Source organism: Schistocerca americana, chromosome 9 (genome assembly GCF_021461395.2).
Source record: "Schistocerca americana isolate TAMUIC-IGC-003095 chromosome 9, iqSchAmer2.1, whole genome shotgun sequence".
NCBI classification, from domain to species: Eukaryota; Metazoa; Arthropoda; class Insecta; order Orthoptera; family Acrididae; genus Schistocerca; species Schistocerca americana.
The window spans coordinates 33,930,398-34,507,113 of NC_060127.1; the positions used below are offsets into that span (position 1 = coordinate 33,930,398).

Consider the following 576,716-nt stretch of genomic DNA (forward strand, 5'->3'; position numbering starts at 1 on the left):
AAGCCTTTGACTCTGTCAGCCACACTGCAGTCATACAAGCACTGACCGAGCAAGGAGTGGAAACAAAATATATAAACATATTGTGCAACATCTACGACAAAAATGTTCAACGCCTCAGACCACTCGACTAATCCCGCGCTGCCATCTATGACACATCTGAAGCATCTATCAAAATAAGAAAAAAAACAAGTGCGAATTTCCCAATGGAAAAGGAGTAAAGCAGGGCGATCCTATATCTCCGAAGTTATTTATAGCAGCCGGCCGGAGTGGCCGAGCGGTTCTAGGCGCTACAGTCTGGAACCGCACGACCACTACGGTCGCAGGTTCGAATCCTGCCTTGGGCATGGTTGTGTGTGATGTCCTTAGGTTAGTTAGGTTTAAGTAGTTCTAAGTTCTAGAGGACTGATGACCTCAGAAGTTAAGTCCCTTAGTGCTCAGAGCCATTTTGCTCAGAGCCATTTTTTTATTTATAGCAGTTATCGAGATGGCTATGTCCAAAATTACTTGGAACAACAGAGGAATAAGGATAAATGGTAAAAGGCTCACCAACTTGAGATTTGCTGACGATATAGTGGTCCTAGCTAACAGTAAGATGGAAATGCAGTCCTCTATAATAGACTTAACAGATGTTTGTCAGGAAGTTGGACTTAAAATAAATCACTCTAAAACCAAGGTTTTGCATAATAGGCGGGTAGCTGCAGGACAAGTAACACTGAATGGCAACACCCTAAACAATGTTACAGAATACGTTTATCTGTGGTAATTAATTGACACAAAAGGGGATTTGAAAGCTGGAATTTTTCGTCGAATTAAACTGGGTTGGAGCGCTTACAGAAGGAATGCAACAGTTTTCAAATCTAACATGCCAGTCTACTTACGGGTGTGAAACTTCGACCTAAAATGAATTTTTCAAAAGGGAACTTAGAACTGCTCAGAGGGCTATAGAAAAATGTTAGGTCTCACTAAGAAAGATAGACAGAAAAGTGAAGACACACGAGCAATAACAGGAGTAAAAGATCTTATAGAACGGGTTAAGACTCTATAATGGCAGTGGGCAGGACATATTGGACGAACGAAGGATGGAAGATGGACAAAATCAGTTTTCCAGTGGAGTCCCAGAGGAAAACGTAGACCACCAGGGACACCACCTGATCAGTGGGATAAGAGGAAAGTTGTGGGCTTCAACTGGCAGAAGACAGCAGTGGACAGATATGCATGGAAACACCTCTTAAAAATGTATTTAATTACTTAAAGAGGCTACATCTTGTATAGATTGAATTAGCTGATTGGAATCCTGAATAAATCTAACCAGCTTTCAGAGAAAAAAAATATGTTGCCTTACTTATTGAACGGCCTCGTGAAAGTCCACTGTGCACGGGATCTTCTGGACTGGGCGCTGGATCGACGGAAACATGTCGCCCAGTCACATGACAGAAACGTTTGTTGTACGTCCCACACTGATTTCTTCTGTCACTTCGCACAATGTTGCTTGCCTGTTAGCACTGTCAACTCTAGGCAAACGCCGCTGCTTTAGGTCGTTAAGTGAAGGCCTTCTGCCTATGCGTTGTCCGTGGTGAGAAGTGATGCCTCAAATTTGGTAGACTCGGCACCCTCTTGACAATGTGGATCTCAGAATATTCAATTCCCTAACGATTTCCGAAATAGAATGTCCCACGTATCTATCTCCAACTACCACTCCGCATTCAGTCTGTTAATTCCCATTGGGGGGGGGGGGGGGGGGCATGATAAGGTAGGATACCTTTCGGCAAGCATCATCTTGGTACAAAAGACAGCTCGGCCGATGCACTGCCCTTTACTACCTCCGTCCGTACATGCGCGCTTCACTGTCACGTGACTTTTGTCATCTCAGTGAAAGTAGCTGGTCATAATGTTTTGGCTCATGAGCGTACATTTAGTGTTCGCCGCTGCTACACTATGTGATCAAAAGTATCCGGACACCTGGCTGAAAATGACTTACAAGTTCGTGGCGCCCTCCATCGGTAAAGCTGGAATTCAATATGGTGTTGGCTCACCCCAAGCCTTGATGACAGCTTCCACTCTCGCAGGCATACGTTCAATCAGGTGCTGGAATGTTTCTTGGGGAATGGCAGCCCATTCTTCACGGAGTGCTGCACTGAGAAGAGGTATCCATGTCGGTCGGTGAGGCCTGGCACGAAGTTGGCATTCCAAAACATCCCAAAAGTGTTCTGTAGGATTCAAGTCAGGACTCTGTGCAGGCCAGTCCATTACAGGGATGTTATTGTCGTGTAACCACTCCGCCACAGGCCATGCATTATCAACAGGTGCTCGATCGTGTTGAAAGATGCAATCAGCCATCCCCGAATTGCTCTTCAACATTGGAAAGAAAGAAAGTGCTTTAAACATCAATGTAGGCCTGTGCTGTGATAGTGCCAAGCAAAAAAATAAAAGGTGCAAGCCCCCTCCATGAAAAACACGACCACACCATAATACCACCGCCTCCGAATTTTACTGTTGGCACTACACACGCTGGCAGATGACGTTCACCGGGCATTCACCATACCCACACCCCACCATCGGATCGCCACATTCGGTACCGTGATCCGTCACTCCACATAACGTTTTTACACTGTTCAGTCGTTCGATGTTTCGTCGTTTGGTGTCGTTTGGCATTTACCGGCGTGATGTGTGGCTTATGAGCACCCACTCGACCATAAAATTCAAGTTTTCTCACCTCCCGCCTGTCATATTTCTTGCAGTGGATCCTGATGCAGTTTGGAATTCCTGTGTGATGGTCTGGATAGATTTCTGCCTATTACACATTACGACCCTCTTCAACTGTCGGCGGTCTCTGTCGGTCAACAAATGAGGTAGGTATGTACGCTTTCGTGCCTGTACATTTTTAAGAGGTGTTTCCATGCATCCCTTCACGTTTCCACCTCACTATCACACCGGCAACAGTGGACCTAGGGATGTTTAGGAGTGCGGAAATCTCACGTACAGACGTATGACACAAGTAACACTCAATCACCTGCCAACGTTCGAAGTCCATGAGTTCCACGGAGCACCCCATTCTGCTCTCTCACGATGTCTAATGAATACTGAGATCGCTGATGTGGAGTATCTGTCAGTAGGTGGCAGCACAATGCATCTAATATGAAAAACGTACGGTTTTGGGGGTGTCCGGATAATTTTGATCACACAGTGTACAGATGTCCACACCGATACAATCCGCGCACAATCAATGACCTGGCAGGGTCGCCAGTGACGGAGTCTAGAGCTCACCTGGGCTTGGCGTGTTCAGATCCACTTGCGCGTCCGCAGTGCATTCCGTTCTGTGCCGTTCGTATGTCGTGCCGTCCTGTGCTGTGCTGAGCCTGCCGCTTCAATTACGCAGCCGGAGTCGGCTATCGCGATGGCTCATCCGGCCCACTAATCCAGATGCAGCCGGCTCAATAACACAACACGGCCCCCCGCAGATCTAATTAGCGATAAACTGGCGCCCCACGCCGCGGACGAGGCGAGCCCACCGCTATCTGACGCGCCCATCAAGATGTGCGCGTAAACAACAGCTTTTTAATTCGCTGTCCCGTCCCTTATTTATAACGCCGGAAATGTTTACTGAAAAATGGCCAGCACTGCTGTGATAGTATCTCAGAACATCAAAATGTAGGTTTTTTTCCCCTCATAGGTTTTCTAATAGTTTACTGTCCATCCTGATCGCTTCCAATATCTAGATCAGTGGTCAATTTGGACTTTTCCTGGCCACCAGTAGGGATTATCGTTTCTAATGACCCATTAATTTCGAAGCAGTGACACACAAATTTTCTTTCTCTTCTTTTTCATTTCATTATACACTGAAGCGCCAAAGAAACTGGTATAGGCATACGTATTCAAATACAGAAATGTGCAAACAGGCAGAATACGGCGCTGCCGTAGGTAACGCCTATATAAGACAACAAGTGTCTAGCGTAGTTGTTAGATCGGTTCCTGCTGCTACAATCTCAGGTTATCAAGATTTAAGTGAGTTTGAAAATATCGCAGCCGATGAAGTGGGGATTTACCCGTACGACCGTTTCACGAATGTACCGTGAGTATCAGGAATCCGGTAAAACATCAAATCTTCGACATCACTGCAGCCGGAAAAAGACACTGAAAGAACGGGACCAACGACGACTGAAGAGAAGCGTTCAACGTGACAGAAGTGCAATCCTTCCACAAATTGCTGTAAATTTCAATGATGTGACATCAACAAGTGTCAGCGTGCGTACCATACACCGAAACATCATCGATATGGGCTTTCGGATCCGAAGGCCCACTCCTGTATCCTTGATGACTGCAAGACACAAAGCTTTATGACTCTTCTGCACCCGTCAACACCGACGTTCGACTGTTGATGACTGGAAACACGTTGTCTGGTGGGACGAAGCCCGTTTCAAATTGTATCGAGCGGATGGACGTGTACGGGTACGGAGACAACCTCATGAATCCATGGACTCTGCATGTCAACAGCGGACTGTTCAAGCTGGTGGAGGCTCTGCAATGGTGTGGGGCGTGCGCAGTTGGGGTGATATGGGACCCCTGATACGTCTAGATACGTCTCTTTACAGGTGACACGTACGTAAATATCCTGTCTGATGACCTGCATCCATTCATGTCCATTGTGCATCCCGTCGGACTTGGGCAATTCCAGCAGAAAAATTGAACACCCAAAACGTCCATAATTCCTACAGAGTGGCTCCAGCAGCACTCTTCTGGTTCTAAACAATTCAGCTGGCCACCACAGACATGAACATTATTGAGCATATCTTGGATGTCTTGCAAAATTCTGTTCAGAAGAGATCTCCACCGCCTCGTACTCTTACGGATTTATGGGGAGCCCTGCAGGATTCAAGGTGTCAGTTCCCTCCAGCACTACTTCAGACATATGTCGAGTCCATGCCACGTCGTCCTGCGGCACTTCTGCGTGCTGGCGGAGGCGTTGGACGATATTAGGCTGGTGTACCAATTTCTCTGGATCTTCAGTGCATGAATTACCCTGAAACATCTCAGTATATGCGCTAATCTGTTATAAAAAGCCACCTGTCAATGGCGTGTGCAAATATTTCAATTTTTGTTTTATCTGTGCAGAATTGTTCTTTTATTTTTTATTTTGAAATGGTAGTTTTTTAATTCTTTTATTAAAAGCAGTGGAATGTGTACTAATAAAAAATATTCATTTGTAAACGTTTTGTCAGACTTTAGGAGAGAGCTGCACTACATACATAACACACATTATTTGTTGTCGAGCAAGTCATTGTGTGTAATGAAGAGTGTTAGTGCTGGCGGCACGGTTCGACTTTATTAAAACTGGCAGTATGTCGAGAGGACATACTGAGTGGAGATGATGATCATATTCTTGATGTTGGACACTAGCATTCGCCTCATCACTGAGGAAAATCCTCCTTGTAGCAAAAGCCTCGTATTCCATTATTTGCTTCATGTTGTGGTATTTTGAATCTTGTTATTTCTGTAGTATTGAAAATGTTTACTGTCATGTGGTCGAGGGTGTGGAGATCTCTTCTGAACAGCACGCTGCAAGGCATCCCAGATGTTCATGTCTGGGAAGTTTGGTGGCATGCGGAAGTGTTTAAATTCAGAAGAGTGTTCCTGGAGCCACACTATGGCAATTCTGGACGTGTGGCGTGTCGCATTGTCCTGCTCTATTTTCCGAAGTCCCATCGGAATGCACAATGGACAAGAATGGATGCAGATAATCAGACAGGATGCTTACGTAGCTGACACCTGTCACATCGTATCTAAACGTTGTAAGAGGTATGCGATGTATGCGCTGCCTGCAACTGGCAAGACTTAGGAGAGTCTCTGACCAGAGAGCAGTATGTAGTTAGTTGTTGCCTGTCGCTAGTCGACACTAGTCTGTAGTAGTCTGCGTGAGTCGGCAGCAGTCGGCGCGTGTCTGCGCTTGTCGGCAGTCTGCTCTGGTCGGGACTCTGGAAGATGAGTATTATTGTAGAAGGTAAAGAAGCAGCCTTGCGCATATTTAGTAATGTATGTTAACCGTCATTCAATTTCTTTTAAAAATGCCCCAATAATAATTTTTATAATATAAAGTACCTTTTTTTTAAAAAAAAAAAAAAAAAAAAAGAAGCATTCATTTCAATTTAAAGATTTTTTTTTTCAATGCATGATAATTCCTTTCACGAGTCACAAAACATAGGCCAGCGCTGCACGGAGCTGTGCCGAAAATTTTTTAGGTAAGAGCAGATATATTCGCAGTTTTTATTGAGGTAAGAATTTTTGCTTTTTTATTCAGAAATACAGGGCCGAGGACGCAGCGCTGCTGTCGTCATAAAATTTACCAGGTTACTGAATTTTTTTATTATTTTGGGTTTAGGAATTTTTCTGTTTCGAACTTAACATTAAATGAGAAAAGAATTTTGTGGGTACATTAAATGTGAATGCATTTCTGCACACAGATTATGAATGGGAACCAATTTTGTTCAGAGGTTACATTAAATTAGAATCACAATCAAAATTCATTTAATTATTATTTTTGCGGGGAGGTTACAACGTATTAGAGGTCCTATATTACTCCAACTGCACACGCCCCACACCGTTACAGAGCCTCCATCAGCTTGAACACTCCCCTGCTGACATGCAGAGTCCATTAATTCATCAGGTTGTCTCCATAACCTTACCCGTCCATCCTCTCGATGTAATTTGAAACGAGAATCTTCCGACCTGGCAACATTTTTCAACAGTTGGTGTTGATGGGCCCAGGCGAAACGTAAAGCTTCGTGTCATGCAGTCATCAAGGGTACACGAGTGGGCCTTCGGCTCCGAAAGCCCATATCGTTGATGTCTGGTGGGATGGTTCGGACGCTGACACTTGTTGGTGGTCCAACATTGAAATCTCAGCAATTTGCGGAAGGGTTGGACTTCGGTCACGTTGAACGATACTCTCTACTCGTCGTTGGTCCCGTTCTTGCAGGATCTTTTTCCGGCCGCAGCTATGTCGGAGATTTGATGTTTTACCGGATTCCTGATATTCACGGTACCTCGTGCAATGGTCGTACGGGAAAATCTCCACTTCATCGCTACCGCGGAGCTACTGTGTCCCATTGCTATCTCGGAGATACTGTGTCCCATCGCTTGTGCGCCAACTACAACACCACGTTCAAACTCACTTAAATCGTGATAACCTACCAATGTAGCAGCAGTAACAGATCTAACAACTGTGCCAGACACTTGTTTTGTATAGGCCCTGCGACCACAACGCCGTATTCTTCCTGTTTGCATATTTCTGTATTTGAATACGCGTGCCTGTACCAGGTTCTATGGCGCTTCAGTGTATTTTGTACGTGTTTGTACACGTATCTCACTACGCGAATTTCGCCCTGAAGCGTCATATTCACGCAACTCAATGTTTATGACGTTGTAACTTTTCAATTACGTGTCGTGCAATGACATAATTTTGCAGGTACAGCCAGTGCTATTTGCGGTTTATGCATATGAAATGTCTTATCACAACAGTTAGCAGTAAAAGAGTAATAAATTAAAACGTCGTGCATGATGCAGCAGTTTCTCGCGCATTTCAGAATTTGTCTTGATATTCCTGAACTATGTGTCTTAGAATGACACGTTTTTCTAGGGACTTTCAACGTCATGTGTGGACACTATCTGCTAAATGTGTTGCGAATACAGGTAATGGTAAAAAGCATATAAATTAAAATGTTATGCATCGTGCGAGGGTTTCACTGCATGAACAGCGAGAGTGTAATAAGCGATAAAGTTATTCCTTTTCATCATTTTGTGAGGGCTGTCAGCGAGAAAAAGTTTCGTAAAAGTCTGAAATTAATAGCTTTGATAGGTAGGTGGTTCTTACTCTTACAGCGATTCTTTCCACACAGTGGTATATGCACCAAGTTTCGTTGGAATTGATCCAGTGATTTCGGATTTTACAGACATCTACCTCTACGTGATTACTCTGCTATTCACAATAAAGTGCCTGGCAGAGGGAAAAAGGAGCACTTAAATATTTCTGTGCGAGCCCTGATTTGTTTTATCGTGATGATCATTTCTCCCTGTGTAGGTGGGCGGCAACAGAATGTTATCGCAATTGGAGTAGAAAACTGGCGATTGAAAATTCATGAGAAGTTCCCATCGCAACGAGAAACGCCTTTGTTTTAATGATTCAATTCACGCATCATGTCTGTGACGCTATCTCCCCTATTTCGCGATAATACAAACCGAGCTGCCCTTTTTGTACTTTCTCGATGTCATCCGTCAGTCCCACCTGATGCGGATCCCACACCTCACACCAGTACTCCAGAATAGGGCGGACAAGCGTGGTGTAAACAGCATCTTTAGTAGACCTGTTGCACCTTCTAAGTGTTCCGCCAATGAATCACAGTCTTTAGTCTGGTCTACTCACAACATTATCTATGTGATATTTAGTTGAATTTACAGCCATCAGATTAGTGTGACTTATCACGTAATAGAAATTTAGCCGATTTATTTTAGTACTCATGTGAGTAACTTTACACTTTTCTTTATTCGGGGTCAATTCCCACTTTTCGCACTATACAGATATCTAAATCAGTTTGCAATTCGTTTTGGTCATCTGATGACTTCACAAGACGGTAAACGGCACCGTCATCTCCAAACAATCTGAGACGGCTATTGAGATTGTCTCCTATGTCGTTAATATAGATCAGGAACAATGGAGGGCCTACACACTTCCCTGGGGAACGCCGGATATTACTTCTGTTTTACTCGATGACCTTCCGTCTATTACTACGAGCTGTGACCCTTCTGGCAAGAAATCACGAATCCAGTCGCACAACTGAGGCGATACGCCATAGGCACGCAGTTTGGTTAGAAGACGCTTGTGAGGAACGGTCTCGAAAGCCTTCTGGAAATCTAAAAATGTCGAATCAATTTGACATCCTCTGTCGATAGCACTAATTACTTCATGAGTATAAAGAGCTACCTGTGTTTCGCAAGAACGATATTTTCTGAATCCGTGCTGACTGTGTGTCAATAAATCATTTTCTTCGAGGTACTTCATAATGTTCGAATACAGTATACATTCCAAAACCCTACTGCAAATCGACGTTAGTGATATAGGCCTGTAATTCAGCGGGTTGCTCCTACTTCCCTTTTTGGGTATTGGTGTGACTTGAGAAATTTTCCAGTCTTTAGGTACGGATCTTTCTGCGAGCGAACGGCTGTATATAATTGCTAAATATGGAGATATTGTATCAACATACTCTGAGAGGAAACTGACTGGTATACAAGCAAGGCCGGAGGCCTTGCCTTTATTAAGTGATTTAAGCTGCTTTGCTACACCGAGGATACCTACTTCTCCGTTTCTCATCTTGGCAGTTTCGGATAACCGTGTTTAATAACTCTGCTTTAGTGCCACTATCGACAGTGACTTCTTGTTATCACGCAGTGAAGATATTGACCGCGTCTTGTCGCTGGTGTGCTTTTGTATGACAAGAATCTCTTTGTGTTTTCTGCCAGCTTTCGAGACAGAGTTTCGTTGTGGAAATTATTAAAAGTATCTCGCATTCAATTACACGCTATATTTCGAACTTCTGCAATATACTCTACGGTATTGGCCCCTTCTCTAGCTTGCATTTGTCGTGAATCTCTCTCCCAGCTCTTAAGTCCCAAACGACTGGGAAAAAAGCGCAGGCGACTCCAGTATATAAGAAAGGTAAACGAATTGATCCCCAAAATTTCAGACCAATGTCCCTAAGTTCTGTTTTTGCTGCAGAATCCTTGAACATATTCTCAATTCGAATATAATAAACATTCTTGAGGCTAAGAAGCTTATGTCCAAGAATCTTTAAGAAAGCATGCTCGTGCGAAACTCAGCTTGCCCTTTTCTCAATGATACGCTGAGAACTATGGATGAAGAGCAACAAGCAAATTCCATATTTCTAGATTTCCGGAAAGCATTTGACACTGTGGCGCATTACAGGCTGTTAACGAAGGTACGAGCATATGGAATAAGTTCAAAGATATGAGAGTGGCTGGAAGACTTCTTAGGCCTAAATAATAGAACCCAGTATGTTGTCCTCGACGGCGAGTGTTCATCAGAGACAAGGGGATTGTCAGGAGCGCCCCAGGGAAGTGTGATAAGGCCTCTGTTGTTCTCTATATACACAAATGGTTTTGCGGACAGGGTGGGCAGCAATCTGCGGTTGTTTGCTGATGACGCCGTAGTGCACGGTAAGATGTCGAAAATGAGTGACTGTAGGAAGATACAAGATGTCTTCTATAAAATTTCCAGTTGGTGTGATGGATAGCGGTGTGATGGATAGCAGCTAGCCCCAAACGTGGAAAAATGTAAGTTAATGCGGATGAGTAGGAAGAACAAACCTGTAATGTTCGGATACAGAATTATTAGCGTCCCGCTTGACAAAGTCAAGTCGTTTAAATATCTGTGCGTAATGTTGCAAAGCGATATGAGGTGGAACGAGCATGTAAAAAATACACACAAATGGTCGACTTCGGTTTATTGGGAGAATTTTAGAAAATAGTGGTTCACCTGTTATGAAGACCACAATTATGCTGGTGCGACATATTCTTGAGTACTGCTCGAATGTTTGGGATCCGTACCAGGTCGGATTGAAGGAAGACATCGAAGCAACTCAGAGGCGGGCTGCTAGATTTGTTACCGCTAGGTTCAAACAATATGTAAGTATTACGGAGATGCTTCGGGAACTCAAACGGGAATCCCTCGAGGAAAGCCGATGCTCTTTTGTAGGAATAACAATGAGAAAATTTAGAGAACCGACGTTTGAAGCTGACTGCAGAACGATTCTACTGCCGCCAACGTACATTGCGCGTGAGGACCAAGAAGATAAGATACGAGAAATTACGGCTCATACGAAGGCGTACAGACAGCCGTTTTTCCCTAGCTGTGTTTGAGAGTGGAGCAGGAGGGGAAGTGACAAGTAGTGGTACAGGGTACCCTCCGCCACGCACCTACGGTGGCTTGCGGAGTAGATGTCGATCTAGATGTAGGAGGAGATGTGGAACACACACACATATATATATTTTTTGGTATGAATGGATATTTACATATTCGGCGGAATTTTTTTTTTCCTTATGCTAGATCATCCCATATCCTGGTAGGTGTAACTGATCTAAGGATTCCATTAACTTCATCATTGCTCAAGAGGGACTGATGTGGCTTCTAGAATGCCATGAGCTGGGTTTATGTACTTGAAGCGTGAACGGCTAAAGGTCACAGCTAAATGCTAAAGGACAGATGTGCTTTGATCTGCTGAGCCCGAATCTAGTGCATTGTCCCTTGAGTCAATTCTAATTTTCTTTGCACTGAGCGCAGCATGACTGCATGTAGTGAGTCGAATGCTAAGTCTCCAGCTGTTCATATAACATCCTCCTGTCCGTAGACATAATCTTCTTGGTCTGACAAGATAACATTGTTCATGCTTGCATTCCAAGTCCGGGTTTAGGATGGTCGAAAATTTTGTATCTGAACAGCCACGTGTTCTATATTTCATGAGTCGCACTGGGTTTAGTCTGTTTTCAGCTTTCCCTGTTAGTAAGTGTAAGGTCTTATGGGACCAAACTGCTGAGGTCATCGGTCCCTAAGTTGACGCACTACAAACTAATTCACGCTAAGGACAACATACACACACCCATGCCGGAGGGAGGACTCGAACCTCCGACGGGGGCAGCCGAGCCGGCCGAACAAGACGCCCTAGACCATGGGCTCCCTTTAGTAGCTTAGCGATGTGTCACTGTCGGAATAGTATGAAATGGCTTTTTGTCGGGTTAGGTTGCATCCTCCAGTTGCTTAACCAGTTGTGTCACGCAAATCTGAAGGTTCTAAATTCAACTAAATACTTAGGGATTACAGTTACAAATAACCTAAATCGGAAACAGTTGTGATTGATCAAATGTAAAAGATGCAGGACTGTACGGTTAAACTCTCATATCGAACTGGCTATGATGTTATCAGCCAATCAGAGGACAGTACATTCACGTGTATTTTGTGGGCTAAAAAACTGCTTTGTGAAATCTTAAGTGGAGTCGGATCTCAGCCGTGGTCATGTTCGAACGTGTATACAATCAACTCCGAATATATATGAACATTTTACAGAATAATGGTGAAAACTTGACCTTGAAGTGCAGCAAAGTGGCCGCAAATGTGTGAAAAAGACGATCACGTGAAATTCGGATTTTAATATTAAACTGTGACTTTTGAATAAAGAAAATCCGCGTGGCTTGTTATACAAGGCAGACCGGAAACTGAATATTCGTAGTGGCCGAATTGTGTCGTATCTGAGCGAGCACACTATCACAGATTATCTTTTCTCGTATTAGATTTTTCAGTTAATCGTTCAGCTAACCTGAAAATGAAAAACATTTCGATGTGACCTATAGAGATGAGTAGTGTGGCTAGTTTCCGCTATTTCTTTTTCTAGGCGACGAAAATTACACATTTTTCTAACAGGAAAGGCGTGTGGATATGACTGAGAAAGAAGAAATCACCAAAAGGTGAGTGAAACTGTTTTCTGTTGGACGAATACAAATAACCGTGTCGTTGTAATTGGCCTGTTCCTTAATTCAGTTGAAGTATGGCACCAATATGTGTTATCATGTGCGTATAAGGCTATACCAGATGAAGCCGTTTAATGCCATGAAGATTTAGCCATCTAATTTCACTGAAAGCACTATGAGAGAGAGACAGATGCCAGTCCGACTCTACCACATCTACTTCGACAATATGCACGTTCAGCTATAGAGATAAGTAGTACAAACTTTGTAACTGATGACTATTTTTCTCATCATGATAAATTTATATCGGTGGTGAAATGAAAGAACGGATTGTTGCACTGATAAGAAATAATTTCAATTAGATTCACTTAACTTCATTAATGCCAAATAGCACTGAAATCCATTATTAAAAGAACCACATTTTCGCTATATAAAATGCTTCGGTAACGTTATGTATTTAAAAGTCACAGTCATAACATCTATTGTAACAGCTGACTAGTAATTTCGATAGTTACACTATTTTCAGTGCTTAAAACAACACAGGGTGTACATAAAGTCCGGGAACACATTCAATTATTTATTGCAAAAGTACCAAACATTGTACAGACATCATACATATGTCATTTTGAAGAGAAACCCCAAAGTCTTTTTCTTTTTTTTTTTTCATGTATACCGCCACAGGGTAGTTTCGTAATTTGCCGATAGTCAGCGTTAGTCGCAAACTCGCAAACATGGCGAGTTCAGCTCAGAGCGAGCTGTTTCATGAAATGGCCTCCGCGATCACCAGATCTCATTCCGTTTGACTTTTTTCTGTGAGGACACATGAAAGATCTGGTGTATGTACCGCCTCTACCACGTGATGTAGCAGAGCTCCGGGAGAGAATACCGGAAGTGACTGCCACAGTCGACGATGCCATGCTGGGGCGGGTATGGCAAGCGATTAACGTCATGAAAGTCTCTTCGGATTTGCTGCCGGATCCTAAAATCAACTTGACTCGATATTTCGGTGATCCAGCTGGTCGCCATCTTCAGGAGAATGCTGCGTCTGCTGATGAGTCCCGCTGAGAATCATCCTCATCCAGCAGAATTTGCAAATAAGCATCGCGTAAGTCAATTCCTAAGGGTGAGGCAATGGACAAGTATCAATTATTGTTTGTGGATTGACAGTAGATTTAAAGTCAACACAAAGACAAAGTCTTCCAGAAGGCTTTGGTAAGATTTCTAAGGGTGAAGCCCATTGACTAGCCTGGATAGGAACAATATCATTGTCTTGCCACTCTTTAAGTTCACTTGCAACATTGTCTCTAAGTGCATGAGAGATGGGACATGCCCAAAAAAACTGAGGTTGTGCGTTGTTCTTCATTGTAATGTGCACGACAAAATCATTTGTGCTGCCAAGTCCCTCAGAAAATAAATCAGGGTGCTCCTCAATCAACTGAGTAACACTGTCTCTTTTATGAAACCAGAAACAGAAAGGGCATTGTCCTGAATACAAAGACCAAATCAAATGAATCTAACCCCAAAATATTTTCACAGTCTCTGTTCTTGTATGAAACTGGAATGTGGCAGATAAACTACATGTACCAGGTACTGGAATGTCCTTACCATTATAGATAGTAAGTTGCGCGCAAGATTTTGTCAGCTGTGGTGAGCCCAACTGTTCATAAGTGGCACAATTAAGCAATGTAATGGAGACAACAGTGTCTAACTGAAGTCACGAACAGTGTCCAGCAATGGCTAAGTTCACAAATGGTTTGTCTGACTGTCATTGTGCAGCATGGGGTGAAGGCACATTCTGAATTTGGTCATTACTAGTACCAGTACTGGCTTATAAAAAATTACATTCACTGAGTGAGAAGCTGCTCCACATTTATGAGAGCAAATGTGGGTAGAGTTTTTTTTCTGCTGTACACGACCTGGATTTCCACACGCACAGCAAGTTGAGTTCCACGAAGGGCAGTTTTGAATTATATGTGCGGAAAAGCAGTGGGGAATGATTTCACAGCAGACACGTGCACTGACACTTGTTTGCTCTAACCACAGCACAGTGGCCTATTTCCATGTGATTGTCAGTCACAAGGCTATATCTGTTTGTCACTTTGTGATAAACTGCAGACAGGAGCTACCACAAAGTCTTCCAGGGTGCTATCGCATGAGTCCTAATGTTCAATAATTTCTGGCACTTGTTTCGAAGTAGGATCAGGATGCATGAGAAATTGTTCATGAATCCTACTGTCTGGCACATTGTATATAATAGCATCAGTAATCATTGTGTCACTATAGTTCTGTCCACAGCAACATTGAAAATGACTCTGTCATGTCAAACTCTGAAGTTTAGTGACCCACCGATGGTATGTCTGTTCTCGCTTTTTCTGCAATCAAAAGAACTTGTAATAATCCGCAGCAACCTGTACCTGATCCTCATGATTCTGAGTGAGGGTGAAAGCTAATCTTCAAAAATTAGCAATTCTGGCCTTCTAGTTGGGAATAACGTCTGAGTGAGGTGGTAAGCTCTTCAGCTGGCTATTGACAAGAAATAAGAAAGTTTCACAGTATCATGCACTTGATGAGTATTATATTGAGCATCAAACTGAGTGTAGCACTCGCTCCATTCCTCTTGTTGTTCACTGAAAACCTAGAATGGTGGAATGCATGGAGGTGGTTCTGTGGATGTGGCTGGCTTTTGTGGCAGAGTTGATGCAACAGCTGCTTGGGCATTAATAAGTTGCTGGTTTGCCATCATTGTGAACTACTGGACTACCATCATCAGCTGTGACATTTCATGCTTCTGAAATTGAATAAAAGGCATTAGAGAAAAGCCAGCAGCTACTGGAGGCATAGGCACAGGTGGTGTAGGTACTGGGTTACAGGCCATTTTAATGAGAGGAGCACCTCAACAAACTATAATTAATTTAAATACACAAATAGCTGAAGCACTGCGGCTAGTCTGCGAGAAATAACACTATTAGTAGCAATGCTCCTCTGAAAGAAAAGAGAGAAATATTAGTGATGCAGTGTGACAGGTCAGAGTATAACAGAGTCAATGTTGGTTATGGAATCCTCATTGCCAGTCTGCTGTTGGCTACTGTGGGAGTCAACACTGACACAAGCAAGCAAGGAAGGAGACAAGTTGCAATGGCTACTGGCAGGAATCCAAAATGATCTGTACAAAGCACTTTCGAATTAATGGGACACTTTATTTCTAAAAAGAAAAGAAACATAATGTAACTTCCCATTATGAGGTGGCTTCCTGCGCCAACTACATGCAAGTACTACTCACAGAACACGGGCTATTACTCATAACTGATGCTCTCGAAGTCTGTGATCCAACTGATCCAGCCAGTGATGGGCAGCTTATTAAATCAGCATTGACAGGATGTACTGAACTCTGTCTTCCTGGAGGTGTGGCACTGCCTGCTCTTTCCATTAGCATGTGGGTTAGCTATGTGCCGCTTTGCTGGTTGGCATGCAGTTGAGGCTTTAGGACTATACTATGAAACTTTGATTAATGTAGAAGCTGCTTTTGAAAATATAATCTCAGCGATGGTATCTGTCACAAAGTACAATTTTTTCCTAATTTTTGAATAGAAAACCTGTTTGTTGGTCATTTCAGTTCATGAATTTGGTAACATGATAGTGGACAGTGAATAATACCGTTGTTAGAGTGAAACAAAAGATGCAAAAATCAAAAATACTGAGTGTTCAGATAATGGACAAAGGGTTACAAAGATTGAAAACAGCTATTATTTATATTAGGTTGTCTCATAAGTTCATTCACTTTTTGTTGCAATAGAACCACAAAGAATGCCAGGGAACATACCTCCCTAAAGCACAGTTTCCACGGAGTGGTTGCCAGCCTGGTTGTGCACAATATAACTAAATAAGGCAGCTCAGATTTGAAAACAAACTATTTATTTCCTGCAGTACACACCATTATTGTCAACACTATAATGCCACTTCTCTGGAAGTTTATAAATGCCATTCTTCGAAAATGTGGGGATTTTCAGGTTGATGAACTCTTCAAGGATCAGTCTGCAATCCTCCAAGCAGGTGGGGCATTTGCGATTCATGAAGTTCTGCAAGTAACAGAATATATGAAAGTCAGAAGGAGCACTGTCTGGCCAATATGGTGGGGTAACACATCCCACTCAAATGAACACAGCTCTTGGCGGGTCACGATAGAGGTTTGTGGTCTGTCGCTATGGTGAAAGATAACATCATACCCCAAATCTGGTCATTTCTCATCACTGACTGCCTTGGAATGATCCAACTGTGAACAGTATTTCTTATAAGTGAGAGTCTCATTCAGGAGTTCATAATACAGGACCCCCTTTGCAATCCCACCAGATACATAGAAGAACCATTCTTGGATGCAGCCCTGGTTTAGGAACTGATAGTGGTGGCTTCCCCATCTTGCACCACAATTTACTTGTCCAGAAATTGTTGTACACATCTCATATCCAGTTACCAGCCATTCCAGGAAAGGGGCAATCTGGTTGCACCTCAATAAAGCATCTCAGATGAACATGTGCTGAATCAAATTTACTTCACTAAGTTCACAAGGAACCCATATATCATTAATATTTGCATAAGCCAGCTTCTTAAAGTTCCTGGCTAAACTAGCACAAATGACATTAAGCTCCAGTGCCAATACCTGCACTGTTCCATTACTAAGCTGTTCCGTGTCCGTAGCCATTGACCATCCAGATCAAGGCTTGTCTGTTATGGCAAAATTCACAGCTCAAAATCGACTAAACCATATTTGATATGCTTGAGTCATTACTGCATTATCGATGTATACAGCACAAATCTTTTGCCAGCATTGTGAAGCAGTTTTCCCCTTCCAATAGTAAAACAGCATATGATTTCAGAAACATTCCTTCTTGTTTTCCATAGTCTGTAAACATACATTCATGCTGTTCCATCCCCACCAGACATAGATACTCCCTGGCACATCCAGTGGCGTGTCAGGTTGTTGACCCATACATAGGGGTGGTTAGGCAACTGTGTCACTGTGGGGGTTGCGATGGGTGTAGGGTTTTGCAGGCACCAGAGATGGAATGCATGAGCAAAATGAACAAAATTATGAGACAACCCATATTTTCCTTGTTTTTGGTGTCACTCTGGAAATACCAGTCACAGATAGGGAAAGGCCTTTGACATTTTATGTATATAAGACAATTTCTCAACTTTAATGCAAAACATGATAAGTTTCAGATAAACAACTGAATGTGCCTAGAAAGGGGAAACCCTAAAATACACACAGACAGATGTATCAAGATATTCGATACCACTTTTACTTTTGAAGCTTTTGAGACTGTTTTAGTTTCAAAATACTTGCTACCTGCTTTCTAATATGATGTCTTTGATGCTCTGTGACAGTAACATCTTTCCTACCAGTCAACAGTATTATGAAAAGGATCAATTGCTATTCACTGTAAAGATGACATGCTGAGTTGCACACAGACACAATGAAATGACAGTTAAACACTGAGCTTTTAGCCAAACCCTTTTTAAAAGAGAAGGGAAAACATGCACATATTCACACAAGGAGGTACACGTTACACACACATGGCCACTATCTCAGGTGGATCTGACCACACTGCTGTGTCTCAGGTGCCTGCTTGTGTCAATGTGTGTATGATTTTCTTTCTGTCTGGAAAATTCTTTGGCCAAAAGCTACATATGTAGCACACTTTTTGTTGCACCTGTCTGGAGCTCAGTGTGTTATCTTTACAGTGAGTAGCAGTCTATCTTTTTCATAATATTATTGATATCCTAACCTGAACATTCTTATGTGTCTATAATGGTGATAATCACTTTTACCAGTCACAACACATTACTGTAATATTCATAAAAGCTTTTCATCCTATTCCTTTACTGGAGTGTTCTTAATAATCAAAATTTTATTTAGAAAATTACCAATCATAGTTAATTACTTTGTGTTTGCTTTGCTTATAAAAATAACATTAGCAAATTTACAGAGAGCTATTCATTTAAAAAAATATTCTTGAAGATTGTCATAATAACAAAATACTAAAGTCTTGAAAATTATATTATACATTACAATTTTATTTAAGTAACAGAATCTGTATTGGTATTTGAATCTTTTCTATAAATTTATTGTGTTTAGAAGGATCTTCCGTATTTTGACAAGCTTTCTGGAAATTCCTGCTCCAGAACATACACATGCCAAAAGTGTGGCTAATCAAGACTGAGTGAATCTCTATCGGGATGTTGTTTCACTATCGACAATCAGCTGTTCAGTTTCTTAGCAGATATCAGACAAAATGTGCAACATATATGCTACTTGGCAGTTTGATATCTCTTTGTCAATTGTTTCTTACATTTTGATTTCTTTTATCAAGTTCATTGTATACAATGTTCTGGTGAAGCAAGATATTTGTAGACAGTTATGATAAATGAAATCATCATACTAAAGTTTAATGAAGGAGAATCATTTGGGTATTCAGTCTGTCTACACACATGAAAAAAAAATTTGCATCACCTCAGTTCTGCCTTTTTATTGCTCATGAAAACCACACATTGCATGTTGTAACTCCATACAATGAGACCTTCAGAGGTGGTGGTCCAGATTGCTGTACACACTGGTACTCCTAATACACAGTAACAAGTCCTCTTGTATTGATGCATGCCTATATTCATTGTGGCATACTATCCACAAATTCATCAAGGCAGTGTTGGTTCAGATTGTCCCCCTCCTCAACAGTGATCTGGTGTAGATGCCTCAGAGTGGTTGGTGGGTCACGTCATCCATAAACAGCCCGTTTCAATTTATCCCAGGCATGTTTGATAGGGTTCATGTCTGGAGAACATACTGGCCACTCTAGTTGAGCGATGCCGTTATCCTGAAGGAAGTCATTCACAAGATGTGTATGATGGGGGTGTGAGTTGTCGACTATGAAGATGAATGCCTCGCCAATATGCTGCTGATATCATTGTGCTATCATTTGGAGGATGTCATTCACGTATCGTACAGCCATTACGGTGCCTTCTGTGACCACCAGTGATGTACATCGACCCCACATAATGTCACCCTAAAACAGCAGAGAACCTCCACCTTGCTGCACTTGCTGGACAGTGTGTCTAAGGCGTTCAGTCTGACCAAGTTGCCTCCAAACACATCTTCAACGATTATCTGGTTGAAGGCATATGCGATGCTTATCAGTGAAGAGAATGTGATGCCAATCCTGAGCAGTCTATTCGGCATGTTGTTGGGCCCATCTTTACCGTGCTGCACGGTGCCATGGTTGCAAAGACTGACCTCACCATGGATGTCGCGAGTGAAGCTGCACATCATGCAGCCTATTGCGCACAGTTTGAGTCATAACAAAACGTCCTGTGGCTGCATGAAAAGCATTATTCAACATGGTAGCATCGCTGTCAGGGTTCCTTTGAGCCATAATCTGTAGGTAGTGGTCATCCACTGCAGCAGTAGCCCTTAGGTGCCTGAGCAAGGCATGTCATCGACGGCTCCTGTCTCTCTGTATCTCCTCCATGTCTGAACAACATCACTTTGGTTCACTCTGAGACACGTGGACACTTACCTTGGTGAGAGCCCTTCCTGGCACAATGCGGATGCGATCAAACCGCAGTATTGATCGTCTAGGCATGGTTGAACTATAGGAGCCATTTACCTCTGTCCTTGTGGAATGACTGGAACTGATCAGCTGTCAGACCCCCTCAGTCTAATAGGTGCTGCTCATGCATGGTTGTTTACATCTTTGGACGGGTTTAGTGGCATCTCTGAACAGTCAAAGGGACTGTGTCTGTGATACAATATCCACAGTCAATGTCTATCTTCAGGAGTTCTAGGAACCGGGATGATGCAAAACATTTTTGATGTATGTATAAATAGGACCCAGATGTTAAAAGCTGTTAATCAAGATGTTGAATGAAAGTATTTCTTAGATGCCTGAAATCTGAGCATAAAATAAGTACTCTTTCCATTAAAACTTATAGCGCTGCTTCAGAGAAAATTACCTTTTACATGTAAAAATAGTATTCATCACTAAAATAAAACAGTGTTATACAGTCTTGCGTTTTTAGAGCAGAACAGTAACTTCATGTACATTAGCAATTAACCAGTCACAATACCAACATTACAAGGAGAAGTCTACAGTACATGGTCATCCATGGGCATCTTTACTGTTTTCTGATAAATCTGTTATGAATTGTAAACACCCTGCTTAAATTACATGGTTTTGCATTTCCCATCTTTTATTCATTTTTACTTCCAGGTGTTCTACATTCATTTTCAGGAGGATGACAATTTCTGGGAATCATGACTTTATGATGAAAGGGCAGCCCAAGTACTAAGTTGCCCTCTCTGAAAACCATATCTGAAGTCAGATACAGTGTTATTGTTATTCCCAGGGTGTCCTTCCTACCTTTGAAAGGAAGAAAGCAGACATGAAGAGGCAGAGGGAAAAAAATGCTGAAGCTAGAAGATGAACAGCTAGCAGCAGTATCGTGGTAGAGTTTAACTACTCATAAAAAATGGTTCAAATGGCCCTGAGCACTATGGGACTTAACATCTGAGGTCATCAGTCCCCTAGAACTTAGAACTACTTAAACCTAACTAACCTAAATACATCACACGCATCCATGCCCGAGGCAGGATTCGAACCTGCGACCGTAGTGGTCGCGCGGTTCCAGACTGAAGCGCCTAGAACCGCTCGGCCACGATGGCCAGCTAACTACTCATAAAGATTATGATAAAGCTTTCAGTTTCACTTCTTTAAAAGATTTACTGTCACATACCAAGGAAATATAATTGTGTGTTGAGTGGAGTGTAACTGAAAGGAAGAGTGAGTTTGTGTATTTTCTGAAGAAGTTTACTAGAAACTCAGCACCACTGATTACAGACTCTGTTGTTACCTACACGAATTTCAATATCTCATTGTTTAAGAAAAAATTGCAAACTGAGTTTAGTATCTGCACAGACATTACATCACTAAACAACACTGTTGGCATGAGGTACAGTACGGGCTGATGGTGGCTTGACAACAAGTTGGGAAACAGAGCCCCCACAAGATGAAATTGAAACTCGCCATATGATTCAATCTACTGGGGAAGCAGAAAGTCTAAAACTGTGTAGAAACATGCAAAGGAAACAAGTGGTATCCCAAAAAAAAGTGGAATAACTTTGCCATGAGTGGAGCTCGATGAATACGCATTTCTGCCACTAGGTGTGTATAGCAAAACTCATTGCCAGTTCAGTGCTGCCAGTGTTGTCAACCTGGCTTGTTCTTGTTGTATTTTTTGTGATGGTAAGTTTAAGTGAACGATGTTCAGCTGTGAAATTTCGTTTTCTACTTGGTAAATATGCTTCTGAAAGTGTTTTAATGTTGAAAACAGCTTACCAAGATGACTCTATGTGAAAAACGCAAGTGTATGAGTGGCTTGCTCAATTTAAAAATGGTGTCATGTCAACTGACAGCAAACCTCATTCTGGCTGTCCATCAACTGCCTGAATTGACAAAATATCAAAAAAATTCGAGAGCTTGTGTTCACAGACCATCGACAGGCAATTTGGAAGTTTTAAAAAGATTGCAGAACAGTGCAAGACCCAACTTGTGGCAGACAGAAGACTGGCTCTTCCATCATAACAACGCACCTGCACACACAGCCATCTCTGTTAATGGTTTTTGGCTAAAAATGGTATGGTTCCTCTGCCCCACGCAACTTACTGGTCTGACCTGGCTCTGTGCGACTTTCCCTTATTCCACACATGAATTTTTTTTTTTATTTTTTTTTTTTATTTTTTTTTTTTTGAGCCTCATAAACACAACATGACAAGTGCAGGAGCTAATGACAGAGCACACAGAAATAGCAAAGGATGCAAGGTGAGGTCCATGGTGGCTGAACTGAGCATTAGAATTACTCCCTTCAGCCACCGGCCACAAGCAGGTAAACACTTCTGTCAGCAGGTCTGCCCATACTACACATCATGTATGTCCAATGGGAGTTGTAGGCCCAAAAATGGCCAAGCTTGCTCTTCAACCTCCAATGCAGAACTGGAGATGGCAATGGACTCACCACCCAAGAGGACAATGCCAGCACCATTGTCTCCAATGGAGAGGCAGGTGGCTGCGTAGGAAGAGGCGGCAGCAGTTGATCCACCTGCAGTAGCAGAGACAAAGCCATATCCACTGGCAAGGGCTGGGGAGATGGGGGGTTGGAGGGGGTAAGCAGAGGAGGAAAAGAGCAAGTGAAAGTCCACGGGCTTCACATCAACAGGCCTGGAAGTGAGTGTCGCTGGGGTCCAAGGCCACAAGTGAAGGGGTAACAGCAGAGTGTGTGAAGGGGATGGCAATGGAGAAGCGCATCACTGCACGTGGGAGCCGGCGCCAGAACAACATCACAAACAACCCTCCATCTCGGTTGACTGGAAGATCACAGTGGGGGTAACTCAACAGAGTGTAGGCACAACTGGTTTTCATGACCAGTCAGCTGCTCCTGACACATCCACCGCAAACAACTGCCAGCCTATTTGACTCACCACAATACTCAGCAGCCACCCCTGCTGCCAGCTTGAAACTTGGGCCCAAACAGCAGTCATGATGGGCCACAGTGGTCTGACATGTGCCAGCCAGAGTGCAATAAATCCAGGAGACCCTGTGGTTGGTGCCCATGCAACCATTCCAGCGGAATGACCCGTTGACTGGTGTCAACTGGAACACAGCCATAAAACTCACAACACATCATTACAGGAAGAGGCAGACATAGACTTTTGCATTTGTACTTTGAATGTACATACAAAGGGCTTCCCATCTGAGTTCAACACTGGAATGGTAGTCAGATTCTGAATACCATTGGAAATAAAAGTCTTCAGATTCCCCTGACACAAACTGCTGTCCATTATTAGACATTAGGGTCTTGGGTAACCCTCAATGGCGAAAATAATTGACAATGTGAGAACAACAGCAATCAACAATGTGGAAAGCAGGTTGGATACATACAGTAAATATGACAATGCATCAAAATGCACCAAGAAATATGTGCTGCCCAAAAATGAATCCTCAAAATTGCATACACCCTCTCCTAAGTGTCCTTTGGCACCGACCAAGGGGAAAACTGGTGTGGTGGTGCAGCTGGGTTCTGCGCAGGTCCCACAGCCCCACACCAGAAATTCAGTTTTACAATCAGCCACCAGCCAGTAGATATGAGGTTGCACAACCACCTTCATACATGTTGTATCCCAGTGCAACACATGCAGCAGCTGGAGTGTGTGAGGACACAACACCTGGGGGGCCAACCACTCAACAGCATAGCTCCTCTGTGGAAAGCCTGAGGACCACATGCATAATGTTGGTTGATCATGTAGGAGAAAAAAAGGCAAATGTCACCCTTCATCCATACCCACACTGTGCCCAACCCCCTGACAGTCGAAATCATTTTCCAGAAAAGCAGGTTGGCAGCAATGGTGATCAAGACTTCTCATACTGCTAATGGTAAATCTGCCAAGATTTGTTGCAAGGTATCATCCAATGGGAGCACAAAATTCTCCTGTGGATTGAACCCCAGATCTGATCCCACTGGCAGTCATGATAGGCATCAGCATTTGCACAATGGACAGTGGAGCAGTAACAGATGTCATAGCAATAATTACTGAGAAAGAGAGCTCCAGTGGGTAAATACTGGTGGCAAAACATCTCCACCAGCAACTCCTCTGGCCATGGAACTGGATACAAATCTGAGACACAATGTATGTTGACCATCTGTTTAAGATCACCACAGAGTCACACAGTGCTGCAGGGCTTCCAGTTCACCATCAAAGGAGTTCCTTACTGACTTGACAAAATAAGAGAAATAATGCCCTGATCCTGCCAATGCTGCAAGTCAGCCTTTACCTTGTCATACAAGAAGAAGCAAATGGGTCAGGTGTGACAAAGTTCAGGTACTGCCAACTGCTTAAGAGAAATGTGTGCTTTGAACTTTCCTGTCTAGCCCAAGGTATTTTCAAACAGGTGGATGTATGTAATAAGAGGAAAAAAATCTTGAAAAGAGACTGACTGGGACAGTAAATGGACTTGGTCAACTTTCTGTAAGCAAAAAAACACAAAAAGTATCTAACACAAAAATATTTTGTACCGATGGGGAATTGACTATTAATGACATAAATTTCTATTCAACATTCTTGGAAGATGTGGAGATGGAGAACTACCACACAAAGGAATGTACATTGCTTACAAGTTGATGTTGTGGCCATTGCAACATCAGGCAGCCCAAGAGCCTGTATGTCACTAGTTTAATGAGACTGACTATCACTGGTATGCCTACTTGTAATTCAACTGGTCACCTATCCGCTACCACCATCAGGAAAATATGCTGCAACAACAATGTGGGGCATTACAGTCAGCCTCAGGGTACAGTGAAAACACAGGGGCTTTCAATAACCAATCAATGGCTCACCAACTATTACAAGTAGTTGCTAAATGGCTTACCCAATGATGCAGCCTCCTGCTGCCCCCTCCCCCTCTGATGTGGTGTTTACATGCAGGCAGTCTCATCAAATATGCACCAAAAGACAATTCGGGCAAGACCACTGGCTCACCCAATGAGCAGAATGGAAATGATGCTGAGGACCCACAGAATGCCACTGGTCTTGACTTTTGTGAAGATGGGCAGTGCTGTGATTGCCACTGTGCCAGAACTGTAAATGGTGTCAATGATGGGCAACTCAGTGGGAGGGAAGGTCTCCTAAGAAAGCCTGTGGGGCACAGGGTGCAATTTCTGTGCACACCTAACTGTGCTGCTGCCTGCCAGTTGTCTGTAAAGACAACCTTCACTGGCACCATAGTCTCATGCAATTCAGCAATCTGAGTAACATTGGCTAAAGAAGGATTGTACCATGTCCACACCCTAGTTTGGATCTCTGGATTAGGTGCTAATGAGACAACTACATCCCAGATCAGTGAGTCTGAACATGAGGTAGCTCATTTGAGACACTCCTGTGAGACCCTGAAAATTGATGATCCAGGCAACCCACAACTGCCTGGGGCACTTCTCATGCTGGTTAAACTGCCAGCACACTGCCACCTCATGGGTTTGATGTCCGAAATATTGTATGAGAAACAGAGTTTGTCAAAGGGGAGTCTCTTGGGCACAGTGGAGGACTCCAAATTTGCACAACTTCATTCAACCCCACAATGCTGGAGAATGACAAAGTGGGTTTATACACTGGATTGTTGATATGTGCTACCTGGTGGTGCAACAAGAACCAGCACAGGTAATTTTCATATCGTTCTGTAGACTCATCAAACTGGCAAATTATGTGGTGGTGGAGGGAGGGGGGAATGGTGGAAGTGAGAAAGAAAAGAGAAATTTGACACAAGGCTTACCATCTGTGTGGCATGGAATGAAGCAGTTCCACATTCTGGTTCAGCAGCTCCTGTATCTGCACATGCTACTGCTGTTGCTGTTACTGTTGCTGCTGCAGCCACTGCTTCACTTGCTTAGTGCCACTGGCTGGTAAACACTTCTGCCAGCATGTCTGCCCATACCACATGTCATGTTCACCCCCAATAGCTGCTGCCTGCACTATTCTTCTGCTGCAACAACAACAACAACAGTTCATCTCCCTCCATTGCAATGTCTAATGGCAAGCATACTAAATTAAGATGTAAGGAAAAAGGTCTTTTCCTCAAGAGATAAATAATTTCTATCAAATTGTGAGCATATTGCAAGACTTTTCGGATGTAGATTTTGGGTGCTCAGAAAGTTGTATACTGAACGTAGCAGAGACAGTGACTGAGGGTTTTAAGAGTGTTGAAAGATAAAGTAGAGGAGTGTGTAAAGGAGATATCAGAAATTATATTTGAACAAATTAGGCATCTAGGAGTCAAAAAATTTAAATACAAGTTTAGTTCCACGTTCATGATATTTTGTTGTTTATTGTTTTCTGTTTCTTCTCATGGTTCAGTTCATTAAGGAAAATATTGCACACAAGTACTCTACTTAGAATCTGCTGTAGATTTAATGTAAATCCATCACATGAAAAAATTGGGGTAAGTAATTTCCTATCTTATGTGGAACAGAAATGTCAGTATTTGAGTATCAATGATGTTAACATTGTTTTAAATGCATGAGGGCATGCTCAGAATTCGTTACATGAAAACAGCTGAACCTTTTAAATAAAAGAAAGATTATTAACATTTTATGTCTTTATTCCTCATGTCTACATATTTGTTTCTCAACATAGTCACCCAGGATATGAACATAGTTCTCCCAATGAGAGACCAGTTTATTGATACTGTCACTGTACAATGTTTGCCCTTCTTGATGAAGCCATAACATCACCTCTACTTGCACCACTTCATCACTGTCAAAGTGAAGCCTTTGAAGGTGTTCTTTAAATTTTGGAAACATGAAAATCAGATGGGGCCAAGTTGGGACTGTATGGAGGATGATCGATGGCAGTGAACCCAAAGCATCACTTTACTGCAGATGTTGCAGTGCTCGTTTGTGGTCTAGCATTGTCATACTGAAGGAGAGGATGCTCCATGTGTGCATGAACCCTTCTAATTCAAAATTCGATTACAACATGCTTTTTCTCACACACTGACATAGCTACGTTACACAACACCATGTTACACACAACAATTCAGACCCCTCTAGTGGCAGAGGGCTGCAAATAATGTAGACATGGAGAATAAAAATGTAGAATATTAATAATATATGGTTTATTTGAAAAACTTCAAGAATTTTCACATTAAAAGAATTTGGAACCATTATTTTTCAACTTGTCCCCATAGATAAAATTGATCTAAATTTTTATCAGGAATGCAAAATAGGTAATGTTTTGTGAATGTTATGTATTTCAAAATATGCTGGAAACTGAGCATTTGTTTGTGCTGTAGAGTGTAAGGTCTGATTACAGAGGTCTTGTTTACATCTTACCAGTAAAAACCATTTCTGGCCACTTGTTCCAAGATGTCTTATTAGCCATAATAAATGTCGTTGAACTTATTGGTGATAGGGATTTTTGTGTTGCAACTGACAACAAGAAAATTAATAGCAAAACAATGTTAATGTTTCTTCTGAAGGAGGATATTAATATTCTTTTTAAAGATCCATTTGACCCTGATCATCTACTTTTTCTTTTTTTTTTTTTTTTTATTTGATTGAGTCCCCTTTGTGAAATGTATAAGAAATGTGTTACTGAAACAGAAAAATGTAGATAGAGATATGTTGTATCCTCAGTTTCCAGTCAGAGAGATATCGGGAAAAAAAAGTTTTTGTAGCTTCTTCTAAAATATTCAAAAATCTTTATGACATAGACCCAGATATATTGTGAAATATGAGGAAACACTTTGCCCTACATCATTGGATAAACCGTGCATGAAACTCATGTTGCAAATAATTAATTCTCCAGAGGGCCATGAGGTAATTAGCAGAGCATCAACAGCTGAGTACATTATGATAATAACAAAATGGTTTGAGGTAACCAATGTCAAATCAGTGATTAAAGTGAAACACAATCAGAATCCATGTATGGATCCTTTGAGAGTTGATAGTGTTTCTATGCAATTTTTGCCAGATTTTATAGACTGGCTTGATGTGCCAAAAGCTAAAGGGCTGTCCTGTGGATTTCTTACAAGAGACTCATTTTTTGCCATTCGGTACACAATACATGCAGTTATAGAAATTCTTTGTTATTACACTGAAGAGGTTATAGCTATCTACTGAAAGGCAAGCTTCAAACATATGTGCTCAGTCTGTGTTTTATAAAATGTCAACAACTGTTGGAGGTCATAAAATTCAGTGGCACAGGTCAGTGAAGAATCCAAAATGCAATGACTTTCATTTCAATTTCTCTATTTTTTGGCAGTATCACAGTAAGGGCTATAAAAAATTTCATGTTTTCATTGGATGCTATTGCACTTTCCTTAACTTGTATTGCAGGCCGTTACAGTGATGCAGTAATTAAGATGATAAGACATGAGACTTGCGTACATGAAATTGTGATTGATAAAGAGTTGCTAATAAATGAACATTTCATCTTAATAAGATGACTTGACCATGGGGGATTAAAATATCTCTCAGATATTGTTTCGAACATTCCTGCCCACACTTACATTGTCATAAGCAAACTACTTACAGATCATGATCTAGATATATTCTTTTCTGCAGCAATCAATGTGCTACTACATATGTAGTATCACTTGCTACTTACTCTCAAAGAAACTGGCTTTATACTGTTTGATGGGCTTTGCTGCAAGGGCTGTTCCTCTCAGACAATAATGAAGGGTATTGTTTGGGTTGGTGTCTACATATTTTTGAATAACTACTATAAAATTTTTAATAGAAGGAAAATTCCAAGGAACAGTCAGTGAAAACAATACTCTCTTTCTAGTTAATTTTGCTATTTAATTACAGTTAAATAAATAGAACTTTTGAAAACTCAGGGTTTCATTATGCATTGGTTTATAAGCTGAAGTGCCAAAGAAACTGATGTAGGCATGCTTATTCAAATACAGAGATATGTAAACAGGCAGAATATGGAACTGCAGTCAGCAACATCTATATAAGACAACAAGTGTCTGGAATAGTTGTTAGATTGGTTACTGCTGCTACCATGACAGGTTATCAAGATTTAAGTGAGTTTGAACATGGTGTCATAGTCAGCACATGAGCACTGGGACACAGCATCTCAGAGGTAGCAATGAAGTAGAGATTTTCCCTTACAAACATTTCACAATTGTACAATGAACATCAGGAATCCAGTAAAATGTCAAATCTCCAACATCAGTGCAACTGGAAAAAGATCCTGCAAGAATGAGACCAATAACAACTGAAGAGAACAGTTCAACATGACAAAAGTGCAAACCTCCTGCAAATTACTGCAGGTTTCAATGCTGGGCCATCAACAAGTGTCAGTGTGTGAACCATTCAAAGAAACATCATCGATATTGGCTTTCAGAGCCGAAGACCCACTCATGTACGCTAGATGATTGCATGACACAAAGCTTTACATCTCACCCGGGCCCATCAGCACCATCACTGGACAGTTGATGACTCAAAACATGATGCCTGGTCAGACAAATCTCATTTCAAATTGCATTGAGCGGATGGATGTGTACAGGTATGGAGACAATGTCATGAAACCATGAACCCTGCTTGTCAGCAGGGGACTGTTCAAGCTCATGGAGGCTCTGTAATCAATTGGGATGTGTGTAATTGGAGTGATATGGAATCACAGATATGTCTAGATATGACTCTGACAGGTGACATGTACATAAGCATCCCTTCTGGTCATCTGTATCAGTTCACATCCATTGTGCATGCCAATGGACTTGGGCAATTGTGGCAGCACAATGTGACACCCCACATGTCCAGAATTGTTACAGAGTGGCTCCAGGACCACTCTTCCGAGTTTAAGCACGTCCGTTGGCCACCAAACTCCCCAGACATGAACATTATTGAGTATACCTGGGATGCCTTGCAATGTGCTGTTCAGAAGACATCTCCACCCCTTTGTATTTTTGTAGATTTAAGGACAGCTCTGCAGGATTCATGGTGCCAGTTCCCTCCAGCACTACTTCAGACATCAGTCAAGTCCATGCCAAGTCACGTTGCGGTACTTGTGCAAGCTTGCAGGGGCCCTACACAATATTAGGCAGGTGTACCAGTTTCTTTGGCTCTTCAGTGTATAAGATAAAGAGTCCCAACTTTGGAAAACATGTTGAGATGATAAGGAGTTCCAAAAAAGGGAAACATTTCCGGCATAATGACAAGCAACGGCACGAAAATGAAGCATGCAAGACATGGAATGCTGTGAGACAATGTCAGCCAATAGTTCACCGACTAGGACTGCACCATGACAGGAGTGGTCCCTAGCTGAAGAGAATATAAGATATTCTCCAGACAATCTTGGACAGACAGTGTAAGATGCACGCTATTAGACTGCACCCTAGAAGAGAGCACTAGAAGAGCCATCATCCTAACTGTTATACTGAGACGAGTGCCTTATATTAATTGCTTGTATGGACTTTGTCTATAGAAAAGGACATTGATTATTTGCATGTCACCCATCACTTATGACAACTCATTGTAAAGTATTGTCAATATACTTTACTGTAATAAAAACCATTAATGTGATTTGCTTGAATTGTTGTATAGCTATCCGAGAAAGCAGCATCCTTTGGGTACCCAATAAGAGATGAGTGGGCAGGGCCCCACAAAAGTTAATTTTATTGCCTTACTCTGAAGGTACAATATTGTGCACTTTATGGGCAGATGTTCAGCTCTAGTAAACATCTTGTAGCATGAGTTCTTCACCCACACTGAAGACACCAGGGCATCTCACCTGACACTGCTGCTTGTTGGTGGAATGTCGAGAGTCCAGATGTCACACGCTGTTGGTTGCTTCTGTCACTAATGTCAGATGTTCCCTTAGTAGTACATTGCACCCACCATCAATTTTTCAGTCAGTTTTGTTGGGGGCACGCATGCAAAGTGCATATTTGTACAGGTAAAGGGTAGGCTCCGGCATCAATACATTTCTCGTTACATCAGGTTGATGGTCATGTCTGAATATGCCATCACTCAGGGGAGCCACAATGCAGGCTGGTGGGAACAGCATTATGTTATGCATGTAAGTTCAGCTGGGCTTCCATGGAACATGTAGTAGTAATAAACAGCACCCTCACAGTGTGTACCATGTGAACGTTACTGCAGACAACTCTTCAGCCTTCACCCTTGATGTCTTCCCTGGTGGCAGTGGCATCTTTGAGGAGGGTAACTGCCCATGTCACAAGGCTGGACTTTATGCTACAGTGGTTTGAAAAGCATAATAGTGAACTCTTGTTGGTATCTCAGCCACCAAATTCACGCGACCTGAATCTGCTTCAGGATGTCTTTGACACGGTCAGGTATCAGCTCTGCGCCACAAACCTCAACATGCTTGTGAACAGGTGGTTACAATGTTTTGACTCATCTATGTATGTGTTTTCTACTAACTCTGAAGAAGTATTGATTCAAAATCAATGTTTTTGTGTTATGTTTGTGACTACCGACCAGTTGATCCTACGACTGTACAACTTACTTACATCTACAAGAGGCGGACAAAAATATGGAAACGTCATACGCACAACACTTTATCATGCTTAATGCAGCTCAGGGAACCTGTTGGCAATCAAAATAGCTTCCAATCATCTTGGAATGGATAGAGGTGGGTCCTATATGGTTTTCAAGAGGAATTCTGTTTCTTTCTTCCTGCAAAATAATGGGAAGTTGAGGTAACAATAATGGATGTGAATAGTAAACACGGACCCTTCTCTCCAAAGGAGGTCACAATGGCACAATAATATTGAAATGTGGTGAATGAGACAGCCAGAGGAGCTGCAATAATTCATCTTCACACCCCAAGTGCTGCTCCTGGATGATGCAAACTGTGTGAACAAGGACCGTGCCATCTTGGAATGCAGTGTCACCATTGGGGAACAAGCATTGTACAAGTGTGGCATGGGTGTGATCAGCCAAAATTTTCATATAATTATTGGCAATAAAGTGATGCAGAGTAACCATGGTGTCCATGGACTGTCACAATATGGCTGCCCAAACCATCATCAATGCCCCAACTTGTTTCTCTTGGAATATAAATTCAGACAGAGGTTGGAAATAGTATGAAACAAGACCATGTTTTGTGGCTTCAACACCACATTTTCCCATTACAGCTATTTGCAGTACTGACAAGTAGTTTTGGAACTTCAGCTCACCCTCCAGTTCCATGCTTATGGAACTCCCTTCATGTTGCTTTGGTGCTGACAGGGATAATGAGTGCAATATTCAGTACTGCAGTGACTTTTGCGCCTGTCACTCTATTATTATTTTGTCACAAACCACTTCAATGGCTGTCCATCGCGATCACACAACACACAATTTCATCTGTGTTGTGACTTAGCAGATGCTGTTTTTCTGCTTTCATTGTATGCAATATAAATCTTCAATACATTGCCTCTTGAAACATCAAACACTTCTGCTAACTTGGTCATGGAAGCACCCACTGCATGAGCATCAATAATTTTCCCACACTCAAATTCAGTTAGCTTCAACATACTGCATTCACAAATACACAGGACACTGTTCTGAACTCAACTGGCACTTGTAACACATTGAGGACACTGTGCATGTGCTTTTCATAGTCAAATACAACAGTGCAACCTGCAGGATTTGATAGCATCTGGATTTACGTTCAAGCATGCATTTCTTGTGGTGTTTTCATCTTCCTGCCCAAATGCTATACATCTGTGTCTATACTCTGCTAACAACTGCAAAGTGTCCCCCCCGCCCCCCATTGTACCAGTTATTAGGATTGTTTCCTGTTACAATCACATACAGAGCAAAAGAAAATAGATTGCTTAAATGCCTCTGTGTGTGCTGTACTTAGTCTAAGCTTATCTTCACAAATGCTGAGGGAGTGATTTGTAGGAGGTTGTAATCATCACTTAGGTTGGTTCTGGAAAATTCCTAATTAGGCTTTCATGGGATAGTTTGAATATATATTCAAATGTCTGCCAGTTCAGTTTTTTCAGCATCTCCAGGAGACTGTCCCATGGGTCAGACAAAGCTGTGACCACCCGTACTGCCTTCCTCCGTTTACTTTCAACACCTTATGTTAGTCCTATTTGCCACACTTAAGCAGTATTCCAGGATGGGTCACACAAGTGCTTTGTATTCAATCTCCTTTGTAGGCTCAGTGCACTTCTGTAGTTAGTTAGTTAATTAGTTTCATGTTCCATAGATCATTTGCATGATAAATTGTAACCATGTTGTAATGTGACATCATCCTCTAGCATTACTTTTCCTCAACGGTTGTTGTTGATACCAGTATTATTTTTCGAATTGTGGAGAGGCCAGTATTATCTCAGTTCCTTTTCTGAAAACTTTCATATAATTTCGTACACAGTATGTTACAGTTCAAGCTAAAATTTATGAAAATGAATTACTTTATAAAATGTTTTAGTCTTGATGTTATAATCAATAAGTACTAGTTCTGAATGTACAGTAAAATTATTTTTTAGAAGTATTTGAAATTACTAACTATTGGCACACTTAAAATTTATATTATTAATTATGCAATACTGTACTGGTTACTATGTTTATTCCTGGATTCATTTATGAAGTAATAATTGAAAGTAATAATATAACAGAAACTAGTAGAAATTCATTGGTTAAGAAAAATTGTAAACCTTTTGGAATATGGTTTTTCCCACAGAGTGTAAGAGTTGTGAGCATGCCTCTGATGTGATCAGATGTATTTTTGTATTTTGTGCAAACAACGTAATTTTGGCTATGTTAATGTGAAAAATCAAAAGACTGTATGATATACTAAAATGTGAGAAAATATAATTATGTAAAAGCAAAAATTCTGCAACAACAGCAATCTTCAGATTTATTTAGATCAATCCAACTGTGAGGACCTAAAATGTTACATTTCCAACTTTAATAATCAGACCCCTTCACAAGAGGAACTGGAGCCAATGTGGAAAAAGTCATTTTTCATTCACATTGCAAATTGTTACATGCTGAACATTGATAAGTTCTTTTTCCTACCTTCTACCAATGAACTGCAACCTGCCACCTGCATTATCTATGACTGAGTCTATGTGATCATATCCCTGCAAATTGTTACACCCAAGTATTTTTATTAATTGACCGATTGCAACTGTGACTCATTTATACTATAGTCACAGGATACTATGTATTTTTAAGTTTGTGAAGTGCAAAGTTTTATAATTTTGAACCTTTAAAGTAAGTTGTTAGTCTTTGCACTGCTTTTAAATATTTTCAAGAGCTTTTTTCAGACTGTGCTTCAATACTGCTAACAGCATCATCTGCAAAAAGTCTCAGCCAATTAATATTGTCTGCATTAATATTCAACACAAACAGCAATGAAGCTGTAACTGATACTAAAAGCACACTTTTCTGGAGCACAACCAAAGTTACTTCTACATCTGTCAATGACTCTCCATCTGAGATAAGATATCGTATCCTCCCCATCAACAAATCCTCAATCCAGTCACAAATCTTGCTTGGTATTCCATATGAACATGTTATTGATTACAAGCACATGCGTGGTACTGACATCACCATCTTGACCTCACATTTTAAAGAGAAACAAGCCCACTTGTAAGATATCATATTCAGCAGTCAATTCCATGCACAAGATTTGGGCTCTGAAAGTACAACTTTTAAACTTTCACTTGTACCAGTTGTTTGTCACTCACTCTGGCCCACCACGGTCACCTAATACCCAACTGCAAAGTACTGTACAGCAGAGTGACAACGAGTGCCCTCCTATTCACAGGATGTTGAAGGGAAGAGGAGGGGGCAGGTGGACACATCTGCCCAATGTGTTTTGTCTGAACCAGTCATGTTATTCTGACCGAAAAATAGTAAGTAATATGACAATGAAATATACCAGCATAATGCACATACACTTCTACTCTGTCCAACATTAAAGTCTGAGGTTCGTTCCACCAGAGTTTACTGCCTGTCCTGTTTAACCAGTGTGCCCAGCCTATGACATCTGACATCTGTAATTAGGGGTGGCCCTCCAACATCATGACATCTGGACCATGTGTTGCAGACACTCCTCGAACACCCAGCAAGTTTTGTGGTTTCTGAAATGCTCACACTGAGCCTCTGGGCCATCACAATCTGGTCTCAGTCAAACAGAGACAGACTGTGTACAATCTCTCTTCTACATACAGACAGCATGCTCACTGCTACAGTAAGCACTGTGTATGTGTCTTGACTGGTAGTCATTCCTCACCAGATGACACTGTCTGTCAACTGGACGGGCTTATATTGATAGTGAGTCAGAGCTCATAATGTTCTGGCTGATTAGTGTATTCATTCAATATTATTTTAACAATATTCTCATAGCCCCCATTCCTCAAAATTAAAATTAATAAGCCTAAGAAAGTGAAAAATTATGAAATGAAATTAATAATTTTCGGTTCACAATTGAATAATGTCAATCATCTGGAAGAGGAGCTCATTTGCCTCAAATTTACTTCAATTTAACAGTACCAGCTTTAAAATCAAATGAAAATAATTCACAAGAGTGATGTTAATAACTAAGTAGTGTTGTGCTACTCCTTTAATGAAACACTTCATTAATTTACAATGCATTTGTGAACCACAATATAAAAATGTTAGGAGTGAAGAGGTCTCTGTAGACAGCTACAGGTTAGAAACCTTACCTGTTAACACAATGAACAAAGCATGTTACTAATGTTAAAATAGAATCTCACAAACCACTTACCCATTCTGCAGTACTGCACTTCATGGTCAGGCATTAGGCAGCTGCAGAGGGATGGGGCAAGTGAGAAACAAATGGTGTGTGTGATAGCTTGAAAGCTGTGCTTTCAGAACATCATAATTATGTACTGTCAAAATTATGGACCAAATTCTCACACAGTATTGGTTGCTAGGACCAATATCTTGCAAGTGTGATTTTTTCTGCTTGAAATATGAGGTCATATTGGTAACGTTTCTTTAAAAATCAAAGCAGTTTGGAAGTCAAGTAACACTGCACCAACCTGACTGCCCTGATTCGCCACTTTCAGGATGTCTTGTGAGGATAGTGTAAGTTGAGGTTCACATGTACTGTGTTCTTGGATTTCATGCAGGCTGGTGTGAAGGTCATTCCATTTGAAATATCTCATTATGTTTGAGATCAGAATATGTCCTAAGGTTTTTATTCATGAGATCTTCATATATTGTGATTAAAAGAGGGCTAGCAGAAGTGCAAATTTAGTGTATAATCATAGGTATCCCATCAGGCCCTATAGCTTTGTTCAGTTTTAACAATTTCAGCTGTTTCTCAGCACCACTGACAGTAGTATCTGTTTCACTCATCTTCATAGTGGTACAAGAATTAAATAGGGACAATAAGCCTGGGTTGCCCATTGTGAAGAAACATTTGAAAACAGAGTTAAGCAGTCCTGCTTTTGCTTTGTTATGCTCCATTTGAGATCCTGTCTCATCCTTGAGTGGCTGGATACTAACCTTGGTGTCATTGTCAGCTTGTACATACAACCAGAATTTGTTTGTTTTTGAGATAGATCTTTTCATAATATTCTCCTACAGTAGTTATTAAAGACTTCATGCAGTGCCATCTTGACAGCCAAATGTAGTTCTTTGAGCATCTCTTTGTCTAAGTGATAAATATAATCTTACACACTGGCTGTTAAAATACTTTTATTAAAAGCTGCTAAAATACTTTTATTAAAAAGACACAAGCAGTTTTGTGTCAGTCAAGCTGCATCTTCAGGTGACAAGTTTCTTTATTTTTTAAGCATTCATGGCATGGCAAAGTAAATGCTACAAGCCAATTCCCACCAATCTTCTTGAAAATTGAACTGATAGCAACTTTGGCTGCTGTTGCCCAATCTCTAAAATAATATCTTTATCTATATCCCTAAACTTTGTTTTACACTTATTATACAGTTGCCTCTCTGTCTATTTAGAAGTTTCTTTGCAGTGGCAGTATACTGTGGAGGGTCCATTCCATCATGAACTGTTGTACTAGGTGCATATCTATACAGTGCATGGTCAGCTAGTCTTTTAAGGGTAATCTCCCTGAATGGGCTGCGTTTTTGGCGTTCTCTTCACCATCACAGTATTACTGATCTATAAACAAGAGATAGCTCAAAATATTTACAAACAATTATGGTATTAGTCAAAGCATTTCAGAGAAAATTGATTAGATATTAATTATAATTTTATGATGACAACAATATTTATAAAAAGCTAAAAAACAGAACACTGTTAACTGAGGTATCATTTTCTTTTGTAACACTAATTGCACACCTTAGAAAAACAGTCAGGCTACAGGCAACATTCAGGGAAGTATGATGCCTCTAATTTCCCCTTCTGATGCTGATCTGTGAAAAATATAGAAAATGTATTTTACTGTCAAAAAATTTATTTAAAAATTTAAATCAATAATCACACATACTTCACCACCACCAACACCACCACCACCACCATCATCATCATCATATTTTACAATGTTCTGAAAATAATACACAGGGCACACAGAAAAGTCACTCTAATTATACGTGCAATTTTGGTGAATTTAACTTCAGTCATTTAGGAGAAAAGTGTACCTGAATGGCAAAAATTCAGGTCTCCAGTAGATCAAAAAAGGAGATTTATGAACTTATTAGCTTACTGCTCCATAGTTTTAGAAGATTCGAGATGTGTATTACTGTTGGTCATCTGTTTCCTTATCCTCCATCCTCTTTCTCCACATTCTCTTATTATGCTAGCTTGCTTGGTAGCAACTTCTGCAGCTCTTTCTGCTTTGGTTTCTCATGGCCAACCAATAACAGTTAGAGCTGAAAATATATTCTTCCCAGTCTGTGTATCTATTTTTTTATAACACAAATCCTAGAAATTGCACCATTGATAATTTCAAGAAATGGTTCAGCCTCACTGTGTGCATAATGAAATTGTGACCACACTGTAAGTGACATAAATTGATTGCTCAACTCTTCAGATGTCGACAAAAGAAATGAGAAAACGTGAACATACTGAAAACCAAAAGTCATTAAAAAAGGGAGAGTAACAGCACTTTTTTTTGCTCATGGTAATTTATTAAGGAAATGAACAATATCACTTACATTACTCATCCAGTAGAGTATCATCAAGCACAATACTGTGTGTGGTGTAGGCAACACAACCCATTCCTTTTTTACTGCACACAGGATACACTTTTGACATATCTTTAAGGAAAAAATAAGAGTCTCACAGGACAGAGATTTTCCAGATAGTCCTAAGTTGAGAAAAAATAAAAATTGAAAAAAGTAAAAAATATCTCAGTCCCTGGGTCTCCCGTCTTTCTTAATGAGTTATTGAATTAACATCCAGAGACACTCAGTGTTTTGTATGTGCATGGGTGGATTGTTGAATGATACAAATTCCATTGAATGATTCATGAATGCATGATCATTCCCTTTTTTGTATTTTTTTTATGAGAGGTATTAAATTTTCTTTCCCCTGTAATACTCACCTAAAATGAAGCATCTCTTGACTGCTGCTCATTTCTGGTAAAAACATAGATGTGTTCTATTGCACTCTAAAGTAATTGTTCTCTTCCACACTTGGTGGTGGCAATGTGAGATCCATCTACTTCTACAAATGGTAATTTCTAAGAAAGCTTACAAGTGATGTATATCAAATGCACAATTGTTGCAGAGTAAGATACCAATTTTGTTTACAGCAATTGGAACTACTATGAAAAAGATTAATGATGTGTATTACAGTTATAACACTGGCAACAACAAAAACAATACATGAAAATCTATTGTTACATTAAATGTTATTTCAGTTACCTTACTTATCTTCAATATCTTCATCCTGGACAATTCTGAGTGATGTGTATGCTGCCAGAAGGTCCTTTTTTTTCCATAACTGGCGTACACTCTAGCTATATCTCTTAAGAAAATTGGAAAAGTCTCACAGGGAAGTTTTATACCAGGTAAGCACAAATTGTGGAAGTAGATGTATTGAAAAATATACAGTTTGTCTCGGTGATTTCCATAATCACTTGATGTTCTGTGTGTGCACAGATTGATCATCAGAAACAAGTTTGACAGAATGATTTACAAACTATTCCTTCAAAGTACTGTGTGATTCCCACCCACCTGTAATGACTTTGGTGCCAGGCAAGATGAAGCTCTTAACAAGAAGCATTAAAGATTGTTTAGTCCTTGAATACACTTTCCCAATGAAACATTTTCTTGAGTCTCTTTTTATGTCTCTGAATACCCAAATCTGTCCAGTTTCATTCTTGAGAAATCATCCTTTCCCATGTTTTCAAGCTGTTATTTGCAACTCATCTATTTCTGCAATCTTGATGATTCTATGTATTGGACCACTGTCATTAGTCACAATTACTTAAGACACTTCTTGACTGAAACCATAATAGTCACAAATAGTATTAATTGAGAGCCCTGTTTCTGATGCTGTGTTTTCCAGTAAGTAATGTTTAATCCAGTAGGAAACCAAGATGATGCTCTGCTGCAGTGTCAGTTTCAAACTGTCAAACCATGCAGTTTCCCTTGTACTTGTTCTTTTCAAACATTTGCTACAATGCAACTTTAATGGGAACTGACAACCACTACTTTTTAAACCAAGTTTGATGCAGTTCTCCCCATAAAAATCCACAAAAATTTTAGTATTAGGATTCGGCAGCAGATGGTGCTCCCAACAGAAGTCTCAACAATTTTCAGCACTTCTCAGCCTAGGAATCAAATCACGCTACGTAAGTCTAACACTACTAGAAACTATAGCTGCTTCTGTCACCTCTACAACACTACTGAAAATAAATATTCTTTGCTACTTATTATGTGTCAACACTGTTGCTATAAGTGACATTCTTTGCTGCAGATTATGTGGCATCGCAGTAAACAAAATTGATATCTTGCTCCACAACACTCATGCATTTGGTAAATATTCCTTGCAAGCATTCTTGGAAATTACCCTACAATTTTGTTTTGACCACCAATGGGGACACTGTCATTAGTAACAATAACGAAACAAATATCCCTACAAGAACCATAATAGTCAGAAATTGTATTCACTGAAAGTTCACATTCATGCACAGTCTCTTCCATTGTAAAATGACATATCCAGTACACAGCAAGTATGATGCTCTCTTATCAATACTTAATTTTGTACTGTCATACCACATGTTCTTTGTTACACTACTTTTCTTCATACATTTCTTATACATGAGCTGGGAAGGAAAATTAAGTTTCAATGTCCTCTTTGAGAGCGTCACAGAATTTTTGGAGCCACAGGGAAAGCAATTTCTCATGCTGTGATTTGGAGCAATTCCATGTAAGAGAATTCAACATGGACATTGCACTAGATTCACTCTATGTTTCTCACTCTGAGAGTTGAGCATTAATGTATATCACTCACAGTGAGGTTGCAACTTCGATGTACACCATTTCTTGAAAATTACCACCAGATCCCTTTATTTAAGCTTCAGTGCCTCCATAACAGCAAGGATGGTTTGTGAGTGTATTGTATGCTTGTACATCCAATTTTTGTAGGTGACTGTTGAACCAAATGATCTGTATCATTCAATGTTGCTTTGAACTGGTTGCCTCAAAACCTCCATTTGGTGTAAAAATTTCTTTATTTTTAGCACTTATAACACAGAAAACACATACATTGAAACATAACAACACCACAGTAATAATGAAGCACATGCATTTCAAATTCTGAAAGCACGAAATAAACAAATATATCACAAGATCTTCGGTGCAGGTAATTCACAGTGTTTTAGGTGCACCTGTACTTAAGGCACAGCTGTCTCAGCTTTTAAGAATACACCTGTGTTTACAGTCCATACTAATTGCTGAAAAAAGTTAAGGAAAGATGAATACAAATGGCTCTGAGCACTATGGGACTCAACTGCTGAGGTCATTAGTCCCCTAGAACTTAGAACTAGTTAAACCTAACTAACCTAAGGACATCACACACATCCATGCCCGAGGCAGGATTCGAACCTGCGACCGTAGCGGTCTCGCGGTTCCAGACGGCAGCGCCAGAACCGCGCGGCCACTTCGGCCGGCAAAGATGAATACACAATGTACTCTGATGCACTTTAAAATGACAGTGGAGGATGGCACTTGTGCAACATTTTGTTCAAACCAAATTTGCATACAAATTGAAAATGAAAATTTCCATAAACTATGCATTTTTGTAACTGGCATGAAATGTTCATTTGTATAGAACATTTTTGGTCATATTTCTCAAGCAGGTCCCCTTAAACTGGTGTTGATGTTCATCCTAGCTGTATCCTCCCAGATGGTATCTTGCTACCTAATTCAGGGTATTTCTCTTTCTCTCATTCTATCTACTGCTCTGCAGTATGCTTTTCTAGTTTTTCTGTCCTCCACTGTTCTTGCTATATGGTATGGTCAGTTCAGCTTTTTCTTCTTTAGAACTTTGGCAGTGTTATGGTATTTGTACATTTTTTCTTATCGTCTATTCCATATTATTTTCATCATATACAGTTTGTGTGTACATTTTTTTCTTATCATCTGTTCCATATTATTTTCATCATATACAGGCCCAAGAATTTTCCTTGGTTATTTTCATTGAATATTTGCAGTTTTTCTTCAACTTTCTTCCTAAGTATTAATGCTTTACATCCATACAGTGTTACTAGCGTAATAGACAATTGATACAGACAGATTTTGAAGTCAATACTATGTGATCTTTTGTCTACAATGTTGTTGAAACTAAAAAAATGTCTGGTCTGTTGTTGTTAAAGGGGCATTTATTTCTATGTCCATTCTACTGTTGTTACAAAAAAAGTTTGCTTAAGACTTGAAGTAGTTGACAGTTTTAAGAATGAATCTGCCTACAGCCAAAGGTGCATCACTTCTGATCGTCTTATTTATGACCAGATATTCTGTCTTTCCTTCTCTTAGCTTGTAGTCCTGTTTTATCAGTGATTTTGAAATAACATTGCATCATTATATCTAATTATATTTTGGAATTACTTATTAATACAACATCATCTGTGTAGGCAAGTCCAGTAATTTTTCACCTCCTGCAGTTGTAAGCCCTCTGAATAAGTTTTAGTTAATTCTCTATTGATTTTATCTAAGATAATGTTAAAAGAAGTAGGTGAAATGGCATCCCCTTGTCTCAGTCATGTGCACTTTGAATATTGGCATATAGGTGGGTGGGAAAATAATGGAAACTGATTAATGATTGTAGCTTGAATAACTAAAAAACTTGGTTGGAAAGAATAATAGAAAAAAATTGGAAGGTAATTTATAAATCTGTACACATATCCTGGGTGAACTTTAAATGCAATTAATATCAACAGACCTTTGATGTCAATACATATAAAATCAATATTTAGATTTTGAGTTATGTACTGCTTCACATTAGTTCAATTGTGCATAGTGCTGTGTGTGACGATGATGATACAGGCTCGCCCCTTCGTTGCTCGCACAAATTCCTCTAGTCTGCTTCGAACCTCCTAATGCAGGATTCTCGGCACGGGTGAAATGATGAACACATGGGTGTGATTGATGTAAATACATGAATAAACTTGGCCTTCCTAATAACTTTTATAATACTCCTTAATGTATGGTTGGAATACACATTTTTAAACAATACTGGAATGACAGAGCTAGTCGTATGTCCGCCCCCTACCACTTACAGAAACAAACAGGTGAAGATAATTTACAAGTGTAAAAAGTAAGGAATGAAGAAAGAAAAAAAAATAATAATATGATTCATCATAACCTTAAAATTTTCAGTTTCTCCTACAAGTGTCTTTTCATGACATAAACTTTCATCTATACATATTTTAATTAATGTGATTAACTTTTAGTATAATGGAAGGAAACATTCCACGTGGGAAAAATTATATATAAAAACAAAGATGAGGTGACTTACTGAACAAAAGCGCTGGCAGGTCGATAGACACACAAACAAACACAAACATACACACAAAATTCAAGCTTTCGCAACAAGCTGTTGCCTCATCAGGAAAGAGGGAAGGAGAGGGGAAGACGAAAGGAAGTGGGTTTTAAGGGAGAGGGTAAGGAGTCATTCCAATCCCGGGAGCGGAAAGACTTACCTTAGGGGGAAAATAGGACAGGTATACACTCGCACACACGCACATATTGGCCTCGACTGACATCTCTGCCCAAACTCTTTGTCTTTAAATATGTCTGTTTGTGTCTGTATGTGTGGTTGGATATGTGCGTGTGTGCGAGTATACCTGTCCTATTTTCCCCCTAAGGTAAGTCTTTCCGCTCCCGGGATTGGAATGACTCCTTACCCTCTCCCTTAAAACCCACTTCCTTTCGTCTTCCCCTCTCCTTCCCTCTTTCCTGATGAGGCAACAGTTTGTTGCGAAAGCTTGAATTTTGTGTGTATGTTTGTGTGTCTATCGACCTGCCAGCGCTTTTGTTCGGTAAGTCACCTCATCTTTGTTTTTATATATGATTAACTTTTAGGGTATTTCAAATTAACCTCATTATATTTAGAAGTATCTGTCAGTGTATGCTAACATAGGCCTTTTGAAATCTAGAAATAATTTAATATGTGGACATCTACATTGAATTCTCATGTCTTATCGGTTATTTGTTTTAAGTGAATAAAGGCTCAAATATGGATCTAGTACCGTGGATCATGTAGGTTGTCTCCAATTAGTTAATCAGTTATTGGGATCAGCCTGTTTAATAGGCAAATTAGTAGGGCTTTATAGGTGAAACCCAGCAAAGCATTTCCTCTGTACTTACCACACACAAGTGGGTAATCCTTCTTAAATATGGGACATATACTTGCAGTTTCCCAGCCTATATGCATGGTTTCTGTCTTCCTAAGTCATTCTGTTAAAGACTACAGTTCTAGTTTTAGGTGTGATTCTCCTTTTTTCTAATAAATTATAACATGATCTTCATCATAATCTTTGTTATTCTTTATTACTTGCTGTATTGTATTTGATGACGGGGTGGTGGTTTGTACAGCAACTATATTAATTTCTTCAAATTTAAAGTGAGTCAGTGGATCATTGCAGATGAATAATTGCAAAAATATTTTTTCTATCTTTTTTTGTATGTCACTCATTTTTGTCAGTGTTTTCCCATGCTGATCCTTTATAAGCTGTTCCCCTTTAGTTAATTTGTTTAGTTTACTGAACATACCAATCATTCTGCTTGTTTTTGTTGCCCTATGAGCTGTTTTAATCGTCGTTGCTACAGCTGTTGCATGTTCTCGATACCAGTTTCAATGGGGACAGCCTCAAAGAGGTCAAGTCTGTTTGTTGCCATTACATTGTCTTTGATTTGTATTCCACCAAAGACTTTTCACTACCATCACTGTTTTCTTGTCTCTTAGCAAATCCCAACAACCACCCCTCTATTACTTACAGAGAAATCCTCAGTTTTCAAATGATTTTTGCACTGTAATTCCATGTTCCACTGCCATTAATCAGAACCAGTAATGTATGAAAACTTATTAGCTGGTTCTATGACTTCATCATCAATTTAATTGATTTTTTTTGTGTTTAACGTACATTGCCTTATGTGCATTATAACTTATTTGTCTAGCACACTGGACTCGCATTCGGGAGGACGACGGTTCAATCCCGTCTCCAGCCATCCTGATTTAGGTTTTCCGTGATTTCCCTAAATCGTGTCAGGCAAATGCCGGGATGGTTCCTTTGAAAGAGCACAGTCGATTTCCTTCCCAATCCTTCCCTAACCCGAGCTTGCACTCCGTCTCTAATGACCTCGTTGTTGACGGGACATTAAACACTAACCACCACCACCACCACTTATTTGTCAGGCCTACTTTTAAATTTGTACTATTAGGTTCTTCCATTTGTTATCAAAGTTTTTCTGCACAAGAGGCAGGTAGTACGACGTTATTGATAAGCAAAATGAAGGTTCTGTCAATGTGTTCCAATAACATATTCCTCATTTTTATTTTTCCACTGCAGGGATCTGCAACCTTCCCCCAGGACTTCTGGCAAGAGTTATGCTGAAAGGGAATAACTTTACTTCACACCTGATTTAATTCCAAATGTCTCACTGTTCTGATGAGGTTTTATGGAAGCAGTCGCATTGACATGCGTATTTTTTGTTACACTACTGGAAATTCTTTGATAGATCAATATGTATGATGGTTGCCCAGAAAGTAATGTACCACATTTTTCTCTTCATCATTTCTTTAGTGAATGTAATGAGAATTACACACACAAAAGAATGGTATTTTATCAAGACGTCCTATTTTTCCATGTAATCTTCATCACCTTCTATGGCCTTCCTCCAGAAAGAAATGAGGGCGTGCATGCAAAATCATGGAGCTCCTCCAAACCATTTTCTGATGACCTCACCCTTCGTGTCCAGCAACTGATTGTAATTCTGTTGACAGAAGATGCTCCATAGAATTTGCACAAGCATTTGAGATTATTTCCCACAGATTCTTTCTCTGCAGTGAGAAATTCAATGACAGCACATTGCTAGTAATGGACATCACCTTCAGATGCCATTTTGAAGCTGTCCTGCAGCTGCGCTATCTGTCAAAAGTGGTAGAACCTTGGCGCACTCCCTCAGTCGACTTCAAATAATACATAAGTAACATATTGCATTTGTGGCATTGTTTATGGCTGAAAAAAAATGTGTGTTATTTCTGAGCAACCTTCATATAATAAGAGAAAGGCAACCACTCACTTACAACAGATTGGTCCATAGAGCACAGAAAAACATAATAGAAAACAGCATTCACACTAGCTTTCAGGCACTAGCACACTTTCTAGCAATAGCGCATGCACTCCCCTCCTCCCCCCCCCCCCCCCCCCCCCGCCCACCTGACTTACACACACACTTAAGCGCACACTCCCATGGCCACAGCACTAAGTGGGACATTTGGATACTTATTTCCAGTGCAAGTTTTTCTGAACTACGTAGGTGGGAATTGTCTCTAGAACATCCTGCATCCTCGCAATCCCCATGGTCTAAACTGATAACTTGTCTCCAACTGCTTCAACTTGTCTTTTCCCTCGTCTCTTCTGTCCATTCCACTTCTTTTCCACCTAGATCATGCACCACCATCTCCCACCACTCTTCCTCCCGCCATCCTCCCACGTAGGAAGTGTAAGCCCCCCGCCCCATCACCGTCCTCTCTCTCTTTTCATCAACTCTCTCTTTCTTCCTCTTCATCATCAACTTTCTCTCCTTTCCCCTACCTTTTTCCCCCTTTAATTTACCCCCGCCTCTTCCTCTTCTTACATCTCTGTTTGCTGTACTCTTTTTGTCTTGTTGTGCAGCTGCAGAGTCATCTGCCCAAAGACCTGCTTTCTTCCCACTACCTCCTACTTGTGTCTTTTCCTATCCCCTCCCCATCTCCTTCAGCTCAGGCAACTACTTTCAACAACTGAGCACCATTAGTCAGTCTTGCTGTGGCCATGTGAGTGTACATTTAGGTGGCTGTGTGGTCGTGTGTGTGTTATTGCTAGAAAAAGAGCTAGTGCTTGAAAGCTAGTGTGGATGCTGTTTTCTGTCCATTGTTTCTGTACTCCACACATCAATACACAATAGATGAGTAGTTGCTTTCCCTTTTTTACATTTTTCAATGTACTAACATATACTGAATCATTGCAACGTTATTCAATGTTGCTGAGTACAGATTTCCTGGAAACTGGGTCAGAAGCAAAGTGGTCAGCTATTCTCAGTGCTCCATATTAAAATTTGTTTTATCACTTTGATTAGATTAGATTAGATTAGATTTACTTTCATTCCAATTGATCCGTAGTGAGGAGGTCCTCCAGGATGTGGAACATGTCAGAAAAACAACAATACATGACAAATATTTAAACTAAAACAAATAAGCTAATGTACCATTCCACAGGTCCCAAGTGGAATGATCGTCATTTTTTAATGAACACTAAGAGTCATTTTACAAATACTATTGCACTGAATTTAAAATAAAAAAGTTTTTTATTTATTTATAAGGTAAGAAACATGTAATACAACTACTGTAATACTTATTTACAATGAACACATTACTGCACTGAAATGGTGCAGAAGTTAGATTATACTTACACACACACACACACACACACACACACACACACACACACACACACACACACACACACACACACAAATTTTCAGTGAACACATTACTGCACTGAAATTGTGCAGAAGATATGTTGTACTTATATACAAATCAGTTGGTTTTCCTCAGAAATTCATCAATGGAGTAGAAGGAGTTGGCCACCAATAAATCCTTTAGGCTTCTCTTAAACTGAATTTCATTGGTTGTTAAGCTTTTTATGGCTGCTGGCAAGTTATTGAAAATGTGTGTTCCTGAATAATGCACACCTTTTTGTACAAGACTAAGTGACTTTAAATCCTTGTGAAGATTATTCTTATTTCTAGTATTGATTCCATGAATTGAGCTATTGGTTTGAAAAAGTGATATATTTTTAATGACAAATTTCATTAAGGAATAAATATATTGGGAAGCTGTAGTTAATATCCCTAGTTCCCTAAACAGGCTTCTGCAGGATGTTCTTGAGTTCACACCACATATAATTCTTACTGCACGTTTTTGTGCCCGGAAAACTTTAGCTTGGCTTGATGAATTACCCCAGAAAATAATCCCATATGACATTATGGAATGAAAGTAAGCATAGTATGCCAGCTTTTTCATTTTTATATCCCCTATGTCTGACAAAATTCGCATTGCAAACAGAGATTTGTTAAGACGCTTCAGCAGTTCTGTGGTGTGCTCCTCCCAGTTGAATTTATTATCAAGCTGTAATCCCAAGAATTTAACACCGTCCACTTCTTCTATCTTCTTGTCATCATATGTTAGACATATACTCTTGGGACACCCCTTACAAGTTCTGAACTGCATGTAGTGTGTTTTTTCAAAGTTTAGTGACAAAGAATTGGCTAGGAACCAGTGATTAATGTCTACAAATATTTTATTGGCTGATCTTTCTAAGACTACACTTGATTTGCTATTTATTGCAATGTTTGTATCATCAGCAAACAAAACAAACTTGGCATCTGGTAATGTTACTGATGAAAGGTCATTGATATACACAAGAAAAAGTAAGGGCCCCAAAATGGAACCTTGTGGGACCCCACATGTAATTAGTTCCCAGTTGGATGATGCCTGATAGCTTGATACATGTCTCTTTCCTAATAACACCCTTTGTTTCCTGCCAGAGTTTGACAGTGGAACATCAAACTACATCCACATCTAAAGCCAGTTTGCTCCCTTGCCTGATTAAAATACTGTTTTTTTTTTCTATGTATTTGTCATTAACATTAGGGTATGTCTGGTACATTTTCACCATTAACAATAATGAAATCATCCATTTTAGAGCTCTTTCCTCATCCCTTCATTAATCCATCAGACTCCAAAAGGAGACCCTTCAAGAATGCGAAACAAGTTGAAGTACAAGACAATCAAATTACAGACACTTAAAATGTATACTGTATCCAGTCATATTATAGAAGTGGATCCATGTACGTATGTACGTCTATACCGGGTGATCAAAAAGTCAGTATAAATTTGAAAACTGAATAAACCACGGAATAATGTAGATAGAGAGGTACAAATTGACACACATGCTTGGAATGACATGGGGTTTTATTAGAACCAAAAAAATACAAAAGTTCAAAAAATGTCCGACAGATGGCACTTCATCTGATGAGAATAGCAATAATTAGCACAACAAAGTAAGACAAAGCAAAGATGATGTTCTTTACAGGAAATACTCAATACGTCCACCATCATTTCTCAACAATAGCTGTAGTCGAGGAATAATGTTGTGAACAGCACTGTAAAGCATTTCCGGAGTTATGGTGAGGCATTGGCGTCGGATGTCATCTTTCAGCTCCCCTAGAGATGTCAGTCAATCATGATACACTTGCAACTTCAGGCAACCCCAAAGCAAATAATCGCACGGACTGAGGTCTGGGAACCTGGGAGGCCAAGCATGATGAAAGTGGTGGCTGAGCACACGATCATCACCAAACGACGCGCACAAGAGATCTTTCACGCATCTAACAATATGGGGTGGAGCGCCATCCTGCATAAACATCGTACGTTCCAGCAGGTGTTTATCAGCTGGGCTGGGGATGATGCGATTCTGTAACACATCGGCGTACCTCTCACCCATCACGGTAGCAGCTACAAAACCAGAATCATGCATTTACTCGAAGAAAAAAGGCCTGATAATGGTAGATGTGGTAAATCCAACCCATACTGTGACTTTCTCGTCATGCAATGGAGTTTCCATGACAGTTCTAGAATTTTTGGTAGCCCAAATTCTGCAGTTGTGGGTGTTGACAGACCCTCGGAGCATGAAATGAGCTTCGTCAGTCCACAACATGTTACTCAACCAATCGTCATCTTCCGCCATCTTTCGAAACGCCCACAGCACAAATGCCCTTTGCTTCACTAAATCGCCAGGTAACAGTTCATGATGCCGATGGCTTTTGTACGGATAGCATCAGAGGGTACGCCTCAGTGCCAACCAAACAGTAGCATATGGAATGCCGGTGTGACATGCGACTGCATGAGCGCTGACTTCCCCGTGCATAGATGAACGCGCTACAGTCTCCATTTCTTCCTGAACTCTCTCAGCAGCATTACGCCTTGTGCTTGGTTGGCCACTACAGGGTCTATCGTCTAAACAACCCGTGGCTTTGAACTTTGAAATCATTCTCACCACAGATGCATTTGTCAATGGACCTTTACCCATTCAAATCCCCTTCCTATGGCGATAGGATCATAACGCTGAACTAGCACATTCCCCATTCTGATAATACAGCTTCACTAAAAGCGCCTTTTGAGGTAACATCAACATGCTGCGACTGCTGGCACATCTCATTCTCTCTCTCATTACAGCTTCTTTTATACATGATTGTGATGTGCAGTCACTGACGTTTTGCTGTCCAGAGCCATCTGTCAGGCATTTTGTGAACTTTGTTTTTTGTTTTTGGTTCTAATACAACCCTACATCATTCCAAGCATGTGTGTCAATTTTTTCCTCTCTATCTACATTATTCGGTGGTTTATTAAGTTTTCAAATTTATACTGACTTTTTGATCAACTGGTACATTCCACATCTCCTACTAAACCACTGCATCAATCTGAACCAAACTTTGTACACACATCACATAGTGTCTAGAAATAACCACTGTGGGGGATAGCCACACTGCATTCATCTTGTATTTGAGAATGAGAGCAATCAGTGACTTGCAACAAACTTTAACAGACGCAAAATTTAACCGACAGGAAGAAGATGCTGTGATATGCAAATGATTAGCTTTTCACAGCTTTCACACAAGGTTGGTGCAGGTGGCGACACCTACAACGTGCTGACATGAGGAAAGTTTCCAATCGATTTCTCATACACAAACATCAGTTGACCGGCATTGCCTGGTGAAATGTTGTTGTGATGCCTCGGGTAAGGAGGAGAACTGCATACCATCAAATTTCCAACTTTGATAAAGGTCGGACTGCAGCCTATCACGATTGTGGTTTATTGTATCGCGACATTGCTGCTTGTGTTGGTCGAGATCCAATGACTGTTAGGAGAATATGGAATCAGTGAGTTGAGGAGGGTAATACGGAATGCCGTGCTGGATCCCAACAGCCTCGTATCACTAGCAGTCGTGATGACAGGCATCTTATCCGCATGGCTGTAACACATCGTGCAGCCATGTCTCGATCCCTGAGTCAACAGATGGGGACGTTCACAAGACAACAACGATCTGCACGAACAGTTTTTCTTTTGTTTCCTTCACTGCTTGCTCAATATACAGAATGAATAACATCAGGGAGAGGCCACAAACCTGTCCCACTCCCTTCCCAACCGCTGTGTCCCTTTCATGTCCCTCGACTCTTATAACTGCCATCTGGTTTCTGTACAAATTGTAGATAGCCTTTCGCTCCCTGTATTTTACCCCTGACACATTCAGAATTTGGAATAGAGTATTCCAGTCAACATTGTCAAAAGCTTTCTCCAAGTCTACAAATGCTAGAAACATAGGTTTGCCTTTCCTTAATCTAGCTTCTAAGATAAGTCGTAGGGTCAGTACTGCCTCACGTGTTCCAATATTTCTACAGAATCCAAACTGATCTTCCCCGAGGTCGGCTTCTATCAGTTTTTTCATTCATCTGTAAAGAATTGGCGTTAGTATTTTGCATCCATGACTTATTAAACTGATTGTTCGGTAATTTTCACATCTGTCAGCACCTGCTTTCTTTGGGATTGGAATTATTACATTCTTCTTGAAGTCTGAGGGGATTTTGCCTGTCTCATACATCTTGCTCACCAGATGGTAGAGTTTTGTCAGGACTGGCTCTCTCAAGGCCGTCAGTAGTTCTAATGGAATGTTGTCTACTCCACGGCCTTGTTTTGACTCAGGTCTTTCAGTGCTCTGTCAAACTCTTCACACAGTATCATATCATCCATTTCATCTTCATTTACATCCTCTTCCATTTCCATAATATTGTCCTCAAGTACGTCGCCCTTGTATAGACCCTCTATATACTCCTTCCACCTTTCTGCTTTCCCTTCTTTGCTTAGAACTGGGTTTCCATCTGAGCTCTTGATATTCATACAAGTGGTTTTCTTTTCTCCAAAGGTCTCTTTAATTTTCCTGTAGGCAGTATCTATCTTACCCCTGGTGAGATAAGCCTCTACATCTTTATATTTGTCCTCTAGCCATCCCTGCTTAGCCATTTTGCACTTCCTGTCGATCTCATTTCTGAGACGTTTGTGCTCCTTTTTGCCTGCTTCACTTACTGCATTTTTATATTTTCTCCTTTCATCAATTGAATTCAATATTTCTTCTGTTACCCAAGGATTTCTACTAGCCCTCGTCTGTTTACCTACTTTATCCTCCGCTGCCTTCACTACTTCATCTCTCAAAGCTACCCATTCTTCTTCTACTGTATTTCTTTCTCCCATTCCTGTCAATTGTTCCCTTATGCTCTCCCTGAAACTCTGTACAACCTCTGGTTCAGTCAGTTTATCCAGGTCCCATCTCCTTAAATTCCCACCTTTTTGCAGTTTCTTCAGTTTTAATCTACAGTTCATAACCAATAGATTGTGGTCAGAGTCCACATCTGCCCCTGGAAATGTCTTACAATTTAAAACCTGGTTCCTAAATCTCTGTTTTACCATTATATAATCTATCTGAAACCTGTCAGTATCTCCAGGCTTCTTCCATGTATACAACCTTCTTTTATGATTCTTGAACCAAGTGTTAGCTATGATTAAGTTATGCTCTGTGCAAAATTCTACCAGGCGGCTTCCTCTTTCATTTCTTAGCCCCAATCCATATTCACCAACTATGTTTCCTTCTCTCCCTTTTCCTACTACCGAATTCCAGTCACCCATGACTATTAAATTTTCGTCTCCCTTCACTATCTGAATAATTTCTTTTATTTCATCATACATTTCTTCAATTTCTTCATCATCTGCAGAGCTAGTTGGCATATAAACTTGTACTACTGTAGTAGGCGTGGACTTTGTGTCTATCTTGGCCACAATAATGCATTCACTATGCTGTTTGTAGTATCTTACCCGCACTCCTATTTTGTTGGTTGGTTTGTGGGATTAAAGGGACCAGACTGCTATGGTCATTGGTCCCCTACTTTGTTATTCATTATTAAACCGACTCCTGCATTACCCCTATTTGATTTTGTATTTATAACCCTGTATTTGCCTGACCAAAAGTCTTGTTCCTCCTGCCAGTGAACTTCACTAATTCCTACTATATCTAACTTTAACCTATCCATTTCACTTTTTAAATTTTCTAACCTACCTGCTCGATTAAGGGATCTGACGTTCCACGCTCCGATCCATAGAACGCCAGTTTTCTTTCTCCTGGTAACGATGTCCTCCTGAGTAGTCCCCACCCGGAGATCCAAATGGGGGACTATTTTACCTCCGGAATATTTTACCCAAGAGGATGCCATCATCATTTAACCATACAGTAAAGCTGCATGCCCTCGGGAAAAATTACGGCTGTAGTTTCCCCTTGCTTTCAGCCGTTCACAGTACCAGCACAGCAAGGCCATTTTGGTTTGTGTTACAAGGCCAGATCAGTCAATCATGCAACTGTTGTCCCTGCAGCTACTGAAAAGGCTGCTACCCCTCTTCAGGAACCACACGTTCGTCTGGCCTCTCAACAGATACCCCTCTGTTGTGGTTGCACCTACGGTATGGCTATCTGTATAGCTGAGGCACACAAAGCCTCCCCACCAACAGCAAGGTCCATGGTTCAGGGGGGGGGGGGGGGGGGGGAGGGGGCTGCAAAAGTTATAAACATATAATGAGCAGCATGTAGAAAAAAGGCCTCACAGAAAATGGCTGATAGAAGTATGTGACACAAACATGATTTTTGAATTTTTGCTGTAAACAATAAAAGCTCACTAAACTGTAAAAAAGTACTGTATGTATATGAAGCAAAACTATGTCAACTCCTGGAGTTAGTTTTTTGGTAGAAGTTCTCCTTTTCCTTTAAAAAATTAAATACTACTTGTTTCACATATGCGTGTTTTCTTCACTACTATGTATAACAGCTCTCATTCGATTCTCAGAAAAATAATTTGCATATAAAATTGATTTCTTTCATATCTTATAGCTTCATACCACAGCTTGATAATGAAGTGCCTATTTTTTCGATATGGGTCATAGTTACTGTGATACTTATTTTCCAAGTACTTTGTAGCATGAAATTTGAAGAGTTTCTTTCGGTTCATATTAGGTGATATGTTGGTGTGTACTAAATATAGCTAACATATCTTAAGTGTTTTTAAAGCTTGGACAAAAGCTACATCTCACTGCAATTTGGAGAAGATGGAAATTAAGGTATTTTAATTGTGTGTGCTGTCTAAGTACGTCATGCACAAGTAGCCTACAGCTCACAATGGGATCACACTTACATGCCATTGCTGGTTTCGTCCAAATTTACAGTATTTCCAGGGCTTGGTCAGAAATGAAAGTGCCAGATGTGAGAGCTCCAGATGATCGAGCATTAAAAAAACATTGGTGTAGCTCAGACATGGTATGAGCCATTTTACAGAACAACAGTTAGCATGCAGGAGTGGCACAGTGTAAAAAGTATGGAACTGTAAACCAAGGGCTGAGGGTCATCAGTTGGGGTCCATCTGGGAAAACTATTTTACATCTTGTATTTTCAATTTTTGTTAGTCACACTACAAACTAAACATAAATAATGTTTAATATATTTTTTGTAAACCCTTGTTGCCAGTTTTGTAAAGGCCTCATCGCTACTACTGTGTAGGCTGAGTTGCCACAGTTGTTACGGCAGGCCGAGTTTGTGAGTTCGTGAAATGGCTTCTGGTACAGTATGCCACAAAGACAATTTCTTCCTGACACTATGATACAGCTATGCCCCAGGGTTAGGTAACAGGATAGGAGAACAAAGGTTCTACAATACTCCAACAAATTAGTAACAGAGTCACACAGATGAGTTAAATGGTTTGCTTATCTTTGTGACTAGTTGCATAATGAAGTCTGCTACACTGCCTGTATTATAACACAGAAAGGGCCCTCATTGGTTGAGTGCAAATGATCATAGGTAAACTTCACAGTACATAGACTAGATTAGATTAATACTTGTTCCATAGATCATGAATATGACACTTCTAATGACGTGGAACGTGTCAGGTTAATAAAAGATGTCTGTACAAGATATTACAGTACACAAAATATTGCATGACACTAATGTTTAAGTTTTTTTTTTTTTTTTTTTTTTTTTTTTTTTTTTTTTTTTTTTTTTATATCTAAAAATTCAGCCAATGAGTAAAAGGAGTTGTCATCTAGAAATTCTTTTAATTTATTTCTAAATGTTAGTTGGCTATCTGTCAGGCTTTTGATGCTGTTTGGTAGGTGACCAAAGACTTTTCTGTGCCAAAATCAGATTTAACCCTGCATAGTGAAGATCATCCTTCCTCCTGGTGTTATAGCTATGCACACTGCAATTACTTTTGAACTGGGTTGATATATATATATATATATATATATATATATATATATATATATATATATATATATATATATATATATATATATATATACTGTGAGGTTACTGTGAGGATCCCTAGATCCTTAAATAGATGTCTGCAGGATGACCGTGGGTGGGCTCCAACAATTATTCTGATTACACGTTTTTGAGCAATGAATACTTTTCTACTCAACGATGAATTACCCCAGAATATGATGCCATACGAAAGCAGTGAATGAAAGTAGGCATAGTAAGCTAATTTACTGAGATTCTTATCACCAAAATTTGCAATAACCCTAATAGCATATGTAGCTGAACTCAGATGTTTCAGCAGACCATCAATGTGTTGCTTCCAGTGTAACCTCTCATCAATGGACACACCTAAAAATTTTGAAAATTCTACCTTAGCTACAGACTTCTGTTCAAAGTCTATATTTATTACTGGAGTTGTGCCATTTACTGTACAGAACTGTATATACTGCGTTTTATCAAAACTTAAAGAGAGTCCGTTTGCTGGGAACCACTTAATGATTTTGTGAAAAACATCATTTACAATTACATCACTTAGTTCTTGGTTTTTGGATGTTATTACTATACTTGTATCATCAGCAAAGAGAACTAACTTTGCATCTTCATCATTGTGGAATGGTAAGTCATTAATGTATATCAAGAACAGTAAAGGACCTAAGACCGAACCCTGTGGGACCCCGTACTTGATAGCCCCCCCCAGCTTGACGAATCAGCTGTTGTTTTAACATTACATGAACCACTTATTTCAACTTTCTGCATTCTTCCAGTTAAGTATGAATTAAACCATTTGAGCACTGCCCCCCTCAAACCATAATGATTTAGCTTATCTAAAAGAATTCCATGATTTACACAAATACTACTAATTATAGCAAATACAACTTACAATAACTGTCTGTTCACTCCTTAAGAGTTCAATAAATGACATTCCGTGTCTAAGTCAGCCCTGAATGATGATCTGTAACAATGTGGACGATAGATGCTCTTCTATCTTTTGAGTAGCTTCTGTCTGTTGTTATCCGGTCGTTGGTGGATTGTCCTTGGCTACCAATTGGCCAGGGTGAAGTCAAAATCTTCATCCTCAGCGCCATCTGTGGTGCTGGTGGAACTCACACGAGTGGTGAGTTTCTATGGCATTGACCCCAGCTCACATCTTTGCACCTGTGGTGCTTTTACCCTGGCTGTCTCTTGTTTGAATGACACAGCAATATTTCACCTATTTAGGACAAAGATTGACAAAAGTTTCCTTACAACACTTATTATTTATCAAACAAACATCATTCATATTAGAAATGTACGTTAAAATGAACTTATAGGTCTGGATCTAAATCAAAACAAATGTGTAAATTAACTTTTAATCGGACAACTGACTTCATTTAAAGTAATACCTATGTGTTACTTTCAGATTGAAGACATGACTTCAAATTCCAGCAGTGATACATTGAAATGCCTGCAGAGTGTTCATTAACAGCTGTTTCTGTTGGAAGTGAAGTTGATTTATCAACTCACATTCACAGAAAAGAAAAATTAAAGAGTAAAATAAAATCTCTGCAAGGAGAAAACTGATATTTGTAAAATGATGTAGCTTCACTGCTTGCACATGTAAACCATAACTAATTTAAAAGTTCACGTGATAAGTTTTTAATTAAAGGTTTATCTCACCTTCTTTCATTAGTGTTTCCTTTCATAAAAGTTTTCATTCAGTCAGTCAGATTAATTCTGATTTGTTACAATGTATATTTTGAACCACAGTAGTAAATAGCAGTCATTTCACATTTACTCAGTTTCAATATGGTGTCGGGTGCAAAGCTAGACTTCAGCAGCTGCAGTCTGTTTTCCTCTCCATACACTTCCTATTCTGTGTCCTGGAGAAATAAATTCCTTATGCATCATGCCCCTACAGTTAAAAAAGCAAATCAGCATTGTTTTGATCTTTGTTTTGCTTGTTTTAGCTTTTTCCAGTCGATGATATGTGTCAGTGTGCCACTCCTCACTTTGCCACTTTTTCTCAAAATCGTACTCAAGAACCCAAGGGGCATCATGTGAAACATACGTGGTCATTGGCAGTCCTCTTAGAAGAACAACACACACATTTCTTTGATTGTCCTTCTGTTCAGTTGTGAGGTTTTTTGCCACCACTATCACACAAACCTTTCACATGTGCAAAACACCAATCAAAATCTGATGTATGGTGGAAGTGTTTAACACGTCACCAATTGTGCAACATGTACATGTTTGACATCTTTGTCACTTTTTCAAGTTGAAGGTCTCCCTGAGCAAGGTTCATTCTCAACATTTTCTCGGCCTTCTAAAAATGATTTGTACCCAGCTAAAAATTTTGTACTGTTGATAATGAATGTTCCCCATAGGCCTGTTTCAACTTTTCATAGTTCACACTCATAGATTCCCAACATTTAACACAAAAGTTGATGACATAACATTGTCCTAAATTCCACTGTTCCATTTTCAAAACACACAACAAAAACACAACTTTGCTGATGGTGCTCTCCAAAAACAAGTGATGGCTGTACAGAGTTGAAATTTGGACTGAGCGTCTGGAAGGGATGAACACACCAGTCTACACAAGCAGATTCACACAGTATTGCCAGATAACTCAGAGTGTTGTCAGTCTCATTACTATTCTTACACACCTCATAGCTGACAGAACTTCTCAGTTCCTAAATCTAGTTATTCACATAATTTGTATAACGATTGGATCATATGGTATGTCTTTAATTTTCTTTTGAATTGGTTGGGACTCCTCATTTCCTGCTTTATGACAGATGGGTAGCTAATGGATATCCTTGGTACTGGAGTACATAACTGCACTCTAAACCCCACACAAGAAGGTGAAGTCTACTTACAAATTATTTTGGTATCCTGTATGGCAATTTTGTAGATCACTTTTCATCATAACTCATTTTCACCATCAGCAGCAAAAACCATTAAGAAGTAGGTCTGAACATTTCAAAAAGTGGGTATGAGAATTTTAAAACCCTTAAAAAACCTTTTGGTGCAATACATGGTTATCTATTTTACACAATGTTCTCATTTTGTTTACATCTACATTCTTACTCTGCAAGCCACCATAGAGTGTGTGGCGGACAGTACCCGGTACCACTGTTCTACTTCCACTTGCAAATAGAGTAAGAGAAAACTGACTGTCTATGAGACTCCATATGAGTCCTAATTTCTCATATCTTATTATCTTATCTTCATGGTCCCTACATGAAATATATGTTGGCGGCAATAGGATCATTCTGCAGTCAGCTTCAAATGCTGGTTCTTTAAACTTTCTCAGAAGTGTTCTTCAAAATTAATGTCTTCTTCCCTCCAGGGATTCCCACTTGCACTCCTGGAGCATATCCGTAACACTTGCATGCTGATCAAACCTACCGGTAATAAATCTAGCAGCTCACCTCTGCATCACTTTGATGTCCTCTTTCAATCTGACATGGTGTGAATCCCCAGCACTTGAGCAGTACTCAAGAATAGGTTGTAAGGCTCTGAGCACTATGGGACTTAACTGTTGCGGTCATCAGTCCCCTAGAACTTAGAACTACTTAAACCTAACTAACCTAAGGACATCACATACATCCATACCCGAGGCAGGATTTGAACCTGGGACCGTAGCGGTCGCGCGGTTCCAGACTGTAGCGCCTAGAACCGCACGGCCACTCAGGCCGGCGAATAGGTTGTACTAGCATCCTATGTGTGGTCTCCTTTACAGATGAACTACTAAAATTCTCCCAGTAAACCAAAGTTGACCATTTGCCTTCCCTACCACAATCCTCACATGCTCATCACATTCCATATTGCTTCACATTATTATTTCCAGATATTTAAAGGACATGACTGTGTCAAGCAGTACACTACTAATTCTGCATCTGAGCATTGTGTGTTTGTTTTCCCTACCCATCCACATTGATTTACATTTTTCTACATTAAGAACCAGGTGCCATTCATCACACCAACCAGAAATTTTGTCTAGATTGTCTTGTATGAAACTAAAATCTCTTATCTTCAACACCTGCCTCTACATCACAGCATCATCAATGAAGAACCACAAATTGCTGTCCACCCTGTCTGCCAGATCAGGTATGGATATAGAAAACAGCAATGGTCCTGTACACTTCCCTGAGGCACTCCTGATGTTACCCCTGTCTCCAATGAACACTCACTGTCAAGGACAATATACTGGGTTCTACTATTTAAGAAGTCTTTGAGCCAGTCACACAACTGAAAGCCTATTTCATATGCACACTTTTTCATTAACAGTCTACAGTGGGGTGCCATATCAAATGCCTTTCAGAAGTCTAGAAATATGGAATCAGACTGTAGCCCTTCATCCATAGTTTGAGGTATATCACATCAAAAAAAAAAAAATAATAATAATAATAATAAAAAAAACTGGGTTTTGCACAAGTGATGCTTTCCAAAGCTGCATTGATTCATGGAGATGAGGTTTTTGGTTTCTAGAAAATTTATTATATTCAGGCTCAGAATACGCTTTAGAATTCTGCAGCAAACTTACGTTAAGGATCTTGGTGTGTAATTTTGTGGGTCCATTGTTTTACCTTCTTTATACAGGAGTCACCTGCACTTTGCACCAGTGGATAGATTCATGACAAATGCAAACTTAGTAAGGGGCCAATGACAGAGAGTATTCATTATAAAACCAAACTGGGATTCCATCCAGACCCGGCAACTTAATTATTTTCAACTCTTTCAGTTGTTCCTCTAGCCAGGGATGCTTATTACTGTCACCCATATGCCATTCCATGCAACACTTAAATGACAGTACATTTGTATGATTCTTCTGCATGAATGATTTCTTAAATGTGGAATTTAAAACTTTGGGCTCCCTTTTGCTGTCTTCTACTGCCAAACTAGACTGGTCATGTGACTGAATAGAAGCCTTAGACCTGCTCAGCGGTTTTACACAGAACCAGATTTTTTCCAAGTTGTCCGACAGATCTTCAACGAAGGTATGGCAGTGGTAACTGTTATATGCTTCAAGCACAGATTTTTTCACAGACACACAAATTTCTTCTAATCTTTGAATGCTATCCTTCATCTGTCCTCTTTTGAATTGGCAGCCTTTGCTTCCTTGACATTTTCCAAATTTCATTATTAAACTGCAGTGGGTCTTTTCCATCCTTAATCCATTTGCTAGGCACATACTTGTCCAGAGCATGATTTACAATCTCTTTAAATTTTGCTCAAAATTCCTCTGCATCCATCATTCTGTAACTAAATGATTGCAGTTTAATGGCTAAGTGAGATGCTATGAGCTGCTCATCTGCTCTTTCTAGTAGACACACTCTCCTTGCTCTCTTGACTGATTTGTCATATTTATGCGAATCTAATGCAACATCAAATGTAATGCACACTGCAATTTTAAAAATAAAATTAAAAAAAAGGAATTTTGGCACATCGTTGACAGGGTATTTTGGTATTGTTGAAATTTATTTTACAACGCTAACTTTATTTCAAACTATAGTGAATGTATATATGGACTATAAAAAGCAACAACGATTTATTTTTAAGTTACTCATTACAGTAATAAGTGAGATTTTCATTATTAAAAAAAGTCTAACTTGATTACCTACAAGACATACAAAAAAAACATACTTTAAATTACTGGTGTTACTCATCATTATTCAGTAATGTCATCATTACTGGAATTCACAGAAAAGTCTACATCAAAAATAGATTCCTTTCCTCCTTCACCACCACCCTTGGTGTCGTTGCAGAGCACATCATCTTCACTGCCCTCCAGAGTATTTGAAATATAGCATTTCTTCAGTGATTTTACCATCATTGGTGCTTCGATGCTTCTTCAGGCAGCTGAAACCCATTGTATAATAATGTACAGTGCAGCACATTTAATTTTTTCTGTTGGAATCAGTTCATGATTTGGTTCATAAAACCATTTTTCGTACTGTTCCTGAACGTAACCTATCAAAGATTTATTTTTGCTAATGTCCAGGGTAATACAGAAGTCATTCCTCCAGGAATAATAACGAGGTCACTGGGCAGGCTGTGGATCTTCTTTTTTTCATTGTCAGTGGGATAACCACAAAATGCAAGTCAAATCATTGATGGTTGCTTGGAAAGCCCGCCAGGACAGAGTGCGCACGTGCGTTGAAGCCTGTTAAACATCAAAGTTTCAGTCATCCATCCCTTCTCTTGATTCCGAACAATGACATCATCAGTGAATAGTTTTTAATTTTTTGAAGTCTTGGGCCTTGTTATTTGCTTGAAGATTAAAAAAGGGGGAAGTTTGTTCCCATCTGCTGTGATTGCCAGCATTACTGTTTCGCGCTGTTTTTCACACCCAGATGTTTTGATGGAAAATTCTTTTGTACCCTTCTCATCAATCGTGTAATTGTGTGGCATATTAAACCAAACTGGAATATCATCAGCATTGCCTGTTTGGCCCATCAAAAAATTCTTATCTTTCCAAAGTGTGATAACATGCCACTGAAATTCTTGAAGTTTCTTCTCAAAGTTCTGTGGAAGCTTGTGCCATATTGTTGTACAGTGTTGCAGAGATAAGCCTGCTCATTTCATAAAGTAATCAACTCATCCCCAAATAGCCTTAAACTCTTGCTTATTAAAAGCTGAAGCCACCTCTTTTGCTTTTTTAAATTATGGTGTCACTGGTCACAGGTTGTCCATTCTTCCTCATTTCTCAGACGAACTCCAAAACATTTGCTTCAACATAAGGATGTCTTCCTTTGAGAGGTCCAGCGAATCTCTTTCTAATAGCAGTAGCTGCAAATAATCCCAATTTATGATTCTTCCATAAGCGAACGTTACTCTCAGCAACATTGAACTCTCCTCCTGCCCTTCTGTTACGATATTTTTTAGCATAAAGAATTATTTTACGCTTGAAAGTAGCTTCATATGATATTCTTCTCTACTTGCCTTCCATTTCATGACACAATGCGAAGTATTGTTGTAGACCAACAATAATGAAACAAAATTTATGAGTACAACAATGCATTGTAATATATGGGACACTACCTAAATTTCAATGAACAAAAAAAAAAGACACATTCTATTTCAACCAATGACTAAGGAAAATTTCCTCTCGTGGCAGTAATGGATTTTGTTCTGATGCCTGTGAACAGGATTCAGAACTGGAAATATATACCAGCTTTTTTAACTTGATAACATCTTACCCAGTTTACGTGTTCTGTTCTTTAATTCACACATACCATACTTATATTTTCTTGCTAGAGTTTAATAAATGTTTTGCTGCTTCAGATCACATAGAATAAGAAATACCACTGAATGATTCAAGTTTTTACGTGAATCTAATGCACTATTGAATCTTATGTGCATGCCAATTTTGAGTAATTTGTATAGTAAAAAAAAGTGCACATTAGATTCACACAAATATGGTATTAACTTTCGTAACCATAGTCACAGTGATGACATCACAATCACTAATCCCTGTCTCTCTACTGAGGCCATTGATAAGGTCCAGCCTGTTTGTAGCTACAAGATACTTCCATTGCGTGTTGACAACTGAACTAGCCGCTTATGACAGTTTTAGAAAATATGTTCACAAGTACTTCACAAGACTCACTCTCCCAGACTATACTCGATATGTTAAAGCCATCTCAACTAGTATAGCTTCACCTCAGTATTTACGCACAACTGACCATAGACTTTCTTTGAATGGCTCTAGAACTATCACAGCAGAATCAGGTGGTTGGTAAAAACATCCAACAATTAACTTCGTTTCACCTAGACCTCTTATACACAACCAGGTAACTTCACTATTGCACTTTATTTCACCCTCAGTAGAGAGAATATTTTTGTTAACTGCAGCCAGGTGCTGACTGTTGACCAACACAGTTTTCCTTAGATCAATACAGTGCAAGATGCTTCTGAGGGCAAAACTTGCTTCAACTGTGCTTCTTGATTATTTATTGTGCTCCATTTCAGCTTGTTATCCAACTGGTCCCCAAGTTATATTACAGCCTTTAACAGTGCTCAAAGCAACTGTGAGGAAAGAAAAGGGAATGGTTGCTATTATTTGTTGTGCTTGGTTGTAAAAATTTTTTAAAAAGAAATATGCACAATAACACAGTGTGTCCCAAAAAGAATGACCCAATTTTAACTTGTAATAATATTGAGACAAATGTCACTAGGTAACTGAAACAGTGCTAGATGTAATCAGCATAGTCTAGAGACTCAGAAAAAATCCGCTAGATGTTGTTACGACTGCTGACCTGGAGCAATATGGTCTTGTGCAATATGGTGGCCATGCAACAGAAGACATATTGTGTTATTGAATTTAGTCATACTTAATCAGTGATCGCAGTTCAGTGGGTGTTTCATATTCGATTTCGCGCTAAACCACCATCACCAAAGAACATTCGATGGTGGTATAAACAGTTTGATGAAACAGGGTGCCTCTGTAAAGGCAAAAATCCTGGCCGGCCACATGTCCTGAACAAACAGTGGAACAAATCTGACGAGCACTCGAACGGAGCCCCCGCAAGTCTATGCGTCGTGCTAGCCGAGAACTTGCATTACTGCACATGACAGTATGGCGTTTGTTACGGCATTGTTTAGCCCTCAAACCATACCGATTATAAACAGTACAAGCTCTTCGAGATACTGACAAAGTGAAGCAAGTGGACTTTAGCAAAGGTATTCTAGAGGACATGGAAGATGACACTTTTGTGTCACGGTTGATATTCAGTGATGAGGCAACTTTCCATATTAGCGGTAAGGTTCACCATCATAATGCGCGTATATGGGGGCTTGAAAACACTCATGAAACAATTGAACATGAACGTGATTCACCAAAAGTGAATGTTTTTTGTGCTGTTTGGCAAAGCAAGGTTTATGGACCCTACTTTTTTGAGGAAGAAAACGCCACAGGACAATCATATCTTGCAATGCTATGGAACTGGTTATTCCCACAACTTGACTCTGACAATTTCATCTATCAGCAAGATGGAGCACCACCACACTGGCACAACAACGAGCGCAGTTCCCTCAATGCCAATGTGCCTCAAGGTTGGATAGGGCTTACAGGACTGCGAGGCCAGGCTTTACATTCTTGGCCTCCTAGGTCCCCTGACTTAACACAATGTGATTTCTTCCTGTGGGGATATGTTAAACAATGTGTTTACATTCCTCCCTTACCTCATGACTTTGATGAACTGAAAACCATAATATCAACTCCTGTAGCTTCAGTGACAGAAGAGACCTTAAGCTCAGTTTGGGATGAATTCAGCTATCGGCTAGATGTCGTCCGTGCAGCCAATAGAGGACATACTGAACATTTATGATGGATTTTTATAAACTTCTGTCTTTCCTGCATAATTTAGTATGCAATTTGTTGGTGTTAAGCCCTTCTTCCTAGTAAATAATTCTATTTAAAATTGGGTCATTCTTTTTGGGACACCCTGTATTTTCAGGAATTGCATAGAGGCAGTTGGATATATGAAACTGTGAAATGACAGAAATGAAACTTTAACTGTAATATATGTATGGAATTGTGTAACCATTCAGTTGGAAAATTAGTTGCTTACAGGTACTTATTCATGTAAACAGGAAATTAATTTTCACAGCTAAGCTTGCAAATCTGTAACTTCTAAAGAGATAATCTGTTTTTTGAGTTTGTGTATAGCCTGTAATGTGACTAAGTTATTATCAAGTGTTACACAGACTCATACTATATGTTACTGTTAATGATAATATATGCATTTAAAAACTGTTAGATGTATAATACTGCTTTATTCAATTTTATACATTGATCTGTTAGAAAAGGTACAAGGACTGAAACCAAAAATACATAGTTATAGTTATTGCACCATAAAATAGGAAAATAAAATCTGTAATGTTTGCACATCTTCAGACTGATATTAAAAAGCATTCTGGAGCTTATTTTCTACAGCTAGACAGAGTCACAAGGGAATAATTTGTAACATGAGGAATTACATCCAGTTGTCTTTAATTTCTCCTGACTACAATTGAAACAAAAACTAAGATATAGCCAAAGGCTTTAGAACTAAAGCAAAATAAGTGATAAGATTACTGCATTGCCACACTGTTTCAAAGTTCATAAATATTTCACATTAAAACACCTGTAATACAGATTAAGTTGCATCATCGCTAGTTTTGGGAAATTTATGAATTATGTTCTTGTAGTTGTCTTGACTTTTGCAGCAGCAGCTAGTGATGTTATGATAGGCCAGACAACACATCAACATCAGTTGTAAGCAGTTAAGAATTTTGCTTTGTTTCCATTATGTAAATTACACAAAAGAGTACACTGACTTTACAACACAGTATAGAAGAATGGATGTAAGTTAAACAGCTATACATACAACCTGTCTTCATGTTTAGCACAGTTTTAAATTACTAGCAGCACGTCTAAAATTCAACAGTTTTTATACCAGTAAGGACACACTACACATTTATGTTGAAAAATAAACCATGTGCACTGTAACTCACTGAAGCCACCGTCCATTTCCTCATTTTTGTATTTGCCATAAATTTATTTGTATGGTTAGCTACTGGCTAATGTTTCAGGTTTCTGAAGCATTCGTCATTTGTGAAGGCTCCATAGCCCAAAATATCTTACAAACATGTACAGGTGAATATGGAAAAAACTTTTATCTACATACAAGTACTGAGGTATTTAATATTATGTACATATCTTCTTTTCTAGTGTATGACTTGCTTTTTGCAATGGCTGAAGAGCACTGCTTTCCTAAAAAAAAAATGGGGGGGGGGTTACACATTTTTGATTACATGTGACATTTAAATGTTGAATTATTATGTAAATGATAGTATGCTCTTTTCCAAGCCTGTAGAATGAGCCACACAAAAAAGAGCTAATATTTTGGAATGTGCATGTAAATGCAAGTATACCAAATCTTTGACCCATCTTTTACAATGGCAAAAAGTGACTCATGCCATTAGTTTTGTTATCTATATTCATGTATAATGGAGTTTACCCTTTTGTAACCACTCTCCTTTCTTAATGTAACACATAGTGAGTTGTAAGTTATCAAATACAAATACATGGAAAAATTGTGTCACAATGTAACTTCATTTTTTTAATTATTTTACTTTACTTGTAATTGCACTCTCACTGTAAATTCCCATTATTTCAGGAAAATATATGTCTAGTATTTTGAACAGATGTTTTTAACTGTATGCATAAAATCCAGTGTTAGTTTTCAAACATTCTATCTAGCCAATTTCGCATCAGATGTGAACACTTGTAATAAGAAATAATTTGATCACAGACTTCCTTTGTTTACCATTTTCATTTGTCCCTTCAATAAACAGCTAACAAAAAGAATTAAGTGAAGTAGATACAATCCAACATTAATGCCATCCAGAAATGTGAATTGTCTCCTGCAATTTGTTGTAATTTTTTGAAGCAACCAGCATAATTTTAGTCTGGTGTAGTATATTGACATACTAATGCTAAAGTTCATTGTAACTGTGCTCTTCAAGAGTATTTGATGTATTCTGAGCGCACAGAAGAAGCCACTATAGCATACTTTCAGTAAAGTATATCTTGTCCTTGGAGACTAGTACATGTTTGATGGGTGCTGTACAACCTGACTGACATAACTATGGAATGTTTTATGTACATATTATTATAAGAAGATTCATAATCAATGTCTTTATATTTGTACAAGCCACAGCATTAACTACAGCTGGGTTACATAGAGCATTATGACTGAATAATCACAGATGATGCTGTTAATGTATATACTGCATAAAATGTTTTAACATTTTACATACATACACTAAAAGGAAACTATTTTAATCAGCTGACTAGTATTCCAATTTCAGTTCAACAGTATTATACTGAGAACATAGCTTAAATCTTAATGTTACATACAACGTCGTTAGAAAAAACAGTTGGACTAAGAGATAAATACTTTTAGACACCAGACAAGAAAATAAGAGTACAACCACAACATGCTAAAGATATTCAGATTCTCTTTCATACATGAGTCACCAGAATATTTAATGCTGAAACAACTTCATATTCTATTTATTTATGTTATATTAAGCCTGGCCAGCTAGCCGCACGGTCTAACATGCTGTTTCCCGAGGAGGAAGGTATGCCAGTCCCCGGCATGAATCCGCTCTGCGGATTAGTGTCAAGGTCCAATGTGCCGGCCAGCCAGTATTTGGTTTTTAAGACGGTTTTCATCTACCTTGGCAAATGTGGGCTGGTTCCCCTTATTCAGTCTCAGTTACACTGTGTCGGCCATTGCTGCACAAACACTGTTTCCACGTATGCGTACACCATATATATTCTACCAGGGTTACACTCATCTGGTATGAGACGTTCCTGGTGGGGGGGGGGGGGGGATCCACTGGGGCCCGAACCACACAATAACCCTGGGTTTGGGGTGGGCCGGCAGGGGGGTGGGTGGAGTGCTATGGTCTAAGTGGGGTTGTGAACCTCTGAGGGCTACGGGGGGACGAAGCTTCTCAGTTGTTTCTAGGTCCCCAGTTTAATACATACATAAATACAAATGTACGTATGTACATACTTACATACATACACACACACACAACATGATGTATTATCAAATCCTGAAAACAGATGAGGATGACCTGCGAAGCAAGAACCAGACAGTCACTTGTAATACACTACACTTATTTACCCAGTTACATTAACTTAAAACAATGAGCAGCTGATGGATATTTCATAAAATATGGACTTTTCTGCATAAAAAATCACTTTTAAGATTAATTTGTTAATTCAGTCCCACCCACATTTAATAGGTACTGTCATTATTTTTCTCTTTTTTGTTTATTGTTTAAATGAAATTGTTGACCAGTAACAATTCTCCTCAAACATTCTGTTGTAAATTGGACATAAATGTTCATAAAGAAGGTTGTTTTTGTGAACACAGCAGCTGGCTCAGAATTACTTTCTACTGTATGGGAAATAAACATCAATTCCATTATTTTGAATGGTGGTTTTCCTGTTTTCTTGATAGTTACTCATTGCAAGTTTGCTACCATGTGACAGAATTTGTAACTTTATGGACAACTATTCCAACATTGGTGAAGAGAGTCTATCACTTCTATGGGAGCCAGTATGCCATGTACTGAAAGCCATATACACACTAGAAAATTATGCTGCTAATATAAAGGAAGAGATAATTCATTTAATGGTGGTCATCATATGTTACTGTCAGATTAACATTAACCTATAGATTAGTTTTTCAGATAAAGAGCATTAGTATGCTGAGGCCATCAAGTGAGGAGACTTCATATGGACCCAGTGCTTTGTGTATAAATGTCAAATAGATGAACGTCATCCGTTATAACTGATGAAAGTAAATGAAATGATTTTCAATTTTGTAATCCTGCATCTTTTCACATGTTGTGGTCCTGAAACTTTGCTAATACTACAAAACAACATAGTCTAATTGAGCATGCAAATCCACACACTATCATGCTTAGTCATGTATAATACAGTGAGATCAGGTAGCTGATATTAACTTCTGTTAATATGTAAACAACATTATCAAACAATAAAATTTGTACTATGTAAGACTAGAACAAGACATTGCTTACATTTTCTCTCTCTCTCTCTCTCTCTCTCTCTCTCTCTCTCTCTCTCTCTCTCTCTCTCTCTCTCTCCTAGATAACTATGTATTAAGATACAGTCATGCAGGTACAGGACTGTCACTCAAAGTTACAACTCTAAAGCAAGGACTAGGATCCCACATATGTAATCTGTACCACGTATTTGTTACATACACCATTTACAAATCCTTGGTCTGTTAGACTGAAGTTTGAAAAAAAAGAAAAAAAAAAAGTGAGTGTCCTTGGAAAACACCATACTAGCCACCAGTGATGCAGTTACAGTTCCTGTAAATGTATTCCTCAATCTTTTCAAGTATCCCTCCCAAGAGTCAAACTGTACCCTCAGAATAGTCAGTTGAGGCTGCAAAATATTTGTGAATGTTATACACCACGTATTTTGGGTTCTGGAAAATACAGATAATTAACGGATTATTCCTACCTGGTAATTTATGTTTGAATGTGTAGTAAATAAGATGAAGTTTCAAAATTCTGTGTTTGAGTTAATCTGTGAGTGGCTTACAATTCAGTCTTTGTTGTCTGTAGTTCTTACAGAGAACATACATGTGGCAGTGATCGAGGTACATCAGTCTCTTCTGTTCCACAGTTCCCTAAGTATTGGATAAGATGATTTCTTTCTCTAGACTGTTGACTAAAGTGGAGGTACTTCAAAAAGAATATGTACATTTGATCACAAAGCACTAATATGAGGCTGACTGGGTGCTGTGTGCTTAAGTGGACATGAGTGGTGTATGTCTCTGTAAAGGGGGCAGGAACAAGTGGAAATGTGAAAAATTAATCTTGCACCTATACAACGTGTCTGTGGTCAGACACATGTGTTTTTGCTGAAAGCATTTCTTAAAATGAATGCCTGTGCTGCAATTTTCAGCAGGCATGTATGATGAAAACTTCATTGTCTCTGAGTAAAAGTATTAGTTCATCCACAAAGAACTGAAAAATTGCACAACATAGTTTTGAAAACTGAGATGTAATTACAATTTATTGTGCTGCAGCATGTCAAAAAGCAAAAAAACTACAGAATGAATATGGAAATATGCCCCATCTTTGTTTCTGCATTACAGTGTTGTTTCTCTCTTGTCTGTAACAATTATACATTATTTGATATGAATTAACATTTTGTCAATAATGTGAATGTAATGTTAATATTGATGAGTGGTGGAAATAAAACTTAGTTTAATACATAGCCCATTTCATTTGTCATGAGAGTTCAATAAAATAAAGAAAAAATTTGGCCAGTAGTAATATGCAAAATGGTACACATTTTGATATATCTTCATTCTCCTAACTTCTTTATCTACTATGATGTTGAAGCAGCTATGATTTCTTTAAATGGGCCAATGAAGTGCTTCTCTAAAAAGAATATTTTTACACTTTTCTTGTTTCTTTTCTGCAATAGGTTTCACCAAAAATTTCAACAAGATTACCACTGCACTACTATCTTAAGATGTATTCAATGCTGTTTAATAAGATGGCAGATTTCTTTAAAAAAAAAAAAAAAAAAAAAAAAAAAAAAAAAAAAAAAAAAAAAAAAAAAAAACACCAGTTATGTTCACATTTCAACAGAGTATGGAGTTATGAGTATGAGATGTATTGCAAAATACTTGCCCTTTTGCATATGGCCATTAACATCAAACCATGTTTCAGTATTTTGAATTATTTATGAAACAATGAGTGTGTTGATACATACAGAAAGAATGTATAGTTTTGAGGTACAATAGAGAGCAGTGTGTAGACTCCACAGTATTTTATTGTGATAGCTTTGCAACATTTAGAGATATCATCTAACTGCCCTAATGAAGTACTGTGGAATTTAGATAATGTGATAGCTATACTCAAGGGATAGATCTACTGGGAAAACTGAAGAGATGAAACACAGCTCTGCTGAAACTTGACTGAAATGAGCGATTGTATTGCAGAGATGAAAATGGGCATCCTTTTAAGGCAATGCCTGCCTTATAGTATATGACCAAAGGTAATAACTGAAGAGGAAGTTTGCACACAACCACCAGGCTGCTTCACATGGCCAAGAACTATGCATTTTAGCAGAGCTCTCAGCCAGTACTGCATAAGTGCAACAAGGAAGCACAGAAATAAAAAGAAAAGCACAATTTTGAACTGAAATGGTACTACACTTTTCTTATATCATTTTTACTGTTTCTTATTCCCACTGAAGATTATGAAAGATTCTGAGGTGCGTAGAATATGCTATTAACAAGTGCTGTGAAATGAAACTCAACTTGCAAAACTTATAAGAGAGCGTCAATAAGGAACTGATCAAAGTAGTGGTATTCTATGATAAATGAGGAGAGCTCTTTAAATATCTTTATGAATTAGCAGTGTCCAAAGAAATAATCATATCTTAACTTTAGTTTTCAAAAATTACTTTAAAAAAATATTGATTCTTGAACTTTTATGTACTTTTTGACAAAAATATCACAATTGCAGAGAAAAATTGAAATGTTGTTATACTGTACAGTTGTCTATATGAGAGTAATTTTTATGTTTAATTTTTTCTTGTTGGTGGTGAATATGAGCATCTTCCAGTGTCAGGGTCATATACCACCACCAACAACCTGGATCATTACTTGTAACAGTTTAATGTTAGTAATTTTTGTTATAATGCAAAAAGTTACAATTTCATAGGGGGTTCCTTATGTCATATATACAGGAAGGTAGCTTCTACAACAGTTCCTGAAAGTGTTAACTTGTTTATATTTATTCAGTTTGTGCAGTGTTAATGACTACTATGGGAACTGCTGTAGTCGCGTCATCATCTGTAACAGTACTGATTCAGATATGTAATAAATACATTCGGATTAAAATCCTAAATTTTATATACTTTACACCTCGCTTGAAAGCATGTGTCATAATTCTTTCAAAAATATTAATTCAGTTCAGTTCAGAGCTACGTTTTTACTTGCTTTTGTAATTTTCTCCATATCTAAGGTTAACTTCATGTGTCAGCCTTTACAGAATTACTCCTAAAAACGCTGAAAGACTGAAAATGTTCTCCAACATCTGACTTTATGTAATACACACTTACTACTGCCATGCAAAGTGAAATGTGATTAATAAAAAAATTGGTTTTAGTATTATTAATTAACCTATTTGTAAAATGGTAAAGAGCAAAAATTTCATAACAGACCAAAGATCTCTCTGTTGTACACTAATTCAAGATGTAAACAAGTATCCAGCCTATCATACAATTTTGGGAGCAGCTTCTCTTGGATATCCTGTACCTCAGCATGATGTACTTTGTTTCTCATCAACTTTTGTTTTCACAATAACAAATGACTACACTGCACAGCCGCTGTAGTACATGATTAATGCATTTCAAAATTACAGTTAGCATCCATTATACTTATAAACTATAATTTAATTTAGCAGTATTTTTCAGAAGATGAATGATATTGCTTTGTTTGGCATAATACACATGCTGAATTGTTTGTAAATTCTATTACTGCATTGCAGGGAGCAAAAATTAACTATATTTTGTACCTAGATTAGTACAAAATGTCTCAGTAGTACACTGTCATCTTCGGGTACAACAAAAAGTTGCCTGAAGAGGTGAGCATCCTTCTAAATAAATTACATTCATAAACAGCAACTGAAATGTTAACCTGTTCATTGATGCCTCACAACAGTAACAGCATCTGATTATTTATTTTAACAATACATTAAATTATATGTGAAAGCTTTCATGAGATAGAAATGAAGTATACGACTACCAGTTGTCTGAAATGGAGCAACTGGGCCATTGATGGAATAAAAGATGACGAATCTTGAGAGAGTGGAGGTGGCAGCTACTTTAGCAATCTCCAGAAAAGTAGGAAGCAAAAATATTTTGTTAAATATTGCAGGTTTGTGGATGAACAATGTGCCACAGTAGACTCCCATTATGTACTTTCCACATGTCTCCCTCTTGACCTTTGCTTTCAAATGATTAGTTTCCTGAGAAGAATCTGCTGGTTCTGTGTACTTTACCTATGGCACCTTTGTCACAGTCATTCTAGTTAGGCAGTTAATAATGCGAAACTTTCTTCTAATTAAAGGTAACTTCTAAGTTATGTTCAAAATTATGTTTTCTGTCACTGCTTGGCAGTATACCTTTATATTTATCAACAAAAACAACTACAGTATTTAGTTTTATTGTTAAGCAGTTTTTGATTTAGAGGACCACCTTTTGATTTAGAGGGACATCATCAAGGGATAAGTAAACATTTTCCTCAAAGACAACATCTTGCTACACTCCTAAAGCTGATCATCAGCATTGTCTTCAGTGAAAGTGATCGATTATTGCCTAATGATTACTTTGTAAAACAGAGACAAAATAACAAAATAAATAAATGCTGTTGAAGCATCTTAAGTTTGGTTTTTACATTGACAAAAATTTAAACGATCAAATAATTCATCATATTATATTGGGATAGTTGGTAAAATATGTTCCAGTACTTTGATACAAAAAAATCATCCATCCTCTGAAAAACTGCACATTGCTCCACAATATTAGCAGCACAGTTACACTGAGACTAGAATGACTCATCTTATGTACATTATATGACTAGATGCACTCAGATCTCCACATTTCAAACTGGAAATGGGATTCATGTAATATGAAAAATATATAAAAAAGTAAATATAAATTAAATGTAAGTATATATACAGGCAGTATGATAAATACATTTTACTATTTTATATAAATATATCTTACAAAGTGTGAAATACATTATTTCTCAGTTATCACCTATGACGCAATGCAGCATCATGCAAGCATTCTATATATAAAAACAATGAGGTGTTACTGCCAGAATTATTACTTGGGGAGACATAAATAACAAAATTTTAACAGGAAGGTTGTAACTAGGCGTAGAGAGTATATGCTCATGTGAGGTGACTAGCGGAAAACCACCATTAAAACAACATTTTTTTCTGTGAACAATGACTAAAATAAAATTTAGCACCAACTTAAATATTCCCATATGATAATGTCTGGAACAAGTCATTACAGACTGAGAAACAGTGCTACTATATGCATTTGCATGCTAATTTACTGGAAACAGCAGGGGGGAGGGGGGGGGGGGGGGGGGAAGCAGCATATGAATAAAATGTTAGTATGATTTTAGAATGAAGAGCTAAGTATACCTTCAAACAAGCATAAATGTATGAACTATTGTTGCACAGTCTTGTTGTTATAGATACTACATGCTGGAAGTTTGTTACATACATAAATTTATAAAAAACAAATAATTTATATTGAGATAGTAACTGGTGTCCTTTCTTATACCTTTATTTGTGAGATTTAAACTGAGGATGGCTCTGACATGAGGATGAAACATCTTTGGTTAACATAACACAGTAATTATAAATACAATACTGTATTATTTATTTCCTGTAGAATTTCATATATGAATGCGATCACAACGAACCTTTCAGTTCTTCTTAATCAATCGGTACGAAAATGACTACTTGTGAAAAATCTAACTGTTATGTTGCAATGACTAATGTATAAAATGAAAACCTGCCAAAAGAATTCAAGACATGCTGTTACAAAAAAGTGTACTTACTGCAAAGAAAATCCTACAATCAGTTATTTTTTGCCAACCAAAATGAGAGTTGCATATTGCTGCATTACTGTCAACTATACATACATTTATGTACAATAACATTTGTAGTCATTAAACTACTCTAAATAGTACAACAAATGGTAAAAGGTAATTGAGAAGCTTGCTGTTACACAAAATTCAGTTTCCCTATGACTACTTTATAACACAGTTTGCCTTTCCATAGGACACTTTGGCTAAATGATAGCTTATGAAACCCATATGAGTAACACATTTACAGTTACACATGTAACATGCAAGATTTTACACTAACAGATTATATTAATTATAGACTGACTCTGAATAATGCAGCAGAGTACCATTATGAACAATACACTTACACATTCGATCTATGCATAACAGTTCTCATGTTACAATCAAAAACACAAAATTAGGAACAACATTGTAAAAGTAAATGCGTATCAGTCAGCTTATTCTCTTAGTGTTATTGGGCTCATACAGTGCTCCGCATACAATTTTTGATACTAATTTGAAAGTCAAATAAAGTTTTTTCCTACTTTTCTCTGTATACAAGAAAACTGATAGTAGTGTGTGGGATTATTTGCCGACTCAAGAATGACACCATATTTTGATAAAAAAAATTAATTAGATGTAAATGTCCTGATTATGAAGGAAGAGATGTGTAAGAAATAGGCTAGTGGCTTGAGGAGGTGGTGGTGTTTATTTTTGTGTTCTTGGAAACCTAATTTTTGAAAGATTTAGTCTCTTGTGATGTACTGTATTATATCTGTTTATCACCCCTTTAAACTGTTGAAGTTAAGTCCATGCATATATTGCATAGATCCTGGACCCAACAGGGAATCTTCAGGAATGGGAAAAGTGTTTTAATAGACAGCCATTTTGAGACTACTATATTACTTTGTTGTGTGTATTTTTCTCAAGTCTAGCTCGACTTGTAAAAGGGCTGACAGATTGCAGAAAATCATCAGTAATTTTGTTAGTTAAGTACCATCAGATACTAGAACTACTGAAATGTTACATTTTGTAACATCACATCTCTCAGACATTCATCAGTCAGTAGTAGTTATGGTCCATTTGTTCCAAATGTTTACTGGCACTTGAAAACGCCGTTACTATGATTAGTAACATGTGTTGATGCAAAAATATGTGCCACACCAACAAAATATTGTTCTGTCAACTGCTGTTTCTCTCTCTCTCTCTCTCACTCTCTCACTCTCTCACTCTCTCACTCTCTCACTCTCTCACTCTCTCACTCTCTCACTCTCTCACTCTCTCACTCTCTCACTCTCTCACTCTCTCACTCTCTCACTCTCTCACTCTCTCACTCTCTCACTCTCTCACTCTCTCACTCTCTCACTCTCTCACTCTCTCACTCTCTCACTCTCTCACTCACACGCACGCGCACACACACACACACACACACACACACACACACACACACGCGCACACTCTGCTAGTATGTTTGATCCCTGATTCAACAATATGAGCCCATAACAAAAATAGTACAAATTATTGAAACACTGTTACACAACAGAATAATACTTTTTGATGCACCAATACATGTAACTACTTTAAAGAAAAGAAGCTCAAACTATAACAGGTAAACAGATACAAGCAAAGTGGCTGTGTTAACTAATCTTGAGGCAATGAAGTGATCCAGTGTAATTGTGGTGATGAGAAGTATTACGTGAAGAAACGTTAGAGGCTGTGGAAGACAAGCCTAAGGATAAAAGACTATGGAACACAGTACAACATGTTACTAATATTGCCTGAAGAGTTCCAGAAGTACAGAAAACTGTTAAAAGGACTCTAGAGAGGGAGAGCACATTAGAAGATAAAGCAATGCAACAAGACAAGCCAGTCATTCCAAGTATTTTTATCACAGTTTAAACCTTCAGTTTTACTATTATTTCAGTATTTTGGAATTGGACATAACATAGTATGTTCTGCCTAACACTTGGGCTTCTCACACCAGATAATGATTATATTGTAGTTAACTACATGACACAACCTAATTGCATAAATATATTGACCTACACATTTAGCCAATAATTTAATGGATCTTTATATCAACAACACTGACAACAACAACAACAGTGGCAACAATGACAACAACATCAACAACAACAGTAACAATAACAACAGAGATATTACTGATGGCTGCACAAAGCAAATCAGGAGATGGAAAGTGGTTCAGGAAGGCACAGTCAGTATTACTGTAGGAAGCCTGTACAGCTGTGGGAAACCCACACAATTATATACACACACAATGAAGAGTGGGAGGTCCAGGAGCCATGTATTAGTCTTCATCTTTTTTTGCTTCAGTCATCTTTGGTATCCTGCTGCCATCGGAGCCCATGTTGGGGCAAGCCGGAGAACACGCGGAGGCTACCTATGGGCAGCTTCCAGGAAAATTAAAAAAAAAGTCACTTAAAAAGAGAGGGAGCCCTGAACATGGTCTTCAGCTGACACAAACACTGCTACTGCTGCTGCCGCCGCTTGTTCCGATGTGTTGCTTTTGCATTCACAGTAAAGGTTACATAGTAATACGATTTCCAGTATTGCAATATGTGAATTAGATGAGGGTGACACACTCTTAAAAAGTTATTTGATAATGACAATACTGAAGCTTCATCATAGTTCACATTTACATTCATAAATATGGTAAGGAAAGTTCTGGCACAATGTAAATAACTTAGAAGTAGAGGAGACAACTCACTGAAATGTAAACATGTCGACTCCTTTACTCCTAAATTATTTACATTTACATCTGTACTTGTTTCAAACACTGCTCTGTGTTGCCTTAAACTGAATATTTTCATCATTATTATTCTGTTTGTGAATCTTTCCAGGAATGAGTGCAGTGGCAGACACATTGTGGGTGTATGTGAAGTAACTTTACTACAAAAATGTGTGCTCAGCCTGAGATGTAGGTTGGCCTAATCAAAAAATGTAGAATACATAAAAAGGAAATAAGCTACAAGTTTGTAAAGAGAGAAAATCAATGTGACCTGAACAGTCTGTGTGAAATGAAAAGGATTCTGTACAGTATTCAAGATTTTGTTAAAGTAAAAGAAAGGCATAATAAAGTATTCAGAAATTGTTTATTGCCCCAATAATTTTGTTTGAGAGAGGACTAGTTTGAGGTTGCAGTCAAAAACATGCTGGAAGAATTTGCTTAAAAAGGAGGTAAGGCACCAGCTTCACCCATTAGAATTGTCACATAGAAACAAAGTAGGATTTTTAAAATCATAGAATAAAATAATTAAAATTTGAACAGCAAAGCTACAGCTTCCATACTGAGACAGAATCATTAACATATAATTATATTATATGTTGAAACTGAAATTCTTGTTTTTTTAAAACGTTACATACATAGTATTTTTAGAATAGCTCCCTTACAGGATATGTACTGATCCATTCCTTAGAAAACAATATGACTAATGACATGAACACTGAAATTTGAAATGGTTCCAAGGAATCATATCTTGTCACCTAGAATGCTTAAAATACAGTATTTTGAAATGCTGTGTTGTAGTTGCAGCTCTTTAAGCTTAGTTACTCATAAAACATCTGTTTCAATTCAAAAACCATTGTTACAATACGTTAAAAAGCTTTGTTGTTGTAACTGAACACCATAGCATCTTATAACTGAAGATAGAAAATTTCCAGCTGTCTCCATTCTCCACATGAAGTTTAAGTACTTCCAGTGACTGAGGCAATGGTCAAGCTTGTAACTTTAATTTGATAATCAAAGTCTCTCACTTATCATGTTGGATACTAGTGTGAAATTACATGTGAGTATTTTTCCGTTCATAATTTTTTTTTATTTATCTCTTGCAGTTATTGATATTTTAGATAGGGTGTCCATGAGAAGTCTGCATGCAGTTTGTTGATTAATGTAATGTCTATGCTATTTTGTTTCCCAGTGTATTTTAAATGAATCTGTATTTATGTATGTTAAAGAAAATCCCTATGAAAACACTAGGCTTGTGTTTATGCATTACTGCAATGATCTCATTAGTATAATATTGGAGCAGTTATGTACAGTGACCCAAATCCATAAACCAAATTGAAACGGTCCTTTTATGTACTCTGTTTGCAGAATGGAAAGTCCTCCCTACTCCCTACTTGCTGATACAGTGCTAACAAGAGGTGTTTCTACAAATGTACAATACATATATCTGAACTTGCATTTATTTACTTAGCAGTAATTCATTAGATATATAATATTTCAAAAATGTAAGATGATTTAATAAACAGAATATGTAAGTCCAATCTCTATGGATGGTTTTTAAATTTTGTAATTCTCACTTCATTCACAGTATGTTTTATGATATTCATAATGGTTTTTATTCCCATCTCTGACAATGGTAGGATGAAATGTTAACTAGCAAGCACTGCCACCCATCTGAAAAATTGCATTTTTATTTTTATGTAGGTGTAAAATATGCATTTCACAGTACAACTTTTCCCTAGGATTTGGACTTTGTACTGAGGAAACTGCCAGATGTAAGGATGAAAAACTGTATATGGGAAGTTAAATTTAAATGGAAAAATCCATGAAAGTGATGTTAAATCATTCTGAAATCTGTCAACTTGTTATTGCATCATGGCATATGGTATCCCACAAAAGTTCACTCCACAGGAAACTGAAATCCTGTTGAGGCATTGCTTCAAAATACACCTTGATTACTATTAAAAAGTTCTTTTAGACTATTAAAGTAGATTATCATTTTACATTTAATTTTTTTGTATATGCTTGTTTCAGTAATATCTGCCTTACCTACAAACGTGTATTTTAGTGTCCCAGTAGAAATAATTATTTTATGAAAGTAGTTCAAGAATGTTCTCCAAGCAGTAACTGGGATTTATGGCAGGCCATAAAAGCTGTTAGTATTACTTCAGTATTCAGATGATTTTGCATGAGAAAACTAGGTAAGATTCCTACAATTTCCTGAAAGTATAACTTCTGGGAAAGCTGATAAAAGAAGATGATAAGATATGGTATGTCCATGGCATTTTCTGAATTACGTTGCACATACGAATCTGTTGGTGGTGTTATTTGGTCACGTTTGTTTGGAGACAGGTTCAATATCTACTTTTTGTAGTTCACATCATTACCATTCAATAAAGAGATTGGTGTGGGTGTGGGGAAAGGGGGTGAAATAGGGATACAAGAATGCCAAACAACCATTCTATAATAAAACTACAGATGTCTTGTGGCAAAGCTGAATAACACTGACTCACAGTAGAATGCTGTTGGGGGTTGAAATTAAATACTTTAAAATTTTATTATTCATCAATAACTTGCAACTTACCAATGAATAATAAATGAGGATTTGAAAAATATTATCATTATAGAAGCAGCAAAGAATATCTTTAAGCTTACTTATTCACAGTTTCTGCAGATAATTTTGCATGCCTTATGGTATCTTTTTAAAAAAAAAATCAAATTTCTTAACATTGAGGAATGACAGCCACAATTCACAATTACATCATCTTATGAAACAAGGGGGTAATTAACAGGTGGTGGTGTCTGCACATAGAGATTTGACTTAATAGTAAACAAAACATATGAAAAACATATTGGAAAGGAAAGCATGAATGTATCAAAACAGAAACAAATTTGTATTAACATTCTTGAAATGCTAGTTCCAGATGTTCGAAACACCTAAATGTACTAAATGTGGTTGATCACCAATTTTGTTCCCAGAACTATTTCAAAGAATCTTCTGCGTTTTTATTCACATAACTTAGTTATTTTATCTGTCATTTTACTGGCCAAATTATATTCTAAGAATTACTGGTATGTCTCAACTGTAATGCAGATTGTTCTGGCGCATTGAATATCTTTTATGAAAAATTCTTCCCCTGATATTGTTTATTGTTTTTATTGGGCTACACATTCACAGGATAAAACATTTCAAAACATGAAATTAATGCTAACAATTCCCATATTCACTCTCAGAAAATTTAATAGCAAGTAATTAAACAGTATTGTAAGTGGTTGGGTGAAGAGGACTGTGTGCAGATTGAAGAAATACCAGTAAAATGAGAAATCAATTGAATAAACCAAGGTGTAGGTCTAAACATTTTTAAGTTGGGAATGTCATATTTCATGTCACAGGTGTGATTTATTTTTGCAGGCATTTGCTAAACAATCTGAGTTAAAAGTTTCTTTTGCACAAGAAACATTCATGATTAAACATGCGAGTAGTTAGCAGATTGGTCTCAAATGAAGAGCAGATGCTTAACTTTTGAGTGTTTGTGCAATGATAGTTTTAAAGATAAATGATACAGAACTATTGTTAATGGTGTCTGCTGTATTCTGTGTTAAATTTTATACTTGTTTCCTAATATACATAAGAAGTTGTACAGTTCTAATGTCGGTATTAAAATTACCATCTTGTTTAATTCAAATTGACATGTTAGTGTTAAAACTGCAGTTGTATAGTTTTGCTGTGATAATTTTTACTCCTGACTGAAATATTTCATTAGATTGAAGGCAATTTGGAAATGTGAGGAGTTTATTTTGAAGTAAAACATTGAAACAGAATTGATGTGCATAACCATTGTAAGAACTGTTTTTCTTCAGTGGGGGTTAACTATTGTACAAAATGTGTCAATGATTGTGATAAATTTTATCAGCTGCCTAAAATATCACAGTATAGTTTCAGAGTTCCCTGACTTTCAAACTAACACACACACACACACACACACACACACACACACACACACACACACACACACACACACACACACACACACACACACACACAGTATCCCTGGTTCTCAAGTTGAGGTAAGAAATGAATGAAATGCTATTTATGTGAAAATATTATGAGCATACATTGTATTTCTCCCGAAAATGACAGCAGACAAGCAATCATTTACTGCTTCATACAAGTGGAGTGTGTGACTGGCTTTCTTTCATTTAAATTATAGTTACAGGGAAAATTTAATGTTGCTCAAATCTTATGTGACTGTGCTATGTGGGGTCACTTAAAGTTTGCTGTCGCTTCCTTTTGGCATGTTTTTCATCACAAAACAACTCTTATTGTAAACAATCTTTCTTGATATCAAAGAAACAATGCTGTGGAATGATTATAAGTACAACACATTTCTTTGAATATTTGTATGAGGGTCATACAGAATGAAAATGACCATTTAGTTATACAAAACAGATTATTTATTGGAAAAAAAGTACTGTTACATATAAGAAGCAACCTTCATTTTTCTACACAATCTCCTTCTAAATTTGTTGTATCTGGTCACGAACTTCAACATTACCATATTATACTCCACTGCCACCAGTTCATTAAGCCAGGTGGTCAACACAAATCGTTAATGTGACGCTAAGAAAACTATGGTGAGCCATTCTACATAGGAGGTGAGAAATGTCTTCTGGAGGAATTTTGCTTCTTCATGACAATGCTTGCCACCACACTGTTGCTGCACCTAAGAAAATGCTGGGTCAAATGAGATGGGAAATTTTTGATTATCCACCCTATAGTATGATTCCTACACCCTACAGTATGGCTCTTAGTATTTTCCATTTATCCCTAAGCTGAAAGATTTGTGGGCAGTAAATATTTTGTAAGTGGTGAAGAGTTGGAGAATGCAGTTACTGACTAGTTTAATGAACTGGCAACTGTAGAGTATATAACATGGGAATTCTGAAGCTCATAACCAGATACAACAAATGTTTAAAGGCAGGAAGGTATGTTGAGTGGTTGGTTGGTTGGTTTTGGGGAAGGAGACCAGACAGCAAGGTCATCGGTCTCATCGGATCAGGGAAGGACGGGGAAGGAAGTCGGCTGTGCCCTTTGAAAGGAACCATCCCGGCATTTGCCTGGAGCGATTTTAGGGAAATCACGGAAAACCTAAATCAGGATGGCCGGACACAGGACTGAACCGCCGTCCTCCCAAATGTGAGTCCAGTGTCTAACCACTGCGCCACCTCGCTCTGTTGAGTGGTGAAGGAAGCTTTATGTATGTTACAAAACTGTTTTTTCTTATCAATAAATATTGTATTTTTAATTTTGTAGAACTAAATAGTCTTTATTTTCTAGCTGACCTTCATATTTTTAACTCCTTGACATTACTGGTTTGACCCATAATCAAATCTCAAAAATGTGATCCTGTATCTGAGTAATATTTTTTTTTAATATTGCATGGTCAGTGATCTACAAGGGCACCGATTCTCCTGCATTGCACATTGGATGCATAACAAACATGAAAAATACTTTAGTGCAGCTACAGCTTTTTCACAGTTTCCTTCTGAGGTATGTGTATGTAATCATTATTATTGTGGTACATGATCCATCAATTGTGTACACATTATTTCAGCGAAGTATAACAACACTGTATGATTTGGTGCCTACACTACCTAACTCCGTTGCTATAGGATGTTATGGGTGTGTTCAGTGAAATACTTGTATTAGTGGTAATGCAGTTATGACCCACTTCAACAAGAAAAATAGATTAAAAATTAGTTAGGATTTGTGTGTCCATGTGTGGGATAATCTCCACTGCAAAATATTGATTCACAAGCAGTGACTATTTCGTTTTTCCAATGTCAGTTGCGGATAGTGGATATACATTTCACAGAAATATCATGAACAGTTACACTAACAGTCATCTGTGAAACATTTTGAACAGGGAATACGTTCGAAAAACTGAGTTCATTTGCACTTACAGACTTGTGAAACAGAGTGCAAAGCTTGAAATCAGGAACAAATACTACTACTACTACTACTACCACTAATAATAATAATAATAATAATAATAGCTTTAAAAAACATGTTGCCCACCACTGGATTAACCACATAAATTATGAAAATGAGGCTGAAAAATCAATGGTTACCTCCAGTTTCTAAGATGTATGGAAATTTATTAGACTTATGTTAGTATTATAATTCCTATTACTTTGAATGTCACGATGTTACTAAACTGTAGCGTATAAACCTGACACATAAGTTACATCATTTTTTGAGATGTGATATATACTTTAATTATTGTACCTTACCATGTTTATGTGTTACTGTTTTCTATTTCTATGTACATGACTTTTCCCATGTCTTTGTTACACCATTCAACATAATATTCTTTGGACCAAACTACATAAATAAATCAAACATACAGCAAACTGTAATGTCCACTCCAGGAAACACATTAAGTATTGTGACTAAGTTTGCCTCATGAATTGAATATTCCATCAGTTTTTGGAGTGCAGCTGGGATATTATTAATTCTTGTACCTATATTGTGGCTTCCACCCTCTCAACCATTTTAGGTTCATCACTTGCAGGACTTTTAAGTACTTTACATTACGGAGTAAATGTGTATTGGTTGAGCAAGAAGAAAGAAATGTTAAGTCTACAGCCTTTTTACTGTACATAGGAAATTTTTCATCAAAAATTGGAAGAATAATGAAGAAGCATGAAGTAGATGTGATCGTTCCATCCATCTACGAAGACAGCAGTTTTTCTAGGGTCTGTGAAGGATGATCTGATGTTATGAAGGATGACTATACACAAAATTCCTTGTGAGTGGCATAAAAAGTATATAGGACAAATGACAAGCTCTGTAAAAGAATGTTGCATTGAACAGCAGTGAAACACTCACTCTGCAGTGGTTTAGCATCATATTTCCACTGTCCAGAAAAATTAGGATACTGGTCACAACTTCATCCTACTTTGTTTCAGTGGTCAAGAAAGCTGTAGAAATACAATTAGCAGACAACTTGCTCAACTGAGACTAGGGTTTCCTGTCTGAAAAATTATGGAAAAATCTTTATTTTGCATATGTGATCTCAAAGGCAATCTTGTTTTATATCTACACAGCATGGCATTCCAACATATGCCATTTTAATCAACAACCAAATACTTTGTCATCACTGTGGATTCATTGATTCTTCAATTGCTTTGTTAGGTTGACAGCCAAAATATCAGTATAAGATTTAATAATAGCCTGCAAGCTCTCCCAACAGATGATGAACTATGTGAAGTATCATTGGTTGGAACCAAAGTAACCACTAACTACCAGGGAAGGAAGAGGAATTAAAACACAGTCTACATCTGGTGGTGCTCTGAAGCACAGTTTGAGTCTGCTTATGAGAAAATTACTCCAAAAAGGAATATGAATTTTTTGTGATCCTTTAGGACTTGTGTGGGTGATATAGGCAAGGTTTTTGTGTTACTCTATAAAACTGCAAACTGTTTTAGAATAAAGAAATCAGTACTATTCTCATGGGTTATTAGGAGATAGAATGGAGTTCTTTTGTTTAAATGTCCAGTCTCCTTGAACGTACAAAATATGTGGGTGCCATTTTACTTGAGGTTGTTTCATTGTACCTTGACACGATATAAACTGTCACCTACAGGCTGTTGTGTAAACTGAGGCAAGAATTCATACTTAGTATCAAGTTGCACATACCACGCTGACACAGATTAGCAACACAGGTGACTTTGCTTAATGTCTCAAAAATATTAAAACCATTCACACCACTCAGTTTTTATCACAGCCAATGTGTAAACATTCAACTGGATGTAGGACTGTAATTTCCATCCTTGAACATTGAAGAACTGTTAAGGTACCAGTACATATGATATACTGCAGTATGTTCTATGAATTGCTAATTCTGAAGCCTCCAAAATGGAAATTTTGAAACTAGTCATAGCTTAATGAATGTTATATGAATTACATAGGCAATTAACTTTGTTTTAGAAATACTCTGCTTACAGAGAGAATCTGAAATGTAAATGTCACCACAAATACTCTCCTTATTAGCCACTATGAAAAACAGAATTACGTTCCTGTAGTACTCTGCCAAAACAGCCACGCAATCATTGTTATAAAACTGTTTGAGCGAAGAAAGAAAACTAATTTTGTGTCATATCCAGACCAAAATTCTTCTCTGAGGGGCAGAAATTATTAAATAATATAAAGAAGCCATAGATACTCCAGAAAAAAGAAAAAATAGGAAAACAAGGCTTTTTTAACTTGCAAACCTCATGCAATTGTTACTATGACAAAACTGCCCTGAGAACTTAAAAATGATTTTTTCCTTCATGGAGGTGCACTATCATCTTGAACTTATTGAAAGGAATTGTTGCCACTTGATTGCAGATTGTTATTAATTTATTTCACAAAATCATGATTTGAGTTCTATAGTCATTGTCAATTGGAATTTGAAATATCAAAAAATGTCTAACTTGCCTAAAATGACATGTCATTCTTGAAATACATTTATCTATTAATAATGTTCAGGACAGTTCATGAGGCACATCTTTTTCATAGAAGGGAGTCAGAAGCAAAGAGGTATTGGTACACTTCTTGTACTTTTGAGAAAAACAGTGTGTAGCATTTTCTGTTTGCTTCTTGGAACAAAAGAAAATTATGAATTAAGAAGAATGTGATTCATGCTTTCCCTGTAATGTTTTGTTATTGGTTGTTATCAATTCAGTTATCAAAAACTGCTATTTTTAGCTATAACAAAGCATTTATGTAATGCTACATGAACACCATTCCTTTTGTGGCTTACAATAAGAAAGAATAAGAAATAATAAGAATGGTCACTATTGAATGTGGTTTTCACCATCTGCTTTACTTCCCTCTATTCATAAACCACAAAAGGGTCAATTAGATAACATACTACACAAAAAATCAGTAACCCTTTATGAACGTAACTGTTTCATGACATACTGTAATTATTTTGGTTTTCATTTACCATAGAGCACAGACTGGTTTTTCACTTTAATTTGTTTGCCACAATTCTACATGCCATACTATGCTTTACACAAACTTATTTTCTGCGAAATTTCACTTCTACCCCCTTGCTTCTGACCCTCTCATACGTAATGTAAACTATTTTCTTATAACATATATAGGAAATATTGAGTGCAATTTCGTGTAAATAAGGAATGAGACAGTTTTTGACTACATATTGTGTAATGATTAAAACTGATTCAGCAGATGTGCACTACACGATTTAACTGTTCAGTCCCTAGTGCTAAGTCATCTTCTCTGGAAAGGAAGACAAAGACAGACAGAGACAGACAGACAGACAGACACAGAGAGAGAGAGAGAGAGAGAGAGAGAGAGAGAGAGAGAGAGAGAGAGAGAGAGAGAGAGAGAGAGAGAGAGAGATATGGCAGTGCAGAATAGTGAAGGATAATGTACTAACAATTCTTTGGTGAGAGATACACAAGGCACAATGTGGAACTGAATGAATATATTCTTACGATGTTTGCAATAGCTAAAATCTTAAATGTGAATGAATGCTTTCCCAGGGTATACAGCTGGTGAAGAGTTCTTGGGCTTCCAGCCAGGTGGTGGTGGTGTCTTCAAACTGCACCTCACCACAAGATGTCACTTGTCGAAACGTCGCAGTTTGAAGACGCCACCACCTGGCTGGAAACCCGAGAACTCTTCACCAACTAAAATCTCTTATTCATTAATGCCACATAACTAAAGAGGTGAAAAACTTGTCAAAGAAGGTTACATTGCCATAACATATACAGTATTTGAAAACTGAAACTTAAGTCTTTAGGAAGATTGTTCATGTTACCGTACTCCCCCAGTAACTCAGATAGCACTGTGAATGTGTTTGACTGCTGAGCAAACATATTTTGAAAAATGGACACAGGAATATGTATAACGAACTAATTATGTAAAAATGATCTAAATTATTAAGAATTTTCATGAATCTGTGAGAACAGCTTTATATGGATTTGTGAATTTTGATCTCATTTGTATTAAGTATTTTAGCTTTTCTTTTACTTGAGGAAAGAAATATTTTGGAGTTACTCTGGCAGACCCACATTTAACAACTAGGAAAGTAATGTTTGTGTGACATTTAACTCATATTTATCTCTGTCAGCAGAGCTTGAGACCCACAACCCACCCATCTGGTTGTACTCGTGGTTCTGAACTGTTATCAAACCACTGAATACAAGCAGAGAACCAAACTGGAAATATTTCTTATGACAACTGATAGTCATCTACTCAGCATACAGTAAACCAAGAATATAGTGTGAATCTAATCCTGGGCATAGCATCTGCACTGAGACACGTAAGTTTGTAAGGTCTTTAACAAACTATCTTAAAGTGACAGAGATTTCAGTTGCTATTTTGCTTTGGCTATACTATGGATTTCAGAAATACTACTTAAATTTGAAATGTCTTTTGTTTCTGCATGTGTATTTTATATGAGAGACAGATATGATTATAATATAGATGTACAGCTAAGATGAATTAAATTTGAAGGATGAAATGGTGAGATCTTTTATCTTGTTACTAAAAAAAATTGTTAGCAGAATGTCGGATAAGCAATTTAGACGGAATTAGACTAACTTCTCATTCAGAACTAAACCAAACTTAGATGTGCTAATTACAAGAATGATTTAATAACTTGTTAAATTTTCAACATAAGTAATTATATTAGCTGTAATATACCCATCCACTCTGCTTTTAAAGTCTATTTCAACATATATCGAATGTTAACTCAATCTTATCTAGAATACCAAACAATGAAAGTAGACTGTTACTCCTGTGTGCCATGCACACTCGCTCTTCCTTTTCAAAATTTGCAAGTCACAGAATTTAATATTTGAAATATCTGTATTTGAAGAGTAGAGTTGTTCAATGGTATTAACAGGTTAAACATTATCAAAGAATGAGTGTTGTGGACTAGTAAAAAGTGTGGAATCTGCATATAAATGTTTCCTTTATTGTTTCTCCCCTTCTCTAATACCTTTTGTGGAATCAAACTGTGTACACCTGGACTTTAAAACATGTCAAGTTTTAACCATGAATAATGGTTGACATTCTTTACCTTTCAGTGTCATGGAAATTTTGGAAGAAGCATGTACAGAGAAAAAAGTCAGCAGTAGCAGCAGCAGCAACAGTAGCAGAGTATGTATTAAATTTCTTAACTCACTCTTAAGTAAATGTACAGCTAAAAGGCATGCAAGGCTGAAAAATCTTTTGACCTTTTCATTTCACATTTAACGTCCTTCTGCATAAGCTTTCATTTGTGCTTTTAGAACATTTCACTACTCAACAGGAACTCTAATAGCATTTAGAAAGTGTATACACTGTATACAGAAAAATCTTTTCTTTAAACTAATTGAAGTTGTCCTAAAAATTAAGTTATTTTAAAACCATGCATTAAATTGCAACAAATATCTTTTTTAATGTTACAGCATTATTATTTCATGACATTGTCAGAAATCAGATGCTTCCAGGGATAGTTGCGGTGGAGATGAATCTTTTTATACACATCCTTGAAATATGATCTTAAAGAACTGACCTTAAAGTAAATTTTTAAAATAATAAACTGCTGTGAAATGATCCAATGTTTAAATTAGCCATCAGAAACCACACATTTATAGTTAATGCAATTAATGAACACATTACAGGTTTAGATTGAATTTTACGGCATAAGTTGCACTTATTACCACATTTCTTTTTAATTTACTTTTGTTGATAGTTGCCTTAACCTTGTAAAATATTCTGAAGTGTTGCAGCTTGATTTGAGACCTGTAATGGTGAAGAAAAAAATTTACCCTGAGTTGAATCAACATAACCGTTATGAGATAGACACGTGTAATTTCCTTGTTTTGTATTTTGTATGTTTTAGAGGAGAGAGCTGTGCCTTCTACTATACATTTAGTAAAGCGTGTGTTAGAAAAGGATAGGCTAACATTAAACTTTGAAATCTGGTAACCATTCAATATTTAGTAACAAGTAATTTCAACTTTTCCACATTAAACAACTCTCATACACACAAACTGAAAGGGAATATTGTACATTGTTATATCTCACATTGAGATCAGATTATTTGAGCACTTAGTCATGGTAAAGCATAGAAAGAAAAGACATCAATAACAATCAATACATGTACATTCATAATTACATGATTATGTATAAGTATTACTACATACACTGGCACGAGATTTCTCTTCTGTGCCCCTTTGCAACTCTAAGAAATAAACTTCAACTTATCTTAAAGTATTCTATTAATGTTTGCAGTCACGTGAGAACAGTGTATCCTAGGATGTCTGGTTCATGTGACTGTACATTGCTACTAATATATTTGCCTCTTGCATTGTTGTGCCTCAGGTAAATGATGGGAACCATCATTCAGAAATAAATCACAAGTTCATTACATATGTTACAGTCTGAAGGACTTTAAAATTTAAATATGTTCAATACATTACATGCATGTACCATTTAACATCAAAAACATACAGCTATTTATATTGTCCTGTACAAATTATGCATTGAGTAATTGTTAAACATCAGATTAACAAGTGACGCAGCTCTTGTATGTGGAAACACTTATTATCAGCTGAGTCTAAAGTTATGCAAACATCTCCCCCACTCTGGCTCTTGAGGCAATATAGTCAGTGGCTTCAGTGAGGTGCTGTTGAATAACTGAATAAATATCATGAAATAAAAATAATCCTCTGACAAAGTCAACAAAAATAAACATCTAATCCATATAAACACGACATTAATTTACGTCATTAATGATACTGTTTTCTATCTCTACGTTATTAAATACAACAATGTTTTCCTCTCATCAGCAACACATAAACTTACATGTATATAACTGTTTGTATTGTCCGTATAGTGAGTGGTGTGACTCAAAGCACCAACCAGTCCGGTATAATCCACAGGTGAACTGTGAGCACTTACCTTACTGCATCATTTGATCACCTGCAATAATAAAGTGAACTTCTCAGAAGCTTAAAGACTATGACATGATAACACATTAACTGTTGAGAGCAGTATTTGTATCAAAAGTAGAAAAAGAAGAGTTCAATGGAACAGCAGTCAGGAAAAATACAAACAGTTGATTATCTTGGCTCATTATTCAATTGTTGAATGAATCTTCTATTATCCAGATTTGAGAATTACAAGTAAGTCCAGAATGAGATTTTTCACTCTGCAGCGGAGTGTGCGCTGATATGAAACTTCCTGGCAGATTAAAACTGTGTGCCCGACCGAGACTCGAACTCGGGACCTTTGCCTCTCGCAGGCAAGTGCTCTACCAACTGAGCTACCAAAGCACGACTCACGCCCGGTACTCCCAGCTTTACTTCTGCCAGTACCTTGTCTCCTACCTTCCAAACTTTACAGAAGCTCTCCTGCGAACCTTGCAGAACTAGCACTCCTGAAAGAAAGGATATTGCGGAGACATGGCTTAGCCACAGCCTGGGGGATGTTTCCAGAATGAGATTTTCACTCTGCAGCGGAGTGTGCGCTGATATGAAACTTCCTGGCAGATTAAAACTGTGTGCCCGACCGAGACTCAAACTCGGGACCTTTGCCTTTCGCGGGCAAGTGCTCTACCAACTGAGCTACCGAAGCACGACTCACGCCCAGTACTCACAGCATTACTTCTGCCAGTACCTCGTCTCCTACCTTCCAAACTTTACAGAAGCTCTCCTGCAAACCTTGCAGGTTTGCAGGAGAGCTCCTGCAAGGTTTGCAGGAGAGCTCCTGTAAAGTTTGGAAGGTAGGAGACGAGGTACTGGCAGAAGTAATGTGGTGACCCACACACAGAAAGAGCCTCTGCTGGTTTCCTCAAGCTTACAAAACCCTACCTCGGCCAGCAAAGTTGCTGGATCTCTTCGTCTTCTGAGAAATTTTGGAGCATTATGGGCTGGGTCCTCCAACCAGCTTAGGATTTTGATGATCTAAGGTGCCAATAGGACAGAATTAGGCACAAGATCCATCAGTAGGACATTCAATGCGAGGCTGAATAACCGCTTGCATGAGAGCCGGGGGTTGATTAACACATTACTGACACAGGTGCAGCAATACTATCAGTCTGCTATGTAAGGCAGAGCAGAGAACATCTTCATCAGTCTTTGATGTCTCACATGAAGACGACTGGCAGGTGTCCAGTTGAAATATCGTGGAATGAAGTTTACGATGACCAGCTTGTGATTCTAAAATCTCCTTGAACATTTAATTTGCTGGGAAGTTTTTTAATTTCACAACACCTTATGTATCAACTACATTTACATCTAATTGCTGATATATCCCTTTGTATTGCATTTGGGGTTTCTTCTGATTCCATTCACATACGTAGTGTGGGAAGACTTACTGCTTAAATGCCTCTTGTGTATGCTGTAATTAGTCCAGTCTTGTCCTGACAGTCACTGAGGGAGTGATAACAGAACTGAAAATGGGCTTTTGAAGTAAGGTTGGTATTTGTTTGAGTTTTTCAGCACTTTTATGAAGTCAAACAAGAGACTACACAAACTGCCATTCAAACACACAATCAATATTTTACAATGTGTTGCACGAGTGTTTTGTAAGTAATCTCTCTTGTGGACTGGGAGCATGTTCCCAATCTCCTACCAATTAACTGAAGTCTGCTGCCTGTTTTTATGAACTACTGAGCCTATTTAATCATTAAAATTTTATATCCCCCAAACTGTTACATCCAGGCTGAGTTGATTGATTCTGTTTGTGACTCATTGATATTGAAGTTATAGGCCACTATCGTCTGCGTTTTTAGATATTTAAAGCAACCTCACAATTTTTGAGATTACTGCTAATATTATCTGCCAGGATATTAATGTACAACATTCTGGTATCTGACAGTGGTTCAGATTCCCTGCCAATGGAGTCTTTGACACTGCACATACAGTGCAAGCAGATGGAACAGCGGGTGCATTCTCTGGGAAAGTTCTGCACTTAAATACATGCATTGTGTCACATATGGCTCTTACCTTGAAAGCACCGGATCAAGCTGTTTGATATGGTGTCTGACTATTGCTTGTTGCACTGTTTCTCCTTTTGGTATTCACTCTGGAACTAATCTTGTCTGCTTACAACCACTTTGCTGTGTTTCAGACACTGGTTTTAGCCATTCATTCACTATGTGAATCAAGTCATTACCAACCACTTGAAACTGCCATTTGTTCTATCACTCACCCCATCACTACATTCTAAGTGATTTTGACCTTTTGATTCTTATGCCAAGTAGGATAGTCAAGTGGCAATGAAGCTGTAACTGATACTAAACACATGAATGTTGAAGATCATAGCACACTTCCCTGGGACACACCTGAAGTTACTTCTACACCTGTAGCAATAACTATTTCCAATACACTGTCATTAAACTGTTGTATTCTATTTGTTTGGATAGGCTAGAAGTAGACATAATACTGTTAAAAGAGAAGCTGCTACTGTGGAAAACATGAATATTTTTGCTTTCCTAATTAAAATAACCAGATGCTGTTGCTCTGATATTTGCTTAATGTTTACCTGTTGTTGCTAATGATAGACAACAATGGAAAAAATAGTTGCTGTTTACATTGAATGTTACAAAAACGCGTAAATGGAAAAAAATGTGTCCTAATAAGACTTCAAAAACAAAAAGAAAGAATATTGTGGAAATATTCCCTGGGTCTACATGTGTTGCCAGAGTCACAAGTGAAACAGAGGCTTTATGAACAATACTTAGTCTGGAAATGATTGATGTAATTGTAAAATACAGAAACACATACATTCAATCTAAGAAAGAAGTGCACAATATTCCAGAGAAAGGTACACTGAGGAAACTACAAAGTGTGAAATAATGGTATTTTTGAGATTACTGTATCTCATCGGGACTGATAAAGCAAACCACACATATGTCATTGAACTGTGGACAGCAGATGGTATTGGTATGGAGATTACAAGAGCTGTGATGAGCTAGAGGAGATTTCTGTTCCTTTTACGATGTATCAGTTTCGACAACAAGAGTACAAGGCAAGAAAGAAGAGTAAGTTGCTGCAATAAGATAAATATTGGATGCCTTTGTGGCGAACTGCTAGAACGCTTACAGTGTAGGGCAGTGTAGATGAAAAGTTGCGAGCTTTTCGGTGTCACTGTGTTTTTGTTCAGTATATCTCAAACCAACCAGCTAAGTACAGGATAAATAATTTTGTTGAACCAGATGCTAAAACATTCTTCACTAGTAATATTGAAGTATATTGTGGAAAACAACTTAAAGGACAATACAATGTTTCTAATTCTCCCTGTGATACTATAGGAAGGCTAGTTACTCACACTGAAGGCTCAGGAATAAATGTTACAATGAATAATTGGTACACTAGCTATTCCTTAGCCAACTCCCTTTTGAAAAAAGTGACTAACACGCATTGGTATGCCAAAAGAAAAAACAAACGCGAGATCCCACAAGAATTTTTACATGGGAAAAGTAGGGCCACCAGCTCCTCTTCATTTGGTTTTCAGAATGATATACCACTAGTTTCCTATGTGCCAAAACAAAGCAAGGCAATTATAGTATTTTCAGCTATGCACAATATTGGAACCAGTGATGAAGTTACAGGTACACCAGAGATAGTTTTGGATTAAAATATAACAAAGGGAGGAGCCAACACATTCGATCAAGTTGGAGGTGCGTATTCCATCGCATGGGTGACAATAAGATGGCCATCGGTTGTATTCTTTGGTCTAATTGATATAGCAGGGATCAATATTCAAATAATTGTTCATGAAAATGTGGCAAATTCAAAAAAAGAAAAGAAGAATTTTCTTTAATGATTTAGCCTGATGATGAAGCCTGGACTAGTGGAAAGAGCTAATATTCATTCATTTCCCGCCGACATTGCAACTTTGCTCGTGAAATAAAAAAAATCAACATGTTGTAAGAACTGAGGAGCCTACCACCAAGAAAAGGTGTCAGTGTGTCATGTGGATGAGCTAGAAACACATCTACTGCCATAAGGTGTAACTCATGCCATAGCTTTGTTTGCAAAGGACATGTAAAAACAGTGCATACATGTGAGAAGTGTACAGCATTTTCCAAAAATGCAGAAGACAACTAACTGTGTAGAGGGAAGGAACTTGGTGATAACTTCTTCTATAGATACATATAAAGCCTTTGTCCTTTTACACTACAATGAAAGAATGTTTGTGTTCAGTCTGTGCGTAAAAAGTGTTGGAATAGATTGATAATTAGCTGCAGCAATAGAATGAAGTTTCTTATTTGTTTAATCAAATAGTAAATTATCATTATATTATAAGTTTCTTGTATTGTTGTTTAAATAAACTAAAATTAAACTGTGATTTAGCTCATACATGTTTCCCTTGGTAGCATAATGACAGCTTTTGACTACATGTGTACAAATTGCATCGCACACTCGCTTGTGTTATGAAAATCGGCGCACCTGCTCGAGGGTTAATAAACTTTTGGAAACGTTCGCTTGCTGTGTTTTTTTAGTTTCCTGTGCGTTGAAGTCGTTTAGTAATTTTTGTGCTTTAGTTTTCAGCTGATGTTTCTCATTGTTTCTAGTGAAATATTTCAGTAAATTTTTCATTCAGTGTTTTAACTTCATTCAGTGTTCCAGTGGCTGCTTGAATTTTTGGTTTTAGCTAATAATTTTGTGAAGTTTTGTAGGTATTGGTATTAGTTGTGGTTTAGTAATATTAATACAAGTAGTTGCTTCCTTAGTAGACAGAGAAGTTTGAGACTACTATTGTTAGTTTTGTAAATAGTTCTACTGGTGTAATTGAACTTAGCTAATGTAAACACACAGTTCTTTTCAGTAACTATAAAATTTTAGCATGAGAGAGAAGTGTGGGCTCTGTCATAGGTTTGTGAGTAGTGGGTTACGTTGTGGGATTTGTTCAAAGTATTTTCATTGGGGGCAATGCAGTGGGGAAGTCAGTGGGCATTCTAGTGAGATCCTCTCCTGGGAATACAGAATATGTAGTAGAAATAAGCTGATAGAGGAGCCGGAGCATAAGATCTGTGCCCTTCTGGTGTAGTCACAACATGCAAAGGAGGAACTAGATAGGTTGAGGAGGGTGAAGGGTACTGGGGAATGGGGACTGGCGGTTGGCAAGAAGGTAGCTAGGAGGAGGAGATATTCAAACAGCTCTATGTTGCGTATATGCAACAGATTTGATCAACTGCCATAGTGGAGTGGAGAGGAGCCTCTTGTAGCAGTAGGTATAGGGAACATGCAGCAGTCCTCAGCAGTTAGGATACCTAGGTCAGTTGCACAGTCTAACAGAAAGGAGGAGGTTCTGCTGCTAGGTAGTTCGCACGGAAGAGGTGTGGGCCAGCAGCTGCAGGAAGTGTTGGGGAGTGAGCACCAGGTCACCAGCATTGTGAAGCCTAGTGCAGGGTTGGCTCAGGTGACTGACAGCATAGGGATGTTGTGTAGGAATTTTACAAAGGAGGGTCAGGTAGTGATTGTGGGTGGAGCAGGGAACAGTGTTGATAGGGATGGGGAATGTGATGTAGGTGGTGACCTGGTAAAGACAGCTACTCAAACTCGTGACACTAATGTGCATTTCGTGCACCCGTTTCAGTGTAATGATCAGCCTCATCTTAATGCGGCTGTTAGTCACATTAACAAGGGGCCGGAGAAGGCACTTCTAGCAGATGGCATGGGTCACATTTCAGTGGTGCCAGTTGGGTCTATCAGTAGATCCGGTTTCACTAGGCTTGGCCAGCACCTCTATAGGTATGGGGAGGGGAGGCTGGCAAAGCTTATAGGTGACAGTGTAGTGGGTGGTGGTCGGAACACTCATGTTAAAATTCCTGTAGTAGTTGGTGTTAGAGCTGCACCTTTTTTTAGATTGAAATCAGCTGATATGTATACCTACTTAAAGGAAGTCCCTCTAACTAAGGGCTCACCTTCAGAGGACGTCATGTTTGTGAGTAGAGAAGAAATTAGTGCATCTCATCAAAATATAAGAGGTGTTGGAGATAAAGCTAGTGAATTGCTTATAGATGTTGACTCTGAAATTATTGGTATATCGGAGCACCACTTAAATAATTTGACACTTTAGAGGCTTCCTTTACCAAAGTACACTTTAGCTAGCTGTTTTTCAAGACGTTCCTTATGGGGTTGGGGAGTGGCCATGTATGGAGAAAAAAAAAAAAAAAAAAAAAAAAAAAAAAAAAAATATTCCATTTGAGTCCATAGACATATTCCAGGGGCAGATGTGGATTCTGACCACAATCTATTGGTTGTGAACTGCAGATTGAAACTGAAGAAACTGCAAAAAGGTGGGAATCTAAGGAGATGGGACCTGGATAAACTGAAAGAACCAGAGGTTGTAGAGAGTTTCAGGGAGAGCATAAGGGAACAATTGACAGGAATGGGGGAAAGAAATACAGTAGAAGAAGAATGGGTAGCTTTGAGGGATGAAGTAGTGAAGGCAGCAGAGGATCAAGTAGGTAAGAAGACGAGGGCTAGTAGAAATCCTTGGGTAACAGAAGAAATATTGAATTTAATTGATGAAAGGAGAAAATATAAAAATGCAGTAAATGAAGCAGGCAAAAAGGAATACAAACGTCTCAAAAATGAGATCAACAGGAAGTGCAAAATGGCTAAGCAGGGATGGCTGGAGGACAAATGTAAGGATGTAGAGGCTTGTCTCACTAGGGGTAAGATAGATACTGCCTACAGGAAAATTAAAGATACCTTTGGAGAGAAGAGAACCACTTGTATGAATATCAAGAGCTCAGATGGCAACACAGTTCTAAGCAAAGAAGGGAAGACAGAGAGGTGGAAGGAGTATATAGAAGGTTTATACAAGGGCGATGTACTTGAGGACAATATTATGGAAATGGAAGAGGATGTAGATGAAGACGAAATGGGAGATAAGATACTGCGTGAAGAGTTTGACAGAGCACTGAAAGACCTGAGTCGAAACGAGGCCCCGGGAGTAGACAACATTCCATTAGAACTACTGATGGCCTTGGGAGAGCCAGTCCTGCCAAAACTCTGCCATCTGGTGAGCAAGATGTATGAGACAGGCGAAATACCCTCAGACTTCAAGAAGAATATAATAATTCCAATCCCAAAGAAAGCAGGTGTTGACAGATGTGAAAATTACCAAACTATCAGTTTAATAAATCACAGCTGCAAAATACTAACGCCAATTCTTTACAGACGAATCGAAAAACTGGTAGAAGCGGACCTCAGGGAAGATCAGTTTGGATTCCGTAGAAATGTTGGAACATGTGAGGCAATACTAAGCGTACGACTTATCTTAGAAGAAAGATTAAGAAAAGGCAAACCTACGTTTCTAGCATTTGTAGACTTAGAGAAAGCTTTTGACAATGTTGACTGGAATACTCTCTTTCAAATTCTGAAGGTGGCAGGGGTAAAATACAGGGAGCGAAAGGCTATTTACAATTTGTACAGAAATCAGATGGCAGTTATAAGAGTCGAGGGGCATGAAAGGGAAGCAGTGGTTGGGAAAGGAGTGAGACAGGGTTGTAGCCTCTCCCCAATGTTATTCAATCTGTATATTGAGCAAGCAGTAAAGGAAACAAAAGAAAAATTCGGAGTAGGTATTAAAATTCATGGAGAAGAAGTAAAAACTTTGAGGTTCGCCGATGACATTGTAATTCTGTCAGAGACAGCAAAGGACTTGGAAGAGCAGTTGAACGGAATGGACAGTGTCTTGAAAGGAGGATATAAGATGAACATCAACAAAAGCAAAACGAGGATAATGGAATGTAGTCAAATTAAATCGGGTGATGCTGAGGGAATTAGATTAGGAAATGAGACACTTAAAGTAGTAAAGGAGTTTTGCTATTTAGGGAGTAAAATAACTGATGATGGTTGAAGTAGAGAGGATATAAAATGTAGACTGGCAATGGCAAGGAAATAGTTTCTGAAGAAGAGAAATTTGTTAACATCGAGTATAGATTTAAGTGTCAGGAAGTCGTTTCTGAAAGTATTTGTATGAAGTGTAGCCATGTACGGAAGCGAAACTTGGACGATAACTAGTTTAGACAAGAAGAGAATAGAAGCTTTCGAAATGTGGTGCTACAGAAGAATGCTGAAGATAAGGTGGGTAGATCATGTAACTAATGAGGAGGTATTGAATAGGATTGGGGAGGAGAGAAGTTTGTGGCACAACTTGACTAGAACAAGGGATCGGTTGGTAGGGCATGTTTTGAGGCATCAAGGGATCACAAATTTAGCATTGCAGGGCAGCATGGAGGGTAAAAATCGTAAAGGGAGACCAAGAGATGAATACACTAAGCAGATTCAGAAGGATGTAGGTTGCAGTAGGTACTGGGAGATGAAAAAGCTTGCACAGGATAGAGTAGCATGGAGAGCTGCATCAAACCAGTCTCAGGACTGAAGACCACAACAACAGACGTATCACAGCACTGCACTGAACAGATGTTTGAATTTTGTGCCGTTGCAGTTAAATTTAGTGAAACTGAACTTCTAATTGTTGTTGTTTATAGGTCCCCTAACTTACTTTAGAGCATTCCTGCTCAAGCTAGAGAGGTTTCTTGATTCACTTTATAGGAAGTACCAGAACTTAGTCATATGTGGTGATTTTAGTATTAGTTTTGTACATGACAGTGCAAGAGAAAGGATGTTGGTAGATCTCCTAAATTCAAATTATCTGATGCAGAAGATGTTTTTTCCAACTATAGTGCAGGGGAACAGTAGTACAGCCATAGACAATACTTTTATTCATTCTTCATTACTAGATGGGCATTCTGGTACTACAAGGGTGAATGGCCTTTCAGACCATGATACACAAATATTAACATTAAAAGGCTTTTGTGCTCAAACAAATGTCACTTATAATTACAAACTATGTAGGAAAGTTAATACAACAGCAATAGAGAGATTTTAAAACCTCGTCAAGGAACAAGAGTGGCAGGATGTTTATAGTCCTGATAACACAGATGACAAATATAATGTTTTCCTTAAATCATTTCTTATGTTCTGGGAGAGTTGCTTTCATTACAATGTTCTAAATGGGGTACTAGCAGTAAAATGCAGCCTGGCTGGCTGACTAGTGGGATATGAATATCATGTAGAACAAAGTAGGAATTATATCAAAATTTTAGAATAGTTACAATCAAGCCACAGTAGCCCATTACAAACAGTACTATAAGGCATTTAAAAATGTTATTAGGAAGGCAAAGAGTATGTGGTATGCAAATAGAATAGCTAATTCACAGGATAAAATTAAAACCATATGGTGAGTTGTGAAGGAAGTGTCTGGTCAGCAGCACAAGTTCAATGATATAAAGTCAGTTCATAGTAAAATTTTTCTGTTACTGATAAATGAGATATATTTACAGTATTTAACAATCATTTTCTGAGCATTGCTGGTGAATTAAATAAAAATTTAGTTTCTACAGGGAATCCTATAACCCTCTTGGCAAATGTCTTTTTGAGATCAATGTCTGAAATACTCCTCTGTGATACAGACAACAGGGAGATTGAGTCAATAATTAGATCACTGAAGACTAAGGACTCTCATGGACATGATAGAGTGCATAGCAGAATATTAAAGTACTGTGCTGCCCATGTTAGCCCTGTATTTAGCCATATTTGTAATTTTTCCTTCAGGAGTGGTCAGTTTCCTGAACAATTAAAGTAATCAGTAGTAAAGTCACTTTTTAAAATGAGAGAAAGGGATAATGTAGACAATTTTAGACCTATTTCTGTGCCATCAGTGTTTGCTAAAGTTATTGAGAAGACTGTGTATGTACGAATAATTGATCATTTAATATCACACGATTTGCTATCAGATGTACAGTTCAGCTTTGGAAGTCATTTAACAACTGAAAATGCTATGGCCTTGTGAAGGGCCTGACGGGCCTGAAGGGAATCACATAAATGGGATCTTGATGGCAGACGCTGTATGTAGAGGTGTCAGACAACTGGCGTAGACCTTCACTAACATATTCCTTTTGGTCAAGTACTACAATGGTAGATCCTTTGTCTGCTGGGAGAATAATGATGGATTCATCAGCTTTTAGGGAATGTAGAGCCTGGAGTTCTGCAGAGGACAGGTTAGGGTCATGATGTAGGGACCTGAGGAAGGGTTGTGAGGCAATGCTGGATGTGACGAATTCTTGGAAGGCTTGTAAGGGATGATTTTGAGATAGTGGTGGTAGATCAAGTTGGGATCATGGTCTGAACTGTTCAAAGCAGGGTTCAATGTGAGGTTTTCAGTTGGAAAGGTTTTGGGTTAGGGTTGCAAAGTGATATTTCCTGGATATTACTTGTGAAGGCAAGGAGGTCCTCCACCAATGCAGCAGGATCAGATGCATGTTTAGGGCTAGAAGTGAGGCCCTTAGATAATACAGATAATTCAGGAGGGGAGATAGCTTTAGATGAGAAATTAAGGACACAGTACTATTGTGACTGGTCCTTGAGATTATGGGCTATTCTTGGTCTGGGAGGCTGTGGGATGTTAAGGAGTTTGGCCAAGCTTGGTTTGTAGGAGGGGAGTGGTGGTTGAGGGTGTGGCTGTTTAGGGAACTGTAGGAGGACAGGAAGGCAAATACCACTGTTCAGGTACTTCAGGAGAAGGTGTGATAGCTTTTTGAGGTGAAGTCTGGCATCGGAGACTTTGCTTTCTGTTCGTCTGTTTTAACGACTTTCCCAATTGATTGTTTCCTTTTAGTTTTCTTTCATCATTTTCTGTATCAATATAGATTGCATAGATTGCCCACTCATTACCTCTTATTAACTATTTCCATGTGAATCTTTCTAATTTTTCTATTTAAGTTGCTTTTCTTATATTTTTCTATCCTTCACACCCTCTGCTTATTTATTTATTTATTTATTTATTTATTTTGCCTCTCTCATGATTTTTAACTCTCCAAACAGTCCTCTCTTGCCATGTTGAATCCCACCTCATATTGCATCCATTCCTTTTGAAAATGTGCTTGTGCACTATCAAAACTAAGGTCCCGCATTCTGTTTCTTGAAATCTGCTTGTTCCTTGGAGTTACTCCAAAAGGCCTAACATTGAAAGTTCCCATGTTGGGATGCAATCCTACCATAGCTCAGGCTCTTTTACAGTTTCAACTACAGCAATCTCTTGCTCTTACCTGGCTAATCTGTGACTATATGCCTCATCAACAAGTTTCCACTCTACTGGACTTCTCTCCTCCTACAAAATCTTGCAGTTTGCCCCTCACATATCCTCGAATGGTCTCATCTACCAAGCCAGCTTCAAGCTGCAACAACATGTCAGAATTCACCTAAAAAATCTGTCACACCTTCTCCTAAATTACCTGAACAGTGGTATTTCCCTTCCTGTCCTCCTACAGTTCCCTAAACAGCCACACCCTCAACCACCACTCCCCTCCTACAAACCAAGCTTGGCCAAACTCCTTAACATCCCACAGCCTCCCAGACCAAGAATAGCCCATAATCTCAAGGACCAGCCACAATAGTACAGTGTCCTTAATTTCTCATCTAAAGCTATTTCCCCTCCTGAATTATCTGCATTATCTAAGGGCCTCACTTTCAGCCCTAAACGTGCGTCTGATCCTGCTGCATTGGTGGAGGACCTCCTTGCCTTCACAAGTAATATCCATTGGAAATATCACTTTGCAACCCTAACCCAAAACCTTTCCAACTGAAAACCTCACATTGAACCCTGCTTTGAACAGTTCAGACCATGATCCCAACTTGATCTACCACCACTATCTCAAAATCATCCCTTACAAGCCTTCCAAGAATTCGTCACATCCAGCACTGCCTCACAACCCTTCCTCAGCTCCCTACATGATGACCCTAACCTGTCCTCTGCAGAACTCCAGGCTCTACATTCCCTAAAAGCTGATGAATCCATCATTATTCTCCCAGCAGACAAAGGATCTACCATTGTAGTACTTGACCAAAAGGAATATGTTAGTGAAGGTCTACGCCAGTTGTCTGACACCTCTACATACAGCGTCTGCCATCAAGATCCCATCCCTGTGATTCAAACTGACCTGCAGTCCATCTTTAAAACCTCAGGCCCCTCACAAAGACTAATACCTCAATCCATAGAACTTCTCACCCCACCCAAACTACGCACCCCCAACTTTTACCTTCTTCCTAAAATCCACAAACCCAATCATCCAGACGATCCTAAAGCTGCGGCTTCATAGCACCCACCAAATGTATATTGCCTTATTTGATCAACACCTGCAACCTGCATAGCACAAAAACTACCCTCCAGACATGGTCTGTCTGCTGCTGAACATTTCCTCAGACAGCTGCCCCTGATTCCAAACCTATGACATCCATCCTACTCACCTTAATCAACTTTATACTTACCAACAACTACTTCATCTTTGAGGTTCAGACATGCAGAGAGATCAAAGGTATGGCCATGGGAACTATGATGGCTCCTTCCTATGACGACCTTGGGTCACTTGGAAGGGACTTTCCTTGGATCCATAAGTTTTCAGCCCCTGGTTTGGTTTAGATACACTGATGAAATCTTTACCATATGGACTCATGGTGAGGCAGATGTGCTAAAATTCCTGGAATTTCTGAATACCTACTCCCAATTAAATTTCACATGGTCCTATTCCAAATACCATGCCACTTTTGATGTTGATCTCATCCTCACTGAAGGCTAGCTACACATTTCCATTTACATTAAACTTAACAACAAACAGTACTTATGTCTTGACAGTTGCCATCTTTTCCATGTCAAACATTTCCTCCCATAAGGCCTTGGCATCCAAGCCAAACATATTTGTTTGGATGCACACTCTTTATCACAATACAACATCTCAGCCTTCACTGCATGTAATTACCCCACCAGCCTAGTTAAAAAGTGTATTTCCAGGTACATCACATCTAATCCCTATACTGCTGATCCCTCCACAAAACAGCTTTGGAGCATACCTTTGGTGACTCAGTATTCTGCTGGTCTGGAATGTGTTAATCAGCTACTTTGAACGTGTTAATCATCTACATGCCCTGAAATGAGATCCATTCTGTCTGAAATTTTGCCCAACACACCTAGAATAGCTTCCCATTGCCCTCCCAATCTCTGCAATATTCTTGTTAGACCCTATGCTGCTCCTGCACCCATCTCTGTACCCTACGGCTCCTACCCCTGTGACCATCCTCGCTGCAAGACTTGCCCCCACACACCCTCCTACCACCATGTATAATAGCCCTTAACTGGCAAAACATACACTTCAAAGGGAGAGCCACTTGTGAAACGACACATCATAACCAGCTATTGTGTAAACACTGTTCAGCCTTCTACATTGGCACACCCACCATCAAATTATTCATTAGGGTGAATGGGCATAGGCAGAGGGTATATACTGGCAACATGCAATATCCAGTTGCAGGGCATGCTCTGCAACATGGCATTTGCAACCCCGGCACCTGTTTCACCACACACGCCATATGGAATCTTCCCCCCGACACCAGTTTCTCAGAACTCCACAAGTAAGAACTGGCACTACAACATGTCCTTGGTTCTCAGCACCCACCTGGCCTTAATTTAAACTAATTTCTTCCATCTCAGCTTTTCTTCACTGCAACTACTCTTTGCTTCACTCCGTTTTAATTTCCTACAGCTTCCATTGTCTTTCCCATCTATTTTTCACTGCCTGCTCCCACCTGCATTTCGTACAATGCACTTAGCTTCTCACTCTTATTAACTCATCTCTGTCTTGCATATTACCCTGTCTTCCACTGTTAAGCTCTCAGGTTTTCAAATCTCAACAGATGTAGTCCTCAACAATCAGTCTTCCCTTCTCATCCCATATGGTAAGTTTCCCCTGCCCCACAGTTATGGTGACTTTTCCCTTTTCATAGACTTTTCCAGTCCTCCTCCTTCACCCTTCTTCCTTACCCTTTAACCCTTCTGCCTGAAGAAGGAGCCACTGGCTCCGAACGCTTGCTAATCATGTCAGTCTTATGTGTGTGTACAGCTGCTGCTTGGCGAGAAGTTCTTTTATCTATTTGATTAAAGAATTTTATCAATAATTCATTGTTTTCATTGTGATGTGATGATTTGTGTGTTGAGACTCTCACTTTTTAAAACTGTAATTTATGTCCTTTTTCAGGCAATATTCAATCATGGCCAACTTCACAACTTCCCTTTGTTTAATACGCTGTAAGTGCTTAGTGCAACGGTCAGCAATAGTTGGTCCTGTTTATTGCTACTGCAAATGCATGGGGCTGCATGCATGCCAGGAACTCTGACATGTATGTTGTCTTTAATGTGGTGTAAGATAAATCATGTCCTGGAGGAAGGCTGGAACACTAGTCTCAGTCCATGTGTCTGCAGCATACATCCCATCTTGCTAGTGGTTGCCACAGAGTGTGGAATGAATGCAGTCAGCTTGGCCTCTTCCATTGATTCAAGAGGCATCTGTCATCGGTGGCACCTGAAAGCTTTTGCAGTCTCTCCCATGCTGTAACCATATTCCCTGAACACACATCCTAACTGCTGATATTCTGACTGTAGATGGTTGTCATCGGAAATAGTCTTTGTCAAGTGTACTAAGGGGGTCAGGTACATTTTTTTGTGTACAGGGTGGAAGAAACTATTGGTGTTGGAGTACTGGTCAATGTGCACAGATTTCCTGTACACTGAATGAGCAAGCTGGCCTTCTGTCTGACTCAACTAAAACATGGATGGTGTCCATCCCACAATTAAATTTACTGTTGAGATTAAAAGTGATAGTTTTCCATTCTCAGAAGTTCTTGGATTAAAGACAATGTAGATCTTATGAGTTCCTGGCACGTATGGCATACCCTGAAAATGCAGTAGCATTTACGTTGGGCAAATTATTCAAAATTTTGTTGAATGCTGCACTGAGCACTTGTGACACACAAAACAGGGACCTTGAAAAGTTGGCCATGGCTCAACATTGCCTAGAAAACAGATGTAGAACACTCTGAAAAGATGAGAGTCTTTGCTCTTGCAACATCATATTCAGGTTCTGTTATAAAGGAAGCAGCCAAAATTAGAACAAACAGTAACAATTTTAACAAAATCAGGGGCACACACTCAGTGATGTGTGGGTATGGGCTTTGGATATCAAGTGAAAGCAAAGGTGGACATGTGATGCTTGTAGGGAGGTGGGAGTGACAGTTTCAAACATGGAGCCAACCCCTTTTGCTACCTGATCTCACTTGGCCCTGCAGTGAACTGGAGCTGCCATGAGCAGTCCAACCCACCTTCCATGCATGCATCACTTCTGCCCTCTCAGGAATGTTCCCAATGCTGCAATGACACCTATATAAGCATGTGACCTGCTTTGTATGCATTCCTGTTTCATGTGTTAAGGTCTATACAAAATTTTTGCTAATTTTCTTTTCAAAATTCTACTTTAAGAACATATCATGCACATTATCCAAATGGTAGAAACAAATTCCATCCAAAAACCTTCATTATGCAGATCATTCAGTTTGTTGCCTGGTTGCAATGAGTTAATTAGTTCCATCAGAAATAATGGTTATCACAAGTTATTGCCATTATCAAGTTTCCTACATCCAGCCATAGGGAAAATCTTATGAGCTAATAGGCAAATTCAGGAGAAAAGACCACTTCCAAATTAAACAGTTAATTTTCGTATTTTTGGTGAAGTTTTTATAATAACCCAAATATAATTAGTTTAAAAGATTTTGTTAATTATAGATTTCACCTGGTCCAAACTTTCAGTGTCAGTTATACGTAAAGTACTATAAATTCCTGTGATTTATTGATATACCTTTGATTGCATGATTTTTCTGAATCTATTGACACCTATACTAATTAGAAAGGGTACTTAATTTTAAAAAATCACTAAATTTTCAATAAATAAACTTTAACATATGAGATGGCTCCCATAGTCATAAATCCTGGATTCCCAGTGTGAAAGCATAAATTAGTACTGCTTACTTTAATAAATGCTGCTGATAATAAATAATATACAAACAAAATATGATGACAAAATTAACAGCCAACAGAATATTAACTTTCTGACCTATAGAATTTGTGAACTATTATAAATGAACAAATTTCAGTAATATTATGGAGCAAGACTTTATAAGGACAAAGTTCATGCCATTTCAGTCAGTCTCACTCTTGTCTTACTTTACTTTTTGTTTAGATTTGTAACAGTCTACATACAGGGCTAATCTTTCATCTGTTTGTTCATTAGCCCAACCTCAGGAACCTTTCAAGTTGCATCTCCATTCATGTTATCGGAGTTAAGAAAACACGTTTTACAGTAATGAATAACAGACAATCAAACTGTATGTTTTGGTTCAGTGGAATAATAGTTGTGAATATCATATCTATTGTGTGACTTTTCTATGTAACTGTGTGTGTAGCAAACTATGTCACTTTATCTGTGCTGTGTGAAATTTTACTTCTATATTCTGCAAACCACTGTGAAGTGCATGGCAGAGGGTGCATCCCATTGTACCAGTTATTTTTCCTGTTCCATTCACACATAGTGTGTGGGGAAAGTGATTGATTGAATGCGTCTTGCTTGCTGTAGTTATTCTAATCTTATTGTCATGATCCCTATGTTAGTAATACGTAAGGCATTTTAGCATGTCCCCAAAGTCATCACTTAAAGACGTTCTTGAAACTTTCTTAGTAGACTTTCACGGGGTAGTTTGCACCTGTCTTCAAGAGTCTGCCAGTTCAGTTCCTTCAGCATCTCTGAGACACTCTCCCAAGAGAGAAACAAACCTGTGACTATTCATCCTGCCCTTCTCCATATATATTCAGTATCCCCTGCAAGTCCTATTTGGCATGGGTCCCACACACTTAAGCAATACTTTATAGCTGATCACAAGAGTGATTTGTAAGCAATCTCCTTTGTAGCCTGATTGCACTTCCTCAGTACACTACCAATAAACCTAAGTCCACCACATTCTTCATCCACAACTTAGCCTATGTGATGATTCCATTTCATATCCCTACAAAGTGTTACACCTAAGTATTTGTGTTATTTGGCTGATTCCAACAGTGACTCACTGATATTGTAGTCACAGGATACTCTATTTTCTTCACTTTTTTGAAATGAAAAATTCTACATTTCTGAACATTTAGAGCAAGTTGCCAAACTCTCACCATTTTGAAATCTTATCAAGGTCTGATTGAATACTTATGCAGCTACACTCAGATAGTACTTCATTATAGACAACTGTATCATATACAAAAAGCCTGATTTTACTATTAATACTGTCTGCAAGATCATTAATATACAACATGAACAGCAAGGGTCCGAAAATACTTCCCTGGGGCACACCCAAAGTTATGTCTACATCTGACGAAGACTTCCTGTGAAAGTTAACAAGCTGTGTCCTCTCCTCCAAAAAGTCCTCAATCCAGTCACAAAACTCACTTGATAACCCATATAATCATACTTTTGACAATAAGTGTAGATGAGGTACTCAATCAAATGCTTTTCATAAATCAGGAAGTGCTCCATCTACCTGAATGTCTTATCCCAGTGCTTTCAGTATGTCACGTGCGAGAAGCACGAGTTGGGTTTCACGTGAGTGTTTTCAGAATTCATGTTTGTTGGCAGGGAAGAGGTCATTCTGTTCAAGATGCCTCAGTAAGTCTGAACTCAGAATATTTTCTAAGATTCTACAACAAATTGATGTCAAGAATATTGGATAGTGGTTTTGTAGGTCACTTCTATTACCCTTCTTGTTGATGGGTGTGACCTGTGCTTTTTCCCAAGAACTGGGCACAGTTTCTTGTTGGAGGGATATATGATAGACTGTAGGTAGAAGAGAGGCTAACCCAGCCACAGGTTCAGTATAGAATCTGAAAGAGATTCCGTATGGTCCTGGAACTTTGTTCACTTTTAACAACTGCAGCTGTTTCACGCCACTGACACTAATACTGTGAGGGTCAAATTGGGGAAATTCTCCTGGGTTTTCCTTTATGAAGGAATTTTTGAAAACAGAGTTAAACATTTCAGTTTTTGCATTGCTACCCTCAATTTCAGTTCCTGTCTCACTAGCGACTGCACACTAACTTTAGTGCAAACAGACTTCACACTTTGAAATTACAATGAAATCCAGACAATTAGCTGCTTACAGGCATTGATAAATATCAACGGGGATAGATGAATGTGTGTGCCCTGACTGGGACTCGACTCCTGCTTACGACCGTCACCATTGATATTTATCAATGCCTGTAAGCAGCTAATTGTCTGGATTTCATTGTAATTTCATTCTTCGAGAACTGCAAGATCACCAACGATATCTGTTCTTTTGGACATGGCCGAAATATCATTTTTTAAGAAGTAAGAACTATTATGCTCCACATATGTCTGAGCTAACTACCTGTTCATAAACATTAGAAACTGTAAGAGACCTGGTCATCACTGCTAGAATCTTCCAATTCTGAACTATAGGACTAGGACAGATAGGACAGATAGGACTAGTTTACGTGACAGGCAAAATACCTGGCCAACCCCAGCAGTTAGTGATTTTAACTCCTGACGACAATGGCACAGCCAGCTATTGAAAGCTCCAATGTTTTATTTGAAGTGACATGGCTTGTAAATTGAGAAGATTTTACCACCATAGTGTTTGTTGACTGGATCACCAGGTCATTGACAAATGTGAGTCAGTTGATTCAAGCACCATTCTTTGAGCCTCCAATGTAAGCTTCATTCAGTAACACTTTATTGCCCAATTCATTTTCCAGCTCTCCAATACACTCATCTAACACGCAGTTGAAGAGAACTGCAGATGAGAGTATGTTATGTGACTAATAAATCAAATTTTACGTTAAAATTATGATATAAATAATATATGACTTACGAGGTTAACTAGATGAGTCTGAATCCGAGTCGGCAGCTGGTGCAGCTTCCTTTTCTTCGAGTGTCTCCAACTCTGCTGGTGGAGGCTTGGTAGTCGTGATTGTGGCTGCCACATATGCCCCTGGGCCTTCACCCTGTGTATGCTCGATACCCACCCTGTGAACACAAGATGATTCTTACAGTATTTCTCCTTGTATTAATGAACGTGGTGTCCCTTGCCTGTGACAAGTCGAAAGGAAGACAAAATCACAGCAAACTTTTCAGATCAGTGAAATTAATTTGCACAGACTTATATCAATGTGCTAGCTCTTATTTGTCAACCGTCAAGGCAGCACCAAATGCATCACAGCCAACAAAAACACACTGCAATTAAAGATGGCTAATTTTGAGGTTTTTGTATTAAGACAAGACAAAAAATTAGGAACGTTACCAGGGAGAGAATATAACAAGGTACAGAAAAGGAAATGAATGCAATTTCTTCCTTTTTCAGTTTTGGCTGGTGTTCTGCTCTTTGTGTTGCCTTTCATTTTTCCCCCTTTCTTGTAAGCACACACGACAAAAAGTTAAGTCACCTGCAGGAGATGACATACAAATAGTATTGCTCTAGCCACAATTTGATGGGGAAGAGAGTCCAAAAGTTTCTTCACATGTCACATCTCATTAATGATCATACCTTGTACAGGTACCAAATTACATCAATACTGAATGCCATTTTCCACTCACTGTTTGTCATAGTCATAAATCATTTTCTATGATATTAAGGGTGAGTGATTTAGCAGGTTAATCGAGATGAGATTGAATATATGCATGCAGCCTGTGAACATGATTGATAGAACTAGCAACATATTGTTACAGAGGATATTTAAATGAACAACCTGGTTCATGTTCATGGTAACTTAAATGAGAGTCCAAGTATTGGCATGAAAAATTCCCCCAAAACATAAACCACCCAGACCTTGTGTGTTACACACAGCATTTGGCCACTAGTGCATTTTACACCGTGCATCACTTGAAAACAGAGAAAACTGTGATTTGTTGGAACTGATCAACATTTCTCCAGTTTTTGTATTTTTGGGTCCACTGAAGACACACTGTGAGCAATGGCCTTTTGTGAGGTACTTGACTCACAATGTCCATTTCATCCAATTGCATCTGGAATGTTTGTTCAGAAAATTGAGGAGACAGAGCTGCATTAACCGAAAATAGCAATTCCAGTCAGGTTTTACATCAGCTGTCATTGCCAAGTGCATCATTTTTGCCTGCCTATTGGATACTACAATGCTAAATCAGGTCATTTATCAGATAATACTGAACTATTTGCCATGTATCAGATTTTTCACTAGAAGTTTGCACACTCAATTGTTGGTATATAATATACTTAAGCCCAGTCCACATGCAACAATCTGTCTGCGCAGACATCGCCGCAGATGTCTGTACATGCAATAGATTGCTGCAAATGTGGTGTGTTCACATTACACAAACCCCAATCTACTACTCGCCCGCCATCTGTCGGTGTAGAAAAGAAATATCAGTGGCAAGCGACTACGCTCCCCGTAAATGTCAAAAATTTAATTCAGTTATTTTGAAATATAGAAATGGAGGAAGTTCTATTGTGGTCTGTGTTCGCAACTTGTGTTGCAAAAAACATTCAGACCAGCTGCAGGAAACAGAGAAAGCAGTCAAAATGGTGTAGACAGTGGCTGCTAAAGCGAAAGCAGTTTTCTCACCTAAATTTACTGAGAGATTTGCAGGGCAAACCTTAAGAAAGCCAAGCAGATCAAAAAACCATAACGTTGGCTGGTATACTTGATCTACTCCTACACCAGATCATCTAGATTTCTGAACTTTGGATAACTCTTTTCGCTAAACAGTTCGCAAGGAAATTATTTTTTTGTTACTATTTCACTGTTTGCCGAGTCATCAACTGCCCGCAATTTTTCAACTAGAGCATTGTATAGTGCTGTCTTTTTGTCTCGGTCACTATATTCTTTACTTTTAATCTTCCACAAACATGGGTGTTTTCTATATATTTCAGTGAATTCACTAACAAACCTTCGAGAACACTGACGAGTATCAGCCTTTTTAATGTCCTGTACGCACAAATACAAACACTAGACTGAGCAAACAGCTGTTCCGCACCAGATTTGCGGCGATCTCCTGTCCACACGCTCCAACTTGTTTGCGCAAATGTGGTTTGAACCCACAGATTTGAGAGGTTTCGCTCAAACCTCCAACTCCAACTTCCAGGTTTGCACACACCTCAGGTTGGTGCAAATCTTCTGTCCACACGCAACGGTGCTCTGACGAGCACTAATTACAACCACAGCCTTGGTTGTGACACATATATATCAGAAAATAACAACTTGAGAACGAATTTTACTGTGGATAATACTTGACTGACTTCGACTATGACCACACCTAGTGTAAAAAGACGGAAAACCAATCAAACTGTTATGGACTATAAATTAATATATAATCTGAAATGACATATAACTTCAAAATTCACACAAAAGTTACTACCTTTCATTAATTTACAGCTCATTCCACAGATTAGGAGATGGTGTAAACACAGTGTACTTTAGATTATTTCAAAATAGTTGTATAGGTATTAAATGCAGAAATTAAAAAGTTAAATTGCTTCTTAATCAGAAATTTTAGAACACCCTTGATTCTCACAATGATCAGTACTAACATCTTACATAGATTTTTATAACACTGAAACAATATATAAAACATTGAACATATTTTTTTGACAAAATGAAACATCGAATAGCAATTTGTTATTAAGATTATCAGACAACTGCTAAGTTCCTTGCACTGTTAAAAATAGAATGCTAAATTATATTTTTATAGTTAATGATCATTTCAAAGAAGTAGAAATATATAATTATCAACATCTATTTTACATTTAACAGAAATGTAAATGATTATTACTGATATGCATAAAGAGGTTAAAATGTATGCGCTGTATTGCCTTTGGATGACGTAGGCCATGTTTGCCACTGAAATCCAGATGACAGACAGAAGCTTGGTCGATATTTTAGGCAACCAAAGTTCTGTGTAAATGCTCCTTATGTAAGGTATTCCACAACATCAATGCTTACATTATGTGTTCGTGATATTGAGCTGTTTGTGGATGCTTCAATAAACTATAAACATCACTGGAATTGGTGACTGCATTTTTATTTCTGACAATTCATTCCACTATATAAGGTATTGCAAAGATGAGACTGTGAGCCCACAGCTACTAACTACAGAGTTGTAACTTTGTCGAGAGCATTGACACTTAAGGTAAGCATCCTGTACCTGCTAGTTGTCTCCGATAACAATAGAATTGTTAATCCTTTCATTGCTACAGATACACACACTGCATTCTGTGCTGCATGTGGCTTTGTTGTGGCTGTACTGCTCGCCAAATGCCACATCCGATGCTGACAAATTATGCTGTAGCCACTACAAAATACTTTCCAATTCTAAGAAAACTATTAGGTGAAAAAAAAATTATTTGTGGCCATCTAATAGTCTGAATTTCTTTTCATTATTCATCATAGTTACTGTGCTGCATCAAATTAAGTGACACAATGCACAAAATTTTAATGAGTTTGCAGAGGTAAAAAACAAATTGCTTTAACTTTGTGTATGGCTGATTTTAGCTCACACATTGCAGTGTATGAAATCTTGGTATACCTAATTTTCACTTAAAACTGAGAGCATGATGTTATCTCATTTTGTCCTAGAGTTATTGATTTTTATACCTGATGGACAGTCACATGCGTTGCACCCATTTCCATTACTGCACAACATGAATCTTGTGGTCACAAAAATTGTAGTATTTCATAAATGATTTAAGGTATTGAAATGAGGTTTTTTGCAAATGGTAGCATACAAAGTGGCATGTATGTTGTACAATAAAAATCGGAAACATTTTTATTCATCAAAACACACAAGTAAGTCATCTGCAGCAGTTAGAGGTTGGCAGAATGAGAGATGCTTAAACCTGTCACTAGCACTTCGAGAAAATCCAGATGATGCACCCCAATTCATAGTCATGACTTATCAGCAGTGACGGTACCAGTTCTGCAGAGATATATATATATATATATATATATATATATATATATATATATATGAGTTTTTTATCTATAGGAATCTACATCACATCATGTGATTCACCTTCCTCAGTCATGTGTTCCACTCTAGATGTAGATGTAGATGTACCTACTTTCTGTACTTTTCATCTCATCCCTCCTCTCTCCCTAGTTCTCATTTGACTTACATTTTCATGGTTTAGAACAATACTATTGTAGCCACTGCTTCAGTACAGAAAATAATTACAGTGTCTACCTATCAGGCAATCATCTGGATATCATAATTTTATGGTACTCTAACATTGGTACTGCTTGGGGCTTGTGTGACCTAACACCATAAGTGCTTTCATCATTCTGTTTCACTGAACTTTCAATCTAATAGTTACAAATCAGAGTTATGTTGGTAACTCTGTTTCATTATTTCAGTGAATGTGCTGACTGATGGAGTTCGTATTGCATGACATTTTTACTGTCTTTCCAATGTACTGATAAAGAATGAGCGATTGCAGTGAACTACAAGGGTTGGAACTTTAGCAGTGGCAACTATTTATTTACAGCTCGTACACAATAGATACGCGTTTCAAAGTTTTACTGACCTTCAAAGTAGTCACCAGCATTGTGGATAACCTTTTGCCAGCGATGTGGAAGCCATAGGATACTCTTAGCAGTGCCAGGTGTGTCGACAGTTCGAGCGGCGTGGTTTATTGCCCGACAAATTTGTAGTAGTTCTGAAGCAAATGCCATGAAGTGTTTCCATCAGTTTAGAAATTGAGGGAGTGCAGGGGAGTGCAGTAGGTGATATAGCACTTAGCAGTCCCATCAGTCAAACAAATCAGTAACGGATTGCACTGTACATGCTTGAGTATTGTCCTGCAAAATGATGATTGGATCCTGCAGAAAGTGTCATCACTTTTGTGTCTAAGCTGGTCATAGGTTGTGTTCCAAAAATCACCAAAGTAGTCCACATTTTCATGTGAAGGTCTTGTTGTTGCAAATGTGCATATCATTTCTAGTCACCTTTCCCTAAACATGAAACATGGCTTCATCACTGAAAACCAACAAATGAAAAACTGTGTCGCCCTGGTAACTGCTGCAAACCATTACCAAAGTCAGAATGAAACTCACTGTCTGAATGTGCAATGATGCAATGTAGGAGACTGTCAAAGGGACTTGATAAGATGATGACAGTTAGTATGAGTTCTGTAGATCATATTCACAATAAATATTATGATGCAGAACATGTCAACTGAATACACAAAGAAGGGTGAAAAAAATGATATTGCTACATGCTGGCCATTTACAGATTATTTCCTGTGTAAATCATTAATTATTTGTACTAAAAAATTCACCTTTAGTACAGGAGGAGTTGTTAAGGAGGAACACCTTCAATCTGTTATGTTGGTGCACAAGTTTTTAGCATTTTTGTTCTGCATGATGTTACTCCAGTTGCTATGGATTTATTTATCAATTGTCATTTTTTGTTTGTAGATCACTGTTGTCATTTGAGCTTGCATATTGTCACTTTGTCATTTGGAGACAATGAGTGGACCTGTGGATGCTAGAAAATGGAGTGCTAAGTGAAGAAATCTAAACACTTTTGACAAGGTCTTCTGCTTGAATACAATAGGGGTGTGACAGCAGTGGGGACAGTCAGATATATTTGTGCCATGTGTAGAGAGAATGCCATTGGACAAAGCATGGCAAGAAAATGGTTTTCTCATTATAAGGAGGATCATTTTGACATCAATGACTCTCCACATTCAGGAAGACCTTTGGGGTTTGAAGAAGATAGTATAAACACATTAATCCACAGCTATCCACATAAGCGTACTCAAGAACTGAAAAATGGGATGATCTGTGATCATTCCTGAGTCATGTGAAATTTGCATGCAGTTCAAGAATCACTTGTATGGGTGCTGCATGCTCTAAATCAAAATCACAAAAATCAGTGGGTGGCCATATATGCATCTCTTGCTCATCATCAATTGGCTTGTGAACAACACCGACCATTCATATTCTGTATTGTCACTGGTGTCTTTATGCTAATGTTAGGGAAATAAAGGAATGGCTGACCACAAACAATAACAGTTCCCTATACAAAGACCTGCACATTTCCACCAAGGATAATGTTATGCACCTGGCGGAACAGTGACAGTGCGATGTACTAAAAATTGCTTCCCCAAGGGCTGACCATAACTGCTGACATTTACTGTCAACAACTGAGATGTCTTGCAGATGCAATCTAGGGATGATGACCAGGAAGGCTGCATAAAGTAATGCTACTTCATGATAATGTCTGCCCTTATTCTGTTAGACTGACAAGGAACAGTGCACAGGATTCAGACTGGGAAGTCATTCCACACTCAGCATATTCGCCCAATCTTGAACCACAGATTTTCAAGTTTTCTACTGAACAACCTTCAAGGAGCTTCCTTTCTGGATGAAAATCCACTCAGAATGTGGATTGATGAGACGTTCATCTCAAAATCACATGATTTATACAGTCACAGAAATGAAAAGATACCCTGGTATTGGCTGGCTGTCGTAAATAGGGAAGGATAATATATCAAACAGCGTAAAATCCTTTCCTTTCCTAATATTCAAAGAGAATATATTATTGATGACTAAAATCTCAGTTATATGTATCTCTAGGGTTTATTAAATGTATGGAAAAATGCTATGAACATTTCCACTAACACAATATATTTGAAAACAATATTTCCAGGGGTATATTGTTAAGGAGTTTTGTAGCTGTATATTTTGCCCTTTTTTGCACCAAAGTTAGATTCATTAAAGAGTAATGAAGATACTTTTCCTTGTAGTGTTGTTGTTGTGAATCAGTATGTTATTCTCATACTCAGATTGTTGACAACAAATTTCAATAGTGAATAGATGTACTGTGTGCCTGTGGTTAATGTTCCCAACCACTTAAAGAGATGCCTGTAAGACATATGTGGAATAACACCACACCTACTTCTAATTACTTTCTTTCATGCGATGAATATTTTCTACAAGTGTGGAGTTGATGACACTGTATGTACATATATGTAGGTTGGAACTTAAATAGGGGCAACACTGCTGTGGAGACACTATGCAATGGAATCTACTATTGTCACTGATTGCACACATTGTTGACAAAACTACCGTACTCCTGAGCAAATGGACTCGCCCATCCCATGTCACCGGCATGTGCACAATCGAGCGAAACACAGTCACTTGTGAGGGAGTAGTCAAATGTAACGGTGTCACTATGTTTTCGAAACAGGAACAACGGAGCTGGATCAAGACTGAACATGCCAGAGTTTGTACAGCATGACATTGTCATAAAGGTCTTCAAGAGGTGTGCGGGGAATCGACATTGCCGTACAGAACAGTGGCACATTAAGTAAAAGCCTCCAACAAAGGTCAGCAAACTGTGGCAGACACACATCGGGCAGGTCATCCTAGCATCTCTGAAGAACAAGTGCATCTATGCCATATGATTTGTGAGCTTGCCCACAAAACCAGTTTAGCACATATGACTGTGCTTCACGTCCTGAAGGAATGCCTTGGCATGCAAAAAATTGCAGCATGTTGGGTTCTGCATGACTTGATGGAAATGCAGAAATGGATGCGTTACAACGCTGCTCAGATGGACTTGGAGCACTATGAGCACAAAGGAGAGGCCTTCTTACGCCATATCATAAGATTGGATGAGACATGGGCCATATTGTAAGAGCCAAAACGGAAGTGCCAATCCAACAAATGGTGTCATTATGGGTCGTCGTGAAAGTCTAAAGTGCATCAGAGCCCCAATATGGTGGAAGTTATGGTGATTCTCATGTATGACTGTGGTGGTGGTATCCTAATGCCTTACATTTCTCCACTGCAGACAGTCGATGCACAGTATTGCTGTGTTTTTGGAGCATCACCTGTAACCAGCTTTGCAAAAGAAGTGGCGAAACTTTCTGTGCAACCCACCCATCATTTTGCACAACAATGCGTGGGTGCATGCAGCGCAAGCTATGACTGCTCTGTTCAGTCGATGGAACTGGGAAGTACTGTACCACCCACCATACTCCCCAGACTTAAGTCCTTGTGACTTTGATTTGATTCTGAAGATGAAGGAACCACTTTGTGGCATTCGCTTCAGAACTGTTTCAGGGATTCGGCAAGCAGTAGACCGCTCCGTTCACACCATCAACAGAACAGGCTCAGCTAACAGTATACTACACCTTCCACATCACTGGCAATGGGCTCTACACAATGCTGGTGACTACTTTGAAGGACAGTAACAGGTGCAAACATGTAACTTTTGTATCGGTTGTGAATAAATAGTTCCCACTATTTAAGTTTCAACCCTTGTATGTTCAAATTTTTTCAGAACACTGAGGGAGGGATGATTTCCCATATGACTCACTTTGCAAAAAGACATTAGGTGAAGCTCTTCAATGTCTGCTGAGAAGTGACTAAGACTGGTCATGTACACAAGTGATGACCATCAATTACTCGTTGCCAGTAGCCACCACCGTGATCAATATTTGGGAATTTTGCACATATGCATGAAGTGTTATGAGTGTTGTAACATCAACTTACCACCACACATCATATATTAAGTAACACACATTACAGCATTCCGATAAAAATCCATCAGCTACAGTTCCATTTGTCTCAACATAATAACTATCAGCCATGAAACACAAACCTGAGGATAATAATTAACAAAATGAGAATTTATTTCTTTTTTGTGTGTGCAACAGAATATATTTTGCCAAGGACAGGCGTAATAAATCTATTTACAGTCTGAAACAGTTATTTTGTGGAAATAAAATGATTTTAATGTTCTCTATTTAGGTTCCTGCAACTGGCACAAATAGTCCTCTATTGTTATTAATTTCAGATGCTGGACTCTAAATTTTTTCATAGTTCACTACTGTGGTTAATGTAAATTAGCTATGTAGCATGGGATTTAGTAAAACCATTAGCACAGAAATGGTGTTGCATATAGGGCCAATAAATTGATCACAGCAAACTCCTGTGAACTCTATAAAGAAATGCCCTAACTCATTGATGCTACTGCCTTGCCTCACTATATTTCTTCATCCACTCATTCTGATATGAAACAATGAGTTTGTTCATGAAACATCAGTAAATCCTCAGACACTTGCTTCAACATATCAGAGAGTACTGACATACCCACCAACAGGTGCCATCGAAGGTAATAGAAACAGATGTAGAAATGTTTTTGCAAGAGCAAGAGCACAAGCAAGAGAGAAGAAGGCATAGGTATCAGACTGACCTGTATTCGTGTCGGGCGAGGTAGCGCACGTACTTCTCTGGGGGATCATCCTTGGCACCGTTGCAGAGAGATACGGACCGCACCGTCGTGTGGGACACCTGCGTGGCAGGCATGGTGAACTCCACATAGCAGTACTCTGCCAGCTGCTCTGGGATCTGGTCATACGATGTCAGCCCCAAACGGCACACGAACGAGTGTGTCGTGTATGCACCTACATGTGAAAAAGAGGAGTTGCGTAATGTAATTCACAGCACCTAAACTTCAATTTTCTTAGCACAATACACCAGCATTTGCAACTACTAGTCACAGTAGAAACTAAACTAGCAAATGTTTGAAGTATGTTACCGTGAATATGATGTTAAACCTCATAATACATCCTAGTAAATGAAAAATACAAAAATGTAAGTCTGACATTTTCAAGTCACGTTGAATAATTTCTGCATGATACATTTCATTCATTAAAATTTTAAATTTTGGATATGCTAACACTTTATTCCATCCTCTTCATGAGTAAATACTTTCCCAAAACAAGATATCTGCAGTTTAACGACTTTTTGACAGTTTAGACTGTGTACCGGGCTAGACTAAGTGCCATCTCTTCTTTTCATTGACAAAACTTTGATCAAATGGTCAGTTAATACACTCACACGTTACTTCAATCTGCATTTGAAAGACAAGGACTTTAATACAGATTCTGATGAAACTCATGACAAGCAATTATGTCTTCATTATTCTGAATACCTTGTTCCAACAATATGTTTACCAAATTTTTAGTAGCAAATTGTAAACTACCTCCATGATGCTGCAGTAAGTTTTGTCATTGTCTGCTGATGCAGAGGGGCTATGCTTGTTTTCAGATTCTTGTATAATACCTGTCTGCTGTTGTGTGGAACACAACAGGGTCTGGTCAGTTGTATTAAGTCATAGGCCTACAAGAACAGGAAGCAGCAATATACAATAGGCTATTTTCTTCTGTTAAAAATATGGTTCAGCTGTTGTTACTCTGATTGAATATATCATTCAAATAGGATTCACAGTCAATATTCTCACAAAATATATGTTAATTTTATGTAATTAAAGTTTAAAAGTCATTAAATATAAAGATTTTGTCACATGATCGACAACACACTTTTACTGGCTGATGCTCTGTTGATATCACAGACTAGCAATCAGACAAAAGCTGTACTTGTGTTATATGAGTGTTATCAGAGGTTACAAGGTTTCTACATGCTTTGTCTGCAAACAGTTTAGATATTTAGTGATGGAAAGTGCAATTAATGCTTTTAAATAACAATAGAAAGGAATTTTGTGAACACATAGTGGAAGCCTTGCGAAAGTTGATGCATTTACGGTCCATCCATTTAGAGCAGCGGTGGACATTCTTTTCCCTGTGCTCCATGCAGTATCATTCAACTCACTCACAACTAAGGACTTGAACTTCTGTAAATGGGTCAATATATTATAACCAAATTGTAGACTATCAATCGTGAGTTACGACCCAAAGCATCATAAAGTTATTCTTAGCAAATCTTAGTGCCGATTCCCTGTATAGAAGACGCTCAGCACAGACAGTGCTCTGACAAAGCACTCAGTGGTGCAACGGATATTGCAGATGACTGGATAATGTCATCACATATTCAAGTCCTGGAAAGATCATATATTTTTAAAAGTTTTACACAAAATAGGAAAATAGCATTAGCAAGAACAGAGTGTAGCAGTTTATTTGATGTTGGGATGTATTACATGTAGCTTTACATTAATCATAGTCTGGGAAACAGACAATAGAGGAAAAATACATTTACTTTGCAAATTCACTTTTTTGGAGATCATGGCTAGTAGTGAAGGTATCACCACATGCCCACACAAGCTGTAAGATGAGGTTTTCTATATGGAGATATATAAATCATGTGCAACATGTGCGTAACACAAACGTAAGGTCTGCGATGTTTGTAAGTGTAAACTATCGCCAATGTCTGAACCAGACTGTAAGATGATGAAATTTCCTAGCTGGACAGTACAAAGGTAAAAAAACATTGTTTCTAATAAAGTCAAAAGTGTGTAGTCACGTTAACAAGAGAACATCTTTTTGAATGTGATGTATGTGAACAGCTATTGCAAATGCAAGCATATGTAAACAGCAAGGAAAACACAATAATACTCCATTTATGAAGGTTCATAATTTTGATTTGATTTGTGGAGTCATTTTACAACATTCATTCAGGCTGGATTCAAACCAGGATCTATGGACATTGTGTTACAAAATTCAATGGTCTACCACTCTAATACCTGGGTCAAATGACAATTTTCACTAAGAGTTTAATGTCACTGAATGACGCTATCCTTCCTTGTAACAGTGGGAAGCATATCTCAGAGGTAAATTAATGTCAAACACATGGCTTGAATGGAGCATTTTAGTGGGCTTTGAAACTATTTGAATTTCATTTCTATTTTTATAGCAGAGTACTGAAATTAAAAAGAGCTTGTAAGGAGCATAAAGTGACACTACAATCATTTAAGATGATTTCAAGAAGCAGTCAACTACCCAATATCAATAGAAGTGAAGAGGTCAGTAGAAAGGGGGAAACGAAATTAAACTCCATGGACAGAGGGGGTATGTGATGTTATTTCGTATTAAAAAATCGAGTCAAATTTACAAAGAATTTGGCAGCGTGAGTCCACCTACCAGCATGTCATTGCACACTCCCATTTTTGAATGCACAAACTGACTCAGGAGGGAAGGATGTCACAAAGCCACTGATTCCTCTCCCGAGACAAGCTGGTGCACAACTCTCGCAACTGGTCCTCGATACCATGAATACTATCTCTGACAGGGAGCTGACATCCAAGCTGGACCCACACAGGTTGCATCAGGGATAGATCTAAGAATTTTGCTGGCTACAGGAGTACCTCTGCCTCACGCAGATCATTCAGACACACGTGCCATGTGCGGACGAGCACTGTCCTGTTGAAAAATACTGTCGTGTGACAGGTAACACATTAGGACGTTGGATGCCAGTGATGGGATCATCCTTGACCTAGTCATCTCACTGCTTCCCCACACCACAACACTGGGAGTAACACTGCTGTAGCTCACCAAAATATTGGAAAAATGGGACCTTTCCCTAGATCACTGCCATAATCACCAGAAACGGTCACCTAGGGTAGTGAAGAACTGTGGTTAATTGCTAAAGATGATGCAATGTCATTCCTCAGTAGTAGGTGCCTCTACAACAAAAGCAACAATTTGTGTTATGGTGTTCATGGCAGCTTGCACATGGGACAGAAATTCCCTATTCAGTGTGCTGCTAGTCACTGACCTATAGTGCAGGACAACACAGAATGCCACAGGAAGTCCTTTACTTGTTCTCAGATCGTGTAAGAGTTATAATGTGCTCGTTACACAATACAGCGATCCCCCTTTGTGGTGGTCACATGTAGTTGACCAGAATAAAAGTATGATGTGATCAGCTGTCCAAAGGGAGACCCATAATGAGGCCACTTTCAAACTCTTTCAGGTGCCGATAATGATGTTTCACACAAGTACACAGCACCTTTGTGTGCACTTTACAGCAATCACTCAACATCTTCAGCTGTTCACACCTCTTACATTCCCTACGAGGTCTGGCAACAAGATTAAAAATTACCACCACTTAATGCACTCTGCAGGGCATTCTGCCTGATACAAATAACTGCAACTCTAATTACCTACATAACCACCAATGTACATGTACAAAGCTACACTGACATCAGACCATATGCTCTGGGTGCTTCACTTTTTTTGGTCAGGCACTGTACATACAAGCAGCCCAAGTGATGGCAAGTAAAAAAGACTGCCATTTAATATCCTTTTCTCCACCACACTAAAATGGCTTAAAATGTTTTGATTTCGATAACACAGCCTGACATTATGAGGAATCAAAAACAGGGAATTAGAGGCTGTCCACAGCTTGAACAGGACCTAGTTACTGTTCTAAAATGTTAAAGTCATACAAATGAGGCAATAATTTGGAAGCAAATGAGAAAGGGTTGCTGCATATTTCACATTTTATTCAGTCTGTATAATGATAGAGAGAGAAACAGAGGGGGTATTTGGAATGGGAATTAAATTCATGGAGAGGCAAAAAAAAAAAATCAGAAACTTTAAGCTTCACCAATTATAGTGTTCTGTCAGGTGGCAAAAGATTTGGAAAACCCGTCGAAGAGAATGGGTAGTGCCTTGAAAAAAGTTATGAGATGAAGATTAATAGAAGTAAAACACAAGTTATTGAGTGTAGTACAATTAAATCAAGTACTGCTTGACACCAGTATGACATTAGGTGATGTTCATATTAGGAAATTAGATTCTGACAGAGGTAGATGTGTTTTGGAATTTGGCTAACAAATTAACTATTGATGATAGAAGTAAAGATGGTATAGCACATGGACTAGCAATAGCAAAAAAATTTTCCTGAAAAGATAGATGTTGACACCAAATATAAACTTAAGTGTTGGAAAAACTGTTCTGAAATTATTTATTTAGGGCAAAGCCTTGTATGTGAGATACACATGGACAACAAACGATACAGGCAAGATGAGAACAGAAGACGCTTAAAATACTGTGCTATAGAAGAATGTTGAAGATAGATGGACAGATTCACTAACTAATGAAGAGTTACTGAATTAAATTTGGGGGGGGTGGGGGATTTATGGCATCATTTGGCTAAAAGAAGGGATAGATTGATGAAACACATTTGGAGACATAAAAAAGTGTAAAAATTATAGAGTAAGATGAAGCAGGTTGACTGAATGTCAGTTGCAGGAGTTATGCAGAGATGAAGAAACTTGTGGAGGATAGAATAGCTGAGAGTGTTTCCATCCCGTCAGTCTTAAGGAAGGAAAATTAGGGTTTAATGTCTTATTGATCATGCTTTCACTGGACAATACACACAAGCTTGAACTGGGAAAGGAAACTGGCCACACTCTCTCAAAGTAACCATCCAATAATTTAGATTATGCAATTTATGGGCATCACAGGTAACTTGAATCTGGATTGCCAGACAGGAGTTTCAATTGCCATCCTATGCTAGTCCAGTTTCTTACTCCACACCATGTTGCATGGTAATTGAGTCTTAAGATTTATGATGATAATGGCACTACATTCAAGCTGAGAGCCTCTGTGAGAGATGGACTCTGAGACACACTCACCCTGACCCTCCTTGGGCAGGCGCGCCATCCTCCACACGATGGAGCGGTGCTGGTGCTCATATTTGGCTTGTCCCGACGTCACCTCTATCAGTGATGGTTCCAGCGTCTCCATGGCTCCCAAGATTCGCTCGATGCCTTTCACCTTGCCCGTCCTGCAACACACACATTGCAAAGTATCAGGGAATAGCCTGGATTTCTAATATGAAGAGACTTATACCAAATATAAATTGTACCACAAGATACAGTTTTGTATTAGTAGTTGGCAATACATGTTTACAGCCAAACTGCATGACATTTCAGTTATTAGAGAAGTAGCTCTGTGTGAACTTGTCATCAATGTGGTAGTGTGAGTAACCCTTTCAATTATGACCTGGCGTAATGCGTAATATAGCATTTTTCTAGCAAAGTTCATCATCTTATAATATCATTTGGAACAAACAGCTACAATAAGAACAAAATAACTAATTTACATGGAGTTAGTAATGGTTTTCTGAGAATATGTTATTAAATAAAAACAGGACTATTTTTAAAAAAGGAACACAGCTTTCAAACATTTATTGCTTCCAAACTACAGAAGATGGAAACAATTCCAACATTCCTGGAAAGAGGAAAGTTCAAATGTTTATGCTTTCAATGTGAGAACCATGTGCTGCATGACAAATATCAAAATGGTGGCTAATTTCTTTCCACACAAGAAGTAGCTGATCTCTCGTTATCAAATTCACAGCTTCAACAATCCAATGTTGCAGACTTTCAAGAGCGTCAGGCATAGGGGGGGGGGGGGGGGGATAAAAATGCGGACTTTTTTGTAACCCCACAGACGAAAGTCACAAGGTGTGGGGTGTGGGTGTTAGATTGGAAGAGGAGGAGCAGAAAATGAACTTCATCACCAGTGGCCTCCCAGGTCTCCAGACCACACACCTTGTGACTTTATTTGTGGGATTATGTTAAAGAGCACATTTTTATCCCCCAAGTGCCTGACACTCTTGAAAGTCTGAGACATTGCATTGTTGAAGCTGTGAATTTGGTAACAAGAGACCAGTTGCTTCATGTGTGGTAGGAAATGAGCCACCATTTTGATATTTGTCATGTAACACATAGTGCTAACATTGAATGCATAAACATTTGAACTTTTCTCTGTCCAAGAATGTTGGGACACTGTTTCCACCTTTTGTACTTTGGAAGCAATAAATGTTTGAAATCTATTCCTTCTTTTTGATAGCCCTTTATTTCCAATGCGCTAAACTACTAATTTGTAAAAATTAAATTTAAACATGTTTATATAGAAATTTATTACTCAAGTCACTTCACTTTGGTGTATACAACACTACAATTTATATGATCCAGAACACTTAGTTTAAGAAAAAGTAAGTAAACACTGTTATGCAAACACACTGGAATTTCATAAACTTTCTGTGTTAAAGGGAAAGTTAATTTAGAAAACAAAAACTGTACTTTTGTTACATTTAAATTATAAATTCAATTTATACCAACACTCACTGAAGTTCAATTTTCAAAGTAAAAGTGTCAATAATTTGAGAAGTTTGTCCTCAAAATTTCGCTTATAGCAACAGTCTGTATAAAGAATTAAGGCACGACAGCTGGAGGTAATTTGTTACGTAACTGCCAGGTACCTGAACTATGTCATTTGTCTCTTATTACACAGATGCAAGAAGAGTAATTTGTATGACTTTTTCATAGCTTTTCAGATGAAAAAACTAGGTGTCATTTTGTTTGTGATGAATTCTTGTAATATTTTCTGTGGATTGTTTTTTAGAAAACACGTTGAGAATAATTACAAGGAATGAATTTATTGGAAATTATTGTTTTAATAGGTATGTACTCCAAATCAGGACTACTGGACAACGAAATTTCAGTAGCACCTACAAATGGCATTAGACTCACCAGTACAGAAGTTCTAAGTACCAGTACTAAAATTAAATATTGTAACTAACTTTCAGTTGCCACAAAGGCATAGCACACTCAGACAGTTGCAACTGAGCCTCAAACAACACTAAAAAGTGATCATGCATTGTTAAGCTGTATGAAATCGTATGTAGGTTATCCAAAAGTAAACATTACAGTATATATAATGCAAGAGGTTATGTGGAAATAACAAATATTCCAGATCAGCAAACCAGCTGTTTTGCAGTTACACAAGATTTACAGAATACAAACCAAGTTAAAACACTATTTTGCCACTACCAAAATATATATAAGTGTCATCAAGTATGAGCATACAGAATGGCTACAGGTGGAATTCTGAAACTGCTGACAGGCATATTTAAAGGCACAAAAAGTAATACCTAACTTTCAAAACTGTCAGTTCTTTCCCCAGACATGAAAAATAAAGTCTGAAGGAAGATCAGTAAAGAAGGGAAGGTAACACACACCCCAGGCAGATAGGGTCTCAGGGTTATTATTATTATTATTATTATTATTATTATTATTATTATTATTATTTCTATTTTTCTCAGACCTTAGGTCTGGTTAAAAATGGAAAGTGACGCGGACCTTCATCAAGCGTGACTTCCTTTTAACTGTACGGTATATGTTACATTGTATTTAGGAACTTTCGGGTTATTGAACACGTATCAATAATTACGGATTTCTGTAGTTGTATATATACGTTTGGATGTAGCTGTATTGCATTGATGTACTGGTGGATATTGTGTGGTATGACTCCTGTAGTTGATAGTATAATTGGTATAACGTCAACTTTATCCTGATACCACATGTCCTTGACTTCCTCAGCCAGTTGGATGTATTTTTCAATTTTTTCTCCTGTTTTCCTCTGTATATTTGTTGTATTGGGTATGGATATTTCGATTAGTTGTGTTAATTTCTTCTTTTTATTGGTGAGTATGATGTCAGGTTTGTTATGTGGTGTTGTTTTATCTGTTATAATGGTTCTGTTCCAGTATAATTTGTTATTATTTGTTATTATTATTATAATTGTTATTATTTCCTTCACTTTCTCAGACGTTAAGTGCGGTTAAAAATGGAGTGACGCGGACCTTCATCAAGCGTGACTTCCTTTTAACTGTACGGTATGTGTTATATTGCATTTAGGAACTTTCGGGTAATAGAACATGTATCAATAATTACGGATTTCTGTAGTTGTATATATATATGTTTGGATGTAGCTGTATTGCATTGATGTACTGGTGGATATTGTGTGGTATGACTCCTGTAGTTGATAGTATAATTGGTATGATGTCAACTTTATCCTGATGCCCCATGTCTGACTTCCTCAGCCAGTTGGATGTATTTTTCAATTTTTTCTCCTGTTTTCTTTTGTATATTTGATGTATTGGGTATGGATATTTCGATTAGTTGTGTTAATTTCTTCTTTTTATTGGTGAGTATGATGTCAGGTTTGTTATGTGGCGTTGTTTTATCTGTTATAATGGTTCTGTTCCAGTATAATTTGTATTCATCATTCTCCAGTACATTTTGTGGTGTATACTTGTATGTAGGAACGTGTTGTTTTAAAAGTTTATGTTGTAAGACAAGTTGTTGATGTATTATTTTTGCGACATTGTCATGTCTTCTGGGGTATTCTGTATTTGCTAGTATTGTACATCCACTTGTGATGTGATCTACTGTTTCTATTTGTTGTTTGCAAAGTCTGCTTTTATCTGTTGTGGTATTGGGATCTTTAATAATATGCTTGCTGTAATATCTGGTGTTAATTGTTTGATCCTGTATTGCAATCATGAATCCTTCCGTCTCACTGTATATATTGCCTTTTCTTAGCCATGTGTTGGATGCATCTTGATCGATGTGTGGCTGTGTTAGATGATATGGGTGCTTCCCATGTAGTGTTTTCTTTTTCCAATTTACTTTCTTCATATCTGTTGATGTTATGTGATCTAAAGGGTTGTAGAAGTGGTTATGAAATTGCAGTGGTGTAGCCGATGTATTTATATGAGTGATTTCTTTGTGTATTTTGCTAGTTTCTGCTCGTTCTAGAAAGAATTTTCTTAAATTGTCTACCTGTCCATAATGTAGGTTTTTTATATTGATAAATCCCCATCCTCCTTCCTTTCTGCTTAATGTGAATCTTTCTGTTGCTGAATGTATGTGATGTATTCTATATTTGTGGCATTGTGATCGTGTAAGTGTATTGAGTGCTTCTAGGTCTGTGTTACTCCATTTCACTACTCCAAATGAGTAGGTCAGTATTGGTATAGCATAAGTATTTATAGCTTTTGTCTTGTTTCTTGCTGTCAATTCTGTTTTCAGTATTTTTGTTAGTCTTTGTCTATATTTTTCTTTTAGTTCTTCTTTAATATTTGTATTATCTATTCCTATTTTTTGTCTGTATCCTAGATATTTATAGGCATCTGTTTTTTCCATTGCTTCTATGGAGTCATTGTGGTTATTCAATATGTAATCTTCTTGTTTAGTGTGTTTTCACTTGACTATGCTATTTTTCTTACATTTGTCTGTTCCAAAAGCCATATTTACATCATTGCTGAATCCTTCTGTTATCTTTAGTAATTGGTTGAGTTGTTGATTGGTTGCCGCCAGTAGTTTTAGATCATCCATGTATAGCAAATGTGTTATTTTGTGTGGATATGTTCCAGTAATATTATATCCATAATTTGTATTATTTAGCATGTTGGATAGTGGGTTCAGAGCAAGACAGAACCAGAAAGGACTTAATGAGTCTCCTTGGTATATTCCACGCTTAATCTGTATTGGCTGTGATGTGATATTATCTGAATTTGTTTGGATATTAAGTGTGGTTTTCCAGTTTTTCATTACTATGTTTAGGAACTGTATCAATTTAGGATCTACTTTGTATATGTCCAACATTTGTAGTAACCATGAGTGGGGTACAGTATCAAAAGCTTTTTGGTAATCAATGTATGCGTAGTGTAGCGACCTTTGTTTAGTTTTAGCTTGATATGTCACCTCTGCATCCATTATCAGTTGCTCTTTACATCCTCGTGCTCCTTTGCAGCAGCCTTTTTGTTCTTCATTTATAATTTTGTTCCCTGTTGTATGTGTCATTAATTTCTGTGTAATGACTGAAGTTAATATTTTGTAGATTGTTGGTAGGCATGTTATGAGGCAATATTTAGCTGGGTTTGCTGTGTCTGCTTGATCTTTAGGTTTCAGATAAGTTATTCCATGTGTAAGTGTATCAGGGAATGTGTATGGGTCTGCAATGTAACTGTTAAATAATTTAGTTAGATGTGAATGTGTTTAGGTGAACTTCTTTAGCCAGAAATTTGCTATTTTATCTTTTCCAGGGGCTTTCCAATTGTGCGTAGAATTAATTGCTTGGGTGACTTCATGTTGCAAAATTATCACTTCAGGCATTTGTGGTATCATCTTATGTGTCTGTTTCTGCTTGTATCCACTGTGCATGCCTGTTATGTTGTACCGGGTTTGACCATATGTTGCTCCAGAAGTGTTCCATGTCTGTTATGTTTGGTGGATCGTCTATTTTAATGTGTGTGTTATCTATTGTTTGGTAAAATCTCTTTTGGTTTGTGTTGAATGTTTGGTTTTGTTTCCTTCTATTTTCACTTTTTTTGTACCTTCTAAGTCGTTTGGCCAATGCTTGTAATTTCTGCTTCTTTTCATCTAATTGCTCTATTGCTTCTTGTTGTGAGATTTTACCTAACCTTTTTCGTTTTTTTTCTGACATTTCATTTCTTATAAATTGTGTTAGCTGTCCGATGTCTTTTCTCAGTTTTTCTATTCTGATCTGTAGCCTGTGTTGCCATGCTGGTTTTGTGGGTTTCTTCTGTGTGTTGGTTGGTTCTGATCTCTGCCTAGTGTGTATATTTAGTGTAGTGAGTGCTCCTACATACTACATAAACCATTAGTTTTAACTCTTCCATAGTTGTGTATTCATTTATTTTGTTGTGTATGATTGTGTTGATAGTTTTTATTGTTGTTTCGACTTGTGGGTTATTTGGTGGTCTATGCAAGAATGGTCTAATGTCTGTATTTGTGTCTTTGTATTCTATATATGTCAGCTGAAATTTCTCTTCTATATCTAACATGTGTGTCACTTCGTGTTCTATTTGTGCTTGTTCTGGTGGCTGTCTTAAGATTTCGTTTTCCTCTGATTGTTTAATTGACGCGTTTTGTTCTTTGTTTGTTTTCTCTGGGATGTTTGAGTCCATTACTGTATTTTCTTCTTCTAATTGCACATAATTTTGTTCCAGTATTTGTTGTACTTGTTGTTTGATGTTTTCTAATTCTGACTGGGGTATCCTGTTATTTTTTATTATTACACGGATCTGATCAGCTAGTCGGTGTTCTGTTAAAAATTTTAATTCCGGGTATCTGGTAATAAATGTTGTGTATACTTGTGATCTGTATCCAGTTGTGTTGGTTCCTAGGTTTGTTGCTTGGTAATAACAGAACATGAGGTGTCGATTAACTTCATCTGACCATCTCATCCTCTGTCTTTGTTTTCCTTCTAGGGTGGTTGCAGGAAGCATATCCTGCAAAACACCTCTATTTGGATTTAAATCATTTTCCAGTTGGCTAGCAGTGTCGTTACCATTGTGGGCGCGCATAGGGTTCAAGCGTCGCCCCCGACCATGACGGCGCTTGTCCGAGGCTTCTTTAGTTCTGTCCTGAACCAAGTTTATTATTATTATTATTATCTCCCTCCCTTCTCCTTACCCTGTCCCTCCTCTGAGGAAAGAACTATCAGTTCCAAGACGTAGGAGTTGGTCCTTTTATTTGAAATGGAACAAGGGGGAGTTACTTGTTTTGGTACCATTCTACTAATTAGATTTTTTCCCCTTTTTATCGTAAAATGTACTGGCAGTACATTCCATTTCTATATAAAATATTGAAATAATTATTTAGCCCATATTTCACTCAGTCTTATTATTCAAGGACTCGTGTAAGCTATGCTGAGTCAAATGATTCATTTGAATGAGGATTTCGTTATTGAACACATTATCATGGCAGCTCATCATAAAAATTTTGCAATCTAATAGTGGTTTATTTGTTAAAAGATGCAGCTCACTGGATAGCCCTAAGTAAGAATTTATTTGTAACTTAAGTTCTGACTCACCTGAAAATACTTCTATTATTTGAGTCTTCTTCAAGCATTTAATTCTCAGAACTGACAAACTTTTGTTGCCGTAATCATTCTGACTCGGGTAGTATGTTTTATTATCCAAATCATTCAATATTTAAGGAATTGAACTGACATGGTACTAACAGTCCACTAAATGTTACTACTTTTATAGTTGTTTTTTAGGCAGCTAAACAAAATTACTGTTGAGTTTAGTAGAACGAGACCACTACCAAATATGACTCTCATATTATTATAAAGTAGGATGTAATAACTGATTTTTTAAAATTAACAATAGTCTGTCTTGGCTAAACAATTCATTTCTGGAAACTGCCTGGTTACCATCTCAATATAAGGGTCTGTCACTAGCTATTGTCTGTTTCAAATCTCAATATAAAAGTTCAGCTACGTGAAAGTCCATGTATAGCTACCATGTCCTTCAGGACCTGCTCAGCTATTCAGATGGTTCAAATGGCTCTGAGCACTATGGGACTTAACATCTGAGGTCATCAGTCCCCTAGACTTAGAACTACTTAAACCTAACTAACTTAAGGACATCACACACAGATGCCCGAGGCAGGATTCAAACACGCGACCGTAGCAGTTGCGCGGTTCCGGACTGAAGCGCCAAGAACTGCTCGGCCACTGCAGCTGGCGAGAACTCAGCTATTCCATTTTCACTGTAAGGTTATCAAAATATTTGTGACTCACCTCCTGTGGGCCGACTTGACAGAACCATACCGGAAGTGCTTCTCAACACGGAACAGGTAGATCCAGCACTCTGGGATGGGGAAGCGCACCATAATGTCTTCACATGGAATCTGGCCCAATTTACGGCTCGAGAAGCCAGGAACCAGAATCTCTGACTTTATCTCAACCTATAGATTGGCACAGAAAAGTGCAGACATCAATAATTTATGATCTGCACAGCATTGCATCTTGGACTGTGTACTCTGAGGAATCAAGAAAAAGAAAAGAATGTAAGCATTTGAAATGTGGTGTTACAGAAGGATGCTAAACGCAAGTAGACTGACAAAACAAGAAATGAGATGTTCTGAGAAGAATCAACTGAGGAAGGAGTATGTGAGAAATACTGACTGGAAGAACAGGCAGGATGTCAGGACATATGTTAAGCCATCATGGAATAACATTCATAGTGCAGCACAGAGCCTTAAAAAGCAAAACATTGTAGGAGGAGATAGACTGCAATCTTTTGACCACCCAAAACAACTTTCTGTCCAGAGACAAAATAAAATGCATTCAACAATTACATTATCAGTGCCCATATAAAAATTAGTAGAAACAAATGTTGTTAGAACATAGAAAATGTGATGAGTGAAATAAGAAGCATTATGAAATAAAGTTGCGTTCACTCTCTCCCAGTCTCTCTCACCCATGCAACCACACTACCCTACATCCTGTTAGATAGTTTTAAAATAGTTATTCATTCTAAAACTGTCAGTTAAGACACAAGTGAGACAAAAGAAAAGTAAAATATAGTCACAGAAGAAGTACAAATAAAATAACGTTTAGCTACCAGTAGGACACAGCCAGCCCAGTTGCTTTTCTTTAAACTTTTTTTGTTACGAGCATATGAGCACAACCCAATATTTTTTTTTTATTTGATAGTGAACTTGCTCTTCTCAAAACACGTGGAGAAATATATCAATGTACCATTCACACAAACAAGGTGACGTTAAAAATGTAACACAAAACTGACTGACTGTTCTACACTATAAAGCTCAGGTACTGTGAGAAATGTAACTCATACAGTTACCAGAGCTGACAGTAAATAGATGGAAACACACGGAAAATGCGTACTGATCATTCAGTCAACTGTCTCCTATTGAAGGCTGGTTGAGTACAATGTACACCAATAAAGAGAGAGTAGTAATGCTCCTTGTCTGGGGTAGTCAAGATAAACTGAATTGAAGACCTGCTGCGTTTCATATCTGCAAGCTACAATAACACAAAATACACAATATCAGTAAAGCAGACCCACTACTGTAATTCTACACAAGAATGCAGAGATGAATTAAAATAACTGAAATGTTATTACTTCTTTATTTTCCATCTCAGTGCACTGACAATTTGTGTTATCGGTGACTAGTTTCAGATGTGTTTGTTCATTACTAAACCATTAGCGTGGCAGTTACAAAATGTTTAATAAAATAAAATTTTTACATTTTGGAATACTCACAACAACTCAACTCTGAACGTCCTGTGTCCTAAATGACAGTTCTATAAACTGAGTCACCCATCGTCAGTCCACTAACAGATGACTGTGTTGTGGATACTTTTGCCAATGCAAATGATTGAAATGGCTTGGTACACAGAGTAAAAGGTAGTCATGGAGGAACTCACCTTGTTTCCAGTGACACATATGACGGCCTTGACTTGTAGAGGCAGTTCCCTGTTTCGTGGAGGTCGCACCCGGAACCTCATCAGCTCGATGTAGCATGCGTCAGGAGGTTTAAACCTGTGGGGGTTGGTTAGTGTGTTATATAGCATGCGTTAGTGAGCACAAGCACTATTAAGTAACAAAATGGTGCCTTCCTGTGAATGAATCTAAAAGATAGCAATCAATATTTAGAAATGAAGGAATTTTGAAGCGTAAGCAATTTGTGTTCTATGATTGTCTGAGGGAACTGTTGTTCCTGTTGTGCATGTAATGAATGAAAAAATTGTACTGTTCATTGTCAAAGTACAGTCTGCCCATTACATATATTGCTCTGTTAGAAATGAAAGCTGAGTTGAGTAAAAATCTTATTGTCTAGGTCACTAAAACTGAACAGTTAATCCTTTACAGAAAGACAAGCAAAGAAAGTATCCTGACAAACTTCTGAAGGCATTTAAGGAAACCACAGAAAATGTCAATCATTATGAAGATCTGAACCCTCTATCTCCCTAACCACTGCACAGCCTTCCTTGACTCGACTGCCTAGGAAATGCTGCACATAAACTTGACTGTACATGTGAACATTGACTTCTTGTGCCTTAGTAATCATTCTTGCTGTTGCCTTCCTTACAGTATTCCACACAATTTTCAAAAGTCTGCTTGAAATATGATTAGGGGTGAAAGTCCCATTGATGAAAAGATGATTACAGACAGTCTCATAAGAGATTAGGGCGTACTTTTGCATTTACTGGCTTGGAAAAACCATAAGAAACTTAAATAAGAATGGTGACACAGGGATTTGAAACTTGGTTCTCCTGGGCGTGACTCCAGTACCTTAACAACTAAGCCACCATAGTCACACATCATTTCAGTGGTGCAAAAGAAGGTATGACAAGAGATGAAGATGGTGGTGTAGTGATCATAATGCAAGTAGAGTGATTATGATGATGATTTGGTGATCACTACAAAGATTTGGTGTTAGTATAATGATCGTATGACAAGCAAGAGAAGTTACAGAAACTGCCATCAAATATTGAAGAAAAATTTATTGCAATGAGACTTGTAATGTGCTTGAATGTGTTAGTCCCATAACTATGTGGTTTGTTGAATCTTTTAATTCTGAACAGAATAGTGTACCTCCATAAACAACCATTATTGCTGCCTGCTTGGGCCATATCTTTTGCATCTCACCAGATGGTTTACAGCTACCAGTTCCTAGCATGCACATCTTTCACTGTGAAACTCTGATCAGCCTCACATCCTCTGGCTCGATGCATTTCATACAAGGGCCTGTTCCACACCTGATTTTCTTGCCTAACATCAGGGTATGTCCAAGCCCACTGACACCTATGCTGCCCTGTGTGCTCTGACTGGCAGTCATCTCAAAGCTTTATATTAGCTCTACTGTTTGCTCCTCATATGCTCCCCAGAACCTATATGTTGGCCATTCTTTGTTATTTTTCCCCAATTCACACCCATAGAGGAAAACTGTTTAGAGATTTCTGTTAATATCTGGAATCTGACACTGCAATGACATGTATGAGGCTTTTAGACATGTCTTAGTTGTCTGAAGTTGTCTTTTAACTTTCAGATATGTCACTAAACATCTACTATGGTTCTATTTTCTATGACATCTGTTGAGGTAACAGTACCCTTTCTCTAGTCTTCTTCTCCAGCTTAAGTTTCTTAGGTTATGCAGTATTGCTTAGGATTTCTACTGATGTTAATTTGTTCTGCACAACTAGTTTCCCATTTTGTGCACTCCAACATACCTGATATCTCTCTCGAGCTGTGGATGAGCAGTTGCAGATCATATTCAAGATGACAAGTGAAGCCCTTGTGCATCTTCACAGTAATGTCAAGCACCATCAGGAATAATATAAGTGATAGTAAATACCTTCAATTTACTGCCAGTTCCACACTGGTGATGTACAAGTGGTTCTTCAGTGTAATAATATTTTCCAGTATCCCAAAAGTGTTCATAAAACAAAGCCATATGTTGAAGACTATGAAGTCTAAAGCTTTCTCAAAATCCACAGACACCAAGTATGGAAATGTTTGAAATTCTAAACTGTCTGATGGTATTTCAGAGAGTAGTGATGTGGCCTACACAAGATATTACTTTTCTCAATCCATCTGATACGGCTGAATTTACAAATTATGAGTATTTTTGAACTGCAGAAAATTTTCTGTTTTATCACAAGAAGTAACACTGTTGCCATCAATATGCTGTGATAAAGCCATTTAAGGAAAAATGTATCCAGATTAAATTGAGCAGTCAGATATTGGGCACTCGTAATCTAAGAAAGTAGTTTACTGGTCAAATATTTTTTGTCATAATGCTAGGTAAAAGTGCAGTTAATAATAAAACTGTGAAATAAAGAAAATAGCTGGAATGGCTACTAAAACAAGCATGCTCCATGCTCACCAAATTATTTAGTGCTTATTCACATGACATAGCCATTAAAAATGTTATGTCTGATTAATGCATGCTGTTAGTTGTTAGTCCATAATCATGGAAAGTTTGATGGATTATCTATAATGAAACCAAAGAAAATAAAGTAATATAATACCTCGTTCATTAACATAAATATTTTTTACTGAAGGTACATTCTGTCTCCACAAAGAGAGTTACAAATGTGAGATTACAGCAGTCTTTCTTTTAAAAAGGAGAAGTATGCCTGGCACTGCACATTTAAAAATACTTTACCCACCTGTAAATCAGTGACTACCAACACATACCTTCTGTAAGAGCTACTTTCAGATACTAATTTATTCCCTGTTAAAATTTACTCAAATGTATGCTTATCTAACATTATGTCACTCTATGAACTACATTCTCACGCAACACGAAGAAATATACAAGTCATTATAGACATTAAGGAGGTCTTCCAAGTCTTGAATGATATTAGTTGAACATTTTTGCAACTAGCTGAAATGTAAACTGCCTGTAAGAAGGATATTTTCACTCTTCTTGTGAATGTGCTTCTCTATGTCTGAAGGTAACATCTACACTCACAACAATTTTTTTTTGTTGTCATTTGTATCTTTTCTGTTATCCTCATTATCAGGACAAACATATTTGCAAATCAGTACAAGCATATTTCCACAATGAAATTTTTGTGCAACAGTTGTCTGTTTCCTTCATGCAAAGAGATTTGCTTATACTATTTAAGTCTCATTGATACACAGTCTTTCATGTAATGTCTATACCTTTAATTGAAACACTTAAAGAGTTCTGAAAATAAATTATGTAACTTCTATGTAAAGAACAAATATGAGCCAAAAATAAAGCCTTATAGGATACTGTCTATTCCTCTGTAATCTGAGAATCACTAACAGCTTCTGTCCAGAGTAGCTTTGTACTGAAACTGTGCTCCTACAAACTACTTTTTCTTCAGATTACACTAATATCACTTCTTAAAATTAATGGGAAAAACTGTGACATATCTGAAAGTGGTGTTTACTTCTGTAAGTCTGTCACCCTATGCCAGAATAGTATATAACAGATATGTGGATTGCATTATTGGAATTTTGCATTTGTAGCACAATACGATCGGTTTCAAAAGTCCATGCATCTAGTGCAACAACAGTGCTTAGGCAATGCCAAAAGTGCCAAATCAAACCATACTCCCAATAAAATATATCCCTCCATTTGTAACATCAAATTTGATGGCACTCTAGAGCTGCTTCGAAATGAACTGTTCCCCTCAGCCAAGCAGCTTATCCCATACAGTATTTATTGTATTTTAAGCTACAATTATCATTATGTACTCACTCTCTACATTCAATTCTTGTTTCTGACACCTCATTCTACTTCAGGATGGAGACAAGGGCCTCACTGGTCTTTGTTACACACAATACTGCAGCAAATAAATAGGACTTCATTTGATAACATCTTCAACAGTTGGGTTCACACCTGATAAATATGATGGATGATATACTCAAAATGTTGAGATGTTGCTATGAACTGCTGCAGCTAGATTACTGAACATCTTTTATCTGTGTTATATACAGAATATCCAATGAAGGAATCCCTGATTTCAAAATTAAATATCTTGTAAACTAATAATGATAGAGGAGTGCAACATATGGTATATTTATTGTAAAAGCTGTAAGAATTTTATACAGAAGTTACAAAAGAAGTTTCGAAAAGCCGCTAACAGATGACACTATAGTCACAGCTCAGAGTGATCAGTTCCACTATTGAAACATGTAAGGAGTTAGTGTACTGAAAGAAGAGGTTGAACACATGCATTCCATTGAACAACGTATTTTTTCAGGTATGGGAAAACTGCAGGTTAGACCACTGCCCCACACAAAAAGGCACAGTTTTCAAACACAATTTAGAGTCCTGATAGGACTCAAAAAGAAGAACAATCATAAGCTCTTTGCCAAATTCCAACAGACAGCATGCTGATTATCAAGTGGGGAATGTTGACCCCAGGAAAACTGTAGTTACTCCTGAAAAAGTCGCCATGTTTTCTGAAATTATTCAGAAAAATCCAAGGAACCCAATCCAAGGAACCCAATCCAAGGAACCCAATCCAAGGAACCCAATCCAAGGAACCCAATCCAAGGAACCCAATCCAAGGAACCCAATCCAAGGAACCCAATCCAAGGAACCCAATCCAAGGAACCCAATCCAAGGAACCCAATCCAAGGAACCCAATCCAAGGAACCCAATCCAAGGAACCCAATCCAAGGAACCCAATCCAAGGAACCCAATCCAAGGAACCCAATCCAAGGAACCCAATCCAAGGAACTCCATTCAAAGAATAGCAGTGGAGGCTGGCTTGCAGCATTCAAGCATGCAGAAAATACTCAGACAGAGTCTACACGTTTCCATTCAAAATCCAAGGCCACCAAGCCCTATCTATGAGCCCTGTGACAGAAGGGCTCATTTTCCAAACCAGATTCTCATAATGATTGATAATAAATGGCTGTGTTGGTTGCTTTGTATCACAGATGAAGCACATTTTCCCCTGATTAGAGTTGTAAGTGGAACTGATGATTCTGGGATTCTGAAAAACCTCCATTCATTTGAGGTGAAACCAGAATTACTGTTTGGGCATTATTTGCCCTTTTTTCATGTGAGAAATGATCACTAATGATGGTTACACTGCAATTTTGGGAAAAAGTTTTTGCCACACTGCTAGCCAAACCACATCACACCAAACAGGTGTGTCACTTTATTGGCAATAGAATCATTGCAATGGTTTATTTCAAATTTTGTAGTGCAGAGATGGACTGACCGCCATATCTGCCTGACCTGACCCCTTGTAACTACATTTTTTTAGGGCACACTGAAATTCACTGTGTACTGGAATCATCCCTTCATGCTGGATAAACTTAAATTGGTGACCTGTGTGGCATCTGAATCCACTTTGTAGACACACAACAGGGTGTGATGGCAAATTTCAAATTTCATTGTTCATTGCACTACCTCCATAATGAGAGTGGTGGACATTTCAAAATGAGTGTGATGTGATTGTGAATATTCCCTTGAGAGGATGAGTTAAATTATGCCCACTCATACTGTCTGAGATGCAAAACATATAGTGCCATGTGTTAGCAGCTTTTCAACCTACTTCAAAAATTCTGTACTGTATAAATTCTTACAGCTTTCACAAGAAACATGCCTTTTGTTGCATTTGTCTGTAAGTTTTTGACATAGTTAATTTTTAAATCAGGGACTCTTTTGCTATACACCCTGTAGATTATGCAAGAGCAGATTATTAAGCCCAAAATAGAAGCAGCTAGAAATTTTGTCCTGCAATATGACTCTTGGTAAGTTTGTTTACTGTGATGGTGAATGCAATTCTGCTTATGAGAGAGTGCATTATGTGTGCCACCCAAAAGTGAATATTTGTCAGTACGACTTGGGTGCACTGGATGAAGAAGATTAAAAGTAGTAGTGATCATCCTTCATTTTATTCAGCTATTATCATCACAGATAATTATTTTAGGAACGGTGATGAGCTCTTTCTATTCATTGTTGTTAGCCTGTCTGCATAAACAAATTAAAAAGAAGCAACAAAGATTAACCTGAAAACAACTGCTCTTGCACTTTATCAACATTCCTGATTGCACATAAGCAAACCATGAATGCTATGCCATCCTGAGAAAGGAGTATTTCAAGAGAAATTATCTTTCTACCGCTGAATAATTTATACACAGCAGACATTTGATCACCTGACAGCTGGAGAGAGGGTCTAGCACCCTACGCTGTTCGTAAACTGTATAGGTGAAACTCTTCATTGGAAGCCTGTCTAACTGCGAAAACAGAAAGGTACATAAGAAAACTCTAATTTTGGCTGAGTAAATCTAATAGCAAACCAGATACACAAAAGAGACAGTTCATATTATTTGAGCACTGACATAGGAGATCAAAAGCATCACCAACAGACTTAGAAGAAACGGGACCACGCTGGGAAAAATGGCTCAGTTCCTAGTACTGTTAACTGAAATTTCTCTTGGTGTCAGCTTATGAAAATTATGTGTTGGAGCATGCAACAGGTTTAACCTTATAGAACTAAGAAGTGGCAGAAATAATAGAGCCAAAACCAGAACACTCAAATAATTTTGTAGTGGTCAGCACCAGCATGGGTACAATATCATACACTCATTAACAAAACAGCAGTAACCAGAACAAGAATCCAAGGAATGTGCTCTCAAACACCACTCAACAAAAAAATTGGAATTAATCCACAGGAAATTAGGAAAAAGGCAGTCTGACACTTCTAATATGGCATGTAGCAAAATTTGGCAAATACACATCAAATTATACATCTTCAACAGGAAGCGTACTAAGAGAGACCATAGCAACTTATAACTTAACCAGATTTAAATACCTGTATACACACAATAATTATACAGTGCATCAACCATCTTGACCATGACAGAGGAGCAAGTTCAGCAGCAAACTGATCAAAATTTGATTGAGGACCTAACAAATCTGGAACCAAACCTGAGAGAAAAAGGATCTACCTAGGAGTATGGACACCTCTCAGCATTCAGGCATAAGACACTTCCATGAGAACCTCCTCCCATCCTGTTCAAGAGTATGTATGTAGCTGTAGATCTTTTATGAAGAAATGCAGCAACAGGGATCTAGATGGAGCACACGCTTAGAGGGCATTGATCATACCTTGAGAAAAGATAATACATTTTTGTAAAATGTTAATGAAGTTTACCAAACTCATCAGTTCACCATCAGAATGGTACATTTTCCAACTTTAACATTTCCATTATATGAATACTGTCCCACATTTTTTCTGGCCCAGACTCACTTGATGATGCGCGACTTCTCGTACTCGTCCTGTTGGACGCAGCTGTGGAACTCGACACTCTCCAGGCGGATCCACTCCTCTGTGATGACGGGGATGATGTCGTGCCGACCCACCACCTCCTTTCCCTGCCGCCAGAGGTCATTCACTCCCAGCTCCACATCTGGCATGCCTGTCACCGACACAACCACCAAACGATTTTCTCTCTATCTGTCATAGAATTTCACTACACAAATGAGCTTGTTAGCAAGCATATACCATGTGCTGTTGAGCAGAGTAATTTTTGAATTAAATGCCTACGATGCAATATTCGAGGATAATTTCTTAATTGTCTAAGATTTTACTGTACAGTTGTATGATTTAACCAACTGATGAAAAAACAAGGACAAATGATATTATTAAGGTGTTCTATAAGTTTTATTAATTTTGTTATTAATGACTACGCATTTTAAAAAGAAGACAAAGTTGAGATTCATGTTCATACAAAAATCATTATTTCAATTTAAAAAAAGGGCACGTAGTAACTATAACTAATTGTTAGGGGAAGGTGGTGTAAAGTGGCCACTCTACAGGAGACTGAGTTTTCACCTAATATTATTTTATAACTATTATATTATTACTATAAGCTTGCCACTTATACATTTTGAATCTATATAGAATAACGTAACATGCTAAATTTTTAAGTGAAAAAGGAAGTATATGTAGAATTATATGCATTTTAATGAAGGCTTTTACAGAGAGATCAACGGTGGTGTGTATTAGAACTAGTATGACCACTTCTCAGTGGGCAGGCAGCCGCAGTGTTCTGGATAAAAAACATGTGATAGCCACTTTTCCTGTCCTGGTAACTTTACCCCACCATCTGCTAGAGCATACTTTTTACAACAAGAAAGTATTTTTATAAATTGATGATCTTTAGCAAAGAACCGCTTTTATTTTACTTTTGAATTTCCTGTCCCCTAGCAGATTCTATTCGAAACTGTGTAAAAGACTTGCACATGGCACATTCTCCTTTTTGACTTCTTCTCGCAATGCACAACAGACATCTGACACCTACAAGGTGTGGACAAAGTCACAGCAGATTCCCTTTCACAGATAAATGCTCTCTCAACAGATACTGATTTTGACGAACTTGTGACAGTGCAGCTAAAGGATGTCCTGTTATGTAAACTTATACATGGCAACACAATGGGATTGCACATTCAACCCAGCAACATGCCTAGCTCTTCTAAATGAGTATTATGCAATGTCTCTGAAAACTGCCTTCATCCACTGGTACCACTCACCATGATATGAGCCATTTTCAATAAACTAAACCGGCTTTCACACCCCAGGATTCGTCCAACTGCAAATCTATGATGCAAGCACGCACTGCCGCCAGTGGTCCATAACAGGACTGCACGCACAGCCATGATTCAGGCATTATTCCATTCCTAAGGGCCATTTTCAGAACGTCCACTTAGTGCTGGGCCCTTCCCTGATTCAAATGGTCTATTGTTATATTTCTTCAACAATTGACAGAATACTGTGCAGGGTCTGGATTACATGAATTTTGTACATTGTTGCCAAATCATTTGTCAACCTATACATTTCCCATTTTGGTTGTCCTGCCACTACAACAACAGCCCAAGGCAGACAATTTGAGTAAGTACTTACTGAACACTGTCACTTATGCGGTGCCCTGCACTTCTGAACAGCAGCTCACCAAGCACAAAATAATGGTATTTTAGAACACTGGCACCAAATCCTACAGACTGCTCTCACATGTCGTGGAGGGCTATGGACAGATTCCCTGCTATGGGCTCTTCTACGTATACCATGACTTACAAAAATCCCTGTGTCTCTCTCAAGGAACTCCTTTATGGGAATACCCTCACTCTTCTGGCAGGTGCCATAAAAAATGCCCACAGACAAATAATTACTAAAGTGATTACATAGGCTTTCCCGGCGTAATAAGTCATGAAAGTGTCTTCGGGTTTGCTGCCGGATTCTAAAATCAACTTGACTCAATATTTCGGCGATCCAACTGATCGCCATCTTGAGGAAAATGCTGCTTCTGCTGATGAGTCCCGCTGAGAACACGCCAGGTTGCAAATCGACGTCCTATATAGGCCAGCGTTCTCCGGCGGTGTACGAAGAGGAACATAGATCTGTGGCCTTTGTTCCTTATGCTGGAGGCTTATCGTTTAAGATTGGACGAATTTTAAGGAATTCGAACATTAAGAGTGTGTTCCGTCCACCTTCTAAGATTAGGGCTCTGCTCGGCTCTGTGAAGGATGATTTGGGGCTTACGAAACCCGGGGTGTATAAAATTCCGTGTCAATGTGGGAAAACTTACGTTGGCCGTTCTATTTGCACAGTGCGTGACAGGTGTGTGGAACATCGCCGTCATACGAGGCTACAACAGCCGGAAAAATCGGCGGTAGCAGAACACTGGCTAAATGAGGGACACAAAATGAAATTTGAAGAAACTGTTGTGGTTGCCAACATTTCCGGTTTTTGGAACAGTGTCTATAAAGAGGCGATTGAAATTAGGTTGGCTGATAATTTAATCAACAGAGACAATGGGTTTCCTCTTAGCAAAACGTGGAATCCTGTATTATCTCGCATCAAAACTGAACGTTCTTCGGTGCGGCCTTGATTGCGATATATCGTTGCTAGCAGTGTTTCACTAAGGGCGGCGCCACCTCCCTGTTTTGGAAGGCAGAAACCGTGATGGGCGGCACATGCGCCGTGTACTGAACGGTGGCCTAGATAGGACGTCAATCTGGAACCTGGCGTCAGTTCTCAGTAGAGATGGGCAAAACTGTTCTTTTCAGAGATCGTATCAGAACTGTTCACTCCCTGAAATAAACTAGCTCTTTTTCACGACTCACCACTCATTCACAACAGAAAATAAGTGGAAGGCACATTGCCATTTAAACTTGGTTTATTCCAGTACTATACCTGTATTTTGATCTTATTTGATCCTATTTTGAAGTAACACAGATAATGAGTAAGAATTTTGTATTGTTTATTGAAATTCCCACGATATGACAAGTTTTTGATTATTGATTTATTTTGCACTATCGTGGTTTTTTGGGTGATCGGAAAATGTTGTGGTGGTGGTTAGTGTTTAACGTCCCGTCGACAACGAGGTCATTAGAGACGGAGCTCATGCTCGGGTTAGGGAAGGATTGGGAAGGAAATCGGCCGTGCCCTTTCAAAGGAACCATCCCGGCATTTGCCTGAAGCGATTTAGGGAAATCATGGAAAACCTAAATCAGGATGGCTGGAGACGGAATTGAACCGTCGTCCTCCCGAAAATGTTGTAACTTGAGATTTACATTAACAATATATTTGGCTATAATGTATTAAAATTTCATTAACCTCGTACAAATACATCGCAAGCCATATATTTTTAAAGTGAACATTTCCATCCGAAGACGCCTAAAATCGCAAAATCCGTACTAAAATAAGAAAAAAAATATATAAATTTGACTGTAAGACCAAAGTGCTGCATATAGCCTTCCGCAGAATAAAACAAGGAAAATATTGGTGTATCACTTTTGCTATACGTTTATCGGTTCGCTCGTAATTATAGTGTAAATTCGAGTGACCATAACAAAAAATCCTATAGTAAGAGGAGCCGTCAGGAACCTAATCTGATCAGTTTAAACAAATAAAAATAAAATAAAAACAAATGATGTATACATAACATAATTATGTAATATACATAACGGTATTACTACGAAGAAAAATATCCAGTAGAGACGAACTCCGATGCAGAGGCGCTGAGTCAAGCAGGTCGAGACGCGAGCTGTATTACTGCGTGAGCTAAGACCGCAGAGACCAGAGTGACACCTGAGTTGCTTTGCTCAATGCTCTGGCTAGAGTCGAGAACGGTGGGGTGAGCGTTGAGCTGGGGAATTCCGTGGGTGGGGGGAGCGGTGAACTGCCACCACTCACCCGCTCGGAGACAAATCGTCCGTTCTCTTGCGAGCAGGTTGTTGCAAGTAGTAGTTCTTATGTTCTCCGCTAGGAGGCTCTCTGTCCTGTTGCTCGCATCAACTGCCCAGAGGGTAGGACGTGCGACTGAAACGACCGCCGACGGAGTGCTATGCTAAGGTGCGCCAGACACTGCACGCGGCAGAGGAAGCACAGAGAGGGCACGGCATATGTGAAACGCAAAGTCCAATGGGGCACTGCACAATGCAGGCAGCCAAGGCAGAAGCAGGGTAGGGGCCGGCGCTGGCTGTGTTGTGTGGCGTGCAGTGTGCTCTGACCAGCAGAGGCCCCACTGGTCTGCTCCGACTCTCTCTCTCTCTCTCTCTCTCTCTCTCTCTCTCTCTCTCTCTCTCCCTCTCTCTCTCTGCTGTGGGAAACATTTGGAGCTACCGTTCTTTTTTTCTGAATCACTGATTGTTCACTCCTTTGAAAGATTCAACTCTATGAATTAGTTCAGGAGCGGATCCCCCATCTCTAGTTCTCAGCGGGACTCATCAGCAGAAGCAGCATTTTCCTGAAGATGGCGACCACTTGGACCGCCGAAATATCGAGTCAAGTTGATTTTAGCATCCGGCAGCAAACCCCAAGAGACTTTCATGACAATAATTACTGAAGCTTGTCTGCAAAGTTAAGGACATGTTGCACACGCATAGATCTCTACAAAGCGTCCAGAATTAATGCCACTGCTGTGAGTGAGTTACCGGCGAGGAAGCCGAGGAAGAAGAGTCGCACGCGCGCTATCTGCTTGTCTATGTGCCCGTGTGCGTCCTGCTCGACGTACAGCTCGTCGACGGCGGTGATCTGCACCTCCTCCGTCTTGTAGTTGAGCGCGCGGTCGCGGTGCGCCGACAGCCGGAACAGCGCCTCCTCCACGCACACGCCGAACTGCTTGATGTCCTCGTAGTTCTGGCAGCCGATCTTGAACAGCTGCGATATCTGCCGGCAGGCGAGGGAGCACGGTGTAGCTACACTTTCCTGCTCAGAGGTTTTCATTACGAGGGCAACACTGAAAATTTTTAGGGAGTCATACAACGATTACTTTAAAATAGCTGTTGTTGTGGTCTTCAGTTCTGAGACTGGTTTCATCTACATCTACATCTACATTTATACTCCGCAAGCCACCCAACGGTGTGTGGCGGAGGGCACTTTACGTGCCACTGTCATTACCTCCCTTTCCTGTTCCAGTCGCGTATGGTTCGCGGGAAGAACGACTGTCTGAAAGCCTCCGTGCGCGCTCTAATCTCTCTAATTTTACATTCGTGATCTCCTCGGGAGGTATAAGTAGGGGGAAGCAATATATTCGATACCTCATCCAGAAACGCACCCTCTCGAAACCTGGCGAGCAAGCTACACCGCGATGCAGAGCGCCTCTCTTGCAGAGTCTGCCACTTGAGTTTATTAAACATCTCCGTAACGCTATCACGGTTACCAAATAACCCTGTGACGAAACGCGCCGCTCTTCTTTGGATCTTCTCTATCTCCTCCGTCAGACCGATCTGGTACGGATCCCACACTGATGAGCAATACTCAAGTATAGCAATACTCAAGTATAGGTCGAACGAGTGTTTTGTAAGCCACCTCCTTTGTTGATGGGCTACATTTTCTAAGCACTCTCCCAATGAATCTCAACCTGGTACCCGCCTTACCAACAATTAATTTTATATGATCATTCCACTTCAAATCGTTCCACACGCATACTCCCAGATATTTTACAGAAGTAACTGCTACCAGTGTTTGTTCCGCTATCATATAGTCATACAATAAAGGATCCTTCTTTCTATGTATTCGCAATACATTACATTTGTCTATGTTAAGGGTCAGTTGCCACTCCCTGCACCAAGTTTGATGCAGCTCTCCATGCTACTCTATCCTGTGCAGGCTCCTTCATCTCCCGGTACCTACCGCAGCCTACATCCTTCTGAATCTGCTTAGTGTATTCATCTCTTGGTCACCCTCTACGATTTTTACCCTCCACGCTGCCCTCCAATGCTAAATTGGTGATCCCTTGATGCCTCAGAACATGTCCTACCAACCGGTCCCTTCTTCTTGTCAAGTTGTGCCACAAACTTCTCTTCTCCACAATCCTATTCAGTACTGCCTCATTAGTTATGTGATCTACCCATCTAATCTTCTGCATTCTTCTGTAGCACCACATTTCGAAAGCTTCTATTCTCTTCTTGTCCAAACTATTTATCGTCCATGTTTGACTTCCATACATGGCTACACTCCATACAAATACTTTCAGAAACGACTTCCTGACACTTAAATCTATACTCGATGTTAACAAATTTCTCTTCTTCAGAAACGCTTTCCTTGCCATTGCCAATCTACATTTTATATCCTCTCTACTTCGACCATCATCAGTTACTTTGCTCCCCAAATAGCCAAACTCCTTTACTACTTTAAGCGTCTCATTTCCTAATCTAATACCCTCAACATCACCCGACTTAATTCGACTACATTCCATTATCCTCGTTTTGCTTTTGTTGATGTTCATCTTATACCCTCCTTTCAAGACACTGTCCATTCCATTCAACTGCTCTTCCAAGCCCTTTGCTGTCTCTGACAGAATTACAATGTCATCGGCGAACCTCAAAGTTTTTATCTCTTCTCCAAGGATTTTAATACCTACTCTGAATTTTTCTTTTGTTTCCTTTACTGCTTGCTCAATATACAGATTGAATAACATCGGGGAGAGGCTACAACCCTGTCTCACTCCTTTCCCAACCACTGCTTCCATTTCATGCCCCTCGACTCTTATAACTGCCATCTGGTTTCTGTACAAATTGTAAATAGCCTTTCGCTGCCTGTATTTGACCCCTGCCACCTTTAGAATTTGAAAGAGAGTATTCCAGTCAACATTGCCAAAAGCTTTCTCTAAGTCTACAAATGCTAGAAACGTAGGTTTGCCTTTCCTTAACCTTTCTTCTAAGATAAGTCTTAGGGTCAGTTTAAAATAGCTGGAAATGTTTTATTGTTTCTCAAAATATTCCACTTTACAATCAATACATTTTTTGAATTCAATGAAAACAGTCAGTAAACCAATGATGCACTGTTCCCGAGGCAGTTCAAAAACCAGTGCACTGGCTGCTCTGGGAAGAACAATACTTATTCATACGGAATAAGGAACAGTGTAACTAATTGAGACGTTGAATATTTCGCACGCTGACACTTGTTGATGGCCCAGCAATGAAATCTGCAGCAATTTGCGGAACGGTTACACTTCTGTAACGTTGAACGATTCTCTTCGGTCGGCGTTGGTCACATTGTTGCAGGATCATTTCCCAGCCGCAGCGTACGTGAAATGTTCAGAAAAAAAGTTTATCATTCAACGTAACTGTGTTTAAAAACAATATCGGGTTTCATCAGGTTACCTTCCATTCGGAAAGTGGGTGCGCTCAGCGACTATTATGCGATTTATAAATTGTAGAGCGCAGCAATCAGTTGTCCTTTTTTGCAGCTTTTGTTACGCAAATCTAGATTTCGGCTAGTGCCTAGCCATTATCAACGCGCTATTTGGTAATATCGATGCATGTTAGTAGCCTGTTGTTCGGGTGTCACTCACAGTTCTTTTAATGCATCGAGATTAGAAAATAGTGCATTGATAATGGCTAGGCACTAGCCGAAATCTAGATTTGCGTAAGAAAACCTGCAAAAAAATGACAACTGATTGCTGCGCTCTATAATTTATAAAACAATATCGGTTTATTATGTATACCAGCATTTGTTCTACGTTAAAAATATTATCAGCTGTGCAACAGTGGAATGATTTTATATAGGCCTGATTAATTTGGTCTTGGATGAGGAAAGACGTACTTACACTGCATTTTGGTTGAATGTGTGTGTTTACTTGGTCTTAAAATTTGTACGTGTCCCTACATTGCAGAAAAGTAATGACTTTTTTTCAGAATAACAGAAACTGCAATACAGTGCAAGCCTACAGCGATTGTTGTCGGCCATTTGCACGGCCGCAACGTCTTACTTGAATATTGCCAATATTAAACATCACAGAGCCGCGGCAATAACTAACGAAGTTTGCATTTTGATTATATGAATTAACTTTAGTCTCATTTTAATTTATTTGCAAAGATTAATTACATTATTTAATTATTTAACTTAAGTCTCAATTTATTGCAAAGATTAATAGCAGTTTTCATTAAATTCTTGCGGCTGCCGCATAACAACTATCTAATCTCAGATACGTACATTCACATAAATTATCTTACTCCGCAATGATAAATGCGTCACATAATAGTATTTCTCTACGAGAACCCATAACATTAACGTAATATTAATTTCAATAAAATTGCAATGCAAAAAGAACCTGGGACGGTACCGCTCCTTACGTGTTTCATATTGCGGGCATTAAACCTTCAAATAATATTTCCATAAAAAGACTGTGTAACTTGCCCGTGATAAACTGTGTTGTCACTTTAGTGCGTGTTGCGTCATTTGATGTGTAACTATGTGTATGTGCCTACAAATCCTACAGTTTAATGAACTGCACATGTACACACAATTAAAGCACACTAATTGCCGTACAGAATGCAACTCTACATACATATTAAAAAACAACACCAGGCTTATGTAATGTCCCATGATTCATCTAATATAGAAAAATCAGTAACTGCAATCGGTACTAAAAATCGTTAAAAGTAACAATATTAACATGCTGAGTGAATCTTCCGTTGGTTAAAGAACGACATTATAATAAGTGAAAAGCACTAGCTTGCTTTCGTTCTACAGGTACAACCAAAGCAAACTAGCGCTTTTCATTTATTATTATTATTATTATTATTATTATTATTATTATTAATTTGACATTGTGTTGTAATTAATGTCGTTATCATTACTATGTTGTAGTTTACGATCATCCGGTACTGTGTCGCATCACGCCTTAATATTAAGCAGGGTGTAGACGGGCACGTATCGCTGGCACAAGTTGACCTACGCACGTACAGATGCGCGTGCAAACACACGAAGTCGCACCTCATCCCAATTGGCGTCCGCCTCCGTATCGTAGCTGTAGCGTTATCGCCTACCACGCAGGGGGCCCGGGTTCGATTCCCGGCAGGGGACTGAGTGTTGTGTGTGTCCATCATCATTGACTCACAAGTCCCCGATGTGACGTCACCTAAAAAGTACTTGCAATACGGCGGCCGAACTCTACCGAATGGGGCCTCCCGACCAAAAATGCCATACGATGATTCCATTTCCATCGCAACTGGCGCACATAGAAATGTAAGTTGTAGCTGGGGCTATTATTTACTTCCGTAAGTTGGCTACCCCCTACCGCGTCTTTGGAAGACGGCTCTTCTTGCCGAATGGTATACAGTCTGATTTTGTCCGTTCGATAGTTGACATCATATATTGATAAATGTGGAGTAAATGCCAAAATCCGAAATTGACGAAATGCATACATGATAGACAACGAACTTAAGAATTCAGTGAGGAGCGGATCTTCAGTTAGCGCAATTTATAAGCCAACATTGCCGTCATTTTCTTCTGCTGGTCGCTATGAAGAACACTGTAGCAGCAAGAGAAGCCAAGAACCGTTTGGTAAGCATCCCGCATCAGGGGGGATCTCTGAATATAAGTGCCTACGATTTTCGGTAAATATTCAAAACTCCATCTGTTCATTCAAAAAATGGCTCTGAGCACCATGGGACTTAACATCTGAAGTCATCAGTCCCCTAGAACTTAGAACTACTTAAACCTAACAAACCTAAGGACATCACACACATCAATGCCCGAGGCAGGATTCTAACCTGCGACCGTAGCGTCTGTTCATTCAAAAATGGCTTTCAATTGAAGCTTCGTCCTCACTTTCCCTAATTAGCATTCCAGACGCTCCTAAAATATTTCCGCTCGCAGCCCACTTTAGAACCCAATATCTACGTCTTCTTTTTTGCCAATTCAAGCGTTCTGTGACTTTTTGTATTGCAATTAACGATACGAATCGAATGGACGCGCGTATTAATTCAGTTAGCGCCATATTGAAAAACTGAACTGCACTTGCTTGGACTGAAAATTTTCACGCTCTCTGAACGGTCATTAGCGCACGTCATATTTTGTCAATTGGCGCACGTAAACATGCCCGTGTAAACCCCGCCTTACACTGAACAATGCCTTATACCGTCTATGAAAGAGCAAGCCCAACCTCGTCAAGGTCAGGCCTACTGAGCCATACCGAATACTTGAAAAATACTTGTTATTTTATCTGCATGATCAAGATGATATTAAAAGTTCCGGTGCACACAGTTTTATTTATATTTGAGGTCAATTTTGTGATCCTTCTGATCGAAAACTTCGACCACAGAGTCGCAGAATGACGTTGTTTCTGGACTTGAACAATCGTTTTTGAAGTGCCAACAAACCGACTGTGTATTTAGAAGATACTACTTCTGAACATTTGATATGAAGACATTGCTGAAACAAAAATGTATCCTCCTAATGCCAAATTTAACGAGTGTTCATACAGATGTAATATGATCCAATGAAATTTTGTGCACATGTTATTTACGCCATTCTTTGTCCACATAGCAAGAAAACAAAACACGTGAACAACTACAATCTTTTTGTCTCTTTACAGCCATATAGCCGTCTGTAAGAGAAGCACCAAGATTCTTGAAAAAGTCTGACAATTTTTAGTTGCTATATTTAATATTTGGTGTAGGTAGACCCTGTTTGACCAGTTGCTTTTCCCTCAAAACAAATTTCCCGAAACGGATTTTCCAGAGACTTTCCTGCCCACATTTACAATCTTCTACGTTTGTATCTCTCGAGGAGCCCGCTACTTCGTACACATTGGTTCAGCAACCCAACTTCACACTTACACAGAAAAAATATGAAATCACTAAAACTATAATGAATAAATAATAACATGCCCGAATACACTATGAAACACTAAAATATTTACCCTCGTTTACATCTAAAGTACTTTCAGCACTGTAGCGCGCTAAAGAATAGAAAAACACTCGTGTCTTTAAAAGAACTAGGGAATCGTAGGAACTGCATGATTCCCAACTGCCTGCAACAGCTGCACTGCCCCCCTAATTTCTCTGTGGCGGAAGCGAGAGAAGGGAAAGAACCTTGCAATGGGATGCGCGCGCACGGTTAATCGCTGTGGGCTGGGAAGTTACATGAATGTCGCGTGTAGCTGATCAGCGCCTGTGGCCTTGCCAACTGCCGCCTATCGCACTGACAGCCATTAATGTCTTTAATTACCTCCGGTTAACTGTGCGTTTTACGATTATAAAGTATGCCGGCAATTGATATTGTAGAAAAAAGTTTATACCAAGAATGCAAAAAAAAAGCATCTGTAACCCTAATCGGCGATTACAGCCTGCCGGACGTGGTAACCGTGCGGTTCTAGGCGCTTCAGTCCGGAACCGCGCGAATGCTACGGTCGCAGGTTCGAATCCTGCCTCGAGCATGGATGTGTGTGATGTCCTTAGGTTAGTTAGGTTTAAGTAGTTCTAAGCCTAGGGGACTGATGACCTCAGATGTTAAGTCCCATAGTGCTTAGAGCCTTTTTTTTATATTATTACAGCAGTTAATAGCACGCCTTGCCCCTGCGAGATAGGGATTCCACACCTTTTATCTTTAATTTTTCGTAACAAAAAGAAATCACAAGGTGCTAGATGAGGGTTACCTATTTGAGGTCCATGGTACTGTGCTTTAGGGTATCCAGATAATCAGTTGTTAGTTTTTCTGCCTACAACAGTGTATTATCGTGATGTGAAACAATTTTTCTTCTCGGGCGACTTTCACGAGCTTTTTCAAAAATTTACGACATTTTTGGACCAATCAGCAGTAACGGTATGGCTGTCTTCAATTGCCATAGTAGCAATATGTCTAGGAATGCCGTATCTAGCTGGGACCTCGTCGTGACGCTAAGATGGGGGTGTAGAAACTAAGTAGAAATTGATGCAATATAATTACTTTTTATTCAGAACGCTATTGCGTTGAACTCGTTCCGAAGGAGTAATTGGTACACAGTATTTTTCGGAAGATTTCACATTTTTCAGCAAGTCATTTTTCCCTTTTACGTATTTATAAAACGCCATGCAACTCAGCTTGTAGCTGAACTGGCACTGTAAGATTGATTCCACAGTCTATGGCAGCATTTCATTTCCATCACCAGTCCACTGGGCCAACATCAGAGAAAATATCTTTCTACAGTGGCGCAGTGTGCGGGAACAGAAAATAAATATTCGCATAATTTTAGCAGTTGGCATTTGCGTTCAAGATTTTCGGTTTCCTTAAGAAAGTGAATCTACCTTTCTTCCACGGAGTGTTTAGACTTCCTGTTGTGTACATAGTTCCGCGTAGTCAACGCGTACACAACTTTCCCACTAGAGTGCACCCCGCTAAGCACAACAGTGCAGGCACAGCGCTCGTCCATCTCCGTACTACAAGATGGCGCTGCCTTAGAGACGGACCAAATTTTGCTTCCGCCAATCCGTGTATTAATATGTAATGCAGCCAATGAGATTGCTGCTAACGTAGAACCTTTTCTCCTCGCGGATCACACTCACACAGTGATACCTGAATGCGCGAGGTACTATAACAAGTGTACAGACCTCCGAGTAGTCAGTCTGCATTTGTCTGCAACAGTCTGTACAAGTTCTACATTTGTCTGTACCAGTCTATAGTCAAGTTTCAGTCTGCACCCAATAAGATTACCATATTCCTGTACATAGCCATGATGATAAATGTATAGACACTTTTGTCAAGTATCAGAGATATATGTGAGAATAAGATTAACGTACCAATACCAAAGGAACTTCAGATTGTCAATTGTAAACAGCATCCAGAACCAAGTTAAGTAATTTTTATGCTTGTTATTATTTTAATAAATGTGTGTGAAAATTAATCAAGTTCTGTTTAGAGTTGGTCACCATCAATCTGCTACTCTAAGCGTGCAAGTGGCATTTCTATCGTCTGACCTAATGGCAGAAGATAAACATGCCACGATAAGACCACGAGACATGTTGCTGACACTCGCCTACTTCGTTAGAGCGACAAGTCAAATAATCTGATGGTGTGTGTACCAAAGGTCTTACAGTACGCACACCACATTGCCATTCTTCCCCGAGTCGTGCTTCATTTCTAAAAAGCTCATCAGATACATATATTCCTGAAAACAGCTGTCGCCTGAAATTTTCACTCTACTTTTGTCAGGTATGTAATAGCGTTTTCAATCATCACCCAATCTGGAGTTTCAGATAGCGTCATCCAATCAAATACAGGATATCTATTAAAAGAAAGCACATTTCTCTAAGTAATCAAATGCTGTGATATAGAAAGCCATTGTCTCTTCCTCAAATTTCGAAATCAAATTAATTATTTCTTGATTAGGATTCCGAGTCTTTAATTTATTCAGATTCATCTTGGTTTGCACGCCGATAAAATTGGCAGTCTTCCCTTCATTCAGACATCTATCAGTGTCGATTAATATATCTCATATTTCAATTACCAAGACTTTCTTGTCCATGCTTTTTGTATTTTTTCAAACAAAGCCAAGTTTGACCGCAGAAGCATGAAGTATATTTCACTGATAGAACTACTGAAAAAATAAAATTGCTTTAAAGGAATATGAAGCTTAAGAATTCTCTCAACTGTGGGCATTACCGACAGCAATCTCGTTTTGAGTTAGGTAGAAGAGTCTGATGATTGACTTCAGCATATAAACAGAAGTGGACGAAGTAGTAGTTGATGTTGATGACGAAGCAATAATGCCCATTAATTTTCTGTCACACTTCCTACCTTTTCAGTCTTGGATCTCCAGAGGAAAGGAGTGCTCGGCACAAAGACGAAGTGCATGGCGAAAGAATTTTTCCATGGTTTGGCACCTGGATCAAGTCAAGGGACGTGTAACAGACTACTGAGAACACATTAACACTGGGAACGTGTTTTGTGAACCTAAATAGCTCTCCGGCCATTTGATCATCATCTGTGCGAATGCACACACATTGCCCGAACTCTTACGAGAATCGGTAAAGCCGCGAGTAATGAGTGTAATGGGCGGGGCACTACGAATATAGCTAGTCTGTCTCTCGTCCGCATTTGTTAGGCAGTTAGTGTGTCTGTCGTTCAGAGTGCTAGTATGTCTGTCATTCGGATCAACCTTTAAAGCCGACAAAATGAGAGTCTTTCCACTCCACCAGTAAGAGAACTCAGCGAGTAGTCGCCCGGATTGGATTGGATTGTTTGGGGGAGGAGACCAGACAGTGAGGTCATCAGTCTCATCAGATTAGGGAAGGATGGGGAAGGAAGCCAGCCATGCCCTTTCAAAGGAACCATCCCGGCATTTGCCTGGAGCAATTTAGGGAAATCACGGAAAACCGAAATCAGGATGGCCGGACACGGGATTGAACCGTCGTCCTCCCGAATGCGAGTCCAGTGTGCTAGCCACTGTGCCACCTCGCTCGGTGTGGTCGCCCGGTCAGGGCTTAGTTCCTGCATCTGAGTCTGTGTGTTAGGCCGCCAGTCTGCTCCAGTTGCTCAGGCAATGGCCATTGGCGGTTGGATCGATCGGTTGGTCGGTCGCACACTGAGACACAAGATGAGGTCGCCACGAGAGTCCAGTGGGCCACGGCGTATAGCGAGGGGAAGTGACTTCGCGGTCAACATGAGAGCAACAGGAGTCAACCCACGACATCAGTCTAGCCGGGAGATGGGAGACTGGCATGATCAACCTGAACGGATGTCTTGTGACGTCCGCCCAGACCAAACACAACGAACAATATCGAACAAAATGAATTTAAAAAAGATGGATAGAGCGTCTGCCACGTAAGCAGGAGATCCTGAGTTCAAATCCCGGTCGGAGCACACATTTTCAACTCTTCCCGTTGATGTATAACAACACCTGTTTGCAGCTAAGGGTATTCGTTTCATAGTACTGCTTTAATTGTAAGCCCTTAGAATGTTTTGTATTTCCGTTTAACCTTTACTTTTGATAGCCAGTGTGAACAGTGTTCGCGAATGGTCCGCATTGAAGCTCTGTATAGGGAAAGTACGGCCAACTAGCCAGTGGCCGCCATTTTGGGCCCACTGCGCCGCTGGTGATACGTGATGTGTCACCAGCGGCGAGTGGGCCCAAAATGGCGGCCACTGGCAAGGTGGCTGTACTTCCCCTATACAGAGCTTTAGTCCGCAGTGGAGCTATTGGACTCTGGGTTGACAGCCTGTCAGCCTCGGCTCACCTGCGGCGCATGCTCGACGGGGAGTCCCAGCTTGCGCAGGTCGCTGCCGAACTCCTTGCAGCCCTGGTAGTCGCCCTGGATGGCGTGGTGCGCGAACTGGCTGATGCGCGTGGTCAGCCGCTCCGCCTTGGTCACCTGGCCCGGCCGAACGCCCGGCCGCTCCTTGTAGAAGACATACTGCAGCTTCACCGTGAAGATCTTGCCGTACTGGTCGAACTGCTGCGCCCCTGCACAGTGCACGCAGCATCCACTGCACAACACTGCTAAAATCCGTACACATTGTAAGACGTCTATATTTATATTGGTTATTGTCAAACCACAATTTATGAAAGATGTTTATATTTTATTAATAGGATTAAGTAGGAATTCGCAAACTAGCGGGAACACAGTGCGGATTACATCCACAAAGTATTTTCTACTGCTGAATATGCTTCTCCAGTCTGGTAAAGGTCATCTCATGCCAGACAACGAAACCTGCAGGTTGATCACCTACCCCAACCGATAAGCTCTACTGCCTGGCTGGAATAGCGCCACCATGGATACGCAGAACAGTGGCTGCCAACAAGGAGAGACTGGAAGTGGAACAGGTCAGTGCCCATCCACCGCACAGACATAATCCACTACAGCAACGGCTGTGATCGCGAAAGAGCTTCCTGAGAACATCCGAGAAGCTCGCCATTTCACCAGAGAAGGCACGGCTGGAGTTACGGAAGAAGTCGACGCCTCATCTGCAGACGCTAGAAGCTGAAGAACTACCACGTGGACACACGAGAGCTGGCTGGTGTGGAAATCTTTAAACAGATTACGATCAGGAGTTGGACGATCCAGAGACAACCTGAAGAGATGGGGCTTCATAACAGAAGATACGTCCAGTGATTGTGGACAAGAACAAACCGCAAGCCACATGCTCCAGCACCTTTTGTGCCCTACATCCTGCACGAAGATTGATCTCCTGCAAGCCACTCCAAGCGCCTTGGAGGTTGCAAAGTACTGGGCACATGTAATATAAATACAATTTGTATATATATATATATATATATATATATATATATATATATATATATATATATATATATATATATATATATATATATATATATATTGATGCGTATGGTTACTGTAAATTTGTATGTTTCTGATTCGAGAATAAGTGGGAATAATTAAATAATTAATATTTGTCATTTTGGAAATAATTGTGGCAGCAGGGAATGTCTGCACCAAAGTATTGTTCGCGGGAGAGACTGCACATTGATATAATTTTAAAAAGGGCAGGAGAGACCGCGTATGGATACATTTTAAGAAAAGAGCGGGAAAGACCGCGCATTGATACATTTTGTAATGGTAGCAGGGATTGTCTGCACCAGAAAGCATTGTTGGCGGGAGAGACCGCACTTTCGAAGGAAGTCAGTAGTAAGCGAGATGTGAAGCGAGTCGGTAGCAGGTCTGAAGCGAGAGGTTGAGAGGATCGGTGTGCCTGCCAGCCACCAGCTATGATTTACAAGAGATTATAAACGGATGTGCAGAGACATCAGCTAATTATTATCATAAGAGGAACTAATACTATTGATTTTTTAGAAACTCAAGACTGTTGAAGGTATGTTTGCGCAATGCTAGTTGTAAGATTATTGTAAAAAGTCCCATTTGAACGTTTGCAAAATCATTTCATTACCAGCCGTAAATATCTGAAGAAACGTTTTCAGAATATAGTTAATTTTTGCCAGCAATGTTGCATTACTGATTAGCCACTTATTATGACAGCCCACCAGCAGCTAATAGAGTATAGTAAACCAGAGTAAGTATATTCATGTCGCAGTTCGATGTAGCAGTCAGATGGCGATTCAGTAACAGTAAAAAAAGGTAAGGAAAAGTTCTGGGTTATTGCAGGTAACGACTGCGGGCCATGACGACGACACACACTATGTTTCGACAAAATAATCAGCAAATCACTTTTAATAATCAGCATTTAAATTTGTATGCGTAAATTGCACTTACTATTATTGAGAAAGAGAATTAATTTCAATGGGAAGATTTCATTTGTTGTTATTAAGCAAGAGATAGAAATCCTAAGGGAAGGTTTCATAGGTTATTGTAGAAGGGAAGGTTGCGTAACAAAAGAGAGGAGACGGGAAGGTTTCAACATTATAAAAATGTGTGTCACGAGTTCTTTATAGAAGAATTGAAAAACTGGTGAAGCCGACTATGGAGAAGATCAGTTTGGATTCTGGAGAAATGTAGGGACACAGGATGAAGTACTGACGCTACAACTTCTCTTAGAAGATAGGATTAAGGAAAGGCAAACCTACAGGGAATAGGCAAAACAATGTGAACACCAGTACTTACTTGGGAATGGTTTATTAATAAGGGGTCGGACCCACATTTGACCATAATACAGCTGCGATTTTTCTTGCAATACTGGCATATAATGATTGTGTAGTCTCCAGTGGAATGTTATGCCACTTTTCGATCAGAGCCCCCTCTAAATCCTGTAGTGACGAGGGAGGCGGAAATCTGCTCTGGAGTCTGCGCTCCAGTACCATCCACAAGGGTTCGACATTGTTCAAGTCAGGGAACTGTGCTAGCCAGGAAAGACTCTGCAGTTGCATGCTTCTCATACCACGATTGCACTGTCCTGGCTGTGTGAATAGGTACAGTATCGTCCAGAAATACGGCATCATTGTTGGGGAACAACATTTGAAACATGGTATGCACCTGATCACCTAAAATGTTCACATAATCGTTGGCATAACTTGGCCTTTGAGAGTAATGATGCGACCAGCAGAATACCATAATATGGCTGCCCACGTCATCATCACACTTCCTCCTCCATGTTAACCATTGGAATCAATCAGGACTGTAGGCTTCTTTTCGCATTCTCCATACGCAAACCCGGCCCGATGTTTGAAATAACAAAGAAAGCTGATTTGTCGAACCATTTGACGTGTTTACACTGATCAGCCTGTAACACCATAGCTCTAATGCTGTACTGATTTATTTTGCTTTTGTTTCATTTAATGTTACATTGCTGTGCTTCTGTAACTGTGTTTGAATAGATAACACAAAACTATATACTCATTTCTTTGTAAAAACTTTGAGTCATGGTCTGATTCTATGCGATGTAGTGTATCTGTCGTTTAAATGCTTTGTCCCATTTGGAGGGAACAAAACTTACTGTATATGATTGTAATTTTGTGTGAATAATTTTTGGTAGAAATGTCAGTATGTGCAAATGTTCTGTTTTATTTAATGTGTTTGGTTGCTGTTATGTAAACTGCTGATCCTCACTTAGGGTTCTTAGTTTGTATGTAAAAGGTAGTGTGGTTCCCCTCGGGAACGGAACTGTGTAGCGCGCGCAAATTGTGGTTGGCCTAGGTAGGAAAGGTGGAACTGATAGTCGGGGACGAGCTACGAGTCGGGAACAAGCTACTAAACTGTGCACTGCCATGTAAAAGATGCATATTGTGCTGGTTCCGAGAGAGGCTTTTCTGCTACTTTCCAATGCCTCGGATGGATGGATAAATAGCTGGAACTATTCTGGAATTTGTATCAATCATCGCCACCAAGAAATGACAGAGTCCAGCATTTCTACCTGCAATTCCACCTAACAACATACAGTTGCCACCACATTGCGCAATCATTACATCGGAATACTACAATGATGTACAGTGAAGGATCAGCTTAATGGATGTGTTAGTGTGCTCAAATATAAGGTAAATTTTATCTGAATTTATGTACCTACCTTGATTTTTCTCATCATAACACCTCTCAGGTTCCTCTCCGTTTGAACTAAAGTGATTACCGAGTGTCCCTACTGAAATAACAATAAAGCCCAATATTTTGCTCATTAATGCCTCTTCAACATAGTAAAAAGAAAGTTAAAATTAAGGTGGCAAGAGAGAGTTGAAGTAAATGTTGCTTGCTGAAAATATTCCTATTAAAACTGCTTATTAAAGTGCTGTTGTTAACTTCAAAATTAAAAGTTCTTAAGACTGAGGCTTATAAAGCAAATGATCACATTGTTGTCTGTAGTAAATTCTAAAAGGTGAGTCAGTTTCTTACAATTTTGTCAACATTGTGTTTCGCTGTAGTAAAAGTGAGAAAGCTGCAGTTGTGAAACGTTATATACTCATGTTTGCTAAGTGTTTGTCTCTCTTGTGTATTAGAAGTGCATATTAATAGTAATGTTATAAAGACCATTCACTTTGTGTAAGCCCTGAAAGTAATAGTGTGTTTCGGTATCTGTTATAATTTTGCAAATAGTTTGTGCTGCTCCAGTTGTTAGCTTCAATCTTAACGTAAACATATGTATGTGTCAGAGTTCATTGCACTCGCGTGTGGCCAAGTATAGGTTACACGGTCAACATAACAAAATTCCTCTCAGAGGGTAACACTGCTCTTTGCTTTATACCATTATTACTCTAACAAAATAATTCTGTTTTGCAAATTGCCTCTAGTTTCGAGGTTATGGTATAGCAGTAGCAGACACGAGTGTTATAAGCTGTCCAGAATTTATTCTCCTGACACCATGTTTTACACTTCTTTGCGTTGGTTGTCGTCACTTATGGTTTCGGTATAGCAGCTCGTCCATGAATATTTGCATTATGGAGTTCTCGGCGGACAGTGTCGATAGATACGGGGTCTCAAAAATGGCTATTGAGCTCAGTAGTCACTTTAGCCGACGTAGTTTTGTGGTGTTGTGACGCAATTCGCGTGAGCGTACCATGATCTCTGTCATTTAGTTTTGATCTGCGACCACTATTACGTTTACACGATGATGTCTTTCTATGTTTTGTGTAGGCTGTCACGACTGTTGAAACAGTTGATCTTGAAACATTCAATAAGTTGGATGTTTTGGTACTGATGCTGCAAGTAATTGGGCCTCCACAATCTGCCCTCTTTGGAATTCTGTTTGGTCTTTCATTCAGAGGCTGATGTCGCCGTCAAACACAACCATCCCAATACTGCCACTGTTCACATTATTTTACCCACCCCTGTACGTTTATAGCATTTGTAGACTCAGAGGAAGCTTTTGAAAATGTTGACTGGAATACTCTGACATTTTGCAGGCTGCAGGGGTAGAATACAAGGAGCCAAAGGCCATTTACAGCTTGTACAGAAACCAGAGGGCAGTTGTAAGAGTCCAGGGTCCATGAAGAGGAAGCACTGGTTGAGGAGGGAGTGAGACTTGGTTGTAGCCTATCGCCGATACTATCCAGTCTACACTGAGCAGGCAGTGAAAGAAACAGAAGAAAAATTTGGTTTGGCGAAGTAATTAAATCAGGGAGAAGTAACGAAAACTTTTGGGTTTGATGATGACATTGTAATTCTGTCAGAGACAGTAAAAGACTTGGAACAGCAGTTGAACGGAATGGACAGTGTCTCGAAAGGAGGATGTAAGATGAACATCAAGAAAACCGAAACAATGATAATGGAATGTAGTCTAACTAAAACAGGTGATTATGAATCAGATCAAGTAAGGCAATTAAAGAGATAGAAAGTTTTTGCTATTCGGGCAGCAAAATAATTGGTAATGGCTGAACTAGATACTATATGAAATGTAGATTTCCAATGGCAAGAAAAGCGATTCAGAAGAAAAGAAATTTTATTAACATCGAATATACACTAATGTGCCAAAACATTATGACCACTCGCTTAATAGCTTGATCGTCCGTCTTTGGAACGAAATACACCACTGATTCTGCGTATCAGAGTCCAGACAGTTTGTTGGCAGGTTTGTGGATATAGAAAGCTTTAGATGTCTGCGCACAGGTCATTTAATTCGCATAAGAAGCGCGCCGCTGATTTACGTATGAGGCGATAGTGCCCGACAGCGACCCAAATGGGTTCCACAGGATTTACATCAGGAGAATTTGGTCGCCGAAACAACTTGAATTCATTACAGGGCTATTAAAAATGATTGAAGCGATTTCATAAATTCACTGTAGCTCCATTCATTTACATATGGTCACGACACACTACAGATACGTAGAGAAACTCATAAAGTTTTGTTCGGCTGAAGCCGCACTTCAGGTTTCTGCCGCCAGAGCGCTCGAGAGCGCAGTGAGACAAAATGGCGACAAGAGCCGAGAAAGCCTATGTCGTGCTTGAGATGCACTCACATCAGTCAGTCATAACAGTGCAACGACACTTCAGGACGAAGTTCAACAAAGATCCACCAACTGCTAACTCCATTCGACGATGGTACGCGCAGTTTAAAGCTTCTGGATGCCTCTGTAAGGGGAAATCAACGGGTCGGCCTGCAGTGAGCGAAGAAACGGTTGAACGCGTGCGGGCAAGTTTCACGCGTAGGCCGCGGAAGTCGACGAATAAAGCAAGCAGGGAGCTAAACGTACCACAGCCGGCGGTTTGGAAAATCTTACGGAAAAGGCTAAAGCAGAAGCCTTACCGTTTACAATTGCTACAAGCCCTGACACCCGATGACAAAGTTAAACGCTTTGAATTTTCGGCGCGGTTGCAACAGCTCATGGAAGAGGATGCGTTCAGTGCGAAACTTGTTTCAGTGATGAAGCAACGTTTTTTCTTAATGGTGAAGTGAAGAGACACAATGTGCGAATCTGGACGGTAGAGAATCCTCACGGATTCGTACAGCAAATTCGCAATTCACCGAAAGTTAACGTGTTTTGTGCAATCTCACGGTTTAAAGTTTACGGCCCCTTTTCTTCTGCGAAAAAAAGGTTACAGGACACGTGTATCTCGACATGCTGGAAAATTGGCTCGTGCCCCAACTGGAGACCGACAGCGCCGACTTCATCTTTCAACAGGATGGTGCTCCACCGCACTTCCATCATGATGTTCGGCATTTCTTAAACAGGAGATTGGAAAACCGATGGATCGGTCGTGGTGGAGATCATGATCAGCAATTCGTGTCATGGCCTCCACGCTCTCCCGACTTAGCCCCATGCGATTTCTTTCTGTGGGGTTATGTGAAAGATTCAGTGTTTAAACCTCCTCTACCAAGAAACGTGCCAGAATTGCGAGCTCGCATCAACGATGCTTTCGAACTCATTGATGGGGACATGCTGCGCCGAGTGTGGGAGGAACTTGATTATCGGCTTGATGTCTGCCGAATCACTAAAGGGGCACATATCGAACATTTGTGAATGCCTAAAAAAAATTTTGAGTTTTTGTATGTGTGTGCAAAGAATTGTAAAAATATCTCAAATAATAAAGCTATTGTAGAGCTGTGAAATCGCTTCAATCATTTGTAATAACCCTGTATAATCCTCCGCTCAAACCACAGCCGTACGGTACTGTCTCCGAGACACGGACAATTATACTCCAGGAAGATGACAGCGCCAGCGGGGAAGACATCAAACATGAAGGGATGCACGTGGTTCGCAGCTGTCAGCACGTCTTCGATTACTACTATAGGTCCCATGCACGCGCATGAGAATGTCTCCCATAACATAATACAGCTGCCACCAGCCTGCGTCTGTGGCGTGCTGCACGTTTCGATCAGCCGTTCACCTCGGTGGGGTTTGCGGAGACAGTCATCGACCTTGTGTAGTAAAAATGTGATTCACCTGAGAAGCCGACACTTTTCCACAGATCGACGGACGAATCCCGATGGTCCGCGCCGACTGCAATCGTAATTGATGGTGTCGTGCGGTCAACATAGGAACACGTTCTGCTGCGGAGTTTCATGTTCAAAAATGTACGATAGACGGTGTGCTCCGAAACATTTGTGCACGCGCCAGCACTGTGCTCTTTCGGCAGAGATTCCACAGATGACCATCCATCCTGGCGAGCAGACAAGCCTCCGAACCCCCATGTTCTGTGAGGTGTGATGCACGTCCAACCATTTAGCGCCTCGTGTTAGTACCACTGTCGTACCTCTTTCCGTAGATGCTCATGGCAGTAGCTACGTGTTCGACCATCTTCGCCGTTTCCGGGATACTCGTTCACAGGTTCTAAGCAATAATAATCTGTCCTTTGTCAAAGCCGTTCACCTCAATGGATTTCCCGATCTGTAACCCATACTTTCGCTAGAGTAGTCCCTCGTCCGTGTCTGCTCCCCTTACATACTTTTGTTACTCTGTCACGTGCCCGCAGCGCCGCCACGTGGCATCCAACGTCGCTGTCAGCAGTGGTGGTAATATTTTGGCTTTTCAGTGTATATTTAAGTCTTAGGAAGTCATTTCTGAAAGCATTTGTATGGAGTTTAGCTATGTATGGAAGTGAAACATAAGTGATGAACAGTTTATACAAGAAGAGAGTAGAAGCTTTTGAAATGTGGTACTAGAGAAGAATGCTGAAGATTAGATGGGTAGATCACGTAACTAAGAAGGAGGTACTGAACAGAATTGGGGAGAAAAGAAATTTGTGGCACAACCTGACTAGAAGAATGATCGGTTGATAGGACACATTGTGAGACACAAATGCATCACCAATTTAGTATTCGAATGACGTGTCGAGGGTTAAAATCGTAGGAGGAGACCACGAGATGAATATGGTTAGCAGATTCAGAAGGATGTAAGTTACAGTAGCTGTTCACAGACGGAAAGGCTAGAGTACCAAGGAAAGCTTCATCAAATCAGTTTTCGTACCACATCATGTATGTACCACGTGTGGTTATAAAATGACGAGACTGACGTCACAGAGTAAGTACGCAGGCGCCAAAGATGGACGATCAATAGCTGCGAAGCGTGAAGCCTTATATCTGGTGTGTGTAGATGAATCAGTGTGGCTGTGGCCTTCGCTTATGCAAGAGTTGTTATTTTGTTTTGCTGGAAAAATAGTAAGCGTAATAATAAAAATGGTTCAAATGGCTCTAAGGACTAGGGGACTTAACATCTTAGATCATCAGTCCCCTACACTTAGAACTACTTAAATCTAACTAACCTAAGGACATCACACACATCCATGCCCGATGCAGGATTCGAGCCTGCGACCGTAGGAGCAGTGCGGTTTCGGAATGAAGTCTCTAGAACCGCTCGGCTACAGCGGGCGGCAAAATGTTTTACAACAACAGTCCCGTAACTTTATAATCGCACCTCATATTGTTCCACATTCCCTCCTCCAACCTCTCGCCCGTTTTTAATTGAACTTTGTACACATATTACTTACTGTCTGAAAGAATTAATTGGGAGATGAGAGCCGCCTATATACCAAAGAGGTGAGGATGGGGTGAATACGAAGTATAGCACAAGATATACGAATACCCAGACTTTATTAATCCGTCATTTGAGAATGAAAGTAATTAGTGACTTGGAACAAATTTTACACACAATTTCAAACCATTACGGAACGTTTTCTCACTAACAATCCACACAAAACGATGAACGGAAAAGAGTTATCTAGTACGCCATTTTCGTTGTTCGTTCACTAAAACTGTCGCATCGGGCATCATCACGTTTTAATTTATTAATACCTTGCTGCTAACTAATTCGTGACGCATTGTACAGATAGTATTCACATATACCACTGAATGTACCTGCAAAATTATATCACTGTATGGCAAGTAACTCAGAAGATACGGCGTCAAACACTGAGATGAGTGAAAACTGCCACAATATGCATGACGTTTAAATTTATTATTTCTTTATCCCTAACGCTATTCCCGAAACATTTCGCAGACATTATCCAGATATGCCACCGAATGGTCATACAAAATCATATCGCTGTATGAGACAATTCAGGAAATGTGACGTCACAAACATTGAGATGTGTGAAAACGAAATTGCATAGCGAAATTCGCTAGAGATACAGGTGAACTATGTGTAAAAAATAAGCGTAAAATACTCTGTGAAATAAATGTGACCTGTGCGTACGCGGGCAAAGCTGAGGGAAAGAAAGCTCTTCCTAAAACACTAGATCGATTTCAACCAAACTTATTACCTGGAAACAAATACTGTGGCCATAAGAACAAGCAACCTCATGCTGGGGTAGGGCTAGTAACATAGAAAGAGACTGGGATAGGAGCAGATGCACAGGCTGAGACGGGCAAGGAGGAGACTGATACAGAGGGGGCGGGGGTGGGGGTGGGGAGGAGGAAGTGAATGATTGATTGGTTGAGGGGGGTTATGGGACTAATGGGACTAAACAGTGAGGTCACCAGTCTCGCAATTCGAAAGTTACGTGAGTAAAATAGAGGCGTCCGCGAAAAGTGGGTGGATCCAGTCAGAGGGGTCAAACCAGAAAGCGAGGAAGTTAAAAACACACAGCAGAAGGCATAAAAGGGTAGGTCAAATCTAAAAACTGGAAAAACACAGGGATGAAAGAGCGGTCTTTGCACGGGGGAGCAGTCATGGTTCCCAGACCCATAAAACACGAAGAGAGGCCGCAACCGTAACCACCTTGCCCCTGCTCCAGGAGGAAAGCAATACCTTAACACTGGAAAATAAAAACCACTTTTACGAAGGAAACTGGGGACCAGTTCAGCCATCCGTGACTCGTCTGCGAATATTAAAGACAAGGAATTTGGAAGGCTATACTTAGTACGAAGGGCCAAAAGAAGTGGACATTCCACCAATATATGAGATACTGTCAGTCCGGCTCCGCAAAGCCATTCTGTGCGCGGTTTGTCACGCAACAGAAGAACAATGGGTGAGCGTAGGCGGCATAAGATAGTGGACTCCTTTCAAAAGGAGCGGAAGGAAGAGCGCCAAACTGCAGTAGTCTCCTTGATTGTGCGGAGTTTATTACCGACGAGGGAAAATCCCCATTGCCCATCCGTCAGATATTCTGGTAAGATGACCCAGATTAAACATGAAAACAGGAAGATGTACTGAACTGTGAAAAAAGAAACAAAATAGAAACAAAATGGTTCAAATGGCTCTGAGCACTATGCGACTTAACTTCTGAGGTCATCAGTCGCCTAGAACTGAGAACTAATTAAACCTAACTAACCTAAGGACATCACACACATCCATGCCCGAGGCAGGATTCGAACCTGCGACCGTAGCGGTCACGCGGTTCCAGACTGAAGAGCCTTTGACCGCACGGCCACACCGGCCGGCAAAATAGAAACAGTAAATGGTCCAAGCATAAGATGTGCAACATCGAGCTAACTTCACGAATCCGTTGTTGTTGTTGTTGTTGTTGTTGTTGTTGTTGTTGTGTGGCCACGACGATGGACTGCAAAGCGGGAGACTTATGATCTGTGTTCATATCTCACTCGTGTCTTATCTTTTTTTTCCACAAAATTATGAACTTTCCATCTGGTCACTGTCGTGCCTGTTCTCTTTCTGTAGTCTTGGCAATTGTCATACTATACAATAATTATAGAATGAAGGAGCCTCCCCGAAGATTGCGAACAGCAAGATACAAACGAGAACCGCAATCGGGCGCACCCCAGGCTAATCCTTCAACAACCGGAACGGACTTCTGAGAAAATGAAGACCAATAGACCCTATCCAAACGGTCTTTTCTAAGGCCACTTGTGACGATGTCGATAAACATTGAAGCAATATCGAGAGACAAAGAAGTTTTATTATCTGACTTGTGTAAAGAATATCAATGTGATTTCCTCCTGATTCAAGAAACTCGTCGGGGCAGTACAAGACCCTCACCCAAAATAGATGGAATGAAGTTGACCTTGGAGAGACCACATGAACGGTACGAATTAGAGTCACCTCTGCATCACTGACTGACAGGCAAGACATTGAGATATTAACCGTTCGAACTCCGCAGTATAGCGTTACCTCTGTGTACAAACCCCCAGAATCAGATATCGTCTTCACTGAGCCTGGAAATTTCAGTTACCAAGACTTTAATTTTGTGTTGGGCGATGTCAAGTGTCAGAGCACTACATGAGGCTATAAAGAAACTAACAGCACCGGAGTGGAACTAGAGACCTAGGCTGAGGTACACGATCTACTGCTCATACATGAAACGAAACTGCCAAGCTCCTTTAATGGTGGCAGATGGAAGAAAGGGTACAATCCCGATAATATCTTTGTTAGCAAGAAACTCGCTGGCCAATGTGGAAAACTGATTGGGGAGCCAATTCCCCATACGCAACATCGGCCTATAATTTGCACGGTCAATGCAGTTGTTAAGCCTGAACAAGTTCCTTTCAAAAGAAAGTTCAATTTTAAAAAGGCCAATTGGAAGAAATTTAGAGAACTCATTGATGTAGAAATAACAAAAATCCTCCACAACCTGAGAAGTACGACTCTTGTCAAACTCGTCCAGAAGGTGTCCAGGAAAACAATACCGCGAGGATGCAGAACACAGTACATTACGGGACTGTCTGAGGACGCAAAGCCACTACTGGAAAGGTACCAGAAGCTCTTCGATAACGACCCATTTGATGATGAGACGCTACTAGCAGGCGATGAACTCATGTCAGTCATAGCTGAGAACCGCAAAGCCAAATGGTGTGACCTCGTGGAGAACCTGGACATGAAAGTGAACAGTGGGCTGGCTTGGAAACTGTTAAAGAACCTTAATGGTGAGGCCACAAAGTCAAATGATAAATTTACTAACGTCACGACAGATAAAGTCGCCACTGCACTCCTTATGAATGGCAAAACCCACGGCAGAAAGTACAGGGAACCATTAGCACGTGATCCGGCAGAGGAAAATCACCACCTCAAGACACCATTTACAATGTCAGAACTTACTGCAGCCATTTCCAGCTTGAAGATTAACAGAGCTCCTGGTATCGATGAACTTAGAGACAAGCAAATTAAAAACTTTGGCAGTAATAACCTACAGTGGCTGCTAGATTTGATAAACGCATGTGTAGAAAGGCTCCATATCCCAAAGATGTGGAGGAAAGCCCGAGTGGTTGCACTTCTGAAACCAGGAAGGGACTCTGATGATCCAAAAAACTTCCGACCTGTGTCTCTTTTATGTCACTGTTTTAAGATCTTGGAACGCCTGACGTCGCATAGAAAGCGTCTTGGAACAACAGATCATCCCACAGCAGGCAGGTTTCCGACCAGGCAAACCGTGCTGCAGTCAAGTCCTGAACCCGACCCAACATATCGAGGATGGGTTTGAGAGGAAAGAGATCACGGGAGTGGCATTCATAGACCTTTCAGCTGCATATGATACTGTAAACCATCGGAGGCTCCTTAGAAAAGTATATAATGTGAGAAGAGATTACCATTTAACATCACTGATGGGTACTTTCCTGCATAATAGGAGATTTTACGTTTGTCTCCAGGGCAAGAAGAGCAGGTGGAGAAATCAGAGGAATGGCCTACCTCAGGGAAGCGTCCTCGCCCCAGGTCTGTATAATATATATACAAATGACCAGCCAGTGCCAAACATCACGCGCCAATTTATATATGCCGCTGACACTGCAGTTGCAGCCCAAGCTAACAATTTTATGGATGTAAACGAGAAATTAACCAGTACCTTGGAAGCTCTCTCCCAGTGTTATGAGGCAAACCACCTAAGGCCGAACCCTTCCAAGACGCAGGTCTGTGCATTCCATCTAAAGAACAGGGAAGCAAATCGCGAATGAAACGTAATATGGAGAGGTGAACGTCTCGAGCATTGTAAAACGCCCAAATATCTTGGTGTCACGTTGGATCGCACACTGACCTATAAACATCATTGTAATGCCACAAGGGAAAAATTCAACTAGGAACAACATCATCAGGAAACCAGCGGATCCTGGGGTGCAAATCCAAAAGTCCTGACAACTTCAGCCCTTGCGCTCAGTGTGTCAGTAGCGGAATACGCCGCTCCAGTATGGTCTGCATCAACACACGCGAGAAAAGTTGATGTCGCGGTGAATGAAATGGCACAGATTGTTACCGGATGATGCTTGAGGCCAACCCCAATACACAAGATGTACTTAATCATGGGGATCGCACCGCCCAACATACGACGTGACATCGCTGCCGAAGCCGAAAAAACCAAGCAAGAAAAGGACATGCGTCACCCTTTATATGGACACCAGCCTGCTGACCGACGGGTTTGTTCGAGGAAGAGTATCCTGTCACGTATCCAAGCCCTGGAAGGGTCGGCTGCAGAGAATCGTTTGAAAAGGTGGGAAATCGACCTGAGAAACCCCCATAAAGATGTAAAAGAAGAACTGGCGCCTGGTGGAGACCTACGATACACAGTCTGGAGAACCCTAAACCGTATGAGGGTAGAAGTACCAAAGTGCAAGACAAACCTGCAGCAATGGGGTTTCCTAAAAGAGACTGAGAACACTCTCTGTCTGTGTGGCTCTGTCCAGGATCCTCAACACCTGCTTATCTGTCCATATTTAGACCAACCCTGCACAATGAATGACTTATGGGAGGCAAATGACAAGGCCATATTGGCTGCTGATTTTTGGAAGTTTGAAGTCTAGTTCCGGACACGAAAAATAAGTAACAGTTATAGAATATGAGTCACGTGGTAAGAATATATTACCGTCGCAATGAAATGTTATGAACAGCGAGAACAGGCGAGATGCTTCATAGACCTCTCACAGAAATGAAAACAACAATCGAACGGTTGTGAACTACGTTACAATAAAGGAATTCAAGGGTCAAAACTTCCAAAACGGAACCCAAGACTCATAACATGTGATACTTAAGTAGAACAAATAGGGGGTACCTATCTTCTGGATATCCCTTCCAGGCACCTCGCTGTTGTAAACAGACGTTCAAACACGACACTGACACAAATTTGAATTCAGCCAACAGGCATAAATGACTAGACAGACAGTTCAAAATTTTGAGAAAAAACTGCAGTGGGCACGAGAGAGATTTGAACACGTATCTCCCCCGTTGCAGTCCAACACCATGACCACATAAACACGACATCACGCAATTTTACGTTCGCTCGACGTTGCACTTCTTGAGTTTGGACCATTCACTTTTTAGATTTTGCTTCTTTTTTCACAGTTCAGTGCAATTTCTTCCTGCTTTCATCCTTTATCAGTGTTCAGTTTTTGACAGCTATCTGCTGGGCTATCTTACCTCTAAATCTGAGGGAGGTGTGATGGGAATTTTCCCCTGTGGAAACAGTGGCGCACCAGATGTCATTTCATTTTTTGGAAAAAAAAGAGATTTGATGTGAATCCGCATATCTGCACCTGGAATCATGAAATGGGATTGGGGGGGGGGAGGGGGGAGGGGTTGTATCTGCCCCTCTATCCAGTCAGCCGTTTCATTCTCTGGGATACCCACCAGACTTGGGACCCAGAGAAAGACAACTGAACAGGTGGCACGACCAAGGGCAGAGAGGAGGTCATGGATGGCACAGTCCAAAGAATGACGAGAGTAGCCTGTAGGCTACTCATTGAGTCAGTACATATTAAAACATTGAGGGGAGTGGCTTGGGTAACAAAATGGGGGCCATGTTAAAGGCTAGCAGCTCTGCTGTGTACACACTACATGATACCAGCAGTATATTGTGTTCCATGCCAGTGGGAGACATGAAAATATAACCCATTTTATCTATTTTTTAGAACCATCAGTGTAGAAGAAAACCATAGAGGTGACAGAGAATTTAGGACCCTGGAAGAAGCCAGTCCCAATCTGGTCAAGGCACCACCCAGGATGTGGGAAGAAATACATCGTGCACTTCCCAGGGAGTGGAGACGGAGACCCCCCCCCCCTCCAGAGAGAAGTGACACACAATCCAACCAGCAATCCCACACAAGGAGGGAGATCTCCCTCGTTTGCAGAGAGGACAGGATACATGGGATGGTCAGAGAATCGTCGAATGGCGATTGCATTAAAAACTAAGAGTTGGCTCCATCGTATTTGTAAAGGGACAATACCCATTTCTGTGAGGAGGCTGCCTACGATACTCGTGCAAAAGGCACCAATAGCCAAGTGCACCCCATAATGATGAACAGGGTCAAGTGGTTTCAGAGTGGAAGAAGCCGCTGAGTCATAAACCTGAAAATCATAATTTAGTCTGGACAAATACGTAAAGATGGAGAAGAGTAGCATGGTCTCCACCCCAAAATGTGTGGGCCAGGAGGTGGAGAGCATTAAGCTTCTGCATGCATGTAGTCTTCAGATGGCAAATATATGGCAGCCACGTCAGCTTTTTATCAAAAAGAAGGCCCAAGAAACAGGACTGCGCTATAATTCCTAGGCTGGTTGCCTAAATAAAGTTCTGGATAGGGGTGCACAGTAGGTCTACAGCAAAAATGCATAACCCGCGTTTTGGAGGGAGAAAACTGGATGTCACATAGAACCCCATTGTATGGCGCCTTGGAGCTGGCATTCAGCAGATGCTACCGAGGGGGAGCTGCACCAGATGCAACAACCGTCGACATACAACGCTGGGGTAACCACAGGCCCAACAGAAAGTACATGCCCGCTGATGGCGATGGGGAAGATTATGACAACACAGTACCCTGGGGAATATCATTCTCCTGGGTCCGAGAGGTTCTGAGTGAGGTGCCAAGTCTAACTCAGAACAGCCGGTGGGATAAAAACTCGCGAATAAACGTCGGAAGGGGACAGTTAAAGACCCACACATAGAGTCAAGGCCATGTCATATAACCTTATGTAGGTCAAAGACCAGAACAAGGTTTCAGCAATTAGTAAAGGCCTGTCAGATTGCTGTTTCCAGTCCGAGTAAACGGTCAGTTACAGATTATCCTTCCCAGAAGCCACACTGATACAAGGACAAAAGATCCTGAGATTCGAGTACCCAACATAATCTAAAGTTAACCATCTTTTTGAGCAGTTTACAAAGTACATTGGTCAGGCTAATCGGTCAGTAACTTTTGAGAGACAATAGGTTCTTCCTGGGCTTAAGGATGGGGATAACTATGCTGTCTTGCCATTGCAAGGGGAAGGTACCCATAAGCGAAGTGCAGATGAAGACCCTGAGTAGATGTTGCCTCTGGGTAACGTCTAGTGTTGGATCATATTATGTGGATTGAATGTGAAGAGGTAAAAGCCTGCACGAATTCCCATTCAGTGAAGAGTTCATTATAGGCTTCAGTTTGGTGGGGGTTGAAACAGAAGGGGTTTCTTCAACTTGTCATTTTTGCTAGAGAAAGGTAGCAGGGTAAGAAGAAGACGCCGATGCTTTAACAAAGTTTGTTGCGGCTTTTCTGCAAGGAGCAACGGATCAGTACACAGAATACCCTGTAGAATAAGACTCTGGACAGCTGATTGTCGCTGGCGACCCAGAAGTCTACAGAACTCGGACGGAACCTGCGCTGAAGAGGTACACTTCCTCAGGGACGAAACATAGCGCTCCCAACGTTTCTTTTTACTCTGCTTAATAAGGTAGCGAGCCTTAGCACAGACACTTCAAAGCGATAAGGCTGGTTTGCGAAGGGTGGTGTTTAAATCATTGGAGTACTCGTCGTCGGCCCTGGATAGCAACTGGTACGTCCTCAGTCCACCACAGTACTGGTGGGTGACGAGGGGGATCTGTGGATAGGGGGGATAGCAATTCCAGCGTCATGAAGGTTAGTGTCAGAGACGTCTTGCACGAACACATCAATACAATCAGAGAGCGAGAGAGGGGGGGGGGGTGAAGTGCACAGCAGACATATATAAAGGGGAACTGGTTCTGCAGAATGCCCAACACGGGGGCCTATCTGCCTGGTAGTGGCAGGGGAATGATAGAATCACAGGCAAGTGATCAGTGTCACAAAGATCATCATCGGGTGACCAGTGTAAGGAAGCCACAAGAGCAGGGAAGAGGTTCGTGAGATCAACAGCAGAAAAGGTGTCATGAGAGGCACTGAAAGTGGGTAGAGGAACCGTCGTTGAGGAGACAGGAATCGAAGTCTGTAATAAATTCATCAGTTACAAAACCTCTACCCATCGAAGTGGCACTCTCTCGCAGGGGGTGGTGTGCACTGAAGTCCCCGAGGAGGAGATACAGGGATGGGAGTCGCTGTACTAAGGCAGGCAGTTCGACATAAGTAGCCTAACTGGAGGTAGGTAGACATTCCAAATGGTGATTGCTGGGGTCGTACACACTCGTGCCGCTATTGCTTCCAGGTTGATATTAAGGGGATTCAGTTACTAATGGCCACAGTGTGAACCAAAGTGCAGACCCCTCCACGTGCTATCCTGGGGCCAGCGTGGTTCCAACAGAAAGTCTGATAACTATGAAACAGTGTAGAGCGGTCATCACAGACGTGCGTTTCTTGAAGAACAAGACAGAATACAGAATAAGAGGAAATGAGGTGGTGTATTCCCAGTTGGTTACGGTAATATCCCTTGCAATCCCACTGGATTAGCGAGTAAAGAAGTCGAGGAGAGCATCATCTTTGCTTTCTGTGGATCGGTATCTCCCTTAAAAGCCAGAATAAAGACGCTGGTGTTGGTGTGGTTGTCTTTATGACCCTTCTGCATACATCAAAGTGCACACCGTATCGCTGCAGATTAGCCCGGAGTTCATCTGTTTGCAGGTTGAGATCCCAATGCAAAATCACTCTCTGGACCTTATTCAGTGACTGGTGAGAGGTAATAGACACCAGGACGGCGCCAAGACGATCACAAGCACGAAGTGTTGGAGACTGGGCAGCAGATGATGCTTTGATCAACAGGAAGCCCGACTACATCTTACTGAGAAACTCCATAAAATTTGTCCTCGATATTCTCCGCAAAAGACAATGGCTTTCTGGTGGTGTATGTGTCCCCTTCTGTCCTACTACAGATAAGGTAGCGGGGCAAGTGTTTCATACAAAGACAACGAGACTGTCCCTCCTCCCAGGGTGCAGCCAAGAAAGGGAAGGCTGCAAGGTCATATGAAGCAGCATTCATTAACCATTTACCGATTGGAGATGCGACCATTTGAGAATGGCCAGAATTTTGCAGCTTAATACGCTTCATGCACCAAGCATCTACCCTGATACCACCCACTTCCATCAGGGGCTCTGCCCATGTGCGTCACCCAGCCACATCGAGCGCTACCTGGCACACTGGTCATTGCCAGGAGTTCTAATGCTCCAGGACGACAAGCAACCACTCTTTGGCAGACATGGGGAGGCGACAGCTCAGGTGTCAGTAGCAATCCCTGTGTTGTCAGGGGGCTCATCCAGTTGGGTACATAACAGCCTTACCACACCGACTGGCTACACTTGCTGGTGGGCTAGCGGGGTGGAGGGAGGAGGGGGATGAAGAGAGAAAGGAACGCCATAGACGTTAGGAAGGAAGTTCTTCCACAAATGATTCAGACTAAAGACAGAAAATTTAGAAGTAGAGGTCAAACCAAAAGGGGGGACCAAAATGGCAAGAAAGATGAAAGAGAGCAGGAAAGAGGAACAAAACTGCAAGTAATACAGGGAACCATAAGGATAGCCATGTCGATATAAATCTTAACACCGAGAGAGGGGAAGGAGGGAGTAGCGGGAAACGAGTGAAGACGTGGAAGGGTGGGGGGGCACAGAGAACGAAATGCAGCCAGGGAAGAAAGAATTGGCCGCAATAACTCGGGGTCCTGTGTGCGCCAGGTAAGTGAGGTACAGAAGAGGGGGTGAGACAAAGAGGAGTAGATGGACACAAAGGAAAAAGGAGGGGAGAGAGGGGGGGTGAGAGTGCGAGTGTGTGAGAGAGAGAGAGAGAGAGAGAGAGAGAGAGAGAGAGAGAGAGAGAGAGAGAGAAGAGGGGGGGGGATGAACGGAGGGAGGGAGGGAAGCTGAAGGAAGAGATGAAATAATAGAAGACTGGAATAAAAACAAACCATGCAACGCTGAGTACTTAGCTGATATGAAAAATACAAGAAACAGAAATACTTATGAAGGTGTGTGAAATTAGGTTACGGCCACACATGTTCTTTTTCCAGCAGGTTGTTTTGAGCTGGAAAAAATGCGACAGGAATCTTAGAAAATGTGTCGGCCACGCGGAGCAGGAAAAACGGCTGAGGGGTGGCAATCTGGCAGCTAGGTCAAAAACTATAGAGGAAAAGGTGAATCCACCGTATACTAACAAGCGAAAAGTCAAGAAACGGAACGTTCATTCTCTTACATTAGGAAGTAAAGCAATATCGAAACATACATTTTATTATTATTATTATTATTATTATTATTATTGTCGACTGTCAATTGATTCATTCGAAGAAACTTACGTACAGCAAAAACTGACGTTTCTAAGACATATACAGTGATCGTTCTGGCAGCTGAGATAGCCACTATTTTTCAGTTACTTTGATGCTAGAGGCTTTTGAAGACACTTATCTTCCTCCACTACATAGCGATTACCTGTGGTTAAAATGTGTATTGAGAAAGTTTCCTATAAACTCAGTAGGGTCGATCAGCAATTTTCTTTAAGCAGTTTGCTCATTTACGGGTACCCCACGACTGTCGCCACTGCCTGATACTCGGTACAAATGTTTCTCGCGGTCAGCACTCACCCACGTCGGACACGGAGTAGCAGGGCTGCAGCGGCAGCTCCTGGAATGGATCCTTGTCGTCCTTTGTGTTGAACAGCTGCAGCACCGGGCTGTCGCCCTGGTACACCAGCCGCACGAACACTTTCTTCCAGAACCTGCGCACACGAGCGAGGCGACATCAGTTATGAACGTAATACGCACAGGACTTCAGTAGCTACAGAAGTTGGACGAAAATATGGAAACATGACGAGAAATACATGCTTTAACACAAATGGAGATGCTGGACAAACTTTCAAGTTATGCTGGTGCATCTGACAATGAACGGCATTTGTACAGTGCCCTCAGTACGTTGAAAGTATCGGTCGTGGTTAGAACAGTGTTCTGTGTAATTGTTAGTGCTTTATGTTGGAGCTGAGTGACTTCAAACGAGAGCAAATTATTGATGCTTGTACGGTGTGTGTTTCTGTAAGCAAGGCAGCCATAATATTTGGTGTTTAGAGACACATCGTATCGAAGATTTATACGGCATACAGGGAAAGCGGTAAAAGAACATCTGCTACGTCACAACAGACGGATGTGTGCATTGAGTCGCCATGACGAAATACACTGAAGAGGACTGTGATGAAAAATGAGACGAAAGCTGCGTAAGTCACAACGCATGCACGTTTACATGCTGGAACTCAACATTCTGAACAGTTACACTGGTTATTAATGTGCCACCATTTCACATTTGCAATGGTTTATCTCACGCTTACATTAACGTGTGAACTTGCGATGTTAATTACTTTAATATGTTACCTAGACAAATCTATTCCCGAAGTTTCATTGCTCTACATTTTGTGTTACGATTTTTTTTTCGTCAGTGTATAAGGAACACGATGGACCTAAAACTGAACCGTGTGGGTCTCCTTTTGTGTGTTTTCCCCCATAACTTAAATTTTCCACCTTTCTGCATTCTCCTTGTTAAGTATTACACTGAAGCGCCAAAGAAACTTCTATAGATAAGCGTATTGAAATACAGAGATACGTAAACAGGCAACGCCTATGTAAGACAACAAGTATCTCGCACAGTTGTTAGACCGGTTACTGCTGCTACAATGGCAGGTTATCAACATTTATCTGAGTCTGAACGTAGTGTTATAGTTGGCGCACGAGCGATGGGACACACCGTTTCCGAAGTAGCGATGAAGTGGGGATTTTCCCGTACGACGATTTCACGAGTGTACGTGAATATTACGGATCTGGTAAAACATCGAAACTCTGACATAAATGTGGCTGGCAAAAGATCCTGCAAAAACAGATTTCAATGCTGGGCCATCAACAATTGTTAGCGTGCGAACAATTCAACGAAACAACATCGATATGGGCTTTCGGAGCCGAAGGTCCACTCGTGTACCCTTGATGACTGGACAACACAAAGCTTTACTCCTCGCCTGGGTCAGTCAACATTGATATTGGACTGTTGATGTCTGGAAACATGTTGCCTGGGCGCACGAATCTGATTTCAAATTGTATCAAGCGGAAAGACGTGTATGGGTGTGGAGGCAACCTCATGAATCCATGGATCCTGCATGTCAACAGGAGATTGTCGAAGCTGGTGGAGACTAGTGTGGGGCGTGTGGGGACCCTGATACGTCTAGATACGACTCTGACAGGTGACACGTACATAAACATCCTGTCTCATCACCTGCATTCATTCATGTCCATTGTGAAATTCCAGCAGGACAATGCGACATCCCAGACATCCAGAATTGCTGCAGAGTGGCTTGGCTCCATGAACACTTTTCTGAGTTTAAACACTTCCACTGACCACCAAAATGTCTGACATGAACATTGAGTATATGTGAGACGTCTCTGAACGTGCTGTTTGTAGGAGATCTCCACCCTCTCGTACTCTTACGGATTTATGAACAGCCCTGCATGATTCATGGTTTCAGCTCTCTCCAGGACTACTTCAGCCACTAGTCGAGGCCATGCCACGTCATGTTGCAGTACTTCTGTGCGCTCGCGAGGACCCTACACGATATTACGCCCATGTACTAGTTTCTTTGGCTCTTCAGTGTATTACCTAGACAAATGTATTCTCGAAGTTTTATTACTCTACATTATATGCTACGATTTTTTTTGTCAGTGTATATGGAACACAATGGACCCAAAATTGAACCGTGTTGGACTCCTTTTGTGAATTTTCCCCCCATCACTAAAATGTTCTACCTTTCTGCATTCCATCTGTTAAGTATTATACACTACTGGCCACTAAAAATTGCTACACCAAGAAAAAATGCAGATGATAAACGGGTATTCATTGGACAAATGTATTACACTAGAACTGACATGTGATTACATTTTCACGCTATTTGGGTGCATATATCCTGAGAAATCAGTACCCAGAACAACAACCTCTGGCCGTAATAACGGCCTTGATACTCCTCGGCACAGAGTCAAACAGAGCTTGGATGGCGTGTACAGGTACAGCTGCCCATGCAGCTTCAACACGATACCACAGTTCATCAAGAGTAGTGGCTGGCGTATTGTGACGAGCCAGTTGCTCGGCCACCATTCACCAGACGTTTACAATTGGTGAGAGATCTGGAGAATGTGCTGGCCAGGGCAGCAGTCGAACATTTTCTGTATCCAGAAAGGCCCGTACAGGACCTGCAACATGCGGTCGTGCATTATCCTGCTGAAATGTAGGGTTTCGCAGGGATCGAATGAAGGGTACAGCCACGGGTCGTAACATCTAAAATGTAACGTTCACTGTTCGAAGTGCCGTCAATGCGAACAAGAGGTGACCGAGACGTGTAACCAATGGCCCCCCATACCATCACGCCGGGTGATACGCCAGTATGGAGATGACGAATACACGCTTCCAATGTGCGTTCGCCGCGATGTCGCCAAACACGGATGCGACCATCATGATGCTGTAAACAGAACCTGGATTAATCCGAAAAAATGACGTTTTGCCATTCGTGCACCCAGGTTCGTCGTCGAGTACACCACCGCAGGCGCTCCAGTCTGTGATGCAGCGTCAAGGGTAACCGCAGCCACGGTCTCCGAGCGGATAGTCCATGCTGCTGCAAACGTCGTCGAACTGTTCGTGCAGATGATTGTTGTCTTGCAAACGTTCCTATCTGCTGAGTCAGGGATCGAGATGTGGCTGCACGATCCGTTACAGCCATGCGGATAAGATGCCTGTCATCTCGACTGCAAGCGATACGAGGCCGTTGGGACCCAGCACGGCGTTCCGTATTACCTTCCTGAACCCACCGATTCCATATTCTGCTAACAGTCATTGGATCTCGACCAACGCGAGTAGCAATGTCGCGATACGATAAACTGCAATCGCGACAGGCTACAATCCGACCTTTGTCAAAGTCGGAAACGTGATGGTACGTATTTCTCCTCCTTACACGCGGCATCACAACAACGTTTCACCAGACAACGCCGGTCAACTGCTGTTTGTGTATGAGAAATCGGTTGGAAACTTTCCTCATGTCAGCACGTTGTAGGTGTCGTCAGCGGCGCCAGCCTTGTGAGAATGCTCTGAAAAGCTAATCATTTGCATATCACAGCATCTTCTTCCTGTCTGTTAAATTTCGCATCTGTAGCACGTCATATTCGTGGTGTAGCATTTTTAATGGCCAGTAGTGTAGAAACCTGGTTAGCATAAAGCTATCAGTTCCATAGAGCTTACGTGTTTCTAAGAGAATAACACGATTTATGGAATCGAACGCCTTGTAAACATCACAAAGTAATTACCAATTGGTGGAAGGAGTGACTGACCTCTGGCCGGTGATCTTCTTCTTGTTGGGCTGACGGAGGTGCATCTCCCAGCCGTCGCCCTGGTAGGTGGTCCTGGGGAAGGGCTCCAGCGGCTGCGACACGTCCTCGTCGAACAGTGGCGTCGGCGGCGTCTCTTGGGAGTCCGTGCGCTGCAGCATCCCGTCCGGCACCTCTGCCCCTGTTTGTGGAATGCGATACGATCACCACGCAGCGCAGAAAATCCCGAGTCTGGCGGTGAAACTGCTTCAGACCTACTGGGGACTGTGGAATACGAGGGCTATCCACAAAGTACATTACGTTTTGGAATTAAAAATAAATAAAGTATTGGAAATTTTTTTTATTATATACAGATGAAATCCACTCTTAAATACTACTATTCTACATAGTTGCCACTTAAATTAAGGCACTTATCGTAGCGATGGACGAGCCTGGAAATTCCTTCGTCGTAAAATTCGGCCGCCTGCGCCTTCAACCACGTGGTTACCTCTTCTTTTGGGACAGAAAAGGTGTGATTTTTGTGGATTTCCTGGAAAGAGGCACTACAATAAACTCTCAAAGGTATTGCTAAACTCTGCACAACCTCAGAAGAGCAGTACAAAACAAGCGCCGTGGAAAGTTGGGCTCAAAGATCTTGCTGATTCACGACAACGCCCGGGCCCACACGGCAAATGCCACTCGTGAAGTTCTCGAATCTCTTAAGTGGGAGTTGTTTCCTCATCCGCCGTACAGTCCCGACCTGGCACCGAGCGACTTCCACTTATTCCCAGCAATGAAGAAGTGGTTGGCTATGCAGCGTTTTGATGACGACGCACAACTTTAAGAAGAGGTAACCACGTGGTTGAAGGCACAGGCGGCCGAATTTTACGACGAAGGAATTTCCAAGCTCGTCCATCGCTACTATAAGTGCCTTAATTTAAATGGCAACTATGTAGAAAAGTAGTATTTAAGAGTGGATTTCATCTGTATATAATAAAAAAAATTCCAATACTTTATTTATTTTTAATTCCAAAACGTAATGTACTTTGTGGATAGCCCTCGTACTGAGGGTAGTCCCAAAAGTAAAGTTTATTTTTTTATAAGTACATAGACTTGTTTATTTTTACAATGGTTTACATCAGTTTACAGCTTTAAAACTGAGCTATTTTTCGACATAATCACCATTTCTGTCGCTGCATTTCTGTAGACGCTGTGGCATTTTTTGTATGTCCATTTCATACCAGCTCGCCGTCGTGCTGTTCAGAAAGTTATGAACCTTTTCTTTCATCCTGTCGTCAGAGCTGAATCTCTATCCGGCCAAATGTTCTTTATAATATAATAAAATAGTGGATTAAGTGATAATAAAATGTTGAATTGCGTGGCTTTTTAAAATGTACTGAATTCATGAGATTAATTTTTCGGCATGAATGACAAGCACAATAAGCTGAGCTATGCCTGGAAATAAGTTCGTATTAGTTCATATTATTTTGTAGGGCGAAGTAGTTTCTTTCTCCGCTGTAGATTTGTGCTTACCATTCTGTATAATGCTACGTTTGGTCGCCGTGTTCACTTTCGAAGTCTTGACCGTGTTCCCGTTGAGCTTATCGGATCTTCGTAATTTTCCAAAGCACACTTCAGTTCTTGTAATTATCGTACTATTTTAAATAACAACTCACACGACCTTTCTGTTAAAAACAATACTGTTTTTTTCTAAACGGTGCACATATGAAATACATACTCCTCACTTATTCATAGCGACCCCAAAATGGCGGTCTACAATTACTCGCTAAAATGGCCTGCTTCTCCCTCGTTCACTAGCTGAGCGCGAATCCTTCCTTCCTCCTCCTGGTACAAGAAAACCACCTCTGTTTTTTAACAACTGAAAGTCAAAAATATATGACGGTAGGCATAGGCTCCATGATGGGCTACCGCTTCATCTTCTCTCTTTGCCTTCAAAGAAGACGAAAACATAAAGGAAATGCAATAGGTTTATCACACCTTTTAACTTAGGGAACAGGTTATAGTCACTGGGTGTCGAGTCAGGACTATAGGGTGGGTGATTATGTTCCACTGAAACTGTTGCAGGAGAGCAACGGTTTGCCGAGCGATGTGTGGGCGAGCGTTGTCACGGAGATTGTGTACGCCCTAGCTCAACATTCCTCTTCTCCGGTTCTGAATTGCCTGTTTGAGTTTTTTCAGAGTCTCACAGTACCTGTCAGCGTTAATTGTGGTCCCAGTGGGCATAAAGTCGATTAACAATACCCCTTTCCGATCACAAAAAGCTGTTATGACTTTACCGGGAGACTGCGTTTGTTTGAATTTCCGCGGCTTTGGCGAAGAAGGATGCCGCCACTGGCGTGATTGTTGCTTGGTCTCAGGTGTAAAGTGGTATGGCCAGATTTCGTCACCCGTGACAATTGAGTCCAGAAAGTTGTCCTGTTCGGCTGCAAGGTGGTGAACAAATACGCGCGAAGCATCAAGTCATTGCTGCATGTGGTCCTCAGTCAGCATGCGTGGCACCCATCTTGCGCACACCTTCCGGTAGTTCAATGTTTCCGTTAAAATTCCGTGAGCGGTGCTTCGGGAAACCTCAGGAACCAACGTGCAGAGATCATCCAGGGTGATCCGCCGATCTTCACGCGTGCTTTGCTCAACCTTCAACACTGTCTCCTCAGAAATTGACGGTCTCCCGCTCCTTAGTTCGTCGTGAATTTCGATCCGACCAGCTGCAAACTCTCTACTACACCACTTACGAACATGTTTGACATCCATGTTCGACTCACCATACACTTCCGTCAACTGGGGATGGATTTCAATCGACGCAGTGCCCTTTGCGTTCAAAAACCGAATAACTGCGCGCAATTCGCACTTGGCGGTAACATCCAACGGGAGCTCCATTCTCAACGGCTGCCAAGCCAAGACTGAGCGCCTCAGCGCGGAGTGCGCATGTTTACACACAGCGCGTGAAGCACTCTTCATGACAGTGTGACCAACTGCCACACAAACAGAGTTCTGTACTTATAAAAAAAAAATAGGAGACCTTACTTTTGAGATTATCCTCGTACTTTAGTGCACGGCTATCAGTGAGTATTTATTTGGATTCCGTACCACAATCGGTAAGGGCGAAACCCTTTAGCATCACTTTGTTGTCCGTCTGTCTATCCAACTGTTAATAACCCATTTTCCCAGGAACGGGTAGATTTATCAAGTTGAAATTTGAATCTCACACTAATGTGTATATTCGCTTGGCGATGTAAAAAACTGAAGCTCCTACGTCAATGCAATCAAAAGATACGGCCAATTATGTCAGGCATTGTGACTCTCGCAAACTCACTCAGAAATACCTATAGATTACTTACTGTTGGCTTAGATACTGAAATTTGGCAAGAAGCACTGATTCATAGTACAAGTTAAGGGAGGAAGTCAGAAAATTTTTAATTTGTAATTACACGACACGAAAAAATATTTGTCATTTTTTATCCGACCTAACAATTGAAGTTAAAACAATCAGTTATAAAACCTGCTACAGTTGTAAGGGTAAATTGTTCCTGAAAAGCAAAACGCAGCGCATGTTCAGGACTACTTTTTATTTCACGAACATTGCAGTGTCATGAGTTTAGAAGCGACAAAGAATTTGTTACGTATATAGATTATGCTGTGCTATTTGTAATGCTTTATTCGTTGAGAGAAATTCCAATTTGGTTGCTGATCATGACAATTAGATGACTACTCTGGCATGTTTATTACTCAGTAGCCTTATGTGCCATGGTTAGAGTTCACTTATGTCCTCAACATTTTGTAGCCCTTTGCGAAGGAAAGTTTCAGCTACTATCTTCGTAAAACACATCCTGATAAAAATACAAACACTTGTTAACTTCTGTCGCTATATGCATCTTTCGCATAGATGTGCGTTTCTAGGAACAAATGTTACACCTCGTCCTCCTCATGATATCCTCGTATAGAGCAAATTCGTATGACAGGCTTTAGATTATGACACATTCGATATGCCTGTGATCATTGGCGATGATATGGCGCAGACGAATAGCAAAATTCTGCATGACCCGCTGAAGTGTTGAAACATCGATGATGCCGATGACATTCTAAATTGCTGTTTTAGCAAAGCAATGGTTTTGGGGTTATTGCTGTACACCTTGTCTTTAATATAGCCCCACAAAAAGAAGTCGTATGTTTTCAGATCCGGCGGCCAATCGAGGCCCATGCCAGTGGCCTCTGGGTGCCCTAGAGCCAGAATGCGGTCCCCAAAGTGCTCCCCCCCCCCTTCCCCCCGGGACATCAAACACACTACTGTTTCGATGGGGTAAAACTCCGTCTTGCATGAACCTCACCTTTTCGAAATCAGGGTCACTTTGCATATTGGGGATGAAATAATCTTCCAAAATCTTCATGTACCGTTCGGTGGTCACCGTGCCATCAAGGAACATCACTCCGATTATCCCACAGCTGGACACTGCACACCCGTTGAGGGGGAAAAGACTTCTTGATCGCGAAATGCGGATTCTTAGTCTCTTCCTCCCCCCCCCTCCCCCCCACCCCACCCAAGTGCGCCAATTTTGGTTATTAACGAAACCATCCAAATGAAAGTGGGCTTCGTCGCTAAACCAAATCATACACGCACGTACTAATTCTCATCATGCCCCGTGGCCAACAGTGCAGTTTGAACGTCCTAATGCAAACCGTTCGTGTGTGTGGTTCTTAGCCTAAGTTAGTTTAATTAGTGTGTAATCCCAGGGACCGATGACCTCAGCAGTTTGGTCCCTTAGGAATTCACACACATCTGAACATTTTTTTATTTCATATAGTGCAATAACTGTCACCCTGTATATGCATAGGTTTCGATATTCACACCTGTGTACACTCGATGATATGGATAGCACTTGAAAACTTACATTTTTCTAGTCACCCGTTTTTTGGGACAACTACATCATGTGTTGACGACAGAAGTTTGATCCACAAGTGAGCTTTTTCCATTATCTTTTCAGAAACACTACTCATTGTTTTACTTAGTATAGTTGGATGAATCCGCATTTCTTCTGCTATGCTGGTCTGGAAACCTTGACCAGCTACATACCCAAAGAAAATCTTCCCCCTCCGCTCCGATGATAGTAGTTCACCTCCTATTTCCCTGTGCCTGTGAGAAAATGATTCATAATCCATTGAACACTTTCTTTGTTGAAACGATACCGAGTTTTACAATGCTCTCCAGTTGGACATCGACGCAATCTGCTGCAGTTTTCGCGGCGTGCACGAGCTGCTAGTTGAGCCATATCTGCGCTCCCCAAATGGGAGTCTACTGCTGACCAGCCTCCACAGTGCAGAAGCTATTGCATCCCGAATGAACACAGAGCTTCTCTTTATTCATAGAGTTTATCTAATGACGAAGCCAGAGCCTAAGGCGTAGGAAAAGCTTCTTTCTCCTTTTCGTCTCCACAAGCTGGAGCATCCCTCCATATTTTATTCATAAATTTCAAAGCCTGAACTTCAAAATTCGAAGTAAAAGCATTTGCTTTGCTTTATTCACATCACCGAATAGGTCCCTGGGCACAGAGGGTGAGGCCATCAGAAGGTGGTTGGGTGAATGTCCACGATTTGTTGGGAGCAGGGAAATCATCCACAGCTGTCAAACCTGACATGTGGCACCGTGCTGATGTTCTCATTCGCGAAGATCGACACATTGCGAATCAGTAACGACCCAGTTGATTCAACAAGATAATACTCGGCCTCACGCAAGTTTGAGAGTTTCTGAACACATCATGGAACATAGTTGGACAGTGTCTGAAGTACCTCCCTCGGACTTGCACGTATTTGGACTATTAAAGAATAGCATTCATGGAAGGTATTTTGAGGACAACGAGGGTGCGATCCGCCCAGTGAAGACATGGCTTAGTGACGAAAAGGAGGACTGGTGCTAACACAGTATATCCATCCCTGCTTGTCACTGGAGCGAGGCTATAGCAATGGAAGGATATTACTAGGAAAATTAGGGTGTGCAGATAAAGCGTAATTCCTTCATGTGCGTAATTTTCATCATGTGGAATAGACGAGTGTCTAAGAAAACAATGTGGTAAATTACTTTCTGGGTGGCCCTCGAATGAATTTTATGGGTTTAGATTAGAGCAGGGTTGCAGCGTAATTAACTTGTGGCACTGAAGGATACACACTGTTAGTTAACTGTACTGTGTCCTTAAGTTTATACACTGTACACAGTAGTGACACAATACTTACCTAGCAGTAGCGAAGGACTGATACCACACTGAATTGTATTGCATCTTTCAGCTAATACTCTGAAGATGAGCAGAGAATTTGTGTGGAGAAATTTCTCTACAGAAGTGAAGGATTCACTCTGTGCTACACTATTGAATCCTTTAATTGGCGAAATGGATCACAGCAGAGCAGAGGTGTAGAATGATTGCCTTGCAGCGGTGAAAGATCGATACCAATCTGAGTAGCATCGGAATCTTTAGCTGAGTAGTGTCGTAGATTAGTTACCCTGAAGTGTTATATGAAGTATGAGGTGAGACAATAAAGTAATGAGACTTATTTTCTTTGCAATATGTGGCAACGCTGCAGGCTTGCGGAGGCACAATATCTTTGACCTTGGTCTTCAAGCTGCTTCTAGTCCAAGCAGCACATCGATGCGACTGCTCAGTCGTGAGTTGTGCTGTAATAAGTTAACACGTGTTTGTGTCTCTCGTCACGGAAATGGAACCGCATGATATTGCGCAGCGGTATGCCATTTCTTTTTGCGTTAAATTGGGTGAAAACATGTCAACTTACGGTAAGCTTCAGAAGGCTTTTGGAGAGGTGGTTATGTCAAGAGCTCAAGTTTTTCGTTGGCATAAAATTTTTAGCGAAGGCAGAACGAATGTTGAAGATTGAGACCGCAGTGGACGACCATCAACCTCACGGACGGATTTCAACTTGGCCAAGGTGCGTGAACTCGTGCGATCTGATTGAAGATTATTCGTGAAAATGATTGCAGAAGAAATGAACATCAATCGAGAAATGGTTCGTCTAATAACTGAAGATCTTGGTATTAGGAAGATTTGTGCAAAAATGGTATCCAAAAACCTCACACCACAACAGCGAGAAACACGGGAAAACGTGGCAGCCGATCTGTTAGAACAAACAGAAATCAATCCAGAATTGTTGAGCCATGTTATCACTGGTGATGAAGTTGGTTTTTCCAGTAAGATCCAGAGACAAAACGGCAAAGTTCGCAATGGTGCTCAGAGGTATCACCCAGACCAAAACAAAGTTCGCATGTCAAAGTCAAAAGTGAAATGCATACTTGTGTGCGTATTTGATTTCAAGGGATTTGTTCATAAGGGGTGGGTGCCTCCTGGACAAACAGTTAACCAATATTACTAAAAAGAAATTTTGGAAAGACTTCATAAAAAGAGTTCTTCGTGTCCGTGCCAACATTGCTGATAATTGGATTCTGCATCACAATAATGCGCCATCCCATACTGCTCTGTCAGTACAGCAATTTTTAACCTCAAAACAAAGTTCACTACTACCACAGCCACCTTATTCACCAGATATCGCTCTGTGCGACTTTTTTTCTATTCCCAAGAGTCAAAACGGCGGTCAAGGGACACCATTTTCAAATAACACAAGACGTCCAAAAAGCTGAGACAAGGGTCTTTGAGATATTACAGAAGATGAGTTCCAGAAATGTTACCATCAATGGCAGAAGCGCTGGAAAAAGTGTGTGCAATCAGAAGGGAACTAATTTGAAGGCTACAACGCTAAACTTGACTAAAACGGTGAGCAACTTTTTTTTTTCCTTCAAATCAGTCTCATTACTTGAAAGTCTCTTCGGGTTTGCTGCCGGATCCTAAAATCAACTTGACTCGATATTTCGGCGATCCAGCTGGTCGCCATCTTCAGGAGACTGCTGCTTCTGCTGATGAGTCCCGCTGAGAAATGACGCCAGGCTGCAGATCGACGTCCTATATAGGCCACCCTTCAGTACACGGCGCATGCGCCGCCCATCACGGTTGCTGCCCTCCAAGACGGAGGTGGCGCCGCTCTTAGTGGAGCAATGCTGGCAACGATATATCGCAATCAAGGCCGCACCGAAGAACGTTCAGTTTTGATGCGAGACAATACAGGAAACTCATTGACTCTGTTGATTAAATTATCCGCCAACCTAATTTCAATCGCCTCTTTATAGACACTTCCAAAAACCGGAAATGTTGGCAACTACCACAGTTTCATCAACTTTCGTACTGTGTCCCTCATTTAAGCAGTGTTCTGCTACTGCCGATTTTTCTGACTGTTGTAGCCTCGTATAACGGCGATGTTCCACACACCTGTCATGCACTATGCGAATCGAACGGCTAACGTAAGCTTTCCCACACTGACACGGAATTTTGTACACCCCGGGTTTCCTAAGCCCCAAATCATCTTTCAAAGAGCCGAGTAGTGCCCTTATCTTAGAAGGTGGACGGATACACTCAATGTTAAAATTCCTTAAAATCTCAGCGGGACTCATTAGCAGAAGCAGCATTTTCCTGAAGATGGCGACCAGCTGGATCGCCGAAATATCGAGTCAAGTTGATCTTAGGATCCGCCAGCAAACCCGAAGAGACTTTCAAGACTTATTACGCCGAGAAAGCCTACGTAATCACAGTCTCATTGCTTTATTGCCGCACCTTGTATATTAGTTGGCTGAGTAGAGTTGTAGAGAGCAGTTACCTTGCGGCAGGGCAGGCTCCCCACCAGGTGCGGCGACGGCGGTGGCGGCGACGGCGACGCCAGCGTCCTCGCTGCTCTTGTCGAACGGGTTGAAGCGCGACGGTTCTGCCGCCGAAGGGGCGGGCAGCGGGCTCTTGGGGGGCGGGGCCAGCTGCGGAGCCACCTCGTTTGACTCTGCACCCTTAGGCCTGGGAACAGACAGAACAGATCGCGTCACACCTAACAACCACTCCGCAACAAACTTACAACTACTAAAATAATATCCTTAGCACAACTTGAGATATTTTGTCCTATACTGCCGAGCTTCACCTTGCATGCCCCAGAAGATCCATTATATTTGTCAATCCCATTCCTAACCATCCAGCCTTCTCTCACCCAACTACTCACTCATCCATCCCCTCCCCCCCTCTCTCTCAGCCACCTGTAACCTGTACTCCACATCCTTCCCTCACCCAAATGTTCCCACGTCCTTTCTTCCCTCACCAAAATGCTCGCGCTTCTATCCTTCCTTCGCCAAATTCCTCCCTCTTGCTACCTTCCCCCGCTCACACACTCGCTCTTCCAACCTTCTCTCACCAAACTGCTCACTTTTCTAAACTTCCAACCTTTCCTCACCCCTTCGTGCACCCTTCCAATCTTTCCTCACCCATACTCTCAATCCTTGATCCTTCTCTCATCCAACTAATCACTCGTCCATTCTTTACATGTAGCATTTGAGAAATCTTTCACGCAGGAGGATCGTACAAACATACCGCCGTGTGAGTATCGTACAGTTTCCCGTATGGAGGACATACTGATAAACATCCCTGGGGTTGTGAAGCAGCTGAATGGGTTGAAAATAAGTAAATCGCCAGGTCCTGATGGGATTCCAATTCGGTTTTACATATAGTACTCTACTGCATTGGCTCCTTAGCTTGCATTTATCTCGAATCTATTGCCCAACGTAAAGTCCCGAGCGATTTGAAAAAAGCGCAGGTGACGCCTATATATAAGAAGGGTAGAAGGACGGATCCTCAAAATTACAGACCAATATCCTTAACATCGGTTTCTTGCAGGATTCTCGAACATATTCTCAGTTCGATTATAATGAAGTTCCTTGAGACAGAGAAGTTGCCGTCCATGCATCAGCACGGCTTTAGAAAGCATCGCTCCTGCGAAACGTAACTCGCCCTTTTTCACATATCTTGCGAACCATGGATCAAGGGTATCAGACGGAAGCCATATTCCTTGACTTCCGGACAGCGTTTGACTCGGTACCCCACTGCAGACTCCAAACTAAGGTACGAGCATATGGGATTGGTACCCAAATATGTGAGTGGCTCGAAGACTTCTTAAGTAATAGAACCCAGTACGTTGTCCTCGATGGTGAGTGTTCATCGGAGGTGAGGGTATCATCTGGATTGCCCCAGGGAAGTGCGGTAGGTCCGCTGTTGTTTTCTATCTACATAAATGGTCTTTTGGATAGGGTGGATAAGCAATGTGCGACTGTTTGCTGATGATGCTGTGGTGTACGAGAAGGTGTAGCCGTTGAGTGACTGTAGGGGGATACAAGATGACTTGGACAGGATTTGTGATTGGTGTACAGAATGGCAGCTAACTAAATATAGATAAATGCAAATTAATGCAGATGAATAGGAAAAAGAATCCCGTAACGTTTGAATACTCCATTAGTAGTGTAGCGCTTGACACAGTCTCGTCCATTAAATATTGGGGCCTGACACTGCAGAGCGATATGAAGTGAGAGAAGCAAGTAATGGCAGTTGTGGGGAAGGCGGATAGTCGTCTTCGGTTCATTGGTAGAATTTTGGAAAGATGTTGTTCATCTGTAAAGGAGACCGCTTATAAAACACTAACACGACCTATTCTTGAGTACTGCTCGAGCGTTTGGGATCCCCATCAGGTCGGATTGAGGGAGGACATAGAAGCAATTCAGAGGCGGGCTGCTAGATTTGTTACTGGTAGGTTTTATCATCACGCGAGTGTTACGAAAATGCTTCAGGAACTCGGGTGGGAGTCTCTAAAGGAAAAGAGGCGTTCTTTTCGTGAATCGCTACTGAGGAAATTTAGAGCATTTGAGACTGACTGCAGTACAATTTTACTGCCGCCAACTTACAATTCGCGGAAATACCACAAAGATAAGAGAGATTAGGGCTCGTAAAGAGGCATATGGGCAGTCATTTTTCCCTCGTCCTGTTTGGGAGTGGAACAGGGAGAGAAGATGCTAGTTGTGGTACGAGGTACCCTCCGTCACGCACCGTATGGTGGATTGCGGAGTATGTATGTAGATGTAATCGCTCACTAATCAGCCTTCCCTTAACACATTAACTCCTTAGATGAGGTAATCCCCCCCCCCCCCCCCCCCCCGATACGAAAAATAACCTACTTGTTTTAGTGCTGTGCCTGGACCATAGATGTTGCAGACTGGGAGCATTGTGCCTTACTCTCTCTTGTAACTGTTCATCGACTGTTGTATACACATCACTTGTCCCCTCATGTCACCCCATCTCTCACTACTACTTTCCTTCCTTTATGGATTCGTCATTTACTAGTAATGTTCCCGGTGTGGTATCGATAGTTCCGAGGCACCAGCGTAGGTGCAGGCTCGTAGGTAGGCGCTACGAGAGCGGACGAACTACGCCGACCACAGCGCCCTCTAAACGACGCTGTGGAGCTCAGAGAGCGCCACTCTGCTTTCTGCCCATTTTCATCAAGAGCAGACGGCCTGGACACATCGCTTCAACTTCCGTGCGTTCACTTGCTACTGAGACTTTGTACTACTTACTATGGGAATACGGCTTCGCACCTACGTGCTCATCATCGCGAAGTTATGTAACCATTTATTAATTTGGTTTTGCCTATAGTAAATGTGCTTCTACTTTACACGAAGTACGGAAGTGCTTTACCTTACCTGCTCATACTCGCTTCCATCATTCGGCCTATTTTGCAGATCACAGGAGCAGACCCACGCGCCGCCTTCCAGGCGGGATTCAGAACCCTGGATAAAACGTTAGTCATCAAAATAAAAGAGCGCCCTGGTCGCTTTGGAGCACTGTAGGTGGTGTACAAAGGAGTTAGCATGTTTGGATGTGGCGTTGAAACCACGGATGAGACTGCCAAATTTCTTGTTGTATCGACCTGGGCAGTCCAACGCGTCTACAACCAACGTTATATGACTCGCAACCACGTAACGTGGGATAAGAACAGCGATCAGAAAATGACGCTAGCTGACAGGGACTGGACACAAGTGCAACACCTAGTGAATGCCGATTGGCTTCAAACCCAACAGGAATTGACACTGTCTGTGAATGTGGCTCCATTTCAATCAGCTTCACAGCGGACACTGCGAAGGGAATTGTGTACACTGGACACTTGGACTCAGGTGCCCCACAAAAAGCAATTGCTCACAGTGGCATATACGAGGGTTGAACTTTAATAGTGTGAACTGTTTATTTACAGCTCGTGCAAAATAGATACGTGTTTCGAAGTTTTATTGACCTTCAAAGTTGTCACCAGCAATGTTGCCAGCGATGTGGAATTCGTAGGATACTCTTAGCGGTGCCAGTTGTGTTGACAGCTCGAACAGCGTGGTCTATTGTCCGACGAATTTGTAGCAGTTCTGAAGCGAATGCCGTGAAGTGTTTCCTTCAGTTTAGAAATCGAGGGCTTAAGTCAGGGGAGTGCAGTAGGTGGTATAGGACTTAGCAGCCCCATCAGTCAAACAAATCAGTAACAGCTTGCACTGTACAAGCTTGAGCATTGTCCTGCAAAATGATGGTCAGGTCCTGCAGAAAGTGTCACCACTTCTGTGTCTGAGTTGGTCGTAGGTTGTGTTCCAAAAATGAATAGCAGAGAGACAGAAGTGATGACGTTTTCTGCAGGACCTTATCATCATTTTGCAGGACAATGCTCAAGCACGTACAGTGCAAGCTGTTACTGATTAGTTTGACTGATGGGGCTGCTAACTGCTATACCACCTACTGCACTCCCCTGACTTACGCCCTCGTGAGTGCAACTCGATTCCTAAACTGAAGGAAACCATTCGCTTCAGAACTGCTATAAATTCGTCCGGCAATTGGCCGCGTCGCTCGAACTGTCAACACAACTGGCACTGCTAAGAGTATCCTACAACTCCCACATCACTGGCAACGGGTTATGCACAATGCTGGTGACTGCTCTGAAGGTCAGTAAAACTTTGAAACACCTATCTATTTTGTACTAGTTGTAAATAAATAATTGCCACTATTAAAGTTTCAACGCTCGTAGAATATCTCCAATGGCCACAAGACGCAAGCTGGACAGTAGTTGAATGGAGGCGTGTATTTTGGTCCGATGAGTTGCGATTTTCTGCTGTTCAAATCTTGAAAGGCGACATATGCACAGTCAGTCCATGAAGCGTTTAGCCTGCAGTGCGAGGAGGGTGTATCTCGGGCCAGAGGTTGCTCTGTAACGCTTTGGGGTGTTTCTCACGTCGTGATATAGGTCTGTCACGAACATGAACCAGGACGTGTATTCCAACGTTCTCAGTGAGCAGGTGTTGAATTTTCTACTACACCTTTGTGATGAGTATGCTGTGGACACTCCTGTCTTCTAAGATGACAACAGCAGTGTCTGCAGGGCTGCACACTTACACTCTTAGTTTGATGCACACTTGAGCACACTATTTGACTTCGTCTGGGCCGCTAAATAGTTCTATCTTAATCTCATAGAAAATATCTGGGACTACTAGGAACAGCGAATGAAAGATTTGGTAAACTTCCCCACAATTTAATAGGTCAATCTCTAATCGTCAATTACTGACTTCAGCTTGATATGGCACACATGAAAAAATTGTGGGATCTCTTCTTCACCGATTTGAAGTTATTCTCAAACGACTCCTAGTCATGATTTTTGTCTGATGTGCTTACCGCACCTTCGCACCTTACCTCCCGCCCCCTCCCCCAATTACATCCTCACATCCCTCCTGTGTCCCTTCCACTCAGACGCATTCCCCTGGAGCTCACGTACCTGATGAAGATGGAGAAGTCTGGAGCGTCGTCGCTGTCAGCCGAGCCGGTCCTGTTGAAGCGCGCGGGCGTGCCCTGAGGCGGTGGCGGCGGCTCACTGAGCGAGAGGAACGCGTCGAAGCTGTCCTCCGCGCCGAATCCCGCCCCCGAGGCGTCGCCGCCGGCACTGGCGCCACCTCCGCCGGCCCCGCTGTCGCCCCACACTGCCAGCACACCAGACACACTCGTCGTAACAGTGCACCGTTTTTGCTGCAGCATCCTTGAATAAAATCATCTTGCTGTTCACATCGAGTCAGATTGGTGTTACAACTCGAGCTTTCGAAGGTTAACACAGTCTTCTTCATCAGGAGATTACTGCCTGGCAGGAGCGAAGCCTGATTCCTGTATAGTGGCGTTAAGGCTTGTGATGGCTGTGGGAGTGCCTTCAAAGGATTTCTACCAAAAATCGTAGCTTCGCAGAGAAGAGGGGGTGGTCTACAGTCCCCTTCCGCGCCTCAACGGAAGTCCAGGTGAGGAGAATGGGAGGGGGGGGGGCATACCGACGCATTACCAATTTTCTGCATGTGTGCATGCGAATCCCGCCCTCCACATGTCATACCCAACAGAACTTAGAACTCCATGTGATGTCACCTGGCCAATCACAAGCCTAAACGCCACTATAAAGGAACCAGACTTTTCTCCCTGTAGACAGTCGTCTCCTGACGAGGAAGATGGTGTTCGTCTCCTGACGAGGAAGATGGTGTTCGTCTTCGAAAGTTCGAGTTTGAACTCCATTATGACGCAGTCTGAACACTGAGAATTTTTTTTTAAATTTGTCGTAGTTCACCAGCTGATTCGCTAAGTCGTTTTCGAGCCTTTACAAGAGGTGTTAGTTGAGAGCAAGCAGCCGGAGTTCCACTATGAAGCCCCTTTGCAGCTGTCAGGTAATGATAACGCTGCCTCTTACGAGTGCGGGCCATCTCCGTGTCCTTCAGAGTGATCACTCAACATCTGACACGGCTCAGGCCTCATATACCCAACCAGGTCCGGCAATAACACTATACACGAACAGTACGAATGCAGTCTGGTGGTCATTCTACCTCTCTCAAGGAATCATGTATTTGGTGGCCGATGATGTGTACACCGTAACACTTATATCGATTAGAGGTAGGTTTATATCATGTAACTTTCTATCTGTAATTATGAAGTGTTTATTCTTTGTAAAGGTCATTGATTTGTGACAGGAAATTTAAAGTTTGTAATACACAGCGTGTTACAAAAAGGTACGGCTAAACTTTTAGGAAACATTCCTCACACACAAATACAGAAAAGATGTTATGTGGACATGTGTCCGGAAACGCTTAATTTCCATGTTAGAGCTCATTTCAGTTTCGTCAGTATGTACTGTACTTCCTCGATTCACCGCCATGATTTCATACGGGATACTCTACCTGTGCTGCTAGAACATGTGCCTTTACAAGAACGACACAACATGTGGTTCATGCACGATGGAGCTCCTGCACATTTCAGTCGAAGTGTTCGTACGCTTCTCAACAACAGATTCGGTGACCGATGGATTGGTAGAGGCGGACCAATTCCATGGCCTCCACGCTCTCCTGACCTCAACCCTCTTGACTTTCATTTATGGGGGCATTTGAAAGCTCTTGTCTACGCAACCCCGGTACCAAATGTAGAGACTCTTCGTGCTCGTATTGTGCACGGCTGTGATACAATACGCCATTCTCCAGGGCTGCATCAGCGCGTCAGGGATTCAATGCGACGGAGGGTGGATGCATGTATCCTCGCTAACGGAGGACTTTTTGAACATTTCCTGTAACAAAGTGTTTGAAGTCACGCTGGTACGTTCGGTTGCTGTGTGTTTCCATTCCATGATTAATGTGATTTGAAGAGAATTAAGAAAATGAGGTCTAACATGGAAAGTAAGCGTTTCCGGACACATGTCCACATAACATATTTTCTTTCTTTGTGTGTGAGGAATGTTTCCTGAAAGTTTGGCCGTACCTTTTTGTAACAACCTGTATGTACGGAAAAAGATAAATGGTTGTTTAAAATAATGAAATTGTATCGTATGTGTAAGTTTATAAGATGAACAATGTCTATTGGAAGCTGGTTCATGCTTAGGGTGCTTGTATTGTAAAATGCAAAAGATTTAGTGATGTCCTTCATCAACGGAAGTGGCATGGCGCGATGTAAAAGGTGGTTTTGGTGGTCTAACTTGACGGCTCCTTGGTGTGAACGATACGAAGTCAGTGCCTAGAAGTTGCACGGTACACCTCGACGGTGCCATGAGAGGCAATTGGAGGCAGCTTTGTATGGAATTTTGTCTCGGATGTGGATTTGGCTGTTGCTTGGTACTCTCAGCAATACGGAATGGCTCTAGAAAGTTGGATAACTGTCACCAAGAAGAAATTTTATAGAGCATTCATTCAAACATCAAGAGCCGTGAGTACATTTAGCCGCCACGTCGCTTGTCACCACAATTTCGCCACTGCTCCACTAACTTCATGCACACAGAAATGTATCAGAGCACGGACCAGTTGATTTGTGAGAGTGATTTTAATAATAATCCAAATGCTATAAATCTGTGTTTGGGACCGTATCGTCTATCCTGATCATGAACCTATGGAGGGTCCTCTCCTAAGTGTTTAAAAAACCGAGTGTCCTGTTTCAAATGAAGTAGTGATTTATTTATGTTTGTCATGTTCAAGGATCAATCAAAGTGAAGCTAGTTAGTATTTTGCTAAAGTACTCCCAGCGTATTGCTAGATTGTGTACATGTTACTGTCTAAAATACCTGCTTCACAGGTGATGAAAAAGACAAATGGGTTAACCTCGTTTCAAACATAATTTAGCCCTGAATACTATTATGAATGATTTTTTAAAGTTAATTTAGCTCAGTGTTGAATACTTTGCCTTGAAAAGTAATATATAAACTATCCCAAATGAAGTTAAGAAGTGACTTTGTTTAAAGTAAACTGTGCTACTGTAATAATCAGAGTTTGGCGAGTGATGCTATACCAGTTTATGGGTCCCCACAATATTCTTCTCGTTTTAGAAAGATAACTGGAACATTATTGCTGCTAAGGAAAACAAGTATAAGCACAAGGATATGAAGAGTGTAATTGTGGTATCATTTATCTTTATTTGTGGTGTTTACATGCCAGTTAAGACAGAGGCTCCTCAGGTCCATCTTTAGTCCTACACATCTTACATTAACATTTCAGTACTGGTTCAAGTAATGATGTTGAGTGTAACTTATACTAATAAGTTTGGTGCAATTTTTTCTTTCTATGATTACTAGTTATTGGTAACTGCTGCCACCCACAGCTCAGAGTGCCCTGTTTTCCCTTATATCCTGTGTGCTATGCAAAGGGAAATATTAATGAAATTAACTTCAATAACTAACATTCAGTTTTCTTAAACATATATTTCTAAATTCATCTGCCTAATTGGGCTGGCGACCGTTTACTGTTTCGTCCGTATATGAATTTTTCTACTTTCATTAGCCCCAAAATTTAAACAGCCTTCTATTAATTGCAATATTTTCAATATTACAGTCCAATACCTTCATCCATTAGATACACACGCGGTCAAAATTTCCATATCCTCTCAGTGTGTTTCATAGCAGGTTAGTGTTATACGTGGCTTTTCCCGTGACAGGACTTGAGGTTAGCTTGTTAGGGAAGAGTGACATAACGAAGCTATATTCATGTACGACCATGTCATCTGGGTGCTTCACTTTTTTCTCAGGCAGTGTATAGTCTTTGCAGTTTGGAATCACTGTAACAAATATGTATGAAATCGAGGTTTAAAATGTTTCATTTAGCGCGTACCAGCGACCATTGTATAGCAATTCATACACGTGTCCTACTGTAGCCATATTACAGTACATTAAGCAAGGTTGAACACTGAACGATAGCTGGCATCCAGGTAAGTTGTGCGAATCGATTAATTCATTCTGTAGAATCAGTCTGATCGGTTTGAAATTAATGCTCAGCTAATGGCACCATTTGTATCTGCATCGTTTGGATTTCATGTGCAAAAACTAGCAAAAACACGTGCTCGAGAGGTTTTTGAAGCGTGTCACTTCTGTACTTTAAAACAGTACGAATAAGTTCAAACTTTGCACGAAGATAAATGAACGGAAAAAGTAAAAAACAAAATTTTTTATTCAATAACCTTCTTCCGTTGTCGAGATACAATGGTTTAAAGTCCAGCTACATGTAGCATGTAGAATTCGTTCTTACGTTATCGAATGCGCGGATGCGGTTTAAAGTGGATCGAATAAATTAAAAAGCTCATTCTTACGATAAAACTGACAACTCGCATTAAAAATCTATCTTCATTCGCATTTTATGTCGTAAAAGCATGTTTTCTGAGCATTTTTTACGCGCACCGCTTCTGTGTTTCAAACTTGTGAGAGTCGGTTGAAATTTTGTAAGAAGGTAGACAAATACATGAAATTAATGGTCGCCCTGTTTTGTGAAAGCTTTATCCGTTGCCACGATATGTGCAATATGGTTCGAAGAAGAATTTAAAAAACTATATTGATCAATCGACACCCGTGTCAACAAAAATGTACATCGGTTGTCAGGCTATGGCGGTCTAGTGTCAAAGATATGGTAGAGTAAACGTTGGGAGCCAGAAGGAAAAATACTTCTATCATAACGCGAATATGTCCTCGGCAGAGTTATGGATGTGAATGAAGGTAAATAGATTTTAAACTTATCTGGAAGCTTCAAAGACATTTAAATCAGAACGTCACGAAATATTCGCGCTGTTTTACGAGTTAACCGTACTTGCACTGAACAATTTATAGCAAGATGCCCCTGTGCCCAAAACCCTGAAGGTAACGCCATCCATAGCAAATAATATTTAATATCATAGGCCTGAAGACCATTCATATAATAACGAAAAACGTTTTTCTGGGGTATAAAATTTCTGCCGGACCATTTGTTCCTGAAACAACTGTTTTGATTTCTGGCTGGGTGGGGGGAGGGAGGGGGTGCTGACTTTTTCCACGAGGGGACAATTTCTCTCCCAAACCTAACCCATGTTATACGTGTGGTGAGGAGTGTAAGAGCAAACAGACACACATTTATGTGCTTGCAGAGAGTGTAAAATGTTTCCTCTTTTGGCTACGATCAAATACTTAACTTGAGTTATCTGCTTCGTACAGTTTATTGCTGTTGCTGTAGAAAAGAAATGAGTTGAAGTACTGGTATAGCGAACTAAGAATGACCAAGCGGGTAGTAATACCCACATTAATCTGCGACAGTGGTTTTTGAGTTTCATCGTCGTTTATTTTTGTGTTTAAGTCATTCCAGCAATAAGACAACGCATGGTACGACTGTACAATGTTGGCAAAGTGCGTGTTTTTAAAAAATCGATTACGTAATTACAAATCAGATCGGCACAGAGGCCGAAACTCTGAGAAAACCTGGGGACACAGCAAAGGTTCTGCTTTGCTTTGCTACAATGATGGGATTGCTGAAAACAATACAATGAATTGTGACAGACATCAAAACAGTAAATGGCTTTGTACGAACCGTAAAATAAAATGTCGTTATGTATTATATGAATTTCGTTACAGATCAGTCTCATTCAGAATAAAAATTGGGAAATATGTAGACGTAATAGTACACGTTACACTTAAATGGATTATTCGTAAAATATCGAATATAGATTCTTCCTAGCATGTTTCCTGGCTTTAGTAAGAATGTACTTCATTTCAGTAATAACAGTTTTTCGAAAATGAGGCTGGTAAACACGATAATGCTTTGAAGTCAAACAGTAAGACTAATTTTAATTTTATTCTGTTCCTTATTTTCAAATAACATTTGATTTAAAGTGTGTGTCGTACACAATGATCGTAACTGTATTTCAATGGTTTTAAGAAAATGGTATGGTTTCAAATATTACTACGAATTAGTGTGCCTACAGGAGGCTGAGAAATACATTGTACAGATTTATTTCATCATATCAATTCACAGAGTACAGTATTATGTATACTGCCCATATTTGGCTATGCTTAGGATTTCTGTTGACGTTTTATTAGCTTTTCCATTAATTAATGTAAGAGAGAATCTGTTGGTAACAAACGATAAGAAGCGGAAAGATCCTAGCTGTTACGTTTCATTGTGATGCATCTACGATAGGAAGTACCCGAGAGTGGGGGTCCATATACAATAGGAAGTATCCCAGGCAGGTGCATCCTAAACTTTAATGGCACGTTGCGTCATACTGCACGAGATGACAAAAGCCATATTTCATGATACGATGGCATGTGTCGTGCTGAATGTCACGATACCACATCAGTTCACAACATGCATTATACCACATGACATCGGTACTAAACAAAGCACGAATGCACCAAGATGTTTTGATTTCAATGTCTTAAGTTGCAGGGTAAGTCAAAGAGCTAGTTCCCTTCTTTGGCATCCCTAACTCTCCTCTACAAAGGAGATTGGTTACAAATCACTCGTGTGACCCATCCTAAAATATCACTCAAGATTAAGGGACCTATACCAAATAGGACTAACAAGGGATATTGACGGATACAGCCAAGGACAGCACAAATGGTCACAAATTTGTTTCATCCGTGGGACAGTGTCGCAGAGATGCTGAAGAAATGGCTGTCAGACGGTTAAATATAGACGTAAAATGTTGTCTCACCGCCAGACACCACACTTGCTAGGTGGTAGCCTTTAAATCGGCCGCGGTCCGTTAGTATACGTCGGACCCGCGTGTCGCCACTATCAGTGATTGCAGACCGAGCGCCGCCACACGGCAGGTCTAGTCTAGAGAGACTCCCTAGCACTCGCCCCGTTGTACAGCCGACTTTGCTAGCGATGGTTCACTGTCTACATACGCTCTCATTTGCAGAGACGACAGTTTAGCATAGCCTTCAGCTACGTCATTTGCTACGACCTAGCAAGACGCCATATTCAGTTACTATAATTACTATCTTCAAGAATGTATTCTGAACAGATAATATTGTGAATCATGTACCGTCAAGAGCGACGTTCATCATTAATGGTTGGTTGGTTGGTTGTTTGGGGAAGGAGACCAGACAGCCTGGTCATCGGTCTCATCGGATTAGGGAAGGATGGGGAAGTCGGCCGTGCCCTTTCAGAGGAACCATCCCGGCATTTGCCTGGAGTGATTTAGGGAAACCACGGAAAACCTAAATCAGGACGGCCGGACGCGGGATTGAACCGTCGTCCTGCCGAATGCGAGTCCAGTGTCTAACCATCATCATTAATGGATTAAAGTTAAGTATCTAATTACGTATGCTTTCTGAATTCTAATTCCTTGTCATGTTCCAGACCTCACGTCAGTATAGTTATTCCCTCCTCACGCTAGCCTGCGTCAGCTGAAACGCGTGCATTTCGGCCTCCACTCGCAACACGGTGTTGGCTCTTCTGCTAACACAAAATTTTGTGCTGTGATAGGAGCATATTTGATTCTGGTTACCGTATGTAGCAATATAATGGGAGAATATGGAATGTGATAGGAATAAGACGAGGAGGAGAGGCTATGGAAGACTGGCACCCTGCCGACATAGTGTCATTAAGGGTGACGCCCCCGACAAAGTCAGTCCGGCACTTACCGTCATCAGCACTGGTGTCCATTGCAGTGACCCCCATCCCGCCGCCGCCGCCGCCGCCACTTCCGAAGGGGTCGAAGGGGTCCTCGGCGGCACCGCCGCCCCCGCCGCCCCCGCCGCCCACCTGCACCAGCACGGTGTCCGGCTGCTGGGCGGCGCCGGCGCTCTCGAACTTGGCTGTGAAGGCGTCGAAGTCGTCCGCCGCTGCTGCTGCCGCCGCCGCCGTGTCTGCGGCGAAGGGCGAGCCCGGGTTGTAGGCCTGCGGCTGCTGCGGCGCTGACGGCTGCCGGTCCGCCACCGCACCCCCCAGCATGTCGTCTCCGCCCCCACCCCACTGGTCGCCGCCCCCACCAGCAGCAGCAGCCGGCGCCGGCGCCGCCGCCGGGGGCTCGGGGGACAGCTTCCCTGGAGCCGGTCCTACCGGATACAAATCCGTAGTGAGGGCAGCCACAGCCTGGATACATCATTATGAAGATGGCCTCAATGGTCAAGTTGAGCTTAGACACCGTGGTTTTTTAGCCCCGTCCACTGCATCAGTGTCTAAGGATTGCTTAACAATGATTAGTTATCTTCTGTTATCTTTCTTATTATCTTTAATCATCCTGGTCTGGCAGTTCGGTACCTCAGGAAAAAGAATTTATTTCTACGGTATATTGATAATTTTCACTTATGGACCGTCTGACAGCAACTGAATAAAACACAATTTTAGTGCCATACGCGTTTCGCCTTTATTTTCCGCAAGCCATCATCAGTGGCAGGTTGCGTGGACAATTTCCTACATATTACGCTCCCGTTGCATTTTTGGTGTTGTTGTTCTTCCTATGAGCGCCAATTTGCGGTTTTTTTTCCACATTCCACAGCACTATGAACTGAACGCTTGTTTCATTGAAACCTGCCACTGATGATGCCTTGCAGAAAATAAAGGCGAAACGCGTATGGCACTAAAATTGTGTTTTATTCAGTTGCTGTCAGACGGTCCATAAGTGAAAATTATCAATATACCGTAGTATTACGCGCAACTGAGGAGGACAGGACCACAAAAGTTGAAGAATTTATTTACTTCAGGTTGCCCTCCATGGGGTGGGTGCACGCAACGACTGTGGTTATATTGGGTTAGAGAGAGCAGCAATCAGTCGTAGAATTAAGTTGCTTTAATATGACATTTATAGTCAAAACGCAGATCAGATTTCGACCTGCGTTACGTCATTATCAATGCTAAAACTAATACAAGAGTATATATCACAATGTAATTTACAAAAGTTATAAGTCCATCACATCGTTGTCTTTTAATGTTAACATTACATACCAGTGCAGAATTGTAGCAGTTGTTCGAGCTCAAGTGAATGCTTACACAGTTCAACCATTACTGTCGTAAAATTATATGTTGGTTTCACAGTACACATCGGATTTGCGTATGGCGCCCTCTATGAGCTGCGCCTGAAGTTTACAGTTTTGACGACATTTTTTGTAATATTTATGTTGTATGGTAACTAAGTAGTAACATGAAATTATTATGAGCAAAACTATGTAAAATTACAATTCTTACTTTTTCTCATGTCTGTAATGTGCTAGATGTTCAAAATTACTATAGCACGTAACAATGACAGTTTACGCCTCATGGGCTAAAATTAATTGTAAAGCTGATATGGCTACGTAAAGTACGTTATAGAAAGTACTGCATATTTTGTCGTGTTGGGACCTGTCTTAACTTAGTTAGTTGTTACTTTCATCCAACAGCAGCTTTCGAAATGTGGTGGTACAGAAGAATGTTGAAGATTTGATCGACAGATCGCGCCACTATTATTATTTATCGTATGGAAATACCCATGCAATTTACAGCTATATTTACACAATACAAAAGAAATATTTGTACATAACAAAAGGAGTGTACATGAGTTATTGTCCCTAATTATATCACAAACTGATATCCAGAGAGAGTATCCGATCGAGTGCTGTTGGCGAGGCGTTGGTTATGTCGTTCCAGCCTCCACTAAAACATCTATTGGAACATTCCTCTACAACGTGTTTAACAGACTGTTCTGCTGCTCCACAGTCGCACATCGGGGAGTCTTAGAGTACCAAAGGCCTTAGTTCTTCCATGCCCACATCGCCTTCTGTTGAGTACGCACCAGGTTCTTCTAGATAGTTGGAAGCCTGATGTGCATGTAGGCTCTTCGAGGCCACGGTGGAGTATGCTAGTGTCGTTTTTCCATTTCTCCATCCACACATCTTCATCTTCAGTCTTGAATGGCTCGGGTACTCGAGCTGTCCGGAATGGTTTTCTTGATTTGTGACGCGTGCAGGGTGGAGCAGTATTTCCTGGGCGGGGAGCCTTTGGGGGAGCTTTTCGTTATTGACCTTTTCCCGTTCGCGGGCCGCTGCTTCTTGTCTCAAATGAGGTGGGGCGATGCTGCTGAGAGCAGACAGCCAAGGTAGTGAGGAAGTACTGAACAGACTTGGATGGACAAGAAATTTCTGGCACAACTTGACCAGAAGAAGGGATCGGTTGATACGAGACATCAAGAGATCATCAATTTAGTATTGGAGGGAAGTGTTAGGGGGTAAAAATCGTAGAGGGACACCAAGAGATGAATACAATAAGCAGACTCAGAAGGATGTAGGTTGCAGTAGTTAATCGGAGATGAAGAGGATAGAGTAGCATGGAGAGCAGCATCTAACCAGTCTTCGGACTGGAGACCACAACAAAACAACAACATCCAATCTCTGATTTTTCAGAGGAAAGAAATTATCCGATTCCATGCAACCCCCTCTATGGCCTTGTGTATAGTACCGGTTTGTCACTGTTTCTATTTGCGTGCTTTTTTTAAGTTTTACAATATTCTTTTCTTGCGAATTTTTCATCCATTTTCCGAATTTTAAATCAAGGACGATTCCTATAAAGCGCATCGCGCTAGTCTAGAACCTGGCCTTTACTGAACATAAATTATCGTTGTACGTCATAGTTTAGAAGTTTTAATATGTAGTCTCTTGAAGTACAGAACTACTGATAGCCTTTGGAGAGCTAGCCATGACAAAACACATCCATCTGGTGTCCAAGACGTATGAGACAGGCAAAATACCATCATATTTGAAAAATAATGTAATATTTACAATTCCAAAGAAATCAGGTGAATTTCACCGAATTATGGAATGTAGTCCAATGAAATCAGGTGTTGCCGAGAGAAATAGATTAGGAAATCAGACACTTTAAGTAGTAAATGAAATGTCGTGTGGCTAGGGCCTCCCGTCGGGTAGACCGTTCGCCTGGTGCAGATCTTTCGAGTTCACGCCACTTCGGCGACCTGCGCGTCGATGAGGATGAAATGATGATGATTAGGACAACACAACACCCAGTCCCTGAGCGGAGAAAATCTCCGACCCAGCCGGGAATCGAACCCGGGACCTTAGGATTGACATTCTGTCACGCTGACCACTCAGCTACCGGGGCCGGACACTAAGTAGTAGATGGGTTTTGCTATGTGGGCAGCAAAATAAATTGTGGTCCAAGTAGAGATGATATAAAATGGAGACTGACAATACGCCAGAACAGTGCTGACAGCGTCGCAGAAAAAGATAAGTTCGTTAGCACAGAATATAGATTTACGTGTCAGGAAGTATTTTCTGAAAGTACTTGTATTGACTGTAGTCACGTATGGAAGTGAAAGATCAACGACAGACAGTTTACACAAGAAGAGAATAGAAACTTTGGAAATGTGGTGTTACAGAAGAATGTTGAATATTAGATACCTTGATCACGTAACTAATTAGGAGGTACTGAATAGAATTGGGGAGACAAGACGTTTGTGGCACAACTTGACTAAAAGAAGGGATCAGTTGATAACACATACATCAAGGAATCATCAATTCAACATTGGAGGGAAGAGTGTGTGTGTGGCGGGGGGTGGGGGGGGGGGGGGGTAAAGGTCGTAGAGGGCGATCAAGAAGTCAATGTGAATACAGTAAGCAGATTCAGAAGGATTTAGATTGCAGTAGCTGTTCGGAGCTGAAGACGCTAGCACAGGATAGAGTAGCATAGACAGCTGCATCAAAGCGGTTTTCGGACTGAAGTCGACAACAGCAATAATATCAACACGAACGTCCAGTCCTCTCTATGGCCTTAATTCTGTCAGTTCATATATATAACCAGTTTGTCTCGTTTTCGATTTCGGTTTTATTAAAAAAATTAAATTATTTTACCTTTTGAGTTTTCCGTCCTTTCACTAAATTGTAAATTAAGGATGACCCCTGTGAAGTGCAACACGCTACTCTGGATCCTGACTTCATAAATTTTCGTTGTATGTTATAGTTTAGAACTTTTCATATCTTTAACCATTTTACATCCATTAACGTGCTGGTTTTCGTGGGCAACATTGACACTAATAATAATTTTCATGAATTTATATCGGTTTTAACACATTGGAAGGTATCATACAGCTTGCCCATCAGCCCAACCATCGTGCTGCATGTCTGTCTATCCGTGGATGCGCATGCGTGCTCCACACGAACTTTTTCTACACGTCGCTGTCTGGCGCTTCCGCAGTTCCGTCTTGACACGCAACCTGTGAGTACACATCCATTGCGCGCTTGTGTTGGTTAAGTGCGACGTCCTGATTTTTGCCGAATGTTCAAGGCCCTTCCTTGCTAACTCTTAAAATAGTTTTATACTGGATCATTTTGGGGTATGAACTACAATTTAAGAATGAATAACTGGGTCTTTACCATTACGTTTTTCAGTCCTTCTTAGGTAAAGAAGGAAACGTGAGCCGCTTAAATTTACATAACCTCATAGGTGAGCATAAATGGTCGGTTTCTGATTATTTATTCGGTATATGGGGACTCTTCAGCTCACCAGACAGTGTGGCTAAAGGTGAGTGGAATTTATTACTACTTTACGTACCCGATATTTTTATTAGTATTTTTTCTATTTAGTTTTCGTCCTTTCTATACTTCATCATGCGATTATGTTATTTTATGCTTGACATCCGCTACTTAGCGAAAAATTTTTGACTGTACGTTGGGTCATCCCATTCTCTTTCCTCCATCGGAAAGTGGTTTGCTTTGCGTTTTCATCCCGTATGTGTCTTCGTCTTAGCTACTTTTCTTGCATTACACGAGTTTTTGTCAATTTGTATAGATTACACCTGATGATGCAGCTAAAATGCTCTGAAACCGGTCTTGTCTATAAATTAAGGTCTTACAACCGAAGCGGTATTCTCAGAAGGGGACAAACGAGAACAATCCTTGAAAATTACCGTAGCAGAGTATTATCGAAAGATTTATCACAAAACCCCGAAGACATTCTGGTCATACACAGTGTGGTCCACGAGAAAAAATACATCAACACTGCATACTGTAATGCAATCAAGCCAATGATATAGCAAGAATCCTGTGATTCCAGAGGGGACTGATATCTTCGGTTATAACTTCATATATGCCAATTTTCATAAAAACTAGTTATTTCGTACTTAACCTAGATTACTAAATCCCCACAAAATTTACAACTGCAGTTGGTATCGCTTCGTGGCTCTCACCATCTGGGGACATTAGCGACACGTGCTCTTCAGTACCTTCAAGGCGAACACTGTCGTTAACAATTGCCGAATTATTTGTTGCCCGAATCCAGCGGTTTGCTGGCACTGATGACCTTTTCGTAAATATTACGAATTTTTAGTAATTGTGTGACTGATTTTCTAACAGGCGACATGTTTGTTTTATCGCTTGCAATTTATCCCAGTGTAGCATCGGACGTGAAACATCAATCACAGAAGAGTGTTAACCTTATTATATTGGCCCTCTTCGGTACCAATTTCGTCTTTTGCCACTAAAATTAGCACAATGCAGACGGCGCTGAGTTTGACACTAAGATGCAGGATGATTTGCTTCAAGAAACTGATATAAAGCCAGACAATGGAGAATTTAGTGAAGGGGAAGATGTTCAAGAAGATAATACCGTGTGTACAGATGAAAGTGATGTAGCCTCAGAAGCTGAAAGAGGGAACTATAGCATAGCCTCCGGAAAAAAAGTGATGTAAATTAACTTATCGATATTCATCAATAATGGAAGCGCTCTCTGCGCCCTTAGATGTGCAGTAATTACTATGTCTGTATCGTAGTATATAAGAAAGGACATTTTGTTTCTTTGTCTTCTTCTTTGTCTTCCTGGTCTTGTTGCTTCTGATGTCCTATCTGACAGTCGTATAGATTTTTTGTTTGTTTGTCTGGTTTTAGGGCGCAAAACTTCTATGGTCATTAGCGCCCGGTCCGTGACTTAGGAAACAGTAAAAAGCCGATATTGAAAACCAGCAGCAATGGGAACGAAAGTCATAAAATTGGAGAAACTAAAAGCAGAAGGAAGGCTTAAAAATCCACTACAGAAAGGGGTTGGTTGTCCCCAAAAAAAGCTTCAAATGACTGACGTCATTTCACTGGCACTAATAAACTTGAGAACGCGGTCGGATGAGCGCGTGTCATCTGCTAAAATCGACGATATATCAGGCGATAGCTGTAGACGGGAGCGTAACGGATTAAAATAGGGGCACTCAATTAAAAGGTGTCTTACCGTCCACAGTTGAAAGCAGTGGGGACAGAACCATCGACATCTTTTAAGCGGCGATCCTCCCCCAAAGACAGTGCCCTATCCGGAGTCTAGTTAAAATTACCTCCTCCCGACGACGGGTTCGGAAGGAAGAGGTCCAAGCACAAGGAAGAGCTTTCATGTCCCGCAATTTATTATGGGTAAGTGTCGACCAACGCGTGTGCCATAAATGAACAACACGTCGACATAGAACGCTCCGTAGATCGGCGAAGGGAATCGATTGAATAGCTGGTCGAGGAAGAGAGACTGCAGCCTTGGCTGCAATATCGGCCGCCTCATTTCCACAGATACCAACGTGTCCCGGGAGCCAGAGGAACGCCACCGAGACGCCCCCCAGGTGGAGCAAGCGCAGACAGTCCTGAATCCGGTGGACCAGAGGGTGCACAGGATAAAGAGCTTGGAGACTGAGGAGAGAGCTGAGAGAATCTGAGCAGATAACGTACTGCATCCGCTGGTGGCGGCGGATGTAGTGGACAGCCTGGAGAACAGCGTAAAGCTCCGCAGTATAAACCGAACACTGGTCGGGAAGCCGAAAGTGATTTGGGGTGTCGCCAACAATATAGGCACTCCCTACACCTAACGATGTTTTCGAGCCGTCGGTGTAAATAAATGTGGCGTCCGTCATTTGTGCACATAGAGCAGCAAATGCCCGACGATAAACAAGTGAAGGGGTACCATCCTTGGGAAATCGACAAAGGTCACGGAGCAGGCAGATCCGGGGACGGAGCCAAGGCGGTGCTGTACCCCAAGTTGTCAAGAAGGTTTTAGGAAAGCGGAAGGAAAGAGAATGGAGCAGTTGACGGAAGTGGACTCCCGGTGGTAGTAGGGAGGAGGGGCGGCCTGCATACCCTACATCAAAGGAGGCGTCGAAAAAAATGTCATGGGCTGGATTTGCAGGCATGGAAGACAGATGGCTAGCATAACGACTCAGAAGGACTGCTCGCCGATTGGACAGCGGAGGTTCAGCAGTCTCAGCATAAAGGCTTTCCACAGGGCTGGTGTAAAAAGCTCCAGACACTAAACGTAATCCACGGTGGTGGATAGAGTCAAGACGCCGAAGAATAGACGGCCGAGCAGAGGAGTAGACTATGCTTCCATAGTCCAATTTCGAGCGCACTAAGGCGCGATAGATGCGGAGAAGGACCACTCGGTCCGCTCCCCAGGAGGTACCATTCAGGACATGGAGGGTGTTGAGGGATCGCAGACAGCGAGCCGAAAGATAGGAAACGTGGGACGACCAGCACAGTTTTCTGTCAAACATAAGACCCAAGAATTTAGCGACGTCTGAAAACGGAAGGTTGACAGGACCTAGATGTAAGGAGGGCGGAAGAAACTCCTTACGTCGCCAAAAATTAACACAAACGGTCTTACTGGGAGAAAAACGGAAGCCGGTTTCGATGCTCCAAGAGTGGAGGCGATCGAGACATCCTTGAAGACGTCGTTCAAGAAGGCTGGTCCGTTGAGAGCTGTAGTAGATCGCAAAAACGTCCACAAAGAGGGAACCAGAGACATCAGGAAGGAGACAATCCATAATTGGATTTATGGCAATGGCAAACAGTACAACACTCAGCACTGAGCCCTGGGGTACCCCGTTTTCTTGGGAGAAAGTACGGGAGAGAGTAGTGTTCACCCGCACTCTAAATGTGCGCTCTGCCATAAATTCGCGAAGAAAAAGGGCCAGCCGACCTCGAAAGCCCCAAGAGAACAGTGTGCGGAGGATGCCTGTCCTCCAACAGGTATCGTATGCTCTCTCCAGATCAGAAAATATTGCTACTGTTTGCCGTTTCCGGAGAAAATTGTTCATGATATAAGTGGAGAGAGATACAAGATGGTCAAATGCAGAACGATGCTTTCGGAATCCGCATTGGGCAGGTGTTAAAAGACTGCAGGATTCCAGCCACCATGCTAAACGGTAATTCACCATACGCTCCAAAACCTTACAGACATTACTCGTGAAAGAAATGGACGATAGCTAGAGGGGAGATGTTTGTCCTTTCCAGGTTTCGGAACAGGAACGACGATAGCTTCCCGCCATCGTCTGGGAAAAGTACTGTCGGTCCAAATTCGATTATAAAGGCGAAGGAGGTAACGCAGACTATGGGTTGATAAATGCAGCAACATTTGGACGTGAATACCATCCGGTCCTGGGGCGGAGGAGCGAGAAGAAGAGAGTGCATGTTGGAGTTCCCGCAAGGAGAAAACAGTATTGTAGCTTTCGCGATTTTGAGAGGAGAAAGCAAGAAGTCGCACCTCCGCTGCACGTTTCTTCGGGAGAAACGCTGGCGGGTAATTTGAAGAGCTCGAAATCTCAGCAAAGTGCTGACCCAACGAGTTAGAAATTGCGACGGGGTCCACTAATGTGTCATGCGCGACAGTGAGCCCAGAGACCGGGGAGAAACTAGGCGCGCCTGAGAACCGTCGAAGCCGATTCCGAACTTCCGAGGAGGGAGTGAAGGTGTTAAATGAGCTAATAAAGAATTTCCAGCTTGCCTTCTTGCTATCGCGGATGACACGACGGCATCGCGCTCGGAACTGCTTATAGCGGATACAGTTGGCCAAAGTAGGATGGTGGCGGAAAACGCGGAGAGCACGTCGCCGCTCACGTATTGCATCACGGCATGCCTCGTTCCACCAAGGAACTGGGGGCGCCGGGGCAATTCGGAGGTGCGTGGTATTGAATGTTCCGCAGCTGTAAGAATAACGTCGGTAATATGTGTGACCTCATCGTCGACGCTGGGAAAGTGACGGTCATCGAAAGTCGCTAGAGACGAAAAAAGTGTCCAATCGGCTTGGGCAAACTTCCAGCGTCGCGGGCGCATGTAGGGCAGTTGAGACTGCAGTCTAAGGACACATGGAAAGTGGTCATTGGAGTGCGTATCATCAAGGGCGAACCATTCGAAGCGCCGAGCTAGCGGAACAGTACCGACCGCAAGGTCCAAATGAGATAAATTTGTCGTGGAGGCAGACAAAAATGTAGGGACCCCAGTGTTGAGGCAAACTAGATCTGCTTGGTGGAAGACGTCTAGCAATAGTGAGCCATGTGGACAAGGATGTGGAGATCCCCAAAGCGGGTGGTGGGCATTGAAGTCCCCAACCAGCAAATATGGGGGTGGAAGCTGACCAAGAAGATGAAGGAGATCAGCTCGTGCCATTGGTGTGGACGATGGAATTTATACAGTACATAGAGAGAACGTGTATCCGGAAAGGGAAAGACGGACGGTGACAGCTGGGAAGGAAGTGTTTAAATGGATTGGGTGATAATGGAGAGTTTCATGGAGAAGAACCATGAGTCCTCCATGTGCTGGAGTGCCTTCAACAGAGGGGAGATCATATCGGATGGACTGAAAATGAGGGAGAACAAAGCGGTCATGGGGACGCAGCTTTGTTTCCTGAAGACAGAAGATGAACGGCGAGGAGGATCGTATGAGGGCCGACAATTCATCCCGATTGGCTCGAATACTGCGGATATTCCAGTGGATAATGGACATAGAGTGAACAGAAAATGGAGGAATGTGACCAAGGTCGCTGTGAACTCAACGACTGCTCAGAGCTTGCGACCGACAGCATGGAATGGCATTCAGCCGAAGGCAGAAGATCCTGATCCATAGGTTGGAGCAGCTCCTGCCACCAGCGATCGACCGGTTGAGCGGCCGCCAGCAGTGCGCCTCGGCGACACAGAGGACGGCCGAGGGCGATTTCCGCCAGGTGGTGCTGTAGATGGGACACGCCTTGGCGGAGAAGGAGAGGAACTGGGTTTCTTTGTAGCCTTCTTGGAAGTATGATGTTTAGAGGAAGGAGGAACCGATGGTTGTGAAGTTGGGGTACGTAAAAAGTCTTCACGAGTATGCTCTTTTTTCGAAGTCTTGGTGTCTGACTTTTGGGCTAGAGATTTAGCAGAACTCGACGAAGGGTGAGCCAGAGAGTGGGCAGGCGAAAGTGGTGAGGTTGAACGGGCGATCTTTGCGCTGGCCGATCTGACGACCGTGGCACTAAAGGTGAGGTCGCAAGTCTGCGTGGCCACATCCTTTGTTGGCCGCGGAGAAGCAAGGACAGTGCTGTATTTCCCTTTCTGAGGCACGGTGGGCTGTCGACTGGCGAATAATTTTCGAGCAGCAAAGGTCGACACCTTTTCCTTTACTCTAATTTCCTGGATGAGCTTTTCGTCCTTAAAAACGGGACAATCTCGAGAGGAAGCAGCGTGGTCACCCATACAGTTGATGCAGCGAGGGGATGGAGGTGGACAAGCACCCTCATGGGCATCCTTGCCACATGTAACACATTTGGCCGGATTGGAACAGGACTGGCTGGTGTGATTGAACCGCTGACACCGATAGCAACGAGTAGGGTTTGGGACGTAAGGGCGAACGGAAATTATCTCATAGCCTGCTTTGATTGTCGATGGGAGTTGAACTTTGTCAGATGTCAAGAATACAGTGCGGGTTGGAATGATGTTCGTGTCAACCCTTTTCATAACTCTATGAACAGCCGTTACGCCCTGGTCAGACAGGTAGTGCTGAATTTCTTCGTCAGACAATCCATCGAGGGAGCGTGTATAAACGACTCCGCGCGAGGAATTTAAAGTATGGTGCGGGTCCACCCGGACAGGGAAGGTGTGTAGTAGTGAGGTACGCAGCAATTTTTGTGCCTGGAGGGCACTGACTGTTTCTAACAACAGGGTGCCATTCCGTAATCTGGAAGAAGACTTTACAGGACCTGCAATTGCGTCGACACCTTTCTGAATAATGAAAGGGTTGACCGTGGAGAAGTCGTGACCTTCGTCAGACCGAGAAACAACAAGGAACTGTGGCAACGATGGAAGAACTGACTGTGACAGAGACTCAGTGAACTTACGTTTGTGAGCAGACATAGTGGAAGGTGAGGTGCGGAAGAATCCCCCATGATTACCGGCGTCTCCGATGGCGCGCTCCTCCCTTGTGGGGGCCCTCTCTGAAGGCACTCCCGCCTTAGGTGATTGTTCACACCACAGGTCACACCTCCCGACAAACGGACGGAGGGACCAATCGGCACTTTCGGAAGGTATCAGCTCGGGTAATCACCCCTCCCTGGGCCTGGCCGTTACCAGGGGGTACGTACGTGTCCTACCTGTCTACCTGGGGCGGGGAATTACGCGTTACCTCGTCACCGGCTACGCATGGAAGTGCGTGGGTCGGCCTTCAGACACGCACAGGGAGGAAGGAAGAGAAAGGGAAAGGAAAGAAGAGAGAAAAGGGTAAAGAGAAGAGGTAAGGAAAAGAGAAGGACAAAGGAAGGATGAAGACATACAAGCAAGGAAGGCGAAGAATGCGGTACATTTACAAGCGTCCGTCTCCAGACGTAGGCAGAAACCATACTCCCAGAGGGGGAGAAAGGGAAGGGAAGAACCAGAGGTGAGGGGGGGATGAAGATGGGGGATGGGGAAGGATGCGGAAAGGGAAGGTATGCAGCCCGGAAAGGAAGGAAGGCCACATTAGCTCGGGGTCCCGTGCTCGCTACGCACGTATCCACAAAAGAGTTGTGGATCCCCTGGGGGGCAGTCGTATAGAGATCACGGTCTGTAAATAATTAATATAATTATCTGTAGCGTTATCATCAATTATGTCAAATATATATGCAATTATTTATGGTAGAATGTGTTTTTGTTGGTAGCAAAGAGTGTCTTCTCTGATCCATGATTCATTTACGTAATAATTAAATGTTGCCCTGGCCATTTTGTGTAAGTTAATCGTTGTAGCGACGCTTTTAATAGTCATTCTTCCAAGAAGTATTAAAGGTAATAATCGTAATAAATACAGAACGGCGTCCTGTAATATTTTCCACTTCATTTTTTAGACCAAAGGTACAGTTTTATGAATAGTAATTTTTATTAATGTATACGCTGCCATTGCGCAGAGGCAGCTATCTGGAGCATCAAGCCTCACAGAGAAATAAATAATTAAGCAGTTTATTTAACTGGTTTATCGCGTAACATAAATGAAAGATTCTTTTTTAAACCCATCGTAAGACGGATGTCTTCACGTTGGGATACGTATGGTATTTCTGGCGATAGCGCCCTGAGAAAGAATTAGCCGTTGCTTTTAACCAACATTAAAGAGAATTTTTAATAAAACATTTTCATACCCAATCATCAGAATAATTTTTTTCATTCTCTTTTAAAAAGAGGTTACGCGATAAAACGAGGAACCCGATGAAGAATCTTTGGATGACTGCCGAAGAAAGCGAAAGGCACTCGTTTTGTGTGTAATGTTCTCCGAGTCATAGTATTTATAACAATGTGGAATTAGCGCATACCTTAAATTATGACTTCTTTTTCCCGTAACATTTTGAGCAGAAAAATTGTCAATGTGGGTACAAAACAGGATAGTTTGTACTTATTTTGTATGTGTAACAAACAATACACTGACGTGATGGGATAGTGATATGCACATATACAGATGACAGTAGTATCCCGCACACAAGGTATAAAAGTGCAGCGTTCTGGCGGAGCTGTCATTTGTACTCAGCTGATCTGTGTGAAGAGACTTCCGATGTTATTATGGCCGCACGAAGGGAACTAACTCTGAGAATCTCGAGATGGAGCTACACGCACTGGACATTCCATTTCGGAAATCGGTAGGGAAATCTTGACTTCATAATTATTAGAATTTTTATACTAATTTGAATGGTTATTGGGTGTTGTTATTCAAACTATCCTTGTCCTTGAAGGCGTAGATTTTTTTTCCCAGCACTGTAGCACGGAGGGCTTGTTAGTTACCGGCGACATAGCCAAAACTCTATTGTGCCGACACTGTTGAGGTAATATTACTTTTACTTCTTTGATTTCAAATCTATCTGCTGATTGTAATGATAATGTGTTACACTAATAAAATTCGATTTTTCATAAAAAATTGGCAATTTTTTAGAAACGAGAAGCTGAATTTGGCATTGTTGTTGTTGTTGTTGTGGTCTTCAGTCCTGAGACTGGTTTGATGCAGCTCTCCAAGCTACTCTATCCTGTGCAAGCTTCTTCATCTCCCAGTACCTACTGCAATCTACATCCTTCTGAATCTGCTTAGTGTATTCATCTCTTGGTCTCCCTCTACGATTTTTACCCTCCACGCTGCCCTCCAATACTAAATTGGTGATCCCTTGATGCCTCAGAACATGTCCTACCAACCGATCCCCTCTTCTGGTCAAGTTGTGCCACAAACTTCTCTTCTCCCCAATCCTGTTCAGTACTTCCTCATTAGTTATGTGATCTACCCATCTAATCTTCAGCATTCTTCTGTAGCACCACATTTCGAAAGCTTCTATTCTCTTCTTGTCCAAACTATTTATCGTCCATGTTTCACTTCCATACATGGCTACACTCCATACGAATACTTTCAGAAATGACTTCCTGACACTTAAATCTATACTCGATGTTAACAAATTTTTCTTCTTCAGAAACGCTTTCCTTGCCATTGCCAATCTACATTTTATATCCTCTCTACTTCGGCCATCATCAGTTATTTTACTCCCCAAATAGCAAAACTCCTTTACTACTTTAAGTGTCTCATTTCCTAATCTAATTACCTCAGCATCACCCGACTTGATTCGACTACATTCCATTATCCTCGTTTTGCTTTTGTTGATGTTCATCTTATATCCTCCTTTCAAGACACTGTCCATTCCATTCAACCGCTCTTCCAAGTCCTTTGCTGTCTCTGACAGAATTACAATGTCATCGGCGAACCTCAACATTTTTATTTCTTCTCCATGGATTTTAATACCTACTGCAAATTTTTCTTTTGTTTCCTTTACTGCTTGCTCAATATTCAAATTGAACAACATCGGGGAGAGGCTACAACCCTGTCTTACTCCCTTCCCAACCACTGCTTCCCTTTCATGTCCCTCGACTCTTATAACTGCCATCTGGTTTCTGTACAAATTGTAAATAGCCTTTCGCTCCCTGTATTTTACCCCTGCCACCTTCAGAATTTGAAAGAGTATTCCAGTCAACATTGTCAAAAGCTTTCTCTAAGTCTACAAATGCTAGAAACGTAGGTTTGTCTTTCCTTAATCTTTCTTCTAAGATAAGTCGTATGGTCAGTATTGCCTCACGTATTCCAGTGTTTCTACGGAATCCAAACTGATCTTCCCCGAGGTTGGCTTCTACTAGTTTTTCCATTCGTCTGTAAAGAATTCGTGTTAGTATTTTGCAGCTGTGACTTATTAAACCGATAGTTCGGTAATTTTCACATCTGTCAACACCTGCTTTCTTTGAGATTGGAATTATTATATTCTTCTTGAAGTCTGAGGGTATTTCGCCTGTCTCATACATCTTGCTCATCAGATGGTAGAGTTTTGTCAGGACTGGCCCTCCCAAGGCCGTCAGTAGTTCCAATGGAATATTGTCTACTCCGGGGGCCTTGTTTCGACTCAGGTCTTTCAGTGCTCTGTCAAACTCTTCACGCAGTATCGTATCTCCCATTTCATCTTCATCTACATCCTCTTCCATTTCCATAATATTGTCCTCAAGCACATCGCCCTTGTATAGACCCTCTATATACTCCTTCCACCTTTCTGCTTTCCCTTCTTTGCTTAGAACTGGGTTTCCATTTGAGCTCTTGATATTCATAAAAGTCGTTCTCTTATCTCAAGAAGAATTTGGCAAGAAGTAAATAAAATACGAGGTTACATCTTAATAAGCAATGTTTCGACTCTTGAAGAGGTAGTTGTAGCATAATGGAGGTCATCACTTTTGTTCACATTTGTACGTTCTCGAATCACATGTATGTGATCACCGCATATGTTCAACGTCCATGTGCAATCATCATTCACACATGGTAGATGGCAACACTAACAGCGGAGGATATATACGAGGATTGGAACTCAAATAACTCGATATTGGCTTTCGGACCAGTACGGGTATGCAGAGAACCTCGTGAATCCGTGGACACTGCTTGCCAGCAGAACGGGACTTTTCAAACTTGTGGAGGCTCTATAACGGTGGGAGGGGGGGGGGGGGAGGCGGAGGTGCGCGCTTGGTTTGATATGGGACCCCAGATATGTCTAGATACGACTCTGACAGGTGACACGTACGTAAGCATCCTGTCTGATCAGCTGCATCCATTCATGTACATTGTGCATTCGGACGCACTTTGCCAATTCCTGCAGGACAATGCGACACCCGACTCGTCCAGAATTGCTACAGAGTGGCTCTAGGGACACTCTTCTGAGTTTGAACACTTCTGTTGACTACCAAAGTACCCAAGAATGAACATTATTGAGCGTATCTGGGATCCATTGCAACGTGCTGTTCAGAAGAGACCTCCACCCCCTCGTACCCTTACGGAGTTCTGGACAGCCCTGCAGGATTCGTGGCGTCATTTCCCTTCAGCCCTACGTCAGTCTTTAATCGAGTCCATGCCACCTCGTGTCCCGCCAATTGTGCGTCCTCGTGGGGGCTTTACACGATATTAGGCAGGTATACCAGTTGGGTCTTCAGTGTATAATTGAACACATGACTAGTTCTCTTATTTTTACGTACTTAGTTGGCATTTGTGCCTATCTTTAGGCGAGTCTTCTGAAGACTTGTTCATGTTTAACACCTGGGCTTGTATTCGTGACTCAGATTCTGCTGGAAAAACTAAAGGTTGCTGTTCTTTCCTTATTCTGGTCTACATATTCTGTGAACAATCATTTTCAACCATGAACCTTATCAGGACCAAATTGAGAAATGTTCTTATTGATTATATTACCTAAAATTAAAAACAACATTCAAAACTCATTTACCCAAATATTTCAAGGAATGCGAGGTCACTGTCATGATTTAGTTTTATGGATACCCTACAGTCTAATATTGTCCAAAAATAATACGGCTATTAAGTGAAATTTGTTACTCGATTTTACGGAGCATAGTGGAGTGTAAAACAATGTACGTTGAAGTTCTGAGAAAGGCATTCTGAGATTGTGGGACATACCGCTTGGATGAACCTAAGGAAGCAGGCGAACCAAGTAAACAAGTAAGAGTTCATTGTTATTACTCTCTTCACGGAGGCTATTTATAAATGGTAGCGGAGAAGACACGATCCTGGCCTACCTTAGAATTCATATCTCCTATCACCATTTTTATCATTTTTTGGACACTGTCCAGAAGCTTGCCCCAGTTCCTCATAGAAGATCTCCTTTTCTTCTGCGGTCTTCTCCTCAATAGCGGCATGTGCATTTAGGAGACTGTAGCTAAAGAATTTCCCCTTTATTCGCATGTAACATATCCCTGGACTTACTGCTTTAAATCCAGGAAAACATGGGGAGGGGTCGACCTCGGCGAATTTGTTTCGATTAGATTGAGGAGGTTCTTGAAAAAGCTAACTTATAAATATCCTAATTAAAGTAAGGCGAGTGCACCTACCTACATACACTACTGGCAATTAAAATTGCTACACCACGAAGATGACATGCTACAGACGAGAAATTTAACCGACAGGAGGAAGATGCTGAGATATGAAAATGATTAGCTTTTCAGAGCATTCACACAAGGTTGGCGCCGGTGGCGACACCTACAACGTGCTGACACGAGGAAAGTTTCCAACCGCTTTCTCATACACAAACAGCAGTTGACCGGCGTTGCCTGGTGAAACGTTGTTGTGATGCCTCGTGTGAGGAGGAGAAATGCGTACCATCACGTTTCCGACTTTGATAAAGATCGGATTGTAGCCTATCGCGATTGCGGTTTATCGTATTGCGACATTGCTGCTCGCGTTGGTCGAGATGCAATGACTGTTAGCAGAATATGGAATCGGTGGGTTCGGAAGGTTAATACGAAAAGCCGTGCTGGATCGCAACGGCCTCGTATCACTAGCAGTCGAGATGACAGGCGTCTTATCCGCACGGCTGTAACGGATCGTGCAGCCACGTCTCGATCCCTGAGTCAAGAGATGGGGACGTTTGCAAGACAACAACCATCTGCACCAACAGTTCGACGACGTTAACAGCAGCATGGACTATCAGCTCGGACACCATGGCTGCGGTTACCCTTGACGCTGCATCACAGAAAGGAGCGCCTGCAATGGTGTACTCAACGACGAACCTGGGTGCACGAATGGCAAAACGTCATTTTTTCGGATTAATCCAGGTTTTGTTTACAGCATCATGATGATCGCATCCGTGTTTGGCGACATCGCGGTGAACGCACATTGGAAGCGTGTATTCGTCATCGCCATACTGGCGTATCACCCGGCGTGATGGTATGGGGTGCCATTGGTTACACGTCTCGGTCACCTCTTGTTCGCATTGACGGCACTTTGGACAGTGGACGTTACATTTCAGATGGGCTACCACCCGTGGCTCTACCCTTCATTCGATCCCTGCGAAACCCTACATTTCAGCAGGATAATGCACGACCGCATGTTGCAATTCCTGTACGGGCCTTTCTGGATACAGAAAATGTTCGACTGCTGCCCTGGCCAGCACAGCCTCCAGATCTCTCACCAATAGAAAACGACTGGTCAATTGTGGCCGAGCAACTGGCGCGTCACAATACGCCAGTCACTACTCATGATGCACTGTGGTATCGTGTTGAAGCTGCATGGGCAGATGTACCTGTACACGCCATCCAAGCTCTGTTTGACTCAATGCCCAGGTGTATCAAGGCCCAGGTGTATCAAGGCCGTTATTACGGCCAGAGTTGTTGTTCTGGGTACTGATTTCTCAGGATCTATGCACCCAAATTGCGTGAAAATGTAATCACATGTGAGTTGTAGTTCAATATATTTGTCCAATGAATACCAGTTTATCATCTGCATTTCGTCGTGGTGTAGCAATTTTAATGGCCAGTAGCGTAGTTATGATTTAAAAATCGGTATCTCAAAAGAGCTTTCAATCGTTGTGCCGTTGGTATATGGCACTTTTGATTAACGAGTTTGCCGACCACAGGGTTATCCCACCACTTGCCCCAACACACGTCGAATTTTTGACATTATCGATTCTTTTCCTCTCTGAAAACAGGTTACGAGTAGAGGATGGTCTACTCACCTCCAAGGAAGTCGAAATCCGCCACTGGGTGGTCGCTCTCTGCAGCCGCGGGCCCCGTGTGGACGCCCGTGAAGTCCATCACGGCAGACGTGTCCTGCTGCTGCTGCTGAAGTTCTTGGGCCGACGTCATCGGCTCCCCAAAGGCATCGCCCAGCAGCAGGTCTGCTGCTACGGGCGATGCGCCCCCGGAAGGCTGCCTGGGTGGCTGCTGCTGCTGCTGCTGCTGCTGCATCATCACGTCGACGTTGGCGGCAGTGGTGGCTGGGGCGGCGTCGAACAGACCCAGGATGTCCGAAGTGCTGGGCCGCGCTGGCGCCTGGTTCGTCTGCAGGCAAGAGTCTCTGCTGTGGCCACAGAGTCGATGGTTGGTAGGTTAAGGGAACTAACAGCGGGGTGATCATTCTGTCGTTACAGTGCTAGTCCATCTGAAGTTAGTGACGTCAGCTAGAAATTTGATCAAAGTGACAAGGTGAGACCACGACGGCTGGATCAAGGATTTATATCAAACTTTGTACGCTTTCGGTAGTCTAAGTTGTAAGGCATTCTACTTAACAGATTTCGAAAAAAATCGTGGAAGACATTTTAAGTGTGTGATGTACCGGTGCGTTGCGACCCTGAACACAAGCTGGCGACGGTCATGTTATGGCGTTGATGTTCCGTAATCGGTGGATCGCTGGATCGAGTCCTGTACAGCTTTTTCTTATTTATATTTATTCAACACTAGTAATTTACACTCAAGCGCCAAAGAATCTGGTATAGGCATGCGTATTCAAATACGGAGATATGTAAACAGGCAGAATACTGCGATGCGGTCGGCAACGCCTACAAAGACAAGTGTCTGGCGCAGTTGTCAGATCGGTTACTGCTTCTAGAATGACAGCTTGTCAAGCTTTGTGATTTTGAACGTGGTGTTACAGTCAACGCACGAGCGATACAGCATCTCCGAAGTAGCGATGAATCGGGGATTTTCCCGTACGAGTGTACCGTGAATATCAGGAACCCGGTAACACATCAAATGCCTCACATCGCTGCGACCGGGAAAAGGTCCTCCAAGAACGAGACCAATGACAAGTGAACAGAATCGTTCAACGTGACGGAAGTGTAACCCTACCTCAAATTGCTGCAGATTTCAATACTGGGCAATCAGCAAGTGTCAGAGGGCGAACCATTCAACGAAACATCATCGATTTGGGTTTTCGCAGCCGTAGGCCCACTCGTGTGCCCTTCATGATTGCGCGACACAAAGCTTTTCGGTCTCGCCTGGGCAAGTCGACACCGACACTGGACCGTTGATGACTGAAAACATTTCAAATTGTATCGGACGTACGGGTATGGAGACAATCTCAAGAATCCATGGACCCTGCATGTTAAGCAGGGGACAGTTCAAGCTTGTGGAGGTTCTGTAATGTTGTGGGGCGTGTGCAGTTGCAGTGGTACGATTCTTACAGGTGACCGGTACGTAAGCATCCTGTAATCACCTGCATCCATTGATGTCCAATGTTCATTGCGACGGACTTTAGCAATTCCAGCAGGACAATGCGACACTCCACATATCCAGAATCGCTCGAGGAACACTTTACTGAGTTGAAACACTTCCGCTGGCCACCAAATTCCCCAGATATCAACATTATTGAGCATATCTAGGATGTATTGCGACGTGCTGTTCAGAAGAGATCTCTTACCCCCTCGTACTCTTACGGATTTATGGACCGCCCTGCGGGATCCATGGTGTCTGTTCCCTCCAGCACTAATTGAGACATTATTCGAGTCCATGCCACGTCTTGTTGCGGCACTTCCGCGTGCTCGCAGTAGCCCTACACGATATTAGACACGTGTACCAGTTCCTTTGGCTCTTCAGTGTTCCGAGTTGGCGCAGTGGCTAGCACAATGGACTCGCTTTCGGGGGACGACGGTTCAAATCCGCGTTAGGCCACCCTGATTTAGGTTTTCCGTGATATCCCTAAACCACTTCAGGCGAATACCTGGATGGTTCCTTTGAAAGGGCACGACCGACTTCCTTCCCCATCTTTCTCTAACCCGATGGGACCAATCACCTTGCTGTTGGGTCAAAAAAAAAAAAAAAAAAAAATGGTTCAAATGGCTCTGAGCACTATGGGACTCAACTGCTGTGGTCATCAGTCCCCTAGAACTTAGAACTACTTAAACCTAACTAACCTAAGGACATCACACACATCCATGACCGAGGCAGGATTCGAACTTGCAACCGTAGCAGTCGCACGGTTCCGGACTGCGCTGTTGGGTCAACTCGGCGAAATCAACCAATCCTTCAGTGTACGATGAAAATATATATGTATTTACATGAACTTTTGTTGTTTCCAATGTTATTTCGTTGTTTACTAATTTTAATTATTACAACAAATATTATGCTACTTTTGTTTGTATGGGTAAGTTAGAAACTTTATCCAGCGCCTTCAGACTTGCTCATATTTTGTTGACAATAAACGAGAAACCGACTCTCGTGAGGATGCTATTAAAATACTTTGAATCGAACATCGTCAATCTGTGTATCGATTTTTACGAAAATCTTGCGGTAAGCACGGTTTGCATCCAAAGTGTGGGGAAAAAAGAGAAATTTTTCAAAATGTCAACGAGCTTTGTTTTTCCTTGGAATCACTGAAGATTCCTTGTGTATGCGCGAAAACTGTATTCATTCGATGTAATACATAACGCTTTATTTTGAACCATATCTGTGAGAAAAATGTCATACTGCAACTTGATATATCGAAACCACACCCGACGATTAGTAGTATGTTACCCTCATATTCTGGCATATTATAATTCGTTGTATTATTCAATGAAGTTATTTACACCTTTATTTATCGATATTTGACTTGGACTTTCCAGGACATTCCCTAGTCCTTGAAACCCTTGTGTGCGTATCGAAGCGTCCAGGTGCAAAGCAGTTCTCGGAACCTTACCCGAATGGATGTACAATGCATTTTGGAAATCACATCAGGTATACATTAACAGGTAAATTTTACTCGTTTGGTCGTTTACTTGTTCATAAATATTTGTTGTCATAATAAAAATTATGCAAACGACCGGATAACATTGGGATTTCTGTAAAAGTTCATGCAAATTCACTTGCCCTTTCAACGTATTAGCTTTCCAATGTAACGCATGAAATAAAATGACTGGTGCAAAATTATAATGTTTTTCGTGGTCACTTGTTGACAAACTGCCTGTTGGCCCCAGTCTCGGGTTCTTCGGCTGATGTTCGTCTGAAGATTGTTCTGACGTTGCGCCAGCACTAGTGGCTGGCATTGTCAAAGTTTCACCCTCCATTGCTGTTTGTCAAAATGAATGGTGTTGAAAACAAATTAAATAAAAGAAATCGATTTGGCGGTCCACCGACTACGGAGCTTGAACGCCAACCACATGACCGCCGCCATGTCGCGTTCTGGATCGCATGCACTGGTACATCACTGAAGCGCACAACATCTGCTGCGATTTTCTCGAAATCTGAAAGTGCACAGCAATTGAAGTAAACCCGTTATCTGAACGTCGTGGACTCCACTTGTGAAATGATATGTAGGACTGGTAAAATTACCGGAATGCGTGTCAGAGAGCAGACGACAGTCCCCCAGGTCTCACCTGTGGTGAAGGAAATCCAGTATTCATTGAAAACTAAAATTCTTAACTAGCGATTTTGTTTATAGCCCTTTGTTGATAAAGACTTAGGAATTAAAAAGTATAACGATTTTTTCCTTCCTTACGCATTTTACACTTCACGGAAATGCTCATGGAACATGCACCTTTGTTGCAAAATACCAGGGCTGGGAATCGAACGCGTACTGCCCACTTGACAGACAAGCTTTCTTCCACAGAACCACGAATCCAAGCGAGAGATACCACCGCTTCAGTGCATTAAAGATGCCTGGTAAACTTTAAAGTCTTTTTGTCCAGAATTTTCAAGTTCACTGCGTTCAAAGTTATGATCATAGGAAGTGACGATACGACAGCAGACGTGCACACAACCAAACAACGTGCACAGAAAACTAGGAACACAAACGATAGCATTACCATTTGCAACAGACTTCAATGAACCCGTGAATAAACTATTTGATACAGTGAATGTTAGCATTCTTTAAACTTGACAGTGTATAATAATTGTGCTATTTATGGGCGTGTATAATTATGTGTTGTTTATGGTTGTGTATAATAGTTATGTCCGCAGCTCGTGTACTCGCGGTAGATTTTCTCGCTTCCCGAGCACGGGTCCCCGGTTCGATTCCCAGTGGGGTGAGGGATTTTCACCTGCCCCGAGATGATGGGGTGGTGGTGTGCCATCCATCCATCCATCCATCCATCCATCCATCCATCCATCCATCCATCCATCCATCCATCCATCCATCCATCCATCCATCCCCATTACGGTCGGAAGGAGGCAACGGCAAACCACCTGCATTAGGACCTTGCCTAGTACGGCGGTGCAGGACTCCCGCATCGTTCCCCTACGCTCTGTCAAGAAGCATGGGACTTCATTTCCATTTTCTATAATAATTATGTGTTATTTATGGTTGTTCAAAGCAGAGACCAGGCGGAAAAATAAGTGACACTTTAGACATTTTGACATGTTTAGCCACCATATTCGGTAGCGGCAGTAGACGAACTAGGAGTTCGATGACAAGTGGGGTTGGCGCAGCAGCAGACAGCACTTCGACGGCTCAACGAGCGAGCAATGCTTCCAAGAAGAACAACGACCAGCGCAGTTCGCATATCAGCGGTCAATGCTCCACGAGCTGTCAGTATACTAAACTCTCATGCGTGATGTATCTGGCGATGCGGAGGAGGACAGGGAAATGCCCTACCGCGCCAGCATAGAGTTAAAACAAGGAAAGCCGACATGTGTGTCGACATTGGTCACATTTCTGCCCAACGTGAGAAGCATAGATCGATGACCAAAGAGTCAGTCACCGCCATTAAAACTTCGCAACATTGGCAAAAACACCAAATAAATACCTCTGACAAACGGGCATGAGGGGGTCCTCTGAGGGGAAAAGAACAGACAAAGAAATAGATACTTATATGGATATGGTGTCTGTTCTTTCGGACATGTCCGGAAGAACAGACACCACTGATGACCTGCAGCCGTCTAGGGCGACATTAGAATTATATATTAATACCTTCAGCTGCTGACGGGTGTTGATGTATATCAACGGGGACAGTTGAAAGTGTGTGCCCCGACTGGGACTCGAACCTGGGATCTCCTGCTTACATGGCAGAAGCTCTATCCAGCTGAGCCACCGAGGGCACAGAAGATAGTGCGACTGCAGGGTCTATATCTCGCACACGCCTCCCGCGAAACCCACATTCTGACCTTGTATGTCCACACACTACATTCGTTCAAAATGGTTCAAATGGCTCGAAGCACTATGGGACTTAACATCTGAGGTCATCAGTGCCCTAGACTTAGAACTACTTAAACCTAACTAACCTAAGGACATCACACACAACCATGCCCAGGGCAGGCCTCGAAGCTGCGGACCGTAGCAGCAGCGCGGTTCCGGACTGAAGCGCCTGGAACTGCTCTGCCACAGCGGCCGGCCTACATTCGTAGTGTCCCTACACAACACACTCATTACTCGTGGAAGACATTTTTACCAAGTCCCGCAAGAATTCGGGTAAATGTGTGTCCATGTGCACACCTGCAGCCGTCTAGAACTAAATTAGAATTATATATTAATACCTTCAGCTGCTGACGGGCGTTGATATATATATCAACGGGAACAGGTGAAAATATCCATATAAGCATATACAGGGTTATTACAAATGATTGAAGCCATTTCACAGCTCTACAATAACTTTAGTATTTGAGATATTTTCACAATGCTTTGCACACACATACAAAAACTCAAAAAGTTTTTTTAGGCATTCACAAATGCTCGATATGTGCCCCTTTAGTGATTCGGCAGACATCAAGCCGATAATCAAGTTCCTCCCACACTCGGCGCAGCATGTCCCCATCAATGAGTTCGAAAGCATCGTTGATGCGAGCTCGCAGTTCTGGCACGTTTCTTGGTAGAGGAGGTTTAAACACTGAATCTTTCACATAACCCCACAGAAAGAAATCACATGGGGTGAAGTCGGGAGAGCGTGGAGGCCATGACATGAATTGCTGATCATGATCTCCACCACGACCGATCCATCGGTTTCCCAATTTCCTGTTTAAGAAATGCCGAACATCATGATGGAAGTGCGGTGGAGCACCATCCTGTTGAAAGATGAAGTCGGCGCTGTCGGTCTCCAGTTGTGGCATGAGCCAATTTTCCAGCATGTCCAGATACACGTGTCCTGTAACGTTTTTTTCGCAGAAGAAAAAGGGGTCGTAAACTTTAAACCGTGAGATTGCACAAAACACGTTAACTTTTGGTTAATTGCGAATTTGCTGTACGAATGCGTGAGGATTCTCTACCGCCCAGATTCGCACATTGTGTCTGTTCACTTCACCATTATGAAAAAATGTTGCTTCATCACTGAAAACAAGTTGCGCACTGAACGTATCCTCTTCCATGAGCTGTTGCAACCGCGCCGAAAATTCAAAGCGTTTGACTTTGTCATCGGGTGTCAGGGCTTGTAGCAATTGTAAACGGTAAGGCTTCTGCTTTAGCCTTTTCCGTAAGATTTTCCAAACCGTCGGCTGTGCTACGTTTAGCTCCCTGCTTGCTATATTCGTCGACTTCCGCGGGCTACGCGTGAAACTTGCCCGCACGCGTTCAACCGTTTCTTCGCTCACTGCAGGCCGACCCGTTGATTTCCCCTTACAGAGGCATCCAGAAGTTTTAAACTGCGCATATCATCGCCGAATGGAGTTAGCAGTTGGTGGATCTTTGTTGAACTTCGTCCTGAAGTGTCGTTGCACTGTTATGACTGACCGATGTGAGCGCATTTCAAGCACGACATACGCTTTCTCGGCTCCTGTCGCCATTTTGTCTCACTGCGCTCTCGAGCGCTCTGGCGGCAGAAACCTGAAGTGCGGCTTCAGCCGAACTGAACTTTATGAGTTTTTCTACGTATATGTAGTGTGTCGTGACCATATGTCAATGAATGGAGCTACAGTGAATTTATGAAATCGCTTCAATCATTTGTAATAGCCCTGTAGTTCTGGCAATACCGGCCATGACCTCCTCCTCCTGTGCGGATGCACACATATTACCCGAACTCGTACGGGACTTGGTAAGAATGTCTTCCACGAGTAATGAGTATGTTGTGTAGGGACACTACGACTGTAGTGTGTAGACATATAAGGTGAGAATGTGGGTCTGGCGGGAGGCGTGCGCGAGATAGTCCTTGCAGTCTCACTATCCTCTGTGCCCTCGGTGGATCAAATGGGTTGAGCGTCTGTCATGCAAGCAGGACATCCCCGGTTCTAGTCCCGGTCGGGGCACACATTTTCACCTGTCGCCGTTGATATATATCAACGCCCGTCAGCAGCTGAAGGTATTGATATACAATTCTATGATAAAGAAATGTCGCCTGGACGGACGAACTGATGGTTAGTCAGCTTACGTCTTACTTCATTGTAATTTTTTTTTTTTTTTTTTTTTTTTTAGCCTTTTAGCCGCTATGCTGCTCGACAGAAGATGTCGGCATCACGCCAATAGGTCAACGCGGAAGATACCATCCCAGATGTTACCAGAAAGGAGTTCGCGTGGCACTTACCCAGCTGGCTGGTGAGGACGAAGGGACTGCGGTCTCAACAAATGGGTCACCTGTGAACTTATAGTTTGATGAAATCCGCCAGAAGACGCCGAACCTGAGTGTCACTGATTCGCTTCCGGGGCGGAGCACTCTGCGCCATACCGTAGTCACTTGTTAATAACGCTACAAGGAGAAAACCGCGCCGCGCCGAAGAGGATCACGGGCGCGGTACTGAAAGAACAACACGTCGCGTGGCCCTCCGCTGCAACTCGAGCTGTCGCCATGTCGGCAGTCACTGGAATCTGAAGCTGCGACTCGGCGCCGCACCACTGCCATTGGGAACTGAGTGTGTTCAGAGGGTCTTGTGTGTCAATAGATGACTGACAGTGGAACCACCAATGTGTTTCACTCACACCTCACCCACTGATCCAAGTAAAGAACCCATTCCACCGCCCACAAAGTGTCGCTTTCCCTCCCACCGTTCCTGAAAACTAATGACATTTTCTCCCCTCTATCACTGACGCTCAGTATCTAGTGTCATAAAGCTGTGACCCGCTACCAACTGGTCCATTTCAATTACGCGAACTAAGGCCGTAGTGATAGCAATAATGACCACAAGTTGATCTACCCTATGTCAGCGTAAGCACAGACTCAGTCGACAGTATTTCCAGAAACACTACCAACTGCTAACAGTCCCAAGTAGATTTGATAATCTGAAGAAAAGAGTTAGTACAAGATTCCCACTGACTTCATGATAATGACCACAGTGTTAGTTCGCGGCTTACCCAAGACCTACGGCCTCTATCCAAAACCTCACATTGCTGTTGTGGTCTTCAGTCCAGAGCCTGGTCTGATGCAGCTCTCCATGCTACTCTATCCTGTCCAAGCTTCTTCATCTCCCAGTACCTACTGCAACCTACATCCTTCTGAACCTGTTTAGTGTATTCATCTCTTCATCTACGATTTTTACCCTCCACGCTGCCCTCCAATACTAAACTGGTGATCCCTTGATGCCTCAGAACATGTCCTACCAACCGATCCCTTCTTCTAGTCAAGTTGTGCCACAAACTCCTCTCTCCCCAATTCTATTCAATACCTCCACATTACTCATGTGATCTAACCATCTAATTTTCAGCAATCTTCTGTAGCACCACATTTCGAAAGCTTCTATTCTCTTCTTGTCCAAAATATTTATGGTCCACGTTTCAATTCTACAAATACTTTCAGAAATGACTTCCTGACACTTAAATCTATACTCAATGTTAACAAATTTCTGTTCTTCAGAAACGCTTTCCTTGCCATTGCCAGTCTACATTTTATATCCTCTCTACTTCGACCATCATCAGTTATTTTGCTCCCCGAATAACAAAACTCGTTTACTACTTTAAGTGTCTCATTTCCTAATCTAATTCCCTCAGCATCACCCTACTTAATTCGACTACATTCCATCATCCTTGTTTTGCTTTTGTTGATGTTCATCTTATTTCCTCCTTTCAAGACACTATCCATTTCATTTAACTGCTCTTCCAAGTCCTTTGCTGTCTCTGATAGAATTACAATGTCATCGGCGAACCTCAAAGTTTTTCCTTCTCCATGGATTTTAATACCTACTCCGAACTTTTCTTTTGTTTCCTTTATTGCTTGCTCGATATACAGATTGAATAACATCGGGGATAGGCTACAACCCTGTCTCACTCCCTTCCCAACCACTGCTTCCCTTTCATGCCCCTCGACTCTTATAACAGCAATCTGGTTTCTGTACGAATTGTAAATAGCCTTTCGCTCCCTATATTTTACCCCTTCCACCTTCAGAATTTGAGAGAGATTATTCCAGTCAACGTTGCAAAAAGATTTCTCTACGTCTACGAAGAACCCCACATGAAATGATTAAATTACAACAGCGATAGTGTACCACCCACTAAGCCTGGTGGCGCTGATATCAGGTTTGAACATGAGCTAACTGATTAATTTCAAGCCCAATTAACACTTAGATCCACGTTCTAACAGAAGCTTGCTTACTCATCGAAGCCTGGAATAAGAGTGTCGTTCCCCAACAGCTTAACAGCCGTCCGGCTGGTGGGCGTGGTCTCGGCCAATCCCCAACATCCACTACAAAAGGAGACACGCTAAGCGAATCACATGCCTGGAAAAAGTGCACGACGCTTACGGCTTCTGTGGCTTGAGAACAGGGGAAGTTGTAGTAAATCTTGGCCGCTTCCTCACGTGATCTCCCTTCTACCAATCAAAAGACTGGTTATGAAAACGGTGGGAAGTATGTTGTCGCCTTTGTGACCTCGCTCCCACCGGTCGAGTTTGAAGAAGGTGAACTAATCTCCCTTGTCCCAGGTGAGGGGGATGCCGAAGATGCCATGTTACTGTTCTCATGCAAGTGGCTGCATAAGGAGCCGGCATGTGGTAGAGAATGAGGCGACAGACCTCAGTAGTTACACGAGCAAGTTAAATGCAATAAAATTGCTGATTAGAAATCCTTCCCCAGATGTCAGCACATGCCAAGACAATCTGTGTTACATAAATATTAATTATAAACCCGCAACAGCTAAAAAGTTAAAGTATAAAAGATACGTGCCAGTAACATCGACTTTTCACTGATACCTTGTCTCTAATATTAGCGGCGCGTACGGACAGATGATTAGGTTGGTTGTTTCCTCTGAGACAGTGGTTTTTATTCCCACACTTGACGTTGAGACTCTCAGCAGGCCAGTCCATTTGAGCTATACTATTGACCACAAACCGTTAACTTGCACACGTTGCTTTATGACTGGCTGCATTGCCACAGTGATGCAAACAGTTATCTCCAGACTGTTTATGAATTCTACGTAACACCTATTGCTGTAAAATGTGCCCATATGTTTCGGCATTTCTGTTTTTCAAGCACAAAACGGGATCATACGCTAACCACGAAAAACTCCCTCATACCACAGCTCTCTGTACTTCACTGTTGGCAATATACACGTTGGCAGGTAACGTCGTTAAGGAATTCGCCACATGCAAACTGTTCCATCAGATTGTGACAGAATGTAGCATCATTTATCGCTGCAAATCACTCTTTTCCATTCATCCGCTCTTTAAACACCACATCAAGCATCGCTTACCATTGACTACAGAAATTTGTGGCTTATTAGGAACTGCCATATTGTATCTGATGCTTTGTATCTCCATGCACACAGTGTTCTACCAGATGGACTGCTGGTAGCGTTTCCGGACTCACTTTGGGACCCTCAAGCGTTTCCTTTCGTTGTCTTCATGTGATGTTTTACACCCCCCTGCTTTCCACAGTACTCAACTCAGTAAATAAGGTCTTGGTGTAGCCTTTGACGCTCCTCCGCTTTTCCACTTCACAATCACATCAACAGTCGACGTAAGCAGCTTTAGAGCTTTAGAAGAGTTGAAATGTCCCTGATGGTACCCTTACTGAGGAGATATGACTAGTCCATATTAGAAGTCATTGATTTGTTCTGTCTGATCCATTCTGTCTTATTGCGTCTCCACTGACAAAACAACACTACCTGTCTCCTCCTGTATTGGCGGATCGGCTCTCGTGGCATCTAATGATCAGTTCCGCAATACATATTCGTGACCTGATACTTTTGATCAGTTTTGCTCAGTAACTGCGCAGTCAGCGCGGCGGATCGCTAACCGAAGGCGCCCGGGTTGGATTCGCGGCTGGGTCTGGAATTTTCTCCTCATGGGAACTGGGTATGGTGGTGTTCGCACATTCGTATCGTCATAATTGCATTCCACTATTGTGATGGCTGTATTGGCGTGTTCTGAAAACCAACAGATTTAAAAATGCTTTTGATTAGATATTGAAGACTTCAAGGTTGTCTGTCTCCACCAAACAAGACCGTGCCAGAATGAAATTTTCACTCTACAGCGGAGTGTGTGCTGATATGAAACTTCCTGGCAGATTAAAACTGTGTGCCGAACCGAGACTAGAACTCGGGAGCTTTGCCTTTCGCGGGCAAGTTCTCTACCAACTGAGCTACCCAAGAACGACTCACGCCCCGTTCTCACAGCTTTAATTCCGCCAGTACCTCGTCTCCTACCTTCCAAACTTCGCAGAAGCTCGCCTGCGAACCTTGCAGAACTAGCACTCCTGCAAGTTTGGAAGGTAGGAGACGAGGTACTGGCAGAATTAAAGATGTGAGGACGGGGCGTGAATCGTGCTTCGGTAGCTCAGTTGGTAGAGCACTTGCCAGCGAAAGGCAAAGGTCCCGAGTTCGAGTCTCGGTCTCGGCCCAGCACACAGTTTTAATCTGCCAGAAAGTTTAAAGACTGTGCCAAGTGGAGATAGAGAACCAGAAGAGCGGACCCCACTTCATTGCGAGACAAACGCTGGGAAAGAAGCCTGTACGTCTAGTAATTGCAAGCTGCGATCTTACCTGCGCCAGGGACACACTTGTTGGAGGCTGCTCGTCAGCAGTGCCGAAGATGTCCATGAAGTCTTGCTGTTGCTGCTGCTGCGCCACGGCCGGGGGCGGCGGTTTCTCGGGTCGCGGAGGCCTCTGCGGCGGGCCGGCGGCCGCTTGCGTTGGGGGCGGAGCCGGCTGCGGCGTAGGCGGCGGCGCGGGGGCGGGTCCCGAAAGGTCGAGGTCGTCGTCGTCGACGCCGAGCAGCAGGTCCCCCGCGTGCTGCGACTGAGGCTGGAGGGTCTGGGGCTGTGGCTGCAGCTGGTGCTGCGGCAGCATCATGTCGGGCGTGGGGCTGGGAGAGTGCAGGTCGCGCATCGGCGTCGGGCTGGGCGTGCGCGTCGCCTTCAGCCTGCCAACAGGGGCCACCGGCGATGGTTCAGGCGGTTGCCGCTAGGCGACGCTAGGAAGCGGCGCAGCGTGGCAAGCAGTGCCCCTCCCTCGCCCCTCCCTCCCCTCCCCCCCCCCCCCCCCCCGACGGTACACGTACAGACAGTGGCGCAAAATCTTTAACCGTTAAAGAAAAAGGAACAAATGAGCCGCTTCGTGACGAAATACATCCTAAGAAAAAACAAAAAAATTAAAGAAAGGCCCTCCATGAAGGAACTATCCAAATGGAACGGAAATCAGTAGGTGTGATGTACAGACTACAAATGCTTACGATTTCAGAAAAATTTGATGATTTATTCAAAAGAAAAAGTTTCCCAAATGAGTCACAAAGTCAATAACGCATTGGTCCACCTTTGGTTGGTTGATTTTGGGGTTTGATGGGGGCTAAACATCGAGGTCATCAGTCCCCTGTTCCAAACAGACATACTTGCAAAAGACCTATACAGTAAAAGCGTAACCTCTGCACCCAGAGGGAGGGAACACCAAGGGGTACAGAGCTAAAATGAACATCGCAATAACACAAAATAGAGGACACTTAAAAGGAGCAGAGCAAATAGTTGATTACAGTAAAACAACTACGCCGGCCGGTGTGACCGAGCGGTTCTAGGCGCTTCAGTCTGGAACCGCGCGACCGCTACGGTCGCAGGTTCGAATCCTGCCTCGGGCATGGATGTGAGTGATGTCCTTAGGTTGGTTAGGTTTAAGAAGTTCTAAGTCTAGGGGACTGATGACCGCAGATGTGAAGTCCCTTAGTGCTCAGAGCCATTTGAACCATTTAGAAAACAACTACAGTGGTTGATGGATAGGGTAAAAGGTCAACCACTCAACTACAAACGAAGAACCTCCAGCTGGAAAGCGTTGATAGAGGTACCAACACAACTTGTTACTATAAAAGACACTATTTTGGTATCCATGTCACAATTAAAAGTCACTGCAGTGGGTGTAGCCTGAGAAATCATGCGAGAGCGCCCACACTAGAGAGTGATAAAACCCAGCTGCACGGATAAAACGTAAAACTGAGTGAACTATAGAGGTATCGTCACCTAGAATTAAACGAAGTGCAGCTGGTAAATTGAAGGACTGTCGCAAGGGGGCTAAAAGGGGCGGTGCATCAGAATATGGACCACTGTCAGCCCTGCATTACAGCGTCACTTGGGCGGGTTCTCACGGCGAAGGAGATAGCTGTGGGTCAACCGCGTATGTCCAATTCGGAGATGGCAGAGAACAACTGAGTCCCTACGCGTGCTCCTCAAGGATGAGTTCCATACGGTCGCGGACGACTTCACCAAGCAGAGCTTATTTGTCGTGTTCAGGTCCACCTTTGCCCCTTATGCAAGCAGTTATTCGGCTTGGCACTAGTTGATAGAGTTCTTTGATGTCCTCCTGTGGGATATAGTGCTAAATCCCTAGATGGTTGAAGGGCCTGCCAAAGATCTTGGCGCAGTGGTGACACCGGTCCCCGTCAGATCACCGAAGCTAAGCGCTGTCGGGCTGGGCTAGCATTTGGATGGGTGACCATCGGGTTTGCCGGGCGCTGTTGGCAAGCGGGGTGCACTCAGCCCTTGTGAGGCAAACTGAGGAGCTGCTTGACTGAGACGTAGCGGCTCCGCTCTCGGATACTGACATACGGCCGGGAGAGCGGTGTGCTGACCACAAGCCCCTCCGTATCCGCATCCACTGACGCCTGTGGACTGACGATGACACAGCGGCCAGTCGGTACTTTGGGCCTTCATGTCCTGTTCCAGAGGAGTTTTTGAAGGGACTGCTCATTATGCTCCAAACGTTCTCAATTTCAGAGAAAGTGGTAGAGTTTGCATAGCACGAAGACAAGCAGTGGTAAAAATCTTGCCGTGTATGAGGGGATATTATCTTGCTGATATGTAACCTAAGGTTGGCTTGCATGACGGGCAACAAAACGAGGTGTAGAATATCTTAGACGTACTGCTGTGCTTTAAGGGCGCCACTCATGACAACCAGTGGAGTTCCGGCACCCCAGTCGTCACTCCTGGTTGTCTGGCCGTATGGTAGGTGACAGTCTGGGATCCCACTGCCATCCTGGGCGTCTCCAGACACATCTAGGTCTCGAAGTGGGACTCATCACTTAAAAAATTAAGCTGATTCCTGTGTTATATTGTTGATAGCGTTTACATACGCTCATGGCTTGTCTTTATTTTATATGTTATTACTTATATGTTGTACTTTTATGTAATGACACGTTCCATCAACTTTGAGATTTGCTCCTCAATTTGGTCCTACGGAACCAGACGTGTAAACAAGAAATGAAAACTGAACTCGGCGGCCTACGGAAGGAGGTCTTCCCGCGCACCGCGCACCACGAACGTAACAGAATAAGGCAAAAATCTTTGTGGGTCACAAAATACCTTCCGAAGCACACAGAGTAACAGGCTTCCCGGAGAAGAGTGTAGTAACTCTATTGCAGTCTATGAGATTCCAGGCCGAAAACGTGTGTGCAGAGGCCCCAGATAGTCGGGTTGGTAGCCCAACGCTATCTTCCGCCATACGGCTTGACAAGATCTGGGGTGCCATTTCATTTCATAGCAGGACCACTGTGGCTGTCAGCCGTGATACTCTTGCGAAACAGCAGTGCATCGACGATATTCGACATTCACACTCAGTTTTGATGCCTTTCATGACAATCCGTCCTGGATTTACATTTCAGCAAGATAATGCGCGCCCCCACATGGCGAGAGTTTCTACTGCTTGTCTTGATGCTTGCCAAACCCTACGATGGCCACCCTGAAAGGTCGACGGATCTCTCCCAACTGAGGGTCCGCCCTGACAGCTGGGTGGTCGGCGTGACGGCTTGCCGTCCTACGGGCCCGGGTTTGACTCCCAGCTGGATCGGAGATTTTCTCCGCTTAGGGACTGGGTGTTGTGTTGTCTCCATCATCATTTCATCCCCATCCGGCGCGCAGGTCGCCCAATGTGGTGACGAATGTAATAAGACCTGCACCAATGCGGCCGGACCTGCCCCGCAAGGGGCCTGCCGGCCAAAGACGCCGAACGCTCATTTCCATTTCCCAATTGAGGACGATTGGAGCGTTATGGGCAGTGCCCTCCAACCACCACGGGATTTTGACGATATAAGGTGCCAATTGGGTAGAATTTGTGTGATACCTCACAGGACATCGAACAATTCTATCAATTCCAGGACGAAAAATTGCTTGCACAAGGACCAGGAGTAGACCAAGACATTGACTTGCTCAATTTATGAAGCTCTTCCTCTTTGAACAAATCACCCAATTTTTCTGCAATTGTGATCATTTGTTCGTCTGTACACTAAACGACTTCTACCGATTTCCGACCCATTGCGGTATTTTCTTCGTGGTGCTTCGCTTTTTCTTAGAGTGTAAATAATATTTTGCAGGACATCAGGAAAGCGTTTCCTATTCAATACTGATTTTTGTGCATGTCTTCTGCATGGCCTCAAGGAAAAAAATTACAACTGTAATTCCCACTAGTTTAAAGCCGTTCCCAGTACCAGCACAGCAAGGCCATGTGGGCTGATGTTACGATGCCAAATCAGGCAGTCATCTGGGCTGTTGCCTCTGCAACTAATGAAAGCGCTTTTGCCGCATATTGGTCTCACGTCTCCATAGCTGTCCATCCAGTGCGATTGCATCTATGTTAAAGCTATGTGCAGCGTCAAGCAACGCAAGCCACCACACTTCGGCAAGACCTATGTATGCTTCATAACATTTGTCCTGCAGATATCAATGCATTTTTTGAAAAAATTAAAAATAAAGCTTTGTACGGGTCTCGTTAGATTCAGTGTTACACTGCATGACAAGATACGTGAAGTACCAAGTAGAAATGGTTAGATATCAACGTAATTTAGTACATGTACACACCATTGATGGTTATGTTAATAATTACAGTTGCAATTATCTGTTACAGGTTGAACTGTCACCAAGATGCAGTAGTGTTTTTTCCAGGCCTGGTAAGACATAGAAGGATAACAAACAGCATCAGAGATTGAGGGTGGAGCACACATTGGTACCATACAATCATGTGAGACAGCCTCATCAGCACTTGTCAGTTTGAAAGGGGCCTCATTGTATGTCTCCATTTGGCAGCCGAGAACAGCTGGAGGTGCCGTGCATCGCAGAGCGACCAAGGAGGTCATTTTCCTCCCCACAAGTTACTGGTTTGTTCCCAGCTCATAGCCAAAGAAGTCTACATCTACATAAACTGGATGATTCAAGAGCAACAGTAAACATTTCAAGAGATGCTAGCGTGGAGTAATGAGAATAAAACATTCAGTGTAAGATGTGTCCAACTTTTATCGGTTACGGTCTTACAGTGGTTACAATGTAACCCAAACGGGAACCTTTACTACCAAGAAATGTGACCATTTATGCCAATACATATTCCGGGGAATGTTACGTTTACACTATGTCACCGACGACTTGAACGTGCAAGAGCACCGACATGGCAGAACAATATACCCATCCTCGTAGGCAAACGACCCTCTTCTAGTAATGCTGAATATCGTTTCAAGGAAGTGTAAGCGAATAATCCCCTTAAGACAGGGGGCCACTTTGTGGAAGCAGAGGCTACCAGAGGGCTGCACCTTTTCAAATGATTGCATACATCAGTTAACTTTGCAGTTCATAAAAGGTATACATTTTTAAATAAAAATTCTGATTTTCTTAGAGGACCGCACAAAAACCATTATCGAGCCGCTAGCAGCCTGCGGGCCGCTATTTGCTCAGACTCGCCTTAAGATGACGCAATAACACAACAGGACCAATCAACTTATTTTGTATCATACAGTAAAACACATTTACAGAGAAGAGTTCTTTAAAATGTGCCTCAACGAAAGGATGTGGATTTTATTCCTACCATCGATGTGAGTTAGGAGTGTTAGTGATACCATCACGAATGAAAGGGTCTTTGTCAGTAGAAAGTATTGATGAGAATACGTGGATATTTGTAATCAGTCAGCGATAAAATTCCAGTCGCCTTCATTTCCTTCTCGAATGTGTTGAATCGTCAGCCAATGATAAGGGGAGGTGCCGCCCATATGTAATATCCACCATACTCTCGTATGTGGAACATACACTACTGGCCATTAAAATTGCTACACCACGAAGATGACGTGCTACAGACGCGAAATTTAACCGAATGGAGGAAGATGCTGTGATGTGCAAATGATTAGCTTTTCAGAGCATTCACACAGGGTTGGCGCCGGTGGCGACACCTACAACGTGCTGACATGAGGAAAGTTTCCAACCGATTTCTCATATACAAACAGCAGTTGACCGGTGTTGCCTGGTGAAACGTTGTTGTGATGCCTCGTGTAAGGAGGCTTCGATAAAGGTCGGATTGTAGCCTGTCGCGATTTCGGTTTATCGTATCGCCACATTGCTGCTCGCGTTGGTCGAGATCCAATGACTGTTAGCAGAATATGGAATCGGTGGGTTCAGGAGGGTAACACGGAACGCCGTGCTGGATCCCAACGGCCTCGTATCACTAGCAGTCGAGATGACAGGCATCCTATCCGCATGGCTGTATGGCTGTAACAGATCGTCCATCCACGTCTCGATACCTGAGTAAACAGATGGGGACGTTTCCAAGACAACAACCATCTGCACGAACAGTTCGACGGCGTTTGCAGCAGCATGGACTATCAGCTCGGAGACCATGGCTGCGGTTACCCTTGGCGCTGCATCACAGACAGGAGAGCCTGCAATGGTGTACTCAACGACGAACCTGGGTGCACGAATAGCAAAACGTCATTTTTTCGGATGAATCCAGGTTCTGTTTACAGCAACATGATGGTCGCATCCGTGGTTGGCGACATCGCGGTGAACGCACATTGGAAGCGTGTATTCGTCATCGCCCGCCGTGATGGTATGGGGTGCCACTGGTTACACGCCTTAGTCACCTCTTGTTCGCATTGACGGCACTTTCAACAGTGGACGTTACATTTCAGATGTGTTACGACCCGTGGCTCTACCCTTCATTCGATCCCCGCGAAATTCTACGTTTCAGCAGGATAATGCACGACCACATGTTGCAGGTCCTGTTCGGGCCTTTCTGGATACAGAAAATGTTCGACTGCTGCCCTGGCCAGCACATTCTCCAGATCTCTCACCAATTGAAAACGTCTGGTCAATGGTGGCCGAGCAACTGGCTCGTCACAATACGCCAGCCACTACTCATGATGCACTGTGGTATCGTGTTGAAGCTGCATGGGCATCCAAGCTCTGTTTGACTCAATGCCCAGGCGTATCAAGGCCGTTATTACGGCCAGAGGTGGTTGTTCTGGGTACTGATTTCCCAGGATCTATGCACCCAAATTGCGTGAAAATGTAATCAGATGTCAGTTCTAGTATAATACATTTGTCCAATGAATACCCGTTTATCATCTGCATTTCTTCTTGGTGTAGCAATTTTAATGGCAAGTAGTGTAGATACGTATAGAAATGTTGTGTCTGCTACTTGAAGGCATACATTTTGTCAATGGATGTCTTCTCCCTCGACATTCTGTTCATTTGCACTTTATGATTATGTATGGCTGCTATGGGCTGAAACATTCTCTCACAGTTTAGTGTAAACGCGAGTATACATTGTTCAGTCTGGTGCCTGGGAAATCGTGTGCTATTTCTCTAGAAGCAGCAACAAAGTTTCAGTTACAAAATCTGTACACAAATACCACATCATTATGCTCAGCATTTGTGAATATGTGTGGTATGCTTGATGGTGCAGTAGAATTGGCCAACACATCAAAATCACAGTTGAAAAACTCAAGGATGCAAACGCAAGCATAAGTTCACAACCCTAATTTTATAAAAGTGACAATCGACGAATAAACCCATAACAACTGGGGTACGAAGACACGAAATCAAAACTTATCACTGTAACCAGCTGCATCTGTGTAACCAACAGAAGCTGGACGTGTGTTACAGGGAATTTTTTAAATTCAGGTTACGCCCCCCCCCCCCCCCCACCCACCGTAATCTCGTTACTTTTCCTCATGAAGCAACCAGCATACGAGCCACTTGGTACAATGCATGGTGGTATGGTTGTGAGTATTTCGTACCAACACGTGTTTATCGATTGTCTTCCGTATTTTATTCACGACTGAGGGGAGGAAGAAAGACTGTCTATGCGCCTCAGTACGCCTTCTACTCCCACATATCCTGTTCTAACGATCCCTACACGAGACATTACTCTAAATATTGCAATAATTAGAATTGCTTCCACTAGAGTATTGTATGCAATTTCCTTTACTGATGCAATACCTCATCCAAAAAATCAAAGTCTTCTCTTCACTTTCCCTAATACTGATGTTAAGTAAGCATCCCACTTGATACTACTTAGTTTTACTTCTTACTTGTACTACGCCTAATACTGAGGACCACTAGTCTTGTAATCTCATATTTTCAGGTTATCTTTCTCTGTTGTAGCAATTTTATTGCTTTTATCCACACTTACAGAGCGCTGCCAATTTTTACTCCAAGTGGGAATTTTGTTCAAGTATTTCTGCAATTCGTTACGCTCGTCCAACGATGGTACTTGCATATGGACAATACAATCGTTTTGTATTGCTACTGATACCATGTGATAAATCTCTTTTATATATAAAGCAGTGTTATTTTTTTACGTCTATGCTCTCCTCCGAAACCCCTGCATCAATTTCACCCAAATGTGCTGCAGAAACAGCAGGCCTCACGAGAACCCGCACTGTGGTGTTTGTAACCTCCTACCTATTACAGGGGCGGAGACACAGGCAGCCACTGGGCCGATAACAGTGGCGAAAGTGCATGAATGGGCTTTGAATTGGTTCCTCATCCACTCTGTCCGCCAGACTTCATCCCAAACGACATCTTCCTGTTTCCTTACTTGAAACTTTGGTTTGATGGGAAGAAATTTTCATCAAATTAGTAAATGATACTTGCAGTCAACGAGTCTTTTGCAGGGTTTGACAGAACCTATTTTTTCCATGGGATGATAAAGCTGGAGGAAATATTCCTCAAAGAAGACTGTCGAGAAATAAAGTGAGTTATTTATGAAACAAAATTTTTTTCTTTTTTTTTACCGACCTTACCATGCCACCCTTGTTCAAGGGCCGGCCGGTGTGGCCGAGCGGTTCTAGGCGCTACAGTCTGGAACCGCGCACCGCAACGGTCGCAGGTTCGAATCCTGCCTCGGGCATGGGTGTGTGTGATGTCCTTAGCTTAGTTAGGTTTAAGTAGTTCTAGGGGACTGATGACCTCAGAAGTTAAGTCCCATAGTGCTCAGAGCCATTTGAACCAACCTTGTTCAAGGGGGGACGTACACGAAAATGACCAAAATTTTGAAATTTGGATCTTCATTTACTACACAGTATTGAAACTCAATTACCAACTATTACGTTCCAGTTTCGCTTCTAAATGCGAAAAAAATAATAATTTGTAATAGCTTGCAGAGGACCACGCCATCATCATCTTCTTCTTCTTCTTCTTCTTCTTCTTCTTCTTCTTCTTCATTCTCTCGTATTATCTATTTACGCTGTTTTTTTTTTTTCATTTTTGTGCAGTTACAATGCAGGTAGCGTTTGTATACTACATCAAGAAGGCTGTGGAATAACGTCTCTGCCGCCGATGTTATGTTCTTTGGTTTATAGCGTTTTTTTTACGAGTGTTGTTTCGTATAAACTTTTACGAAAGTGGTGAATAGACCTGTTGTATTTTGCAGCATGCCTCGTTCTAGTAAGGTGTTTAGAGAAAGGTTGGTTAATGTCGTGCTTCTCGATGTAAGGATAAAACCAGCCCGATACTAACAAATGAATACTTGGCTTTCAGCCGAAAAAGCGAGTGCTTCGGAAAGGAAAATTGACAGCGGTCTGCGGTCTGTCACGTGATGAGTGTGGCTCAGACACTCAAGCTACTAGTTGTTTTAGGCTTATTGATTTGAAAATTCTGTCTGATATCACATCATCTGCTTGTGTATGTGCTAACGTTGGTGCAAAAAGTTTGAGATTATATGACGAAGAAAACAGAATTGGAATAGTGTGTAGCTTGCATCTCACTTGTAAAAGCTGCCATTCAGACATTGCTTTCAGAACTTCAGCATCAAGTAACCGCATATATGAAGCAAATATGCGTTTAATATATGGCACGAGATGTTTGGGCATAGGCAGAGAAGGTACCAGACTTTTGTGGGATCATGAACATGCCACAACCAAGTGCTAGGTGCACCACTGGAAATAAAGCACTTCTGAGTGCTTTTGAAGAAGTGGAAGAAAACTTGAAATCCTCTGCAAAGGAAGCTGTGAAGATGAAAAATGAACTAAAAACAGAAGCAGATAAAACGCCAGACACAGATTTGTGTCATGTGATGGAACATGGATGAAGTGTGGACATACATCACTGTATGGAGTATCTTCTGTAATTAGTGTTGATACTGGAAACATTCTAGATATTCAGGTAATGAGCAAATATAGTTATAGCTGTGGACTCAAAGATAGATGGTGAAGTGGAAGAAACTAAGTGGCAGGCTGAACACAAGAAAGTGTGCTGTACAAATTATTCTGGTTCTAGTGGTGGACTGGAACCTGCAGCTAAGAAACTTACGTTCCATCGAAGTGTGGAAAAGTATGATGTTAGATACACAAAATACCTTGGTGATGGTTATTCTAGCGCCTTCAAAACTGTTTTGGAAAGTAAACCTTATGGTCCTAGTTGTGCTATAGAGAAGTTCGAAGGTGTTGGCCATGTGCAAAAACGAATGAGAGGCAGACTTTTAAAATTTACCACCTTTAGGTGGTCCTAACAGACTCACAGACAAAGAAATTCATTCTTTACAAGTGTACTATGGCAAGGCTATAAGGGACAACAGTGAAAATTATGAAGAACATGCAGAAGGCTGTGTGGTCTATTTACTTTCATAAACTATCTACAGCTGACAGACCCGTACATAATTTGTGTGACATATCATTGTGCAAATTCAAGCAGGCTGAGCGTGATGGCATCAAATATTCACACAAGCACAGTTTACCTGTGGCTGTGTTAAATGCTATAAAACCAACATGTAGGTGTTTAGCAGAGCCAGACCTCCTACGAAAGTGTGTGCATGGAAAAACTCAAAATCCTAATGAAAGTTACAACTCACTGATTTGGAAACGTTGCCCTAAAATAACATTTGTTTCCATAACTGTTGTTAAAATTGCAGCGTATGATGCTTGTTTAGTTTTTAACAGTGGTAATCTTTGAAGAATAACAACTCTACAGAGGCTAGGATTTCAACCAGGAGCTTTCACATATTCAGTATTGAAGGATATCGATGATAAAAGAGTTGCTGCGGCTGAAATTAATGCCAACAAAATTGAACAACAGATTAACCAAAGAAGACAAGCAAAGAAGAGAGTGCTTGCAGATGAAGAGTAGTATGCATATGGCTTGCACTAGTCCACACAGAGAAGGTAAGACCTAATACAAACACTGTCGAATCTTTGATTCAGTTTTCCTGTAACTTACATTTTTGTAACTTCGTGTACCTTATTCTCACAAACCACAAAGGGTAGAGAAATTAAATTTGGTATATGACTAGTCAGTATTATAGTGAAAAATTCTGTGGAAGGAATTTTCATTTAGTGAAATAGTAAGGCATTTTTGGTAGAATATATTCCTTAAATTTGAAATTTTATTTTTCAGGGAAATTTAGAGACCCGTAAAATTTTAACAAAAGAAGATATCAAAATTCGGTTCCACAGATATCTGTAATAGTTCTCTATGAAAGAGTGTACAAAAATTCATCAATTTTCCTTTTATAGTTTTTCTCATAACATTTCTTAATAACTGTACCACATTTGGATTGATTATCTCAAAAAATTATGTTTTTAGAAAATGCTTTTCAAGGTACTGTAGTTTCGTATACATCCCCCCCCCCTCAAGCTATAGCTGTGCTTGAAATTTGACAGTTTCGTGGAACACAGGTGTATATGATAATAAATCCTACCACTATACAAACTCTTGTTGTATTTGGACTTATTTCTGTAAGAGTTCTCAGACGCAGTTCTCATGGACATCGTACATAGGTATTTACGGTAATTTTGTAAAGTGAAGCTAACAGACAAAGACGACTGTACTGTCCTTCAAAAATATTACTCGAGTTTGCATCCAATACAGTGTTTCAGTCATTTATCTATTAGAGACTATAATAATTTACCAACTTAATTGAAAATGAGCATTTCGATCCATGTACATACATTAGAATAACTTGTATAAAAGTTACCAGTTCTTAACCATGTTTACAATCAAACTGTATTACTCAGATGAAACAAGAATCAAAATTAATTGGGAACTGAATGCCTAATCAACAAATCAAATAGTGTTAAACTGACTTCAAATGTAGACGCAAGAATGAGTATCAGTTGCAAGACTCATTGTAGAGATACTACCAACAGGTATCATTAGTTTGCAGGACGAGCTACAGCTCAAGAATTTATTTATTGATTGATTTATTTGTTAGCGTCACTGTATACACATGACCTGCACTCTATTGATGAATAATGGTGTGTGTGTGTGTGTGTGTGTGTGTGTGTGTGTGTGTGTGTGTGTGTGTGTGTGTGGGCGCGCGCGCGCGCGTGCGTGTGTGCGCACACTTTTACATATCTCCTCCTTTACCAGTGTATCGATTTGAAACGAATTTGGTACACATTTTACTTATCGTATGGAAAGAAGTACTGTGTGGAAAGAAGTACTGTGTAGATACTACCATCAAGCCCCCATGCTGGTGGTGGGGGTGAAAAAGGGTTGGTAGCACCTGGGCTTCTAGGCTGTTCTGCATGACAGGCATGTTGTACAGGTAGTATTGGAATGCATTACAGGGGATATACGTGTGCACAGGCAGAGCAGAGAAGAGCAGAGAGGGAGGGACGGGGGGGGGGGGGGGGCAGAGGAGGAGGAGGAGGAGAAGGAATGTGCCATATGCATACACTTGCGAAACTGTGTGTAAAACACTAGTATATTACTAACACATCATGAAGATTGTATCAACAGAAGTCGTCAGATTGTGCTGCAGTCGAAAGCCTGAGTAAAGTTCGAGAGTTCTCGAACTTGGTCAACTGCTGGAAGAGATAGAGTCGAGCTCAAGCAGAACACTGTTTAAAATACCATATAATCGTCACGAGGGCAGCACTACAAGAAGTTCTACGAGTCATTTGGGGGCGTCAAAACAGGTTGGTGAAGTTTCAGGTTGTCAGGACACTGGTCAAGCTGGAGCAGGGAGCAGCTGGGCCTCACCTGTCTAGCAGGTGCGAGGACGTGGCCTCCATGGCGCCGGTCACGCTGAGGATGAGGTCCTTGGTCTCCTTGGGCGGCTGTGGACGCGGGGGCGGGGGCCGCCTGGGAGCCCTGCCGCCGCCGGGCGTGCTCGTCCGCGAGGAGGGCGCGGGCGGGCAGCTGGCGCCGTCCACGTCTGCGTTCGCGAAGATGTCGGACGTCTCCTGCCGAAACAACACGCGCGGGGCGGAGTTAGCCGAGCTGCCGGCTGCCGGCCTACAGAGTACGCATCCATCATCTCCCAGGTCCCAGGTCAAGCTCACAGTAGGGGCATTCTTCACTTCAGTCGACATTAATTTGCTGACAAACTTGTAGTCTGGTTTTTTACTAATGGTTTATCATCTGAAAACGCTACATTCTCTTTTCTCTGTGAGTCACTGGGCAGATTAAACACAAAGCTGCGAATACTAGGCCTCATCTTTGATTTAACTCAGGCGTTTGATTGCGTTACTCACAAAACGTTACTGCGAAAGTTGGACCATTATGGAATCGGCGGAGTAACTCATAACCGCTTTCTCTCATACTTTAAGAACAGACAGTTGAAGTTCATTTTTCCACATCAATGGGAACGGCGTCTGATTGGACCGTGGTTAAATAGAAGGGCGCCTTAGGGATCAGTGCTGGGACCATTATTATATGGTGTCCCTCCTAAGAGTCGTCTCCAGTGTTTCAGCAGGTACTTGCGATTTCGTTTTTCCATTGCACAGTTGGAGTCCGCCAAACACACAGTCCTCGTCACATCTTTCATGCGACGATTTTTAAAGTTCAATTGTACGTGCCCACTCGATAGAGCAGTTCCAGATTACACTAGTGCGGTATCTGATTTAGTGGTATGTATTAACAGGAACAGTAATAGGCGAATAAGACCCAGTACTTCAGCAACGACAGCACTGTCCTGGGCCGTGCCGACTGCTCCTGCCAAACACACAGCACTGCTGAGTAGCTGGATTTCTATTTATGCTTCGTCTTATTGTGCCCATTCATACATATCGGTAAAACGAATATCGGTCTACACTAATGCTGGGAACGAAAACTTACGACTTAAATTCATTTTGTTTGTAGTGGGAAACGAATCTACTCTTTCTGTTGACAATGAGAGTCGTATGAAAGAAGTGACGAGTAGAAACTGTTTGGGCGGACTAGAATTATACAATGCAAAAAACGAAATAGCAAATATCTGCCTAAACATTACAGAAAATCCGCCTGATGACGGTTAGGAGGCACATCGAAACAGTCTGAAAAGCTCGTGATAGTGCTGATAAATAACTTAAGAAATAATTCGACATGTCTTGCCGTTCCCAAGTCAATAAGTATTGAAGTTAGCTGACCAGGCTGTTATGCCTGAAAATTCAGGCGACCCGCCACACAACAGTGTCAGTGTTCTCATAGCGTAAATAATAGCGCAAGAGACTACTCAGCCTTTGGTTCGATATTTACTGCAGTCCGCAGCTCGTGGTCTGGCGGTAGCTTTCTCACTTCCCTCGCACGGGGTCCCGGGTTCGATTCCCGGCGGGTCAGGGATTTTCTCTGCCTCGAGATGACAGTGTTGTGTGTCCACCATTTCATTATCACCGAAGCGGCGTCAACCAAAAAGGACTTTCAATACGGCGACCGAATCCCTCAGCATGGGGCCTCCCGGCCAACAATGCCATACGATCATTTCGATACTTACTACAGTCCAATATGCATTTTTGTCTCGCTCTCTTCTTCAGTTTTAGGAAACCAAACGAAGAGCACGTCTGGCGACACCGTCTCTAGAGGGCCGTTTAAAACTGGGTGTGCAATGGGCTGATTCGCTAACTCCAATGCTAATTAACTCGAAAGCGCCGCAACTTATTGATTTTTTTTTTCAACAATTATTCCTCAAGCACAACGTTTCCTGCAGCACCCTTATAGAGGGTATGAGGGAAGAAGGGACGACTATTAAACTGCACATACGAAATTTAGTTGAAACGTATTCTTTTTATTACAGAGACATTACGTAGCTTCTCCCATTTATGTACGAGTAATTATATCCTCCGTATCACCACCCAAGACCGCGCGGCAACGGATAATGCGTTCAGTGAAGTCCTGGATAACGCAATCACAAGCATGTAGTGGGATGCCGTTACTAACACTTTTAATTACACCCTTCAGTTGGGGTACTGTTTGTGGTTTGTTCACGTACACTTTTGATTTCACAAATCCCCACAGAAGGTCAGAAGGAGTAAGATCGCATGATCTGCCAGGCCACTCCTGGTTGCCACGCAAAGAGATGTTTTTTGAGGAAACTTTCCATTGAGCAGACCAATCGTCTCACAAGATACGTGATGTGTCGCACCATCTTGTTGAAACCACAAATCGTCACTTATCAATAAGATGGAAAAACCAATCAGAAAGCATGTTTCGGTAACGGTCGCCGTTCACAGTGATGGCCGCCTCGTTTTCAAAGAAGTACGGGTAGATCACTCCTCCTGCCCAGAATCCACAGCAAACCGTCATGCGTTGTGGATGCGTCTCATCTTCCACAGTTACTCGCGGATTTTCGTTGCCCCAAATTCTGCAGTTCTGCTTATTGACGCACCCACTGAAGTGGAAGTGTACCTCACCTGAGAAAATTATTATTTTTGTAAATCTTGTTCTACGCTTGTCGAGCCAAGACCCGTTGAGCAAATGGATGTCTCTTTCCATGATCTGACAGGCTTCAACTCTAGTGCGCATGCATTTTCAGATCGTTTGGAAGGATTTCATGCAATGAGCTTCGTGATAAATTCAGTTGGCGAGTTCGTCGGCGAACTATTTTCTGGGGCTTGCGGGTACACTGTCACGCACGACAACAACGTTTTCCTACGTTCGAACAGAAAGCGGTCGTCCTGTTTTCTTAAAGTTTGAAACACAACCCGTTTTTTCAAACTTCCGACCAGCTTCAGAAATGATGATTCGATTGGAGCAGCATTATGTCAGAGAGTCACACACCATTCACGGTCGGTTGCCGTCGGACTTTCACTGTTTTTGTAATAACTTCTTATCACTTGGATCCGTTGCTCAGTTTTAATCTGCTCCGTGACGGAAATAAGCCTCAAACAACAATGCTCACCAAGCAAAAGCTGTCAGGCTACTGATGGGCAGGATCACGGGTAACAAGCATGAAAAAAAAAACCAAGGCTGCTAACCGTCGTATGGCAAAACGGTGCAAAATTCAAATTCGTCCTTATTTTCCGGACACCAGTTACAAGCTTTTCAGTCTTTTTCTGGCCATTTCTTTATACAGGGTAGAGCAGAGGAAATGCATGTTTTTTGAACCACTAGTACGCGGCGACGAGCGGGGGCATTGACCTTGAATGAATGTTGGCAGACTGCCCATGCAATGCAGTTTCAGTTGCTATGAGCGTTGGAGCGTAGAGCATCGTGTGTTCGTTGTCGAGCAGTACTTTAGATTCCGTAGCCACAGTGCAACGACTTTTCCGTCAACATTTTAAGAGCTGGTCGTCGAGGTGCAGTGTCGGATCGAAATACTGTACTCCGATGGGTTGCAGCGTTTAGAAGTACTGGATCTGTGATGAAAAAGAAACCACCTGGCCTTCCCCGTTCAGTTCGTACTCCGGAAAATGGAGACCGAGTGAGAACGGCAGTTCTTGCTAGTCTGAAGCTATCGGCTAGACGACAGGCTGTAGCGCTGGGTATGTCACGTCGTTCGCTTCACCGCATCTTACGTCATGGTCTTAAGTTTCACCCGTACAGGGTAACGCTCGTCCAGCAGCTTAGTGAAGGGCAGTTTGTGCAGTGCAGAGAGTTTTCTACATCTACATGGATACTCCGCAAGCCACCCAATGGTGTGTGGCGGAGGGCACTTTACGTGCCACTGTCATTACCTCCCTTTCCTGTTCCAGTCGCGTATGGTTCGCGGGAAGAACGACTGTCTGAAAGCCTCCGTGCGCGCTCGAATCTCTCTAATTTTACATTCGTGATCTCCTCGGGAGGTATAAGTAGGGGGAAGCAATATATTCGATACCTCATCCAGAAACGCACCCTCTCGAAACCTGGCGAGCAAGCTACACCGCGATGCAGAGCGCCTCTCTTGCAGAGTCTGCCACTTGAGTTTGCTAAACATCTCCGTAACGCTATCACGCTTACCAAATAACCCTGTGACGAAACGCGCCGCTCTTCTTTGGATCTTCTCTATCTCCTCCGTCAGACCGATCTGGTACGGATCCCACACTGGTGAGCAATACTCAAGTATAGGTCGAACGAGTGTTTTGTAAGCCACCTCCTTTGTTGATGGACTACATTTTCTAAGGACTCTCCCAATGAATCTCAACCTGGTACCCGCCTTACCAACAATTAATTTTATATGATCATTGCTCTTCAAATCGTTCCGCACGCATACTCCCAGATATTTTCAGAAATAACTGCTACCAGTGTTTGTTCCGCTATCATATAATCATACAATAAAGGATCCTTCTTTCTATGTATTCGCAATACATTACATTTGTCTATGTTAAAGGTCAGTTGCCACTCCCTGCACCAAGTGCCTATCCGCTGCAGATCTTCCTGCATTTCGCTACAATTTTCTAATGCTGCAACTTCTCTGTATACTACAGCATCATCCGCGAAAAGCCGCATGGAACTTCCGACACTATCTACTAGGTCATTTACATATATTGTGAAAAACAATGGTCCTATAACACTCCCCTGTGGCACGCCAGAGGTTACTTTAACGTCTGTAGACGTCTCTCCATTGATAACAACATCCTGTGTTCTGTTTGCTAAAAACTCTTCAATCCAGCCACACAGCTGGTCTGATATTCCGTAGGCTCTTACTTTGTTTATCATGCGACAGTGCGGAACTGTATCGAACGCCTTCCGGAAGTCAAGAAAAATAGCATCTACCTGGGAGCCTGTATCTAATATTTTCTGGGTCTCATGAACAAATAAAGCGAGTTGGGTCTCACACGATCGCTGTTTCCGGAATCCATGTTGATTCCTACATAGTAGATTCTGGGTTTCCAGAAATGACATGATACGCGAGCAAAAAACATGTTCTAAAATTCTACAAGAGATCGACGTAAGAGATATAGGTCTATAGTTTTGCGCATCTGCTCGACGACCCTTCTTGAAGACTGGGACTATCTGTGCTCTTTTCCAATCATTTGGAACCCTCCGTTCCTCTAGAGACTTGCGGTACACGGCTGTTAGAAGGGGGGCAAGTTCTTTCGCGTACTCTGTGTAGAATCGAATTGGTATCCCGTCAGGTCGAGTGGACTTTCCTCTATTGAGTGATTCCAGTTGCTTTTCTATTCCTTGGACACTTATTTCGATGTCAGCCATTTTTTCGTTTGTGCGAGGATTTGTCGCGAAATGGGCGATATTTTTACGGAAGATGCAGATGCTACAGTCTTCATGAGTGGTGAAGCACATTTTCATGTAAACGGTTACGTCGATGTTCAAAATTGTCGGTATTGGGCACCAGAGAACCCACATGAATTACACCAAAGACCTCTCCATGGTTTGAAAGTAACAGTGTGGTGCTGCATTTCAAAGATGGGGATTGTTGGACACTATTTTTTTTGAAGAGGGAGGAACTGCAGTTTCTGTGACATCAACGAACTACGTTAAAATGTTAAACATCGTTCTTCGTCCAGAACTTGAAAGGCGTCAAGTGAACATGGGAGAAATGTGGTTTCAGCAGGGCGGTGCCACAGCTCACACAGCGAGAGCTACCATGGAAGTGATTCGACAAATGTTCACAGGACATGTTATTTCGAGATATGGTGAGATGTTTACTGGCCCCCTCGCTCATACGATTTGTCGATATGAGACTTCCTATTTGTTGGGATATTTAAAATCAAAAGTCTATATGAACAAGCCTCGCACAGTCGATGACCTGAAGAATTCTATTCGTCAGGAAATTGAAGCTGTGCCAAATGAAATGTTGACGAGAGCCATGTGTAACTTTCGGGAGAGGATCCAAATTTGTACCCAGCAAGGAGGACGTCATCTCCAAGACATTTTTCGAACCTAATTAAACAATGTATATTTCAAAACTGCATTAAAAATATATTACTTACTGCTTGTTTTTCTTATTTTTATCAAACCGAGTCCCAGTCATTCAATAGTGCAAAACATGCGTTTCCTCTGCTCTCCGGTTCTTGGCGCGCAGTCCGGAACCGTGCGACTGCTACGGTCGCAGGTTCGAATCCTGCCTCGGGCATGGATGTGTGTGATGTCCTTAGGTTAGTTAGGTTTAAGTAGTTCTAACAAGGGGAGGCCGCCAATTGTGAAATTCAGATTCGATTCATACTGCGCATAATAAAAGCTCATGGCCAGAGGTGTAATGTGGCAAAGCACCAAGATGCACTTCTCAGCCGTTGTCGAGAAAATCGACAGTTAAAAGAAACCGATGCGGTGAAATACTCTCTACGATTAATAGTTTTCTACAGCGTCGTGGCGCAGCGGTAAGCGCTCGGGTTCGTTATCCGAAGGTCGCCGGATCGAATCTCGCACAATGTAATTTTTTTTATTATTAGTTTTTTAAATTTATATGCATTGCTTACGCATGTTGGTGAAGGCGGATCATCTCCAATTGTACCGCCTCCATTTTTCCGTTCTTTTAACAGGGTGTACCAAAGCTCTCCCGTCCGCACTGATTTTCGACAATGTTATAAGTTGCGCTAGGCACCCCATCTACCTTCTTTCGAAGTTAGCAGGCAACTACGCTGTTATGCGGCGGCTCGTTTCGGCCCATTCAACATCTGTCCTTCAAGTGTAACGAGCGAGTAACGGAGTTTATATTTCATACATGCCGCAGCAAATTTGTGTTCGTGGGGTCTCTATTCTAATTCGAGCGTTTGACTTACGCTACACGTATTCGTTTCGGAATACCGTTTCTACGTCTTCCGTTAACTATACGTGGTTAACATTATGAAGACAATTAATAACATTTGTGAAATAGAACTTTGTTTGCGGAAAACATAATGATGTTCGAAGTCGCCAGTTTTTGCACGACAAACGACTTTCAACAACTTGTTATATGCATAATTGTTGCAGCTGATTGCCGGGAATTATATATATTTGAATTACAAAAAACAAAAACAAAAAAAGGGTTGCATGGCGCGAGATTCGATCCGGCGACTTTCGGATTACGAACCCGAGCGCTTACCGCTGCGCCACGACGCTGTAGAAAAGCATTAATCGTAGAGAGTATTTCACGGCAACGGTTTCTTTTAACTGTCGATTTTCTCGACAACGGCTGAGAAGTGCATCTTGGTGCTTTGCCACATTACACCTCTGGCCACGAGCTTTTATTATGCGCAGTATGAATCGAATCTGAATTTCACAATTGACGGCCTCCCCTTGTAAGTTCTAGGGGACTGACGACCACAGCAGTTGAGTCCCATAGTGCTCAGAGCCATTTTAACCTCTGCTCCCCATCTTGTATATAGCCAGTGATGAAGCCCGTAATATGCAATCAGAAACCATACAATACAAAACGAAACGAAGAGTAATGAGCAATGTTAGAGAGCTTTTGCGAGTGATACGTTTCGTGTAAACCGCCGAGAGTCAGTTCGCCGGCAATGTCTGAAGGTGGAGCGAGGTCTCTGCGTTGTTCTGCGAGTTTAGGTCTCTGGTGTAGCCGGCAGCCTCTATCTAGAGAGCCGCTCGTTGTAGCTCTGATGACCGGTCATATTGCATACCAGATTTGTGCGCATTTCACAGTTTGTACGCTATCGTATCTTCGTAATATACTGGGTGTATCCGATTTTATAAACGGGAAACTCAAAAAGCTTTTTTCCATACTTGTTCAAAACGCCCCCCTTGAGATGCACGGCGTATGTCAACGCGGTAAAATTGTTCTCTCACTGCAGCGAGCGCGTCTTGAGTTACAGCCTCCACAACTGCTGTAACGCGATGTCTCAGTTCATTCATTGTTGTTGGTAACACATGCAGATAAAAAGTCTTATGAAACCCCCACAAGAAATAATCACGTACAGTCAGGTCCGGTGACCTCGGAGGCCAGTAATGTAAGGCTCTATTATTTGGCCCAGTGAGACCGATCCATTGTTCAGTAGTCCTTTGATTTAAAAATTCCCGGACTTCCAGATGCCACTGTGGCGATGCCCCATCCTGTTGGTAATTGAAGTCGTTCGAATCAGTCTCCAACTGTGGGAAATGGAAGTTCTCAAGCATATCGAGCCATGTGCTTCCTGTAACAGTGTTGTCCGCAAAGAAAAATGGACCATACACCTTTTCCCGTCAACTACACAAAATACATTAAATTTTGGAGAGTCGCTCTGTTGTTGTACGACTTCATATCATTGTTCTGTACCCTATATTCTCACACTATGGTGGTTCACCTTTCAATTTAAATGAAATGTTGCCTCGTTAATCACACTAAGCGCGGAAGAAAACTGTCATCCTACATCTAACCAAGAACGAAGTTACAGAATTCCGCACGTTATTGTTTGTCACGTTCACGAAGAGCTTGCAGAAGCTGAATTTTGTATGGTTTCATGTAAAAACGTCGGCGCAAGACACGCCAGACGGACATCGGGGGCATGTTAAGCTGTCGAGCTGCAAGGCGAACGGATTTCTGCGGACTCCTTGTGAAACTATTGCGGGTACCGTTCGACGTGTGTGTCAGACACTAGGGGGACGGCCCGGCAACTTGCCTTGACATAGACAACCTCTTTCTCGGAATTGTTCATACCATCGTCTAACGTTCTGCGCTGTAGGTGGATCCACACCATACCTAGTACGAAAGTCAGTTATTACTGATCCGCACTGCGCAAAAAGTAGAACACACAAGGCTTTCTGTTGTCCTGACACCATTTTTACTAGAATGGAAGTGGGTGCACACTACTGCTACCCAGCGGGAACCATGTAAAATCCCAGAGTTTGCTCTTTCCAACAGTACGCTGTTCACGCATATCTCAAATAACATAATATTTTTTTTTTTTTTAGATCGGATAATTCTCTTTGATACAACCTGTATTTTGCCGCAGTCATGCAAACGTCAAATAAAATTACCCACGAAACTGCGTGTTTTTTTTTCATAATATGTGGTCGTCCCAGGTTTCTCAGCGAAGAAATTGCCTGTTTTACCTCCTAAAGGAACAGCACTAACAGCACATTTAGGAATTCTAGACTTAACCAATGCAACCCAGCAAGGAACATAAAGCGACACTCAAAAGATAACGGGCTAATGACAATGCGTCTACAGTGTGGAAACAAGAAATAGCCCTTTATCATTGTAGACGCCCCCTCGAATGGGGGCAACATGAAAGACCCCAAATAAAAAGAAAAATTCTAGAAAACAAAGACTGATGACCAAGACCCCCAAAGACGACGTAAAACCTCTGATAGGTGATTTCAGTTCACAAATCGACAGAAAAAAAAAAATGCCACCAGAGAACTGTGGGAAAGTTTCCCGCGGACAAATGTACAAACAAAAATGGCATGAGACTCATAGAACAACAGCAGAACAACCTCAAGATTCTGTCAACCCCGCGAAACCAGATAACAGAGGCAACCTATACAACTGACGGGAGAATTCCAAATAGACCATGTAGCAATTTCCTACCTAGTCCAGAAAGACGTTCAAGTTCGCAGAGGCGCGAATGTTGATTCAAACCACTACCTAAATCCAATGAAAAATCACCGCAAAAAAAAAAAAAATTTTTAAAAAAATCAGAAAAGTAATTTGAGACGATGGTGGTGGTGAGGTCCCATACGGGAGACCCGCACCGTGGACTAGGCAAGGTCCTAGCGGAGGTGGTTTGCCTCTGCCTTCCTCCGAGCGTAATGGGGATGAATGATGACAACAACAACACCCGGTCATCTCGAGGCAGGAAAAATCCCTGACCCCGCCGGGAATCGAACCCGGGACCCCGCGGGGGAAGAGAGAATGCTACCGCAAGACCACGATAAAGATCATAAAATCCAACAAACCAGAAATGTGGATGACAAAAAGAAAATACATGGGAAGAATTCCACAGAAATATCACAGAAAAAAGAAAAGAACCGATACCACGGGAAAAACACTCGCCAGCTACAGTGGGACTCAGAATGTGAATATGCACTAAGACGACGCAAACTAGTCTTCCAGGAATACAACAGTACAAGATCCCTGGAAAGCCTATATCGTTTTAACGAGTCCAGAAAACTCATTACGCAAACCAAGAGCAAGTACATGAAGGAGCAACTGGATGCTACAGAGGAAAACTGCTGCAACTATCACGTGAGAGATTTCTTCAGGACTTCCGCAAGGAAACATCCGCGGTAACACATCTCAAAACTTATGATTCAGGAAACAAGATGTTACTCTCGCATTAACTAATCAAGAAAATTGATAAGAACTGGCTCGTTGTATCTGATTCCCTTAACTGTCCTGAAACCTGAAACAAGATTCTCAACGCAGGACTGCAACTCCACACACCTAGAATCACTTTCACTATGTCTAGAGATCCACGAATATGTACTTCAATAATAATAATAAAAAAAAAAACAGGACATCCGATGAAGACGCCATCATAGCAGAACTACTACGAAACGGAGGACCAAAGTCCTTACAGGAACTTATGCAAATAATCACAACCATCTGGCAAACAGAAAAATGTACTGACGAATGCAAATATGCACTTATCCACATGCTTCAGAGGAAAGAAGGTAGGGTGAACGTGAACAAGTACAGAGGAATCTTCCCGCTGCAAGTAACCTACAAAATTTTCTCAGCTTGCTTACTGCAGAGAACGCAAGAACAGTTAAAACACAAAACTGAAGAATAACAGGCTGTCTTCCTCCCCGGACGTTCGTGCAATCATTTGTACTCTCATAGATTTCGAGCTGGTCTACGATTCTGTTCACCGATAATCCTTATTCAACATGTTAGAAATGGAGTAGGCCAAAGCGACGGATTATCCCAGTATTCAACTAGTCCTGGGCAAAGTAATGAAGGAATGGCAATGAGAACTGAAAATCCAAGGACACTGGAAACCATCACGACTAGGATGATCCCTGGACAGGACAGAAATATCAGACTTAGCTTTCACAGACGACCCGATCATACCTTCGGGCAACTAAGCAACAGCAACCAAAGAAACGGAAATACTACAAGAATGTGCAGAAAAAATTGGCCTTCAAAGCTTTTTCCTGAAGGCTGCATTCTTCTGCTCAAACTGAGGCACACAAAAATTAGACACAAAATGTGACAAAATAAACAGAGTTACTCATTTCAAATATCTAGGTAAAATCCTCGAACCAAGAGAATGATAAAAAAAACTCGCACAGAATACTCGACTATTAGAAATGGAGAGAGCTTCGGCAAAACAAGACACATCTATAGGAAATGCAAGTTTACTCAAACAAAGGTCAGACACTCCAACAAAGTAATCAAGCCTGAAATACTGCATGTAAATGAGACACTAACACTCCACGAAAAGCGACACAGGAACCATACTGAATGAAGAACGGAAAATCACGAGGAAAATTGTCATACTAAAGCTCACAAAAGAGGGTTACAGATCACGTTCTACGAGATCCACAGAGACGATGTCAAACATAGCACCTGCTGCCAGAAAAATAAGGTTACAGTTCTACGGGTTCATCAGCCATCTAACACCAGCAAGATTCACCATCAAAATTCTGATAATCATACAAGGGTTCAAGTGAACAGTACCATGGAGAAGACAAGTCACACTTGACCTAGAAAAAGCACAAATGAAACAGATATTCAAAACAGAAACGTGCACAGAGACAAGAAACACAAGTGTAATGTTATGGCAGAGAATGAAGTTCCAAAGCAACCAGGGACAAAGTGGACTGGAGATAGAGACTTCGTGATGAAAAATTGACAGAATCGTGGAATGAATGTTAGAGAAATTTTACACACACACACACACACACACACACACACACAGAATCCTCTTAGCCGTGTCTATACATCCTCTCCACCCCCACACACTGTCCATCTCCCACCCCCTCCCCGTCTGCCCATCTCTTTCTTCTCCCATGTCTGTCCATCTCTCTCTCTCTCTCTCTCTCTCTCTCTCTCTCTCTCTCTCTCTCTCTCTCTCTCTCTCCCCCCCCCCCCCCCCCCCACGTGTTCACCCTTCCTCAATAGAAGGCTGGAGGCTCTTACCCGCACACTATTTCTTTCCAGATGTAACTAATATGTCCACCAAATTTGGTTGAAATCGCTCCAAGGATTTAGCATGCGTTCTTTACCATTCTTTGTCTTCGTACACGTCACAAATGTATCAAATATATTTGAAATTTTAATCATACTATTGTACAGGTAGTTCACTTGTACCTCTAGAGAATTTAGCCGTGCAATTTTACTTTCACGAAGCTCAACGTTTAAGACGTCGTGTCTCCTAAAGGGGTGTGTCGTACAATGATAAAATTTTGCTGGTCCATCCTATGTGGCTACGGTCTGCGAAATGTGTTGTGAAAAGACTTTGTAGTGAAGAGGTAATGAAATAATCATGCATAATGCTACACTTTTTTCAGGCATCTCAGTGTTTACGATGTCATATCCCCTGAACTGTGTGTCCTACAACGATATATTTTTGTAGATACATTCAGCGTAATACGTGGGTACACTCTGCGAAATGTGTCGCGAATAGAGTTAGTCGTAAACACACTATCTGACCAAAAGTATCCGCACACCCCAAAAAACATACGTGTTTCATATTAGGTGCATTGTGTTGCCACCTACTGCCAGGTACCGCATATCAGCGACCTCAGTAGTCAGACATCGAGAGAGGGCAGCATGGGGCGCTCCGCGAAACTCACGGACTCCGAACTTGGTCAGGTGATTGGGTGTCACTTGTGTCATACGTCTGTACGCGAGATTTCCACACTCCTAAACATCCCTTGGTCCACTGTTTGCGAGGTGACAGTGAAGTGGAAACGTCAAGGGACAGGTACAGCACAAAAGCGTACAGGCCGACCTCGTCTGTTGACTGACACAGACCGCCGACAGTTGAAAAGGGTCATAATGTGTAATAGGTAGACATCTATCCAGACCATGGCACAGGAATTCCAAACTGCATCAGGACCCACTGCAAGTACTATGACAGATAGGCGGGAGGTGAGAAAACTTTGATTTCATTTTCGAGCAGCTGTTCACAAGCCACACATCACGCCGGTAAATGCCAAACAACGCCTCGCTTGGTGTAAGGAGAGTAAACATTGGACAATTGAGCAGTGGAAAAACGTTGTTTGGAGTGAAGAATCACGGTACAGAATGTGGCGATCCGATGGCATTGTGTGGGTATGGCGAATACACGGTGAACGTCATCTGCCAGCTCGTGTGATGCCAACAGTAAAATTCGGAGGCGGTGGTGTTATGGTGTGGTCGTATTTTTCATGGAGGGGACTTGCACCCCTTGTTGTTTTGTTTGGCGCTATCCCAGCACAGGCCTACACTGATATTTTAAGCACCTTCTTGCTTCCCACTGTTGAACAATTCGGGGATGGCGACTGCAATTTTCAACACGATCGAACACCTGTTCATAATGCGCGGTCTGTGGCGGTTACTCGAGACTAACATCCCTATAATGGACTGGCCTACATACTGTCGTGACCTGAATCCTATGGAACACCTTTTGGGGGTTTTGGACCGCCGACATCGTGCTAGGCCTCACCGAACGACATTGATATCTCTCCTCAGTGCAGCACTCCATGAAGACTGGGCTGCCATTCCCCAAGAAACATTCCAGCACCTGATTGAACGTATGCCTGCGAGAGTGGAAGCTGTCATCAAGGTTAAGGGTAGACCAATACCATATTGAATTCCAGCATTACCGATGGAGGGCGCCACGAACTTTTAAGTCAATTTCAGCCAGGTGTCGGGATACGTTTGATCACATAGTGTAAGTAATACATAAAAGCGCCGTAGTTCATGCAGCAGTTTTTCTGCGTCAACAGCGAAAATGTAATAAGCGAGAAACTGTTTTTCTTTCATCATTTTGCTGTAGTTATCAGCGAGAAAAATTTCTTAAAGGTTTGAAATACTGGATAAGCAAAGTGTGCCTATTCATGCATCGTGGGCTACACACTCTTTTTCACACTCACCCATAAACCCTCCTCCCCCACCTTGAGAGGCTTCTTATCCGCACATCGATTCTTTCCAGACAGTAGTTGATAAGTGCACTAAGTTTGGTTGAAATCTGCCAAGTGTGTGTGTGTGTGTGTGTGTGTGTGTGTGTGTGTGTGTAGAGAGAGAGAGAGAGAGAGAGAGAGAGAGAGAGAGAGAGAGAGAGAGAGGCAGGGGGGGGGGGGGGGTAGGGGAGGATTAGTGCGTGAACAGAATGCCAATTTCATCCATGTTTTAAAATTTTGTTTTAACGAAGGCGTGCAGGAAAGTGAAAGTAATGCCTCTGATTTTTTCACGTGAGAGCATTGTAAATGAAACACTTTATTAACATTCTACATCCTAGTTATTAGTCCCTACATTTTTATTTTTCAACACGGTCTCCCTGACGACAACCATATTCTCCCAACAAGAGACCAGTATGTCGATAGCGTCACTGTAGAATGTCTGAGTTTTGCTGACGGAGCGACAACCTCAGCTCTGCTTGCACCGCTTCATCACTATCAAAGGGAAGTCCCCAGAGGCGTTCTTTAACGTACGGAAAAAGATGGAAATCGGATGGGGCCAAGTCGGGACTGTATGGAGGATGATCGATGACAGTGAACCCTAGGCCTCGGATTGTTGCTCATCAGCATTCGTGTGTGGTCTGACATTGTCATGCTGAAAATGAGCGTGTTCCATATGTGGACGAACTCTTCGCATTCGTGCTTTGGGTTTGCTGAGGGCCTCGCAGTGCACAGGCACAGTTACACACCGCCATGCCCTTTAGCGGCACAGGGTTAAAACGTGCGTCAGAAAGGTGGGGAAGTCGGCCGAGTAATATCCATGACATGTAACATCTTAATCGATCTTGAGAGTAGAAAATTCTTAAGCATTAGTTTTCAGGACATCATCGTATATGCTGACATTTTGGCAGAGGGGGAGAATGACATGCAAAGACGAATTTACATTCCAAGACAAGACAAAGATATGATTGTATCCACAAAGAACACTAAAAAGCAATGGCTTTTATAGAATTATACCTTGTAAAGAAAAAAAAAGGGTATGGCTAACAATACAGCAGCAGTGCAGGTCAGTCATTTTAACTATCAGGGATGTGAAAGACATATGACAACGATATACGCAGAGGAGCAGTAAAATTTGGAAACATGTATGGCACTTGAGAAACAAGACGCAGAAAACAAGGCCAACGAATTTTTATAAAGAAATGGACGTCGCCACATTATTCTACGGAAGTGTCGTTTTGCTAACGACAAGGAAGTGAGATTTAGGAAGCTGTAATGAGTTGTTGAGAAAGGCTGTACCACAGCAGACAGATCAAGAAACAGCGAGCATTAAGAAAGAAACGTATTTATTGTAGAAAACAAAACTGAACACAGAGGAAATGTAGTGAACATCTCGACAGAACGAATAGTTGCAGACATCCTCACAAGGTCGAAGTTCGTAATCCAGTAGGCCGAAAAACCCTGGGAATGCGGAGGAAGACATGGACACTGTTAACAATGGAAAGCCTGATTCAGTGTTTCCGATAACTGAGATTCATAAATTGAACACGGTACTCATATCAACATGGAACAAATCGGCCTGGAAATGCGACAATTCGTAAAACAATGTTAAGTTTCACCCTCATTAATTTCTGGTTGTGATGTACATCGATTAGGGAAATGTGAACTAGGTATTCTTCTCTGAAAATCCAGTGAACAAGAACTCGTTATTGTAGACCCACCAAATAACGAGCTTATGTCAATTGCTCTTAACGAATGCACCCTGTACTGTTTGGTAGGGTAAAATGCATTTATGAAGCGACAAGCAGAAGTTCAACACCGACCAAAAACTTATACTGAACACAAACTTTAAATAATAATGACTACCAGAGGATTCGTCTTCTAGCAAGAACAAAGATTTTCTGTTGATTGATCCCCAATTGTGGTTCATCCTAACTGCGGCATCTTCAATGCTTTTTTTCGTTTAATTGTGTTGAAATACTCTGTTTACATACGAATTTAATGTAGATTATGAATATGTTGATATTTGATTTTGTTGCAAGTAAGTAAACACTGTCAAAAGTAGCCAACACAGTTTTCAAAGGGAAAGCTTAACGAAATTTTACAGACATCCAAAAGTCACTTGCAATGTAAAAACAACAACGGAAACACTTTTAGTAGCCAAATTGAAACCAAATAGGCTACAGATCAGGACAAGTTGAAGACAGAAATCCTAAGAGCAAAAAGGACGCATATGACTATTTTACGTGAATATGTAGTTCAAAGGTTATATTCTAAACAAAAATGCAATTCAGACGTTGCCCTAAAATCCCTGTGTTGCAGATGACATGCTGAATTGATTGATACCTGTGGCCGATTTTCGATGGCAGCTGTAGGGCACACACAATTTAAAAAAGGCAAAGCTCGAGTAGGAATCGCGCAACGCGGGTTTCGAACAAAATTATGTGTATAGACAATTCATCCATTGTGGGAATGTAGAATCTCTACGATTTTTCACTAATCAACATTGATACTGGCAAGGATTCTGGGACTTTACAACGTTTTAGTTTCAAGTTCGATGTCGCATAACAAATGACAACAGAAATGTGTTTTTAGTATGATACAATTACAAATTAATAATTGTCTGATTTCCTTTGTGTGTACTGTGAAACCTTTCTTCTTGGAAAATGTCATTCTATGTCGAGGGTAAGTACCCCACGCATTTCTTCTTCTTCTTCATCATCCTCTTCTTCTCAGCGATCACAGGCCCTGTAGACTACGCGCTGCATCAACTATCTGCTTCCACCGTATTCTATCTCTCGCAGCCTCTCTCCACCCTGCGAAAATTGCTAATACTGCGATGTCATTTTTCCACCTAGTACGAGGAGGGCCCAATGGTCCTGTTGCCTGGAGAGTTCCTTCAAATGCTTTCTTGGTGACTGTGTTTTCCATTCTAGCCATATGTGCAGCCCATTGCAGTCTCCTACCTTTTAATTTCTGGATGATAGTGGGTTGCTTCATTAGCTGATAAATTTCACTGTTCTTTCGAATTCTCCATACGCCATTCTCCAACACAGGTCCCAAGATTTTTCTCATTACTTTCCTTTCGAAATCATTCAGTTTTTCTCTTTCATTCTTTGTAAGCGTCCAGCTTTCTGAACCGTACAGTACTATGGGGCACATGATAGTGTTGTGTATCTTCATCTTTGTGGTGACTGACAAAGTTTTACTTTTGAGTGGGTTGCTTAGTGAGCACAGATATCTTGATCCTGAGGCTATTCTTTCGTTTATATCCATTGTTATGATATTTTTACTGTTGAAACATGATACAAGGTATTTAAACTGAAGAACTTTTCTGAATTTAGACTGTTGGTCAATTACAAAGTAAGGATTTGGGTTTATAACGCGACCTATTTCCATATACTGTTTTCTCTTGGTTGCTCAAAAGCCCCATTTTGCAGGCACTGTGCCTGAAAGATCAGTACATGTCTTTCAGTTCTTCTTCAGTTTCACTCAGCAATACTATGTCTTTTTAGGCCAGGAGTTTTACTTCACTCTGTTTGAATCGGAGACCACTATATAGACGCACATTACTCTCCCGACCACTTTCTATAATGGAATGTTGAAGAGGGCACATGAAAGGGCGTCTCCTTGTCGCAAAACTGTTCTAATTGGAAAGGTGGGGGATACGGATCCTCTGAACTTCACTGCTGCCCGGGAGCCATCCATGCACAGTTGTATCATCCTATTGATTTTACTGTGTATACTAAATTCCCGTAATGTGTCGTAGAGGCTACTTCGTGGATGCTGTCACAGGCTCGCTGAAAGTCAATGAAGAGACAGTGGATGTTTTTGTTGAATTCCCAGTATGTCTCAAAGATCTTTCGTATAGTAAACAAATTATCAGTTGTGGAACGGTTTGTTCGAAATCCAGCCTGGTAATCTTGAATAATGTTTTCTGCATAAGATTTAAGTTTTTCCAGAATGATCATTGACCAGATTTAGTATGTTATGCTCAGCAAACTGATTCTTCTGTAATTTCCACATTCCATTGTATTCTTTCTTGTATGTGGGACAAATTATTGTCGTTTTCCAATTTACAGACAGTGTGAGTTTTCCATATAATTGTGATAAGGTTATATATTTCTTTGTGTAGTTTGCTTCCGCCTTCTTTTAACATCTCTGCTGATATCTGGTCCTCGCCTGCTCCTTGTTGTTTTTCAGCTTTTGAATGGTGTGGATCACTTCCTGTTCTGTGATTCTACATTCGTCATTATTAATGCTGTCACTTTCAGACATTGCGTAATCGAAGGGTATGTGCGGGTCAGTGTAATTTAACATTTCTGAGAAATACTCTTTCAATCTTTCGAGGATATCTTCCAGCTGCGTTAGCATATTTTGTTTTTTATCTTTTGTGAATAGGTTTCCACTTTGATAACCTCTCTTACTTTTCTTTGTATACTGACAACCTGTGAGTTTCCATCTCTGCTTTCCACTTTTATAGATTCTAGGACTACAGTTAGATACTTCCTTTTCTCTTTTTGTAGACCTCTTGCTGTTTCTCTTCTAACTGCCTTGAAGGTCTCTCTCCTGTCCTCACTCTTCTTATCATTGTGCCATAGAATTTTCAGTTTCAAAATGTGACATAAATGGCCATATCTTTTGATTTCATTGATTTAGAAGTTTAACGTTTTTACACCACCAAACGGCTGCTGACCTCAGTATGTAACAAATTTTAACTTGATACGCCTAAGCCTTCCTCAGGTAAAGGGTTTTGAACAGTTAGACGGACGGATGGACAAAGTGATCCTATCAGACATCCGTTTCTATCGAATGAGGTACCGATCATAAAAAAGGTATAGGTACATATGTAATCTGATGTCAACTAGTTTAATCTACATATAATTTATATGTATATATTTCGGATTTCAGTAAGCAAGGAAAGGTATAACCCACAGGAGATACAACCACTGTGGTGTACATATTGGGAGTATTAGAAAGAAAAAAGAAAAATCATGTTCTTGTAACTAAATTTGTTATTAATTATTACAAATTTTAAATGTGAGATCATATGATGCTGTGTGGCAGAAAATCGAAGTGCGCTTGCTCGCACCTCTTCTACTTTTTCTACCATGTGACAAAGTGTTGTGGGGCGATTTTTAGTCGCGGGGTGTATTCCCCCTGAATCCCCAATCCCCGTCATTAGTTGTTTTCTGCAGCTGGGTGTGTAGGTGGCGCCAGCACGGCAGACACTCACCTTGCAGAAGTCGCCCGCATCGTCCGCCAGGAGGTCCGCCGCCGGAGGCTGGTGGAGGGCGGCGACCGGGGGCGGCGCCGGCCTGGGAGGCGGCTGGTACTGCTGCGGCTGCGCGACAGGCGCCGGCTCCGCGCTGCCCCCGAAGAAGTCGAGGGCGCTGGCGGCGGACGTGGTGACTGCGGAGGCGGGCTCTGCAGCCGCGAACAGGCGGCTGTAGTCGCTGCCGGCGCCAGAGCCGAACGAGTCGGCCCCCGCCGACGCGGAGGACGGCGCCGTCGTCACAGCCACCGACGAGAAGAAGTCCAGGTGGTTGATGTCACCTCCTGCTGAAACACGGGCTCCACGTCACCTCCGGTAGCTGAACCGAACAGTCTTCTGACTAGCAACAAATCTGCACTGGCCTTCCAGGAGGCCTGATGTTGGACCGAAACGATCAGTGCATATCCGTCTGTGCCAGGCAGGGACTCTGATTTTGATTTACATTTCACGGGCAGTCTTAAATTTCAGGATATGAGAGTACGCCTCCAGGCTTTTATTGTCACTACGTTTTCCTCCTACTGCTCTCTGACATGCATAGGTGGTCCTCCACTCAATTATACATCCACCAGCAGAATGGATATGATGGTGCCCCGCCCGCTTACCACCCTGGCACAAAGAACACTCGTCAACTGAACTGATTTCACTGACATGAAGTAAATGGAGATAATGGGCATGAAATCACTGTAGATGCAAAACACCCCATTCCCAAACCCACACCACCATCATGTCGGACACCTCATATGGACATTCAAATAATTTGAAAATATGGCTGTAGTATTCTATTTGCATTACTTATATTGTTAGCAGCACTCCACGTCCACATGAAGGTCTGGCTTTCACAAGTTTTCAGTAGTGTCACCAATCAATGACCCCAAAAGCCTTTGGCTATGAAACTAGTATCAGCCATTTTACATACTCAAGGCACCATCATCCTATTCTAAAACATTGTTGAGCGTGCCATGTGCCCTGTTTTTCCTCAGATACTAAGTAATGTGTGTACCGCGTTTGGCTGAAGTTGCTCCACACATCCCTGATTTATGCTCTTTATGTCAGCAAGGTATAGAATATAGGCGTTAACTTGAGGAAGAAATTTCTCAGAATGTAAGTTTGGAACACATCATTGTACGGTAGTGAAACAAGGACGGTGGGAAAACTGGAACAGAGGAGAACAGAAGAATTTGAGATGCGGTTGCAACAGAAGAACGTTGAAAATTAGATGGACATGTACGGTAAGGAATGAGGAGGTCCTTGGCAAATCGTCAAGGAAAATCTCTTCCCACCTCAGGATCCATCAAACACCAAGGGGGTAGGTTAGATGTCTTTAGAACAGTCGAAGACTATGGATCTGACGCTAATATCGTTCGGTTTACACGCCTATGCCCACCCCAAGGGCTGTAGTGAGTGTGTGTTCATACCAGTATTAGTGGTATTCTCCTTAATTGGCCACTGGTTCCATCACCCCTTGCCCTCACCTCCAACAGTCACCTATCGGCTCACTTCTTACTTTCTTCACGGATTCCCCCATTGACTATGCAACCCCACTGGACAAAACCAACTCTCTAAAATCCCACACTGTTCATTTTGGAGCGCTGTAGATGCTGCAGAAATGACACCAGGGGACTATGTGATTCTCCACCGCTGATGTGTCGTGATAGTGAACTGTACTGTATGTGTATGTGTATGTGTATGTGTATTCGTCAGTCGTCTACGTGGTATCGATACACAGAGTGGAAACTTTAAGTTGACAAACCAGAGTAACTCGAAAAATAAGCTTCACACGAAAAAATATGAAGAATCCGAAGTTGATTATTTTCGAGGGGGATATCTGCTGGTGCTAAAATTAGCCCGCCATCCCAACCCCCTGGGGAAGAGGGGGGGGGGGGGGAGCGGGAGGCAACTTCAAAATTTCAAATGGAAACTCCCATTTCTTATTGCAGAATCATATTCTACATAAAAAAACTACGTTCATTTTGTCTTAAACATTTGTTTTGATTCTTGGTCGGTGGCGCTGTAATTCAAGAAAATCCATGTTCTCATTTTTGGGTGGAAAATGGTTACGGATAAATAAATACTTATTTACTTCGTAAATTTTGATTCGCTAAAACTAAAACTCTCCCTCTCTCCCTATAGGGGAGAGAGAGGAATTACAGTTTTAGAAATCTTGACCCAAATATTAATTTTTTCAGCAGATTCGGATAAGTTTTGTTTGTTTCGTTGTCTCTTAAACCCCACCGTATGGGGAGAGAGGGAGAGTTTTAGTTGTAGCGAATCAAAATTTACGAAGTAAATAACTATTTTTTATTTATCTATAACCTTTTCTACGCAAAAATGAGAACATGGATTTTCTTGAATTAAAACGCCAACTACCAAGAACCAAAACAAGTGTTTAAGACAAAATGTACGTAGTTTTATATGTAGAATCTGATTCTGCAATAAAAATGGGGGCTCCCATTAGAAATTTTAAAATTGCCTTCCGGGGGCTGGGGTGGCGGGATAAATTTGGCACCAGCAGTTGTCCCCTTCGAAAATAATCAACTTTGGATTCTACACTTCTTTTCGTGTGTAGCTTATTTATCGAGTTATTCTGGTTTGTCAACTTAAAATTTTCACCCTGTACATTTATGTCTGTCGAAGTGCAGACGTGACAATGATAGAACGGTTCGTATTTGAATGTACCCTTGACTATATTTTCAATGACGTGCTCAATTCGCTGTCATATCAACACAGGCTGTCCAGCGCATCTACAAAGAATGGTTGACCACTGGCAACAATGTAACACTGACGACAACTGGATTCGTAAAGAAGTTGTTAACGGACAGAGACCGGACACGAAGTTCACGCCTTATCAATGACAATTGGGTTGAAACTAGACGTATATTGCTGCTGACAGTAAATGTAAGTCTCTCTCAAGCAGCTTCCGATAAAACACTGCAATGGGATTTCGAATCGGATACCTTGCAAACGGCTGTTGCACGCAGTCCTACAAAAGGAGGCGTGTACGAGGTGTGGCTAGAAAAAACCGGACTAGTACTGGTGAAACAATAAAACGAATGCAATAAGGCTGAAAGTCGCGTGGCCTGTCACGTGACTCTCGCTCCGCCTACCGCTCGAGTTTCATCTGCCTCCTGCACTCAGTCTGCCCGTGGCGTCTGTTTTAAGTAGTTGACGTTTTGTCTGTGCGTCGGAAAATGTTGAGTGTACAGAAAGAACAGCGTGTTAACATCAAATTTTGTTTCAAACTAGGAAAATCTGCAAGTGAAACGTTTGTAATGTTACAACAAGTGTACGGCGATGATTGTTTATCGGGAACACAAGTGTTTGAGTGGTTTAAACGATTTAAAGATGGCCGCGAAGACACCAGTGATGACACTCGCACTGGCAGACCATTGTCAGCAAAAACTGATGCAAACATTGAAAAAATCTGTGAACTTGTTCGACAAGATCGCCGTTTAACAATCAGAGCAGTGTCTGAGTTAACAGGAGTTGACAAGGAAAGTGTTAGGCAGATTCTTCATGAAAGTTTCAACATGAACAAAGTGTGTTCAAAAATGGTTCCAAAGTGCCTCACAATTGAACAGAAGGAACGCCGAAGAATGATTTGTTCTGACATCCTGGAAAACATTGAAAGTGATCCCACCTTCTTACAAAATGTTATTACTTGCGATGAATCGTGGTTTTTTACTTACGATCCCGAAACTAAACGCCAATCGATGCATTGGAAAACTCCTGGTTCTCCACGACAAAAAAAAGCACGAATGTCAAAATCGAAATTCAAGGCAATGATGATTGTTTTTTTTGACATCAAAGGGATTGTGCACATTGATTGGGTACCGGAGGGACAAACAGTGAATCAGCATTACTACATTAGCGTCCTGGCTACCCTACGTGAGCGAGTACGGAGAAAACGGAACGATTTGTGGAGAAAAAAGTCATGGATCCTTCACCAAGACAATGCCCCAGCTCACAGTGCGTTGTCAGTGAAGACGTTTTTGGCAAAACACAACATTCCCATCTTAGATCATCCAACCTACTCACCTGATTTGGCCCCCTGTGACTTTTTTCTTTTCCCTAAAGTCAAGTCAGCTTTGAAAGGAACTAGATTTGAGACTGTTGAAGCAGTAAAAGAAAAAGCGACGGAAGTAATGTATGGACTTACCGAAAACGATCTGCAGCATTGCTATGAACAGTGGAAAATTCGTATGGAGCGGTGTAGAGACCGAGGAGAAGAGTACATTGAAGGAGATAACATGAAATTGTAAGTAATTGTAAATAAATGTTTTTTCCAGCATCAGTCCGATTTATTTCTAGCCGCACCTCGTAGAGTGGTATGGCGCCTCTTCTCAAATCATGCGAGACCTCGAGATGTCAGAAACTCAGATCGGTACCAAACGTTGTGTTGATAGTGTGTCAACGAACAGGCCGATTTAGTTTGTGCTGTGTGCTGTCGTCCAGTAGAAGAGTATAGGGAAATCATATCTGTGAGCTCTGAATGTGAAAATCTCTAGTAGGTGACCGTCAGACAGTCGTACTAAAAATCCCAAGATCGAAACCCATTGATAGCGATTTACTTTAACCGATTACGCGTGAAATTCTTATATAGAATATTTTTCTGACATGTAAAAGGATGGTTGGTTGGTTTAAAAGAGTGGAGAAGGGACCAAACTACGAGGTCATCGGTCCCTTGTTCCTATTGAAACAATGCCACAAGTGTGAGAATAAATCAGATGAGACATATAACGCAAAACTGAAAGGAAAAACCACAAGAATGAAGGAAAGATAACTAACAATAAATTAACAAAATAGGACAAGAAAACAACAGGGAGACGCATGAAACAGAAGACAGCAAAACAAGAAAGCAGATTACAGTCGCTACCCGACTACGATAGTAAAAAGGAAAAGCCAGCCACTCTGCAACACATTAAAACCTCCACCCTAGAAGCACTAGGGTGGAGGACACAGAGGAACAAAAACATGTCCTAAAACTTAGATCAAATGATAAAACCCACTCTCACGAAAAAAACGTAAAACTAAAACAGCCAATGAGGTGGTGTCCGATAAAATGAGCAGCAACGAGTCCGGTAACACAAGATTTCGTCAATGGGCTGTTAAAGAGGGACAGTTCACTAGAATATGGGCTACTGTCAATCGGGTGCCGCATAGAAACTGAAGCGGACCTTCACGGCGCAAGAGGAGACCGTGTGTTGCCCAAGCGTGGCCAATGCGGAGCTGGCAGAGGACAACTGAGTCCATGCGAGAGGCCACCATGGAAGACTTCCATACATTCGTAGTCTCCTTAATGACACGCAGTTTGTTGTGCATACTGTTACGCCGTTCCGTCTCCCAAAGCCGAAAAACCCTGTGGCGTAAGTCAGAACGCAGGTCAGGTTCAGAGATGCCCATCTCCAGAAGCGGTTTCCGTAGTTTGGCCAGCCTATCAACAGGTTCGTTGCCTGGGGTCCACACAAAGACCACTGAACGACGTGACCGTTTCAAGGCATAAGTGGACTTCTGAATGGACGCTACCAAAGAATGGCGAGGGTAGCAATGGTCGATAGCTTGTAGGCCACTCAAGGAGTCAGTAGAAAGAAGAAACGATTCCTCGGAGCATGAACAGATATACTGAAGTGCGCGAGATATGGCCACCAGCTCTGCAGTGAATACACTGCAGCCATCAGGCAAGGAATGCTGTTCAGTATGTCCTCCATGGACATATGCAAAGCCGATGTGACCATCACCCATCGAGCCGTCGGTGTAAATCAATTCATGGCCTCGGCACATGTCAACACTCGAGATGAAGTGACAGTGGACAGCCGCGGGGTGAACCGAGTCCTTTTGGCCATGCGAAAGGTCCAGGCAAAGTCGCGGTCTAGATGTATACCATGGAGGTGTACACAATCGGACCTCGAGTACAGGTGGTAAAGGCAAGGACTCAAGTTCAGATAGAAGGGATCGGACGTCAGCTGCAATTGGAAGCCCAACTTGGGCCACCGATGCGGGAGATGAACCACTGTGGGTGGGAAAAGAAGGTGGTAATTCGGATGCACAGGACAACTACGAACATGTGCACCCTAAGTGGCGAGCAGTTGTAGACGCCTGACCTGCAATGCAGGAACTCCAGCATCCGCACGGACACTGGCCACCGGACTCGTCCTAAAAGCACCTATCACTAGTCCAACGCCACAGTTGTGCACTGGGTCGAGTAAACGCAACGCTGAGGGCGCCACCGAACCATACACCAGACTCCCATAGTCAGAGCGGGATTGAACAAGGGCTCTGTATAGCTGCAGCAGGGTAGAGCGATCTGCACCCCAGTTGGTGTTGCTCAGGCAGCGGAGGGCGTTGAGATGCTGCCAGCACTTTCGCTTAAGCTTATGAAGGTGAGGAAATCAAGTAAATCTGGCGTCGAAAACCAGTCCTAAAAATCCATATGTCTCCACTACAGTGAGGGGATCGTCCGTAAGATAATGTTCTGGTTCCAGATGAACGGTACAACGCCGACACAAGTGCATAACACAAGACTTTGTGGCTGAAAACTGAAAGCCATGGGCTAGATCCCATGACTGTTCCTTGTGGATGGTTCCCTGTAGGCGCCGCTCAGCAACACCAGTACTGGTGGAGCAGTACGAAATGCAGAAGTCGTCGGCATACAGAGAGGGTGTGACGGACGATCCTACAGCTGCTGCTAGCCCATTAATGCCTACTAAAAATAGATATAAACTCAATACAGGACCCCGTTCTCGTGGATTTGTAGACGGGGGGGGGGGGGGGGGGGCGGGGCGAGGAGTATGGGAGGCAAATTGGACACGGAAAGTACGAAGCGACAGGAAATTCTGGATAAAAATCGGGAGCGGGCCTCAGATACCCCACTTGTATAATGTGCCATGGATATGATTTTGCCAGGTGGTGTCACACGCTTTTCGTAAATCAAAAAAGACGGAAACCACGTGTTGGCGTCTGGAAAAGGCTGTTCAGATGGCAGACTCAAGGGACACAAGATTATCAGTGGTAGAGCGACCCTGGTGGAAGGGGCCCTGGCACAGAGCCAGTAGGCGGTGTGACTCCGGGACCCAGCTTAACCGCCGACACACCATACGTTCCAGCAGTTTACAAAGAAAGTTGGTGAGGCTGATGGGCCAACAGCTATCAAGCGTGTTTTTGGCATGTTTGAGCACTCGTATGATGGTGCTCTCCCATCAGTGCAATGGAAAAACGCCATCGCACCAGATCCGATTGAAGATCACGAGGAGATGTTGCTTGTAGTCAGACGAGAGTAGTTTAATCATCAGACTGGATCCGATCCGGCCCAGGAACTGTGTCGGGACAATGTGCAAGAGCACTGAGGAGCTCCCACTCTGTAAATAGGGCGTTGTAGGGTGAGTACCCGTGGTCTAGGGGTAGCGTCTTTGATTCATAATCAAAACGTCTTCGGTCCCGGGTTCGATCCCCGCCACTGCCTAAATTTTGATAAATAATCAGCATTGGCGGCCGAAGACTTCCGGCATAAGAAGTCAGCCTCATTCTGCCAACGGCCTTGTCAAAGAGGGCGGAGGAGCGGATAGAGGTTCAGGGCACTCTCTTGTCCTAGGGGTGGGAAGTTGCCCCTAAAGGCGGAAGAATCAGCAGTGATCAACGACATGAGGATGCAGAAGGCAATGGAAACCACTGAATTAAAGACACGTAACGTGTATCCACAGGACATGTGGCCTGTAATTGAAGAAGTGTCATGATGATCTCTCCATTGGCAAAAGATTCCGGAATAGTCCCCAATTCGGATCTCCGGGAGGGGACTGCCAAGGGGGAGGTTACCATGAGAAAAAGATTGAATAATCAACGAAAGGATAACGTTCTACGAGTCGGGGCGTGGAATGTCAGAAGCTTGAACGTGGTAGGGAAACTAGAAAATTTGAAAAGGGAAATGCAAAGGCTCAATCTAGATATAGTTGGGGTCAGTGAAGTGAAGTGGAAGGAAGAAAAGGATTTCTGGTCAGATGAGTATCGGGTAATATCAACAGCAGCAGAAAATGGTATAACAGGTGTAGGATTCGTTATGAATAGGAAGGTAGGGCAGAGGGTGTGTTACTGTGAACAGTTCAGTGACCGGGTTGTTCTAATCAGAATCGACAGCAGACCAACACCGACAACGATATTTCAGGTATACAAGCCGATGTCGCAAGCTGAAGATGAACAGATAGAGAAAGAGCACGAGGATATTGAAAGGGTAATGCAGTATGTAAAGGGGGACGAAAATCTAATAGTCATGGGCGACTGGAATGCAGTTGTAGGGGAAGGAGTAGAAGAAAAGGTTACAGGAGAATATGGGCTTGGGACGAGGAATGAAAGAGGAGAAAGACTAATTGAGTTCTGTAACAAGTTTCAGCTAGTAATAGCGAATATCCTGTTCAAGAATCACAAGAGGAGGAGGTATACTTGGAAAAGGCCGGGAGATACGGGGAGATTTCAATTAGATTACATCATGGTCAGACAGAGATTCCGAAATCAGATACTGGATTGTAAGGCGTACCCAGGAGCAGATATAGACTCAGATCACTATATAGTAGTGATAAAGAGTAGGCTGAAGTTCAAGATATTAGTCAGGAAGATTCAATACGCAAAGAAGTTGGATACGGAAGTACTAAGGAATGACGAGATACGTTTGAAGTTCTCTAACGCTATAGATACAGCAACAAGGAATAACGCAGTAGGCAGTACAGTTGAAGAGGAATGGACATCTCTAAAAAGGGCCATCACAGAAGTTGGGAAGGAAAACATAGGTACAAAGAAGGTAGCTGCGAAGAAACCATGGGTGACAGAAGAAATACCTCAGTTGATTGATGAAAGGAGGAAGTACAAACATGTTCCGGGAAAGTCAGGAATACAGAAATACAAGTTGCTTAGGAATGAAATAAATAGGAAGTGCAGGGAAGCTAAGACGAAATGGCTGCAGGAAAAATGTGAAGACATCGAAAAAGATATGATTGTCGGAAGGACAGACTCAGCATACAGGAAAGTCAAAACAACCTTTGGTGACATTAAAAGCAACTGTGGTAACATTAAGAGTGCAACGGGAATTCCACTGTTAAATGCAGAGGAGAGAGCAGATAGGTGGAAAGAATACATTGAAAGCCTCTATGAGGGTGAAGATTTGTCTAATTTGATAGAAGAAGCAGGAGTCGATTTAGAAGATATAGGGGATCCAGTATTAGAATCGGAATTTAAAAGAGCTTTGGAGGACTTACGGTCAAATAAGTCAGAAGGGATAGATAACATTCCATCAGAATTTATAAAATCATTGGGGGAAGTGGCAACAAAACGACTATTCACGTTGGTGTGTAGAATATATGAGACTGGCGATATACCATATGACTTTCGGAAAAGCATCATCCACACAATTCCGAAGACGGCAAGAGCTGACAAGTGCGAGAATTATCGCACAATCAGCTTAGCAGCTCATGCATCGAAGCTGCTTACAAGAATAATATACAGAAGAATGGAAAAGAAAATTGAGAATGCGCCAGGTGACGATCAGTTTGGCTTTAGAAAAAGTAAAGGGACGAGAGAGGCAATTCTTACGTTACGGCTAATTATGGAAGCAAGGCTAAAGAAAAATCAAGACACTTTCATAGGATTTGTCGACCTGGAAAAACCGTTCGACAATATAAAATGGTGCAAGCTGTTCGAGATTCTGAAAAAAGTAGGGGCAAGCTATAGAGAGAGACGGGTCATATACAATATGTACAACAACCAAGAGGGAATAATAAGAGAGGACGATCAAGAACGAAGTGCTCGTACTAAGATGGGTGTAAGACAAGGCTGTAGCCTTTCGCCCCTACTCTTCAATCTGTACATCGAGGGAGCAATGATGGAAATGAAAGAAAGGTTCAGGAGTGGAATTAAAATACAAAGTGAAAGGATATCAATGATACGATTCGCTGATGACATTGCTATCCTGAGTGACAGTGAAGAAGAATTAAATGATCTGCTGAACGGAATGAACAGTCTAATGAGTACACAGTATGGTTTGAGAGTAAATCGGAGAAAGACGAAGGTAATGAGAAGTAGTAGAAATGAGAACAGCGAGAAACTTAACATCAGGATTGATGGTCACGAAGTCAATGAAGTTAAGGAATTCTGCTACCTAGGCAGTAAAATAACCAATGACGGACGGAGCAAGGACGACATCAAAAGAAGACTCGCTATGGCAAAAAAGGCATTTCTGGCCAAGAGAAGTCTACTAATATCAAATACCGGCCTTAATTTGAGGAAGAAATTTCTGAGGATGTACGTCTGGAGTACAGCATTGTATGGTAGTGAAACATGGACTGTGGGAAAACCGGAACAGAAGAGAATCGAAGCATTTGAGATGTGGTGCTATAGACGAATGTTGAGAATTAGGTGGACTGATAAGATAAGGAATGAGGAGGTTCTACGCAGAATCGGAGAGGAATGGAATACGTGAAAAACACTGATAAGGAGAAGGGACAGGATGATAGGACATCTGCTAAGACATGAGGGAATGACTTCCATGGTACTAGAGGGAGCTGTAGAGGGCAAAAACTGTAGAGGAAGACAGAGATTGGAATACGTCAGGCAAATAATTGAGGACGTAGGTTGCAAGTGCTACTCTGAGATGAAGAGGTTAGCACAGGAAAGGAATTCGTGGCGGGGCGCATCAAACTAGTCAGTAGACTGATGACAAAAAGGTTCACTGTGGCGTGTAGTGGACTAGAGTACTTTCTCTTCAATCCACCATTTGTGATTGCGAAAGGCGGGGGGCGGGGGGGGGGGGGTAATTCTCCGACACAGAGGCTCGAGCATAGTGGTCAGCAAAGTGCTCGGCAATAGCGTTTGCGTCGGAAGATAACATGCCAATTATGTTAACAACAGGAACACGTGTTGGGGTCTGGTAAAGTAAAACTTGTTTGATCTTTGCCCAGACTTGGGGAAGGTGATGTATGGCATCCAATGGTCGACTCGTACCTCTCCCAACACTCCTGTTTCCGCCTTCTGATTATCTGGCGATCGTGGGCATGGAACCGCTTAAAGGCTACGAGGTGCTCCAGGGAAGGGCGCGCGAACCCTCCTTCATTGCCTCAGTGACTTCTGGCGACCACAAAGGGTCTGTCTTTCGCCAGGGGCACCCTAAAGAACAAGGGATCGCGTTTTCCGCCGCAGAATCGATCGTCGTAGTTACCTGCTCAACTACCACGTCGATGTTACTGTGTGGAGGAGATTCAAAGGTGACAGCAGAGGTGAAGGTTTCTCAGACCCCCTTGTTTAAAGCCCATCTGGGCAGGCATCTGTGGGTACGACACAGGTCGTCATGTGCTCTCCAGCAAAAAGATTGGAGAAGTCCTGGGCTGCAAATGGATAAATCAATGGCCGAGTAGCTACCAGGAGCCACACTGAAATGTGTGGCAGCCCCAGTGTTTAAGAGGCAGAGGTCGAACTGAGACAGTACATTTTCGACATCTCTGCCTCGGCAAGTAAGAACTGTGCCACCCACAAGGGGTTATGAGCGCTAAAATCTCCCCTAAGTAGGAAAGGCTTAGGGAGTTGATCAGTGCAGCCAATGCATTCAGGGGTACTGCACCATCTGGAGGAAGATATACATTGCAGACAAATTTCCTGCGTCATCCTTATTCTGACAGCCACAACTTGAAGAGCGGTTTGAAGGGGCACAGGTTCACCTAACACACTATTATAGTTGCTATAGTTCCTGTAATATCCCTTATAGCCGCGGGGGGCAAGGGCCCGCATTGCTGGGAACCAGGTTTCCTGGAGGGCAATGCAGAAAGCAGGTGGAGGAAAAGCAGCCGCAATTCCATTGGAGGATGACGTTATCGTGAGGCTGGGAAGGCATGAAGCGCGCAAGGTTATGCCTCAGGGTCACTTGCTGCCTCCGACTGAGTATTTGTAGCCATTTCTATGCTGGATGAGGCATCTGTGAGATCCAGGTCTACAGGTGACGCTAACATCTCTACTGCATCCACAGACGCAGAATTGATAGGGAGTGGTGTTGTTGGGGCCACCAGAGGGTCCCGTTTTTTAGCGGACACTTCTTTCTTTGTTTGCTCTCTCACTTCTCTTTATGGGCTTGCTGGGAGGATTTCTCCAAAGCAGCTTCAGGCACTAATGACTGAAGCTCTTCATCCAGCAGCTTTTGGCTCCTTGAGCCACTGGCGAGTGTCCGCCTTGACATTAGCGGAGACCTTAGAGCCTCAAGGGACCCCTTCCGCACTAGAGGAGCCAGAGGAGGCTGTTGCTTCTCCGGCAGGGAGGCGGTGACCTATGTCCCCAGTGTTTAGGACTTTGGGAGCAAAAGAGGAAGATTTGCCCCATACCCCCAAGGGGGCGGACGTATTCTGGTAGCCCAGAGGGCCCACTGTTCGTGGTGCAGAGTGACGAACCACTAGCACTTGGGACAGCATATGTCGACGTCAACTGAATGTGGTGTAATCTGCCAGCCGGTGTGGCAAGCTCTTCTAGGCGCTACAGTCTGGAACCGCGCGACCGCTACGGTCGCAGGTTCGAATCCTCCCTTGGGCATGGATGTGTGTGATGTCCTTAGGTTAGTTAGGTTTAAGTAGTTCTAAGTTCTAGGGGACTGATGACCTCAGAAGTTAAGTCCCCAATGCTCAGAGCCATTTGAACCATTTTTTGGTGTAATCTTTCGAATTTACATTTAGTCTCTGTGTAAGTCAACCGGTCCAGGGTATTGTACTCCATAATTTTCCGCTCCTTTTGGAGTACTGGGCAGTCTGGCGGCAAGGGGGAGTGGTGCTCTCCACAGCTGATGCAAGTGGGAGATGGCGCACATTGAGTATCTGGGTGCAGAGGGCGTCCACAGTGTCGACATGTGGCGCTGAAAGTGCAGCGGGAAGACATGTGCCCGAACTTCTAGCACTTAAAGCACCGCATAGGGGGACGGACGAATGGTTTAACGTCACTGAGGTAAACCATCACCATGACCTTTTCAGGCAATGAATCACCCTCAAAGGCCAAGATGAGGGCACCGGTAGCAACCCAGTAAACACGCCGAATGAAATGAACACCCCGCCATTCGAAATTGACGTGGAACTCGTTGTCAGACTGCGAGAGGAGGTCACGATGGAAAATAATCCCCTGGACAATGGTGAGGAAACAGGAATATCACCCACCTTGTCACAGGCGGGTAACGCTCGGGACTGGGCTGGGCTGGGGATGCTGTCTGAATCAAGACTGTGCCATTTCGCATCTTGGACAGTGCTGTCACTCCTCCAAACCTATCCTCATGGTGTTCAACGAAAAATTGAGGTTCAGTCGCTAGAGAGTCACCATCGGTTCGGCTACAGACTAAGAACCAAGATGAATATGGCTCTCTGTTCTGTAGCTCTACATTCCTCCCATGGTGTAGCAAGGAAGGGAAACAATTTAGGGTCGTACCTGTCGGCATTGTATTGAATCTTGCTCTTCTTAGAGACTGCTGGTGCTGTACAGTCACCATCAAGAGATGACCTAGTCCACTTCATTGCAGGTCATCTGCCCTGAAGCCACCCACTCTGATCAGGGGGTCTCCCCATGCAGCCACAGCAAAGGCCAACTGGCATGATGACCATTGCCAGGAGTCCGGATGCCCCAGGAAGACAGGCATCTACTCCTTGGCACACGTGGGGAGTTTACAGCTCAGGCATCAGCAGTGCGATCACTGGATCGTCAGGGGACTAACACCAAATGGATACATGATGGACTCACCACAATGGACTGGCTACCGTGCTGGATATTGGGTGCAGAGAAATCCAATATTGTCATGGGGGCGAAAGATGAGACAATTGAAGAAGATGACATACCCCATAAGTGTCCTCGCCCAAATAATTGAATCGCAGGAGGAGATGCAAAGCCATGACAAGAGATTCAGGAGATCAAATCTAAGGGCACTCGTACACCACGTAAGGCGTTCTTCCCCATGTGGCCCGCACTTTTGTAGAATTTTGAAACTGGCAGGTCAAACCATAGAACTCAAAGGGCCAAAAAATGTGAGACTCTTAGTCGCCTGTTACGACAGGCAGGAATACCTTGGGCCTATTCTAACCCCCGGACCTGCAGGGGCTGGGAGGGGCGGCTGTTAGTACTGTGTTGCCAGTAGGGAAGAAGTAACAGCAGACTGCATTGATCAGGAGATATCAGAGACGTGGGCTAGTTACTGTATGTCTGCTAGCACAATGACTGCGGTTAGGACGTTAAAGAATGTGGTACAAAGATCAAGCAGCTCCTCATAAGCCACACATTTTTTCTCAGTGCTAGGTGAAGCTTAAGGTAATGAAAAGACCACACACCACTGAACAATGGATGACTAAATGTAAGTGATTTGGTGTGACGAAACACTCTACCCTGTGCCAGTCTGATGGAAGGATTTGGGTTCAGTGAATGCTTGTAGAACATTACCTGCCGTTATGTGTAGTGCGAACAGTGCAGCACAGAGGAGATGATTTTACTATACAGGGGCTGATTTCTGAGGTTAAGTTGCAGTCCCCTTTATTGCACTTCAGAAAACGCTAGATGTGGCAAGATATGAACAAATTTTACCATATTGTGTACAGCGTACAGCAGATGAACAGTTAAGAGACGATGACTGATTGTATTAGCAATGAAAATTGCATCTTCTTATAGTGCCACATCTGTTTGGCAATGGTTTGTAGAGAGTAACATTCCTGAAATGGACTGGTCTGATCAGAGTTCCTACCTGAACCCAGTGGAACACCTTTGGGATGAATTATAATGTCGACTTCACTCCAGACCCGAGCGTCCGTCTTGACTACCTCCTCTCTTTTCGGTTGATGAGGAGGAATGGGTTGCCATTCCCCCACAGGCGTTCAGCCACCTGATTGAAAGTGCCCCCAGTACAGTTGAAGACGTCGTAAAGGCGGAAGGTGGACTCATGCCTTATTAATGTCCACTAATACACTGATGAGTCAAAACATTATGACCAACTGCTTAATAGCTTGTTTATCCGTATTTGGAACAAAATACTCGTACATAGCTGATTCTGCGTATCAGAGCTCTGGCAGTTTGTTGATAGGTTTGTGGACGTTGGTTGGTTGGTTGGTTGGTTGGTTGGTTGGTTGGTTGGTTGATTTGGGGGAGGGGATCGAACACCAAGATCATTGGTCCCATCGCATTAGGAAAGGATGGGAAAGTAAGTCAGCTGTGCCCTTTCAAAGGAACGATCCCGTTATTTGCCTGGAGCGATTTAGGGAAATCATGGAAATCCTAAATCAGAATGGCTGGACACGGGTTTGAACTGCCGTCCTCCCCAATGCGAGGCCAGTGTGCTAATCACTGCGCCACCTCGCTCGATTTTGTGCAGGTATGTGGCTTTAGATGTCCATGCACGATTCGCGTATATAACGGGCCGCTGATTTGCGTACACGGGGATGGTGCCCGATAGCGACCCAGATGCATTCCATACGATTTACATTACGCGAGTTTGGTCGCCGAGACATCAACGTGAGTTCGCTATAATGCTCTGTAGGAAGTTTCTGGCTCCGACACACAGACCGCTGAAGGATGATAACGTCGTCGATGACAAAGCATGAAAGGATGCATGTGGTTTGCAGAATGTCTTCAATTACTGCCACAGGCCCCATGCAACAGCAGGAGAATGTCTCCCATAGCGTAATACTGCTCCTACCAGCCTCCCTCTGTGGTGCGCTACACGTTTCGAGTCGCCATTCACCTGGATGATGGCGTTTGTGGAGACGACCATCGACCTAGTGAAGAAAAAATGCAATTCGCCTGAAGAACCGACAGATTTCCACTGATCGACGGTCGAATCCCGATGGTCCTGTGCCCACTACAGTCATAATTGACGATGTCGTTGGGTCAAAAAGTGAAAATGTCGGGTAGTCTGCTCTGGAGTCCAATGTCAACAATGTACCATGAACGGAGCGCTCTGAAGGACTTTTTCGTGAAACAGCATTGTGCTCTTTCGGCGGAGATGCCACAGATCACAATCTATGCTACTTTACGTTGTAGACAAGCCTTCGAACCCCCACGTTCTATGGAGAGTCGTGACCCTCCAACCCTTTAGTGCCTTGTGGTTGTTTCACTGTCCTATCTCTTTCCATAAATGCTCATGACAGTAGCTCACTACTATTCGAGTAGCTTTGCCATTTTCGAGACACCTGTTCACAGGATCTGCCTAATAATAATCTGCTCTTTGTCAAAGTAATCTCAATGGATTTCCCCATTTGCAGCCAGTATCTTCGCTTGGGTGATGTCCCTCCCCCCCCCCCCCCCTCCCCCCACCATCCCATCCGTGTCTGCTCAAACTACACTACTGGCTATTAAAATTGCTACACCACGAAGATGACGTGCTACAGACGCGAAATTTAACCGACAGGAAGAAGATGCTGTGATATGCAAATGATTAGCTTTTCAGAGCATTCACACAAGGTTGGCGCCGCTGACGACACCTACAACGTGCTGACATGAGGAAAGTTTCCAACCGATTTCTCATACACAAGCAGCAGTTGACCGGCGTTGCCTGGTGAAACGTCGTTGTGATGCCTCGTGTAATGAGGAGAAATGCATACCATCACGTTTCCGACTTTCATAAAGGTCGGATTGTAGCCTACCGCGCGACTGCGGTTTATCGTATCGCGACATTGCTGCTCGCGTCGGTCGAGATCCAATGACTGTTAGCAGAATATGGAATCGGTGGGTTCAGGAGGGTTATACGGAACGCCGTGCTGGATCTCAACGGCCTAGTATCACTAGCAGTCGAGATGACAGGCATCTTATCCGCATGGCTGTAACGGATCGTGCAGCCACGTCTCGATCCCTGAGTCAACAGATGGGGACGTTTGCAAGACATCATCCATCTGCACGAACAGTTCGACGACGTTTGCAGCAACACGGACCATCAGCTCGGCGACCGTGGCTGCGGTTACCCTTGACGCTGCATCACAGCCAGGAGCGCCTGCGATGGTGTACTCGACGACGAACCTGGGTGCACGAATTGCAAAGTGTCATTTTTCTGATGAGTTCAAGTTCTGTTTACAGCATCATGATTGTCGCAACCGTGTTTGGCGACATCGCGGTGAACGCACATTGGAAGCGTGTATTCATCATCGCCATACTGGCGTATCACCCGGCGTGATTGTATACGGTACCATTGGTTACACGTCTCGGTCACCTCTTGTTCGCATTGACGGCACTTCCAACAGTCGACGTTACATTTCAGATGTGTTACGACCCGTGGCTCTACCCTTCATTCGATCCCTGCGAAACCCTACATTTCAGCAGGATAATGCGCGACCAGATGTTGCAGGTCCTGTACGGGCCTTTCTGGATACAGAAAATGTTCGACGGCTGCCCTGGCCAGCACGTCCTCCAGATCTCTCACCAATTGAAAACGTCTGGTCAATGGTGGCCGAGCAACTGGCTCGTCACAATACGCTACTCTTGATGAACTGTGGTATCGTGTTGAAGCTGCATGGGCAGCTGTACCTGTACACGCCATCCAAGCTCTGTTTTACTCAATGCGTAGGCGCATCAAGGCAGTTATTACGGCCAGAGGTGGTTGATCTGGCTACTGATTTCTCAGGATCTATGCTCCCAAGTTGTGTGAAAATGTAATTACATGTCAGTTCTAGTATAATATATTTATCCAATGAATACCCGTTTATCATCTGCATTTCTTCCTGGTGTAGCAGTTTTAGTGGCCAGTATGCCCACAACGCCACAAGGAGGCGTCCAACGTCGGGGTGGTCAGTGGTCATAATGATTTGGCTTGTCAGTGTAAGTGGCTGGGTAATTTTGATCGTGTTGACATACATTGATAAACATATTTATATAAACTCATGCTTTGTTCCAAGGTTGTAATGTGACACTCGACCCTACCTCCAGTGGCAGCAGAGCTGAACTGTGCGAAGGGGTTGGTGGAGGATATGGCGCCACTGCCCCCGCTGGGCGCGTCGTCCAGCAGGAAGGGCGACGAGACGGCGGTGTCGCCGCTGAGGAACGGGTTGTCCCCCGCGGGGCCGGCGGCAGCCGTGGTCGGCGGCGCCTGCTCCGACCCCGCTGCCGAGAAGTCGAAGTCGCTGAGGAATGGGTTGGACGACGTGCTGGTGGGCGCGGTCGTGGTCGTGCCGAAGATGCCGCCGCTGCCCAGTGGGTCGCTCGCGGATGACGCCGTCGGGAAGTCGTCCATCAGGAACGGGTTGCCACCCTTGCTGGCCGTCTCGAAATCCATGGCTGGCGACTCTTGTGCAATTGGGTCCAATATATCTTACTATAGTCTCACTCGAGAGCGTTCAGGAGAGGTATCCGCTTCTGGACAAACGTCTGCCTTCCTGTAGGTCTGTATTCTGTCAGCAACTTACAGTTGTGGTATTACTAGGAGGAACTGGTGAGTCTGCTAGACCAAGATGAGCCCTGATGATATTACATTTGACGAGATAGGCATGTGCTTTGATTACCAGTTGTATTAGAAAACGTTGTCGTACACTGCTAGTAGCAATCACACAGAGCCTATTGTTTAGTAACAAAATTTGGGACCAAAGTTTTGATTTTACACCATTCTACTGTTTCCTATGTTTAATTTTCTTACTCTGCTACTTGTCCTGTTGCGTAGGTATAGCACCGTAACCTATGGGAGGTGAATTTTGACAATGACTGTTCAACTAGGTAAAACGGAGATGAATGGTCGAGTGCAGAGAGATTTGGAAATACTGGGAGGGTTGGGTGCTTCAGACGGACCACTTGTCACTACCCGATGAGTTCAGATTCCAGCGCTCTGAGCTCGGCGCGGCCCGGGGCCACCAGACCGTCGACAATTGAGGTGTCGAAGGGGTCGTCAACGTCGCAGCCGTCGATGGGTGGCGCGGCGGATTCTGGGAGGGAGTCTGTCGGCGTGAGCGGCTTGTGGGCGAGCTGGGACTCGGCAGGTGGCAGGTTCAGCAGGTCGGGCCTGTCGGGTGTGCCGGGTCGCTGGTCTGGGTGAGCCTCCTGGGGTTGCTCGGGCCGGTCCGCGTCCTCCTTTGGATCACTGGCCCTGGGGTCGAAGTCGGGGTCGGTGTAGCTGCGCTTCAGAGGTCCGCCGATGAGCTCGCTCTCGAGCACCTTGAGCTCGGCCTTCCCAGGCAGCAAGTTGCCAGCGACTGCTGAAGTGTCGAACGGGTCGTCTGACACCGGGAGTGCTGGTTGACCTCCTCTGGATATTGGCGTCAGTGGCTTGGCTGTTGCTGCTGCGTCCTCTTCCTCGACGAGCAAGAGGTCTGGCCGCGATCCCTGGTTTGGTACAAACACAAATAATAATAATAATAATAATGTACAAAAATATCGAAAGTGTTCCAAATATTTTGTTCCTAACTATATAATTACGAGAGTAATCAGACTGAAAATATCGACTCCAGTTGTGACTTTTTAATGATAAACACCGCCAGTTTCGGAAAAATTATAATACCATCTTCAAGCGTACATATTTACTGAAACAAGGGAGGAAATAAAATGTAAGTCAGTGTAGTAAACATGGAATTGTAAAAAAGTAACTAGCGATGGTAATTCACTTTCAAACATAATTAGGAATGTACGAGCTGGTCAGTCGGTTTGGAAAAGAGTGAATACAGTTTTCAGTTTTAGTTTTAACTGCTTGTGAGCATTCGGACTAGTCTGCTGTCATAGTTCTTCATTTCCCTCTCCTGCGACACTCTGGCTCTTTTTCATAACCACTCACACCGGTTGCTTTACCTTTCCCGGCACGCTAGCCGCTGACAACTCTGCACCACACTTCACATCAGCTTGTTCCACAGTACATTCCAGAGTCTAGGCATGCAACCACCTCGCAGCTGACTACGTGGGCTCCTCTTTCTACTGGACGGTTGTAAGTCTTTCAACTTTTGTTCGGGTTTTCACTCACATAGTACGTGGCCACGTACAAATGAGTTTCCTTTCTATTTACTATCAAAAACAGTCTTGATCACAATTTATTTATTACGGTCACCGGTTTCGACCACTACTGTGGTCACCTTCAGACCTACAAGTCGTATGCAAAGCTTTAGAGGGCTACACACATTAAAGAAAATACACAAAGTTAAAAAGCTATAAAACGATGAATTACCAATGAGTAAGAACCTCCTCCTGCTGGAGAATCACTACTGGGGTAAACCAGTGCACGTCTTACTATATATAATGAGTCTCCACCCACTTCTGACGGAATGAGATCATTACTAACCAATGGGTTATAGGTCGAACAACAATGTAAAATTTCTTAGTTAAAACAACGTTGTCAAGAAAGAAAAATAAACACACACTAAGCTTATTTAACAACTATTGTCAATTAAGAAGCGTTAAAAATATTTAAACATGTAGGATAAAGAAACTTCATTTTGCCAGTACATGGGTTGCCCTCTGAAGGCCTGTTAGTGAACCATTTTGAACCACTGGTTGCCATGGTGAAGCTGGACGCCGTTCCAAAGATGAGGCACCAGGCTTCTTTCCACTGAAGTTGGTGTAAAGTCGATAGGCAAAGTAGTGGTTGCCATGGTGAGGATAAACGCCAGTGCAAAATACTATGTAATGACTGTGAGAAACAGTATATTGGCTAACCTGTCCGTAACTTTCTAACACGTTTTAAGGAACATACTACTGATACTGCTCTTACCAAATCAATATTTGTTCAACATCTTAATGGTTCAAATGTCTCTGAGCACTTTGGGACTTAACATCTGTGGTTATCAGTCCCCTAGAACTTAGAACTACTTAAACCTAACTAACCAATGACATCACACACATCCATGCCGGAGGCAGGATTCGAACCTGCGACCGTAGCGGTCACGCGGCTCCAGACTGAAGCGCCTAGAAGCGCACGGCCACACCGGCCGGCCAACATCTTAATCGATACAATCATTCTGAGGGTTGCATTTCTAACAATTTGAAAATATTACATACTGTTCCAAAAGGACTACTGCTAAATACTTGAGAAGAAATTGAAATCTATTCACTTCACAAAAGTAATCCGTTATCTGTTTTAAACGAACAACTTCAATTCAAAGACAAACATTTCTTTGAGCTTTTCGATGATCTGCTTTAGAATGTTCACTCTTCTGTCCGTCGTTTTTAAAATTATTAAGACCTTTAGGAAATATTTCATCTTTTACTTTGTAATTTTATGTCACCAAACATTATTTTATGCCAGACTGTGTGTTTTTAGAATGTTTCCTTATATGCTTTTAGACTGCATATTGCTAATTTACACTACAGCTCATAATATTACAATTCTAAATTCCTTTCATTTTCATTATTTTTATTTGTTTATAAGACTGGCATGCAACATAAGAAATAGCAATGCCTTTTTAAAAATTGTCACATAAAAAGAATGGAATCGACATACGAACTTCATTGACAATATTCCATAAATATGCACAAATACTGTGCCCTCCTGATTTTTTTTTTCCTCTTAGTATTGATCTGTAAGAATTATTATGTAATCTATGTAAATGAAAGTCTCTTATTACACCAGTAAATAGTATCTGTGCAGCATGTACCATGCATGTCAGCTAGAGATTATTGCAGCCTACTCATTGAAAACCGTTTCAATAAAGACATGTTGCTGCTCAATAGTACATCGTCTGACGTGACAGTCTTTGCCATTCCACTTTCGCAACACCTTCGTTAGAAAGAAGGCTGCTGCCACATCTTTGCACTGGCGTTTATCCTCACCATTGCAACCACTAGTCTGGGTATCGGCCTTACAACAACTTCAGTGGAAAGAAGCCTGCTGCCACATCTTTGAAACGGCGTCCAACTTCACCATGGCAACCAGTGGTTCCAAATGGTTCACTAACAGGCTTTGAGAGGGCAACCCATGTACTGGCAAAATGAAGCTCATTTGTCTTACATGTTTAAATATTTTAAATGCTACTTCATTGAAAATAGTTGTTAAATAAACTAAGTTTAGTGTGTGTTTATTTTTCTTTCTTGACAATGTTCTTTTAACTAAGAAATTTTACATTGTTGTTCGACTTATAATCCATTGGTTACTAATGATATCATTCCGTCAGAAGTTGGCGTGCACTGGTTTACTCCAGTAGTGATTCTCCAGCAGGAGGTGGTTCATTGGTAATTCATCGTTTTATAGCTCTATAACTTTATGCACATTCTTTAATGTATGTGACCCTCTAATTAAAGCTTTGTATAAGACTTTTAGGTCTAAAGATGACCACAGTAGTGGTCGAAACCGGTGACCGTAATAAATAAATTGTGATCAAGACTGTTTTTGATAGTAAACAGAAAGGAAACTCATTTGTACGTGGCCACAGATTACGTGAGTGAAAACCCGAACAAAAGTTGAAAGCATTACAAACGAGTAGTAGAAAGAGGAGCCCACGAAGTCAGCTGCGAGGTGGTTGCATGCCATAGGCTCTGGAATGTACTGTGGAACAAGCTGACGTGAAGTGTGGTGCAGAGTTGTGTCAGCGGCTAGCGTGCCGGGAAAGGTAAACCAACCGGTGTGAGTGGTTATGAAGAAGAGCCAGAATGTCGCAGGAGAGGGAAATGAAGAACTATGACAGCAGACTAGTCCGAATGCTCACAAGTAGTTAGAACTAAAACTGAAAAGAAGGTGAAAACAAAAAAGATAGTAAATCTATAGTGCCATAATGAAGTATTAAAAATGCTACATTTGCAGTAAACTACTAGTACTAATGTCATATGAGTACAAATATAATAGTTTGGTGAAAATATATGCATAACAAAGCGATTAGAAAAGATACATATGGTGATTCGTAGTGGATAAAACAATATTCGTAAAAGACTGTTATAAACGACATTACTGTCATTGGCTAGAAATGATAAGCAGTGAAGAGAATAAAGATAGAAAAAAAGAGGGAGGGGAAAGATTACTATTATTACCAGTTTGCTTTCAATAACAATATTCAGTACAATTCTAATCTAAAAGAATGAACAACAATAAGGAAACCGAAAATACTTTTCTTCCAGTTCCATGTATACCACACGGACTTATACTGTATTTCCTCTCTTGTTTCAGTAAATTTGTAAACCTCAAGTTGAGAATGTAATTTTTCCGAAACCGGTCGTGTTTACAACAAATGAAGTCACAACTGATGCGGATATTTTCAGTCTCAGCATGCAGCTTAGTTGTGGATTTTCTGCTAACAAAACGCTATGCGATTAGGAGAACAACCCAGCTGTGCTCACTGTTTGGTTTTAAGACGTGTGTACCCAGTTCTTGAAATTTTAACTTTGCGTGGAAAAGTTCAAGAATACACTGAAATACCTCTACGTACTGGCAACTAGCTGTGACCTGCCTGCTTTATATTGTTGTTGACGAGCTAATTCCCGATTCTTTAAACTGTCCGTCTCCGTTTTGTGTACAGCACATTCAAACTTGTGAGTACTTTACAAATGAGATAATGTTTTAAATATTTGATGTTGAGCACATAAGCGAGAATACTTTAGAAAAGCTTTGAATTACGTTTAAAGTTGGCTGGAAGACGTTACATACTCCATTCGTGAGTCTCTGAAACTAGTCGCTTCAGTCTGACGACGGCTACAAGTGGACTACACGAGTGTAGAAAGGAGAGGGAGACACGTGTTTTACAAGTGAATAGTAGAGACAGTGCCGATACGTACGCAAAAGCTGGACATGACGATAATTATATCTGCAATTCACAATAAATTAAATGTCTGGCGGAAGATTCATCGAACCACCTTCAAACTGTTTGAAATGCAAGGGATAAGTCCCTGCAGTCGCACTATCCTCTGTGCCCTCGGTGGTTCCGATGAATAGAACGTCTGCCATGTAAGCAGGAGATCCCGGGTTCGAGCACTTATTTTCAACTGTACCCGTTGCTATATATCAAAGCCCGTCGACAGCGCAGAGTCTTTAATTATCATTTCACTCTAGAGCGTTGTATGGTCACCGATGGTATCTGTTCTTTCGGGCATGTCCGAATTGCGGTGATCATTTATACCTATGTAGAGGGGCGCTAACAAAATATTTTCGCATTCGGGGGAGCAAGTTGGTGATCGGAATTCTGTGAGACGATCTTGCCTCAATTAAAGACGCTTTTGTTTTGGTGTTGCCATCCCGGTCCGCGTATCATATTTGTAACACACTGTCCCCTACCTCGCGATAATACGAGAGGAGCTGTCCTTCATTGAGCATTTTAGTCAGCTCTATCTGACGCAGATCCCACATCGCGCAGCAACAATCCACATGAGGGCAGACAAGCGTCGTGTAGGCCGTCTCTTCAGTACCCCTGTTGCATTTTCTAAGTATTCTGCTGCTAAATCTCAGTCTCTGGATCTCCTTTTTCACACATTATTTATATTATCGTTGCAATTTAAGTTATTCGCAAATGTAATCCCCCAGGTATTTAGTTCAATTCAGAACCTTTGTGTGATTCATCCTGTAACCGATATTTAGCAAATTTCTTTTAGTGCTCTTGTGGATGACTTCACACTTTTCATTATTCAGAATCAGTCATCAGATGTATGTACGTATGTATATATATGCATGTATAAAAAATTCCGAAGACTGTCGTAAATTTGTTAGACAAGAATACGATCATTTAGTTTGCGCTGGCTGGAAGTTAGTTTTCAAGCCAGAATGTAGACTATAGCACAGAACGTTTTCCAAGCTTCACTCTTCCTCTTATGGAACAAATTTGCAATTGTATACAATGTATCAATTCATTTTCGTCTTACAGCCTCCACAGTCTTACAAAGTGTGGTGTCACCGCCAGACACCACACTTGCTAGGTGGTAGCCTTTAAATTGGCCGCGGTTCGTTAGTATACGTCGGACCCGCGTGTCGCCACTGTCAGTGGTTGCAGACCGAGCGCTACCACACGGCGGGTCTAGAGAGACGTCCTAGCACTCGCCCCAGTTGTACAGACGACTTTGCTAGCGACGCTACACTGAAATATACGCTCTCATTTGCCGAGACGATAGTTAGCATAGCCCTCAGCTACGTCATTTGCTACGACCTAGCAAGGCGCCATTACCAGTTTATATTGAGATTGTTATTAATGTATCAACAAGAGCGATGTTCTCCAATTATGGATTAAAGTATTCAAAGAGCTTCATACTTTATTTATTACACTCAATTTCTTTAATTGTTCCAGACCTCACGGCAGTCTGCGTGAGCTTAAACGCGTGCATTTCGGCCTCCTTTAGCAACACGGTGTTGGCTCTTCAGCCAACACTACACAAAGCATAGCTGTGTTATACGTCTCCTGATTGCTAGAGATGGTCATTTTCGCTTTATCAGGTCTAAATTGAAACCGCATGACGGACAGTTAACTTCCACGCTATGTCATAGGTTCACGCTCCTGCACACTTTGGAAACGAGTCGAGGACTAGGAAGCAACTGCAGTCACCATTCTCACTCATGTCGTATTCGCAAAACTACACCAGAGAGGCAGGAAGTCAGTATGGCTATCAAGTAACTGTGGAGCCTTGATTTTTAATGCAAGCAACCCTCAACACTCCACTCGTACTCGCTCTGTTTCTCATCTGTACTTCACACTCTGGCTCGCCTGTCCCGTGCCCCCTCTGGGCGGCGATTACAGTAGAACTATGAGGCCGGAACACTGACCTGTATGGGAGAGAGAGCCAAGGGGAGGCTGTCGGGTGGCTGGAGAGCCCTGGCCCTGGGGCCGCGGTCTCCTGTGACGTCAGAGAAGCGTCTGCGGAGGGCAGAGTCCGCTGGAGGTGGTGCTGGAGTTACCAGCTCAGAGCGGCGCCTTCCAGCTGCTCCTGCCGCGGCGGTCACCGGCTCTGGACTGCTCTGCTCTCCTCCTACGGGAAACACGTTTCCATTGTAGCCCATCCCACTCACTGTGCACAAATGATGGCAAAACTTAAAGCCCAGAGCTGTTGGTAAAAACAACACAGGGTGTCATTAGAAAATCAGACATGCAAGAGCCAATCATATACATATACTCAAAGATAAAAAGGCAAGACGCGCCACGGACGAATTATCCAAAAGCGTTGCAAATCGGTAGGTTTGATGTTCATGTTGAAACTGACAACCGATTAGTTTCAGAAAAATTGGTTGATTTATCAAGAGAACATGGTTCACCAATTGAGCAAATCAGTAATGTATTGGTTCACTTCTGGGAGTTACGCAAGCTGTTATTCGGCTTGGCGTTGATTGAAAAGAGTTGCTGGGTGTCCTCCTGAGGATATAGTGCCAAATTCTGACCAACGGGCTCCTTATATCCTCAAAATCCCGAGCTGGTTGGAGGACTCTCCCCATAATGTGTCGGAAGTTGCAGCATTAGAAAACTGCAGCGAAATGCAGGAAGATCTGCAGCGGATAGGCACTTGGTGCAGGGAGTGGCAACTGACCCTTAACATAGACAAATGTAATGTATTGCGAATACACAGAAAGAAGGATCCTTTATTGTATGATTATATGATAGCGGAACAAACACTGGTAGCAGTTATTTCTGTAAAATATCTGGGAGTATGCGTGAGAACAATTTGAAGTGGAATGATCATATAAAATTAATTGTTGGTAAGGCGGGTGCCAGGTTGAGATTAGTTGGGAGAGTCCTTAGAAAATGTAGTCCATCAACAAAGGAGGTGGGTTACAAAACACTTGTTCGACCTATACTTGAGTATTGCTCATCAGTGTGGGATCCGTACCAGGTCATGTTGACGGAGGAGATAGAGAGGATCCAAAGAAGAGCGGCGCGTTTCGTCACGGGGTTATTTGGTAAGCGTGATAGCGTTACGGAGATGTTTAGCAAACTCAAGTGGCAGACTCTGCAAGAAAGGCGCTCTGCGTAGCGGTGTAGCTTGCTGTCCAGGTTTCGTGAGGCTGCGTTTCTAGATGAGGTATCGAATATATTGCTTCCCCCTACTTATACTTCCCGAGGAGATCACGAATGTAAAATTAGAGAGATTCGAGCGCAGACGGAGGCTTTCCGGCAGTCGTTCTTCCCGCGAACCATACGCGACTGGAATAGGAAAGGGAGGTAATGACAGTGGCACGTAAAGTGCCCTCCGCTACACACCGTTTGGTGGCTTGCGGAGTATAAGTGTAGATGCAGAATTCTCCAAAATATCTTAATTGGATAGAGATCCAGCAACCTTCCTGGCCAAACTACGGTTTATTAAGCACAAATACAAGCAGTAGAAACTCGCACAGAATGAGGGTAACAGGCAAAGAGACAGCTGTCACAGCATTCCTGTCAGTAACTTGAGGGAGCGAGTTGACGTGACAAAAATCTCCACCTCGGCGAGAAAGCAAGCTTGGCTGCCACACGTCTATCCTCTCTACTTGCTGCCGAGGCTGCAAAACAGTCGATGCAGCACAGCCCAAAGGCCAAATGGTTCAAATGGCTCTGAGCGCTATGGGACTTAACATCTACGGTCATCAGTCCCCTAGAACTTAGAACTACTTAAACCTACCTAACCTAAGGACAGCACAAAACACCCAGTCATCACGAGGCCCAAAGGCCAGAACGATACAATTGTGACCTGGATTATACCATACGTAGTCTACTGCTGCGCCGCTTCCATGTTCTATGCGATCAAAAATGATGTACTGCCACAACAGGGCTGGGTTATGAGGCCATAAATACTGCCTGCTCTGCCTACGAAGAATCTGTCAATTTACGCAGCCAGCACTGACAAGGGAACATCCCCATCGCACCCCCCTCAGATTTAGTTATAAGTTGGCACAGTGGATAGGCCTTGAAAAACTGAACACAGATCGATCGAGAAAACAGGAAGAAGTTGTGTGGAACTATGAAAAAATAAGCAAAATATACAAACTGGGTCGTCCATGCGGAAGATAGGCAATATTAAGGGCAATGTGAGGCGAGGAGCGCCGTGGTCCCGTGGTTAGCGTGAACAGCTGCGGAACGAGAGGTCCTTGGTTCAAATCTTCCCTCGCCCGAAAATTTTAACTTCTTATTTTCAGTTTATGTGAAAAACTCTTATGTTTTCATCACTTTTTTTGGAGTGATTATTACATCCACAAGAAAACCTAAATCGGGCAAGCTAGAAGAATCGTATCACCCATTCGCCAAGTGTATTAGTTAGGTGGGTCGACAACATATTCCTGTCATGTGACGCACATGCTGTCACCAGTGTCGTATACAACATATCAGACGTGTTTTCCTGTGTAGGAATCGGTTGACCTGTGACCTTGCGATCAAATGTTTTCGGTTCCCATTGGAGAGGCACGTCCTTTCGTCAACTAATCACAGGGTTTTGCGGTGCTGTCGCAAAACACAGACACTAAACTTATTACAGTGAACAGAGACGTCAATGAACGAACGGACAGATCATAACTCTGCGAAAATAAAGCAAGCAAAATTTTCAGTGGAGGGCAGATTTGAACCAAGGACCTCTCTTTCCGCAGCTGTTCACGCTAACCACGAGACCACGGCGCTCCTCGCTTCACACTCCTTAATATTGCCTATCTTACGCATGGATGACCCAGTTTGTATATTTTGCTTATTTTTTCATAGTTCCACACAACTACTTCCTGTTTTCTCGATTGATCTGTGTTCAGTTTTTCAAGGCCTATCCACTGTGCCAACTTATAACTAAATCTGAGGGGGGTGCGATGGGGATGTTCCCTTCTGAGGAGTGTGCCAGAAGCCGATATCGAAAGACACGGATGACAATGACGGAGGTACAAATGGTTCAAATGGCTCTCAGCACTATGGGACTTAACTACTGTGGTCATCAGTCCCCTAGAACTTAGAACTACTTAAACCTAACTAACCTAAGGACATCACACACATTCATGCCCGAGGCAGGATTCGAACCTGCGACCGTAGCGGTCGCGCGGTTCCGGACTGCGCGCCTAGAACCGCTAGACCACCGCGGCCGGCACGGAGGTACACCCGACCCCACAGTCTGTAGGAGAGCCATCAGTGTATACAAATGTACTATCGCGAAGTTCCATGCGAAGGTCGTGAAACTGAAAGCGATAGATAGAGGCTGGAGTAGGGGTCTTAGGAAGAGAATAAAGTTCAAGATTAGCACGGGCCGCTTCACGAAGCCAAGGTGGTGAAGGGTTTGCACCCACCAGGAAACCTGCACTCAACTTTCATGTCCCGGGTCAGCTGGAGCGGATCAGCAAGCAAGTCTCCGTGCGGCGCAGTCGACCAGGCCTGCTGGCGGTCTCTATGCAGTGTAAGAGCGTGTGGGGTCTGTTCCGAGTGCCACGAAGTTCGTGGCTCATCTACCCAGGACATGAAAGTTGAGTGGTGATTTAATTGCCGAAGCCAAGCCTGTTCAAGTTGTACCCTTGGTTGGTGGTTCGCTGTTGGCGGTATTCCTGCGAGCAACAGCGAGTGTTCGAGTTGGTGAAGATTTAGCTGCCATGTGATGGAATTAACGATATTTGTAGGTTTGAAATTCAAGTGTACCAGCGGAAGTTTCTGCCTTGTGGCTGTTAGTGTTCTGGTTACCTGCCCTCGTAGATGACGTAAATTCAGGCAGTGTCCTTTCCTCACCTGTTCTCGCTGTCCAACATGGTGTGTAGTTTTGACAGCTTACTGTATTTTTGGTTGTGGGTGGCTATGTCTGTAACGTTTTGGCTTTGGAATCTCGTTTACTGGTCGGTGGTTAGCAAGTCGTCTTGTTGGTGGGTCCCTGACTGTCTTATTTGTGTTGCCGGCGGATCGAGTATAGTTGGGCCGACTTCTTGTCTCACCTAAGTGAACGTTAAGATTACAAGGGCAGACCGAGTCCCCTGGAAACGTCTGAGTATTTTGAATGGCTCATAGTCGATGATTGGAATTTGTATGCTTGTAATTGTGTTTTTAAAACCAAAGGCCTTCAGCCGTTTTAAGTTTTAAGGATCTTATTTATCAAGTATTACCTTTAGGAACATAAAGTTGTGGGCTTTCTGCCTGTTGAAAATTTATTGTAGTTGTATTGTTTTTTTAAAAGCATGGGCCCTCAGCCGCTTTAAGTTTTAAGGTTCTTATTTATCAAGTATTACATTCTTTCAAGATAAAGCTGTGGGCCTTCTGCCTGTTGAAAATTTATCATAGTTGTATTGTTCTTGAAATGATGGGCCTTCAGCCGCTTTAAAATTTTGGGTTCTTACTTATCAAGTCTTACATCACTTAGGTTTAAATACTATTTATTCTACTTAAGGTTACGAGGTTTGGGCCTTCTGCCTTGGGAAACTGGTTAGAGTTTTTTGTTTTTTTTTTTGTTTTTTGAAACGAAGGCCTTCAACCGTTTTGGAGTAAGGTTTCTTATTGGTCATAAAGCTTGGGCCTTCTGCGTATTGAAAGGTTATTGTAGTTATGTTTTAAATTGATCGGCCTTCAGTCGTTTTTAAAAAAACTTTATCTGACTAGTCAAGTCTTACATCGCTAGGCCTTAAATACTATTTAAGGCTAAAGCCTAGAGCCTTCTGTCTCAAGAAAAAAAATTATAGCCGTTGTATTTAATTCATGGGTCTTCAGTCGTTTTAGAATTAGAGATGTTTTCTGTCGATATTCAAGCTTAGAAGTTGCGCTGTAACGTTTGGACAACTGAATAAAGTGTTATGTCTTGAGTATAACTGACAGCCGCTCATTTTGGCCCCCTTCCACAATTCCTACTACTTGTCCTGTTCTGCCGGTTTAGAAGGGCGTATTGGTAAGCCGGCGCAGCAAGTGCCGAAAGCGGACTCCAGGAGATGACAGAAGAGGGACGCGCCCCTTACTGGCGATCAAAGGAAGAATCGAAGAAGGAGGCATAGGATGGCATTGCAGACAAACGTCATGCATACCTGCTGAGGAGAAAGTCACGGCGGTAGGACAGTGGTAGTTCAGCAGCTTCAGCATACCGACTAACTCCGTTTGTGATTTCTCCCCAGTCACTAGAATTGTTTACCTTTCCAACATTGTCAAGGAATGCAGCTGACATAGGCCTTTACGATTTTCTGAATTCTGAATTAACACTTGTGCTGCTAACTGCTGCGCTGTAACAGAGGCAGCACACGTTACCTGGCTGCTGCTGGCCCGCCTCTGCCTTCTCCTCCCCCCTGGGGTCGAAGTCCGGGTCTGAGAGGCTGTGCCGCAGCGTCGGCTGCTGTGGTGCTTGTTGTCCCTCTTCCAGTAACTCGTTCTCCAGCAGGCGCAGCTCCGCACGGCCGGGCGCGATGTTTTCTGCGAACGATGTGTCGAACGGGTCTGCGATTCTCGCGATGTCCTGAGAAACAGCGCGAGGCAACCACATAAGCATCCCGCACACGCTCTACACACTATTGCACTAAATACCGTGGACACAACCTTGTAAACACCTCACGTAAACACCTTTCTTTCTGCCCTATCATACTGACATAGCATTTCCTTGCGGTTGTGGTCTTCAGTCCAAACTCTGGTCTGACGCAGCTCTACACCATAGCCTACCCTGTGTAAGACTCTTTATGACTATTTTATTTCATATAGTACAACAATTGTCACCTTTAAGAACACAGTAAGCTGGCTCATGTGAATGAAGATTGCAGTAGTTAAACGGAGCCTGGGTTAGTCTCATGTGAATTCTGCGATGGTGTAGAGCTTTTATTATTTTTGCAGTACTCTAGAAATAAGTAGCATCCGTAAACTCTGCCATAAACAATAATAGATGGTTTCCGGAATATTTTCCTTTATTTTTGGTTCTATTAATAGAACACAAAATCTAGTGGCGTCCTAGTATTTCGTAATTTCATTTTTAATAGCACTGAATTTTTTTCCCAGTTGCCACTTTCTTAAGCACTATTCACTGGAATCACGTGGGAGCCTGCGATCAGCGGAGAACAAGATCTATCAGGACAACGGTTACGAGACATCGTTACAAGACAAGAGGTGTAGGTCGCGAAGGATACGGCGGCGGATGCGAAATTACCAGTTTCAGTCCAAAATGCTGGGTGAGTCCATTCGTTTGTTCACAAGGGGAGGCCGACAAGGATTGTCACCTTTCGGCCAGTCGGCGATGACAGAATCAACGCGCTCGCCCGGCATTCTTTCTCAAACGATTTTACAGGGACTATTCGGTAAAAAGTTTCATGTTTGCTTTACTTGTAACTTTATATGTCATGTTCATTATGATGTGCTCTTCATTTCGCTGATGTTAATAGTTTCAGTGATATTTATATGGAAGTAAGACACTGCGCTAAATTCGGAAAAGTTTGCAATGAAAAACAGGGGTCGCTATGATTTTGCGTCTGCTGCATATTACACAATATGTTGCTGCGTATGAAATTTAGCTGACATATTGATTTTTTCTTTAGAATTATTTGTAAGTCTGTCACCAGTTTCGAGAAAGGGCATTTGCAATCGCACCCAGACAGCGATAAAGCCAGAGTGAAATATTCACAACGTTTCTCATACTTCATAAAAACTTTGAGATATCGAAATGAGATTTTGGAAAATGCTAGGCCACAAAGAGGAGAGTATTTTGCCTCATGGTTATTATGCATAACTTCATTATCTACTGTGTTATTCCACTAACAACAGACTTTTCCGGTGAAAGAATATAATTATTAAGGGCCATCGATAGCTGGTACAATGAGAATGCTATGGGTTTTGGAACGACATAATTGAAGTCATTACACGTTTATTTCGTACTTTTCGTCAGTTTCTCACTTAATAAACTTAATAAATCACTGTTTGAGAATTATCTCACATTTTCATCTGCACAGCATGTTAGTGAAGTGAGACTGTGTGAACTCCGCTGAGTTTTGGCAAAAGAAGCAAATTTTATCATGGCAACTAGAGGAATGTGTAGATTTTACTCAAAATTTCACACTCTTAATGCTCCTCTTAAATTTACAAATGGTCGCAATGCAAGTGTGGTCGTAGAGGGGTCCCTCTTAATATTTACAAAAAATGTGAGTGGGCTTCAGTTTAGAACGTCCTTTACCCTCCAGCGCTCGGAATTTCCCCTACAGCGGTCTGAGCGACCCCCCACCACTGCCGCTCTCCCCATGCTTCACCAGCAGACTGCGCGTCTAGCAGCCATGGAATTTTACGTGCACTATAGGCAAGTTGCCACCGGTTGCGCTGGGGAAAAGAGAGAGCAGACATTATTTACTGAAATCCACCGTGTTTGTTGATCCTGGTACATCCTTTTGGTGCAAAGGAACCCACCATGTAGCTTATCAGGGTTAAAACTTTATTTTGTTCTGAGAGTACTAATAGCATAAATATTGAAGGGACGGCCGAGGTGGCCGAGCGGTTCTAGGCGCTCAGTCCGGAACCGCTCGACTGCTATGGTCGCAGGTTCGAATCCTCCCTCGGGTATGGATGTGTGTGATGTCCGTAGGTTAGTTAGGCTTACGTAGTCCTAAGTTCTATGGGACTGATGACCACAGCTGTTAAGTCCCATAGTGCTCAGAGCCATTTGAACCAATATTGAAGGCATTAATTATTTTTCTCACATTACCCTCATAAATGCTGTAACTGGATGTATGTCTTCCCGTTTTTCCTGCAACGTTTTCAGTACTCTTTCCGAAGTGCTCATGTTTGGTATCATCAAACTTGACCGTAGCAAGCATTCCGTAGCCTGATGGTATATGAGTCTGGACCGCATAGTTTTGAACACACTGATCGCTTTCTTTGTACAGGTCACCTTCCCTCTTTTTAATGATAATTGTTCCACTGTGAGATGTGGTCCGGTGATTTTTATGCTTTGCGTTGGTACTGGGGAGAGACTGGCTCTGAAAAAAGCTATTGCTATACAAAGTGATTCAAAATAAATTGTACACACTTCGTGGGCGTAATGTATGCATCAAAATAAGAGTGAAACAAAGTTTTGTCTGAAACTGCCTTATTTCCGAGTTATGATGCACAATATCATTTGTGGCAGACATTATGCAATGAACCAATACAGGATTTTGTCGTGTTGCACTAGCCCGCCTGCTGACTAACGTTGCTTTGTCGATGGTCCCCTCGCACGTTTACGAGTATCCCTGAGTTGCTTATCCCGGCAATTGGGCAGATCGTACAGGACGAATCGCCTTGCTCCCCACATTTCCGGATCTTAATCCCTGGACTTCTGCCTTTGGGGTCGTCTCAGAGAGCTTGTGTATGCTGTTGCAACAGAGATTGTTGCCAAACCGCAGCGGTGAACTTAAAAACAGCTGTGCAACTGTGCAGGTGGAGGAGGTGAACAACGGAACCTGCAACATCCTGACAGCGGAAAAGAATCGGGCACGTCACTACCTTCGCCTTTATGGACATCATTTTGAAAAATTTTGGTAATTTATGGTAAGGTCTCAAGGGACCAAATTGCTAAGGTCATCGCTCCCTAAGCTTACGCACTACTTAATCTAACTTAAACTAACTTATACTAAGGACAACAGACACACACACTCATGACCGAGGCTGGACTCGAACCCCCGACGCGGATGGCCACGCGGGCCGTGACAGGACGCCATGGACCGTGCGGCTCATCATTCTGTACTTGTACTGGAGTACACGAGCAGTATGTGGGTGTGTGGAATTTCGGGTGCCTTTGTGTCATTGCTTTCTGAGAAGAATTAATCTTCTGTTGTACTTGGGTTCCTACTTCATTGCGTAACTCTGAAATAAAGCCGTTTCAGGAAAAAAAAAACAATATTTAACATTTTACTCTTACTTCGATGCATACGTTACACCGATGAAATGTGTACAGTTATTTTTGAATCACCCTGTACACAGAGTTATTCTTGTTAACGTTTAAAAGTCATCGAAGTGATGTAGATGACATTGAGACACGTGATATTAGACACACGAGATAGTAAATGTAGGAAAATACGCCGAAAGTAGATGACAAATGTTGAACATGTGACGTCGCCAGATGACGTACCTAGCCGCACGTACAACGGTTGATATTATCGGTCTGTCGCACCTGATTATCCCAATCCCGCCCAAGTATTCACATCAGTGTGGCTCTGGGTCCTAGTGCGCGACTTTAGTGCCTGGAGTTCAGGGTTCGACTCTTGCATCTGGCAGGCAGGTGGTTACGTGTTTACATAGAGGTAAGATTTATTATTTACAGTTTTGAACGTAGCTGTTACTCACCAGCCGTATACTAGCTTCAACATAGGATTAAGCAGCCAAGCGATTGAACATAAACGGTAGGTACACTCACCTAGGTTTCGACACGTACTACGGGTGTTATCAGAATGAAATGTTGCTAAATCGTAAAATTACATTGCTTAAAAGCAGTAGTCAAAATCTGGAGCAGCTATGCCCAAATCGATAGTAAAATAAAACGTTTTATCGTTTGCTAAAACGTTTTATTTTACTTTTGACTTGAGCATAGCTGCTCCAAATTCCGACTATTGCTTTTAAGCAATGTAGTTTAATGATTTAGCAACATTTCATTCTGATGATAACAGCCGTTGTAGGTTTAGAAACCTAGGTCAGTGTACCTACCGTTTATGTTCAACCGGTTGGCTATTTAATCCAACGTTGAAAACAGATTTATCATTTAATTTCCCGGTCTCGTGAAATCGCTGGTTCATTGCAAAGTACGCTACAAAAAAAAAAAAAAAAAAAAAAAAAACCCTACCGTGTTGCCAACCAAGTAAATGAGTATAAGCTTCCGAATTGCGTCGTTACTAGTAAATGAGCTAAGTTTTATTTACTAAATGATGTCTTTAAAAAAAAGGTACAAAAGGAAAGAAACACAAAACAAGAACACCTTTTACTTGAGTGCAGCGATGACGATAATTTTGTAGGTTCTACATTTCCACTTTTATCAAAAGGTGTTCGAAATTTGCACCGTTTGCTCGAATCCAAGTATTGCATCGCTAAATCATCCTTTCACGCCCAAGCCCAACCGCTGCACGTGCGACGAGGTATGTAATTTGGTGCCGTCACATGTTCAACACTTCTCATTCATTTTTCGGGGTACTTCCCGACATTTGCCACCCGATGTATCTTAAATTACTTGTATCAGCGTCATCTACAGCGCTTCGGAGTTTCTTTAATCGTTATTATGAATCACCTTGTATCCATTACAACATGAAGAATAGCCTACTAACTTGTCTGACAGCTAGTACTATTACTACGCTTTCATGTCAATCGACTCTTCGAACTGTGCAAGTCATAGATAGCCTTTCACTTCCCTTTATTTAACGGCACGAGTAAAATGTTGGTTAGTTAGAACGTCGACTTCGCTACAGACTCCGATCACTCAACATCAGTACCATGCCTAGTTTCGGCTCTTGAGCAAGAACGGGCTGCCGCTCCTCCACTGACATTTAGCACCTCACTGAAGATACCTAACTGAAAGTGTCTCCAGCGAAGTTCAAGCCATCATGAACGGCAAGGATGGACATAAGTGTGATCCGATAGTGTGCGGTCTGAGAGCATATGATGGAAATTAACGACGTCAGAATGCGTCAAGACGTAGTGTAAGATCTGAAGATTATGACAGTTGTAGCGAGGGTTTGCTCACGAGCGTCCAGTAAGATCCTCGTGCCAGCCAAAGGAGAGTACTCACGTCTAGGATGGTCTTGGGCTCCGGGTAGTAGGGGGTAAGTGGTTTGGCGATGGGCGCCTTGTCTTCCTCGACGGCCAGGAGGTCCGGCCGCTCAGAGGGCGTGGGCAGGTCGAACGAGACGACCTTGGTGGCCGCTCCCAGCAGGTCAGGCCGCTTCTGGACTGCGGCCTCCGCTTCTACCACCACCTGCAACAAGCGCACCATCCGTCCAACAGCGGCGAGAGAAGGCGGGGTGTTGGCAGGAGCTCAGCTCGCTAAACGAAATCTGTGTCACTGTACACAGCTGTGGCCTATATTGGCTCCAGAAGTCACCGTCTAAAAAAAAATAATTAAAAAAATAAAAATAATCCGAAGAATTAAACAATTGACAAATTGTGTCAGTTATCGTTTTATCCATTTCGTTACTAAGAAGGGCAGTGAGACAGGACAATTAGCCTCATTTCACACGCAGCACGCATTCCCAAACATAGCTGTGTGGGAATGAATGAATGACTGAATGTGAGAGTAGCACTAAGAGAGAGAAGAGCTAGACAGAGAGAGAGAGAGAGAGAGAGAGAGAGAGAGAGAGATGAGATGATAGTGATAGTAGTAGTAGTAGTAGGAGGAGGAGGAGGACAGAAAGAAGGGGATTGTGGCTGAGACAGGAGGCAGTGACATAGACACACTCAGAGATAATGACAGTGAGTTGGGCTGCATGAGTAAGAATGGGCTAATGGGAGAGGATGGGTATGAACGACTTACAGCGACGGACTAGTGGGTGTTAGCGATTTACAGTTAGGTTAGCCTGTGGGAGTTTGAGGTGAGTTGAACGTTAAAAATAGCACGATTATATTTGTATGCCAAAATTTTAGGAAAAAAATTTAGAGGTACATAGGAAGGGAGAATGAGGCGGCTTGTACCCCACTTTTCAGTCAGAGTCAAACAGCAGTCGATTCGACTTTTGTGCTGCACTGGGAGTATTTTTCCGTTGCTAATTCTATGTCCGGAAACCAATATCCGTCGGTGTATGGGCCAATCTGTCTCCTCAGTCCCTTCTGTCTGTTACGCAAAAGTAAACATTATAGGCAGTGCTACATGCGGTTAGCACGCATCCTGACATCTCTGACAGTCTTCGCAGTGACTCTCGCACTGCTTGTGATACACCTAGCTCCATTTGGATTGCGTCGCATTCGTTCTTCACACGCTCATGCAACGTCTCCACATTGTCAATGGGTTGTGCACGAACCAATGTCTCTAAATGTAGGCATAGCTGGAAGTCCAACGAACTGAGGTCCGGTGAATGGGGTGGCCACGCTACCTACTGACCAATTCATCACCCATGAAACGTTGCAGTACGGTTCTGTAGCTCCATCCGTCGAAAATGGGATATAGCCTCGTCGTGTGTAAACCACAGTCTTACTCCTGCAACGTTAATTACCTCTGGTGATTCATTGTGCAGAAATCTGTGATACGCGGCACCCGTTGAGCTCTTTCGCCCTATGAGTGTCACCGACAATTCCGTGAGTACATTGATACTGTTGCGATTCCCATGCCTCAATTAGATGATTTTGCGAGGATTTTCGTCTGTCCACTTGTGGGTATTGCGGTAATTTACCATGCCGTTTCTTGTCAATCATGCCTCATTCGTACAGGAAGTGGAGGCTTTGCACTGCGAATCTTCACCCGTCCATACCCCGACAGATATTGGTTTCCAAACACATCGTAATAGGAAAAGGTCTAATTTTCAACAATATTACCACATGTGAAAATATGTGACACCTTTTGTTAGACAACCCGTATGCTGTAGTGAAAATCAGTACAAATGCCGGGTTCCGACACAAGTAGTATAATGTCTGAAGCAAACATGTATCGAATTCATTATGAAAGTAATAAACACACATAACACATAATCAGTCATGACGGAATTACATATTTTCTCTCATGGTACAAGTAACAAAATAAGGCGTTTGCATTTCCTGGATGGAAATTAGTATAAAAGCATTCTCTGTCCTGTTGTGTTACTGCATTGTTAGCACTTCCTCCTGTCTCCGTTCTTCCTAATTGCCTCAAAATCCCCTTCGGCGTTTATATTGTTAGGGTTTGTGGGTCTTACATTGAAAACGTCGCCCAGTCTTCTCTGTCGCTCTTTTAAGCTCACTTACAGACTCAAATTGCCTTCCATTCTGATAAACACGTCTTACAAATATTCCCAAAAGGTTTTCCACGGGGTTCAAATCCGGGCTACATGTATGCCATGGTAAGATATCGATATCTTTATCTTCATACCACGGTCTGTAGCAGAAACAATCACAAACGCATTATCTTGTTGAAAAATTAGACTTTCGACCGCTAGGTCGTCCTAAATTTTAATCAGTTCTGTCTAGCATCTTCGCGCACGTGTTAGCATTCTAGTGTTCAGCCAGACAATGCGTGATTTACCTTCAATGCAGAGGTCTGCTAAAACCGTAACACTTCCACTACTGAAATTTCTGTTCATTCTTACCTGGTGCTCTGTTTTCAGATCATGCCAATAATACTAGATCTATCCAGACGATCTAAATTAAACGCCTTCTCATCAATGAACATCACTTTTCTGAAGCTAATGGCATATGTTTTTCAGCAAACTCGTATCTAGCCCATTTATATCTGGATGTTGGAGCAGGTTCCTTGCAGTCGCTTCTTGGCTCGAAGATGTTTGTAATCTGACGAATTATGTCAATTACCGGCAACTCTAAATCAGCAACAAGTTGACGCGAATAACCGTTTGTGGTCCTTGATTTGCGCGAAATTAACAGTTTCGATGCCTGAAATATTCTACTTTGCCCATATTTTGCGTTCTGTCCATATCGTGCACCCAGTATAACGAACTTATCAATCACTGTATTTGAACAGTTCAACTTCATGGGAATTTGACAATTGGAGTGACCCATTTTCATGTAAGGACTGATTTTTGCTTTCTCTTCACATGGTAACTGTTTTCCGCATGACACTGTAACAATCGTGGTTTATGTACAAAACACGCAGTATCACTAATCATATCTGCTTCCTATATGCAGTAAACATACATAAGCACACACTGGCACCAGAACCGACTGCCTTGACATCGAGTTCCACCCACTACCACCTGAATCGTTTATGTCTTGTTACATTCTATACTACTGACATCAAATGCCATTCTATTCGACTGCATTTGTCCGTATACTGGATATCATACTACTGCAGATACACTGTGGACAACTATTCAAAATGACAACATTAATTTTCCCTCAAATATACATGCCTTTATATTGATTACCACTACAGCATATAGCTGGCGCGATGAAGATTTGACTAATATAGCCCAGTATGTTACATTGGATGGCGAGTACTCAACGTATTAGGGGGAGTGGGGGCGACCACAAAGTTTCTGTTCCAAAGCTGTATTGTTCGAAAGCAGAGGAAGTTCTTGTCTTCCACTGTCTGCAGCTCGATATTACGCGACCATCCCCTACTTTCAGATGACAAAAACATGTACACTATTTAAAGTTCTTATTTTTTATTCTCTATTATTTAATGAGCTTTTTATTAATGTGACTGCGTATTATTATTGATTTTTATCTATGGTTTGGTTTAGCGATCCTTTTTACTGTTTGCTCCTCTTATTTTTAAATTGAGTCCTATCAATTATGTTTGCGGTGGTTATGAACTCTATATTGGTTACTGTTCTCCGTAAATTAAAGAAAACGGTAATACTATATGCGTTTCGCAGCAGCGGATCTCCTTGAGTCTCCTTGCTGGAACTTATCCACCTGAAATCGCTAAAGATAATTTATAGCTCGAACGGTACAGCCAAGTGCTATGCTGTGTCATGTGTATGGAGCAGGTGGACTTGTACGGGCATGGAGGCAACCCCATGAATCCATGGACCCTGCATGTCAGCAGGGGACTGTTCAAGCCGGTGGATGCTCTGTAAAGGTGTGGGGCGCGTGCAGTTGGAGTGATATGGGACCCCTGATACGTCTAGATGCGACTCTCACACATGACAAGTAAGCACCCTTTCTTATCAACTGGATCCATTCATGTCCATTGTTCATTCCGACGGACTTGGGCAATTCTAACAGGACAATACGACACCTCACACGTCCAAAATTGCGACAGAGGGCTCCAGGAACATACTTCTCAGTTTCAACACTTCCAACGGCCCCCTAACTCCCCAGGCACAAACATTATTGAGCACACCTGGGATGCCCTGCAACGTGCCGTTTAGAAGAGATCTCCAACCCCTCGTACTCTTACGGATATATGGACAGTTCCGTAGGATTCATAGTGTCAGTTCCTTCCAGCACTACTTCAGACATTAGTCGAGTCCATGCGCGCGGGAACCCTAAACGATTTAAGGTAGGTGTACCAGTTTCTTTCGCTCCCCAGTGCAGTATGGCCGTGAAACGTGGTAGATGTGTAAATGAAATTTTCAGTTCGCAGTGACATTGATACGAGGGCAGTTCAATAAGTAATGCAACACATTTTTTTCTCGGCCAATTTTGGTTGAAAAAACCGGAAATTTCATGTGGAATATTTTCAAACATTCCCGCTTCGTCTCGTATAGTTTCATTGACTTCCGACAGGTGGCAGCGCTGTACAGAGCTGTTAAAATGGCGTCTGTAACGGATGTGCGTTGCAAACAACGGGCAGTGATCGAGTTTCTTTTGGCGGAAAACCAGGGCATCTCAGATATTCATAGGCGCTTGCAGAATGTCTACGGTCATCTGGCAGTGGACAAAAGCACGGTGAGTCGTTGGGCAAAGCGTGTGTCATCATCGCCGCAAGGTCAAGCAAGACTGTCTGATCTCCCGCGTGCGGGCCGGCCGTGCACAGCTGTGACTCCTGCAATGGCGGAGCGTGCGAACACACTCGTTCGAGATGATCGACGGATCACCATCAAACAACTCAGTGCTCAACTTGACATCTCTGTTGGTAGTGCTGTCACAATTGTTCACCAGTTGGGATATTCAAAGGTTTGTTCCCGCTGGGTCCCTCCTTGTCTAACCGAACACCATAAAGAGCAAAGGAGAACCATCTGTGCGGAATTGCTTGCTCGTCATGTGGCTGAGGGTGACAATTTCTTGTCAAAGATTGTTACAGGCGATGAAACATGGGTTCATCACTTCGAACCTGAAACAAAACGGCAATCAATGGAGTGGCGCCACACCCACTCCCCTACCAAGAAAAAGTTTAAAGCCATACCCTCAGCCGGTAAAGTCATGGTTACAGTCTTCTGGGACGCTGAAGGGGCTATTCTGTTCGATGTCCTTCCCCATGGTCAAACGATCAACTCTGAAGTGTATTGTGCTACTCTTCAGAAATTGAAGAAACGACTTCAGCGTGTTTGTAGGCACAAAAATCTGAACGAACTTCTCCTTCTTCATGACAACGCAAGACCTCACACAAGTCTTCGCACCCGAGAGGAGCTCACAAAACTTCAGTGGACTGTTCTTCCGCATGCACCCTACAGCCCCGATCTCGCACCGTCGGATATCCATATGTTTGGCCCAATGAAGGACGCAATCCGTGGGAGGCACTACGCGGATGATGAAGTTATTGATGCAGTACGACGTTGGCTCCGACATCGACCAGTGGAATGGTACCGTGCAGGCATACAGGCCCTCATTTCAAGGTGGCGTAAGGCCGTAGCATTGAATGGAGATTACGTTGAAAAATAGTGTTGTGTAGCTAAAAGATTGGGAATAACCTGGTGTATTTCAATGCTGAATAAAACAACCCCTGTTTCAGAAAAAAAATGTGTTGCATTACTTATTGAACTGCCCTCGTATTAAACTTTCTGGCGGTTTAAAACTGTGTATTGGATGAAGACTCGAACTCGGGATCTTTTCCTTTCGAGGGCAAGCGCTCTACTGAGTGACTGAGCTAGCCAAACACAACTCACGACCTGTCCTCACGGCTTTACTTCCGGCAGCACCTCATATCCTACCTTTCGAACTTCACAGAAACACACCTTCGAAAGAGTAGCACGCCTGAAAGAGGGCTCGCCCCGACTTCGAGTCCCGGTGCTGTTTGGCAAGAAGTTCCGTAGCAGCACATTACTGCAGAGTGAAAATGTTATCCTACTAACATCCCCCAGGCCGTGTTTAAGCCGCATTTCCACATTATCGTTTCATACAGGAGGGCTTGTCTTGCAAGTTTCACAGCCAAGCTTCTGTTATGTCTTGAAGGTAGGAGATGAGGTACTGATGGAAGTAAAGCTGTGAGGACGGGTTGTCACTCATGCTTGGTTAAGTTGGTAGATTACTTGCTCACGAAAGGCGAAGGTCCCGAGTAGGAGTCTCGGTCTGGCACACAGTTTTAATATTACATACATGGGAATGTGTTAATGTGGAACCGATTTAAGCTGGTAAAAAAATGAGTTCCAAGTTTGGCCTCCAGGCGCAAATCTAGCACTGTAAAGCACCTCGTGAATGTCTGCGGTGCCGATATTCAACAAATTGAGTAAGCGGCAGTCTGTAACAAGATCAACATTATACCTTTCTCACTCTTTTGACCTCTTCTTTCCATGGCCCATTCCTATCCAAGACATGTGGAATCATTTATATATGGTTCTCTTGCACACAATGCCACACTTGGCCAAAATTGTAACTAACTTTTTCCGACTGTTCTGTATCAAGACATTACAACACATCTAGCATGTATCGCTGCATATGAGAACACACTGGGCCTTTATGAGTAGCTGCACTTGAACCACCCAGCCAGCACCTGGGGTAGAAGGCTGGGCCTTGCTTACCTCTTTGACTACGGCGGTGGCTTGCTGCTGCGCTTCGTCCTCGGCCGCCCTGGGGTCGAAGTCGGGGTCGCTGAGGCGGCGCTCGGGGGCGGCGGTGACGCCTCCCAGCAGCTCCTCCTCCAGGTAGCGCAGCTCCGCCTTGCCCGGTGCTGCGACACGCTCTACCACGGAGGTGTCGAACGGGTCCTCCGCGAAGCGGCTGACTTCCTCCGCCTCGTCTGCGGCGCCGGCCGCCGGCTCGATCGGGTCGTGGCCGAGCTTGGAGAGGTCTGTGGTGCTGCCACCCAGCAGGTCCCGGTGACCGGGCGTCAGGGAGTTCAGTTCCTCCTCGCTGCAACAGTTTGCTCATTGTAAAAGTATCTCTGTATGTGTGCGTGGGAGGGGAGGGGGGAGCGGGGTGCATGCATGTTGTCTTCTGTGTTGCCATGTTCGAATGTGAGTCGCCATGTTCAGCAGCAGCTCTTTGGGTTGGGTTGTTTCGGGGAGGAGACCAGACAGCGAGGTCATCGGTCTCATAGGATTAGGGAAGGACAGGGAAGGAAGTGGGCCGTGCCTTTTCAATGGAACAATCCCGGCATTTTCCTGGAGCGATCTAGGGAAATCACGGAAAACCTAAATCAGGATGGCCGGGCGCGAGATTGAATCGTCGTCCTCGCGAACCGTGTTCACATTTGTGTCGCCGGCTTTTTTATTTGTGCCTGTGTTTTTCTGAGTGATTGTGTGTGTGTGTGTGTGTGTGTGTGTGTGTGTGTGTGTGTGTGTGTGTAGTGAGGGATGTGCTGAACGGCGAATTATCAGTGTCTTCACAGAAATTAGTAGAAATGTACGTAGGCAAAGCGTATAAACTGTTGTAAAACAATTAAGACTAATTTTAATATTTAAAAATAAATGTTGGTTTGTTCCTCTTCTAACATTTCTATACTGCTCACCCAATTACGATGAAACTTCGGTGAATTATTGTGTGTATGGCTGCAGACATTCCTGTGGGGGCTAAGAACCACCCACCACCCACACAGGTGACGGTGAAGAGATGTTGACATAGAATCTTAACCCAATAATGTCTGAAGCTAGTTCAATGAAATCTTGTACACACATTTCCCGTTATTTGCATTAAAAACTTTGACGTAATTTACCCAACCACTCCTAGCGGGTGGGGTGAGATGTCATATGTACAACGATTCGATAGTGACCCTCTCTACAATCAAATCCATAGTTTTCATGGTTACTAGACTTTTTGGTAACAGTCACAATAACGCGCAAGGGTTGAGGGCAGGGCGGGGGTAGAGGGCATCCAAGGACAGGGACATACTAGCATTTCTCTATAAAGCCTGAAAGAATTTCTGTCAAACGTAGTACATGTATCACTTGCTATCTAGAAAAAGACAGTAATATGCCCCAAGCATCCCTGTGTTTTGGTGTGAAAGGGTTTACAGAAAAACACTCAAGAAAGTTTGGAGGAATTTTAACCAAATTTATTATATAACTGAATCATTAGGTCTACAAAAATACTGTGGGAGTAATCTATATGCCCACAACCCTAAGGGGGGACGGTGAAGATGAGAAGGTGTGTAGAACCATCAGAAAGCAACCTGTGTTTGTTTCCTGCAAATCGTTGACTTTTACTTCTTTAAAAGCATGAAGCGCAATCTGTCTTCTTCTTTGCATCACGGTTGGGACAGCCGAAAAATGTTTGTTTTTGCGGAAGACTGAAAGACCAAAAATAAAGACCAAAAATACTGCGAAGCCTCAGTTTCTCTTGGTGCAGATACTGTTTAACTAACTTACCAGATTGCAGCTGTATGAGGACATAAAAGGTTAACGCAACCCACGAAGTGCAGTAGCTAAACAAAATTGTCATTTTGTACAGGGCAGCTGCAGCATCCAAACTGCACACACTGTTTTCAACGATGAACTGACTGATGATTTAAATCTGCATTCCGCCAATTGAAGATGGGTGAAAGCCCAAATCGCGTATTGATATACATAAAAATACACGAAAAAGTGGCAGTTGCTATATTTCTTTAATTAACATTAAAAACTTCTCGCTGAAATTTTAGGACGACGTCAGACATGTCACAAAACTTTAAAAGTAGTACCACATTCGTGTCATTGTTAAAATAGTGGGTAAAACTGTCCTTGTAGAATACTTGTCCGCAAAGGCCCCGAGTATGACACCCGGTCCGGCAGACAGTTTTAATCTGCCAGGAAATTTCGTATCAGCGCACACTCCACTGCAGAGCGAAAATTTCACTCTGAAAACTGACCGTATATTAGCTTTTGGCTTCTTGTCTAACATAAAACAGTCAACTAAAATGTGATCCACTGTAATTTGTCCGTCATAATCACCACACACTGGATGGTCCTCTCCCTGGAGCAAGAAGCCACGTAGTAGCCTCCTTGGCTACTACATCCCCTTATACACATGTGGCCCAGTACCCAGCACAAAGAGACCTCCTTCACCAACTTTCATAGGCGTAGTAGGGCGTCTTGGGTGTTCTGGACTAATAAAGGGCACTAAGGGAGTCTAAACAGAACAGGAATGTGGGAGTCACTATACCTCTCAACGGTTCCGGGGCCCTTTATGAAGACGAGTGATAGGAACCTCGTCCCGCTTGTGTGGGTGGGACTTCACTGAGCGCACTTCACTGTTTATCGCTTCCAGCCGACTCCCTTTCCCTCTACGCATGACACTGTACCTCAACAGTGAGGTAAATACTGAAGTGATCGTATACCATTTAATGGCAGGGATATCCCATGTGGGCTTTGGCCGCCGTATTGCAAGTCTTATTAGTTGATGCCACTTCGGCGACTTGCGTGTCAATGATGATGATAATGAAGGGCACACAACACCCAGTCCCTTGCCGGGAATCGAACCCGGGCCCCCTTGCTTGGTAGGCTGTAACGCTGCGCTACGGAGGCGGACCACAGTGAGGTATGGGATGGCACACTGAAGTATCTTATTATAGTACAAAGCCTCCTTGGCTACTACATCCCCTTATACACATGTGCCCCAGTGCCCAGCACAAAGAGACCTCCTTCACCAACTTTAATAGGTATTGTAGGGCGTCTTGGGTGTTCTGGACTAAGTTATAAAGGGCACTAAGGGAGTCTAAACAGAACAAGTGTGTAGGACTCGCTACACCTCTCAACGGTTCCGGGACCCTCACGATCGCGCATAATTTGGCTTAGAATTCTTGAGGTAACCAGATCTTGTGGATACAAGCAGGGAAGCATCCAACTGAGACCCCCTATTTAGACTCAACTGTAAAGACAGTTATATAGTCGTGAGGCAGGAGTGCAGCCCCTCCCATATCGCACTAAATTTAAAATTGATCTCGTCTTAATGCCGGTATTACTCTCGTACAAACATGAACGCCGCTAGCAGAACTAGAGGAATACATAATTTAAAGTGCAACAGTTGTCCTGCATTCTGTGTAGCCTTACAAAAAGAACTTTCCACACACACTACAGAGAACACATTGACGCTTTCAGGCTCAACCACTTTACCAAATCCACAGTACCTTATCATATGTAGCTGCCGGTACATGTGACGAGAACAATATGAAATAGTAAATTCAGTCTATTACTGTCATATAGATATTTCTTTGAAAGATTCTATATTCATGCCACAGTATAAGAATGTGAAAGTAATATTATGACCAGTTTTTAGCATCTTTGCAAATGAAAAACCTCATTAATTACTGAATCGTACTGTTTTAACTATAATTTAAAAAATTAATCAAGTTACGAAAAATTGATATTTAAATGTACAGGCGCAGAAAACTGAACCAAGTTAATGAAAATTGGAGAATACCTACAGAGGAATAATTTGTTTCCTGTGAGTTTGCACGAAATTACTTTTAATATTTTCGACCGATGCCACAGTGTCTCATACCTCACTTCTCACAGCAAACAATACAGTATTAGCACTGCCTTTTTGTAAAAACCAATATTTTTAACTTTCATAGCGTCTGCAAAGTTACTTCCAGGCAGATTAAAACTGTGTGTCGGACTGAGACTCGAACTCTGGACCTTTGCATTTCGCGGGAAAGTGCTCTAGCATCAGCTACCCAAGCACGACTCACGCTCCGCCCTCACAGGTTTACTTCTGCCAGTATCTCGTCTCCTGCCTTTCAAATATCACAGAAGCTCTCCTGCGAAGTTTGGAAAGTAGGAGACGAGATACTGGCAGAAATAAACCTGTGAGGGCGGAGCGTGAGTCGTGCTTGGGTAGCTCAGATGGTAGAGCACTTGCCCGCGAAAGGCAAAGGTCCAGAGTTCGAGTCTCGGTCCGACACACAGTTTTAATCTGCCAGGAAATTTCATATCAGCGCACACTCCTCTGTAGAGTGAAAATCTCATTCTGGTCTTCAAAGTTGCTTCAACATGGAATCTGACAGTTTACCTAAAGTCTTATTCAAAGAAACCTGTTAAATATCCCAGAGTGACTGTGATATCGAGTGTCGGTCCGGCACACAGTCTGTCTGCCAGGAAGCTTCAGAGCGACTGTTGATAGCAGCTTTAAGTGGAATAGTTCTATTTTTATTCTCTGGCGTAGGCAGCATTACTGTGAAAGAAGTGTTATTGGACGAATTTTCCTGCGCTTCTGGTGTATCCTAATCATCAGACTAACCTGGCAAATTAAAAATTTCGGAGCTCTCTGTACCACAGTTGTAACCACATTAACAACATAGTTTACTTACGTTTTGAAAATAAAGCAATTGCTTAAATTAACTTAAAAATTACAGTTGTTTCTCAAGTAGATAAGAAAAATGTGCCTTCTAAAATTGAACGTTTTCTTGTTCTATGGAGTTGGATGTGGATCATCTTGTATTTGTTGTAGGTCTTCGATGGAAATGGTTGACAAGCACTGACGACAAAACATTATTTGAAGCGATACTTACTCAGTTGCTACTTCACTTATTAAACTATATGAAAAAAAAATTCAAACTAGTTACCAACTACGGCGTGCACATACTTTATTCAAAATGTAAAAGTCACTACAGATATTCGGATTTCGGTTATGACATAATTCTATATGCCTGCCATCACTGAAGATGACGTGGCGTAGATGAACAGCGAAACTCTGCATGACCCGCTGAAGCGTCAGGACGTCGATGCTGTCAATGACCTCCTGAATGGCTGTTTTTAGCTCAGCAATGGTTTTGGAGTTATTGTTGTACATTTTGTCTTTAATATAGCTCCACAAAAAAGGAGTTTTCAGATGCAGACAATGTGGCGGCCAATCGAGGCCCATGCCAGTCGCCTTTCGGTACCCCTGAGCCAGAATGTGGTCCCCAAAGTGCTCCTCCAGGACATCAAACACTCTCCTGCTTCGATGGGGTCGAGCTCCGTCTGCATGAACCACATCTTATCGAAATCAGGGTCACTTTGAATAATGGGGATGAAATCATCTTCCGAAACCTCCACGTACCGTTCGGTAATCTCCGTGCCATCAAGGAATATCGCACCGATTATTCCGTGACTGGATATTGCTCTCCATACAGTCACCCATTGAGGGTGAAGAGACTTCTCGATCTCGAAGTTCTGATTCTCAGTCCCCCTAAAGCGCAAATTTTACTCATTGACGAACCCATCCAAATTAAAGTGAGCTTCGTCGCTAAACCAAACCTTGCATGCCCATACTAATTCACATCATGCCCCGTTGCCAGTAGTGCAGTTCGGTGTAACGCAAACTGTTCACAAGTTATGACGATTTTATTTAATATAGTTAAATAACTGTCACCGTGTATGTTTATCATAGGGATAAGAATAATTCCGTATTGTACGATTGAAACATTGACTTGCAAAAGAGGGAATTAACAATATTGAAACATCACAATTATGTTCTGTGTGGAGTACAATGTTGCGGTGTGCGCGCGTGTGTGCGCCGCGTAGCTACATATGATAAGGTACGTGGGTGGTAAAGTGATTGAGCTTGCAAGCATCAATGTGTTCTTTGAAGAGAGAGAGAGAGAGAGAGAGAGAGAGAGAGAGAGAGAGTGTGTGTGTGTGTGTGTGTGTGTGTGTGTGGAAAGTTCGTCCTGTAAGGCTATACAGAATGCAGGGTAACTGCTGCACTTTAAATTATGTATTCCTCTAACTTTGCTAGGGGGCGTTCATGTTCGTACTAGAGTAATACTGGCATCATGATGATGATTACGACGAGAACAATGGATCAGACTGCACCCTTGTAGCTCCATAGACCCTGATTAATTTTGCATGGGAGGGGCTGCACTCCTGCAGCACGACAATATAACTGTCTTTATACCTGGGTTGCATGCTTATTTGTCTTCCCTGCTTGTATCTACAAGAATTCACTGTGTCCGAAGCCAAATTATACGCGATCGTGAGGTCTCTGAGCCGATTGGAAGTGTAGTGTCTGCTACATTCCTGTTCTGTTTAAACTCCCTTAGCGCCCTTAATTCTCTGCAACGCTTTTACCCAGCAGATAAGTTAGTCAAGAACATTTAGGACGTTCTACTACGCCTATGAAAGTTGGTGAAGGAGGTCTCTTTGTGCTGGGTACTGGGGCACATGTGTATAAGGGGATGTAGTAGCCAAGGAGGCTACTAAATGGCTTCTTGCTCCAGGGAGAGGACCATCCAGTGTGTGGTGATTATGACGGACAAATTACAGTGGATCACATTTTAGTTGACTGTTTTATGTTAGACAAGAAGCCAAAAGCTAATATACGGTCAGTTTTCAGAGTGAAATTTTCGCTCTGCAGTGGAGTGTGCGCTGATACGAAATTTCCTGGCAGATTAAAACTGTCTGCCGGACCGGGTCTCACACTCGGGGCCTTTGCGGACAAGTATTCTACAAGGACAGTTTTACCCATTATTTTAACAATGACACGAATGTGGTACTACTTTTAAAGTTTTGTGACATGTCTGACGTCGTCCTAAAATTTCAGCCAGAAGTTATTAATGTTAATCTTTTTTAAGTAAACTTTATTAAGTAAAATCGTCTTAACTTCTGAACGGTTTGCTTTACAACTTTCGAACTGCACTACTGGCCGCGGGGCACGATGTGAATTAGTATAAGCATGCAAGGTTTGGTTTAGCGACGAAGCCCACTTTCATTTGAATGGGTTCATCAATGAGTAAAACTGGCGTATTTGGGGGACTGAGAATCAGAACTTCGAGATCGAGAAGTCTCTTCACCCTGAATGAGTGACTGCATGGAGAGCAATATCCAGTCACGGAATAATCGGTGCGATATTCCTTGATGGCACGGAGGTTTTGGAAGATGATTTTATCCCCATTATTCAAAGTTACCCATGATTTCGACAAGATGTGGTTCAAGCAAGATGAAGCTCGACCCCATCTAAGCAGGAGAGTGTTTGATGTCCTGGAGGAGCACTTTGGGGACCGCATTCTGGCTCAGGGGTACCCAGAGGCCACTGGAATGGGCCTCGATTGGCCGCCACATTGTCTGCATCTGAAAACTCCTTTTTTGTGGAGCTATATTAAAGACAAAATGTACAACAATAACTCCAAAACCATTGCTGAGCTGAAAACAGCCATTCAGGAGGTCATTGACAGCATCGACGTCCTGACGCTTCAGCGGGTCATGCAGAGTTTCGCTGTTCATCTACGCCACGTCATCTTCAGTGATGGCAGGCATATCGAATTATGTCATAACCGAAATCCGAATATCTGTAGTGACGTTTACATTTTGAATAAAGTATGTACACGCCGTAGTTGGAAACAGTTTTTTTTCATATAGTTTAATAAGTGAAGCAGCAACCGAGTAACAATCGCTTCAAATAATATTTTGCCGTCACTGCTTGTCAATCATTTCCATCGAAGACCTACAACAAATACAAGACGATTTTCATCCAACTCCATGGAACAAGAAAACTTTCAATTTTAAAAGGCAGATTTTTCTTATCTACCTGAAAACACAATTGTAATGTTGAACTTAATTCAAGCAGTGCTTTTATTTTCAAAACGTAAGTAAACTATGTTGTTAATGTGGTTACAACTGTGGTACAGAGAGCTCTGAAATTTAGAATTTACCGGATTAGTCTGATGATTTGGATACACCAGAAGAACACGAAAATTCACCCAATAACACTTGTTCCACACGAATGCTGCTTATGCCAGGGAATAAAAATAGAACTACTCCAGTTAGGAAACCTGCTGTCAACAGTCGCTCTGAAACTTCCTGGCAGATTGGAACTATGTGCCAGACCGAGACTCGGTATCACTGATTTCTTTGATAAAGACTTTACCTAAACTGTCAGATTCCATATTGAAACAACTTTGAAGACGCTATGAAAGTTAAAAATGTTGGTTTTTCCAATAAGGAAGTGCTAATGCTGTATTGTTTGCTGTGAGAAGTGAGATACATGAGAGACTGTGACATCGGTCGAAAACGAAGTAATTTCATGCAAACTCACAGGAAAGAAATTATTCCTCTGTAGGTATTTTCCAATTTTCATTAATTTGATTCAGTTTCCTGCGCCTGTACACTTAAATAATAATTTTTCGTAACTTGGTTAATTAAACAGTACAGTTCAGTAGTTACATAATGAGGTTTTTCATTTGCAAAGATGCTAAAAACGGGTCGTAATATTGCTTTCATATTCTTATAATGTGGCATGAATATAGAATCTTTCCAAGAAATGTTTATATGACAGTAATGGACTGAATTTACTATTTCATATTGTTCTCGTCACACATGTACTGACACCTACTTTCCCATCATAGTATAGTTTTCCTATTATAGATTATAGTAGCAGTTGCAATTATAGTATATATGGTATAGTATTATGGTAAGTTTTGTAGTTAAAATACGTGTTACAGTAGCTTATGACGTTCTAGTCGCAATACTGCTAGTGATGGAACTAGTCACTCTGCGTTCACTTTTTTTTGTGTAGGTAACAAAAGAAGGGAGAGAGAGAGCTACATATTTCCCCTGTGCGATGATTCAAAGCAGAGTAGGCGGAGCCTGTCAGCATCTTAAATAACCCAAAATATTAGCAGACTGCCGTCTACGATTGCTTCTTGCTCGTATTTTTGTTGTGTGCACTCAATAACTGTTTTAAATACTAAAAATTTCACTGCTTACATGAATAACGTAGTGTCAGGAAGGTATCTGCAAACGTTTCTCTGTTCTTTAATGTGTATTTGCTCTAGTAATGGGACGCATTTGGTTTCGTTAATGTAGCTTGCTTTGGTCTCGCGGTTAAGGCGCTCAGTCCGGAACCGCGCGACTGCTACGGTCGCAGGTTCGAATCCTGCCTCGGGCATGGATGTGTGTGATGTCCTTAGGTTAGTTAGGTTAAAGTAGTTCTAAGTTCTAGGGGACTGATGACCACAGAAGTTAGGTCCCATAGCGCTCAGAGCCATTTGAACCATTTTTCTGTAGCTTGCTTTTGTTGATGTTTCCCATAAGCAAGAAGAAAAGGGTGATGTGAAAAGGATGCTTTCGTAATCCATTTAATTCCACTTTTACTGTATTGACATCGATAGCAAACGAAACAAACTTCGAAACCAATGCTTGTTTTCTTCCTTGTACTGTTTCTTGTTAGTTAGATTTTCAGTTTTCAACTCGTTTGCACGGCGTTTTTAATGTTCACGGCTATAGAAAAATTATGAGGAAAGAAGCAAGGCATGCTATCGTATCTTGTGCGTGTCAAAACGTGATTCCTTTATACTCTGGATTAGATCGGATCGACGAGCGCACCCATACAGGACGCAAGCTGGCATTTTTGATGAAACACTCGCGTCTTCACACAACCAAAGCACCAGATGCTATTTGCGATATAAACACGAAAGTCAAGATATCCCCTATAGTGAAAATTGGGTACGGCCACGTCAAAGAGTGCCACCACATGGAACCACGGTGAACCGTGGAGGTATGAATGAGGTGAATCTTATGTTGTGAGCTATGTATGAAGACGGACGTCAGCTTCAAGTCTAACGCTGTCAACACTTTTTTACCTTCATGGTTTTTTAAGTCGAATGAAACAACTTAATAGAACTAGTCTCTGCGACCAAGTCAGCTGTATGATTTTTTTTTTCACTCGTTCTCCGTGTTCGCGTGGTTCCACTTTACATGAAACAAGCCATTAAAAAGTCTCTGACACGCAAGTTACGAAGTGTTTTCACTCAGTCTCCGCGTTTGAGTGGTTTCATTTACATACAATTTCAGCCTTTTCGGTGATACCATGACTAGGGCTGTCAACTTTTTTATTTCAAGGAGAGGTGGATAAAATGTATATTTGTAAAAATGAAGTATTTTCCAAATGTATGTATTTCTTTACTTAGGTACGAATTTTTCGAACTATTGGCATCAAGTATGGATTTTTGGTTGGTTCTAGAAGGTTAATAACTGGTGCTACATAATATTTTTTAAAAAAATAAATGGCTTGGTGCTTTTTAATTAAATTTTTTGTAGCTCCCATTGGTGTGCATACATCATTGCAAATCCTATTTCGGTAAATGCCGAAGTGACGTGAACGGAAAGGATATAACTTGTTTTGTAACTTAATCACTTGCCTTTTAAGCATGTCACCTGTCGAAAGTTGTTGGGTTTTTCTTTTTTTTTTAGGGAAATACTTATCCACTTTCTTCGAATTTCTTTTAAGTAATGGAGTTCCCTAATATGAATCTCTCTTGCAGATACTGTATATCGTACTGGATTTATCTTTAAATCCAGTAACATGTCTTCCATTTCCACGCCACAGAGCGGCTCGGTATTCCGATCCGAGCACAATGTTCACTGTTAAGAGAAGGTCTATTCATAAACAGGGACGAAAAACGGAACTAATAGCTACTTATTGGCAGTCGATGAAAAGTAAATACGTGAACGGCAGTAACAGTGACAAGCGAAAACAGAGTGCAGTTACAACAATGATTTAACATTGCCTAAACGATCGAATGATTCTGCTCAAAACTGTAAGCGCCCGACTGCGTCGATTGTTTTCATCCGGTTTCTTCCCCAGACTGATTTCGCTCGAAACAATACATGAATAATTCAACCCATAATTAAAACTACAACCGGATAAGCGACTTGTTAGTGGGTTCTCCCCATCAATAGGTCTACATACGGCTAACGCCACTGGTCAAATATGGCGGGTCATATCTTAGTTTTCACAAATTCCCATCAAGAGTGCGATACTACTTATATCTACGTCGCTCTCATTAACTACTTTCTCAATATGTTTCCTCTCAAATGCCCAGTGTGCAACCACAGAGAAAATACTGGTCTGCAAGAAAAATGACAATAAAATGGTTGAATACTTTCACTCACTTGCGAAAATACACAACTACCAGCGTGCGCAAATACCTTGACTGCGAATACATGACTTTTCATTCGGAGTGTTAGAGATGATTCCTTATTCTCTTCTGAAACATGCAGTCTATCTCTGCGATGTCCTCAAGAGAAAAAAAAATTAATGAAATAATCGTAAACGCCTGCAGCTTGGCATGCGCTCTTGCTCCAAATACCTGGCATGTTGTCTACCAGATATCTCTCCTAAGGGGCATGAGTCGATTTCTCTCCTGTTTTCTGACAGGTATTTGAAATTTCGTACTTGCAGGGTGCAGCTGAGTCAGCCCAAACAAGTACTGCTCATGACGTGTTTCATGGGACTCAATGTCACCAGTAAACATCGGTTTGTTTCTCGTTTGAAACAGAATGGTTTCTGAAGTGGAATTTTATGTGCTCATACGCTAAAACGAAATGCCATGCTGTGCCGACAGGCCAATGACGTCATTTACATGGTGGCGAGAAGGGGCTTAAAGGTATGACCTACGACAGAAAATATTAGCAAAGTATAAAGCAACATTCAGAGAACTAATGGGATCTGCACGGGAGTGTAAGGTTTTGGGAAGGGAATGTACTTGTTTTTAATGGCTTCAAATACATTAAAGACTCGCAAATACCAAGTCATAGTAGGGCTATATATATTCTCTCACTTCGGTTTACGCTACTGACCCATCTGTCATCACAACCTCGTTATAAAAAACATTAGTTTACTGTAGAACTATTCAAAACATCGTTCCTCTCAAAGTATTGACATCGGCATGAGATCTACATAGGTTCCGCAAACAGCACGATATAAGCTACCAACAGTCAAGAAATAAACGACACATTATAAAGGCGTGCGTCCTACAATCTGGAATGTACAAATAAAAACATCCCATACGTCACACTCCAAAGAGTTTACCGATGGTTCGCGTTATTCATAGACTCAAAATTGTCCCTTATTTTCCCACTGTAGCCTAGTACTTTCTAGTTCTTAATACGTATAAAGGCGTTAGTAACAAAACGTCCCCACCAACAACCGGGCCGGGAGGAATGTTCGTTGCGAGTCATCGGCTTTGGTCAGCGACGGAATGCTAGTGGCTGCTGTCACTTCACCTTTTGGTGGATATATTCACAATCTTTTTGTTAGTTGACGAAGCCAACAAATGAGGAAAAAAAATTTAGTTGCGGTGACAATGATCTGTAGCTTAGCCCGTTTGAAGGAAAAAAAAAAAAAAAATCACTAACATCACGCAATAGCGCCGTATTGTTTACAGCCTTTGTTGGACGTTTACTACTAAAGTGGTAAAATTCTACGACTACTATCGAATATTCCATTATATCATACTGCCATACCGTATTCGCGTGTATAACCTACTATGGTTGATGTGGGGCCGCTCTATCGCATTAGCAGATAAACTTCCACTATCCATATCAGAGCACACTGCGCTGCAGAGTGAAAATCCCTTTCTTCCACTTTAAAATGTTTTTAAAGACAAAACAGTTTTCCGTAGACACTGTGGTCCACTGAAACACCACATGAGTAAGCTTTTTTTTTTTAACTGACTGCTACCACACATTGCAAAACCTTAACTGCAAATATCTGCCTAAAGCCTAGACAAGACAAGACTCAGGTGAGACAGCCAGAATATACAGGGTCCTATAACAAGTATTCCATACTTTGAGACGTGGTAAACATGGATTGTAAAACGTATAACTGAAATGCTACGGGCACTTGTTCATCTTCGCTATTGTGAAACATCTCTTCTACGCCAAACTCGTGCTCTTGTTTCGAACCGCCTGCATGTGAAAGTTAACTGCTGGCTACGTTACAGATCACTTTGGTACCATAGAGTGTATTTCGAATTCACACGGATGACTGTTTATTCGCAATAACAGGGGACTTAGTCATTTGTCTGCTCCATTATGTAGATCGTAAGCACTTTAAAGCCCATGTTTACCAGACATTTTCGCCTAGTTTTGGTGCATACTACCACCTCTCAAACTATGGGATCTTTTTAACATCCTGTGCAACTATCAGCTTCTGTGACTACCAATATTTATAATTCACGTTCCTGACAGTCTATAATTTTTGACCAAAAACTGTTCGGAGCGAATAGATTGCTTCTGCTAAAATACTTACTTTTGTCTTTATGCTGTTTCCTTCCGTTCTGCCGAGCTGAAGCAAACATTGCTAACAAACACAAAATTATAATCACGTTCAGTGGCAGTTGTTGCTTATGGACTCCTGTTTTTCCTTAGCCGAAACAATCACTTCCACTATCACGCGACTGAGACGTCGTAACTTAGCACCACCTACACAACGTGGGCCTTGAACCCTGGCTGTTTCCCGTAATTTCTACGCAAACACCGAGGGTAGCCGAGAGAGGGCAGTGTAGTCCCAAGATACTCTGGTGTGAAAGTTGACAGCTGGCGCGACACTAGAGCTCCAAGCGGCGAGAAAGCAGTCACAGCGTCATAAGCATAATTATTTTCCGTTTAATTAACGGAATAGTCGCTACATTCTTGGGTTCCGAGCGTTTGTAAGTTTCCAAGAGACATGCATTACCGTGGAATACATGTAAAAACAGCTAGTCACAGTGATTCAATGACATAAGCTACAACTTACTTATGAATATATGTATAATTGCATCTTTCCCCGTTGAAAGCAAGGGAATATAAACCATGTTTCATGGATGTGAAGCACATATTTCTGATGCTGTCTGCTGTTGTTATCACAGAAATTTTTTTTTTATGGAATCTAATGATTTGCGTATTTTTACACATAATTCGAATTTCTAATACACGAATATTTTTATAAACGTGTATTTTTGCTTCAAGAGTGAATGTGTTAAAGATTCTGGCCATTTGTGGGTCAGGTTTAGGTATAATTGTTGAACTGGTTTCTTCTGTGCTGGAAAACAGCTCTATTGCCTTTGACTATTTATTTTCACGTCTGTATGGTTTTTCCTAAGTTACAGGTGTGGTGGCATATATGGTACGTTACATAATATACGTATTAAATTCCATACACCGTTTCCTACGTTCCACAAACACTGATTTGGCTGAAAGTGTAGCGAACAAAATTGCGCTTTGTTGGGTTGGTGTTCGTCGTCTTTCTCCGAAATAACAGATCTTTTCGTGTTTACTAGAAATTTTGGATATTAAAGGAAAACGACATTATGCACAAAATATCTGAACGCTACATGAAAAAAATAAATAAACTGTCTTGTAATATGCCGTTTCGTACCTCCGACGGTTCTTACAAGGGAACCTCCCCATCGCACCCCCCTCAGATTTAGTTATAAGTTGGCACAGTGGATAGGCCTTGAAAAACTGAACACACATCAATCGAGAAAACAGGAAGAAGTAGTGTGTAACTATGAAAAAATAAACAAAATATACAAACTTAGTAGTCCATGTCCAAGATAGGCAACACCAAGGGAGTGGAGGGGTCAGGAGCGCCGTGATCCGGTGGTTAGCGTGAGCAACTACGGAATGAGAGGTCCTTGGTTCGAGACTTGTGAAAACTGTGATTTTTTATTTTCAGTCTGTGACAAACTCTTACGTTTTCATCGCTTTTTGGGAGTGATTACCACATCCGCAAGAAAACCTAAATCGGGCAAGGTAGAAGAATCTTTTTACCCATTGGCTAAGTGTACAAGTTAGGTAGGTCGACAACATATTCCTGTCATGTGACGCACATGTCGTATAGAATATATCAGACGTGTTTTCCTGTGGAGTAATCGGTTGACTTATGACCTAGCGATCAAATGTTTCCGGTTCCCATTGGAGAGGCACGTCCTTTCGTCTACTAATCGCACGGTTTTGCGGTGCGGTCGCAAAACACAGACACTAACCTTATTGCAATGAACAGAGACGTCAATCAAAGAACGGACAGATCATAACTTTGCGAAAACAAAGAAATTAAAATTTTCATACCAGGAAGGACTTGAACCAAGGACCTCTTGTTTCACAGCTGCTCACGCTAACAACGGGACCACCGCGCATCCGAGCTCACGCTATCCTTGATGTTAAATATGTTCCACATGGACTACTCAGTGTGTATATTTTGCTTATTTTTTCATACTTCCATACAACTTCTTCCCGTTTTCTCGACTGATTTCTGTTTAGCTTTTCAAGGCCTATCCACTGTGGCAACTTATAACTAAATCTGAGGGGGGTGTGATGGGGAGGTTCCCTTGTTAGTAAACTAAAGAATGAAAATGGGGGTGTCGTTTTTAGTTACTGTCGATCTTGATGGCGCTACATGCACTCGCTATTGTAAGAACTACGTTACAAATCAGTATAGGCACTAGTATTCGCACTCATCCGACATCGTACTCAGAAGTGTTGCTTGCTGGCCGCTTGGGGCGCTGCTATCGCTATGGGGTAAAACAAAAAGGAGAGAGAGAGAGAGATAGCGCCTCGAGACTTAGTGTCCCGGCTCTGTTACGTAACCAACGAGTTAAAAGCAACATTCTGGACAATTATTGACGCTATCGTTGCCGTCGAAGCAATTTTTATTCATAATTTTTTTTTTTTTCATTTCTTCAGGAGACGACTGTTCTCAAAATTTTCTGTTTCGCTACACAGCAGAATTTTTTCTGTTAAAGGCTGCTTCACCTATCGTTAGTACAGTTACCTGGGATTAGAATTAGCTTAGAGTAAAAGGAATTTCATCAAAGATTCCCAGAATCGTGTCCTAGCCAATAAAACTAAACCGCTTGTTATGGATGCAATCATCGTCATCATACTTAAATAATAGAGGAGAGAGAGAGAGGGAAGATTTATGTGAGTCAACGGTGACGCCAAGAAAGAAATAAAGACACAGTTGGTAATCTGACGAAGACATCCGTTCAGAGTGAAATACTAGATTTACATCTACATGAATAGTCTACAATTCACATGAGTGTGCCTGGCCGCGGGTTTCATGTGTATGTTAATCGCGTTCTGTTCAATTTCTGTTGTAGTTCGAGAGATTTTAGTTTTTGTATGCTTTTCGCCGTTCTAGCCCCACGTCACACAGATTGAAACAGTACATCAGAAACATGACAGCACGTGAACGGAATAGTCTGTGACAGTACGTGAATTCTATTTCGATTCACTGAACCTTGCTTGAAATCGCCTTTCAGTATCATTGGAAATTGTATAAATAATAATTTGATTCAAAAGATCATTTGCAATTCTGATGTGTGGACTGAGTGACGCCGTAGGGATGACGTCACAAAACACCACAATAAAAGAAGATGGCTCAGGTGAACGTAGTCAGTTTTCAGTGAGGTTCGGCAATTGCTGGCAGAGTGGAGGGAGAAGCAGGTGAAGCTTTGGTTTGACAGCTCCAGGTGACATTGTTTATAACGTTCTTCTCCGAGCACGGGTGTGGTGGCAGCACTGGTGCTGGCCATATTCACGTGGAGCAAATGCGTGTTTTATTTGTGCTGGAAATTAATAACAGTAAACAAACGTTATACACAGTATCTGTTTATTATTTGTAAGTATAAGGTCACCTCAAGTTTTTGACAATGTTGACTGGAATACTCTCTTTCAAATTCTAAAGGTGGCAAGGGTAAAATACAGGGAGCGAAAGGCTATTTTCAATCTGCACAGAAACCAGATGGCAGTTATAAGAGTTGAGGGGCATGAAAGGGAAGCAGTGGTTGGGAAGGGAGTGAGAAAGGGTTGTAGCCTATCCCCAATGTTATTCAATCTGTATATTGAGCAAGCAGTAAAGGAAACAAAAGAAAAATTCGGTGTGGGTATTAAAATCCATGTAGAAGAAATACAAACTTTGAGGTTCGCCGATGACATTGTAATTCTGTCAGAGACAGCAAAGGACTTGGAAGAGCAGTTGAATGGAATGGACAGTGTCTTGAAAGGAGGATATAAGATGAACATCAACAAAAGAAAAACGAGGATAATGGAATGTAGTCGAATTAAATCGGGTGATGCTGAGGGTATTAGATCAGGAAATGAGACACTTAAAGTAGTAAAGGAGTTTTGCTATTTGGGGAGCAAAATAACTGATGATGGTCGAAGTAGAGAGGATATGAAATGTAGGCTGGCAATGGCAAGAAAAGCGTTTCTGAAGAAGAGAAATTTGTTAACATCGAGTATAGATTTAAGTGTCAGGAAGTCGTTTCTGAAAGTATCTGTATGGAGTGTAGCCATGTATGGAAGTGAAACATGGACTATAACTAGTTTGGACAAGAAGAGAATAGAAGCTTTCGAAATGTGGTGCTACAGAAGAATGGTGAAGATTATATGGGTATATCACATAACTAATGAGGAGGTATTGAATAGAATTGGGGAGAAGAGGAGTTTGTGGCACAACTTGACAAGAAGAAGGGACCGGTTGGTAGGACATGTTCTGAGGCATCAAGGGATCACAAATTTAGCATTGGAGGGCAGCGTGGAGGGTAAAAATCGTAGAGGGAGACCAAGAGATGAATACACTAAGAAGATTCAGAAGGACGTAGGTTGCAGTAAATATTGGGAGATGAAGAAGCTTGCACAGGATAGGGTAGCATGGGGAGCTGCATCAAACCAGTCTCAGGACTGAAGACCACAACAACAACGAGGTCACCTCTGACGTAACATCAAGATGGGTACACAAAAACCCGCTCAAAACAGCTACAAAAAGGATTTGAGTTACTACTGAAGGCGGATGTACCAAAAATCAAACATACGTAGTTCTGAAATACCTGTTAAAAGGCTACTTACTGTCGCATGAATGAACGGAACAAACCGGGTTTCACACGATCGATAGTGGCGGACACCGTGTTGACTGCTGAAAATTAATCATATGCAAGCGGAACAGAAAAAAATGCGGAAGGGGACCGTTCATAATGGTTGGGGATAGTGTGATCAATTAGTAACGGCCTAAAGCAGCTCGGCTCGGAAGGCGTGACGTAATAGTGGCGAGCCTCGTCGACAATGTCGACGGCGACACTCCGACAGTCTGTGGAATCGGGACGTAGAACTGTTTACGACATGAATGAATGAAATATCTGACATTCATTGGAAACAATGACTCGTTACCAGACTTGGTCACGTGCTAAGAGAAGTGATCCACGATATGCAAACACATATCTATCCTGGAATAGGACGTGACGGCTCTGATAGATGCCCTGCCGGCACTCTGTACAGTCCATTCCACTACTTAATCAGCGTAGGGCAGTTTAGCCATAGTTTTAACTTTCATATTTTGTGTACATCATTCCTTTTGAGAGACATCAGTAAGTATTTTGTATTTATTAAGACTATGTGTAATGACGCTAAAGCGTTTTTCTTCCAGGCAGAGCATATACAGGTGGTCGGAAATTCCCGTTAGAGACTTCTAGGACTTGTAGAGGGGAGTGAGAACATCGTATTTTGAAGAGGAACCCAGGTCCGATAACGTCATCCAACGAGACTACAGAGCATCAAAGTTATAGGTGTGGGCTTCTGTAAATGTACGTATACACAGGGTGATTCCGTGATGATGTTACAGACTTTCTAGGTTGATGGAGAACGATAAATGTATTAATTTGAAGTAAGGACCCCTGCACCGGAAACGAACGAGTCGAAAGTTATAAACGAAAACCGTTCTGATACTTCTGACAGTTGAATACATGTACCGGTTCTTGTGTTGCGAAGAGTGTAGGGTTGGTAACTTTCAGTGGTGGTAGTGTGGACAAGAACGAGAAAAAAATGTCCGATAAATGTGGGCTCTAAAGTGCGTACCTTAACAGCTGTGAACACTTGCTCAGTAGAGATGGGTTTCACATTAGTGAAGGTGAACGAATGGCCATAGCTCCTCAGGTATTCCCCAAGGTCAAATCTACATTAAAAGGAACAAGATGTCAGTCCGTCGTCGAAACAGTGAAAGAAAAAGGGGCACACGCTATCAAGGAGCTCACAGAGGAAGAAGTCTAGCACTATTAAAAGAAAGTGTAAAGTTGACAGCCGTCCTTACGATCTTATTTATTGTGTAGCTGCCAGGTTTGGCGCTTCAGTGCGCCATTTCAGGCTGTAGTTGATGCTGAAGGGGTTGACATGATCCATATGCATATACCGCATCAGTGGCCAACATAACTGGTTACGCAGCTATCTGTGCACTTTGGTATCAGCACTCCAACCATCAACTGTCAACCAAGGTTGCAAAGTTGTTTACAGATAGTCTGCGTAACCAGTTATGTTGCCCACTGATGCGATATATACATAGGGATCGTGTCAACCCCTTCAGCATCAACTACAGTCTGAAGGTGGCACACTAAAGTGCTGAAATTGGTAGATACAAGTAAATAAGATCATAAGGATGGCTGTAGGCGTTTCATTTTTTTACAATAGTGAACAGCCGCTGTCCCCAAAACCTCCAGTCAAAAGGACAGACACACAAAAAGTCTAGAACTGTTTCCACCAAGGGAAAATTCTCATGGAGCGTTGTACGGGTAGAGGAGGGGAGAGTGTCGAGGGTGTCAGTAACGAAATATGTGTGTTTCTGAAATAAAATGCCTTACAACAATAGTCCCGTTATTTTATAACAATACCTTGAACATCCTACCCCCATGAACCATGGACCTTGCCGTGCCTCAGCGATACAGATGGCCGTACCGTAGGTGCAACCTCAAATGGCTCTGAGCACTATGGGACTCAACTGCTGTGGTCATAAGTCCCCTAGAACTTAGAACTACTTAAACCTAACTAACCTAATGACATGACACACATCCATGACCGAGGCAGGATTCGAACCTGCGACCGTAGCGGTCGTGCGGTTCCAGACTGTAGCCCCTTTAACCGCTCGGCCATTTCGGCCGGCCGTGCAACCTCATTTGAGGGGTATCTGTTGAGAGGCCAGACAAACGTGTGGTTCCTGAAGGGGGGCAGCAGCCTTTTCAGTAGTTGCAGGGGCAACAGTCTGGATGATTGACTGATCTGGCCTTGTAACACTAACCAAAACGGCCTTGCTGTGCTGGTACTGTGAACGGCTGAAAGCAAGGGGAAACTACAGCCGTAATTTTTCGCGAGGGCATGCAGCTTTACTGTATGGTTAAGTGACGATGGCGTCCTCTTGGGTAAAATATTCCGGAGGTGCAATGGCAAGGAAAACGTTTCTGAAAAAGAGAAATTTGTTAACATCGAGTATAGATTTAAGTGTCAGGAAATCGTTTCTGAAAGTATTTGTATGGAGTGTAGCCATGTATGGAAGTGAAACATGGACGATAAATAGTTTGGACAAGAAGGGAATAGAAGCTTTCGAAATGTGGTGCTACAGAAGAATGCTGAAGATTCGATGGGTAGATCACATAACTAATGAGGAGGTATTGATTAGAATTGGGGAGAAGAGGAGTTTGTGGCACAACTTGACAAGAAGAAGGGACCGGTTGGTAGGACATGCACTGAGGCATCAAGGGATCACAAATTTAGCATTGGAGGGCAGCGTGGAGGGTAAAAATCGTAGAGGGAGACCAAGAGATGAATACACTATGCAGATTCAGAAAGATGTAGGTTGCAGTAAGTACTGGGAGATGAAGAAGCTTGCACAGGATAGAGTAGCATGGAGAGCTGCATCAAACCAGTCTCAGGACTGAAGACAACAACAACAACAACAACAACCTCGAACATCCTCCAGAGCACTCCCGGATCATTTGTCGTTTTATTTTTTCAGTTCTTTGCAGGAGTTCGTTTGAAGCAAACTGAAACTTGTCGTTCTCGGCAGGAACTGCTGTTTATTTCGCTCAATGCTACCTTTACACGATATAAATTACTGTGCAATGTATTGAGCAAGCGTCAACATTTTTAATTCTTTGCGGTACCCTCTAATATGCTGCGTGAAACGTCAGTACCGCCCTAGAAAGGTCAATATTTCATTGCACACTTGCCGCAGTGGTAACACCGGGTTCCGTCAGATCATCAAAGTTAAGCGCTGTCGAGCTTGGCTAGCACTTGGATGGGTGATCGGATGGTTGAAAAACTGTGTGAGCACTGTTGGCATGCGGGGTCCGCTCAGCCCTTGTGAGGCATACTGCAGAGCTACTAGATTGAGAAGTACCGGCTCTGGTCTCGTAAACTCGGGAGAGCGGTGTGGTGACAACATGCCCCTCCACATCCGCATTTAGTGATGCCTTCAGGCTGAGGACGACACGGTGGCCGGTCGGTACCGTTGGGCCTTAATAGCCTGTTGGGGTGGAGTTTAGTTTAGTGCTCGGTATTGCTGGATAAATGTTGAGCGCTTGGGAGCTCCCCCTGAAAACTGGCGACCCCGACTGTGACACTTACCCCGGTGAGTGGTCGAGCTTCTCGCCCGCCGGGTCTGTGACGTGTATGCTGACGCTGGAGAGCACCAAGGTGTCCTGGTTGCCCTGCAGCAGCTGCTCCTCGAGCACGCGGAGGTCTGAGCTGCCGGGAAGGATTCCCTCAGCGAACGAGGTGTCGAACGGGTCGGGCGCCACCAAGTCCTCGGCGAGTGCTCGGAGCTCACTCTCGTGGAACGTCTCCTGCTGGCCGCGTGCGGGGGCGGCGGATGGGGGCGGCGGTCTGGCCGGCTTGCTCTCTGCGAACAAAGCACACACATACTCCTCAATGACCAACTTCCTTTCTTTGTCTTTCTTTCTAAATTGTCCCTTTATTTTTAGCCAATATACACTGTGCGATCAGAAGCATCCAGACACCCATTGGTGCACATTAATATGGGATGTGTCCTATGATGGCTTGAACTCTGGTGTGGACTTTTAAAATGAGGTATCTGAATGTCTGCGGAGGAATGGTAACCTATATTCCTAAACAGCAGATAACAGAGACGGTACTGATGCAGGAGGCTACGATCTCAAGTTGACGTTCTCACTCATCACTAAGGTGTTCCATTGGGTTAAGGTTGGAAATCTGCGCGGATCATTCCATATCAGCAATGTTCTCCTCCTCAACACGTTGTCACACAGATGCTGCCTTCTTACGGGGTGCACTATCATACTCAATCAGTTACTGTCTCCAAAAAGTTCCCCTGCCATTCACAGTACCCAACTCACTTCCTCGTGTATCGTTTTGTTAAGTACAATAAGTGGACAACCTCGTAACCACGAAAACGATCTCATACTACATTGAGGAGCCAAACAAACTGGTACACTGCCTAATATCAAGTAGGGTCTCCGCGAGCGTGCAGAAGTGCCGCAACACAACGTGGCATGGACTCGACTAATGTCTGAAGTAGTGCTGGAGGGAATTGATACCATGAATACTGCAGGGCTTTGTATAAATCCTTAAGAGTACGAGTGGTGGAGGTCCCTTCTCGACAGCACGTTACAAGGCATCCCAGATATGCTCAATAATGTTCATGCCTGGGGAGTTTGGTGGCCAGCGGAAGTGTTCAAACGCAGAAGAGTGTTCCTGGAGCCACCCTGTAGCAATTCTGGGCGTGTGGGGTGTTGTATTTTCTGCTGGAATTGCCCAAGTCCGTCGGAATGCACAATGCACATGAATGGACGCAGGTGATCAGACAGGATGCTTACGTACGTTTCACTTGTCAGAGTCATATCTAGGCGTATTAGGGATCCAATATCACTAACTGCGACCCACACTGCAAGCTTCTACCACCTTGAACAGTCCTCTGTTGACATATAGAGTCCATGAATTCATGAGGTTGTCTCCATACCTGTATACGTCCACCCGCTCTATACAATTTGAAACGAAACTCGTCCGACCAGGAAACATGTTTCCGGTCACCAACAGTCTAATGTCGGTGTTGACGGGCCCAGGCGAGGCGTAAAGCTTTGTGTCGTGTTGTCATCAACGATACAAAAGTAAGCTTTCGGCCCAGAAAGCCCTCATCGATGATGTTTCGTTGAATTCGCACGCTGATGCTTGTTGATGCCCCAGCACTGAAATCCGCAGCAATGCGCTAAAGGGTTGCACTTCTGTCACGTTGAACGATTCTCTTCAGTCGTCATTGGTCCCATTCTTGTTTCTGGCCGCATCGATGTCGGAGGTTTGATCTTTTACCGGATTCCTTATATTCGCGGCACACTCGTGAAATGGCCGTAAAGGAAAATCCCCACTTCATCGCTACCTCGTAGATGCTGTGTCCCGTCGCTCGTGCGCCAACTATAACACTACGTTCAGACACACGCAAATCTTGATAACCTGCTATTGCAGCAGCAGTAACCTATCTGACAGTGCGCCAGACACTTGTCTTACAAAGACGTTGCCGACCGAAGCGCTGTATTTTGCCCGTTTACGTTTTTCCGTACTTGAATACGTATGCCTATAGCAGTTTCTTTGGCACTTAATTGTATAACACCACTTCTCCATACTTCACTGTTGGCAGCACACACTATGGCAGGTAACGTTCTCCAGGTATTCTCCAAACACAAACTCTACCATTGGCCTGCCACAGAGTATAGGGTGATTCATCACTCCAAATCACTCCAGTAATCTACTCTCCAGTGCCATCGCTGTTACACCACATCAAGCGTCATTTAGCATTGACTACAGAAAAATGTTGCTTATGGGGATCTGCTCGACCATTGTACACAATACTTCTCAACTTATGCGCAGCCATTGCGCAGCCTCGATCGCTGGTAGCAGTTTGAAAGTCACGAGGGATTCCTTCATGCAACTTGTCCCAGTCACCAATACTCGACAGTTCCTGACTGTCGGTATACAAGGTCTGTCTGGTCTTGCTTAGCTAGGGTTATTATTTTAGCCTTGGGCAGAGTTGAAATGTCTCTCATGAACTTGTCCCTCAGGTGATACCCAATGACTGGGCCACGTTCGAAGTCATTGAGCTCTCGTGACCGACCCATTTTGCTGTTACTGCTTCTCTACTGGCAACACAATACTCGCAGCCTACTTTTATGTCGGCGTGTCTGTCTCTCGTAACAAATACACTGAACAACTAAAGGAACTGGTACAGCTGTCTAATATCGTGTAGAGCCCTCCGCGAGCATTCAGAATTGCCGCAACATGATGTGGCATGGACTCGACTGATGTATGAAGTAGTGCTAGAGGGAATTGACACTATGAATCCTGGAAGGTTGTCCGTAAATCCGGAAGGGTACGAGGGGATGGAGATCTCTTCTCAACAGCACGTTGCAAGGCATTCCAGATATTCTCAATAATGTTCATGCCTGGTGAGTTTGGTAGCCAGCGGAAATGTTTAAACTCAGAAGAGTGTTCCAGGAGCTACCCTGGAGCAATTCTCGGCGTGAGGTGTGCCGCATTCTCCTGCTGGAATTGCCCAAGTCCGTCGGAATGCACAATGAACATGAATGGATGCAGGTGATTAGACAGGATGCTTACGTACGTTTCACCTGTCAGAGTCGTATCTAGACGTTTCAGGAATCCAGTATCACTAACTGCGACCCACACTGCAAGCCTCTACCATCTTGTACAGTCCCCTGTTGACATGCAGGGTCCATGGATTCATGAGGTTGTTCCATTACTGTATACGTCCACTCGCACTATAAAATTTGAAACGACACTCGTCCGACCAGACAACATGTTTCCGGTCACCAACAGTCGCCCAGGTGAGGCGTAAAGCTTTGTGTCGTGCAGTCATCAAGGATACAACAGTGGGCTTTCGGCTCCGAAAGCCTTTATCGCTAATGTTTCGTTGAGTGGTTCGCACGCTGACGCTTCTTGATGGCTCCGCATTGAAATCTGCAGCAATTTGCGGAAGAGTTGCGCTTCTGTCACGTTGAACGATTCTCTTTAGTCGTCGTTGGTCCCATTCTTGCAGGATCTTTTTCCGGCCGCACCGATGTTGCAGATTTGATGTTTTACCGAATTCCAGATGTTCAGAGAACACTCGTGAAATGATTGTACGGAAAAATCCCCACTTCATCGCTACCTCGGTGATGCTGCATCCCATCGCTCGTACGCCGACTATAACAACACGTTCAAACTCACTTAAATGTTTATACCTGCCATTGTAGCAGGTGTAACGAATCTAACAACTGCGCCAGACACTTGTTGTCTTATATAGGCGTTGCAGACCGCAGCACCGCATTCTGCCTGTTTACGTATCTCTGTATTTGTATAGGCATGCCTACACCAGTTTCTTTGGCGGTTCAGTGTAGTATTCAACTCATAGTATACGACTGGATTTTTTTGATCTGGTGGTGTACACATATTTTTGTCAACTGACATTAGGGGATGGTCGCGTAATATCGGGCAGCAGACTGCAGAAGACGAGAGATCCCTCTAAACCCTGGCGCTAGTTGCAGCACCTGCCACACCAGTGCAGTGTGTACTGTAGAGCAGTGTTCCGCAACCTTTTATTACTCCCGGTACATCCACATGGCCCTAGAGTCAACGTGGCATACAAAAATGTCTGTACCCTGAAAACCGTGTGGATCTTAATATAATTACGAAAGTAATCAGTTGTTATTATTATTGTTATTAATATAAAAGAGGAATATACCTTTCTCATCAACTTTCTCATTAAGAAAATAGACATTTGTAAAACGAATTTTAAAGTAAATAACTCTACCTTCAATGTGATACTTTACCTTGCTTAACTGCACACGGACTGCTGATTTGTCGCGGAATCATTGACAAAGAGACCGTAATTTGAAAAAATGTTCGAATGTGTGTGAAATCTTATGGGACTGCCAAGGTCATCAGTCCCTAAGCTTACAATACTTAACACACACTCCCATGCCCGAGGGAGGACTCGAACCTCTGCCGGGACCAGCCGCACAGTCCATAACCGCAGCGCCTTAGCCGGCCGTAGTGGCCGAGCGGCTCTAGGCGCTACTGTCTGGAGCCGCGCGATGGCTACGGTCGCAGGTTCGAATCCTGCCTCGGGCATGGATGTGTATGATGCCCTTAGGTTAGTTAGGTTTAAGTAGTTCTGTTCTAGGGGGCTGATGACCTCAGCAGTTAAGTCCCATAGTGCTCAGAGCCATTTTCTTTTTGCAGCGCCTTAGACCGCTCGGCTAAGCGACCTTAATTGGTCAGCGATTGATTTGAATTTCTCTCTCTCTCTCTCTTTGATGGTTTAATTTGTCAACGTTGAGAAGCCCAGTTCAGACATATATGGAGTTGAAAATTGTAACAATGCGTTAACTGCCTTCTCATAGATAGCCGGGTTTTCACTGCTTATTGATAATCAAAATACGAGACAAGAAAAAGATTGAAACCACGAACGAATTATTCGAATGGAACGGAAATCGGTAGACGTGTTGTACATCTACAGACAAACAAATGATTACAATTTCAGAAAAATTGGATGACTGATTGAAGGGAAAGAGCTTGACAAATTGAGCAAGTCATTAACACGTCTCCAGACACTTATCCGATCTGATACCTCATTTACTGTGTCTTCAGCGGTGAGTCCTGCTTTGAACTGAGCTTTGATGATCACCGAAAACGTATCTGGAGGGGCTCCGGACGGTGGTGGGATATGAACTTGATTGTCACCCAAAATACAGCCTGACAAGCAGGAGTGATGGGGCCATTTCTTTTGATACCAAGGCCCTTTTGGTTGTCATCTGCGGCTCTCTTAACAGTGCAGTGGTACGTCGATGATACTCTACTCCCCTTTTTGTTGCCTTCACAGCAAGCCACGTTGGACTTATATTCCAGCAAGATAATGTTTGCCGTGCTTTCCAAACCCTACGTTGGCCGGCAAGGTCACCAGATCTCTCCACAAATAAGAACGTTTGGTACATTATGGGGAGGGCCATCGAACCAGCTTTGGATTTTAACGTTCTAACGCACCAATTTGACAGAATTTTGCACAATATCCTTCAACAGGACATCTAACAACTTTGTCAATGAATTCCTAACCAAATAAATGCTTGCACAAGGACCAGAGGTGGACTAACTTATAACTAACTTACTCAATTTGTGACAGTCTTCCTCTTAAATAAATAGTCAAATTGTTCTGAAACCGTAAACATGTGTTTCTCTGCAGATGTATGTCACATCTACCAATTTCCTTCCCATTCGAATAATTTCTTCGCGGTAAGTCGTTTTCTGTCTTACAGTATATTTCTGAATGTGCTTTCTTTGTGAATACATATATGCCGTGTACAACTATGTGTTGCTGTAAAGGCTGGCTATTCACACAAGCAAATAAATAAATTACGAAAGACATAAAGCCCACAAAGCACCAGATCTTGTTGTACAGCTGACGCTAATGGTATCATGTAAGATGTACCCAACTGCTATTTAAGACTATATACTAACATACGAATAGCAGCAGAATATGAAACGCAACTATTGAGTGTCGGCAGGCTACAGAAGAGTTTTGGACAACACCCTCCCCAAAAAGCAGCTGCCGATACATGTTGCTGGACTCAGGACCTCGTGAACTGGACAGTCTGAAATCTGCCTCCGAGACGTGCCACCGACTGACCTTTGGTGGTAGGTTCTTCGGCGTCGTCGTCGAAGGCGGCCCAGGAGCTGGGGCTGTCGCTGGCGAGGACGATGTCGACGTCTGGCGAGATGGGGAAGGCGCGCGGCTTGCGGCCCTGAGTTTGCGACTGGGGGAGCGCGGGCGGCTGGTCTGTGAGCCCGGCGACCTCGCTGTCGAACGAGTCGTGCGCGGTCTGCTCGCCGAGCACCGCCGCAGCGACGCTGGTGTCGAACGGGTCGCGCTCGAGGCCGAGGCCGAGGTCGAGGTCTAGCTGCTGGTCCTGGTCGGCGCCGTCCGCCGGCGGCTGGTAGGACGCCTTCCGCGAGACCGACTCTTTGGCGAGGGCCGCGAACTCGTCGTCGAGGTCCTCCTCCTCCTCGTCCTGGCCGTCGGGGAAATCTACAACCTGCCAAACGACAGCATAACTTACCCAGGTATCAGCTACAAACACACTAGACATACAAGTGAATCGTCAACTGTTGAAAGTAAATAAGTCAAAACTTTCAACTTACGTTTTTTTCTGAATATTATATTTAATTATAGGCCTTTAGGCAATCTACACTTATATCTACAACAACGAACCTACTCCGCGAGGCACCGCACGGTGTGTGGCGGAGGGTACCCTGTACCACTAGTATTTATTTCATTTCCTTTTCCATCCAGAAAGAGAGCGAGTAACAAACGACAGTCTACATCTGTATACGGTATATACTCACTAGCCACCAAGCGGTGTGTGGCGGAGCGCACAATTCGCGCCAAAGTCATACCCCCCCCCCCCCCCCCCCCCCCCACCTCTGTTCCACTCACGGATCGCGCTAGAGAAAAAGACTGTTTGAACGCGTCAGTACGAGCTCTAGTTTCCCTTATCTTTGAATGGTGGTCATTGCGCGACTTGAGAGTTGGTGGTAATAATACACTCCTGGAAATGGAAAAAAGAACACATTGACACCGGTGTGTCAGACCCACCATACTTGCTCCGGACACTGCGAGAGGGCTGTACAAGCAATGATCACACGCAAGGCACAGCGGACACACCAGGAACCGCGGTGTTGGCCGTCGAATGGCGCTAGCTGCGCAGCATTTGTGCACCGCCGCCGTCAGTGTCAGCCAGTTTGCCGTGGCATACGGAGCTCCATCGCAGTCTTTAACACTGGTAGCATGCCGCGACAGCGTGGACGTGAACCGTATGTGCAGTTGACGGACTTAGAGCGAGGGCGTATAGTGGGCATGCGGGAGGCCGGGTGGACGTACCGCCGAATTGCTCAACACGTGGGGCGTGAGGTCTCCACAGTACATCGATGTTGTCGCCAGTGGTCGGCGGAAGGTGCACGTGCCCGTCGACCTGGGACCGGACCGCAGCGACGTACGGATGCACGCCAAGACCGTAGGATCCTACGCAGTGCCGTAGGGGACCGCACCGCCACTTCCCAGCAAATTAGGGACACTGTTGCTCCTGGGGTATCGGCGAGGACCATTCGCAACCGTCTCCATGAAGCTGGGCTACGGTCCCGCACACCGTTAGGCCGTCTTCCGCTCACGCCCCAACATCGTGCAGCCCGCCTCCAGTGGTGTCGCGACAGGCGTGAATGGAGGGACGAATGGAGACGTGTCGTCTTCAGCGATGATAGTCGCTTCTGCCTTGGTGCCAATGATGGTCGTATGCATGTTTGGCGCCGTGCAGGTGAGCGCCACAATCAGGACTGCATACGACCGAGGCACACAGGGCCAACACCCGGCATCATGGTGTGGGGAGCGATCTCCTACACTGGCCGTACACCACTGGTGATCGTCGAGGGGACACTGAATAGTGCACGGTACATCCAAACCGTCATCGAACCCATCGTTCTACCATTCCTAGACCGGCAAGGGAACTTGCTGTTCCAACAGAACAATGCACGTCCGCACGTATCCCGTGCCACCCAACGTGCTCTAGAAGGTGTAAGTCAACTACCCTGGCCAGCAAGATCTCCGGATCTGTCTCCCATTGAGCATGTTTGGGACTGGATGAAGCGTCGTCTCACGCGGTCTGCACGTCCAGCACGAACGCTGGTCCAACTGAGGCGCCAGGTGGAAATGGCATGGCAAGCCGTTCCACAGGACTACATCCAGCATCTCTACGATCGTCTCCATGGGAGAATAGCAGCCTGCATTGCTGCGAAAGGTGGATATACACTGTACTAGTGCCGACATTGTGCATGCTCTGTTGCCTGTGTCTATGTGCCTGTGGTTCTGTCAGTGTGATCATGTGATGTATCTGACCCCAGGAATGTGTCAATAAAGTTTCCCCTTCCTGGGACAATGAATTCACGGTGTTCTTATTTCAATTTCCAGGAGTGTATATGCTCTACATCCTCGGTGAAGATCGGATTTCGGAATTTAGTGACCACCCCCTTCTGTTTAGCGCGCCGTCTACCTGCAAGAGTGTCCCACTTCAAACTTTCTATGAGATTTGTACCGTTCCCGCGATGGCTATTTGTACGTCACGAATCTCCCCGCTCTTCTTTGGACTTTCTCAATCTCCTGAATCAGACCCTTCTGGTAAGGGTCCCACACAGACGAACAATACTCCGAGACTGACGAACTAACGTATTGTAAGCTATTTCCTTAGTTGAAGGACTGCATCGCTTCACCATTCTACCAATAAACCGTTACTTGTGTAATCTGATCATTCCATTTGAGATAATTTCGAATAATCACTCCCAGATACTTGACGGACGTCAGCGCTTTCAAAGACTGGGCATTTATTTTGTACTCGTACATTAAAGGGGATTTTCGCCTTTACGCAGTAGGTTACGCTTACTAATATTGAATTGTTCACAACTTTCGTGTGATACTACTTTCCTGTAGACTACAGCATCATCCGCAAACAGCTTAAGGCCGCTGTCAATACCATCAACCAGATCGTTTATGTAAATCGTAAAAAGCAGAGGACCTATTACGCTGCCCTGGGGCACACCTGAAGTTACACGTGTTTCTGCTGAAGTCACCCCGTTCGGGACGACATACTGCTTCCTGTCTGTCTTCATGCCTTCATATCAGCCCTGATTTCTTGTGCCTTATCTTCGTGGTCTTCACGCGAAATGTATGTTGGCGGCAGTGGAACCGTTCTGCAGTCAGCTTCAAATGCCGGTTCTCTAAAGTTTCCAAATAGTATTCCTCGCAAAGAGTGGTACATTCCCTCGCGGGATTTCCCTTTGATTTCCCGAAGCGTCTCCGTAATACTTGAGTATTGCTCGAACCTACCGGTAGCATGTCTAGCATCCCTCTTCCGAATTGCTTCAATGTCTTCCCTTAATCCGACCTGGTGTGGGTCACAACACTCGAGCAGTGCTCAAGGATAGGTCACCCTAGCGTGCTATATGAAGTCTTCTTTAAAGATGAACTACACTTTCCCAAAATTTTTCCAATAAACTGAAGTCGACCATTCACCTTCCATACTAGGACCTGTACCTGGTCGTTCCGTTTCATTCCGCTTTGCAACGCTACGCCCATATACGGGGCGATCAAAAAGTCTCTCCGCAGTGCCGTATGGTTGTTAGCCGCGCGTGCCGTACGATTGTTCGCCTACCTGGGTTACTACCCGTCAAGTGGACTCTCCCAACATTCCACTGTTTCGTTTATCTTAGCCAGCGTCAGTAGTATCGCTGGTTTGTGTCGTTACGTGTTGACGTGGACGTTTAAGTTTAGTTATTTTGTTCGTTTGTTTCGTTTTTGTCACTGTTACAATGCTGACCATTGAAGAACGTGTGTTTTAGTCGAACAAGTGTCCAGAGCTGGTGGTAAATACACAGTTTCAGTTCGTCAAACATTTAATTCAGTTTTTCCGGAGTCAACACTGCCACATCGCGATACTGTGCGAGATTTGATTAACAAATTTCGAAGTACGGGTGCAGTGACAGATGCACCGAGAAGTGATCGTCCTAGCGTTTTGTCTGACGATAAACTAGTCGATATTTCCGATAAAATGTCCATGAGTCCGAATAAGTCAGTAAGAGTACTCGCCCAGTAAATCTATGTTGGTGTCGGAACGGCCCACACAGCTGTAAGGAAAAAATTGGAGCTTTTCCCATATAAAGTGACAGTCGTGCAAGAACTGAAAAACACTGATCATGGCAAGAGACTGCATTATTGTCAATGATTCAAAAATTTCGTTCAACAAAATGGCAGGGATATTCTTAATGAAACGTTTCTCACTGATGAGGCGTGGCTTCATTTATCCGGCTACATGAACTCGCAAAATTCTCATATGTGGAGTACTGCAAATCCATTGTGTATTCATGAGGAACCACTTCATTCTCTGAAAATAGGAGTTTGGATTGCAATTTCTAGACGTCGGATTGTGGGTCCCATATTTTTCAACGAAACTATAAACGCACAACGATACTGTAGTGATATTCTGTACACATACATGGAGAACTTGTGTTAAGTGAAATACTGAACGGTTATTTTCAACAAGATGGTGCAACCGCGCATACAGCTCGCGTTTCAGTGTCACTGCTTGCTAATGTTTTTGGTGATCGCATAATTTCAGAGGGACTTTGGCCTCCACGATCGCCTGACCTAACACCACCTGACTTTTTCTTCTGGGGTGCAGTGAAAGCAACTGTCTATAAAAACCGTCCAAAACCCATCGATGAATTGAAAACTGGAATATCCACTTTTCCTGCTTCTGTTACAGAAGAAATGTTACAGCTTGTGTTTGGAAACATGATTAGACGAATTGAATTGTGTATTCAACAACAGGGGGGACCTTCCAACATTTAATTCAAATGGCTCCAAGCGCTATGGTACTTAAAATCTGAGGTCATCAGTCCCCTAGACTTAGAACTACTTAAACCCAACTAACCTAAGGACATCATACACATCCATGCCCGAGGCAGGCTTCGAACCTGCGACCGTAGCAGCAGCGCGATCCCGGACTGAAGCGCCTAGATCCGCTCGGCCACAGCGGCCAGCCTGACATTTAATGTGAAATTTTTAAGTAAAAATTAATATTCAATAAATTAATAACTTGTATTTCACTGAGTTTCATTTCGGTATATTCACTGCGGCATACGGCACGCGCGGCTAACAATCACACGGCACTGCGGAGAGACATTTTGAACACCCCGTATTTAAAAGACGTGACTGTGTCAAGTAGGACACTACCACTACTAGATCTACATCTACGTGATTACTCTGCTATTCACAATAAAGTGCCTGGCAGCGGGTTCAATGAACCACCTTCAAGCTGTCTCTCTACCGTTCCTCTCTCGAACGGCGCGCGGGAGAAACGAGCACTTAATTTTTTTTTTTTCTTGCGAGCCTTGATTTCTCTTATTTCATCGTGATGATCATTTCTCCTTATGTAGGTGGGTCAATAGAATGTTTTCGCAACCGGAGGAGAAAACTGGTGATTGAAATTTCATGAGAAGATTCTGTCGCAACGAAAAACGCCTTTGTTTTAATGATTACCGCTCCAATTCGCATATCATGTCTGTGGCATTATCTCCCCTATTTCGCAATAATTCAGAACGAGCAGTCCTTCTTTGAACTTTACTAATGCTGCCTCCGAACATTACGGGTTTGCTTTTCCTATTCATCCGCATTAATGTTTTGTACTTTTAGAGCTAGCCGCTATTCATCATACCAACTAGCAATCCTCCCACAGCCACTCGACTTCAACACTTTCCCGTGCACCACAGCGTCATCAACAAACACCTGCAGATTACTTCCCATCCTATCTGCCAAATCTTTTTTGTGTATAGAGAACAACGGCGGCCCTATCACACTTCTCTGTGGCTCTCCTGACTACACCCTTGTCTCTGATGAGGACTACATACTGGTTTCTGTTACTTAAAAAGTCTTCGAGGCATCCACATATTTGGGAACCTATTCTATATGCTTGTACTTTCGTGTCAAATGCTTTTCGGAAATCTACCGGAGTAAAAAGTATGTTGTTCGTGGAAATAAGTTGTGTGGTCTTGAGGATATTTATTATATTCGAACTGAGAATGTGTTTAAGAATTCTGCAGCAAACCGATGTTAAGGATATTGGTCATTTATTTTGTGGTTCCATTGTTTTATCCTTCTTATAAACAGGAAATAGAAATCGTTTGGTGTTGAAATGAAACATGTCATGGCCCTACAAATGATAGAAACGAAGATGGGGTTTACGCTTTTCGTAGTTGAAACCAAATACGTTACTGACTTATTACGCGTGATGAAACTGTTTGACTGCAATATGAGTATATCGTTGATAAACTTGCTCTTTTCCTTTCTTGTGGCGCTGACAATCACTGTCAGTGTTCATTGTCTTTCATGTGAGCAACAGTTGAAATATTACTGTAGAAGAATAATAGTACTGACTATAGCAGAAATAAAGTAAAGAATGCTGGTACAAGAGGACTGTCCATTACAATTATCCGGGCTGTTATGCCGTGGTCGGTTGATGAATTCTGAGGTGATTCCCAACGTTTCGTCTCCGACTGCGGGAGACATCTTCAAGGGGGTCCGTAGCTTGATGGAAGGTCCAACACACACACTGGCTCGCTACTGACTGCCGCTAAATTCCGTGTCCGCGCGCCCCCGCGCCGCGGCGTGACGTCACGTGTTTTGAAAACGTCAGTCCAATTGGCCGCTGTCCGTCGCCGTCGATCGCCGTTGCCATCACCCAGTAGTGGACGAGTGGTACATATCTTCTTTAACACCGGCATGCATATACCGTTTAATTTGACGCCCTCCTCCTTTCGGTTGAAATTATTTGGGAGTTTAGCGATTTCGATTGCCTCCCTGTAGAGCCTTTCGTAGTATCCGCTCGTGGCCGCTAGTACTTGCGTCTCCTCGAAACGAATATTGTGGTTCCCTGGCTGGAAAGCATGCAGTAGCCTGTACGTCAGTATGATTTCTGCGTGGCTGCCTCAACGCACGTTTTATTTCGGCGGACGAATATCCGTTCTTCGTTAGTGCATTGTGGAGATGTTCCATCTCAGCGTCGAGCAACTCAGGTTCACAAATATTTCTAGCTCTGTCCGCTAACGTCTTGATAACACCCCGCTTCTGTTGTGGGTGGTGGTGCGAATCCCGGTGCAAAATCTAAGGTTTTCCTGCCGTTTGTTAAAAATGTAACGGAAAGAATGGGGAGGATCTTGACGAAGCGGAATATTACCGTAATTTACAAGCCCACCAGGAAGATACAGGAATACCTTAGGCCTGCCAAGGACGCTCGCAAACCATTGGAAAAATCTGGAGTGTATAGGATCCCATGCAGCTGTGGTGATGTTTATGTGGGTACCACCAAAAGAACTGTTTCTAAACGTTTGGAAGAGCACAAGGGAAATTGTAGAAGAGGAGAAACGGAACGATCAGCTGTTGCGGAGCATGCTTTCCAGCCAGGGAACCACAATATTCGTTTCGAGGAGACGCAAGTACTAGCGGCCACGAGCGGATACTACGAAAGGCTCTACAGGGAGGCAATCGAAATCGCTAAACACCCAAATAATTTCAACCGAAAGGAGGAGGGCGTCAAATTAAACGGTATATGGATGCCGGTGTTAAAGAAGATGTGTACCACCCGTCCACTACTGGGTGATGGCAACGGCGATCGACGGCGACGGACAGCGGCCAATTGCACTGACGTTTTCAAAACACGTGACGTCACGCCGCGGCGCGGGGGAGCACGGACACGGAATTTACCGGCAGTCAGTAGCGAGCCAGTGTGTGTGTTGGACCTTCCATCAAGCTACGGACCCCCTTGAAGATGTCTCCCGCAGTCGGAGACGAAACGTTGGGAATCACCTCAGAATTCATCAACCGACCACGGCATAACAGCCCGGATAATTATAATGGACATGATATTTCCGGCCGTGAAAGTTTACATTTTAGTACAAGAGGACTGCCTGATCGAAATTGCAAAGATAATTATGTTCCAGGGAAAGCAGTTGGAGAATCATGCAAGTAAATATTAATCTTACGTGAAACAACAGTATGAAAATGCCAGAGATGTAAATAGGAGTAATATTTATTTTTATCTGCAACGCCATTCTTTTATTATTATTTTCCTTTCATATGGAGATTGACAAGTAATGCTTCTGTTGAGGTAAATCGATGTAATGATGTTTTGGAAAAATCAGGACTTAACATCTGCAGCACCTTCTTGCAGCAGAGGAAGTAAAGCAGAGGCGATCTCTGGGAAATCCGATCCAGAATTTTGTGAAACGTGTATCATTGTGTTGCAACGTTTCCTTGTCATGTAACACGTGGAAGTTAATGCAAAGAGGTTTGCCAGAAAGCTTTCTTGGATGTACGTGCAGTGACGAACTCGTGTCAGTAAATTACTATTGAAGGAACGTCACCTGTTGATAAACTAGGGAAAAAGCGTAACACCAAAAAGATACCATAACAGAGCTTTGCACTGATTCATACCTTTCCTCACAAGAACCTCATGTTATTCACAAAAGGAAGTAATCAAACAGAGTGTAGTGAAATTGCGTGCTTATCGAATACAGTCTCAGTTATGTGACTTGATTCGTGATTTCCTGTCAGAGAGGTCACAGTTCGTAGTAATAGATAGAAAGTATCGAGTGAAACAGAAGTGATTTCTGGCGTTCCCCAAGGTAATGTTATAGGCTCTCTGCTGTTTCTTGTCTATATAAACGATTTAGGAGACAATCTGAGTAGCCGTCTCAGGTTGTTCGCAGATGATGGTGTCGTTTATCGCACAGTAAACTCACCAGAAGATCAAAACAGATTGCAAAACGATTTAGAAAATATATCTGCATGGTGAAAAAATTGACAATTGACTATAAATAATGAAAAATGTGACGCCATTCACATGAGTGCTAAAAGAAATCCGTTAAACTTCGGTTACACGATAAATCAGTCTAATCAAAAGACCGTAAATTCATCTAAGTACCTAGGAATTACAATCCTGACAAAATATAATTGAAAGAAGATATAGAAAATACTGTGGGGAAGGCTAACCAAAGGCTGCGTTTTATTGGCAGAACACTTAGAAAATATAACAGATCTACCAAAGAGACTGGCTGCGTTACACTTGTCTGTCCTATTTTGGAGTACTTCTGCGCGGCATGGGATCTTTACCAGATAGGATTAACAGAGTACATTTAGAAAGTCCAAAGAAGAGCAGTACGTTTTGTACTATTGCGAAATGGGCGAGAGAGTGTCACGGACATTATATAGGATTTGGGACGGACACCATTAAAACAAAGGCTTTTCTACTTGCAGCGGAACCTTCTTACCAAATATCAATCACCAACTTTCTCCTCCAAATACGAAACTCTTTTGTTGACGCCGACCTACATAGGGAAAAATGAACATCGTAATAAAATAAAGGAAACCAGAGCTCTCACAGAAAGATTTAGGTGTTTGTTTTTTTCCGTGCGTTGTTCGAGAGTGGAATAAGCACTCCGTCTTGAGGCCACAAGTGGCCCATCGGGACCATCCGACCACCGTGTCATCCTCAGTTGAGGATGCTGATAGGAGGGGCGTGTGGTCAGCACACCGCTCTCCCGGTCGTTATGATGGTTTTCTTTGACCGGAGCCGCTACTATTCGGTCGAGTAGCTCCTCAATTGGCATCACGAGGCTGAGTGCATCCCGAAAAAAGGCAACAGCACATGGCGGCTGGATGGTCACCCATCCAAGTGCCAGCCACGCCCGACAGCGCTTAACTTCGGTGATCTCACGCGAACCGGTGTATCCACTGCGGCAAGGCCGTTGCCACCGAGAGTGGAATAATAGAGAATTATTGTGAAGGTGGTTCGTTGAACCCTCTGCCACGCACTTAAGTGTGATTTTCAGAGTATCCATGTAGCTTTAGATGTAGATAACATTCCCATAATAGGCTGGCGTGACCACAGTGCCGGTCTGAACCCAATGTAACACCTCTGCAATGAGTCAGAACATGACACCACTCTAGTCCAACATCACTACCTTCTTGGGATTCGGCTCTTGAGGAAGAATGGGTTGCTGCTCCTCTTCAGGAATTCAGACACTTCATTGAAAGTGTTCCGAGCAGAGTCCAGGCCATCGTAAAGTTTGGATGCACTCAATATTTAATGTCCAGTAACAGATGATATGGTGTGTAACTACAAGGGACCCAAGAGCTAGAGAGCACTGTGTGGTGGTATGGCGATTTGAGCTCAAGTAGGTGGGTAGTAATGTAAGACTTACCTGTACTTTGACGCTGGGCTCAGAAAGAGCGGCTGGTGTGGTAAGGACCCCAGTGGAGTCGGGCGCTGAGATGAGGTCAAACTCGGCGACCAGGTCGCGCAGGTCACTTCCGGGTTGGTGGTCGTCTGCTGCTGCCTTGTCGTGGTCGTGGTCTGGCGCGGTGGTCGGTAGGGGACTGGGGGAAGCGGACGCCCCGAGGGCGTCGATCAGCAGGGGATGTGGCGACGGTGACGGCTGCGTCTGTGGCGCGGGGGCTGTGTGGGGCGCGGGGACGTCGTCGAGGTCGTCGAGCAGCGACTTGGGGGCGGGCTAGAGGGCAGAAAACAAGGGCCACTTGCAGGGGCCAGAGTTGCCAAATCGAACTGGCAGAAAACTGGGAGGTGACGCACTTAAAAGTTAGGATATAAAAACAAGACATAACATTCCAATCATTTCCTTATAAATTTACTACCTGACAAAAAAGTGGAGCCCCTAGCAGACATGATCAGACTTCAGTGTAACTTCGTACATGGACACACCATTGGTGGGTGTGTAAATGTTTGGAGTTGCAATTCTCTGTGACAGGCAGGACAGCCACCAGGGTGCATTATAGCTGTTCACGTTCAGTGTTGTTACCAGTACTGGTACAGGGTCGGTGTCAGATGTTGAGTGATCACTGTGAAGGACATGGAGGAGCTGTGTACTTGTGTGAGACCGCATTATCAGCACCTGAGAGAGTTTGGAAGGGGCCTCAGTGTGCGATCACACCTGGCCCGCTAGACGAATCGTGCAATAGATTTGTGGGGCATTTGGATGTGGCAGTGGCCCAGAGTTGGATTGTGTGGGAATGTGGTGGCAGGCATACTTCCCATCGACCACCTCTGATCAATGCAAGGGACGAACACCATATTGTGCACCAAGGATATTGTAACTCCTTCACACATGTGCCTGGTATCTGAGAACCAGTAATGGATTCCCTGCCACATTTCGTGTCATTCCGCACTACTGCTCGGAGATTAGCAGCATCTGGTCTAGGAAACTACCGTCCCATTTGTAGGCTGCCATTAACACCGCTACATAAATAGCTACGTTTGGAGTGGTGCTCTGACAAGGAACCATTGACTGGTGACGAATGGCGTCGTATTGTATTCATCGAAGATCGGTGCTTCTTCACTGCCTCAGATGACTACCATGGTCGAGTATGGCAGCAATCTGGGAAGAGTTCCCATTCTTTCAGTGTATTGGAGCCACAACCAAGTTACTCGTGGCGTCATGCTGGGAGGGTTGGGGGTTGTTTGGGGGAGGAGACCAGACAGCGAAGTCATGGGTCTCATCGAATTAGAGAAGGATGGGGAAGGAAGTCGGCTGTGCCCTTTCAAAGGAACCATCCTGGCATTTGCCTGGAGTGATTTAGGGAAATCGCGGAAAACCTAAATCAGAATGGCAGGACGCGGGATTGAACCGTCGTCCTTCATGTTGGGAGGATCAATTGCGTATGGCTTCAGGTCTTGACTGGTAGTGATTGACGGTGTTCTGACGGCACAACGACGCATCTCGGATATTCTGCGTCCTCAAATTTTATGTGCCATGGGACCATATTGAGGAGTCAGTTTTCAGCAGTAACATGCTCCACAACATATGGCATGTGTCTCTATGAACTTTGTGCATGTGTTGAGGTACTATTGTGGTCAGCAAGATCTCCAGATCTGTCCCAACAGCACATGTTTGGGACCAGCTCGGATATCAATTACATCCCAGTGTCAGTATTCAGGATAACAAGCTCTGGTTACATCAATTGTGGACCAACATGACCCAGGAGAGGCTATAACGTCTTTATGACACGTTACCCAATCGAATGAGTGCTTGCATCTAGGCCAGAGTGTGTGCAGTACCTGTTTCAAAAGCTTTTATTGTCTTGTCGTCTGTACTGTTGAATACCTGAGTTTCACTTTCAAATGTTCAAATGTGTATGAAATCTTATGGGACTTTACTGCTAAGATCATCAGTCCCTAAGCTTACACACTACTTAACCTAAATTATCCTAAGGACAAACACACACACCCACGCCCGAGGGAGGACTCGAACCTCCGCCGGGACCAGCCGCACAGTCCATGACTGCAGTGCTTTAAACGGCTCGGCTAAGTTTCACTTTCATACAAGACTACACTCCAGGCGAACATTTTCAGAAAAAAACTTCCCTACACACAAAGGTATAGTCGATGTTAACGTACATCTTTTTTTCAGAAAACAATTTTTTAATATTGCCAGTGTACATTTTGTATGTTGTTCACTTCTGCTCACAGCAGTTATTTTGTTCCCGAAATTTCTAAAATCTTCTTTTATCTCTAGCACCTCATTTCCTAATCTAATTTCTTCAGAATGATCCTATTTAATTCGACCTCAGTCGATTACAGGTTACATTGTGGTCGTCACACCTTAAAATCTTTATACATGTGTGATGTCTTCTTTCGAACATGTCCGTAAGAACAGACAAATGTATATCTTTGAGTGGTGATGACGCGACTGATGCATAAATTTATATGAAATAGGGAATGGGAACAGAAAGGGCAGCAATGGGTAGGAATTCGTGACTTCCAGTTGCACAAGGGATGGTGGTAATGAAGACTTCCAGGTAAAATCTAAAACAGTCATTACTGTTGTCAACGTGAAGTACTGCGTGTTAATGGAACACGTTTGTTTCCAAACGAAACATGTCGCATAAGAAGTCTGTTCAAAAAATTCCGGAATTTTGTCCACTAAATTTCTCTACGCTTACCCATTACTTATTGTGCGTGGTCTCCTTCGAAATACTCTCCTCCACGAATGATAAACCGCTCGCATTGCCATTCCAACTTCCGGGAGCAGTCTTGGTACGCCTCTTACTGCATCGCGCGAAGCGCCGTCTGCGAAATTTCTTTTATCTCGTCTGTCGTTGCAAATCTTCGTCCTTTGAATGGGGTTTTCAACTAGGGAAATAAAAAAAAAAATCCGCAGAGGCCAGGTCTGAGGAGTATGGAGGATGATGCAGTACAGTGATTTCGTTTTTTGTGCAATAGTCACGTAACCACAGGGATGAAAGTGCGATTGAGTTATCGTGATGCAAGAGCCATGAATTGCCTCGCCACGTTTCGGGCCATTTCCTTCTCACATTTTCTCGCAGGCGTCGCAACACTTCCCGATAGCACCATCGAGTAACAGTTTGTCCCTGTGGCACGAATACATTATCAACTAATCCTGCAAAGTCAAAGAAAACTATCAGCATAGTTTTGACATTTGACTTGACCTGATGAGCTTTTCTCGGTTTTGGAGAACCTTTCCCGATCCATTGTGAAGATTGAACCTTGGTCTCAACATCATAACCGTTGATCCACGTCTCATCACGAGCTATGATGCTCCTAAGGAAGATTTCGTTCTCATTTGCGCGACCCAAAAGCTCTTCACAGACTGCGGGGCGAAGGTCTCTCTGTTATTGACTCATGAGCCGTGAGACGAACTTGGTGGCTACACGATGCATTCAAAGTTGCTGTGTCACGATTTCATTACATGATCTAACTGGTATGTTGCATTCTTCTACAGTCTCTCGGACAGTCAGTATTCGATTGGTACGCACAGTTTCGTTGACGTTCCTGACCTGAGGGTGGTCGGTAGACGTCGAAGGGCGTCCTGAACGAAGGCCATCTTTAACATCCGTCTGGTCATTTTTGAACCGTGTGAACCATTCGTAACACCGAGTGCGGGTTAAGCAGTCATCACCGTAGGCTTCTTGCACCATTTGATGCGTTTCCGTAAAGATTTTCTTGAGTTTCACGGAAAATATAATGCAGACGCGTTGCCCCTCTAACTCTGCCATCTCGAAATTCGCAAACTGTGCTATTCAGCGTTCTACCCAATACAGCACTGAACAATGCCTAACAGAAATACAACAATTAAACTTCCGGCAGTTACCGATTAAACACAGGCGTGGGCAGGGATGCCAACCGTATTTCGCTCCAGCACACCACTGGCACGAAATTACGAATGTTCCAGAATTTTTTGAACGGACGTCGTACACAGTCGACATTTTCACTGTTGTTGTTGTTGTTGTTGTTGTGGTCTTCAGTCCTGAGACTGGTTTGATGCAGCTCTCCATGCTACTCTGTCCTGTGCAAGGTTCTTCATCTCCCAGTACCTACTGCAACCTACATCCTTCTGAATCTGCTTAGTGTATTCATCTCTTCGTCTCCCTCTACGATTTTTACCCCCCACGCTGCCCTCCAATGCTAAATTTGTGATCCCTTGATGCCTCAAAACATGTCCTACCAACCGATCCCTTCTTCTTGTCAAGTTGTGCCACAAACTTCTCTTCTCCCCAATCCTATTCAATACCTCCTCATTAGTTACGTGATCTACCCACCTTATCTTCAGTATTCTTCTGTAGCACCACATTTCGAAAGCATCTATTCTCTTCTTGTCCAAACTGGTTATCGTCCATGTTTCACTTCCATACATGGCTACAGTCCATACAAATACTTTCAGAAACGACTTCCTGATACTTAAATCTATACTCGATGTTAACAAATTTCTCTTCTTCAGAAATGCTTTCCTTGCCATTGCCAGTCTACATTTTATATCCCCTCTACTTCGACCATCATCAGTTATTTTACTCCCTAAATAGCAAAACTCCTTTACTACTTTAAGTGTCTCATTTCCTAATCTAATCCCCTCAGCATCACCCGATTTAATTTGACTACATTCCATTATCCTCGTTTTACTTTTGTTGATGTTCATCTTATATCCTCTTTTCAAGACACTGTCCATTCCGTTCAACTGCTCTTCCAAGTCCTTTGCTGTCTCTGACAGAATTACAATGTCATCGGCGAACCTCAAAGTTTTTACTTCTTCTCCATGAATTTTAATACCTACTCCGAATTTTTCTTTTGTTTCCTTTACTGCTTGCTCAATATACAGATTGAATAACATCGGGGAGAGGCTACAACCCTGTCTCACTCCTTTCGCAATCACTGCTTCCCTTTCATGCCTGCTTCCCTTTCATGCCCCTCGACTCTTATAACTGCCATCTGGTTTCTGTACAAATTGTAAATAGCCTTTCGCTCCCTGTATTTTACCCCTGCCACCTTCAGAATTTGAAAGAGAGTATTCCAGTTAACGTTGTCAAAAGCTTTCTCTAAGTCTACAAATGCCAGAAACGTAGGTTTGCCTTTTCTTAATCTTTCTTCTAAGACAAGTCGTAAGGTTAGTATTGCCTCACGTGTTCCAACACTTCTACGGAATCAAAACTGATCTTCCCCGAGGTCCGCTTCTACCAGTTTTTCCATTCGTCTGTAAAGAATTGGCGTTAGTATTTTGCAGCTGTGACTTATTAAACTGATAGTTCGGTAATTTTCACATCTGTCAACACCTGCTTTCTTTGGGATTGGAATTATTATATTCTTCTTGAAGTCTGTGGGTATTTCGCCTGTCTCATACATCTTGCTCACCAGATGGTAGAGTTTTGTCAGGACTGGCTCTCCCAAGGCCATCAGTAGTTCTAATGGAATGTTGTCTACTCCCGGGGCCCTGTTTCGACTCAGACATTTTCACTGTTGTGTAGATATTTCTTCAGTGCAGTACATATGCAGAGATAAATGGGGGTTAGAAATCAAAGTGTAATTACTCTGAGGCGTTGGCGTACACACACACACACACACACACACACACACATACACACACACACAGAAATGAGTTACCTCGACTGGGGCGCCCTCTGAGGCGGCGGCGGGGGCGTTTCCGTTCTCGTCGAAGCTGGCGAGCAGGAGGTCGACGTCTGCGGCGCGCGGCTGGCGCTTGGGGGAGGGCGAGGGCCGCTTTAGGGCGCTGCTGGCTGGCGGCGCTCTGCCCGCGAGGACCTTCACCACCGCCGAGTCGAGCACGACCGCCGGCCTCCTGACAACACCGCACCCAGCGTCGCTAAGCTGCTACACGGCTGTCCAGAGCACGGCGAACAAAACTACTCCTGAATGAGATTTTCACTCTGCAGCGGAGTGTGCGCTGATATCAAACTTCCTGGCGAATTAAAACTGTGTATCGGACCGAGACTCGAACTCGGGAACTTTGCCTTTCGCGGGCAAGTGCTCTATCATATCAGCGCACACGCCGCTGCAGAGTGAAAATGTCATTCTGGAATCATCCCCTAGGCTGTGGCTAAGCCATGTCTCCGCAATATACTTCCTTTCAGGAGTGCTAGTTCTGCAAGGTTCGCAGGAGAGCTTCTGTAAAGTTTGGAAGGTGGGAGACGAGGTACTGGCAGAAGTAAAGCTGTGAGGACGGGGCGTGAGTCGTGCTTGGGTAATTGAGCACTTGCTCGCGAAAGGCAAAGGCCAGGAAGTTTCAAAACTCCTCCTGTCTGCGTAACCCGTTTATTCTTACGTATGACGAGTAGGAACCAGCATGTAGCAATAAAACACCAAATCGGAACTTCCTACTCTGATTATGGAGATGTAGCATAAGGCGTTCCCCAAAGTTCAGTACCTGGACTAATCGCGTTCGTTCTATACATAAACGACTAATCGTAGTAAAGAGGGTCCCACGAAGAACGTCGATTATTAAGGGGACCACACCGTAGTTCAGGTCGAAAGAAATCGATTTTCGGCCTTCATCATATTTCGATACACTAAGTACTCTGAAAAGTGTTTTGCTCAAAAAAAATTTTTTCGAGCATTTGAAGAGCATTTTCCTACCACGTGTGTTTATGTGCCACGCTCACTTTTCTGTCACCCACTTTTCTGCATATATTTTAGATCTTTTTATCCCCTACATTGCACGTTAAGGACATTTTTTTACTCCCGAATGTGTTGGCTATCCTTGGAATGCAACGGTCGGTATTCTTTTGTTTCTGCTGTTTGTAAACAACACGTTTTCAAACACGCGGTTAGTTTTGCTCAACTGTGATTGCGAGAAGTTGTTATTCTTACGTTTGCAGTGCTTGTTTACGTGTGTCTTGTTGTGTTTATTGAAGATGACGAAACGTAAAGGCATTTTCAAGAAACGACAATTTAGAGGAAACAAATTTAGAAAGCTTTCTGCACAAGAGGTTATGTCGCCTGGCAACAGTGTTTCTAATTTTAATTATTCAACAAGTGCATCATCAAAGAAGCTCTCACCATTTCCAGAGAGTTACAACGAATTTACTGTAAGTGACAAGGGGTGCAGTAGCATTATTATAAATCTGGGAACATTATCAGATATAATTTCTAAATTTGTACACTGTAGACAATGTGGTGAGTCACAGAGTGTGAAAATTTGCGAGAGTGCCAGTGGGGGGAAAAGGCCTAGAAATTACTTTGGATTTAATTTGCACTAAATGCTCAGCTGTGATTTCATTTATGAGTTCTTCAAAACCAGATGCTAGTAGCCCTTTTCAAATCAATACTAGATTAGTTTATGCCTTACGATCCATTGGCAAGAGCATGGCTGCAGGGAGAACATTTTGTTCAGTGATGAACTTACATCAACCACAAAATAAATTTGAAAAACTGACTGCAGTATTAGAGAAAGCTGTATGTGAGGTCAGTGAGGAAAGCATGAAACTGGCTGCTAGGGAAGCAGAGGAAGAAAATGATGGATGTCGGGATATTGCAGTTGCGCTTGATGGAAGCTGGCAGAAAAGAGGACATACTTCTCTGAATGGAGTAGTGACTGCCGCGAGTGTAGACACCGGTAAAGTGTTAGATGTGGAGACAATGTTTAAATATTGCAAATGTTGTAAAGTCAGTGAACATAAATAACACAACTGTGTGGCTAATTTAAAAGAAACAAGTGGTGGTATGAAAGTTCATGGAGTACAACAAATATTTCATCGTTCCATAGAAACAAGAGGCGTACGGTACACCAGATATTTGGGCGATGGTGACAGTAAGGCATACAAAAATGTGGTGAAATCTAAGCCATATGGAGATGCCATTATTAGCAAAATAGAATGTGTAGGTCATGTTCAAAAACGTTTGGGAACAAGGCTGAGAAAACTAACTGTTGATATGAGAGGAAAAAAATTAGAAGATGGAAAATTGTTGACCAGACAAGGTCGGTTAACTAAAACTGAAATAGAAAACTTGCGGGTATACTATGGGCAGGCAATTAGGAGAAATAAAGAAAATCTGGAGTCAATTCTGTCATAAGCCCTCTACTGATGATAAGTCATGTCATGGATTCTATCCATCCGGTGAAACTGCGTGGTGCAAATACAATAGGGCTCAGGCAATTGGAGAATCTTATTCTCGCCAGCATTTTCTTCCTGCTGCTGTTATTAGAGCAATTAAACCTATTTTCAGAGACTTGGCTGATCCTGACCTTCTAAGGAAATGTCTGCATGGACAGACACAGAACCCAAATGAATATTTCGACAGCATAATTTGGAACCGCCTTCCTAAAACTGTATTTGTAGGCATGCATAGAATGAAACTAGGAGTTCATGATGCCGTTATTACATTCAATTGTGGTAATATTGGACAGTGTTGGGTACTGAAAAAGCTGGGAATTAATCCTGGTGAAAATATGATCACTGGGCTGCAACATTGCGATAAAATGAGGATAGCCGATGCAGACAGGTTTGCGTCTAATACGGCCAAGAAAGCAAGACAAACATCCAGGAAGGTGAAAAAGAAACTGGAAGACCTGCTAGTGGCCAAACAGTGGCCATCATATCCAGCAGGACAGTTTTAATTAACTGTAAGTAACAAATTTCAAAAGTTTTTTCTTTAAAGTCAATTTCCTGCAAACTAAAATTTTCAGTATATATGCCCCATTATATCAGAAACTATCATAGATATATTAATGAAATTTTCAGAGACTCTGTATAACATAAAAAGCCACCTCTGATACTATATTCATTAATATTCTCCCATTAGAAGCCACAAAAAAATATTTTCTGCAGAAAAAACTTAATATTTTTTGTTAATAAATTTAAAAAAGCATTTCTGAAAAACTATACAATGTATAACGTAGATTTTAGTACAGTTGAATCTATTAGCATCATGTCACATACAGTAAAATATTAAGGTCGTGCATCAAATAGTTTTTTTCAGAAATGGGTCAAATACTTGCCTAAATTAACATGAGTTAGATAGGCAGGGTGTGGTCCCCTTATGCCTGCTACTTCTCTTGTACTACATTGGCAGCACTGAATGTTGCACGATTTTCATCTGTTTCCATTGTGCTTAGGAGACCACGACGTTGGAATCACGGATTTATTTCAAACTTTGTACACCTTTAATAGGCCATTAAAATAAGATAATGTGCAAGTAGTAACGTGCATTAATCTGGCTATACCCAGAAGACCCAAGAGAAGTCTTACGCGTGTACTATGTAGCTGATGTACCTGCATGTAAGTGCCGGATGTTAGAGTTCAAGGTGGTCAAGTCCTCTGCCGCGCAATCTGCATGGTACGTAACTGTTAATGGGAAGCAGTTGTGCCAGTCCCGCCTACATCACGTCCACCTCGCCGATTCACCCTTGTGCGCCACATGCCAAGTGATTGACACGGATGAACATCGTTTCGAATGCGTGTCGGCAAAGGAAGCTTGGTATTTGGTGCGTCAGATATTGGCTTTTCTCACACGCAATACTCCCGACAGGATAACTACCCGATTACCTCTTTTCCCCGATGAGATGTATTTCCCAAGAGCAAAAACGAACTCTGTGACGTGGATTAGCGGCGACGCTGTTCACTACCTATTCGGTAATGGCGAAATACAGTACCCGATTTTTGGTATTACCTCAACGAACGACATTGTGCGATCGTCAAGAACCCTAAATATAGGCAATATTTTTCTAAATTTCTTTGGAGCGCATTCCATTATCCGGCCCGCAGCTGGATTATCGATGACATGAGAAGATAACCATAGCACCTCTTGCCGGTTCCTTTTTTATGAGAAGGAACAAACAACGGAAACAACACAGCAACGAGAAGACAGTCATCGAAAAATTCGCAGCGGGTTGTAGTATGGAGCATCCTTTGTCGTAACGGGACGACTTCCTATTATTCTGTTTATGTAGCCGAAGAGGAACGGCTTTCCATTTATCCATTTGTATAAAATTAAAATTAAAAAAAATTAAAAAATCAGAAAAACAAACCTTCCAAAATCCTTTTTCCTTAAAAAAAAGTGGTTAGCGTTTGGACTTGGTAAGACGAAGGTGTATGAGGCGGTGGTTCGACTCCCGCTCAAACCTTTCATTTTGTAGTATAAGTGTAAATTCTGTGATGTTCGAAAAATATGCACCTACACTATTCGTTCTACCTACATTAGCAACGTCTCACCGCTACGCATGTTAAGTGCTAAATGGGGCATGCCTCTGTGTCTGTAGGTCGAAGGATCGAGGTGCGAAGTAGTTCCGGGTCTCCTACCATATTGCATGTATAAGGCATACATTTAAGGAAAACTCTGTGCGTGTCTTCGTTTACTTGTCGATAGTTATAAATATGTTTGTTCTGATAAATTAATTTAATTAGTAAGTAGTGAAACATCATGAAATTCACTAAAACTTCATACAAATACTTGTCGTTTTTTACTTATATTACCTCTCAAATGACATATAGATTAAATAATATGACCAGTGATGAAAAAAAAAATAGATTAAAAATTAAGTTTGAGTGGGAGTTGAACCGTCGGCTCATACACGTTCGTCTACGAAGCTCTAATGCTAATCATCTAGGTAACATACATAAGCCTACTATTGCAACGTATGGTAGCTGCAATTACGTATGAAATACGATGTTCCTCAAAAGTTCTCCGCGACTTTGCAGGCAGACTCTCGTTCTCTCGAGGCAATTTTACTTTCCGGCATATTTGCACCTCTAGTTTGAAAATAGACTCTGAATATCAGCGTTTAGTTCTGGAACTGATCGAGGGTTGCTGACGCACACTCGAGATTTCGAATACACAGGAAGAACTGTAATGTCATAAAACTCGTGATGTGGGTGGTCAATTCACGTTACCATTCTGAAAAACCACACGACCAGCGAATTTCTCTCATAACGAGTCCAGTGTTACAATTGATGTGTAACAAATAACACAATCTTGTTGAAACCAAACCTCTTCAGAATTCACACGATCCAGTTCAGACCACATAAAGTCCCTTAACACACTGCGGCAGTGTTTCCCGTCCACCGTTAATGCGTTTCCAGCGCCATCTACGAAGAAGTACGGCCCAGTTACGCATCAGACCAAATACCACAACACACAGGCATCCTGGGTATTAAAGTGCGCGTCATTTACGACGGCGGCCGAGTTTAGGTTCGTTCTGCGCATCTGACGTCACAAAACACAGTCAGCCAATGAACAGAGAACGACGTTGCCAGAGCTCGACTGCAGTGCAGAGCACGGACGAGTGTCTTCAGTTTTAGAAACTTTCAGTCATAAATAAAGTAATTGAACAAAAGCAATGTCTTGACAGCAGACTTTCTATAAATGAAAGTTTGGAAAAAGCATTCTTTATACCAACTGCTTCATATTCTATTAATTAATTAAACCAAACAAGCAACAAGCCTCCTAATTCAGGCGACAGCAAGGAAATTCATTCTCACTAACTGCTTTTTCGCAATAAAGAACAGCGAAACGTGAGCAATTCATAGCCATACCAACCGTGTTTGTAGGTATTTTGCATAACTCTTTAAAGCACTCCAGGAATTCAGTTGACCGACGAGTTGCGTTAGCGTCATGGTCATGGTGTTTGGTTGCTACGCAAAAGGTTCTGAGTTCAAATCTTGTTCGGTATTTAATATTTTCTTTATTTAGAAACAATATTGTAGTGTCTTATTTCATGGATTTTATTCGTTTGAATGTAATTTTTTGAAATTTCTAGTGGCAACTAAAATCGACCATACAGAAAGTATACTCTGTGGACTTTTACCTCTGCAAACTCTTCAAAATTTCGTGCAATGGTATACTACATTTAATGCAGCTCAATAACTGCGTTGAACATCGAAACAAAATTAAGTCATTTATGCAGGGAAAGTATCAGTCCAGAAGATGTGTAAAAATCAAATTTTGGGCCTAATAGTTTTTGTGAAATCTAAAGACAAAATGTGTCAAAGCAGTCGAAACACCATGTGTCTGCACAGGCGAGCAGTGCAGTGATGACAAAATGGCGCACAGCGCGGAATGCGGGGAGCACGTCTCTGAAACAGCGAAAGGGTTAATGCAGCCGTGGTGGCTTTACTTCATAAACTGCGAGCTCTCCCCTAACGTAAGTTTGCGAACTATACTATACTATGGCGCTGCTTCTATTGGCGCGTGTGTCGTGTGCAACTGGCAATGCAGCAATCTCCCGCGTCTGGGCGGGCATGCGCGAGCCGCGAAGATGAAAGAATTGAACTGTGAGCCGCTTCAGATGCATTAGTCCTCTGTTATTGGATCACTACCGTTTTCTTGGTACTAAAAGCCACGTCTTCAGGTGAACGTCTGTATAACAATAAATCCAGATGGAATAACAACCCTAAAAGCTATTAAAATTTTTTGCATGAGAATATTAAAATGTGTATTCACATAACTAAAACATTAGAGCTGAAAAACTAGGAACTTTGTACCCAACATTGTACCGAACATTCTTTGTCCGTCAGAACAAAACATCACCAAAAGGCAGTTTGTCATAGAGTAAAATCCTTATGTTACTATGCACTCAAGACTTGCGTTCTTTATCGTACACAGTTTACATTGATAACATCAAGGTGGACTGTCTCACCAATTGGTTACATTTTTTTAGGAACTAAATTTGGAAACTTTCCTGGCAGATTAAAACTGTGTGCCGGACCGAGACTCGAACTCGGGACCTTTGCCTTTCGTGGGCAACTGCTCTACCATCTGAGCTACCCAGCGCGACTCACGCCCCAAAATCTCGAAATTCCAGTTGTCACACATTTTTCATAGCTCTTCATGAACTGAAGATGAACAAGTAGATGTGTAGGAGAGGTTGCTTACTTTTTGAGATCCTCCTCGGCCTGCTTGGCGATGCTCTCCACGTAGGAAGTGTCAAACGGGTCGTCGGCGCCTCCGGATACCTCTAGCTCCGGGCTGTCTGGGATGTAGGCGAGCTTCACCTCTCCGCTGGTGACAGCGTCCACGTAGGACGTGTCGAACAGCCCATCGTCGTCCTCTTCCTCCTCCTCTTCTTCAGAAGATTCCTCGGCGGCCGACTCCTCGAGAAGGTCCCCTGTTTCGGGCGCGGTTAGGAGGTCCTTGGGGGCAGCGGAAGCTGCACCTGAGGCTTCACCAGTGGCAGCGGGGGCTGCTGTGGGCTCAGCACTGGCTTCTTCTGGGTCGGGGCCACCTGCTCCTGTGGACAGGGCAGCTGTCAGCGATTCTACATCTACAATCTGCAATCTACATCTACAGTCTAAATCTACAGTCTACATCTATCTACTATCTACATCTACAGTCTACATCTATAAATCTACAGTCTACATCTATCTACAATCTACATCTACAGTCTACATCTACAGTCTAAATCTACAGTCTACATCTAGAGCATGCATTTACAGTCTACATCTACAGTGTGTGAGGTAACGAGCGAGTTGTGGCCGTCTGGAAGTATTATATGTTCGGAGTAGGGGAGGTCGCACAGGACGCTCGTCAAAGCTGCGACCTGGCAGCGACCACGTGGTGCTGGACGCTAGCTTAGCTACCGCGTGACGCCGCACAACCGCCCGTCCAGCCGCGTGGCTGGGAATTCCATTGTGACGCTGTATCGATGAAGGAGGCACGCTGACAGCGCCAAAGATGGCGGACTTTGTGAGACCTTAATGGCGGACATTTCACAGTTCGTATAGAAATTAATAGTAGCCAGATGAATCATGATACCTCAAAAAGAAAGATGTACATTATTTGCATGACGATCCTGATGGTGTACTCAGATTTTCAATATCTTTATTAGTTTAAAGTTTAGTATCTGACGGTAAATTATACAAGTAACACCCAGCAACGAATTTCCAAAATACAAACGCTTCATCCGATTTTGTGGATCGCAGTGTCTTTAGAAAGCTATCAGTGTAAACGTAAATTGGTATGAATTACAGGCATGTAACTTAGGGTCCCGGCGGAGGTTCGAGTCCTCCCTCAGGCATGGGTGTGTGTGTTTGTCCTTCGGATAATTTAGGTTAAGTAGTGTGTAAGCTTAGGGACTGATGACCTTAGCAGTTAAGTCCTATAAGATTTCACACACTTTTTTTTTTTTTTTAACTTACGTAGTACATGTGTTATTGGACGTCAAAGTGGCCGATTACTGTCAATCGCGTCAGGCCATAGGTACTCCACAGCGGTAGCAGCATCCTTATACATATATATATTCATCTATGTCTTTGTTTATATCAGATATATACTATTCATGAAGAAATTGGTTAAACATTTACTGTGTTTTAGAAAGCACAATTAGGAGCAGGCCGGTGTGGCCGTGTGGTTCGAGGCGCTACTCTCTGGAACCGAGCGACCGCTCCGGTCGCAGGTTCGAATCCTGCCTCGGGCATGGATGTGTGTGATGTCTTTAGGTTAGTTAGGTTTATGTAGTTCTAAGTTCTAGGCGACTGATAACCTCAGAAGTTAAGCCGCATAGTGCTCAGATCCATAGACATTAGGCTACTGTCCTACCTTTTGTTGCTATTCCTTTGATCTATGTTTATTTAATTTGTTTAGGTATTTAATAATCAGTGTTACAGTCTCTTTATTGTCCAGCCGTAGGAATTTTTATTTAATTTCAAGTATTTAAATGTAAATCCAGTATTTCGTATGTACTTAAATATGTTTGTGAGTGTACGTTGGCTTGGAGACATGGAGGGAGCGCTCTAGCCAATCACAGCGCTCGTTAATGGTGAGACTGTATGGAAGTGGGGTAGGGGGGTCGTTTCGAGAGACGACACGAGGTGAGTTCTGAACAGAGCGCTGAGAGGGACAGTACGGGACAGGAGGTGGAAGTGAGTGCTGGACGCAGACTGTAGAGCGCGACAGACGCACAGTCGGCGGAAAGACTTGGACAGTACAGCAGTTTGCGCGTAGTCGCGGAGGATAGAAATATTTCGGAGTGCCGACCTGTGCTCTTGTGTGATTTCCATGGCTTCTACAGTGAAGACGTAGTGTGCGTTTAGAAGTGAATATCTCGCAAGCTATATTGTTGTTCGTCACTAATTACGTGAAGTAGGAATCTATTGTTCCCCGATATTCAACGTATATTTTATTTACTCACTGGACCATCGACACTAATAAGTGTTTTGCAGAAATGTAACGCATTCTCAAAAGTACTTATACTATCGTACTCATCATTTAAAGACGTTAAGATAGTACCTGCACTTTTATTTAATTGCAATCTTTCATTTAAAAATTTATATGTTACATCCATAATTCGAAATTGTCGAGTGACAGAAACCTTAGACCATTCGATTCATGTGTGTATTCTTATCGTATACTGTAGACTCAGCAGTATTTGGCCTGTAATGCGGCAACTACGTATCCCAACTCCTAGACAACGAAACCAGCCAAAACTTTTAATATTCCAACTCTGAGGGTGCATGCTTAAAGGCCACAACATTACACCACATCATTTCATCATATATACGTGAAAGCTCGCAAGTGGTAGAAAAAAATGTGGAAACACCGCAAGAAAGGGATGCCTCAACACAAATGCAGATGCTAGCTTAGCCTGTAGGTTGCGCTGTTGTATTTAACCATGAACAGCAGCTATGCAATGTCCTCAATACGTTGCAAGTGTCAGTCAGGCTCAGAACAGCGTTCTGTGTAATTTCGAGTGCACTGTGCTGGAACTGAGTTCGAACGTGGGTAAATTGTTGGTGGTGGTATGGCAGGTGCTTCCGAAATCAAGGCAGCCGAAGTGTTTGGTCTTTCAAGAGACACTCTGCCGAAGATTTACACCGCATACAGGGAAACCGACAAAACGACGTCCGCTGAATCACAATGCGGGTGAAGGTGTGTGTTGAGTGATCGTGAGAGATGGTCATTAACTCTCTCAGCGCCAAGCCCGTAGATTGTGCGGGCCACACTCCCTTCCAAAGGTGCCAAACCCGTAGATTCCACGGGCCAGCGTATTTTGTTGATTAAAAAGCGATTCGCTTTGCCTTCATATCTCTGGCTGTCGATGCACGATATTTATACTGTTATTAAAGCGATTCGCTTTGCCTTCATATCTCTGGCTGTCGATACACGATATTTATACTTTTATTAGTTGCAAGAATAGATGGCGTGAATGTGCGTCTTGTTTCCACGATATTTCGTTCGTTTTGCGTCATTGTTTTCATCTGCGAATAGAAATCATTATTGGTATTCTGTGTAACAGAAATGGCCCGCCGTGGTTTATCTGATGAAGAAATTGCCGGCTTCTGAATTTTGTTGACAGATAGATAGTGAAGATAATTCGGGCGACACAGGCGTCTTTGAAAGGGACGCTTATACCATGTGTTCAGGCACAGAACTGTAAAATAATGAAACTTCCTGGAAGATCAGCGCACACTCCGCTGCAGATTGAAAATCTCATTCTGGAAACATTCCCCAGGCTGTGGCTAAGCCATGTCTCCGCAGTATCCTTTCTTTCAGGAGTGCTAGTTGTGCAAGGTTCGCAAGAGATCTTCTGTAAAGTTTGGAAGGTAGGAGGCGAGGTACTGGCAGAAGTACAGCAGTGAGGACGGGGCGCGAGTCGTGCTTGGGTAGCTCAGATGGTAGATCACTTGCCCGCGAAAGGCAAAGATACCGAGTTAGAGTCTCGGTCCGGCACACTGTTTTAATCTGCCAGGAAGTTTCGTATCAACGCACACTTCGGTACAGAGTGAAAATCTCATTCTGTAAAATAATGGCGGAAACGGTATTTTCATTCGCTCTTAATAAGAGTAGTGAATGCATTTAGTTACAATGTTCCTTTCAGACCAAGAAAATGATAATATTTGACTTCATTACAAATTTTCCCAACACCTCAAAATAACGAAAATGGACCTGTGGGCTGAGTTACACAGAGACATTTCCTGTAACATTTACCACCCACAAGCAAAAAACATGTCTCCCGTGTATGTTATGTTTGTTCTTCAAACTCAAAGAAAGAAAGTGGGAAGCAAACAGACAAGTTATTGGTGAGAACAGTGCTGTCTGACGTTATGTATGCAACCCTGTTTTAAAATAGTTTATACGAAAATGGGGCATCAATACAAGTAGAAAGTGCTATTGTATTTAAATACAATATTCATCACTGATCATTATGTATTCTTGAACTCATTTACTCCAGAAATGTACGACTTTTTTTAATTTTACGAAAACAGTGTCATGTATAATAACACAATTTGTCAATGTTATAACAGACATGGTTTTGTTCATAATTGCATATTAAAGAAGACAAAATGGGCTTAAAATGGTGTTAATGTTGTATTTATATGTTCGATATTTTCCAAGACATAAATTTTTGAACAGAGCTGAAATTACCTTGATTCTGCGGACATTGACAAATATTGTGCGGCTATTGAGAGCCTTAAAGAGGATTCTGACGAAAAATAAGAGGACGACAGCCGCGAAAGTCACCCCAAAATTGAATATCGCAATAGCGATATCCTTTCAGTGCCGAAATAACACGAAAAGAGCTCCAAAAGCAGGAAATTGAAGAAGAAGTTGGAATTCCATAACCACACATTAGCGATGGGAAAGCCCGTAATAGGAAAACATGGTGCCGAAGCCATAAAAAACTGGACCATGAAGCAGTGGAAGATTGTTATTTGGTCGGATGAGTCTTCTCTCTCTCCATCTTCTGGCTGAGTTAACATCTCAAGAGTCAAACATGGCGGGCGTTCGGTGACGACTTGGGCAGCTATTTCTTGGTATTCTACGAGATGGTTACTTTGCAAGCTAACTTTACCGCCAAGGATTCTGGCCATTCAAGTCCACCCCACAGTACAACATTTGCTCCCAAATGGTGATGTTGTGTTCCGAAACGATAGTGCTCACACAGTTCCCACCGTCCAAGGATGATTTTGACAACACGAGGATGAATTTTCGCATCTCCCCTGGCCATCACAGCCAGCAGATCTCAGTAGTATTGAGCCTTTGTGGTTTACTTTGCAAAGAAGCGAGCTTCATCATCATTTCCTGCACTTGACACTATTGTTTACGAAGACTGATAATACGATTCCATTAAAGATCCTACAGGCCCTGAATCTATTCATTCCGTGACGATTGGAAGCAGTTTTCAGTGCTTATGTTTGTCTTACCATATCAGACGTTAATATGATGAGGTTTTGGTGTTTCCAAATTTTGTCTACCACCTTTACAGTCTACATCTACACTCTGAATCTGCACTCTGCATCCATCTACAGTCTAAATTTACATCTACACTTTGAGAGCCACCTTATGGTGTGTGTCAGTCTGCATGTTCCACTTTCACTTTGCCACTACAGCTGAAAATGTTGCGCATGAGAACAACTGTAGGCAAGCCTCTTTGTGAGTGTGTATCTCCCTAATCTCACTTTACATTCGACTGAACGGAGGTATACATTATTGCAGTATCTATAGTGTCAGAGGACTTCAAGGGTACCTCTTCATTCCTTAGTAATTTGGACTTTGGTATCCTACTTAATTGCGCATTGATTCTTCCTGATTTGTTTCTAAAGCTTCAGCCTACTCTTTATCGTTTCGAAATTGTGATCTGAGTCTGCTGCTGGATACGCCTTACAATCCACTATATGATTTTGGAATCTCTGCCTGAGATTGATGTAATCTAACTGAAATCTTCCCATATCTCCTAGCCTTTTCCAAGTATACCTCTTCCTCTTGTGATTCTTGAACAGAATATTCGCTATTACTAATTGAAATTTATTGCAGAACTCAATTAGTCCGTCTCCTCTCTTATTCTCAGTACCAAGCTCATATTCTCCCTCCACCCTTTCTTCCACTCCCTCTCCTCAACTGCATTCCAGTCCCCTATGGCCATTAGATTTTTATCTCCCTTTACGTACTGAACTACCCTTTCAATATCCTCTTATACTTTCTCTCTTAATCTGCTTGCAACGACATGAATACCTGAACTATCGTTGTCGGTGTTGGTTTTGCTGTCGATTCTGATGAGAACAACCCTATCACTGAACTGTTCACAGTAACACATTCTGTGCCCTACCTTCCTATTTATGAATCTTGCTATTCCAAGCCCCAACTCGTAGAAGGTTACTCTTTCTGTTGGTTATTCAATCTTTTTCTCACAATATGTGTCTTTAATGCAGTGGTTTCCATTGCGTTCTGTATCCTCATGCCGTCGATCAATACTGATTCTTCCCACCTGAAGGGCAAGGGAGTGCCCTGAACCTCTTTCCTTTCCTCCGTCCTCTTTGACAAGGCCTTTGGCGGAACGAGGGTGACTTCTTATGTCAGAAGTCTTCGGCCGCCATTCTTGATGATTTTTGCATAGAATTTTAACAGTAAACCACACTATGATGCACAGTGCCTCTCTGGAGTTGCATTTCTGTGTCCCTTTCACACTTACTAAACTAACGTGTCATGAAATGTGCTGCTCTTCTTCGGATCCTCTATCTACCATTCTCGTCAGAAATTCCAGACTTTCAGCAATACTCAAGCCTTGTAAGTTACTTCCTTTGTGGGATACCTCCAGTGAATCTAACTTCCCATCTACCTTGCAGACGATTAGTTTTATGTTACTTCTCCAATTTAAATCGCTCCATACATACACTCCCAGGTGTTTATGTACGTGACTGTTGCGAATGATTGTGCAGCGAGGGTGCACTCAAACAACAATAGAAATTTCCGCCTGTTTATGGACAATCTCTTGCATTTCTTTATGTTGAGCGCCAATAGTCAATCCCAGCACTTCTCTACAAACTTCTTCTCTTCCTACTATTGTAAGTACAACAGCATAATGTATGACCAGCATCTTGGAGCTTCCGACGTTGTCTACTAGGTCTTTTATATATATTAAGAGCAGTCGTATTCCTTAGAGAATGGTGGAAGTGATGCGCAAACCATGAAGTAAATTCTTTATAATCTGAAACGTAGAAACCTAATTTACAGTAAACGTCCTGTAAATGTTGAAGATCTTCTTACTTGCGTGCTTCCTAAGAAAAATTGAGGAGGAATTTGGCATAACGCAAGAAACTTTTTTGTAGCTTTGCTTTCATCTAGACAAGCTTCAGCACTTTTTGTGCTATCTCCAACGGGTTTATTTGCTTATTTTCTTTGGGCAAAATTGTTATTACATGTTAACTTCTGAGGAAACTTTTGGTTCAAAATACTTACATTTGTAAAATGAGCGATTATTGTCAAATATTTTACATTAGCTTGCATACAGTACAGAATTGAGAATGTATCATTCAATTGAGGCATTCTGTGTTGTTCATTTACGACACGTCTGAAATTATAGTTTTATAGTATATTTCGAAGTAAAATAGATATATGAGTTTTTTCCATACCTCACGTGAAGTTACTGGTTGATTGTGCTGGTAGCTTTAAGTTGATTGAGATTGGAAATAAAAATTAAAAAAAAAAAAACAGTTTGAAGTTTGCAAAGGACAAGCTGTAACCTGTGTGGAATATCTAAAACTACCAGCGTAAACAGCCAATAGCTTCATTTGCGGTAAGTAAACAAATGTATACATCCACTTTACTTCGAAATTTGCAATGAAAGTGGAACCTTAGACATATCGTAAATGAACAACATAGACTGCCTCCACTCATTAACACATGTCTCAACTGTGTATTGTATGTAAACTAATGTGATATATTTGACAATAATCGCTCACTTTACAAATTTAAGTAATTTGTACAAAAAGTATCGTTAGAGGTCAACATGTAACAACGATTTTTCAGAAAGAGAATGAACAAATAAATCCACTGAAGGTAACACAAAAAGAGCTAAAACGTGTCCCTGTGGCCGGCCGGAGTGGCCGAGCGGTTTCTAGGCACTACAGTCTGGAACTGCGCGACCGCTATGGTCGCAGGTTCGAATCCTGCCTTGGGCATGGATGTGTGTGATGTCCTTAGGTTAGTTAGGTTTAAGTAGTTCTAAGTTCTAGGGGACTGATGACCACAGAAATTCAGTGCTCAGAGCCATTTGAACCATGTCCTTTTGAAAACAAAACTACAAAGCGGTATCCTGCATAAGGCGGAGTTCCTCTCCAGTTTTTTCTGATGTGCACTATTTGTGGTGTAAGAGGTAAGAGATTCGCCTGAGTGTTAGTCATCACCAAGCTCAGTAGCGGTGCCCTGCCTTGAGATCCAAAGCATTATGCTGACACCTCTTGTCCTGCCCACCTTGAGCACGACCGCCATTCAGGCGGCCAGATGGGGTATGGTCACACATGGGTCGCGACCAACTGAGAGCAGACACGAGATGCGGTGATCAGGGGCCCTCAGTCTTCCAGCATTACGCAGATGCGACCCATGCCAGCAGACCCGTTACCAGACGAGACAGCATCACACCGGTCACATAGCCTGCCCCAAGTTTGGTTCAGACACGTGTTAGTGCAGAGCGGTTATCGACCATCTCATAACTGACTAAGTAACGTGAAATCCATGTTGTTGTAGTTGTTGTGGTCCTCACACAGGAGACTGCTCTGATGCAGCTCCCCAAGCTACTCAGTCCTGTGCAAGCCTCTTCATCTCTGCATAATTACTCCAACCCGTATCCATCAGAACCTGCTTACCATTTCCGAAAGTTAGTTTTCCTATACAATTTTTACCCTCCACATTTCCTTCAATTACCAACCTAATGATTCCTTGCCGCCTCAGAATGCGTCCTATTAAACAGTGTAAGTAGGCTGCTTAGGTTTTTATATTGGTAACGCCACGTAGAGTTCTGTATGAAAATCACTGGCTGTGCTGTGTGCAGCCTGTGGCTGGTTTGCATTGTTGTTGGCTATTGTAGTGTTGGGCAGCTGGATGTTAACAGCGCGTATCGTTGCGCAGTTGGAGGTGAGCCGCCAGCAGTGGTGGATGTGGGGAGAGAGATGGCGGAATTTTGAGAGCGGACGATCTGGACGTGTGTCCATCAGAAAGAGTAAATTTGTAATATTGGATATCATGGACTGGTATATATATTATGACTTTTGAACACTATTAAGGTAAATACATTGTTTGTTCTCTATCAAAATCTTTCATTTGCTAACTATGCCTATCAGTAGTTAGTGCCTTCAGTAGTTTGAATCTTTTATTTAGCTGGCAGTAGTGGCGCTCGCTGTATTGCAGTAGTTCGAGTAACGAACATTTTTGTGAGGTAAGTAATTTGTGAACGGTATAGGTTAATATTAGTCAGGGCTATTCTTTTGTAGGGATTATTGAGAGTCAGATTGCGTTGCGCTAAAAAATGTTGTGTGTCAGTTTAGTGTTGATCAGAATATGTAAAGAGCGAAATGTCTGAGTACGTTCAGTTTTGCTCAGCTATTTGAAAATCAAATAATGTAAGAAATTTATCAGCACAGTAATTCAATAATTTTTCTAAGGGGACGTTTCTACAGATCTTTCTATCAGTGAAGTTGTGAGGCAAATTTCTGTCTTCCTCACTTCAGTCCAGTGACTGCTCATTAATTATTCGCTCCACGCACATAATTTTCAACATTCTTGCTTACTACCACATTTGCAAAGCTTCTATTCTCTTCTTGCCTGATGTGCTTCTCATAGTGTTACACTTCCTTATAAAAATACACTCCCACACAAATGCCTTTAGAAAACGCTTCCTAAAACTTAAGTTCATATTCTGAGCATGTAACTGAAATGTGCAGGAAGGCATCAACGTCCTTACAAAAATTTAAAAACCTTCTTCCCTCTTGACGAGAAAAACACATGAACTTCCAATTATTTATTACGGAGAAGTTATCTGACAAGCTCTTTCTCAGGAAAGCTCACGAAACCTGGAATGGGTTATCAATGCCAGTGTTTGTTTTATCTGTGATGTTCGATTCTTTGATCATGTTTCATCATTATACACACGGCTGTCCTGGCTGCGTGCGGACAGGTGCAGAGATTTCCGTACCCTCTGATGTCTGGCCCACATATGTCTCCTCAACCTTAACGCTCTTGTCTGAACAACATGGCAGGAAACACCCGTTCCCAGCAGAGAAAAATCCTTTCTGTCACACTCCATCGTTCAGAAACTTTCTTGAAGTCCTCAGTAGGAGGAACCCGGATCTGCCATAACCTCGCACATTATATTAGAGAAGTGAACAACATCTCCAGCTTCAGGAGACAGTTAATAACATATCTAGTACAGCAACAATAATGATTACCATTGTTTCCGTATGCACCTATTACCCTTGTACATCCTTCTTCCCAACCAGGTTTTCTTCATTTCCCAGCACTCTTTGCTGGAGCAGTCTCTTTAAATCTCCTTTCCCCATGACTGACTATATCGGAAAACATCCGTATATTGTATACCTATAAATTCTCTTTGAAAAGCTACCATCATTATTGTTATTATTGTCATTATTATTATTACTATTAGTATTATCATTATCAGTGGTAGCAGCAGCAGTAGTTGAATTACTGCCAGTATTAACTTGATTAGTATATTGTTAGTACTATTTACGCACACTGTCATAATAGACACTTAAATCATTTTAATACTTCTTGTCATACTAAAATCGTTATTTCTTAGATATCTATGAACTAAAAAAGGAACTCTACGTATCAAACCATGGCCGAAATAGGAAAGGGCCAAGTGCCCATAATCACATCAGGTTAAATAAATAAATACATATATAAAAATAAATGTATTCGATGGTAACATATTCTTTCTGCAGGAACCCTATTCTTGCCATGCTCTCTCCTTCATCGTCAGTTATTTTGCTGCCCAAGTTATCAGAAACCATTGACTAGTTGTAATGTCTGATATTCCAATGTAATTCTATGAACATCATCTGATTCAATTAAACTACATCCCGTTTCCCTAGTTTTACGTTTCTTGATATTCACCTTCTACTCTTTTCCCAAGACACCATTATTGTGATCAGCTGCTCTGCCAAGTTATTTCCTGTCTCTGAGAGAATTTCAGTGCCATTAACGAACCCCAAAGTTTTTATTTCTGCTCCTTAAATTTGAATTTCCTTTTCAAATTTCTCCTTGATTTCCTTTACTGTATGCTAACTGTACAAACAGAATGATACCAGGGTTAGGCCCTTATCACTTCCTTCTCAATTATGGATTCGCTTTCATGTCCTTCGGCTCTTGTAACTGCGCTATAGTTTCTGAAAAAATCGTAGATAACCCTTCACTTCCTATATTTTAACGATGCTATCTTCTGAATTTCAAAAACTGTATTCCAGGATCATTGCCGAACGTTTTCTCCAAATCTGTTAATACTGTAGATGTAGGTTACCCCTTTTAAAAAATCCATCTTCGAAGATTGGTTGATGAGTCAATACTGTCTCACGTGTACCTGAATTGCTCCAGAATTCAGACTGATCTTCCACATGGCAGGCTTCTACAATTATTTCCATTCTTACGTAAATAGTTCGTGTCAGTATTTTGTAGCCACGAGTTTTCAAACAAATAATTTGGTCATATTCACAGGTGCTGACCTGCCTTCTTTTTAATACAAATTATTACATTGTTATAGCAGTCTGAATTTATTTCGCTGGTGTCATATATCATGCATACAAGTTAGAATAGTTTTGCTGTGGCTAGTTCTACGTGGTCTACTGCAGCGAATTTGTTTCGACTTAGTTCTTTCATAACTCTGCCAAATTTTTCTGGCAGTGTCATACGTCCCATCTCATCTCTATTTCCCTTCTTTTCTTTTTCTGTAATATTCTCTTTGAGTTTGTTCCCTTTATAAAGACCTTCTATTTATTCATTTATACAGACCCTCCATTTATTCCTTTCACTTTCCATCCTTCCCTCCTTTGCCTGGTACTGGCTTTCCATCTAAGCTCTTAATATTCATATAGTCGCTACACTTCTACAAAGGTCCCTTTAATTTTCCTATATGTTGCATCTACCATTCACTTAGTCATGCGGTTTCTACAGTCTTCCATTTATCGTCTAGCCATTCCTGTTTTACCATTTTACAGTTCCTGTCAATGTCATCTTTTAGTCGTCTGTATTCCCTTTTGCCTACTTCATTTGCTGCATTTTTACATTTTGTACTTTCGTCAGTCAATTTCAATATCTTGTGTGTTATCCCAAAATTTATTTTTGCCCGTCTGTTGCAGGGCAGTAAAATCCAGTGGAATGCAGTACTTCTGTATCCGCAGGACCACCTAATTCACACGTACCATTTGCTAAAGTCTTTTATAATGGTCTTGGGCTAATAATGTTTGGCCGTACCTCAGGTGAGCTGCAGAGAGTAAGCGATTTGCTCAACTGATGCACTGTCCACCTGCTCACTACATAGGACAGTGCTAGTTAGCCATCCATCACATGTCCCCATCCACGCTACCTCATTTCAGTCACTTTCATGATGAACGCACTTTAGATTCAAGTGAAACAATATGTTTCCAGAGACCTTTTAAAGTCTCAGACATCTATGATGTATGTATGCAGACTGAAGTGACGAATGAAAATTTGTATCAAGGTCCATATTTGAACCCGAAGTTACTACTCTGTAGACAGATACGCTAATCACTACGCCACCCTGGCACAGAGGCTTTGCACAGCTGCATGGACTACCCTAGCACGGTTCCACACCTCAGCTCACTGCTATGCTGTTCATTGCAGTCAGGAATCAGTCCCTGTAGTTTTTCGGTTTTATTAATGTTTGTATACATTAGAGATATTTGAGACTTGAAAAGGTCTCTGGAAACATGTAGTTTCATTTGGTTAAAAATACTTATGCCTGGTTTTCTGGCAGCATCCTCCGGTTTGTTTGATTCTGAGGTGCTATTACAAAACAGTTGGAGAGCCTTTGCAATGCTGTTTGTGTTTAGGTGAAATACCTCTGGACTGAGGTGTGAATGGGAATTTGGATTGAGTAGGGAGGAGTGCTAGGGTAGGCCATGCAATTGGGCAAAGCCACTGTGCGAGGATGGCGTAGTGGTTAGCGCATCTATCTACTGAGCAGGAGGCCCTTGTTTGAGTCCCGGCGTTGGTACAAATTTTCATTTATCGTTTCGGTCTGCATATGTACATCACACTTTAGATTATGACTTACGTGTACTCACTGCAGCCACCCTCTTCAAATAGTTGCACAGATGAGTGAATTCAGAGAAACTGGGGGTAGACTTTCGGTTATTTCATGATCCAACTTGAAATGATATGGCTGTGGTATCAGTTTTAAGATTCCGCTAAATGTATTAGTAAAACGCTGAGCATCAACTTTTAACTTACACTTCTCCTGTGAGCAACCAGGGAGCAACCATTAAGCAACTGATGTTTAGTCTCTGAGGTGCTATTTCAGCATTGTACAAGTACTTCAGCCCTGAATTCCAATAGTTGGAAGGAAAGAGAAGAAAAGTAATGCTATCATTATATAGAATTCAGATTCTTTTAACCACAATAGTCTCCAAATACTTCCTTGAAGGACGTGATAGGCTCCGTGCTGTTGCCTTACTAAGATTTAACTGTCATCGTTTATCGCCTTCAGAATATTTCTGACCATTATTGTTATCATTATTACTACTTCTTTGTAGTCTCATCACCATCATCATCATCATCATCACCATACACCCAGCGCCACCTTCATTACATAGTAACACTCAAAGCATCATAATCATAAGATTTCCTGTAAAAGTCCATGAGAGCAAATCAGCCTTCCAAACGTTTTTATAATTTCCAGAGTCTTTTATCAGAACTAATCTATGGCTGAGAAGTTCAAATCAGAGAACGGCACACTCTAGGCACGCACTCGTTATCTTTACATGTTTATTATTAAAAATCATCAGAATGATCATTAGTATCGCCAAAAGAGAATTACATGTAGTCAATCACAGTCACATACACGAAATATTTGTGTTAATGACATCGCATTTTTGCAGTGTGAATATAGGGTTACGATTTATCTCACAGTCATGTGGCGAAACTTATGTTATTTCATAAATACACTGTGTCTGTGATGTCAGTCAGAAAGTGAAAAAAGTTGTCAGTTAACACCTCTCATCCAAGCTGGCCAAGCTGTACCAACTAGAAAGACTTACATGAAGCTTCACAAGGAAACGAACTCAAGATCATTATCGTCTGACCAACATTGTCTGACAATTATCATCACCCACCATCAATATCATTCTCTGACAGTTATCATCATCCACCATCAGTATAATCCTGTCACTAGAATCGTCCTGTTATCAGCATCATTATCAGCATCATGCTATCATCAGCATTATCCTGGATTCAGGATAATCCTTTCATCAGAAGCATCCTGTCATCACTATTATCCTGTCATCGGCATCATCCTGTCATCATCATCAGCCTGTCATCACCATCATCATGTCATCAGCATCATTCTATCACAGCATTATCCCGCTGTCAGCTTCATCTTGTTGTCAGCTTCATCACGTCATACGCGAACAATAGACATAGACTACACTTAGATTACACAGACACAAACATAGATATATACACAGCAATAAGAGACGAAGAATAATGGCCACAATTAAACGCACTGACAAACAGTATTTCAAAAACACATGAAGAGTATATGCGGAAACGGCATTACAGACATGCCTATGTGCAGCGTAACAACAATATCCAGAGGATGGACAGCGATACCCACAGTGACAACGAACATAGTGACAATGAGGAGAAACAGGAGGAGGAAGCTGAGATGTGACAGTAAATAAGCAAAAGTGCTGGCAATCTAGCCAAGAAAACACCACATGCTGTAGATGGATGGGCACCTAAAGCAGTTAATACAGAGGATTAGTAATAAATAGGATAAGCAACATTATTTCTCTACTAATAACCATTTGTGTGTGTGTGTGTGTGTGTGTGTGTGTGTGTGTGTGTGGGTGTGTGTGACTGGCGGTCAACGGCTCGAAGAAACCACTCCGAGGTATTCACCGTCAGTCACGTTCGGTGATGGCACTAACAAGTCTCTCATCTATCCTATTCTTCTTAAAAAAAAAACAAAATTTTATTTATATTTCAGCCTTAAATTATTGTTATTTTGAAAAGTATCATTCTTTGTAAATGTTGTAGATAAAACAAAAGGAAAGAAAATTGTAAAAAGATAAAAAACGAAAATTGTAATATGTACGTCCTGTTTTAAATATCAGGTAACAGATTTATAATTTGGCAATAAATAAATAAATAAAACGTCCTGTGACCTTCTCAGCTCTATGATCTTCTATGCTTCATAACATTCTCACAGTCATCACATTGTCAGTTTCATGACACAGTCATCTTCAGCACACTCTGAGTTTAATTACAGCTTGATCACACTGTAAATTTCGTCGCTTTGTCAGCTTTCTGCATCATCTGATTCATCACATTGCCAGATTCATTGCATTGCAAGCTTCGTCACATTTTCAGCTTCATCATATTCTCCATCATATTGTCAGTTCCATCACATCATCAGCTTTATCACATCGTCAGCTTCATCCCATTGTGAGCATCATCACATTGTCAGCTTCATCACATTTTCAGATTCATCACAACATCAGATTCATCATGCCGTCAGATTCATCACATTGTTAGATTCATTACATTTTCAGTTTCATCAAACTATCAGCTTCATCACAACTGTCAGATTTGTCTCATTGTCACCTTCATCCCATTGGCAGCCTGATCACATCGTCAGCAACTTGTCAGTATCATCCCATAGTCGAGGTTATTGCATTACTCAAATATATCACTATGGGATTTCGTTATTAGCAGTTCTGATCCTTAACAACATCCAGTCATCATTAATTGTCATGATGATGAGTACAATGAGAGTATGATGAGAGTCCCTGTCTCTGTTTGGAGGTGACACCCAAGTGATCAAATTAGTGCCACAAGAGGAGGACGTCCCAACAGTGCTGAGAGCGGAACAGACTAAGAGGTGAATGCCCAAAGTGAACTTGGGACGAGAGCAGGAGGTCTGAGGCAGCAGCCCTACCATCGAGCAGTCCCAGTTTTTAGAGGAATCCGTGTTATTGGCGAGTCGTAGAGGCAGATAACAAAGACGCTCCTGGCAAGAGAGCCGTCCTTACCTTCCTCAAAGCCGACCCACTTCTTGGCGCCGCCCTCAGGCTTCTTGGACGGCTGTTCGTCCTCGCCCTTGTCCTTCTGCTTGGCCTCGGACTCGGGCTTCTTGCGCTGGAAGTAACTGGTAGAGCGGATGCGGTCGAGATCGTCCTGGGTCTTGCGGAGGACGGTGTCGACGCCGGCGGTCAGCGCCTTGAACTGCCGCCACTCGTCCGCTTCGGCGCCCTGTGCACACCACCACCACAGCTGCCGTCACCAGCACCAGTACGCGGTAGGCAGGCCCACTCCCCCCTCTCCCCTCCCCCGACCCACCCTCACGCTTACTTCCTGGTCGTCACGTGGTCTGCCGTTACACATATTTACCCTCCCAACTACTGTGGCTAGCCATGACTATCAGACTGAATGCATCACCACTGCCAACTATGACCACCCGACATTGGCCACCCGACATTGCCCAAGTGAGATCTTTCAAGAGTGAGACCAGCCTGAAGACCACCACTTTGTACCCTTCCCCAACGAAACTTCACTCTCTTTCAGACTACGAAACTCAATCTGATATTGATCTGTTCTATGAGTAGGGTATAAACTACATGTTAGGGAAAGAGAGTATAATCTTGTTGCATCAAAAAATAAAACTACAATCATGGTTCATCATGAGAATATATCCCACTTGTTCAAAAGTAATAACAAATAATACCCAACTTAAGCAGTTTTCCAGCTATGATATGAACAGTGATTAGAACATTAGATATACAGATGTCAGTCAATATGCTGAATGATAAAAGAACATTTCAAAACGAAATTAAGCTTTCATAAAACTATGTGACTCGTGACGTGCCATGGAGGGGAACTAAGACACAAGCAAGTACGAAAGCAGAAAAAATGCAGAAAAAATGTAGGTAATACCCGAGAGTAATGGACTTCAGGCACCATTACTGCATTCCGCTTCCAGTAACCGTAAGGGTTACACAGGGGCATTGTACCAGCGCTCGGTAAGTGTTGGCCCCGAACGTAGGAGTTTTCGCATAGTTCGCCATATCGGGTTGAAAGCTGATTTGCTTGATTGGCGACTCCATAGAGTGCTGTGTGCACAACGACCATATATGTGAAATTAGAAGGTCAGCGTTGGCCGTAATTTTTATGGTTTATTGACAGCAAAATCGATTTTCAATCACATAATGATCATCTGTCGAGGGAAGCAGTGGTTGGGAAGGGAGTGAGACAGGGTTGTAGCCTCTCCCCGATGTTATTCAATCTGTATATTGAGCAAGCAGTGAACGAAACAAAAGAAAAATTCGGAGTAGGTATTAAAATCCATCCAGAAGAAATAAAAACTTTGAGGTTCGCTGATGACATTGTAATTCTGTCAGAGACAGCAAAGGACTTGGAAGAGCAGTTGAATGGAATGGATAGTGTCTTGAAAGGAGGATATAAGATGAACATCAACAAAAGCAAAACGAGGATAATGGAATGTAGTCGCATTAAGTCGGGTGATGCTGAGGGAATTAGATTAGGAAATGAGACACTTAAAGTAGTAAAGGAGTTTTGCTATTTGGAGAGCAAAATAACTGATGGTGGTCGAAGTAGAGAGGATATAAAATCTAGACTGGCAATGGCAAGAAAGCATTTCTGAAGAAGATAAATTTGTTAACACCGAGTATAGATTTAAGTGTCAGGAAGTCATTTCTGAAAGTATTTGTATGGAGTGCAGCCATGTATGGAAGTGAAACATGGACGATAAATAGATTAGACAAGAAGAGAATAAAAGCTTTCGAAATGTGGTGCTACAGAAGAATGCTGAAGATTAGATGGGTAGATCACATAACTAATGAGGAGGTACTTAATAGAATTGGGGAGAAGAAAACTTTGTGGCACAACTGGACTAGAAGAAGGGATCGGTTGATAGGACACGTTCTGAGGCATCAAGGGATCACCAATTTAGTATTGGAGGGCAGTGTGGAGGGTAAAAATCGTAGAGGGAGACCAAGAGATGAATACACCAAGCAGATTCAGAAGGATGTAGGTTGCAGTAGGTACTGGGAGATGAAGAAGCTTGCACAGGACAGAATAGCATGGAGAGCTGCATCAAACCAGTCTCAGGACTGAAGACCACAACAACAACAACAACAATGATCATCTTCAGTGCTGTAGTGTACAAATTAAAACTCATAGGCACTGATATCAACTCACTGAGTTATTGAGATCGTTTCAAAGCTTTAGGTACTGATAATAACTTGACACCAGTGCCTATGAGTTTTAATTTGTACACTACAGCACTGAAGATGATCATTATGGGATTGAAAATCGATTTTGCTGTCAATAAACCATCAAAATTGCAGCCAACGCCGACCTTCATTTTAAAGCTGATTTTGCTTTCTGCTGTGCAGGGTCGTTATTTGGTTTAACTTTGGTGTAGCGCGTGACTTTCACCTAACGTCCTGTAGCGGCTTTATTTTTATACACTGGATGAATTCCCGGTGGCAGTTTTCTGACAAGACGCACGGTATGGAATGTCATTTGACAACTCCTACTGTAGACGTTTGGCAACTACTTGTTTGGATATGGACATGGAAATGATATTTATTAATCATTTTTATTGATTTTTCAGTTTCTAAATAGTAATCTCAGATTTTTTAAAATTTCTTAACTGTTTAATGGAGTAGGTTACAACTGTTTTTTTTTCAGGTTTCAGATACAGTAGTCATGGGGATAAGCCCCCAAAACCACAGTAGTGTATAGTGATTGCTGTCATACAAAACTTAGGCTGATAACAGTATTTTACAACTGTGCCGCATTTGTTTATTATGAACATGTACATTCTATCTCACCTTGTCATCGTCTCATTTTTTCTATTTCTTTTATAATTCCTAAATAATAAAGTCAGTGGTTATATTTTTAACAGCATAATTTAAAATAATCTTTTTAACGTTCTAAAAATACATGTAACTGTTTCTGTGCTGGCATAAGCTGTCGCCAGCACACTGGTCGGCATAGATGTAGCAAGAAGATCGATAGTAGGCGCTGGATGAAGCGCTCCTGTCAGGAGAGAGGCCAAAGGCAGACACGCAAGCAACACGCCGCCAACGCCCTCTCGACCGCAAGTATGTAGATCGCCGCTGCTGACCAGAGGGCTCAGTCTCACTCACTGACGCGTCAACTCGCAATTAAAGTCGGCGTCTGTCATACATCGCATAGTGAGACTTGTTCTTCTCCAGCAGCGAGGGTAACGTGGACTAGTATTGAAGAGCTTTTACCACAACACATGGACGGTGCTAAAGTTAAGTAGCAGCTATCTGTTTAAGTAAATAAAGTAAGTAAATTAATACATGTGTGCAGTTGTGTTGTAGAAAGAGGATGCTGGCCAGCAAACAACATCCTCTCCTATGATTCCTATGGTACAGGACTCTACAGTGTCAATGAGGACACAAGAGTTTCACTTTAGTAATTATACAGGGCGTCCCAGCAGGTATGGTCAACACTCAGGGATATTCAGAAACGCTCATTTGAAGCGAAAAGCTTCATATAGACTTACGGTCCGTTCAGAATTGTTTCCTACATAGAAAACATTCAATGTATATTTGCGTCTGTACTAGTGGTGTGCACGAATGTGCATCCAACGTCTTTGACGTTTTATTCTAGTCCAACCTACCTCGTTGGTTTCCTCTTCTTTGCTCAAGTTATCTTTCTGCAATAGGAATAGTAGTGGAAGCAAAATAGCACACTTTGGGCTTCACTTTGCGATACCTCCTCAGTAAGTAAAATTTTCTATCTTTACAACATTTTCACATTATTCAGTACTTCTTTCTACACGCTGTTTGATAGGTACAATTCAAACCAGTTGTGTCTAAAGCCATCTGTTCTATAAATAACAACATACGTTAAATCTGTTCTCGGAAACCGTACTGATGCACCAAAATATTGTGACCAACTGTTTAATAGCTTGTTTATCCATCTTTGGAACGAAACACATCACTGATTCTGCGTGTCAGGGATCCGACAGTTTGTTGGTTGGTTTGGAAGGTACGTGGCGTCAAACGTCCACCCACAGGTCGCGTAATTCGCGTTCATAACGAGTCGCTGATTTGCGTAAGCGGTCATGGCGTCCGATAGCGACCCAGATGGGTTCCATAGAGTTTACATCAGGCGAATTTCGTCGCCGAGACTTCAACGTGAGTTCACTATAATGCTCCTCAAATCACTGTAGCCCGGTTCTGGCTCCGAAATACGGACAATTTTACTGCTGAAAGCTGACAGTTCCGTCGAGGAAGACATCAAACATGAAGGGACGCAGGTGGTTCGCAGCTCTCAGCATGTCTTCGATTACAACCGCAGGTCCCATGCAATATCAGGAGCTTGTCACCCATCGGATAATACCGCTCCCGCCAATCCACGTCCGTGGCGCTCTATACTTTTTGAGTCGCCGTTCACATGGATGACGGCGTTTGTGGAGACGTCTATCGATCTAGTGTAGCAAAAAATGTGATTCACCCCAAAAGTCGACACGTTTCTATTGGTCGACGGCCGAATCTCGACCGCCGCATACCCACTGCAACCGTAATTGACAATGTCGTTGGGTCAACATGTGAACACGTAGGTGTAGTCTACTGCAAAGCTCCATGTTCAACGAAGTACGATGAACGGTGTTCTCCGAAAACTTTTGCGTGTACCATCATTGTGCTCTTTCGGCAGAGATGTCACAGATCACCATGTATCCCACTTTACAGGCCAGAGAAGCCTCCAAACGCCACGTTCTGTGAAGAGTCGTGGACGTCCAACCATTCAGCGGCTAGTGGTAGTTTCACTGTCCTTCCACCTCTTTCTGTAGATGCTCATGACAATAGGACGTGAATATTCGACCAGCGTCGCCGTTTTCGAGACACTGGTTCACAGACACCGCATAATAATAATCTGCCCTTTGTCAAAATCGTTTATGTCAAAGTGTTTCCCCTTTTAAAGCCCACACCTTTCCTATGGTGGTCCCCGTCCATGTCTGCTCTGCTGGCCCACAACACTACCAGGCAGCAGTCAGTGTCGCGATGGGCAATGGTCATAATATTATATTTTGCCTTATCAGTGTATGTCGACAGAAGTCTTTTGCTTCAACTGAGCGGTCCTGTCATATCTCTGAATATTACCATTCCTGCTGGGACAGCCTGCATTGTATCAGTTTTATGTATTTTTAAGACCTATAGATGAAGAGTCCGATGTTGTTCTATACAGCTAGCTACCACCTGCCCTCCTCGGCTGTACGGTACGCAATAATTATGAAGAAAGATCGTTAACACAGTGCGAGGGCAGTATTGGTCTCATTATTGAACCCTGTGGAACACCGACTGTGTTTTCTCTCTGCTATGATGATGCGCTATGCCTTTACGTATTCCTGAAACGCTGTAGAACCACTCCCTACACCCTGACCACGACACTGCCCCGCAGTACGGGCCTGTGAACCACGAAATGCTGCAGACGGCCACACGGACGCACCTGGTCCTCCTGATCCGGAGCGCCGTCCTCCTGCTGCTGCTGCTGCTGGTGGGTGCGGCGGTACTCCTCGAGCTCGGCGGCGTCGAAGAGTTCCTCCTCGCGGCCCTTCTTCTTGCCCTTCTTCTTCTTCTTGGTCTTCTTGAGGCCCTTAGTTAGCTTGTGCATATTCCGCCGCCGTCGCCGTCGCCACTGCCGCCGCTCGCCCCTCTGCTGCTACCCACAAGGCCCTTCTGCAACATAAAACGCCCGGCACGGCGCACTCATTACCCGTCTCCATCTCCGGGGACGCTCACAAACATTTCTCCATGCACCAGACAGCGTCTATAACAGAGCGGAATTGAGCTCCGTATACTAGCTTTAAACTCGCCAGGGCGTCCTACGGCGTCGTCTCTGAACTAATCGCCACCCCTCTGTACGCTCGGAGACTCGACTCGTCAGCCTCTGGCACACTGGGTCTCGTCTCTTGGGTCTGTTTACGGTGCAAGATGACTATACCAGCATAGAAAGGAGAACGGATACAAGAGGTTGAATGTATAACCGAGGATCCGCAGCATTCCCTGCTACACACACAACCGTTGGGCATGACGACGTGCAAACCATGCATGGAAGACAGCAGGTTGATTCCATATTACTAGATTGGTTGAAATGGCTCTGAGCACTATGGGACTTAACTTCTGAGGTCATCAGTCCCCTAGAACTTAGAACTACTTAAACCTAACTAACCTAAGGACATCATACACATCCATACCCGAGGTAGGATTCGAACCTGCGACCGTAGCACCTAGAACCGCTCGGCCACCCCGGCCGGCTATTATTAGATTCCCAAAAATCAAAAACAAAAGAAGAGCAGCACGTTTTGCGTTATCGCGAAATAGGGGACAGAGTGTGACGGACATGATACAGGATTCAGGGGGGACACAACTGAAACAAAGGCGTTCTCCGTTGCGGCAGTATCTTCTCACTAAGTTTCTATCGCCAACTTTCTCCTCCGACGGCGAAAATATTTTGTTGACGCTGACCTACGTGGGGTGAGCGCTCTTCATAGTAAAATAATGGAAATCAGTGCTCGCACGGACAGGTATAGGTGTTCGTTTCTTCCGCGCACTGTTCGACAGTAGAATAATAGAGTATAATTGTGAAGGTGGTTCGATGAACCCTCAGCCAGGCACGTAACTGTGATTTGGAGAGTATCCATGTAAAACTTTCTGGCAGATTAAAACTGTGTGCCAGACCGAGACTCGAACTCGGGACCTTTCCCTTTCGCGGTCAAGTGTTCGCAGAAGAGCTTCTCTGAAGTTTGGAAGGTAAGAGACGAGGTACTGGCGAAATTGAAGATGTGAGGACGGGTCGTGAGTCGTGCTTGGATAGCTCAGATGGTAGAGCACTTGAGCACGAAAGGCAAAGTCCTGAGTTCAAATCTCGGGCCGGCACACGGTTGTAATCTGCCAGAAAGTTTCGTATCAGCGCACACTCCGCTGCAGAGTGAGAATCTCATTCCAGTGTCCATGTAGATGAAATACTTGATACGGTGCCTCACCGTAGACTGTTAATGGAGTTCCGGACATGTGAGTAGCTCGGCGACTTCTTAATGGAGTCGTAAAACTACCGTAGGCTACCGTAGCCTATCGTAAGTAAGCGTAGACTACAGTGGTTCTCCTAGTGGCTTTGGTCAGGTAATGTCATACCCACATTACTTTTAAGTTAAGTGTGTTGCACACCTATCGAACTTTCTTACCTATGCGATCAGCGTCTCACTAGATTGCTCTAAAAACCGAAAGCGGAGATGGCTCTCGAAACTGAGTGAGGATATGTAAAGAGCCAGGTACCTTAAGAACATTTTTGTTCTACATAATTATGCTCCTGCCTCTTACTTGAAAATAAACAGTATTCATAGCAAAATTGAAATTGTCGATGTTTAATTCAGGTTTTCTTCGGAAACTTGATTTGTAACACGAAACACAGAAATGTTGTAGTAAAAATTAAAAAAAAAATTATATAGCATTATCACATAGCGCTAGGAAACGCAGTTTCCTCAACAAAAAGGCGAAATTAAAAAAAGAAGCTAAACAGAATATATCAAACGCCGCTTCAGTATTTCGTCATGCTTGTGTGAAACATATTTCTCTTATCGATAAACGACGTTCTCTTTTATCAATAATAACAGGAAACGTCTGCCTTTGATCATTACGAAAAAAGTTCTGTTGAGTACAAAATAACAACATATTTATATGTATGTTTCTGCATGTAAACTGTACTTGCATCAAAAGTAATTGCTTTGGTTAAATAAAAACGCAGAAGTTACGAACTAATTTTTATTAGTTATAAAATGGAACTTATATCCTCTAAGGATATAAAATTAAAATACACAATGATGTACACTTCTAATTATGTGCAAAACGCCGCGCGCGGTAGCCCTGAGTGCTGGAGGGCTTTGCCACAGTTCGCGCGGCTTCCCCCGTCGGAAGTTCGAGTCCTCCCTCGGGCATGAGTGTGTGTGTGTGTGTGTGTGTGTGTGTGTGTGTGTGTGTGAGTGTGTGTGTGTGTGGCGTCCTTAGCGTAAGTTAGTTTAAGTTAGATTAAGTAGGGTGTAAGCCTAGTTTGGTCCCATAGGAACTTACCCCAAAATATGTGCAAAACAAACCAAAAAAGTACAACTAAAGAGAAGTCGCCGGTTCCCAGTTTCTCTCTCACACATTCATTTATATTTCTTTCCCCACCAATGGTACCAGTACTACCGGTAACCCTATCATTTTCTACGCCACATGCGTAGTGCACAAAAATTATCCAACTGTAGTTTTGGTAGATCACTGCTCTACTTCTTAAGTAACAGAATGTTGTATTGGACATGGAGTGTTCATCAGAGACAAGCTTATCGACAGGACTGCCTCAGACAGATGTGATGGCACTGTTGCTGTGGTTTCACCGCCAGACACCACACTTGCTAGGTGGTAGCTTTAAATCGGCCGCGGTCCATTAGTACATGTCGGACCCGCGTGTCGCCACTGTCAGTGATCGCAGACCGAGCGCCACCACACGGCAGGTCTCGAGAGACTTACTAGCACTCGCCCCAGTTGTACGGACGACTTAGCTAGCGATGCAACACTGACGAAGCCTCGCTTATTTGCAGAGAAGATAGTTGGAATAGCCTTCAGCTAAGTCAATGGCTACGACCTAGCAAGGCGCCATAGCAATTGATAGTTATCGTATGAAGCATGTCTCATCAAGAACGATGTATACAAATGATGGATTAAAGTTAAGTATTCCAGCAGCTACGTACTTTTCTTTATAGCATTCATTACGTATCCTGTTTCAGACCTCACGCCATCCTGCGTGAGCTTATAACGTGCATTTCGGCCTTCCCTAGCTATATAACAGTTGCTGTTTTTTGTATGTGCAAATAATCTAGCGAATAGGTTGAGTAGCAGTCTCCAGCTGTGTACTGTCGAAGCTGCGGTGCGTGTGAAGGTGTCTTCCCTTCACTGACTGTAGAATGATACCAAAATCATTAGTTGGTGCGATGAATGGCAGCTAATTGTAAATGTAGAAACATATAAGTTGAGGCAAACGATTAGGAAAAACAAGTCGTAATGTTGGAATACAGCATTAGTAGTGTGTTTGACATGGTCACAGAGATTAAATATCTGGGTGTAACGTTGTAAAGCATATACAGGGTGGTCCATTGTCTAGCTTGCAGGGGGAAACCAGATGGCGCTATGGTTGGCCCGCTAGATGGCGCTGCAATAGGTCAAACGGACAGCGAGTAGTTTGCCTTCTGTAATGTTCGCACATGCACTGACAGTGCGCTGAAGCATGTTGTCACGCGTTGTCGGTGAATCACGATAGCAAATATTCTTCAACTTTCCCCACACATAGAAAACCGGGGACGTCAGATCCGGTGAACGTGCGGGCCATGGTACACGGTATGGTGCTTCGACGACCAATCCACCTGTCATGAAATATGCTATTCAATACCGCTTCAACCGCACGCGAGCTATGTGCCGGACATCGCCATTCTGTCATGCAGTGAAACATCTTGTAGTAATATCGGTAGATCATTACGTAGGAAATCAGCATACGTCGCACAATTTAGATTGCCATCGCTAAAATGGGGGCCAATTATCCTTCCTCCCATAATGCCGCACCATATATTTACCCGCCAAGGTCGCCGATGTTCCACTTGCCGCAGCCTTCGTGGATTTTCCGTTGTCCAATGTGCATATTATGCCGGTTTACGTTACCGCTGTTGGTAAATGACGCCTCGTCGCTAAATGGAACGCGTACAAAAAATCTGTCATCGTCCCGTAATTTCTCTTGTGCCCAGTGGCAGGACTGTACACGACGTTCAAAGTCGTCGCCATGCAATTCCTGGTGCATAGAAATATGGTACGGTTGCAATCGATATTGATGTAGCATTCTCAAGACCGTTTTTGAGATTCCCGATTCTCGCGCAATTTGTCTGCTAGTGATGTGAGGATTAGCCGCGACAGCAGCTAAAACACCTACTTGGGCATCATCATTTGTTGCAGGTCGTGGTTGTCATTTCACATGTGGCTGAACACTTCCTGTTTCCTTAAATAACGTAACTATCCGGCGAACGATCTGGACACTTGGATGATGTCGTCTAGGATACCGAGCAGCATACATAGCACACGCTCGTTGGACATTTTGATCACAATAGCCATACATCAACTTGATACTGACTTTTTCTGCAATTGGTAAACGGTCCATTTTAACACGGGTAATGTATCACGAAGCAAATACCGTCCGCACTGGCGGAATGCTACGTGATAACACGTACTTGTACGTTTGTGACTGTTACAGCGCCATCTGTCACAAAGCGAAAAAAGTGGTCCAACTAAAACATTCATATTTCTTTACGTACTACACGAATATGTAATAAAAATGGGGGTTCCTACTTAAAAAAAACGTAGTTGATATCCGTTGGACCTATGGCAGCGCCATCTAGCGGGCCAACCATAGCGCCATCTGGTTTCCCCTTCAAGCTAGACAAGTTTCGTTCTTTGTAGTTTTTTCGTTGGACGGTTATTTCGTGAGATATTTGACCCGGTCACTATCAATGGACTACCCTGTTTAAGGTGACTCAGATTCTCCTACCGAAGGCGTTTTACGCAACCAGCACCACGTCTGCATCAGGAACGGTATAGAGCGACAGCCATGTAATCGACATATGTTCACTCACAGAGCTTTGGGCGACTGTTATCAAAGGAAATCAGACTGCAAAAAATACGAGTGAGGACTGACGAAGAGATGCACAGTTATTTTGGACAAATATATACATTACTTCTGACATATTTATCTAAGTGTCCAATCGGTGCAGTCATACAGGTTTTGGATGTCTCTGTAAGTTTAGAATATTTAATCTTCCCCTTTTTTTTTGTCATCACTATACTGACTGGTTTAATGCGGCCCGCCACGAATTCCTTTCCTGTGCTAACATCTTCATCTCAGAGTAGCACTTGCAACCTACGTCCTCAATTATTTGCTTGGCGTATTCCAATCTCTGTCTTCCTCTACAGTTTTTGCCCTCTACAGCTCCCTCTAGTACCATGGAAGTCAATCCCTCATGTCTTAGCAGATGTCCTATCATCCTGTCCCTTCTCCTTATCAGTGTTTTCCACATATTCCTTTCCTCTCCGATTCTGCGTAGAACCTCCTCATTCCTTACCTTATCAGTCCACGTAAATTTCAACATTCGTCTTTAGCACCACATCTCAAATGCTTCGATTCTCTTCTGTTCCGGTTTTCCCCTCAGTCCATGTTTCACTACCATACAATGCTGTACTCCAGACGTACATCCTCAGAAATTTCTTCCTCAAATTAAGGCCGGTATTTGATATTAGTAGACTTCTCTTGGCCAGAAATGCCTTTTTTGCCATAGCGAGTCTGCTTTTGATGTCCTCCTTGCTACGTCCGTCATTGGTTATTTTACTGCCTAGGTAGCAGAATTCCTTAACTTCATTGACTTCGTGACCATCAATCCTGATAAGTTTCTCACTGTTCTCATTTCTACTACTTCTCATTACCTTCGTCTTCCTCCGATTTACTCTCAAACCATACTATGTACTCATTAGACTGTTCATTCCGTTCAGCAGATCATTTAATTCCTCTTCACTTTCACTCAGGATAGCAATGTCATCAGCGAATCTTATCATTGATATCGTTTCACCTTGTATTTTTATTCCACTCCTGAACCTTTCTTTTATATCCATCATTGCTTCCTCGATGTACAGATTGAAGAGTAGGGGCGAAAGGCTACAGCCTTGTCTTACACCCTTCTTAATACGAGCACTTCGTTCTTGATCGTCCACTCTTATTATTCCCTCTTGGTTGTTGTACATATTGTATATGACCCGTCTCGCCCTATAGCTTACCCCTACTTTTTTCAGAATCTCGAACAGCTTGCACCATTTTATATCGTCGAACGCTTTTTCCAGGTCGACAAATCCTATGAAAGTGTCGATTTTTCTTTAGCCTTGCTTCCATTATTAGCCGTAACGTCAGAATTGCCTCTCTCGTCCCTTTACTTTTTCTAAAGCCAAACTGATCGTCACCTAGCGCATTCTCAATTTTCTTTTCCATTCTTCTGTATATTATTCTTGTAAGCAGCTTCGATGCATGAGCTGTTAAGCTGATTGTGCGATAATTTTCGCACTTGTCAGCTCTTGCCGTCTTCGGAATTGTGTGGATGATGCTTTTCCGAAAGTCAGATGGTATATCGCCAGACTCATATATTCTACACACCAACGTGAATAGTCGTTTTGTTGCCACTTCCCCCAATGATTTTAGAAATTATGATGGAATGTTATCTATCCCTTCTGCCTTATTTGACCGTAAGTCCTCCAAAGCTCTTTTAAATTCCGATTCTAATACTGGATCCCCTATCTCTTCTAAATCGACTCCTGTTTCTTCTTCTATCACATCAGACAAATCTTCACCCTCATAGAGGCTTTCAATGTATTCTTTCCACCTATCTGCTCTCTCCTCTGCATTTAACAGTGGAATTCCCGTTGCACTCTTAATGTTACCGCCGTTGCTTTGACTTTCCTGTATGCTGAGTCTGTCCTTCCAACAATCATATCTTTTGCGATGTCTTCACATTTTTCCTGCAGCCATTTCGTCTTAGCTTCCCTGCACTTCCTATTTATTTCATTCCTCAGCGACTTGTATTTCTGTATTCCTGACTTTCCCGGAACATGTTTGTACTTCCTCCTTCCCTCAATCAACTGAAGTATTTCTTCTGTTACCCATGGTTTCTTCGCAGCTACTTTCTTTGTACCTATGTTTTCCTTCCCAACTTCTGTGATGGCCCTTTTTAGAGATGTCCATTCCTCTTCAACTGTACTGCCTACTGCGCTATTCCTTATTGCTGTATCTATAGCGTTAGAGAACTTCAAACGTATCTCGTCATTCCTTAGTACTTCCGTATCCCACTTCTTTGCGTATTGATTCTTCCTGACTAATGTCTTGAACTTCAGCTACTCTTCATCACTACTATATTGTGATCTGAGTCTATATCTGCTCCTGGGTACGCCTTACAATCCAGTATCTGATTTCGGAATCTCTGTCTGACCATGATGTAATCTAATTGAAATCTTCCCGTATCTCCCGGCCTTTTCCAAGTATACCTCCTCCTCTTGTGATTCTTGATCAGGGTATTCGCTATTACTAGCTGAAACTTGTTACAGAACTCAATTAGTCTTTCTCCTCTTTCATTCCTTGTCCCAAGCCCATATTCTCCTGTAACCTATTCTTCGACTCCTTCCCCTACAACTGCATTCCAGTCGCCCATGACTATTAGATTTTCGTCCCCCTTTACATACTGCATTACCCTTTCAATAATCTCACAGACTTTCTCTATCTGTTCATCTTCAGCTTGCGACGTCGGCATGTATACCTGAACTATCGTTGTCGGTGTTGGTCTGCTGTCGATTCTGATTAGAACAACCCGGTCACTGAACTGTTCACAGTAACACACCCTCTGCCCTACCTTCCTATTCATAACGAATCCTACACCTGTTATACCATTTTCTGCCATAGTTATCCAAGTGTCTCCAGTGTTTCTTTGTGTAATAAGCAGTGTAGTCATACGGGTTTTAGATGTGTCTTGTAAGTTTATTCTGATACAGTACTTCAGTAAAAGGTTCCGAAACGTTGCTGTGTGCAGTGTATTTCACCTTTGGAAAGAACAAAATTAACAGGAGATATTAAAATGAGAATGTGGTAGTAACAACATAAATCCATGAAAAGATTAAAATATGACTCGCCACATTAAAGTAGTTTCATTAATAAAATTTTACAACAGGTCTATAATGTGTTCGTATACTTTGCCAGTTATTCTGCGACATTTTGACAATGTGCTTTACATCTGCAGAGCGAACTGGACAATAACATAGTTCCGTCAAGTGTCATGTGCGGTTGCATAAAACGAATCGGTAGGGGCAGCTAAACTGTGTATACTTGTATGACAGGCTGAATACACATGGCGTCCCAGGAGGAGTGGTCGGTATTCAAGAATATGACAAGAAACATCATTCAAAGCAAAAAAACTGCAGTAAACATGGACTGCAAAATGCGTGCCTGAGGAGCTTCAATAGCGTTAACCACATATGCTCTATTGAACAAGTGCTCATAGCTGTTAAGATTTTAGAATCCATGTTTGCTGAACTGCATTGCTTCGAATGAACGTACCCGTCGTATCCTCGAATATTGATCATTCCTCTTGGAGTAGCCTGTATTACTGAACCGCTATCCTAGTATTTGGTTCGCTTTCGTAGTTCGCAGTCCCATTTGCAGGTATCCCACATAACGGTTTCCATGGGCAACAAAACTATGATTTTTTCACTATTTCAGTTCTAGCAGCACAGATAGAGTATCCCGTATGAAATCATGATAACGTGCTCCATTGAGCGTAGGTGGAAGAACATGGGGCCCAATCAAGACATCACCAACAATGCCTGCCCAAACGTTCACAGAAAATCTGTGTTGATGACGTGATTGCACAACTGCGTGCGGATTCTCGTCAGCCCACACATGTTGATTGTGAAAATTTACAATTTGATCACGTTGGAATGAAGCCTCATCCGTAAAGAGAACATTTGCACTGAAATGAGGATTGACACATTGTTGGATGAACCATTCGCAGAAGTGTACCCGTGGAGGCCAATCAGCTGCTGATAGTGCCTGCACACGCTGTACATGGTACGGAAACAACTGGTTCTCCCGTAGCACTCTCCATACAGTGACGTGGTCAACGTTACCTTGTACAGCAGCAACGTCTCTGACGCTGACATTAGGGTTATCGTCAACTGCACGAAGAATTCGTTCTGGAAATCTGTCTCGATACAAACGTACCGCGCCAAGGCTATTGCCCCGTGCTAATCCATACATCAAATGGCCATCTGCCAACTCCGCACTTGTAAACATTGACTGCAAAACCACGTTCTTGATGAACACTAACCTGTTGATGCTACGTACTGATGTGCTTGATGCTAGTACTGTAGAGCAATGAGTCGCATGTCAACACAAGCACCGAAGTCAACATTACCTTCCTTCAATTGGGCCAACTGGCGGTGAATCGAGGAAGTACAGTACATACTGACGAAACTAAAATGAGATCTAACATGGAAATTAAGCGTTTCCGGACACATGACCACATAACAAATTTATTTGTTTGTGAGGAATGTTTCCTGAACGTTTGGCCGTACCTTTTTGTAACACCCTGTATAGGCGCATCTGAAACTTCCTGGCAGATTAAAACCGTGTGCTGAACAGAGACTCGAACGCGGGACCTTTGCCTTTCGCGGGCAAGTTTCATATCAGCGCACACTCCGCTGCGGAGTGAAAATTTCGTTCTAGGTGCATCTTTCTAAACTGTGAGGCTCGGCAATATCTTGCTGTATCCAAACACCATAGCGCCGGGTCACAGCGCATTATTTACCTTCGGATGACTCTTCTCGTTCCTCTCAGATACACTTGTGGCCACCGCCCTCCACTCTTGCGTTACAGGGCCAAGCGGTGGTAGAGCTGTCGCGCTTCGTTCTTCCACCCTAGGGTCGTCCACATGCCTTACTCTCAGTGCTGTTGCGTCTTGTCTGTCGGCTATGCATTTCCTCGTAAGTAGAAGTAAGTCTTTGCGGGGAAAGAGACGAATACGGACTGGCGGCTGTGGAGAGAGACAGTAAAAGTTTCCGTGTGGGCGAAGCCAAGCTCATCTCGCTGACTGACGCGTGCCCAGGAGTTACGCCACAGATGCCGCTGCGCGCTATTTCTGCCTCGACTCGCGCTGTTCGCCGCGCATTAAGAGCTCTCTCCGAATTGCTCCCACCGTAGGCTTGTTGACTTTTACAACACCCCAATAACAGACAACGATGGTAGCTGCATATGTTTACGCCGAAAAACTCGTACTTTATTAAGAAGGGCATGCACGTGCGCTAAACAGAAGACTTGTGTTCATCAGTTCGGTAGCTGGTCGTTGTGGCCGAGCGGTTCTAGGCGCTTCAGTCCGGAACGGCGCTGCTGCTACGGTCGCAGGTTCGAATCCTGCCTCGGGAATGGATGTGTGTGATGTTCTTATGTTAGTTTAAGTAGTTCTAAGTCTAGGGGACAGATGACCTCAGATGTTAAGTCCCATAGTGCGTAGAGCCATTTGAACCATTTTTGAATAAGTTTGGTGCAAAATATTACACTCCCTGACAGAAAAGGTAAAGCGGCCAGAAAGCGGGATCGGATGTCAATGTAATTTTGTACACGGACATATACAGATACACACACACACGCACAGAGAGAGAGAGAGAGAGAGAGAGAGAAGCAGAAGAGAGAGAGAGAGAGAGAGAGAGAGAGAGAGAGAGAGAGCTCAGGGAGCTACAAAATGAACCAGATGTAGTTGTGGAAGCCAAGAGAAGAAGACTGAGATGAGCCGCTACGTCTATAGAAGAGAGCAGGGACCTTTACTGAGAGAAGTCTCAGAGAATAAACCGGAAGGACGAAGACCTCTAGGCAGGCCGAAAATGAGATGGAGAGATCAGGTTGCCAAGCATCCCAGGTACTGGGAGCAAGGAAAGAAGATGCCAGAGACAGAGACACTGTGGAAGAAGCGACTTCACGAGGCCAATAACCGGATACGGTTTGTGGGGCCAGGAGAGTAAGAGAAAGAGTAAGTACACACCAGCGTAGGGTATTTAAGTAAATGTTCAGAGTTGCAGTTATCTCTAACTGGAAGAAAGGCCGCCAATGTGCAATAGCGTGTTTCAGTTTAGTGTTGTTACCAGGCCTGGTAGGGCGTTTAAGAGGCGTGAAAAGCGTCAGATGTTGACTAAGCGCTGTGAAGGAAACGGAGACGCCGCGTACACGTGTGAGACAGCGTTATCAGCACCTGACAGAGTTTGAATGGGGCTCCATGGTGTGTGTCTCCATTTGGCCAGCTGATCGAATCGCGCAATGTCCAGATTTGGCAGGCATTCGATTGTGACAGTGGCCCGATTCTGGAGTGGATGCCAAAATTAGCCCTGGCATACTCATCGTGAAGGCTCCAGTCGACCACGTCTGACCACCACACAAGGAAGGATCGCACCAGCCACATCGTAACAGTTTCGTATCTGCGCCTCCCTGCGGGAACAAGTAATACACTCCCTGAAACATCCGGTGTCATCTCTCACCATTGGCCGGAGACTACCAGCAGCCGGTCTAGGGTATGTGTAGGCATTTGGAGTGGTGACCTGGAAACACGGACAATTGACGAACAGCGTCGTATTTGTTTTCAGCTATGAATCGCGATTTTGCACTACTTCGAATGGCCATCATTGCCGAGTATGGCCGTGACCTCACGAGAGGTTTCAATCTTCCAATGTCGGAGAATCATTGCGGAGTTACTCCTGGCATCTGATGTGGGGAGCCACTGGTATGACGTCAGGTCACTGGTGATAGTGATTGAGCAAACTCTGAAGGCCCATCGCCATATAACGGACACACTGCGCCTTCGTGTGTTACGTCTCATGCGATATTATTGTGGCGTTATTTTTCAACAGGACAATGCTCGTCCAACCCCAGATCTGTCCCCTATAGAAAATGTGTGCCACTGGCCTGTTATCAGTTCTGGCCCAGTACCATTGTCCAGGTTATTGAGGACCAGTTGCAAGAGCTATGGACCAGCTTACCCTAGGACACAGCGACTTTATGACTCTATACCCTAGTAAATCAGCCCATGTGTCAAGGTCAGACAGGGTGCAACGTCAAACTGATAAATGTGCTCATACTGGTAATTTCAATGAAAATTTCACTCGAATTTGTAATCACCATAACAACACATATCCTCTCAACCCATCAAGTTTCGTGGATTATCCCGCTGAAATGTACGGTTTCGCAGGGATCGAATGAAGAGTAGAGCCACGGGTCGTAACACATCTGAAATGTAACGTTCACAGTTCGGAATGCCACCAATGCGAACAAGAGGTGACCGAGACGTGTAACCAATGGCACCCCATACCATCACGCCGGGTGATACGCCAGTATGGCAATGACGAACACACGCTTCCAATGTGCGTTCACCGCGATGTCGCCAAACACGGACGCGAGTATCATGATGCTGTAGACAGAACCTGAATTCATCCGAAAAAATTACGTTTTGCCATTGGTGCACCCAGGTTCGTCGTTGAGTACACCATCGCAGGCGTGGTCTCCGAGCTGATAGTCCATGCTGCTGCAAACGTCGTCGAACTGTTCGTGCAGATGGTTGTTGTCTTGCAAACGTCCCCATCTCTTGACTCAGGGATCGAGGTGTAGCTGCACGATCCGTTACAGCCATGCGGATAAGATGCCTGTCATCTCGACTGCTAGTGATACGAGCCCGTTGGGATCGAGCTCGGCGTTCCGTATTACCCTCCTGAACCCACCGATTCCATATTCTGCTAACAGTCATTGGATCTCGATCAAAGCGAGCAGCAATCTCGCCATACGATAAACCGCAATCGCGATAGGCTACTATCCGACGTTTATCAAAGTCGGAAACGTGATGCTACGCATTTCTCCTCCTTACACGAGGCATCACAACAACGTTTCACCAGGGAACGCCGGTCAACTGTTGTTTGTGTATGAGAAATCGGTTGGAAACGTTCCTCATGTCAGCACGTTGTAGGTGTCGCCACCTGCGCCAACCTTGTGTGAATGCTCTGAAAAACTAATCATTTCCATATCACAGCATCTTCTTCTTGTCGGTTAAATGTCGCGTCTGTAGTACGTCATCTTCGTGGTGCAGTAATTTTAATGACCAGTAGTGTAAAAGCATGGATTACGCGACAGCGAAATCCGATAAATATTTCCTATTGTAATGGATATGGTGAACATTCCTGCACCTGTGTTGATCACCAGTTCCGTTTAGAGATGAGTATCAAGCGTGTCGGACACATCAGTGGCGTCACAGTGTGGACCTTAAGATGACGAGGAGCACAGCAGCAGAAACGTCGTGGCGTTTCAGCGCGCCTACCGAGTTCGATTCTTGTCTATTTAAGCACATTCGAAGCGTTTGTCTCGCATAGTTTCCTGCCGTTATGTATACAGGAGTGACACCACCAGGACTTGACCAATAGGTAACATATTTTAAATTTACGTAATTTTAGCTGTTGTACGAGGTGCATTCAAGTTCTAAGGCCTCCGGTTTTTTTCTAATTAACCACTCACCCGAAATCGATGAAAGTGGCGTTACTTCTCGACTTAATCGCCCTGCAGACGTACACATTTTTCACAACGCTGACGCCATGATACCATGGCAGCGGCGAAGGCTTCTTTAGGAGTCTGTTTTGGCCACTGGAAAATCGCTGAGGCAATAGCAGCACGGCTGGTGAATGTGCGGCCACGGAGAGTGTCTTTCATTGTTGGAAAAAGCCAAAAGTCACTAGGAGCCAGGTCAGGTGAGTAGGGAGCATGAGGAATCACTTCAAAGTTGTTATAACGAAGAAACTGTTGCGTAACGTTAGCTCGATGTGCGGGTGCGTTGTCTTGGTGAAACAGCACACGCGCAGCCCTTCCCGGACGTTTTTGTTGCAGTGCAGGAAGGAATTTGTTCTTCAAAACATTTTCGTAGGATGCACCTGTTACCGTAGTGCCCTTTGGAACGCAATGGGTAAGGATTACGCCCTCTCTGTCCCAGAACATGGACACCATCATTTTTTCAGCACTGGCGGTTACCCGAAATTTTTTTGGTGGCGGTGAATCTGTGTGCTTCCATTGAGCTGACTGGCGCTTTGTTTCTGGATTGAAAAATGGCATCCACGTCTCATCCATTGTGACAACCGACGAAAAGAAAGTCCCACTCATGCTGTCGTTGCACGTCAACATTGCTTGGCAACATGCCACACGGGCAACCATGTGGTCGTCCGTCAGCATTCGTGGCACCCACCTGGATGACACTTTTCGCATTTTCAGGTCGTCATGCAGGATTGTGTGCACAGAACTCACAGAAATGCCAACTCTGGAGGCGATCTGTTGAACAGTCATTCGGCGATCGCCCATAACAATTCTCTCCACTTTCTCGATCACGTCGTCAGACCGGCTTGTGTGAGCCCGAGGTCGTTTCGGTTTGTTGCCACACGATGTTCTGCCTTCATTAAACTGTCGCACCCACGAACGCATTTTTGACACATCCATAACTCCATCACCACATGTCTCCTTCAACTGTCGATGAATTTCAATTGGTTTCACACCACGCAAATTCAGAAACGAATGATTGCACGCTGTTCAAGTAAGGAAAACGTCGCCATTTTAAGTATTTAAAACAGTTCTCATTCCCGCCGCTGGCGGTAAAATTCCATCTGCCATACGGTGCAGCCATCTCTGGGACGTATTGACAATGAACGCGGCCTCATTTTAAAACAATGCGCATGTTTCTATCTCTTCCCAGCCCTGAGAAAAAAAATCGGAGGCCTTAGAACTTGAATGCACCTCGTATAATGGAATCTTTCTAACGGATATCTATAATTTCACAGTGTAAACGCCCAGAAGATGACCCCTACGTCGGGTTGAAACCGGCTGGCGGTATAATAATAATAAATGCGATTAAGACTTTTTTTGAATAATTGACTTGTCTAGTGGCCTGTTCCTCGATCGCGGGGCGGAAGACGCATGGCAGAGCGTCGCGAGCAGGCAGCGCCGGCGCACCACTGACGGAGACGTCGGCGAACGACACCAGCACCAGCGCTACGCCGCGTCTGCACCCGGCTGGCAAGACTCCAACGACGCCGGCGACTTGTGAAACAACAGCGCTGCCTGCAGCCGCGTCCACGTTTCCGGGATAATCGCAGCAGCCAGCCCTCGCTCACGGCTTTCTCATACCGGATAGCCCTCAGTGACAAGGGGAGGCCACGACGTTAGGATGACAGATTTACACTGAAGTGCCAAAGAAACTGGTATAGGCATGCGTATTCAAACACAGAGACATGTAAACCGGCACAATACGGTGCTGCGTTCGACTACGCCTATACAAGAGAACAGGGGTCTGGCGCAGTTATTAGATCGGTTACTGCTGCTACATCGCAGGTTATCAACATTTAAGAACTTGGTGTTATATTCGGCGCATGAGCGATGGGACACAGCATCTCTAAGGTAGCGATGAAGCAGAGATTTTCCCGTACGTCTATTTCACGAGTGTACCGTGAATATCATCAAATCTCTGACATCGCTGTAGCCGGAAAAAGATACTGCAAGAACTTGACCAACGACGACTGAAGAGAATCGATATGGACTTTCGGAGCCGAAAGCCCACTTGAGTATCCTTGATGACTGCACGACATAAAGCTTTACGCCTCGCCTGCGTCCGTCAACACCGACATTGGGCTGTTGATCGCTGGACTGATGTTGCCTGGTCGGACGAGTTTCGTTTCAAATTGTATTGAGCGGGTGGACGTGTACGGGTATGGAGACAACCTCATGAATCCAAGGACCCTGCATGTCAGCAGTGGACTGTTCAAGGTGGTGGAGGCTCGGTATTGGTATGGGGCGTGTGTAGTCGGAGTGATACGTCTAGATACGACTCTGATAGGTGACAAGTACGTAAGCATCCTCTTGATCACCTGCATCCATTCATGTCCATTGTGCATTCCGACGGACTTGGGCAATTCCAGCAGGACAATGCGACACTCCACACGTCCATGAATGCTACGGAGTGGCTCCAGGAACACTCTTCTGAGTTCAAACACTTCCGCTGGCCACCAAACTCCCCAGAAATGATTATTGAGCATATCTGGGATGCTTTGCAACGTGCTGTTCAGAAGATATTTCCATCCCCTCGTACATTTATGGATTTATGACCCCTGAAGGTTTCAGTTCCCTCCAGCACTACTTGAGACATTAGTCGAGTCCATGCCACGTCGTCTTGCGGCACTTCAGCGTGCTCACGGGGGCCGTACAATATATTGTGTACCAATTGTATTGGCTCTTCAGTGTACTTGTAACGCTGTACACTTTTACTGGATCATTAAAACGCCATAAAGTGCAAGCAGTAAGGTGAACGATCTGGCAATTTCGAGAATATGGCGAGAGGATTTATGTGTCTATTTTGTAACAAATGTGTTTGTGCGAAGCTGCTGATCATAAGGAGTCATTGCGGTCAAGTGGTTCTACATCTACATGGATACGCTACAAATCACATTTAAGTGACTGGCAAAGGGTTCATCGAACCACCCTCACAATAATTCTCTATTATTGCAATCTCGAAAAACGAGCGGAAAAAACGAACACCTATATCTTTCAGCGCGAACTGTAATTTCCCTTATTTTATTATGAAGATCGTTTCTCCCTATGTAGGTCGACGCCAACAAAATAATTTCGCAATCGCAGGAAAAAATTGGTGATTGAAATCGCGTGAGAAGAAGATTCTGCCGCAATGAAAAACGCCTTTCTTTTAATGATGTCCACCCCAAATCGTTCGCGATAATACAAAACGTGATGCCCTTCTTTGAACTTTCTCGAAGTACTCTGTCAATCCTTTCTGGTAAGGATCCCACACCGAGCAGCAGTATTCTAAAAGAGGACGGATAAGCTAAGTGCAGACAGCCTCTTTAGCACTTTTTCTAAGCGTCCTGCCAATAAAAAGCAGTCTTATGTTTGCCTTTCCGACATTTTCTAAGTGTTCCTTCCAATTTAAGTTGTTGGTAACTGTAATTCCTAGGTATTTAGTTGAATTTACGGCCTTTTAATTTGACTGATTTATCGTGTAATCAAAGTTTAACGGATCCCTTCTAGCACTCATATGGATGATTTCACACTTTTCGTTATTTAGGGCCAATTGCCAATTTTCGCACCATACAGATATCTTTTTTAAATCGTTTTGCAATTTATTTTCATGTTCTGATGACTTTGATAGTTGATGAACGACAGCGTCGTCTGCAAACAACCTAAGACGGCTGCTCAGATTGTCTCCTAAATCGTTTATATAGATAAGGAACAGCAGAGTTCCTATAACACTACCTTGGGGAACGTCAGAAATCACATCTATTTTACTCGATGACTTTCGGTCAATTACTGCGAACTGTCACCTCTCTGTCAGGAAATGACGAATCCAGTCACATAACTGAGGCGATATTCCATAAGCATGCAATTTCACTACGAGGCGCTTGTGTGGTACGGTGTCAAAAGCTAGTTAGCGTTCACACTTTGAAAAAGTATCGTGGACGAGGCGACAGTTCGACTCCCACTAACACTAATTTTTCAATGTATATGTTTTTCATCATTGCTCACATTACTTAATTTCTATGACATTTGAGAGGTAAAATAATAAAAAATCCACGTGCATTTTCATGAAGTTGTAGTGAACCTCAGTATGACACGCTGTCGGAAACGAAATGCTGGCACGCTCGCGAAACTGAGCACAGCAGCACAAATGATCACTTCAACCCCACCAGGCGTGTTTATACCGTCTATCACGACAGTGTCTGAGGCCGGCCGGAGTGGCCGAGCGGTTCTAGGCGCTACAGTCTTGAACCGCGCGACCGCTACGGTCGCAGGTTCGAATCCTGCTTCAGGCAGGGATGCGTGTGATGTCCTTAGGTTCGTTAGGTTTAAGTAGTTCTAAGTTCTAGGGGATTGATGACCTCAGATGTCAAGTCCCATAGTGCTCAGAGTCATTTGAACCATTTGAAGGACAGTGTCTGCATTTATGGAGTAACTACATTTATTATGACACAGTGTTCTTCAGAGATGCATGCGTGTCTGGAGGAACAGACAGTGTTTCACGACTTGCAGCTGTGGAAATCACTACGAGGATCGAGGATTCTCATACTGTGAGTATGTATTAGCGTCAGGTACTTGTGATAAATGAAAATTAGTGCCGTGCCGGGACTCGAAGGCCCGTTCAGGAAGGACATTACTGCATAAACACAGACACTTTCGCCATTAATGACATTTCATTTTCTTATAAGCAAAAATCCGTCACGGTGGCAAACTTCAGAGAAGCCTGCATGAGAATAGAACACACAGATGTAAACTAAAAAAATGGCTCTGAGCACTATGGGACTTAACTTCTAAGGTCATGAGTCCCCTAGAACTTAGAACTACTTAGATATAACTAAGCTAAGGACATCACACACATCCATGCCCGAGGCAAGATTCGAACCTGCGACTGTAGTTGTCGCGCGGGGCCAGACTGTAGCGCCTAGAACCGCTCGGCCACCCAGGCCGGCGGATGTAAAATATGTCTGAAGAGAATGGAACCCACAGCTTTGAATTGGAAACTTACAGTTGTAGTCTGCCACGTTTGGTAACAGGCAGGTGGATAGAAGATGGTGTTTACCTCGATCGTGATGAAGATTCCGATGCCGCTCCTGCTGTATCAGGTATCGCGCGGATAGGAGGCAGCAGGCGGGACCTTACTGGCCAGCGCAGCCTTATGAGTTACGCTGCCACCCGAGAGGCCGTGACGAACGGCCGAGCGGGGACCCCGCAGCTGATAGCGCGGGTCGCTGGGTCAACACAGCACGCCTCCGACTGCCCGTGTTGCCTCAAAGCGTTAGCCCGCTCCGGCGCTCTCTCTTCTCACCTCGCTCTCACAAACGACACCGCAAACACTGTGCAGCGCACTGCTCTTCTTCCTTTCATCTACCAGTGGCGTTCAATAACCAATGCAACACAGGTTGGTTTCATTCAGCTTTCCAATACACCAAATTATTCCCTACTCTGTTGCCTACAAAAACCGGCCGTTGTGACCGAGCGGTTCTAGGAGCTTCAGTCAGGAACCGCGATGCTGCTACGGTCGCAGGTTCGAATCCTGCCTCGGGCAAGGCTGTGTGTAATGTCCTTAGGTTAGTTAGTGTGGTGTCACCGCCAGACACCACACTTGCTAGGTGGTAGCCTTTAAATCGCCCGCGGTCCATTAGTATACGCCGGACCCGCGTCAGTGATTGCAGACCGTGCGCCGCCACACGGCAGGTCTAGAGAGACTTACAAGCACTCGCCCCAGTTGTACAGCCGACTTTGCCAGAGATGGATCACTGACAACTACGCTCTCATTTGCCGAGACGATAGTTATCATAGCCTTCAGCTATGTCATTTGCTACGACCTAGCAAGGCGCCATGCATTTGATAATTAATATTGTGAAGCATGTATCGTAACGAGAGATGTTCTACAATTGTGGATTAAAGTTAAGTATTATATCAACTACGTACTTTATTTGCTACTATTAATTCCCTTAACTGTTCCAGACCTCACGCCACTCAGCGCGTAATTAAACGCGTGCATTTCGGCCTCCTCTAGCAACACAGTGTTGGCTCTTCTGCCAACACTTCAGTTAGGTTTAAGTCTAGGGGACTGATGACCTTAGATGTTAAGTCCCACAGTGCTTAGATCCATTTGAACCACTTTTTGCCTACAAAATGCAACATACGCTACTGGCCATTAAAATTGCCACACCAAGAAGAAATGCAGATGATAAACAGGTATTCATTGGACTAGAACTGACATGTGATTGCATTTTCACACGATTTGGGTGCTTAGGTCCTGAGAAATCAGTACCCAGAACAGCCACCTCTGGCCGTAATAACGGCCTTGATACGCCTGGGCATTGAGTCAAACAGAGCTTGGATGGCGTGTACAATGTACAGCTGCCCATGCAGCTTCAACACGATACCACAGTTCATCAATGGTAGTGACTGGTGTATCGTGACGAGCCAGTTGCTCGGCCACGACTGACCAGACGTTTTCAATTGGTGAGAGATCTGGAGAATGTGCTGGCCAGGGCAGCAGTCGAACATTTTCTGTATCCAGATTGGCCCATACGGGACCTGCAACATGCGGTCGTGTATCATCCTGCTGAAATGAACGGTTTCGCAGGGATCGAATGAAGGGTAGAGCCACGGGTCGTAACACATCTGAAATGTAACGTCCACTGTCCAAAGTGCCGTCAATGCGAACAAGAGGTGACCGAGACGCGTAACCAATGGCACCCCATACCATCACACCGGATGATACGCCAGTATGGCGATGACGAATACACGCTTCCAATGTGCGTTCACCGCGATGTCGTCAAACACGGATGCGACCATCATGATGCTGTAAACAGAACCTGGATTCATCCGAAAAAAATGACGTTTTGCCATTCGTGCACCCAGGTTCGTCGTGGAGTTCACCATCGCAAGTGTTCCTGTCTGTGATGCAGCGTCAAGGGTAACCGCAGCCATGGTCTCCGAGCTGATAGTCCATGCTGCTGCAAACGTCGTCGAACTGTTCGTGCAGTTGGTTGTTGTCTTGCAAACGTCCCCATCTGTTGACTCAGAGATCGAGACGTGGCTGCACGATCCGTTACAGCCATGCGAATAAGATGCCTGTCATCTCGACTGCTAGTGATACGAGGCCGTTGGGATCCAGCACGGCGTTTTGCATTACCCTCCTGAACCCACCGATTCCAATTTCTGCTAACAGTCATTGGATCTGCACCAACGCGAGCAGCAGTGTCGCGATACGATAAACCGCGATGGCGGTAGGCTACAGTCCGACCTTTATGAAAGTCGGAAACGTGATGGTACGCATTTCTACTCCTTACACGAGGCATCACAACAACGTTGCACCAGGCAACGCCGGTCAACTGGAATTTGTGTATGAGACATCGGTTGGAAACTTTCCTCATGTCAGCACGTTGTAGGTGTCGCCACAGGCAGCAACCTTGTGTGAATGCTCTGGAAAGCTAATCATTCGCATATCACAGCATCTTCTTCCTGTCGGTTAAATTTTCGCGTCTGTAGCACGTCATCTTCGTGGTGTAGCAATTTTAACGGCCAGTAGTGTTATTTACGTTCACTTCGACGGCTTTACACTTCCTTTCTGGGCTGTATGCCCGCACGGTACCACTGTGCGACGTCGCTTTGCTGCATCAATAACCTTCGCATCATTGACGTACTACTGCGCGCGGAGTGGATCCTTCATTGGTCCAGACATCTGGAAGTCGGAAGCTGCGAGATCCGCGCTGTAGGGTGGATGAGGAAGAACAGTCCAGTGAAGTCGTGTGGACTCCTCTCGGCTGTGCACTTGTGTGAGGCCTTGCATTGTCGTACAGAAGCAGAAGTTCTTTTGCATTCTTGTGGCGACGAACATGCTGAAACCGGTTCTTCAATTTCGTAATGGTAGCACAATACAACAATCAGAGTTGATCCCTGAACCATGGGGAAGGAGATCAATAGAACAAACCCATCAGTACCAGAAGACGTCGCCATGACCTTCCCGGCTGAAGTTGTGGCTTTGAACTTGTTTTTGGGGTGAGAGGTAGTGTGGCGACACTCCGTGGACTGCCGTTTTGTTTCCTATTCGAAGTGATGAACCCATGTTTAATCGCCTGTGACGATGTTCGACAAAATCCGCACAGGTATTCCTTCGTTGCTCTTTATGGTCTTCTGTTAGGCTCCTAGGAACCCAGCTGGTACACACCTTCCACTACCCCAACTACTGTAAGTATATAACCTAGGAGCGCACAGTTTTAATGACTCTAAAAGTTACATGTACGTGTGGGATGAGACAGAAGGATCTTGACGATCACAGGAAATTGGAGCATGTCTTGTTAAACATCTTAAACAACATGCCTCATCTCATCGCGATAGCCGACCGCTGAGACCGAGGGGTTCTAGGCGCTTCAGTCTGGAACCGCGCTGCTGCTACGGTCGCAGGTTCGAATCCTGCCTCGGTCATGGATGTGTGTGATGTCCTTAGGTTAGTTAGGTTTAAGTAGTTCTAAGTCTAGAGGACTGGTGACCTCAGATGTTAAGTCCCTTAATGGTCAGAGCCATTTGAACCATTTGAGCCCAACTGCTGGACATGTGAGTCAGCACTGCCAACAGAGATGTTAAGTTATGCAGCGAGGCGTTTGACTGTGATCCACAGATCACCTCGAATGAGAGTGTCCACACGTTCCGACACTGCAGAAGTCGCAGATGTATGCAGGCGGCCGGCACCTGGGAGATCGGACAGGTTTGCGCTACCTTTTCGAACAATGGGGAGCCCAGCCCAACGACTCGGCCTGCTTTTGTTCACTGCCAGGTCTCCGCAAACATTCTGCAAACGCCTATGAATATCTGCTGATACTCTGGTTTTCCGCGAAAAGAAAGGCAGTGACAGCTCTTTGCTCGGAACGCACCTCCGTTACAAAACACATTTTCAAGTCTATGTATAGCGCCGCCACGAATAGGAACTCCATGAAACTAACGGGGCTGAAATGGAATATCCCACGACATCCCACAACAAATTCCGCATTTTTCAACCGAAGCTTGCCGACAAAAATGTGTTGCATTACTCATTGAACTCCCCTCGTATATCTACATACAGGAATTGGACACAGCCGGCCGGGGTGGCCGAGCGGTTCTAGGCGCTACAGTCCGGAACCGCGCTACCGCTACAGTCGCAGGTCCGAATCCTGCATCGGGCATAGATGTGTGTGATGTCCTTAGGTTAGGTTTAAGTAATTCTAAGTTCTAGGGGACTGATGACCTCAGAAGTTAAGTCCCTTAGTGCTCAGAGCCATTTGAACCATTTTTTAATTGGACACAAAATATCGCGAGAACTGTGTGCTTGAACATAAATGTAAATGCTAACTAAGCAGATGGCGCTGTCGTACGACGGTGGGAACTTAAATAGTGGCAACTATTTATTCACAACCGAAACATAAGAGTTACATGTTTGAACCTGTTTCTGTCCTCCAAAGTAGTCACCAGCGGTGTATAGAACCAGTTGCCAGCGATGTGGAAGGTGTAGTATACCGTTAGCAGAGCCTGTTCTGTTGATGGTGCGAATGGAGCGGTCTACTGCCTGTCGAATCTCTGAAGCGAATGCCACGAAGTGGTTCCTTCATCTTCGGAATCAAATCAAAGTCACCAGAGAGTCCGGGGAGTATAGTGGATGCTACAGTACCTCCCAGTCCCATCGACGGCACAGAGCAGCCACAGCTTGCGCTGTATGCGCCCACGCATTGTCGTGCAAAACGATGGGTGAGTTGTGCAGAAAGTGTCACCGCTTCTATCGCAACACTGGTCGCAGGTGCTGCTCCAAAAACGAACAGTAATACTGTGCATTGACGGTCTGCCGCGGACGAACGTAATGCGTTAGGAAAACACCATCACAGTCGTACACGAGAACCACCATAACTTTCACGATATTGGGGCTCTGACACACTTTCGACTTTTGCGCCGACTCTTAATGACGCCATTCGTTTGATTGGCTTTTCAGTTTTGGCTCGTAGGATGTGGCCCAAGTCTCATCCAGCGTTACGATACGGCGTAAGATAGCCTCTCCTTCGCGCTCCAAGTGCGTCTGAGCAGCGTCGAAACGCATCCATTTCCCCATTTCAGTCAGTTCATGCGGAACACATCGTGATACGATTTTTCGCATGCCCAGGCGTTCCTTCAGGATGCGAAGCACCGTCGTATGCGCAAATCCGCTTTTGTGGGCGAGTTCACGAATCGTATGGCGTCGATCACTGTCCACTAACGCGGCAACAGCATGTACTTCTTCAGAGATGCTAGGACGACCTGCCTGATGCATGTCTGCCACTGTTTGCCGAGCTTCGTTGAAGGCTTTTACCCAACGTGCCACTGTTCTGTACGGCAATGCCAATTCCCCGCACGCCTCTTGAAGACCTCGAAGACACTGTCGTGCTGTACGACCTCTGGCACATTCAATCTTGATCCAGCTGCGTTGTTCGTGTCTCGAAAACATAGCGACACTGTTACGTTAGACCGCTCGCTCACAAGTGTGTTTCCCTCTATTGTGCGCACGCCGGTGACGTGGGATGGGCGAGTTCATTTGCTCGGAGATAAGGTAGGTATGCCAACAACGTGTGCTATCAGCGGCAATAGTAGATTCTAGCAGCAGTGTTGCCACTATTTAAGTTCCAATCTACGTATTTCTCCAGGAACGGCACTGTGCAATGTTCTCAGTAATGTTGCAAAAGTGAGTCGTGATCAGAACGGAGTCCTGTGTAGTTGTGAGTGCATTATGTTGGACGTAAGTGAATTCTAACTTGGGTAAATTGTTGGTGCTCGACCGCTGAGTGCTTCCGTAGCAAACGTAGCCGAAGTAATTGGTTTTACGAAAGGCGCCGTATCGGAGATTCATACCATGTAAGGTAGCTATAATTTTGCACCTTACAAACACCCATCCACATACGTTGCCGTGATCTACAAACACAATTAGGTACCATGTGACAGGGTGTACATCGTATATATGTATACGCCTTGTAAATAATTGTTAACGCTTATTGCGTGAAAGGTGACGGAGTGTCTTTATTACCATACTAGTAGAGGTTGGAGCGACAGTGGAAATGAAATGGCAGGCGGAACTTAACCCCTGGGTGGAAGGCCCGCACAGGTGTGTTGGCCCTGCTTAAACACAGGAAGTAGCAAGACGGACGTTGTGACACCTGAGCGCTGGGGCACAATAGAGTCGCGACCGGCCGGTTTTGTAGCCGGACGGGAAGCATTATACTTCGGAAACTACGAAAATCTTGGACGCAGCTGAGAGGAACAGGGAAGCGGCACCTCGGAAACCTCGCAGGTTGGGTTATTTCCACGGATTTTTACTCAGAAGCGTACCATTGTACGAGTGTAGGTTTTTCCTCTCTAACTTTCCGCGCTGGACGACAAAACATTAAAATATGGTTGGCAGGAGAGGGAGAATATTCCGTGATTTCTGGAATATGATTCGTTTACGGAATTACGATGGTGGGGAGCCGAGCCTTGCTGAGAAGCCAGCGCTGGAGAGACGAGGTCTTCCGTTGTGAGCGCCCGAATGTGACGGTCGCTCAGTATCAGCTTTGTTGGTACAGACGGACTTGCTGTCTTTGCTCTCAGGAGAGTTTCCAGTTAGAACAGTTAGTCACTGTACTGTTGCGAACCTATACGATTCTGGACTTCTCCTCCGGGTTGGAAGTCGTCTTTGAGTACGCAGCGGTCAGTAATTGAGAGCACTAGCTCTGCCTATACTTACGTTGAGACGTTGTCTGAACTCCGTCCTTGTGGTTGGGAGTTCGCGTTTCTCGTATGTAGAACACAGAGAGGAGAAGACAGTATTAGAGTATATTAGTCAGAGGACCGCCTTCTGGAGTCCTAGAGTTTGAAAGAGTTTACTTGTGGCTGGAGTTCTTCCATCGTAGCAGACGAGTACGAGAACCATTCACTTCGACGCTCCGGACACAGTACATACGGTGTTATCGCAAACTGCTTCGGCATATTAGGGCTGTAAAAGTTAAACAGCTGTGATCCCGTTAGTTTATTTCCACTGAGATTCCACACCGCCGTAGATCATCTATGAAAGTAATGTCTTCTAGTGTTTGGTACGTGAATGATGTCTGTCATTTCGCATTATTGATATTAGTCATAATAAGGGGCAGAGTTGGGTAATTGCTTAGTAATTTTACTTAGGAACTTTGTAATATAAAGTTTTTTTTTAAATCTACAATAAATATATAAGCAGGAACAACGTTTATCATTTAGTAGTATTAGTTGCCTTAATAATTCATTTATGTTTAGGTTGTAATTTATATGTTAAAGTCCATTAAGAGATCCTAATATCTGCTTCACGGGGTAGTCAGACAGGGCCAAATCTTCATATTAGCGCTTATTATTTTCCGTTGCGCACATTTATTTTTACACCCGCCTGGAGTAGCATCTTGGATACATGTAGGGAAGCCGGGAAAACATCTGCTAAGTCACAACATGGACAAGAGTATGTGTTGAATGATCGTGACAGTTCGGCATTGAGAACTACCGTGGCGAAAATAGGAAGACAACTGCAGAAGTTACTGCGGGACTGAATGCCGCAGTCACGAAACTTTTCAGCAACAGAACAACACGAAGGGAGCTCCATAAGCAGGGAATTGCTGCCCCAGCTGGAATTACAAAAGCACGCATGAATGATGCAAATGCTCTTAACAGGAAAACGTGATGGCGAAGCCATAAAACCTGGACTGTGGAGCAACGGAAGAAAGTCATTTGGTGGCATCAGCATTCTCTTAGACTGTTTCCAACGTCTAGCCGAGTTTACGTCGCAAGAATGAAACATGGCGTGGGTTCTGTGAAAGTTTGTTCAGCCGTGTAATGGTATTCCACGCTCTCCGAGGTTGCTCTGCAAGGTCGAATTAATGCTAAAGATTTTGGGACCATTTTGGCTGATCAGGTGGACCAAAACGGTATAATGCGTGTTCCACAATGATGATGGTTGTTCCAGAACGATACTGTTGACACATTTTGCAAGGCGGGTTTTGTAAGTACGAAGATGAACTGTCCCATCTCACCTGGACGACAACCTCACCGGATCTCAATGTTATTGTTTCTGGTCTGGTTTGGAGTGAATTGTGCGCGATCGCTATATACCTCCAGTATCGTTTCCTGAACTTTATTTTGAACGAATAATCGTGTAAGGTTCCCTTGAAAACCATACACGACCTGTACTTATCCATTCCTAGACGACGGCAATTATAAAAGTCGAGGGGCATGAAAGGGAAGCAGCGGTTGGGAAGGGAGTGAGACCGGGTTGTAGCCTATCCCCGATGCTATTCAATCTGTATACTCAGCAAGCAGTAAAGAAAACAAAAGAAAAATTCGGAGTAGGTATTAAAATACATGGAGAAGAAATAAAAACTTTGAGTTAAAATCTTCTGGGTTATTAGGCCGCGTCATGTTTAGAAGAAACAACGGCAACGAAAGCCTGCAGACTTACAAAAAACTTAGAGGTTTGCCGATGACATTGTAATTCCGTCAGACACAGCAAAGGACCTGGAAGAGCAGATGAGCGGAATGTATTGAAGGGAGGATGTAAGATGAACATCAACAAAAGGAAAACGAGGATAATGGAATGTAGTCGAATTAACTCGGGTGATGCTGAGGGAATCAGCTTAGGAAATGAGACGCTTAAAGTATTAAATGAGTTTTGCTACTTGGGGAGCAAAATAACTGATGATGGTCGAAGTAGAGGTAGACTGGCAATGGCAAGGAACGCGTTTCTGAAGAAGAGAAATTTTTTAACATCGAGTATTAATTTAAGTGTCAGGAATTCGTTTCTGAAAGTATTTGTATGGAGTGTAGCCATGTATGGAAATGAAACATGGACGATAAATAGTTTAGACAAGAAGAGAATAGAAGCTTTCGAAATTTGGTGCTACAGAAGAATGCTGAAGATTAGATGGGTAGATCACATAACTAATGAGGAGGTACTGAATAGGATTGGAGAGAAGAGAAGTTTGTGGCACAACTTGACTAGAAGAAGGGACCGGTTGGTATGACATGTTCTGAGGCATCAAGGGATCACCAATTTAGTATTGGAGGGCAGCGTGGAGGGTAAAAATCGTAGAGGGAGACCAAGAGATGAAGACTCCAAGCAGATTCAGAAGGATGTAGGTTACAGTAGGTACTGGGAGATGAAGAAGCTTGCACAGGACAGAATAGCATGGAGAGCTGCATCAAACCAGTCTCAGGACTGAAGACCACAAAAACAACAACAACAACAACAACAACAATCGCAGAGATTGAATTACTGCGAACAGTTCAATGATAGGGTTGTTCCCATCAGAGTCGCAGGAAAACCAACGCCGACAACGGTAATTCAGGTATACATGCCGAAGAAGCAAACACCAGATGATGAAACAGAAAAAGTACATGAGGATACTGAATGGGTAATTCAGTGTGTGAAAGGAGATGAAAATCTAATGATCAGGGGGATGGGGGGGGGGGGCGGAATTGGTATGCAGTTGTAGGGGGAAGAGTAGAAGAAAAGGTTATGGCAGAATATGGGCTTTGGAGTAGGAGCGAGAGATGAGAAAAACTAATTGAGTTCTGCAATAAATTTCAGATGGTAATACCAAACACTCTGTTGATGAATCATCAGAGGAGGAGATATACTTGGAAAAGGCCAGAAGAAAAGGGAAGATAATTAGATTACATCTTGGTCAGGCAGAGATTCCGAAATCAGACACTGGATTGTAAGGCGTACCCAGGAGCAAATATGGACTCAGATAACAATTTAGTAGTGATGAAAATAGGCTGAAGTTTAAGAGATTAGTCAGGAAGAAACAATATGCAAAAAAGTCGGATACGGAAGTACTAACAGATAACAAGATACGCTTGAAGTTCGCTAAGTACGTGGATACTGCGATAAGAAATATTACAGGAGGCAGACCAGCTGAAGAGCAATGGACATCTCTGAAAAGAGCAATCACAGATGTCGGACATAGGCACAATGTAGGTAACAGCTGAGAAACTTTGGGTAACAGATGAAATACTTCAGTTAATCGATGAAAGAAGGAAGCACAAACATGTTCAGGGAAAGACAGGAATACGGAAATACAAATCACTTACAAATGAAATAAACAGGAGGTGCAGGACAGCCAAGGTGTGTAAGGTGGCTATAATTTCGTACCTTACAAGCACCCATTCACAGACTTTGCCATGATCTACAAACACAATTAGGTATCATGTGATAGGTTGTACATAATATATATGAATATATAAAGGAGACTGACAATGTCACGTACGCCTTGTAAATAATTGTTAACGCTTATTGCATGAAAGGTGACGGAGTGTCTTTATTACCATACTAGTAGAGGTTGGAGTGACAGTGGAAATGAAATAGCAGGCGGAAATCAAGCTCTGGGTGGAAGGCCTGCACATTTATGTTAGTCCTGCTTAAACACAAGAAGTAGCAAGACGGACGTGGGGACACCTGTGCGCTGCGGCACAATAGTCGCGACCGGCCGGTATTGTAGCCGGACGGGAAGCATTATACTTCGGAAACTACGAAAATCTTGGACGCAGCTGAGAGGAACAGGGAAGCGGCACCTCGGAAACTTCGCAGGTTGGGTTATTTCCACGGATTTTTACTCAGAAGCGTACCATTGTACGAGTGTAGGTTTTTCCTCTCTAACTTTCCGCGCTGGACGACAAAAGATTAAAATATGGTTGGCAGGAGAGGGAGAATATTCCATGATTTCTGGAATATGATTCGTTTACGGAATTACGATGGTGAGAAGCCAAGCCTTGCTGGGAAGCAAGCGGTGGAGAGACGAGGTCTTCCGTTGTGAGCGCCCGAATCTGACGGTCGCTCAGTATCAGCTTTGTTAGTACAGACGGACTTGCTGTCTTTGCTCTCAGGAGAGTTTCCTGTTAGAACAGTTAGTCACTGTACTGTTGCGAACCTATACGATTCTGGACTTCTCCTCCGGGTTGGAAGTCGTCTTTGAGTACGCAGCGGTCAGTAATTGAGAGCACTAGCTCTGCCTATACTTACGTTGAGACGTTGTCTGAACTCCGTCCTTGTGGTTGGGAGTTCGCGTTTCTCGTATGTAGAACACAGAGAGGAGAAGACAGTATTAGAGTATATTAGTCAGAGGACCGCCTTCTGGCGTCCTAGAGTTTGAAAGAGTTTACTTGTGGCTGGAGTTCTTCCATCGTAGCAGACGAGTACGAGAACCATTCACTTCGACGCTCCGGACACAGTACATACGGTGTTATCGCAAACTGCTTCGGCATATTAGGGCTGTAAAAGTTAAACAGCTGTGATCCCGTTAGTTTATTTCCACTGAGATTCCACACCGCCGTAGATCATCTATGAAAGTAGTGTCTTCTAGTGTTTGGTACGTGAATGATGTCTGTCATTTCGCATTATTGATATTAGTCATAATAAGGGGCAGAGTTGGGTAATTGCTTAGTAATTTTACTTAGGAAATGTAAACTTTGTAATATAAAGTTTTTTTTAAATCTACAATAAATATATAAGCAGGAACAACGTTTATCATTTAGTAGTATTAGTTGCCTTAATAATTCATTTATGTTTAGGTTGTAATTTATATGTTAAAGTCCATTAAGAGATCCTAATATCTGCTTCACGGGGTAGTCAGACAGGGCCAAATCTTCATATTAGCGCTTATTATTTTCCGTTGCGCACATTTATTTTTACACCCGCCTGGAGTAGCATCTTGGATACATGTAGGGAAGCCGGGAAAACATCTGCTAAGTCACAACATGGACAAGAGTATGTGTTGAATGATCGTGACAGTTCGGCATTGAGAACTACCGTGGCGAAAATAGGAAGACAACTGCAGAAGTTACTGCGGGACTGAATGCCGCAGTCACGAAACTTTTCAGCAACAGAACAACACGAAGGGAGCTCCATAAGCAGGGAATTGCTGCCCCAGCTGGAATTACAAAAGCACGCATGAATGGTGCAAATGCTCTTAACAGGAAAACGTGATGGCGAAGCCATAAAACCTGGACTGTGGAGCAACGGAAGAAAGTCATTTGGTGGCATCAGCATTCTCTTAGACTGTTTCCAACGTCTAGCCGAGTTTACGTCGCAAGAATGAAACATGGCGTGGGTTCTGTGAAAGTTTGTTCAGCCGTGTAATGGTATTCCACGCTCTCCGAGGTTGCTCTGCAAGGTCGAATTACTGCTAAAGATTTTGGGACCATTTTGGCTGATCAGGTGGACCAAAACGGTATAATGCGTGTTCCACAATGATGATGGTTGTTCCAGAACGATACTGTTGACACATTTTGCAAGGCGGGTTTTGTAAGTACGAAGATGAACTGTCCCATCTCACCTGGACGACAACCTCACCGGATCTCAATGTTATTGTTTCTGGTCTGGTTTGGAGTGAATTGTGCGCGATCGCTATATACCTCCAGTATCGTTTCCTGAACTTTATTTTGTACGAATAATCGTGTAAGGTTCCCTTGAAAACCATACACGACCTGTTCAAATGGTTCAAATGGCTCTGAGCACTATGGGAATCAACTGCTGAGGTCATTAGTCCCCTAGAACTTAGAACTAGTTAAACCTAACTAACCTAAAGACAGCACAAACTTCCATGCCCGAGGCAGGATTCGAATCTGCGACCGTAGCGGTCCTGCGGTTCCAGACTGCAGCGCCTTTAACCGCACGGCCACTTCGGCCGGCTACACGACCTGTACTTATCCATTCCTAGACGATGGCAGTTATAAAAGTCGAGGGGCATGAAAGGGAAGCAGCGGTTGGGAAGGGAGTGAGACCGGGTTGTAGCCTCTCCCCGATGCTATTCAATCTGTATACTCAGCAAGCAGTAAAGAAAACAAAAGAAAAATTCGGAGTAGGTATTAAAATCCATGGAGAAGAAATAAAAACTTTGAGTTAAAATGTTCTGGGTTATTAGGCTGCGTCATGTTTAGAAGAAACAACGGCAACGAAAGCCTGCAGACTTACAAAAAACTTTGAGGTTTGCCGATGACATTGTAGTTCTGTCAGAGACAGCAAAGGACTTGGAATAATAGTTGAACGGAATGGACAGTGTCTTGAAAGGAGGATATAAGATGGACATCAACAAAAGCAAAACGAGGATAATGGAATGTAGTCGAGTTTAATCGGGTGATGCTGAGGGAATTAGATTAGGAAGTGAGACACTGAAAAGGAGTTTTGCTGTTTGGGGAGAAAAATAACTGATGATGGTCGAAGTAGAGAGGAAATAAAATGTAGACTGGCAATGACAAGGAAAGCATTTCCAAAGAAGAGAAATTTGTTAACATCGAGTATAGATTTAAGTCTCAGGAAGTCGTTTCTGAAAGTATTTGTATGGAGTGTAGCCATGTATGGAAGTGAAACATGGACGATACATAGTTTGGACAAGAAGAGAATAGAAGCTTTCGAAATGTGGCGCTACAGAAGAATGCTGAAGATTAGATGGGTAGATCACATAACTAATGAGGAGGTATTGAATAGAATTGGGGAGAAGAGGAGTTTGTGGCACGACTAGAAGAAGGGACCGGTTGGTATGACATGTTCTGAGGCATCAAGGGATCACAAATTTAGCATTGGAGGGCAGCGTGGAGGGTAAAAATCGTAGAGGGAGACCAAGAGATGAATACACTAAGCAGATTCAGAAGGATGTAGGTTACAGTAGGTACTGGGAGATGAAGAAGCTTGCACAGGATACAGTAGCATGGAGAGCTGCATCAAACCAGTCTCAGGACTGAATACCACAACAACAACAGACGAATGGAAGCTGTTTTGAATGCCAGCTGGTTTGCTACACCGTATTAATAGCGAAACCGATGTCCTAACTCATCCCAAAGTCGATCCATTGTGTTCAGGTTCGGACTCTGGGTAGGCCAGTTCGTTTCAGGAACCTTACTGCTCACAGATTCTTCTTTATAACGGGCTGCATAGAGGTCCTCACACAATCATTGCCTCGGATATCTTTGTCTACTGTACGCAACACAGAACATTTGTAACGTCTGGTATTCTTTCACTGAGCTCTCTTGATCGACGTGTTACGCTGTTACTGCTGCCCACTGGCTATACAATATTCCTCACGTCTTCTTTTGTATCGGTGACTCCGCCTCTCGTGACATGAAGTGGTCAGCAACGAATTGCATTTGGGTGTCGAGATACTTTTGATCACACAGTGTAGCTTGCTGTTAACGTTTGTTGCCTGATTAATGCAGCTCTTCATCTTGTTGTAAGGATCAGTGAATCAGGGGTAGGCGAAAAATTATGGCCGCGCGGGATTAGCCGAGCGGTCTCAGGCGCTGCAGTCATAGACTGTGGGGCTGATACCGGAGGAGGTTCGAGTCCTCCCTCGAGCATGGGTGTGTGTGTTTGTCCTTAGGATAATTTAGGGTAAGTAGTGTGTAAGCTTAGGGACTGATGACCTTAGCAGGTAAGTCTCTTAAGATTTCATACACATTTGAACATTTTTTGAAAAATTATGGAATAGCCTCTGATCGGCTTACGGCAATAAAAGAGTGCCTCCGCATGAGGAAGACTGTCTTGTCACTTTAATAAGAAAAGATAGAGTCCATGTAACTCCCAGAGTGATGCGGCTGTTCCTTATTTACGTTCCACCGTGAGTGAAGCACATATCAGTCGCCCATGCAATATATGCCCGGCGCTATCTGAGTTCAATAACAGGCACCGGGATCAATACCGTGGGTAACTGATCATATGTACCCAGCAAACGATAAGATTGTGAAGTTCCCGTTGTCACAACACAGAAGCCACTGCACGCTTTTCATCTCTAACCGGTTAAAATAGGATTTCAGACTCAAAGAGCAAATACTGTATAGTATAGTATAATGCTGCGCCGCATTTACTCCCGTGAATTTTTTTTTTTATTTCGCAAGAGCCCCTATAACAAGTAGGTTTTGTGTTGCTAGTTTTTACAAGGGAATGGTCATCCGATATGTCGAAAACTATCCTGGAATTTTTCTGTCAGAAAGAATGCATCGAATGAAATGCACTGCTCAATTTTAGCAGCTAAGACGTACTGCAAGAATTTACATAAATAAAATAAAAAACAATTAAAATTACTCATTTTTGCCGCACGAAGAACGGTTTACAACATCTTTTTGTACAGCCCTTCTTGCTTAGCACGCGAGTCGGCGAATAAGCAGGCGCAGCCGTGACGAGAGAACGTAATGCGAAGTCCAAAGTGCACCATGTGTGATTATTAAGGACTTGAACCAAACCAAAAATGCCTCAGTTGTAAATTTGTGGTAAGGTCCTATGGCACCAAACTGCAGATGTCATCGGTCCCTAGGCTTACACACTACTTAATCTAACTTAAACTACCTTACGCTAAGGACAACATAGACAGCCATGCCCGAGGGAGGACTCACACGAACCTCTGACAAAGGGCGGTGGGGGGGGGGGGGGGGGGGGGGGCGCACGAACAATGACAAGGCGCCTCAGACCGCACGGCTACCCCACGCGGCCAAGATGCCTCATATCATTAATTTTATGAATAAATTGCAGGACGTATTGACAGCTAAGCGGTTGCAGATATGTTCGTTACATATGTGTGTAGAAAATCAAGGCAGTATATAATATTATATTACAGACGACTTCCATCAATCGGGACTTTCATTTGTTGACATGAAATATCTTACAACAATTTCTGCAGCACTGCACTTACACGATTTTTTAAATAATATACGTTTTGCTGACAATGAAACAATTCCTCGTTTGTGTCGTGCAGGCACTACAAAAATTGGTTGAAGAAACAAACATTTTCTTTACATCAAGCACATGTGAAGAAGAAACACTGCCTACACTTGTTCGTCACCTCCTAGAGCATTGCTGCGCAGTGTGGAATGCGCGTGAGATAGGATTAACAGGAGACTTTTAAAAACGTCAAAGAACGGCACCTCGTTTTGCGTAATCGTGAAATAGGGGATCGAGTGCCACGGATATGCCCAAATTGGGGTGGCCGTTATTAAAACAAAGGCTTTTTCGTTGGGGCAAGAACTTTTCATGAAACTTTGATCACCAACTTTCTTCTCTGTATGCGAAAATATTTCGTTGGCTCCCACACATACAGGGAGATATGATCATCACAATAAAATAAGAAATATCCGAGCTCGCACGGAAAGATTTCGGTGTTCGTTTTTCCCCGCGCGCTATTCGAGAGTGGGATGGCAGAGAAATAACATGTGGTTTGATGAACCCTCTGCCAGCCATTTAATTAGAAACTGCAGAGTAATCATGTGGGCGTTAATGTACAGTGAAAACCCAAAGAAACTGGTGCACCTGCCTTAATATCGTGTAGCGCCCCAGCGAGCATGCAGAAGTGCCGCAGCATGACACGGCATGGACTCGACTAATGTCTGAAGTAGTGCTGGAAGGAACTGACACCATGAATCCTGCAGGGCTGTCCATAAATCTGTAAGAGTACGAGTGGGTGGAGATCTCTTCTCGGCAGCACGTTGCAGGGCACCTAAGATATGCTCAATAATGTTCATGTCCGGGGAGTTGGGTTGCCAGCGGAAGCGTATAAACTCAGAAGAGTGTTTCTGGGGCCACTCGGTAGTAATTCTAGACGTGTGGAGTGTCGCTTTATCCTGCTGGAATTGCCCAAGTCCGACGGAATGCACAGTGGACATGAATGGATGCAGGTGATCAGACAGGATGCTTACGTACTTGTCTAGACGTGTCAGGTGTCCCATGTCTCTCAAACTGTACACGCCCCAATTCAAGATGTTGTCTCCATAGCCGTACACGTCCATCCGCTCGATACAATTTGAAACGAGACTTTTCCTACCAGGCAACATGTTTCCAGTCATTAATAATTAAATGTCGGTGTTGACGGGCCCAGGCAAGGCGTAAAACTTGTACAGTCATCAGGGGCACACGAGTGGACCTTCGGCTCCAAAAGCCCATATCGATGATGTTTCGTTGAATGATTCGCACGCTGACACTTGTTGATGGCCCAGTATTGAAATCTGCATCAATTTGCGGAAGGGTTGCATTTCTGTCACGTTGAACGATTCTCTTGAATCGTCGTTGGTCCCGTTCTTGCAGCATCTTTTTCCGGCCTCAGCTATGTCGGAGATTTGATGTTTCACCGGATTCCTGGTATTTATAGTACACTCGTGAAATCTTGATAACCTGCCATTAGCAGCAGTAACCGATTTAACAACTGCGTCAGACACTGTCTTATATACGCCTTGCCGATCGCAACGCCGTATTTTGTCTATGTACACCTATACCACTTTCTTTGGCGCTTCAGTGTATATGTAGAACTCACCCAATAAGAAAACAAGATGATGAAGGAGTGATAAACTTGCAGCGCTCCAAGCGGCCTGACTACGAACCAAGGTGAGACAGGGCTTGCTGTGGCTTTGAAGCTGTCACAGACGAGGCTGTCCAGGCGCGAGATGACAGGCGGTCGCTTCACAGGCGCCCCAGCGTCCGAACGCCTCCCCCCTCCCCCCTGTAGCTAACGGCAGGGGCCGGGAACAGGGAGAGCGCAGGGTCAGGGCTCCCCTAGGATGTGGGGGATGGCAGTATTAAGAGGGGAAGCAGATCTTGTGCGTCAGATCGGATCGATCTGCCCCATCTGCCGCCACTCTGCTCACGCCAGGCTGCAAGCAAGTCCCTACGTCAGGCTTCCAGCCAGGGGGTCGGGTAGAGCGACAAAGTAGTCTCCAAAATCCTGACGGTAGTAGGTACATGTCTAGCAACATTAGTGTCAACACCCTTCAGAAACCTGAATAACCATTTTTTGCACAGCGAAAATTGCTGGAAAGTACCTACAGGGATGTGTTGTACTACCGACTGCAGTACTGTGGCTAGCTGCAATAGGTGCTTAGTTGGCGCTAATGGCCCGGTAGAGGTCGTCCCACAGAATCTCGATTAGGTTAATGCTCGCGGATGTTGGTGGCCAGGAGAGTATGATAAACTCATCCAAGGGCTTTTCGAGCCACGCACGTACTCTGCAAGCTGTGTGAAATGTTGCACTGTCTTCCTGGTAGATGCCATCGTGCCGCGAGAAAATAAACTGCATATAGGAGTGGATATGGACCCCGAGGACAGTTGCATGCTTGTGTTAATCTATTGCGCCTGGCAGATCGCCCAGGAATGCCAAGAAAACATTGATCAGAACATAACGATCCCTCCTGGTTGCAGGGTTGCTTTCACACGTTAGCCATAAACGCCAACAGTCCGAAGGAGCATAAAACCTGATTCATCAGAAAAGGCCGCCAGTCGCCATCCAGTGGATGTCCAGTTATGGTTTTTTTGACTCATCAGTCTTCTGATTGGTTTATGTGGCCAGCCATAAATTCCTCTTTCATCTCAGACTAACACTTGCATCCAACGTCCTCAATTATTTGCTCGAGGCATTCCAATCGCCATCTTCCCCTGCAGTTTTTGCCATCTACAGCCCCATCTAATAACTTGAAAGTTATTCCGTTATGTCTTAATAGATGTCTTATCATCTTGTCCCTCCTTCGTGTAAGTGTTTTCCATATAGTCCTTCTTCGCCGATTCTGAGGAGATCCTCCTCATTCCTTACCTCATCAGTCCACCCAATTTTCAACATTCTTCTGTCGCACCACATCTCAAATCCTTCGATTCTCTTCTGTTCCACTTTTCTCACAGTCCACGTTTCACTGCCATACAATGCTGTGTTCCAAACGTAAAATTTTAGAGATTTCTTCCTCAAATCAAGGCCGATATTTGATATTAGTGACTTCTCTTCGCCAGGAATGGCCTTTTTGCCATTGCTAGTCTGCTTATCATGTCCTCCTTGCTCCGCCTGTCGCCGGCCGTTGTGGTCGAGCGGTTCTAGGCGCTTCAGTCTGGAACCGCGTGACCGCTACGGTCGCAGGTTCGAATCGTGCCTTGGGCATGGATGTGTGATGTCCTTAGGTTAGTTAGGTTTAAGTACTTGAAAGTTCTAGGGACTTGATGACCTCAGATGTTAAGTCCCACAGTGCTCAGAGCCATTTGAACCATTTGACCGAACAATTAAGGCAAACAAGAAGAAGGGAGAATAAAAAAACGTTGAAATTTTCGCATAACACAGACGCAAAGGATATAGAAGAGCAGTTGAACGGAATGTGTACCGTCTTGGAAAGAGGTTGTGAAGTGAATGTCTACAAAGCTGAAAGAAAAGTAATGGAATGTAGTCGAACCAATTCAAGTGATAGTGTGGTAATTACACTGCCTGACAACAAACGTGAACATGGTAAGATGTCAGTCTAAATGTACACGTAATCGTCATCGCCGGGTATGCAAATGATTAGAGTTGCATTTCTCTCTGAAGGGTAGATCAGCCACCAGCTCACTAATGTTGCACTGATGGGGCATATAACAGCAGTGAGCAGTGCAGAAGTTGAATGATCACTCTGAATAACACGAAGATGTGTACTCATGTGAGGCAGCTTTATCAGCAACTGACAGAGTTTGAAAGCAGCAATCACAGAATTGCCACATTTCTGAGGCATCCGCATGTGACACTGGCTCTTTGATGGACAGCAGGGGAATGCGAGGACAAGCATTCCTGTTGTCTGGGTTCCGCTAGACCACGTCTCATCAACACGAGGGACGGTGGCTGTAGTGTGCAGTCTCTTCACACGTGTGCCTGTTGTCCGAGAACAGGTAACGGATTCCGTGCGATATTCTGTGTCATCCCACGCCACTGGTCAATGAGTAACATCAGCCAGACTAAAGAATTACTGTCCCTATGCGTACACTACAACATAAACGATTGCGACTCGAGTGTTGACACGACCAGAAAGCGTGGACTCCTAAAGAATAGCGTTGCATTCACTGCGTTCAGCGGGGAATCGCGTTTCTTCACTACCCTAGACGGGCATCACCGGCCTGTATGGGAGGGATCTGGGAAGAGGACCGGTTCTTCCAATTTTTTGCAGAGGCGCAGCGGTGGTGTCAATGGTAAGGTGAGCCATCCCGTATGATTTCAGGTCGTAGCTGCCAATGACTGTAGGAACAGACAGCCTGCGTCTCCATGTGTTATCTCTTATGAGACATTTTTTAACAGGACAATGCTCGTCCATACATGGCACCCACCTCGGAACTGTGTCATGTTGACGTACTCTCATGGCCGGCAGGAACCCCATATCTGTCTCCGATGGAAATCGTGTTGGACCAGCTCGGACGTCAGCTTCCTCCTAGTGCCAGTTTCCAGGATATGCAGGACCAGTTATAAATAGTCGTGGGTCAGCTTGCCCAAGCAGAAGACACAACTGCATGACATCCTTCCTAAACGAATCGGTGTATCCATCCAGGCCAGAGGTGGTGCAACGTAATTTTGATAAGAGGGCTCACACTGCCCAGTACATTGTAAATGTGACTCGATTTTGCAGTCACTGAAATACACATAGTCTCTCAAGCCATGAACTTCGATTTTGTTTCTCACTCCCTTCCTCGGTGCATTGTTTCTTTCTCTGGTAGGGTAAATTAGGGATGACGATAAAAAAGTAGTAGGTGATTTTTGCTATTTGAGCAGTAGACTAGTAGATGACGTCTGAAGTAAAGAAGATATACACTTATGCTCATAAATTAACTATAATGCTGATACATGGTGAAACAACGCTCTGGTGGGCGGTTTGCGAGTTTAAATCACCTCGGGATACAACCATCCTGTGCATTTGACCTGCGGTCGCCCCACGGTGGCGCTGGCAGCAGCCAACTGACGTTATGCGGGATAGAATACTAGGGCGACTGGAGGCTGGTCAAACACAGCAGGTCGTAGCACGGACCCTCCGTGTGCCACAAAGTGTGATCTCAAGATTACGGCAACGATTCCAGCAGACAGGAAACGTTTCCAGACGCTACAGTACGTGACGTCCACAGTGTGCAACACCACAAGAAGACCGGTATCCCACCATCAGTGCCCGCAGACGGCCACGGAGTACTGCAGATAGCCTTGCTCAGGGCCTTACCGCAGCCACTGGAACAGTTGTCTCCAAATGAGATATGAGGGGAACAGAGCGGCCTGATTGTTCTCCAGGCCTAAACCCCATCGAGCTCGTCTGGGATGCTCTCGGTCGACGTATCGCTGCACGTCTTCAAACACTTACGACACTTCAGGTGCTCCGACAGGCACTGGTGCAAAAAGGGGAGGCTATACCCCAGCAGCTGCTTGACCACCTGATCCAGAGTATACCAGCCCGTTGTGCGGCCTGTGTACGTGTGCATGGTGATCATATCCAATATTGATATCGGGGTTCATGCGCACGAGACAGTGGCGTTTTGTAGCACATGTTTTTCAGGGACGGTTTTCTCAACTTATCGCCAATACCGTAGAGTTACAGATCTGTGTCGTGTGTGTTCCCTATGTGCCCATACTATTATCGCCAGTTTTGTGTAGTGCCACGTTGTGTGACACCACATTCTGCAATTATCCTTATTTTATGAGCATGAGTGTACATAGATACGCGTCACGTCACCATACGGTGCCTGGCGGAGGGTACCCTGTAGCTCTATTAGTCATTTCCTTTCCTGTTACACTCTCAAATAGAGCAACGGAAAAACGACTACCTATATGCCTCCGAATAGGCCCTAATTTATCGTATCTTCGCACAAGGACGAAATGTATCTTGGCGGCAGCAGAATCATTCTGCAGTCAACTTCAAACGCCGGTTCTCTAAATTTTCGCAGTAGTGTTCCTCAAAACGAACCTCGCCTTGCCTCCAGGAATTCCCATTTGAGTTCGCGAAGTATCTCAGTAAGACTTGTGTGTTGTTCGAACCTGCCGGTAACAAATCTAGCAGTCCGCCTCTGCCGGCCGAAGTGGCCGTGCGGTTCTAGGCGCTGCAGTCTGGAACCGCGAGACCGCTGCGGTCGCAGGTTCGAATCCTGCCTCGGGCATGGATGTGTGTGATGTCCTTAGGTTAGTTAGGTTTAAGTAGTTCTAAGTTCTAGGGGACTGATGACCACAGACGTTGAGTCCCATAGCGCTCAGAGCCATTTGAACCAAGTCCACCTCTGAATTATTGTGACATCTTCCTTTCATCCGACCTGGTGCGGATCCCTAATAGTCGAGCAGTATCAAAATAGATCGCACTTGCGTCCTATTGGCGGTCTCCTTTACAGGTTTCGCAAATTTCGCCCATTCTCCTTCCCCTCCACAACGCTCAAATGCTCGTTTCATTTCATTTCACTTTGCAACGTTATGCCCAGGTATTTAAACGACGTGAGTGTATCAATCAAATCTCTACTAATGCTGCATCTGAACATTACGAGTTCGTTGTACGTACTCATCCACCCTCTGCCATGCCGGAAGTTCCCTGCTCGTCAGTAAACGATATTTGCTCGGTCTTTGATTAGCTGTGGATACTCCATCGAATCTCAACCTGACAATTATATTATCAAAATTCAGCTTGGGTAGCTTGTTGATATTCCATTTCAGAAGTCACTAAACAGTCCTGAACAACTAGTTGTGCTGGTAACTGCTTCTCTTCTGAACACAATACTCTCCACCTCCTTATACACTGGCGGACCTGCCTCTCGTGATATCTAGTGGTCAATGATGCATTTTGTGGTGTCACCGCCAGACACCACACTTGCTAGGTGGTAGCTTTTAAATCGGCCGCGGTCCGCTAGTATACATCGGACCCGCGTGTCGCCACTATCAGTGATAGCAGACCGAGCGCCGCCACACGGCAGGTCTAGAGAGACTTCCTAGCACTCGCCCCAGTTGTACGGACGACTTGCTAGCGACTACACTGACGAAGCCTGTCTCATTTGCAGAGAATATAGTTAGAATAGCCTTCAGCTAAGTCAATTGCTACGACCTAGCAAGGCGCCATTTTTCCTTTGCTATGTATCTAATGAAGCATGTACAGTAACAAGACCAATGTTCACCAATTGTGGATTAAAGTTAAGTATTCCAGAAGCTACGTACTTTTCTTTATAGCATTCATTAAGTATCCTGTTTCAGACCTCACGCCATCCTGCGTTAGCTTATAACGTGCATTTCGGCTTCCTCAAACAACACGGTGTTGGCACTCCTGCCGACACTTCACATTTCATAGGGGCGTCCGGAAACTTTTGGTGAGATTGTTTATCAGTTCCTCCTACATACATTTCCATACGACTCAAGATGTAGAAAATCCGTGAAATGGCTCTGAGCACTATGGGACTTAAGATCTGAGTTCATCAGTTCCTTAGAACTTAGAACTACGTAAACCTAACCAACCTAAGGGCATCACACACATCCATGACCGAGGCAGGATTCGAACCTGCGACCGCAGCAGTCGCGCGGTTTCGGACTGAAGCGCCTAGAACCGCTCGGCCACAATGACCGACTAGAGAATCGGTGATTCATGAAGAGAGATTCCAACATGTCCGCAAGTAGTATCCGCGAAACAAGTGGGAACAAGCGAAAATGATGCTAGTCGTGTACACAGCTTTTGCCACACAGCACGTAGTTCCTCGCTGAGTACAGTCGCAGATGTAGACTGGTGTCCATAATTAAAGGTATAAACGAAAATTTTGCAAGGCTGAGTTTATTTTGCCAAAAAACAGAATAAGCAGGTAATAGTAAACTAAAAAGAACGTAAGGAATATAGAATGCAAACAACATGCATAACGGACAGCAAAAATTTTCTTCGTTTCTTCCAACTTCTTTGCATACAGCTGGTTAATGTAATGTGGTCAGTGTGGGGTTTGACCACTTCTTGCAGCAATATAGCCCTGACAACGATAGGACATGCTGTGAATGATATTATCAATCTGATGTTGAGGCAATAACGCCCATTCTTCCCGCAGAGCTACTCGCAAGTCTTAGAGAGTGGTTGGTGGATGGTGACGTGGTGCAACCCGTCTCCCAACTCCACACCAAGATGTGCTCTGTGGAACTGAAAGCGGGAGAGCGAACAGATCACGCCAGGCGTGCAATATCTTTCGTTTCCAAGAAAACGTCAACCACCAGTGCTCTATGAAGTCGAGCATTATCTTCGATTAATACAAAGTGTGGGTACACAGCACCTCGCAGTATCCGTACATGAGGTCCCAAGATCTCGTCACGATACCTGAAACCAATTAAACCTTTCCGATTCGCCAGTACAGTTTCATGACGATGACTCGTGGTCTAGTGGCTAGCGTTGCTACCTCTGGACCACGGGGTCCCAGGTTCGATTCCTGACCTGGCTGGGCATTTTCTCTGCCCAGGGACTGGATGTTTGTGTTGTCCCCATCGTTTCATCATCATCATTCATGACAGTGGCTAGATTGGATTGCGTAAAAGTTGGACTGTGTAGAAATTGGTCCTTCGTACAGGCGTTGATGATGATTCAAATGGCTCTGAGCACTATGGGACTTAACTTCTCAGGTCATCAGTCCCCTAGAACTTAGAAATACTTAAACCTAACTAACCTAAGGACATCACACACATCCATGCCCGAGGCAGGATTCGAACCTGCGACCGTAGCGGTCGCGCCGTTCCAGACTGTAGTGCCTAGAAACCCTCGGCCATCCCGGCCGGCACAGGCGCTGATGACCACTCAGTTGAGCGCCCCACAAACCAAACATCATCATAATGACTTCCCACACCATTACCGATCTTACTCTATATCGTACTTTTTCCGCAATGTTTAGGTCTCGAAATGGTGTTCCACATTCCCTTCAGATACGGATCCGTCGATACTCTCCAGACCAAATTGGGACTCATCTGTGAAGAGGACATTGGCTTACTGTTCGACCGTATCTCAAAGACTCAACTCCAGACGTTTCTTTCTGCGAAGACGTCTCAGAGGTTCACATACAGCACTTATCCGACAGTAAAACCTACTCTGCCGAAGCGTTCTGGACACCGTTTAACTCGATACAACACGCCAGTGGATGCTGGGAGGTGAGATGCCAGCTGCCGTGCAGTACTAAGGAAGTACCGTCGTGCCCTTACAGCGAAATAACGACCCTCTCTTTCTGATTTCATACGTGGTCGGCCCTGCTCTGGTCTCCGCAATTAAGTTTCGATCTCTACAAACTGTCACCACATCCGAGAAACTACACAACTATTAACATGGAAATGGAAATGAGCGTTTGGCGTCATTGGCCGGGAGGCCCCTTGCGGAGCAGGTACGGCCGCCTTGGTGCAGGTCTTATTACATTCGACGCCACATTGGGCGACCTGCGCGCCGGATGGGGATGAAATGATGATGAAGACAGCACAACATCCAGTCCCTGAGAGGAGAAAATCCCCGACCCAGCCGGGACTCGAACCGGGGCCCGTAAGACGGCAATCCCTCACGCTGACTACTCAGCTATCGGGGCGGACGACGATTCACGTTAAACTATCCGACCACATCAATTTGTGACTGTCCTGCTTGAACTCTTCGTGTGGCAATCCATCACAGAGAGCCTAGTAGGCGTCTTCTCTGTACCGTAATGCTACATCTACATCTACATCTACATTTATACTCCGCAAGCCACCCAACGGTGTGTGGCGGAGGGCACTTTACGTGCCACTGTTATTACCTCCCTTTCCTGTTCCAGTCGCGTATGGTTCGCGGGAAGAACGACTGTCTGAAAGCCTCCGTGCGCGCTCGAATCTCTCTAATTTTACATTCGTGATCTCCTCGGGAGGTATAAGTAGGGGGAAGCAATATATTCGATACCTCATCCAGAAACGCACCCGCTCGAAACCTGGCGAGCAAGCTACACCGCGATGCAGATCGGCTCTCTTGCAAAGTCTGCCACTTGAGTTTGCTAAACATCTCCGTAACGCTATCACGGTTACCAAGTAACCCTGTGACGAAACGTGCCGCTCTTCTTTGGATCTTCTCTATCTCCTCCGTCAACCCGATCTGGTACGGATCCCACACTGATGAGCAATACTCAAGTATAGGTCGAACGAGTGTTTTGTAAGCCACCTCCTTTGTTGATGGACTACATTTTCTAAGGACTCTCCCAATGAATCTCAACCTGGTACCCGCCTTACCAACAATTAATTTTATGTGATCATTCCACTTCAAATCGTTCCGCACGCATACTCCCAGATATTTTACAGAAGTAACTGCTACCAGTGTTTGTTCCGCTATCATATAATCTTACAATAAAGGATCCTTCTTTCTATGTATTCGCAATACATTACATTTATCTATGTTAAGGGTCAGTTGCCACTCCCTGCACCAAGTGCCTATCCGCAGCAGATCTTCCTGCATTTCGCTGCAATTCTCTAATGATGCAACTTCTCTGTATACTACAGCATCATCCGCGAAAAGCTGCATGGAACTTCCGACACTATCTACTGGGTCATTTATATATATTGTGAAAAGAAATGGTACCATAACACTCCCCTGTGGCACACCATAGGTTACCTTAACGTCTGTAGACGTCTCTCCATTGATAACAACATGCTGTGTTCTGTTTGCTAAGAACTCTTCAATCCAGCCACACAGCTGGTCTGATATTCCGTAGGCACCTACTTTGTTTATCAGGCGACAGTGCGGAACTGTATCGAACGCCTTCCGGAAGTCAAGGAAAATAGCATCTATCTGGGAGCCTGTATCGAATATTTTCTGGGTCTCATGAACAAATAAAGCGAGTCGGGTCTCACACGATCGCTGTTTCCGGAATCCATGTTGATTCCTACATAGTAGATTCTGGGTTTCCAAAAACGACGTGATACTCGAGCAAAAAACATGTTCTAAAATTCTACAACAGATCGACGTCAGAGATATAGGTCCATAGTTTTGCGCATCTGCTCGACGACCCTTCTTGAAGACTGGGACTACCTGTGCTCTTTTCCAATCATTTGGAACCCTCCGTTCCTCTAGAGACTTGCGGTACACGGCTGTTAGAAGGGGGGCAAGCTCTTTCGCGTACTCTGTGTAGAATCGAATTGGTATCCCGTCAGGTCCAGTGGACTTTCCTCTGTTGAGTGATTCCAGTTGCTTTTCTATTCCTTGGACACTTATTTCGATGTCAGCCATTTTTTCGTTTGTGCGAGGATTTAGAGAAGGAACTGCAGTGCGGTCTTCCTCTGTGAAACAGCTTTGGAAAAAGGTGTAGGTCCGTCTGTGACTGTACGCACGGCGACTGTGGATGTGGGACTACAAGACAAACACTACCCCGTTTGATAGGTGCCCTGATGTCATCGTTGGTGTGGTTCTCCGCTTGCCGGATTGCCATCTTCCGTGCACAACGCGATCGTACGGACATCTATTGACAGTTTGTGTGTTGTTGTGGTCTTCAGTCCTGAGACTGGTTTGATGCAGCTCTCCATGCTACTCTATCCTGTACAAGCTTCTTCATCTCCCAGTACCTACTGCAACCTACATCCTTCTGAATCTGCTTAGTGTATTCATCTCTTGGTCTCCCTCTACGATTTTTGCCCTCCACGCTGCCCTCCAGTACTAAATTGGTGATCCCTTGATGCCTCAGAACATGTCCTACCAAACGATCCCTGCTTCTAGTCGTGCCACAAATTTCTCTTCTCCCCAATTCTGTTCAATACCTCCTCATTAGTTATGTGATCTACCCATCTAATCTTCAGCATTCTTCTGTAGCACCACATTTCGAAAGCTTCTATTCTCTTCTTATCCAAACTACTTATCGTCCATGTTTCACTTCCATATATAGCTACACTCCATACAAATACTTTCAGAAACGGCTTCCTGACACTTAAATCTATACTCGATGTTACCAAATTTCTCATCTTCAGAAACGCTTTCCTTGCCATTTTTATCCTCTACTTCCACCATCATCAGTTATTTTGCTTCCCAAATAGTAAAACTCGTTTACTACTTTAAGTGTCTCATTTCCTAATCTAATTCCCTCTGCATCACCCAATTTAATTCGACTACATTGCATTATCCTCATTTTTCTTTTGTTGATGTTCATCTTATATCCTCCTTTCAAGACACTGTCCATTCCGTTCAACTGCTCTTCCAAGTCCTTTGTTGTCTCTGACAGAATTAGAATGTCATCGGCGAACCTCACAGTTTTTATTTCTTCTCCCTGGATTTTAATTCCTACTCCAAATTTTTCTCTTGTTCCATTTACTGCTTGCTCAATGCACAGATTGAATAACATCTGGGGTAGGCTACAACCGTGTCTCACTCCCTTCTCAACCATCGCTTCCCTTTCATGCTCCTCGACTCTTACAACTGCCATCTGGTTTCTGTACAAATTGTAAATAGCCTCTCGCTCCCTGTATTTGAGCCCTGCCACCTTCAGAATTTGAAAGAGAGTATTCCAGTCAACATTGTCAAAAGCTTTCTCTAAGTCTACCAATGCTTGAAACGTAGGTTTGCCTTTCTTAATTTATCTTCTAAGATAAATCGTGATTATATCGTCAGTTAGACACAGGACGAGGAAATAGAGGTTTGCTTCTTTGGACACCAGTGTAGAAACAGAGGACACTGCTGAGATGAGTTGTCAGTGGGGAGGCCATCGTGTGAGTTTGTTGCGCAGCGGGTCAGCTAGGTAGCTGGACATCGCACACAGAGCGCGCGGGTTCTGCGCATGCCCCACCGGAACGATCGCCGCTGCAGAGGTCAGGCCGGATCAATACAGCCACAGGTGGCGGGGGCGTTCCATTCAGGCTCCGCAAATGCCACTGGCGTGGGTTTCCCACTCAGCGAGCGCAATCTGAATGTGAATGAGCGTCAACTCAGGCGAACGGCTGTCTCGGCTCACGACATTTCATTAGCAGCGTTTTCAGCTGCCACTGCATGACAAAAAATGAAGCACCCTGAAGCCATGGTCGGATGACCGTGTAACTTCGTACACGTACTCGCAATCAGAGGGTAATTAAATGCCTGACAGGTAGAACGGCTACCGGAGAGCACAAGTGTTGTTCATGCGTAGTTCTGTTTCTGGGCGTGAAAAGCAGAAGATATTAAGTGGTCAGTATGAGGAAGACGAGCCGGCCACTGTGGCCGAGCGGTTCTAGACGCTTCCGTCCGGAACCGCCCTGCTGCTGCAGTCGCCGGTTCGAATCCTGCCTCGGGCATGGATGTGTATGATGTTCTTAGGTTAGATAGGTTTACGTAGTTCTGAGTCTAGGGGACCGATGACCTCAGATGTTAAGTCCCATTGTGCTCAAAGCCATTTCAACCATTTCTGAAGAACACGAAGACGTCGCGTCTGAGGCAGCGTTGTCGGCACCTCACATAGTGTGGAAGAGATCTCATTGTGGAGCTCCCTTTAGCTGACTGGTCGAATCGTACGATATCCACTAACACTCCTGTAGTAATAAAAAGACACTCCTGTAGTAATAAAAAAAGGTAAGTTGCAGTACTTGCAATACAAATATAATTTAGGACCCACTAACGTATTTAGGTAGTGGGTTAAATACGTATCATGTAGTTTCTGAATAAAGAATTTTAAAAAAAAATTCAGATTTCTCGGGAATTGCGATGTGGCAGTGGCCCAGTGTTGGACTGCATGGGAACGGGAAAGCTGGCATACTCGTCGTCAAGGTTGCCAGAGACCACGTCTGACAACTACAAAGGAGAATCGTGGCACTTTACACCAGGCACGATTTACCCGCTCCACGTCTGCGCATGCCATCCGAAAGCACGTAATGGACTTCCTCCAGGACTGTGTCTCACCCACACCACTGGTCTTAGACTATCGACAGCCAGATTAGGGAATTACGATCCCATGTATAGACTGCTGTTGACATCACAGCACAAACGGTTGATCGGACAGCATGGACTATTGACGAATGGCATCACACTGTGTCCCAGCGATGACTCTTACTTCTGAACTGTTCTAGATCAGCATCGTCGGCGAGTTCAAAGCCTTGATGACCAACTTGACGGTAAAAATCGGATCTAATACAATACCAGCTTTCCCAAAATTTGCTTGATTTTCTTTCCGATTTATTCTATGCTTGTTTTTCGTCCTCTAACTCTCTTTCTCCCACCACTGCATTCTCTTGTTCGCTTACATTTCTCCCATAAACTGTTTGTTTCGCAATTTAACCAGTTTCCTATTCTTTTCATGTCCTTCCTTCTTCCTCCCCTTATCAATGTTATATACCCACCACCTCTTTCCCGTCCCTTCTTTTCCCTCTCGTATCCTCCCTTCCCACTCTCTCCACAGCCCTACCCCCCCCCCCCCCACCAACCTACCTTCTCCCTTTCTCCATCCTCGTATCATAATTTTTCGCTTCCTTTATTTTTTCCATTTCTTTTATTTATTTTCTGAATACTTGCGCATTCTATTACTATTTTACTAGTTACCATTTTACTTGTCATTTTATTGTTATTTATATCTTACCAACCATTTATATAACTGTCACTCACATTTTATAATTCTCAGCATTTTTCATTTCTCACTTATGTAATAGGAACTGTTTTTATAGTCTCACTACTTAACTTCTCGATTTAATTTGACTTCCTGTTGGGTATTTTATTATATTTTAATTTTATCAGCTTATATAAGTCGTTTAATTATCCTCACTACTATCGCCACCACTTGGTCCTTTCCATCAACTTCTGCTTTTACCTCACTTACCTCAGCATCCACCACGCCTCAGCACACATTTCACTGGCGGCAGTATTCGTTTATTAGTGAGAACGCCGGCCTATCTACACCGTTTGTTATTGGCGCTTGGTGATTTCTTTTGCTTCCCTTATCCTAAATACTCAGCTTAGCGTTTATTTCATGGCTTTCGTTCCTGCGTGGTCTTTTTTTTATCGTTTCAGGATTTTTATCTTCAGTTTGAGGGTTGGGTTTTCGCTTCAACCGTTTCTCCATAGTTTTAATATTAAGGTGAACACCACTATGGCTTTTAATTCTGACTAGTGCGGCCTCCGCTGCCTTTTTTAGATACGTTTGCATCCTTGCAGAGTTACCTTATTCTGCCACTTAATCGTTTAGATAGGTTTGAGCATCAAAACTTTCATGTAATAATTACTTTGTCACGTTTTGCAGTTGCTGTGATGATGCACTAAGAGCACGACACGCGTTATTGATCAATAAATATTGCAAGAGTGACTGTGTTTCATTTGGAATATGGAGCAACTATTGCTGTCCAGGCCAGGGCAGAATGAAAGAATTTCTCCCTAATAAAAGTCTTGCTCATCTTGTTGCCACATACACGGATACCACTCCATTTTCCGAACGAACCATGCCTGCACAATAGGCACTATGCACTTAAGCAGACCATTGTACCAGTGTACTGGAACCAAAAGCTGTGTTTGACCTGTACTTTGGCTGTGATTGTTCAAATAATTGCATTTTGATGGAGGTCCTCTTCAAACATAAGGACGCAAGGTTCATGTACACCGACGCTTCGAAGATTGCAGAGGGATGTGGCTTTGCTTACTGGGATAGCAGATGTCACAGTGGAATTAAATTCGTGCTCCCTAAGAGAAACACGGTTATGACAGTCGAGCTGCGTTATCCTTTCAGATTCCAGATTAGCACTGGAACTGTTAAAACATCTGCACAGCGGACAATACAACGATCAAGTAGCATATGACATTATGAATCTGTTCTCTGTACGTGCATCTAAATTTCCAATCGGTATTTTACTTGAGCAACCAGTTTCAGTGCTACATTACGCCATGTTCAGCTCCCTGCCGGGTATGTAGGAAGATTCCCATCTCTGGTCCAATCAAACTAGGAGCCTGTGTGAAAAATTTATGGATACCAGTCACTGAATGCTGTCCCCATTTTGACTGAACCAGAGATGGAAAATTTCCTACACACCGCTCAGGGGACCTGAAGATGGAGTAATGTAGCGCTGAAATTGGTTTCTCAAATAAAATAACAACTGGAAATTTAGACAGCTGAAAGGTGCTTAGATTCGAAATTCTACCATGAATCGGATGTTAGCAGGCCTCTACGATGAAGCAAGGGGGCCCATGGAATTACCAGCTACAGATCTTTCAGGCTTTATTAAATCAACAGTCAGAGCTAAGTGGAAAATAGAATGGCGAGAGACTTCCAAAAATAAAGGCAAAGATTATGCCAAAGTGAAGCCGGTGCTGGTTCTTAACTTCTGACACAGGAAAAATGGACGTTCCAGAAGATTCTAGAACATCGACAGATTCGACCAGCATGCGAGTGCTATGGAGATGCTTCATCAAGTCAAATGGGGATCCTTGGAGGGCAGATGACGCTCTTTTTAAACAATACTGAGAAAATTTAGAGAAAAAGTTGACTGCAGAACGATTCTACTTCCACCAACTTACACTTCGTGCAAGTACCATGTAAACAAAAACTAGGGCTCTTGTGGAGGCAATAGACAGTCATTTTCACAACTTGCAGGTGGAATGAGACGGGGTGTGACTATTAGTATTACAGGGTACCCTCCGCTGTACGCCATATGGTAACCCATATGGCAACTTGATGAAGTACGTATGTAGCTGTGGAACACTATAAGACGTCTCATATTCAACGACAGCTGTTACAGGAAGCACCTGCATAGTATTGGTCTAGTCGTGTCTTCATCGTACGACTATGGAAAAGAAGAGGATGTCAATCACACATTTTTTGGTTGCACGATTGCACGAAAGGTACAACGCTACAAGCCACCTCCTAAAACGTCTGATCACAGATGTTGCCATGTGCCGACATCTGTTGCCGTACTGCTCTACTTGAAAGGCTAGAGCATGCATCGCATTTTATATGCTATTTTTTTCTGAGAAAAGCTCATCTTCTGATATGATTCTGCTGTAATTTTGCGTCTTTGATTATGTGCAACGTATTACCTGCACGGAAAGCCATATGTGTTGAAGTGCAGCTTCCATGGTAGGGGGATGGTTGGCGTGCTGGCCAGCCTGTATGTGGTTTTTAGGCGGTTTCCCACATCCGAGTTCGTGAATGCCAGGCTGGTACGCAAGTCCCGCCTCAGTTACAAGATTCGCAAAAACTTAGAGAACTGTTGCTCACTTACACTTGAATGCAGACAGTTGCGGTACACGTATTCGGCCCTGGGAGCGATAGGTGCACGAATGCGATAACGCAGGTCTGGTGTCTGGTACACTTGATTTTTGGTGAACCCACGCCGAAAAAAAATCAAGTGGCGTAACGTCTGGGTTTCTAGGGGGCCAAGCAATCGACAGACTATCTCTCCCAATCCATCGATATGGGAACTCGTGACCCAAGAAGCCTTTTATTGTGGAGGTTTATCGAGAATGAAGTATACCAGACACCAGTTCGTGATCTACCGGATCTGCGTCACCGCATACGTGCAGGTATCGCAAGTGTTACGCCTGCAGTGCTACAAAACAGATGGAGAGATTTTCAAATAACTTCCGAGAATTCAGCCACGTAACACTTTCAGGCGGTCGCTGAAAATGTCACCTGGCTGAATTCCCGGAAATTATTTGAAAGTTGTATACGCCAGGAGAAACTCAGGTCTCGCAGATGGAGAGCATTTTAAGGCAGATTTAGAGTCTATTGCGTATATCGAGTTCTATTAGGTGTGTAAGAACATTTTGAGTTGCCATATTTGTAGGAAAATTCCCTCAATAAATATCTCAACTTCTTTTCAAGTTTTTACGTTTTATATTATTAGATCAGACATTTTCATCCTGTAGTTTTATGAATCAGGACACAAAGGAATTAAAGAAAATAGCTGGCAGTGGGCAATGATTTTATTCGTACCCAGGTCTCCTGTTACTAGGCAGATGTGCTGACCACTATAGCATTCCAACAAAGTAGTCACCACAACTGCACGTAATACCCTAGTGTGCCTCCTGTCAGACACAAATTCTCGACCTGTACCACACATACCACAAAAAATAGACACCACATATATAACCAAGGCGATGACGGCCATGATCCCTTCAGTGCAGATGCATGCCGAGCTCGAATTCCTACTGGAATTGGCAATGTTCCGTGAGCAGCGAGGATAACAGACAAGGGGCACTACATCAGCAGTGTGTGGTAGAAGTTGAGAATTATGGATTTGTGGGAAGCATTCTAGGGTAGTCCGTGCAACAGCAGTTATCACTGTGCCCGGTGGCACAGTGGTCAGTGCATCTACCTAGTAGGTAGGAGACCTTCGTTTGAATCCCAGTCTGACACACATTTTTTACTTACCTCATTGATATAAATCAGTGCCCACTGGCAGCTAGTGTCTTTAATTCCTCTGTGTCACAGCTATGAAAGGCAGAGCATTGACGACGATGGTGACAGCTTCACGATTGGAAGAGTAAACTGTAGTAGTACCTGGAACAGCGTACTACCTGACACGCATAGTGATAGGTGGCTTGTAGCTTGTAGCAGTAGCTGAGAGGGTACTCACACATGGAGCAGGCGCTGGCGGACAGCAGGTAGCTCTTCCACCATTGTAGGACGTAGTGGCCGGGCAGCGTGACGCGTCGCTCGTCCACTGCCCACTGCATCCTGGAAGGGACTGTCGCCGGGGTCTGGTCCCGGTCCCGGGAGCTGTACCTGGGGCAAGGCCAGCACGCTTGCGTCGACCCGGGGGCGGCCGGTGGTGGGGGCGGTGGTGGGGGGCGGCTGGGGGCGGGCGCCCGTGCACGGATCTGCCCTAGCGCACAGGCTAATCCGCCAGTACGGGGGCGGGGGCGGTAGGGGAGGGAGCGACGTAACCCGGCAGCTCCACCCTGCCCAGGGACTGTGCCACTTTGCCAGTCGGCCCGGCGAGGGGCGGTCGTGGGCCGCGAGCTGTTGGTCGCGCCCGCCTTGGTCGATACTCGACGGGGGAGAAGGAAGGAGGAAGGGGGGAGGGATGGTGCGTAGGGGGCTCCGGACTGCCGGCGTGGGATCGATAGGAGGCGGCGGTGAGTCATGTGCCCGGACAACAGATGGCTCTGTGCGCACGCTTGTACTAGGAACTGCCATAACGGTGATAAACAGAAACTGCGAGGTTGAGAGAAAATAATGAGAAGGAATTTGTATATACCTAAGTTTTTATTATATTTATATATTTTCAAACAACGATTTCTGCACTTCAACGTAGTTCGTTCCGACAGGTATACACCGATGGAGTCTTTGTTCTCAGTCTTGGTAGCAGCGCTGAAAAGTTTCACGTGGCAAGGCCTTTGTTTTATGTTTCACCTTTCCACAATTTTTCGCCGTTTTACATTTAAGTCACCGTTTTATCGCCTGCTTTTATTGTTTCTTACCATCTTCTTACGTTTTAAAAAGTCTGTAGGCTGCAGAGCAGCGTACTAAGCTGTTGCCACCCCGCCCCCTTAGGGGGGAATCGAAATTCAATCAAGGAGAAAAAAACATGCCGATCACATTCGTTTGAATTCTCGCCAGAGTCCCAAAACGACGTCCAGTTAAGATATTTTGTCAGTTTCGGGAAAAGAAAAAGCTCATAAGCAATCAGAGGAGGTGAGTAGGGGCGGCTGTGGAACAGCAGAAATGCCTGTTGAGGTCAAAAATTCCGTGAGTGCAGTGTCCGTGTGATATGGGGCGTTGTCATGGTGCAGCATCCACTTGTCTGAAATGTCCTGTGTCACTCGATTCGCTCTTTTCCTGAGTCGTTCAAAGCTGTTTTTGTAAAACATTTGGTTGATAGTTTCTGCTGGAGGAACAAATTTTTTATTCACGATACTACTACTATCAAAAAAGCAAATCAGAGTTGTTTTGATCTTTGATTTGCTTCTTCGAGCTTTTTTCAGCGAGGAGTGCCACTCGTCACTTTGCCAGCTCGCTTCAGGATTTGTCGTTGTTGATGTTGTGGTCTTCAGTCCTGAAACTGGTTTGATGCAGCTCTCCATGCTGCTCTATCCTGTGCAAGCTTCTTCATCTCCCAGTACCTACTGCAACCTACATCCTTCTGAATCTGTTTAGTGTATTCATCTCTTGGTCTCCCTCTACAACTTTTACCCCCCACGCTGCCCTCCACTACTAAACTGGTGATCCCTTGATGCCTCAGAACATGTCCTACCAACCGATCCCTTCTTCTAGTCAAGTTGTGCCACAAACGTCTCCCCAATCCTATTCAATACCTGCTCATTAGTTATATGATCTACCCATCTAATCCTCAGCATTCTTCTGTAGCGCCACATTTCCAAAGCTTCTATTCTCTTCTTGTCCAAACTACTTATCGTCCATGTTTCACTTCCATACATGGCTACAGTCCATACAAATACTTTCAGAAACGACTTCCTGACACTTAAATCTATACTCGATGTTAATAAATTTCTCATCTTCAGAAACGCTTTCCTTGCCATTGCCAGTCTACATTTGATATCCTCTCTACTTCGACCATCATCAGTTATTTTGCTCCCCAAATAGCAAAACTCCTTTACTACTTTAAGTGTCTCAGTTGCTAATCTAATTCCCTCAGCATCACCCGACTTAATTCGACTACATTCCATTATCCTCGTTTTGCTTTTGTTGATGTTCATCTTATACCCTCCTTTTAAGACACTGTCCATTCCGTTCAACTGCTCTTTCAAGTCCTTTGCTGTCTCTGACATAATTACAATGTCATCAGCGAACCTCAAAGTTTTTATTTCTTCTCCATGGATTTCAATACCTACTCCGATTTTTTCTTTTGTTTCCTTCACTGCTTGCTCAATATACAGATTGCTTCAGGATTTATCACCTGTTATTATGGAACTGAAACATTCGTGGTCATTGGGAGTCCTCTCAAGAAGATCGACACACATATTTCTTTGTTTGTCCTTTCGCTCAGTTGTGAGGTTTATCGCCACCATTTTGGCACAAACGTTTCACATGTGCTAAACTTTGGTCAAAACGTGATGTACACTGCCCGTATTTAAGTTTAATAGGTCAACCATCATCCTTATTGAGGTACGTTGGTCTCATCTCACAAGAGCACATACACTGTTTGAAGTTGCTGGTCTCTGTGAGCGAGGTTCGTCTTCCAGCTGTTCTCGTCCTTCGAGAAATGCTTTGCGCCAGCGAAAAACTTGTGCTTTTGATAAGGCCTGTTTCCACTTTTCAGAAGTCACACTCACAGATTCCCCAAGTTTAATACATAACTCGATGTCAAACGTCGCTCTAAATTCCGCTGCTGCACTTTCGTAACACGCAACAAAAACACAGCTTCACTGATGGCACTCTGAGAACTCATGTGATGGCTGTACGGAATTAGCAACTGGAAGAGATTAACACAACGGTCTACAGAAGAAGAACGACACAGCGTTGCCACATCGCTCGCAGTATTGTCCGTTTCATTACTTTTGTCGCACACCACCTGTGTGATGCTGTATTTGAATAGTCATTCAATAAACTTCGCTACCTGACAAAGGTATCCACAAACGTTTTTTGTAATGAGGAATTGTCCACTACTTCGACCATCATCGGTTGACGCGCTTGTTCCGAACAGTGCTATCTCTGACGTCAGGAGGAGCGCAAGCGCCAGTATAGAAGGAGGCAGCGAGTATCACGTGGCCAGTAGAGAAGCAGAGACAGCAGAAGGGGGTGGTCAGGACAGCTCAGTGACTGACCGTGGTCTAGCCAGTAACGCCACCTGTGTGCGTTTAATCGGCAGCGTAAAGTGTTTTAATGACCTTGCAAGCGTCTCACCCTGAAATGGCTGAAAGGTTGTAAACCGAAATATTGGTACAAGAGTTGACAATAACTTGGATACAGTCTCGAAAAGTGCTGGAGTATTCGATCGGCCAGGAAAGCTTCAAGAACCACTCTTCAAAATTTTTTGCTGCTTGCATGTTTAAAGTCAGATATTTAACACATTGACTATTTGTACTGTAATCAGACGTCTGAAACAGTTTTATTCATAGGAGCTAGATTCTTTAAAAAATCGAGGGCTGGCAACTTATTGATTGCTTTGTAAGGTAACAACACTCTACTTTTTCTCTTTGTCTGTTGATGGATTTGAGGCCACAGCAACACACATATCGCATCTACTTACAAGGAAGCACAGTTCTACGTCTACGAACACATTAGGTTCGTGTATATGGTTCAAATGGTTGAAATGGCTCTAAGCACTATGGGACTTAATATATGACGTCATCAGTCCCCTAGACTTAGAACTACTTAAACCTAACTAACCTAAGGACAACACACACATCCATGCCCGAGGCAGGATTCGAACCTGCGTCCGTAGCAGCAGCGCGGTTCCGAAGTGAAGCGCATAGAACAGCCCGGCCACAACGGCCGGCCATGTATATGGGAGCATTCATATTTTCTGCAACGATATTGTGCGATTTTTTGTCGACATGTCAATTACTCGTATGAAAAACGTCATCACGTTTATTGCGAAGGGTCTTATGCTCACTACTGAATAGGTCGTTGTCACACTCAATGAAGGAAAAAGGTTTTGGCATCCTAAATTTCTAGTAAAAATCATTGGCGGGTAACATCTAGGCCCTCCCTCGAAGTGATCAACGTAGCGCCAGCACTGAGTGTAGGACGAACCGGCGCTGCCTACTGGGAGCAGGGTTGTCGAACGGAGATCTCGGTTGTGTGTCGATTACGACTCTGGCTCTGGGAAGTGCGCCTGCAGAGCATACGTCCGCCTGCGACAGCCCGTGCCATCTCACAATATTGCAGTCTCGCGTTCTTGGCTGTAAATTCAAACGGGGATGTTTCAGCATGATCACGCCGCCCTACACCAGCGGTGGGGCACGCTAGGACCTAGCATCGGGTGGTGGCTCGTGCTGGACTGGATCAGTTATGCTACCCGCAATACAGTAATGTATGACGCATCACCTATCAGACAGGCGCAACGAACAGCTATGAAAATACACTACTGGGCATTAAAATTGCTGCACCAAGAAGAAATGCAGATGATAAACGGGTATTCATTGGACAAATATATTATACTAGAACTGACATGTGATGACATTTTCACGCGATTTCGGTGCATAGGTCCTGAGAAATCAGTACCCAGAACAACCACCTATGGACGTAACAACGACCTTGATACGCCTGGGCACTGAGTCAAACAGAGCTTGGATGGGGTGTACAGTTTCAACACGATACCACAGTTCATCAAGAGTAGTGACTGGCGTATTGTGACGAGCCAGTTGCTCGGCCACCATTGACCAGACGTTCTTGATCTGCAGAATGTGCTTGCCAGGGTAGCAGTCGAACATTTTCTGTATCCAGAAAGGCCTGTACAGGACCTGCAACATGAGGTCGTGCATTATCCCGCTGAAATGTAGGGTTTCGCAGGGATCGAATGAAGGGTAGAGCCACGGCTCGTAACAATCTGAAATGTAACGTCCACGGTTTAAAGTGCCGTCAATGAGAACAAGAGGTGACGGAGACGTGTAACCAATGGAACCCCATACCATCACGCCTGGTGATACGCCAGTATGGCGGTGACGAATACACGCTTCCAATGTGCGTTCACCGCGATGTCGCCAAACGCGGATGTAACCATCATGATGCTGTAAACAGATCCTGGATTCATCCGAAAAAATGACGTTTTGCTATTCGTGCACCCGGGTTCGTCGTTGAGTACACCATCGCAGGCGAGCCTGTCTGTCATGCAGCGTCAAGGGTAACCGCAGCCATGGTCTCCGAGCTGATAGTCCATGCTGCTGCAAACGTCGTCGAACTGTTCGTGCAGATGGTTGTTGTCTTGCAAACGTCCCCATCTGTTGACTCAGGGATCGAGACGCGACTGCAAGATCCGTTACAGCCGTGCGGATAAGATGCCTGTCATCTCGATTGCTAGTCATACGAGGCGGTTGGGATCCAGCACCTGAACCCAACGATTCCACCTTCTGCTAACAGTCATTGGATCTCGACCATCGCGAGCAGTAATGTCGCGATACGATAAACCGCAATCGCGATAGGCTACAATCCGACCTTTATCAAAGTCGGAAACGTGATGGTACGCCTTTCTCCTCCTTACACGAAACAACGTTTCACCAGGCAACGCCGGTCAACTGCTGTTTGTGTATGAGAAATCGGTTGGATACTTTCCTCATGTCAGCACGTTGTAGGTGTCGCCACCGGCGTCAACCTTGTGTGAATGCTCTGAAAAGCTAATCATTTGCATATCACAGCATCTTCTTCCTGTCGGTTAAATTTCGCGTCTGTAACGCGTCATCTTCGTGGTGTAGCAATTTTAATGGCCAGTAGTGTAATATCAGGCAGGAGCAACGAACAGCTGTGTAAATAATTTTGGGTAACTCTTCAATGAGAGAACTTTCTCAAAAAAATGTGAAATCACATAACTTGTGATTAATTTAGTGTAAAGTGGAACGAGCCTGTTAGGGATGTAGTAAGAAAGGCGAATGGTCCACTTCGGTTTATTGGGGGATTTTAGGAAAGTGTGGTTCATCTGTAACGGAGACCGCATTTACGACGCTAGTGCGACCTGCTCTTGTATACTGCTCGAGTGTTTCAGATCCGAAACTGGTCGGATTGAAAGAAGAAATCGAAGCAATTCAGAGACGGGCTGCTAGATTTGTTACCGGTATGTTCCATCAGCATGCAAGTGTTACGGATGTGCTTAAGGACCTCAAGTGGGAATCCCAAGAGGTAAGAAGAAATTAATTTCGGAGAACACTACTGAGATAGTTTAAAGAACCAGCATTTGAAGCTGACTGCAGAACGATCCTGCAGCCAACATTCATTTCTCCGACATCGCTGCGGCCGGAGAAAGATCCTGCAATAACGGGACCAACGACGACTGAAGACAATCATTCTGCGTGATAGGACTGCAACCGTTCCACAAATTGTTGCAAATTTCAATGCTGGGCCATCAACAAGTGTCAGCGTCCGAACCATACATCGTAACATCATCGACATGGGCCTTCGAAGTCGAAGGCCCGCTCGATGACTGCACGACACAACGCTTTACATCTCGCCTGGGCTCGCCAACATCGCCATTGGACTGTTAATGACTTGAAACATGTTTCCTGGTCGGATGGGCCTCGTTTCAAATTGTATCGAGTGGATACGGCTGTGGAGACAACCTTATCTACATCTAAATCTACATGGTTACTCTGCAATTCACTCTTAAGTGCCTGGCAGAGGATTCATCCAACCATTTTTATACTACTTCTCTACCATTAAACTCTCGAATCGCGCGTGGGAAAAAGGAACACCTAAATCTTTCCGTCCGAACTCTGATTTCTCTTATTTTATTATGATGATCATTTCTCCCTACGTAGGTGTCAACAAAATATTTTCGCTTTCAGAAGAGAAAGTTGGTGATTGAAATTTCGTAAACAGATCTCGCCGCAAAGAAAACCGCCTTTGTTTCAGTGACTGCCACCCCAACTCGCGTATCATATCAGTAACATTCTCACCCCTAGTGATCGATAACACGAAACGAGCTGCCCTTCTTTGCACTTTTTTGATGTCCTCCGTCAATCCTACCTGGTAAGGATCCCACACCGCGCTTCAGTATTCCAGCGGAGGACGGACAAGTGTGATGTAGGCTGTCTCTTTAGTATGTGTGTTCTGCCAACAAAGCGCAGTCTTTGTTTCGCCTTCCCCACAATATTATCTATGTGGTCTTTCGAATTTAAGTTGCTCGTAATTGTAATTCGTAAGTATTTAGTAGAATTGAAAGCCCTTAGATTTTTACGATTTATCATATACCCAAAATTTATCGGATTTCTTTTAGTACCCATGTGGATGACCTCGCACTTTTCTTTGTTTAGTGACAATTGCCACTTTTCGCACTATACAGAAATTCTTTCTAGATCATTTTGTACTTGGAGTTGATCGTCTGATGATTTTACTACATGATAAATTACAGCCTCATCTACAAACAATCTAAGGGGGCTGCTCAGATTGTCACTTAGATCATTTATGTAAATCAGGAACAGCAGGGGCCCTATGACACTACCTTGCGGAACGCAAGATATCATTTCTGTTCTAATCGATGATTCACCGTCTATCAATACGAAATGTGACCTCTCTGAGAGGAAATCACGAATCCAGTCACACAACTGACACGATACTCCATAAGCAGGCAATATGATTAATAGTCGCTTGTAAGGAACGGTATCAAAAGCCATCTGGAGATCTAGGAATATGAAATCGATCTGAGATCCCTTGTCGACAGCACTCATTACTTCATGGGAATAAAGAGCTAGCTGTGTTGCACAAGAACGATATTTTCTGAATCGATGGATGCTGCATTTCAGCAGGGAACTGCTCAAGCTGGTGGAGGCTTTATAATGGTGTGGGGCGTCTGTAGTTTGAGTGATATAGAGCCCCTGATACGTCTAGCTACGGTCCGACAGGTGACCCTGTAATGTCCCCACAGCAGATACCCTCTACCATGCACCAATTAATCATTTTTAATCAAACCAACCACAACTCTTCACTTTGGAAAAGTTATCTGATCTGATTTTCTCGTAATATATGCGGCGACAGCTCGTCGACGCCAAAGTATTTTCTAGTGCATTTATTGTTTGATATAACAGAGATGCATATTTGCATTCTCCATAGTTGTTAGAGGGGTAACTAGGACCGCTTCTGGAGTAGCTGTTGAGGGATTGACGTGTTTCTGAGAGATACATATTCTGCTTTCCTTCTCGCTAAAGCGAGCCAATTAACATTTGTGCCGCTAGCGGTTTGTTTTGAAGAGAAAGAGATTGTAAAAGGAAAATAATTAAGGCGTGGAATCACCGGAGGTCTGGACATGTAATGGAGATGGATTTAATACACGATTTCCTCCATAAATAAGGTTTGTGATTTTTTTTGTTCTGGAGTGAATGAACGAATGAGTTTTTTCTGAATCATTTGTTGATCACGTTGGCCCTGTAATTAGTGGGAAGTTTCAGCTGTGTCGAAGAGAGCCTGCAATCACTCAGTCTGTGTTAAATCGTCCAAAAAGGCTTCGTCCACATCTGGAATTCGCAATCTTTCGTAAAAGGAACAAATTGTCCAAACGATTGATTCTCCCGACTGACTGCAGTGTTTAATAGTAATAATAAATGTAAAGATCTCTTACAGCAAGCCAGCCACTGATTACCAAGACGAAGGACTCCACCAAAGATTCTATTTGGCTGATCCTGTTTGATCACTTTCATCCGTCCATGTCCATTGCGCATTCCTGCGGACGGGCAATTCCAGCAAGACAATTCGACACCCCACACGACCAGAATTGCTACAGAGAGGCTCCAGAAACATTCTGAATTTAAAAACTTCCGCTGGCCACCAACTCATCATACATGAACATTATTGAGCATGACTGGGTTGCCTTGCAACGTGCTGTTGGGAAGTGGCCTCCACCCCTTCGTACTCTAACGGATTTACAGACAGCCCTGCAGGATTCATGGTGTCAGTTCCCTCCAGCACTGCTTCAGACATTAGTCGAGTCCATGCCACGTCGTTTTGCGGTACTTGTGTCCTAGCGAGGGCACTACACGATATTAGGCGGGTGTACCAGTTTCCTTGGCTCTTCAGTATATTAACTTTGTACGTAGAACAATTTCCCTGCAAATGAAGAGTCACAGGAGAGATATCGTGGAAGAAAGGGAGAGAAGGCAGAAGGACTGGTGGAAGACATTAAAAAGGGACAGAGTTAGCAGCGGGTTAAGGCAGACGGAGAGCGGAGAAGATCCAGGCGACACGTGTCGTAAGACAGACAAGGGGAGGGCGGCCGACTGTTCCAGAAGAGAAGCTGCGCGGCTGGCGCGTATTGATCCGCCGGGGGGTCGCCATGGCTACAGGTGCCCGGGCGGGCCGGAGGCTGCGTCGCCATGGAAACCGACGGAACCAGGCCACGTCCCCCGGGCCGCCGCCTCCGGCAGCTAATGAGCTTCCGCCGCTGCCGGAGGTCGCCGGCGCTACCTGGGAAATTGCTTTGCCAGCAAGTCGCGAAAGAAGATCGATCCGCAATACTTCTGCAATGGGGCCGCCAGGCGGTCACCATCGGAGCGTAACAGCTCCGTGCACTCGCATAGGAAAAAGACGACGTTTCCGCGAAACGTTGACTGAGGAAACTCAGAGACCCAACGGTCGCGCCGGACTGGAGAAAGCTTCTACTGCATCTCGCAACAACACAGGTTCGCGAGGGTGATGCAAGCCATGACTCTAATAAGGGTGTAGCGGAATACGCTGTTACGCTCTGTTGGGGCATATCGAACTACTCCTACATCTACATCTACATTTGTACTCCGCAAGCCACCCAACGGTGAGTGGCGGAGGGCACTTTACGTGCCACTGTCATTACCTCCCTTTTCTGTTCCAGTCGCGTATGGTTCGCGGGAAGAACGACTGCCGGAAAGCCTCCGTGCTCGCTCGAATCTCTCTAATTTTACATTCGTGATCTCCTCGGGAGGTATAAGTAGGGGGAAGCAATATATTCGATACCTCATCCAGAAACGCATCCTCTTGAAACCTGGCGAGCAAGCTACACCGCGATGCAGAGCGCCTCTCTTGCAGAGTCTGCCACTTGAGTTTGCTAAACATCTCCGTAACGCTATCACGGTTACCAACTAACTCTGTGACGAAACGCGCCGCTCTTCTTTGGATCTTCTCTATCTCCTCCGTCAACCCGATCTGGTACGGATCCCACACTGATGAGCAATACTCAAGTATAGGTCGAACGAGTGTTTTGTAAGCCACCTCCTTTGTTGATGGACTACATTTTCTAAGGACTCTCCCAAATGAATCTCAACCTGGTATTCGCCTTACCAACAATTAATTTTATGTGATCATTCCACTTCAAATCGATCCGCACGCATACTCCCAGATATTTTACAGAAGTAACTGCTACCAGTGTTTGTTCCGCTATCATATAATCATACAATAAAGGATCCCTCTTTTTATGTACTCGCAATACATTACATTTATCTATGTTAAGGGTCAGTTGCCACTCGCTACACCAAGTGCCTATCCGCTGCAGATCTTCCTGCATTTCGCTACAATTCTCTAATGCTGCAACTTCGCTGTATACTACAGCATCATCCGCGAAAAGCCGCATGGAACTTCCGACACTATCTACTAGGTCATTTATATATATTGTGAAAAGCAATGGAACCATAACACTCCCCTGTGGCACGCCAGAGGTTACCTTAACGTCTGTAGACGTCTCTCCATTAATAACAACATGCTGTGTTCTGTTTGCTAAAAACTCTTCAATCCAGCCACACAGCTGGTCTGATATTCCGTAGGCTCCTACTTTGTTTATCAGGCGACAGTGCGGAACTATATCGAACGCCTTCCGGAAGTCAAGGAAAATAGCATCTACCTGGGAGCCTGTATCTAATATTTTCTGGGTCTCATGAACAACTTCTCCTTGGTGGGGGGGGGGGGGGGGGGGAGGAGGGGGGGGGGCGTCATTGGTATTAATGGGGCTGTTTCCACTAGACATCAAGATATAGGAACAGGAAGCATGGTGCTGGATAACCGAAGGAAAGATTGAGAAGACCAGGTGTGGTCTGCGTACTGTAGGACCTTCCGTACAAACGCCATCAGATTATTTGACTTGTCGCTGTAACGAAGTAGGCGAATGTCAGCAATATGTCTCGTGGTCTTATTGTGACGTGTTTATCTTCTGCCGTTAGGTCAGATGATAGAAATGCCACTTGCACGCTTAGAGTAGCAGATTGACGGTGACCAACTTTAAACAGAACTTGATTAATTTTCACGCACATTTATTAAAATAATAAAAAGCATAGACATTACGTAACTTGATTCTGGATGCTGTCTACAATTGACAATCTGAAGTTCCTTTGGACTTGGTACGTTAATCTTATTCTCACATATCTCTGATACTTGACAAAGTGTCTATACATTTATCTTTATGGCTATGTACAGGAATACGGTAATCTTATTAGGCGCAGACTGAAACTTGAATATAGACTGGTACAAACTAATGCAGACTGGTACAGACTGGTGCAGACAAATGCAGACTGACTAATCGGAGGTCTGTACACTCGTTATAATACCTCGCACGCTCAGGAATTACTGCGAGAGTGTGATCCGTGAGGAGAAAAGGTTCTACGTTAGCAGCAATCTCATTGGCTGCGTTACATATTAATACGCGGATCGGCGGAAGCAGAATTTGGTCCGTCTCTATGGCAGCGCAATCTCATAGTGCAGAGATGGACGAGCGCTGCGCCTGCGCTGTTGTGCTTAGCAAGGCGCGCTCTAATGGGAAAGTTGTGTACGCGCTGACTATGCGGAACTACGTACACAACACCAGGTAAATCGCGGGGTGTAGGTAGGAGACAAGTTTGCTATTAGAAGAAGGGAGGAGAAGCTTCGGCGGGAGTCATGGGAAAATGAAGGAATGGGTAGAAGGGTATTTCAACTGCTACCTAAGGAAAGATTAGAGATGGGTTACTTCGAGCCAAGTAGAGGTCTGCTGCACTTTCTTACAGGGCATGGACCATATCCGACATACTTATGTCGATCTGGAAAACGGACTGCACCAAGCTCAAGACGGCACACTTAAACACATCATGAATTCCACCAGCATCTCCGCCAGCACCGCCTCCTTCCCGTTACCCAGTGTGGCTTTCGGCCGTCCTTCTCTTCCGACGACCTTCTCCTTCACCTCACTCATCTCCTTTCCGAACAGCTTAATTCCCGTCGCTCCGCAATCTTCCTCTCCCTGGACCTCGAACGTGCATATGACCGCATATGGCATTCCGGTCTCCTCTTCAAGCTCCAAACCTTCGCCCTTCCCATTAACTACGTCCGTCTGATCGGCTCCTTTCTCTCCCGCCGTCCTTCCTATGTCACCATCCATAACACAGATTCCTACACCTTTTTCCCCTCTGCCGGTGTGCCCCAAGGCTCCGTCCTCTCCCCCCTTCTGTACCTTTTGTACACGGCGGACATGCCGCCGCCGTCAGCCCCCGTCCACCTTCTCCAGTTTGCCGATGACACCGCCTTCCTTGCCCTTGCCCCCACCCTACAGCGCTCCCAACACCTTCTCCAATCCCATCTTGACCGGTTCACCACTTGGTGCAACCAGTGGTTGCTCAAGATCAATCCCTCCAAAACCCAGGCGATCATTGTAGGCAAAACCACCCCTTCCTTCCGCCTCCTTGATTTCTATCTCACCATCTATGGCCGTCCTATCGCCCTCACTCCCACCCTTAAGTACCTTGGCGTCACCCTCGACCGTCGCCTCTCCTGGACTCCCCATCTTCGGACAAGGCACGCTCCCGCCTCAGTCTCCTCAAGCTCCTCTCTGGCCGTACGTGGGGTCTGGACCGCTCCACCATCCTCCACATCTATAAGTGTTATGCCCATCCGGCTTGGATCTCCGCCCCCCCTACCTTTTATAAATCCCTCCAAATCCTTGAACGTCATGCTCTCCACCTCGCCTATCACATCCGTCTCCCCTCCCCCACGCGGATCCTGTACAATCTCATCCCCTTCCCCCATCTCCTCCTTTTCCTTGAAAGGATAGGATCCTGTACACCTCCCGCAAACTTGATCCTCCTCACCCGCTCGTCTCCCCGATCCTCTCGCACCCCCGCCCGCTGCCGCGCCTGTATTCGCACGTCCCACCCGGTCTCCATCTCTCCACCCTCCTTACCCTCTCCCAAGGTGGCTTCCGCCAGCTTCCCCTCCCTGATGATGCCCTCCTCCCCTCCATCTACCCCTCCTATCAACTTTGACCCTGCCCCACCCCCCACTTCCGGTGTCATTTCCTTTGGGCACCCTCCCTCCCTCCCTTCTCTTCCCTTCCCTTCTCTTTCCTTTTCCCACTTCCCCTCCCTCCACCCCTCTTCCCCCGGGTTTCCCCTCCCCCTTCCTCCCTCCCCCCTTTCTCCCCTGCCCGTGGCATCTCTGCTCTCCCCTCTCGCTCTCCCACTCCCCTTCCTCCTCCTCCTCTCTTGGCAGGTCCCCGGACTCGCACACGCATAGTGAACATTCGCGCGCCGGAGATCATCGACATCAGTATCTCGTGTGTGTGCTTCGTTTTGTGTTTCGTGCAGTTACGACTACACTGTTCACATGTGCCATCGCCGTTCTCCGTGTTTTGTGCGCCGTGTCCACAAGTGTTAGTGTTTTTATCGTCCAACGTGAACGGCTTCATGTTTATTGTTTTTTTTGTATCTCCCTTTTTGCCCGCCGTTTTTTGTATTGTCTGTATCACCTCTGTCATGTTACTGTTCCACTTAAGGCTGAAGAGCAGCGTAATGTGCTGCTGCCAGCCCGCCTGTATAGGTGATTAAAATTACAATAAAGGAAAACAAAAAAAAAACACATCATGAATGTCCAATATATGACGTGGCGAACGAATTGAGACATCAACTACCGAACAGAGATACCTGTTCCCTATTACGACGTGCTGACACGTATAATGTCCTAAATACGCTGGCAAACGAGGTATCACGTAAGATCATGAGGGAATTTATTAGAGACCAAAATAGCGAATAAACAAAAAAACGACAGAGCCTGAGGTGCACCTGCCCAGTACCGCCGGGCGCGGAATGGCCGGTCGCCGTTACGACCGAGATCCGCCGCGCTCCAGGATCAGGCAGGTAGGTGTATCAAAATTCATCAACAGTAACAGCACTTCCGATTAGATACTAGGTATTAGGAGTTAGAATGTAGATACAAACTAACAATACTAACAAGATTAGGGACTGCAGCGATGTAAAGTAATTCGGCCAGCTCAGTGCCAGGGGCCCGCGCACTGGGATTAGCTCGGTGGGCAGGCCACAAAGAGTAGGTTTGTAGAACAAATGACACACTCCTAACGCTGCAGAGTAGACCAGCATTTAGAGTAGATTAATAGATTTGAATTAACCTTCTCCATAGAAATTGTGCCAGACACCAATTAAGTAGAAGCTGCATTTGTTATTGTATTAATTAAAGGCCCACTAATTAGTTTAGGTGGTGGGTTATTTTGTGTAATTATCATTGTATTGTTTTGTATTAATAAACATTTTAAAAAACCTTAAGGACAAAACTAGAGAGAAGAGGAGTCTTTCAGAGGCACAAAGAACCTTATTTCTCGCTCACCCCATTTGTGGGTGGAACATGGACGAAAATTATGCTCTCCCGTCGACTGTCCAGTTTCTTGCGCATTATGTAGAAGTATATATATATATAGAGCATATCCTACATCCAACCCGTGGTCTAGGGGTAGCGTCTTTGATTCATAATCAAAACGTCTTCGGTCCTGGGTTCGATCCCCGCCACTGCCTAAATTTTGATAAATAATCAGCATTGGCGGCCGAAGACTTCCAGCATAAGAAGTCAGCCTCATTCTGCCAACGGCCTTGTCAAAGAGGGCGGAGGAGCGGATAGAGGTTCAGGGCACTCTCTTGTCCTAGGGGTGGGAAATTGCCCCTAAAGGCGGAAGAATCAGCAATGATCAACGACATGAGGATGCAGAAGGCAATGGAAACCACTGCATTAAAGACACGTAACGTGTATCCACAGGACATGTGGCCTGTAATTGAAGAAGTGTCATAATGATCTCTCCATTGGCAAAAGATTCCGCAATAGTCCCCCATTCGGATCTCCGGGAGGGGACTGCCAAGGAGGTGGTTACCATGAGAAACAGATTGAATAATCAATGAAAGGATAACGTTCTACGAATCGGGGCGTGGAATGTCAGAAGCTTGAACGTGGTAGGGAAACTAGAAAATCTGAAAAGGAAAATGCAAAGGCTCAATCTAGATATAGTAGGGGTCAGTGAAGTGAAGTGGAAGGAAGACAAGGATTTCTGGTCAGATGAGTATCGAGTAATATCAAGAGCAGCAGAAAATGGTATAACAGGTGTAGGATTCGTTATGAATAGGAAGGTAGGGCAGAGGGTGTGTTACTGGGAACAGTTCAGTGACCGGGTTGTTCTAATCAGAATCGACAGCAGACCAACACCGACAACGATAGTTCAGGTATACATGCCGACGTCGCAAGCTGAGGATGAACAGATAGAGAAAGTGTATGAGGATATTGAAAGGGTAATGCAGTATGTAAAGGGGGACGAAAATCGTCATGGGCGACTGGAATGCAGTTGTAGGGGAAGGAGTAGAAGAAAAGGTTACAGGAGAATATGGGCTTGGGACAAGGAATAAAGAGGAGAAAAACTAACTGAGTTCTGTAACAAGTTTCAGCTAGTAATAGGGAATACCCTGATCAAGAATCACAAGATGAGGAGGTATACTTGGAAAAGGCCGGGAGATACGGGAAGATTTCAATTAGATTACATCATGGTCAGACAGAGATTCCGAAATCAGATACTGGATTGTAAGGCGTACCCAGGACCAGATATAGACTCAGATCAGAATATAGTAGTGATGAAGAGAAGGCTGAAATTCAAGACATTAGTCAGGAAGAATCAATACGCAAAGAAGTGGGATACGGAAGTACTAAGGAATGACGAGATACGTTTGAAGTTCTCTAACGCTATAGATACAGCAATAAGGAATAGCGCAGTAGGCAGTACACTTGAAGAGGAATGGAAATCTCTAAAAAGGGCCATCACAGAAGTTGGGAAGGAAAACATAGGTACAAAGAAAGTAGCTGCGAAGAAACCATGGGTAACAGAAGAAATACTTCAGTTTATTGATGAAAGGAGGAAGTACAAACATGTTCCGGGAAAATCAGGAATACAGAAATACAAGTCGCTGAGGAATGAAATAAATAGGAAGTGCAGGGAAGCTAAGACGAAATGGCTGCAGGAAAAATGTGAAGACATCGAAAAAGATATGATTGTCGGAAGGACAGACTCAGCATACAGGAAAGTCAAAACAACCTTTGGTGACATTAAAAGCAACGGTGGTAACGTTAAGAGTGCAACGGGAATTCCACTGTTAAATGCAGAGGAGAGAGCAGATAGGTGGAAAGAATACATTGAAAGCCTCTATGAGGGTGAAGATTTGGCGGATGTGATAGAAGAAGAAACAGGAGTCGATTTACAAGAGATAGGGGATCCAGTATTAGAGTCGGAATTTAAAAGAGCTTTGGAGGACTTACGGTCAAATACGGCAGAAGGGATAGATAACATTCCATCAGAATTTCTAAAATCATTGGGGGAAGTGGCAACAAAACGACTATTCACGTTGGTGTGTAGAATATATGAGTCTGGCGATATACCATCTGACTTTCGGAAAAGCATCATCCACACAATTCCGAAGACGGCAAGAGCTGACAAGTGCGAGAATTATCGCACAGTCAGCTTAACAGGTCATGCATCGAAGCTGCTTACAAGAATAATATACAGAAGAATGGAAAAGAAAATTGAGAATGCGCTAGGTGACGATCAGTTTGGCTTTAGGAAAAGTAAAGGGACGAGAGAGGCAATTCTGACGTTACGGCTAATAATGGAAGCAAGGCTAAAGAAAAATCAAGACACTTTCATAGGATTTGTCGACCTGGAAAAAGCGTTCGGCAATATAAAATGGTGCAAGCTGTTCGAGATTCTGAAAAAAGTAGGGGTAAGCTATAGGAGAAACGGGTCATATACAATATGTACAACAACCAAGAGGGAATAATAAGAGTGGACGATCAAGAACGAAGTGCTCGTATTAAGAAGGGTGTAAGACAAGGCTGTAGCCTTTCACCCCTACTCTTCAATCTGTACATCGAGGAAGCAATGATGGAAATAAAAGAAAGGTTCAGGAGTGGAATTAAAATACAAGGTGAAAGGATATCAATGATACGATTCGGTGATGACATTGCTATCCTGAGTGAAAGTGAAGAAGAATTAAATGATCTGCTGAACGGAATGAACAGTCTAATGAGTATACAGTATGGTTTGAGAGTAAATCGGAGAAAGACGAAGGTAATGAAAAGTAGTAGAAATGAGAACAGCGATAAACGTAATATCAGGATTGATGGTCACGAAGTCAATGAAGCTAAGGAGTTCTGCTACCTAGGCAGTAAAATAACCAATGACGGACGGAGCAAGGAGGACATCAAAAGCAGACTCGCTATGGCAAAAAAGGCATTTCTGGCCAAGAGAAGTCTACTAATATCAAATACCGGCCTTAATTTGAGGAAGAAATTTCTGAGGATGTACGTCTGGAGTACAGCGTTGTATGGTAGTGAAACATGGACTGTGGGAAAATCGGAACAGAAGAGAATCGAAGCATTTGAGATGTGGTGCTATAGACGAATGTTGAAAATTAGGTGGACTGATAAGGTAAGGAATGAGGAGGTTCTACGCAGAAACGGAGAGGAAAGGAATGTGTGGAAAACACTGATAAGGAGAAGGGACAGGATGATAGGACATCTGCTAAGACATGAGGGAATGACATCCATGGTACTAGAAGGAGCTATAGAGGGCAAAAACTGTAGAGGAATACAGAGATTGGAATACGTCAAGCAAATAATTGAGGACGTAGGTTGCAAGTGCTACTCTGAGATGAAGAGGTTAGCACAGGAAAGGAATTCGTGGCGGGCCGCATCAAACCAGTCAGTAGACTGATGACCAAAAAAAAATGTGTAATAGGCAGACTTCTAACCAAACAATCGTACAGGATTTCCAAACTGCATCAGGATCCACTGCAAGTACTATGACAGTTAGGCAGGAGGTAAGAAAACTTGGATTTCATGGTCGATCGGCTGTTCATAAGCCACACATCACGGCCGCAAATGCCAAATCAGTCCCCGCTTGGTGTAAGGAGCGTAAACATTGGACGATTGAACAGTGGATAAACGTTGCGTTGAGTGACGAATCACGGTACGCAATGTGGCGATCCGATGGCAGGGTGTGGGTATGGTGAATTCCAGGTGAACGTCACCTGCCAGCCTGTGTAGTGCCAACAGTAAAATTCGGATTTAATTTATTTTAATTTGTGGTAAGATGTTATGGGACCAAACTGCTTAAGTCACCGGTCCCTAAGCTTACACAATACTTAATCCAACTTAAACTTACGCTGTAGGCAACACACACATACCCATGCCCGAGGGAATACTCGAATTCCGACGGGGGGAGCCGCGCGGCCGTGACAAGACGCCCTGCCGGCGGGAGTGGCCGAGCGGTTCTAGTCGCTACAGTCTGGAACCGCGCGACCGCTACCGTCGCAGGTTCGAATCCTACCTCGGGCATGGATGTGTGTGATGTCCTTAAGTTAGTTAGGTTTAAGTAGTTCTAAGTTCTAGGGGACTGATGACCTCAGCAGTTAAGTCCCATAGTGCTCAGAGCCATTTGAACCATTTTTTGAACAAGACGCCCTATACCGCGCGGCTACCGCGCGCGCCTAAAATTCAGAGGCAGTGGTGTTACGGTGTGGTCGTGAGTTTCATTGAGGAGGCTTGTACCCCTTGTTATTTTGCGCGGCACTATCACAGCACAGGCCTACATTGATGTTTTAAGCACCTTCTTGCTTCTCACTGTTGAAGAGCAATTCGGTGATGGCGATTGCATCTTTCAACGTGATCGAGCACCTGTTCATAATGCACGGCCTGTGGCGGAGTGGTTACACAACAATAACACCCTTGTAATGGGCTGGTCTGCAAAGACCCTGATCTGAATACTATAAAACACCTCTGGGATGTTTCGGAATGCCGACGTCGTGCCAGGCCTCACCGACCGACATCGATACCTCTCTTCAGTGCAGCACTCCGTGAAGGATGGGCTGCCATTCCCCAAGAAACCTTCCAGCACCAGATTGAACGTATTCCTGCGACAGTGGGAGCTGTCATCAAGGCTGAGGGTGGACCAACACCATACTGAATTCCAGCCTTACCGATGGAGGGAGCCACAAACTTGTAAGTCATTTTGAGCCAGGTGTCCGGATACTTTTGATCACATAATGTATCTCTCACATATAATTCTGTACAGTCCAATTGCATCTCTTGTACCTTTCCCTTTCTAGATCCACACTGTTACTCTGCAATACTTTTTCCAGTCTTTCATGAAGTCTTCCATTTATCGGCCTTTGTAAAAAGTTTGCTGCATGAGAAATCAAGCCTATGGTTCTAAAATCCTCATACATTACTGACGAGAGAAGGTAATCTGGCTATTCACGTTTCTCATTACCTTATTACACAGATAAGTTAGCTCTTTCACATTTCTATTCGGAGCCTCTTAAAGAACTCTAATTTTAATCCAGCACTTCCACATGCTTTAAAATTCTTCATCATTCTTAGAGCCCTTTATACATACTTCTTCTTCCAAGACACAGCATCCTTTATCGTCTTCTATAACTCTCGACTTCTCTTCTAATTCAATACGTTTGGTTTTTGAGCAGCTTGATATAGTCACTTTACATATTCTTGCCACTTTCTCAATATTTCCTGTGGTTTATAAACAACTGTCTTTCTGTTCTCATTCTTGTCCTGATTTTCTTTGTTTCAAAGAGTATGTCGGCAGCTAATCTATACATCATTCCGTGTCTTCCTTCCTTTTCTATTGAACGGCAGCATAACTAATAAACAATATAAGATGTCTGGTCAGATTGTCTCCCAAATCGTGTACACGGCAGTGGAAATCAGTATAAAGGCTTAGGTATTTGTAGGCAAATTAACGTTGTCGGTTGGAGTAGCTGCGATCAGTGTACATGCAGAGCCAGTATACCGACAGATTAAATGGAGTGGTATCGCATTTGATGCCAGTAGTACAGTACATCACAAGACATCAACGATTCAGATGGTAGAGAGTAGAAACTCGGTGTAAAGGGAGTTGGCTCTGTGTGGTGTTTGTGTATCCGTGCGTGCCTGTACTGCAGACAGGAAACAGACACCAATAGCGACAGTGTGTGTTGTGTACATAAACCATGGCAGAACAGGCGGAAAATAGTTATGTGATGAAGAAGCCAAAATCGGTAGGTACAAGGAAATGGGACGCCATAATCGTCAAATCGCCAAGTAGTTGAACCGTTCAAGAATAGTTATTGATAATGTTGTTAGACTGGGTGCACATACGGACTGTGCGGAAAATGTGGGCAAAGTAGAAAATTATCTCAGGCGTCGAAAGGGTTACTTTTGTCCAAAGCAAGGGCCACAAACCGTTATTCTTCTAGAATTATTGCTGAATTACAGTTACCAGTAAATGTCAGACGTGTACGACAAATTTTGTCGAATAATTAAAATCTGCGACTGCTCAAGCCCACTCTAACCCCTAAACATAAATTGGTTAGATTGGAATTCGCTGGTAAACGTCTGTCCTGAGCTTCAGAATGGGGTAAAGTGATCTTCGGTACGAGAAGAGGTTTAATTTAGGTGTACCAGACGGACATCAGTGTGACTGGCATGGTCTGAGAACACAGCAGCACTTACGACTGAACAGAAACTATGATGGTGGAAGTGTTATGGTTTGGGCAGCCTTATGTGCTTAAGGTAAGTCATGCATTGCTTGGCTGAACACTATTATGAACTTTAATATTTACACTGAGATGCTGGAGACAGAGTGGATTAGAATGTATGAGGACCTAGGGGACGAGAGTCTAATATTTCAACAACATAGTGAGTCTGCGGATGTTCCTGCTACAAAAGTGGTTTGAAGATAAAGATTCCGGTGTCTTACCGTGGCCTTCACCTAGCCTGGATTTGAACCCCGTGGAAAACCTTTGGGGAACACGTGCAAGGGGTGTTTATCGCAATCGAAAGCAATTTCAGGCCGTAGTGCGCTGAAAAGAGAGAGAGGAATTGGCTACAACTCCACTGCAAGAACTACAAACCGTAACAAAATAAATGCCGAAGAAAATTAATTAGGAAGCACGGAGGTTAGACATAGCACTAACAATGTAATAATGCAACAGGGCAGTGAGCGGCTTCATACCAGTTTCCATCGAGGAAATGCACATGCCTTAATTTGTTACTTGTGTTATGCAAAAAAAAACTAAACTAAACTTCTCCCGCACAGGCCATGAAGGGCCAAAGGTACCGACCGGCCGCCGTGTCGTCCTTAGCCCACAGGCGTGTGGTCAGCACACCGCACTCCCGGCCTTATGTCAGTTTCCGAGACCTGAGCCGCTACTTCTCAATCAAGTAGCTCCTCAGTTTGCCTCACAAGGGCTGAGTGCACCCCGCTTGCCAACAGCGCTTGGCAGACGGGATGGTCACCCATCCAAGTGCTAGCCCAGCCCGACAGCGCTTAACTTCGGTAATCTGAAGGGGAACCGGTATTACCACTCAGGCAAGACCTGTTATGAAAGAAACTATGTAATTCCGTCATGACTGTCTATGTCTTATATGTATCAACTACTTTCATAATAAATGCGATACATGAATACTTCAGACACCATACTACTACTTCCATAGGAATCCTGCAATCGCACTGATTTAGGCTTCTGTACAGGGTGATTTTCCTAAATTTGGACAAAGTGCCGGAAACAATCCCTGAGTGGATAAAGAAATAAACGGATTTGGGTGAAAATGCGTTCCAAGACAGGTAAACACACCTGAGGGTGGACGTAAAAGATCTTTGACAGCGTAGGCTTCACAAATTGAAAGCACACATGGAAACACACCAAAGCTGTCGGAATATTTTGCCTGTACTAGTGTTTTAGCTCCACACTGTAGAGGTCGCACATTGCCCTTCGTACCACCAGGGGCATGTCTTCCAGCAGTGGAGGCAGCGTCACCCTCAGGAAGTGCAGACAAGCCTCGCGGGTGGGGCGTTGTGGAAGGATGACCGCTCCCAGTTCCCGCCCACACATTGTGGCTGCACCGATACTGATGGTTCGCGGCCACCGTACTGTCGAGATTCTATGTAGGTAACAGGTGGGTGTTGTGAAGGTTGACGATACCGCCCCTGATGCTCATGCCGGGGTCACTCCCAAAGATATTTATCTCCACCCTGAAGTGGATGTGCCTCCCCTGGAACGCATTTCCGGCCATATGTCCATATCTAAATTCCTTCTTCTCCTCTGAAGCACTATTTCCTGCGGTTCGTCTGCATTCACCAAAATCACCCTGTATAGATGAACAACAGAGGAGCACCCATAAAACTTCTTTGGAGAACCCCAGAAGTCTCTATTGATTCATCATGGACAGGGGACATTGGCTGGTTACGTAATCGTCAATATCAATGAAATTCTCCAACAGCCGTGTAACTAAGATGTTATTTTATTTCATATTGAAGGCTACCAACTTCGGCGCTCCACTATGCCATCTTCAGGCCCCATATCCATCTCTCCAAATAAACGATAGAGTCATATCGTGCCATAAATCCTGGGCTGAATTCAATCGTTTCACTAGTGCGTCATTCGAAGACTTGATAGTAACTGCAGCTGTCAAGATAGGGATTTTGACATACCGGTGTCGTTAGAGCGAAGGTACAATCCCGGCATTGCACAGGATGAGGAAGGTAATCGGCTACGTCCTTTCGAGAGACAAAATTCCAGCATTCATCCTATTTGTTTTATGGACACCAATGAAGAACTCTAAACTAGGTGGCCATTTGGGGACCTCACACCAGTGCCTTAATCGTTGTGAGATGCCACACTATGGTGTACCTTGAGCTTCTGCACCGAGCGACATGACAGCACACTCGATTCAAAAGGTAACTGCACACATTAGGCACAGTAGCGGAACATAAACTAAACTTACTGGTAGGGATGTGCTGGTTGCTACCACTAATAAGAAGACCATTCTGAAAATTATCGGTGGGAAGCGTAACATATGCAGAGACAAAGTGCTGCGGAAACTGCAAAAACAATACATTTTGCGATAGTACTGCTACTTGCAAACGTGTTGTGATGCAAAAGAAATCAAAAAAGATGATTGAAAAATATGTGCTGCTGACTAATGGATACAAGCCCGCTCGGTTAGCCGTTCGGTCTAAGGCACGGCTTTCCGTATTGGGAAGGAGCGCCCGTCCCCGGCACGAATCCGCTCGGCGGACTTCTGCCCTGGTCCGGTGAGCCGGCCAGTCCGTGGATGGTTTTTAGGCGGTTTGGCATCTGCCTCGGCGAATGCGGGCTGGTTCGCCTTATTCCGCCTCCACTGTACTACGTCGGCGATTGCTGCGCAAACAAGTTCTCCACGACGCGTACACCACCATTACTCTACCACGCAAACATAGGGGTTACATTCGTCTGGTATGAGACGTTCTCTGGAGGGGGGTGGTGGGGGGTGGGTGACCACCGGGGGCCGAACCGCACAATAACCCTGGGTTCGGTGTGGGGCTGCGGAGGGATGAAGTGGACTGCGGTAGTCGTCGTGGGGTTGTGGACCACTGCGGCTGCGGCGGGGACGGCGCCTCGCCGTCGTTTCTAGGTCCCCGGTTAACATACAACACAATACAATAGATACAAGCAATATGATCTTAAAAGTCTTCTCTTACTGCGATTCCTTTACATCCACATCTAAACACCTCCGTGAAGTGCATGGCAGAGGGTATGTCCCGTTGTTCAAAAATGGCTCTGAGCGCTATGGGACTTAACTTCTAAGGTCATCAGTCCCCTAGAACTTAGAACTGCTTAAACCTAACTAACCTAAGGACATCACACACATCCATTCCCGAGGCAGGATACGAACCTGCGACCGTAGCGGTCGCGCGGTTCCAGACTGTAGCGCCTAGAACCGCTCGGCCACTCTGGCCGGCTGTCCCGTTGTACCGTTCCATTTATGTGTAGAGCGCGGGAACCATGATGTTTACGGGGCTGTAGTATGTGTCTGGAGTCATCATTTAAAGCCGGTTCTTGAAACTGTAGGAAGGCGCTCTTGGGATAATTTATTCCTGTCTCAAACAGTCTGCAGTTCAGTTTCTTCAGCATCTCTATGATGCTGTCCTATGCGTCAAACAAACCTGTGACCATTCATTCTGATTTTCTCTGTATACTTTCAATTTCTCCTGTTAGTCCTCTATGGTACGATCCCATACACTTCATCAATATTCTGTGAAGGGTCGTACAAGCGTTTTGGAAACAATTTTATTTGTATACTCATTGCACTGTCCTACTGTTCAACCACTGCCACTTGCTTATTTGGGACTGAGCGTATGTTATCACTCCCTTTCATGTTCCTATGAAGTGTTACTCCCAGGTATCTGTATGGGTTGACGACAGTGCTGTAGTTGGGAACGTACGGTCTGGTACGACGCACCCCCTAAAATGCAAACTCGTTATAACCGTACCGGTTAAACATCCTTTTTAAAACCGTAAACTGTAAATTGTCGAATGTATATCTAAAAGAAATATCGGAAATCATTATTTACTTGTTCAGAGCTATCTCGCGGCACAATCTGGATCTAAAATAGAAGCGAATGTTATTCGCCTTGACTAACGCTTCTTCAATCGGCCGGGTGTATAATACACACTGAGCTTTTGACAACGTTGTCAGCTTTGCTTCTTTTGGAGGAAAGCGCTTGGTTGCATGTTTTCAGTGCTACGGTGTTCAATTGTTTGAATTGGGTCTATTTCATTAGTTCCTGTTTGTATGAAGCGCGTGTGTGTGTGCACATACAGGGTGTTTCAAAAATGACCGGTATATTTGAAACGGTAATAAAAACTAAACGAGCAGCGATAGAAATACACCGTTTGTTGCAATATGCTTGGGACAACAGTACATTTTCAGGCAGACAAACTTTCGAAATTACAGTAGTTACAATTGTCAACAACAGATGGCGCTGCGGTCTCGGAAACTCTATAGTACGATATTTTCCACATATCCACCATGCGTAGCAATAATATGGCGTAATCTCTGAATCAAATTACCCGAAACCTTTGACAACGTGTCTGGCGGAATGGCTTCACATGCAGATGAGATGTACTGCTTCAGCTGTTCAATTGTTTCTGGATTCTGGCGGTACACCTGGTCTTTCAAGTGTCCCCACAGAAAGAAGTCACAGGGGTTCATGTCTGGCGAATAGGGAGGCCAATCCACGCCGCCTCCTGTATGTTTCGGATAGCCCAAAGCAATCACACGATCATCGAAATATTCATTCAGGAAATTAAAGACGTCGGCCGTGCGATGTGGCCGGGCACCATCTTGCATAAACCACGAGGTGTTCGCAGTGTCGTCTAAGGCAGTTTGTACCGCCACAAATTCACGAAGCATGTCCAGATAGCGTGATGCAGTAATCGTTTCGGATCTGAAAAATGGGCCAATGATTCCTTTGGAAGAAATGGCGGCCCAGACCAGTACTTTTTGAGGATGCAGGGACGATGGAACTGCAACATGGGGCTTTTCGGTTCCCCATATGCGCCAGTTCTGTTTATTGACGAAGCCGTCCAGGTAAAAATAAGCTTCGTCAGTAAACCAAATGCTGCCCACATGCATATCGCCGTCATCAATCCTGTGCACTATATCGTTAGCATATGTCTCTCGTGCAGCAATGGTAGCGGCGCTGAGGGGTTGCCGCGTTTGAATTTTGTATGGATAGAGGTGTAAACTCTGGCGCATGAGACGATATGTGGACGTTGGCGTCATTTGGACCGCAGCTGCAACACGGCGAACGGAAACCCGAGGCCGCTGTTGGATCACCTGCTGCACTAGCTGCGCGTTGCCCTCTGTGGTTGCCGTACGCGGTCGCCCTACCTTTCCAGCACGTTCATCCGTCACGTTCCCAGTCTGTTGAAATTTTTCAAACAGATCCTTTATTGTATCGCTTTTCGGTCCTTTGGTTACATTAAACCTCCGTTGAAAACTTCGTCTTGTTGCAACAACACTGTGTTCTAGGCGGCGGAATTCCAACACCAGAAAAATCCTCTGTTCTAAGGAATAAACCATGTTGTCCACAGCACACTTGCACGTTGTGAACAACACACGCTTACAGCAGAAAGACAACGTACAGAATGGCGCCCCCACAGACTGCGTTGTCTTCTATATCTTTCACATCACTTGCAGCGCCATCTGTTGTTGAAAATGGTAACTACTGTAATTTCGAAAGTTTGTCCGCCTGAAAATGTACTGTTGTCCCAAGCATATTGCAACAAACGGTGTATTTCTATCGCTGCTCGTTTAATATTGCCGTTTCAAATATACCGGTCATTTTTGAAACACCCTGTACGTACATCATAATTCCAAAGTGATAACGAGCTTGCTTAAATGGATAAATAGTGACAAATGAAAAACTCCAAATGATAACGGGGAAGTTGAAGAGTACAGTGCTAGCTGCAGCCAACCAGGCCCTTCGAAAAGAACAAGCATCTCAAAGGACAAAGATTTGGGGGAAGGAACTCAAGAACATAGGAGGTAATTCAATTATTCCTTCTGGTCAAGTAAGTTCAGTGATTATAGATTATCCAGAATACTGGTACTAGTCTCAGGAAAATTAAAACTGAAAGCAGCTGGTTAACAATAAAAAAAACAAAAAGGCTGGTTGTTCTTATTGTGTTGAAGCTAGCAGGCATGATTTGGGCCCACATCAAGGTTCAGGATTGAAACCAGCTAAACAGTGGATTGATAAGAGAAGTCATAAAAGCGCAGGGCAGACTAAGGTCAGTGCAGAGTACAAACCTTTAGAAAGAGGAATAGATAAAATGTTAGGTAATCAATGTGACAAAACTAGGCTGTTTAGGACAGCATATAAAGACTAAGACTGTTGTGTTGGCAGAAGAGCCAACACCGTGTCACTAGTGGAGACCGAAATACATGCGTTTTAGCTCACGCAGGCTGGCGTGACGAGGGAAGGACTATACTGACGTGAGGTCTGGAGCATGACAAGGAATTGGAATTCAGAAAGCGGACGTAATTAGTTTGATACTTAACTTTAATCCATTAATGATGAACGTCGCTCTTGACGATACATGATTCACAATCTTACCTGTTTCAGAATACATTCATAGTAACTGAATATGGCGCCTTGCTAGGTCGTAGCAAATGACGTAGCTGAAGGCTATGCTAAACTGTCGTCTCTACAAATGAGAGCATATGTAGTCAGTGAACCATCGCTAGCAAAGTCGGCTGTACAACTGGGGCGAGTGCTAAGGAGTCTCTCTACACTAGACCTGTCGTGTGGCGGCGCTCGGTCTGCAATCACTGATAGTGGCGACACGCGGGTCCGACGTATACTAACGGATCGCGGCCGATTTAAAGGCTACCACCTAGCAAGTGTGGTGTCTGGAGGTGACACCACAAAGACCATTCAATGATTTTCAAATAGACATTCAAGTCCAGGATCTTAAGGGTTTGGATGGGAAGAGTCTTACATTTGAAGTTCAGTTGTACCAACATTACTGATCATATCTCTACAGTAATGAGGAGGAAAATAGCTAACCACCTTATAAAAAATTATATTAAAATAACTGTTACGGTAGACGAGTCCACTACTTGCAATAATTCACCAGTACTGGCGTTTAGTAAAAGGTTGAATGGGCTTCCAGACCATGATGCACAAATTTTAACACTAAAAGGCTTTTGTGCTCAAACAAATGTCACATATAATTACAAACTATGTACGGAAGTTAATCCAACAGCAATAGAGAGTTTTTGAAACCTCGTCTAGGAACAAGAGTGGCAGGATGTTTATAGTGCCGATAACATAGATGATAAATATAATGCTTTCCTTCACACATTTCTCCTGCTCTTTGGGAGTTGCTTTCCGTTAGAACGCTCTAAACGGGGTACTAGCAGTAATGGGCAGCCCAGGTGGCTGACTAGTGGGATAAGGATATCATGTAGAACAAAGCGGGAATTATATCAGAAGTAGTCACAATCAAGCTGCAGTAGCACATTACAGACAATATTGTAAGGTGCTTAAAAATGTTATTAGGAAGGCAAAAAGTATGTGGTATGCAAATAGAATAGGAAATTCACAGGATAAAATTAAAACCATATGGTCAGCTGTAAGGCAAGTGTCTGGTCAGCAGCACAAGGTCGACGATATACAGTCAGTTCGCAGTAAAAATATTTCTGTTACTGATAAATCAGATATATGTTCAGTATTTAACAATCGTTTTCTGAGCATTGCTGGTGAATTAAATAAAAATTTTGTTTCTACAGGGTATCATATAACTCTCTCGGCAAATGCCTTTCCGAGATTGACGTCTGAAATACTCCTCTGTGATACTGACAAGGGGGAGATTGAGTCAATAATTAATTACTGAAGACTAAGGACTCTCATGGATATGCTGGAGTGCCTAGCAGAATATTAAAGTCTGTGTTGCAGATTTTAGCCCTGTATTTAGACATATTTGTAATTTTTCCTTTAGGAATGGTCAGTTTCCTGAAAGATTAAGGTACTCAGTAGTAAAGCCGCTTCATAAAAAGGGAAAAAAGGAGAAAGGGATAATGTAGACAATTTTAGACCTATTTCTATGCCATCAGTGTTTGCTAAAGTTATTGAAAAGGCTGTGGATGTAAGGATAATTGATAATTTTATATCACACGGTATGTTATCAAATGTACCGTTCGGCTTGTTGATTGCGTTTACTTAAACTCATGGCTTGACTTTTTTTTGGTTCATAAAAATTTTATTTTTATCTGTTATTAATTTTATGTTGCAATTATATGTATTGACACGTTCCATGAACTTGGAGATTTGCTCCTCAATTTGGTCCTACGGAACGTGACGTATAAATAAATAAATAAAAATGTTCCATGTCAGAAAACACTGTAGGTCATTCACTATTTTGGGATATGATTAAAGACATGAAATCCAGTTGTGTCAAAGAAGCCCTTTTGCAGAATCTGAGTTCTCATGGTTTTTCTCATTTTTACCTCAAACATAACTTTGTTGGATCTGCAAGTGACGGAGCCTCGGTAACGTTAGAAAAGAGAAATGGAGTTGCTGTGGCGGTACATAACATGTTTCCTCACTTCACTGTTTGGAACTGCGTTAACCCCAGACTTGAACTAGCAGTACATGACACGAGAAATGAGGCTGAATGTCGTACTGATTTCCATTTTTTCTTTGATAATCTGTATTTTGCCTATAGCATGTAGCCTAAAAATTAAGCTCAGAGAACTTGCAGCAGATCTTGAGGAAAAACTGAATAAATTTGGGAAAATATTCACTATTATTAGAGTTGCCTCAAGTGCTAGAACTTTGAAATCTGTTTGGAACAACTATAGATCTCTTTTCAATCATTTGACAGAAGCTGCTGCTCATAAATAAAGCTCTCAGGTTTATCTCTGCTTCTTCAAAGAAGAGACATGACTGTTACCGAAGTAGACAAGACTATAAAACGCAGAATTCGGGTGCTGGAATCCCTGGCGTCTTCGCCAGGTTCTCATGCTGAGGATGCAACTAAAGCAAATAGAAACAAAGTCTTTAAAGACACTGCGTTACACAACAACCATAAACTTGTTCACGTAAACGGTGGCCAATAACCGAAGTCTTGCCGAAAATCTCAAACACAGACTTGTTACCAATCCTAGCCGAGCATCCCATAGAGAGTCCCAGACCGATTAAAGCAGCACAGAAAATGAAAGGTAGCAGAAGGCTGAAGCATTAGTCGAAGATCTTGCTCTTGTAGAGATAAAGCACTGGCTGAAACATAGGAGTGTCTCTAATAAGTGTGAGGTTTTCCGACTTCAGGACAAGAGAAAATACATTCAGGCATTCAGGGAATATGTGGGTACAACGTGAAACCTAAAGTCCTTGAGCAGTTACTACAAATAACTGAATCAGTTTCAATTTCCCCAAATAAATGCGGATGAGCATTTAGTGCTATGAATAACATTCACCCTGAAAACAAGGAGCAGTTTGTTGCTAGAACGAACCGAAAGATTGATTTTCCTAAAACGTGTTGGGCCGCCATTGGAAAACGTTAATCCAGAAATTTATGTGCATTCTTGGCTTCGATCAGGACGAAGATCAGCTGAAGAAACAGTGTGCCGAAAATGAGACCCGCTCGACGAAGTCCAATGCGAGCGATTTTTGGCGAGTGCCGCCTAAATTATTTATTTATTTATTTTTTTATTTTTTTGTAACTACAGCACTGATTCACAGACTTAGTTGTGATTCGTTGATAGTCATACGATACTACGATTTTTTCGTTTTACGAACTGCAGAGTTTTACACTCCTGGAGACCTAAAGCAAGTTTTTAATCTTAGGACGACATTGAAATCTCATTATTATACGACTGAATACTTGTGCAGCCTTTCTAAGAATGTACTTCATTATAGGTAACTGAATCAGCTACAAAAGGTCTGAGTGTACTATTAATGTTTTCTGCAATGACATTAATATAGTGCATGAATAGCAAAGGTCCCAACACACTTCTCTGGAGCGCACCCGAAGTAACTTCTGCATCTGCAGATGGCTCACATTATCCTCCCTATCAAAAAATCCTCAAGACAGTAACAAATTCTGCTTGAGGTCAAATGTTTCTCGTAAGTCGAGAACTACTGCATCTATCTGACTGCCTTGATCCGCGGTTTTATACCGGTAAACCCTCCACATCCGAATGAAATCCGCCTACCGGTGTGGTATTTGTGTCGAAACAATAACGGACACCGAGGAAGGCAACATAGACGTACGAGGACCGACAATAAAGTAATGAGGCTGATGTGAATAAAATGTTGCTTACCATTTTAGTCAAATTTAGTGTTGTCTCCTTTAAAGCAGTTCCCTTCTGACTACACACACTTCTTCTAGCGCTTCTGCCATTGATGGTAACATTTCTGGAACTCATTTTCTGTAATATCCTCCAAGACCCTCGTCACAGCTTTTTGGACATCTTGAGCACCGTTTTGACTCTTGGAAACAGAAAAAAGTCGCACGGAGCGATATCTGGTGAATAAGGTGGCTGTGGTAGTACTGAAATTTGTTTTGAGGTTAAAAGTTGCTGTACTGACAGAGCAGTATGGGATGGCGCATTATCGTGATGCAGAATCCAATTATCAGAAATGTTGGCACGGACACGAAGAACTCTTTTCGAAATCTTTCTAAAATTTCTTAATAGTAATATTGGTTAACTGTTTGTCCAGGAGGCGCCCACTCTTTATGAACAATTCCCTTAGAATAAAAGAAGCACACAAGCATTCATTTCACTTTTGACTTTGACATGCGAGCTTTTTTCCTCTGAGTGATCCCTTCGATGACCATTGCGAACTTTAGCGTTTTACCTCTGAAAAAACAACTTTCATCACCAGTGATAACACGGCTCAACAATTCTGGATTGATTTCCGTTTGCTCTAACAGATCGGTTGGCACAATTTTCTGTGTTTCTCGCTGTTGTGGTGTGAGATTTTTGGTGACAATTTTTGCACAAATATTTCTCATCTTCAGTTATTATTAGGCGAGCCGTTTCCTGATTTATATTCAGTTGTTCTGCCATCATTTTTACGGATAAATTTCGATCAGATCATACGAGTTCACGTACCCTGGCCAAGTTGACATCCGTCCGTGAGGTTTATGGTCGTCCACTGCGGTCTTCATCTTCAACATTCGTTCTACCTTCACTAAACATTTTATGCCAACGAAGAACTCTTGACATAACCTCGTCTCCAAAAGTCTTCTGAAGCTTACCATAAGTTGTCGTGGCGTTTTCACCCAATTTAACGCAAAAAGAAATGACATACCGTTGCGCAATATTATGCGGCTCCGTTTCCGTGACGAGAGACATAAACACGTGTTAACTTGTTACAGCACAACTGACGACTTAGCAGTTGCATCGATGTGCCGCTTGGACTATAAGCATCTTATAGACCAAAGTCAAAGATACTGTGCCTACGCAAGCCTGCAGGGTTGCCACATCTTGCAAACAAAATCAGTCTCATTACTTTATTGTCGCACCTCGTATATATTGATATAACGGGCATATTATTGTTTTCTTTTTGATGTTAGTGTTGTGATCTTTCCGTCGGGCGAGGGCGTTATGCCCAACGCTACTACACATAGATAGGCCGTGTGTTGGCACCGCGTTTCTCTCTCTTCCTTTCTCTCATTCCTAACACATTCGGAACAGCTCAAGCACAACAATGCACTGGAAAAACTCTCACCACAGTCATGCACAGGGCACACATGCATCTTCCTACCTTAGTAACAGGTTGGATAGAGGCTTTTGAAACCATTCCTCAAAAGCAGCATCTAATCAAACTGCTTGCCTATGGACTATCGTCTCAGTTGGCTGCTGGATTTGTGATTTGATGTCAGTTCGAGCCAAACTCATTCGGTCAAAGAGAAGTGATATCTGGAGTTACCCACGGAAGTGTTAGACACCCTCTGTTGTTTCTAACCTATGAAGAACATTCAATGAGTAATGCAACACATTTTTACTGAAAGCAGGTTGATTTTATTCAGAATTCCAATACACTCTACTATTCCCCCGTCGTTTGGCTGCAAAACCTTAATCTTCAACATGATCTCTGTTCAATGTGAGGCCCTTACGCCTCCTTACTGGCAGGGCCTGAATGCCTTTGCATGGCACCGTTCTACTAGTGGACGTTGCAGCCAACGTCTTGCTGCCTCAGTAACCTCCCCATTGTCCACGTATTGCTTCCTGAGGAGTGCATCCGTCACTGGGCTCCTTCATTGGGTCAAACAGATGAAAGTCGGAAGGTGCGACGTCCCGGCTGTAGGGTGGATGAGAAAGAATAGTCCAATGAAGCTTTATGAGCTCCTCTTTGCTCACCAGGCTTGCGTGAGGCCTTCCGTTGCCATGGAAAAGGGAGAAGTTCGTTTGGATTTTTGTGGTGACGAACACGCTGAAGCAGTTTCTTCAGTTTCCTGAGGAATGCACACTTCAGAGGTGCCAGCCGAAACTGGGACATCGGACAGGTTTGCGCGACCTCGCTGAGATGATGAGTGACACCTCGTCCAACAACCCACCGTCCTTTTGTTTATGCCGAGTCTCCCTAGACATTAAACACGCGCCTATGAATATCTGGGATGCTCTGGTTTATCACGAAAAGAAACTCAATGACAGGTACTGTGGTGTCACCGCCAGACACCACACTTGCTAGGTGGTAGCTTTAAGCCTTTGTTTCCTGACATAAGAAAATTTTTACTTTTTAACATTTTCTTTGCAGAATTTATGCTATTGTGGCCTCAAATTACGGTAGGATTTTTTGTAAAATTTTATTTTATTTTTTGCAACTTTTTTCTCTCCTGGTACTCAGAAGTACCGTCAGACTCCATGGACAGAATCACAACATGCGCAGAAAAATGCTCCAATTTTTATAACTTGTACTTTATTCCACATGCATATTAAATATTTTTACATTAGAAAATTAACAGAAATATGATATTTCAGATTTTTTTTTTAAATTTCGCATAAATTTATTCTAGAGCAACTTCACAATACATAGTAACTTGGCTATACTTTTTTGACAGTATATACATATCACATATTTAGTGATACCTCATGAAATTGTAGGAAACAGTTCTTTTTCTCATTGCAGCACAAATACACTTTACATGTACTACATTGTGAATGTGGTCTCGACTGAATTTTATTTTTTGCACACATTTCGCATCGTCCTCTTTTACAACTGAACACTACAAAATGGTTTCCTCGGTTGCCAAGATGTACATCCTTCGGAACAGAAAAGTTATCCTTCCTTCTCTTTGGGAGAGTTATTTCATCTTTATCAGAGTTTCTCTTTTTGAGATTTGGCACTTGCTGTTCATTCATTAGCCCTAGTGCCACAGCACGCCTGAATTCCAGCAGTGGCAATGCCCCATGTAGATCACTGAAAATGACGTAAGCATTGACAATAGCAATTTCTGTTGCTACCCAGAAGAGACGGTGCCACCATTTCTTAGATCGCTTGTCAAGACCATAAGTTGAACGTAATCTGTCTGCATGATCCACAGAAACCCCTCTTTTTATTGTAATCACATACAATAACTGGACATGGTATAGTCATACTAGTTCCATCTTTCTGTTTTCTTGTCACTACGCTCTGTTCGGTGCTATGGAAGTTTGACGCAAAATACACTACTTTATTTTTCTTCCATTGAAATACTGTTAGTTCTAAAGATGACACTCTGTGATTTGATTTAGACATTTTTCTTTAGGTAAATTCCCTGGCAAGCCTTTCCTGTTTTTTCTAATTGTTCCACAGGCAAATGTATTTACAGATTTCTGTGTGAGAAAAGTGGACAGAACAACTAGTGAGAGGTAACGCGTTGTTGCTACAATAAAGTGTTCGCACAACCTGACGGTACTAATAAGTCCGCCTTATATTTTCCACTTTATCTCATTCACTTGTAATGTAATGCTTCAAACTGTTATAAAAAAAACAAAGAAGGTAAGTACGTACAATGGAAAACTCAACGGAAGTTTCAATAAATTGCGCACAAATTCAGGCAACACCATGGAAACAAGCACATACAATCTTCTGTTTTCACAGCAGCGCGCGAAAAACAATTTCAAGCTCTGACCGCCAGAGAGGTCTATGTATTGCACAATAACAACTATGAAACAGTAGAGCAGAGTTACTGTTACGCACTGACAGGCTCTCAGATCACGAAACTGCACCACGAGAAAATAATGAGAGTCAAAACTTACTGGTACTTTTAAGTACCGTCAGGCAATAAAGGGTTAAATCGGCCACGGTCCATTAGTACATGTCGGACCCGCGTGTCGCCACTGTGTGATCGCAGACCGAGCGCCACCACAAGGCAGGTCTCGAGATACGGACTAGGACCCGCCCCAGTTGTACGGACGACTTTGCTAGCGACTACATGGACGAAGCATTGCTCATTAGCCGAGCCAATAGTTAGAATATCCTTCAGCTAAGTCAATGGCTACGACCTAGCAAGGCGCCATAGTAATTGATAGTTATCGTATGAATTGTCTCACCAAGAACGCTGTATACAAATGATGGATTAAAGTTAAGTATTCCAGAAGGTACGTACTTTTCTTTATAGCATTCATTACGTATCCTGTTTCAGACCTCACGCCCATCTGCGTGAGCGTAGCGCGTGCATTTCGGCTTGCTCTCATTGTGTCTAGGCTGTCTTGTCTAGACACAACAGGTACTTGCTTGGAACGTTACAGATCCTATTTTTCTTATCGAAATTTTATGAAGCTACAAGGACTGAAGCGGGAGTATTCCACAATTTTTCACAAAAAATTCCGCACTTTTGCAACCGAAACTGGCCGAGAAACGAATTATGTTGTATTATTTATTGAATGCCCCTTGTACATGTACGACTTGGGAGACAATACGAGTAGCCTTCTAAGATCGTTTGGAAATGATGCTGTCATTTACCGTCTAGTATCAAACCAACAGTATGAATTATAAAATGATTTATACGTCTGTATGGTGAGAAAAGTGCCAGTTAACCTTGAACAATAAAAAGTCTGAGGTCATCCGCATGAGTACTAAAAGTAACCCGTTAAATTACGCTAGCACTACAAATAATACTTATTTAAATGTTGCCATTTCAAATAAATACGTAGGGACTAGAATTACGAACAACTTAAACTGAAACTTCCTGGCAGATTAAAACTGTGTGCCGGACTGAGACTCGAACTCGGGACCTTTGCCTTTCGCGGGCAAGTGCTCTACCAGGAGAACTTCTGTAAAGTTTGGAAGGTAGGAGATGAGGTACTGGCAGAAGTAAACCTGTGAGGACGGGCTGTGAGTCGTGCTTGGGTAGCTCAGTTGGTAGAGCACTTGCCCGCGAAAGGCAAAGGTCCCGAGTTCGAGTCTCGGGCCGGCACACAGTTTTAATCTGCCAGGAAGTTTCATATCAGCGCACACTCCGCTGCAGAGTGAAAATCTCATTCTGGAACTTAAACTGAGCCATTACATAGAAAATCATAAGGGGAAAGTCCAAAAAAAGGTTGTGTTTAATTGGCACAACACTAAAAAAGAGTAACAACTCTATAAAGAGACTGCCCATCCCATAAATTTCGCTAGCACTACAAATAATACTAATTTAGAGGTTGTCATTTCAAATAAATACGAAGAGACTAGAATTACGAACAACTTAAACTGAGCCATTACATAGAAAATCATGGGGGAAAGTCCAAAAGAAGGTTGTGTTTTATTGGCAGAACACTAAAAAAAGTAACAACTCTCTAAAGAGACAGCCTGTCCTACGCTTGTCGGCCCTCTGCTAGAGTAATGCTGTGCAGTATGGGATCATTATCTGATAGGGTCGACGAAAGACACTGAAAAAGTTCAAAGAAGGGCAGCTCATTTTGTATTATCGCGAAATATGGGAATGTCACGAATACAGTACGCGCGTTGGGGTGGTAATCATTAAAACAAAGGCACATTAAAACAAAGCCAAGCAACTTCCTTCTACGAATGCGAAAATACTTTATTGAATCCCGCCTACGTAGGGAAAATGACCATCGTAATAAAATAAGAGAAATCAGAGTTCGCACAGACAGATTTGGGTGTTCATTCTCCCAATGTGCTATTCGAGAGCGGGACGGTCGAGAAATAGTCTGAAACTGCCACTGTGCACTCTCTGCCAAGCACATAATTGAGAGCTGCAGGGGAGTCATGTAGGCGTAGAACATCAGACCACCTCTACTAAGACTTTGTTGACACAGTAACGCAATGTGGAACAGACTTAGAAAAAGTGTACTTTTATAGTGGAGCAGGTGGTACAAATGCTTTGCCATAATCAATGCGCAGCTCCCAAGGTTGATCTATCTGGTGAAAAAATGAAAAGCTCCAAAACGAATAGCTGTTCTGAATCTCTGAGATATATCAACATTCCTCTTTATGCACGAATGGCCAGCCATAACGCACTCATTAAATGAAATCATGCTTCATGCAAGACTTTTTTTAATTGAACAGTAGCATTTATGGATCAGGACTTTACGGTTTCAATCTATGACTCTTTCAAATGAGCCTTCAAAAAAGAAGAGATAAAATTAAGAAACTGGACCCTAAAACAACATTAAAAAATCTTGTCATGCAAAAAGTCGGTAGTACGAAAACAGTAATGAAAATGTTGTTGAGTAACAGTTGTTTACACGAGTGTATGACCAAGCCTGATGATTCGATGAATGTGTACAATTTTTCTCAGATGTGATAAAACGAACGCTTTATTCGACACGTACATGAGTTCCGACATAAAACATGGCACATATGTAAGTATTGCTGTTAACAGAGTGCGTCAAACGCATTACAACTTAGCAGACGACCCATAGCAGCAACATAGAAACATGATATCGGTAACCTCCAAAGCTCTGGGAAACATTATGTTCAGACACCTCTTTACATACACACTCGCCGGACGGGGTGGCCGAGCGGTTCTAGGCGCTATAGTCTGGAACCGCGCGACCGCTACGGTCGCAGGTTCGAATCCTGCCTCGGGCACGGATGTGTGTGATGTCCTTAGCTTAGTTAGGTTTAAGTAGCTCTAAGTACTAGGGGACTAATGACCTCAGAAGTTAAGTCCCATAGTGCTCAGAGCCATTTGAACCACAGAAGTGACAATTAGACCACATAAGGGTCTTTGATCGATTCATTCACTATATCAAAATGCAACATGTAAACAAGTTAAGTATGTAAAGGAGACATAAAAGATATTTAGGAAACTCCACGTAAACCTGAATTCCTGTTTAATTTTCTACGTCGTGTATGTAAATTGAGCGCCCTTCCTTTTGATCCTGGATGGGTCTGGTCTGTCTCTTATGAAAACTAATTACGATCAGAAAATCAACGTTCTTGATCATATACTCGATTGAAAGACGGTAAGTCAATCATGTTTCTGTCATTGCTATCGCACTTTAGCTGGGCGTGACGAGAGGAATCTAATACGAAAAATAATGAAAGATCCTACACTCATTGCACGCAAATCAGAAACTAAGCTTTTAAACGAGTCTGGAAAGGAGTTACATCCTCAAAAGCTTAGTAGAACATTGAAAAGTAATAATGATTACAGTGGAAGAGTGGCTAGGAAGAAACCGTATGTAAAACAGCAGAATCGAAAGAAGAGATTGGAGTTTACTAAGCAATTTTTTTTTCGAAGGAAGAAAACAACGGGACGACGCCATTTTTACCGACGGAAGTAAATTTAACATTTTTTGGTCGGATGGACGAAGGATGGTGTGGCATAAGAAGAGTGAAGAATTTAAAGTCGCAAGTGTTAAGCTGACTGTACGGCATGGAGCTGGCAGAGTTCTTGTCTGGGTCTGTGTGTCCACATTTGGACTGAGCGTATTAGTGTTCATCGACAATATTACGCACAAGTACGTCCACCTGAACATATTAAAAACAGTACACACAAAAGTGCTGAAAAAAGGGGATATCAAACAGTTTCAAGTTCAACCAGGACAATGACCGAAACATAAGGCTCGCACTGTGCAGGAATGTTTGTTGTACAATTGTCCGAAAGCCTTACAACCACCTCAATTACCAGTCCTCATCCTTATGAAGCCTGTGCGTTGAGAACTAGAACGACATATTAGAAAATATTAATATCTCCCAAAGAAACTCTGAAGCGTCGATTAAAAGGACTATTTAAAAAAGATCATTAGCGGTATGCCGCAGCGTTTGAAAGAAGAGACTCAACCGAATGGCCACCCGACAAGGTATTTTTCAGAAACTGTTTCCTTGAAATGATTAGTTTTGAAAAAAGTGTCCGAATATTAGAGTAACGTGGCAATAGGACCGAGTTTTGTTTAAATCATGGAGTTATAGAACATCTGTAAATTACATTGATAAAGTTTATGCTACTGTTTACAAGACATATATCTTAAGACAATACTTGGTTGTGTTTTTTGTTTGTTTTGTTAAGAATAAAGTTACGATGGGAAAAGTTTATGTTACTATTTACAGGACATATAACCTAACATAATACTTAGTTGTGTTTTTCGTTTATTATTTTAGTAATAAAGTTGTGATGCTGGAAAGTAAAAATTTCATAGTGTCCGAATATTAAGGTTACTCACTGTAAGTAACTGCATGACAAAGAAACAAAATTAAGACATTTCATACAACAGCCGTCTGTAAGAAATTTATACAGCTGGAACTTCAACAGATTGGAGAGTGCCCTCGATTTATGTCACTGAACTATGGGAGAAGTCGCTTTGAGGAAGAGAATAAGACGTAACAACCGAGTGCTGCGTCGCGCTTTAAGGTTGTTTGCACTTACACAGAGAAGCGACGCGACTGCAGTGCGTTGTTTCTCGCCGGGCAGGGCTGCCAACTGGCGCGCAGCCAACTGCAGTGCAGCGGGCGCTGCTCGCTTGTTCAGAGCCAGAGATACTCGCAGCGCACTCGCGTGACTGTCGACCGACGGTGTCCGCTTTTTTAGCGACTGCAGGGCTATCGACCTGAAGCGTGATATCACGCCAGAACACTAAAGGCTGGAAACGACGACGGTGCACCAAAGTTTCCCAGCGCAGGACTCGAAGGCCTTATCTATACTTGGCTACTGTGTGTGGCAGAAGGCATTCTCTCACTGGGCATGAACGCGTTCGTACATATGGAGCTGTCCGAGTTCTGTGAAGTCACAGCGTGGAATGTCACGTTCCAGTAGACATGCGAAGCGTGAAAAGAAGAATCTGGTCGGATATTTTCCTCATGGAGATAAATGTGGCCAGTTTTTACGTCACAAGCAGAACGTAGGCGAAGCCATATTAGATTAAGTAATACGGTGCTAAACATTGTATCTGGTGCATTTTATACAATAACACTTACGCTATGGCCGGACGTGGTGGACGAGCGGTTCTAGGCGCTGCATTTGAAAGGTGGCTACACTGAGCCACAGCGCCAGAGATTGCGCCAAAGAGTATCATACAGCCGCCTCCACTAGTAGTTCTTGTCGAGAATTCGTGGTGGAGAGTGCTTGTTGAGATGTAGCAGTGGTGAGTCGTTGTTGAGAGGTTCCCATGGAGAGTGCTTGTTCAGATGTTGTCATATTGTTTTGATGGGCTAGACACCATATGTTGTTGGATTAGGGATGCTGTAATGTGCTTTTCGTTAATATATATGAAGGTAAAAAAAATCCTTTTTTTGTATTATTTCAATGTCTTAAACAATAATGCCTATTGGTTACAGGTTCAGTCAACAAAGCATCTGGCTCGTGTTCTTGTATTAGACTGTATTTCTGGTTTCTATGTGCAATTATAGTATTTCTGCTTTTTTTAATTACTTCAGTATAAATGGTGTTTAAAATATCTGGTCTTATTGAGGAAGAACCGTGCCAGATGTGTACGTTGAATCACACTTCCACACACAGAACAGTTACACTTGTGCTTTGTTGTTTCGTAGGTTTTATAGTTGCTGGGGACTTAATTAATTAATTGTGTTAACGGAAATTTTCTTTCATTCTTTGTTGTTGTTCTATGCAGTCAGATTGCGTACAAATACTAGTCAGGGCCAACCGGTTACGAGACTGCGTAACCGGACAGACAGTAAAATTATTTGCATTTTTATTTAATTGAGCCCCCATGCACATTCTGGAACCGCGCGACCGCTACGGTCGCAGGTTCGAATCCTGCCTCGGGCATTGATGTGTGTGATGTCCTTAGGTTAGTTCGGTTTAGGTAGTTATAGGGGACTGATGACCTCAGACGTTAAGTCCCATAGTGCTCAGAGCCATTTGAACCATTTTTGAAGGGACCGATGACCGTAGCAGTCTGGTCCCTTTAATCCCACAATCCAACCAACCATTTTTGAACTTATGCTATGTATACGAGCTGTTTCAAAGTACCGGCACACTGAACAGCTTTAAAAAACGCTTCGTTTTCGGTACTACAAGTATTCGTTATGTAAAAATGACGGAAAACTACGTATCGGAAGTCAGAGGCTCCTCGCTATTGATGCTTGTGAGCTATGAAAATATGCCAGTTCAGTGCTGCAGCACATTGATGATTTATCAAAAGTGCATAGCTTTTGGTCGTATTTGCTATAGTTAAATGTCAAATAATAACATTCATGGCTAAAACCTGCTGAAATTTGTAAAAATTATACTCCATGTACTTGGATGCGGCTGTTATTTTGAAATTGTAGCGCAGTTGATAGTGTCATGAACTATCAAGGGAAACGTAGCACTTGTAAATTTTTTCAGCCTTATATTTTGAAGAGAAATTTGTTAACATCGAGTGTAGATTAAAATGTCAGGAAGTCGTTTCTGAAAGTATTTGTATGGAGTGTAACCATGTATGGAAGTGAAAGTGGACGATAAATAATTTGGACAAGAAGAGAATAGAAGCTTTCGAGATGTGGTGCTACAGAAGAATGCTGAAGATTAGGTGGGTAGATCACATAACTAATGGGGAGGTATTGAATAGAATTGGGGAGAAGAGGAGTTTGTGGAACAACCTGACCAGAAGAAGGGATCGGTTGGTAGGGCATAGTCTGAGGCATCAAGGGATCACCAATTTAGTATTGGAGGGCAGCGTGGAGTGTAAAAATCGTAGAGGGAGACCAAGAAATGAATACACTAAGCAGATTCAGAAGGATGTAGGTTGCAGTAGGTACTGGGAGATGAAGAAGCTTGCACAGGATAGAGTAGCATGGAGAGCTGCATCAAACCAGTCCATGTTGATTTTATTATTAAGCACCACTTATACAGTTTGTTCAGTATGAGCACTGGAGACGCCGATTTGCATCCCTGGTCAAACGTGGATCTGATTTTTTTCCCTGAAGACCTCATCAACAACAACATTTTCTAAATGGTTTTGGGATATCCTTATTAGTAAGTATGGTAAGTATGATGTGCAAATCTGGCGCTGTGACTGCAAGAAAGACGTACAGAAATGTTTCCCTTTATAATGGATTAGAAGCAGGACGTGGACAGAATAGGTCAAGCAAGAGAGAAAGACACCATGTTGATTTTATTATTAAGCACCACTTATACAGTTTGTTCAGTATGAGCACTGGAGACGCCGATTTGCATCCCTGATCAAACGTGGATCTGATTTTTTTTCCTGCGTAAGTCGGTTCCGCATTAGCGCATCAGCATATCTATCAAGTTTTGCTGGCATAAGATAATTACATCCCTCACTGGACATCAGTCACTAGGGGCATTTTGATCATAAGGGGCAGTCAAATGAAAACAGAACACCTGCCAAAATGGGTCCATCGAATGTTTCCATTCAAAAGTAATCACCACCGACCTTTACCCCACTCGGAGACGATAGGATCGTAGAACGCAGTCGGCCGTTGACGGAGCCACAGCCACATCAACTCTTGCACTTCCTCACCCGACTGAAACCGACGTCTTGCTTCTGGTTGCAAAAGATGTGAAAATCACACGGTGAAAGATCCCGGTTGTACGGAGAGAGTTGCAGCATTTCCTTACCAAATCGCTGGAGTGTAGACGTTCTCCGATTGGCAGTGTGCCGCGCGGGTAGCCACGGGGCGCCTTGTCATGGACCGGGCGGCTCCCCCAGTCTGAGATTCGAATCCTCCCTCGGACATGGGTGTGTGTGTTGTCCATGGCGTAAGTTAGATTAAGTAGCGTGTAGACTTAGAGACCGATGACCTCACCAGTTTGGCCCAATGAGATCCCGCCAAATACACTCCTGGAAATTGAAATAAGAACACCGTGAATTCATTGTCCCAGGAAGGGGAAACTTTATTGTCACATTCCTGGGGTCAGATACATCACATGATCACACTGACAGAACCACAGGCACATAGACACAGGCAACAGAGCATGCACAATGTCGGCACTAGTACAGTGTATATCCACCTTTCGCAGCAATGCAGGCTGCTATTCTCCCATGGAGACGATCGTAGAGATGCTGGATGTAGTCCTGTGGAACGGCTTGCCATGCCATTTCCACCTGGCGCCTCAGTTGGACCAGCGTTCGTGCTGGACGTGCAGACCGCGTGAGACGACGCTTCATCCAGTCCCAAACATGCTCAATGGGGGACAGATCCGGAGATCTTGCTGGCCAGGGTAGTTGACTTACACCTTCTAGAGCACGTTGGGTGGCACGGGATTCATGCGGACGTGCATTGTCCTGTTGGAACAGCAAGTTCCCTTGCCGGTCTAGGAATGGTAGAACGATGGGTTCGATGACGGTTTGGATGTACCGTGCACTATTCAGTGTCCCCTCGAGATCACCAGTGGTGTACGGCCAGTGTAGGAGATCGCTCCCCACACCATGATGCCGGGTGTTGGCTCTGTGTGCCTCGGTCGTATGCAGTCCTGATTGTGGCGCTCACCTGCACGGCGCCAAACACGCATACGACCATCATTGGCACCAAGGCAGAAGCGACTCTCATCGCTGAAGACGACACGTCTCCATTCGTCCCTCCATTCACGCCTGTCGCGACACCACTGGAGGCGGGCTGCACGATGTTGGGGCGTGAGCGGAAGACGGCCTAACGGTGTGCGGGACCGTAGCCCAGCTTCATGGAGACGGTTGCGAATGGTCCTCGCCGATACCCCAGGAGCAACAGTGTCCCTAATTTGCTGGGAAGTGGCGGTGCGGTCCCCTACGGCACTGCGTAGGATCCTACGGTCTTGGCGTGCATCCGTGCGTCGCTGCGGTCCGGTCCCAGGTCGACGGGCACGTGCACCTTCCGCCGACCACTGGCGACAACATCGATGTACTGTGGAGACCTCACGCCCCACGTGTTGAGCAATTCGGCGGTACGTCCACCCGGCCTCCCGCATGCCCACTATACGCCCTCGCTCAAAGTCCGTCAACTGCACATACGGTTCACGTCCACGCTGTCGCGGCATGCTACCAGTGTTAAAGACTGCGATGGAGCTCCGTATGCCACGGCAAACTGGCTGACACTGACGGCGGCGGTGCACAAATGTTGCGCAGCTAGCGCCATTCGACGGCCAACACCGCGGTTCCTGGTGTGTCCGCTGTGCCGTGCGTGTGATCATTGCTTGTACAGCCCTCTCGCAGTGTCCGGAGCAAGTATGGTGGGTCTGACACACCGGTGTCAATGTGTTCTTTTTTCCATTTCCAGGAGTGTATTTCCAAAAAATTAGCAGTTTAAGGGCGGGCGTTATCGTGCACTTTTCCGACAGTCAGAGGGCAAACATCAGAGCTAATAGTGGAAACATCACACATCTCTCTCTCGCTAAAGACATCCGAAGCTGTTTACACAAGTTCTGGTAAGGTATACTACTGACCATTAAAATTGCTACACCAAGAAGAAATGGAGATGATAATCGGGTATTCATTGCACAAATATATTACACTAGAACTGACATGTGATTACATTTTCACGCAGTTTGGGTGCATAGATCCTGAGAAATCAGTACCAAGAACAACCACCTCTGGCCGTAATAACGGCCTTGATACGCCTGGGCATTGAGTCAAACAGAGCTTGGATGGCGTGTACAGGTATAGCTGCCCATGCAGCTTCAGCACGATACCACAGTTCATCAAGAGTAGTGACTGGCGTATTGTGACGTGCCAGATGCTCGGCCACCATTGACCAGACGTTAAATTGGTGAGAGATCTGTATAACGTGCTGGCCAGGGCAGCAAACGAACATTTCCAGATAGGACCGTACAGGACCGGTAACATGAGGTCGTGCATTATCCTGCTGAAACGTAAGGTTTCGCAAGGATCGAATGAAGGGTAGAGCCACGGGTCGTGACACATCTGAAATGTAACGTCCACTGTTCAAAGTGCCGTCAATGCGAACAAGAGGTGACCTAGACGTGTAACCAATGGCACCCCATATCATCACGCCGGGTGATACGCCAGTATGGAGACGAAGAATACACGCTTCCAATGTGCGTTCACCGCGATGCCGCCAGACACCGATGCGACCATCGTGATGTTGTAAACAGAGCCTGGATTCATTCGAAAAAATGAAGTTTTGCCATTCGTGCACCCAGGTTCGTCGTTGACTACACCATCGCAGGCACTCCTGTGATGCAGCGTCAAGGGTAACCGCAGCCATGGTCTCAGAGCTGATAGTCCATGCTGCTGCAAACGTCGTCGAACTGCTCGTACAGATGGTTGTTGTCTTGCAAACGTCCCCATCTGCTGACTCAGAGATCGAGACGTGGCTGCACGATCCGTTACAGCCGTGCGGATAAGATGCCTGTCATCTCGACTGCTAGTGACACGAGGCCGTTGGGATCCAGCACGGCGTTCCGTAGTACCCTCCTGAATCCACCAATTTCATATTCTGCTAACAATCATTGGATCTCGACCAACGCGAGCAGCAATGTCGCAATACAATAAACCGCAATCGTGATAGGCTACAATCCGACATTTATCAATATCGGAAACGTGATGGTACGCATTTCTAGTCCTCACATGAGGCATCAAAACAACGTTTCACCGGGCAACGCCGGGCAACTGCTGTTTGTGTATGAGAAATCGGTTGGAAACTTTTCTCATGTCAGCACGTTGTAGGTGTCGTCACCGGCGCCAACCTTGTGTGAATACTCTGAAAAGCTAATCATGTGTATATCACAGCATCTTATTCCTGTCGGTTAAATTTCGTGTCTGTAGCACGTCATCTTCGTGGTGTAGCAATTTTAATGGCCAGTATAATAAGACCTACCCCACACAGCCAATCCGAAGACGGCTATATTTCAGCTATATTTCGGAGATTTGGTTGGGAAACAGTGCAACATCTTCCGAATCTTTCACTCGTGATTTTCAAATCTTTGGCGATGTGAAGAAAAGGATGCATGGACGTCGGTTTCAGTCGGACGGGGTAGTGCAAGAGTCGTCGTGGTCGTGGATCCGTCAGCAGCCGGTCGCATTCTGCGAAACAGCGATTCATCGTCTCGTCACCTAGTGGAATAAATGTCTTAACGTGTGTGGTGACTACTTTCGAATGGAACCGTTCCATAGTCCCACAGTGGCGGATGTCCGGTTTTCATGTGAGTTGCCCTCTATACATATCTGTATTCAGAGGCCTCTCGTTTTTGATGCTTGCATACTTTAAAAGTACTTCACGTACTTAGATGCGGCTGTGATGTGGAAATTGTAGCGTGATGGTGGAGTGAACTATGAAAGGAGAGGTAGCAGCTTTATGTCTGTCCACCTGTTATTTTTATTCATCTTATACGCTAAAGCGCCAAGGAAACTGGTATATGTATGCATATTCAAATACAGAGGTAGGCCTATGTAAACAGGCAGAATGCGGTTATGTGGTCGGCAACTTCTATATAGGACAACAAGTGTCTGGCGAAGTTGATAGAACGGTTACTGCTACTACAATACCACGTTATCAGGTTATAATTGAATTTGAACGTGGTGTTATAGTCAGCGCACGAGCAATGGGACACAGCATCTCCGAGGCAACGATGAAGTAGGGATCTTCCCGTACGATCATTTCACGAGTGTACCGTGAATATCAGGAATCCGGTAAAACATCAAATCTCCGACATCGCTGCGGTCGGAAAAGGATCCTGCAACAATGGGACCATCGACAACTGGAGAGAATCGTTCAGAGTGACAGAAGTGCAACGCTTCCGCAAATTGCTGCAGATTTCAGTGCCGGGCCATCAACAAGTGTCAGCGTGCGAACCATTCATCGAAACATCGTCGATATGGGCTTTCGGAGCCGAAAGCTCATTCGTGTACCGTTGATTACTGCACGACACAAAGCTTTACACCTCGCCTGGACGCGTCAAAACCGACACTGGAATGTTGATGACGGAAACATGTTGCCTGCTAGGACGACTCTCGTTTCAAACTGCATCGAGCGATGGACGTGTAAGGGTGTGGAGACAACTTCATGAACCCATGGATCCTGGATGTCAGCAGGGGACTGTCCAAGCTGGTGGAGGCTCTGTAAGGTTGTGAGGCGTGTGCGCCTGTTGATATGGGGCGCTTGTTACGTATAGATACGACTCTGACAGGTGACACGTACATAAGCATCCTCTCTGATCACCTGCATCCATTCATGTCATTGTGTGCATTTCGTCGGACATAGGCAATTTCAGCAGGACAGTGCGACAACCCAAACGTCCAGAACTGCTACAGAGCGGCTCCAGGAATACTGTTCTGAGTTTAAGCACTTGCGCTGTCCACCAACCTCCCCAGACATGAACATCATTGATCGTATCTGTGCTGTTCAGAAGAGGTCTCGAACACCAGTACTCTGGCGGATTTATGGGCAACCCTGCAAGATTCATGGTGTCAGCTCCCTCTAGCACTACTTCAGAAATTAGTCGAGTCCATGCCACGTCGTGTTGCGGCCCTTGTGTGTGCTTGCGGAGGTCCTACACGATATTGGGCAGGTGTACCAGGCTCTTCAATGTATTTTCTAAATGCTTTTGGGACTTCTTTATTAATTTAATAAAAGCATGATGTGCAATACTCGATGTTATTTATGGTAAATAATGTATCTGATGCAGGCAAACGACTGGAATGCTTCATGAGTGGCGAGAAATCTTGACATGACTTTCAGTGTATGTCAGAAACCAAACACAAGCTACTCACTGGAACTTTTCGCTATTATGAAACTTTGTATAAAATATACAAACCTGTGCATTTTTCTTGGTGTTATGGACTGCTTCATGTTTCTGTCTTGCTGGTAAGTATCTTTCTTAATGATAGTGAATAGCATCATAGAAAATCTTCTCTCCCATTCGAATGAAACTCCGAAACGGATCTCGATCTTGAGACTTATGTGATGAAGTACATTACTTCAGATTGATGGTAGTCAGTACAACATCGAAAATATGGATGTTAAGGATGCAGAAACCATACTTCCAATTTAAAACCGAAAATATGATGGAGATTCAACTGAGTTAACGAATGACCTCTACTAGTTCATATCTCAGATCGTTGTGCAACACACTTAGTTTCATCTACCAGTATTCGCTGTTCAGGCCATTTGAAACTTTTAGAAATTTTCTATTTCGAACAATCATCCCTAAAAAAGTAAATAAGAAACCATCTCGATGGTTTCGGTTTGTTCATGATAAATTGTGGTCTGATCACATGGCAAAAAAGCCTTAGAAGAATTTATTTGTTCTCTAAGTAACATAAATCCAAAAACTCAGTTTATTATGGAGACGGAAAATTACAACGAAATATTTTTCTTTGGTGTTTTAGTTATGAGACATGCCAATGGAAGACTAGAACATAAATTTATCAGGAAAGTCATGCATACAGACAAACGGTTACACACGAACTCCAGGTATCATCCACAGCAAAAAGAGGTTGCTGAAAACTTTGTAGGCAGAGCCATGAAAATTTGCAAGCCGAACACCTGCACGCCGAAAAAAACATTTGAAACAAGTTTTATAGAAAAATGGCTACACAGCAAATAAGTAAATAGAGTTCTATCGCCCAGTAACAGTAGGTCGAAGGACAAGGAAAATAATCAACGAAGGAAAAACACATTTTCTCTCCCATTTATTACAAAGTAATTCATTAGATAAGACAGATTTTACACAAAGATACAATATTATCGATATTTAGACCAACAAAGAAAATATGACGTGCTCATATCTGTAAAACATAAACGCCTTCGTCTGTCGGCTAGCGGGTTATAAAAAAATTTGCACGTGGCAAGGTGTAAATTGTGGCTATCAAGAGAAGCGAGTATACGTGGCTACAGGAGCGTAAGGATCTTTGCCTTCTGGGAGGAGGAGGAAGAGGAGGAGGAGGAGGGGTGGGGGAGGAGAGGGGAGGAAAATCACCTGCAGCAAGGCATGCTTTTCAGTCAGGAAACCATGACAGTCTCCGAAACCAAAATTTCGTCTATAATGATGAACTGTTATCGAAAGCTCTATAGACAATCCATCAGAATATATAATAGGGGATAATTTTAACAGAAAAGAAGGAAGCCATGAAACTTAGTGGTATATGGACAGTAGCTCTACAGAATCGATATGAAAGTTGTCTTTGGCAGATGAAAATTTGATAATAAAGTTTTATCTCTGAAAAGGATCATCTCTACCTATCAACTTCTACCACGCCTCTTTTTTGCAGTACTTATGTCGGTCTCAGACGTCTGACTAGTCAGTCGGCACGACTCAACGAGACCACGAGCGTATCCGAGGATGTCCAAGGCACCTGTCGTCGAAATATTGCGAATGGAAATGTTTCATGCATTGCGACGGTACAAAATGGAAAATTTACCAGCAGCTAAGACATCTGGTCGTGAAAGCATTTATTATATGAACTTGAATGTGATTTGGAGGGTAATCAAGTAGATGCAGAAGGCTGATTGTGGATGATGTGGGGTTGTGCAATTGTACTGATAAGAGAGGATGGCGACAGGTGTGGAGAATTGCATGAGAAAAATGTTAATGTTTGAATGAGGCCACAACAACAGAGAAATTGAAGGCTATTAGGGACACACAGCTTCCTGACCATACGCGTGCAGAAATTTTTTTCTTAAAATCTTTCGTTCGCAGCAGTGGCTATTCCGGAATACCCGTACATCCAGTGGTCTGGCGTGGCGCGGTCAGCTCTAATTCAGTGACGCCTGCACGCAGACCGCCCGCAACGCAGAATCATCGCGTGCGCTCCCTCCAACACAGCTGGATTACGCTTTCCGTATCTCATTTTGTTAGTTGCACGAAAATCACACAGCCGCACCTCATAGCCTATTTACATAAAAACGGATGCACACGGGCGAGATTGTTTGTGTGTGCATAAACCTGAAACACCCGGGGCAGTGTCAATGTTTGTGTGTTTCAACATTAAAACATCCGGGGCAGCACAAAAAAAAAATGGTTCAAATGGTTCTGAGCACTATGGGACTCTACTGCTGAGGTCATTAGTCCCCTAGAACTTAGAACTAGTTAAACCTAACTAACCTAAGGACATCACAAACATCCATGCCCGAGGCAGGATTCGAACCTGCGACCGTAGCGGTCTTGCGGTTCCAGACTGCAGCGCCTTTAACCGCACGGCTACTTCGGCCATCCGGGGGCAGCACACTTATGACGCAGTGTCAGTAGAGAATTACCAGGGGAGCAATCCACATCCATACCGCCTCTATTTTTGGGGGTAGAACAGTTATGAACTGTCAGTATGACGGTGGAATGTATGGAGCAGTTTCAACGAGACTTTAGTGCTGTGAGAAGTGAACTGCTGGGTGAAGATATCCCTAGTACCACTACAGGTGGAGATGTGCGCGGAATCTAGATGGCGTGCGAAAATGATCAAAAACGACGAATATGGCTGGCGAATCTATATAATTAATACTTCATAGGCTGATTGCTGTCAGTCTCGACTGACGTATGCAATAGGCGTACAGTAGGGAAGGTGGTGGCACGTAGAGGTTAACTGTGGAACGTTCGGACAACATCATGTAACGCGATCACTATCAATGAATCACAGGGACAACATGCGACGAGTTACCCTAAAGATTACTAAACATATTAATTATACTTGTAACATTTTTCATAGATCTTATTCTGCACCATCCGCTTCAAAGTCCACTGCGAGGCAATGTACCGTCTCGGCTGCTTTTAACATGCATAACGAAGGTCTGTCTTTGTTATCGTTTTCAGTACCCACAACGCTTTCACTTGGATGTCCTCTATTGTATCAAATCTTCGCAGTTTCAATCTGATTTTCATCTTGGGGGAAAGAGGAAGAAGTCACATCGATCCATGTTTGGCGAGTTCTCAGTTAAACATTCCTGAATAATGTAGGACGTATGTGGTTGTGCATTCTCCTAGTAACTCGTTGCCGCGGTTCTAGGCGCTTCAAAAAATGGTTCAAGTGGCTCTAAGCACTATGGGACTTCTGAGGTCATCAGTCCCCAGACATACAGCTACTTAAACCTAACTAACCTAAGGACATCACACACATCCGTGTCCGAGGCAGGATTCGAACCAGCGACCGTAGCAGCAGTGCGGTTCCGGACTGAAGCGCCTGGAAAAGCTCGGCCACAGCGGCCGGCTTGGCGCTTGAGTCCGGAACCACGCGGCTGCTACGGTCGCAGGTTCGAATCCTGCCTCGGGCATGGATTTGTGTGGTGTCCTTAGGTTAGTTAGGTTTAAGTATTTCTAAGTCTAGAGGACTGATGACCTCAGATATTAAGTACCATAGCGCCTAGAGCCATTTGAACCATTTTGAGTAATTCGTACGTCATTCCCTCTTGTGGACGCTTTCTCCTCATTTTCTGTCTCAAACGTCCTAGAACATCACGTAAAAGATGGAACTCTATATTAACCGTCAGAACAGGATGGACAATCACTTCATTAACAAACCCTTTTGAAGCAGCTCTATAAGTTCCCTGCAGACCTCCTTGCGATGTTGCTTCTGATCGTCTTGAAGCAATTGTGGCAGAACTTCGCTGCAATCCATCTCAAGTTCGGTTCTTCAGCGAGAATACGGTCACGCGTACCATAACGTATTCCCAGAGGTCTTCCAGGTTCTGTCTACGGTCTCGGTGAATCTCATCCCTCATTTCCTGGCGTGATGCTGGTTGACGGCCGAACGGAACGACCCACCTAGGCTTCAGAGTTCTTCTGTAGCACAATGTTTCGGAAGTTATATTCGTTTTATGTCTGAAGGGCTTATCGTCCACCTTTCTCTACCATACACGGCAACACTGCACACAAATAAATTTAGAATTGACTTCCTAATGCTTAAACTTTTATTCAATGTTAACAAACTTTTGTTTGTCAGCACAGATTTTCACTCAATTATCAGCCTACATCTTAAAAACTCTTCACTTCTGATGTAATCAGATATTTTGCTGCCCAAACAATAAAACTCGTCTACTACTTTTAGGTCCCATTTCCGAATCCAAGCCGCGCGGGGCAGCCACGCGGTCTCAGGCACCTTGCCATGGTTCGCACGGCTCTCCCCTCACCCCATGCCCCTCACCCCCTTCCCGTCGGAGGTTGAAGTCCATAGCATAAGTTAGTTTAAGTTAGATTAAGTAGTGTGTAGGTCTAGGGACCGATGACCTCAGCAGTTTGGTTCCATAGGAACTTACCACAAATTTCCAATTCCTAATCTAATTTCCCTAGTGTCCCTTGATTATTCCCATGTCGTACTTTCACTGACGTTCATTTTAATACATCTACAAAGCATTTTCGTAATACTGTCAAGCCCGCATCTCGTGGTCGTGCGGTAGCGTTCTCGCTTCCCACGCCCGGGTTCCCGGGTTCGATTCCCGGCGGGGTCTGAGATTTTCTCTGCCTCGTGATGGCTGGGTGTTGTGTGCTGTCCTTAGGTTAGTTAGGTTTAAGTAGTTCTAAGTTCTAGGGGACTGATGACCATAGATGTTAAGTCCCATAGTGCTCAGAGCCATAATACTGTCAAGAGATTACCATTTTCTTTATTCTCTATTTATATAGCCGCTAATGTACTAGTTATCGAGTGAAATAACGTGCGTAATTTTCAATTTCCTCGTTAAATGAAGTAATTCATTAGAATACCTTTTGTCAACAGAGTTGTTTCGTGCTAAGGGAAAATTTTCAATGCGTTCTAAATGACTGAACACAGATCTTCCACAGCTTTAAACACCGTAGCACTATTGCCGGCCGTGATGGCCAAGCGGTTCTAGGCGCTTCAGTCTGGAACCGCGCGACCGCTACGGTCGCAGGTTCGAATCCTGCCTTGGGCATGGATGTGTGTGATGTCCTTAGGTTAGTTAGGTTTAAGTAGTTCTAAGTTCTAGGGGACTGGTGACCTCAGCAGTTAAGTCCCATAGCGCTCAGAGCCATTTGAACCACAACCCGTAGCACTATTGCCAGCAGTTGGGCACTACAGCTCCTTATTACGTCTAGACGGAAAGAAATCAAATAAATATGTTGTTACCGTTTCTAAGAGTAAAGAACCTATCTGTGTGTGACTTAAGCTAGTACATAAAAACTTAGTTTGGTGTTCAGATGTTGATGTGTGTGAAATCTTATGGGACTTAAATGCTAAGGTCATCAGTCCCTAAGATTACACACTACTTAACCTAAAATATCCTAAGGACAAACACACACCCATGCTCGAGGGAGGACTCGAACCTTCGCCGGGACCAGCCGCACAGGCCATGACTGCAGCGTCCAAGACCGCTCGGCTAATCCCGCGCGGCTTAGTTTGGTGTCCACGCATTTAAATAATTATGTTCAGTTGGAGCATAAGGTATATTTAGAAAGTTACTGTACCAGATTTTTATACTTTTTCTCGAAAAAATGTATTTGGAAAAAATTAGAAGATATGGTTGGTACACTTTTTGACAATTTTTCGTGTGCTGCTCTGTTAGCTGTTTTGGCACCCATCCTGCCCACAGTTTCCGGTATCCGAGCGTTTCTGTAAATGGAGAATTATGGCAACATCGCAAAAATTTCATCCACTGGCAATCGGTAGTCTTCACGAAGAGTTATCTCGATTTTTTGCACCAACTCATCGGTCAAGTTCTTGCACTGCTCTCAACTAACAAGTCAAAATGGAAGGTCTCCACTGTTCTTCATGAGCATTTGTTCTACCTCCTCTAAATTCCCAGACCACTTAAACAGACTCGTTTTGTTCACAATAGCTTCGTTGTGAACCTTTTTGATTCGTAAAAAAATTAGATAGTTGTTATTCCTTACGCGAATAGGAAGCGAATCATCGTGCGTGGCTCGAAACATAGCAGGATCTTTCACAACCGTTCAGTGTTGCCAACCCTAAAAAAAACCACACCTCGTTATGGTCATAGTACACTTATCTGCTGAACATGTCTTGTGTCTTCATTCACAGTTCCTTCCACATACTGTGTCAAACAGAACCCCACCGACACACTTTCAGAGATTGTTCAGGGATACCTTTTGAGTGTTTTCCTATAAGAGACCCACGTTCTCTGGCGATCTATAATGACGATTCATCCCGTTTGTTACCTTAGTTATCTTTGGTTCTGTGAAAACACAAAAGTGGAAAATCCTGTAATTACTGTAACGAAAAACACAAAAGAAGAGCAAAGCAACAACTCTCAGGCGCAAACGTAGTGGTTGTCGTCCTGCGGGGACAGCTCTGCATAGCGCCGATGTGCAGCTGCTCCTTTAGCATTCAGAGAACCCACACACGAGGTGTATATCTACCAGCGCTTCAACTGTAAGCCCATCCATGATAACGTCGAGTATCGCTGTTGAGGTACAACTAACCTCAGCCATGCATGAGGGCGAATAATGAAGTGGAACTAGTGTGTTTCCGAACAAGGCACATAGTGAATGCCATTGACATTTTCACTCTTTTGTAGTGTTTTCAGTGCAATACAGACACAAAGATAATAGGGGCAAGAAAATAAAGTCTTTAAAGAGCCGCCAAAAACCGCGCTTCTCTTGCACCAAAATACTCAAAAGATATGCCCGATTTACCTCTGGAAGTTTGTCGATGGCATTGCGTTCATCTTCTATACCTTAGACATATCTCTTTGCTTGGTAAGTAACGTCAAACAGTTCATTAGTATATACATGAAATGCATTCGCAGTTGCGAATATGGACAAACATCAGCTGTATGATGGAACGACGACGATGAAAATTTGTGCCGGATCGGGGCTCGAACCCGGATTTCTCGCATTTCGCGAGCGTTGCCTTACCGTTTGGCTACCCTTGCACGATTCACAGCCAGTCTCAAACACCCATGTGTCATCAACCACGCGTTTACAATCTGTATTCGTACATTCACTCTGTATATTCCGATACAGGGGAGACATTTTACTTGAAAGTCGCCTGCCCGGTGTCAGCGGATAGATACAATATTGTAGTGCCTGTGTGACTCTGGATTACGACTCAAAGTTACTTTCAACAACAGTACGGATAGGTTTACTGACGAAAGTCCCTCGCCCGGTGTCGGTGGATAAACACTATAATGATGTGCCTGTGCTATTCTGATACAAAGTTCCCTCGGACATGCATGTATATTCCACTCTACAGCTGATGGTCGTCCATATTCGCAATTATGAATACATTTAATGTATTTCATTAAGACTGCAGTTGCAGCAGTGCGTCTTCCTTTGGACATGCATGCATGTCCGAAGAAACTTTGCATCGCGATTCGTAATAACACAGGCACTGCAATATCGTGTTCATTAATATAGTTATTTTTAGCCTGTGATTGTTGTGCTAAGACAAAATTTAGCTGTGCCTGCATAACGAACTGACACGACACTTACCTGAAGCGACAACTCCGACGTACAATTGGTGCCACTACAAAATTATAGCACCGTGTTGCGCTTATCCAATAATAAACTGGGCGAAATATTTTCAAAACGAGCTGCGTTGACTATGTGTCTTATTATTTTGCGCGAAAGGTAGAACTACCGGGCTGAAACGTTGTGCGAAACCCGGCGCGCTGCTGCGCTATCGACCTACAAGTCGGGTTTTGCGAGGCGCCTCGCGGCACTGCCTATCCTCAGGGGCAGCTACGTCACTAAGCCAGGCGTGACGTCATAGCTTGGCGCCCGAGCACGTGCCCCCCCCCCCCCCCCCCTCCCGCCGTTCGGGCGCTCGTAGAGTTTGAGTGAGTGCGTGCGTATCTCGGGGAACCAGGACAGGCCAGGCAACCGGGTCTCTTCTCTCCCAGCGCCGAGTGCGTCAGAGCCCGCGTAACGATGCGTCACTGATATTTTATGGCTGAGTCGGCCTTGCAAGGACGAGAACTGGTGGCGCGCCAGGCGGTGGAACCGAGAACTACGCCGCCCCGGAAAGTTCAGCGGGTCAGATGGAATGGCGACAGCTAACTGGGGCACTGGGCAGAAAATTTGCACAGTTACTAATTACTCCGTCCGTATATAGAATTTGTGCGGTAATTTCTTCGACTAGATTCAGTCTTAACAGACGCGATATCATCAGATGCCGTGCCTGCCGGGCTGTGGCATCACGGTAATCAAATTTTACGCGGGTTGTATTATTAGGTTCCGAAAAGCCTTACACACAGTGCCCCATTGCCTATTGTTAACGAAGGTGCGAGGATATTGAATAGATTCTCAGATAGCTGAGTGGCTCGAACACATCTTAAGTAGCAGGGCCTGGCACGTTGTCGTGGATGGCGAGTGTTCATCGGAAAAGACGATATCATCAGGAGTCCACCGGGTTAGAGTGGCCAGGACCGCTTCTTTCTCCATTCACACAAATGGCCTTATGGGAAGGGTGAGCAGCAATCTGCGACCATTTGCTGATGGCGTTGTATAATACCGAGGAAGATATCGTAGTTCGGTGAGTGTGGAAGGATATAGGATGATTTGGATAGAATTTCTATTTGGTGTAGTTCGTTCTGAATGCAGAGAGATGTAAGCTACTGCAGAAGAGTAGGAAAAACAATCATCTAGGGCTAGAATACAGTATTGGTAGTGTGTGGCTTGACGCAGTCACTTCCATTAAATGTGTAGGTATAACGTTGTAACGTTGCAATGTTCTATGAAATGGAATGAGCACATAAGATCGTTAGAAGGCAAGGTGCATGCTGGACTTCGGTTTATTGAGAGAATTTTAGGAAAGTGTAGCTCATCTGTAAAGGAGCCACTCACAGAACACTAGTGTGACCCATTCTTGAGTACTGATCGAGTCTTTGGGATCCAGACCAGGTCGGGCTAAAGGAAGACATCCAAGTAATTCGCAGGCATGTTGCTAGATTTGTTACCGATAGGTGCAAGTATTACAGAGATCCTCCGAGAACTCTAATGGGAATCCCTGGAGGAAAGCCGACGTTCTTTTCGCGAAACATTGTTGAGAATGTTTACTGAATCGGCTTTTGGAGCTGAATGCAGAATTCCTCCACTGCTACCAACGTACATGATGCATAAGGACCGCGAAGAGTGGATAAGAGAAATTAGAACTAGTATGCATGCATATAGAAAGTCGGTTATCCAACCGTCTATTTGCGAGTGAACAGAAAATTACTACTTGTGGTACAAGGTATCTTCCACAATGCACCGTATAGAGCGTTGCAAAATGTGTATGTAGATGTAGAAATACTGTGAAAATTTAGACATTAAGATGGATACATGAGAGCGAAAATTTAAACACGAGGAAGGAAGATGGTGACATGAGAGTGAAGATATACTAGCTGAGATGGAGAGTGTTACATCACGAACACCTTCACATATCACTACCAAACTGATATTCCAGTATTTTCATACCTGTGGGATATGCTGATTAAAATTTCATCCCTATGTCAGACTATTTTCAGTGCCGAAAAAACTCAGGCTTACCGAGGCTCTTCAACCTTTATGGGAATGACTGGCGAGAGAAGCTTTGAAAGGATGCGGAAACTTCAGGATAGGAGGACACCTCATCAGTACCATCAAGTATGCAGATCACCTGGTAGTGCTTGCTAAAAATCAAAGACAACTGCAACACATGATGAACCAGTTAATTGAAACTGGAACGAAATATGGCATGAAAATCAACATCGAAAAATCGAAAGTGATGCGGATATCAAACAGCGACAAACCTTTGAAGATAACCATCGACAGCTGAGAACTGAAACAGTTCAAGTACTTGGGAAATTTGGTGACGAAGGACGCCCAATGCGCCAGTGAAATTCGATCAAGAATCGCTACGGCCAAAACTGCATTCAATAAAATGAGGAATCTGATGACCAGCAAGATAAGCTTGGAATTAAGGAAGAAACTGGTGAAGTGCTACATCCGGAGCATTGCACTGTACTGAGCAGAGATGTGGACCATGAAAAAAATGGGGAAAGAAACCTTGTTAAGTTCTGAAATGTGGTGCTGGAAGAGAATGGAGAAGATCAAAGGGACCGGTCGGGTAACGAATAACGATGTACTGAGAAGAGTGGGAGAGAAGAGAGATAATCTGAATACAATTCTTCAGAGGAAGCCCAACTGGATGGGACACGTACTTAAACACGGAGGGCTCATAAACGAAATAATTGAAGGGAAAGTTAAAGGAGCGGTAGGGCGAGGAAGAAGAAGAATTATCTGTTGGATAACATGGAAAGAGATACAGCAGTTTGATGGAACAAACTTAAGATAGGGAACATTGGCATCATAAATTCTCTGTAGAAACACAGAGATCTGCCACTAGGCAGAATAGTACGTAATAAGAATACAAATGAAGAACGGTGTGAGTAAGTGATGGCTATTGGGATTCTAATGTTACTAGAAGTTTGCAGAGAACGTGCAAGTGCAGTTCATCGCCATCTTCCAGGCTTTGAGGAAAGGTGAATCATTGCCTTGACGAGCGTTGGAATATCATATAGATATACCACGCAGACAGTTGGCTGTAGGCCAGTCAGTAGAAAACAAGTGGAGATGGGATGGACTCTGGATTAGAGTGTGGCAACAAGGCTAGGCATGGGTCCTTCCAGAATGACTCCACCACGGGAAAGTAGTAAGTTTGTCCAGATGGCTCTGAGGTATAGCGGATGATAACTGTGGTATCGTGCCACACCAAAGTCGGCAGCGCGAATCGATACCACAGACATTAGCGTGTGCTCGCTGCAGTCCGCAACAACCAATGAGAGACACTCCAGAAGACCATGCCTCCCTCTCAGAGTAGCAGTGCTGAGGTCAATATAGCGTCGAGCATGCAACGGCTCAGCCCCGGCTTGGCAGTCAACATCGTGGTGTAGGACTAACGAGTGATTCAGAGTTTCTGATGAAATGTACCTTCGTAAACGTTGCACTTTGCCTTGCAAGAGAACTGTTTATCAATCTGTGCATCGAGTGATGCTCTCACAGTCAATGACGAAAATTATCAAGCAATCCTGTTGCAAAGAAGCGTGTCATAGATAGGAAAACGTTTTACTGATTTATGTAATAAAATGAATTAATGTTTCATGTGTTCTAGTTCGATGAGGCTTCTCCCAGAGCAATCAGAGAACCCACATCTACGGCCGGACGAAAGTAGTTTCTTCTTGTCACAACAATAAGTTGAAATCCTGGCAATGTATCGCCACGAGCTGTCGATGAAAGATTGGTGGAAGCTGAGCTCAAATATCGAGTTGCTAAACGTTGTTCATCTCTTCCACTACACCACAGACATCAGAGACTTGCATGATATAAAGCCAGAGTCAGCTAGGACGTTGAGTGGCAGTCTGTGGAGTTCGGCGACGATGATCGGTTCCGTTTGATGGACGCCATTGTGTCCGTAGAGATCTCGTGAAACTCCACAAGAAGCAATCATGGAGTGCCATACCACTCTCAACTCCTGAAACTGCTGAGTGGAGGGCTATTGGATGTGGCCACATAATTGATTTGGTATTTGTCGAAGAGAGGTTAAATCCTCACAAGTATGTGGAAAGACCAATAGTAAGCACTACCGTTGTACCCTCCAGAGCTAGGGAACTGTATGGGATACTTCACCAGGATAACAAAAGACCCCACTCTACAGTTCACACCACAAACGTCTTGAGTGGCCTGCCTGTTCAAAATGGTTCAAATGGCTCTGAGCACTATGGGACTCAACATCTGTGGTCATCAGTCCCCTAGAACTTAGAACTACTTAAACCTAACTAAGGACATCACAAACATCCATGCCCGAGGCAGGATTCGAACCTGCGACCGTAGCGGTTGCGGTTCCAGACTGTGGCGCCTAGAACCACTCGGCCACCCTGGCCGGCGGCCTGCCTGTCCACGACACGTCGCCCGTAAAGTAGGTCTCGGATGCGATGGAGAGACTTGTACTTTCATACTAGCCACTAGACAACGGTCTTCAACAACTGAGACAGAGTGTGATCTGCGTCAGTCACACCATGATGATGGAGATCACCTCAGAATGGAGTGAAACTAAAATCAATTCTTACCTATTATGTGATGACCGCCACCACAGTGTTTGATGAACATCTGTATTGACTGCCAAGGTTCCTTCGACTATGCTGCAGAATTTTCCCTGGGAAGCCCTTACACATCCTCCATTAAGTCCTGATCTCCTCCTGTGCGATTTCTATATTTTTGGAGCCCTGAAGAAACACATTCGTGGCCGCCCATTAGATTCGGACGAATTTTGGTTCCATAGGCGACCGGTATCAGTTTTCCGTGAAAGGCACTGGTGGTCTTGCCTTACAAGGGGATAAGTATATTCCCAGTTACAGCGATCACTTTTGAAATAATAAACAGTTTACTTACTTTTTTTCATCTGTCTTGTTTTCCCTTGACTGCCCCATATGCACTAAAGCGCCAAACAAACTGGCATAGGCATGCGTAGTCAAATACAGATATAGGTAAACAGGCAGAATACGGTACTGCGGTCGACAACGCCTATGTAAAACAACAGGTGTCTGACGCAGTTGTTAGATCGGTTACTGCTGGTACAATGGCAGGTTATCAAAATTTAAGCGGGTTTGAACATTGTGTTATAGTCGGCGCACAAGCAATGGGACGCAGAATCTCCGAGGTAGCGATGAAGGGATTTCCCCGTACGATCATTTCACTAGTGTACCGTGAATACCAGGAATCCGGTAAAACATCAAATCTCCGACACCGCTGCGGCCTACAAGAACGGGACCAGCAACGACTGAAGAGAATCGTTCAGCGAGACAGAAGTAAAGCCCTTCCAGAAATTTCTGCAGATTTCAATGCTGGGCCATCAACAAGAGTCAGTGTGCGAACCATTCAATGAAATATCATCGATATGGGCTTTGACTGGAAACATGTTGTACGGCCGGACGAGTCTTGTTTCAAATTGTGTCGAACAGATGGACAACCTCATGAATCAGTCATCGTTCAGACTACAATTTCAGGATATTGCTCAAGTTTTCGGGACCCATACCAGATACAACTACCAGTGGATAATGAAAGTATACAGAGAATGACAGCACAAATGGTCACAGGTTTGTTTGACTTGCGGAAGAGAGTCACAGATATGCTGAAACAACTGAACCGCCACAACGTAGAAGACAGACACTATACCGAGAAAGCTCTCTCACAAAGTCTCAGGAATGGGCTTTGAATGATGACTCTGCGAATGTTATACTACCCTCTACATGTCACTCCCATACAGATCGTGAGGACAACATCAAAGGCTTTTAAACATTCTTCCCACGCTTCATACCTAAATGGAACGGAGCAATAGCTGGCACACCGGGACGTACCCTCTGCCGTGCATTTCACATATGTTTTCAGAGTATGGAACTAGAAGCAGAAGTTCCACATCAGCACATACTCCGCTACATGGTGAAAATTCATTCTGGAAGTCAATCCCTGGACTGTGGCTAAGCTACAGTTCGTAGGTGTTGTAGAGAGTTTGCAGCTGGTCGGACCGAAATTCTTCCTGAGGTTTCCCGAAGCACCGCTCACAGAATTTTAGCGGAACCATTGAACTACCGGAAGGCGTGCGCAAGATGGGTGCCACCCATGGTGACAGGACCACATGCGGCAACGAGTAGATGCTTCCCACGCATTTCTTCACCGCCTTGCAGCCGAACAGGACAACTTTCTGGGCTCAGTTGTCACGGGTGACAACCTGGGCATACCACTTTACACCTGAGACCAAGCAACAACGACGCCAGTGGCGGCATCTTTCTTCGCCAAAGCCGCGGAAATTCAAACAAACACAGTCTGCCGGTAAAGTCATGACAACCGTTTTTTGGGATCGGAAAGGGGTATTGTTGGTCGACTTTATGCCCACTGGGACCACAATTAACGCCGACAGGTACTGTGAGACTCTGAAAAAACTCAAACGGGCAAAAATGAGGAATCTGATGACCAGCAAGATAAGCTTGGAATCAAGGAAGAAACTGGTGAAGTGCTACATCCGGAGCATTGCACTGTACTGAGCAGAGATGTGGACCATGAAAAAAATGGGGAAAGAAACCTTGTTAAGTTCTGAAATGTGGTGCTGGAAGAGAATGGAGAAGATCAAAGGGACCGGTCGGGTAACGAATAACGATGTACTGAGAAGAGTGGGAGAGAAGAGAGATAATCTGAATACAATTCTTCAGAGGAAGCCCAACTGGATGGGACACGTACTTAAACACGGAGGGCTCATAAACGAAATAATTGAAGGGAAAGTTAAAGGAGCGGTAGGGCGAGGAAGAAGAAGAATTATCTGTTGGATAACATGGAAAGAGATACAGCAGCTTGATGGAAGAAACTTAAGATAGGGAACATTGGCATCATAAATTCTCTGTAGAAACACAGAGATCTGCCACTAGGCAGAATAGTACGTAATAAGAATACAAATGAAGAACGGTGTGAGTACGTGATGGCTATTGGGATTCTAATGTTACTAGAAGTTTGCAGAGAACGTGCAAGTGCAGTTCATCGCCATCTTCCAGGCTTTGAGGAAAGGTGAATCATTGCCTTGACGAGCGTTGGAATATCATATAGATACACCACGCTTCTGAGAAGTTTGGAAGGTGGTAAATGAAATACTGGAGGAAATGAGGCTGTGAGAACGGGTCTTGAGTCGCTCTCGGATAGGTCAGTCGGTAGAGCACTTTCTCTCAGAACGCAAAGGATCGAGTACCTGCGCGGCACACAGTTTAGACCTGCCAGGAAGTTTCACAATAGCGCACACCACGCTGCACTGTGAAAGATTAATTCTGAACAGACTGTAGCTCCTCCAGAAGGGTGTACCGTAGACAACCTAGGGTGATGTTCCATGTCTCGTCGACAGCAACATCACGTAGCCTTGGTACACCAGGGTGCACACCACGCAGTGCATTTGTTAACATCTGTAGAGCACCACTAAGGAAGTGCACACGTGTTCACAGCATCTGGTTATGCAAATTTTGGCCGAGCGGTTCTAGGCGCTTCAGTCCGGAACCGCGCAACTGCTACGGTCGCAGGTTCGAATCCTGCCTCGGATATGGATGTGTGTGATGCCCTTAGGTTAGTTAGGTTTAAGTAGTTCTAAGTTCTAGGGGACTGATGACCTCAGATGTTAAGTCCCATAGTGCTCAGAGCCATTTGAACCATTTTGTGCAAATATTGCTCTACAAACGTCAGAGAAACCGAAAAATGACTGCAGCTGTGTAGGTTTGAACTGGTCTTGAGGCGTAAGTCTTGACTGATAACGGCATTGTTCATTGCAGAAACTCCTGCACTCGTGTTTGCACAATCCACAGCGCCCCGCCCCCTTTCCTTTCTTTCTTTTCGCGCATCGCGTGAGCGTACTCAGTTCTGAGCTTTAATCTTGCCCCCGCTGCGATTATAATGGACCCTTTGATCTCCATTTTTTCAGACTCTCGGCAATGGCGGGCTCCTATACAGCGTTCTGCACACGCCTCACGCGGTCTGGTTCACCATTCACACTCTCCGAATTTTCTCCAGTCAACCCTCGGTCGCATTCGAAAGTTAACTGCTCTAGATAGCAGTAGTTAACACTCATTAATTTTGTTTAGAAACAATTTGCAAGGTGCGTCTTTGCAGTAAGTACCGTTTTGAAATATGGCCGTTGTAGCTTTGCCGTCCCCCTACTGCGCGTGCTCGAAAAGTGCTTTCAACTGTTCGCTGTCCACGTATATTACGGTAGCTTTCGCTTTCTTGAACGTCTATTTATACCTGTTTAAAATGGCTAAGCCGTTCGAAAATTCCGTCAGTTGTAAAATACGCAGTGTTATTCGTTTCGTAAATTCAAGATTCGTGAAATCCGTCAAAATTATCCGAACAATAGTGAAATGAATGGATAAAATGCTATTAGCGCTGGAATGGTTATACACTGAAGAGCCAAGGAAACTGGTACACCTGCCATACCGTGTAGGGTCCCCGCGAGCATGCAGAAATGCCACAGCACGACGTGGCATGGACTCGACCAATGTCTGAAGTAGCGCTGGAGGGAACTGACACCAACAGTCCTGCGAGGCTGCCCGTAAATCCGTAATAGTGTGAGGGGGTGGAAATCTCTTCTGAGCAGCACGTTGCAAGGCATCCCATATTTGCTCAATAATGTTCACTTCTGGGGAATTTGGTGGCCAGCGTAAGTGATTAAATTCAGAAGAGTGTTCCTGGAGGCACTCTCTAGCAATTCTGAACTTGTGGGATGTCGGATTGTCCAGCTGGAATTGCCCAAGTCCGTCGGAATGCACAGTGGGCGTGAATGGATGCAGGTGATCAGACAGAATGCTTACGTATGTGTCATATGTCAGAGACGTGTCTAGACGTATGAGGTGTCCCATGTCACTCAAATTGCACACGCCCCACACCATTACACAGCCTCCACCACCTTGAAGATTCCCCTTCTGACATGCAGAGTCCATGGATTCATGAGGTTGTCTCCATACCCGTAAACGTCCATCTACTCAATACAATTTGAAACGAGATTTGTCCGATCAGGCAACACGTTTCCAGTCATTAACAATTCAATGTCGGTGTTGACGGGCCCAGGCAAGGCGTAAAGCTTTGCATCGTGCAGTCATCAAATGTACACGAGTGTGCCTTCGGCTCCAAAAGCACATGTCGGCGATGTTTCGTTGAATGATTCGCTCGCTGACAGTTGTTGATGGCCCAGCATAAAACCTGGATCAATCTGAAGGGCTGCACTTCTGTCACGTTGAACGACTCTTTTCAGTCGCCGTTGGTCCCGTTCTTGCAGTATCATTTTCCGGCAGCAGCGACGTCGGAGATTTGATGTTTCACCGGATTTCTGATATTCATGGTACACTAGTGAAAGGGTGGTATTGGAAAATTCCCACTCCATCGCTACCTCGGAGATGCTGCGTCCTATCGCTCGTGCGTCGACTATAACACCCCGTTAGAACTCACTTAAATCTTGATAACATTCCATTGTAGCAGCAGTAACGCATCTAACAACTACACCAGACACTTGTTCTCTTATATGAGTTCCCGACCGCAGTGCCGTCTTCTTCCTGTTTACATATCTCTGTATTTGAATACGCAAGCTTATAACAGTTCCTTCGGCGCTTCAGAGTACATTGCGCGTAAGGACCAAGACGATAAGATGCGAGAAGTTAGGGCTCATACGGAGGCATATAGACAGTCGTTTTTCTCTCGCTCTACTTGCGAGTGGGACGGGAAAGGAAATGATAAGCAGTGGTACAGAGTAATCTCCGCCACACACTGTACGTGGCCTGCGGAGTACGAGGTGCGGCTAGAAAAAAACCGGACTAGTACTGGTGAAACAATAAAAAGAATGCAATAAGGCTGAAAGTCGCGTGGCCTGTCACGTGACTCTCGCTCCGCCTACTGCTCGAGCTTCATCTGCCTCCTGCACTCAGTCTGCCCGTGGCGTCTGTTTTAAGTAGTTGACGTTTTGTCTGTGCGTCGGAAAATGTTGAGTGTACAGAAAGAACAGCGTGTTAACATCAAATTTTGTTTCAAACTAGGAAAATCTGCAAGTGAAACGTATGTAATGTTACAACAAGTGTACGGCGATGATTGTTTATCGCGAACACAAGTGTTTGAGTGGTTTAAACGATTTAAAGATGGCCGCGAAGACACCAGTGATGACACTCGCACTGGCAGACCATTGTCAGCAAAAACTGATAAAAACATTGAAAAAATCGGTAAACTTGTTCGACAAGATCGCCGTTTAACAATCAGAGCAGTGTCTGAGTTAACAGGAGTTGACAAGGAAAGTGTTAGGCAGATCCTTCATGAAAGTTTCAACATGAACAAAGGGTGTTCAAAAATGGTTCCAAAGTGTCTCACAATTGAACAGAAGGAACGCCGAAGAATGATTTGTTCTGACATCCTGGAAAACATTGAAAGTGATCCCACCTTCTTACAAAATGTTATTACTTGCGATGAATCATGGTTTTTTACTTAGATCCCGAAACTAAACGCCAATCGATGCATTGGAAAACTCCTGGTTCTCCACGACAAAAAAAAAGCACGAATGTCAAAATCGAAATTCAAGGCAATGATAATTGTTTTTTTTTTTTGACATCAAAGGGATTGTGCACATTGATTGGGTACCAGAGGGACAAACAGTGAATCAGCATTACTACATTAGCGTCCTGGCTACCCTACGTGAGCGAGTACGGAGAAAACGGAATGATTTGTGGAGAAAAAAGTCATGGATCCTTCACCAAGACAATGACCCAGCTCACAGTGCGTTGTCAGTGAAGACGTTTTTGGCAAAACACAACATTCCCATCTTAGATCATCCCCCTACTCACCTGATTTGGCCCCCTGTGACTTTTTTCTTTTCCCTAAAGTCAAGTCAGCTTTGAAAGGAACTAGATTTGAGACTGTTGAAGCAGTAAAAGAAAAAGCGACGGAAGTAATGTATGGACTTACCGAAAATGATCTGCAGCATTGCAATGAACAGTGGAAAATTCGTATGGAGCTGTCTAGAGACCGAGGAGGAGAGTACATTGAAGGAGATAACATGAAATTGTAAATAATTGTAAATAAATGTTTTTTCCTGCATCAGTCCGGTTTTTTTCTAGCCGCACCTCGTATGTGTGTAGATGTAGATATCCAATAAATAACTGAGAACGTTGGTTGCAAGTGCTGCTCTGAGATGAAGAGGTTGCAACACGAGATGAACTGATATCAAATCAGTCAGAAACGCGATGAAAAAGAAACACCTGTTGAACATGAGAGAATTAGATTAACTGCGTCAACGCAATGAAAGCCGCTTGCAGCAGCTGCCATTAGTGTTAAAGTGACCACTGGATGGTCGACGTCGGTTACGGCACTGTGAAATGCGCACCTGATTGTGTCGTAAAACCCGGCCGCTGTGGCCGAGCGGTTCTAGGCGCTTCAGTCCGGAACCGCGCTGCTGCTACAGTCGCAGGTTCGAATCCTGACTCGGGCTTGGATGTGTGTGATGTCCTTAGGTTAGTTAGGTTTGAGTAGTTCTAAGTCCCATAGTGATCAGAGCCATTTGAACCATTTTTTTAAGGCACTCAGTAGAAAACGTGAACCGAAAACTCCTCTGGCAAGAAGGGACTCGACCCAAAGAGGCACCGCAGGGGCAGTACTAAACTAGAGCATACCTTAAAATTTATTTTAGAGCACCTTTCCATCTGAAAGGCAGCTACATGTCTTCTATCGCTCTTACCACCACTAGATGTATATGTAGAATTAAGAGGCAGTCAGGCGAAGAGGAAACAAAAAATACATCGGTAACCAAGCTACAAGGCGAGGATACACCTTGCAGACTTCTTGTGGTAGTTTTACTAAGTGTAACTGAGCTTGATGATGCCACGCTAACTCTGATATGTTCGCTGGCTACAATGTCGTCGTGTAGTAGTGCATCAGAAAGGACAATGCCTCTGGTGTCCTTGTTTATTGTGATGGCTCCCGTATCATGTTGCCGAGTGTAAAATACACGTAGAACTGTCAGCATATTAGCAGCAAGCAAAGGCAAAATGATTAAAGTTTTAGCAATAGCGTCAGTGTAATTTTGAATGTATAACAGCACCATCGCCTTGCTGCTCATGGCAACTCGACGTTTACAGCAGCATGGACTATCAAGTCGGAAACCATGGCTGCGGTTACACTTGACGCTGCATCACAGACAGGAGCGCCTGCGACGAACCTGGGTGCACGAATGGCAAAACATCATTTTTTCGGATAAATCCAGGTTCTGTTTACAGAATCACGGTGGTCGCATCCGTGATTGGCGACATCGCTGTGAAAGGACATTTGAAGCGTGTATTCGTCATCACCATACTGGCTTATCACCCGGCGTCATGGTATGGGGTGCAATTGGTTACACGTTTCGGTCACCTCTTGTTCGCGTTGACGGCACTTTGAACAGTGGACGTTACATATCAGATGTGTTACGACCCGTGGCTCTACCCTTCATTCGATCCCTGCGAAACCCTACATTTCAGCAGGATAATGCACGAGCGGATTTTGCTGGTCCTGTACGGGCCTTTCTGGATACAGAAAATGTTCGACTGCTGCCCTGCCCAGCACATTCTCCAGATCTCTCACCAATTGAAAACGTCTGGTCAATGGTGGCCGAGCAACTGGCTCGTCTCAATACGCCAGTCACTACTCTTGATGAACTGTGGTATCGTGTTGAAGCTGCATGGGCAGCTGTACCTGTACACGCCATCCAAGCTCTGTTTGACTCAATGCCCAGGCGTATCAAGGCCGTTATTACTGCCAGAGGTGGTTGTTTTGGGCACTGATTTCTCAGGATCTATGCACCCAAATTGTGTGAAAATGTAATCACATGTCAGTTCTAGTATAATATATTTGTCCAATGAATACCCGTTTATCATCTGCATTTCTTCTTGGTGTAGCAATTTTAATGGCCAGTAGTGTATAATGATGAAACTAAACATCATTACCAGTTGCTGTATAGCGTGTTGGTCCATGTTTGAAACGAGAGACATCAGTGCTTCTGCGTGGTATGGATTCTGCACATGGGTTGCACCGAACTCAGCCCCTGTAGTGCAGAATAAATGGAACTGCGCAACCCCGGAACTACACGGCCAGCATTCTGGCCAGGTCACCAAGTGGCATACACAAATACTGTAGAAGTCGTTGGTAAACTGCACATCTGCGTACATTTGCCATTTCACATGCCCAAAACAGACCTGCTGGCAAGGCGGTTATTTAAGCTAGCACATGAACGTATACACCATTCAGCCGCAGTCAGCAGCCTGAAGATTCCGGCTATACTGTGCCAAGGACTGGGCCATCGACTTCTGGGTGGCACGCCCATTCCTCAGCTGGAACTCTGATGTGCTCACTGAGACTTGGTATAAATTGTACTGTTGTTCTCCTAGCTGACAAAAGACCTGTCCTTGTCAGACTTACCTACTTCATATCTGTTGTATTTGAATAGCTCTTCAGCAAATTACACCACAACAATCGTTAAGTGTTTATTCTTTTTTTATTGATGCTTAAATTAGAAATTCGGTTTTAGACATGAAGTAAGGAACTTATTTTTCCTTTTTGAAAGAAAGTTGTTAAGGCTTCTAGACTCTGCTCATAAAAGAGCGTGTGACTACAGAAACTTAATTCACTGTTTTTAACGTAAAGCTCTTAAGACTTTAAGATTGTGTTCACTGTAGTGTGTGTTACTCTTTCAAGTATCTTGGAACATTTATTTATTTTCTTCATGATTCTGGAAGTCTGAGGGGCCCATTAATTCACAACCATCATTTACTTTGTTTCACTTATTGAAGAACTAGCATCCATTTTGTTTAATTTAGTGAAGAACCATCCATTCTTTCGTTTCCCTGTGGAGAATATTTTTGTGGAAATTGTGTTCAACAAACTTTAGTTTGTTCCCTATACCTGGGCTGTTTACTTGCACTCATCAATTCTACAAGTCCGTCGGGGTTTCTAGGCGTATAATACAACAGATATCTATGTGCATGGCGTGCAGTTCCCGTAAATTTCAGGTCACTGATTTGTGCACACAAAGATAGATCTGCATAGCATCCCACTTATGAGGCGAATTTGACGGCAAAGACATGAACGTGAGCACACCATCATTCTCCTTAAACTATTTTACCAGTTACCAAATCTATTTTCCCATTTACCAATCTGTCCTCCGGTCCAGATTGTATACCAGTCAGATTCCTCTCAGAATATGCTGATAAAAAAGCTCCATATTTAGCGATTATATACAACCACTCGCTCACAGAAAGATACGTACCTAAAGACTGGAAAATTGCTCAAGTCACATCAGTACCAAAAAAGGGAAGTAGGAGTAATCCGCTGAATTACAGGCCTATATCACTAACGTCGATTTGCAGTAGGGTTTTGGAAGATATACCGTATTCGAATATTATGAACTACCTCGAAGAAAACGATTAACTGACACATAGTCAGCACGGTTTCAGAAAACATCGTTCTTGTGAAACACAACTAGCTCTTTATACTCATGAAGCAATAAGTGCTATCGACAGGGGATGTCAAATTGATTCCACATTTTTAGATTTCCGGAAGGTTTTCGATACCGTTCCTCACAAGCGTCTTCTAATCAAATTGCGTGCCTACGGAGTATCGCCTCAGTTGTTCGACTGGATTCGTGATTTCCTGTCAGAAAGGCCACAGTTCGTAGTAATAGACAGAAAGTCATCGAGTAAAATAGAAGTAATATCTGGCGTTCCCCAAGGAAGTGTTATAGGCCCTCTATTGTTCCTGATCTATATTAACGACATAGGAGACAATCTGAGTGGCCGTCTTACATTGTTTGCGGATGATGCTGTCATCTACCGTCTTGTAAAGTCATCAGATGATCAAAACGAATTGCAAAATGATTTAGATATCTGTATGGTATGAAAAGTGGCAATTGACCCTGAATAAAGAAAAGTGCGAAGTTATTCACATGAGTATTAAAAGAAATCAGCTAAATTTCGATTACGCGATAAGTCACACAAATATGAGGGCTGTAAATTCAACTAAATACTTAGGGATTATAATTACAAATGACCTAAATTAGACCGAACACATAGATAATATTATGTGTAGAGCAAACCAAAGACCGCGATTCATTGGCAGTACACTTAGAAGGTGCAACAGGTCTACCAAAGAGACTGCTTACACTTCGCTTGTCCGCCCTGTTCTGGAGTACTGATGTGCGGTGTGGGATCCGCATCAGGTAGGAGTGACGGATGACATCGAAAAAGTACAAAGAAGGGCAGCTCGTTTTGTATTACCGCGAAATAGGAGAGATAGTGCTAAAGACATGATACGTGAGTTGGAGTGGCAATCATTAAAACAAAGGCGTTTTTCGTTGCGACGGGATCTTGTCATCAAATTTGAATCACCAGTTTTCTCCTCCGATTGGGAAAACATTCTGTTAACACCCGCCTACATAGGGAGAAGTGATCATCACGATAAAATAAGAGAAATCAGGGCTCGCACGGAAAAATTTAAGTGCTCGTTTTTCCCGCATGCCGTTCGAGAGTGGAACGGTAGAGAGACAGTATGAAGGTGGTTCATTGAACCCTCTGCCAGGCACTTTATTGTGAATAGCTGATTAATCACGTGGATGTATATGTAGATGTAGATTCTAGCCTTGTCACATGGACAGTTACCTTGATGCAACCTACAATCGCAGTTGGCGACGATATCAAGCAAGAAGGGATCCAGCTGGTCTGCAGTAATGTTCACATAGTCCACAGGTCATGATTATTGTGGTGTCACCGCCAGACACCACACTTGCTAGGTGGTAGCTTAAATCGGCCGCAGTCCATTTAGTACACGTCGGACCCGCGTGTCGCCACTGTGTGATCGCAGACCGAGCGCCACCACAAGGCAGGTCTCGAGATACGGAATAGCACTCGCCCCAGTTGTACGACGACTTTGCTAGCGACTACACTTACGAAGCCTTTCTCTCATTTGCCGAGAGACTGTTAGAATAGCCTTCAGCTAAGTCCATGGCTACGACCTAGCAAGGCGCCATTAGCCTTACATAGTTTGAAAGTTATCGTATGAAATGTCTCATCAAGAATGCTGTAAACAACAAAGGATATATAAAAGTTAAGTATTCGAGGAGCTGCATACTTTTCTTGCTACCATTCACTACTTATCCTGTTCCAGAATTCATGCCCGCCTGCGTTAGATAGCGTGCATTTCGGCCTCCTATATCTACAAGGTGTTGGCACATATACCAACACATCAATTATTATCACAGCTCTCATGACACGGATTGCGGGACCGCTCCTGTCGGAGGTTCGAGTCCTCCCTCGGGCCTGAGTGTGTGTTCTTAGCATAAGTTAGTTTAAGTAGTGAGTAAGTCTACGGACCGATGATCTCAGCAGTTTGGTCCCTTAGGAAACCCCCCACACATACACACACAGCTCTCATACAAGCCCAGCTGAATGTTCCCCGTAGCATAATACAGCTACCATTAGCCTGCATTCGTGGCGTGGTGCATGTTCCTAGCAGCCTTTCGCCTGAATAACAGCTTAACCAGTCACGACCGTCGACCTGGTGTAACGAGATACGTGAGTCGCCCGACGAAGTGGCAGTTTTCCACTGATGCACGGTTCGATCTCCCTGATCTCGTGTCCACTGCAATCATAAATGATTTATGTCGTTGGGTCAACATGGTTCAGATGGCTCTGAGCACTATGGGACTTAACATCTGAGGTCATAAGTCCCCTAGAACTTAGAACTACTTAAACCTAACTAACCTAAGGACATCAAACACATCGAGACTGAAGCGCCTAGAACCGCTCGGCCCCAGTTACCAGCGTGGTCAACATGGAAACACGTAGGGATCTCGTGCGGTTTCCGAGATACGCGTTCCTGGACACCGGAACATAACGATCTGCCCTCTGTGGAACTCGCTTACGTCAGTGTGTTTTCCTGTCTGTGGCCTTTATCGTCGCCTAATTGGAAAGGTTTTTCCTATCCTCGAACCTGAAGCACTTTCCTTTCGCAGACTGTTTCTGTTAAGTGAAGATGTCTCTAGTAGGTGTGTGCGGGCTGTATTGTAGTTTCACGTTGAAGATGATGAGAGAAGGGTCAAACCCGGTGCTGGCACATACCCTACGCATGTCGAAGGCCCGTGGGCTTAAGGACCCCATCGGACTGACGGATCAACAGCCCTCACTCCATGAGACACTGCGAAGAGGTTTGGCCGGCCGCAGTGGCCGTGCGATTCTAGGCGCTACAGTCTGGAACCGCGTGACCGCTACGGTCGCAGGTTCGAATCCTGCCTTGAGCATGGATGTGTGTGATGTCCTTAGGTTAGTTAGGTTTAAGTAGTTCTAGGGGACTGATGACCCTAGAAGTCCCATAGTTCTCAGAGCCATTTGAACCATTTGAAGAGGTTTGAACTGAATCCAGGACACTAGCGCCAAGACTGGTGATCAGTGACTTTATGCCATCACTCATCCTGTCCCTTCTGCCGTAAAGGCAAAGAGAAAACTGTTAGAAGCGCGCGTGTGACCTGGACAGTCACCAATCCAGGTACTGGCCTCGCTCAGCGGTGCTTGGAACCCTTGTCTCCACTTTGGCACGGCCCAATCCAACGGACAATAATTTTTATACTGGGAGTATAGTACGGGCTAGTCAGAGCCGCGCTGTTGCGCTACTACAGCCGTGAGTCAGCAGATTCGCTCCGGCCAAGACGGGCTGCAGGGAGGTCCGTGTAATCTCATTAAGGGGCACACGGGGGGAAGCCCGAGCAGTGGCGGCGCGCCTCGGCCCATTCTTGGCGATAAAGTCCTCAGGCAAGTTCTGTTTACAGCTGCAGCCCGATTGATAGATGATACGATGTGTTATCACCAGTTAGGATCCTATGCGACCCATACAAGGCTTTTTATGTAGTCGCAATACTTTTAAAGGGGAAGTCGTCTGAAATTAAACTCTCTGAATACACCTCCACCTACATGATTACTCTGCAGTTCACAGTTAAGTGCCTGGCAGACGGTTCATTGGACCACCTTTAAACTAGTTCTCTACTGTTCCACTGTCGAACAGCGCGCGGGAAAAAGGAACACCCAGAGCTTTCAGTACGAGCTCTGATTTCTCTTATTTTATTACGACGATCATTTCCCCCTGATGTAGGTGGGCACCAACAAAATATTTTCACACCCTGAGTAGGAACTGGTCATCGAAAGTTCATGGAAGGTTTTGCTGAAGCGACAAACACCTTTGGTTCAATGACTGCCATACCAATTCGTCTATCATATCCGTAGCACCTTCTCCCCTATTTCGCGATAATACAAAACGGTCTTTACTCGAACTTTTTCGATGTCCTCCGTCAATCCTATCTGATGAGAATCCCACACCGCACAGCAATACTCCAGAAGATGATAAACTAGCATAGTGTAAGCAGTCCCTTTAGTAGATTTGTTGCCATCAATTATTCAAAATGACAGTGACAATCGCATTATTTATTTTGCCGCCAACCGGTTCCAACCCGCGATGGGGTCATCTTCAGAGCAATTTACACCTTTTGGTCGCTCGCTGGAGTCGTCACCCTGCCTATGCACGATTGCAACTATGCATGCTTGGCTCTCTGCATGAGCTTAAATAACGGCCAACAACACGTGGGCAGACGGTAACGCCCTCCAAGGTAATCAAGGGTAGTTATATGATTTATTTAAAATTCAGGTAACTGTTGTCCCATTCATTTTTCACATCATTTGCGGATAGCGCAGAGCCCTCTATCTTTTGTGGCAGGGACGCCGTTGCCATAACCGATAGTATATATATCAAGCGCTCCCTAGCCTGTGTCGTTGGGACGCTGTCGTCATGGCAACCGCTTTGTATAAGTCGTCTGCTGTAATAACATCTTTGCGCGGCGTTCGTTGTTATGTAACGGCGTACCATAACCATTCTTCCGTCATGTTGTTGTCAATCCATGTGGTCTGCTGCGGCGTTATCTTTGCACACCATGCGTTATCGTGGTGTGTTCTGGCTGCTATACATAAAAATTGATTCTAGTAATTAGTAAAAAAACTTCAAAATCAGTGTATTCTTCGTTATAAAATTAACATATTAGGCAGGGTGACGATTCCAGCGAGCAACCAAATCGTGTAAATTGCCCTGAAGATGACCCCATCGTGGGTTGAAACCGGTTGACGGCAAAATAAATAATGCGATTGTGACTGTCATTTGAATAATTGATTATAAGTAAATTAATCGCTGTTTATCTCCATACAACTATGTTGTCTATGTTCTGTCAATAAATCGTAGTCTTTGGTTTACTTTCCCTACGTATTATCTATGCGGTCGTTCCAATTTAAGTTACTCGTAATTGTAATCTGTAAGTATTTAATTGAGTTTACAGCCTTTAGATTTGTGTGATTTATCGTGTAACTGCAATTTAGAGGATTATTTTTAGTGCTCATGTGGATGACTTCAAATTTTTCGTGATTTAGAATCAATTTGCGCTTTTTGCACCATAGAGATATCCTGTCTAGATCATTTCCCAATTCATTTTGATCATTTGATGACATTACTTGACCGCAAATGGCAGTATCAACTGCAAACAATCCATTAGGACTGCTCAGATTGTCTGCTAAATCGTTTATGTAGATCAGGAACAACATATGAAAAACACATGAGAAGCGAACTGCTCAGGTTAGAGGTCGCACTGCCGCGGGTTGCGAAAGCTGACCTCTGCTCCAGGTCAGCAGAGTGCTGCAAAACATCCACTGACGGCCGTCAGATCCCGACTCTCTCCACCAATGTCCGAATCCCTCGAGACTCCAGCCCCGAATTCCCGAAAAATTCATTCCTCTTGCCTACCTTCCAATCTCTCGAAAATCACAAGTGGAGAGTGTAAGAGGATATCCTCCTGTATCATTACTTTTCCTCTACAGTGGTTGTCGATACCAGTATTATTTTCAAATTTTGGACGGGGCAGTATTAACTCAGTTGCTTTGCTGAAAACTTTCAGATAATTTTATACAATGTTATATTTCAAGCTAAAATTTATGAAAATGAATTACTTTATAAAGTGTTTTACTCTTGATGTTATAATCGATAAGTACTAGTTCTGAACGTACAGTTAAAATTATCTTTTTAGAAACACTTGAAATTACGAATTACTGGCAAGCTTAAAATTTCTATTATTAATTACGCAATACTGTACTGGTTTCAATGTTTATTTCTGGATTAATTTATGAAATAATAATCGAAAGTAATAATGTAACAGAAACTAGTAGGAATTCCTTTGTTAAGAAAAATTGTAAACCCTTTGGAATATGGTTATTTCCGCAGAGTGTAAGAGTCTTAAGCACGCCTCTGATGTGATCAGACGTATTTTTGTACTTTTGTGTGAACCATGTAATTTCGACTTCGTTAACGTGAAAAATTAAAAGACTGTATGATACACTAAAATATATTTACGTAAAAACAAAAATTCTGCAACAATAATCTTCAAAAGTATTTAGTTCAATTCAACTGTGGGAATCTAAAATGTGAGAATATCAGCTTCAAGAATAGATCCCTAGACAGGAAGAACTGGAGCCAACTCAACATGATGAGCTAAGTAAACTAGAAAGTTTAATGTTTTCTTCGCTCCTGTCAAATTTTTCATAAAAGACTTCACTTATTGTGGACAATAGCTGCAAGCAGGAAGGAAGGGATAGATTACAAGAGGCCGACTCTACACTACTGCCAACGTGGCAGCATAGAGATACCAAAACATTATCTACAAATTGGGGAAAAGAAAGCAAACTTCCACTCACTTTGTATACAAGATGCGTATATGACCTTTATGAAGTTGGTACCAGACTGGAAGCGTGTTCTTCTATTTCCGTCCACAACTTGCGCTAGACATGCCGACGCGATCTCATTGGATGAAGAGAAATTTCGGAGCCAAAAACAGATTTCGCTCCCATGCTCCTACTGGCAGCAGAGCATCAATTTGTAACACGCACGGACAGAGAAGCCAGATTATCGTACCCACTTTACATCCAGGCTGCGGCAAGGCCGACGCGATGATCATCTCCTACACATTTCACCACACAAAGGCAATGACTGACGCCATCGTGTGGCCATCAACAAGTAGGTGTAATTGACACAATGAGTTTTACCGATGGGCTGTCTGTTGCTACAAGAGGGCATACCAAGCCTTCTCTGTTACCGGCGCTTGTGAAGCGTTCTCTCCGAGCAAACATTCCACAAAAGCGCCTAAGTGATGGAAAACTATGTTGGCCGTGACATGAACTGATGTCGCATAGCAATATGTCACAGTAATGTTACACTCTATCAGAGCAGTTGTACTTCTTTGAAATTCTGTGTGGGTTATAATTAAAGTGTAGAGGTTCAATGGAAAATTTGGAAATTTGTCGTAAGGTTCTATGGCACCAAACTGCTGAGGTCATCGGTCCTTAGGCTTACACACTAACTAAATTAACTTACGCTAAGGACAACACATACACCCATGCCCGAGGGAGGACTCGAACTTCCGACGGGGGGAGCCGCGCGAACCGTGACAAGACGTCTCAGGCCGCACGGCTACCCGGCTCGGCGAGGTTCAATGAGGGGTGTAAATATCGTGTGACATCGAAACTTGGTAGATGTGCTAATGAGTTAATACCGAACCCATTTACATTGAAACAAAATACACTACTGGCCATTAAAACTGCTACACCAAGAAGAAATGCAGATGATAAACGGGTATTCATTGGACAAATATATTATACTAGAACTGACATGTGGTTACATTTTCAAGCAATTTGGGTGCATAGATCCTGAAAAATCAGTACTCAGAACAACCAACTCTGGCCGTAATAACGGCCTTGATACGCCTGGGCATTGAGTCAGAGCTTGGATGGCGTGTACAGGTACAGCTGCTCATGCAGTTTCAACACGATACCACAGTTCATTAAGTGACTGGCGTATTGTGACGAGCCCGTTGCTCGGCCACCATTGACGAGACGTCTTCAGTTGGTGAGAGATATGGGGAATGTGCTGGCAAGGGCAGCAGTCGAACATTTTCTGTATCCAGAAAGGCCCGTACAGGACCTGCAACATGCGGTCGTGCATTATCCTGTTGATATGTAGGGTTTCGCAGGAATCGAATGAAGGGTAGAGATACGGGCCGTAACACATCTGAAATGTAACGTCCACTGTTCAAAGTGCCCTCAGTGCGAACAAGAGGCGACCGAGACGTGTAACCAATGGCACCCCATACCATCACGCCGGATGATACGCCAGTATGACGATGACGAATACACGCTTCCAATGTGCGTTCACCGCGATGTCCCGAACACGGATGCGACCATCATGATGCTGTAAACAGAACCTGGATTCATCCGAAAAAATTACGTTTTGCCATTCGTGCACACAGGTTCCTCGTTGACTACACCATCGCAGGCGCTCCTGTCTGTGATGCAGCGTCAAGGGTAACCGCACCCGTGGTCTCCGAGCTGATAGTCAATGCTGCTGCAAACGTCGTCGAACTGTTCGTGCAGATGGTTGTTGTCTTGCAGAGGTCCCCATCTGCTGACTCAGGGATAGAGACGTGGCTGCACGATCCGTTACAGCCATGTGGATAAGATGCCTGTCATCTCGACTGCTAGTGATACGAGGCCGTTGGGATCCAGCACGGCGTTCCGTATTACCCTCCTGATCCCACCGATTCCATATTCTGCTAACAGTCATTGGATCTCGACCAACGCGAGCAGCAATCGCCATAGGCTACAATCCGACCTTTATCAAAGTCGGCAACGTGATGGTACGCATTTCTCGTTCTTATACGAGGCATCACAACAACATTTCACCAGCAACGCGGGTCAACTGCTGTTTGTGTATGAGAAATCGGTTGGAAACTTTCCTCATGTCAGCACGTTGTAGGTGTCGCCACCGGCGCCTACCTTGTGTGAATGCTCTGGAAATCTAATCACATGCATGTCACAGCATCTTCTTCCTGTCGGTTAAATTTCGCGTGTGTAGCACGTCATCTTCGTGGTGTAGCAATTTTAATGGCCCATAGTGTAGTTCAAATTCTAGCCACCAGGCACAAATCTGATCCCGTGAATGCAAGAAACACATCCATATCTAATGGATTATGAAAGTACTTCTGCAGAAGATGTCTGACAAATGAGATAGGGGTAATGTTGAGTTTATTTTAACCAGCAGTTACACGATTTATTCATTGTGAACACCGACGACGTCGACGAGATGGCACACAGCTGGCGGCCTAAATAAGAACTAATGTTTTTCAGCAAAAATCGGTTTTGCAATAATGCATTAGCGTATCTACAAAGTTTCGCTGCCACACGATAATTGCAGCCTAGACTGGACCTCTATGAATAGCTGCACTTCAATTCTGAGGGTTAGTCAAAAGGAAGTGGAACATTCCCCACAAATGGATCATGGAATGGTACCATTGAAAAGTAATCACGACTTTATCCCAGTGGGAGACGAGACGATCAATGTCTGTTTTGTAGAATGCAGTCGGCTGCTGATGGATTCACCCATTCTTGCACTTCCTCGTCCGACTGAAATCGACGCCCACGCATGTCTTTCTTCAGGTCGCCAAATATGTGGAAACATCAGCGCTGAACAGAGTATATTGTACTGTTTCCCAATCACATCACTGAAGCAGAGTTTTCATCGTCCTATTGGCAGAGTGCAGGCGCGAGTTATCATGCAACAGGATGATTCCACCCGAGAGCATTCCTGGGTGTTTTGCCTTTGTGGTGTGTCACAGTTTCTGCAAATTGTGTTCATGAAGCTGTGCACTGATTGTCGTTCGACGCTCGAGAAAATCAACAAACAGGGGGCCACTGCAATCGAAGAAAGAGGTCATACTGACCTTACCAGAGCTTGTGTGAACAGCTTTGGGTCTCTTTGCAGATGTAGGTTGTTTTCACTGTTGGCTCTGCCGTTTGCCCTCGGGCTGTTGGAACGATCCTGATGCATGACGACGTCCACCCCCAGATGCCAGTCGAACAAAGGCTACACTTTGGCAGTTTGGTTGAGAAATGCTACAACGTCCTCTGTACACACAGGATCTTTCGCCCTGTAATTTTCACACCTTTGGCGACCTGAGGGAAAGCGTCGATTTCAGTCGGTCGAGGAAATGCAAGAACGGGCGCGTTTGTGGATCCGTCAGTGGCCGACCTCATTCTACAAAAAAAGGAACTGATCGTCTCGTCTCCCTAAGGGATAAACGTCCGTGACTGAGTTGTGTCAGGTATTCGGTTTTAATTTGACCGTCTCTCATATAACTATCTGGTACACTGATGAGAATGCAGTGTCATACCAATAACTCCTTGACCGAACGCTACCAAACTCTTATTGAAGTATTTCAATAGCAGTGGGACACAGTGATTAAAATTTCAGCGTTACGCGAGCTTATTTTCAGTACAGGGAAGAAACGATTACAGCGTGTCACCAAGGACCCTTGGGAACAGATTACTGAAAGCTAGCTGCAGATCTCCAGTTTCTATGCATTGTTTACACCATACCACAAGCAGCAGAGGCTTCCGTAGTCTAGAACCAGAATCAACGGAGTCACGAGCGCCATTCTGTGGTGTTCAGTGACTGGTCTCGCTTCCGTCTGTGGTGCTCAGATAGACTCCGATGTGTCTTTAGACGACATGGCGAAAAATCACAGGAAAAAGTTATTCTAGAGACCCACGCTTTTTCAATTCCTGAAATTATCCTGTGGACATAGCAGTAGGATTAATTCGTCAATTCTTGAATGTTGTGTAAACACTTGTTAGTGCGTGCCGGAATGATAAACCTTGATGTCATATCCTCCACACGCAGGTTACCAAATGGCATATTCCAACAGGACATCGCATTCTTCTCATCATACCCTTTCCACTGGTGACTCTGTTTTATAGTATTTATTCGAAAGTAACAGGTAGAAACATGAGTCGCAATGGATGTTTGAGCTGTAGATGCCCTTAGACGGACCTTTGGTCGAGCCAAATGCTCTTGATGAGGAGGAAAACTCAAATATCCATTTAGGTGATTTTCGTAAAGTCAGTTGTCAACAACTATAGTTTATTTTATTTTATAACTATCGTTTTCCACGTGGCGTCATCCATGTATGCATTTGACACATTTTTTGAACAATATCCCCCCTTCGCTTTCTGTGTCCACCTCTTCCTCCTTCCTGGGTTGCGATAAGTAATATTATTGACTTGGTACATATGTACCGTGTATTTGTAAAAAATTTTATGGGGTCTTCCCGCTGTAGGTGTTGATTTTAGGCTTTGACTGTGCCTATTTAGGCAAGCTGTTTTATATTTGTTCTGAAGAAGGCGTGGTCACCCACGCCGAAACCTAGGTAAACACTAGGTAGTTTGTACAATCGAGGCGGATTTTTCATAATTATTTCCATTCTCAGTCAAATGTCTGTTGTTATCTGAGATCTGATGTTGCTATCCATATTAGGCAAGACGTGAAGGCATGAAACTGGTGTTGACTTTAGACTGCCAGTGACAATTCGAACTGTGCCCTTTAGTTGGACTTCAATCTTGTTGATGTGACAATTTTTAGCGTGCACTGGAGTGCATTATTCGACAACAGAGTACACGACAGATTGTGCTTCTGTACGTAAAGTGTCTGTTTGTGCTCCCAAACTGGTTCCAGCCAGGTTGTTATCAGTTGTAATTTTTTGTCCAGTCATTTCTGCACCTTTCCTAAATGTCACAAGATGACTAACTATGTTGTTGTTGTTGTTGTGGTCTTCAGTCCTGAGACTGGTTTGATGCAGCTCTCCATGCTAATCTATCATGTGCAAGCTCTTTCATCTCCCACTACCTACTGCAACCTACATCTTTCTGAATCTGCTTAGTGTATTCACCTCTTGCTCTCCCTCTACGATTTTTTCCCTCCACACTGCCCTCCAGTGCTAAATTTGTGATACCTTGATGCCTCAGGACATGTCCTACCAACCGATCTATTCTTCTAGTCAAGTTGTGCCACAAACTTCTCGCCAATCCTATTCAACACCTCCTCATTAGTTATGTGATCTACCCATCTAATCTTCAGCATTCTTCTGTAGCACCACATTTCGAAAGCTTCTATTCTTTTCTTGTCCAAGCTATTTACTGTCCACGTTTCACTTCCATACATGGCTACACTCCATACAAATACTTTCAGAAACGACTTCCTGACACTTAAATCTATACTCGATGTTAACAAATTTCTCTTCTTCAGAAACGCTTTCCTTGCCATTGCCAGTCTACATTTTATATCATCTCTACTTCGACCTTCATCAGTAATTTTGCTCCCCAAATAGCAAAACTCCTTTACTACTTTAAGTGTCTCATTTTCTAATTTAATTCCCTCAGCATCACCCGACTTAATTCGACTACATTCCATTATCCTCGTTTTGCTTTTGTTGATGTTCATCTTATATCCTCCTTTCAAGACACTGTCCATTCCGTTCAACTGCTCTTCCAAGTCCTTTGCTGTCTCTGACAGAATAACAATGTCATCGGCGAACCTCAAAGTTTTTATTTCTTCTCCCTGGATTTTAATACGTACTCCAAATTTTTCTTTTGTTTCCTTTACTGCTTGCTCAATATACAGATTGAATAACATCGGGGAGAGGCTACAATCCCGTCTCACTCCCTTCCCAACCACTGCTTCCCTTTCATGCCCCTCGACTCTTATAACTGCCATCTGGTTTCTGTACAAATTGTAAATAGCCTTTCGCTCCCTGTATTTTACCCCTGCCACCTTTAGAATTTGAAAGAGAGTATTCCAGTCCACATTGTCAAAAGCTTTCTCTAAGTATACAAATGCTAGAAACGTAGGTTTGCCTTTCCTTAATCTTCCTTCTAATATAAGTCGTAAGGTCAGTAGTGCCTCACGTGTTCCAACATTTCTACAGAATCCAAACTGATCTTCCCCGAGGTCGTCTCCTACCAGTTTTTCCATTCGTCTGTAAATAATTCGCGTTAGTATTTTGCAGCTGTGACTTATTAAACTGATAGTTCAGTAATTTTCACATGTCAACACCTGCTTTCTTTGGGATTGGAATTATTATATTCTTCTTGAAGTCTGAGGGTATTTCGCTTGTCTCGTACATCTTGTCCACCAGATGGTAGAGTTTTGTCAGGACTGACTCTCCCAAGGCCGTCAGTAGTTCTAATGGAATGTTGTCTATTCCGGGGGCCTTGTTTCGACTCAGGTCTTTCAGTGCTCTGTCAAACTCTTCACGCAGTATCGTATCTCCCATTTCATCTTCATCTACATCCTCTTCCATTTCCATTATATTGTCTTCAAGTACATCGCCCCTGTATAGACCCTCTACATACTCCTTCCACCATTCTGCTCTCCCCTCTTTGCTTAGAACTGGGTTTCCATCTGAGCTCTTGATATTCATACAAGTGGCTCTCTTTTCTCCAAAGATCTCTTTAATTTTCCTGTAGGCTGTATCTATCTTACCCCTAGCGAGATAAGCCTCTACATCCTTACATTTGTCCTCTAGCCATGCCTGCTTAGCCATTTTGCACTTCCTGTCGATCTCATTTTTGAGACGTTTGTATTCCTTTTTGCCTGCTTCATTTACTGCATTTTTATATTTTCTCCTTTCATCAACTAAATTCAATATTTCTCCTGTTATCCAAGGATTTCTACTACCCCTCGTCTTTTTACCTACTTGATCCTCTGCTGCCTTCACTACTTCATCCCTCAGAGCTACCCATTCGTCTTCTGCTGTATTTCTTTCACCCATTCCTGTCAATTGTTCCCTTATGCTCTCCCTGAAACTCTGTACAACCTCTGGTTTAGTCAGTTTATCCAGGTCCCATCTCCCTAAATTCCCACCTTTTTGCAATTTCTTCAGTTTTAATCTACAGTTCATAACTAATACATTGTGGTCAGAGTCCACATCAGCTCCTGGAAATGTCCGACAATTTAAAACCTGGTTCCTAAATCCCTGTCTTACCATTATATAATATATCTCTATTGCGCCTACATATTTAGAATGTGCCTTATGGTTTAAGTGTCCTCCACAGAAATTAATATTAACCATTATGTTGGCGAGCTTGTGTAGAAACCTAACATCTATGCTTTACTGGAGTTGGGAGAGAGAGACACTATATATTATTATTTTAGCATATCTTCCTCCTGTGAGGGAGTTTCTTCTAGTCAACAATGAAACTGACTGAACAATATTAGTGTGTGACTGAAAGATAGTACACCAACTGCTAAAATGTTAAGCACTCAGAAGGACAGGAGACAACGAAATGCTTCGTGATGACTGGGTGTTGTGTGATGTCCTTAGGTTAGTTAGGTTTAGGTAGTTCTAAGTTATAGAGGACTGATGACCATAGATGTTAAGTCCCATAGTGCTCAGAGCCATTTGAGCAACGAAATGAAATTTCATTGGTTGACAGGACATGAGTCAGATTTACAAAGAACTTGGTAGTATGAGCCCATTTATCTCTATTAAGATACACCGCCTTCATTCTGGATGTATGGAACGATTTGATAGCAAAGCATGGATAAAGCTGTTGTGTCTTCTCCTGAGTCAAGATGGCTAACTACTGTTGTAACCGGTTCTTGACATCCTAGGTACTTGGACTAATATGGAGTATACACTGTAGTTTGTTTGACACATGTTCTATCAGAAATAGATATGGTGAACTTTCTGGCCACAAGAGTGCCTCAAAACATTCAGACAGGTCGTAAAGATACATACTATGTGTGGACATGCATTGTCCTGTTGAATTATGGCATCAGAATACTGCCACATGAGGTGATACATATAGTGATGCAGGTTGTCTGTGATGTACCATAAGCCGTCAGTGTCCCATCAGTCACTACCAGCAATGACCTGAAGCCATACCCGATGACTTCTCACGCCATGAAGCCAGAAGTAACGCCACTGTGCCTCCCACCGCAGGTCGTCACCATACTCGCAGACAATAGGATCTGAACTAGTGTAGCACCACTGCTGGAGAAAATTGGACGCCACTCATCAGCCATCCACGGTACCACTTCAAACGTAGCCGTTTGTGTTGTGTTGTAACCTATGGATGAGTCATTAATTTCCCAATCTGGCTGCAGCTAGTCTCTGATGAGGTGACACGGAACGTTTAGGGAGTCCATTAACTATTCTCAGATGACAGGCGCAGCTGTCAAAGAGTTACAGTGTGGTTGCTATACAATACGGCGACCCTCTGTTGTGGTGGGCAGATGTCCGTCGCAAAGCTGAATATGCCTGTCCTCACTTTCTCATGCAGTCCAACATCAGCCCATCATCACCCTTGAAAGCCGCGAAAATCTCGATACTGCACGATTCGACCAGTCAGGCAAATAGAGTCCCACAATGACGACCCTTTCAAACTCTGTAAGGTCTTGATAACGCTGTCTCAGACAAGTACACAGCAACTCTGCGTCCTATACGATGATCACTCAACATGTGACGCTGTTCACTTATACACTGAAGTGCCAAAAAAAAAAAAAAAAAAAAAAAAAACAGGTATAGGCATGCACATTCAAATATAGAGGTATGTAAGCAGGCAGAATACAGCGCTACGATCGGCAACGTCTATATCAGACAACAAGTGTCTGGCGCAGTTGTTAGATCAGTTGCTGCTGCTACAATGTCAGGTTATCAAGATTTAAGTGAGTGTGAACGTGGTGTTATAGTCGGCGCACGAGCGATGGAACACTGCATCTTTGAGGTAGCGATGAAGCGGGGATTTACTCGCACGACCATTTCACTAGTGTACCGTGAATATCAGGAATCCGGCAAAACACTGAATCTCCGACATGCTGCGACAAGAAAAACATCATGCAAGAACTGGACCAACGACGACTGAAGAGAATCGTTCATTGTGACAGACGTGCAACCCTTCTGAAAATTGCTGCAGATTTCAATGCTGGGTCATCAATAAGCGTCAATATGAACTTTCGGAGCCGAAAGCCTACTCGTGTGTCTCTGATGACTGCACGACACGAAGTTTTACGCCTCGCCTGGGCCCGTCAAAACCGGTGTTGTTCTGTTGATGACTGGAAACATGTTGCCTCGCCGGATGAGTCTCGTTTCAAATTGTATCGAGCGGATGGACGTGTACGGGTATGGAGATAGCCTCATGAATCCATGGATTGCTCATGTCAGCAGGGGAATGTTCAAGGTGGTGGAAGCTCTGTCATGGTGTGGGGCGTGTGTAATTGGAGTGATATGGGAGACCTTATACGTCTAGATACGACTCAGCTCATGCATCGAAGCTGCTTACAAGAATAATATACAGAAGAATGGAAAAGAAAATTTAGAATGCGCTAGGTGACGATCAGTTTGGCCTTAGGAAAAGTAAAGGGACGAGAGAGGCAATTCTGACGTTACGGCTCATAATGGAAGCAAGGCTAAAGAAAAATCAAGACACTTTCATAGGATTTGTCGACCTGCAAAAAGCGTTCGACAATATAAAGTGGTGCAAGCTGTTCGAGATTCTGAAAAAAGTAGGGGTAAGCTATAGCGAAACTGGTCATATACAATATGTACAACAACCAAGAGGGAATAATAAGAGTGGACGATCAAGAACGAAGTGCTCGTATTAAGAAGGGTGTAAGACAAGGCTGTAGCCTCTCGCCCCTACTCTTCAATCTGTACATCGAGGAAGCAATGATGGAAATAAAAGAAAGGTTCAGGAGTGAAATTAAAATACAAGGTGAAAGGATATCAATGATACGATTCGCTGATGACATTGCTATCCTGAGTGAAAGTGAAGAAGAATTAAATGATCTGCTGAACGGAATGAACAATCTAATGAGTACACAGTATGGTTTGAGAGTAAATCGGAGAAAGACGAAGGTAATGAGAAGTAGTAGAAATGAGAACAGCGAGAAACTTAACATCACGATTGATGGTCACGAAGTCAATGAAGTTCAGGGATTCTGCTACCTAGGCAGTAAAATAACCAATGACGGACGGAGCAAGGAGGACATCAAAAGCAGACTCGCTATGGCAAAAAACGCATTTCTGGCCAAGAAAAGTCTACTAATATCAAATACCGGCCTTAATTTGAAGAAGAAATTTCTGAGGATGTACGTCTGGAGTACAGAATTGTATGGTAGTGAAACATGGACTGTGGGAAAACCGGAACGGAAGAGAATCGAAGCGTTTGAGATGTGGTGCTATAGACGAATGTTGAAAATTAGGTGGACTGATAAGGTAAGGAATGAGGAGGTTCTACGCAGAATCGGAGAGGAAAGGAATATGTGGAAAACACTGATAAGGAGAAGGGACAGGATGATAGGACATCTACTAAGACATGAGGGAATGACTTCCATGGTACTAGAGGGAGCTGTAGAGGGCAAAAACTGTAGAGGAAGACAGAGATTGGAATACGTCAAGCAAATAATTGAGGACGCAGGTTGCAAGTGCTACTCTGAGATGAAGAGGTTAGCACAGGAAAGGAATTCGTGGCGGGCCGCATCAAACCAGTCAGTAGACTGATGACCAAAAAGAAAAAACGACTCAGACAGTTGAAACATACGTAAGCATTTTGTCTGATCACCTGCATCTATTCATGGCCATTGTGCATTCGGAAGACTTGGGCAATTCCAGCAGGACAATGCGACACCCTCTCACGTCTAGAATTACTACAGAGTGCCTCCACGAACACTCTTCTGAGTTTAAACACTTCCGCCTGCCAACAAACTCCCCAGACATGAACATTATTGTGCACATCTGGAATGCCTTGCAACGAGCTGTTCAGAAGAGGTCTCCTTCCCTTCGTACTCTTACGGATTTATGGGCATCCCTGCAGGATACATGAGGGCAATTCCCTCCAGCACTACTCCAAACATTATTCGAGTCCATGCCACGTCGTGTTCCGGCACTTCTGCGTGATCGCGGGGGCCTTCATGATAATAGGCAGGTACACTAGTTTCTTTGGCACTTCAGTCTGTATCCGTTCCGGACCTTGGAACAATACTAAATACGAACAACACTAATACAGTAATGCATTGTGATGGCCGTTCTACCTGCCGCAGAGAACTGCGAGTCTAATCATTCACATAACCCACGATCGTGTGTACGTGTAAAAAAAATACATTGACGTCCGTCAATGTCTTCTGTGTGATGAATTTTTTTGCCAGGCCGTGTAGCAGATCGATACTGAACATCAGGCTTTTAATTATGCAGTACTGCAATACTGTAAATGTCACGAATGTTTCTGATTTGAGAACGTTAATTTTTTTACCGTGTGTGTGTGTGTGAATCTGCACGTTTTTTGAGGGAGAGCGAACGAGTCGGTCTGAATGAGTTACGTGAAGCGGAAGAGGGAACGAAAGAGAAAGGTGAAACAATAGCACAGATTTATAGGGGCGATATAGCTATGATGTGCAGAACGTCATTAATGGCTGAGAGCTTTCAATGAAGTTACGGTAGGCGACACTGAGTCAGCAGCCTGCCACATGCAGAACACAATTTCGCTAATAGATTATGAAAAGAGCGAGCTTTCGAAAGTACGGTCACGGTTTGGCTCACATCACGCTGCTCGCTGCGGAGAAATTGCATTTGCCAGCGCCATCAGGCTCCTGCCTCTAAACGCAATTTCCCGTGCTTCGCTGGCCGGGAAAACTCGATTAACGAAGTCGATGCGGGGAAAACAGAACGCGCGGCTAGCATGCTCTCTCCCATGGACATTGCCGGAGAGCGGAGCTAGGTTCAAAATGGTTCAAATGGCTCTGAGCACTATGGGACTCAACTGCTGTGGTCATCAGTCCCCTAAAACTTAGACCTACTTAAACCTAACTAACCTAAGCACATCACACACATCCATGCCCGAGGCAGGATTCGAACCTGCGACCGTAGCAGTCGCTCGGTTCCGGACTGCGCGCCTAGAACCGCTAGACCACCGCGGCCGGCCGCGGAGCTAGGACATGAAGAGTACACCTCGCCGACGGCGGTCACTACTCGGCAGGTGAACCTTTTAACTTGACCCTGAATAATGGATAAAAACTCTGCATAGAACAGCTTATAAGCAACGTTTCCCCATTTATAGTTATGTTCCACTACATAAATTACACATTTTTCGAGTTTCAGCGAGGAATTAGTAGATAAAGTTTTACATCCAATTCTATGCTGTACGAGTCTCTATGAAACTCCTGCGAGGGGGTGACTTCTATAATGATACACGCGGGACCTGGTACAAGAAATAATAAATAAAAGCAGAAAAAAGTAAAAAAAATTCGATCCAGCAGTAAAGCGCTTGCCATGAAACCGAAAGTTTGCGGAACGAATTCCAGTCCGACCACGGATTGTTTCGGTTTGCCTTGCCTTTGCGAGTATCAAAATATGGGATGTAAATCGCCGAATCTTTTGACTGCATTGACTTAGAAGTTTACATTTATTACACCTCCAAGAGCCTATACACCTTAGAATGTGACACAAATTTCAACTTGATACGAGTATTTGTTTCTGAAGAAAAGGGGTTTTAACAGGCGGGCGGAAAGACAATCAGATAACGAACGACAAAAAATTTATGTATGATATATTTACATATTAACAGTTTTCGGATTTTTATCTTCACTTGTACGATGAAACCTTGCTTCTTGCCAAATTTCATGTTTCTAGGTCAATGGAAAGTACCCTACAGTGAGTCTGCGAGTATCAAACTATGTCACACAAATGGCCACATTTTTTGATTGTACTGACTTAAAATATTAAGTTTAGTACACTTCCAAGGGACTATAGACCTTAGTATGCGACGTAAATTTGAAGTCTATACGTGTTTACCCGTACCTGAATAAAAGAGGTCATAACAGATGGACGGACAGAGAGTCACATAACAAATGACAAAAAAAGATTTTTTCTTGTGGTATAATAAAATATTAACAATCTTTCGAATTTTTTCCTTTTGTTCCTCTGTGAACCTTGCTTCTTGCCTAATTTCATGATTCTAGGTCAAAGGGAAGTACCCCGCTAGTTTTGATGAGCGAGTCTGCGAGTCTCAAAATATGTAACGAAATTGGAATATCTTTTAACTGCATTGACTTAGAAGCTTACGTTTCTAGCACCTCCAACGAACCATAGACAATAGTAAGCGACATAAATTTCAACTTGAAACGTGTACCTGTTTTCGTGGGTAATGGGTCTTAATAGGCGGGTTGACAGACACATAACAAATGACAATTTTTTTTTTCGAGCGATGTAGCTATATTGCTACATATAGCTACATATCAATAGTTTTCGGACTTTTATCTTCATTTGTACCGAAAAACCTTGTTCTTGTGAAATTTCATAATTTAATTCAATGAAAATTACCCTATAGTGAGTCTGCGAGTACCAAACTATCTGATTTAAATGGCCATATCTTTTGATTGTATTGACTTAAAATATTAAATTTATACACTACCTAGGGACTGTAGAACTTAGTATGCGACATAAAATTGGAGTCGATACGTGTACCCTTTCCTGAAGAAAAGGGGTCTTAACTGATGGACGGTCAAAGAGTCAGATAACAAACGAAAAAAAAGTTTTTTCCTCACGATATGATTACAAATTTATAATTTTCGAATTTTTTTCCTTTACTTGTACTGTGAAGCATTGCCTCTTGCCAAACTTCGTGATGATAGATTAACGAGTAGTAGACTATAGGTGGGTTCGCATGTAGCAAAATATGTGACATAAATGACTATATCTTTTGATTGCATTGACTGAGAAGCTTGAAGTTTTTTAAACTGCCAAGGGATCATAGGTCTTAATATGTGATATAAATTTCAACTTGATGCCTCTACTAGTTCATGTGAAAAAGGGTTCTCAACAGTCAGGCAAACAGATAGACAGATGGTCAACAAAGTGACCTTACGTGGGTTCCGTTTTCATCGACTGAGGTACGGAAACTTAAAAGTTTCAAAAATCCGATCGCGTTGCTGTCCGCTTGCGAGTAAAGGGGGGCGGCTTTTGCGGTGGACCCAACACGGAACCGGGGGGCAGGCAGCGCCGCCCACAGGCGGGTCAGACACGCTCTGACGTGAGCCCGTATCGACTGGCGGAGGTCGAAGCGATCGCCCGCCGTCACAACCGCGCCGGCTATCAGCTGAAGTCTTGTCAGCGCAGGGAGCTAGCTGTTCGTGAGACAAAACATGGCGAGCGGAAAGCTATCACCAAACTGTCCAGAAACCTGACAGCTGTTGTGACAAGCGAAGCAGTGTCTGATAAGGGAGTCAGCCAGTGTCATAGCCTCTTCCCCATGTTGCTCCATCTGTACACTGACGAAACTGGTTCTCTCAGACGCTCAATACTTACTGTGCAATACGGTAAGACCTCTGTAATTGGAAGTAATTGAGAGTGCGCTTGAATTTGGGAATACACGAATTACACGAAGAGTGAAATTTTTAGGTATCCTCCATTTAAAAACAGATACAGAACTTAATGTTCATGGTATTGTTACACAAAACAAAGTTATTTCATCGGATAACGTATTACATTCAAGGAAAAAAAGAAAAGAAAAAGAAAAAAACGATATGCCACGGCTGAATTATCCGAATCGGACGTAAATCGCTACATATGATGTAAATGTACATAATTTTCAGAAAAACTGGATGATTTATTCAAGAGAAAGAGCTTCACGATTTGAGCAAGTCAATAACACATGGGTCCACTTCGAGTCCTTAGGCAATTAGTTGGCTTGGCACTGGATTCTAAAGGTATTGCATTTCCTCATGAAGGATATTGTGCCAAATGCAGTCCAAATGGTGCGTTAGATCGCCAAAATCAGGAGCTGCTTCGAGGGACCAGCCTATAAAACTCCAAACGTTCTCGCCTGGAGAGAGATCCTTCCACCTTGCTGGCCACGGCAGGGTTTGCAAGCATGAAGACCAGCAGTAGAAAGGCTCGCCATGTGCAGGTGGACATTACCTTGGTGAAAGGCAAGACTGGGATGGCTTGCCATGAAGGGTAACAGAACAGGGTTCAGAATATTGTCAACGTGCCACCTTGTCATGGATATCGGCCAAAGGGGTCCTACTATGAAAAAAATGGCACCCTAAGCTGTCAGTCCAGGTTGTCGGTCCATACGGCGGGCACAGTCAGGTTGGTATCCCAGCCCTGCTGGGTCCTCTCCAGACACGCCTTCGACCTGGAATCTCATTAACTGGAGCACAATTGTCTTCAGTGAAGAGTCCACATTCGAAGTGAGTCCTGATGACTACCGAAGATGTGTCCGTGGAAGTCTCAGCGGTGCGACAACAACATGATTCACAAGCTGCGACATGGTCGCGCATTGAACAGTGACCCGAAAACAGGAAATTTACTTCACGTCTTTGTTCAATAAATTTTTATGTCGTCAGACTACCGGCTTCGGCCTATAATGACCATCTACAGATCTGTTTTACATTAGGACATGTTTTTATAAAACATCTCTATTACGAAGTTCTTCATCTTCGGGATGACGTCCTGCGCTGTATAGTGTAAGGATTCCCTTGAGTGGTACTTCCTAGCTTGTTAATTTTTTTGTTTCTGGTACAAATGTGTCAAAAAACCACTCCTCAATTCGAGTAAATACTTAGGGATTACAATTACAAATAAATTGGAAAGACCACATAGATAATATTGTGAGGAAGGCGAAACAAAGTAAACTTTTAGTTCAGATGCATAGATTGCCTATAGGGGTCTCTGCCAGCGCTCTCTCTCTCTCTCTCTCTCTCTCCCTCTCTCTCTCTCTCTCTCTCTCTCACACACTCACTCTCTGTCTCTCTCTCTCTCTCGCTCGCTCGCTCCCCCCCCCTACCCCCCTCCGCCCCCCCACCCCCCACCACATGGACATCGACATGACGTTTGGTCAGCAACAAAAGATGCTTTTCATTGTCCGTTTCAACTCGTGCCACCCAATTATAGCTGCGTGGTGTGCTGTTCACCAGGAGTACAGCAATATGCCTCCGACAGAATATGGTACGTACTTTATTATTTCTGGGTATTCGTCAAAGACTCCGTCTTTTTTTCCTCCTCTACATACAAGATTGGGTGAAATCAAACGCTGCATAGCAGTAGTGAGTGTAATAACTTCCAGACGTACTTGCAAAAGTATGCAACGAGTTTGACTGTCGTCTTCTTTTGCGTCCATGACTACCGTCTTCTCTTGTGATTCTTCACAGTTCAGTTTTCTAAGGTACTAAAAACCCACGAACCCTAGCATTTATGCAATATGTTTGTCACTCCCTCTTTCTGATACAGAATTTCAAGGTTAAACTCTTGTAAAGATAATGCCCATCTAATTATATGGATGTTCAACAATGTGCCTTGCATCAAAAATTCAGTGTATCAGTGATCGGTATGATCGTCCACTTTGGGTAATAGCTACCGATACTTCTTGCAAATCCGTGACACAGCTAACGTTTCTTCCTCTGTGATCGTGTATCTCTACTCACAAGGAGTAGGCAGTCACCTAGCAAAATCTATTGTTCTTCGTATTATTTGGTTTTCTCCCTCGTGAACCTCACGTATCTCTGTTCGTATCCCAAGCTGAATCCAATATAACACCTTTTAGATGATGTAGAAAGTCGACAACTCTCCAGACCTCTGCGTCCAACATGACTACCTTCTCTGGATTCGTGTGCTGAGGAAGAATTGGCTGCCATTTCTCTAGAAACATCCAGGAACCTAATTGAAAATGTTCCCATCAGAGTTCAAGCACACACCCCACATTAATGTCCACTAGTATATGTCTGGATATTTCCGATCAGATAGTATAGGTCTTGAGAGTTTAAGTGTGCAGCAAACCCTTCCATATTGGTAATTCATTTGAAGTACAGATATATCGAAAGGTACTTAACAGGTGCGATGTACGATAGAATTATCGAGTATGCCAAGAACAATCACCAATAGCAAGGCTTGTAAGGTCGCAAGTTGATACGCTGAGATTCGTGAGTTCTATCCGACTCAAGAAAGAATTTTTGGCATCTTAATAAACCGAATTGCGAAGAACCACAAGAAAAGAATGTAGGCAGGGACCCGAGGAAAGTTTTCCCTCTATCCCCACTCCTTTAAAAGAGTAAATAAATAAAAAGAATCTTAAACATCACTTTCAAAAAGACACATCTGCCAGACTGCTGGAGCGCTTGGCTTGATCAACACCACCTGTGCTTTTTTTTAAAAAAAAAGTGGGGAATGTGTGTGCTCTCTGTAGAGAAACTTTTGAGGAAGAGGAGTACCATCACACTGTACGATTATAGAAATGACGATGTGGGGGCAATCTCCGTGTAGAGCTGCTTATCTCGCGAATTATCGTTATCGAGGCTTTCTTCCATTGCACCATTAAGAACATCTTAATGGAGTCTCCCGGCCTGGCAGTATTTCTGTCCTTACTCCAAACCGGTTTCCTCTGTTCGCTCAGTTAATTAGTTCAGACACTGCGGAGGGGAAAATTTGCTTTCACAGTAATGACGTAATTTCTTCTGCCTTTACGGTCGAAGCTGCAAAATCAGATTTAATTGTGAGATAGAAAGGGACTGCGCTTCTAGCAGATGCGCATGCAGCGGGCATGTTTCTGTAACCCTGAAAATAAGTGCTCTATTTGAGTCGCTACAAAACTAATGGAATTATGCAAGATAGCAGATAATGTAGAAAAATTTACGTGAGTACCCGGTCATGTGTAAGTAAGTAACGTATGCATTACCTTCTTTTATTAGCGTTTCGTACCTCAGTTTGTAAAAACGGAACCCTTACACGATCACTTTGTTGTCCGTCTGCCTCTCTGTCTTTCTATTCGACTATTCAAATCCTTTTTCTTAGAATCGGTTAGACTATCAAGTTGAAATTTATGTCACCTACTAAGCTCTACTATCCCTTTGCGGTATAATAAACGCTAGTTTCTAAGTTAACGCAGTCAGAAGATAAGGCCATTTAAGATCCATATTTTGATACTCCCAAACTCATTCATCGAAACCTATATCGTGCTTCCCGTCGACCCAGAATCATGAAAGTTGGCAACGAACAAGATTCCACAGTACAATTAAACGGGAAAATCAGAAACTTATTAATTTGTAATTACATCACACGAAAAAATATTTATTTTGTCATTTATTATCCTACTTCAAATTAAAACATTCTCGAAAGTACTGAAATTCGCGGGACCGACACCTTGACAGTTTTATTGTCGATAACAGACAAAAATCGTCAAGATCCTCGATTCCCAGAATGGCTAACTGTCGATATACGAGGGTTGGAACTTTAATAGTGGCAACTACTTATTTACAGCTCGTAGAAAACAGATACGTGTTTCAAAGTTTTACTGAAATTCACAGTAATCACCAGCATCGTATATAAACCGTTGCCAGCGATGTGGAAGTCGTAGGATACTCATTGCAGTGCCAGTTGTGTTGACAGTTCTAGCTGCGCGGTCTATTGCCCGACAAATTTATAGCAGTTCTGAAGCGAATGCCGTGAAGTGTTTCCTGCAGTTTAGAAATCGAGTTGAACTCACGAGGGCTTAAGTCAGGGGAGCGCAGTAGGTGGTATAGAACTTAGCAGCCCCATCAGTCAAACGTATCAGTAACTGCTTGCGCTGTACGTGCTTGATCATTGTCCTGTAAAATGGTGGTCAGCTCCTGCAGAAAGGGTCATCACTTCTAAGCCGGTCGTAGGTTGTGTTCCAAAAATGAACAGTATAGAGACAGAAGTGATGACACTTTCTGCAGGACCTGACCATCATTTTGCAGGACAATACTGTGATGACACTTTCTGCAGGACCTGACCATCATTTTGCAGGACAATACTGAAGCACGTACAGTGCAAGCTGTTACCGATTTGAAACTTCCTAGCAGATTAAAACTGTGTGCCCGACCGAGACCTTTGCCTTTCGCGGGCAAGTGCTCTACCAACTGAGCTACCGAAGCACGACTCACGCCCGGTACTCACAGCTTTACTTCTGCCAGTACCTTTACAGAAGCTCTCCTGCGAAGCTTGCAGAACTAATAAAGTTTGGAAGGTAGGAGACGAGGTACTGGCAGAAGTAAAGCTCTGAGTAGCGGGCGTGAGTCGTGCTTCGGTAGCTCAGTTGGTAGAGCACTTGCCCGCGAAAGGCAAAGGTCCCGAGTTCGAGTTTCGGTCGGGCACACAGTTTTAATCTGCCAGGAAGTTTCATATCAGCGCACACTCCGCTGCGGAGTGAAATTCTCATTCTGTTACCGATTTGTTTGACTGATGGGGCTGCTAAGTGCTATACCACCTACTGTACCCACTGACTTAAGCCCTCGTGAGTTCAACTCGATTTCTAAACTGAAGGAAACACTTCACGGCATTCGCTTCAGAACTGCTACAAATTCGTCGGACAATAGACCGCGCCGCTCGAACTGTCAACACAACTGGCACTGCTAGGAGTATCCTACGGCTTCCACATCGCTGGCATCGCGTTATACACAATGCTGGTGACTACTTTGAAGGTCAGTAAAACTTTGAAACACGTTTCTGTTTTCTACGAGCTGTAAATAAATAGTTGCCACTCTTAAAGTTCCATCCCTAATACATAATAAAGTTACTACGAAGCCCCCAGTAAGAGAGTCTGCTCGCTTCTGGCCATTTTTTTTCTTTTTACTGGACTGTGGGTAATTGCTTAGGAAAGAAAGCAACTGCGTTAGAAAAAGTTGGGACAGGGGAGCTTACGATACGGTCACTTAATAAAGAAAAATTTAATAAAGAAAGATGGGATGAGCAGGACACACGGAGAGGGCAATGGTGTCATCAACATAACAGTTACGAGCCTTGAGAAACGACCAATTGATGACGTCACTAACAACAAAATATTTCAACGTCACAAAAACCGGCAAACTAAAGCCTTTCCATGGAAATGAGGATTTATGGGAGAGCATTTTCCAGTTATTAACGTCTTAAGATAAACTTGAAAAATAACATGCCACACTGGGAAACTAACTGTTTTTATCTGCAACGCAGAGTGACGGTAATTGTGACAAGGCCACTTGTCAAATCAGATGTTAGTTAGTTAGTTAGTTGCGTGTTCCATTGATCAATCGCACGTTACGGAAGCCGTTATGATGTGGAACGTGTAAAGTGCACAAGAAATGCACATATGATACAACATTTATATATATATATATATATATATATATATATATATATATATATATATATATATATATTACAGTACAGTGTTAAAGATTAATATTTCTCTTATTTACCCCATTCCCTTAAATGGCTCTACATGCATATACTGTATTAATAGATTTATTTATTCCTATTCAAGAATTCATCTATGGTATTGAAGGAGTTGCCAAGGAGATATGATTTCAATTTATTTGTAAACCTATTACTGCTGTCTGTCAGACATTTTATTTCATCTGGTAATTTGTTAAAAAGTTTTATAGCAGCATATTTTACCCCTTTCTGTGCCAAAGATAAGTTGAGTAAATGATAGTGTAAGTCTTTCTTTTTTTTGGTATCATAATCATGAATGTCACTGTTATTTTTAAACTGGCCCATGTTGTTGAGAACAATTTTCATTAGTGAGTAAATGTACTGTGATGCTGTTTTAAGAATTCCCAATCTTTTAAAAAGATGCCTACAAGACGTGCAACTATGAACCCCACACATTATTCTAACCACCTTCTTTTGAGCAGTGAATACTTTTTACTGTGCTGAGTGACCCCAAAATATTATTCCGTATGACATCAGAGAGTGAAAGTATGCAAAGTATATTAGCTTACTAACTTCTCGATCCTCAAATTTGGCAATTATTCTGATTGCAAAAGTTGGTGATCCTAGTAGCTTTAGAAGATAAAAAATATGAATTTTCCAGTTAAGATTCTCATCTACGTGTACACCCAAAAACTTAGTATGCTCTACCCTGTCTACTGACTGCTGTTGATGTGTTATATTTATTGAAGGAATTATACTTTTTGCCGCAGAAAATTGGAAGTATTGTGTTTTTTCAAAGTTTAGAAAAGCCCAGAATGGCAGTAACGCGATCTTCGCTACACTTACCATCTCCACGAGACGAGTATAGAACGCGAGAGGAAATGTCGCCACGTCAGTGAATCGCAGTCCCCACTAGAGCTAGTGAACAGCTTTGACAACGGAAGTATTACTATGTGCCGCCATCTCGCATACGGCGAAACTGGTCGACTATTAGCGTGCTGCCGGCCAGAGTGGCCGTGCGGTTTTAGGCGCTACAGTCTGGAGCCGAGCGACCGCTACGGTCGCAGGTTCGAATCCTGCCTCGGGCATGGATGTGTGTGATGTCCTTAGGTTAGTTAGGATTAAGTAGTTCTAAGTTCTAGGGGACTGATGACCTCAGAAGTTAAGTCGCATAGTGCTCAGATCCATTTGAACCATATTAGCGTTCTACTGTCTTGAGCGTCTACAGAAAGTCCTTGAAGAATGGTCAAACCACGAGTATAACGGAAGATGTTGGACGTCCACCCTCATCTCAGAAACCCGTCTCCAGCCATCCTGATTTAGGTTTTCCGTGAGTTCCGTAAATCATTTCAGGCAAATGCCGGGATGGTTCCTTAGAAAGGGCGCGGCCAATTTCCTTCTCAATCCTTCCCTAATCCGAGCTTGTGCACCGTCTCTAGTGACCTCGTTGTTGAGCTCAGACGCTTGCCCGCTCTGTAAAACAGGGTATGCGGAAATCAGTAGCATATCTGGCCAAAAAGTACAATGCTGGAGCAGGCACATGCGTTTCGGAGCATACTGTGCACCACACGTTCTTGAAGGTTGGGCTCCGCAGCATCCCTACATGTTTCCATCTCGACCCAGTTACATCGTGAATTACGACCACAGTTGGCACGGAAACATCGAGATTGGGCCGTGCATCAATGGAAACGTATCGCCTGGTTCTTGCACAAGATTTGTGATTGTTTCCGGATACGCCGTCATCCAAGCGGACAGTTGTTCAAAGCAAGCACCGCAACACACGCAGGGGATATTACGCTTTGGGGGACATTCTTCTGGCTCTTCATATGATCTACGCTAGGAATCTTTCAGCTGCGGACAACGTGAATATTATTGCGAACTTTATGCTTTATATCTTCCCCGGTGACAGTGACATCTTTCACAAGGCTAACTGTCCATGTGACAAGGCCAGAATCATGCTACAGTGGTTTGAGAAGCATAATAATGAACTCACTTCGATGTTTGCGTCACCGAATTCGCCGCATGTGAACCCGATGGAACACATCTGCGATGCTATCGATCGCCACCTCCGCGCCACAAACCACCGATCCTTAATTTACGAGGACTTTGTGACCTGTGGTCAGACATCTGACGTCACACACCTCCGAAAACCATGCAGCTGTTCTGCGTTCCAGAGGTGGACCAACACTGTATTAACCCGGTCGTCATATCGTTGTGCCTCATCACTGTATCTTGAAAAGATGCAGCTGAGGATCATCCATTGTCTGTAAGAAGAGTGTTCAAATGCAAAGGTACGAAACGTAACATCGAAGGTGGTTGAAATTTGCGTGTGCCACTTTGGATAAAGTAATAAGACGTCTAGGGACGCATAGCATGCGTCATCACCTCCCATTAAAAAACTCCGAGTTGTAGCTCCAGCAGGCAACATGCTGCTCACCGTCTTTTTCGACGTACGATGTTCAACACTCATTGAATTCCCCGAACACGGAAAAACCATTAACAGTGACAGGTACTGTGAGACACTCCGTGGCTTAGGCAAGTTCCTCAAGCGCGAACGGCCTGGGTTGCCCACGGTGGGCGTGATCCTGCTCCGCGATCTACATCTCATCTTCATCTACATTGTCACTGTGCGATTCACACTCAAGTGCCTGGCAGAGGGTTCACCGAACCATTTTCATACTACTCCTCGACCATTCCACTCTCGAATGGCGGGTGGGAAAAAGGAACACCTAAATCTTTCCGTTCGAGCTTGATTTCTCTTATTTTATTATGATGATCATTTCTCCCTACGTAGGTGGGTGTCAACAAAATATTTTCGCATTCATAAGAGAATATTGGTGATTGAAATTTCGTAAATAGATCTCGCCGCAAAGAAGACCGCCTTTGTTTCAGTGACTGCCACCCCAACTCGCGTATCATATCAGTGACACTCTCACCCCTATTGCGCGATAACACGAAACGAGCTGCCCTTCTTTGCACTTATTCGATGTCCTCCGTCAATCCTACCTGGTAAAGGTCCCACACGCCGCAGCACTATTCCAGCAGAGGACGGACAAGTGTAGTGTAGGCTGTCTCTTTACTGGGTTTGTCGCATCTACTAAGTGTTCTGCCAACATTGGGCAGTCTTTCTTTCGCCTTCTCCACAATATTAGCAGGCCAGTGTGGCCGTGCGGTTCTAGGCGCTTAGTCTGGAACCGCATGCCCGCTGCGGTCGCGGGTTCGAATCCTGCCTCGGGCATGGATGTGTGTGATGTCATTAGGTTAGTTAGGTTTAAGTAGTTCTAAGTTCTAGGGGACTGATGACCACAGATGTTAAGTCCCATAGTGCTCAGAGCCATTTGAACCATCCACAATATTATCTATGTGGTCTTTCCAATTTTAGTTGCTCGTAATTGTAATTCCTAGGTATTTAGTAGAATTGACAGCCCTTAGACTTGTGCGATTTGTCGTATACCCAAAATTTATCGGATTTCATTTAGTACCCATGTGGATGACCTCGCACTTTTCTTTGTTTAGTGCCAATTGCCACTTCTCGCACCATACAGAAATTCTCTCTAGATCATTTTGTAATTGGAATTGATCATCTGATGATTTTACTAGACGGTAAATTACAGCGTCATGTGCAAACAATCTAAGGGGGCTGCTCAGATTATGACCTATCATTTATGTAAATCAGGAACAGCAGAGGGCCTATGACACTACCTTATGGAACGCCAGATATCGCTTCTGTTCCACTCGATGATATACCGTCTGTCATAACGGGCATCCGAACGTCTCCAAGCTTACACAAAGTACAGTGGCCAAATTCAAGTGAGACCAACTTGAGCGTCCACCCTGCAACCTGAACATGTCACCCTGCGACCTCCATGCGTTTGGTACGCTAAAACTACATCTCAAGGGGAAGCGCTTAACTCGAGCGTAGTGTAGGACTGGTTCCTGTCATTTCTGCTGTACATCATTGCGTAGTAACGTTAGAAAAGAAAAAAAAAAGCTTACGATTTCATGAGCCTCTTGAGACAGCTCCCCTTGCTGAAATGAAGGGTTAAACGGTAGATCTTGTATACAAGGCATAAGGGAAATGCAAGACGAGACTTTCAGCACACATTACTTACACATAAAAGAAAGTACGTAACGTGGACACTGTAACGTCGCGAGTTAATATGCGATAACATTCGTTGCTATATAGCCTGCTGTATTGGAGCTTAGGAAGCTGCAAACTCGTGTCGTAGCCATGACTCATAAGAACAGCTGTCACTGCTAGGCAGCGTGAGAACGGCTCCTGTGTCACTTCGAGCGACTCTATATTCATGTCACCTATGAACCTAAATAAACTATATTAAATACTACTCGCCGACCGAAGTGGCCGAGCGGTTCTAGGCGCTACAGTCTGGAACCGCGCGACCGTTACGGTCGCAGGTTCGAATCCTGCCTCGGGCATGGATGTGTGTGATGTCCTTAGGATTAAGTAGTTCTAAGTTCTAGGGGACTGATGACCTCAGAAGTTAAGTCCCATAGTGCTCAGAGCCATTTGAACCATTTTTTAAATATTTCTCAATAATTTTCAAAATCGGAACACTACCTTTTCTTATTCAGGAGAAGATTGTATAAAAATTTCAACGTTGTAGCTATCTTAGTTTCGGAGATTGCTTAAAATTACTTAAAAAGTCAAAAACCGACACTTAGGGAAATAAATTCAGTAAGGAAGTATAATACTTATCTTTTGGTATAATTTGAAAACATAAACAGAACTATAAGTGTGCAGCATTAATTACCTGAGATTTTCATATTAAAACTTTAATTATTTTTCGTTTTCGTAATATAAAAATAGGACAAAATTGTGTCTAAGACTGATGAGGGAGTAAATTAGAGTGAGTGAGAGTGTGTATGTGGGACATACATTAAATTTCAAGATTAATTTTATGTAATACATTATGTAATCATAGCGTGGGAAAGATGTTTGTACCCATTTTGCTGATGACGTATGTCTAAGTGTACTTGTTTTTGTAAGGAGGCAGCCAGAATAGTCATTTGCGGAGCAATACGTTTCTTAATTTATTTCAGGTTTAGTTTTCCTTTCGTTTGGTTTTGTTAAACATTATATTAGTATTTGCATGTTGTAATGACGTGAATGCATCTGTGAATAGTGCTGGGCACAGGCCAGTTTTGGCTCGAGAATGTTCTCGGACGATGATTCTGATTGGCCAGTCAAACAAATCAACCAATCAGAGTTAAGGAGTTCCCGCGCACTGCTAGGTATTATACCGGGAAAGAAGCAGACTGAACAGGAGTCGCTAGTCAGCTATCAGACGTGCAGGCCATGTTGAACGCTTCCGTCTTTATTATGTGTAAAGAAATAATTGGCTTCTCACGTCCAGATCGTGTGACCATAATAGCAGTTGCATTTACGGACAGTTTTGGGAAGTTTGGTAGTTTTAGAATTGTTTTGTTGGAAAGTTAGCCGCATGTGAACTTCTGGCCTGTGTGAAAATTCCACGTGGCGTATTCTGTATTAATGATAGAATATTTGGTGAGCATCTTTTGCTATAAAGACCACTGAAAAGGACCTTTACTCTAAATGGACAGTGAGTGGACGCCGTATTGAGGTAGGTGGACTTTAAATTTGAACAGAGTTCCAAAACACGCCCCGCGGCAACACGGTTCCTAAGATCCTTTATTTCTATTTTATTATTTTACAGCTCACTCTCTTTACCACTTCAGAGACTTTAGTCATGAGAAACAGGCAGGAACAGAACGTAAAAACAAAACAAAGGAAAGACTTTCACATTAAATTTTAAAACTGTGCTCCGTTCTCACTGTACATGCATTTACCCACCCCCAAACTACATCTCATTTCCACTGAAGTATCCCTGCTGTATTACACAAGACTTAGCAATCTTACACAACATGAGAAGCAAGGATCTCAGCATCCTAAGAGCCGGCGGTAATGAACACTGAAATGTGGAGCAGCTCCTTAGCGCATGAAGTACTTGTCTCTTCGCACTGATAAAGGCACGTTTCCTAGCAGATCGCAACACAGCAGTATTCCAGCATTCTTTACCACGCCATTCAAAAGGCAAAAACGGCGCACTATGCACGGGACATTCAAAATTCCAAGAAAAGAGCAAAGCCATCTGAAGTCTTTATTAGGTATGAAACGCATAAAGTCTACGAGGATGATAATATTCAACTCCCTCATAATGGTAGCTGTAAGACAGACGATGTTCAGTTCAAATTATTGGCCACTAAATTCAATGGATTCTTTGTGAGAGTGGAAGGAAAAACTGTATAAAACGTGGACCATCGAAAGTAGATTCATTAGACTTACGTATACAGGCATACCACACTCCATCAACAAGCATTAGTTTTGCCACAACAGCTGTTAAAAATATCATAAAGTTATTAGGTCACTGAAAAGAAGTAACTCTTCTGGTTTAGGTGATATTTCAGCCAAAGTTATAAAACCTTGAATCACCTTCGCGATCAGTCGGTGAACCGAAGTCTACTTACTGTAGCAAGTAGTAACGCCCTCGCACCCATTCATAAAATTGGAGGTAAATGAATCATCTGTAATGCTTCCTTCCAGCTCTAAAGAAAGCATGTGCTGACAGGTGTGAATATTATCGAAATATGTATTACCGAGTTCCTTACAGAAGAATGGAAAAACTCGTAGAAGCCGATCTCGATGGAGATGTGGATTCCGCAGAAATGTAGCAACACGCGATGCAATACTCACCTTATGACTTATAATATGGGTTAAGGAAAGGTAAGCCAACGTTTGTAACATTCGTAGACTTAGAGGAAGCTTTTGATAAGTTGACTGGAACACATTCCTCGAAATTCTGAAGGTATCAGGTCTAAAATACAGGGACCGAAAGGCTATTCCGAACTTTTACGAAAACCATTAAGTAGTTGTAAGAGTCGAGAGACTTGAAAGGGAGGCAGTGGTTGGAAATGGAGTGAGATAAGGTTGTAGGCTATCGGCGATGTTGTTCAGTCAGTATAGTGAGCAAGCAGTAAAGAAAACCTAAGAAGTATTTGGAGAAGGAAATAAGAAAGGAGAAGAAATAAAAACTCTGAGGTTTGCTGATGACATTACAATTCTGTCAGAGACCGCAAAGGATTTGGAAGAGCAAGTGAATGAACAATGTCTTGATACGCGGATATATAATATGGACATCAACAAAAGCAAAACAAGGGTTATGGAATGTAGCTGAATTAAATCAAGTGATGCTGAGGGAATTAGATTAGAAAGCGAGACACTTAAATTAGCAGATGAATTTTGCTATTTGAGCAACAAAATAACTGATGGTGGCCGAAGTAGAGAGGATATAAAATGTAGACTGGCAATGGCAAGAAAAAGCATTTCTGAAGAAGTGAAATTTGTTAACACCGAACACAGATTTAAGTGTTAGGAAGACTTTTCTAATGGTATTAGTCCGGAGTGTAGCCATGTACGGAAGTGAAACATGTACAATAGGTAGTTAGACAAAAAAGAGGACAGAAACTTTGGAAATGCGGTGCAACAGGATAATTCTGAAGATTAGATGGGTAGATCACTTAACTAGTGAGGAGGTACTCAATAGATTGGGGAGACAAGGAATTTGTGACACAACCTGACTAGAAGACTGGATCAGAATCATTCTGAGACATAAAGGGAGCATCCGTTTAGCATTGATGAGAAGTGTGTGTGTGGGGGGGGGGGAGGGGGGGCGGGTAACAATCGTAGAGGGAGACCAGGAGATGAATACAGTAAGCAGATTCATAAGAATGTAAGTTACGGTAGTTATTCGGAGATTAAAAGGCTTGCGCAAGACAGTGTACCATGTGGCTCTGCATAAAATCAGTCTTCGGACTGAACATCACAAAAAAAAAAAACTGCGTCCTTCCCGTAGTTTTCGAAAATTTTGTGAAGGTAGCTTACAACCTTCTAATAACAACCTTCTAATGAAAGCTCAGTTTGGTTTCTATACAGGTTTCTCTATAGAAATGGGAATATTTGATATTACAAACTCAGATCTGCTAAACCTAAACAAAGAATTATCCTAATGGGAACTTCTGTTATCTAGTCTGGGACTCCGACAGTATAGACCATAAAAGTCTCCTGAGGAAACTCAAATGGTATATCATTATAGAATGATGCAGTCTTATCATAACACCAGAAAATAGAGGACAACACTAACAGATGAGAACACAGGTATAAGACTCGATTCATAGCGGGGAAGTATTGCTCGCGTGCGTACACGCATCTTAAGTTGACCGTTGATCGCTTTTAACGTCCAGTTTTCATGGCTGCTTCACTCTGGAAATCGTTCTTAGTACAAACGTCCAGCGGCATGGCGAGTACCATTGATTGGCAGCCCTGCAGCCAGGCGGACGCGCGCGCACGAAGCTCTCACATTTTAAGCGATTAATATTGAAATAAGAGCTAATTTAGTTAATATTACATTTTAGACTAGTGCATTTACTTCTTATCTAATCTATCTATCGAAGGTTTCGCTTTTATAAACGTAATTACATCGAAAAGGAAGTATTTCGTAAAGGCCGGCAGTCGCGAGTTTGTTTATATACTTAGGCGTAAACTTCGTACGTGCGTAGATATTTGTTTCTGACTAGACTTAGCGCTTCAACGTTAAATTAATTCGTGTCTTTCATCCAGAATAATTAAAAGTTTCTGAAGCAAGTTTATAAGTTTGTTTACATTAATGTTTATTTACGTATTAGTACAGGTTAGGAAACTATTGTATTGTTGAAGTTATTTTCTGCTTTTGTGTTACGTTTCACTATCAAACCATGTGTGACAAATGTGGCGGTTGCCGTAGAAATTTGAAAGGGGGGTGTTCTGTATAGACTGTAGGTTGTGGTTTCATTGGGGCGAGTGCAGCGGAAACGAGGGTAGATAATGAGGCTCTTACATGGCAGTGTAGGTTATGTTGAAAGGACAGAAAAATCGCGGAACCGGAGGCAAAGATTTGTGCCCTTAAGGCTGAATTAGAAATCGCGAATTTGCACTTACGTAAGCTAAGGGAGGAAAAGGACTCTGGGCGCTGGGAAAAGGTAGCAAGCAAAGGGCGAAAAAGGGAACAATTGCTAAAACTTCTGAAATTCAGTTAGCAAATCAGTTTGGCTTGCCATCTTGATTAGTGGAGGAACGGCCTCATTCAGATGTAGTTGAATGTAGGTTGAACCAGAATACTAGCTTAATAAAAAAGCTAGATCGGGATCAAACCAGAATAGGAAAAGAAAAATTCTGGTTATAGGTAGCAGCCATGGAGGGGTTGGGTCAACAGCTTCAGGAGAAATTAGGGACAGAGTACCATGTCAGAAGTTCTGTGAAACCAAGTGCTAGCCTTAACCAGGTGACAGAAAACTTAGGTCAGCTATGCAAGGACTTTGAGAAGGAAGATCAGGTAATTATAATTGGGGGAGCAGGAAATATCTTGGCTATGAATCCAAGATATACTATTAGGAGTGACCTGGAAAAATAGGAGCAGAAACTGGGCTCACGGATTTGGGTTTGTGGAGGTCTTTCAGCGCCATGATCAGCCCTGGGTAAACAATGCTGTAAGGCGTGTTAAGACTGAGCTGAACGGGATGCTCCAGACACCGGCAAAGTCTCACATCAGTGTTGTTCCCGTTGATGCTATTGGTAGGTGGGGTTACACTACATATGGCCTGAGCCTTAATAGGAAGGGGAAAGATAAGTTAGCCTTTCTATTAGCAAGACACTGTAAGGGGGCCACAGTCACACAAAGGGTGATCCCTGTGGTTATTGGGACCAGGCAGGCAGGTTTTTTAGGTTAAAGCCAATTTCCAGAAAGACAACAACCAAGGAAAATAGAAGAAAAGAAACTTCATGCACTGCAAATAGGGATAAAACTAAGGGTGGTATCAACTTACTTCACTAAAATATCAGGGGAATAAAACACAAAGTAGATGAGCTGATAATGTGTTTAGATGATCTCAAAAATAAGAATGAGATTGATATACTTTTTGTGTCTGAGCACCATGTAACTGTGGGTATAATTTAGCATCTTACACTTGTAGATCTAGTATGGATAAAGGAGGAGTTGGCATTTTCATAAAACAAGGGTATAAATACAGAACTGTTGAAGGTTTGTGCATGTGAACTTCAGCTAGATAATGTTGTGTTGATATTCGCAACAGTGTACAAGTCTCCACTAGGAGACTGGGAGCTATTCATAAAAAAAGTTTGACTCCCTATTATACTGTCTGTCAGACAAAAAGAAGAAATTATTAATCTGTGGTGATTTCAATGTTAACTTTCTAAGCAATTCTGGTAGGAAAAGTGAACTAGACGTGTTGTTAACAACATATTACTTAGAATCAGTGATCAATTTCCCTACGCATATAGCTCAGAAGTACTCTGATAGATAATGTAATTGTACAGCAAGAGGATGTAGAACAAACACATGCTTTCCCTGTGGTAAATGGATAATCTGATCATGATGCACAACTGATTAACTTACAAAACCTAACAGGGTGTATACTTCAGCATACAAATGTGAGGGTGCTCAACCCAGTATCTACGTATATACATAGTGAGCTATATGTATATAATGAGCCAAATGCTAATGATAAATCAACATATTTCTTGATAAATTTATATCCCTTTTTGAACATTGTTTTCCAAAAAAAATTACTAAATGTAACACCACAAACTTTTCAAAGAAACCTTGGATTACTACAGGTGTTAAAGTGTCTTCAGAAAGGAAAAGAAAACTGCATGAGACAGCAAGAACTTGTAAAGATCCAGAAGTAGTTTTACACAATAAAAACTATTGTAACATAGTAAGAAAAGTTGTAAGTAAATCAAGAAATATATATGTTAGAGAAGAAAATAACAACTCCAGCAATAAAATCAAATCAATATGGAATGTTGTTAGAAGGGAGACAGGAAAAGTAACCACTGGGGTAGATAGTATTTCTGTTAAAGAGAATAAGACCATCTTAACCAACAGTACCCACGTAGCCAATGTATTTAACAATCACTTCTTAAGTATAGGAGAAAAAATTGGTGAGAATAATTCAAAAGAAAAAGCCAAGCAATACATGGAAGAGTCATTTTTTAAACATTTTAGTCAGATTAAGTTTCGTCTAACAACCTGTTGTGAAATAAGGAAAATTATTAAATCTTTGAAAAATAAATGTTCTGTTGGAGTAGATGACATCTCTAACAAGTTATTAAAGCAATGTGGAGCAATTACAGCTGATGTTTTGAGTCATATATGTAATGCATCACTGACTCAGGGTATTTTTCCAGACAGGTCAAAATATGCCATTGTCAGGCTTCTCTATAAAAAGGGGGAAACCACAGATGCCAATAATTACCAGCCAGTATCCTTGCTTACAGCATTTTCAAAAATCTTTGAGAAATTAATGTACTCAAGAGTGGTTAGCCATCTCAACAGTAATGTCATACTTAGTAAATCACAGTTCGGATTTCAGAAATGCTGTTCCACTGAGACAGCAATACATAATTTCACTGTCCACATAATTGAATCTTTAAATAGTAAAATGTCACCAGTAGGAATATTCTGTGACTTATCCAAAGCATTTGATTGTGTGAACCATGACATTATGTTATAAATGGAACAGCATATTTGTGGTTTAACAGAACAGGAAGCAAAAAGTCTCTTTATATGCTTCAAGTGATTCACAAGTGTTTGCTGCTTCGTCTAACTGGGGTGAAATTACATTAGGTGTTCCACAAGGTTCGATCATGGGTCCTCTCCTGTTCTTGATATATATCAATGACTGCCCTTCTTATGTGAAACAAGGTGCTAAACTGACACTGTTTGCTGATGATACAAGCATAATTATTAATCCAATAAAAGAAAGTCCCATAGAAAATGATACAAATAAGGTCTTTGGAAAAGATATTAATTGTTTTTCTGCGAATGGGCTTGCTCTGAACTTTGAAAAAACACAATACATCCAATTTTCTGCTGCAAAAAGTATAATTCCTTCAATAAACATAACACATCAAAAGAAGTCAGTAGCCAGGGTAGAGCATACTAAGTTTTTGGGTGTACATATAGATGGGAATCTTAATTGGGAAATTCATATTTTGGATCTCCTAAAGCGACTAGGTTCAGCAACTTTTGCAATCAAAATAATTGCCAGTTTTGAGGATGTAGAAATTAGTCAGCTAACATACTTTGCGTACTTCCACTCTCTGATGTCATACGGAGTAATATTCTGGGGCAACTCAACACTTAGGCAAAAGGTATTCACTGCTCAAAAGAAAGTAGTTAGAATAACGTGTGGGGTTCATAGTTGCCCATCTTGCAGGCATCTGTTTTAAAGGTTAGGAATTCTTACAACTGCTTCACAGGACATTTACTCAGTAATGAAATTTTATCTCGACAAGATGGACCAGTTCAAAATCAACAGCGACATTCATGATTACAATACCAGAAAAAAGAAAGACCTACACTATTCTTTACTTAAGCACAGAAAGGGGTAAAATATGCTCCTATAAAACTTTTTGATAAATTACCACATGAGATAAAATGTCTGACAGACAGCATGAATAGTTTCAAAAACAAATTGAAATCATACCTACTTGACAACTCCTTCTGTACCATAGATGAGTTCTTAAATATGAGTAAATAAATCTGGAGATATAATATATGCATTTTGTGCCAGTTAAGGGAATGAGATATATAATAGAAATATTTAGGTATAACACTATAATGTAAACAAAAAAAGAGAAAAAACTTGTGCTATTGATGAATGGAACACTAACTAACTAACTACCTTGATCCATACATCAAACGGGACACCTGCCAAATCTGCATTTGTGTACACTTAATCTACATATGCAAACTTTAAAAGTTACCAGAGGGCATATGAAATAGGATATCTTGTACGAGTGCTAGTCATTTCCTTTCGCATTCCACTCGCCAACAGCGTGAGGGAGAAATTACTGTTTATATGCCTCCGTATGAGCGCTAATTTCTGTCTCTTATCTTCGTGGTCTTACACGAAATGTGTGATTGAGGCAGTAGAATCGTTCTGCAGTCAGCTTCAAATTCCGGTTCTCAAAGTTTTCTCAATAGTGCTTCACGAAAAAATCGTCGTCTTCACGTATTCCCATTTGAGTTCACGAAGCATCTCCGAAATGCTTGCTTGTTGCTCGAATCTACCGATAACCAATATAACAACCTTCCTTGGAGTTGCTTCAATATCTGCCTTTATTTCAACCTGGTGCGGATCACAACACCCGAGCCGTTCTACACTATGTGATCAAAAGTATCCGGACACCTGGCTGAAAATGACTTACAAGTTCGTGGCGCCCTCCATCGGAAAGCCGGAATTCAATATAGTGTTGGCCCACCCTTAGCTTTGATGACAGCTTCCATTCTCTCAGGCATAAGTTCAATCAGGTGCTGGAAAGTTTCTTGGGAAATGACAGACCATTCTTCACTGAATGCTGCACTGTGGAGGTATCGATGTCAGTCGGTGAGGCCTGGCAGGAAGTCCGCGTTCCAGAACACCACAGAGTTGTCCTATAGGATTCAAGTCAGGTCTCTGTGCAGGCTAGTCAATTGCGGAGATGTTATTGTCGTGTAACCACTCCGCCATAGCCAATGCATTATGAACAGCTGCTCGATCGTGTTGAAAGATGCAATCGCCATCCCCGAATTTCTCTTCAACAGTGGGAAGCAAGAAGGTTCATAAAACATCAATGTAGGCCTGTGTCGTGATAGTTCCACGCAAAACAACAAGGGCTGCAAGCCCCCTCCACGAAAAACACGACCACACCATAACAGCACTGACTCCGAATATAACTCTTGGCACTACACACGCTGGCAGATGACGTTCATGGACATTCACCGTACCCACACCCTGCCATCGGATCGCCACATTGTGTACCATGATTCTTCTCTCCACACAACGTTTTACCACTGTTCAATCGTCCAATGTTTACGCTCCTTACACCAAGCGAGGCGTTGTTTGGCATTTACCGGCGTGATATGTGGCTTATGAGCAGCCGCTCGACCATGAAATCCAAGTTTTCCCACCTGACGCCTAACTGTCATAGTGCTTGTAGTGGATCCTGATGCAGTTTGGAATTCCTGTGTGATGGTCTGGATAGATGTCTGCCTATTACACACTACGACATTCTTCAACTGTCGGTGTCTTTGTCAGTCAACAGACGAGGTCGACCTGTACGCTTTTGTGGAAACCTCTCGTACAGACGTATGACACAAGTGACACCCAACCACCTGACCACGTTCGAAGTCCGTGAGTTCCGCAAAGCGCCCCATTCTGCTCTCTCGCGATGTCTGAAGACTACTGAGGTCGCTGATATGGAGTACCTGGCAGTAGGAGGCAGTACAATGCACTTAATATGAAATCATATGTTTTTGGGGGTGTCCGGATACTTTTGATCACATAGTGTACAAGCGATTTTTCTTTACAGATCAACCACTTTCCTACAATTCTCCCAATAAACCACAGTCGATCTTTCAGCTTCCACAATCGATCTGTTGTGCTCATTCTACATCTACATCTACATACATACTCAGCATTCTACCATCCGGTGCAGGGCGGAGGGTACTCTGTACCGGTACTAGTCATTTCGTTTCCTGTTCCACTCGCAAACTGAGCGAAGGAGAATCGATTCTTTATATGCCCCCGTATGAGCCCTAATTTCTCGTACCTTGTGTTCGTGTCCTTAACGCGAAACGTGTGATGGCGGCAGTAGATTCGTTCTGTGGTCAACATCAAATGCCAATTCGCTAAAATTTACTCAACAGTGTTCCTCGAAAAGACCGTCGCCTTCTCTCCAGCGATTGCCATTCACGTTCCCCAAGGATCCCCGTAACACTTGCGTTTTGTTCGAACCTACCCGGTAACAAACCTAAGAAACCGCCCCTGAATTGCTTCGACGTCGAGCAGTAATCAAGAACAGGTCGCACTTGCGTCCAATATGCAGTGCCCTCTATGGAGGATCCTACACAGATTGACCATGCCTTCCCATGATTCCCCTAATAAACACACTACGAATACTGCATTCCATCATAATGGGTTGGTTTTTCCTACTGATCTGCACTAACTTACATTTTTCTACATTTCCAGCTAGCTGTAATTCGTCGCACTACCTAGGACGTCTGAGTCATCTTGTATCCTCCTACAGCCATTTCATGCCGCTTTACAACGTTCGGCTACATATGTAATCGACGTGACAGTGTATTTCCCAAACCAGTGATTGAAATGCAATAATTTTAGTACAGTAGATTAAGGTGTGTGTGGCTAGGGCCTTCAGTCGGGTAGATCGTTCTCCTGCTGCAAGTCTTTCGAGTTGACGCCACTTCGGTGACTTGCGTGTCGATGGGGATGAAATAACGATGATAAGGACAATACAGCACCTAGTTCAAATGGCTCTGAGCACAATGCGTCTTAGGTTCTGAGGTCATCAGCCGCCTAGAACTGAGAACTAATTAAACCTAACCTAAGGACATCACACACATCCATGCCCGGGGCAGGATTCGAACCTGCGACCGTAGCGGTCGCTCGGTTCCAGATTGAAGCGCCTAGAACCGCACGGCCACTCCGGCCGGCCAGTACCCAGTCCCTGAGCGGAGAAAATCTCCGACCCAGCGGGGAATCAAACCCGGGCCGTTAGGTATGACATTCTGTCGCGCTGAGCACTCAGCTACCAGAGGCGGACAGTAGACTGAGGTGATAACGTGCAATGCCCAACAAAAATTTCGTGTCCATTGCTACAGCGGTTTCTGAAACACAGAACAGCCAATTAAGAAACTTTAACATTGTCGATGCACGGCATTTGAACTCCCCCTAGAGCTAATAGCCCAGTAGGTGCGCGGTCCGGACTCAGTGGCACACATCTGGGGCAGAGGCAGCTCCGGCCCTCACACGGCACGAGAGCTCTCTACCGTGGAGAGGCTACGGGGTGCTGTACAAAGGGAGATCCGGCGATAAAGTTAAAGGAGAGGGCTGGGAAGCTAGGCGGAGAGGGGGCAGCAGCGGCCAGACGCAGACAGCTGGGCCGCCGTATTGATTCACGCACCGGCTGCAGTGCGTACGCACATACTGCCGGGTTTCCAACCCATGCGGGAGTTGCGTCCTCAGAATAGCAATGAGCATCAGTCCTCTAACAGGCAGAAACTGGAACTGATGCGTGTTGTGCGCATCTCAGACGGACGCAACTCACCTTACGCATTACAATAATTACTTATACTATACTGGTCATACGTGAAAAATATTAATAATAACAGCCGACCGTTGTGGCCGAGCGGTTCTAGGCGCTTCAGTCCGGAACCGCGCTGCTGCTACGGTCGCAGGTTCGAATCCTGCCACGGGCATGAATGTGTGTGATGTCCTTTGGTTTTTTTTTTTATTTTGGTCATCAGTCTACTGACTGGTTTGATGCGGCCCGCCACGAATTCCTTTCCTGTGCTAACCTCTTCATCTCAGAGTAGCACTTGCAACCTACGTCCTCAATTATTTGCTTGACGTATTCCAATCTCTGTCTTCCTCTACAGTTTTTGCCCTCTACAGCTCCCTCTAGTACCATGGAAGTCATTCCCTCATTTCTTAGCAGATGTTCTATCATCCTGTCCCTTCTCCTTATCAGTGTTTTCCACATATTCCTTTCCTCTCCGATTCTGCGTAGAACCTCCTCATTCCTTACCTTATCAGTCCACCTAATTTCAACATTCGTCTATAGCACCACATCTCAAATGCTTCGATTCTCTTCTGTTCCGGTTTTCCCATAGTCCATGTTTCACTACCATACAATGCTGTACTCCAGACGTACATCCTCAGAAATTTCTTCCTCAAATTAAGGCCGGTATTTGATATTAGTAGACTTCTCTTGGCCAGAAATGCCTTTTTTGCTATAGCGAGTCTGCTTTTGATGTCCTCCTTGCTCTGTCCGTCATTGGTTATTTTACTGTAAAGTCCCATAGTGCTTAGAGGCATTTGACCCATTTTTAATAATAACGGATTGATTTCCTCACGCTCTTTAGTAACGGGACACAGTATTTAGAATTAGTAAGCTAACTGCTTAGCATTTTTTAACTGTAATATAACACAGATGTATCTACACCAGTTCTCTCTCGAAAGCAGCACAACAGCGAAGGTCTGAAAGAATATTAAAGGCCATGTTGTTCTCTTTCTCCTCACTTAATGCAACGAGTGACAAATAGAAGAAGTACGACAAAGATTGTAAAAATTGCGAGCGAAGTATCCATGGATTAGGTAGATCAAAGTTTATTATAATGACAGATTACGAAATTATACACTTGATATTACACCAGCTCTGATTTTTGTTAAATATAATGACCCAAAAAAGCAAATCTCGTATAACTTCGTTTGGACTGCAGAGTTGAGACAGAATCTGGGAAGAAAACTTGTAATGGGATTAGCATCGCTCGTAAAATAATAATAGAAGTGTTTCAAACAGCTTTCTGCTTACTTTGGCCCAAGACTCGCAGAAAACTTAGGGTGTGTGACGTCTAATATTTTAGCATTTCAGAATATAACCAATGTCAATTAACATTCTCTAAGACAAAAAAAAAGAAAGAGGCAACACGGAGGAATGATCTGAATCTATAGGTGTGATTTACATATCCAGAGAAACAAATGATTACAACTTCAGAAAAATTGGATGATTTATTCAATAGACAGTGGTTCACAAATCGAGCATATCAATAACGCGTTGATATACCTCTGGCCATTATGCAAGCAGTTATTCGATTTGGCATTAATTGACAGAGTTGCTGGATGTCCTGCTGCGAGATATCACGCAATACTGTATCCAATTGGCGCGTTAGATCATCAAAGCCCAATCTGATTGGAGGGCCCCGCCCATAATGCTCCAAACAGTTCTCAACTAGGGAGAGATTCGGCGACTTTACTGGCCAAGACAGTGTTTGGCAAACACGAAGGCGAGCAGTAGGAACTCTCGCCCTGTGAAAGCGGGCATTATCTTGCTGAGATGTAAGTCCAGGATGGATTCCCACGAAGGGCAACAAAACGGGGCGTAGAATATCGTCGACGCACCGCTGTGCTGTAAGAATGCCGGGGATAATAACCAAAGGGATATCGCTATGAGATGAAATGGCACCGCAGACCATCACACCTGGTTGTCGGGCCGTAGGGCGGGCGATAGTCAGGCTGAAACTTCCTGGCACATTAAAAATGGTTGCCCGAGTTCGAGTCTCGGTCCAGCACACAGTTTCAATCTGCCAGGAAGTTTCATATCAGCGCACACCCCGCTGCAGAGTGAAAATCTCACTCTTGATAGGTTGATATCCGACCACCGTCTGGAGCATCTCCGGACACCTTCTCTCTCGTCATCGGCCCTCATTTCAAAGCGGGACTCATCCTTGGAGACGAATGCACTCCAGTCAATGAGATTTCAGACCGAACGTGCTCGGCACCACAGCAACGGCCTTGTTGGTGTACAGAGGTTAACGGTAGTCGGCGTAAGTGGGTGCTGTCAGCTCAGCTGCCTTTCTGGGAGCCGTCAGTTAATGGTCCTTGTGGTCATTGAAGCATAGGTTGCACGTCGGTTATATAATAACGGTGAATCCTGGGCTCCGAGTGCCTCTTTGACGATTGCTCGGTACTCAAGTTCTGTCGTCTCTCTAGGGAAGTGTCCAGGCGTCTCGGAGTGAACCAAAGCGATGTTGTTCGGACATGGAGGAGATACAGAGAGACAGGAACTGTCGATGACATGTCTCGCTTAGGCCGCCCAAGGGCTACTGCTGCTGGTGTGGATGACCCGCTGTCTACGGATTACGTCTCGGAGCAACCCTGACAGCAACGCTTTTCGTGCAGCCACAGAACGTCGTGTTACGACTCAAACCGTGCGCAATAGGCTACATGATGCGCAACTTCACTCCCGACGTCCATGGTGAGGTTCATCTTTGCAACCACGACACTATGGAGCGCGGTAAAAATGGGCCCAACAACATGCCGAACGGACCGCTTAGGCCTGGCATCACATTCTCTTCACCGATGAGTGTCGCATATACCTTCAACCAGAGAATTGTCGTAGACGTGTTTGGAGGCAACCAGGTCAGGCCTTAGACACACTGTCCAGCGACTGCAGCAAGGTGGAGGTTCCCTGCTTATTTGGGGTGGCATTATTTGGGCCCGATGTACGCCGCTGGTGGTCATGGAAGGCGCCGTAACGGCTGTACGATACGTGAATGCCATCCTCCGACCGATAGTGCAACCATATCAGCACCATACTGACGAGGCATTCGTCTTCATGGACGACAATTCGTGCCCACATCGTGCACATGTTGTGAATGACTTCCTTCAGGATAACGACATCGCTCGACTAGAGTGGCCAGCAAGTTATCCGGACATGAGCCCTACCGAACATGCCTGGGATAGATTGAAAAGGGCTATTTGTGGACGACGTGATCCACTAACCACTCTGAGGGATCTGGGCCGAATCGCCGTTGAGGAGTGGGACAATCTGGACCAACAGTACCTTGATGAACTTGCAGATAGTATGCCACGACGAATACAGTCACGCATCAGTGCAAGAGGACGTACTACTGGGTATTAGAGGTACCGGTGTGTACAGCAATCTGGACCACCACCTCTGAAGGTCTCGCTGTATGGTGGTACAACATCGAATGTTTGGTTTTCATGAGCAAAAAAAAAGGGCGGAAATGATTTTTATGTTGGTCTCTATTCCAATTTTCCGTACAGGTTCCGGAACTGTCGGAACCGAGATGATGCAAAACTTTTTTTGATGTTTGTATTTAAGATTAACGCTGCAGTTCGCTACAATGGCGTCTGTAGGTCATTTGTGTGCGCTTCTAACGGAGGAATGGAGCTCTATCTCGAAAAAATGTATACGTACCGCCTTCCTCTACGGAAGGGAGTACATAAGATGGGAGACAGAGGCGGTGACTTTACTGTATCTCAGACCGACTTTACTCACTAAATCTCTACATAATATTTCATTAGAAAATTTACATTTCTACACACTAGGAAGGCGGTAAAATGTGCGGGATGTTACAAAACTGTCAAATATCAGGGCTTGAAAACAATTCGAAGGATACTCTTCTACATCTACATCTACATCATACTCCGCAAGCCACCTATTGGAGAGTGGCTAAGGGTACCTCTGGTGCCGCTAACTGATCCCCCCCTGGCACGTGGGAAGAATGATCGTTGGTAGGTGTCTGTATTGCCTCTAATTTGTCGAAATTTTTATTCGTGTTTTTTCGCGAGACGTACGTGGGAGGAGGATATAATTTGTCCGTCTCTTTCTGGAAAGCGCTCTCTCGAAATTTCAGTAGTAGACCTCTCTGCGGTGCATAACGACTCTCTTGTAACGACTGCCAATGGTGTTTGTTGAGCGTCTCTGTAATTCTCTCGCGTCGACTAAACGAATCCGTAACGAAACGAGCCGCTCATCGTTGGATCTTCTCTATCTCTTCTGGCAGTCCTATCTGGTAAGGATCCCAGATTGACGAGCAACACTCAAGAATAGGCCGAACAAGGGCCTTGGAAACCGCTACCCTCGTGAATGAGTTACACCTCCATACGATTCTGCCAATGAATCTGTCTAGCATCTGTTTTTCCTAGTATTTGTTTTACGTGATAAGAAGCAGAGAGTAATGACGGCATCAACAGGTTGGCTGGTTGATTTGAGGGAAGGGGATCAAATTGCGAGGTCATAGGTCCCATCGGGCGGGAGGGATGGGGAAGAAAGTCGTCCGTACCCTTTCAAAGGAACCATCTCGGAATTTGCCTGAAGCGATTTAGGGAAATCACGGAAAACATAAATCAGAATGGCCGTACGTGTGTTTGAGCCGTCGTCCTCCTGAATGCGAGTCCAGTGTGCTAACCACTGCGCCACCTGGCTCGGTCCATCAATATGGCTTTGCCCTTTGTGCCTGATGAGAAGGAGAGGAAAGGGGTCATAGCTATGTGAGGCGAGCTACACGCGACCGTCGCTCCAGCTTGTCCGATTTCTAATTTCCTTTTAAGTCATTAAGGGGCGGAAACAGTTTTATTCGTGTGTAGCAACAATAACGCTATCAGCTGTGTGTATCAGTTTAACTGCAACCCATTTCGGTTATACAATCCACCATGTTCGTGCCCCCATATAGATACAGCAAACATATCATTAATACGTTATTTGTTAACCAGATTATACTGAACTAATTTAAATTACGTATGTCCGTGTGACTACCATAGTGTCAAAACAGCAAAAGACATCAAGTAAACGAAGTGCCCTCTGCCACACACCGTAATGTGGCTTACGGAGAGTAGATATAGTTGTAGATGCGATTTAATGGAGACAGATTACCAAAACAAGCAATACAATACCTTCCGACAAAAAGCGGAGTGTAGAGAGACCACGAAGAAGATGAAGCAAAGTGTGAAGCTGGGGCAGGCAGCCACTTAATTCCTTAAGTGTGGATGGAAAATGATTACAGTCCTTTCCAATTTTCAATATTTCCTCATTCGTACTTAATATACATGAATGTAAGCACTGCATTAAAAAAACTAATTCTTTTTATAACCGCTGAGCTGAATAACGCGATTTGACATAAGGTCTGGTTTTCAAACATTTGATAGCAATAAAAAAAACGTGTCTTGGACAACAAATTATATAACTGATTAGCATATGCAGTCTACATGTCAAAATATATATCACAACATTATTCATTCAGAGATCTTAGTAGCGGGCACAAAATATACTGCAATGTGTACTACTAAACACTTAAAACTTCCCCTTAATATGAATGCTTAATGAAACTTTTTCTCGTCGGCACACGTCACTAAATCATGAAAGCAAAAGGCTGAATGCTTGCTTCGTTTTCGCTGTTCATGCAGAAAATCTGGAGCACGAAACATGACGTTTCAATTTGTAATTTCTTTATTGCTAACTCTCTTCGCAACATATTTTGTAAACAGTACCCACATATATGTCTCTGAATGTACCTGCAAAATTACATCGTTGTACGATACATAGTTCAGGAGATCTGACGTAAAAATATTGATATGCGTAGAGTCTGAAATCCTTACGAAACTTTTTCTCGTCGGCACACGTCACTAGTTTTTGCTTCAAAGGAGTGAAAATTACCGAGACTATATTCGTTGAGTTTTTGATAATGAAAGCGCTTAGTGACTTCCAGCAACCTATAAACGTAATTTGAAAATCCTTCTAAAACTTCTTCATGCCTCCGTGCATCACGCGAATATTTAAGATATGAACTCATTCATCAGATGTCTTAAGCTGTTTTATATGCGTGAATTCTATTCTTTTAAGAAACGGGATGAGGGTGGCGGGCGTTAATAGTTCTTACTGATCCCACGACTGTTAGGCCGGCAGAATTAGAAATAAGTTGAAACAAGACTCGTGGTTCTATGTATTGACTTTCTATTCTGGGTGTCTCAATGACCTTCACTTGCGTAACTGCACTATTTCGGAAACGCAATTGAGCTTCGAATAAACGGGTCATTAAGGTAAGAACTGCTATTTTCCGAAGCAGCTTTGTCCCATCTCTTCATCATAGAGAAGGGTACATTTTACGTCCCGTGAAGTCGCTTGCGCGTGACGCCATATTGGCGCGATTCTCCGGCAGCGGTCGTGTAGTTTTGTCTCTGTAATTTTAGAAGTAAATTGGTGATATTTCTCTGAAAGTTTCCCTACTTGCAATATCTCACTGTTACTGTAGTATTCAACATTATCCTTTATAGTTTGGTTTGGTTCAGTTTATTGGAGACAACATATAATAATACCATTAGGTTTATAGACTGTTTAATAAAACCCTTATTGACATATGGCTGCATGTTGACCTTTTACAGATCACTTTCTATTAAAATATTAAATATCTGGTATATTTACACAACTGAGGATTTTTATAAGTTACAAATTTCTTAATAAAATTCGTTTAAGGTCCAGAAGGAGTTCCCCAGCAGAAAAGTTTTCGGCTTCTCTATCTGATGGACTCTTCTTCTCATTAACTAAGTGATTAAAGATTGTGTTAGAAGCATTACTGACAGCTTCCTGAGGTAAATTCAATTTTAATAATGAGTGATTAGTGATAGTCATATTTATCCTACAGTTTTGAAACTAAGCAGATTGATATTCCATCTGAAATGATAATCAGTTATTTCATGGCAAATCTGTAGAATCATATAGTCACTGCATCACATCCAGGTAATATATCGTGGTTACTGCAATGGAAAGAGTAATTCCTTATTGAGCGAGAACAGATTGAGTAAATTTTGGTAAATCAAAGAAAATCTCCGATGTGCGATGGACACATTTTTGAAATCAAAAGTACATTTTTTGCAATGAACAGTGATAAACACTCCAGTTAATCAAATGTAATTCCTATGGTCATGAAAAAAAGAGGTCGTCCTTTTCTGTATACCCAATAACATTCGCATCACTTCAAAAATGAGTCTATATTACAGCTGTTTACTTTCAACAGATACCTCTGGGTGACAATGCTAAATAGTTTTAAATAAAATAGGTGTCAAAGCATACATAATTGCAAACTTAAATTTATTACAAGCACCATAGGGTTAACTATAACATTCATACCAAAAATACTTCCGTATCATCATTCATTCTTCGTGAACGTTGTTTATGTATGTGGATTCTGCATCAGGCAGCGTTGACAATGATGAATTAATACTCTGGGTGGCAAATACTTGTAATAACCTTATGGTTAATGGAACGACAAACTGAAAATCCCTTTTTTGGCTTCCTGTGGCTGTATAATGTGTGAAGGAAGATGTCTACAACATAGCAGTAAGTTCTCCCTAAAGCCAAGAGTCATTATTCATTTCGATCATAAACACGCATTACCAATCATCTTTTGTTCTTCTTTATTTATTTTAACAGACAAAGGAAAGTGTGCACCATTACATCATATGTTTTTGTTGTTTCCCTCCGACATGAGCCTGACCTGTTTTTGTTGTATGGCCTCTAAAACAGGATAATTTTGTGAACAGAAAATTTTATCTTTATGTCGTACAGGTAAGAAATTTAGAAGCTTACTGCCGGTAGGTTCTCATGCAATTTTTTAAAGACATATTTCCATAGAAAATTATTTTTGAGTCAAACAGTGGAATGCAAAATATGTTTATAAAGACAAATACAATATTAAAAAATTACTGGTAGATAACGTATGTTATAACAGGAAAATTAAAATCAAGAGTGGCTGCAATGAAAATTCAGTTACGTTGATAAAAATATCATTCTACGTCTCAAATGTGGCCAAACATGATATAGCTACAGTTATGGTTTTAAGTATGAGTTGTGACTAGAATTGGAAGATAATATGCCAGTGTAATGTATCATATCACCATATAAAGACAATGGGTCTTTTCCATATCCAATCAAAGGAATCGTTGGAACAATAATGTTATTGTATAAAGAAGTTAGAATCATTGTTTCTGTGTTAATGGCAGAATGTCAGCTGACCACATTTTGCTTTGGGCAAACTTAATGCTAAATATAGTGGTTGGAACTTTTAGTTCATGCTAACATCTATTCTTTGTATTAGTAATTTTGGTTGCTTCTGTTGTTTTTGGAAGATTCAGATGACAAAAGACAATGGCTTTTGGAATATACAGTTTGTAACCGATTCAACTAAATGAATCTTAAGTTGGTCATATTGTTTAGTATAATGATTCCTCAATGAGACCTACATACAGTAGATATTGGTGCAACGGCTTGCTTCCTAATTTTTCTCAGTAAATAACATTGGTTTTTATCCCATTAATTCAAGTATAAATTGCTCTACACAATTTTTAATAACTCTTTAATGGAAATTCAGATTCACAGCAAATATATGAAAGATATACTGCATGCAAGTTACCTATTTCTTAGGTAAATTAGAGTGACAGAGTGGCCACAATACATCTTACCTGTAGACAAATATTTTATTTTTATTTTATTGACCTTGGCCCACGTCGAGAATTCAGTTGAATTTAAGAGCAGCATCTGTCACATTGTTCCAAAAGAGAATATCGCACTTCGAGTATTTTCAGATCCATTTGCAGTTTGAGGTGAAGTAATTCTAAAAAAAGGGCACAATGACATGCTACTACTTGACAATGGAGTCCATGTAGCGTATATCCCCCCCCCCCCCCCCCAATCCCATCAAAAGATGTCACGTGTTACTGAATAGACTCATGAAACTCAGGTTAGAATCGTGAACTGTAGTTACAGCTGTACCCGATCCGTAGCTACAGTGGGCTTGTACCTGTAACACTAGCTGTTCCTTCTAGCGGGTATCAGAAGTCAAAAACCACGCATCAGTAGCTTTCACAATTTTAAAGTCAATAATAATCGAACGAAAAAAAAGCAAAAGGAAAACAAATGATCTAATTTATTAGTACATCTGGGTTAACTCGTCAACAAATCCTTGCTCGTGCGTCTGAATTAAGGTCTTTAGTGTTTTCGAGACTTAATTCACGTGAAAGTTGGGTTATTTTATTTGACGCAGCAACTAGGAATTTCTTGCTCCATCTTTCTCAGATAGTGCTGCAGCTCCATCACAAATGTTAGCTCTATCGACTACCTTATTAAAATGTAAGTTGTAACGAATATTAAAGATACCGTCACTCATTTCACAGCTGTTTTTGGAGGAGCGCTCATTGCAAGTCGCTTATAGTATTGCAGGTCCGTAATCAGCAGAAACTTAACTAATTTTTGTCACATTCTTTCTTTGAATGTTCAGTAGCGACAGGCTGCTATATGTACACGTTAGCTATTAGGCATCCATAGTGGGAAAATAATGAAAGAGAAGAACATGGTGATTATGCGGTGAACCAACATAATCGAGGAACATCTTACATGCCAAACATGCAACTCGATCTTAAAACATCACCAAAAAACATTACATTGTAACTGCTTCTTACAAACAGAATAAATATGCTATGATTATTGTTTCTTATAATATTTCAAGAAGAATATAATAATTCCAGTCCCAAAGAAGGCAGGTGTTGACAGATGTGAAAATTACCGAACTATCAGTTTAATAAGTCACAGCTGCAAAATACTAACACGAATTCTTTACAGACGAATGGAAAAACTAGTAGAAGCCAACCTCGGGGAAGATCAGTTTGGATTCCGTAGAAACACTGGAACACGTGAAGCAATACTGACCTTACGACTTATCTTAGAAGAAAGATTAAAGAAAGGCAAACCTACGTTTCTAGCATTTGTAGACTTAGAGAAAGCTTTTGACAGTGTTGGCTGGAATATTCTCTTTCAAATTCTAAAGGTGGCAGGGGTAAAATACAGGGAGCGAAAGGCTATTTACAATTTGTACAGAAACCAGATGGCAGTTATAAGAGTCGAGGGACGTGAAAGGGAAGCAGTGGTTGGGAAGGGAGTAAGACAGGGTTGTAGCCTCTCCCCGATGTTGTTCAACCTGTATATTGAACAAGCAGTACAGGGAACAAAAGAAAAATTCGGAGTAGGTATTAAAATCCATGGAGAAGAAATAAAAACTTTGAGGTTCGCCGATGACATTGTAATTCTGTCAGAGACAGCAAAGGACTTGGAAGAGCAGTTGAATGGAATGGTCAGTGTCTTGAAAGGAGGATATAAGATGATCATCAACAAAAGCAAAACGAGGATAATGGAATGTAGTCGAATTAAGTCGGGTGATGCTGAGGGAATTAGATTAGGAAATGAGACACTTAAAGTAGTAACGGAGTTTTGCTATTTGGGGAGAAAAATAACTGATGATGGTCGAAGTAGAGAGGATATAAAATGTAGACTGGCAATGGCAAGGAAAGCGTTTCTGAAGAAGAGAAATTTGTTGACATCGAGTATTGATTTAAGCGTCAGGAAGTCATTTCTGAAAGTATTTGTATGGAGTGTAGCCATGTATGGAAGTGAAACATGGACGATAAATAGTTTGGACAAGAAGAGAATAGAAGCTTTCGAAATGTGGTGCTACAGAAGAATGCTGAAGATTAGATGGGTAGATCACATAACTAATGAGGAAGTATTGAATAGGATTGGGGAGAAGAGAAGTTTGTGGCACAACTTGACCATAAGAAGGGATCGGTTGGTAGGACATGTTCTGAGGCATCACGGGGTCGCCAATTTAGTATTGAAGGGCAGCGTGGAGGGTAAAAATCGTAGAGGGAGACCAAGAGAAGAATACACTAAGGGGATTCAGAAGGATGTAGGTTGCAGTAGGTACTGGGAGGTGAAGAAGCTTGCATAGAATAGAGTAGCATGTAGAGCTGCATCAAACCAGTCTCAGGACTGAAGACCACAACAGCAACATCATATTCGATATGTCCGTTGTTAAGATGTTTACAGTGACTGAAAGTAACAACTGATATATTTTATTTAAGAGCATTGGACATATACAGTATTCTGAGCCGTGTGGACGGTTTCAGTATTTCACGGTCACCACCGAATCTTGTAATACCAGTGAGTAGTTTCTTCTGAACGATGCAAATATGAAGCAACTAGCTGGAGATAACAGCAAAGGCGACTATGACGATTTACGTACGTACCATATCCGATACCGAGAAATGTGAATTGCCATGAAAATCTAAACTGCCCGTGCAGCTAAAAAACTATTAAAAAATATCTCCATGATTTGATAGCACTTGCTTTTAATAGCGTGGGAGTAATTTCTGGAACACCTGTCTTCCTTAGGTAATGAAAAATCTTTGTAGAGTCATGTAGACAAAGGCATCGTTAGGTTGGTATATATACGTAGATATACATAACTGTAACCCTACGACACTATTATTTGCACGTTATCAGCGCATCATACGCAGTTCAGTCGAAGAAATAATGGATGTACTGTATAAATTTCACCTTGCTGCTAAAGAATATAATATGATGATACCTACAGAGAAAACCAAAACACTAGTCTATTATAGATCAAAAATTGTCATTGGTAACAAAATCATTGAGAAACTCTTGGAGTTAATATACGAGGGTTGGAACTTTAATAGTGGCAACTATTTATTTACTGTTCGTACAAAATAGATACGTGTTTCAAAGATTTACTGACCCTTAAAGTAGTCGGCAGCGTTGTGTATAAACCGTTGCCAGCGATGTGGAAGTCGTAGGATACTCTTAGCAGTGCCAGTTGTATTGACAGTTCGAGCGGCGCTGTCTATTGAACGACGAATTTGTATCAGTTCTGAAGCGAATTTTGTGAAGTGTTTCCTTCAGTTTAGAAGTCGAGTTTAAGTCACAAGGGTTTAAGTCAGGGGAATGCAGTAGATGGTATAGCACTTAGCAGCCCCATGAGTCAAACAAATCAGTAACAGCTTGCACTGTACGTGCTTGAGCAATGTCCTACAAAATGATGGTCAGGTCCTGCAGAAAGTATCATCACTTTTATCGCTAAGCTGGTCGTAGGTTGTGCTCCAAAAATGAACAGCATAGAGACAGTGATGACACTTTTTGCACGACCTGACCATCATTTTGCAGGACAATGCTCAAGCACGTACAGTGCAAGCTGTTACTGATTTGTTTGACTCATGGGGCTGCTAAGTGCTATACCACCTACTGCACTCCCCTGACTTAAGCCCTCTTAAGTTCATCTCGATTTCTAAACTGAAGGAAACACTTCACAGCTTTCGCTTCAGAACTGCTACGAATTCGCCGGGCAATAGACCTATTTCCACGACTTCCACATCGCTGGCAACGGGTTATACACAACGCTGGTGACTATTTTGAAGGTCAGTAAAACTTTGAAACACGTATCTATTCTGTACGAGCTGTAAACAAATAGTTGCCACTATTAAAGTTCCAGCCCTCGCATTTAGTCATTCACATAACGTATCGGAAATTGGAGAATTCCTTCATCGAACCTCCCTGACTTGTAAGTTTCTTGTGAACAGAACAACGTACGAGGGGACACAAAGGAAGGAAATAAACGTAACGTAAGCTAACTGCAGTACTGTTTTCTACATCTACATGATTACTCCGCGATTCACAGCTTACTGCCTGGCAAAGCGTTCATCGAACCACCTCCATACTACTTCTCTACCGTTCAACTTTCGAACAGCGCACGAGAAAATAAAACGATTAAATCTTTCCGTTCGACCTCTGATTTCTCTTAACTACAGTGGTCTTTTCTAACTATGGAGGTGGGCGTCAACAAAATATTTTTGCATTCGGAGAATAAGTGTAGTGATTGAACTTTCGTCAACAGATCACACCCCAACAAAAAAGGCGTTTGTTCTAGTAATTGCCACCCCAATTCGACTATCATACACGTGACACTATCTCCTCTATTTCCCGATAATACAAAAAGAGCTACCCTTCTTTGAACTTTTTCGATACCCTCCCCCGTCAGTCCTAGTACCACTGCTAGTCTTTTCCTTACCTGTTGCATTCGCAAAAAGAACGAGGGAAAAATGACTGCCTATATGCCTCCGGATGAGCCCTAGTTTCTCGTACCTTATCTTCGTGGTCTGCACGCGCACTGTATGTTGGAGGCAACAGAATCGTTCTGCAGTCAGCTTCAAGGGCCAGTTCTCAGTAGTGATCGTCTAAAAGAACATCGCCCTTCCCCAGAGATTCCCATTTGAGTTCCTGAAGCATCTCCGTAACACCAGCGTGTTGTTTGAACCTACCGTTCACAAAACTAGCAGCCCGCCTCTGAACTGCTTCGAAGTCTTCCTTGAATCCGACCTGTTACGTATCACAAACACTCGAACAATACTCAAGAATAAGTCGCACTAGCGTCCTATAAGCAGTCTCCTTTACAGGTGAACCACACTTTCCCAAATTTCTCACAATAAACCGAAGTCGACCATTTGCCTTTCCTTCCACAATCCTCGTTTATTCGTTCCATTTCATATCGCTTTACAACGTTACACCTAGTATTTAAACTACGTGAGTGTGTCAGGCAGAAAAATGCTATTGCTGTACGCGAACGTTACTGCTTCATTTTTCGTACTCACCCACATTAAATTACATTTTTCTACATTTAGATCTATCTGTCATTCATCATTGACTAAGTCATCTTGTATCCTCCTACAGTCACGTAACTTCGACACATTACAATACACCACTGCATCATCAGCAAACAACCGCAAATTGCTGCCCCCCTGTCCGTAAAATCATTTATGTATACAGAGAGTAATCCTACTTAGTAAGGATCCAATGCCGTGCAGCAGTACGCCAGAACAGGACAAACAAACTTTATGTGAGCGATCCCTTTAATAGACCTGTTGCATTTTCTAAGCGTTTTGTCGATAAATGTTTCGTTTGTTTTCCTCCCAACGTTGCGCTTCAGTCCGGAACCACGCGGCTGCTACGGTCGCAGGTCGAATCCTGCCTCAGGCATGGATGTGTGTGATGTCCTTAGGTTAGTTAGGTTTAAGTAGTTCTAAGTCTAGGGCACTGATGACCTGAGATGCCAAGTCCCATAGTGTTTGGAGCCATTTGAACCTATGTGATGTTATTCGTAGTAATCAATAGGTATTTAGTTGAACTGATGAATTTTAGATTTGTAGCATCGTACAGATATTTTGTCAAAACATTTTTCAATTATTTTTGATCCTCGAAAGAGTTTATTAGACGGTAAACGACAGCAGCTTCTGCAAACAATGTGAGAGGACTGCTCAGACTCTCTTCTTAATCATTTTTGTAGATTGTTCTGCGGGAGCGAAAACTGGATTTTAACGTCTGACCGAGGAAAAAAGAGAAAGAGAGTTTACCGAAATGAAGTTCCTGTGAGGGTCAGCAGGCTATTCCCTGCTTGACCACAAAAGAGGAGAAGACATATGAAGCATCGTTCATATGGCACGGAAATATAGCCACTGGCTACAGCACATCTGGAATGCAGGATATCCAAAGTAGCTCGGCAATACATAGCAACAGAATTAATTTCACTTATGTGGAATGATTAGAGATAATGACAATGAAATCGATGAAGGTGCAACGATATGAAACGATCTCAGCGAAGCAACGCTCAGAAACGTTGATTAACACGCTCTTCTTCTTCTTCTTCTGCCGATTAGGATTTCTACTGTTCATCTGCCTCATGGACCATCTGTTGATCCTTCTCTTGGGTGATCGTCCGCGTGGCTGTTTCCCTTCCCATCGTCCATGTTTACAACTTTTAACTAGTCTTGTGGCGTCCATCCTCTCCATATGATCCCTCCAATTTTCGTTTGTTGTCTTCACCCATTTATCTTGTTTCCCACACCATTCTCTTACCTTGTCTTACACCTGTTCTTTTACCACACATGGGTATGCCTTGTACCTGTCTCAGTACCTCCATTTCCACTGCCGTTACCTTTTGTGTTGTCTTTTACGTTTCTGCTCTAGTTTCTGGAGCATTTGTCACAACAGGAAACACCACTGTTTTACATACTTTTATTTTTCCCTCAGTTATAAATCTGATTCTCCATACAGTATTTTGCAGGCATCCGATTACCCTTACTGTGTCACTTGGTTTTTCACTTCTACGTTTAAGTCTCTATAGTTGGTGACACCTTAGATAATTAAAGCTCATCGCTTGTTCGACTGACGCACCGTCTGCTTGTAATTTACATCGCACAGGCGTTTTTGATATTACCATACTCTTAGTTTTGTTACATGGAATTTTCTTGTCTTACAGCTTAGTTGTTTTATTAAATTGGTAACGTTACCTCATCTGCTACCAGTACGGCATCATTAGCATAACATATAAAATTTGCAACTTCATTTCCAAATTTATAGCCCTGTTTCCTTCTTACGGCATCAATAATGTACTCCATTACTAATCTGAACAGGAGTGGACTTAATGGGTCTCCGTGTCTCTTTATTCTAATTCCCTTCGTGTGTTTTGATACTCGTTTTATTACCTGTTTATATATGTAGGTGGAAGGGGCAAAATACAGGGAGCGAAAGGCTGTTTACAATTTGTAAAGAAACCAGAAGGCAGTTATAAGAGTCGAGGGACATGAAAGGGAAGCAGTGGCGGTTGGGAAGGGAGTGAGGCAGGGTTGTAGCCTCTCCCCGATGTTATTCAATCTCTATATTGAGCAAGCAGTAAAGAAAACAAAAGAAAAATTCGGAGTAGGAATTAAAACACACACAGAAGAAAAAAGAACTTTGAGGTTTATCGACGACGTTGTAATTCTGTCAGAGACAGCAAAGGACCTGTAAGAGCAGTTGAATGCAATGGACAGTGTCTAGAAAGGAGGATATAAGATCAACAGCAACAAAAGCAAAACGAGCATAATGGAATGTAGTCGAAATTTAAGTCGGCTGATGCTGAGGGAATTAGATCAGGAAGTAAGACACTTAAAGTAGTAAACGAGTTTTGCTATTTGGGGAGCAAAATAACTGATGATGGTCGAAGTAGAGAGGATATAAATTGCGGACTGGCAATGGCAAGGAAAGCGTTTCTGAAGAAGAGAAATATGTTATCATCGAGTATAGATTTAAGTGTCAGGAAGTCGTTTCTGAAAGTATTTGCATGGAGTGTAGCCATGTATGGAAGTGAAACATGGACGATAAATAGTTTAGACAAGAAGAGAATAGAAGCTTTCGAAATGTAGTGCTACAGAAAAATGATGAAGATTAGATGGGTAGCTCACATAACTAATGAGGAGGTATTGAATAGAATTGGGGAGAAGAGGAGTTTGTGGCACAACTTGACTAGGAGAAGGGATCGGTTGGTAGTACATGTTCTGAGACATCGAGGGATCACCAATTTAGTATTGGAGAGCAGCGTGGAGGGTAAAAATCGTAGAGGGAGACCAATAGAGGAATACACTAAGCAGATTCAGAAGGATGTAGGTTGCAGTAAGTACTGGGAGATGAAGAAGCTTGTACATGATAGAGTAGCATGGAGAGCTGCATCAAACCATTCTGTGGACTGAAGACCACAACAACAAGCAACATATGTATACTGCTGGTGCGTGGAGTTACGATAACACTGTGTCACGGATGGCGCAGTGGTTACGAACCTGCCCAGTAAGTGGGAGATCCCGGAATCAGTAAAAATCCCGGTCCGGTACACATCTTCGCCCGTCGCCGCTGATTCCATGTAATGTCCCGATCCAGCTGACATCTTCCGTCTGCTTTACTTTCTCTCTCCCTCCCCCTTCCACCTTCAATTTACGAACGTCGTCCATAAAGCTGCTCATTTCTGCTTGTCTTCCTTTAGTTGACTCGATCAACATTGGAGAGGAATTGCTTTTCAAAAATGCTCCGGGACCACCATGTCTAAATGTAAAAGGGCAAGAACAACTTATTGATCTCACTTATGATACTTCACTGAAGAGTAAATTTAATGGTGTCTTTGTTGAAGTACTGAACACATATTAATAAGGAATATGCAACGTTTACCCAAAATGCACTGACGATCCTGATTCCTTTTCCAACAACGTCCTTGCTCTGAAGTTGCACTACCGTTCAGAGGTAAAGACAAGCAAAGAACTGCCAGTGATTGTTTCTGCTGTTCCAGCACGTTTTGAGGAACTCTCTCATCAGAAGACAGCTCATCCATCACATTGAAATTTAAATTTTTAATTCTCTTGTAATCCTTGTTTGCTGATTTGTAAATACTGTTCATTTAATATTTTTTCAACAAATTAATACGTGTCAAACAATTTGTTCAGTATTTTCGTTATAACAGTTCATGTAGTTTTGGTTTCTATTGCGTAAAATACGTCTAAACTGAATTTGGTATAAAAAGATGACATTTTTATTAGTAAGACTAGTAAGACAGGTTAGGGAGGGCTGACATTATTTTTCCTCGTGAAATGGGGGGGGGGGGGGGGGGGGAGGGGCAGAGGAAATATGCCTGAGAACCACTGGTTTAAACGACTGCTTGTGTTTTTTTACACAAGCAGTGGTTTAAACCAGTGGTTTTGGGTTCGACTCCCAGTTTCGCAGAAATGTTAATTAGTTTCCTTTAACATAAACACTTCGCAAGCGACTATACATAGCATGGCGTAGCGTACATTCCAAAAAAATCACTGATTCTTTTTACTTATTTTATTTATGTTTTTATTTATTTTTCTATCCCATTCGCGTATCTCGAGAGGGATAAATGACTCAGTGTCTGTCTCTGTACATGCCTAACCTCCTCTTTGTCTTATCACAGCATGGGCGCGACATTTTTACCCGACAGCCTTTCTCGAGTATTTATGTTGCCTCTCTTCAAAGGATGCCCGTTTACATTGTCTGAGCATTTCTGTTACACTTTAGTATGGGTTATACCGGCCTTTTACGAACCTAGTAGAGCGTCCGTCAATTCATTCGATATCTGTTGGCATACCTAGTTCATATCGGCTCCAAAGAGTGTAGTAAGCTTTAGAATTGGTCACACTTGCGTCTTGTACGCATCAATAGTCTTTTGCATGCATGAGTCCGCAGAGGAAGTGAATTTATTGAGGGAAGTCGTTTAGCTGCGTAGGCTCTTTTTATTTTTGAGATAGTCACTTCCCCACTGGGCATTTTAAAGCTACATAGCACAGAAACGTATAGCATTTTATATTCCACTTATCTGTGTGGAGAAAGTAACGTCTGGCGGTGTCCATAGCAAAGGTTACTTGAAACGTTAAACTAAACTATTTTAATTCGTCGTGACAAAACTACATAATGGTCCATTTTTCTCTTAGTGCATACGCAATTCACGACTGTCACACATTGATTCTTCCACAAATGTGTGAAATATAATATGTTATACGATTACTTTGTTTCGCTGAGATGGCATGAAATAGTTTTTTTTCCATTCTGTGACAGGCTGATTGGTACAGCAACCGGTTTTCATAATTATATAAAGAAGCAGTCAGGGTTGCAAAGTTATTTTTATTATAAACAACACGTTTCACCTGGTTAAGGCGTCGTCAGGTTTATATATATGAAGATGGTATCTGTTCTTTCATTTAAAGGAAATCCAAGTGTATACACTTAAAAGGGTAAAGATCTTGGAAAAATGTACGAAGAAAAAAAAAAAAAGAAAAAAGAGAGAAAGAAAAGCTTTGCAACCGAGACTGTCTCTTTACACAAAGAAATAAAATGTTTATTTTGAAAATGAAAATAACCTAAACACAAAACTATGTTTCCTCAGTAATGTGTTCTATGCGACTGCGATTTCCTTTACAAATGCATTGCTTTTTCCCAGTCACATGTTCAGCCACAAACCAGTACACCACACGCGTAGGAGATTGCAAGACCCATAGAGGCCTAAAGCTCCAAGTCCTGACGCTGGTGATGGTGATTTTTTTTTTTTTTTTTTGTGGTGTGGTATGGTTTTAAAATCAGGCTGCAATGGTACCAGCGCAAGAAGATTGCTAGCGCAGTACAGCAGCGAGTGGTAGTCAGATACATACATACACACACGCAGACAGACACACGCACATGCACACACATATGCTAGAGACGTGTAGGTACTCACCGCTGGGGCAGGTTTACGCCGTGGGGCGGGACGGACATGGTGTCATGGACGCGGGCTATGTACCGGGACCTCCCTCCGCGCGACGGCTGCTTCCAGGCTTCTGGGTGCTCCGAGACGGTCGAACACTCGCTCACCCCGACCTGATGGAGGTGCGTGGGCGGTGGAGGCGCTGCGCTGCACAGTGGTGGCGTGGCGGTCGCGCTGCGCCCTGTGACGTCAGCCGGTGCTCGCGGGGAGGGGGTAGGAGGTAGCGATGCCAGCGCCGCCCTAGCGGCCAGACGGCGATGCCGCGACGGTGCTATCGATTGGGGATGGTGGGGCGACGACAGCGCCCATCTGCGGACAGACGGGGAAGCTAGCAGGGGCCTTAATCCTGTGTGCGACCAGCTGGGACGAATCGTGTTTGCGGTTTCGTGGTGATTATCATATGACGAAGAATAAAGCTTTGTGACCCACTAGAGATGTCTAGATGCAAAGTTTCAGCCCTATGAAACATCAACACAGGGGAATTTCATGGTGTTAGATCTCCACCAGCACCGACTCTTACATCAATATATTATTTCTTGATTTTTAGCTTTTATCCTGTTAGTTCTTGGTGTTACCTAAATTTCAGAGATATGTCGAGACTCTGTCGTTGGGACAGAAGCAGCCATGTCAACAAAATTAAGTATCCATCTAAATGACACAATGAGAACTGTAACAGGAACTCTTAAATCCACACCAATACCAAGACTGTCAGTTGTCACCAACACTGCCCTTCCATATCTCTGACGACAACAGGCAATACACATGAATGGCCTAAACTGAAAAGGTCCAGAAGACTATCACTTAATGAAACACTCAATAAATTTACAGCACACCCAGCCAAGCTCTAGAGAACCATTCTAGGTAAACAATGGCCATCTCGCCCCAGAAATCTATAATCTAAGAGAGGAATGTAGAAATCAGTGCACTTCCTTCCACGGTCATGAGAAGATAGGTAAAATAGATCAGACCATCCAACCTGTGGAAGCGAACCTCAAAGAAAATTTTGGCTCCTCCTCAACCGTTTCAGAAATAGCCACACGGTGACCGTATTCATAGAGCATGGGTACAAGAACCGTCTAATTATTGGAGCCGTACTTGTCGACCTCTCATCCGCATTCGACACTGTAAATCACAAACTGCTGCTCACTAAAATATACGCTATGACTAATGATTTCGGGCTGATACAAATTATATGAACTCTCCTCAGCAACAGACGGTTCATCGTAAACCTAGGAGGGAAACGAAGCCGATGGCGTATCCAGAAAAATGGACTACCCCAAGGCAGTGTCCTCGCACCCACTGTTTTCAACATTTATGTGAATGATCAATCAGTTGCACCAGGGACTAGGAGCTTTGCTTACGAGGACGATCTTGCAATAGCCGTGCAGGGTCAGAACTTAAACGACATAGAAATTAGCCTTACGAATGCCCTCAGCGGTCTAACGCCATACTACGAAGCCAACTGCCTACGCCCTAACGCAGCAAACACATTATCCTGCCTATTCCATCTTCGAAACCGAGACGTCAGACATTCCCTAAACATCACGTGGAACAACCAACGGATGTCACCCTTGATCGCACACTTACTTACAGACATCATGTAGACAAGGTCAGGGGCAAACTATCAACAAGAAACAACCTCCTGAGTAAGCTCACCTCCACAAAATGGGGTGCCGACCCACATACTTTACATACGTCGGCACTTGCACTCTGCTTCTCGGTTGCTGCATACGCTGCCCCAGTTTGGGAAAGATCAGCGCATGCGAAACGAGTGGATCCTCTGCTGAACGATGCCTGTCGCGTAATCACGGGATGCCTAAGACCCACCCCGGTTAGCCAACTTTATTTGCTTAGTGGCATAGCTCCACTCAATATCAGACGAGCTATAGCAAACGAAGCAGAGCGCCTCCACACACACGTCTAAAATCAAGACGGAGTTTCCTCACCTCAGTTCAACCGATCGAAACCTCAAAACAAAAGGCCAGATTGTCAAAATGGCAAGCAACACTGCCTACGGGAGACCAGGCATCTCTAATCTCACCCAACGAACAATTGGCCTCTGGAAATGAACTAAAATGGCCATTATGGAGAACCCTCAACCGCCTACGAACTGGGGTAGGAAGATGCAACGCAAACACGTGTAAATGGGGATACCGAGACGGCACGGACACGTGCCAGTGCGGACAGGCCCAATCAATGGACCACCTCCTGGAATGCAGCAACATGGCGTAAGTGTGCAGGAAAGATCTGGCAAACGCTACGGCAGTGGCAGTTAAATACGATGAATTTTGGCGGGACGTGATATGATATATATACTATGTTTGTCTTTATATTGTAATGTGACTCCCCATTTTGGGTTTGTTTTATTTAGACATATGTGTATTGTATTTGTGTTTATATGTAATATGTGTGTTGTCTATGGCTTGGACATGATTAAATAAATAAATAAAAGTGACCATAATACCTGTACAAAAATGGAGAATGACCGATGATGGCAAAAATGACTGTGGAACATCGGAACAAACACTAGATCATATTTTGCAAGAGGATCCAAAAAGAAAATTCATTGGTACATGAAAACACTTCGCAGACGCAGTACCTGTCACAATGAACTAGTTGTAGTCTTTGGGTATACAACTACTGTAGCGCATGTATTGGTTGAATGGGTGAATAGCTGTTGCTATGCCTGGAGTCTCTGTCATCTCTCCTCGTAAGAGGCTGAAATAATGGCACCAACTATCATTGTCCCTTAGCAGAGCACACTTGCTGGTCTTCGCCTAGTAAAGAACTGATTAAAAGGACAGCAGCGAAGCTATAGGCCGAAGCAAATCTGTGTCGTCTGGCAATGCATCTATTCAGAAATGCAGGTAGCCTTGTCAAATGCTCCCCAACATATCACTCACAATAAAACAGCCGCTAGATGAACAATGGACGTGCAACGGACCAGTCAAAACGACAAGATATCACATAACAATAATGTCTTCAGTATGAAGACCAGTCCCTAAACACAGAGCTCAATGAATTAATGTGAACCACTATATCAAAGAAGCTAGCCATGTATCAAGAGTGCGGTCACAGTAACAGTGGTCGGACAATAGAGCTTACCACGCTACATGTCGATATGCAGCGCCGACATCTCCCGGTGCAAACATCGCAACACCAAAAAATTATTAATGTAGAGCAATGAAATTTCGAGAATACATTTATCTAGGTACCATATTCAAGTGGATAACATTGCAAGATCACAGGTTAATGTGAAATGCTGGTACATCAATAAACGGTGTAACAGCCAGGATGTTGAATGCAAGCATGCAAACGTCCATGCATTGTGTTGTACGAGTTACGGATCTACATCTACATCTACATGGATACTCTAGAACTTACTCTTAAGTGCCTGGCAGAGCGTTCATCGAACCACCTCCACGATAATTCTCTAGTATTCCAATCTCGTACAGCGCGCAGGAAAAAGCGAACACCTATATCTTTCCGAGCGAGGTCTGATTTCCTTTATTTTACTGTATTACGATGATCGATTATCTCTGTATACGTCAGCGTCAACAAAATATTTTCGCATTCGGAGGAGAAAGTCGTTGATCGAAATTTCGTGAGAGGATTCCTCAGCAACGAAAATCGCCTTTGTTTTAATGATGTCCATCCCAAATCCTGTATCATTTCAGTGACACTCTCTCCTCTATTTCGCGATTGTACAAAACGTGCTGCACTTCTTTGAACTTTTTCGATGTACTCTGTCAATCCTATTTGGTAAGGATACCACAACGTGGAGCAGTATTCTAAAAGAGGACGGACAAGCGTAGTGTAGGCAGTCTCCTTAGCAGATCTGTTACGTTTTCTAAGTGTCTTGCAAATAAAACGCGGTCTTTGGTTACCCTTCGCCACAACAGCTATGTGTTACTTCCAATTTAAGTTGTTCGTAATTGTAATTCCTAGGTACTTAATTGAATTTACGGCCTTTAGAATTCACTGGTTTATCGTGTACCCGAAGTTTATCGGATTCCTTTTAGCACTCACGTGAATCACCTCACACTTTTCGTTATTTAGGATCAGTTGCAAATTTCCGCACCATACAGAAATCTTTTCTAAATCAGCTGATGAGAATTATTCCGGATTGTATCGCCGTAGTCCATGGTACTCTTCTATCCCTGACGTTTCGACCAAAGCTACGTTGGACATCTTCGGAGGTGCTCCTGCTTGTGCTGAATCTTGTCGACTGACGAGTCGGACGTTGAAGAGCGACCTAAATACCGTGGAAAGTGGGCGTGGTTTGGATTTCACGTGATAGCAGAGATCAATCTTGTCAAGGATAAAATATAACTATCGATCATAGTACGTCAAAGATAAAAACTTCTCATCGATTCTGTAGCACCACTGTCCTTATATTGCTGAGTTTTGTAGCTTCTTCTTGTCTGTTAAAATTATCCCCATGTTTACGTATTTCGATGGCTTCCCTATATAGCCGTGGATAATACAGTAGTTCGTCATAGGACATAAAACTTCAGTTTTCTAAATCGTTTTGCAATTTCTTTTGATCTTCTGATGATTTTACTAGTTGATAAACGACAGCGTCATCTGCAAACAACCGAGGACGACTGCTCAATCGTTTATATAGATAAGGAACAGCAAAGGGTCTATAGCAGTACCTTGTGGAACGCCAGAAATCACTTCTCTTTTACTCGATGACTTTCCGTCAATTACTACGAACTGTTACCTCCCTGACAGGAAATCACGAAGCCAGCCACTTAACTGAGACGATATACCATAAGCACCCAATTTGACAACAAGCCGATAGTGTGGTACAGTGTCAAAACCCTTCCGGAAATCCAGAAATATGGAATCAATTTCTCAATAGCACTGAACACTTCGTGCGAATAAAGAGCTAGTTATGTTTCACAAAATGATGTTTTCTAAATCCGTGTTAACTGTGTGTCAGTAGACCGTTTTCTTCGACGCAGCTCATAATGTTGCCGCCCGTTTTGGCCGAGCGGTCCTAGGCGCTTCGATCTGGAACCGGGCGACCGCTACGGTCGCAGGTTCGGATCCTGCCTCGGGAATGGATGTGTGTTATGTCCTTAGGTTAGTTAGGTTTAAGTAGTTCTAAGTGCTAGGGGCTGATAACCTTAGTCCCATAGTGCTCATAGCCATTTGTACCAGTTTTTTGTTAAGTTCCATAGTGCTCGGAGCCATTTGAACTATTTGAACTCATAATGTTCGAACACAATATATGTTCTAAAATCCTGCTGCATATCAACATTAATTATACGGGCCTGTAGTGGATTACTCCTACTGCCTTTCTTGAATATTGGTGTGACCTGTGCAATTTTCCAGTCTTTGGGTACGGACCTTTCGTTGAGCGAACGGATGTATGTGATTGTCAGTGTGTAGGATGGATTTCCATGCCTGCTGCACTTGATCGGTCAAGACAGGGACGGTTAATGATGGTTGTGGATGACGCTGGAGTTGTCCGATGATATCCCATATGTGCGCGATTGGAAGCCAGTCTCGTGATCGAGCAGGCCAAGGCAACATGTCGACACTTTGTAGAGCATTTTGGGCTACAACAGAGGTATGTGAGCGAGCGTTACCCTGTTAGAAAACACCACTTGGAGTGCTGTTCATGAATGGTAGCAAAGCAGGTCTAATCAGCAGATTGGCGTACAAATTTGCAGTCAGGGTGAGTGGTATAACTACGAGAGTGCTCGTACTGTCATATGAAATCCAGGTGTTGGTCCATGTGTCTAGAACGGAAACAGGTTGGTTGCAGGCCCTCAGCAGGGGCTGACATCTCTTCTCATAAGAATGCGAATTAATGGCACCCTAGCAGATCACGCACTTGCTGGTCGTCGCCTAGTAAAGAATTGATTGCCGGCCGCTGTGGCCGAGGGGTTCTAGGCGCTTCAATCCGGAACCGCGGTGCTGCGACAGTCGCAAGTTCGAATCTTGCCTCGGGCATGGATGTGTCATGTCCTTAGATTAGTTAGGTTTAAGTGATTCAAAGTCTACGGGAATGATGTCTTCAGAAGTCCCATAGTGCTTCAAGCCATTTGAATCATTTGAACCTCGCCTGGGCCCATCAACTCTGTGACTGGACTGCTGATGACTGGAGACATGTTTCCTGGTCGTACGAGTCTCGTTTCAAATTGTATCGAGCCGATGGACGTGTAGGGGTATGGAGACAACATCAAGAATCCATGGAACCTACATGTCAGCAGGGGATTGTTCAAGATGGTGGAGGCTCTGTAATGGTGTGGGGCATGGTGTGCAGTTGGAGTGATAGGGGCCTCCTGATACGTCTAGATACGACTCTGACCGGTGACACGTACATAAGCATCCTGTCTGATCACCTGTCCATTGTGCATTCCGACGGACAATTCCAGCAGGACAATGCGCCACTCCGCGCCACCAGAAATGCTACAGTGTGGCTCCACAAACATTCTTCTGAGTTTAAACATTTCCGCTGGCCACTACACTCTGCAGACATGAACACTACTGAGCATATCTGGGATGCTTTGCAACGTGCTGTTCAGAACAGATCTCCATCCCCCTCGTACTCTTACGGATTTATCGACAGCCCTGCAGGATTCATGGTGTCATTTCACCCCAGCACTACTTGAGACATTAATCTAATCCATGCCACGTCGTGTTGCGGCACTTCTGCTTGCTCGCGGTGGCTCTACACAGTATTAGGCAGGTGTACCAATTTCTTTGGCTCTTCAGTGTAGCTGAAGTTGCGACCACGAGCCTATCCTACCCCTGATAAATAGCTGTTCACTTGGAAAGAAGTCTTTCGAGACGGCATTGTTGTGTAAAACATTCTCGCTACGTCAATTCAGGGTACGAGGGCAGTTCAATAAGTAATGCAACACATTTTTTTTCTGAAACAGGGGTTGTTTTATTCAGCATTGAAATACACCAGGTTATTCCCCAATCTTTTAGCTACACAACACTATTTTTCAACGTAATCTACATTCAATGCTACGGCCTTACGCCACCTTGAAATGAGGGCCTGTATGCCTGCACGGTACCATTTCACTGGTCGATGTCGGAGCCAACGTCGTACTGCATCAATAACTTCTTCATCATCCGCGTAGTGCCTCCCACGGATTGCGTCCTTCATTGGGCCAAACATATGGAAATCCGACGGTACGAGATCGGGGCTGTAGGGTGCATGAGGAAGAACAGTCCACTGAAGTTTTGTGAGCTCCTCTCGGGTGCCAAGACTTGTGTGAGGTCTTGCGTTGTCATGAAGAAGGACAAGTTCGTTCAGATTTTTGTGCCTACGAACACGCTGAAGTCGTTTCTTCAATTTCTGAAGAGTAGCACAATACACTTCAGAGTTGATCGTTTGACCACGGGGAAGGACACCGAACAGAATAACCCCTTCAGCGTCCCAGAAGACTATAACCATGACTTTACCGTTTGAGGGTATGGCTTTAAACTTTTTCTTGGTAGGGGAGTGGGTGTGGCGCCACTCCATTGATTGCCGTTTTGTTGCAGGTTCGAAGTGATGAACCCATGTTTCATCGCCTGTAACAATCTTTGACAAGAAATTGTCACCCTCAGCCACATGACGAGCAAGCAATTCCGCACAGATGGTTCTCGTTTGCTCTTTATGGTGTTCGGTTAGACAACGAGGGACCCAGCGGGAACAAACCTTTGAATATCCCAACTGGTGAACTATTGTGACAGCACTACCAACAGAGATGTCAAGTTGAGCACTGAGTTGTTTGATGGTGACCCGTCGATCATCTTGAACGAGTGTGTTTGCACGCTCCGCCATAGCAGGAGTGCCGCACGCGGGAGATCAGACAGTCTTGCTTGACCTTGCAGCGATGATGACACACGCTTTGCCCAACGACTCACCGTGCTTTTGTCCACTGCCAGATCACCGTAGACATTCTGCAAGCGCCTATGAATATCTGAGATGCCCTGGTTTTCCGCCAAAAGAAACTCGATCACTGCCCGTTGTTTGCAACGCACATCCGTTACAGACGCCATTTTAACAGCTCCGTACAGCGCTGCCACCTGTCGGAAGTCAATGAAACTATACGAGACGAAGCGGGAATGTTTGAAAATATTCCACAAGAAATTACCGGTTTTTTCAACCAAAATTGGCCGAGAAAAAAAATGTGTTGCATTACTTATTGAACTGCCCTCGTACATCCTCGAGCATCCGACGATTTCCTCCATCCCCATCATCAGGAGTCACTGACTTGTCAAAATCGCTGCTGGGTTGCCCAACATAGCCCAAAGAAGGCTGCTAATTGGTCGGTAATTACGTAATGCTATTGTAGTTGGTGTCAACGTCTGCTCTGATGGCGCCACCGTTCCCGCTGTAGCGTAAGCATTGCGACGAATATCTCTGTCTCTTCTCTATACCGAGAGCTCGCTTCCATGCAGGGTAAAGATTATATCCGCCGTCATGGTTGAAGGTTTTCCATACATTCTGATTTCTACAGCCTCCTTAATTATTGAGTCCCACTGTGTGGGAGTCTGGGACAAAACTTCTGTTTCGTCAAACAGTATTTTATGTTTGCTTGTGAGGCTTTGCTCAGCAACTACGGATTTCTCCAGCTCATGAATTTAACAAGCCGTTGGTATTCTGCACAGCGGTCGGAAATGGTGCGGACGGACTAGCCGTTTTAACTGCTTCCGCATTCACATCAGATGTTGTAAATTCTAGGATTACTGAGACAAAAGTGTCAACAGGGCGTAGCATCTGCTTTATCTACTTAGGAGTCGGAAAACAGATCTGAAACCTCGTCTTCACAGAACTTTGCCTATTTTGCTGTATGTAGCTCCACAGAAGGGAATAAACGCAATTGGTGGCTCATCACGTGAATGTTCAACATTTTCACGTTTCCTTTTCTTGATGGACGCTCAATTGATGTCACGCGAGCCACAGCCGTTCTTTCGGTACACGTACCTCAGATGGTTAATTTCGGTAAGGGAGTGGTGTTGGTCAGAAACGGTTTTTGCTCTGTTTACCAGTGTGCATAAAGCTGCTCTCGTCTGTACTGGATGGTGAAAACTCTGGGCGCTCTGATATAAATCGGTGTACGTCGGCTTGCCGTACACTGGGTGGCCGAGGCGTCCATCCGACTTCCATTGCACCAGAACACCTAAAAAGGGCAAAAATTACCAGCGGCCTGCGATACAAGATCATGCAAATAGGGTACCATCGTACCGCCCATCACAATCCCAGGTATTATCATACAAGAGTGTGTAGCTGCCGCCATGAATCCAACCGCATCAAAGACATGCTTCCATTTCCTCACTATGAGAATCCGTCCTGATCGTAACTCTTTATCAAATCTCGATTCTTCGGCGTTAATTACTTAATCTGGTGAAAGACGTTTTTCCTCAATGGGACACTTTATTTCTCTACACAAATTGATAAATTGTTAAATGCTTTTTATTCCAGTCTTTGATCACAATATGAATTCTTTAGACGATGACCGGTTTCAGTCCGTAATGACCATCCTCAGATCTTTTTTACGCCATGTCCTAAAGTGATAAGGCCATAATGGCATCGTCAAAACATATAAATGTAAACAGCACAGTATCGTCATATAGATATAAAATAAGGTGTAGAATAGGCCACATTTTTGGGTTTGACGATCGACGTTGTTTCAACCTGTTTTAAAAGATTTTTAATACAGTCTTCCTCTTTGTTTTCCTTTATTGTGCCAAGATTCTTGTATTTTTCAGGCGAGGTGTCACATCCATTGCTAATCCAGTAAGACACAGACGGGGAGGATCAAGATTTCCATGTTTTTCCCTTGGTTGTTTTGTCCACAACTTGTACGCATCAGCCAGATATCCTTCTGGAAAATTAGTTTCTTTTCTAGGGGGTGATGAGTGATAACACGAACCGCTGCTTCCCTGGTAATCCGCCACTGGTGGCATTATTTCATCCCTCACTGCCATGGCACTGCCATTTTCTTCATCTGATGCCTCTTCATCCGCTAAACGTGTACTAACCTCTGCTATTACAGCATCCTCTTCTGTTAACTGTTGATTTATTTTTTCATAAATAACACGCTCTTCTCCTCTAGGTAGGTCTTCTGCAATACCAAAGTACTCCACCAACAGTTTCACAATTACTGCCTGTCTCATTGCCCAGAGTTAAACTCTTACTAGCTCTTCAAACACACTTCCACACCACAAAGATAACCTGGTCTACTCAAACAATAAACACAAAGCCACCTGACGTATCGTGACAACTGTGCTTCTTGCAAAGGAATAAGTAAATAGAGGGTTTTTAGTAGAGAGGGAAAACCTATTACAGCCCCATCTACTCCTTGTTCTCCTGTCGACACCGTTGCAGCACACGTTTCCCTCTATAGCCAGTAACAAAAAATTTGTTTTGTTCTATTCTCAGCAACAATTACCGCGACCTCACCTTGTCGGACTCGTCATACCGGCGGAAGTACAACGGCAAGGAAGGAAGCCGGTACACAACTAATGTCACACTGGCGCCTAGGTCTGCAAAGCACGCAACCCGCAACACTAGACTCGTACTCGCTCCGTGTCTAATCTCCAATGTGGACACCGATTGCGAAATTTATTGCGAAAAAACTTAACAAATTTAAACGTATTGCATGATGAGGCAGCTTTTCACGCATCTAACTGTTAATGGCGACATATCTCCTGCACTATAACAGGTAGATGGTTCCTCTCCCCACAGTGATTGTTGCCTCTCGTGGACTATAACAGGTAGATGGTTCCTACCCCCACAGTGACTGTTGCCTAACTGTAAGGAATGTGTGTACCCAGTGTGGTTGAAATTGGTCCACTGGTTTAGGAGACGTGGAACACACTCATACATACATGCATACATTTTTATAATATGTGTGGATTATTGTATTTACACTCCTGGAAATTGAAATAAGAACACCGTGAATTCATTTTCCCAGGAAGGGGAAACTTTATTGACACATTCCTGGGGTCAGATACATCACATGATCACACCGACAGAACCACAGGCACATAGACACAGGCAACAGAGCATGCACAATGTCGGCACTAGTACAGTGTATATCCACCTTTCGCAGCAATGCAGGCTGCTATTCTCCCATGGAGACGATCGTAGAGATGCTGGATGTAGTCCTGTGGAACGGCTTGCCATGCCATTTCCACCTGGTGCCTCAGTTGGACCAGCGTTCGTGCTGGACGTGCAGACCGCGTGAGACGACGCTTCATCCAGTCCCAAACATGCTCAATGGGGGACAGATCCGGAGATCTTGCTGGCCAGGGTAGTTGACTTACACCTTCTAGAGCACGTTGGGTGGCACGGGATACATGCGGACGTGCATTGTCCTGTTGGAACAGCAAGTTCCCTTGCCGGTCTAGGAATGGTAGAACGATGGGTTCTATGACGGTTTGGATGTACCGTGCACTATTCAGTGTCCCCTCGACGATCACCAGTGGTGTACGGCCAGTGTAGGAGATCGCTCCCCACACCATGATGCCGGGTGTAGGCCCTGTGTGCCTCGGTCGTATGCAGTCCTGATTGTGGCGCTCACCTGCACGGCGCCAAACACGCATACGACCATCATTGGCACCAAGGCAGAAGCGACTCTCATCGCTGAAGACGACACGTCTCCATTCGTCCCTCCATTCACGCCTGTCGCGACACCACTGGAGGCGGGCTGCACGATGTTGGGGCGTGAGCGGAAGACGGCCTAACGGTGTGCGGGACCGTAGCCCAGCTTCATGGAGACGGTTGCGAATGGTCCTCGCCGATACCCCAGGAGCAACAGTGTCCCTAATTTGCTGGGAAGTGGCGGTGCGGTCCTCTACGGCACTGCGTAGGATCCTACGGTCTTGGCGTGCATCCGTGCGTCGCTGCGGTCCGGTCCCAGGTCGACGGGCACGTGCACCTTCCGCCGACCACTGGCGACAACATCGATGTAGTGTGGAGACCTCACGCCCCACGTGTTGAGCAATTCGGCGGTACGTCCACCCGGCCTCCCGCATGCCCACTATACGCCCTCGCTCAAAGTCCGTCAACTGCACATACGGTTCACGTCCACGCTGTCGCGGCATGCTACCAGTGTTAAAGACTGCGATGGAGCTCCGTATGCCACGGCAAACTGGCTGACACTGACGGCGGCGGTGCACAAATGCTGCGCAGCTAGCGCCATTCGACGGCCAACACCGCGGTTCCTGGTGTGTCCGCTGTGCCGTGCGTGTGATCATTGCTTGTACAGCCCTCTCGCAGTGTCGGGAGCAAGTATGGTGGGTCTGACACACCGGTGTCAATGTGTTCTTTTTTCCATTTCCAGGAGTGTATTTATAAAGTTCATTTGGATCAAGCAAGCCACTAAACAGTCCATTTTTTTATTTTTGGTCCTAATTTGCCTTGCAGTTCTTGAAGACAGTGAAAACAGTAAACTACTCATACTTGTCACTGGCATTTCGTATATGAATGTGTCATTGGATTCATTGATTGGGCAACCGACTCCGTCTTTTCTCAGCCCAAAAAGATAAAGTGCGATGTGCGCACAGTTCTTTCACAAAATTTGACTGATCACCATTATAAACAGCAGGTGCGGGGATAATAGCAAGCTTCGTCTTTACGTCAACTATGAATTTTTCTATAGCATTGACTATTACTGGCAGCTGCTCTACACATTTACGTGAGGTAAACTTGGTAATTTTGCAACTTCCTGTCATGTACTATTTCTTGAACCTGCGTATCCAGGTCGACGAAGCATGTAAATTAGCAATGATCATGTCAGATGCAATTCAATTCGGAAGGCCCAGTCTTATAGATCCCCATCGGTAATGGTACATAGCCTCTCACGAGGAGTTCTAAATATTTCGAAAAGTTTTTAATTCTGATGGTTACAGTTTTCCGTTTGGCGCATATTTCTTACTTCATGTAATACGTTCTTCCATTTGTACAGTTCACACT

At 42.9% G+C, this 576,716-nt stretch overlaps 1 protein-coding gene and 1 pseudogene across 1 annotated transcript; both read right to left on the reverse strand.

The window, feature by feature from the left end:
- Positions 1–88,905: 88,905 nt before the first annotated feature.
- LOC124551235 lies at positions 88,906–432,030 on the reverse strand. Its single transcript, XM_047126229.1, has 32 exons — positions 431,929–432,030; positions 378,965–379,194; positions 373,489–373,708; positions 357,368–357,722; positions 350,144–350,339; positions 344,439–344,747; positions 334,267–334,672; positions 328,188–328,461; positions 306,666–306,996; positions 299,912–300,097; positions 294,442–294,646; positions 289,065–289,267; positions 282,216–282,733; positions 281,841–281,878; positions 281,345–281,707; positions 263,426–263,748; positions 244,072–244,274; positions 219,336–219,679; positions 200,750–201,163; positions 193,139–193,340; positions 188,135–188,322; positions 179,438–179,615; positions 175,676–175,809; positions 155,426–155,652; positions 144,917–145,151; positions 140,232–140,400; positions 132,906–133,020; positions 131,253–131,419; positions 123,482–123,633; positions 118,298–118,508; positions 108,933–109,087; positions 88,906–90,081 (listed from the first exon to the last, which is right to left on the reverse strand). The coding sequence occupies exons 2-31, from the start codon at positions 379,127–379,129 to the stop codon at positions 108,937–108,939; spliced, it is 7,182 nt and encodes a 2,393-aa protein (XP_046982185.1). The 5' UTR covers positions 379,130–379,194; positions 431,929–432,030; the 3' UTR covers positions 88,906–90,081; positions 108,933–108,936.
- On the reverse strand, positions 343,871–343,987 carry LOC124551440 (annotated as a pseudogene).
- Positions 432,031–576,716: the final 144,686 nt, after the last annotated feature.

What these genes read in the sequence shown, in the direction of transcription:
- LOC124551235 (XM_047126229.1), bottom strand. Translation starts at nt 379,129, where the DNA reads ATGCACAAGCTAACTAAGGGCCTCAAGAAGACCAAGAAGAAGAAGAAG. An exon ending in CAGCTCTGCTGCCACTGGAG is followed by an intron (nt 263,749 to 281,344) that starts GTAGGGTCGAGT and finishes GTGTTTCAGCAG; the next exon opens with GAGGTGACATCAACCACCTG. An exon ending in GGATTTCGACTTCCTTGGAG is followed by an intron (nt 201,164 to 219,335) that starts GTGAGTAGACCA and finishes TGTATCCGGTAG; the next exon opens with GACCGGCTCCAGGGAAGCTG.